Genomic DNA, 487,587 nt, shown 5'->3' on the forward strand with positions numbered 1-487,587 from the left:
CCTTTTGTGGGTATCTGTAAGGCCAGGCTCCATCTCCCAAGCTCCCAGTTCTCCTAGAGGGATTAAGCTTTAGCTGCTCAAGGCAGGAGATGGCTTGATAATCCATCTGCCTTTAGGTAATAGTCATCTTTTCCTTGTCTTTCTCCTTCATGCCTTTTCTCTCCTACTGTGGAACTCAAATCCTGTCTCCAAGGCTGCTTCTAGAGAGATCCAAATGAAGAATGTTCCTGCTGTCTGTGGAAGCTCAGGCATGTTGTTGGAGCACTCCGCTATGCCTCAGTTTCCCTGTTCATAAATGGAACTCGTTTTCTTACGGCCTGGTGTTTTGAGTATGAGGTGAGTCCAAATGTGCTAAATCATGTAAAATGGAGCTCTTAGCCCAGGTGGTAGTGGTGCACGCCCTTAATCCCAGCACTCGGGAGGCAGAGGCTGGTGGATCTCTGTGAGTTCGAGGCCGGGCTGGACCGACAGCCTCCAAAACAATACTGAAAAACCCTGTCTCGTAAAAACCAAAAAAAAAAAAAATGGAGCTCTTAATTGGTCTAGATAATAAAAGGCCGGAGTCCGATACAGAGGGAAATGCTGAGAGATCAGAGAGAAGGAGCAAGTCACAGCTACACCTTACCTCCTAGACATCTCAGCAGCCAAGAGAGCAATCTCCTGTTTCTCCCTGCTTATATCCTGTTTCTGCTCAGCTACCTCACTTCCTGTCCTCCAGACCTCTATGGTTAGCTAGTGGCAAGCTCCATTCTCTGACCCCCAGACATGCTTTATTTGTACAAGCAAGACATCACCCCAAAGTCAAGCTTTGAAAAGCACCCAATACGCAGAAAATACCGGCAACAATAAATAGCAAGGACTAACTATGTTCAAGGTCTGAAAGGGGGGCCTGGCTCCTGCTGGGACTTCAATGTGATGTTTGATTCTTGCCTCCCTGAGGACAGAGGACAGTTTTACTACAGCATTTTTTCATCTGCCTTATGGCTAGGTTCTTGCGGTTGCCTGGAGCTCACTCAGCCTCACATGGGCAAGGATGTTTGCCACAGGGCAGTGAGCCATTGCAGAATACAGATGAGCATCTCTGGGGAACTAGAGAAACACCCACACCATCATTGTGGACCCAGCAAGGAACAGAATGGGGGCAGGGGTTCGGACCAGGAGACTCTTCTGATGCCTGAGCTATCCTTGTGCTCAGGTCCTGAGTACAAGACGTTTGTGTAGCCTCTCTCTAAAGATCTCGTGCTAACGCACTCTCCACCCCCATCTTCTCCCCAACTCTCACTCCTCCCTTTGAATAACCCTCTGATTCCATTGAGAGCCCTGTGTGTTCTGACCCAATTGAGAAATAATCAAAGGAACCCCCCACTCTAAATCCAGCCTGGGGACATCCTTGAGTACAGGTTTTCTTGCCTGCCTCCCTGCCCCACAAAGGTTCAGCAAGATGGGTACAGAGAGCATGTCACCCTACAAAACAGAGGCAAAAGCTAAAGTGGGCACTCCTCAGAGCAGGGTGACTCAGAAAACAGCTTAAAGAAGACACAGAAGCAGGTGTTGTCATGCATTGTCCCCTGTGCCACCAACTCACCATCCATTCATCCCCACACTGGCAAGTCAGAGAAGAGACAGCGGGGACAAGAATGAAAGCTGTTATGTAAAGAGAACCATGTGGTGAACTGGGCAGGAGTGAGTGGAAGGATTTGTTTTCCTGCATCCTCAAGCCAACCAGCTTTACCAGCTGTCTCGTTAAAATCCCCATTGTCATAGTTTCTATTTCTTTAAAACTTATTTAACTTTTACTTTATGTGCAACTGGAGTTGCAGACAGTTTTGAGGTGCCATGTGGGTGCTGGGAATTGAACCCAGGTCCTCTGGAAGAGCAGCCAGTGCTTTTAACAACTAAGCCATCTCTCCAGCCCCTTAGTTAAGGTTTCTATTGCTGTGAAGAGACATCATGACCACAACTCTTACAAAGGAAAATATTTAATTGAGGTGGTGGCTTACAGTTTGAGAGGTTCAGCTCATTATCATCATGGTGGGGAGCATGGCAGTGTGCAGGCAGATATGGTGGTGGAGGAGTAGCTGAGAGCCCCACATCTTACAAGCAACAGGAAGTCAACTGAGACACTGGGTGGCATCCAGAGCATAGGAGACCTCAAAGCCTGCCGCCACAGGTAGCACACTTCCTCCAACAAGGCCATACCCTCTCCAACAAAGCCACACCTCCTAATAGTGACACTCCCTATGAGATCATGGGGGTCAATTGCATTCAAACTACCACACCCTCCCAGCCTCATTCAATAAAAGGAAAATTCATAGGTTATAGACTAGCCTGTTCCTGGTGTACCCGGGGTTGTCCCATTCGTGCATTTTTCTTTTGTTGGCCCTGTCCCTCATTAGAATACTTCTGAAGAGCAAGGGACCCTGCCAGAAATGCGTAAAGCTATATCCTCAGGGTCTGGAATTTGGTTCATGGCTCCAGACAGGGGCAATGAACGAATGATTGGAGCAAGTACTGAATACTTTAGTGAATGAACAAATCCAATAGATGTCCATGAAAAGCCCCCTCTAAGTCACTAGATCCCCTCTAATCTTTCCCAGAGAATCATCTCAAACCTCAAATGTGCACAGCACACTGGGAGAAGAAGCCCAGCAGAGGAGCAAAAAACGTACTTCCCTAGAAGTGAACTGAATGAGCCTTGCATGGCCTCTTAGCACTGTCAGTAGAACAACTTAGTCAGGTGTTCCCTCCAGACACACACCGGAATTTTTCTCAGAGATAATATGACCAACACAATTTCCTCTGTATGATTTCATTTCCAGGGATTTCTTAGCACCTCCTGAAACTGAACCACTGCCCCAATCACCTGCTGCTTTTTCCAATTCCAAGACCCCTGATGAATGCCTGGAGACCCTAACTCTCTCTCCAGTGTGCATTATTTAACAGAATCCTAAAACAAACATGGTAACAAAAACATCTCTTATGAATGTTCCTTTAAAGGGATTTTAAATTCCCTTTGAAAGATGAATACACACCAACGATGTCTCAGGCCTGCTTCACCTGGAATGGGGAGAGGACAATAGGAAGGCAAGCTGGTCACTTCGGGAGATGCATGTGGCTTCATGGCTGAGCCCAACACAGTGTCACAAGATAACTTTGAAAAACAAGGGCCTTGGTGTTGTGATGGAGCGAGACGCCAATGCTTGATGAATCACACACAGGCCTTTGAATTATCTCTAGCATTAGGCAGAGGCTCCGGAAGGCTTAATGAAGAATCTGCAGGGTGAATAAATCAGACCCATGGGGTTCTTGTAAGATCAGAGACAATAGGTGCTCAATAAAAATGGTCATTAATGTGATGTAATTCACACAACCATGCCTATGACAGGCAGAGACCTGAAAGGACACGCTTCTCAGCTAAGAACTCCAATACCATTGGACTGGTGGACTTTCTACATGCAGCCAAAATGGAAATCTGTAGCTCTGGATTCTCCAAGCACTAGATTTGTGCTTCAAGACTCTAAAGACCCATGGGCCAACTTTGAACGGCCCTGAGCTAGCCTCCAGTTGCACATAACTCACCGTTACAGAGGCCAGAGCAGAGTCTTTAATTTGTATGTCTTGAAATACCCTTATTTCTCCATCCATTTTTGAAAGATATCTTTGCTTGGCATAGCACTCTGGGTTGACTGACAGCTGTTTACTTTCAGGGCTTGGAATATACATAATTTCCTGCTTTCCTGGTTTGGGGTTTTTCTGATGAAAGATCTAGTGTTCCTCTGATAGCTCTGCCTTTTGATGAGACTGCTTTTTCCCCCTGTAGATTTTAGTATTTGTCTTTACTTTTTATTTTTGACATCTTCACTGTGACATGCCACGGGGAAGTTCTCCGGTTATGTGTTTGGGATTCAAAAGCCTCTTGCGTTTGGCTGTCAGCTTCTTTCTCCTAGATTTGCAAACTTTCCTGCTATCACGTTTTTTCTATGATAATTTGTCTATTCTACTTGATTTTTAGCTCAGCTCCTTCTGTCCCATGGATTCTGAGGCTTGGTCACTTGTGTGTACTCCGACTTCTTGGAATTATTACTAGTTATATCCCCTGACTTTTTTATGTATGAATGATTGATTGTATCACTGTCTTGACTTTGTCCTATATTCCTCAATTTTGTTCCTCAGCATGGTCTTTGGTCTTGTCTGTTGGTGATGCTCTCTGTTGTATTATTTTATTGCTTTTTCCTTCCCAGAATTCCTGTCTGGTTCTTCATAGGTACTTCAATCTATTGCTGAATTTATCTTCTATATCTTGTACTTTCTCCTCCGACTTGTGGTTTTACTAACTTTACATACCATCTTGTCAAGATCTTGACTGAGGCTGGACACTGGTGGTACATGCCTTTAATCCTAGCACTCGGGAGTTAGAGGCCAGCCTGGTCTACAGAATGAGTTCCAGGACAGCCTCTAAAGCAATACAGAGAAACCCTGTCTCGAAAAAACAAAAACAAACAAAAAAGGTCTTGACTGATGTCTTAGTCAAGATTGCTATTGCTGTGATGAACACCATGACCAAAAGCAAGTTGAAAGGAAAGGGTTTATTTGACTCACACTTCAGCATTGAGTAGTTTATCAATGAAGGAAGTCAGGACGGGAACTCAAGCAGGGCAGGAACCGGGAGGCAGGAACTGATGCAGAGGCCATAGAGGGTGCTGCTCACTGACTTGCTCCTCATGGCTTACTCAGCCTGCTTTCTGATAGAACCCAGGACCACCAACCCAGTGATGCACCACCCACAATGGGCTGGGCCCTCCCCATCAATCACTAATTAAGAAAATGCTCTACAGGCTTGCCTACAGCCTGATCTTATGGATGGAGGTGTTTTCTCAAGTGATGCTCCCTCCTCTCAGATGACTGTAGCTGTGTCAAGATGAGCTGAAACTATCCAGCACTACTTATTTAAGCCTTCTATAAGGTTATCTATCCTTTTTTAAATTAGGATTCTGAATTCTTCCTCACACATCTCACATATCTCGGTGATATGAGGGGAACTAGAATGCTGGGGACTGGTTGCAGTGGGAGGCTGCCTCACTCTCTATGTTTGCTGTTTCTTTGTGTATGTTGCGATTCATAGTGTCATCTCATTTTGAATTGCCCTTTCTCTGACTCCATGCCATTGGCTGGTTATTACAAGAAGGTTTCCTATTGCTAGTTAAACAATAAATGAATAGAACCCAACAAAAAAAACTGGCAACTAAGTGGGAAGTGCCACTGAGTTTCGCCCTCAGTACCTGCAGGGCATGTGACTCCTGTAAGAGTCACCAGGAAGAGTCAGAGTTTGAGTCTGAACCTAGGAAATGCCAGTGTGTTCTCAGCTGTGTTTCAGAACAGCTGTGGAACAATGGCTCCTGGGGGCCTTGCAGTTCACATACTTTCTGTTTTGAGCAGGAAGACTAGTAGCAGCTGTCCTACGCCTGTTCCACTGGTCCTGTACTGTTGGTCTGTCAAAAACAGACTGTCTTCGAGCTCTGCACCTTGACACCTTGAGTACCTCCTGGGAACCTCAATTCCCTGGCCTATGAAATAGGAACAAAACAGCACCCTATTGTCAGGTGCATGGCTATGAGCGCCACTAACTCTGGTGTGCCAGTGACTTTGCTGTGGCTGTGATAAAATACTGTGACCAAAGGCGACCTATGACAAACAGGTTTTTTTTTTGGCTTTTGGGTTTTCTTTGGCTTATGGTTCCAGAGGGATCAGCGTCCATCATGGCAGAAAGGCGTGGGAGCAAGCAGGCTGCCATGGTGGCAGGGGAGGGGACGCTAAGAGCTCCCGTCTTCACAAAGCAGAGAGAGCGAACTGGAAGTGGTGAGAGGCTTTTAATCTTGAAGCCTGTCTCCAGTGATGTACTTCCTCCAGCAAAGATGTACCGCTTCCACAAACAGAACAGGGCTGCCAACTGAGGACATTTTCATTGGGACCACCGCATCAGTGGAGCTGCACACGGCACCTGCCTCGTGCTCCCATTGCTAATCTCCTTGTCTCTCTCTGCATCCTGAGCACACTCTGACTTAGCAGGTGCCTTTCTACTCAGGAATTATGAGTGCTCCTATTTGTTAAGCTCTGAGCCATAGCAGGCAGGCAAGACACCCCACTTGTGTCTTCAGTAAACCTCAGCACCCTGGGATAGAGGAGACGCTTGTTGAATAAATGAATGGCAGACCAAATGTGTGAGATAAATATTCTGCTCTGTGTGCTTTGTGATGTTGGCACCTACATTCACAGTGCTCCCTCCTGGCTGTCACTGTAAAAGGTGAGTTGGAACAGCTCCAGTTCTCCCCGGTGGTCCCGTTCACCACCCATCCAACCACGTGAGCCGGCAAAGAGTGAAGAGGCAGGTTCGGCAGCAGATGCTGCTGCGGATGGGGTGAAGACCCCAGAGAACGAAGAGCCTGTCCCAGTTTGGAGACACCAGAGCTCCGGAAACACCATAACCCAGCCTTTGCTCAAGCTAAGCCTATCACCCAATGTGCTTCCTGGCTGCCCTCCTCCCGCTCTGTGTACTGAGACGCTGCTCCAAAATGTTCCGCTGCCCCGGACAGCTGAAGACAAACTGGAATGCAGACACAAGGATGGATGTATAGACTCCCTTCCCACACCTTATAAAACGTTATATCTGGCCAATTTAGGAAATAAACCAAAAGAAAGAAAAGATACCAACTAAGGAAAAGCAAACACTGTCATGAACCAAAGCACAACTGAGAGACCATGGTGACTTATGTGTGACCTCCTTCAAAGCCAGGGTCTTTATGATCAGTGACACTCCAATCTTGGGGTGGGAAATTGATGCTACTTACCCACGGCAGACATTGCTAATCAATTTCAGCACACTTTTTGCTTTAGTCTAGGTGTTTCAAATGCTTTCCATCCCGTTGATTGGAGCAAGCTGCTACTAATCTATTAGCTACTGTACAACATTAGCCTCCCTTCCCAGCCCTGACCTAGATGCTCACAGCACCTGTGTAATCTACAGACCTCCTTGCCTGGTTTCTCAGTGACTCAGACGGTGCGGTTTTAACGACATCAAACACATCCACACAGAGCAGATCATTCCTTTCTCTCCATGCTACCCACCTCCAACCTCCCCAGTCTCCATAACTCTCTGGCTTTTCTTGACCTCATGTTATTGGAACATAATACACAATGGTGGGGCTGGAGAAATGGCTCAGGTGGTTAAGAGTATCATTGTTCCCGCAGAGGAGCCACGGTTAATTCCCAATGCCCACATCAGGCAGCTCACAACCGCCTATAACTCCAGGTTCAAGGTATCTGATATCCTGACTCCCCAGTCTCATACACAGACACATGTGAGCATAGAAATAATAAAAGTGTAAATAATAATAATAATAATAACATGTGAGCATAGAAGTGTAAATACTAATACTAATACTAATAATATGCACAATGGCAAAATACAATCTATAAATTGTCACTGAGGGGAGCCAGGCAGTAAGTACCTCCATCGTTAAGTGCTTAGTTTGAAAGCATGAGGACCTGCGTTGGATTCACTTAGAACCCACCTCAAAAGTCAGGTCTAGTTGCATGCATCCATGACCCCAGCTCTGGGGAACTCCTGGGAGGAGCCAGGAGGATTCCTGAGGCATGTTGGACAGCCAAATTGGTGAGCATCATATTCAGTGAGCATCCCCTTCTGAAAAGGATAAAATGGATGGGCCAATGAGAAGGCTGAGCAGGTAAAGGCCCTTGCTCTCAAGCCTGAGTTCGATCCCTGGGTCCCACGTGGTGGAGAGTGAGAACTGACTCCCTCCCTGTACTCCTCTGAGCGCCACCACATACGCACCATGGCATGTGCATGCAGCCCACCCCATGCACACACACACATACACACAGATGCACACACACACGTCCAATAAGAAATACCACTAAAGTTGTCCATGGCTTTGTACAGCACCTCTCAATGAGGCTCTGAGAGTGGGACAAATGGCTCCCTGGTTCAGAATCGCACTGAGTGTCTCCTGACCTGCCAGACCCTTGTGTCTTGTGAGCTCTGTGCACTCTCTACCCAGCATGGTCCCTCTTGGCACCGGCAGCACCAAGCTCACAGCGCTATTGTACTGCTGACGTGCAATTCCCCATCCACCCCTCCCCTGAGCCCAGCTTGCTTTCGCAACCACCTCCCTCTTCTGTCATACCCAAATTTTCATTTCTTTTCCTCAGCTCCTCTTTGTGGATGCTTGGGTGCCATGAGGAATACCCGGAGGACTAAGCCTGGTATAAATAAGCAGATGAACGCGGGCACTATTTAAACTCTTCAACACCAGATTCACGGGCAGGTATTGGGGGCTGGGACTCACCGAGAAGAAAATGTGAGAGTCTGTCCTATTGAGCATCTTCTCTTCTCTTCCTTTTGACCACCTGAAACAGCAAATAAATTCACAGGGGCGAGGGGAGGGTACGGCACAGCTCTGAAGTGGTTGGGTCCCTAGACGCCTGAGATCACTAAGTAGCCTCCTAAATCAACTTCCCAGTAGGCACACAGACTTTAATACCAAACACAGGGTTCAAGGCTTTGGGGTGGAAGAACCATTTCTCTCCTGGCCCCCACAGCTCCCAGTTATTGATAGCCTGAACTACTATGGAAACCACGATGATCTGAAGCTAATTGCATGGGCTAAGGACCACATCCTGCCATTCAAACTATATTCTGCTCACCTCTGTTCATAAGCCCCGGTTTCTTCTCAGGGGTTGTTCGGGGCTCATGAGAAATAATATATGGGAGACGTTTAACACGGCACTTGGTACGTGAAATTATGAAGCAGCCATTACCTTACAACTCTGGCCACCCCTCCCCCTAAATCTTGTCAACTAAAGGGTTCTGCTTTGCTGCACCCAATGGAGGAGGACACAGGTAGTTTACCACACAGCCTCAAGCCCAGAGTGACATAGGTTGGGTTGTTTAAAAATAACCTTTGGGGGCTGGAGAGGTGGCTCAGTGGTTAAAAATATGTACTGCTCTTCCGGAGGACACAGGTTTGGTTCCCAGCACACACATTTGGTGGCTCACAGCTGCCTGCAACTCCAGCTCCAGGGGATCTGATACCTGCTTATGGACTCCACAGACATGGGGTGGCTAACCTTTGACACACCTAAGAAGTGAGGACCTCATTTGAGGAACTGCCTCCATCAGGTTGACTCATGGGCACATCTGTGGGGCACTTTCTTGATTGCTAATTGATAGAGGAGGGCCCAGCCCACTGTGGGTGGCACCATCCATAGCAGGTGGGCTTTGTGAGGTAGCTAGCTGGATGCAGGCCTGAGAGCAAGCCCTCAAGTAGCATTCTTCACAGTCTCTGTTCCAATCCCTGCCTGCGGGCTCCTGCCTCGGCTTCCCTTGATGACGGACCGTAACCCAGAAGTACGAGCCAAATAAATAAACCCTTCCTCCCCATGTTGCTTTGGGCCACAGTGGTTATCAAAGCAACATAAAGCAAGCTAGAACAGCACTCCTGGATTCACAGGCACAAACCCACTCACCACCCCCCCCCCCACACACATACAAATTACAAAATAAATAAATAAATCTTAAAAGATAAAATATACTTCAGAATATCAACCAAAGCCCACTCACCACCCCCCCACACACACATACAAATTACAAAATAAATAAATAAATCTTAAAAAATAAAATATGCTTCAGAATATCAACCAACTTTCTCCTCAGTGAGGCATTTTGTTACGATTACTATTCCTACTTCCTAGAAGGGGCCGCTCTTGAATGTGCACCAGCTTGCATCCATCGCGCCCTCTGCTGGCTGGAAGTAGCAACAAACCCTCTCAAACTCTGAGATGATGGGCTTAATGGGTTGTAAACCGAGCCACGTGCCAAACGCGGTCTTGGGCATGTCCATCATGTGCACAGAAAAACTGTTGTTGATGAGTGAGTAGCTGCATCAGTCCCCAACAGGTCAACTCTCCCTGTGTGTAAATTCTACAGCCAGAGTACCCAACAATTTATATTCTTTTCCAGGTCAAATATGATGACAAGAGGATTAAAAAAAATGTGTCTCAGAAAGCTGTAGATGGAGTCCAGGAAGGCCCGCAGCAACAGGGAGAGTCCTGGTTAATTTTGAGATTCCAAACAGCCAGCTTTCCATCAATTTCCAGGACCTCATTCCTCACCCCCCTTCATTGTCAGAATTGATGTTTGTGTTTCCACCAGGCTAGACACCAATCCTCCTCGGCATCCTCCGTCAGAGAGAATCAGAAATTTTCCACCTGGGATGCTACAAATTGCATTTCTCAACACAGTTCTGGGATATGGGGTGTGACCAGCATAGCTAAGTGATCAGAACTCAGGGGCCCTGACTTTGTGACAACCACCATCAGGCAGCTGAAGCTCCAGGCAAGGTGTAGAGTCCCCTGTGCACCACGATCCAAGGAGAAAGCCCCTGTCAGTCTGACAGCAACTCCCTGGGAGATCTGCAGTCTGGAGGGAGGCTGGGAGAAGGCTCATCGGCTTCTACCTGTGTGGTTGGGAGCATTGCTCTATCTCTCTGAGCCTCTGTTTGCTCATCTTATAAAGGCAAACAAAATTAGTCTCTGGGCTAGGGAATAAAGCTGGGAAAGTTAGCGCTTGATTCTCAAGCGTGAGGTTCAATCCCCCAGAACCCAAGTTAAAAAAAAAGCCACTAGGGAAATGTCCAGAGATCTCCAAGGTTGACCCCAACTAACAATCTAAGTAGCAGTGGAGAGGCTACCTTAAAAGCCTTCTCCAATAATGAGATTGATGACAACTTTATGTGCCATCCTAGAGCCTTCATCTAGTGGCTGATGGAAGCAGAAGCAGACACCCACAGCTAAACACTGAGCTGAACTCTGGAATCCAGTTTCAGAGAGGGAGGAGTGATGAGCAAAGGGGCCAAGACCAGGCTGGATAAACCCACAGAAACAGCTGACCTGAACAGCTGTTAGCTGGGAAATCAGCATAGGACTATTCCAGACCCACTGAACGAGGATGTCAGTTTGGAATTCTGGTTAATCAGTATTTATCCCTAGTACACGAATGAAATTTGGGAGCCCACTCCACATAGAGGGATACTCTCTCAGCCTAGACACATGGGGAAGAGTCTAGGCCCTGCTCCAAATAATATGACAGACTTTGAAGATCCCCCATGGAAGGCCTCACCCTCCCTGGGGAACAGAAAGGGGATGGGATACGGGGTTGGGGTCACGGTGGGCAGCAGAGGAGGGGAGGGAGAGGGAACTGGGATTGACATGTAAAACAAGCTTGTTTCTAATGTAAATTAAAGCAAGGGAGGGGGGAAGCCAGGTATAGCTATAGCAATGTTCACTTACAATTTCAGTGTTGGAGAGGCAGAGACAGGCTCAGTGGCCAGCCAATCTACTAAGTCTGTGAGTTCCAGGCTCAGCAAAAGCCCTCATCAAAAATGTAAGGTGGAAAATGGGAGGAACCTGACACTGACTTCTCTCTCTCTCTCTCTCTCTCTCTCTCTCTCTCTCTCTCTCTCTCTCTCTCTCTTTCACTCTCTCTCTCTCTCTCTCTCTCTCTCTCTCTCTCTCTCTCTCTCTCTCTCTCTCTCTCTCTCACACACACACACACACTGGGAGAATATACCAGAAACACATACATAGGAGTCACTTAGCACAATACCCGGCTCATGGGCAGTGTGCAATGAATCCTTGACCAAGCAATACCCAGCATCCCTTCTGATATTTACCCTTTTTTTTCTTTTTTTTATTTTATTTTCCAGTTTAAATTTAGATAAGAAACAAGGTTGCTTCACAAGTCAGTTCCAGGTCCCTCTCCCTTTCCCTCCCCTCCTCCCGTGTCCTCCCCCCAACCCCTTTTAAAGAATATCACTAACTCCACAGGGAAGCCCTGGGCAGGCACATGGAGCCCGCCCTCCATGTCACACCCCTTAGCCAATGGTGGTTGGATAATGCAGGACACCTCTCTCAGATCTTCCCTTCCTAGCCCCTGCAATGGAACCTAGCCACTTAGATGCTAAATGTTTAAAATGAGGATGGGTGAAATCTTGCAGCCTGTCATCACGCCCACCTCACGAGGAAGGGAGAAGAGAAGGTCTACAAACCAGGAGAAAGAAGAGGGGGGACAGAGTGGAGAGAACAGAGAGGGAAGGAGAGGGGGCAGGGGGAGGAACAAAGGGGGGGGGTGACCATTAGTCCAGGAATGATTACTCAGTAGAAGCTAGGGGCAGCAGAGTTTGAATCCCCCAACCCCGGAAGGACACCTCGATTCAGAGCTCTCACCCCTTGGGCTACATGAAATCAGTTCCCATTGTTTTCAGCCATTCAGCCTGGTGCAGATGGCCTGGGAGGTCTCTGGAGCATTCTTGGTGCCGGTTCACACTGAAAGGCTGAAGAGGCCAGGTTCTGACGTCCCTGGGGGATGACAGCAGCTCTAAAGTCACCCATTCAGGAAGAATGGAGTTTGCAGTAGCTGGTCGGCTTCCTCCTCTGTCCATTTCTGTTCCATCTGAGCCCTCAGCCTGTGGGACCGTGTCACCCACATTTGGGGTGAGTCCTCTCCCCCGATTTGCTATCCCAGTTGCCAGTCATCTCTGAATGCCCCACCCATAAGTGGAATTTACTAGTTCCCTAAGTGTCTCTCAGGCCAAAAGATTTGACCATCAAGATGAACTATCATCCCCTGTAAGGAAGAAAATGGAGGCCAAGCATATCTGACTTGTTTGTCTGTCGCCAATCTAGTAAACAACACAGCTGAGACTTGACCTGTAAGACTGTGCTGCCCTGGGGGACAGAAGCTGTGTCCCCACTCCCCTGGTGTAGTTTCTGGATAAATCAATGTTGGGATTAAGAACAACGTGGAGCTGATTCCAGACAAGGAAAAGGGTTAAACTTGCCTGCTCCAGGTCAACTAGAGAGAGCTGGAAAGCCAGCCTTAGAGCAGCAAACCGCAGGCACAAAATCCATGTTCATGATGAAAACGTTTGCCAAAGTACCTTTCCATGTGAGGCTGGGCAACTTCCAAGAGCACCCCAGGAATCCCAAGGGCTGCAGGCTAGCCCTCCTCCATTGCTTCTCTCCGTGTCTGAACAAGGCTGGACATAAATTCCGTAGTTGTCTGTTTGCAAAGCACAGCACTTAGACACTCAGGATCTGGAGCCAGACTGCCTCAAGCCTCCCCTGACTTTGTACTTGAGTGTTCTGTTTGTGAGATGGGCTGATCATAGTAACACACCCTCCCAGGCAGAGTTATCATAAGGGCAATGCGAACGCTAGACTGGTCCTCCCTGCACACTGACAGGCATTAACCATTTCAGTGACCTGTGAAGTCACAGCCATGAAGCCATTTTGCAGCTATCATTCTTGAGTATTTTGAAGTAAATAATTGCACCTTTTGACTGAGCTCATATTTGTATGGATTTCCTTTCACAAGATAGTGACACCCAGATCATTACCTTTCTAGGTTAAAAGCAAATGACAAAAGAAGATAAACTCGAAACACTCAAATCCCACTGGGAGAAAAATGAGAACCATGTGCAACCCTGAACCCCAGAGTGTCCAGGCTGTGGCCATGTAGCCTCCATAAGGAGATCTAGAAATCACAGAAGGGTAGGGGTCATCACTAGGCTGTGGGTACAGTCATACTGGGCTCACAAATGTTGGCATCTGTCAAGATGTTTAGGTTTGCTTTTTTTTCAGTGCTGGGTATGCACATTATATAAGCATGCTACACCAAGCTGCAACCCCAGGCTGAGAACTAAATGTTTCAGAACCTTTGCACACAAACTAGTGTGTGTGTGTGTGTGTGTGTGTGTGTGTGTGTGTGTGTGTGAGAGAGAGAGAGAGAGAGAGAGAGAGAGAGAGAGAGAGAGAGAGAGAGAGAGAGAGAGAGAGAGAAATTGTCTGGAGGTCAGAGAACAACTTGCAAGAAGTAAGAATCCATTCTCTCATTCCACCATGTGGGTCCCAGGATTTGAACACAAATCATCAGGTTAAACAGCAAGCACCTTTATCAGCTGACTCATCTTGTTGGCCCTACATTGAATTTTAAAGAAATATAACTTGATTAATTACAGAAGGGTTAATCTGTGCTTCGTCAAGATTGTTAATGAGCCGGGTGGTGGTGGCACACGCCTTTATACTCAGCACTTGGGAGGCAGAAGCAGGTGAACCTCTGTAAGTTCGAGGCCAGCCTGGTCTACAATGCTCACAGAGAAACCCTGTCTCGAAAAACAAAAGCAAAACAAAGCAAAAAGAATGTTAATGAGCCATACACACCATCTCAACAAACCTGGTTGCTGATGGCCCAGCTGCAAGTGTCATCTTTCACTAGTGACACAACACGTCCGTAGGAGCTTGCTCTCCTGGCTTCGGAAGCCACGGTGGTTATAGATTGGAGCAATTATCTGGCTGCATTGCCGTGTTTTATTGTACAGTCCCATGCTGCGGTTGACACGCTGAGATATAAACCATCTTATTACAGGCAACTTCAGTTTCTTCCCTATCCCAATACTGTCAGGACATTGTATTCATCTTTAGATGCTCCGTGCATGGATAGATTATACTATCTGTGAAATTCATTTCTGCATGGTAAATAGGGTGTTAGAATCTTTTCTTTCATAAGAGGGGTATTGAGTCTGACTGAGAGCAATGGCACTTTAGCTGCTGCTTTAGAATATAAGTCCTACAGATCTGTGGCGAGCCGTGGCCGCGTAGCTCTGTCAGATTCCTTCATTCTGATGATAGCTGTCTCCTCCCTCTTCAGCGTTGAACTATCCTAAGATTGTATTATACACATCTCAGAAATCCAGGCTAACCTCCCTCCTTAAGGTCAGCTAATGGGCAAGCTATTCCAATGGCTGACTTTGCCATGTAATATTTCCATCTGCAGTGTCTGTGAAGTAGACTGTGACCATCTTGGGGTTTGTTTTTACAGTGTTGGGGACCAAACCTGGAGCTTTGCACATGCTATGAAGCTCTCAGTGAGCTGTCCCCCACAAAATGTAGACTGGAGGTCTTGGAGGGAAGAGGGAGCACACACATTCCAATACCTCCATGCATACTCTCCCACCACAGAGACTGCTGGTTGATAGCCAAGGCATCACCAACCCCAGTCCCCAGGAGCAACGTGTGTTGCCTTGACTGCAGGCATCCAGGCTAGAATCCCAGCATGTCCGGAAGAAATCCTCAAAGCTGTTGGCATCCTACCGACCTGAGTTTTCACTGTTCAGTCATCCACAGGGCATCATTGATTTAATCCTGATTTTTAAACACAGCATGATCAGCCACTGTTGAGTAACTAAGCAACCTCATGCCCAAGACAGGAAAAGATGCAATTTCCCATCTCCTAGGGAGCCAAAAAACAAATAGGATTTCAGGTTAAGTGTGGTCCTCAAAGGCCACCATAGTCTACGTGTCTGCCCTTGATTGACTTGATTCCTCCAGAGACACGGAGACCATTAGCACTTAAGTGACCCATTTTGACTGTGAATTTCCTTAACTCCTAGTAAATCCTTCCTTGATACACAGCCATCCTATTACATTTTCTGTGGCTCTGGTAAAATACTCTAATAAAAGCAACTTAAGGAAAGAAAGGTTTACTTTAGCTCAGAGTTCAAAGTGCAGCCCATCAGGGCAAGAAAGGGAAGGCAGCGAAACCCTGGTTGGTCATGTCCCATCTGCAGCCAGCAGAGAGTGATGCACACATGCAGCTACTCGGCTCCCTTTCTCCATCCCACAGTCCAGGATCCCAGGGAGGGAATGGCGCCGCCCACGGTGGGCAAGTTTTCTCGCTTGGTTAATATAGTCAAGATAGTTCCCCACAAGCAGGGCTGGAAGCCCATCTCCCAGGAGACTCCGGATTCTGTCAAGTTGACAATTAGCTCTCCCCCTCACAGCAGTTATGGAGAATTTCAAGGCAGATGTTTGGACCATCACAGAAATAGCCCAAAGACAGATACAGACAGGAGGTACATTGAAGGGCCATGTACCTCAGTCCATCTGCCTAAGTACATAAAACAAAATCCCGTTAGTGTTTATGTAACTGTGTGGGAAGACGCAACAGAATCATAAGGATAAATCAATAGTAATGTTAACTTAGATAGAGGGATGTGGGAGGGTGATTATTTTTCTGAATTGTAATGAGACTTTGTGAGCTGCTACAAGGATAAAGAAAGAGAAAGCAACTTTAAAGCAAAGCAAAAACACCTTACCACATACTGTCACATCATGGTAAAAATGACTGCTAAGTAAATTTGTTGCTCAGTAACCACACTTCTTTATTCCTTGATGCCGAGAGCCCAAGACTGGGGCATGTATGTCCAGCCCTAAACTGAGGGCTGTGACATATCAAAACGTATTTGCTTTTTATCACAGACATATTTGAAATGATAGTAACCTTGGATTTTTATGTTTCTGGTTTGTTTTTATATTGACTCATTTATTGTTAACTAAAATGAGCCATTTATTCGTTGCAAATAAGAAAGCAATAGATTATTTTATATCAGTTGCATCTGTTTGGTTACAAATAACAAAATAAACTAAATAACAGGAAAGGTGTCAATCTCCCCACGACTTCCCAGAGCTGGCGTCAGCACAGCAGTCGGGAGTGCAGGGGAGTTGCCTCTCTGAGTATGTCGGTGTTCCTCATGGTGGTTGTGTCACGACTTCAAGATGGCCATCTCCTCTGCAGTTGTCACACTCTCTTTCTAAACTAAAAAGAACAAGTGTGACGATGCATGCTTGTTGTCACAGTGCAGAGTTGGTGACAGGTCTCTGGAGCTTGTGGGCCAGCTTAAAGCCAAAGAGCAACTCCATCTCAATAAACAAGCTGTGTGGAGAAAGCCACCTAGGGTTGGCTTCTGGACTACACACACACACACACACACACACACACACACACACACACACACGAAGAAAGAAACAAGAGGTAGCCATCCAAGGTGTCTGTAATGGACAGGAACCTGGGTTTAACATTTGGAAGTGACTCTGGGCCATCACTGCTTTTGTCCATAATTTGTAGGCCTTCAGTTTGCAGAGAATGTCCCCAAGGTCTTGTGTCTGTCTTGACAAGAGGTCAAGCCTGGGGCCTCGTTCTGAAACAGCCCAGTTGTTCCTCTCACTGACACTTTCACAAACAGCACTGACCTTTGCCAAGGACATAAGAGTCTTCGCTGCTCCCATCAAGTTTTATCTCCCCGTGGGACTGCCCGTGGCCGGGAGATAGGAACATCCCCACTAAATTGCTCTGATAAAGATGATTGTGAGTCCTTAGATTGCCTGGCTTTTCTGAAAGTTATGTTACAGCTCAGGGCTGAAATCTGCCTCCCTGACGCCCTGGCACTCAAGAGGATCAAACTTCCCCCTCTTCGGGGTCATCCTGAAATACCATGGAAACCCTCATACTTTAGAAGCATCCATAACTGCTGTGGGAGGGTCACAGACCCTTTTAAGAATCTGATAAAACTGCCAGGTCCCTCTAGTCAGAAGAGAACAAAAGAAAAAGCTAGAAATATCTTTTTGTAAAATGTTGGAAATAATCCCAGGGTTGTGGGAGATGCCTGAAAACCTTGTCCTAACACAAGGCTGTTAACACTCAGGCAGGAGACTGTCAAGGCTGAGAGGGACTTGGAACTCACCAAATACAGGTGAGAGAGAAGCAAAAAGACATATGCTACAGAGCCACAGCATTGCATTTAATTCCTGGGACCACCATTTAATTGCTGTCACTTGACAGGTCACAAAAACCTCTCTAATCAGCCTGAACTAATATTTCAATCCTGTTGTTCCCAATGTTTTATTGGCACAAATGACAATTCCATAATAATGCACATGCCATTTTATATGTAGATTTATTCATACTTTCTTTTTAATTATCTTTATGCCAGTGTATACCTCTGTGCATACGTGAATGTGAGTGTAGGTACCCTTGGAGGCCAGAAGGTGGCGCCTGATCTCCTGGAGCTGGAGTTACAGGCACTTGAGCTACCTGACGTAGGTGCTGGAAGCCAAACTTAGGTTAAGTTTGGGACAAATGTTGTTAATCTCTGAGCCATCTCTGCAGCCCCCATTTTGTATTTCACAAGTTTATCTGTAAAATAAACCCCCAATGGGTCAATACAGCCTGCATTCTTGAGCGCACACAGAGACAGGATTACAAAATGTTTCTTAGGAAAGTTATGTCTGCACAAAAACCTGCATAGAAGTGTTCATGGCAGCCAAATTCAAAGTAAATAGCAAAAAAAAAGTCTATCCATTTATGAAGATATGGATAAAACATGGTACACTCACTCTGGAGAAAATAGTATTCAGCAATAAAAAAAAGAATGAGCTATGGATACATGCTATAACATGAATGAACACTGAAGACATTGCGCTAAGAAAATAAGCCAGCCAGGCTGGAGATGTAGGTGAACTGACAGAGCACTTGCCTGGCTTGCATGAAGCCCTGGATTCAATTCCAGAATCACATAAAATAGGAGGAGTGCAGGGGGCACATCTGTAATCCTAGCACGTGGGACATCTCAAGCACACAGGAAGTTCTAGGCTAGCCTTGGCTACATCAGATCCTGCCTTAAAAAATAAAAAATGAGTAAGCCCTCCACCCCTACCTCCACACGCACACAAAACCACACCTATGATTCCATTTGTGGGATGTTTCCTGAACAGCTGAATCATTAGGGATGAAAGAATGTCAGTGGTCATCTAGGGCTGGGTGACTGGGTGGGGAGGGGGAGACAAAGGAAGAATGTTCACAAGTACTGGCTTCCGGGAGGCAGAACTTCTAAAATGACGGGATGAAAGCTGTGCACATCGTGGTCACATACAATACATCAGTATAAATCACATACTGTATAAGCTGTATTTCCATGAAACCGTCAATCAAACATCGATGAGGAGGAGGAGGAGGAGGAAGCAGGATCATGCACAGAATAAGGTCAAGATGGCAACGCTGGGTTGGGGAGGTAGGATGCACCTCAGTTGGTAGATGGGTTGCCAAGTGTATGCAACCCCGGGCTCCCCCCTCAGCATCACAGGGATCAGGCTCACTGGTGCACACCTGAAACATCAACACTTACTTCAGAGGTGGAGGCAGGAGGATCACCAGGAGGCAGGGAGCTCAAGGTCACCCCAGTTACAATGTCCAGGTCCGGGCCACTCATAAGTGAGAGACCCTGTCTAATTTAAAACAAAACAAAAATATCTCAACACAAGTCCAACGGTGTCAGCCAACCAGGTAGCACCAAAAACATGAAGCCCCTACCTCTGTCTTGCTCTCAGCAGTGCATAGCAAATTCCCAGAAGGGCATGGCCTTGGGGAGGGGCTATCTCTGCAGCTGTCACAGACACTGACAGTTGGAGGCCATCTGCTGACCAACACTTCCCAAGGCTGGGCAGCAAGCCCACCCCTGAGGAGGAAATCTGAAAGCTAGTTTCCCTATCTACCCTGCCAAGTCAAAAGGCAAATGTCACTAAGTTGGACCGTTATGGTCACAGCGTGCCATTGTTGTTGACACTAAAGGAATCCAAATTGCTGGCGATATCTGTATGTCCAGCACGGGAGACATACTGAGCATCAGTAAGAGATACGCTGTAGAAACCACACCAAGGAAGACCTAACATGTCTGTTGACAGACTTCAGTGCCTCCTGGACGGATCACAGAGCCCAGCAGGGCAGTGTTGTTTTCCATAGAAAACTGACTTGATGTAAGCCGCGCTTTAGACTACTTGGCCTAGTGACAGCAGGAAAGATGGATTGGAAAGTGGAGACCCAGAAGACAGGGAGACTAATTAGCAGATTATTGAAGCCAGCCAGGCGTGAGATCGGGAGGGTGGTGGTTTCTGTAGAAAGGAAAAGGGGAGAGGACAGAAGGGAAAGGAAGGTTGTTTGAGCCTCCGGGTGACGGGCACTGTGGGAATGGAGGAGACTCAGGCCAAGGACACTGTGCTGTTCCATCCCACACACTGTGTTAGTGGCTCTGTGTTACCAGAATTCAAATGCCTTGTATAAAAGATTGGGGGTGGGATGATTCAGCAGTTGAGAGTGCTTCCTGCTCTTGCAGAAGAGCCAAGTTGAGCTCCCACCACCCAAATGGGACAGCTCATAACGACCTACAAATCCAGCTGCAGATGAGCAGGGGTCCTCTTCAGGTCTCTACGTATCCTGCCCATGTATGCATACACACGCAGACTCACACACAAACACACAAACAAAAGAAAACATGTTTAAAAAAAAAGACTTAAAGGGGTAAAAATATGCTTTGCCCATGGCTTTGGAAGGTTCTAGTCATGGTCCCTGGGCCCTACGTGCAGGGACAGCAGATCACAGTGGTGGCAGCATGTGGCCTAGGCACTCCCTTCTTTCATGATGTACAGGAAGAGGAAAAAGAAAGATAGGAAGTAGCTAGGTACAAAATACCATTTAAGGCCCGCCCTAAGAGAGCCTACTTCCTCCAGGAAGGTTCTGCCTCAAGTTTCCCACCACCTCCAGGCTGTGTCCAAGCTTCCAAACACATGATCCCATGGGGGACATTTTAAGTTTCAATCTAGTGGTTGTGACACTGGCCTCCAAATGACCTTCTCTGTGTATATATACCCCTATCCCCACTGTCACCACCAGCATCCTAAACAGTGTCAGTCATCCTTCTGTCTTCCTACCAATCCATTCTCCTTAGAACAAAGTGTGTGTGTGTGTGTGTGTGTGTGTGTGTGTGTGTACAGTCCTCAATCACTCTCTACCTTGTTTAATTGAGGGAGGCTCAATTGATCTGCATTGATCAGAAGCTTATAGATTCATCTAGACTGATTGACCAGCAAGAATCAATCAGGGATCCTCCTGTCTCCATCTCCCAGCATTGAGGTCACAAGTGTATACTGCAATGTCCAGACTTTTTTACAATTATGTGTATGTGTGAGCAACTGTATGTGGGTTTGTGCACATGAGTGACGAGCCCATGAAGGTCAGAGGAGGCCATCAGACCCCCTGGATGTGGAATGTTCCTTCAATACTCTAGAAGGTTCTATGTACTGTTTGCTTCTGGGATTTCACTTACACCCTGGGTTCAACACTCCATGGCCTCTAACTGACTCCTGGCTAAGATATGTGCAAGTCAGATGTTGCCTATTCTGGGAAGCCTCCCCCATGACGTGCACCCCACAAACTGTTTGCATAGATGACACAGTATTCCTCCATCTGTTTCCACCCCCGTGTCTCTTCCCACCATGAGATGGAGTCTGTCCCCTGTTCCTGAGTCCAGGCTGAGCATAGGACTGGCTTTGAACTGTAGAATGAGGCAGAGGTGGAACTCGGAACTTTAGACTCCTGGCCTCACAAGGTTGCCAAGCCTCTGCTACCTCCTGCCCAGAGGTGGACACAGATGAGGGGCAAAGACTCACAGGCTTTCTGTTAATGATCTGTGTTACTTTTCTGTTGCTGTGGTGAAACATCGTGCATGGCTACCGCAATTTACAGAAGTGTTTATTGGGGCTTATGGTTTCAGGGGGTTAGAGCCTATAATGTCGAGGAAGCAGAGGGCTCACATCTTGAGCCACAAGCAGAGTAGAGAGAACAAACTGGGACCATCTGAGGCTTTGAAACCTGAAACCCACGCCCAGTGACATATATCCTCCAGCCTGGCCTCACCTCCTATACCTCCCCAAATAGCACCGCCAACTGGGAACCGAATATTCTAGTATCTAAGTCCATGTGAGACATTCTCATTAGAGCCACCACTAGGTGACTCTGACAAACTTTCAGTGAGATTAATCTTAGCAAGAACACTTTAGGGACCGTGTCTCCAGGCACATGCCTGCCAATCATGCATGGGCATCAGAAGAAACTAGGACCTTCTTGCCCCGTGAGCTCTGAAGCCCACTCCTCTCCTAAGTCATGAGGTCATGAGGTCATGAGGCCAATGGTTTGCTCCAGCTCCAGGAGGACCTAACAGCGATGAGTTCAGGCCACCTCATCCACCAGGACAGGCCATAAATCCAGTCTCCCAGGAAGCCCATGTCCTGGGAATCCCATCCTCACCTCTCAGCCTCAATCTACACCCAACCCTAAGGGACCACCGAACCATTGCAGACAAGGATGACACAGACACCTTTGTCTCTACACACCCCTTAGTGGGCACTATACACTGCAGTAATTCGCATGCGAATCAGAAAAAGAGGGGAAATGGGAGTTGAGTCATTCATTCGGCAAGGCCTGTGCAGCACTGAGCGAGGTCCTTCACTGCTCAGCCCGTCTTTTACCTTCCTGACCTGTAAGCTGCTCATAGCGACACAGGGTCACATGGCACTGTTGCATACTTTCCCCATGTGAGTAACCAAGTTCAAGCCAGCCCCTCACCTGACCACCCCACCACCACCACAGCCTGCAAAAATAGCTGCCCCATATTCTATTATGTGTCTATGGGACTTTAATGCCCAGACTCATCCCTTCTTCACCATGATCACATCGCTTGCGTCTGAGTCAAGAGTCAAGTCCAGCGCTCCGAGGGCACACAGGGTAGTGATAAGGACTGTGTGGGATGAAGGATGCGAGATATACAAGACGCCTGTCGTGGAGATGAACAATCACGAGATGTTCTAGGGAGGGAAAGTGGAAAGCAATGGAGGCAGCCTCCTTAGTACCTTCCTTGTGACTACTCCCTGTCTCCAAGTGTATAGACTGGAATTCATCATTAACTAATAATTAAACTACATATTTTATCATCTCACAGATAACATAATTTGCTCAATGAACCTAACTGTTGACAGCAATTCCTTCTAAATGCGTGTGATCCCATTAGACCCCCTTAAAAGGTAAGTGCTTTGTGAATCCATCTGAATGTTTTTAGGTTTTCCTGCATAGCCATGCTTCCTGGTGACTTGTTCTATGCTGTTTCTGTGTGTGTTAGGCATATCCTTTATAATGACAGGCCCTTACATCTCTTCACTGTAGTTGAGTTTTAGAAGTCCGTGGTTTGGCTCTCTGGCTCCTTTAACTGTGGGTATTTTGAGGACTGGCAACCCTCTGTAGCTAGACTTCTCATTGTCCAACCGACATGACGGTGTCACTCTGCTGTCACACCATGTTTCTAGGCTGTGCTGACTCCTGAGGGCCTTCCGCCACTAGTTGCACAGAGGCTCTCTGATCTAAAGGGGCTAGGAGATCACTGCCTGGGGGAGGGGGGCATCATCAACACTTCTTGGCCTCTGCACGGTCAAGATCAAAGCCACACCCATTTGAGATCATAGGTAGGAGGTGACCCACAAGGACAGGTGGAGATGACTGTGCTGTGGTCCATTGATTCCCCCTTAAAGTTCAGTGGTCTCTCCATCTGTCCATCTCTAACCCCTCGGGGGGTTGGGGGGCTTCCCTAATGAGTTTCCAGGGGCTTTAAGACTATGTCAAGGAGCTTCAGTGTGCTGGGTGTGTGCGACTGAGCCGTGCAGTAGCTGTTCAGTTGTGTGGAGACCTGGGTTTTATAGCCATGTAACTAATAAGGCTATTAACACAAACCAGGCCTGCCGCCCACGGTTAGGACATCATAAATCTCTCTTTCCATTGGAAGGATTTACAGTGTGGCTCACTCGGAGGTCACTGCTTCTTTCTGTGTTCTGCTTTCAAGACTTGGCAAGGAAAGGCAGGGTCCAATAAAGGGAATGCAGTCCCCAGAAAGGATGGGGAGGCCTGAACTGGGCCTGCTTCTCAGCTCCCATTCCTGCTGTCAACTCAGTTCTGACCACGCCATGGGCAGATTGAAACTTTGTGATCCTGATCGTGTAGCACCTGTTTATGTCCCATTTGTAGGAGACTTATGCCAACCTCTTTGCAAATGAAGCGACTATCAACCTCCTGGAATCTTCTTGGAGGTAAGAACATATTACATCTATGTATATGTTTGTGTGTGTGTGTGTGTGTATGTGTGTGCACACATTAATGTGTGTACATGCCTGTTTGCCTGTGTGTGCATAAGTGTGCTTATGCATGCTTGCTTGCCTGTGTGTATGCAAGTGTGTGACTGTATGCCTTCATGAGTGTACATGCCTATGACATGCCTCTTGTGTGCTCACATGTGTACATGACTGTGTGCGTGCAATCTGTGCATGTGTATGCACACGTGTATATGTATGTGGCTATATTGTGTACATGCACACGTCCATGTATGACGTGTGTATATGTGTACATTCATTCATGTGTGCATGCATGTAAGTGTATTCTCGCTGGACTTTACACTAATCCCACAGCTTGTCTGAACCAGAGCATTTAATCTTGGCACTCCCCAACTCAGCCACTTCAGTCAGCCGTTCTTATTTTTCTCATTGATTTTAAGTTAAACGTGTCAGACCTGGGTTCCTCACTCTGCCACTCCATGGGAAGCTGTGAGCTCCATTAGAGGATTAAATGCCAAGAGTCATCAATGGGAGGGACTGGCATGCCCGTGTTTCCATCCACTGAGCTGTAACCTGGTCCATGGCTCTGCCCTCCTTCCTCAGACCTGCTCTCTGGGGTTGAGACACACCACCCCTCTTTACCCGGATGAAATTCCAGACTCTTTCTCTCACTCCTGCTCCATAGTCCCCAAGTCCTATTTAGAGGTCAAGGACCCTGACACCCAGGGTCACTGGAAACACTGTGTGTGTGTGTGTGTGTGTGTGTGTGTGTGTGTGTGTGTGTGCAAATGCCTATATCTCCATCTCTGTCTTTCTCTTGATATATCACTCACAGAACTCTTGATGCCTATGCTTCACCCCACTGGCACCCTATGAGAAGGGCCACTGTGGACATCTGCAGCAGGAAGCCTACTTTCCACTGGATGGTCATACCTGGACTAATGCATACAGTCAGTATGGGGGGCTGGGCTGGTTTTGAATTCAGACAGATCCGGTTTCACCAGAATAGTGTCACCACCCCTGCCCTAGAACCCCAAACTACAAGTGCAGACATCCTAAGGTGACAGGTGGGCACCTCTCCAATTCCACTGCAGAAATACAAGCCCACAGGTCTCCCCTCTCGGCTTTCTTGTTAACTTAGAAAGAATTAGGTAAGGAAGGCACTTTTCAAACAAAATTTCATTTTGCTGTTTCTCTCCCCCCCCCAGGAGCTTCCTTCCCATGACCTTTGGCCTCACCCCTTTCTTGCTACCTCTTGCTCTTCTCTCATGACCTTTCATCTACTTGTCTAGACCCACTCTCTGTCCCCTTATTTATATACACACAAACGTTAAGTTAGGATCTCAGAGCGGACTTGTCACTTTCCTCTTTCTGAGACTGGGTTGTCACACTTCCGCCCTCCTCTGCAAATCTCATCGTTAACAAGGGAACCGAGGCTCTAAAAACACAATGGCTGATGCAGAGATGGATGAGCTGCTTAGCTCAGACACCAAGACTTGGACTCGGGTATGTCTGAGTTTCTGAGGAACCTGCCCCGCTTTACCCGGAAGGCTCCAGCAGTGTGTGCACCATAGTATGCTACCTCAGATGCCACTGCCTCAGTGGTACACTGCCCGCTGCCTCAGACATGGGCCTCAGTATCGCAGAGTGGCTAGCTGCCTTGTAGATGTCAAAACCCACACTCTGGTCCCTTACACAGGAAGGTGTCACATTCGCCTATAACCTGCCCAGCATCCTCCCGTGGTCTCTCAGCCACATCCAGCTTTACTTTCTGTTCCTAAGACAGAAGTCAGAAACCCACCAGGCAGCACAGGCTCTTACAGAGAGGCACGCCAGAGAAGGTCAAGACGGAGTTAAACAGCAAAGGGTTCAGTGTCCGCCCCGGAGCCGGGAGATCTCGAGAAGGGGTTGGGGACTCAGTTCATAGAGCACTTGTCTAGCATAGACAAAGCTTTGGGTTTGAGTCCCAAGACTCCATAAGCCAGATCGGTGACACACACCTGTAATCCCAGCACCCTAGAGGTGGAAACAGGGCAATCAGAAGTTTAAGGTCATCCTCAGGTACATAGGGAATTTGAAGTCAGCCTGGAGTACACAAGACTGTCTTGAAAAAAAATTAACAACATTATAATATAAATATCATGGAAATCACTGCTGTCCTGCTTAGGGAATAATAAGAAAAAAGTCTATGCAGTCAATATGGGTGATTTCCCCCCAAATAGCTTCAGTCTGGTCTCAGTTGTGTCCACCAACATGGAACCTACGTGCGCAGAAGCCTGAGTGTCCCCAGTACAGACGGCTAGAGGGAGATGAATTATGGGGGCTTCGCACCTGGTTTTTTATTTACCTGGTTAAGTTCTTTCCTGGGAAGGTTGGGTGAACCACACGGCAGGTCCTTCGTGTTCACACCTCCACTCGAGTTCTCGTTTCTTTAATGTACCTTTCAATTTGAGAGATGAGAAATGGCGTCTCATGGGTGGTTTGATTTGCAATTTTTACTACAGGCGAGGTTAAATCAATCATCGGTGGAGTGGCTGCTCGGAGTTTAACGGAGAGAAGGTGAGTTGGGAGCGAGGGTGACACGTAAAGCTATTTATCAACATGAGAACCACGCAGCAGCAGAAGGCAGAAGCCCAAAGGGGCAGCCTGGGCTACAGCAGAGCGCGTGCCGAGGTAGAGTTCAGCTGGCAAGAGCTCTGTCTGCCCTCAAGCTGGAGGAGAGGTGTCAGGAGGAGGCAGTGGGGAGCCCTGATCAAAGGGGGAGCTCCCCTGTGCATCTCTCTCCTCATATGCTCTGCCATCTCCCGCTGGTTCCCGACTCCCAAAGCTCCGCCCCATCTGACTCCCAAAGCTCCGCCCCATCTCGCCCCCTGACCTTTGCGAGTGCCATTTCCTCTGCACCTCCCCCCGCCCCAGATTCTCCTCCTAACTTTTCAGGCCGCTTCTTAAGAGTCTCTTTCCTCCAGAGGAGCCTCTCAGACACACTCGTGTTGCCCTGTGACATCCACTTTCCAAGGTGATTAATTAACTGTGTGTAATTATCCATGTTCCCGGCCTGTAGGCTCCGGATAGACTGCCTGTGAGAGCCCAGACTCACCTCTGGGTTCCCACGGCCTCCTGTGCTGTCTGGTTGGTTGACTCAGCATGCAGATCACCAACCTATCTAACCTGCATCCGGCTGGCAGTGCCGGGTCCGCAAGCTGAAATTCGCCTTTGCCTGTTGGGTTACTTTGCGGGTTCTGTCAACAGCTGGGAGAGAGACGCCCCGGATCTTAAAGGACAGAAAAGAACAAGGCTGGAGGAGGGAAAGGCGCCTCCAGTGATACACCTCCCAGCAATGCCTTCCGGCTTGCATTCCCCGCCATACCCTCTTCCACCAAGCGCTTTAAGCCTCCAGCAGACTACACTCCTTATTGCCCATTCACAAGGGCACCTTAAATCGGATGTGACAACTTGTTAGATCTAAGCCTTAATCCCAAAGCCCCCTCTTCAAAGCTTTCTTGCTGCTCTTCCATGTGTCTCTGAGGGATGGGGAATGTGGAGTGCGGTCATCACCTGCCTCCTTTAGTCACAAGGTCTCCAGCAGTTCCCGCCCAGTCATGGTGCATTCCTTCATCCATAACTCAGCATCTTTCTAAGTCCCTGTATCAAATCCTTTCTTTTCAAATGCCGGCTTTGGCTCCCACCTTTCCTCACTGAACCCTGATGGCGCAGACACTCAGTGGAATTTTGTTCAAGCCCTAGAACACTCCGCAATCAGAGCTGTGACAGCCCCTCAGAACCTGATAGCTGAGAATCTTTCATGCACCTGGTGCCATGTTGGGTCCTCCAGGAGGAAACAGAATGAGTCAGGAGCAGTCAAGTCATCTTCTCGCAGAGGACAGATACTCCCTTGTCCCATCACTCTTCCCAAAGCAGAAGCCAAAAGAGACACAACAGAAGGCAAAGGCTCCCCCTGTCCCCTGTGCTGTGGTGATTTTCAGTGGGTTTCTTTGGGCTCCCAGGGTAGATGGATTCTCTCTTGCACACAGCTGGCTTGGCAGGAAGTTCACCTTTAGTTCCCCTCACCTAGATGGCGCTGTAGAGCACCATCCTCGGAACTGAAAGCTGTGACTATTTCAGTCACCTTCAAATGGAGCCTGTTGCTAGTCTCCCGGAGGGGGGTGCGCCCTCAGTTGAGGGTCCATGCAACCTTTCCCACACCTCTGGGCTGTATGTGACCAACTGCAGGTGGTCTCACGGTCCTAGGATATGACACAGTGTACAGTGTGTGAAGGCTGACTCGAGAAGGGACGCTATCTATGCAACTATGAAGTCATCGTTCACGCTGGGGTGAGGCTTTTCAGTGATGTAGCTGCTTTGGGGTCATCTATGCCCTGTAAGTAAACCTTCGCCCATGCTTTGTAAGCCAAATGAGCTCATTCGTTTGCCAAGGTGGACATCAGCCATTGTTCTTTGATCCGCTCTTGATGGCTTAACAAGAGGGAAAGTGGGGGTTTGTTTGTGTTTACCCGAGAAAAAGTTCATGGGAGATAGCACCTCTTTTCCAGTTTCTTCACCAGTCCAACCATGTCCCCACAAATTGGGTGGTTCCACCCCTCCCCTGACAAGTACAGGCTCAACCATGAAGAAAATACCCCAAGGTGGGAAACAAAGAATTTCCTAGTTAGTTTTGGCATTATCAGCCCCAGCAGAGAAACCTTTAATAAATGTAGAAGATGGCGTACTTCTGTGTGGGATCTTCAAATTATCCCAGACAGCCAGCAGAATTTGAGCCAACACAGGGCGTGACAGGGCAGGCTGGCGGTGTTGGGTGCAGGGAGAAGGCAGCCAGAAACCTAATTAGCCAGGGCTGCTCGCACCAAGCGGCTCTGTTCCCAGCTGCCTCCTGACGCATGACATGTTGAAAAAGAAATCATTAGGAAGCCCTTGCACACAGCTCCTTGTTAGGAACGCATCCTCGACAGCCCTAATTGGAAGAGGAGAAGTGGGGAGGAGGCAGAGCATGGAAGGAAAGGAAGAGGTGGGTGGGCGGCCATGGACTGTGGATAACATACACAGAGCAGGACATTTCTTCTCCTTTTTCATTGGTGTGTGTGTGTGTGTGTGTGTGTGTGTGTGTGTGTGTGTGTGTGGTTTGCATGTGTATGTGCATGCCTGTGTGCACATGGGGAGGCTTGAGGTTGATGTTAGGAATCACTCTCAACTGCTTTTCCTCCTTATTTATTGAGGCAAGATCTCTCAGTCAAACCCAGAGCTCACAGATAGGGCTAGTCTTCCTAGCCAACTTGTTCTGGGGAACCTTTATCTCTTAACTTCGGAGACACCTGCCTGATATTTTTGTGGGTACCAGGGATCAATTCCAGTCCCAAGCTCACATACTCTGTAAGAGCAGTCAATGTTCTTAACCACTGAGCCATCTCTCCAACTCCCAAATAGGACTTTTTTGAAGAAGCTAAGGTTGACTGTATAGCTCCCTATATACATCCACTCTACTTGCTGGTGACCAGTAGGGCTCCAGTCCCCAAGGAAGTCTGGCATTCCCTGATGTGGGGAAATGTTTATGAAATGTGAGCAAAGTTTTCATATTATGATTAAGATTTATAAACTGCTTCAAAAATACCAAATTCTAACAATATTTTCTCCTTTCTACATCTTCCTTCATTCCTTCAGGGAGAAAAAAAAATCAATTACAATACATTCAAGTTGTCTCTCCCTTGTTATTCTCTGCCTGCATATTCCAATATCTCATATTGTGCAGAAGAAGAAACATGGAGTGTTACCAGGTTACAACCCAGCCAATTCCAGTTCTTACCCACCCAGTCATGAAGGGTGTGTCACACATCCCACCCTCCACCACACCCAGGAAAAACTGTTTTGAATTTTGATATCACCACTGTGTGGCAGCATCAGCAGACCTTACAGACACTGAGACCCGATTTCTACTCCTTCCCTGAGCATATATGAGTATTCTGAGACCAGCAGCAAGACCCTGAAAAACCCTGAGCTCCTGTTTGAGAACACAGACCGGCCATCAACACGTCAATCTCTGGTCTCTGGCTGCTACTGGGAAACAGGGCCCCTCATATCTATATTAGCAGTGAGACAGGACTGTCATGGAATCTGGAGAGATAAAGGAGGAGTGCTAGTTAGTGTTTGTCCATTTGACACAAGCTAGGGTTATCTGGGACGAAAGATCTTCAATTGAGAAAATACCTCCATTCAGTTGGCTCATAGACAAGTCTTGATGCAGGAGGGCCCAGCCCATTATGGGTGGTGTCACCTCTGGGCAAGTGGTCCTGAGCAAACCATGGGGAGCAAGCCAGTAAGCAGCATCCCTCCATGGCCTCTGCTTCAGTTCCTGCCTCCTGGTTCCTGCCTTGAGTTCCTGCTTTGGCTTCCCTCAATGGACTATGACTCAGGATAAACCCTTTCCTCCCCAAGTTGCTTTTGGTCACGGTCTTTATCACAGCACTAGGTTAGAAGGATGGGGTCTTTCAGTGTGTGCATAGAAACTTTAGCCTTGATGTTTTACACTGAAGATGTGTACCTGGCATTTCACTTTGTCTCTCGAAGGAATGCCCAAGAGAAAACCCTCTAGAGCTAGTGAGTGGGTGGTGAGCCCTCTGGCCTCTGCATTTCATGCATAGGCAACAGCTGTCCAGTCATGCTTGCCACAGAATAACACCTTGACCCTTGTTAGACTCAAGCAAGATCACCTGTCATGGTTCCAACCATGATGGGGAGTCTGATGGAGGCTCCCAGGAAATGATACCTTCATCTTCCAAAGTTGACACTGCTGTCAAGGTTGATGTCTTGGTGCCTGGGACTTCTTTGGCCATATTGGAAAGAGAAAGAAAAAAAGCAGGACCAGAGGCTCAGCCCCTGATATGCTGGGAAATCCAGATCTCTGAGCCCTAAGTTCATTCTGGAGTTGTCTTGTCTAAAGACATCTTGATGCAGAGGAGAATTATGCCCTGGTACATATTGACTTTGTTAGAATCATCCCTGTTTTGTCTGTGCCAGCACACTGTCCCCTGTTGTATCTGGCAAGAACAAAAATTTCCTGGTTTAGATGGCAAATGGTGTAGTCTCCTAACTGGCAATAAATGTCTTTATTTTTAAGCCACTTCAAGTTAAACTCATCCTCTGCATCAAAATGTCCCAATGAATCCAGATCTAAAGTGAGGTAGGACGGGCACATATATACTCGTATGTGTGCATCTACACAATGTACATGAGCAACTCAAGTTCAGAGTAAGGGCTCCATGGAACTTACAGTTCCCCTTGCCTTCTCTTTGCACCTTGGAAAACACCGTGGCTGCAGAGGCACAAAGCACACAGAGAGAAGTAAATGCCAAAGAATCTTTAAGACAATCCCTTCCTTCTTGTTTTTAAAGCAGTTCGAGATTTAGTGTGTGTGTGTGTGTGTGTGTGTGTTATGCACACAGAAATCCAGGTGCCAGCAGAAGCCGGAGGAGGGAATCGGATCCCCTAGAGCTAGAATTCCAGGCTGTTGCGAGTCACCTGAAGTGGGTGCTGGGAACCAAACACGGGTCCTCTGCAAGGTCAGCTTTTGCTCCTAACCTCTGAGTCATGGTTCCAGTTCTTTCCTGCCCTCTTGTAGGCATGCCTCCTCCATCGCCTCACACTGTTACTTGATACTGCGTCAAAGAAAAACTGTAGTCCTTCTTGATGGGCATGGCTCTTTAACTATATCAAAGTTATAAGGCCTCTATGATCAAATGAGCTGCTACGCCCTCCCTCTCACACTGTCCTTCATCTATCCTTCCATCACTCCCTTAATGGTCTACATTTCCAGCAGCCTCTCCCTTTCTCTGTGCTCAACAGAGTGGGGCTGGCACAATCATCATGAGGACACAATCTGAACAGTGTGCTGATGCAGTGTGTGAGACAAGGGATTATTCTTTGCTTATACAAAGCCACCCATGGGGTTGGTGGTCAGTTGACTAAGTGCTTAGGGCCCACATAGGACAATCTGAGTGTGAATCCCAGTGCCTAGGATGCAGCATCACTGTGGAGGTAGAGACAAGAGGATCCCTGAACGGTCAGACTAGCCAATCAGTGAGTTCCAGGTTCAGGGAGAGACCGTTTCCAAGAATAAGATGGAGAGTGATAGAGAGAGAAAACAACATCAACCTGTGGCCTCCTCATGCACAGGTACATTTGGGAACGCGTGCACATACAGAAATACACTCAGGAAGTCTCTAAAAGCAAAAGCAGCTAGAAATGTACAAATGGGCAACTTCTATCAATGCCGAGACAAATTGTTGCTCCCTTTGTTACCCTGTCAAGATATCAGATTGTAACAGTCACTCACTAAATGGGCATATGGGTGGATGGTCCTGGAGCCATGGTAGGTCTCAAAGTTCGTAGGTTCAGATACCCATGAGAAGAAGTAGGCTGGCCCTAAAGAGGAGAATCACAGTGCAATATCAAAGACTTTGTCTGCTTTGCCCAGAGAGTCTCCAAGTCATCCAAACATGGGATGCCTCTGCCATTTTGAAAGACCTTCCCCCTTTGTCTAGCCAACACGCCTTTGATAGAGATCTGTAGTGTGTGCTGCTGTAACAGAAGTGAGCAAAAAGTGAGGAACCAGACAAGCCAGGGCCCAGATCCCAGGTGTACCTCATCAGTAGGCCGCTCAGTTCAAATGACTCTCTGTGTCCTTAACCAGGAAGCAAAGTGTAATAAGGCCTTTGTGTTAGCTAGTTTTAACATAATTTAAAATCACCAAGGAAAGGACTCTCAAGGAAGAAGGCATTTACATCAGGTTGGCCCATGGGCGCATGTCTATGGAGGAAATTATCTTGATTAAGTTACTTGAAGTGGGAAAACCTATCCACTATGGGCGGTGCCACTCCCTAGGCTTAAGGTCCTGAACTGTTAGAAAGGAGGAAAGCAAGCTGAACACTAGCACATATGCATTCACTCTCTCTCAGCTCTCAACTGTCAATGCAACTGTCTGCTCCAAGTTCCTTTCAAGTGCCTACCTCCCCAGCTTACCTGAAATTACAGACTCTAACCTAGAATTGTGAACCAATTAAACCCTTTCTGCTTGAGTTGCTTTTTTTAAGAGTTACTTTTTTATCACAACAACAAAAAGGAAACCAGGACAGCCTGCTTCATGGAAGGCTGTTATGGAAATGGAATGAAATACTATACATGGAAAGTGGACTGCTTGCACACTGTGGTTGCTGGCTGCTGCTTCTAAAAGCCAAAAGCATTAATAATTACTTTTCAAAGATAGAAGCAAGGGAGGTCAGCATTGCCCTAATAAATTTCCATCTCACTGTGAGATCTACTAAAAGCACACCAGGTATGACCTCTGGGAGCTTCTTGGGCCTTCAGGGTCCATTTCCACATACAGAAAAATTCATACCAACATTAGCTGAAAGGCCAATTGAATAAATGCTGCAGTGAGCACACCAGACAGTCATTGTTTCCCTCTGCTCAAAGGTGGGAATATCAACTTCCCAGTTTCCAGACTCTCCTGCAGCCAGAAGGACTATAGCCCGTGAACACCAATAAGACACCTGCAAAGGCTCCCAGGAATGCCTTTTTGCTTTGTTTTGTTTTTTAATCTGAAATAGCTAAGCTTTGTACACTTTGATAATGACAATTATTTTATATACATTATAACTATAACATATTTTACTTTGAAATCTGATGAGTAAATTCCAAATGTTCTCATCACACACACACACACACACACACACACACACACACACACACACACACACACAACATATATGAAGCCAGGTATGGTGGCCACACACCTGTGATCCCAGCAACCAAGCAGCTGATGCAGGAACATTATAGTAAATGCAAGGCTTAGTATGTGTTACATGAGTTCCAGGCTGGTCAGGGTTATAGAGTGAGATGTCATTCCAAAAATAAACCACTTTATATGTTAAATAAGCTTGATTTGGTAACTCCAAAATAGATACAAATACCAAAATATCATTTTGTATGCTATATATAAATGCATAAGATTTACTTGTTCATTAAAATAAGTAAAAACTTAAAATTTAAAAAGTAGGCTCAGATGAGGTTTACAGATGGGAAGGCTAAAATAGCGATGGCCACTTTGAAACCTCAAGGGGAAATGCAAAAGAATTATAAAGTCCTCATCCTGGGACAGCAGAGTCAAAGCACCAGAAGCAGAAGCCACCTTCCCTTGATTCTTTATGTTATTTAAATAAAATAAAAATAAAAACTAAACCACTTACTGAGATTGTGTTCCTTTCAGCTAAATGAAATCCTCACTCATAAAAAGTAATAGCAGGAAAGTTCTGATTGGGATTTTAATCTTGAAAATCGAATTTAAAATTAGGAAAATGTGTTTGTCTCTCATATTAGAACAACCTCAAGTTGTAATTAGGTTGCTGTGATTCCATGCTCTGACTCCCGAGCCAGGGAGTGTTTTGGATGATTTGCTTGGGACAGAACAGAACTCTTTCAACTGAATGATAGCCCAGTACGTTGTGAAGATTCCTGGTCTCCTACTTAAGTTTCATGAGCCGCTCACAGCAATGAACTTCGCAGATTTCCCCAGGAGTCTCCTTTTCCCTGGGATTCTCTCCCCGCACTCTGCAGGACCCCTGGGGTCAACCTTCCTGCCTCTGACAGGGTTTTTCAGTCATCCACGGCTTCCCCTTGAGGTTCAGTCATTCTCCTGTTCTCATGCCCGCGACATCTCACAACCTTTGCCCATGAGATTTCCTCAACACTGTTGGATACTTCCAAAGTCAGGTGGCCAGGGGATAGACTGAGAGAGATGGAGCAGGTGAATGGGACCAAGGAGCACGCACTGAAAACACAGTGGCCTGGAGGCTGATACTGCCTGCCCGGCGAAAATTTCCCTGTGTGGTTGACATCCGAAGGCCTAGAGCTGGTGTTACTCTTGATACGGTCGCGAAAAGAAAAGTGGAATCTGGAAGACAAAATGGACACTCCTGTCCCTGGCAGGCTGGGTAGACAGAGAAGCGCATCTTCCCTCGCTGGGTAAACTGAGACACTCCTGTCCCTCACTGGGACCCAGTTTTGTCAACTATAAAACAAGGCTTCTTGTCTTAGTCGTGGTTATTATGGCTGTGAGGAGACACCATGACCACAACAACTTGGGGAAGAAAGGGTTAATTCAGCTCACACTTCCACATCACTGTTCTCCATCTAAGGAAGTCAGGACAGGAACTCAAGCAGGGCAGGAGCCTGGAGGCAGGAGCTGATGCAGAGGCTGTGGAGGGATGCTGCTCACTGGCTTGCTCCTCATGGCTTGTGTACAGCCCAATCTTATGGAGGCTTTTTCTCAATTGAGGCTCCCTCTTCTCTGAGGACTATACCTTGTGTTAAATTGACAGAAAACTAGCTAGCACAGTCTTGTATATACTCTAAGACCCTTCTCAATTGCCAAAATGTCTACAATCCTGCAAATAGTTGCTAATGAAGGAGGGATGCCAAGCTGGGCTCCTAGCCCTAGGAACCTCTGCAGGAGGTGGCAGAGAACTCTGGTCAAGGGCTCGGTAGGTGAAGGTCTTGGAGTCCTGTGCTTGTAATATCAGTTGCTGGGGCAACAGACAGTTTGGTTCCCAGGGCTCTCTGGCCAGCCGGACTAAAGTTATCAGCGAGTTCCAGACCAAAAAGAGATCCTGGCTTCCTTGTGCACACATACACGTGTGCATACACAGTGCAAAACATACCTGTACCTGCATGGAAACACGGAGCACAGAACATTTTTTAGATAAGAGAGAGACAGAAATTCCTTTGCTAAATGTGACTCTTGCTGTGTTTTCATTTTGAAGACACCCCCCTCCATCTCAGCCACAGAGAAACGAATCACATTTAATGAGACAAGGCTCCTTAATGAAGTACATGAGAAACATCACGTTGCCGAAGATTAGCACGTGCTCCCGTGTGTCCTCAATAAGAAATCTGAAACCCCCTATTTATTCTGTAATCTGTGACCCAGGCAGAGGGGGAGGCAGGAGCCCCTTCATGCTGGAGGAGTGGGCATTGTCACTTCAAGCACAGGAGGAAACACCAACCCCATCCTGAAGCAGACAGGATCTGAGTGGCAAAGGGGAAGAAGCTGCCTTCCCACTGATGTGGCTCTCATGTCAGTCAGTGCCTAATACGTTATCTTTTCAGTGGCTTCCCACCACATCCAATATGCACCCAGCCCCCACCCCTTGCCACACACTAGCCCTGCCTCTTAGCATGAGGAACCTGGAGAGATCACAAGAGTGACTCACCTGGTCAACAGGGGAGAGGTCTTCACTCAGCATGATAGCAGAGCTTTCTCTGAATGACACCATTTGCAGAGTTTGGGTGTAGGATGAGGCAAACTCTTCGCATGTCTTGAAATGGTCCTCTGGCAAGAGGGATGCCTGGATAATGACAAATGGCTTCCAGCATCCTTCCAAGGAGGCTGGGTCTCTTCCACTGTAGGGCTCCTTTTAAGTGAACCTCAGGAACCAGGTTTGTAGCCTTTGTTAATGCTTCCATCCATGCAAGACAGGCTGATGCATACCACAGCACTCAGATCTCCCAGGAGTGGGCACCCATCAAGTATCAGAGGACACCAGCATGGTGGGAGCAAGTACATTAGCCTGCCCTACACACCAAGACCGCCCTTCTCCAAGTGTCTGCCCCACGTGATGTAGCAGCTTGCTTCCTCCCACCCCACAGCTTGGTCTCCCTTCTGGGTTCTGGTTCTCCACTGCTTTTCCATTCCTACTCTATCTTAGTCAGTGTTCTATTGCTATGAAGAGACAGGCGGCCGTGGCAACTCTTATAAAGGAGAACATTTAACTGGGGCTTGCTTACAGTTTCAGATGCTTAACCCCTTATCATCATGGCAGAGACCCTGGTGGCAGACCGACGTGGTGGAGCAGTATCTGGGAGCTACATGCTACATTATGATCAAGCAGGGAAGCAGAAGGAGGTGGAGAGAGAGAGACAGAGACAGAGACAGAGACAGAGACAGACAGACAGACTGGGCCTGGCATGGGCTTTTGAAACCTCCAAGCCCATGCTTCCTCCACCAAGGCCACACCTCCTAATCCTGCTAATCTTTTCAAAGAGCTCCACTCCCTGGTGACTAAGCACTCAAATATGTGAACCTATGGGGACCAGTCTTATTCAAACCACCACATCTTCATCCTGCCTCCTTCTTCCTTCTCCTCTTCGTTTTCCTCCTCTTCTTCCTCCTCCTCCCTCTCCTCTTCCTTTCCGATCTCTCTTTTCTTTCTCTCCCCTCCCTATCTCTCCTCTACCTCCTCTGCTTGTCTGTCTCCTTGTTCACTTCCCATCCTTTCAGTGACGTCATTTCTCCAGGCTCTGACTCACACACATCTCCCTACACTTTCTCTCTCCCAGTCTCAGCCATTCATTCATTCCAGGTTGCACTGGACCAATTGCTCTATGACAGAATACCCTCAAACGTAACAGCTATACCAACAAACCCTGACATCCTCAACAGACACAAGGAATCGGGACCTTCCTTAGGATTGTAAGCTACTTCACGGCTCTTCCTTAAGCACTTGAATGCCTGTGTCATGATCGCTTGATCACTCAAATCCTGGTCCCACAAGACATTCCTTGGAAATGCAGCAGACTATTGCCAACTCACGTTCTACCTAAGCCCAACACACATTTTCAGGTTTCCTTCTGATGTTCCCTCCTTGTTCTATGGATGGTGCTGTGTCTTCCTGTTCCCAACCTCCAAGGCACCCTTGATCCCTCAAGTCAGTAAAGCCCTTCACTGATACCCTTCTCTACACTCTGGGTGTGCACCAACCACATTCAGAAACACTGCCCTGCTTGGTTGCTATAGCACTAGGAGGTAGATATTTCCACCCCCATTTGGTACCAGAGCAGCTGCTTCGGTTGTGAGCAGTAGCTGGATTCCAACATGGCCTCCTTGCAAGGACCAAACACACAAAAACATGGGGAACACTTCCCAGTCAGACCACAGCAGTGCATGTGTTTTCTAATACGACGTGTGTGTGTGTGTGTGTGTGTGTGTGTGTGTGTGTACATATATTTGTTAGATTGTTTACAAGTGTGAGCTTACATTCTGGATCTTTTTCCCACTCACTTTGCACACTGTTTATTGTGAAAATTCTTGTTTATTGTTCTCCGAAGGGCATCTCCATCCTTTGAATTCTGAACCCCACTTGGGCTTCAGAGAACAATAAAAAGACCCTTGAGGCAAAGGAGAACTCTCCTCTTAAGGCACATAAAAAGAATTACAAAACACACTTAAACCTTTCCCACTGATAAATTACAGGGGAATTTCCTTTGCAAAGAAGACAAGTGAATGGCAGGGTATTTCTCTTTAGTGCACTCTCCTGGGCTCTGTGTGTTTCCTTGGCGTTGCTGGAAACAGAGCTCCACAGATGCAGACTCCAGTGTCGTCCAGGCATGCCCCCAGCCTGCATCTGGACCCTCACTTACTGTCTTCATCTTGACAGTCACGGTTCAACAAAACCTCCTTCTGCGCCTCTCCTTCTGTCTCCCTGTGAGGGATGGGGGGCTTTTTCCTTTTTTCCCATCTTTCCCTCCCCCGTTGAGTCCTCCCATTGTCATTCTTTGCCATAACAGGAAGCTGGAGTGGTCATGAGTTGTTGTTTCAGTTTGCTAAGTTTTGGGGGCAGAGGGGAGGGTGATGCATGTTAGATAGCAGTTAACTAGCAGACACAAAGCTGTACAGACACTCTCCACAGCTTCCCTAATACAGGGTGTGAAAGGGCAGAGAGGGGAGCTCAAGACCCAGGACAGGGGGCGGGACTGGGGAAACTGCAGAGGGGAGTCCACAGGCTGGAAAGGACAGGTCACCGTGGCTAATGGCAAACGCTTACGGACAGCTTGCTCGACGTCTTCCCTGAGCCTGACAGAGAGGCAGGGGTCACTAAGGTTCCTCTTAGCAGAGGAAATAGACATCAGGAGAATCGAGTCTGTCACCCAAGGTCACACGTAGCAGAGCCTATAGGTTGTATAACAGACTTTCCCCGGGGAGAGGCAAAACACAGGTCTGCTCGCCCTGGAAAGGGAGTCCATAATAGACCAAAGTAATGACTGTACGGAAGCCCAGTTCGCTACAGGGAGATTCATTGGGCCTGCTTCCGGGAGTCGGGCTGAGAGGTCACTCACAGGGGCAGGAGAGGCTCAAGAGCAGCTGTGTCTCCACTAAGCCCAGCCCAGCACAGGTGAGGACTTTGGAAAGGGTGCCCCTCCTGAGTGCTGCAGGCAGGGCGGGTCTGAGAAATCTCCTGGCAGAAGCTCAACTTGTCAGTCCCCCACCCCAGCAGCGTTTCCTGCTCCTATAGAGCTGGGGAAGGGCCTTCAGGAATCTTGCAGGTTTCAACTTTCCCGGGCATGTGTTTTTGTTGTGGTGAGATTCTGGAACTTTCTATTCCAAGATGTAGACTTTGACACCTGCTAGTGTCCTTTACAAGCTGCCTCATTGACTTACCTCACTGAAATAGGTAGCTGTCATTCACCTATTTTACAGATAAGGAAACTGAGGCTTGGAGATGTTAGTTAACTTGTCCAAGATGGTACAGTTGTCATACAGAGGCTGAGCAGAGCTTGGGATATGAGAAGTCCCTATGCCCCATCCCTTCCGGTACCTCTAGAGCTGTGATGAAGTTTGTTTTAGCAACAGTCCTGCACTTGACAGGTGACTTTGCTGTGAGGTTCTGTCACCCTGGTGAAACCCTTTGATTCCGTCTCTCTGGAGCTGAGTTAATTGCCAGGACTGTGGAGAAGCTGCACCACCCCCTCAGTTCACCCAGCAGGACCCCAATCCTTAACAAGGCAACTTCCCGATGGAGAGTGTTAGCTGCCTCCCACTAAACTTCCCTAGCAGGGGACTGGAGAGGGAGAAAACCTAAAGAGAAGCAGGGTGGAGGGGGCGGTTTCTTGCCATTGATTTCTTCGCCAATGAGAAGTCTTTAAAAAATCACTTTTTAGCAGCAGCCCTCGGATGCCTGAGCTGTTACGCTGAGGGAGAGAGGGAGGGGAAAAAATCAAAGTCTGAATCAGATCAAACTGTGATCTTTCATTCATCTGAAAAGCGGCCATCTTGGTAAACAGGAAATTAGAACTTCAAACAGAAGAAATAGCGGGGTTGAGGTGGGAGTAACCTAGTCAAAACTGAGGCTGGAGAGTCTGCCACCAGCACCCCACAGAGCCCCTTCTTTCCCTGCCCCAGAGAGCTTCTGCCATGTGTGGAGTCAGGGACTGAGCTGTTCTGGCTGTCTTCCATTTCCTGATGTCCTCCCCACTCAGTCTTCCTAATCTGCCCCGAGCTGCTTCCTGCCCCACAAGTGACTGGCTGAAGACTCAGTAGACTCTTTATCACAGAAGGCAGAGGGCAGAAACTTGGGAGAGTTGGTTATTTTCTTCCACCATGTCCATTCTAGGAATCAAGCTCAGGTCATCAGGCTGGCTCCAGGCACTTTTATCAGCTGAACCATCTCTCTGATCCCTGCTGTTGTAGTTTTAAAACACTCCTGTGGGGAGGGGGAGCATGCTTGCAGGGTGTTTTATTGGGGGAAGGGATTGGGAAAAGGGAGGAGAGGAGGGGGAAAAAACCTGGCTTCTGGAGACAAGAGTGGCAGAAGAGAGGAGGCACCTTTTTGAGGGGACACAGCCCAGGGCATTGTTAGGACCCTGAGCAGGTCAGAGTACTGCCTGAATACTGGCAAGCACATCCTGCCAGGAGACAGGGGGAAGACCAGCATAATGTCTGATGCTAACACCTGCAACGAACTATCACTTGGATAATAATATCTAAAACTGCAAATACCCTCCTTACCGCACCAACTTGGAAGTATGGGAGATTTGAAACAGAATTGACAAGAGACCAAGGTCCTCAAGATGCTAGGACTCCAGGACAGAGGCATGATGGGTCATATGCTAATTGGGGTATGTAGTGGGTGCTGCCCACTCTCACTCAGCCTTTTCCGTAGGTACCTGGGATCCAAACTCAGGTCCTCATACTTGTGGGTCAAGCACTATACTGACTGAGCCTGAAACTATGCCTTGGAAAGCTTCTGCCTGCCTCTCTCCAGCCTGCAGCCTGTAGCTCTAAATAATCTCTCTGCAGCAGCACAGCTGAGGACCCTTCCCTTCAGGGCCACTTCTCTCTAATTCTTTTCAAAATTTTCCCCAGTCCATGTTCATAACTCACATTGTATGGCTCCTCCACGCCAAACCTCCATTTTTTCCCCTGTGAGTAGACTACTGATTAACTATCAATGCCCAAGAAGCCTTCCTTTTCCCAGTAGATGACCAAGCATCAAGACATTTCCCAGTATTCCATGCAGCTGGAAACAGACTTGCAGGTGCCATGTGACCACACTGTAGGCAATGACATGTACATAGTAGAAGCTATGCCATTCCTGACTAACATTCTCTATGCCCCCATCACATTTTCTCTGTTCTCTTTCCTTTGTGTAAGAAATTACAAGTAGATGACCTGCTTTGAATCCTTAAATAAAAGTCCACTCCAAATACCCAAACTCTGCTAATCACACAGGAAAGAACTCAGCTTTATCCTGGGTAAGCCACTGGATACTCAAGGAGAGAGTGTCTTCACAGGTTATCGGAAGTCACGTGTGTACACAGGAGGTAAAATCCTCACCCCACATTCCCAATATTCACTCATCTCAGTAAGATTCATGTTCTCTTATTTATGTTGACTCTCATCCAGAACAAGGGGTTGGAGATAACTGATCTTGGGCTCCTCAGATTAGCCTGTGGGCACGTCTGTGGGAAATTTTCTTGATAAATGATTGATTTGGGACAACCCAGTCCACTGTAGGTGGTGCCATTCCCTAGGCTTGTGGTTCTGGATTCTACAAAAAAAAAAAACAGGCTGAGTGAGCCATGGAGAGCGAGCCAGTAAGCAGCACCCTCCATGGCTTCTACATCAGCTCCTGACTTCAGGTTCCTGCCTTGACTTCACTTCAGGCTGGGACATAAGTTATGTTGCTTTTGGTTGCGTTGTTTATCACAGCAACAGAGATGCAGACTATATTTGATAATTCAGCCGAAACCTGCTTGGTCATTTATTCATTTAAGGATTCTCAGTAGCCATAAACACAGTTTAAGGCTCTAAGGCACTAATAATAATAATAACAACAACAACAACAGTGAAGGAACCAGCCCCCTGTTTTAGCAGCCATGACAGGTTAACATGTGCTCCCCTGACCTTGCCCCCCTGTCCTGGTCACTAGGAGGTCAGATGCCCTCCTCATGGCAAGGAACCAATCAGAAGTTATCTGGTGAGGCTGTGCTTTACGGCTCTGCGTGTGCTTTAGGAACAAGTGCACAACAGTGACATGCAGAGCATGGCAACTGCCCTGGGAGGGCCTATGGGCCATAACAACCAGTTGATCAATCAGCACAGGGCAGGTCATCCAAGCTTGGAAGTGCACCAATCCTGAGACTGTTGCATACCCCTAGACACTCCCCTTATGCTGGCCTATAAGATCCCTGCCTCTGGGTTTCTCGGGGTCTTTCTCCAGCCGTCAGCTGCTGTGTATGGATGAAAGGCCCGAACTAATGGGGTCAGCTCCTTAAACAACAGCAATAAAAAAAAACTCTTTGCTTTTGCATCAAAATGGGTCTCTTGGTGATTTTGGGTCTCAGAATTTGAGCACAACCACAGAACTAAGTCTTGTAAGACTACCACTCAGGCTTTAAAAGGAAATGGCGGAGCCACTGACTGCCTCAGCCACACCCATTCCTCTATTGTTCTTAACAATAGAATCAGTTTTTATCTAGAACTGAAGTGCAAGCTGCCCAAAACAGCCATCATTGACCTCAATTGATCATGACAATGTGACTCTCTTTTCCAAGCCTCTCTGGCAGCTGTGGATGGTCATGTGACCCTGGTGCTGCCCATGAATATGGGAAGAAGTCTCCTGACAATGAACTCCTAGAGAAATGTTTTCATATCCTGAAAGAGGAGCACTGTAGCTGGCGCCCGCATCTTCCCCCTTCCTCCCTGCCCCTCTCCCCTTCTCTGTCCTGAACACCTCTGATGACAGAGATCAAAGCTACTGTTACATAGCCATGAGGTAGCAAACATCTTGACCCTGACATTTGAAAGGCTCTCCCTGAGCCAGCTCCAGGAACCAGTAAACCTCCTACCCTGGCTGCTTCTTGATGTAAACGCCACAGATGAGTCTAACTTGCAGTTCCATGTATTCCCAACTTTACAAATTCTCCCACAGAATACAGAACGAACCGTGAGGCCACATGGCGTTCTACTTGTATGTGCAAGCCATGAGGCTGACAGGAAGGATGATGAGGACGTAATAACCTAGCCATCCTTCCAGCTCTGTTGTTGCATCCACTACCATCATCCGACTTAGCTCTGAGGATGAGCTTCTCCCGTCGTGGATGTAGGGAATGTATTGATCAGCCATAGGGCACAATTCACCTAATAACAGAGAGAATACACGGTCCCTGCCCTCAAATGGCAGCCTTGCTCAATTTGAGCACACTCCCCCACCCCTCCCCCAAGCTCACAGCCTTTTCCTTTCTGCTTTTCCACATAACAATTCTGTCCCAAAGGCTTCCTGCACTTTTTCAACCTGTAATCACCCAGCAGTTGGTAAGAACTATTAATATTGGGTCTTGCTTCTCTTTTTCCTCAATTGGAAGGCCACGGTACTCATTGAACACAAGCCCTCTATTTGTCTGCAGCAAAATGCACCCAGGTGTCCCTGAATGCCCTTCAGAGCGCGGAGTGAGAGGGAGTTTCAGGACCCTGGAGAGTGCCCTTCAGGTCCGCTGCTACCAGGTCAGCCACTCCTGCTCCTCTTCCAAGATCCTGGGCATGGCTATGACTCTTCTGGACCTATTAGCCAGAAAACAAACAAAACCAGTGCTTTGATTCAGAAAGGCATTCTGAAATGTGTATATATCTGTGTGTGTGTGTGTGTGTGTGTGTGTGTGTGTGTGCCACATGTGTTCAGGTACCCAAAGGAGAGAACATCAGATCCCACCCCAGGTGGCTGTAAGTCACTCAATGTGGATTCTACGGGTAGAGCAGAAAGTGCTCTTAACCATAGGGCCTCCTTGTCAGCCAAGACAAGCATTTCTTTTGCCTAAGATATGGCTACTTTCTTCAAGGGAGCTTGAGAAATGATGTGTATACTCAGTGGGGTTAAGACAATAAGTGGTGTTCATTCACTAAGTGCCTGATATGGGAATGCAAAATGCTTTTTTGTAATTTTACAAATGGAAAAATAGAGGGGGTAATAAGCTATTACATTCCTGGACACTTGATAAATGTCAGGCAGTCTGCTAAGACAGAGAAATGTATGCACATATACATAGTTTCCATATCTCTCTGCAATTGCCCATCCACAATCCCACGAAGATATGGCAGTGTATTTTGGTGCAGGAGTCTAAAATGTTCTTGAGTTTTGATTAAAAAAAAAACAAGAGTTGGGCGTGAGAGATTCTCATATTGCCCACCCTATTTCTTGTGAAGAAGTCGAAGCAAGTAGCACATGAGATCTCCAAATGACAGTGTCAGAATTCAGTCCAGGCAGTCTGGCCTGGGGGGAGTCTATGTAATTTATTATAAAATGTAACATTTTAATGTATTTTTATTTATTCTTTGAGAATTTCATACACATATACAATGTATTCAATTGTATCAAAGCACACATACTTTTCAGAGGGTGAAATCCAGTGGTGATGATGTAAAGGACAGGCAACCCAGTGGCTTCTGAACTCTCATAGGCACACCAGAATATGTAGTCAGTCCCCACCTGGGGCGACCTGAACAAGCAATTCACCTAAAGCATGACACTCGGGTCTTACAGAGAATGTGGGTTCAGTACATCTCCATTGTTTCTAATATTACCCAGCCCTTGCTGATGTGAGGACCACATGAGATAACATGTGTAAAGTGGTTTAGAGATGCACACACAGCATCTCCAAGGGTTTCCCTGACATTGCTTCCTCCACTCTGGTTCTGAAGGAAGCATCAATCCTGGTGCTTGTTGTCTGGTCCCTGGGAGATTGTGAACTGACTCAAGGCCCACCCACCCTGAGTTGATGGATGGCAAACCAGTGAAGTGCTGAGTCTGGCTGGAATGCCCATCTGCCACACCCCCAGGAAAGCAGCCCAGGTTGCTGAAACAACCATTGATGTCTGTCTGGGCATCTGATCTCTCAGGTAAATTCAGATTGGCAATCGATGGAGACTCCTTCCAAGAGTCATTTTCCAGGCTCGCTGAGCTGGCCAGCATGTCACTGTGCAGTAGTGAGAACTTCATTCAAAGCAGCTGCTTCTGTCTATACACAGTTGCCTGAAGCTCCCCAGCCCTCCTTCCTGTCCCCTCCATGCTCTTAACTGCTTCATCTTGAAGAAAATATTTTAGCTGTGGCCACTTTTCTCAAGATGTGGTTTACAGATATCATATCATGAAATCTTAGAAATCTGGATAGAGCAGTTTAAAGCCTGCTCTGGGCTTCAATCTGCAGATAAGAAACTGATTCAATGAGAAAGATTTGCCTAATGCAAGATGCATGTTATTTTAGAATTCTACTGGAATTAGGAGCAGAACTCGAAACCCAGAACGTTTAGTTGTGTTCTATTGCTGTGAAAAGACACTATGGCCATGGGACACATAAAAGAAAGCACTTGGATGGGGATCTCTTATAGCTTCAGTGTCTCATGATTATCCTTTGGTTCATCAAAACTGGGAATCCTTGAACCTGAGTTCACACACATTTGGAAGCATCTCTCACCTCTTCTTTGGAATTCCACAATGCTCTGGGAACTCTCATGAGACCTGAGAACTAAATCTGCATGATCTAGTTTACAGAGTCTTCATCCCAAAATCAATCCACACGGGTTTGTTGACGCAGGTACACCACTGACACAGTTTGAGACATTCTAACCAAATACCTATGACATTCTCATGTCACAAAAGAAGCCTATCAACTTATGCCCCGCAGCCCTCCAACCTGACTAAGATACATTTTAACATATAATGTGCATTTGACACCTCATGCCTAACCCCAAACTCCCAGGAATCACTGGGTCAGCAATCTGTTTTATTTTAGGATTTATTCTTTATGATTTACTTATGTGTGTGCATATAAGAGTCATGGAGAGTGCAGAGGAGAGTGTGAAGTCCCCTGAAGCTGGAGTTAGAGGGAGTTGCTAACCACCTGATGTGTGTGCTGACAACTGGATTCAGATCCTTTCAGAAAGACAGTGAACAATGCCCTTAACCATGGAGCCATCACTCCAATCCCAGGAACCATAATGACTTATGTTAGTTCTGACCCACTCCTTCCCACCCCAACCTCTAGTTAGCCAAAGCTGGCTACCCAAACTGGACCAGATTCTCTCCTGGGAACAGCTGGTAAGGATTTATCCCGAACTCCCAGTGCTGGAGGCTCAGACCCTATGCTTTTACGTCTTTCTCCAACTCTCCCTGTGTTGGTGAAGACAAACGACACCCCCAGACCTGTGCTCTATTCGTCACTCTCCATCATTCTGCAAGTCTCAGCATCCATCAAGTTTTGTTAATTCTAGTGGACATCACTTGAGTGACCTCCTGGTTCTCAACCAGTCACAGATGATAAAGGATGCCTGGGTCTGACTGGCTGGGCCTGGGTCAGATGACCTACAGCTATGACCTGCAATCCATTGCGGAACTAAGAGCATGGGAAGCAAGGGTCCCCAAATGGAAACTGAGTTTCCATGGTCAGAAAATGGACCCACCGCTATATTATGACTCTGGTGGGCCTACAGGCACATTTAGGCCCATAGCTCCCTTCCTCTGAGAAAATATGTGCTATCTGTGCATCATTTATAAATAATGTGTGTGGAGGGTGGAGCATAAAGACAAATGCAGTCCAGATTAGATAATATTAAAATTTTTTCTCTATGATGAAGAACAGTGAGTCTTTTTTTTGCAAGGCATTGAGAGTGTTTGGGGGGTATGAGGCCCATCTGCCTGCTGTCCAGTGGATAAAATCAGTGAAGAGAAAATAGGACCAGATCTGCCTTCAAAGGGAAACCTTGTGGGGATGTGATGGTCCATCCCTGCAATCCCAGCTTTGGGGAGTTTAAAGCAAAGGGGTGGCACCTTCAAAGACAGCAAGAACCTGTCTCAAAAGAAAAACAAATAAGGAAATCCTTTAAAAACTGATGTACAGAGCCGGGTGTTGGTGGCACACGCCTTTAATCCCAGCACTTGGGAGGCAGAGGCAGGCGAATCTCTGTGAGTTCGAAGCCAGCCTGGTCTACAAGAGCTAGTTCCAGGACAGCCACCAAAGCCACAGAGAAACCCTGTCTCGAAAAACCAAAAAAAAAAATGATGTACAATAATTCTTCATTGTGTGTCCTTCCATGACACCTCCAGGCTCATCCTGAGAGCCGCTGAGGGGGAACCAGCATTCCTAAATGGAGAAAAGATGCCACATAAATTGAGGGCTGCTTGACAATCGCAAGCACCCTGAGATAGGGTTGATCAGCAACCATGCCTTACCCTGTACCCGAGGTTCGCACTCCTTAGCCACAGTCCCCCCGCAGGATGCCAGCCCTTCCACGCCCTCCTATCAGCCATGCCGGATTCTCTGTGCATTGCCATTCTCTTTGGGTGGTGTGAAGTCTGTAGCCACCGGCTTTCCTCTAAAGTTTAAAGTGAAATGAGCTAATGCGAGGCTTTCTTGGGGGAGAAAATGTAAAAGAGAGATGGAGTTTAAAGATTCTCATGGCTTTGGAACCCGAAAGCTACCAGGGACTCTCTGAGGTTCGTGGGCAACTGCTAACTAATGCCGGTGCCTAACCCTAACCCTGGGAGCACGCGCAGCAGCCCCTGATAGCACGGCGTTGACAGCACGGCGTGCGGTGCTCATGTCCCATTTGTTTAGCTCCCCGATGGCTTTTATGTATGTGCAGCCATTGTTCTGCCATTTCTTCAAATCGCTCATGGCTTGTTTTCTTTTCCCCCGTACAGCCTTCTTCTGAGCACCGTGATTCATGAGACTGAAGGCTCTGCGAAGTGAGGGGGCATGGCCGTGCACACCTGTCATCCCAGCTCTCCGGAGAGTACAACCGGGCTAAATCTGGGGCCAGCCTGGCACAGAAAGACCCTGTCTCGAGACAATTTGACAAACTGGATATGGTCTGTCTAATACATTTAGTTAAAATCTAACTGCTCAGATAGGAGAGAGAGAGAGAGAAACCTATCACAAGTTAATACCCTCATGAGACTCTCCAACTGAACACACACCTCTGTTCTGACAGGTGCCACCAATTATTAGATTGCATCCCAGCTTTCTCTCAACCCATTATCTATTTAAAAAAACTTTATGAATATCTTATTTGTCTTTTTAATTTATGTGTAATAAGGGTGTGTATTCAAGGAGTGGAATGTGGTATTTGGTTCACAAGGAGAAGAAATGGACAACTAACATGTCCATCTTTTTTTTTTTTGATTTTCGAGACAGGGTTTCTCTGTATTGTTTTTGGCTAATATGTCCATCTTACCATTATGTTTGGCACAGTTGGGCTCATCTCTTCTAGAGATGAGATGGCAGGTAAGGGCTCTTGTCACCAACCTGAGTATGAGCCTCAGGTCCCATATGGTAGAAGGGGACAACTGACTCCCACAAACTGACCTCCAACCTACATATGAAAGATCATCTGAGCACACACACACACACATACAGAGGCACACACACACACACACACACACACACACACGCACGTGCACACGCGTACACACACGCACACACTTTATAAATATAACAATAAACTAAAAACATACAACATGTTGTAAGTTATTGTCATCTCTCTGTGCTGTGGACATTGGATCTGACTCCTCCTATCCAACTGCATCTTGGTCCCATTACTCAACCCCTTCCCATTCTTAATGTCACCTACTGAACGAGTCCATTCCTTTCTTTGGAGTTGGGTTTCTAACTCTCATTTATGAGTATGCATATGTGGTTTGTCCTTCTGGGTTTGGCTTATTTAGTGCCTTCCAGTCCCATCCTTATTGCATATTAAATTTAAATCTGGGAAACCTCTACATAGACCTTGAAGTTAAGTTTTACTTGAGCTGATCTCCCTTATTCTCAGCATTTCAAATCTAATGGAATACTTCTCTGCCATCCTCTCAAGGACTTTAAAATCTCACGAGATTGTTTTCTGCACTGTGCCCTCTATAAGCAATGCTGTTGCAACTCCAGCTAACCTTCATCCACAAGCCTTCTCTGCCTCTGCCCACTGACTCCAACATAGGTCATTTCTTCCATCCAACAACTCAATATCATTCTGTGTCTCCCACATGTAATTAAAAAAAAAATGTTTCACTAATGTCTGGCCTCTCCAGTAGATACTTCATGTGGCCAGGGATAGCATTTACTTTCATGGTAGATGTATTTCCAGAAGTTTCTACAGTGCCTGGAGCACAGCAAGCAGCCATGTGGTTGAATGACAGATTTCTAGGAGGGTGTGGTTTTGAAATGTCACAGAAAGGCTCCTCCACTCTGCTAGCCTGTTCTAGGGTCTTCTGCCTTAGGTGGTTGTCTTTGATATCGATCTTAAACCCTTCCTCATTCTTGGCAGAGTAAAGGTTTCTATATAAATAGAGTTATGACCAAAAGCTGGGCGCTTAGAAGGGAACTGCCAGCCTGTTTCTCTAAGAGCCGTGGGATTTCGGCCCATCCCTCACGCAGGTGAAACGCACGTGTTCCTGATAACCTGTTCACCATGGATGCGGCCTACCATCACCTGGCAAATAAAACACAATTATCTGGGAAGCTGGTCCAGAAAAAGGCCCTGAAGGAGGCGGCTTGAGAACAGACAGGAAGCAAGAACATTATCTGAGCAGCGAGTAAGCGAGCAAAATCCATCACGGTTAATTATTTGTTCTTAATTGTCAGGAAATGAAGACTGGATAGGAGAGGGCTTACAGTGGAATAACACCAAACCATTCTTTCCAGACACTGGAGCCAAATTTGCAAGTGAGACTTTGCATAGTCCGCGAGTTGTTAATCATCTAAACACGGGGCCCCTCTGAGCTGCCTGAGTGAAGATTAATTAGTTTTTGAAATAATAGCTAAATTGATGCGGCGAAGGAGCTCAGACTCCAAAATAATGGCTGAAAATTAGCCACCCTATTTCTTCATTTCTCTTCGCCGGGGCTCCCAGAGGACATTCATCTTTGTTGCTTTTGTAGAAAGGGCTCATTAATCAAACAGGCAGATGGGCCTTCCGAAATCTGTGACGTGGAATGAAATAACGGGTCCCGCAAAGCACCCAGAGGAGAAAAGGTGGGCAGCTATCTGCTCCCAGCTCCTTCCAAACCCAGCTGTGACCAGATGTTTTGGTCCCATCATGAACAAAGCAAGGCACTACCATCAACATGCTAATCGTTGCTCCCAGACTAGAAAATGGACTCACCAAAGGTAAGAGGTTTTCGTGGGTACACTGTCCAATCCAAAAACTGGACTCTGCTTAAAGGGTGATTTAAGTAAACTTCATAGAGACTTTAAGCCAATCTATGTAAAATATTGTCTTTTTATTACTGTATTATACTCCCTTCCTCCTCTGGAGGCAGGACATTTTAACACTAATTCTAGCTTTTCACTAAAATTAAGAAGGGAACTGGGGATGGTCTCTTATGAAATATGTTCCAACTGCTACAGAGAGCCATAACCAGAACCAAGGCACTGACTTCTGGGAGCCTTGGGCTGAGGATTTGAAACCCAGGGAGGTCTGTAGGGCAACTGTAATAATATATAGTAGAGCATCAAACGTTATTAAAAGCAACTCAAAAAGATCATGGCTGTCATACAACACAACTCTTTCACCCCCAACAAGTGCCCAACTATCAGAACACTAAGAGAACCCATCGTTGGCCCAATTAGAGTCATTGCTCTAAAACCTGAAACTGAACATAGAGGTCTCTCCCCCTGCGCCCACCAGTAGGGCAAGAAGCGAGCCTTCTGGCTCTACTTAAAAGATTCACCTGGTCCCTCTCCTCCATCCGTCTACACCTCCCAGTTAAGTGCTACAGACGCACCATGCTCGCTCCGTCCTCTAGGCCTTTCTATTCGCTGTTCCTCTTGCTTTTTATGCTCGTCCCAACTTCCTCACGCTCTTCCACTTACCCATCTCAGACCTCGGTTTAATAATTCATATTCCAGGAAGTTTTCTTTGCCCCACAGGTTGGATTGATGACTCCTTTGGACAAACCCACCTCCCTGTTTGTGGTGTGTGTGCTGATAGACTGCATGTCTGAATTGTGCCATTTTTTTTTATTGTTACATTTCTCCCTGCCATTAAGCCCTGAGTTTTACAAGGACAGAATGTACAACTTGTTCACTAATATCAAATGCCCTGCATACCTGCCACGTAGCATCAACTCGAGAAAACATGAGTGAGTAGATATGAAGCAAAGATTAAGGAACTTTCTCTGATACTCTATTTTCTTTTCAGCATGCTCTAGTTTCAGTCATTGGTTTTTGACTCATAGTAAGTATGTCCCTACTGTGAGGCAGAGGGATGTCGCTGTTCTCTGACCAGCCTTTCTACCAAGAGCATCATGACTCCCTGTGCCTGGGAACTGGGAGAGGAAGAGCACAAATATCCACGTGCAGTGGTGTCGTGGAAGTGACGTGTGTGGAAAGGTAGAGGTTCTGGAAAAAAAAAAGAAAATGGAGGAGCATGGATTTAACGAGGATGCTGCAGTGATGTGGGTGGACCTGATCTCCTCTGGCTGGCGTCAGCAAAAGAAACAAAGATGATCAATCAGAAGCCTGGAAGCCTTGTCAGGCAGTAAAGATCCATCCGCAGGCTAATTGACCTCCAGGACTGACATTGGAGTTTTGGAATTTAAATGTATCCAGATGTCCAAGCAGTCAATAATCCCCAAGGAAGCCAATCAAATTAGCCAGAGCCCAACAGACTGTGGCCAAAAAGAAATTGGACCGAGTCTAAAGGAAATCTATTTTCAGGCTAGGACAGGAATGAAAATCAAAAGACAAGGGCGTTGATGCTGCAGTTCCCACAAGAACGCCTCCTCTTTCTAGCAGACTGTGAACTCCATGAGGGCTGAACTCTGTCCACCGGTTACATGCATGTCCAGAGCCCAACAATACCAAGCAGACAGCAAGTCTTCATTGCTTATGTGTAAGTGAATGAATCCCCACGCCCGTGTGTGTGTGTGTGTGTGTGTGTGTGTGTGTGTGTGTGTGTGCACGTACGTGTTCATGTGTGCCAGTGCCCCCACAAGCCTTGAGCTGGAGTTATAGATTGTTATGAGTCACCTGCTATGGGAGCTGGCAACCTAAGTCAGACCCTCTGGAAGAGCAGCAAGTGATGCTAACCACTGAGCCATCTTTCCAAACTCAAGCATCATTCCCTGCAGCAGCGCCTCTACTGTCAACTTCTCCAGCTCTGCCTCTCTCCAGCCTCCACTGCACGGTTGGACCTCCAGGCAAGGCAGATGTATGGGGACTGTAGGAGTGTAAATTTATATATGTGACTTCCAAAACTGACTTGTAAGTTTAAGTTAAACACGGGCATGCCAGGCAAGCCAGTGAGTCCATTCTAGACATACAACAAAATCACGCCTGGGTGACCACTGAAGAACACACAAAAATGCACAAAGTACAACCTTTTATAAGAGTCCCAGATGGGAAAATGAGATGCCTGCCAATGGGAGAGGACATAGAATGGACTTTTAAAAAATAATATATATGGTAGTGTCGCCATATAATGGAGTGCGAAAGTGAGGAAAAAGAGAGGACTATATATAACTAGGTATGAGTGAATATGTCCCATGCAAGGAGCAATACACCGGGATATTTGCATATAATTTAATTTACATAAGGCTCAAAGCCAAGGGAGATAATATATCGACAGACAGTCCCTGAATCACAATGATTCGGCTTAAATTTTTCAATTTGCAAGAGTGACAAGTGTCCAGTGGAGACATTTCACGTTTTGAATTTTGATTTTTTTTCTCTCAGGATAGCAATATGCAGTGTGATACTTTTTGTGATTCTGGGCAGTAAGTTGGGATCTCCATTCAGCCATGCAAATGAACTTTTAGCAAAATATAAATTCAGTGTATTGTTCTGCTGACTGATGTTCAGCTGCTAGGCAAATTGGATGCATTTTTTAAATTTTTTAATGTCATTTATTTATTGCAGCACATTACTTGAGGCATGTGTGGAGATCAAAGGACAAATCTCAGGAGGCTGTTCTCTCCTTCTATCATGTGGGCTCTGGGGTGGAACTTTGGTCACTGCCAGGTTTCTTGTCAAGTGTCTTTACACACTGAGCCATCTTGCCAGCTTTGGACACATTGCCGACTTAATGATGTGTTTGTTGGGACATATCTGTGTAAGTTGGGATGCATTTGTATTCTGCTAGAGGATTGGGTGTGAACAGACATGTGTAGAGATGGAGGTGACCAATGGGGTTAGGGTAGACATGTAAGGTTTTAGTTGAGATCTGCCTGTGTGAAGTCTGCCATACCTAGCTTTTGTGCCATTTAAATACATTAAAACTCAATAGAAGAACTATTCCAACCAATGGCTTGAAAAGCCATCACCCCCAGAGGTCCCTGTGTCCATGAATTATAAATGCAACAGAAACAGCCAGTGACCAGGTACGCAGAGAAATAAGTGCTATGGGCTATGAACTGAGAGGCAGGGGCCTCCGAAAGCACTCAAATTTTGTTCTTAAAACGTCTCTATTCATGCAACAAAGCCTGACTATGGGCCAGGTTTAAGCCATGAGCAGCTGCTTACCAACTAGTTTGTGTTTGGTCTATGCCTGTCACCCACTGTTGATGACACCCCTAAAAGCTTAACCCCAGCCTTGGCTACACCCTGCCTTCTCACACTGCCTCCCCTGAAAAAGCCTTTCTCACCTGAGGTCCAATGCCAGTGTGTGGATTTTAGCTTTGTTAACAATGGAATCTTCAGGACCTAGAATGGCACCTTGCACCCATCTGACAGTCTATGTGCTGAAAAAAAAAAACCCACTGGTAGATACTCAAGAAATAAGGCTAACAATCAATCAGCAGAACTTCGTGGGATTATGAAGCTTCTTTCTGTACACTGAAGAAAAAAGCTTACTGTGTGAAGAGAGGCCACAGTACAAACTTTTTCTAGCTTTGTCAGCTGGAGAGCCAGCAGAAGAGTCAGATCTTGACTATACAAAGAACTCACAAAACTAAACAACAATACATCAAACAGCCTAATCAATAAGTGGAGTGCCTCAGTTAGGGTTTCTATTGCTGGGAAGAGACACCGTGACCACAGCAACTCTTATGAAGAAAACACTGAATTAGGGGGCCTCTTATGAAAAAAACACTGAATTAGGGGGCTCCCTTACGGTTTCAGAGGTTCAGTCAATTATCATCATAATGGGGAGCATGGCAGCGTGCAGGTAGACATGGTGCTGGCTACATCTTGATATGCAGGCCACTGGAAGTTTATTGAGACACTTGGCGGTATCCTAAGCATAGGAAACCTCAAAGCTTGCCCCCCCACAGTGACATGCTTCCTCCAAGGCCACACCCACTCCAACAAAGCCACACCTCCTAATAGTGACATGCCCTATGAGATTATGGGGGCCAATTACATTCCAACTACCACATGGGGTAAAGAAGCCAGCAGACAGTTCTCAAAAGACTAAATCCAAATGTCCAATAAACATATGGAAAACTATTCTACCTCAGGAGCCGCCAGACAAATGCAAACCAAAAGCTGCCGAGACTCCATCTCACCTCCCCAGAAGTGCTATCATTGAGAAAGCAATTGATATCAAATGAAATCAGTGTGAGACTGAGCCTCACACTTGCTCTCAGTATCTCTCTTTCCCCTCCTCTGGATCTTCTATGTTCTGGTTTTACTTCTGTTGCTGTAACAAATGCCTTGATGAAAAGCACCATGGGGCAGAAAGGGTCCATCTGGCTTACAGTCCAAGTGTAGGATTCATCACAGGTGGGGAGAAAGGGGGTGTCAAGGCGGGAACTCAAGTACCAGTCACATCACATCCACAGCCAAGGAAACAGAGAACAAAGACACCCTTGGCTGCCACCATGCTCTCAGCTAGCTTTTGTCTTCTCTTATACAGTTCTAGACCCCATGCCTAGGGAATGATGCCACCCACAATGGTCGGGTTCCTCCCACACCAATTAACAATCAAGACAACCCCCCACAGGCATGCCCACAGATCAACCTGCACTAGGGGATTCCTCATCCCAGGTGAGTCCGAATTGCATCCTGCTGACAGTTAAAACCAGTCAACACACTCCACTTCCACAAGACATTCCTCATCCCTTGGGGCTCAGGTTCCAACACAGCTCCCTTTGGGCAATTCAGGCCTGCTTTTGTTCCACTACTGTGACAGAGTTTGAGGCAGGAAGTCTTGGGAGTAGAGCAAGGAGGCACTCAGCATGGGCTCTTTTGCGGTGAACTATTTTTGAAAACAAGAAAAAAAAATAGAGCAATCAGATATTCCCCCCTCTCCTCCAAGATTAACCCCACTACTAGATCGTCCCATGTTCGTCACTCTGCCACTCTGCTGTGACATTGGCCTTAATTTATGTCAGGAAGGAAAATGTGTCCTTCCACTCCATCATAATGATCTCGAACTGTGTTTTCACCAGTCCTGTGCCATTAGTTTCCCTAGGAGACGGGGAATTCCCTGAGAGTGCGTGCCTGCTTCACTGTTCTGTGTGTCTAGGTGCCCCCTGAGGCACTCACAGAGGGCTGGAGCAAGGTTGTGCCTTGAGGAGCCTTGCTGGGTGGTAACTGAAGGGAAAGTTGCCGCTATTGGCAAAACAAGAGCATTTTAAACCGATTCCATGTTTCCCCCCACAGATTACATGTGTCCAGAGCGCTGGAGACAATAGGCACAATGATGAAACATGGGTGACTGGAAGCTTGGGATGTCCCAAATGATAGTTTTGCACGGTACTCCGTCTGCACACCTGGTGGCTCTGCCTTTAGCAATCAGGAAACTGCACTTGGGCAGTTAAGCTGCTGTCGATACATTCCCGGGATTGTAAATGTGTCCACAGGCACCACTGTCAACCACAAACTAACCTGGAGGAAGGGCTAACTCCAGCACATAAGTTTAAGTGTAAAAACAAAATTTCTGGGCTAGAGAAATAGTTCAGTGGTTAAAGCATTCACCTCTCAAACATGAGGGTCTGAGTTCAAATCCCCCAGATCCCTAATAAAGCTAGGCACCAGTAGCGAACATATCTGTAATCTCCTACAGCAGAATGGGAGGGGGAGAGACAGGAGCATCTCCCAAAGCCCATGGGCCAGCCAGCACGGAGAACAACAACAGAGAGACCTTGTCTTGAGCAAGAAGGAAGGCAAGACCCCACACCAAAGGTTATCTTCTGAACTCTACATACATGCCATGGCATGTGCACACTCATGTCCCCACACACAAACATGCACACACATCATACACACCAAAAACGTAATTACCTATAATGCAATATGCTAAATGCTACTCACGGAGACCTCAGAAAAGGCAAAATAGTTTTCATAGATACATGCTATTATCATTAGATGTAGACATGACTTCCTTCTATATCCTTGTGCTGTGCCTGACCATGGGGAATGCCTGACTCCGTCTACCGTTGACTCCACTCAGTTTTATATAAGCTCCATGGGATGTGTGCCTGTGGCCCACTCCTCAGTGTCTTCCCCCACCTCCCACTGTCTCACCTCCCTCCACACCTTGGGGCCCCAGGTTGAGCAGAAGGACCCACTAACATCCCCTCTCACTTTTCTCTGTTGAGATTTAGTGCTCGCTCTCTACCCTGCTCCCCTCCCCCACCGCCCCAGCTCTTCCTTTAGGATTACAAAGGGACTCTGTTGTAAGTCAGAAACTGTACATTTAAATGTATGTGCATACTGTGTATTTATTATAATAGGTTTGTTTTTTGGGTTTTGGGTTTTTTGGGGGGTTTTGTTTGTTTGGTTATTGATTGATTGGTTGGTTGGTTGGTTGGTCGGTTTTTCGAGACAGGGTTTCACTGTGTAGCTCTGGAGTCTGTCCTGGCACTCACTACACAGATCAAACTGGACTTGAACTCACAGAAATCCACCTGCTTTTGCCTCCAAAGTGCTGGAATTTTACAGTGTGTTATTATATATTTATGACAATATGCTGTTACATACATTTAGCATAGTACATATTCAATATATTTAGTTATACCACATCACTGATCCATACTTGTATAATTTCATATTAATTTGTAATTAGATATTACATATTTGTCACACTCTGTTATAGTCCCCATATGTTACAAACATTTGTAGATGTTACTACATTCCCACTCGTGTCAACCTGATTATTGCCAGGCCAGCTGAATTCCTGAGTCACCCTGGTGGCATGCCTGCCAGGAAAGAGAGGGAAAAAAAACCTACCCACAACACATACACACTCCACATATGCACACACACACACAAGTGCATATGCATATACACTCAAACATGTACACACATAACACACATATACACACCTATGGACACACATGCACATGTCAACACAGATACAACACATACATGCATATATACATACACATTGCATTATCCATGTGTGCACACACAAATACACAAATATATACACACAAACATCCCTGAGCCTTATCAGATGGAAGATCTTAATAACTCTAAGACACACTATTTTCATAACAGTGAAGCACACTACACAGAGAACATAAAGGCAGAGTTCTACAGGTCATCTCTAAATCAGCACCCACATGACCACCACCAATCAGGAGGCAGGTGGGTACCAGTCTCTCAGGAGGCAGCAGCCACCTCGACCCCATCTTATTTTTGAGACATGGTCTTTCACTGAACCTGGAGCCCATGGAGATTGCACTAGGCTGACTGGTCAGCAAGTCACAGGCATCCTCCTGTCTCCTCCTTCCCAGCACTGGGATCACAGACAAGCACCAGCACATCTGGCTTCTTAGGTAGGTACTGAGATCTGAACTCAGGTCCTCACACTTATAAAGTATACGCTTTACCCACTGAGCCACCATCCAGCCCTTCACACTCTTGACAGCCAGAAATATAAGCTAAGGAAATAAGTGTCTTCAAAACTCCTTTCACTCAAAGCCCAATTCTTCTTAATCCCTTTCAACTTACCAACAAAAATATCTATGTTTTGTTTTGCTATTTCCACACAGCACTTCCCGTTGGGCCATGGCACTGGACCTGAAACTTTTCCCTTAAACAGCAAAGCCCTGCTCTCTGGTGTTTCTCCTGCAAGCTTTGGGTCCCATCTGCAAATGGCTGATGCTGGTGTTTCTTTATCTTCCAAAAGCTTCAAGGGGAAGTTTGCAGACAACAACCAAATTTCATTTAGTCCTTCCACATGGGTCCCAAATGGTTTATTGACTAACCCAACAGTTATAGATCCTAGTTGACTTCTGGAGCCAGACAGCTAAGTCTGTAAAAATTCAGATGATGATAATTACACAAAAATGACCACAGCTGGCAGGGACCTCCCCCGCCCCAAAGGTCATGAGATCTAAGATGCATCCAGATCACACAGCAGATCTTTACTTCCCAGAGAAAAAGCAGGAGAAAGCAAAAAAAAGAAGAGGAACAAGTCAAAAAATCCATCAAGAAAAACCACGCTCCCATGGGGTTTTCCTCCACGGTGGCTACTCTGATTCCAGGCCTCGTGAGTTCTCTTCCATTGCCCGCTTCTTCTTTGTTTGCTTCCCCACACACTTGAGATCTCTATCCCTTCTAACAGTCTTCTTTATAGTTCATATATGTCTGTATTATGTATGTATATATGTACATATGTATGTATTATACTTGTATGCATGTACATCATTCAGCACCCTTAGCCATCAGGGTTAGCAAGTTAATAAGGTGTGATGCCATCTCACTCTAGGAGGCTAACATCAAGAAAATAACAGAGGGCTGAAGAAGTAGCTCAGCAGTTAACAGCACTTCCTGCTCTTACAGAGAAGCCAGTTCCCAGCTCCCACGTGGCACATTACACGTGCCTGTAACTCCAGTTCCAGAGGCTCTGGTGCCCTCTTCTGGCCTCTACAGGTATCTGCACTCACAAGCATGGTGTACATAAACTCATGCAGACACGCATACATACATACATACATACATACATACATACATACATACATACATACAACAAATTAATATTTTTAAAAAGAAAAACAGCAAATGTCAGAAAAAATAGGAAAAAGCAGAACCCTTACTACTAGTAGGAGTATAAACTTGTACACCCACCATGGAAATCAGTATGGCGGTATCTCACATAAATAATAACAGAACTGTCATGTGACAGTGCTATACCACCCCTGGGTATTTTTCTAAAGGATTCCACATCAGCATACCACAGAGATTCTTGCAGCACAATTTACAACAACCAAGATATGGAATTGAACTAGATGCCTATCAGCTGATGAATGGACCAAGAGGATACACAGACACAGTGGAGTTTTACACTCTGTAGAAAAATGAAGTCAGAACATTCATAGGAAAAAATGGATTGAATGGAAAATCGTTATGCTAAGCAAAACAACCAGACTCCTTGTTCATAATTGCCCTATCCTACTCTCTGAGAATCAGAACCATCTCCCAGCTTTGTCCTTTGAGTCAATTTAAATTTGTTCAGAAGACCCATATTTCTTGATGCTCCCATGCAGAATTTCTATAGAGAAGTCTTCAGAATGCTAGCAATCTGTACCTTGAGGCCATTTCTATTGACCCATTCTTGTGTGTGTGTGTGTGTGTGTGTGTGTGTGTAAACACCCAAGGAGTGACCTTGAAATTTGCAATGAAGTCCCTCTGTGTCAGCTGTCCAGGTGCTGAGAAGCCAGCTCTGCAGAGTACCAGACAAACATGACTAGGTATGCACAGCCAAGTTGAGGGAGAAGTCAAACAGAAAGGCCAGCAGCACCCAGGAAGCGTGTGCCCAAAAAGCTAGGATATGCCACCCAAGCAGCACTATGAGAAGACCTCCTGATGCATGCTACCTCCGAAAGAGCCATGTTATAATGAAAATAAAGAATGAGGCAGGGTAACAGGCATTCTCCTTCACTCTTCCCCGGGTCTGGGGACACTCTTACTAATGGACCTCTGTGTGGCTCTATGCTCTACAAGAGAACACACAGGAATACCAACCCTACGGGCTGACAAATGCTGATGACCTCACCCTATTCACCATCTGCTGCCAACCCATATCTGTTTTAACACAGACTGAGAGTCAGGGAAGGCTCAGAAAGTGAGGGAAGGGTGAAGAATGAGTTCTATACCTGTGCTCCCAGATCTAGGGAAGGCAGGGGCATGGCCTGATCAGACAACGGAAGTGGGCAGTGCCTACATCTGGTGCTTTCCTTCTGGAGACTCCCATATCCACCATGGTCATAGTCATGATGCCCCAGGAAGCCCCAGCTCCAGGTCTTTTCAACCTATGCTACTCTAAACATTTTGCTAGGGAAAACATCAACTACAGCCACCCATTTCAGGAAGGCTTCCTCATACTCTCTCCCATCCCCTCAAGATTTTGCTTTCTGATCATTTTATCCTTTTTAAGGGCTGTTAGCTGCCAGCAGTTAGTTCAGTAAGCATAGCAGAAGAAGGGGCAGAAAGATTGTAAGAGGCAGAGGATTAGAGTATCTGAGTTGAGATTAGGTCTCCTGTTTAACATAAGGAAGCATCATCCATGAAACCTGAACAATACAGTTACCTAGGCAAGAACTAAATGATGACAACATCAGCTGACATGCCAGTGTGAATGGGAGAAATCTTACAAGGCCCCCCCTAGATGAAGAGTGATAGGCAATTTAATGGCAGCTGAGACAAAAAAACCGATTTTCTCCAAGGACATACCCTCTGATAGATTACTCAATTCCAAGTGGGTAACCCCAAACACGTGGCATATGAGCAACACTAGGTGGACGTGGCAAGTTGTATTTACAGACTAAACCCATCCCTCCTTGGGTGGCTTTTTTATCAGATGTGTCACAGGAAAGAGAAAAAATAACTAAGACATGAAGCCCAACCACCACCACCCTCTCCGGGAGATTACCAGGAGATGGAGAGATGGTGAAGTGAGTTCCATGTCTGCAGCTGTTGAATTGCACCTATAGTAAACAAGCACAAGGAAGCCAATATTCTCACCTCTTGGTGCCTTATTTTTGCTCATTTTACAGGAGGATGAGGCGTAACGGGAGAGACCACTGTCTGAACCCAACAGACGAATAGCCCACTGTGGAAGAGTGACTGAAAAGGCCAGCAACGTGGCTGTCGCTTTGTGAGCACCTATAATATTCCCATCACTGCACCAGACACGTTAAGTGCATTTCCCTTAAACTTTCATAGAACGAGCCTTCAGGGTAAATATTATTTCCATTTTCCAAAGGAAAATCACTAAAGCTGAGAGAAATGAGAGCGTGTACAGGTCAAGGGGACAAGGGCAGAGTAGAGGTGTTAACCCCTACCTGCCTAAGGCCTTTCGTGCGCATCACACCCAAGCATACCACCCACTGCCCCCAAGTACAAACGCTCTGTTCAAATGTCCGGTCCATCCTTGTAAGTAATTCCCCAACAGTATTATAGCTCACACATAATAGAAATTTCCCACTCGAGTAGTATTTCAAAGGCAATTGTCCTTCATGGTGGACAGCTCCTTCTAAACAGTGACATGACAAAAACCTTTCCATCTCCTGACTATACCATCTTCAAAAACAAAAGGACTGGCCAGAGATATACTTCACCGGTAGAATGCTTGCCTAGCAGGCAGGAAGCTCTGGCTTTGAAACCCAGTTCCACATGAACTGAGTGTGGTGACACACACCTCACACCTGGGTTTTGGTTTTTGCTGTTTTATTCCTTAGCGCTTATTAGCATGCATGCTTGTGGAAGACGTTTAAGCGGCCTCAGACACAAAATGTTCCACTCCCTCCAAAAATGCTAGCCACAATCACTGTCACTATGGTGTTACGCTTTCCAGATTTACATGGCGTGGAAACATTTTCACAGATCGCCCGTTACCATCCCAGGGAACAGGGTAGGGATACATTTGACAGATGCTGAGTAAGCAGACATCCAAGCCAGGCATGATGGCTCACACCTGTAATCCCTTGGGAGGTAGATGCAGAAAGGCCAAGAGTTATCCTCGACTACAGATTGAGTGCAAAGTCAGCCTAGGCTGCTTGAGATCCTGTCATAAAACAAAAACAGAGGTACTGAGGCACTAACTCAGTCAATAACGTGCTGGCTTTGTCTCACAGTAAGCCACCATCTGCCGGAGGCTAGATCTCCTGCACAGGATTTACCTAGGGCACCTTCCTTCTCTTAGACTCCTCTGTGCCCTGCCTATTCTCCGTAATGCATTCCAGAACAAAATGGAGAAAGTGGGTGGATTCTGGCAGGAAGGCTGAATGCCATCCCAACACATTGATTTTTGGAAAACCAGTGTTCACCTCATGGATGCTCAATAAGTTGACCCATGCTCCAGATCAGAACTCTTCGCTGGTGGGCTAGTCAAGAAAGCCAAAGCAGACACTAGGAACACGCTGCTCATTCCTTCAGTGTTTCCTTTATAAAGGGAAGGCAATGCAATTCGCCGGCTACCCTCCTGGTGAGGGGAGAAGGTCCTATGGGGCAGAGGCACCCTCATGGGATTCCCTCGGGTCTTTTAAACTATGACGCACTTCTGACAGACAGCTCCAGTTTCCTCAGAGTGGAGCCCTTTAAAACATGTCCACAGAATCACCTGAGCCCAGCACTCTTTCAGATTTGTGAAAATTTTATTAATTTCTCAAGTTTGCACCCCCCCATTTGACAGTATTTCTTCAAAACTCATCTTTTTGCAGTCAATTTAAAACATCTAACTCAGAATTCGTGGAGACAGGGCCTCTCTTTTAACACATATTTCACTTGTAGTATTTAATTAAACTCTGTACTTGGAACAAAATGTAAGAGGCAAATTCCACAGTCACATGGCAGATGTCTGCCTGGCTTACCATCACTTCCTTCAGATTTGTGCTCAAATGCCACTTTAAAGAGAGGTTTTTCTGACTTGCTATTCAAAGACAAAACCCTGTTCCTCCATAGATATATGTTGAGTGAATGTATGGAGGTTCCAAGTTGTGTGTGACCAGGGCCCAAAGATGATACCTAATAGATTGTCAACATCATCATATTTTAGGAGAAACCCAGTTTCAAGGTCATACTTAGTGGCTGACCAAGTGAAATACAAAAAAAGCCTACTACACTCAACTCCCACCCCCATCCTCCTGCATCTTCCCGAGTATACAGGGACACAGTATGTCTTAGGGTTCCGACTGCTGTGAAGAGATACCATGACCACAGCAACTCTTATAAAGAAAAAACGTTTAGTTGGGGTGGATTACAGGTTTAGCCCATTATCATCATCATGTGACATGGTAGCGTGCAGGCAAACATGGTGCTGGAGAGGTAGCTGCGAGTCCTGCATCTTGCATGGGCAACAGGAAGTGGTCTGAGATGCTGAGTGTAGCTTGAACATACATGAGACCTCAAAGTCCACCCCCACAGTGACACACTTCCTCCAACAAGATCACACCTACTCCAACAAGGCCACACCTCTTAGTAGTGCCACTCCCTGTGGGGGTCATTTTCTTTCAAACCACCACACAGTCACAGCCTGAAGAGCCAAGTTTTATAGAAACAAGTTACTGTCAACCCTCCTTCAGGGTTGGATTATGGGGTGGGGGTGAGGCAATGTCTACTCAGAGGTCACACAAGGAGAGATCTTTCTCTTGGTTTTGGTTTTCTATAATGTTCTCAGGTTTAGATGTCTTTATGCTTTACTGCTCAGGACTTGCAGAATGTTTTAGGTGTGAAGCTTGATGGTTTTTGTTGGATTTTTCAGCACTGACTCCTACACCACATTCTCTTCCTCTTCCCCTTTTGGCGCTCAGGTGATGCCTTCTCTCTGTTTGTGGGTGTGTCCTCTGTTCCACCTGACAACTTTCTCTTCTTGATTCAGAGAATTTCCTCCTGACCCATCTTCCAATTCACTAAGTCTCTCTTTAGACTTGTCTTATCTGATGCTCAGCCATTCAGTGAATTCTCCTTTGAAGCTGTTTTCTGTGTCTAAAGTTCCCGGTTGCTTCTTTGTTGTTTCCAGTTCCCTATCCAACTTCTCACTTTTGTCTTTTATTTCTTTCAAGTGGGAGGATACAGTGAAAGTCTTGCTTTGGTAATCCTAATGTCTAGAAGCTCTGCAGGTTTGTTCGATTAGTCTGCTGTTTCTACATTTGTGTTTGTTTTGTTTTGTTGTTGGTGTTGTTTTTGCTGTTATTTTTGTCCCAGCTGCTCATGCGCCTGATTATTGTTTAAATGCACACACCAGACTGGGGTTGGAGAAATGGATCTTTAGTTAAAAATGTATTCTGCTCTTGCAGAGGACAAGAGTTTGGCTCCCAGCACCTATACCAAGTGGCTCACCAGTGCTTGTAACTTCAGAGACCCTGGAACCCCCTTCTGATCCCCATAGGTACTGCACTCATATGCACAGACACAGACACAGACATATGTGTGTGCCCACACACACCAGAAATTAAAAGCTAGATAAGTCCTTAGATGCAAACTTTCTTGTGGAAGGCATCAGAAGTCTATCCAGTTGCTTCTTTCAAGTTGCTGAAGCACTGAACAATCAGAAGTCTCCCAGACCCAAGTTCAAGAGTTCCAACAGAGCCGTGGTCTCTACCAGATCCTGACTCCTCCCACATCACCCTTCTTTCTAGAATTTGGCCTTTTAGGATCCAAACCAAAAGTCAGGAGAGTTCACAGACTGCCTCCCCTTGGCCAACCCTGAGTGCCTTCCTCTGTCCTTGTCCTGGGAGGGCCTTGAATGACCCTCACTTCTTAGCTTTCTGTCATACCCAGGCTTTGCAGATATTGTCAGTTCTCTGGGCCTCTGGCAGTCAACGTTTTGGTGAATCTCACTTATTAGTTTTCTGGCATCCTAAAAGGTTTTATGTATGGCACATTTGTGTGCATATATATGTAGGTGGAGATGTATGTACATTCCATTGCCTATGTCTAATGGAAGGACTGGTCTAAATCACCTTGGCTGACATTGTCAGCATAAATAGCCTCATTTCCCATGTGAGACTCTGCTCTTGGCTGAGATGAGTGGGGGATCTGGGGCACAAGACTGAAAGAGATGCTCACATACAGGTGTCTGCAGATGCAGACCTGGCAGAGAAGCAGCCTATCCCTGCAGACCTGGTCCTGAGAAGGAGCCTATCCCTGCAGACCTGGCACTGGGAAGGAGCCTATCCCTGCAGACCTGGTCCTGAGAAGGAGCCTATCCCTGCAAACCTGGCACTGGGAAGGAGCCTATCTCTGCAGACCTGGTCCTGAGAAGGAGCCTATCCCTGCAGACCTGGCACTGAGAAGCAGCCTATCCCTGCAGACCTGGCACTGAGAAGAAGCCTATCCCTGCAGACCTGGCACTGAGAAGCAGCCTATCCCTGCAGACCTGGCACTGAGAAGCAGCCTATCCCTGCAGACCTGGCACGGAGAAGGAGCCTATCACTGCAGACCTGGTCCTAAGAAGGAGCCTATCCCTGCAGAGCTGGTCCTGAAAAGGAACCTATCACCGCAGACCTAGCACTGAGAAGCAGCCTATCCCTGCAGCTTGCACAACCTCCCTACCTCATTTGGCCTCTTCATCCCCACCCTGACCTATCTAGGTTTGCAGACATTCACTTACCTGGGCAGACACAGATCCTTGAATATGCAGATCTTAGAAACTGGAGGGGCCAGGCAGACAGCCCAGCTGACAAGTTTATTGCTGTGCAAAAAGCATGTGGACCTGAGTTCAGATCCCAACACTCACATAAAGACTGGATTCAGTGGCATGTGCTTGTGTGTGCCTGTGATCTTCAGACCAGGGAGGCAGAGACAGGAGGATCCCCGCTCACTGGACAGCAGTGAGAGAACCTGCCTCAAAAGATAAGGTGGTGATAGGGAAAAACACACGTCCATATACTCGTGAGAGCACCACACACACACACACACACACACACACACACACACACACACACACACACACAGAAATTAGAGACTATCTAGCTTTCTTGGCTATTCTTACCAAAGCAGGCACTGCTGCTTAGGCTGCGCCAAGAGTCTGCTATGGGCTACCACATCTAATCCTACATGGCAGGGGCACATGAAGCCTCCTCGAGCAGCTCCTGCCTAAAACCCAGACTGCCTGCTGCAGTTTTAAAGCATGCTGCAACATAAACCTAAACTAAGGTTGCAGTTGACACTGCATCACTTCACACCCCGTCCATAGCCTGAGCATCCAAAATATGAAATGTTGCAAAAATCAGAGCCAACCTGACACCGCAAGTGGAAAATTTGAGGCCATGAAATTTTATTTCAAAATCATTACAGATACCATGTACAATTACTTTTGCTTTCATGTCATTAAAATAAGGTGCATTTGAAGTAAAAGTGAATTTCATATTCAGATCTATTCCCCCCAAGACACCTTATTAACAATATGTAAATTCTCTAAAATCTAAAATGATCCTGAGTCTGAAACACTTATGGCCTCATCAAGCATTTCATTTCTTACAGTTTTTGTTGTGAGCCTAACCCTTAACAGCTGAGCTATCTCTCCAGGCCACGATTTATTCAAAAGAAATTTGGATTTTATTTTTTTATTATGTTTGAGTACCTCTGTGCATGCCTATGTGTACATGTGATTGCAGAAGCCTGTAGAGTCCAGAAGGGAGCGTCAGATCCCCTAGAGTTGGAGCTACAGGCAATTGTGAGCCATCCAGCATGGATCCTGGAGTCTAACCCCATCCTCTGCAAGTGCCAAATGTTCCCTAACTGCTGAGCCATCTCTCCAGCCCCTAATCAAGAGTTTCAGACAGGAAACAGCCTGTACATGAAAAACGGCTGAATGGAGTGTTCTCATGCCTCAACACACAGGGCATCAGCACTACAAGCTAAGGCTATCTCCAGTCAGAGCCACACTGGGAGGAAGTGAGATCCGCCAGCCCCTTCTCAATCCATCCCTGGCTTTTTTTTTCACATGCCTCAGCACACAGGAAAAATGACCGGAGGCCTGTTTGCAAGCATGTCAAGAGGCCAGACTATGGCTGGGCCACATCAGTATGCCTGTTGTTACCAAGTCATCTGGGGCCTGTGTCCACGGCATGGTACCCGACTCCCATTACTCACTCTGTCCTTCCTTGTCCAGCTGTGCCTATAAAGTGATTTCTCAGCAGGAGCTTGGAACGGGCTGCCAGGCTCAGAGAGGGAGGAAGCCTGAGGCTCCCTCCAAAGCAGACACTGAGCAAAGTCAAATGTCAATGTCAAATGCCTGGTCCAGGATGTCTGGGTGTTATATCAACTGGCTCATTCACTATTCATTTATTCAACAAATATTTCCTGGGGACCCAGAGCTGCGTAGGCCTGTGGGGTACACATAGATAAGGCCTCTGTCTTCTTGGAGTATGCATACCTGTGGAGAAGATGAACACACTGACCCATGAGGCTGGCTGAGTGTGTGTGAGATGTTATCAAGAGAAGAAACAGGGGCTTCTACCAGCCACTGAGGGAAGGGACTCGGGAGTGAAGGGACAGGAGTCACTCCACCACTCGGGGGCAAGCCTGCCAGGCAGCAGCCACAGCCCAAGAAGAGCAGGCAGTTGGTGAAGATCTTGTATCACTGTTTTTCCACCTTGGCAAATACCTGACAGACCAACACAAGGGAGGAGAAGTTTCTTTTGTGGGCCTGAGGAGGGGGCTCAGTCAGTAAAGCAAGCATGAGGAATGAGTTTAACCCACAGAGCCGTATTAAAAAAGAAATAGAAGGCAGATGTGATGGTGAATGCTTTGTGGGTCCCAGGAAGGTAGCCACTTACCAAATTCCATGTCAGTGGAAGATCATGTCTCGAAGAAAAGAAACCAAAAACAAAACAAACAAACAAAAAAACCTAAGCAAAACAACAACAACAACAAAAAACAAGGTGCATAGAGCCCAAGGGACAAAACTCCAGGTGTCCTCCAGCCGCCACACACAGGTGAACATGCAGCCACCTACACACAGAGCTGTGGGTACACACACAAACTTGTTTCATTTATGACTTCAGGGGACTTAGTTCATTGATTGCAAGTTGTGCTCAGCAGAGCGCTCACATTCTGGTAGACGGAGGGAGGGAAGGAGCAGGGGTGTCTATGTCCGTTGTCTTTCTCCTCCCCCAATCTTATCCCACACAAGTCCTCGGCCTATGGGGGGCACTTCCCACCTGCCAATCACACCTGGAAACTCCCTCACAGACACCCCCAAAGCTTTGCTCTCCTGATCACCTATGCTCTTCAACCCAAACACGTTGATGACTAAGATTAATTATCAAAGATCTATAAAAGGCAGAGCAGTCAGAAACCAAAACAGGCTGCAGGAGAGAGAAGGGGGAAGTTAGGGATGCGGGCTGGACCAGGGATGCAGAACATGACCTTAGTTGGTATTCAGAAGCTTGGGGAGACTCCTCAGAGGGAGGCAGGCGGAGGCATGTGAGGCTCTGACTTGCATTTCGGAAAGATCAGTAGGGAAAATGGATGAGGAAGAAAATACACAAACAAGAGGATCCACTTAGCAATCGTGCACTGTGCTTTTCAGACTTCCAGGATGCCCTCCCTCTTTCCCCCCTCCTATCTATCCATACCTCTGCTTTTGTAAAATAGCACAAAAATCCATTTGAATGTCATGGCAATGTCAAATTGCCATAAAAATGTCTAAACAAGAACTCCTGGTTACTTTCTCATTGGGGACCAGGGAGAGTATGCTGCTGTCACCAGTGTATGGATGACATTTTCAGTAACATTGGTGTAGCTACTTGGTCCCAAGAAAGCTCAAAGATGACTCTCTTGGAGCTGGTGAGATGGCTCAGACAGTAAAGGCTCTTGCTGCCAAGCCTGATGACCTCAGTTAGATTCCTAGTATGTGATGGAAGAAGACTGACTTCCATTAAGGTGTCTCTGACCTCTCCACATTAAATAAAACAGTAGTAATAATTTTTAAACTACATATATTTGCAAATATATATGTATGTTTATTTTAACCCACTTTGATATGGGATGTTTGACCTCTGTCTGGTCTGACACAGAAGGAATATTCTCAGTTCTTAAGACAGAACACAAGTTGCTTCTCGCATACACTGGGGGTTTATCCTTCCCCAGGTTCCTACCCACCTGCCTGCCTCCCCAGGGGCCATGCACACATCAGTCCTGTGCTCTGGTGGGCCGATCTTAATGCAGAGTGAGCCGCACCCACCTGGTCCTCACCTGGAGATCTCATCAGCATGTCCTCTCTGGCCGAGTCTCCCACCCTGCAACCTGCTCCCTATGGATGTGACATTCTTAGGCTGGTGGTTCTGGGTACTGTAAGAAAGCCAGGTGAGCATAGGCCTGGGGATGAGCCAGAAGCAATTTTACTGAATGATCCAGGCTCCTTCCTTGAGTTCCTTCAGGGAAAAGGTGAGAGAATTGAAGAGAGAGGGAGAGGCGGGGGAGGGAGGAGGAGAGAGAAATGAATGATAGATGATGGATGGATGGATGGATGGATGGATGGAAGGACAGATGATGTATAGATAGGTGATATATTAATCATAGAAGATTAATAGGTAATCAATAATAAATAGTGAACAAAAATATAGATCAGTGATAGATACAGATTGATGACTGGTAGATATTTATATATAATACATATATATATGATGGATAGACAAGTAGATTACAGAGAGATCAATGACTGAAAGACAAATAGGCTAGATAAATGATTGATAGATATAGATGATAGAGAAATGAAAGATAAAGACAGACACACAGATAGAAAGACAGATGAGTGATGGATTCTGTACCTTAACAGAACCCTAATTCACTACTTTCTCTCTCTGAGGGACCTTCAGCTGTGTATCTCACAACCACCACTGACATTTGGTCCCCTTGACTCTTAAAGGAGCAAAGCATCAGAGGAGACTCGTAGGGTCCCTCACCCTTAGATGTCCATACCAGAAGCAAAGTCCTTAACATTCAACTTATGGGAGATGGAACAAACTGAGTTACACACTCTCTTCTTCTTCTTCTTCTTCTTCTTCTTCTTCTTCTTCTTCTTCTTCTTCTTCTTCTTCTTCTTCTTCTTCTTCTTCTCCTCCTCCTCCTCCTCCTCCTCCTCCTCCTCCTCCTCCTTCTCCTTCTTCCTCTCCCTCTTCCTCCTCCTCCTCCCCCTCCTCCCCCCTCCTTTTTTAGTTTTTTTGAGACAGGGTTTCCCTGTGTAGCTTTAGAGGCTGTCCAGGAACTAGCCCTTGTAGATCAGGCTGACTTTGAACTCATAGAGATCCCCCTGCCTCTTCCTCCCAAGTGCTGGGATTAAAGGCGTGCTCCACCACCTGCCACTCTCTCTCATTTCAACCCTTCCTTCCCCCTTCTTCCCTCTCTTCCTCCCCTTTTCTCCCTCCCTCCCGCTCTCCTTTCTCCCTTCCCCCTCCCTCCTTTTCTTCCTTCTTTCTTCCCTCTCCTTTTCTCCCTTCTTCCCTCCCTCCCTCCTTTCTTTTCTCCCTTTCTTCCTCCAGGGGCAAAATATGCCCTTTGAAGGTAAACGGCCAGTTACCCACTCCCTCCAACTCATCCCCATCTCTGAACAGCTCATCAGCGGGCTGATCCTCCACAGCCCTGTCTCTAAATACCACTGCCCTGGATACCAAACATTCAAAGCATGAGCTTTTGGAAACGTTTCAGAACCCAACTACAGCAGGGCATAGTTATAGAACAAGCTGACTGCATCTCCCAGGCCCAAGAATTCTAAACATGGGAAGTCACAATGACTAGAATGAATGGCGTATTCTGAACACTGTCTTGACAGTCTCAGGTAAAAGATGGGCCTTCTCAGTTAGGTGAAGGATTCTCGTGGACCATCCAGCTGGTCCCAGCTTTAATCTTTGACATTTATAACCATCAGGGAAATGTTGAGCTACAAGGAAGGATGCTGTTCTCTGGGAACCACTGACATTTGAGCATCTGAAAGAGCTGCCAGCCCTGAGGGTTTGATGGATGGGAAGGCTTGAGGACAATGTCTGAGTTAATTGTTCATTGTATCAAGTAATTACATGGCACTCATTCATCAACACAGGATGAAAAGGGAAAATCTTGTTTGAGATGTGGACACTTGGGCCCTTGGTTCTCTTGCATGACCCTGGGAAAGTAGTTTCACTGTTCTGGGCTTCCCCAGCCATGTACCCCCATGCAGGGAGACCATGCAGAGGTCCCCATCCTGGATCCTGCGTATTTCCTAGGAAACAATCAAAAGTCAGGAATTCTCTATGAACACCGTTGGAATACACATTGGAGAGGAGGTGCCGAGTGTCCATCAGATCCACAGAGGATCCTGTGGCTTAGAAAACATAAAGATCACTGAGATTGAGATGGAGATGGACACAGGAGCTGAAGGGTGGGGCCGAGGGGTGGGGCCGAGGGATGGGGCTGATGGATGGGACTAAGTCCTGAGAGGTAGTCCTGAGGAGTGGTGCTGACAGGTGGGGCTGAGTGATGGGGCTGAGGGGTATGGATGAGGGTGGGGCTGAGGAGTGGGGCTGAGGGGTGGGGCCAAGGGGTGGGGCCGAGGGGTGGAGCTGAGGAGTGGGGCCAAGGGGTGGGGCTGATGGATGGGACTAAGTCCTGAGAGGTAGTCCTGAGGAGTGGCTGACAGGTGGGGCTGAGGGATGGGGCTGAGGGGTATGGATGAGGGATGGGGCTGAGGGGTATGGATGAGGGATGGGGCTGAGGGGTGTGGATGAGGGATGGGGCTGAGGGGTGGGGCTGAGGGGTGGGGCTGAGGGATGGGGCTGAGGGGTATGGATGAGGGTGGGGCTGAGGAGGTGGCAATGAACAGGTGAGGTGGAGGGGTGGGATGATGCAGTGAAACTGAGTGGGTGGGGCTGAGGGGGTGAGGGTTAGGAGGTTGGCAGGGGTGGCATCAGAAAGATCTCACCAGCCATGCTACGCATCTTGTTATGCCCTGGAAAGGAAGACAGGACTCCTTTCAGTTTCCAGTTCCTCTGTGTCCAGCAGAGAACAAATGCCAGAATATTCAGGACTGGGACATAAGAGAGGAGCAAAGAAGCTGACACAGTGACTCACCCGACAGACATTGGCAGAGGGGTGGCCACTTGCCAGGACCTGAGGCTCGAGAAGCAAAGCAGTGAACAGAGCAAGTAGGCAGAGGGCTGTATGCGTTTGTCATTGTGCTCACATATATGTGTTCATGTCTGTCTGTCTGTCTGTCTGTGTGTCTCTATGCACCTTTATGTGCATGTGTGTCTATATTTTATCCATATATTGAGTATCTGCGTGTATGTCTACACATCTTTCTATGCATGCCTCATATGTTTGTGCCTATTTGTGTATCTCTGTGTGTTTATATATCTGTGCGTGTGTGTGTGTGCGTGCATGCGTGCATGTTTCTTAGTCTCTACATGTTTACATGTATCTATACATTTCTGTGATTTCTCTCTGTGTCTATATATCTTTGTATGTGCATATGTGTGTATGAGTCTATGTGTATTTATATATCTTTGTATGTATACATATAGTTGTATGTCTGCCTCTGTGTGTCCATATTTTTGTATGTATATATGTCTGTATTTGTGTGTCTGTGTGTATGTATCTCTATATGTGTATGTGTGTGTGCCTATCTCTGTGTGTACATATTTTTATATGTGCGTGTTTGTGCCTGTGTCAGTGTGTCTAAGTATCTTTGTGTGTATGTGTGTCTGTATACTTGTGTTTGTTTCTGTGTGTCTCTGTATCATTATGTATGTATATGTTTGTCTGTATGTGTTTCTGTCTGTGTGCATCTGTGTTTGTGTGTGTGTGCCTCTGCCCACCCATGCCTGTGTATATGGGCATACCTGAATGCACTGGTCCTTGCAGCCACTGTGCTTTGATTTCATCAGCACCTGATGCAGGCTCTGGACCCTTTGGATTTCACACACAACATAAGTAGGAAGCCTTGATGTCAAATCTTCAAGGCCCAAAAGATGTGGGGAGTGAAGCTAAACACATCATGTGCCTGAGACAGTGAAACTTCTTTAACAAGGACTGATGGCTACTGCCTCTTCCAGGGGCTCCTCCATCTGCCACCACTGAGTATGTGACAACGTTAAGTTGCCAAAACAGAAGACCTTCCAGGATTCCTCTACTCCTTCCTGGGAAACCTGCATCATCATCAGAGATAGGATGCCTGTGCACACTTGGCATATCCTGTACCACTCAGCTCTGCTTCTCACTCCTAATACAAAGTTTAAGCCTCAGCAGCCCAAAGTTCTCAGAACACCTGCCTACTGCTGACTGAAAACGCTTTGCATCTTGCCCACTAAGAAGCTTGTATCTTTGGCCTCTATTTGAAGCTACAGCCCCAAATAGCCAAAGGGAGGCTTCCATTAGAATGGACAGATACGAGCCAACCAGCAATCATGCCGTGCCTCGGTTTCCCATCTGTCAAATGCAAACGAGAACAGTACTAATCTCCCTGGCTGTGGTTTGAATTGACTGAGTCCATGTGTCGAAGGGCTTGAGGGAGTCAACTGTATATAGAAAGCACAAAACAAATGCATTCTGTTACTGTTATCAGCCTTAGAAAAGGTTTTTTTCAATGGTTCACTTTTGGAAGATAGAAAGAAGGCAGGAAAAAAAAAAGATGTTACACGTCTACAAGCTAATGAAACCAGGCAAAAGAGCAGTTAACATAAATGTTTTATCATGTTAGACCTGGCTGGAACTTGAATGTGTCTTTTCCAAACTGTGAAACTGCTGCTCTTTCTTTTCTAAATCAATATGTCGTGTTTTGCTTAAAAGGAGACCAGAAAGCGAAAAGGAAGGAAGGGACAGTGACAGCACAGGCATGAGAGAGCCGAGGGAGGTGTGGCCTGCACCATCGTTGGCCTGACCTCCTCCAGGTGTGTGTGCATCTCTTGCTGCACGGATCACGCTCTGAGCAACAGTGAATGAAGCTGGCCCTTGGCTGCTCTGGCTACTGTGTCTGGCACGTTCCCTTTGGAGCTACCCAGTGTCAAAGCTAAACCGGGCATGCCTTCCAATGAGTCAATAGTTACAACAGAATAGAAACTCAGGCACTGAGTGTCTGATACACTGAACATAGCTGAGCTACACTGTCTTATTTCTACTTGGTAGTAACAGCTGGTGTGGTAGCTCAGCAGCTGCTTGCTCCTCAAAGTCACAGTGTGGTGACAATCGTTGGCTCTATAAGTAGAAGGAGCTAGTTTTGCCTGTCATCTTAAACAGATAGGGGGAGATTCTCACCTCTGGGGAACCCCACTGTGTGAGGGGCTGGGCATGTAGAGACAGAGACACCAGAGAAGGGACGATGTGTTGTCTTCAGTGGTGGCAGTGTATTAGGGAGAGATGGCTGGAGGGACACTATCTCCCCCACCATAGCACCTGCCTGCTTCTCCCTGGCAGTGGTTCAGCCTGCACAGGGAGGGAACAACACGATGATGGATTATAGCACCCTGACCCCATATGGTAGCTGGGAGATGCTCCCAGCCCACACCTGTTTCAGGGAAGCACCCAGGAAGGCGCTGTGCCAAGCTCCATGGAGAAACAGCATTTACTATAAGGGAAAAGGCCAAACTTGTGTGCAATTTGGAATATCACCAAGGACTTAGCTGCACTGTCTTTCCTCCACTTAAGCCTGGAAAAGTGGCTGCACCATCAGGGCCCATTTGACACTCAGTAAATACAGGTGGCTCCTGGCCCACCTTCCCTTTGGGGCTGTTTGAAGATTTCCCAAATGGCCATGTATATTTTCCACACTTCCGGTGGTAGAAGATGATCGAAATGGAAATGCAAAAAGGTAATTTTATTGTAACCTCACTTGTGATCTTAGGTGCATTAGGAAATATGGCTAGTTACCGGTTCTCTCCATTTCCTTTCTCTGCGGCTTCTTACCTGAGTACCAAAGACAAGACTGTGGACGACGAGACAAGCGCCAGACGCCGGGGACACTGCCGATAGTGGAGCACTGACGTTTAGGGTGATCAGGGACAATCAAGAGGAGGCATGAGGAAGGGAGTCCTAGAGAGATGAAGCCACTGGTGCTGAGGGAAACGTGTGTAGCAGTATCTAGCCCATGGGCACACCCCCTGTGGGCGTGGCTTCGGGTGGAGAGAAGCCAAAAGAGGGAAGCCTGAGGCGGGGCTTTCTTTTGCACAGTCCTTTCTGGGGGGTCAGCAGCCAATCCGGTAGGAAGGGCAGAGAAACACTGCCGAGATTCTTTGTGTTTTTCTGTGTAAGTGTTCCCCAGTGAACACCCATTTGTCATTTATCTTGGGTCTAGTGAAATCTTTACACCCACGCCTTCACTCATGAGGAGCAGGTTTGGCACTTTCGAGGGAAGGAGGGAAGGTGGGGCAGTTGAAGTGCCACGTAGAGGGCAGTTCAAAACCAAATTTCATAGAAGCCAATGGCCAGCGGAAGTGAGACCGCATGGAAAGCTTGGGGGTCACCTAATACAAAAGGAAGCTTCGGAGGAGTCTTAAAGTGGCTGAGTCACACAGTGTCGCTCTCCCAACTGTGCATGTAGAATGCAAGTGGGAAGGCCCGGGAACCAGGGCAACAGCACAAACACATATGGAGGCTATCCATGTGAGAAACAAAGGCTTTAGCTATTAAAAACACATGCAAGAATATCGTGATAATGATTTATAATGGCCACAGACTAGAGGCAAGCCATATAGCCGCCAACTGTGAATCATATAAAAATTGTATTGAATTCATGCAAAGGAATACTACACAGGAACAAAGAGGGTAGACTACCACTATCCACAAAAATATGAATGAACCTCCATGACATGATATGGAGACTACAGGGTCATAACGGTCTACCCTGTGTGATTCTATTTACAGGAAGCTCTGAATGGACAGAAATAACCCTGGGGTGAGGGCTATGGACACCCCAGTATCATTGGGGTGACTGTGGTTGAAAGACACAATAAGAATCTACTAGGTGTAGCCGGGCAGTGGTGGCGCACGCCTTTAATCCCAGCACTGGGGAGGCAGAGGCAGGTGGATCTCTGTGAGTTTGAGACCAGCCTGGTCTACAAGAGCTCGTTCCAGGACAGCCTCCAAAGCCATAGAGAAACCCTGTCTCGAAAAAACCAAAAAAAAAAAAAATCTACTAGGTGCTAAAAGGATGCTGTCACTTTCGGTCCATGGGGTGGTTGTGTGTGTGTTCATACATCAAATCCACATATCTGCGTCCTTCGGATCTATGCTGATGATAACACACGTTGGACCTCTATTTTAAAAAAAGAAGAAAAACATTGAAAACGAAAAAGAAAAATGATGGTAGAAGGGTCAGGCTGTCAGCCATGCAGAGAAAGGAAGGGGTGCAGGGGGACTCGGAAGGCTGAGCCCAGTCATCCCTGAGCAGTTTGGAAGAGAAATTGGTCTCCTGAGGCCGTGACCACTCGTTTTAGAACCTGTGAGCAGGACACTCTCTCATAGCAGCTGCTACAGCAAAACCAAGGCAAGCCCTGCGGCAAACGCAGCCCAAGAGAATTTCCTGGAGTGATGGAAAGTTCCCTCACGAGTCCTGCATGGCAGGCTCCAGTTCCTTGGTAGAGCTATGGTAACCAGAATGGCAGGTCCACAAGGGAGCCCTCCACATTGTCCAGAGAGCTTCAGTCAGAGCAGGCTGGTTCTGAAGGACTTTGGATGTCTGCTTCCCAGCATGCCTCATCGGAAGGGTGGGAGGCGTCACAGGTCCGAGGCTAGCTGCCTCTTTCTGGACAGCGCAGCAAGGTTACAGTCAGGCTGAGCATCACTCAGTAATTTACGGCTCCTGCTCTTCCCTGTATGTCTTCAGAGACTGACTAAAACATTCCCCCATTGAATCATAAAGTTCACTTAGAGATTTAGGGAGGAGGGGTTTAAGTACCAAAATGAAAAGGGAAATTATATCGCACACAATGTAAAAGTTCCCTTCTCACCATCTCCTCCCAGGTAAGTCTTGGCTGGGGATGTGGCTCAGTGGGCCCAGTGCTCACCTAGCATGCAGGAGGTCTTGGGTTCGAGACCCAGCTCTCACTTCCCATCCCCATGCCTTCCACCATGAATTCATTTCCATTCTCTGCAGATTTCCTTGGTCAGAGTTTTCACAGGAATGGAATCACAAATGGATTTCTGTGGCTTGACGTTTTCCACTTAGCGTCGTGTATTCAACGTCATCCGTGAGGTTCCAGGTATCAGCATTCTGTCTCCTTTCACGGAGTGGAGTCTGAGAGGCTGTGAGTGGCACAGGCAGCGGGGCCGGAGGGTGGGGCTACGCATGCTCTCTGCAGACAGACACGGGTCTTGTTTTCACTCACTCCTCTGAGGATGAGCCTTGGGTGGTTCTGAGTTCTGGCTTGTGATGGAGACCGCCATAAACATGTGTGCCCGTGTTTTACATGGATGTCTGTTAGCCGTACTCTTGGAGTGTATCTGTCAGTCACAATGTTTTCTTATCACATAGAATTTTATTTCCACTCATTTGAAAGACACTTCTGGATTTATTTAGACATCATTGCTTATCACATTGCATATCATTCTGCACACACTTTCAGGGAAAAGAAAACAGAGGCAAAATACAGTGGATATTCCAAAATGCCTCATCTCTCTTTACCTTCTTTCCTCCAATGAGGCTAGCATTAAACTCACTGCGAGTCTGAGGTTGACTTTGAACTTCCATTCCTCCTGCCTCTACCTGGAGGGTACTGCAATGAGGGTATGCACCACCAGCCCCAGTTTATGGCATGCTGGGGTCAAACCCAGAGCTTTGAACATGTCCAGTAAGCACCCCACACACTGAGTGGTGCCCCAGCCCCAATGTTTTTTGTACAGAGAAGCATTAAATAGCCCTGGATGGTCTGCTGCAATGAATTACATAGCCCAGGCCTGCCCTGAACTTGTAGTAAGCCTCCTGCCTCAGCCTTTTGGGTGCATTAGCCACCACACCCAGCCCCCAAATTGCCATCAATATATGTGACTGAATGAGTACTCTAAATAATCTTTTTTGTCTCTACATATTAATTTTGCAAATCATAGTTTCCAAGGTTGACATTTCCCTATGAATATTGTCTCCTGTGCCACAGAGGACATTAGAGACAGATGAACTCTCAAAATGTAGCTTTGCAATTGTTTTCTGTTGAGGTCACACTGGTCCTGGCTGCTGCTAGCTTAGAGTAACTTCATAGCCAGCCCCACCTTCTGTGAGAAGAGCCCGGTTTCATAGAACTTAGTATATCAGAATACAAGTCTCAAACTCATGAGAGAGGCATGGCCCACCCCTCAGTCCCAGTGTTCTGGAGGCTGAGGCAGGATGGAGGCCTCCAGCTGTCTATTGATTTCCCTGAGTTAAATCCAAGGCACCCAGTTGCTAACAGGACATACCTCTGGCGCCCAGCACTCTCAGCCATTCTCCTCACTATTTTAGACAGGTGATTCACCTATACCCAACAGGGTGGTTGGTGGCCTAAATGAGGTGAGTCCTCATATAGGCTACCATCTCACTGCCATCTGTGTGATGCCATCTGGTTCAAGTGTCCTGCCACCTGCTCAGGTGTATTTGGCGGTGAGCCCCCATCCACAGATATGAAACCCCCATCACTGGTTAGCTGGGCAAGTCTCAGAACTGTTCTCACCTTCATGATCTCATCAGTTAACAGGGGGGGACACCAGTATCACTCTCCCACCCAACGCTGCTATGAGAATGCTTCAAATCACCATTTGGAAGCCTGGAGCTCAGTTAGTAACATCCAAGAGGACCTTGTGAGCCCTAATGCCTTCCCAGGCAAGCCTGCTTTCAAAGACAGCTGAGAGAGAGCGTCAGCAGGCTCCACCCATTGCAGGTGAACCTAAAACCCAGTGAGTGAAGTCAGCTCCTCCCAGATAAATAAACCGTTGCAGGAGAGCCATGTGCATCCCCACAGCCTCTGTGGGGTCTGAATTATATATAACAAGGCAGGGAAAGCAATTTATCCCAGGCACGAGCAAGTCAAGAACAGGGAGTTCTCGGGCACCAGAGACAATTTCCAGATATTGCCAGTTTTATCAAAGCAATAAGGCCCACCCTAGGAGCATGCCCCGAAGAGTCAGGCATGCCTTGACGAGGGTTATTTATTATTGGGGGGAGAGTTATCACGTTCTTTGTCCATTCTGACACCTCCCTGCCCCCTCCCTGAGGCAGCTGCTTCTCAGCACAGGGGTGAATGTTGGTTGGAGCTGCCAACAGCTCCTAGCTTTCTGTTGAGGGGCTGCAAGAGGCTGGGAGTCCACCAACTTCCAGAGAGACAGAGGAGAGATGGGGTTGGAAGGAGGGGAAATGCTCTCAGTGGTGTCTGAACAAGAAGTTCAGAGAGACAGACAGACAGGCAGACAGGCAGACAGACAGCTTGAATAATAACCAGATCCATCAGGCAAGAACGCATTGAACCCTGCCACCCATGTCAATCTTAGTGGTACAAATGTCAACAGACTGTACCTGTGACCCTCTGAGTGCCTCCATGTCTGCCTCGGCTACATTCCCTGTTTTGATAAAGTGCCTTAGAAAAGAAGGCAACCTAAGGAAGAAAGGGTTTTCTGGACTCCCAGTGCAGGATCACAGATCCGGTCGCAGTGGGAAGTCAGGCAGTAGCAGCCTGAGGCAGGTAGCTCTGTCACATCCATAGTCAAGAAGCAGAGCCATCAACAGTTGAGGACACTGGCTGCTCTTCCTGAGGACCTGAGTTCAGCGCCCAGCACCCACAAGCAGCTCACGACTGTCCGTCACTCCTGTAACTCCAGTTCCAGGGGGATCCAACACACTTTTCTGGCCTCTGTGGATACCAGCACACACATGGCATATACACATACAAACACACACATCCTCAGTGACCTCCTTGTCCTCCAGCAGAAAGCCCTTCATCTGTCCTGAGGTTCCCATAATCTCCTGTGTTGGCTTCATAGGAGTCTGGAGTATGTGGTGATTGCTAAGGCTCCATCCCAGAGAGAGCAAGGGCAAGTGTAGGGCAAGGTGCAGGGAGGTGACACTGCGATCTCCATGACCTTCCCTCCCCAATAAACAGCTAGGTAACATCACAGACCATCTGTCCAGTGTTAGGCTGGGATGACTGGGCTGTGTGCAAACCCTACCCTGCCTGCGCCTCTGGGCGTGGGTTTCCCTGGACCAGACATGAACTTGAGCAGAGTATCTCTCTCCAGCCAAGACAGATCTGGAATGCAGAGACAGCATAGGGGCAAGGATGGGAACTGTGTGCTAGCACATTCTCTGCAGCTGGACAGCAAGCCCTTCCCTGGGAGGTGTACACGGCCTCTCTCCAGGACTGCAATGGCCTCATCTTGCCCCTCATCCAGATGGCAACCTCCCTGGAACTGAGAAGCATGTCTAGTGTATCTGTCCTTCATCCTGCCCCCAATGCTGACCGAGGTGTCACTGCACCAATGAAAACTCAATGAATCACGGCGGAGTGTATAAACGGAGCTTTAAGGGTGATAAGTGTGGCTCTGGGTGACCAGGCATTCTGACCACTCCAGTCACGACACAATGTCCGTAAGAATAAAAATAGCCATGGATCAGAGAGCACCGGTTCTAGCCAGATCCTGTGCTAAGCAGTTTCTATATATCAGCACTCTGAGTCCAACAGCAGCCTTGCAAAGTAGCTACAGGCTTTTCAAGAAGTGGAAGTTCAACCTACAAAGCAGAGTATACCAATGGCCCAGAAGTGGGAATTGCATATCTTTTATAGCTCTGCCTTGAGAAACCCACAGCCTTGAATCCCAGCACTCTACCTGACTGTTAATATTGTCAACTTTGTAGAATCTAGAACTACCCCAAAGATGAACCTATGAGCATGCCTAGATTAGGACAATCGATACAGAAAGACCCACCTTAACTGTGGTGGCCCCACTCGGCAGGCTGGGACCGTGGACTGAATGGAAAGGTAGAAGTGAGCTGAGCAGTAACAGTCACCTCTAACTCCTGGCTATGGACATAACGTCATAATCAATCACATCTGACTCCTGCTACCATGCCTTCCCTGCCATGGTGAGCTCCACCCTCAAAGCTGAACTTCCTTCCTTCCTCAAGTTACCTTTCCTGGGTCCCAGCAACAAGACAAGAAATTAATATGTTCTGCCTTTCAAAGTAAGCCAGAGGGTGAGCCTGGGCTGGAAGGAGAGGGAATGAGACCGTGATGGAAGGTTGAGCCAGCCACCACAGCCGACAGACCCTAATGAAGTACTTCTCCAGATCTGCTCTCAACGGCCACAGGAAATACTTGGAGCAAGCTTCCTGTCTGCTGGAGAGGCTTTGCTGGCAGCTTCTGGCCCTCTGTGCTTTCACAGTGGGTCACGATGGACACCTCTTTCCTAAAATATACTAATACATTTGACTGAATGACAGCCGAGCCTGCAGGCCTGGAAGCCACCAGCAAGGTGACTTTGTGTTCCTTTGCTTTGATCCACAATATATTGACTTCAGGATTTAGTTCTCAGAAGTCGAGCTCCCCTGTTTTCCTTTTTCTTTTCTTTTCTTTTCTTTTTTTTCTCCTTCTTTATTTATTTAGAGACAGGACATCATTTATCCCAGGCTGGTCTTAAACTGGCCTGTGTAGGTAAGGGTGACCTCAGACTTCTCATCCTCCAGCTTCTATTTCCAGAATCCTGAGGTTACAGGCATGACCACCACAGTGGATTTATATAGTGCGAGGGGGGAGTGGAATCCAACTCATGACCCAATCAAGCCTTAGAGACTCATCAGTGTGACTCAGATTGGTTCAGCTCACAGTCAATCAAGTCTAGTTCTTAGCCAGCCTGTTGGAATGGCTTCCCGTAGCCCGGATTAGTACCTGTGGCTTGTGCAGAGAAGAAACATGGTGCAAACAGATGTCTTTGCTCAGCAATCGGGGAAAGTGCAGAAGCAAAGAGAGACACAGAGGCATAGATCAACAACAGCAGGAAGTAGATAAGGATGCCTGTGCCCTGTGAGAAGAGGAGGAAGCACCTTCCTCCCCACTCTCTTCTTTTGATCCCTGGTAGGAAAATCAACCTAGTAGAAGACACTTTCAAAATCATATTTCCATGGAAAACTGTGGAAGCCGGGGGAGCTTGACTCCGAGTACTGTCATTAAAAAAAAAAAAAGAGAGGAAATGAAACTGGATCGAAATAGCAAGATTTTGGCTTACCATTTCCACTCTGCGCAAATTCTGATTCAGAAGAGAAAATGAAGTAAGCAGTGAGTTTTGGGTGTAATTTTTCTGACAAAATCCTTCATTTCAGGTATGACCTTCAGAGCCCATCGGCAAAAGGGTCACTTAAAGCACAGCCTCTGGGGCTTTGCCAAGTTTCCCTGAGTCCCTCCTGCGTCTTTTGATGTGGAAATCTTTCTCTGTTTGAAGTTCCCACCCTGTAGTTCTCCTTTATTATCATATTTTCCCTTCAACCATTAACTCCTATTGAGGTGATAATAAAAACATTGAATAGCCATTACAATGCACTGATCGATCAGTCAAAACAGTTGCCATGACAATGATCCATCCATCAACTACAGCAGCCCCCATGTTGTCATACAGTTGTCCCTGTGGACCTCGGTTGAATGATGGACTCCAGACTCTTCCTGTGGGTTATGTGTGAGTTTGTTCTCACATCACCTCTATCAGCTCTGTGGAGTCCTGAGTATGGAGAAAGATTTTCAAACATATTCACCATTGTACACGTGCTAGGTCTGTCAAGGAAACATTAATTCTTTTTGTCAAGAGTCATGGCTCTAATTTTCTATTGAACTAACTGTCTTCAGTCCTTCCTTTCTTACTGAAACAATCCACAAGAGATAGTTACCAACAACCACGCTAATTAGGCCAATTAAGAGTATAAGAGTCCTTTAATAATGGTCATACAAGAGTAGGCTAACGCCTCCAAATGTCTCTTGGTGCCAAAACTCAAGGATACGGTGTTTTTAAAGACAAACATCATAAAAACCATAATTACAACAGTGTTCGAAGGGGTTGGAGTAACCTTGTAACATCTGTCTTTTCGCAGAGCTTAGCAGGATTTTCCAGACACAACACGACAATTATTTTTTATTTCCTCTAGTTATTTTAGTTTTACATTTTTCGCTTGCACAAACATTAATTATTTTGGTTAATACATCTGGACCATGGTCAGGATTAGGGACAGTTCCAAAAGTGTTGCCAAGGTGGATGTAACTATTAGGATAGGAGGGTTGGGGAGGGGAGTCGAGGGGGGGCAGGTGGGCTGAGAACTGTCTGAGTCAATGCTTCTCAACCTGTGGGTCATGACCCCTTTGGGGGTTGAATGAACTTTTTCCAGGGTTCGCATGTCAGATATTTACATGACAATTCATAACAGTAGCAAAATTACAGTTATGAAGTAGCAACAAAAATTTTATGGAGGTCACCACAACATGAGGAACTATATTAATAGGTCACAGCACTAAGGAGGTTGAGAATCACTGCTCTAAGTAACCACAAAATGGAGTCAGGATAAGACGGTGTTAACTTAGTCATTTCATTACCACCAGTGAGAATCACCAAGGACAACTGGGATTTGCAAGCAGAACCACCAGGTAGACTGAACAGAAACAGCAAAGCAGACTTTAAAAACACGTGTAACTGAAAATGCCACAGTGAAACCCACTACTGTGCATCCTAACGTGTGTGACGCTATTCCTGGTGAGTTGTCAACAAAGTCTACTCACCCAGAATAGGGAACTGACCACAGAACAAAACAGAGACATCACCAAACTCCAACCCATTGGAATGACCAATTCATTGGTAACCCAGTAAATCTTATTAGGGTTACTTACAGGAATAAGGGTTACTTACAGGAGCAGAAATGACTCAAAGACAGCTGCAGCACCAAAATCACAGACTTGAGTATGGGCAACAGCTCACAACGTCTGGACACCTGCAGGCAGCTCAAGCTGGAGAAAGTCTCTAGCCAGCAGCTTAGCTTGTCTGAGCCTCTTTAGCCCAGCAGTTTTCTCTCTTTCAGGTGGCTCAGCTGATCTGAGAACATCTCTCACAGTCACTACCTTTTATATATGCTTGGAGAAGGAAGGGCTAGTGAGTCTGATCAGTTTCGTGGACTTCCTGAAGCCTTGCACTGTTAATGTACTGAGCATGAAGTGCTTCCCTGCAGGGTGGAATATTCCACCCCCCTTTAGAACATCCTGCATCTTTATGATCTGTAGGTGGAAATTACCTCAAGCCACTCCAGGTAACCACACAGAGGCTTAATATTAATGATAAATGCTCAGCCAGTAGCTCTGGCTTGTTACTAGCTAACTCTCATATTTTCAATTAACCCATATTTTATCCTCAGTGTGGCATGTCCATCTTGCTTCTCTGACTCGGCCCTTCATCATCCCAGCATCCTTAGTTTGGTTGTCATGCCTATACTTCCTGCCTGGCTGCCAGCCAGTCAGCTTTATATTAAACCAATCTGTGTGACAAATCTTTACAGTGCACAAAAGGATTGTTGCATAGCAATGATCTTCCCCTCAACATGGAGGTTTATCTAGGAGGAAACTGCTACAGAACGCCTAACTAAAACATTACTAAAGAAATAACAGACCAACTTGGAGGAATGGATACGTGTCTGTGTGTTGGTCAATGGTATGTACTAAATTCTTTTACAAAACAGAATGTTTTACTATCAGCATGATTGAACAATATGCTGTTTATAAGATTCAGGAGAGAGATCATGTTAGCTCATGATCTCACAGCTGATTTGTGACCCAAGCATGGGAGTCAGCTGCTAACCACATGATGGGAATGACCAAAAACACCGGAGAGAAAAAGCAGCAGTGTCTTCACCATGTGTCTTTGCTACAGATTTGAATTTCTGATCCTTGCATGGAAGGGTCCAGGCCCAGGTGTTCTTGTGTCACTGGAGAGCCCCTGATAATTTAGAGCCACAACAACAAGAGTTTCATGTTCTGTAGTAACAAACTTGAACCAGCCAAAGGTTTGCCTGAGTCAGAAACAGCTCTGGAAACATAGACTGGGAAGTCCAAAGACTACAATTTTTCCTTAATTTGCATATGAGCATGCATCCTTTGTGTGGGTCTAGGCAGTGCTTCCTCTTTCCCAGACAGAGAAAAAGGCAACGGGATTCTAAGCATTGAGTCCTGGCCCTCAGCAAAGATGGAGTGGCAGAGTACTCTCATAGGACGTAGGATACCCTGGGTTCTAACTTGAGCACTGCAGAAAAGTTAAAGAACTGAGACTGGAGATGGATCCACAGTTAAGACACTCTCTGTGCTTGCAGAGGACCAGGGTTCAAATCCCAGCACCAACATGGTACTCACAACCATCTGTAACTCCCAATTACTGTGGATTTTACATGTTCCTCTGGTCTCTATAAGGCTGCATGCACGTGGTACACAGTTATACATGCATGTGAAGCATGCATGTGTATAAAATATGAATAATGTTTTTTAAACAGTCTAAAATTTCTTAAAAATAAAATAAGCATAGCATGGAAACAATGTGAGAAAACCAGTATCTCCCTCACAGGGCTATTCTGACATGGGTTCTCCACTGAAGAATGCTTAATGGCTATCATGGAGCCAACCCAGTGGGGAAGGTTTATCATGAGCACCACACCAGGTATACACTTTTCCTCTTTTTAAAACCTAAGTTTCAATGTTACTGGCCTGTGAGCCTACCTGGGAGTGTGAACAACTCTAAGTACCATCAGAGATCCTGTCTGGGAAATTCCTGTGGGGGATGATGGAGGAAGATACCTGAGGTCGACCTGTGGCTCTCACACAGGCACACATGGGCAAGCACACACACCCACACAGCACATACACTCAGACACACCACACACACACACCTAATTAATTAACTTTTAAAAATTGGGATAGACTTACTGAGAGATCTTTTCCACCTTGCTGTTTTTGAGGGGAGACATTCTTTAAATAAGCAATGTGCTATCCAAACTGTATTTGCAAATTCCCAGGACACTCGTTATCCTAGAACCGTGTGGCTAATAGCATGGTACTTGAGGACTGGTTTTAATGAGGCCTAATGACTCCGAGAGGAAATTTTAGTGCCCCTCCCACCCACACAGGTGGCCCACTTGAAACCTCCCCTTTTCTGGTCCATCCATGACATCACTAGTCTCTGCTGCCACCTAGAGCTGCTTTTCTTAGGACCCACAGCAGGACTGTTATTGTAACTCTGGACACAGGATCTTGTCCCACTTGGATTGACAGAGGACAAGAGATATTTGGACAAGAAAGGTTTCCATGTGACAACAGTAGTGGCCTCAGAGAACCAGGAGGGGGTGATAGCATGCTATACCCTGTCTACTTCAGGGAGGAGGGGTACAGAATGCTTACCCATACTCACCACCCTCTGACCCCAGCAGCTTCTACTCATCCCAAAGAAAGCCTTGCCAAGATGGAGGCTTCTCCCCAGCTCATCTGCAAAGCTGTTTTGCAAAAACAGCTGGGCTGATGTCCCATGGTTCTGTGGGTAAATATGCTCACTGTGCAAGCCTTGTGAGCGAAGGCTGAACCCAGGAACACACACGCACACACACACACACACACACACACACACACACACACACACACACACTGAATGCAGTGATCTCCATTTGCAATCCCTGCATTCCAGAGGTGAAATTAGAGGTATATATGAGACAGTGGCTTAGACGCTTTCCAGTCGGCGAGGCTTGAGTATGCCGTAGGAATGAGAAGATGGGTTGCTCAGCTGAACAGTTCTTGCAGAGGACCCCAGTTCGGTTCCATCACCCACCCAAGGCAACTCACAACCACTTATAACTCTAGCTTCAAGGGACCCAATGCCCACTCCTTATATAAGTGCTCTGACAGCTGGTGATAATTATAGTGACAAATAAATATGACTTTAACATGTACTCTAAGAAGTCAAGTTCGGTCAACCCTTCTGCAGAAGCCAAATAAAACAGATGTGTTAATAGCACAAGCCAGAAAAGGGAGATTTAGTCAATGTGGCCACATTGCGAAGAAGGACAGAGATCCAATGACACCCCTCAAGACCATCTTCGGGGTCCTGAAGAGAAGCTAAAATTGAAATAGAAGGCTAGGAATATGCACATCTCAGCAGTCCTGGTCAAGGCATGGTTCCCCCACATACATTGATCCATCCTTGTCTGCACTTCAGCCTCCTCCTATAAATTGGTGAAAAGTTATTAGAACTATGTGAAGTTTGTTTCCAGGAGTTTAGTGCCCCCACACTTCCCCCCCACCCCCCACCCCACCTCTGGCTGGTGTCTTTTCCTCCTCCAAGCATGAGGTTCCTGGGAGAATTCCCATTTCTTCTGGGTCCCATTGTCTGATAGTTAGATGGGGACATAAGTGTCTCTTGAGACCACCTTCATCTTTGCCAGGTTGGTTTCTGAAGATGGAGTTTCTTTCCCACCTGGTCCCATAGCTGCTTCAGCTCCAAATAAACAAACATACAGACACTATATTAATTATAAAAATTGTTGGCTGATGCCTAGGGCTTCTTATTTGCTGGCTCTCTTTTATTAACCCATACCTACTAATCTATGTATTTCTATGTGGCCTTATCTTACCAGAGAATGTCTGGTGGGTCCTACCTTCCGGGACTCTACATGGCATTCGCCTAGCCCCTATCTTCCTGCCTCTACTGGCCAATCAGTGTTTTATTCATCAACCATTTAAAGAAACATATATACAGAAGAGGCCTTGTACGATGATCCAAATGTTAATGATGCAGGATTTGGGAACAGCACAGAAAGCCACTACTTCCTCAGCGGCAGGGTGTGGTAGTTTGAATAGGAATAGCCTCATGGATTTGAATGCTTAGTCACCAGGGAGTGGCACTGTTTGAAAGGGTTAGGAGGTGTGGCCTTGTTGGAGGAAGTGTGTCACTGGGGGTGGGCTTCAAGGTTTCAAAATTCCATAGCTCTCTCTCAGCTACTTCTCCATCACCATGTCTGCCTATACACCACCATGCTCTCTGCCTTGATGACAATGGACAACTTTAAGCAAGCCTCCAATTAAACGGGTTCCTTTGTAAGAGTTGCCGTGGTCATGGTGTCTCTTCACAGCAATGGAACAGTTACTAAGACACAGAGTGAAAACATGGTCTGAGATACCAGGCATCACTATCTTGGCACATGCTCTCTGGTCCCCAAACATCTAAATGTCACCGACCACCTGGCTCCTGAACATCCACCCCGGAGCCAAAACCGTGAATGACTTTCACACTGACTTAGACATTTTCAGATCATCTTAGGCTCAATTACAGCTAAACCAATAACGGCCCCCAAACATCATGATTGGAAAATCACCAGGCGAGCCTGCTAATCATGTTTGCCACTTCTTCATCAAATTAGTACTGTCGTCAGGATGGCGTGATCTTCCCAGGAGAGAGCCAATCACAAGGCCAATTTCCTTAGAGTGGCACATTCATATCATATCACTTTGGAGCTAATACATCTTGGGAAATAAACTGTCAGATCAGTAACATTTGCGACTAGGAAATATTTGGAGCAAATGGCAGCCCAGAGCCTGCAACCAAAAAGGACATAATCTGCTCCTGACACTTGGAAACTAGACGATGAAGAACTCTGGGGGGTCTTCCAAAGGGTCATTTTGGAGATATTTATCACAGTTCCTGCCCAGACAGAGAGGCCTCACTAATATTATTTTGTGGCACTTTCCTGGGAAGTCTACTATGGTATCGCTAAAAACAAATCACATGTATCAGGTTCCTTCTGTGTGCGGCTTAAAGCAAGATTGGAGCATTAAGTAGCAAATGCAGAAATAACTATTCTTTGCTGGTAGTTCATAAAAAGGGTTCAAATTCTGCACCTGAAACACACTGGGGTGAGTTCTTAATTTCCCTGTCTCTGCTTGTAAGTCTGCAACAGTAGAGGTCAAGATAACTGCTTCCAGGCCAGACATGAAGTGAGAAAAAGCCCTGGTTGCCAAGCCTGATGACCTGGTCTTGATACCCAAGACCCACATGGTTGAAGGAGAGAACCGCTTCCTGCAAGTTGCCCTCTGACCTCCACATACCTGTTGTGGTGTGCAAGTGCCTGTTCGCATACACAAAGAATAAGTAGATAAATACATGCAAAAAGGTTAAAATTAATAGCCTCTCCAAAATGTGCTAGTAACTAAAGATAAAAACAAACAGTATATTGATTTCATTTCCTATGGTCCAAATTAATTAAATAAATGTGTGCCCTGCACACAAAGGAAGAAACAGTCTATAGGAGAAAAATCACAGGTGATTCATATATAAAATCATTAGCCATATATAAATTACCAACATTGTAATGGTCAAGCTTTACTGTGAACTTGACTGGGTTTTGAGTCACCTAGGAGACACAATTCTGGCCACACCTGAAAACATTTCCATGGAGGATTAAGTAAGGATATAAGATCTACCCTGAGTGGGTGGGACCCCAGACTAAATAAGAAGAAGGGGGAGTGAGCTGAACATGAGTTTTCATCTCTCTTATTGCTTCCTGACTGCATGTGACATGGCTATCCAACTCCCACACCCACACCAGGCCTTTCCCACTATGCCACCTCAAACCATAAGCCCAAATCACCTTCCCTTCCCAAAGCTGCTTTTGTTAGGTATTTCATAACAGTATCATTAAAAGAAGAAAAACTAGTACTAAGGGGTGGGGCTGATACTGTGATATACTTTGGTTGATGCTTGCTGTTGGAGCTTCAGGCTAAGGAAGCCAAGAATGCTGTAAGCAATGTTGGGTGAGCCATTCTGGTGGGGTTTCCAGAATACTGAGAGGCATGTGGGCAGTGAAGACTGGCTCGTGAGGTTTCAGAGCTGAGACCTGGGCTAGAAGCCTTGCATGTTACATTCTGGCAACCCGTAAGGATGAATCCTGTACATGCTCTGGGAACTTGGGTGAAACTAAACAACAAACTAAGGGACAAAAGTGTTTGGCAGAGAAATTTCAAATGCGTGTAACATCTAGGTTGTGGCATAGTTGTTGCTTACTGTGTTAATAGATATTTATGATGAGAAACTTGTAAAACTTTGTAGTTTGGCACAGAAGGACAATGAGAGGAAGCACTGTGCAAATTAAAATGTTATGTGTACAAAAAGTGCCCTTAAACACAAAGCCAGTGGAGAGATGCCTGTGGGTTAACTAAAACTGTGGTAATTTGTCACCAACTATTGGGTGAGACTTTCCTGAGGAGACACGGCACAAAAGTCTATTCACTCCTGATGAGGCACCAATGACAGAACAAAGTAAGGATTACACCAAGATCCAGTTTGGTGAACCAATGAGCTGACTGATTGGGATCACTTGGAGCATGTGCAGGAGGATAACTGAAGAATCACAGTGGATAACTCAAATGTAGCTGCCTCATTGGAAAGCTTACCCCAGCCTGAGTGATCACACACATGAAGGCAGCTCAGAAGTTCTGAAAGTCTGCACTGCTTATGTAACCTTGGAGAGGCAGGAGTCCTGTGAAGCCAGTCAGTTTCAGGGGATTCCTGAAACTTACAAGTTACTAACTTCCTGACTGGTAAGGAGCCTTCCTTCAGGATAGGAGGTTTAAACTTGGAGGGAATTAATATAGAGCACCAGCAAAGCCAATAGCAAATAAGTATGAAAGAGACTTCTGCAGGCAAATGGAAAGCTACCCCAGGAGAAAGGACAAAAAAAGTATTCCACCACAGGAAAAGCATATGAAAAAACACAATTAACACTGAAAACAACTGTAGCAATTTCTAATGAGGCTGTAAACATCTGAAGATTTAAATGAAAATATGCACACACATAAAAGAAGAAAACAGATAAATTAGTTTACAGTATAATAGACCTTCATAGTGTCTTGAACGTGATTTTAAAATACTTATTTATATTAGACACTAATAAACAGAGCCACCATGTCTTCATTTTTAAAGTAATTGCTAAAAGATAGTGTCTTAGTTACTTTTCTATTGTTATGAAAAGACATCACAACCGAGGCAACTTAGTTTATTGGTGCTTACAGTTTCTTTCTTTTTTTTTTTCATTATGTATACAGTCTTCTTCTGCCTGCATGCCAGCAAAGGACACCAGATCTCATTCAAGGTGGCTGGGAATTGAACTCAGGACCTCTGAAAGAACAGTCAGTACTCTTAACCGCTGAGCCATCTCTCCAGGCCCGGTGCTTACAGTTTCTGAGAGTGAGTTCATGGCATCATAGCAAGGAGCATGGCAACAGGCAGGCAAGCATGGTACTGGAGCAGTAGCTGGGAGTTGGTATCTAATTCACAAGCATGAGGCAGGATGTGGGGAGAGATTTGGCTTGGTGTGGATTTTTGAAGCCTCAATGCTCACTCTCAGTGACATATTTACTCCAACAAGGCCACATCTTTTCATACTTACTAATCCTTCCCAAAACAGTGACACCAACTAGGGGCCAAGCATTCATATCTATGAGCCTATGGAGGCCATTTTCATCCATACCAGCATTGACATATAATTAGCTGCGTCATAATGAAAACACTCATCTAATTTTTAAAAATTGATTGACCCAAATTATGGAAAAAAAGAAAGGAAAACAAACAAACAAAAGCAACAGACAGAAATTGAAAAGGGCACTAATATTGGCAGATGCAAAACAGGATGCATCAGTAATTACATTAAACATAAATGGACTAAATACTCCAATTGAAAGACCGACTTTGACTAACTATGTTTGAATAACACAGCTCTATGCTGCAACACTGTAAATAAATGACCCAGAGATAGATGAGATACTTCCTAAATATAAAGGCCCAGAAACCTGAAAGTGCCAAAGAAAACAACTGAACAAAAGCAAAAGTAAGTAACCAGAACAGATAAATCTGAAAACAACAGTGTGGCTACATATGAAGGGAAAGTGTTCAGTAAAAGAGCTGATCCCATAAAACAGTTCTATATTTGTATCCTTGTAACAGGTAACTTCCAAAATGTATAAATCAAGAAGCTGACTAAAAAGAAAAGGCAGCTAAGTCCATCAGAGTTGAATATTTTCACACCCTTACATAAGAACTTATTTTTTTAAAGTAAACAAGTGTATGTTAAGAATTTAGAAGAAATAATATAATGAATGAATCCTTTACATGATTGGACAAGACAGAGGAAATCCACAAGAGACCCAAATATAAATCTTAAAACTTAGAAATACAATTGTAATTTAAAAACCTAGTAGACATTTGAAGATTGGACAAAGCTGCAAAAACAAAAATGCAGTTTGGTAAAAACAGGAGATAAATCCCACTCTCTACAAAAAGCAGTTTTTTGTTTTGTTTTTCAAGACAGGGCTTCTCTGTGAAGTTCTGGCTGTCCTGGAATTCTCACTGTAGACCAGGCTGGCCTCAAACTCACAGAGATCCTCCTGCCTCTATCTCCAAAGTTCTGGGATTAAAGGCATGTACCACCACTGCCCAGCTAGAAAGCAAAAATGCTTAAAAGCACCAATTTTCAAATGTCCAGGAAACATTTACCTCATTAATCAAAATTTGAGTCACAAAGTTAGGTTAAACAAAATTGTAAGTAAAAAAAAAAAGTATCAGAATGTATTCTCTGATCACAATGCAACTATGTTAGAAACCGATAATGATAATTAAAATAATTTTTGAGTATGATGCTTGGGAACTAATAGGACTCTGGAGTGCATGGGGTATTCTTTTAAAGCCTAGCCTGGGTGATCATGCACATGAAGGCAGCTCAATGACGATAGAAACCAAGATGCATCAGAAACTGTGGCACAATGCTGTCTCTAGTTGAATACAAACTCACAAGTCTCAATGGGCAAATTAGAAGCGAATGGAAATTGGAGATAAACAGCCATCTGAAGCACTTAGAAAAGTACATGTCAAATCAAAATAGGAAAAAAATAACAAAGAGCAGAAATCAATAAAAACAGAAAGCAAACTTACAATAGAGAAAAATCAACAAACCCTAAATTGTTTATTTGAAAATTGATAAACTCCGAGCAAGATCCCAAGATACCAAGGGAAAAAAACAATAACAGAAAATTATTTTAAAAAAGAGAAAAACTTTATCTCAATGGAATTAAAAACTCCAGGTGAAGGACACAAATGAAAGGCATACTTTATGAGGAAAATTAACACAGAGAGAAACAAAACATCGGAACGCTTCAGCATCGATTTTAAAAATTGAGCCTGTAATTACCTTTTCCACAAAGAAATCTGTAGACCCAGTGGTTCTCACTGTTTAATTATTCCAAGTATTTAAGAAAGAAATCAGAATGACCTTCCCCAACCTCTAACAGAAAACACAAAACAATGAGACACTTCTCAACTCAGCTCTTTGAAGTCGACACAGTCTTGGTGCAAACATGCATATATAAAAACCAGATGACTAAATTACCCAGAAAAAAATCACAGGCCTGCCTCTCTCTCTCTCTCTCTCTCTCTCTCTCTCTCTCTCTCTCTCTCTCTCTCTCTCTCTCTCTCTCTCTCTCTCTCTCTCTCTCTCTCTCTCTCTCCAGGTCATTGCCATGTGTGTTGAGAACATGCTGTGTCAAATCACACAGATACACCACCATTGCAGGACATCTCAGAGTCTTTGGGCCTCCTGGTGAACTTGCTTAAAAGGAATGCATCAGAGGGTGCTGCTGAGCTTGAGTTGCTGTGGAGTGCTCCCTCTCCACATGTCCTGCCCCCATTTTTCACTCTGGAAGACTTGTCTTCACTCAGACCAGCAAGTCCTACCAAGGCCAAGGCACCTCTCCTACCCTCTTCAGTGCTACCCTCAGCAACAGCCCATCATCACCTCTTACCTGCATCTTTTCACCACCTTGGAGCTCAGCCCCTACTCACTGTTCTCTCTACAGCAGCAGAGTGCTGGGAATTCTAGGTTAGATCTTAGCCCCTTTCTGGTAGAGCCATCCATCCAGTGACCTCTCTCCCAGTCTGAATAGCAACCATACACTTCCTCCTGGCTCTCAGCATCACCCTGACCTTTCTCCTACTCCATTCAACATAAGACACATTGTCTCACTACACCTTAAGCCCCCCCACCCCAGGCTCTGCCTTTGAGTTCCCTCTGCCAAGAGCACTGTCCCCCAGATCCCTGGGGACTAACTACTTCTCATCACTCAGGTTGTCACAGATAAAAGGGTTTTGCCTCATGTTTTAACACATCTCCATCATTGACACTGGAGACGTGCACCTGGCAGGAGCTCGGGAAGTATTGAATGAACGGATTTATATTTGACTGGCATGGCGCCAAAACACTCAATTTTAGGAGCATGCTTGGCTGGAGAAATGTGATGGCTTTTGCTTCTTCTTGCTGCCAACCAGATGAGGAGGAAAAAAAGACTTGCAAATGATGTCCTCATTCTTCTCTTTGGGGTACAGAAACGATTGCCTCCCATTTGGGGAACAACAGCAAAGCTAAGCACTGCCTGTTTCCTTCAAAACTCTGTCTGCTGTTGACTGGAGAGTGATAGGAGCTAAGACACCGCCCTAGTTTGCTTGTGTCTCTGATACAGAGCTCAAAAATACTGAAAGAACAGAAAGAAATGCTGGAAGGGAAGAAGGGGAGAAAGGAAAAGATGCAGGGAGGGAGGAAGGGAGGGAGGGAGGGAGGAAAAAGAACCGGCCTTCCAAACCACAAAATCTAGTCCCTTGTTTCCTAGCTAGTCTGGTCTTCAACGCTCCTGGCTCCACACCACCCACCACCCCTCAGCATTTTCTAGATGAACGCCTAGATTCCAGCCCTGAGGAGCCCTGAAAACAAAAGGAATATTCAGAGATCACCCAGGTTGGATCCTATATAGATCGGAGGTTTGAGCCAAAGTTGAGATGTCAACATCATCTAATCCTAACCCAGCCAGCTCTCTGTCTTGAAGGCAGTCTCATGCCAGTAAAGATGCCTCAGGAAATACGTTTTCCATGCCTCTGTTTGTTCATCTATGAAAGGGTTCTATGAACCTCTTCTTTCAAAGGTCATTCCAGGGGCTGACAAGATGACCCTGTGGGTAAAGATACTTGCTATAAAAGCCTAACAAGCTGAATTAGAACCTGTGATACAGTGGAAGGAGAGAACCAGCCCTTAACCCCACACATCCACCGTGGTATACGTATGTGCACAAACACAAATGCACAAACATTCATACACACACACACACACACACACACACACACACACACGATATTCACACACACTAACAATAGGTAAAAACAAGTGTTTTAAAGCCACTGCCAGAGCTGAACACATAGGAATGCTTGTAGAATCTGGTACGGGAACCTGTGGAAATGTTAGACTCTTAAAGTTAAAAACAGTGAGCAGTTTCTTGGTTTCCACTGTCAGCATGAGGTAGGGAACACTTCTGCACAGGTCTGTTGTCAAGCTAAAATAAGTGGCTGTCAACCTTGGCTGTACCCTAGAGTCACCCAGGGAGGCCCAACAGTTCCTGACAAGGCTACTTCAAGCTTCAGACCAATCATGTGACCCCCAACAATGGGACCCTAGCCAAATTTCTGATCCAGTGGGTTTAGCCAAATATCATTTGTAAGCATACAGTAGCTACTGACAAATGTCCCCTCATCCTAGCTCTGGGGACTCTAGGAGACTACATACCTTGTGTGGCTTGAGACCTTTGCCCATTATTATATAAAAATGAATGCAAAAGCTTTCCAAAAATCAAGTGATACATAATGACACTGAGCAAGGTAGACTGTATGCAAAGTATATGCAAATCACTGTTGATTATGCAAATGACCTTGTGGCCCTCCTAACTATCTCATGGGTTTGGATAAGGCCCTGGGAAGCTTTCAGTTGACATAATTGTCTTAAATGATAGAAACACAGAAAGTTCCTGTCTCAACAGCAGATGTTCCTGAAACCAGGCAGCGCCTCTGAGTGGGAGGAGATGGAACCGTGCAGCAGAGAAGAAATTGGGCTTATTTTGTTCTAATCAGGGGCTGGATCATCTTCATGTGGGGTTTAATTGCCTCAAAATTAGGTGTGACCTCTTCCTGTACTAAGAAACAACTCTAAAATTATTATTTTGTTGTGTTTTTCTGTTTTGGTTTGGTTTGGGGGTATATATATATATATATAAGTTTGTGTTGTAGTCTAGCTGGCCTTGAACTCACAACACTTTTACATCTTCCCCTGACCTCTGGGATTACAGATGTGTACCAGCATACCTGGGCAGGAATAAATTGCAAATGCCAACAGTACAGGGCATTTTAACCTTGTTTTTAATGTGGTTTTAGAGGCATTTTAGAATGTTTAGAAGTGTTAAAGACGCCTCCATAGTGTTGTAAGAAACATTATTATCCTCATCTTCCGGGGAGAGGAACGCGCTCTCGTTGGAACACAACACTCGTCCAGTCCTTGGACCAGCTGTGACAGGTATCAGAGCTGGATCCACACCTGTGCTGAAAAAGAAGGCTCGTTTGCCATCTGTATTCATTGCACTTTCATTAGTTCACTCATACATTCATACGTTCACTCAGCGGGCATTTCTTCCTTTATTTTTTTAGATGTATTTGTTTCTTTGTAGGGGCAGGGGGTGTATGTCCACCTACCATGACACCCATGTGATGGTCAAAGGACACCATTCAGGAATCAGTTCCCTCCTACTATGTAGGCCCCAGAGATTGAACTCAGGTTATCAGGATTGGTAAAGCCTGAACATCAGTGACATTTTCCCCTGGTCCCATAGGATACTCACAATTCAAGAGTCACTCACTGTTCTATATGAAGATAGGGATCCTGGTTCAAATCCCAGCTCTTCCACTGACTTACTGGGGGTCATTATAGTACCTGTAAGGTTCACTGTAAGGTATAAGCAGTCAGTTGTGAACAGTCTACCAGCACCGTGGGGACACTCAGAATAACTCAATAAATAACTGTTCATAATGGCAGTTAAGCAAAGGGTGACATGTACTCCCTGGAGTCGCCAGCAAGATGTCCAGATTAGCAATGAATAATTGTTCATATTAGTGTATTCCATGGCATATCTTCAACACACTGAAAAGTTATCCATGTTTCTCCAATTAACTAGAGGTTCTGGGTGTGATCTTACATCCTTGTCTGGGAGATTCCTGGCAGTACCTGCACACATTTTTTTTTGGTATCTCATGCATAGAGACCTGGGATGCTAAAACCCATTCCATGCACAGAAGAGCCCCTGTGGCAAAGAACTGCACAACCACATGTCAGTACCGAGGTGAAGAATCCCTACAGGGGGCAGCAAATATCCAGGGGAAAGGGTGGAATGGGCAGACTTTCATGACCCCAGCACGGGTTCAATTTCAGTGCCCACGTTACACCCCCCAACACATGTCCAAGACCTAAGCCCAGTATCTGACAATGTGAGTGTATGTGAAGATTGTAGTCCCATTTGACATTGCTTCGGAGATGCACTCTCATTGGTATCATTGTTCCAGATCATTTTCACTGTCCTGTAGCATTTATCACAGATCTATTGATATGCTCTCCTGTGGGTAGGCATTTCAGGTTATTGGTTTGGTTGTTTGGTTTGGTTTAATTTGCCAAATTTCGTTATTACCAACAATGCATCAGTGAAGCCAGAAATCTCCAGGTCTGCACTGTGTAGGAACACTCCAGAGTTGTTTCGCTGTTGGAGCTTGAGAATCACAGATGGAAATGAACAGTCATTCTCATGGCTCTGTGGTCAACACTGCTTTTTCTTACCCAGATTTTGGGATACGTCACACAACATTGCCCAATAAAACTTTTGTTTCAATTATAGATATATGTGTATGTCAAATTGCAGTTTTACTTCCAGTCACAGCCAATACACACACACACACACACACACACACACACACAGAGGAAAAAATATTTAGGAAACAATTCCTCATGGTCAGTGTGATCAGGGGAGCCACAGTTGCACCATGTGGGGGCTGATAATAGATTCAGAGTCTCAGGCCCCATCCTAGACCTGCTAGAGAAGAACCCATGTTTTCTTTGTGTGTATTTGTGTGTTCCTTTGTTTGCTTGCAGGGCAGGAATGGGACCCAGGGTTCTGTGGCCAGCCACTCCAGCCTTGCACCCCCAGTGTTTACATCAGACTCCTAGACTCTTCATCTGCCTGAGCAAATCTCTGGAAACAAACCATTGAGGAGGATTACTCCCCACAGAAAACACCCATGATTCTTTTGTTTTGCCAGGGAATGCAGCAATGCTATCCCAGCAGGATACACCATGGAGTCCCTTCGAAGATCTCCATGTGTCAAAGGCAGCCACATGGAAGCATTCTGCTGTAATGAACTCACCTGTGCTCCGGCCACAGAGAGTCTACAGCAGGAGGATGGCAAGTGCAAGGCCAGCCTGGGATACAGGGCAAGACTCTGTGGTTTGTTGGTTTCAAAACAAAATTAAGAGATTGGGGCTGTAGCTCAGTTGGTAGAGTGGTCACCCAGGTTCCACACCTACACCTCATAAGCCAGATGTGGCGGCACCTATCTGTGATCCCTGCACTCCTGAGGTGGAAATCAGATGACTAGATCAAGGTCATTCTTTTACTTGCAGAGCTCTAGGCCAACCTGGGCTACATGAAACTCAAAAAAAAATGTTTTAAGAAAACATTCTAAGATTATTTGGGGGGATGATTTTTTTTCTAATCATGGGCCCTCTTTGCTGCATTCTGTGGCATTTACTAACATCCGGCTCTCTCTAAGGTGCAAGGGAGGCCAGGGCTCTGCTTCAAGTACAAGGCAAGGAAGAGCTGTGAGAGAACAGCTAGCCAGGGGGTATGTGAGTCCTCCCCAGTCATCGGGTGCTCTCCTGGGGCTGAGGGCCTCAGCAGCCCTTCTCAGTTTCCTGGCTAGAGCAGTCAGACTCTCAGATGCAAACTTTCATTTGATTCTTTTTCCACTGGAGCAACCAAGGCATTTCTGAGCACTGCTCCCCGGAAGTCACACTGTGTCCTGAGGCCTCCGCTCTCTTCTCTGGCACTTGCCTCCTTTGCCAGGGTTTCTGCACCTGACTGACTCACCTTGCATTCACCTTCTTCTGGGTGGCCTTGAACTAACAGAATCTGTCTGCCTGCCTCTGTCTCCCGAGTGCTCAGATTAAAAGTGCGCACCACCACTGCCTGGCCTCTATGGCTAACTAGTATGGCTAACTTTGCACTCTGATCTTCAGGCAAGCTTAGTTAGTTAGTTAGTTAGTTAGTTAGTTAGTTAGTTTACATTTTGGTTTTTTGAGACAGGGTTTCTCTGTGTAACTTTGTAGACCAGGCTGGCCTCAGACTCACAGAGATCCTCCTGCTTTTGCCTTCCGAGTGCTGGTACTAAAGGCATGCACCACCACCACCCGGCTCAGGCAAACTTTGTTATATAATAATCAAACTATCACTACACAGGTGACCACAGCTTGACCAATCAGAGCATCCCCCACATTTCTGGCCTCAGTCAGTGACTGAGAGATCACAAGAGGGCCTGAAGCAGGGACACTGTTACAGAATGAACCACTGAGAAAGAGAACCTTTCTAGTCTATGAGCAGGCTGAGCATGTCACCAGCAAAAAGAGACCCTCTCTGGTCTACGACTGGGCTGTGCATGTCACCAGTGGCCCTCAAACTCACTAGCCATCACTGAAGAAAGGTGCTTGAAAGTAAAGATGACCCAGGGGAGGGCTGAAGGCAAAGGTGGGAAAAGACACAACTTACATGATAACACTTCGACCCTGGCCTGGCAGGGTTTCACTGAGATGAAGTTTACACTCAGAGCGTCTCGAAGGGCCGGGTTAAAACTATAACATTTCGGAGAGGAGGCTGGGAATACAGGGAAGCAGCTGTTCCTGCGGCAGCATCAGGTAAACAGGCCAGCTTCCCGGCCTGTGTTCCAGAGCCTGCAGATCAACTGGGAACTGCACAGAGCTCCCAATCCCGGTGGGAGCCAAGCACCCCAGACTCCAGATCTTCTCTCCCACCAAAGAGACCAGGAAACTACAGGAGCCAGGGAGACCAGGGGAGTAGCTGTTCCGGATCAGGTACAACAGGACCCAGCATAGGGTCCAGGGGACCAGGTAGGAGGCTAAGCGCCCCAGATTCCTGTTCTTCTTCTCCACCCACGGACCAGCATTTGGACAAGGTATAGAAGAACCACCAGATTACTGGACTTACTAGCACCCACCAAAAGGGAACTCTGGTCCCCAGACCAGGAAGGGGCTCTTTCTGCACCCACTAGAAGAAGAGATGGGAAAGAGACAATACAAAAACACAGTCAGCAACAGAAAAACAAATATGACACCGCCAGATTCTAGAGACTCCACACCAGCAAGACCCCAATATTCTACCGCGAAGGAAGCAGAAGAGAACGACCTTAAAAGCACTTTCATGAAAATGATAGAGGCCCTAAAAGAGGATATTGGAAAATCCCTCCAAGAAATGGAAGAAAAAACAAACCAAAAAATGCAAGAAATGGAAGAAAAAACAAACCAAAAAATGCAAGAATTGGAAGAAAAAACAAACCAAAAAAGGCACGAAATGGAAGAAGAAATGAAGCAAAAAATGCAAGAAATGGAAGAAAAAGCAAAGCAAAAAATGCAAGAATTAGAAGAAGAAACATACCAAAAAAGGCAGGAAATGGAAGAAGAAACAAAGCAAAAAATGCAAGAAATGGTAGAAAAAACAAAGCAAAAAATGAAAAAAATGGAGGAAGAAACAAACCAAAAAAGGCAGGAAATGGAAGAAGAAACAAAGCACAAAATCCAAGAAATGGAACAAAAAGCAAACCAAAAAATGCAAGAAATGGAAAAAAGAACAAACCAAAAAATTCATAAAAGGCAACAAACGGACGAACAGATAAACAGAAAATTGCAAGAAGCAATGCAAACGCTGCAAGGGTTGAAAACTGAAATAGAGACACTAAAAAAAACACAATCTGAAGAAAGGCAGAAAATAGAAAAGCTGGACAAACAGTCAGGCACTACCAATACAAGCATTACCAACAGAATAGAAGAGATGGAAGAGAGAATCTCAAGTGTTGAAGATACATTAGGAGAAATGGATTTATCAACCAAAGAAAACCTTAAATTCAACAAATCCTTAACACAAAACATCCAGGAATTATGGGACACCATGAAAAGACCAAACCTAAGAATAATAGGTATAGAAGAAGGAGAAAAAATCCACCTCAAAGGGGCAGAAGGCATATTCAACAAAATCATAGAAGAAAACTTTCCCAACCTTAAGAAAGACATGCCAATGAAGGTACAAGAAGCCTACAGAACACCAAATAGAGTGGACCACAAAAAAAAATCCCTCGCCACATAATAATCAAGACCCCAAACATACAGAATAAAGAAAGAATATTAAGAGCAGCTAAGGAAAAAGGTCAAGTAACATATAAAGGCAGACCTATCAGAATTACACCTGATTTCTCCATGGAAACTCTGAAAGCCAGAAGGTCCTGGATAGATATTCTACCTACACTAAGAGACCATGGATGCCAGCCCAGACTACTATACCCGGCAAAGCTCTCAATCACTATAGACGGAGAAAACAAGATATTCCATGACAAAACTAGATTCAACCAATATGTGTCCACTAACCCAGCCCTACAGAAAATTTTGGAAGGAAAACTCCAACCCAAGGAAGCTAACTACAACCAGAAAAACATAAGCATTAGAGAATCCTCTCTACCAACAGCCAAAAGAACAAAGGGGTGAAATTCCACCCATAATTCCACCAACAACAACCATTGCAAATCGAAGAAGGATGAGCAATCAATGGTCATTAATATCCCTCAATATTAACGGCCTTAACTCACCCATAAAAAGACACAGACTAGCAGAATGGATTCGAAGACAGAACCCTTCCTTCTGCTGCATACAAGAAACACACCTCACCCTCAAAGACAGACATTACTTGAGAGTTAAAGGTTGGGAAAAAATTTTTCAATCAAATGGACCCAAGAAACAAGCAGGGGTAGCAATCCTAATATCTAACAAACTAGACTTTAAAATAAAATCAATCAAAAGAGATGAAGGAGGTCATTACATACTCATCACAGGTGAAACCCACCAAGATGAAGTGTCTATCCTGAACATCTATGCCCCCAATACAAAGGCACCCACATTCGTTAAAGAAACATTATTAGAATTTAATTCTCATCTAAAGCCCCACACAGTTATAGTGGGAGATTTCAACACACCACTCTCACCACTAGACAAGAATACCAGACAGAAACTCAACAAAGAAGCAAAGGGCCTAATAGAAGTAATGACCCAACTGGGATTAACAGATATCTATAGAACATTTCATCCACATAAAAAAGAATATACCTTCTTCTCACCACCACATGGAACCTTCTCAAAAATCGACCACATACTTGGCAACATATCAAACCTCAGCAGCTACAAAAACATTGGAATAACTCCATGCATCTTATCAGACCACCATGCCTTAAAATTAGAATTCAACAACAACACAAATTGCAGAAAACCTACAAACTCATGGAAATTGAATAATGCTCAACTGCACCATCCCTGGGTCATAGAGGAAATAAAAAAAGAAATTAAAGACTTCCTCGAATTCAATGAGAATGAAGACACAACATACCCAAACCTATGGGACACTTTGAAAGCAGTGCTACGGGGAAGTTCATAGCACTAAGTGCTCACATGAAGAAACAGGAAAACAGTTATACCAGAGAATTAACATCACAGCTAAAAGCTCTAGAACACAAAGAAGCAAACTCCCCCAGGAGGAGTAGACGCCAGGAAATAATCAAATTGAGGGCTGAAATCAACAAAGTAGAAACCAGGAAAACAATACAAAGAATCAATGCAACGAAGAGTTGGTTCTTTGAGAAAATCAACAAGATAGACAAACCTTTGTCCAAACTTACCAAACAGCAGAGAGTGAACACGCAAATTAACAAAATCAGAAATGAAAAGGGGGACATAACAACAGACTCTGAGGAAATCCAGAGAATCATTAGGTCATACTTTGAAAACCTGTACTCCACAAAATTTGAAAATTTAAAGGAAATGGATGACTTCCTGGACAGCTATCATTTGCCAAAACTAAATCAAGAACAGATAAGCAATTTAAATAGACCTATAACCCCTATGGAAATAGAAGCTGTCATCAAAAGTCTCCCAACCAAAAAAAGTCCAGGTCCAGATGGCCTCAGTGCAGAATTCTACCACAAATTCAAAGAACAGCTTATACCAATTCTTCTCAAAGTGTTCCACACAATAGAAGCAGAAGGGTCTTTGCCAAACTCTTTCTATGAGGCTTTAATAACCTTGATCCCCAAGCCACACAAAGATACAACCAAGAAAGAGAACTTCAGACCAATATCCCTCATGAACATTGATGCAAAAATACTCAATAAAATACTGGCAAATCGGATCCAAGAACACATCAAAACAATCATTCACCACGATCAAGTAGGTTTCATCCCAGGGATGCAGGGACGGTTTAACATACGAAAATCCATTAACGTAATCCACCATATAAACAAGCTGAAAAACAAAAATCACATGATCATCTCACTAGATGCTGAAAAAGCCTTTGACAAAATCCAACACCCCTTCATGATAAAGGTCTTGGAGAGATCTGGGATAACAGGGACATACTTAAACATAATAAAAGCCATATACAGTAAACCAACAGCCAGCATCAAACTAAATGGACAGAAACTCAACGCAATTCCTCTAAAATCAGGAACAAAACAAGGCTGTCCACTCTCTCCATACCTTTTCAACATGGTACTTGAAGTTCTAGCTATTGCCATACGACAACAAAGGGGGATCAAGGGGATACAAATTGGGAAGGAAGAAGTCAAACTTTCACTGTTTGCAGACGATATGATAGTTTACATCAATGACCCAAAGAACTCTACCAGGGAACTCTTACAGCTGATTAACACCTTCAGCAAAGTGGCAGGTTACAAGATCAACTCAAGAAAGTCAGTAGCCCTACTATATACAGATGATAAAAGGGCTGAAAGAGAAATCAGAGAAACATCACCCTTTACAATTGCCACAAACAACATAAAATACCTTGGGGTAACGCTAACCAAACAAGTGAAAGACCTGTATCGTAAGAACTTTGAATCTTTAAAGAAAGAAATTAAAGAAGCCCTCAGAAAATGGAAAGATCTCCCATGCTCTTGGATAGGTAGGATTAATGTAGTAAAAATGGCAATCCTGCCAAAAGCAATCTACAGATTCAATGCTATCCCCATTAAAATCCCAGCACAATTCTTCACAGACCTTGAAAGAACAATAATCAATTTTGTATGGAAAAACAAAAGACCCAGGATAGCCAAAACAACCCTGTTCAACAAGGCAACGTCCGGAGGCATCACTATCCCTGACCTCAAGCTCTATTATAGAGCTATAGTCCTGAAAACAGCTTGGTATTGGCACAAAAATAGACAGGCAGACCAATGGAATCGAATTGAAAATCTGGGTATTAACCCACACACGTACGAACATCTGATCTTTGACAAAGAAGCTAAAAATATACAATGGAATAAAGAAAGCATCTTCAACAAATGGTGCTGGCATAATTGGAGACTGGCATGTAGAAGAATGCGGATCGATCCATGTTTATCGCCATGCACAAAACGTAAGTCCAAATGGATCAAAGACCTCAACATAAATCCAGCCACACTGAACCTCTTAGAAGAGAAAGTGGGTGGTACCCTTGAACGAATTGGTACAGGAGACAGCTTCCTGAACATAACACCAGTAGCACAGACAGTGAGATCAACAATTAATAAATGGGACCTACTGAAACTGAGAAGCTTCTGTAAGGCAAAGGACACAGTCAGCAAGACAAAAAGGCAGCCCACAGAATGGGAAAAAATATTCACTAATCCCACATCGGACAGAGGGTTGATCTCCAAAATTTACAAAGAACTCAAGAAGCAAGTCTCCAAAACAGCAAAGGACCCAATTAAGAAGTGGGCTGCAGAACTAAATAGAGAGTTTTCAATAGAGGAGTCTAAAATGGCTGAGAGGCACTTGAGAAAGTGCTCAACATCCTTAGCCATCCGGGAAATGCAAATCAAAGCAACTCTGAGATACCATCTCACTCCTGTCAGAATGGCTAAAATCAAAAACACCAATGACAATTTATGCTGGAGAGGATGTGGTGAAAGGGGACACTCCTCCATTGCTGGTGGGAGTGCCAACTGGTTCAGCCACTTTGGAAAGCAGTATGGAGATTCCTCAGAAAAATGGGAATAAACCTACCACAAGACCCAGCAACTCCACTCTTAGGCATATATCCAAAAGATGCCCATTCATATAACAAAGATGTCTGTTCTACTATGCTCATAGCAGCTTTATTTGTAATAGCCAGAACTTGGAAGCAACCTAGGTCCCTCACCCGAAGAGTGGATAGAGAAAATGTGGTACATCTACACAATGGAGTACTATTCAGCAGAAAAAAATAATGGAATCATGAGATTCGCAGGCAAATGGATGACACTAGAAGAAACCATCCTGAGTGAGGTAACCCAGTCACAAAAAGAGAAACATGGCATGTACTCTCTCATATATGGATTTTAGACATAGATCTGGGGAGTGCCAGCCTACAATCCTATGGCCAGAGAGTCTGGGAAACAGAAACTTCATTTAGTGGCTGGTTAAGTAGTGAGCTGAACTCAAGAAAGCCAGTATCAGAGAGGGAGGACTGATGATCAAAGGGATTAAGACTGGGCTGGTTTAACCCCCAGAAACAGCTGACCAGACAAAGGTTAACTCTTGAATCCCAGGCATCAGCCTGGGAATCCAGCATGGGACTGATCAAGACCCCCTGAATCTGGGTGTCAGTGAGGAGGCCTAGGTAATCTATTGAGCCTTGGACAGCAGATCAGTACCCATCCCAAGTATACACACGGACTCTGGACTCCCATAGAGCAATGTGAGGTGCACTCTCACCCTGAACTCTTGGGGAAGGGTCTAGGCCCTGCCCTATATGAAATGACAGACTATGGACACCCCCATGGAGGGCCTCACCCTGGGGGAATGAGGGGATAACGGGGGGGCGGGGATGGGGGGAGGGCACGGGAGGAGGGGAGGGAAAGGGAGAGGGACCTCGAACTGACTTGTGAAGCAACCTTGTTTCTTATCTAAATTTAAAATGGAAAATAAAAATAATAATAATAAAAGAAAAAAAAAGAAAAAAAAACTATAACATTTCACCTGTAGTAAAGAACCTTTGCCGATTCCTCCCTTCCTTTGTCTTGCCTCCTCTGATCACTATTCTTATAAGAAAATAGATAGATAGATAGATAGATAGATAGATAGATAGATAGATAGACAGACAGACAGACAAGGGAGCTCACACACTCACATAGCCCAGGCTGGCCTCCAACTTACTATGTAGCCAAGGCTAACCTTGAGCTTCAGATCCTCCTGACACCACCTCCTAAGTCTTGGGATAAATAGGCATGTGCCACCCATACTTGTTTTTCTGCAGGAATGGGGATGCATTCCAGGGTTTCTTGAATGCTAAGCCAAACCCATAAGGAATTCCTGTTAAGCAAACTACCTGGGAATAAGTCCTCGTGTCCAGTGCATTCCTGTGAGGTAGGACATACATACCTGCACAGCACCCATTATTCTGCTTCTCCCAATAAGACCCAGTCTCCTCCCACATCTACTCCCTGTGGTCTGTTTAAAGATGATAACTGGGGTCTAGATAATCAGTTTATTTGTCAAGACTCCGGGGACTGGTTGAAGGATAAGCATGTGACCCAAGTTAGTCCAATGGGACTCGAGTCTGTGGATTGTGCCATAGTAAAAAAAAAGTCCTGCTATGCTGAGATCATGGGCAATGACTAAGTCTTGAGCTATAAGGGATTATCTCCCCAGGGAGGAAAGACACTGATGTGAACAGAAGCAGAGTTAGGAAGTAGGGAGAGGGTACAGACAGTGACATCATATACCCCACCTTCAAGTCTACCGGGAAGTTGATTTATTCTTTGACTCTCAAATATTTTTGTTTCTCATATCCACCCATCTCACAATAACCCTGTGAAATTGGATTCACTGTTGTTCCCATTCTACAGATGAGGAAGCTGATGTTCCGGGATTTACCTGACATCAGGCTCTGGATGGATGGATGGATGGATGGATGGATGGATGGATGGATGGATGGATGATTGGATGGATGGATGATTGGATGGATGGATGGATGGATGGATGGATGGATGGATGATTGGATGGATGGATCGATGGATGGATGGATGGATGGATGGATGGGTGGATGGGTAGGTAGGTGGGTGGATGGATGGATGGATGGATAACTGAATGGTAGGACTGGAAGGAAAAGAAAACAAGATTTTGCTATTTTCTGCATTTTTGGTGGGTAAAAGGAGCCCACATCTGGTTAGAATTAACTTTTCCTGTTTATAATGTCCTCAGGTAAAACTCCCAAGGACGGAGGCAGGGTGCTGACTGGGTGTGGGAGCGACGAGTGCCGAGATCTTTACTGTGTCTTTGTTCTCAGAATACCCTATTTAGGGACACAATAGAGGACCCAGAGGCCTTATAAGTAACTCCTGGATCAAACCCATAGTTTATCTTAACCTGGGAGCTCTGTAACCTTGGACCAGATTCCTTATTTCTCTGAGCCTTCCCCCCCTCCCGCCCCCACATAAAAATGCCAGTGGGCAGATGCATTTTCCATGACTGGCAAAAGGAGACACACAGGGCGTGTGCTCATTTAGATACCAGCTCCCTTTAGCACCTGGCTCACAGCCTCCCATTTCTGTTCCTCTCCCCTGTAAAACAGCGATGTCAATAACCCTTCCCATTTAATAGCCCTGAATAGTTCTAGAAGCCCTTTCACTCAATAGCCACCAGCCGACTGCCTCCCCAGAGCCCTGGGAGCTTAAATGGGACATTGCATAGGAAATGCTTTGGAAGGAGACAGAAGAGAGAGAATCCAGTGCGCTATTATTAGACACCGGGAGGAACGAGCCGGAGCCCACACGCGCCTCTCTCTAATCAAACTGACATTGCGTTTTACGGTGCGTTGAACACTGCGTTCCAGTCCAGGGAGCTAAAAATGGAAACTTGCAGAAACGGCGGCCGGGTTCAAATGGGAGCAGGAGGGGTGTGTGCTGAGCCAGTGCCTAAGGGCCGCAGAGAAGTAAAGATGCCAGCTGGACCCTCGCCACCAAAGCTGGAGTGACAGCGGGCCTTGGGAAGGCTCCACCTGCCACAGGCTTGAGTGGGCATCAGGAGCTGTGGCCTTGCAGATTCTGGGAGAGGGCAGGTCAGGGAGCCGAGGCCCATTTCAGCACCTGGGGCCTCGGTGCCCCCTTTTGGAAAGTGGAAATGTTAAAAGGAGACATTGAAGAATTTTGACATGTAATATTAAGTTGCCAGAAGTGCTTCAGGCTTGGTGCGTTTTGGTGGTGATGGGTTTGTTTGTTTTTTGTTTGTTTGTTTGTTTTTCAGATTCAGATATTTGCATATATGTCTTGTGGAGTGGGAACCAAATTTATACAGAAATTTCATGTATGCTTCACAAAACACCTCACACCCACAGCTGGGAGGTAACTGTGATTTCCTTTATTTATGCTTTTATTTTGATAGCACATAAGGTCAGGAATAGAATCTTCCATCTGTGACATCATGGGTTATTTGTTTTGTTTTTTGTGGGGGCAGGGCTTACATTTGTAGCCCAAGCTAGCCTGAAGCTCATATGGAGCCTAGACTGGCCTTGAACTCATGGCATTCCTCCTGTCCCAGTCTCTCAAGGGCATGGATTACACCGATGAGCCACAGTATTCAGCACCGGATCAGAGACAGAGTACTCCCCTGGAGTGTACAAGGCCCTGGGGTCCTTCCCCAGCTCTGTGAAAGATAGTCTTGATTTTTCACCGGGAAGTGATTAGTGGGGAGCCATAGTAAAGCTCTGCAGAGAGCCGTCCAGTGACATCAGCTCCAGTTGCTGCTGACCTCGTGTACTGTGCCCTGAGTGCAGCCTTGTCTGTGCTGTGGTCCCCATCCCGTCACCCTGTCCTCACCAACCACAAACCGGGAGTAGTCCTCCCTCACTTAGTCCCACCCACCCTGTAAACTTACTATCCAAAACCAAATGCATGCTGGGAGGCAAGAGCATTTTTTTCATTGAGCACCTACTGCATGCTGAGTTCTGCCCCCTGGGTGAGAGGTGCTTTGATGGTGGGCAACTAGACCAAGGCCCCAGGGCCTTGCACACACCAGGGAAGTGCTGTATAGATACATAGATACCTGGTGGAGAAAGCAGACTGCCCATTCTCATTTCTCCCTCATAACTATCCCAGGAATATCTGGTGGTACTTAAAGAGCGCCGTGAACAATCATATCCTCAACTCCCCCGTGACTCTGCATCTCAGATGATAGTTCTGAGGTAGCAGAATGATCAGCCTATCCAAGTCTCTCCCCAGAGCATAAGAGACTGATCTGCAGTCTGGTGATGCCTCAGTGTGTCCTTGGACAAACCCAAGGGCAGGTGATCTTCATAAAAGCAACACCCACTTGCAGGGAATCAACTCAACCTTCCCAACCCAGAGGCAGCACAGTTCTTGGGAGAGGGGAAAGGACTTCCAAGGAAACACTTCCCACCTTCCCACGGAGCCCCAGAAGTGGGTTGGAATGAAGACACCTGGTTTCCTGTCTGGAATAGTGGTGCTCTGACTTGTCATTTGTGAGCCTGATTCCCACTCTCCTTGTCTGTAAAATGGGGAAGGGATGGAGAGTAGCTCACTCATGAAAGGCTTGTTTGGCAAGCATGAGGACATGAATTCGATACCTAGAACTCATATGAAAGTGGTGGGTGTGGTGGCATATGCTTATAATCCAAGCATCGGTGGGGATCTCTGCTGGCTCACTGCCCAGCCAACCTCGCCTAATTGGTAAGCTCCAAGCCAGTGAAAGCCAATCTCAAAGAAGGTGAGCAGCTCCTGAGGGTGACACCTAAGACTGTCCTCTGCTGTTCTCTCTCTCTCTCTCTCTGTCACACACACACATAGACACACATGCTAGCACACATATGCCCAGACACACACACATGCTAGAACACATATGCACAGACATACACAAGTGCACACACACATGCTCAAATGCACACACACATGCACATACACACTTGCATACGCCCTTAACAGTTTTTTAATTGGTCTCAGTTCTAGCCATCTTTGTTACATTTATTTGTTTATTGGGGTGGGGAGGATCCTGGGAACCAAACTTCAGGTTGGTGACAAGCACCCTACTTGCCAAGCCTTCTCTATAGCCCCAATCAAACATCAGCTTTTGACGTTCTGTCTTGTTGTATTTTTGTGCTGCTGGGGTAAAACCCAAAGCCACCGGCATGACAAGCCAGCACTCCGCCACTAGGCTCCTTGCTAAGCCCTGGAACCACTGTCTTTAACAGTGTCTATGTAAAGCTATCCACGGCTATCCCCACCCCCACCCCTGGTCTAAGCCGAAACTCCCACCGGTGGGAACAGAGAACCCGCACGCAGACTGGCTGACTTTTAGGGCCAGTCATTTAATCGGGGTTGTTGTAAAGATGAAAGGAGGAATCATTGCTGAACAAGAAGCTCAATAAATAGTCTCATTATTGTTCCTCTAATCCACTGACGTTAGATCCTGGCCTCTGGAGTCCACCTGCTGTCAGGCCCAGCCTCGCTGCGTTCTGAGTGGGTGAGTTAGACAAGGCAGCTCTGCACCTCCACCCCACTCAATGGGGATGCCACTTCTGGCGGAAATGGCCATTTAAGCACAAAGGGAGGGAAGATGGGAGCTGCATAACTGAGGCAAGGTTTGCCAGGCTTCCGTATTGTTCACTACTAAACCCATTTTGCAGATGAGCAAACAAGGCTTTGAAAACTTGCTCAAGTTCAGCCAGCTAAGAAGCTCTGGGGCCTGAGACTCTCAGGTCACCCTCTTGCAGCGCCCTACAACCTGGCTCAGTCAGTGCCTTCCCTCACCTGTGTGCCTCACCTGTCCCTCTGATTTTCCTGCCATTGCTGAGCTCTGTAGACGCCGGCAGGCATCAAACACCATCGCTCACGCAGACAAAGTTAGGTTCTCATCCTCGGGGACATTTCCCAGGGGAGTTCCTTCCCCTTCTCTGGAGAAATTCCAGCCCCCAAGATGCCTGATGGTAACTGTGATAGTTACTTATGATTATTGAGGTAGGAAACGCCTAGGGAGTTGACAACATGCTCTGAGTGTCTGTGGCAGCGTCTCCAGAGAAGACCGGATCCTGAGGGTCCTGACTTCATCATCAGATGAGTCAATGGACCACTTCATAATTTGAGGGCATCACTGGGAGGTGGAGAAAGATAGGAGGCAGGGCTCTGTTGGAGGACGTCAGTCATTGGGTGTGCTGATTTGCACTGCCCCTTCCTGTATGCTTTTCCTCGTTGCTTCTGTCAAGAAGTAAAAGACAGCTTCCATCACACTCTCCTGCCACTATGCTGCTCAAGGGCACAGAGCCAAACACACACTCCTGCCATGGGGCCAAAGCAACATGGCTTAAGCTCTCTGAGGCTATGACCCCGAAAAAAATCTCTTCCCTGGACTATGGAGTGAGCTATCACAGATATAAGAAAAGTCAGTAACACAGAGACCAAGGGCAGGTGACAGCTCAGTCTCATGCAAGCATGAGGGCCTGGGTCCTGTCCCCAGAATCCACAAGGGAAAAAAAGGCTGCGTGTGGTGCACTGGGGAGACAGAGACACGTGGTCCCTGAAGCCCACTGGCTAGCCTTACCTGGTAAGTTCAGGTCAGTGAGGACCATGTCTCAAAAAACTAGGTAGCTTGTATCTGAGGGACACCATGTGTATTCATATCTGCACAGGCGCATGCCCCTGCACTCACCAAATGTGTTCACTAGCACGCAGTCGCATTTCAAAAGGAGGAAACGCAATCGAAGTACCCCATGTTCATTCACTGCCCCCCAATAACTCAGAGGTGAGTTCTCCTATTATTCCCATTTCTCAGTTGAAGAAATTGAGCCTTGGGGAAGGGGGCATGAAGGAGCTGCCCAAGATCTAGCTGCAGAAGGAGATTCAAAGAGGATGGAGTGGGGAAACTTGGAAAAAGAGACACATACACTTCTGGACTTTTTTTTTCTTTGCTTTGTCCTTTCTCCCTAGATCCATAAAAATAACCTGGACCCCACAGGAAAGGACAGAAACAGTTTTAACACAAAGTAAAAATAATAAGATAAGTGGAGCTGTCCAACCTTAAGAAAAAAGATTGCATTAGCCATTAAGAAAACTCAAAGGAATTATTAAAAGAGGTCAGCCCCAGGGAAACCTAGAAACAGCTTCCAAAGAGCAAACTTAAAATCTCTAGATGCCCGGAGCTCTGAGATTATATAAGTCAATGCAAAACAAAAAATCATTTCAGAAAGTCAGCATAAAGAATGTCAAAAGAATGCCTTCTCTTAAATACCAAAATTGTCCCTTAGCAAGAGAGGGAGAGTTTGTTGCTTATTCTTGTCTGAATTTAGCTCAGGAAAATGTGTCACTTTCATAGACAAGACTTCTTAAAATAGAAATTACTTTCAGGGGTCTGGGGAGAGGGCTCTTGCTGCTCCCAGGAAACCCCAGTTTGGCTCCCAGCACCCACATCAGGCAGTTCATCGTGATGCCAAATGATACAGTGCCCTCTCCTGGCCTTCAGGGGCAAGTGCACCCTTGTGCACATCTACACAAACACACATTCTTATACATAATTGTTTTAAAAAATAAATTAGATTTAAATTATTTCCAATGAATCAGAAGTGTGTTTATGATGAAAGAAAAGCCAGTAAAAAATGTCATAACCACAAACCAGTGTCACCTTCTCTAGTTTTTTACTGTTGCTTTTATATGCCAAAACATAACAGTAGCCAGTAGGTGATACATAATGATATAATGAGCGGGTGGGTTTAATTGTCTCTGTTCTACTTTCCTGTTTTTTAAACATATAATTCACATGAATTATCTGTAAAGAAAAAAAAACACAAAGGAATTCGCAAGAGAGAAGAAAGTCTTTGTTAAAGGTTAAGTTTCATAGCTTCAAGCAGGTGCAGGAAATGGAGAGAGGGAGTTCCAGCTTTGGGGCAGAGATCAGAGGTTAGCATTCAGAGAATCATAGGTGCCGAGAGTAGTCCCCAGAATTCATGTGTTAGAAACACAGTCTCCAAAAGAGTATGTCTATGATGTCTGGAGGTGGGACCTTAGGGAGGTAGGATGCAGTCACTAGGGTGGGACTCTAGCAATGGTGTTAGTGGCTTTCTAAGAAGAGGAAGAGAGAGATGATTTGGTATCTTAGCACTGTGTCATCACGGAATAGCCTCTGCCATGCTTTCATGCAACAAGAAGACCTTGAAGGCCAGCACTACGCCCTTGTACTTTTTAGCCTCCAGAACCATGAAACTTTGAAAACCTTAATCTTTGAAAATTTTGTACAGATGTACAATGTATCTAGTCATATCCACCCCCCATTTCTTCCCTCCAACTCAAGCCCATGCTACCCTCACAACACATTTCCCTCCTGACTTCAAGTTTCTCTTTTTATTCTTGTAACACAGAGTCTAATTAGCGCTGCCCATATGCACATGGGTGTGGGGTCATCCCCTGAGACATGAGACTAGCTGCCATTACCCCAGAGAAGAGTGACTCCCCAAGCAGCCACCAACTGCCAATTGCTCCTCAGCCAAGGGTGGGGTCCCAGAAGTACCTCCCTGATCCATGCTGGAATTTTTAACCGGCTTGATCTTGAATAGGTCTTGTGTGGGTAACCTCAGCTACTGTATGTAACAGCCATGTGTTTCCAAGGGACTCTTACATTGTTTCTGCCCCTTCTTCAGAGATGTTCCCTGAGCCTTGGTGGGGAAGGAATTGGCATAGATGTCTACTGTTGGCACTCAGTGTCACTTATTCTCAACACTTTGAATGGTTATAAGTCTCTGTCAGATTTTCTGACCAAGGTTGAGAGCAGCCTACATCTATGGACATAAGCACAAGCTGTTTGACAACCCCATTTAGAACGGCAAAGTCAATAGATTATCCCCTAGGGCCTGTGATTGTCTTGGTCAGAGGTTTTGGTTATGTTTATAACACCAGCAATAAATTCCTCCCAATGGAGCATGTCCCCAATTCTATCATGAGAGCAGCTGTTTGTCCCCATAAACAGCCCTGTCAATGTGACACCAGTGGGCACAACTTGCAGGATCCAGAGTTGGGTAAGACCATTGATGTCTTTTCTCTTCTGGTAGCCAGCATAGGCCCTCCAAGAACTAAGAAAGCTAGGCAGCAGGGAGGGAATCTTCCTGGTACGGTCAAGATTGATTTCTCTACCTCTGACAACCTAAGTGGAGCCACATAAACTTCTAATCCATCATAAACTACTTAGTCCCCGGTGTCCATCACAGCAAGCAAACAGATGGAGATGCCAGCATCCTGAGCCCATAAAGCAAGTAGCTAATGATGAGTGGACTGACCAGGAACAGCTGACAGAAGAGCAATGTAGAGATACAAGAAGGGGGTAAGTTTAGCAAGATCTCTCTCAAACCCAGATATACAAGTGGAGGTGAATCTGAGAACCCTGGCACCATTCAAGAGTTAAATTAGGGGTACCAAGCAAGTGATGATCCACTCCTGATTTAATTGTATAGTCTTCAAGGCAAATAAACCTCCCAAATGAAGAAAAAGAAATCAGAGGTTTAAAAAATGCTATAGAACAACGGGTTAGATGGTTCAAAGGGAGAAGCACTTGATACTGAAGTTCCATCCTTCCAACCACAAAGTGGAAGGAAAGAACCAACTCCTTCAGGGTGATTTCTGGCCACCACTCAAGCACCAGAGTGCACACTCACATGTTCACACACACACACACACAATTAATTAAGGTAAATAAATAATTGTGATAAAAAATTCTGGGGGAGGAGAGAATTCTCGAGGGAAGCTGGGATATGATGAGAGAGTGTTCTTCTATCCATGAGGCTGAGCAGACAGGAGACCCAGCAGTGATGATGTAGATGAAGGGGAAGTGGTGACCTGAAGCAGTGCAGGGGTGTGACAGCCTCAAACTCAGAAGCAGCGTCGAAACCAAGTTCATCTTCTAGGACCCAAGAAGAAAGACTGGGAAAAACATAGAACTCGGAGTAAAGTAGAAGAGACAGGACATGCTTTTGGGAGTGTGTGTGTGTGTGTGTATGTGTGTGTGTATTCATGTGTGTGGGCTTGAGTGTGTACAGATGTATATGTGTATATGTGTGTGCATGGAGAGGCCAGCAGTTAGCATCATGTATGCTCCCCTTACTTATTGAGGTAGGGTCTCTCTCTGGACCCAGCACTTACAAATTCAGCTAGTGCAGTTAGCCAGCTTTCCTCTTCCTGAAGCCCTGTCTCAGCCTCCTGAGCACTGGGATGCCTGGCTTTTATGTGGGTGCTGGGGACTCCAACTCAGGTTCTTATGCTTTATCAGCTGAGCCATCTCACTAGCCCCTCTCAGGAGGATGCTGATGGCCTTTAAAACAGAGCTTGGCACTAAACAGAATATGCAGGTCGGTAGGTAGGTAGTTGATTGGTTGGTTGACTAGTTTGAGAAGGAAAGGATGGGATTTTAAATTCTATTTTCAGCAGAGGTTTACAGAGAGATGAGACAAGCCTGCGTGTATCTTCATAAGTACCTTATCGCCTGCAATATTAATTTCCTCATTATTTCTGTTGCAGACTATCTTTCCATTCACAGTTCTCCATCTCATCCATGCCGACAGTGCCTGTGTCCTCTGGCAATACCCCACATCAAGCTGTCTCCCCGACTCTGCTGCTAAGCTTCTCCTGAAGGTGTAGGAAGAGCCTTCACGGGTGCATTCTTCAAGTACAGGGGGTCCAGGCCCCAGGAGCAGTCCTCAGCCCTGGAGACCTCACCCTATGGCCACAGGAGTCAGTACCAGCTCATCTCACCCATCCCTCGGTGGCCGATTCTGAACCACACCTGCCAGCTTCCTGTCTTCTTTTACATAATGTGGTTGTGCATAAACATCAGATCTTGTAAATGAGTGGAGCCTTTGGCCAGCGAATCCTCTCCTAAAAATGTGTCCAGTGATGAATTTAGCTGCAAGGAAAATTCATCAAAGCCCTTCTAAAATAATCACAAAGAGTGCCCACCCAAAGGGGATCTTTTAAATAAGTCACAATCTAACATGGCAGAAAAAGTAGTCATTAAAATTGATACTATGGGGACTGCAGGGATGCTTCAGTCAGTAGTTTTTGCCTTGAAAACATGAGAACTTGAGTTCAGGTCTGCAGCTCCCAGTTAAAAGCTGGTATGGTAGTGCCCATCTATAATCCCAGTGCTAAGGACTGGGGACATATAGAGACCCGTGGAACCTGGGAGCTCCGTGGAACCTGGGAACTCACTGGCCAGCCAGCCTACCTGAGTCAATGAACTGAAGGTTCAAAAAGGAGGGAGGGGCTGGGGGATGCATCAGGCTCAGCACTTAAGGCCACTTGTGGGTCTTTTTTTTTTTTTTTTTTTTTTTGGTTTTTTTTTCGAGACAGGGTTTCTCTGTATTGTTTTGGAGGCGGTCCTGGAACTTGCTCTGTAGATCAGGCTGGCCTCAAACTCACAGAGATCTGCCTGCCTCTGCCTCCCGAGTGCTGGGATTAAAGGCATGCACCACCGACGCCCTGTCTCCACTTGTGGGTCTTACAGAAGACCCAAGTGCAGTTCCCAGCACCCACATCAGGGGGCTCACAACCGCCTGTAACTCCAGCTCCAGGGGTGTCTGATACCCTCTTCTGGCTCCTGCATGTGCCCGCACCAGTATGTACAGACACATACTTAAAAATAACACCTAAAAAAATTAAAAAGTGGAGAGTAATCAGAAATCGATGAAGACCCCCAGCATTGACCTCCAGCCTCCACACACATGTGCATACAACTAGAGTACACCCCCTGAAGCCCTGGAGCGTTGTTAGATAAAAATGGCACTGTGTGCACCTTACTTCCACTAAAAAGGAGGAACAGGAAAAGGGTTGGGGAACAAAGAGAGAGTCATGTGACTAAGACCTGAAACCTCAAATTTTCCCTGATGGAAAATGGCTGGGCACCCTGGAGCCCCCAGAGGCAGAAGTCAGTCTGAAAGGGGTGCCTCCTTGGGCTTGTTTCTTAAAAAAAGGGCCGGAAGGGCCGGGCGGTGGTGGCGCACACCTTTAATCCCAGCACTCGGGAGGCAGACGCAGGCGGATCTCTGTGAGTTCGAGGCCAGGCTGGACCGATAGCCTCCAAAACAATACAGAGAAACCCTGTCTCGTAAAAACCAAAAAAAAACAAAAAACAAAAACAAAAAAAGGTCGGGAAGGACCAGCAGAGACACAGGGGAGAGAGTGAAATGGTGGATTCTGAGCGTGAATTCTGAGCACAGGGCTCCTGCCTCCCACTCTCAACACTGCTTCCAAGAAGCCTCCTAGCCTGGCCACCCCCAGCAGTGCTGAACAGAAGGATCACTTAGGTCCCCTCTATGCTCGTATCTCCTGCCTGGAAAAGAATTCTAAGACTCTTTGGATCCTGGCTCCAACTCTACCTCAAAGTTCTCATTGCCCCAACTGGCACAACCCAACTATGCCTAATTCTCTTAAGAAAGACAACAGCAGACACTTTTTTGGGCCCTCTCTCCCCCAAACTTACCTCAACATTCGTCTCCTCGTGATTTGTTCTTAAATTGAATGCCAGGTCAAGGCAGTCATACTGGTGAGAAGATCTGGCCTTCCGTAGTCACTGCTGACTGGATGAGGACTGGACAGTGACCCAAGGAAAGACAAATGCTTTTCCTTATCAATAACTCATTCGTTATCTCTCTCCTCTCCTGTCTCTCTCTGTCTCTCTTTCCGCTCTCTTTGTTCCCTCCCCACCGTTATGTGGTGTGCATGGAGTAGTCAGACCACAGAAAGCAAGGCTGGTGGTGATGTTGAGCCATGGGCAGACAGAGAAGGTCATTCTAAAGGACAGATAACACAGTGAAAATGTGTATGCCCTGGGAACCAAGGAGAGTGCTGAGGTCACCCTGCCAAAGACATTAAAGGGACTGTCATTCACCTTTCATACTAACCCTGAAACTCAAGCGACATCAAGTCGGGGTTAGCCTTGGTTCTCTGGCATTTATGACTAGCTAAATCTTTGTCATGAGGTCTTTGGGAGCAGACATGTGTCCTGTGGGATGGTTAACAATGGCAATGCCAGCCGCCATCTCCTTTAACCCAGTTGTGACAACCATAAATGTCTCCATGTGTTACTGTCACCAACTGTCCCTCAGAGCCCAGGCCCATGGTGGGGATGTTAAACTCTGGTCTGAGAGGACTCAGAGTTGGGAACCACTGGGTTAGATGATAACTTAAGAACACACAGCTAGCAAGTGGTGGGACCAGGATTCCAACCTAGATACTGCAGACAAAGCTCGTGACCACTGTATAATCTTAAATTGTGTTTAATTACGATGAGAAAGATCCATGTGTTCTAGCTTCTTTTCTTCTGTTGTGATAAAATTCTGTGACAAAAAGCAACTAAGGGGAAGAAAGGGTTTATTTGGCTTGTACTTCCAGGTCACACAGTTCATCACTGAGGGAAGTCAGGGCAGGAACTCAATCAAGAACTTGAAGCAAAAGCCATGGAGAAACACTGTTTGCTGGCACTCTCACACATACATGCTCAGGCAGCTTTCTTATCCAAGCCAGGCCCAGGGAATGGTGCCACCCACAGTTGGCTAGGCCTTCCTACATCAATTAACAGTCAAGACAATCCCACACAGACAAGCCAACAAGCCAAGCTGACCTGGGCAATCCCTCAATTGAGACTCCCTTCTCAGATGACCATAGGATGTATCAAGTTGACAATTAAAGCTAACAAGGACACCATGATGTAAGTGATATTAAGTGGGAAAAAATGGTCCCAAGTTAAATAATGTCATCAAGGCCAGAGTCATGAGAAAAAACAATACCGAAAACACTACTGTAATTGGGTCTGGTAGGTAGAGGTCAAGGTGGCCACCTTTCTGGATATTTCTGTGTTTTCCATCACTTCCAAAGTGAACATCTATGGGTGTGATGGTTGCCATCAATAAATATCAAAAACAATATTCCATCCCACTAACCAAAAAGAGTTTAGCGAAACACACTTGAAAGGGGCACAATGGCTTTGGGTTTGCACGTGTTCTGATTATGCCTGTTTGCTCAATTGCTGACTTTCACAACCTCATGAAGATTCACACAGTGGGACTCCACACCCAAAAGGAAAAGATAGGTTGGTTATATTTGCAGTTAAACCTGGTGCTGGGCTCCAGCAAGGAGCAATTTCAGTATTCTTTCAGCCACCTCCTATGAGATGGAGAATCCCACACGTGGAAAGGACCAAACTTTAAAACGCAGTGGTGGGGGGTTGCTCCTCTCCATTTCCAGGGAAGAAAATTGAACTTCCAAAGAGCAAGCTTCCAGAATGAAATTAAACACAGAACAAAACTCTACTCCCCTTTCACACACACCAACACTGGCCTAGTTAGGCCTCCTATTGCTGTGATGAAACACCATGACCAAAAGCAAGCTGAGGAGGAAAGGGTTAATTCGGCTCACACTTCCACAGAGCAGTGCATCATTGAAGGAAATCAGGACAGGAGCTCAAACAGGGCCGGAAGCTGGAGGCAGGAGCTGATGCAGAGGCCACGGAGAGGTGCTGCTCACTGGCTTGTTCCTCATGGCTTGTTCATCCCATTTTCTTGTAGAACCCAGGACCACCAGCCCATGAATGGCCTCACCCACCCCCAACAACCACTAATTTAAAAAAATACCCTACAGTTGGGTCTTATGGAGGCATTTTCTTATTGGAGTTTCCCTCCTTTCACACGACTCTAACCTGTGTTGACATAAAACACATCAGAATAAACACCCACAAAGACATCGGCTTCTTGCACAAAGAAGGGGAGTTGAGAGTCCAACCTTGTACCACAGCACTGTTTGCAAGTTCAAGGTTTATGTGCCTCTCCAGGGCTCTCGGCAAACGGCTCCTTGTGAAGGTAAAGGAGCAGGTGATGGCTTTGGATCCAAATGCATTTGGACATGCTTCAAAGTTGTCATCACCACACACTTGCCACCTGTGTGACCCTGAGCTGCTGGTTTACCTTGAGAGGCTACATTTTCACTACATGGATACCTCTCTCTCTCTCTCTCTCTCTCTCTCTCTCTCTCTCTCTCTCTCTCCCTCCCCTTCCCCCTCCCCCATCTCTCTCTTCCTCTTGCCTCTCATTCTCTTGAATGTGTGCTCACATGTTGGAATGCCTACTGAGAAAAGTAACTAAGATAAGTGTAGTGACCAAAAATGGGTATCCTGGGCTAGGTAGGCTACACCATTCATAGTCTGGCCCAGTTAATAGGGGTCATAAGCATCTGTGGTATGAAGTAGGTTCTTGTCACAGAGGAGTGCATGAGCTTCCTGTTGCTGATGTGACAGATTACACGACCTGTTGACTTTCAAAACCACCCTTAGAATTATTCCCTGACAGTTCCAGGGAGTCAGAAGTCCAAAACTGAGTCTTACAGGTTCAAAATCAAGCTGACAGCATGGTTGTGTTCCTTCTGAGCAGGTGGAGAACCTGCTTTCCAGCTTCTAGAGATTTCCACACTCACTCTTTGCCTAATGGCTACTTTTTTCATCTTCAAAACAAGCTGGGGTGGGACAGAATATGGTGGTGCACACCTTTGGTCCCAGCACTCGGGAGGCAGAGGCAGGAAGATCTCTGAGAGTTTGAGGCCAGCCTGGTCTACATAGAGTTCCAGGCAGCTAAGGCTACATAGTAAGACCTTGTCTTAAAGAAAGCAAAGAAGGAAGGAAGAGAAGAAGGAAGGGAGGGAGGGAGGGAGGGAGCAGGAGGGAAGGAGGGAGCAGGAGGGAAAGAGAGGGGAGGAGGGAGGGCAGGGTGGTATCTTGAAATTGTTTCTTCCTCTCTTTCCCTCGCCCCTCTCCATTAGATTTACCTCTCCTTATAAGAACCCCTAAAATCTACCATGGGGCCTGGTTATGATAGTTCACTGGGGGCTTGCCTGTAAGCACAAAGACATGGGTTCTCCCCAACACACCATAAACAGGACCTGGTGGTGCTCACCTGTAATCTTAGCACTTGGAGGTGGATGCAGAAGGATCAGAAATCCAATGCCATCCTCAACTACAAAGTATTTTGGAGATTGGTGAGGGCAATGTGAGACCTGATCCAGAAAGGCTGGAAAAGTGGCTATAACTGTCCCAGCTGAAAATCAAGACCCTTGGTTTCAAGCTATCCTCAGAGTCCCTTTTGTCATGTGAGGTATTCACAAGTTTCATCAGTTAGGATGTGAACACCTTTGTTGTTATTCTACCCACCACAGAGATAATAGAAAAAAACCAAGTGCCAATAATGTTCCTGCAACCCCCTGAATTCTCCATAGCTTGCACCTTAGCCGGTACTGTAGTTTGTTGGGCAGATACCATATGCCAGGCTCCCCCAAAAAGCCCCAAGTTCTGCTAAAGGGAAGGTTACATTTGGAGCTCTCCCCTGGGGCTACTTACCCCCCCCATCTGCCACCAACACTGGATTCCATTTTCCAGAAACATCCCACTGTATTAAAACACTTTCAAAAGCTCTGCTCAGCCAAATGCTGTCATTTCAGTGATGAGCTGGGATCCAGGGGACCAATGAGTCACCAGCTAGGCACCGGAAGCTCATCCTAAAAGCAAGTGACAGTCTTCCCATACCTCAGGGCTGTGGCACTCTCAGGCTAAGTAGACAGTCCCCTCCAGAAGATGTAGCACAGATTCCTCAAGGGTCTGAAATACAGCAGCATGCAGTTTCCAGTATGGCCCAAATGCTCTCTGGACAGTGTGTTCTAAACCAGCTAAGAAGTCCATAAGTGTGTTAACCAACACAAAGTCAACCACACAGGCTGCCACTATGGGGAAACTGGTGTTCTATTCCTATCTGCTTCTCACCTGCAGCAACACTCCTGTGGGAACTGCCTTTGTGTCATGACAGGTGTATCCTTCCCTCTTGTCACCTGACCAGCTCCTACCCACCCCCAAGTTTCCTCTGCTCCAACCCTCCTTTAGGGGAACCTCTTGGACCCCACTAGAAAGCATCGGTCTCCTGTTTAACACTCTCCAAGAATCTTGGGCTTTCTTTGTTACCATAATCTCAATAATTAAGTAATTATTTTTGTAATAATTTGTTTGATCCCTGACTTCTTCAGCAGTATGAGCTCTCCAAGGAGAGCTGCTAATTGGGACCATGTGACTGAATCTGTCTCATGGGCTCCTATGTGTCACTTCTGGGAGGATGCTCAGCAAAGTTGGCATGGCAACTCTCCCCACCACTTCCCTACATCAGAGATGGATGGATGACATCCATCAACCTGCGGCACTGAGTGACTACCCAAAGAGCACCCTCTGTTGATTGTGTTGAGAATATTTTGTAGAAATGAGAAGCACTAAGTGACTATCCAAAGATTGGGGGAGACGTTACTTAACACTGAGGGATTTCAAAGTTAAGATAGCTGCATTTCTGTGGACTTGGCCTATCCTGACCAATACATTCCTGTACGACACAGCAGAGAACACACAGAAATGAATGAGTGACAATCTTCTGAAAGCACAGACAATATTTTCCCATCAGTGGGGATGAAGCATCACTGCCTAACTAACTAACTAGGACACTAGTCAGTCCCCAAAGCAAAAAAAAAAAAAAACTGCCAAGTACTGGTTGAGAACATGTGACTGTGAAATGCTCAGCCATAAATGGGAAGTTGGCACATACTCCAAGGCTCCAGGAACATATTAGAAGCTATAACAGAAAGAATGTAAAAGCTGGGATAAGGGTGAAATACTGTGGATGCTGTCTTCTAGGCTGAACACAGCCATTACACTCTTCAATTCGTAGCATCTGTGATTGCCAAAATACTGTCCATCAACAACCTATCATGGAGTGGGGAGGGGCTCATGAGGCCCAGTCCCTCCTTGAGGACTTACAGGCACTTCATGGTCATAGAGGAAGGAGACTTTTTTTCAATGGTGGAGCCATTGGTAGCATGGCCATGTATTGTGAAAAACCTTTCACTCACGCTCCTGTAAGCAACTCTAATTATACTTGCTTCTTCACTAAAAAGGAGGAAGCAACTAGTTGAGAAGAGGAATAGAACCAGTGAGAGGATGAGGGGGACAGGAGAGGGCAATGATGAAGATGACCAGCTTCATTATATACAGGTATGAAAACGTCATAATGAAACCCATTATGTATCATAAATGTGTGCTAATGAATAACTTGTAAGGGAAAGACCGGGGTTTCTGTCACCCAGTCCAGCAGCTAGAAAGGTAGGCTCTTTGACCTTGAAGCTGCAGGACTCAGGTCACAAAAACACTCACTGAAGCTGAGCACAATTAGGTACTCAACAGACTGGGAAAACCCACTACAACCCAAGCCATTAGTCACGGGGCATTGTTTAGAAATGGTTTCAATTTATAATATTTATGAATTGATCTGTGGGAACCCATAAACACTGCTCATCAATACAACTAATTGACTTTACGGCTTTGTTTGGTTGGCTGATGTGTTCAGGCTCCTGTCATTAGGGTCTTAAAGAAAACAGAAACTCACACACACTAGGGTTGCACTAGAGCATTGCATGCTGGGAGTTTGGCCAGGAAACTGAGTGAAACTAGTACATTTAACAAGTGGAGGGGACTGCAGGTGTAACTTGGGTGGTAGGGTGCTTGTCTAGAAAGCATAAAACTCTAGATTGATTCCAGCCCCTCATAAACCCATGTGGTGGTGCATACTTGTAACTTTAGCACAAAGAGGTAGGTAGGAGGATCAGAAGTTTAAGGTCATACAAAAACACCTTTGCCCTCCTATTTACCCCTTCCGTCTCAGTTTAGCATGTTCAAAGTAAAAGGATCAAAGGAGCTTTGGTGCTGCAATTGTTTTGTTTTTAAGATTTATTTGCTTCTATTCTGTGTGGGTGTTTTGTCTGCATGTATGTTTGTGCACCATGTGTGTGCAGTGCCCACAGAGGCCAGAAGAGGTCGTTATATCTCCAGTGGCTGGAGTTACAGATGATTGTTAGCTACCATGTAGTTCCTGAAAATCAAACCCAGGTCCTCTGGAAGAGCAGCCAGTGCTCTTAACCACTGAACCATCTCTCCAGTTCCAAAGCTACAGTGTTTAACATATACCAGCTCCTAAGGGTCATTGGAGGAAGGCAGGGTTGTTAGTAACTTACCACTCCAGCCTACTATTCATGGACAGCATTGATTCTAGAAGCTATGGCACAAACACTAGCACTGGTAGCTGGAAGTTGACCAAAGCAGACAACAGCAGAGGAAGCTTGTGGCTGGCTATAGCATGGAGGATATCTCCTGAGTCCACCATTTGTGCTTGGAGCTAAACAAGAAATGAGGTTGACCAGAAAGCCCAGCAGGCAAAGGCCCTCCACTAAGCCTGACAACTGGAGTTTGATCCCTGGGACCTCTATGTTGGGAAGAAAGCACCAACTCCTGCAAGTTGTCCTCTGGCCTCATGTTTGCTGCGACAGGTGCTTCCTCGCACACATACACACATACAAATAAGTAAATGTAATAAATAAATGTCTAGATACTAGTGGCTTTTGAGATCCTCCATGTGTGTACCCACTGTTCAGGGAGCCTTTAACAAGATAGACATGGCCCCTATTACGATCACAGGTTCTACAGCAGTCAGGTCACCTGCCAACCCCAATAAGGTGATGCAGCTTGTTTGTGCTATTTTCTTTAAACACAGGACCTTGTTCCTGCTAGGCAAGAACTCTGAGCTACATCCCCAACCCTCTTTACCTTGAGACATTGTCTCAACTAAGCTACCCAAGCTGCTTTTGAACTCACTCTTGCAGCTCATACTGGCCTTGAACTTGTGACCCTCCTGCCTCAGCCTCCCAAGGAGCAGAAACTCCAGGCCAACACCCCGAGGCTAAGCGAGCAATGTGGTTCTAATGGGTACTTCTGGGACTCTATGGAGGGCCAGGTTGCTGGGCCTGCATACAAAGATAGCAAGACAGACTTCCAAGAAGAATAGAAATCCTCTCGGGTGGTGAACACACATCTGAGAGCTGACTGTCTGCGGAAGGCAGGGTGGGAGCAATGTTTCAGATGGACTAAGGCGGGGGAGGGTGCAGAGGCATGTGGGGAGACAGTGCTTAAGGACCTGCCCATCCTTCTTCCTTCAGCGAAGAGAGACCCATTGTGGGTGAGGGAGAAGAAAGAAAGTGGGGTGAGTACCCAGTCTAGAGGTTTCAAGATTTTTGTTCTCTGTCTCCCGAATGCAGAAAGATGATTACCCAAGTAGGAAAGACAGAACAAAAACATTTTTAAAGCTCAAAAACTGAATGAATAAATGAATGAACCAACAAGTGAATGAATGAATGAATGAATGAATGAATGAATGAAAATACTAGACGTGGTGGATTACTTATGCCGATCCCTTTACGTGACAAAGGAAACAAGGAGGCTCGGGAGGAGCTTGTGAGGAGAGTTTGGTCTCCTTTTCCAGTCATAGTTTGTTCTGCAAGACATTCCCTCCCAGCTTTTGAATGTTGGGTAATTTATCTTTATTGAAGCCCCCCCCACTTCCTCCTCCTCACTCTCTTCCCCTCCCCCCATGATTGCCGGTCTCCTATCACACATCACAAATCCAAGCCTCTTCATAGTCAACTTGATGGGATTTTAAACCCCCATGGAAAGGAATCCCTGGGTGTGTCTGCAAGGGATTCGCTGAGAGAAAAGAACAACCTTAAATTTGAATGGCCCCATCTCATAGGATGGGGGTCCTGGTCCAAGTAAAATGGAGGAAGCAAGACGAGCACAGGCATCCACTCTTCTCAACTTCCTGACTGTGGATGCAATGTGACCAGTAGCCCAATACCTCCCCTGCTGCGACGGACTCTGCCATGATAAACGCGCATGCGCCCCATAGAACTGTGAGCCAAAATGAAACCCTTAGCTCTTCAAGTAGGGTTTGTTGGGTATTTTCTTACAAGCAGTGGGACAAGTCACCACTTTCTTAGTTCTAAATCCAGACTCCCGAGGGAACTTTCTAATTGGTCCACCACAGGTCAGGAATCTATTTCTGAACCAGTCACCTAAGGCGAAATGTAGAGTCTGAGAAGTAACTACAGCAGCTTTCTTTCGGTCCTCGTGATTAGAGTGCGGGACTGGGTGGGAACTAGCTTTGCTTGAGAAAATAAATTTCCCAAGAATAAATCTTTGTGAGTAATCCCCTCAAACTCTGACAGCTGGAAGATCTGAATTCCAGATAAAGTGCCCACTGTTGAAAATGGTTAATAATGCGATTTTTCTTTTATTTATTTCTTTTTAAATAATGATCTTGAGCCCGGGCTAGTGCTGCCCTTAAGCTGCCTAGGGCAGGCGACAATATCCTATGCCCTGCAGGGTTCAAAAGAGGAGTTGCAACTCCGGACAACGCAACTCACTGTGAGCCGCTCGCCAACCTTCGGCCTCTCAACCCTACTGTCGAAGAAGATGGTGGCCCAGGTGGACACACGCAGAAGCCTACAGATGACTCTGGTCGCCAGCTTGGCTGAAGCACATCTCTCTGTGTCCTGCAGAGTTGGCCCCAGCTGCCATCAGAGCAGCTCTCGCTAGCTCCACAGATGGCAAATGGAAGGCTCACTCGGCCCCTTGCTCCCTGGCCTGGCTGCTTCTACATTCCTTGACAATAATGCTGGTTCAGACGCTGGCACTCAGAGCCAACCCTCGCTAGGCACAGCAGGGTGGGCAAGGCAGAAAGAAAGCTGGCAAGGGCAGAAGCAGGGGCTATTTATTTTATGCTGGCCCCAGCAGCCTGGAAGGCACCATGAAGAGTGGGCAGCCAGACCTCAGCAGATGACAGAACTTTATCAAGTATGGGTGGTAGGGGAGACTAGAAAATTACAACCCAGGCGCCAACTCTCAGGGACACCTGCATGTAATTTAACATAAGGAAGTCTTTATGGAAAAGCACATCTACCTTCCCACAATCACTCTCTTTGGATCTAGATCATTCTGTCTCCTAATGTCCTCTCCAACTTTTCCTCCCCTCTATGCCCAGCCTGCCAGCTCTCAATTACCACCATCTTCTCCTGCCTGAAGAGCCACCCAGATGCCCCATCATGTGGGGCTCGCTCATTCCCCGCCCAATGACCAAAGTGGCCTTTCTAAGTGGCAGATTGGATTTTTTTCTCATTTCTGCTTGAAGCTCAGCAATGAGGGCCAAAGGGATGACTCATGCAGAAGACTTAAGTTCAGCCCCCAGCAACCATGGTGAGCAGCTCACAACTGCCTGTAACTCCAGCTCCAATGCTTCTGGCTTCCACAGGCACCAGTACACACACACACACACACACACACACACACACACACACACACACACACACACCACCCACACACCACACACACACACACACACACACACACACGTAAAATAGAATTATTTAAAAGCGGTGACTCCTCCGAACACAGACTCCCAAATTCTTTACACCAGCCTGAGTCCTCCACAACTGTTCCTGGCCCACCTCAGAAACTTTAAAGCATCAAATAGGACTGCCCTGATGCCCTGTCTGACTCCCTTGCCTTTACCACATTGGCCCAGATTTAAAAGCCGACATCTGCTTCAAGGACTATCTAGAGCCCACTTCTGCATGACAGGATGGATGCCAGGGAAAGAGTACTGCCCTTGGACAATAATAGAAGAGAATTTGTATCCTGCTGGGTAGTGATGCTACATAACTTTAATGCCAGCACTCGGGAGACAGAGGCAGGCAGATCTCTATGAGTTCAAGGCCAGCCTGGTCTACAAGAGCTAGATCCAGAATATCCAAGGCTACACAAAGAAACCCTGGAGAGAGAGAGAGAGAGAGAGAGAGAGAGAGAGAGAGAGAGAGAGAGAGAGAGAGAGAGAGAGAGAGAGAGGATAATGAATGAATGAATCTGGATCCCAGATCTATCACCCTTGGGGTGGAACAACTGAGGTACATGTTTCCTCATCCTTCAGAGTTCACCAGTTGCTTGTTGTAGCATACCATCCTCTGAGCAAAATAGCCTCATGTTTGTGAGACCTACTATGCCTATTTATCATTGGGCTGGCATTCCTTGGCTGTTTTAATTCCCTCATAGAAGTAGTGGGTGTGATAGTGTCACCTGTGCTTCAAGTGGCTCCTTCCAGTCATTTCTATGTAATTCTGCCCCAATTGCAAGTGACTTTGGCAAGTATTGAGTGCATAGGCTTATGGAGGAGTCGGCCAAGAGAAGCTTCACCTACAGAACTTTGGAGAGACCATCACCCATGCTAAGAGAAGACTTTCCTAGAGGGAGCCCTTCTCTCTCTCTCTCTCTCTCTCTCTCTCTCTCTCTCTCTCTCTCTCTCTCTCTCTCTCTCTCTCTCTCTCTCTCTGTGTGTGTGTGTGTGTGTGTGTGTGTGTGTAAGTTAGCACAATTGATTTTCCAGGCCAAAGTTTGATGGAATTAAACTTTGGCTTGTCATTGAGACCTTGAGAAGGAACATGTTGTTCACAGCTCCCCAGGAAAGGGATTCTCACAGCACATACCCAATGGTCATGTGTCCAATAAAGCACCTCTTCCCAACCCTGTGCTCTGCTCAAACAGGTTCACAAGCCCATCCCTGCACAGTTATTTAGGACCACTTCCTACACAGAACACTTGCATGCAAATTCTAATCTCAGGGTATTTTGGAGGGGTCGTTCCAAAACAGGCAATTATTTTCTATAACTGCATTTTCCACTTACATACATGACAATACATGTTAGCCAGGAGTGTGCCACATTCTCTGCAGCCACTGGACCTTTGCACAAGATGTCCCCTCTACTTAGTGTGTTCACCTCTCATGCTATGACTCCTGGATGGATCTTACTCTATTCTGGATCTGGGCCTTTCGCTTATATCTGCAATCTTGGATAGAACTTCTATGTGTTCTCTCTCTCTCTCTCTCTCTCTCTCTCTCTCTCTCTCACACACACACACACACACACACACACACACACACAGTTTCATTTCCCTTGGATTTCACTCCTTGTGTGCAGTTTCTTTTTGTCATTGTTCTTTAGCCCACATGTCATTCTTTGTCCAGTGATTATATCCCCTCACTGAAATGTAAACCCCTTGATAATGGTGTTTGTGTCAAGGGTTCATTTCTGCCTCTCCAGAGTGAGACACCATAAAGATAATTAGAGGCGAGTTAAATATATAGTGCATTGGCTTTAAAAAATAGGAGGAAAATGTGGAGAGTGTAAAGTCACCCAGAAATGGAAATGCTTTGCATATGCTAATTGGATAATCATAAACACCATCACTCAGAGTGAACTGCAGGCTAGGCATCTTGCCAAGGGTGTCTCAGTTAACCTTTATAGGCTGGCACCAATGTTGTCCCTGTTGGACAGAAGGAGAAAAAATAGTCACAGGGGAGAAGCACACAGCAATCAAGGGAGGAGCTGGGATGTAAACCCAGAAGGCCTGGCACCAGCAAGCGTTTACTTAACCTCTGGTTCTCTTTCCTACCTCTCTCCCAGGAATGACACTCCATTTGGAGAGCGCTTCATCTTCACAGCGCCTATGTGCAGAGTGTCTCCCCTCACAGGAAGTGAAGGCTTTTACAGATTCTGTGGGTGCCAGAATCTGGGCCAATGAATGAATGCCAGCAATGTAGGAGCATGCCCAGAAGTTCCCTTGGGAAACATAGAAGTCTATCTCCAAATAGCGAGAGCGAAAGCACAGCTACCATAGGTTGCATGCTCATTGTATGGCTGGCGTGTGTGTGTGTGTGTGTGTGTGTGTGTGTGAGAGAGAGAGAGAGAGAGAGAGAGAGAGAGAGAGAGAGAGAGAGAGAGAGAGAGAGAGAGAGACTAAAGAGATGGCTCGGTGGTTGAGAGCTCCTAATGCTCTTTCAAAAGACTCAAGTTTCATATCCAGCAGTTTACAACTGCCTGGAACTCCAGCTTCAGGGCATCCAATGCCTTGGGGCTCCGTGAGCACATTCACTAGTGTGCACACATCCCCATACAGACACACATGCATAGATATGATTTTAAAATAATGGTTTTAAAATCTACAACAAAAACAAACATGAAAAAAGCAATTATTACCTGGATGGGAGATGGCGCACTCAGTAAGGTGTGTGCTATACATGAGGACAGCATGCATGAGGACCTGAGTCCCATCCCCAGAACCCATGTTTAAAAAAAGAAAACTCTGCGTGGTGGTGTGTATCTATACTTTCAGCACTGGGAAGGAGATACAGGAAGACTGAAGGTCGCCAGCCTGCTAGCTTAGCATGCTTGGTGAGTTTCAGGCAAGTGAAAGCTCTCATCTCAAAAGAAAAAATGATGGCTCAAATCTAAGGAATGACAGCCATGATTGTCCTCTGGCCTCTACACACCTGAACACATATGAAATGTGAACATACACAGAATGAACACACATATACATATCACTATTATTATCATACTGCTATTGATACGTTTTTGAGAGTCAGCTAATTTGCCAAGGCTCCAAAGCTAATTGATAGCAGTGAGAGGTTTATACTGTTCGGGCAGAGGTTCAGGTCTGAGGTAGAAAAGCGCCTCCAAGCTCACTGCTTCCCATGCTCAGAACCAGCCATTCATCTTCTTACATGGCCTTAGTTTCCTGGCAACCATTTCTCATGAGGCCTGGAAAAGTACCCAGATGTTCTCTTGACCCCACTTTGATACAGCTGCCTAAAACAGGTCCTCAGCAACAGCCAGCCTGGGCATAACTCTATGCAGCCTCGTAATCACAGCTCAACCATCACCAAAAGTGCCTAAGAACAAAAAAAAGGGGGAAACCACAAAGGAAAGAAAAGAGTAAGCAGACCAGCCTGAAAACACCCACCAACAGCAAACACTTGGGGTGGGGAAACAGCTCAGTGGGTAGAGCTTGTCCTCCAAGCACAGAGACCTGAGTTCCATTCTCAGAATCCATGTTTATAGAAAGAAAAAGCGAGTAACACCGAAGCTAAGCGGTAAGACCAATTGCTAAAGGCATCACATGCTCTGGATGCAAGCCATGGCAAAATCAAGCTGACACTGAGCTGGCTAGAAGCTTCCTCCACGCCCACTAGCTTTCATAATGCTAGAAGGTGCAACGTGGCCTACTCAGGGAAAGATGTCATCAACAGTCCTACCCAGATGTGGACCCCGCATGTTAGCATACTGACCTGCCAGGCAAGACATGCCCACTGGTGCAATAGTGGAGTGACTGTTATGGGATTAACCAGTCACTTTCTGATGGGATCTGAAGCCTGCACTACAGGTAGGAATCCCATGCCTTGTATTGCAAACCTGGTCAAAACCACGGCTACAGTGGTTGCAAGATCTGGGGAGACTTACTACTGTCATTCTGTTACACGTACATAGTGTCAAACTGCCTTTTTCACACTTGTGTTTATACCCGTAGATTAGTGATGATCTCAGCCCCTTTCAGATTAGACAGCAGTTAATATATCTCTCCAGCCTCAAAGAATACTTTTTAAAATTGTTTTACCATGGGCAAGGTTATGTAAACTTTTACTTCCAGAGCTGGGGAAGTAGTGTGGATTCCTGGCCACACTGGCCAGCCAACCTTACCAAATCAGTGAGATCCAGACCAGTGAGAAACCTGATATATTAGTTATTTCTCTACTTCTGTGATAAAACATTGTGACCAAGGAAACTTACAAAGGAAGCATTTAGTTGGGCTTATGGTTTCAGTGGGTTATAATCCATGACAGTGGAGCAAAGGCTCAGCAATGGGAACAGCTGAGAGCTCTTATCTTCAGCAAACAGAACAGAGAGGTACATTGGGAGTTGTTAGTATTTAGGCATCAGTACTGGCCTGTCCTTGGGGTTCTGATAGGATACACCCTCATCTGCAAGCCACTAAGAGCACCACCTGTGCATATTCACTATGTTCTCTTTTAAAAGGTCCCTGCCACCTCTCATCCTTCCTCTCTCTCTCTCTTTCTCTCTCTCTCTCTCTCTCTCTCTGTGTGTGTGTGTGTGTGTATGTGTGTGTGTGTGTGTGTCTTCTCTCTGCACCTCTTTCCTCTCTCCTGCTGCTCCTGTCCCCAGAGGTCACTCTTCCCCCTCCCCTTTCCCCTTTATATGATCCCTCTCCCTAATTAAAAAAAACTCCTCTGGTGATGAGCAAAGGGGTCAAGACTGGGCTGGTGAAACCCAGAAAAACAAGGGGGAGATCTTGGACCCCAGACTGATGGCTGAGAGGCCAACATGGGACTGATCCAGACCCCCCTGAATGTGTGTGTCAGTGAGGAGGCCTAGGCAATCTATGGGGCTTTGGGTAGTAGATCAGTATTTACCCTGGCACACAAATGGACTTTGGGCGCCCATCCCACAATGAGGGATGCTCTCTCAATCTGGACACTCGTGGGAGGGCCTAGACCCTCCCAGGAACGAAATGACAGACTCTATAGATCCCCCATGGAGGGCCTTACCCTCCCTGGGGAACAGAGTGGGAACTGGATGGGGGGCTGGAGGGGCTGGGAGGGGGAGCAGGCATGGAGTGGAGGGAGAGGGATCTGGGACTAACATGTGAAGCTAGCTTGTTTCTAATTTAAATATATAATTTTTTAAAAACCTAAAAAAAACCTCCTCTGCTTGAATCCTGTTGCATGCTCTCTCTCTCTCTCTCTCTCTCTCTCTCTCTCTCTCTCTCTCTCTCTCTCTCTCTCTCTCTCTCTCTCTCTCTGGAGCAGCTGTTTTTAAACTACAAAAGTGGTATGAGTCTTCCGAAATCTTGAAGTAATACACGCCCTTTAACAAGGCCACATCTCCTAATCCTTCCACAACAGCTCCACCAAGCAGAGACAAAGTACTCAAACATACGAGCCTATGGAGGACATTCTCCTTCAAATCAATGCACTCTCTTTTAAAAATGTGGGAGGCATCAAAAGAATGGTAGCAAAGGGGCTGGAGAGATCCCTCAGAGGTTAAGAGCTTTGGCCACTCTTCCAGAGGACCTGAGTTCAATTCCCAACATCAACAGGCTGGCTGTCAACCATCTGTAGTGAGATCTGGTGCCCTCGTCTGGCCTGCAGGCATACATGCAGGCAGAGCACTGTATACATAATAAATAAATCTTTTTTTAATGACAACTAAGGTTATTCTCTGGCCTCCAAACTCACAAACACACACACAGGCATGCATACTCTCACATATATACATACCTACACACACACACACACACACACACACACAACAACACCTTTGCTCTGTCCCGACAGCCCATTTCTGATCCTCCTTCTTCCTAAGATCTTTCCCTGCATTGCCATGCTCTGTCACACAGGCATATCACTCTACCCATTCTCCCTGGTGAGTAAACTGAGGCTCTGTAAGCCCAAGCCAATACCCGAAGCCCAGGTATATGTCAGCCTGAGCCAACAGCCTCTCCAACACCACCCCTGTCTCTCTGTTTGCTTCTTATTAATTTTAATTTACATGCATTTTGGTCATTTCAGTACCCACCTATTTCTATTCAGGAGTCAGAAAATCCCGAGGAAGACGAGACCCGCTGATGCACCAACACCCCCTCTCATAGAGACGGAATAAATATGTGAAGAGCTGACTGGCTTCCCTTTCTCCTTCAGCCCTCATCACCCAGGAATCCACAGTCCAGCTTTCCCTTGACAGGAAACTGAGCAGATCCCCAAGGCCTGATGAGACCACATTGCTTCAAAACTGAGGACTATAAGCAGGGGAATTGTTCTTGACTTTGCATAGTGTTTTAAAAGTTTCTTTCAATGGCAGTTATAAATAGTTACAGACCTGTCAAATCTACATCAATGCTTCAGCTTTTTGAAAGGACTAAGATGGGAAAAGCTATCTTAAGTGAGAGAAACTTTGATGACTCTCTCTCTCTCTTTCTCTCTCTCTCTCTCTCTCTCTCTCTCTCTCTCTCTCTCTCTCCTTTCTGCCTGTGATGATGCAACTTTGATCTTCTAGCTCAGTCAGCCTGGTTTAAACTGTCAGAAGTCCACTACTAAATACCCTGTTCCTATTACTTCCTTATTTGATATTTTAGTTGAACGAGAGCCTTCGTTTCCTGGCCAATAGTCCCCATCTGCTGCTTCTCCCTTTTTTTCTCCATGGGAGAGCCTGAGGCAACACCCCTTCCTGGAACAAGATCTGCTCTCTCCGGCTTCCTCTGGAATCCAGAGCCTTCTGTTTCCTGAAGCCAGAGCCATCCTCCTGCTGGAAACAAATCTGCCCTAGCAGTGTCCCTCTGGAGGTCACCATCTGGGTTCTGAACTGCCCTGATGGAGTGGGAGATGGCGGTGCTGAGCGGCTGCCTCTGTGGGTTCCAAGCCAGCCTCTGCACAGCATGGCCTTTGGAAAAGGCCTCTGTGATCAGCAGCCAGAGCAGAATCCATCAAATAATGACTTGTTTAAACAAACTGGCCCCATCTTGCAGACAGAAAGTGGTAGAAGAAACAAGAGTACAGTGAAGCAAAAGGGGGAGGGAGTCAAGGACCTTCGGGAAGAGGGGCCCCAGTAAAGGAGAGCCCCATACAAGGAGAGGTTCTGAAAATGAAACTTAAAAAGCAATAGGGAGGGGCTGGCAAGATACAAAACAGCAGAGAGAGCTCCTACTCGCAAGTCCTGGGTAAAACTGACATGCCTGTCATCCCAGCACATTGGAGGCTGGGGCAGCAGGAGCATGAGTGACCAGACTGGACTGCAAGTCTAAATACCCAACTGCCTTTTGGGATATTTCCTAAGAGATGGGGAGAGCCAGCCTCAGCATCCGCATCTAATACGAAAGATAATCGTTCATCGCGTGGTGCTCAGCCTGATGGCTTGGTCACATAAAGTGCTCAATAAAGTCTGGGCAATAATTGCTGTGGGAAGGTTTTAGAAGACTCCTTACATAGTAATGCCATTCCTACGACATCTGTTGTTAGAAGAGAGACTTCCCTGTTGCCACACAGCACTGGTAATGCCATGCTCATAGAGCTCTTTGAAATATTTATCACAATTTGAAAATGCACCCAGAGCAGTTACTGCTTGTCTCTCCCACTAGAATGAGAGTTCCACAGGGGAGGGGCTTATTTCAGTGACGATCTCGGGTGCCTACTGCTGATACATACACACACACACACACACACACACACACACACACACACACACAAGCTAAAAGTCCAATAGGAGCTGAGGAGGTGGCTCACTGAGGAATGTGCTTGTCTGGCAAGCATGGGGACCTGAGCTGGATCCCCAGAACCCATGAGCCAAAAAAAATAGATATAGAGGGATACTCCTATAATCCAGCACTGGGGAGGTGGAGACAGGGAAGTCCCTGAGGCTCTCAGGCCAGCCAGGTACACATGTGCACAAGTGTGTGTGAGCGAGCACGTATGCACACACACACCATAAATAATGATTGACTCAGTAATGATTCCATTTGTAATAATCTACAGAGATAGGTTTTACAGCCCCGGATGCTGCAAGTGAGGGCACTGATGTATATATAGAAAGGCCTCACAGCCTATAGTATAACCCCCAATTGTTTTAGGCAGAAGGATGGAGGCAAAGACCAGTGAGGGAGACTACCACACACACACTGTGAAGGAACCTGAGCTATCAGACTGGAAAGGTGTTCAGAAGGTTGGTGAGGGAAGTGAGTGAGTGAGTGGATGGGTGGATGGATGGATGGATTGGTAGATGGATAGATGGATGGTTGGAGGGGTAGGTGGATGGAAGGATGATGGATGATGGTTAGATGGATGGACAGATGGATGGATGGATGGATGATGGATGAGTGACTGAATGGGTGGCAGATGGATGAGTGAATGATGGATGATGAATGGATGGATGGATAGATGGGTTGTAGACAAATGGATGGTGAATAAATGGGGAGAGAGATAAACAGTGAATATATAGATGGTGGATGTAGAGAAGGATGAATTATATGAGTGGATCACTGGATAGGTCAGAGGCTAGATGTATGGATGGGTGGATGAGTAAGATACAAGGTGGATGGATGGGGGTGGACAGAGGGATGGAAGGGTAGATTAACAGATGGATAGATATCAAAGTGGATGGGTGAGTGAGTGCATGTGTGGATGAGGGGATATAGAGACGGGTGGGTGGGTGGTAAATGGAGAGATGGATGGATAGTTATATGGTAGGGTAGATATATGGTGGATGGATGGGTGACTGGATGTGGGAGTGGGTAAATGCATAGGTACGTAGGTAGATGGGTAGGTAGGTCATAGACGGGTGATGAGCAGACCCTCAGAAGCACCCAGTCCGCTTGCATGAAGTATTTTGCATATACTGTGAGTTTTTTATTACCAGTAACCAGAATAGATATAAAAATGCCATCCTGGTGATAAAAGCGACGACTGCAACATCATGAGATTCAGGAAATATAAAAACCCTCTCCAAGAGGCCTTCATACCAATTTTTTCCAAGACTTGTGTGCTCAATTCTTCTTCTTTTACCCTCCAAGTCAAATAAAGCATAAATCAGCCTTTAGCCTGTCATGCCTTCGGCAGATTTTCAAATCCTGAGTGCTAAGACTTTAAATTATTCTGTACCTAACTTGGTTAAGCGGCACCTGAGTCTAGCTAGGATAATCTAATTGTCAGAGAAACAGAGTGGGCCTGACCTGCAAATGGTCCTGTGGATGCCGTGGCTGTCCAGGAGAGTGATGAAGGTAACCAAGAGCGGCTTTGAGAGATGACTGCTGTCCAGTCGAGTTCAAGCTCAAGCCCTGTCATCAGACTCCCAGGTGGCCCTTCATCCTTATCCAAGGCACTCCAAAGGCAAACCTGGACCTTTCTCTATTGTTCTTTGGTCCCCCCAGGCTCCCTCCCCCTTGAAAGGACATAGATGCACCCCCAATTCTGTGTTCATGGTTATAGTTGGTGAAATATAGAAAGGAAGCCCCACCACAAACCACATCTTCCTATTTACTTTGAAATCCTCCCATTAACGATGCCTTCTTTTTTCCACTGAGCACTGCCCTCTGTTGGCCTGATCGTGCCATTTAAAATCATAGTCAAATAATTGCCAGTAGGACCTAAATGACTCCTATTTCTCAGGAACAGTAAGCAGATCAGAGAAGCGTCTTTTGCAATGTCCTCATCTCTATGGGGTGGAAACTGGCTCGTTTTGATGTTTGACACCCCAGAGAAAATGCAGCATCATGGTGTGTCTACTCAGACTGGGATATGCAGCCATGGTATTTTGGGAGGACCAGATACCGGATTAAGCCATTGCATTTTAGTTGCTTCTCTCAATATCTGACAAGAAGCAACTTAAGGGAAAGAGAATGTGTTTCAGCTTACTGTGTGACGATGCAGCCAGTCATGGTGGGCACAGCATGGTGACTGCAGCATGAGGCAGCTGGAGACACTGTATCTGTAGCCTGGAAACATAGACAGGAAGTGAGTGTAGGCTGTAATAACCCACCGCCCCTCCCCTAGTGAACCTCTTCCTGCAGCAAATCTTGCACCTCCTAACAGAGCTCTACAAGCCTCTGAAACAGCGCTGCCATCTGGAGACCAAGTAAATAAACACGTGAGCGAATGGGGGGGCATTTTACACTCAAACCACCATGGCACTCTTCTCAATTGCCCACTGGGCCAAGTGTGCTGTCTGTGGATTGCTTCTTCAGTTAGTGTTTTCAAAGGGACAAGTGGGTGGTTCCAAATTGCACTCCTTTTTAAAGATGAACAATATTGCGCTTTATGGTTAGATCACATCCTTCACCTGCTGATGGACACATGAGCTGTCTCCTCCTGCAGGCTATTGTGAAGAACGATGCTACAAACAGGGGCACACGAGGATCTGAGTCTGTGTCTTGGTTTCTTTCCCTATTGCTGGGATAAAGTGCTCTGACAAAAGCAACATAATGGGGAAGATGCTCTCTTCTGACTCACAGCTGCAGGCTACAGTGCAACATGGTTGCAGGATCTTGAAGTAGCTGGACACATGGCATCCACAATCAAGAAGCAGAGAGTGGGAGAATCAGGCTGCTACTCAGCTCCAAGTCCCCTTCCTGGGGAAAGGTGCCACCCACTGTAGCAACGTCCTCATGCCTCAGTTAGCCTGACCGTGATAACCCCCTACAGGCATGCCCAGAGACACATCTCTCAGGTGATTCTAGACTCTGTCAAGTTGACGACACTCACCACCACACTTCCACACCAGAGGAAGTTTTTAATAGAGTTTGGTTGAGCCTAAACCCACTTCCTTCTTCTCCAACTTGACTTTATTTCATGGTTTCCAATGTTCATCTCTCTGCTATTGGGTTTAGATCAAGACCCCTACCAGTTGCTCCCTCCAGGCCTTTCTATCTGCTTCCATCCTCCAAGAAGTCCCAGGAGTCACTACAAACTTGCCTCTCTTTCCCTCTCATGAGCTTTGCTTATGAGACAAGTAGGGAGGTGACCTTGATTGAGTCCCCAAAGTTTTCCCTCTATGTTAATCCCAGGACAATGTCCTCATTACCCGATTCATTTACCCAAGAAAGAAGATTAACATAATCCTACACAAGTTAGCCACCAAACAAATATTTATTGAATGACTAAAGAGAAGGGTATTAAAATAATCTTACTTCTTGGAATTGGGCCAACACCTCCCAATCTTAAGTTTAGCTACAGTACCACCTACCTAGACAGGGCATGTCAGAGCATCATGGTACTAGATGGACAGACCATAACCATCTTATGTCTCTTGGGATTGCTGTGTAAGCATAGGTTAATAGTGCACACTGCTCTTGTACAGGACCTGAGATCCTAACTCAACATTTTTAGACCCCTAGTGACTAACCCATCACAGAGTAACTTGCCCTTCTGCCCTCTCCTGAGAAACTGGAGACCTCTAGATAAACTTAAAAGATAACACTCCCTGATCCAGGAACTAGCTCACCACATTCCTGCTCAATGTTTAACTGTACAATGCCCAAAGAATGCTTGCTTGAGATAACCTTCCTGTTAAGACATAAGCTATCATTTAACTTCCTCATCCTTTATGTTTATGATGTTTGCCTAACTCCCCCATTCGGTTTTTCCCTTTTAAAAAATCCCAACTGCAGCTACTAGGGGTCCAACTCCTCTGCCCCTGCAAGGGTTATGAGCTAGGACCCAGTGCACTGGTTCCCTGAATAAACTTCGTGTGCTTGCAGCAAGAACGGTCTCTCTTGAATTATTGGGGTGTTGGCTTATCCTGAGACTTGAGTGAGGGTCTCCCCACTCTGGGGTTCTTTCAGACCTAAGCTCAGATGCCGTCATCTATTCCAAGAAGTCACAGCCACCTGAAACTCCAGATTTGGGGGATCTGATGACCTCACTTCTGGACTCTGCAGGCACCCATGTGCGTGCACAGAATTAAAGTAAATATCCCATAATGATTTTGATTGGAGATGGTGATGATGGAGTCATGTGTTGTGAATGTACTCACCTCTAAGTGACCATTTTTATGCTACACAAGCTTTACCTCAATAGAGAAAAATGACCTAAACCACTGTCTTTTCATCAGCTGTTGGAAATGATGGCTTTGCAATGTCTGAGTTCTTTTAAGTGCATTATGGGATATTGCTGCATAACCTAAAGACTGGGCATGCTGTCATCTCTGAAACTCAAACTTCCCATTACTAGGGAAAGGGGACACAGCTATAAGAGTGTTCAGTTGTTAAAACCCTACAGCCATGGCTAGTGGGTGGTGTCAGTGTGCGTCCAGTGTGCATTTCGTTTCCTGTATGCATGGTACTGTCTGCTGAAAGTTACCAGAAATAGTCTCCCATGCCTGTGACTGGCTCTCAGAAAAATACACATGGGAGGAAAAAACAAGACTAAAAAACTAAAATTAAATGAGGGAGGAAAGGAAGGAGAAAGGGGAAAAAATCAACACACACATACACATGCTCAGATGTGTGCTTACATCGCAAAGGGCATAGAAGAGATAATATGAAGAATAGCATCGGAAAAGACCTTCGGGGAAATGATTGGGATCTCCACTGTTACTTAATACCCCTCCTGACTTTGGGATATTTTTAAGAATATATAGGGACTTTACAAATAAAATGCACATTTAAAATAAAAGTCCTCAAGCACATTGGCAGTGTTTTATTAGAAACTTTAATGTTGTGGTGGAGACAAATTAATACAAATGCATTTTCACATATAAATATTTGTCTCAAAACTATTTATAATGTAGGCAACATTGAAAGTGCCTGTATATCTACTAGTAGGCACTGGATAACTGTGCTACATGCATGCATATATCGGAATAAGACAAAGTCATTAGATGCTTTCCTAAAAGCTTTTAATGAACAGGGAGACACCCATGACACACTGTGGGCAGAGAAGTACCTGAGATATACTGTGAACAAGGAAATGCCTGGGATACACTGTTGGTGGAAAGAAACAAAATCCAGAGAATAGCATTTAAGATCTGAACTTTCAGCCAGCATACTGGCACACACAGACATTGCCGTGTTTTCCTATGAGGCCCTGGGACACACATGCTAGCCAGAGAAAGTTTAGATTTTTTTTTTAAGTTTAGATCTTTTTGTTTTGTTTTTGAGACAAGGTCTCACTATGTAGCTCTAGTTGTCCTGGAACTCACTATTTAGACCAGGCTGGCCTTGAACACACAGAGATCTGCCTGAATTTGCCTCTAGAGTGCTGGGATTAAAGGCGTGAACCACCAACGCCCCACTCTGTACTTGGCTTTTTTAAATAGATGCTGGGTATCAAACCTGGTCCTCCTACCCACAAGGCGAGCACTTTACCGACTGAGCCATCACCCATACTCATCTAACGATTAAGTTACAAATCACTTAAATCCATCACAAATATTGTCAATGGGAGGCAGAAGACGCTGGGGATTGCGGGGCATGGTTCTCACTATTCAAAGAACCAAGTGACTTTGGAAGTCTGGTAGGGAAACTTACCTGTAGATGGATGTTAAGAAAGAATTCAATTTGAGGAGGGAAAAATCTCAGCCACAATGAAAAATTAAAGGGTGGTTATTTGAATGTCATTTTTTCCCTTTTACAAAATGGCTCACCATGGAGCCCCTTTACTCTGAGAGCTCCCGACTGCATAAGTGCCTGGTAGGATCATTAACTACTTGACAGCAAGCTTGAGGGCAGTGGGGTAGGGGAGGAGGGGTGGAGAAGAATCTTAGAGCCAAGGCCTGGCCCACTTAAGACCAATTTGCAATGAAGACTTCAGGGAGTTTGGAGGTGTAATTTGGGTAAATGTGCTAAGCGGGCCCCCTGAAATAACTCTTCCCGAGCAGCTTTTTTCGGGAGCAGCCATCCGTCCGCAGCCCTGAGAAAGGTGTTTTAGGAGGACACTGAGTGACGGCTCCAAAGCAGGTAGCAATCCGCATAGACAGGATGATTCTGATTTCGGGTTTAAACGATTTAATCCTGGGTCAAAAGCACAGAGGAGGGGTCATGGAGAAATAATGACAGTGGGGTTCAGGTGACAGCTCAGTGCGTAAGGTGCTTGCCACACATGCTTGAGGGATTCAGTTTGATCTCCAGGACCTATGTAAAAAAGCTGGACTCAGCAGCCTGAAGCTGCACCCCAGGCACTGGGAAGGCAGAGGCAGGAGGATCCCAGGGACTCACTGGCCAGCCAATCTAGACAAATCTGGATATTCCACTATCGATGAAATACCCTGTCTCAAAAAATAAGGTGGACTTTTTACACTTCCATAGTCAATTATATATTTTTTATTTAGTTAGATGGTCCTTGCCGCTTTGAAACAAAGAAAATTGAGCCTATTCATCCACCATTAAAAAAATAAACTATGAACAGTGGGTTTTGTTGTTGTTTCAGGGAATTTTTTGTTTGATTAGTTGGGGTTTTTCGGGTTGTTTTTTTTCTGAATTTTTTTTTTTTTGGTTTTGGTTTTTGGTTTTTCCAGGCAGAGTTTTTCTGTGTATCTTTGGCTACCCCGGAACTCCCTCTGTAGACCAGGCTGACCTCAAACTCACAACGATCCACCTGCCTCTGTCTCCTAAGGTGTGTGACACCAACACCCAGTGACAGTGATATTTTTATTGTGAGTTAATTAGGAAAAAAGTGATTTACTATATTAAAGAAAAAACTTCTCCAAGTTTTAACAATGTATAATTGACCAGTAAAAGTATACATATTTACAGTTTTCTGAAAGATACAGAGTAACTGAGGAAGACATTCATCATTGACCTCTGACCTCCACACAAGTATGCACACACACATACTTGTACACGTATACACATAGGCCACACACACCTACACACACACACACACACACACACGCACGCACACACAATCTTTTTTAAAATATATATAATAATTTTTTGACAACCATTGTGAAACCATTTATTTTGGCAACAAGATCCGTAATACTTCATACATTTTATACTCATGGCTGGCTTGCTTGCAGTTTGAACCGGCACGGGACACAGGAAACATCTCACTGTGCCTTTGATAAGCACATTCCTTATACTTTAGACAAGTTCAGTCCATTCAGTCTGGAAAGCAGAGCAGCTTACAAGTGGACAGTCGGGCTCTAATGCACTACACAGTTCTGAGGGTACACGTGCTTATTCTTTGACAGGAGAGACACGTAGATTTCCTAGAGATGGGAGTTGTGGATAGCTATTCGGGTAACTGCTTTGCCTTCCTTCTAGATTTCTTCAGTCTTTTTTGTCAGTAGACATTGGGTTTTCTAAGAAATATGAGTCTTTCTTATATAGCTCATCATTCTTTGCAACTGGGTTCCAGGAGTTCAGTTCGGTTTTTAGCTATGGGTTTCTGCCTCTGCTTCCATCATAGAATCGTAATGGTGTTTCTATTTTGATGGAAGAGTGTGATGGGTGCTTTTCAGTTTCATCTGTATTCTTGTCAGTACTTCCTCAAGTTCAAGGTTGTTTTTTTGGTAGAAAAATGGCAGGTAGGGGCTATTTATGTGGCTAGAGAGATGGCTTAGTGGTTAGGAGCACATAGTGCACTTGCAGAAAACCTGAGTTTAGTTTTCAGATGGATAGGAATTCATTGATAATCTATTGAAAGTGACATCAATCATTTATCGACGGAAAACAAAAAATGGGGGTCTCTCACTAGATGGGTCAAGACTCTTACTTCCTATGATGATATATCAATATTAATATGAGTTACTATTCTTGGGACTGTTTCTCATGTGTGAAGCACTGTGCTCAGCACCACACATGTAATCATCATGTGTGTCATTAGATCCTCACAGTCACACAATGAGATGCAGATTCCATTCCCTACCTCTAATTGTCCAAACCCAGACACTGAGGACCAGAGCGGTCACCTGACCTGTTCAAGGGCACCAGTGGCAGGTGGCAAAGAATCTGGTCTCTTAGCTTCTTCCTTGGGCTCATTTTTCTCCCAGCCCTGAGCTTCTACAGATGCCCTACTTAATAGACTGAAAATATCCTATAATTGTCCCATAAATAAGCCATCGAACTTATTTATTCCTTGCATTTAACTTATTATTTAGCATTTAAAGGACATATTACATGAAGCAAGAGCCATCAATCTCTCACATAACCCTCTGGCTAATAACTTGGTAATTATAATCCATAGTCACAAAACTGTATTGCTTATGGTTGCCATGGTTCCAGATATCCTATTAAGGAAGAGTGCCCATCAATTATCTCTGACCTGCTCACTCTTCAGTTTGCATCCTCCTGGACCAACCCTACTTACCCTGGTGCTCAGAATTTTGGTAGCAGTTGCTGAGCTCCTTAAGCCTGAGGATTGAAAACTGCATATCTATACAACTCTTGAGCAAGCATCCAGATATTCCACAACCCCGTGATGGGAACAGAACAACTATTTGTAAAGTGTTCACTCTGTGTATGCCAAGCTAACTGCTTCATTCTTGGGGAGCATGGTACAGTGCAGTGCCTATGATTCTTACCAGTTCCAAAATTCCCTTGTACCAGTCAGTTTCTGATGTATAACAAACAATCCCAACCACTGAACGACTTATGGAATTAAATAAAGACGGCTCACTCATGTGTTTGTGGTTCTGCTGAGATTATCTGGGCCCTGTGGAGTTTATGTCCATGGAGACAAAGTGTTGCTGTTCTCCTCAGTTCAGTGGCCTCCCGAGAAATGGCACATCAGTGGCAGGAGCACAAAAAAAAAAGTAGGGATGCTTGGTTCTCAAGACCCAAGCCCAAGACTCACACATTGCCAGAGGCCATGAAAGTCCCATGGTCAAGTCCAGAATTAGTAAGGAGTGAAGTATTAGCACTCAAATGCTGATCTCTTCCAGAAACATCTTCCTAGATACACTCATCGGTAACTCTGAACCAGCTAGCTGAGTATCCTGTGGCCCAGTCAGGTTGACAAACAAAATTTGCCACCTTACATCATTATGCAAGTATTTATTGGGCATGTACTGTGTATGTGACAGCCCTGTTTAAGGTTCAAACGTAAATGAGGCACATGAAACTCGGCACCTTGCCTGCATTCGATCACCTGTTGTCAAATGCTATCTCTGAGCATCTACCTGGTGTTCACTACTGTGAGCCACTGGAGATACAGTGATAAGCAGGACGGGTGTGGTGTCTGCTCTCAGAGAGTTTACCGGCCAGCCAACGGCACAACCCGAGTGAGATGGATCATGGTTCAGTGAAGCAATGCCAATTGTGACGAGGGCTGGAGAGGGGAGGCAGAGGGTGAGAATGGCTCTGAATGTGTGGAAATGGAAATCATGAAGACTCCAGATGCATAGGGGGCGTGGCTGCAGATGTAGCTCAGTGGATCGGAAGCCTGCCCAGCATGCAGCAAGTCCTGGGTTCAAGTCCCAGTACCACAGTGCTGGGTCTGATTTCATATATGAGCAATGGTAGGCAGACAAGGAGAGATCAGAAGTTCAAGGTCATCCTGGGCTACATAGGGAGTTCAAAGCCAGCCTGGGCTTTATGAAAGCCTATCTCCTCCCTAACTTAAAAAAATAAAAATAGAGAGCAGGGATTAACTATATAAAAATAATGAAAACCTTTGCATGAAAGGGAGAGAACTTGCCCTAACATGCAGAAGCCAGTCTGGTGTTGTTTCCTGGCTTTGGTACTGTGATGGGTATATCTGCTGGCATGCATGGCTAGCTACGGCACTCTTCAATTGGATACAAACACATAACTGTATATCATCATTGACATTATGGAGGAGTTGGGCTAAAACAGGCAAGTATGAACGTGGACAAAACACAACACTATCTGAACCGCAAAAGTGACCAAATATTCCTTTTGCTTCTTTACCAATTACATCTTAGTAACTGATCACCTGTTGTAGCCTTTTCTCTATCCTGGTAAGATTTATTAAGGGGCCCTAAGATGGGGCTGGGGTTATGGATCAGTGGTAGAGTGTTTATCAGCATGAGTTCAAACCCCAGCGCAAACCCCAGCACCACATAAACCAGGGGGTGGGGAGCACTTGGGAGGCAGAGGCAGGAGGATCAGGAGTCCTGCTGAGTCATCCTCAATCAAAAGCACGATCAGATTTATTCTCAGTTCCTCGGTATCCGGTGGGGACCAAAGTCTCACTTTCTTTATTCTATCCACTGAATTTCCCAACCAAAATCCAATACTGTGTGTGTGAGAGAGAGAGACAGACAGAGACACAGAGACAGAGAGAAGGAGACAGTCACACATACACAGAGAGAGAGTTTTTAGTCACTGAGATGAAGCACTTGAGGCAAAACAACTGAGAGAGAGAGAGAGAGAGAGAGAGAGAGAGAGAGAGAGAGAGAGAGAGAGAGAGAGAGAGAGAGAGAGAGAGAGAGATGTTCTGGCCCCTTATTTCAGAGGTTTCCAGACATGGTCACTTGTCCCATCACTTTGGGCCGGTATATAGGAGAACATCATGACAAGAGGCACAGTAAAGCAGAGACACCCGCTTCATGGTTGCCTAGAAGCAAAGACAGAGAAAGAGAGAGGGGGGCGCTGGGGTCCCAATAAAACCTTCAAAAGAACATTCACCCATCCATATGACCTACCACCAGCAATGAGGCACACACCCATGATGTTCTACAGTAGCTAGGGACCACACCTTCATCACATGAGACTTGGAGGGATTTCCAGGTCCAACCAGAGCAGTCTGTAATCAATCCTTTCTAGGACCGGAGAGATGGCTCAGTGACAAAGCTGCACAGGCATGAGATAAGGACCTGAGTTCAAATACTCAGAGCCCATATAAAGCCAAGTGGTGCTGCACACATCTGTAACCCCAGTGTTCCTGTGGTGAGATGAGAGCTGGGACAGGGGAGTGCAGAAGCTCGCAGGCCAGCCAGCCTGGTGCACATAGCAACAATGAATAAGACTCTGCCACAAACAAGGTGGAAAGAAAAGACCGCTGACCAAGGTCCTCCTCTGACCTACATATGTGTGCACAGCATTGTGCCCTCAAAGTGCATGCACACACAAAGATTAATAATAATAATAATAATAATATAATAATAATAATAAAATTTCTAGCACCTTTGCTCAAATGCCCCATGGGAAAGTTCCCCTGCCTCCCCTTCTCTTCCTCCTCCAGCTTCTTCTGCTGGGAGTGTGTTCCTGCCCAGCTTCTGCTGAGCCATGCTGACCCTTGTAAACACTCCCTAAAGATCTGAAGAGGCTAAGCCAGCCTCCCAAAGTGACTCTGAATTCAAGAAAATGAGAAATGCTATTTGAACATGGAATTAATATTTATCACAGCTAGCAAGAGGCTTTCAGTGAATTCAGGACGGAATTAGGTTTTCGCATGCAGTGTGTACCCTTCCATGGCACATCAAGAGCTCTGATGAACATGTGTGGTAGAGTCTTATATGTGTGTGAAGCACAGTTGGCTCGTGGTGGGCGTTTCAATACCTCAGACTTGGGCATATCTCCAACTGTCACCTCCCTTCATAGTCCCCTTTGCTACTCATTGATTTGGGGACATCAATAGTGACCTTAGGCCTCCAGCGTCTTGACTTCACTTGACCCAAACAAAGTTCATTACACTTTCCTAAATTTCTGACCATCTGGCAATTTAGAAGAAGTTATCAAAATTTTAAATGTGTTTAAACTTTGACCCAGCAGTGCTAGCTTAAAATTTTTTTCTTCCAAAGTTGCTGGCACAGAAATAAAAAATACACAGCCATTCTCCCTGCTGTATGCATAATAACAGAAAAAAGATCCCCCCAAATCTTCATGGACATTCAGCAAGTCAAATAAGTCTTAATATTACCATGTAGTATCGTACTATGTGGGCATTAGTGATGAACTTGTAACGATGCCCTTGGCCAGTGGTAGGAGAATGCCCTGTCTGAGGGCATGGCTTAGTGTTACAATGCTTCCCGAGCATTGTGAGGCCATGGGTTTGGTCTCAGCACCACCAGAACAATAAAGAGAAGTGGTTCAAGGACCCTCGAGATGGAGAGTGCTTGCTGTGCAAAGCCAGCAACCTGAGCATGATCCCACGTAAAGGTGAAAAGAGAGAACTAACTGCACAAAGCTGTCCCCTGACCTCCACACACTCACTGAGACAAACACACACACACACACACACACACACATGCACGCACGCACACATGCACATGCACACCGAATAATAATAATATGATAGATGATAGATAGATAGATAGATAGATACATACATACATACATACATACATATAGATAGATGTCTAATGTTACTACACATGTATACACACTTGTGTAATAGCACACTCATGCAGTGTGCACATATGTGTGTGGGTGGGTGGGTAGGTGGGTGCAGGTGTCCGTGTTACAAATAAAATAGGGTCACCTCTGGAGGCCTTCGTCCCAAGATCTCAAGAACTGACTTCAAAGCCCATGTTTGAAGGACACATTGTACTGCGCTTAGTTTTTCAGGTCTCACATTGCTTCTGATCTTATGTGTGTTCATGAGACTGGCATGGTGGTAGGAGGGCATGGTGGGGGAAAGCCACTCACCTCAGGGCAGCCAGGAAGAAGACAGGAAGAGACCAAGGACAGCATCCTTCATCCAGGGACCCATTTCTCCCAGGAGACTCTATCTCATAATTTCTTCCTCTTCTCAATAATATCACCAAACTGTGGGTCCATAAGTTGCTGTCCTTGTGAGGCAATGGCCTCTCAGTGACCCAGCTGGGATTCAAGCCTTCAGTGCATGAAACTTTCAGGGACCACTTTCCTTCTAAACCATAAATCACCTTCTGTTCACGACCACCAGGCTACCCTTTCCAGACCCAGAAAGTCATCAGCTCACACAAGAAGCTCTTGGCTTCTTTCTTCTTCTTCTTCTTCTTCTTCTTCTTCTTCTTCTTCTTCTTCTTCTTCTTCTTCTTCTTCTTCTTCTTCTTCTTCTTCTTCTTCTTCTTCTTCTTCTCCTTCTTCTTCTTCTTCTTCTTTTGGTTTTTCAAGACAGGGTTTCTCTGTGGCTTTGGAGACTGTCCTGGAACTAGCTCTTGTAGACCAGGTCAGTCTCGAACTCACAGAGATCCACATGCCTCCTAGTGCTGGGATTAAAGGTGTATGCCACCAACGCTGGGCTTTTCTTCCTAATTCTTAAATCACTCTGCAAATTGCTTCTCTGCAACTGTCAACCTTTTCACTCCCATGATGAGGCTGGAGAGATGATGATTCGGTAGTTAATAACCTTGGTACACTCAAAAAGGACCTGGGTTCTATTTCCAGCACCCACATGGAGGCTCACAACCATCTGTAGCTCCAGTTTCAGAAGATCTGATGCTCTCTCTCTCTCTCTCTCTCTCTCTCTCTCTCTCTCTCTCTCTCTCTCTCTCTCTCTCTGCTTCTATAGGCACCTGTATATGCATGGTATATGTGAATGCACTCAGGAATACACACATACACATAAAGACAACTACTCCAGAACCAAGCACAGCTGACATCTGGTTCTCTCTGTGCACATTCTCAAGAATCAAAGGCTCTGATTGGCTAAGCCAGGGATAAGTGTCACCCTCCAGTCCAATCAGCAATGACCAAGAGAGAATCTTCACCAAGAATGAGGTTGAGAGCGCCAGCCAGTCACACCCTATCAAGTAAATGTTCTGGGTGCTTCCATGGCAGGGGCAGATGTCCCTACATTGTCTATTTCCTCTCTTTTTATCATGCACACTTCAAACACATCCCAGTGCCCGGTATCCTAGCCTCTCCTTGGCTATCAATTTTTGCTTTATGATTGTCACAGACTTTTCACCACAGATACAGATTCCATGTCTAGTACTGTTATTCAGGATAAGATTTTGACAGAGAGTCTCATGTAGCCCAGGCTAGCCACAACCCCACTATGAGATGAGGATGACTTTGAATTTCTGACCTTCCTACCTCCATTCCTAAGCGCTGATGTTACAGACATTGACACCATGCCTGGTTTATCTGGGAATTGAACCCAAGGCTTCCTGCATGCTAGGCAAACCCTCTACCAACTGAGTAGTATCTTCAGCCCTTTAAGGCATTTATTTTGCTTCTTCAGAGCCCATCCTTAATTGGCTTTGGAATCTCAGGATTGACTAAGAAAACTAAGATTGCAAGAATGCCTGTGCTGATTAAAAGGGACCAGAATATGCCACAGAGGATGCGCCATTTTGGCATAAGAATTGTTGGAAGCTGGACATGGTAATGTGGCAGCAAGTGTGTTAGGAGCTCGTAGTCCTGACTTATGAAAAAGAAGATTTTCCTTTTCCTCTTGTATGTATGGAGAAAACCAACCAGTGTTGCTAGAGACAAAAAGAAAACTAAAAACAAAACAAAAAAACACTAAATTAAATTTCTACAAGCAAATCTTACCAACTCTTGTTTTGCAACTCAATTTTCTGCCCCTAGAAGTCCCAACCCCCCTCCCTTTGTCTTCTCACTTCATTTTACCACCCTCTGTTAAAGCCCTGTATAACCTGCCCCAGGGTCTATATTCTCTCTCTCCCTACAGTATTAGCAACATGCCACACCAGTGTGATTCCACTGAGTCTACTGGAACAAAGAGCTGTTGGAAGACAGCGGATAACCTTTTTATACGGTGCACAAACCCATTGATCCAAGGCCATCTGATAAATCTTATGGGATATACAGCCATAAACATCAACTACATGGGAAAGAAGTTGAGTACACACTGCTTCCAGTGTGCTGGCAACACACACTCTAACTTGTTTGCATTCAATCATCGGAAAGAGAAAACATTTTATCCTGCACCATTGAATGTCAATCATCCTAGAATTTAACTCCAGTTCCTCTGGAGAGGAAGGGTCATGAACAAAATGCCAAGAAATCAAAATAGGTTAATTTATGCCCTCTGACCTTGCAAAGACCATGAAATTTAATGTAATATTAACTATGAAAGATTTTTTGCCTTAAGGGCTAACATTAGAACTATACATTTAACCTCCCATTCAAAGTACAACCCCACAAGCCTTCTATATTGATGGTTTTCAATGGGTCCCCACCGTATGTCCATTAAATCAATTTAATGAGTTAAAACCAACATAAAAAAAACCTGAAACAGGCTGGGCAGTGGTGGCTCAGGCCTTTAGTCCCAGCACTCGGGAGGCAGAGGCAGGCGGATCTCTGTGAGTTCAAGACCAGCCTGGTCTACAAAGCTACAAAGAGAAAAACCCTGTCTCAAAAAAAAAAACAAAAACAAAAAAAACAAAAAACCTGAAACAGATGAGAATAGAAAACCAGCAGAATCCGTGTTTCATAGAATGACTGAATGGTATTTCATGAATGCTTTGCCCACCGCTCTTTCTTTCCCTCCTTCCCTCTGTCCCCGCCCTTCCCTGTATATTTTCTTACTTGTGGTTAAAACTCCAGTCAAAACCTCTTGAAGCTCACTGTTCTCTGTGGTGTGCCACCTAACACAATAGCAGGTAGGTGTGCATCGTCACTTAGCACTTGAAATAAAGCTGTTCCCATTCTCAGGCAGAGGAGATGGCTCAGTGGTAAAGTGCTTGCTGAATCCACACATAAACCCAGGAACCAAGGTTGGAGAGATGGACACAGACAACACCCTGAGGCTTACTGGCCAGACCAGCTAGGCAAATCAGTGAAACTCATCAACCCATTGAGAGCCCCTATCTCAAAAAGACAAGGTGAATGGCACCTAATAGGAACAATGCCTGAGGTTGACTGTAGCATCTACAAACATGCACACACACACACACACACACACACACACACAGTGTGTACACATATCTATTCCCCCACACACACAGAGAGAGAAAGATAAATTAGGCATTTCAGTATTGTAATAAGACATTGTGACCAAGTTAACTTGTAAATGGAAGCATTTAATTGGAGGGTTAGAGTCCATGATGATGGAACAAAGGCATGACAGCCTGAACTGAGAGCTCACATTACTGATCCAAAAGCAGGAGGCAGGGACTCACCCTGGGAATTGTCATTGGCTTTTGAAACCTCAAAGTGTGCCCTCAATGACAAGCCTCCTCCAACAAGGTCATACCTCCTAATCCTTCCCAAACAGTTCCCAAACCAAGTATTAAAAACCATGAGCCTGTGGGAGGCACTTTCAATCAAAACATTACATCATGTAAGTATAATACACACTAGTTTTAAGCCGGGTGTTGGTGGTGCACGCCTTTAATCCCAGCACTCGGGAGGCAGAGGCAGGCGGATCTCTGTGAGTTCAAGGCCAGCCTGGTCTACAGAGCTAGTTCCAGGACAGCCTCCAAAACAATACAGAGAAACCCTGTCTCGAAAAACCAAAAAAAAAAAATACACACAAGTTTTTAATCACCAAACATGGGGGGGGCACAGGAGGGGTGAAAAGTACCAATTATTGCATTAGCACTTATATATGACATGCTAAATTTTTAACATTTCATTCCGGATATTTGGAGCCAAAGAGAACACTGATAATTTCACATTTTAAAAGTTTCTATAATGTAGTAGAAAAGCCATGATAGCCTAGTTGGACAGCACTTCTGTGCCTTTGTGCCTTTAGATGTGTTATACATGCATACATACGTACGTACCTACATACATACACACACACATGCATGTCTGCTTACAAGGTAAACCCTCGCTTGTTCCATAGCATCCCTTTACCACCAACCATCTCATTAACACTTAGATTTTTTCAATTTCAAAATGGCTGCCAGCTTTTCCGTGTCAACTAAAATGGCTGCCCCATCATCTAAAGTCCCTACTTCAATGCAGAAAATTCCTTTTGACTCAGCCTGGGTGTACCCATCCATCTGCCTGCCTTTATCTGATCCTGCAAAGCTTTGACAGAAATGACATACTCTGGGATGCTAAGGCAGCCCATTGGGTAAAGTACTTTCTGTAGAAGTGTGTGACCCTGAGTTCAGGTCTCAGAACCATGTAAAAGCCAGGCTGGGCAGTGAGGGCCTAGTGTGCATTATAACCCCAGTGCTGGTGTGGAGAGAAATGATTGAAGGGGATTGCTGTCTAGCCAGCATAACCCAAAAAGGCAAGCCTCAGGTTCAGTGGGAGACCCTGTCTCAAGGGAATAAGATACTAAAACTTACAACATTAAGAGTTTGCTTTCTGTTACTAACCCATTATGTGTCTACAAGAGCATAAGAGGGCCTGGGAGCTATCTCCACAGGTAAGAGCACTTATCACTGAGCCAGGTGACCTGAGTTTGATCCCCAGGGCCTCCATGGTAGAAGGAAAACCACTCATGTTGTCTTTTGACCTCCACACATGTTATGGCTTGGCAGTCATGAAAAGTGGGTCACACATCTGTAATCCTAGTGATGGTAAGACTGATGCAACAGGCAGAACTCTGGAAGCCTGGAGAGCACCTGGCTGGCTTATTCAGCAAAGGCTAAAGAGAGGCCCTTATCTTAAACAAAAAGGTAGAAGGTACCAGACACTGGAAACTGAACTGCCCTCAGACCTCCGCTCACACAGGCACCCACACGTGTGGATGCACACACAACTACAATTTATTTATTTTGTTAATTTCTGAGACCATAATTTAACTACAATATTTCTCCCTTCCCTTTCCTTCCTCTAAACCTTCACATACACGCTCTCCCCACTCACCTTCAAATCCATGGCCTCTTTCTTCATTAAATATTGTATGCACATAACTATATATACATATATGTACATATATACATATTCCTAGATATAGCCTGTTTGGTTCATACAATGTTGCTGGTGTGTATGTTTGCAGAGATGAGCATTAGTGCCGGACAACCAGTGTGCTCTTCCCTGGGGAGGAGCACCTCTCCTGATCCCAGCTTTCCCTGAGTGCCTGTAGTTCTTTGTGTAGGTGGAGGCTTCGTGGGCTTTTCTCCATCCACTTTGGCATGTTTGTTAGTGTCATCCTTGTTCACCTCATGCTTGGGTGGTCATGTTGGTGAGACGGTTCAGGTACAGCTTCTGGTGTTACCAGTAACCTGAACAAAACAGCTTTCCATGACCTTCTAGAAAGAAAGCTCTTGGAACTTCCAGCTGTGCCTGAGCATGGCTGAGACCCACATGGAACTTCCAGACTCTTCCCCAAGCCAAGAGCTAAGCGGAAACTGCACGGATGCTCTAAGCCTCAACACAGCCCAGACATTAAATGCCGAAAACAGATCCACCTGAAAGCCAGCTCAAATTCAATCTCAGTCTAAACACCTTCTAATACAATGGAACAGGAGTGAAATGCATTCTGCGTCCCTGCTTAATGTTGAATTTTATCTTCAGTGACAAGCCCGACACCATTCGATTTGGCCATATGCTGGCCCGTGGTGCCATGCTGAGGCGTCATGTCACAGCAGACACCAGCAATGATTTTATAAATGCTCTCTCCCTGGCTGCCTCCCTTTGAGCCTGAATCGATTTCCGGTCACGGTTTGCACATTTCATGCCAAAAGCCTACAGTGGGGGGGTCCCCAGGGTTGATGTGAAATCACCTGTCATGACCTTCAAACATGGGTTAAAAGAAAAAAACACCTCTCCATTCAATGGTTTTAGTCTCTGTTTAATTATAGGCAGGGTTGATAGATTCTGTTCATTCCTTGCTTTGTTTTTGTTTTTTTAATATATGTGTGTGGGAACAGGTGCCTGAAAGGGTCAGAAAAGGGGCATCAAATCCCCTGGAGCTGGTGTCGCAGGTGGTTGTGAGCCACCCAACATGGGGGCAGGGAATGAGCTCCTAATGGCTGAGCACTCCCTGGTCTCTGAACTTTCCATTCATTCAAAAACTTGCATTGGCTGCCTCCTGTGAGCTAGATGGAGCCTTACTGGATAGTAAGGACCCCACAGGCGCCAGACAGAGCCCTGGAACTCACGGTTCTTCATTTAGACAGGTGGAGAGCTATAAAGAAATATACAGTTAGAACATAGATGGGCACTGTGGGTGGGGCAGGTGAAGCCAGAGTGTCCTCTAGGAGAATAACACACATGCACATATATGAACAAACAAATAGAAACACACATGAACATACATAAACATAAAGATAAATAAAATCTCTTGGGTTTGGGCTTTTTTGCTTCTCTTGCCCAGACCTTTGTGTGGCAACACAAATACACAGACACACACAGGTACACACACTTTTGCACACATGCATACACACACACACACACACACACACCTGTGTCTCTCCCTCCTCTAAGCAACAACACCCAGAACCCAAGCCATTCATCTGTTTCTTTCACATTCAAATTCTCTCAGGATTTCCCAGACCTAATTTTTGGAGCCTTCCTTCCTGGCTTGTCCACATCTCGACATGGCAACCACTGCTGGTTCGAGTTTGCTACTGCCTCTGTGGATCTGCCTGATGCCCAACAGAGGCAGCTGTGCCCAGTCAGGGTCTCAGTTAACTTCGTCCGAAGAGATAATGGCTACCTCACCGAGTTACCTAACCATCCAGTCAGGTGGGGATGAGAACTCCCTTACTCATCTTAACACTATGTCTCTCCTGGATGCTGTGATGCCCTCGGGTCCCAGGAACAGCACCGCTGGTGAACTGGTTAGAAACAGGATCCTTGGGTCCACCCAGACTCTTTAGTGACTCACGTGCGGTGAAGTTTGGAGCAAAATGCTCAACTAGTGACTCACGTGCAGTGAAGTTTGGAGCAAAATGCTCAACCATGAGCCCGTTAATCGCACAGACTGTGACAACTCTTGCACCCACTGACCATATCACACCACTGAGCACTCAATTGGTGGTCCTCTTCACAAAGGACGTTTCCCTAAACAAATCAGGGCACTGATAAGTTCCCTTGTGGGGACACAGCGGCACACAGATGACTTTCAAACCCCAACTCTCTAGATGCTTGCCGTCTATGTGACCTCCAACCACTTCATCTCAGCAGACCTCCTCATCTGTGAAACAGGCTGGAGAGACCAAACCTGGACTGCCTGATGGCAGCTGCGGACGACATGTATGTGGATGGTCAGCAGTGCAAGGCAGAATGAAGAAAGCTTGGAGCAAATCACACTTACTTAAGTTAAAGAAATTTAAAACGCTGCCTATTCAGGTTCTTCCTGTTGACTGTAGTGGTGTGATGTGTGAGTCTGTCTGCTTTTGCTACCTTGTCTATGAAAGAATAGGAATGTTGGGGAGGAGTGAAGCTCACCTTGCTTCCCCCACTAAGGGATTGAGTACTCCAAAACCAAATAAACCAGGCTTGGTGGTGCATGCCTTTAACGCCAGCACTACAGGAGGTGGAGGGAGGAAGATCAGAGCATTAGGGTCATCCTTTGCTACATAGTGAGTTTGAAAACAGCCTGGGACACATGAGACCCAGGAAGGAGGGAAAGAAGGAAGGAGAGAAGAGAGGGAGGGAGGAATTTCTTTTTGTTCTAGAACAAATCACCATTCTCAAAGACCAGATGTCTGGCCTCTTTGAACCTATTACTGGCTTCCTACTCTGTGCCAGCCAAAACTGAAGGAAGACGGGCACCTGGTTTTTATATGCCCTTTGCTGGCCGCTGAATTGTAGCATACAGGTGGCCAGGGCTCACAGGGAGGAGAGGAGGACCAGAAGACACCAGAAGCTGCTGGAGACTTTGGAAGGAGCAGAGCATAACGCCTCAGCTCCTTTGGCTAAAGCTGTTTCAGTGAAGCCTGTATTTATGAGAACTTGATGGAGCAGAGAATAGCACTTCCCCTGGCTGCTCTCTGCCCCCAGCCCCTCACCCAAATAAAAACGCCTCTTAAATATCAAGGGATCTTTAGACAGTTGTGGCTCTTCAAAGGTGTGCCAGGGGCCCCACAAAGTCACAGGCTGACATTCTACATACCACTCCTGGAAGATATAAAGAACACCCACCCATGTCCCGTCTGTAAGAAACCCTCAGAAAAACAATCATACACAACATTTTGCAGCTTTTGAAGGGTGGTGCTGTCATAGTTTCCAAGTACAAGAAAATGCATGCAGCCCCTAGTTAAAAATTGATTTGTTTCTCTTTGCAGAGCCCTATGCGTGTGCATGCACGTGCGCTCGCACACACATAGGGGCACACACCTCATCTTCAATCACTCCATTTACTCGTCTAGCTCCAGAAGTAGAATAAATTAACATTTTCCTGGCAGCCAAGTGGAGACACGTTCTGTCTAGAGATTACACAGATTAAATCATCAAATGCCATCCACCCCCTGGTAAGTCAGAAAGATAGACAAGGAAATACGGATATGGCTGTCTCGGCCCCAGCAGGGAGCCGTGGATTCTCACCTCAGGAGCTCAGGGGCCACAGGAAAAAAAAGGGCCCCCCGAGCTCCAGATTTTCTCCCAGGAAAATCACTTCTCCCATCTAATTGACATTGTACTGAGAAAAACACATCTTCAGTAAACGTGATTTGTTTTCAACTGTAGACTCAGAAAGCCCAGGGTTGTCTGAGAGCTTCTAACTTCATTTCTCTCTTATTAGTGTTTAACTAAGTAAATTCTCAAATAGCTTCTTGGATCCAAAGTTAAGCACCTCAGCTCCAACCCTCAGCAAGCCACATCTTTTAGCACGGGGTCAACACGCACATGTCCCTGTGAATGTCAGCTCTATCCTCTGCATCCCTGCAATCCTCATATAGACCAAGGGGTGACAGTGACTGCTCCATGAGGTCATGTGAACATTGTGATGCCATCAAACTCAGCATTTTCTCCTGAATGCCAGGAAGCAGAGTCCCCACATCCCAACGCACATGCCCCTCTCATCTTCCATCACCCATCAAGGCATCTTCAATATGTACCAGGACATGGTTGCCTAAGACTTGGCCAAGGTTCATGACTTAATTCACTGGTACAGGGGGCTCTGTCAGCTTTTCATTGTGGTAAACTATAGGCTACGTGAAATGGTTTCTGAGTACACAATTTGGTGGAATTAATTACACTCCCAGGTAACTAATGCCACTCCTCCCTCACTTTCTAGTTTCAGAAGTCTTTAGTGCCCCCCAAATAACTGTACCTATTAAGTAATATACCCCCATTTCTTTCCTGTCCTCATGCCTGATGGACTCCAGTTTTTGCTTTCTGTCTCTGTAAACTTCTTTCTTCTAGACCAGCAGGGCACTTGAAATGTCTTCAAGGACCACCCATCTATTAGACCGTGTATCAGAACAGCATTCCTTTTGAAGACTGAATAGCATTCCAGCACACGCATTTACCGAATTGTCTTGAGATTACTCTTCCACCTGTGGACACTTGGGTTGCTTCCACACCTTAGGTATTGCAAAGGATGCTGCTATGAACATTCATGCGCAGACAGACACCTGTTTTGAGTCTCTGCTTTCACTTCTTTTGGGAAGCTTTGTTGAATACTATAGTAATTACACAAGGGTTCCATTGCCTAGACAGTAGAGTGCACATTAGTCATCATGCTCCAGAGAAACAAGTGGTGCACACGAGTGTATAAAGCATGTATGCATGTGTATGTGAGTGTATACATGTGTGTGCAAATGCATGTCTGTGTGTATGCATGCATACATATATGCATGTGTCCGTGTGCTCGCTCTAGGAACTAGTCAAGGGGGCTTAAACCCCATAAGACAATCTGGAAAACAAGGATGCCAATGGTATAATATGGCTCCATTTTAAAGCTCTGAGATACAATGATCCCACCATCCATGATTGGGAGAAGAAAGTGGAAAATTGAGAGTTTGGAACTCAAGGGGGACACTGGGGCAGATTGCCCTTTTGGGTAAGTGATCTCTAAGAAGAATTGATAACACTATGGACAGACAGACAGACAGACAGCGGCATGGCAGAAGCTCTGAGGAGAGCACAGGCCCATGAGGCTGGGTGGGAGGTGACCTTTCATGTAGGCTTAGAGTCAGACGGGGTTCATGTGATCAAGCTGTCTCTGGTTCCCAGGAATCGGGAGGGGGGATGGAATTCTGGGTAAAGAATGTGTGACTCTGAAGGTGTTGGGGAGGAGGGGAATATCTACTGTAGATGTGCCCACTAATAGCCCTCTGATGTCCCAGGGTCTGGCAACCTAAGCTAATAAACTTCCCTGGTCTGAGGTCTGTTAGGGGCTTAGGGACTCACAGACAGGATATTTCCTCCTCCTGCAGGAGCATGACCCCAGCCTGAATCCTAACAGACAGGTGTCCCAGCTCACTCAAGGAAAGCCAATTTGTCCTCACCTTCTGCTTCCTCTTGCTCCTTCAGCTGATGGGGGCAGTGGCCACACTATGATGCAGGACCATATTTTATAACTCAGTCTACTGACTGCAATGTCAATCTCTCCCAGGAACTCAGTCACAGACACCCCCCACCCAACAATGCTTTACCACACATCAGGGCAACCCACAGCTCAGACAAGCTCACATGCCAAATCAACCATTACAGTATAACAAACTTAATTTTAATGAAATCACCAACCAGGGATGGTGGTACACGTCTTTAATTCCAGTAATCAAGAGGCAGAGGTAGGAGGATCTCTGTGAGTTACAGTCAGCCTAGTCTACATACAGAACTCCAGGACAGCCAGGACTACATAGAAAGGCCCTGTCTCAAAATAAATGAATGGACAAATCAATGAAATCATCAGTGAGTAAGTCAGACAGGAGCATATGCACTCTAGATGGCACTAGACAGTCTCAAGACATCTTCATCTTCATGACTTGGACAAGGTACTGCTGACATCTTGTGGATAGAGGGCATGCACACAGCAGTCTTTCACAGCCCAGAAGTGTGGCCCCCAAACAGGGCCAAATTTCAAAAACTACTCTAGTTTAAGATAGTTGAGGAGCTATTTATCATCAGACAAGGTCCTATAATGTCAAAGATTCTAGAAGAAACTAGCAAATAACAAAATCCCAAGTGAAAAGATTTTAAAATGATCACGCTTCTGGGGCTGTAGAGGTGGGTCAGCAGGTAAGATCACTAGCTGCTCTTGCAGATGGCCTGTGTTCAGTTCCCAGTACCCACATGGCAGTTCACAACCATCTGTAACTCCAGTCCCAAGGGATCTGATGTCCCCTCTCTTCTGACCTCTGTAGACACCAGGCATGCACATGGTTCACATACATACATGTAGGCAAAATACTCATGCACATAAAACAAAAATAAATAGCTGTTTGTATGTATGCATGTATATGTCCTGGAGCTAGAGAGATTAGTCAAGGGCTAAAAGTGCTTAATACTCTTCCAGAGAATGGGAGTTCTGTTCCCAGCATCCACAGTAGGTGGCTTACAGCAGCCTGTAACTCCAGCTCCAGGAGACCCAATGCCCTCTTCTGGCCTCTGGAGGCACTGTATTCTCTCTCTGTCTCTCTCTGTGTCTCTGTCTCTGTCTCTCTGTCTCTCTCTGTCTCTGTCTCTCTCTTTCTGTCTCTCTCTGTCTCTCTGTCTCTCTCTTGCACGCGCGTGCACGTGCGCGCGCACGCGCGCGCGCGCACACACACACACACACATATACACACACCAAAAATAAAACTGAAATCTTTTTTTAAAGATCACATCTCAAAGTTTCTAAAGTCTGGACAGAATAACATCCAGTGGTTCCATGCAAACATCGGAAATAGATTTTCCCACCTCTCCTCTTACCACCCTGGCACACTGGCTCAAATTCTTGGACTTGGTTCCTCATGCTATTAGCCAATTGCTGCAGATCCAGTGACCCCACCTTTACAAAGGCAGGAATAAGCCATTTTCCAAAGAACAAAACAAAAACAAACAAAAAACCTATCCCCAAATCCACACAGTAAACTTGTTCTCCATCTCATTCACTCACTCCCTTCTCAGTTTCTTTGCCTAGATGAAATCACCCGACAAAGGAAATAAAATCACTGTGTTAGGATTCAGCTAATAAAATTCATCATCCAACAGCAAAGAGGGACCAGTTCCCCGGACAAATGACCAACCAAAACGTCTCTCCACCCCCTTGTTCACTCATGGTTACTTACAAGAAGCACGGGTGAGGGTTTATTTAGAGGGCTACCACTAAAATGTCTCTCTCCCTCCCTACTCCTCAGGGAGAGGTGATGCACCCTGAGCCCAACCTCCATCCTTCATGGCAGGTAATCCCAGCTAGTGAGAGTTGGAGAGTGTCCGCCCCTTCCTCCTGCTCTTTCATTCTTTCCGCCCCTTCTTCCACAAGGTCCTCTGAGCCTTGGAAGGGGTGATGAAGAATTCCACGTGGGGCTGAGCATTCAGTGGTCACTTCATCTTAGCACTTATCCCAAATCTGGTGTATTTTTATAATATTCAGGTTATCTAGAGACAAGAAAAAAACACCAATGTATGGACTTTTCAGATGTCTTTGTCACGTGCATTGTTGGTTTTTGCAAACCCAGCCGCTGATGGTATCTCCCCAAGTCAAGGAGAAGCATTATAGCTAAGCACAGTATTTCTCCCCTCCCCTCAAAACACACACACACACACACACACACACACACACACACACACACACACACACCATGTCAATCACAATAGACATGTGATTTGTGCTAGACTAATCAAAGCCAAAGACTCAGTCATGCTGTCATCAGTGGGACAGCTAACCCGAGCATCCAGTCTCCATAAAGGAGGCAGAACTGAACGCTGGAGAGGGTGGCCAGCTCCAGTGATGGCCTTAGCGCATAGACACCCACAAATAATTGAAGGCTGTGTCTGTCCCTGTACTTTCTTCTTCTTCTTCTTCTTCTTCTTCTTCTTCTTCTTCTTCTTCTTCTTCTTCTTCTTCTTCTTCTTCTTCTTCTTTTTGGTTTTTCAATATATAGCTGGTCTTGAACTCACAGAGATCCGTCAGTCTTTGCCTCCTGTGTGCTGGCATTAAAGGTGTGCACCACCACGCCCCACTGTCCCTGTACTTTTAAAATTCTGTGAGCTGGAAACCAATTAGGCTTTTACTGTTGCACCTGGAATCAAAGAGTACACTGCCTTAGGGACATGATAAATAAAGCTCAGATGACAGGCCCATCAATACCCTGTTGTGTGGATGGTCACTCTGTCGGGCCTACCCTGTAAGCATGAGAACCTGAGTTCCAATCCTTAGCACCCACCTAAAACTCCAGGCTTGAAAGTGTGTCTCTAACCCCAGTGTTGGGGGACAGAGGCAGGGGGATTCTGAGGACTCTCTGGCTTGCCTGTCAAGCAGAAACAGTAAGAGACCCTGTCTCAGAAAATAAGGTAGAGAGCCATAGAGAGGTCACCCGATGTCAACCTCTGGCCTTCACATGTGCACCCACGTACACATACACAATACCCACAAACATGAAAACAAAGCAGGCAGCAATTAGGAAGAGGAGGAGGATCAGCAGGCATGGGAGGAGAGGATAATATGTCAAAAATACATTGTAGATGAAATGTCTTCCTGAAACCCCTTATTATTTATAGTTAATACGTACTAATAAAAACTTTGTTTAAAAAAAATGCATCCATTCATCTGTTTGTATGTTAACCTCCTGCTAGGCTCAGTGTATCGGAGTCCTAAGACACAGCCACTGCCTCAGAGGAAGCCGGATCTCAGCTGCTTACCCACCATATGACCTTGAATGAGCCCAGTGACCTCCCCGTTCCAGCAAACTACTGGGATGCTTGATTGTCATTGGATCTTCCGTGCTGTAATTGATTCGATGACTTCCTTCCTGCAGACTGCTACACACACACACACACACACACACACACACACACACACACACACACACGTTCTATCATTCCGAATAAGGTGGCTCAGTCTGCACCGCTTGTCACTCACTGAGGAAAGTCTGATGAAAGAGGAGTGAAATAAACTCTGAGCCCCTCTGCCTATAGGACCTGTCTCAGGCACCCAGAGATCCCAGAGACGCTGGCCACCACGACCCAGATACCCTGTGTGTGTGTGTGTGTGTGTGTGTGTGTGTGTGTGTGTGTGTGTGTATGGGTGGGAGGGAGTGGGGTGATTTCACTGGGGAAGCCTGTGTGAAGAGAGTGTGGGCAGAGGGAAGTGAGGATAGATACATTAGTGAAGAAATCTGCCCCTGTTTCCAGTTCTACAAGAGCCACTCCTGGCCAAGTCTGTAATTTTGCCACAAAGACTCGCTGATCCCCTTTGCAGATTGCTAGCTAAAATTAGCAGCGGGTGTGAAGGCTTAGTAACTCAGGGGTAGGGGTGGGGAGCGCTGGCTGTTACTGGCTACTCTGGACTCTGGCTTGCAAGAGTAACTTGTCAGGAGTTTAAAATATTTAGTGACCCTTAAAAGACAATGTTGTAGCTCAGCCCAAGTGAATGTCCTCTCTGACAATCCCCTTCCCCTTTCCCCAAAGTGAAGAATGCAGTCAGGGGTAAGAGGCTGACAGCCCTTGGGCAGGTTGGCTACTACGCAGTCATAGGCAGTACCATGCATGCTGGATCTCTACAGAAAGCCTAGGTGGGAGGCGCCCCCTAGAGTTACTTAGTGCTCACTGTGCACGGCCGTGCATTAAAGTCTACCATTGTGAGACTAAAACCTATAGTCACAAGCCACACAGCCAGGACAGGATTGTTTCAGGTTAACAGTGGAAATGACAGGTACTGTGTGTATCCCAGAGGGTCATCTACTAAGTTCCTAGTTTCAAGCTGTCTTGCTTAGCTTTTTTGTCAACTTGGCACAAGCTAAAGTTATTGAGGAAGAACCTCAATTGAGAAAATGCCCCTGATTAGCCTGTAGGCAGGCCTGCAGGCATTTTCTTGGTTAATGATTGATGTGGGAGGGACCAGCCCATTGTGGGCGGTGCCATCCTTGACCAGGAAATCCTGAATTCTATAAGAAAGCAGGCTGAGCAAGTCGTGGAGAGCAAGCCAGTAATTACCACACTCCATGGCCCCTGTATCAGCTCCTGTCTCAAGTTCTACACTGGCTTCCCTCAGTGGACTGTGACCCAGGGTAGATAAGCTAAATAAATCCTTTCCTCCCCAGGAGGCTTTTGGTCATGGTGTTTTATCATAGCAACAGAAACAGTAACTAAGACACAAGTTCATGAATCTCATCATCTGGAGGTATCCTCAAGCAGTAGGGTAGACCAGAAGTACCCAGGTAAGATTCCTGAGATTGGCTTTACCACTTCTCAACAGGAATTGGTCTATAAACACACACATATGCCAATCATGAGATGGAGACAGGAAGTTACAATGAACCAGTTGCTTTCAGAAAAGGAAGAATAACAGACCTCATGCCTAATTTTTACATTGATTCAAGAGGACAATATTTTGGGTGTTCAGGTCACATGCAATGCACTGTTTAAATTAATCTCATCTGGAAGCATAAAGAAAATGTGGAGTGTGTACATAATCCAATTTGATTTGGCCATAAAGAAAAAATGCAACTGCACCATTTGCAGGAAATTGGATGTCATCGTGCCAATCGAAATCAACTTAAGAAAGACAAATACATTTTCTTTCATACACAGAATCTAGACTGAAGAGTGTGTTTGTGTGTGTGTGTGTGTGTGTGTGTGTGTGTTGAAAACAGAGAGGGTACTGTTTGCTAGAGGGTTAAGACTAGTACAGAAGTGTAGTTGGACAAGTAAATCAGATCAGGAGATGGCAGTGATGTGCATGAAAATGGCACCATGAGACACACTGCTTTGCACGCTGCCTGACAAAGAATGCAAGTACTCAAGAAGCAAAAGAGGTACACTTCACCCGATTCTTTTTTTTAACTGTTTGTTGTTGTTGTTGTTTTGGGTTTGTTTGTTTGTTTTTGGTGGTTTTGGGGGGTTTGTTTTTTTGTTCTTTGTTTTTTTTTTTGTTTTTGTTTAGTTGTTTTGGGTTTTGTTTTGTTTTGTTAAGGCGGGGTTTCTCTGTGTGACAGCCCTAGCTGCCCTGGGACTAGTTCTGTAGATCTGTAGACCAGGCTGGCCTCAAACTCACAGAGATCTGTCTGCCTCTGCCTCCCGAGTGCTGGGTACTATTTTAATGTGGCCACTTAAAAGCCTGAATTGCACACAAGTCCTGCATTGTTTCTCTCAGACAGAGCAATGTCAGAAGGTCACTGTAAGGCTGTGCCCACCTCCCATATGGGTCATTCACTATCATGCCTGTATCTCCCTCCTTCCTTCATGGGTCTCAATATCTTATTCCCTTATCATGTTACAGGGATCACCTCCAAGATCAGTTAGCTGGACCCTACCTTGAGTCAAAGCATGCTTTGGGGGTAAGCTAAACTAAGGTCCCTCCAGTCTAGTGAAATCACTTTTTTATAACTTTATATTTATTTTAATGAGATTTCATGAAAATAAGAGAAAAACAGATGCATGTATTTAACCAATGTCCTACTGTCCTCCTCCGGACCTCTTGTGACTCACATTCAACCCTTGCTCATCAAGAGAGCCAAGGGGGACATTGGCTATTCCAAGTCACGTGACCTCGAGGTCGTGGCCTATGAATTGCAGCAGAAGAAACATCAGTAGATCATTCCCAAGCATTCAGTACACTAACTTATTTCAAAGCTGCTGATTTGGAAGTCATGCCAATGACTTTCATCTGGCGACTTTGACCTCAGAGCTGAGGGTCAAGAGCTGAGGAAAGGAATTGATATGTATGTAACCTGAAGGTCTGAATGTGTTATCTAACACAATGCCTGTGGGTTCAGATGCATATATATGCTTTCCATAAGTCTCAAAAATGAGCTTTATACAAACAAAAACCACCTTTGGTATGTGGGAAAATTGAGAATCCTGAAAAATGCTTAGCCTGAAGTATATTTAAATATTCATGGCATCTGCAAAGCAAAGCTGCTGGGAAAGACTGAGCCACCAGGAACACAGCTGGGACAGCATAGTGACACTGCCCTGAAAGCCAAGAGTCGCATGCAGGACTAACAGGAATTCAGGGGTAGCCTAGTTCAAGTCCCTGCTATTTTAGATGTGTTATATCTATTGTTAATGAGACTAAGTTATTACTGAAAATATGTACTTAACCTTCACATCTTGAAGACAATCATATTTTGTGTTCTAGAACTTACTTATGATAGTGAGTTATTTCATGTGTTTCTTAGCTTTCCTCATGTGATAAAGTTTTTAGGAATGCTATCATGAGGTATATTCATTACTTTTCTCCTTGCTCTGCCCATGGCAGACATTACTAATCAATCATGCCACTCATTCTCTTTAAGCTCAGGTGTGAGATCCCAGAATTATTTTTACTATTCTGTTTTGAGGCAAGATCTCATTAAATAAACTAGGCTGGCCTTGAATTCACTTTGTGGTCAAGGGTGGCCTCAAACTTCTGACAGGAATGTACTCAGCTCATAATCCATTCCCACGCCATTGCTGGTAGTCACTAGACACTGACTGTGGCATGAGAAACACAATTTTGACTTCGGAGTTGAGCAATCTGTCACTACCTTCAGATGTATCCATGTCCCAGCTCACATTGGTTGACCTAGAACAGACTAAAAATGGTCCATCCAGAAGAAACTAAACTAGAATTTGGGTGGTTTTTTCTTATTTTGTGTTTGTAGCCTACCCCCTCCATAACTACTGTGTTTTGTTTTGACCTTTAATCCTTTGGCTCTTGACTGTTCCCCAATATTTTCTTCATGTACACTGAAGTCTTTGATTAACCCACTTAATTTCACCTTCACTTTACCATTTACTCCATTGTGTTTACAAAGTTTCCTGGGTGGCATTAATAGCAGCATTCTCCACTGCTTGCTGAGCACAGACTACAGTCCATTCAAAGCTGAGCCTGCTGTATGCATCAAATGAACAAGAGCTGTGAATGGTTTGCCATATACTCAGCATACAGTTATTATATTTAATTTTTAAAACTACTCATCAAGGTACAGGTATTACTTATCAAAGAGTTTAAATAGTTACTGGGTAGCTAGCTGGTAAGTGGCAGAACTAGATTCCAGTTCAATGCAGATAGCTTCACAAACATGTGACTCTTTCATTCAACCTTGCCTGATTCCCCTACAGTCTCCTGCCTCACCAGTGTGATAACTGTCACGTAATGATAATTGTATAAATGTGAGTACGGTTGTCCCTCAGCCTCTGCAAGTGACTTGTTCCAGGTGTCCCTCGCCCAGGTGTTCCCAACTCCACAGAGGCTCGGATCTCATCTCAAATGGCAAAGCACTTGTATACACCTATGCACATCTTACTGTAGACTTTCACTCATCTCTGAGTACTTATAGTACCCAATACAAGGTCAATGACAAGTAAAGCATTGTGATAGTCTTGCTTAGGAGACAACGACAAGAAATAAGTTTGCACACAAGTGTGTACACACACTACAGACATGACTATTGTAGGCTTAATGATGAAGTGTGCATATTGTGGCCACCTGATCCACAGAAGTAGATATAGAGGGTTGGCTGTGTGTCTTTATATCTTCTGTATTGACCAATCATTTTATATGTGCATATATGTGCACATATTTCTCTACACATACATGTATGGATGGATGTGGTACAGTATGTTAGCTCAGCTCTCCCTAGCAAGTGTTGTTATATTATTTTTGTTGCTGTTTTTCTTTTTACAGATAATTAAACCATGGCTAAGAACACCGTATGGCCAGCAAGCTGCTTGTTAGTATATTCAAAGTTGATTTGATTAAAGTCATTATATCCCACTGCTTTCATAACGAACCATGAAACACACTGACCAACATCTACCCAACAGCTGTTACACTGTATGTTTACAGAGTACCCACGTCCATCTGAAACTTTTCTCAGTCTGTGTGAAACCTTTATTTTCTAGACTGAGTTTCCTTTCCAAGCATCCACACAGCATTAGATTGCCAGATACAGGTAGCTAAATACAGGACAGACCCAAGAGTTTGAAATGTTAGGTCTTGTTTTGTACCTCAGTTTCCCCATCATAAATGGGAAGAATACCTACTTTACATCCTTCAGTTATCAGAGTATCCGAGATCTCAAGTGTGAGTCTTCATTAAACAGGTTGCCAGGAAAAAGTGTGGGAAACTCACTTTGGCTTACAATGTGAATTGTAAAAGGTTGAATTAACTTCCAAAACTTTAACAATGAGATTTTTAAAGTTTCTCTTGAGTTATCAAAATACCCTTGCAGAACATGGCTATCCTACTGGGCACCTAGTTGGGCACAAGGGCCGTTTCCCCTCTTGACTGAGCTCACTATGCTGTTAGTGTGTCCCCAACATAGCATCTGTGCCCTCCCACCAGGGCATGTCAGTACTTAAAACTGTCACACTGCAGCCACCCACCTTTCCCACTGTTCTTTGTGGACCTCTGACTTTGAACTTCCATGCCGAAGCAGGAGAGAGTTTGCCAGAGCATTAGAGAAAACATCAGTGGGACAAAGTGTGACGGCTGTTTGAGTTGTGTTGATGAGAGACCTTTATTCCCGGATTCTACATGTTTAAAAACACATCTTTAAACAAGAACAAGGCATTTGAAATAATAAATGAAAGAAGTGTTATTTTTAACATACATATTCACCAGCATGTACCGTGACCACCACCTGCCAATCTAGAGCAAAACACTGGCTCTGTGTAAAACTACCAGATTGCCCTTCGTACCTTGGACAGCACCACAGACTCTTTCTTGAATTTGCTCTTATGCAGGGGACATTCGCCCTTCACTCAACAAGGTGGCTTATCTGCTGTCACACACTGTGCAGGATCCTGTGTCCTGAATGTGTATATAACACAACTCTGCCACGAACCATGAACAATGCAATGTTACAATGTCCCTGGATGATAGGATTTATTTATTTTTAATTTTTAAAATGTACTCCTTGGGAATTTCATGTATATATACAGTATATTTTGATCATATGCATCTCCACACCCTCCTTCCAACTTCTCCCAGATTCTTCCAACATCCCCTTTCCAACTTCATGTTCTCTTATTTTTTTTATAGCCTACTGGGTTGAATTAGTGATGCCCATAGGCACAACAATGTAGGGCCAATCACCTGGGTGTGGTCTACAAGGGCCATACTCCTAAAGAAAGCTGACTCTGCTTCTCACCAACTGCAATAGCTCCTCTTGTGTGTGAGGGTTGTGTGTCCCAACAGATTGGGACGTTTCCCATTACATTAGCACCCCAGGAGACTGCAATTCTATTTATGGTCCATCACTGAGCCAAACATAATTACGGGCATTTGACATACTGTTTCAAAGTCTAGCTGACTTGGGACCTTTATTTGTTTGTTTGTTTGTTTAATGAAACAAGGTCTCAATTTGAAGCCCTAGCTGGCCTAGAACTCACTCTGTAGACCAACCCAGTCTGAAATTCACAGAGATCCAACTGATTTTGCCTCCTGAGTGCTGGGATCACAGGTGTGCACCACCACCCCAGCCCCAACTTGTACTGTTAAACTACTATTATTTCAAGAAATGAAAACAGGGTCTGGAGAGATGGCTCAACATCTCAGACCAATTGTAGTTCTTGCAGAGAATTCAGGTTTGACTCCCAGCACCCACATGACTACTCACAGCCATAATAATAGTTCCTTCTCCCCTTGTGGTTTGCAGTTGACTGTGGATATGGAGGCTACTGTATTTCCAGAACATAAGGGAAGTGCATTAAAACGTAAGTTCCTGGAACTGAGAAATTTGTAACTGCTCAGTGCTGTGGGCACACACACACCAAGGCCCATGGTCATGAGGTTTCAAGATACTGAGTCTGTTAAGCTCATGGAGATGTGACAAAGTCCAACCAGAAACGATTGATAATTGGGATGGATTCTGACTTCTTGAGGAAATGCTGGAAGCAACAGGCATTGCCTTCTAATCTTAAAGGTAAATGGCTGGCAAGCTAAAATCAAACCTGCTGGAATGGATGGCATTGGAGAGGCGCAGGCCAAATTTTAAAGGCTGAAGATGGATTCAAAATACACACACCAGAAGCATGAAGAACTCCTGGAAATGGAAGGGAAGGAGACAGCTCAATGAAACACACTTGGAGGGTTGAGCACTAGTCTTCTCAGCCCAGCTGAGAATATAATACAGTAAGAACAGAGCAGCGGTATCTGCAGTCAAACTTTGGAAGGTACCAGGAAGTGAGCCCTGTAAAAATGGAAATGTGCAGACACAGGAAGACTCACAAACAAGAAGAAAGCTACAGATGCAAAAGGCTGAAAGGGACAGCAGGGTGATGATGGCTGTGGGCCAGGCCAGGGAAGCCGGGTCTTCAGGGAAGAGATATTTCAAAGCTCAGAGGCAGCCTTGTTCGGCGTGTGTCTTTTGAAAGAATTTAGACAGTTGGTAATGAGCCTGAAGTCGAATTAGCCCTACGTACATAGACAGCCAAGCAAACGACAAGAGGAAAATGATAACGATACAAGATAACTATTAACTCCAGGGGGACGGGGAGCTGTCAAGGAGGGAACAGCAATTCTAGTTTACAGAATAAGCGAGCTGTGACTGGAGTTTGTAGTCACAGTAATGTAAACACTGAGTGTCGGCCTGAGTGACGGGGTGACTATGAGAAGTAATCCCCGAAACACCCACTTTCATAGCAGAGTACCGAGAGGCAGATGTGAAACACCACCGTGACCAGCTCAACGGTGCAGTAACACCTCTGGCAGGTGAAGGGGAAAACCCAATTGGTGGCCAAGCGTCTGGAAGCTTCTGAGTGCACTTGCCTCCTTTTGTTTCGAAAAAGACTAGGGGCTTGGGATGTAGTTTATGATACTGCGCTTGCCCAGTACACTTGAAGCCCTGAGTTCAAGCCCCAGCACTGTAGAAAGCCAGGTATGCTCTGTAACCTCAGTACTCAGAGTTAGAGGCAGGAGGATCCGAAGTTCGAGGTTATTCTTGGCTAGGTAGTGAGTTTGAGGCCAGCCTGGGCTACATGAGGACCACCCCCCAGAGGAAGAGGGAGGGAAGAAGAGAGGTGAGAGGGGGAGGGAGGGATATAGGAAGAAAGAGGGAGGAGGGAGGGAGGGAGGGAGAGAGGGAGAAGAGGAAGGAGAGGAAAGGACAGGAAGAAAGAGAGGCTCCATGATAAATGATAAGGCTGTAACTAAACTTATTTCATTCTGCCAGCAACTAATAGACACCTGCAGCACACTACAGAAAGAAAATTGGTCACTTTCACAGGGCATTAGAGAACAAAGAAAAGCTAACCCTGTCTGTGTCCTCCCTGGAACCTGGTAAAGCCGTTTTCTCAACCCATCCAGGGACACAGCAGTTTAAAAATAAGATAAGCAGGGGGCAGGGCACCAGCTTGCCTTGAACGACTCAAGACTCATGACTGGTGGCCACCACAAGCCTAGCCTGGGTAAATAACTAGGCTAGGGCTTAGCCTCGAGGTATGGTGGGATGATGGGACTTGAACAGGTAACCCAAGTTTTCTGGAATGGCTGCTCAGGGTGGGCACTGGGGTAACCTAAGTCTTGATGCTGCTTTGGGGGCCCAAGCTCCCTGCACCCTCCAGAGAAACCTGACATGGTTGGTATCTGGAAGCTTTCTATCATTGTGACAAATACCCGACAGAGACAACTTAAAGGAGGGGGTTTTGTTTCAAGTTTAGTCCATCGTCACTTTGCCCTGTGCTTAAGCAGAACTACATTACCCCGTGTGATAATGTAGTCATGTGGTGGGGGACTCTTATTTACCTCACGGTACACAGGAAAGAGAGACAAGGGGTACACAGAAGGGGCCAGAGTGAGACCTGGGCCCAAAGTCACCATCCCCAGGGGCCTGCTTCTTGTTACTTTCTTTGCTTCTGCTAAAGCCATTATCCAACTGACTCCTGAGAAGACCCAGGGGGTGGGTGCTGTGTGACACTATTCCTGGGGAGACGTGGACAAACACCTACCTACCTCAGATAGCAGACCAATGATAAACCAAAATAGAGATACCTCCAAAGTCCAGCTCGGTGAACCAGTAGGTTTTATTGGGGTTACTTACATTAGTATGGGTGAGAAGACATTTATAGAAGCAAAAATGACCCAAGGACAGTTATATCACCAGAGGCCACCCCAGCCAGAGTAACAGCTCATGAAACTGGGAATCTGAAGCACACTGCACAATCTTCTAGGAAAGTCAGCTGACCTGACTGTTTTTCAGCAGCCCCCACTGTTTATATGTGTTTGGGGAGGGAGGGACCTGGTGAATCTGGTTTGTTTCAAGGACTTCCTGAAGCCTCTAAATTGCCTCTGCCTCCTGAGTGCTGGGATTAAAGGTGTCACACAGCTGAATATCCCAAGTCTTAAGGAGCTCCTTACCCTCCAAGGAGAAAATTGCTCCATAGTAACGCTTCCACTAATCACCTTCATCCAGTCAAGGTGACAACCAAGCCTGACTCTCACAGTTGTGTGTGTGTGTGTGTGTGTGTGTGTGTGTGTCCATCCTGTAAGTCAGAGGACAACTTGCAAGACTCATTTTCCTTCTTTTCATCACGTGGTGTGTGTGTGTGTGTGTGTGTGTGTGTGTGTGTGTGTGTGTGTGTGTGTCCATCCTGTAAGTCAGAGGACAACTTGCAAGACTCATTTTCCTTCTTCTCATCACGTGGGCCCCAGGAACTGTCATAGGTCATCAGGATTGGCAGCAAGTGCCTTTACCTACTGAGTCATCTCATACAGTAATTTTGTTGTTCACAACAAATTTCATACACCTACAAACATATAATGTATTTTGATCTTATCCACCCCAACCCCTTCCACTCCCCGGCCCCCCAACTCTAACTCATCATTCCTTCCAACTCCATCTTATTTTTAAATAACTCACTGAGTCTAATCAGTGTAGCAGGGTCCCCACAGATGTCCTTTGGGGGTGGGGGAAAATAGGCACAACACTGAGGACACAGACATCAAGTACAAGTTGAAACAACAAGCTCAGTTTATTCCAGGAAGGGGTAAGTTTTATATGCCCCCCAACCCTGCCCCAGGGGAGGGGATTCACCGAGCTGCCCTCTGCTGAGGTGACGTGGTTGCTGTCCACAGGTCCACATCATCTCTCGTCTGCTGTTTTCAAGTCCCTCTGGCAGACCCCGGCTGGCTATTGGAAGATGTCTACTGCGCGTGTTCTTACTATCAGTCTAGGCTGCCTGTCAGGCCCATTGAGGCTTTGTTTTCCCACAAATCAGTGTCCCCCGTTTGCACCTGAGTTAGGGCCCTCCACTGGAGCATACACGCCTATCAATGGCCACACCCACCCCCAAAACAAACCCCCTCCCCCAGCAGTCATCCAGTAACCATGGCTGCTTTGGGTCAGGAATGCAGCAGCCCTGTCATGTCCAGAGGACAGCATTCACTGGTCTCCTCCCCATCCTCCCAGACAGCAGGGGCTGGGAGGACAAGCTCTAGATGTCCCACTGAGGGCTGAGCACTCGTCACTTTGACCAGTTTCAGTCTCTGTATGAACCAAGGCCCACATCAAAAGGAAGCCTCTCCAACCAAGGATGACAGCAGCCCAGATCTGTGCATACCACTATTGCTATTCAGAGAGGTCTGGGGATTTATCCAGAATCACACAGCTTATAAGAAAGAGCTGAGAGCTGGAGAGATGTTTTCTCTTCCATGGGCCCTGGGTTCAATTCCCAGCACCCATGTGGGAGCTTACAAACTCTCTGTAACTCCAGTTCCAGGTGATCCAACACTATCACACAGATATATGCAGGCAAAACACCTATGTACATAAAATTTTAAAATAATCCAGGCTTTGGTGGCGCACACTTTTAATTCCAGCATTCAGGAGGCAGAGACAGGTGGGTCTCTGTGTGTTTGAGGCCAGCCTGGTCTACTAAGCGAGTTCCAGGACAGGTTCCAAAATAATACAGAGAAACCCTGTCTCAAAAAACCAAAAAAAGAAAGAAAGAAAGAAAGAAAGAAAGAAAGAAAGAAAGAAAGAAGGAAAGAAAGAAGGAAAGAATGAAAGAGTTTAAATTCAAACGCAACTTTTAAGGTCCCACACTAGGGGACAGTCTTGAGACTAGACTTTTCTTAACCTCAGATCTGGGTCCTAGCTGTTACTCTACTGTTGACCCCTTTGTGATCAGATAAGCCCCCTTTTCCCTGCCCTGAAAACAGGAGTAGGACACTGGGTTAGGTGACAATGAGGAGTCCCTTGTGCTGTGGCAGGATATATCATGAAGAGGAGGGCCATGGGAAAAGGCAACGTAAGAATAGAGTGTAGAGGACACGTCCTTCTCCATGCCGCCATTTCTTCCACTGTACACAGATTGCCTGGCCATATGGAGTAAATAAGACCATGTGGGAAGCTGCACTCACCCAGGAATACGGTCAGTACTAAATAAAGGCAGTCTCTTTTTAATCCCTATATTGATAGATTTCATCTAGCACACTTGGATTCTCAGGAGAGAGCCGTGTGTTGGGGAGGGACAATCAGAACAGGGAAGGGGAGGCAGACAGACAGATGACTGTCTAACAGGCCCGGGTGCTGCTGCCCTTTATTAATGTTACATACGAGTTAGCTTGCAAATACTTTCATGAGCATGTAAGTGTGAAATTGGAAAGTCACTGCAGGGCCGCCACGAGCCACTGCCCCGTGACATAAAGGGGAGGCACACTGGAGAGCAGGTGGGCCAGGGAGAAAAAGAAGAAAGGGAAGAGGAGGGAGGCAAACAGGAGAGTCCAACAGAAAACAAAAAGATGCCTACTGCAGGACAAATGGATTTTAAAGTTCAAAGATGGATCGCCCGGCATAGGGCCGAATGTGTGTTCTTTGGCTTTATATGTGACCTGTGCTCGCCCACCTCTACATGCAGGCCTTGCCTTCCTGTGATCAGACAGAAGTCCTGAGAACACGTACCTACCATGTAGAATTCAACCAGGGACATTTGCAGAGAATTCAGTAATTGAGGCTTGTGATCCCCGGGATGGTGATGATTTGACCCGTACAGATCAAGCCAGTCAAAATTCCGGAAGGGAGAGAGGAGGGGCCCCGAGGCTCCACCCCTATCAGAGGAACTTTGGCAGTTGAAGAAGCTGAGAAAGAGAGGGTCACTGTCCTTTGGGGGATATGACCATTGGTAAAGCTGCCTGCCTTGGTAGATGGTTACGGGCCTATGCACACAGGGACAGGACTAATTTTAAAATGATAACATGAAGCAAGGAGGGAGGTGGGAGACTTAGAAGGAGGTGGTGGATGGACTTGAACAATATACATTGTATAAACGTATGGAGGTTTCAAAGAATACAAAAAGTACCCCATGCACTTTATCACTGCACTGAAGAGGCCAAGACAAAGCCCCAAAGGCCACAGTGGCAGATACAGAATGGGATGTGCTCTGTGCCATCCAGCAGACCTGGCACCTGTAGGTCCTCAAGTGATCACCCCTCCCACTGCCTCTAATTAGCTGCCTGGCCTTGGGTGTGTAGTGCTGCTGGGCCTCGGTTGCTCATGAAGGGGTGAAAGTTAAATCAGGGATGGCAAACAAAATGGTTCGCCCACAGCTAACAAAATCAACAAAGGGCCTGGGGATGGAGCATAGTTGGGAGGCTCGCCTGGTGTGCTCAAAGTCCTGGGCTAGAGCCCCTTAGTACTTTACAGACCTGCTGCGGAGGTGCCTGTCTGTCATTCCGGCACTTAGGAGAAAAGAAAGAAGGATCTAGAGCTCAAGTTTGCTACGCTACAGTGGATGACCTCACACCCCTGAGCACACTGGCAATACACACTGGTCTCATAGGGTTAAAGAGAAAGAGGACATGAATTGGGAGGAGTGAGGAGGGGGGGGAAAGACAGCCAATAGCACAGTTGTTCTCTGACCAGCACATACATGTCATGGTGTGCACATATGTACAATAATAATAAAATCATAATAAACACTCAGGGAGGTCCCCCTTCCAGCAGTGTCTAAACTGTACCTTCTCACCTCTGTGACCAGGCGACCACACCCATTGACAGGAACTCATGTGATCACATTATCACATGATCATGGCTGACAGCTTTACTTTCATGGCTTCTGGGTGTCCTGCTCCCTTCCGATATAGGCTGGGTGGCACAGGGCAGGAAGGAGATAAATACCAGCCACCGCAGTTGTGGGACAGTCACTGTGTTCAACCTGAGGCAGGTGACCATGCGCAGAGCTTGGCCACCGGAACTTCTCATGACTTGAGCTGCACACACAGCCCTTCCTTAGACATGCACTTAGAAACCCGGGGCCCCACCAGCACTGAGCGGCCCCTCCAAACAAAGTCGCTGATCATACTGACCCAAAGCTCCCCAGCTACCCTTTGTGACAAAAAATAAAACAAAAGCAGTGCCCCAGTCCAGTCTAAGCTGGTTTTGGGTATGTGTGCAGTAAGGCAAACTCATCTGAATGATCCTTTACGGAAGTCCACCCGTTGGCCACCTCCTGCACAGGCATGGCTGGGTGTGCACATGGTTAAAGTTAGACACATCATGGCTATTTTAGATACTTTTCTGCTACTGTGATGAAATGCATGATCAGAGCAAGGAGGAGGAAAGGGTTTAATTGGCTTACACAATCTAATCACAGCCCGTCACTGAGGGAGTCAAAGCAGGCATTGAGACACGGGTCACGAAGGAATGCTGCTTACTGGCCATGGTTTGCTCAGTCTTTCCTTTCCACCCGGACCCGCCTGCTCAGGGATGGCAACACAGTGAGCTGAGCCCTCCCACAGGAACCATTAACCAAGAAAACATCCCGCAGACCAGTCCAATGGTCAATGTTTCTCTTCCCCAGATGACCCCAACTTGTGTAAAAGTGACAAAAAAAAAAACTCTAAACCATGGGGAAGGGCATGCTCACGTAACAAAACAAAACAGGAAAGCAGGCGATGTCTCAACCCATGCAGGGGTCTGTTAACCAGGGATTGTTTCCACCAGTGCCAACTGGCTCTCCAGCTGTAGTGTAGGGCTCTGGAGACCCAGAACACTGCTTTGAGTAGGCTTTGTCCTGCGCCCACTTTAACCTTCCCCCCCCATCTTTCTGGAGCATTTGAAGGGGTGGCTGACAGATTGGGACATCACCCTACTGAGAAATGGAACACCCTTGCTGAGTCACCTGCTTTGAGAAACCAACAAGAGACTCTTCCGGTTTGCACTGCTCTTTCCTATGAGCAAACAAAATTATGTTTTGTTTTGTTTTTGAGACAGGGTTTCTCTGACTGTCCTAGAACTCACTCTGTAGGCCAGGCTGGTCTCAAACTCAGAGCTCTCCCTGACTCAGCCTTAGAGAACCCCATGCCTCGGTCTCCCGAGTGCTGGGATTAAAGGTGTGTGTCACCATCACCGGGTGAGTAAAGTGAATTTGGTTGTTTTATAGATTGGAATCTTTCTCGTGACCCAGCAACTGAGAAGATGGGTAAAGGGATTAAGATCTGGGCCCCTATGCTGTCTCTTATCTACTTTTCTTCCCTATTAAGCCTCTTAAATGCATGTATTTTTGTTTTAGTAACCAGTTGCCTTAGTTAGGGTTTCTACAACTATGATCAAACACTATGACCCAAGCAACTTGTAGAGGAAAGAGTTTATTTGGTTTACACCTCTAAAATACTATTCATTAATGAAGGACGTCAGGACAGGAACTCAAACAGGGCAAGAACATGGAATCAGGAGCTGATGCAGAGGTCATGGAGGGATGCTGCTTACTGGTTTGTTCCCCATGGCTTGCTCAGCCTGCTTTCTTATAGAACCTAGGACCAGCAGCCCAGGGATGGCACCACCCACTATGGGCTGGGCCCTCCCCCTTTGATCACTAAATGAGAAAATGCCTTACAGCTGCATCTCGAGGAGGCATTTCCTCAGTTGAGGCTCCTTCCACTGATGACTCTGATGTACTTACTAGAAAACTGTGTCTTCTGGAAAGTATCCTGAAATAATTGTGTTCCTAGTGCCAATGATGGATCCAAAGTGAATGGTCCCTCTGTCTTTCTTCATTGCACCCAGAGACTGCTCAAATTGTGAGAATGCTGCTTATCAGACTCAGTAAGGATAGAGCCTGGAATCTCCATCCTTCACAGAGATCGGAAGCATCTCTGCCTCTGCCTGGAGACTGCCGACCTAAGCATGGCACTGGGCAGACCTCATTTGAAGTGGGGAGTCAGGACTGCTGTATCCTTCCATTCTCCCATGACAGTGTCTCCACAGAGGCTGAGGCAATAGAAGGCTCGCTGACATCAGACAGCATCCGGATGCAGGATGCCCAGCTCTCCACATGGCTGAGGCCTAGGTTTTATGGAAACTCAGTTATTTCAATAGTTTGAAACTGGAAGCAAAAGGTTCCTTGTCAACTGATGGCAGATGTCCTTCTGTATATATGTTTCTCTTATTGATTGATGAATAAAACACTGTTCGGCCAATAGAGGCAGGAAGATAGGCAGGACTAGGAGACGAGAATTCTGGGAAAGGTAGGCAGAGAGAGAGAGATGCCATGAGACACCATGTAGTAGAGGAAGGAGTAACAAGTCTGGATCCTTCTACAGTAAGATAAGACCACACATGGAAATTCTTAGATTAATAGAAATGGGTTAATAATTGGGAGCTAACCAATAAGAAGCTCTAGCCATCAGCCAACAGTTTTATAATGAATAAAAATCTCTTTGTGTTCATTTGGGCTGAAGCAGCAGGACCTGGCAGGACAAAAAAACCCTAGCAGCAAACTACTTTAGTAAATGAGGAAGTCCTTTCTACAAAGGTTTCAATGCTGCCTGGGATACACAAAGGTACTCAGGCTGTATCTGTGCAGGTAACAAATAGGAGGGTGTTGGGGAAGTCCTGTGCATTTGTCAATAAAGTACTGTCTGGCCAATGGGGAATCTAGATAGGAGGGACTAGGAGTCCAGGAGGACTCTGGGTAGGAGAAACACAGAGAGTCGAGATGTAACGCCATTGGGGTAGGAAGCCCGGAAACCTCTCCGGTAAGAGACATACTTAGATTAACTATTATGGGGTAATTACTTAAGTCAGAGCTAGCCAGTAAGAAACAAGCAAGGCCAACAGCTTCATAATGAATATAGCCTCCTGTGTGTTTATTTGGGACTGATGCGGATCTGGAACCAGGCGGGCGGGAAGGCTTCTCTCAAAGAAAGCTTCTCTTAACAAAATGGTGATCAGGAGTGGGATGATGAATTTCCACGTAAAATAACAAAAGCTTTAAAGGAATTTTAGAAACAGAAGAACGGAGAGAAGCACAGATTTTGGTAGCAGCATTTTTCTCAGGTGTGCTCTGTTTTGCTAGCGACAAGCCGAGATTCACACGGCTCGCTTAATGGAGTCTTCCTGACTCGGCATAAAAAGAAAAAAAAAAAAAACCAGCAAGGTTGTTTTAAGAGACTCTGCTAACGATTGAAAGGTGTGTACGTACAGCTGGAAGTGGCAGCATTTGCTGGATGTCAGCATGGACTGAGGCGGTAAGCTTGAATCACGCTTACGCCCGCCATCTTGAAACGGCAGTTTAAAACAGCCGCGGTTTTACAGATAAGACACGTGGCCAGAAAAACATAAAGATTTACAGTAAAGTCAGACTTAAATGAAGAAAAACCTCTAAAGGTTTACAGTGTGTTTAAAAATATACGTGAGATTGAGAGAGAAAATGAAACGACAAAGTGGTATATAAATACAGAAGCCGGCTGTGGTGGCGCACGCCGGTAGGAATTGCTCCAGAGGCAGAGGCAGGCAGATTTCCAAAGAGAAACCCTGTCTCAGAGAAAAATAAATAAAAGTGAAAGAAATTGAGTAATAATAATAATAGATTAATAAATAAGCCACGTAAAGATGGAAAATACACAGAGAGTCTGGATACTGTATGCTATTATGTTTTTCAGTTTTTTCATTTCTAAGGAAGGAACAGCTACTGAAGTACACTTGATTATAAATGCTGCTGAATTAATTCAACTTATATCTTTTGAAAATGCCTTGACCTCAAAATTTAAGTATAAGGATATGTTACTCGGAAAAGGAGTTTTAATTTATGTTTCCACAGAACATAAAAAGCTGAGGATTTCTTCCAGGCTTCTGTGGTTTGACGAACCAAGACCCCCAGAAGCAGTGGACCAGATGTTCCAACAATTGAGACAGCTAAGATGATGGAGCTTTATAGACCCCGAAAATACGGACTTATACAGGTTTCTGAGTTTTGTCATGATCCCCATGGTATGAACAGCGCCCCCTTCCAGCATGAAGCAGTTTGGAATGAGCAACGTCCTAATTCCCATCTTGTTTATAAATCTTTGTTTTCATTTAAATGGGGTTGTTTATAATTGGCTAATGATCACAGCCAATATTTTTTAATGGTAAAAAAGGGAATTATGGTATGGGTATTGTTTTTCATTTATTGATACAAATTCAAGGTCAATTTTGTGATGCTTATATTTCTCCTCTTGATTAAGTATTGTGCTTATACTGATCTTTTAAAATGTAATGCATAATTGAATACAGATTATAGATAGTTACTTATAATAGTCAGAACTTATAGTTAGGTAAGTTAGGTTTTCTAGATATACAGAAATATATTTGACATAGACAGTCTTCAAACCTTTCAAAGACCTTCAGAAAATGGCATTTAAAATGGTTTAGGGTTTTTCTTGACAATGAGAAATGTCTGCTCCGGGCAGCACCAATTATGTCTGAGAGGAAGATGGGCATCGAAGAAACTCGTTATGGAGTTTGCTTTCAACATGGCAAGGTTAGCCATTTGGGCAAGAAACTGCTCTTGCCTAGACTGTTTGACTGTTGTTGTATAAACTGAACATGCAGGATCCACAGGAAAGTGACTGCTGAACTCAGTCTTACAGGGTTCCTGCTTCATGGAAGAGTCTACCAGACTTTCTGCAGGACACAGAAAAATGACTGACAGACTGCCAATGCAGATGGACAGTTTGAAATTTCCTGCTTTGCTGAGAAGTGTTCCAGACACATTGTGGCCTATGGGCTGAAGATAGATGCCCCAACGTTACGGAGGAACTTCGGGTGACTGTCCAGGCAGTAAGATGTCTCTGTCAATCCTAGTGTTTATATATTATCCTTCTGTGGTCTTTGATGGAGTTGAAGATAGATAGTTATAATTATAGTTTTCCTTAGTTATGATAAAAGATAAGCTACATATAGGACTTTGGACTCACAAGGATGGGATGGATGATATTTTCTTTAAATCTTGCTAAATGTTAATAGACAAAATGTAACTGTGTTCTTACTTGATAGCTGTTCTGTTATATACAATTTGACTGTGTTAAAGTTAAGACCTTTCTTTTTGTTTAAACAGAAAAGAGGAGATGTTGCGGAAGTCCTGTGCATTTGTCAATAAAGTACTGTCTGGCCAATGGGGAATCTAGATAGGAGGGACTAGGAGTCCAGGAGGACTCTGGGTAGGAGAAACACAGAGAGTCGAGATGTAACGCCATTGGGGTAGGAAGCCCGGAAACCTCTCCGGTAAGAGACATACTTAGATTAACTATTATGGGGTAATTACTTAAGTCAGAGCTAGCCAGTAAGAAACAAGCAAGGCCAACAGCTTCATAATGAATATAACCTCCTGTGTGTTTATTTGGGACTGATGCGGATCTGGAACCAGGCGGGCGGGAAGGCTTCTCTCAAAGAAAGCTTCTCTTAACAAAATGGTGATCAGGAGTGGGATGATGAATTTCCACGTAAAATAACAAAAGCTTTAAAGGAATTTTAGAAACAGAAGAACGGAGAGAAGCACAGATTTTTGGTAGCAGCATTTTTCTCAGGTGTGCTCTGTTTTGCTAGCGACAAGCCGAGATTCACACGGCTCGCTTAATGGAGTCTTCCTGACTCGGCATAAAAAGAAAAAAAAAAAAAACCAGCAAGGTTGTTTTAAGAGACTCTGCTAACGATTGAAAGGTGTGTACGTACAGCTGGAAGTGGCAGCATTTGCTGGATGTCAGCATGGACTGAGGCGGTAAGCTTGAATCACGCTTACGCCCGCCATCTTGAAACGGCAGTTTAAAACAGCCGCGGTTTTACAGATAAGACACGTGGCCAGAAAAACATAAAGATTTACAGTAAAGTCAGACTTAAATGAAGAAAAACCTCTAAAGGTTTACAGTGTGTTTAAAAATATACGTGAGATTGAGAGAGAAAATGAAACGACAAAGTGGTATATAAATACAGAAGCCGGCTGTGGTGGCGCACGCCGGTAGGAATTGCTCCAGAGGCAGAGGCAGGCAGATTTCCAAAGAGAAACCCTGTCTCAGAGAAAAATAAATAAAAGTGAAAGAAATTGAGTAATAATAATAATAGATTAATAAATAAGCCACGTAAAGATGGAAAATACACAGAGAGTCTGGATACTGTATGCTATTATGTTTTTCAGTTTTTTCATTTCTAAGGAAGGAACAGCTACTGAAGTACACTTGATTATAAATGCTGCTGAATTAATTCAACTTATATCTTTTGAAAATGCCTTGACCTCAAAATTTAAGTATAAGGATATGTTACTCGGAAAAGGAGTTTTAATTTATGTTTCCACAGAACATAAAAAGCTGAGGATTTCTTCCAGGCTTCTGTGGTTTGACGAACCAAGACCCCCAGAAGCAGTGGACCAGATGTTCCAACAATTGAGACAGCTAAGATGATGGAGCTTTATAGACCCTGAAAATACGGACTTATACAGGTTTCTGAGTTTTGTCATGATCCCCATGGTATGAACAGCGCCCCTTCCAGCATGAAGCAGTTTGGAATGAGCAACGTCCTAATTCCCATCTTGTTTATAAATCTTTGTTTTCATTTAAATGGGGTTGTTTATAATTGGCTAATGATCACAGCCAATATTTTTTAATGGTAAAAAAGGGAATTATGGTATGGGTATTGTTTTTCATTTATTGATACAAATTCAAGGTCAATTTTGTGATGCTTATATTTCTCCTCTTGATTAAGTATTGTGCTTATACTGATCTTTTAAAATGTAATGCATAATTGAATACAGATTATAGATAGTTACTTATAATAGTCAGAACTTATAGTTAGGTAAGTTAGGTTTTCTAGATATACAGAAATATATTTGACATAGACAGTCTTCAAACCTTTCAAAGACCTTCAGAAAATGGCATTTAAAATGGTTTAGGGTTTTTCTTGACAATGAGAAATGTCTGCTCCGGGCAGCACCAATTATGTCTGAGAGGAAGATGGGCATCGAAGAAACTCGTTATGGAGTTTGCTTTCAACATGGCAAGGTTAGCCATTTGGGCAAGAAACTGCTCTTGCCTAGACTGTTTGACTGTTGTTGTATAAACTGAACATGCAGGATCCACAGGAAAGTGACTGCTGAACTCAGTCTTACAGGGTTCCTGCTTCATGGAAGAGTCTACCAGACTTTCTGCAGGACACAGAAAAATGACTGACAGACTGCCAATGCAGATGGACAGTTTGAAATTTCCTGCTTTGCTGAGAAGTGTTCCAGACACATTGTGGCCTATGGGCTGAAGATAGATGCCCCAACGTTACGGAGGAACTTCGGGTGACTGTCCAGGCAGTAAGATGTCTCTGTCAATCCTAGTGTTTATATATTATCCTTCTGTGGTCTTTGATGGAGTTGAAGATAGATAGTTATAATTATAGTTTTCCTTAGTTATGATAAAAGATAAGCTACATATAGGACTTTGGACTCACAAGGATGGGATGGATGATATTTTCTTTAAATCTTGCTAAATGTTAATAGACAAAATGTAACTGTGTTCTTACTTGATAGCTGTTCTGTTATATACAATTTGACTGTGTTAAAGTTAAGACCTTTCTTTTTGTTTAAACAGAAAAGAGGAGATGTTGCGGAAGTCCTGTGCATTTGTCAATAAAGTACTGTCTGGCCAATGGGGAATCTAGATAGGAGGGACTAGGAGTCCAGGAGGACTCTGGGTAGGAGAAACACAGAGAGTCGAGATGTAACGCCATTGGGGTAGGAAGCCCGGAAACCTCTCCGGTAAGAGACATACTTAGATTAACTATTATGGGGTAATTACTTAAGTCAGAGCTAGCCAGTAAGAAACAAGCAAGGCCAACAGCTTCATAATGAATATAACCTCCTGTGTGTTTATTTGGGACTGATGCGGATCTGGAACCAGGCGGGCGGGAAGGCTTCTCTCAAAGAAAGCTTCTCTTAACAAAATGGTGATCAGGAGTGGGATGATGAATTTCCACGTAAAATAACAAAAGCTTTAAAGGAATTTTAGAAACAGAAGAACGGAGAGAAGCACAGATTTTGGTAGCAGCATTTTTCTCAGGTGTGCTCTGTTTTGCTAGCGACAAGCCGAGATTCACACGGCTCGCTTAATGGAGTCTTCCTGACTCGGCATAAAAAGAAAAAAAAACCAGCAAGGTTGTTTTAAGAGACTCTGCTAACGATTGAAAGGTGTGTACGTACAGCTGGAAGTGGCAGCATTTGCTGGATGTCAGCATGGACTGAGGCGGTAAGCTTGAATCACGCTTACACCCGCCATCTTGAAACGGCAGTTTAAAACAGCCGCGGTTTTACAGATAAGACACGTGGCCAGAAAAACATAAAGATTTACAGTAAAGTCAGACTTAAATGAAGAAAAACCTCTAAAGGTTTACAGTGTGTTTAAAAATATACGTGAGATTGAGAGAGAAAATGAAACGACAAAGTGGTATATAAATACAGAAGCCGGCTGTGGTGGCGCACGCCAGTAGGAATTGCTCCAGAGGCAGAGGCAGGCAGATTTCCAAAGAGAAACCCTGTCTCAGAGAAAAATAAATAAAAGTGAAAGAAATTGAGTAATAATAATAATAGATTAATAAATAAGCCACGTAAAGATGGAAAATACACAGAGAGTCTGGATACTGTATGCTATTATGTTTTTCAGTTTTTTCATTTCTAAGGAAGGAACAGCTACTGAAGTACACTTGATTATAAATGCTGCTGAATTAATTCAACTTATATCTTTTGAAAATGCCTTGACCTCAAAATTTAAGTATAAGGATATGTTACTCGGAAAAGGAGTTTTAATTTATGTTTCCACAGAACATAAAAAGCTGAGGATTTCTTCCAGGCTTCTGTGGTTTGACGAACCAAGACCCCCAGAAGCAGTGGACCAGATGTTCCAACAATTGAGACAGCTAAGATGATGGAGCTTTATAGACCCCGAAAATACGGACTTATACAGGTTTCTGAGTTTTGTCATGATCCCCATGGTATGAACAGCGCCCCCTTCCAGCATGAAGCAGTTTGGAATGAGCAACGTCCTAATTCCCATCTTGTTTATAAATCTTTGTTTTCATTTAAATGGGGTTGTTTATAATTGGCTAATGATCACAGCCAATATTTTTTAATGGTAAAAAAGGGAATTATGGTATGGGTATTGTTTTTCATTTATTGATACAAATTCAAGGTCAATTTTGTGATGCTTATATTTCTCCTCTTGATTAAGTATTGTGCTTATACTGATCTTTTAAAATGTAATGCATAATTGAATACAGATTATAGATAGTTACTTATAATAGTCAGAACTTATAGTTAGGTAAGTTAGGTTTTCTAGATATACAGAAATATATTTGACATAGACAGTCTTCAAACCTTTCAAAGACCTTCAGAAAATGGCATTTAAAATGGTTTAGGGTTTTTCTTGACAATGAGAAATGTCTGCTCCGGGCAGCACCAATTATGTCTGAGAGGAAGATGGGCATCGAAGAAACTCGTTATGGAGTTTGCTTTCAACATGGCAAGGTTAGCCATTTGGGCAAGAAACTGCTCTTGCCTAGACTGTTTGACTGTTGTTGTATAAACTGAACATGCAGGATCCACAGGAAAGTGACTGCTGAACTCAGTCTTACAGGGTTCCTGCTTCATGGAAGAGTCTACCAGACTTTCTGCAGGACACAGAAAAATGACTGACAGACTGCCAATGCAGATGGACAGTTTGAAATTTCCTGCTTTGCTGAGAAGTGTTCCAGACACATTGTGGCCTATGGGCTGAAGATAGATGCCCCAACGTTACGGAGGAACTTCGGGTGACTGTCCAGGCAGTAAGATGTCTCTGTCAATCCTAGTGTTTATATATTATCCTTCTGTGGTCTTTGATGGAGTTGAAGATAGATAGTTATAATTATAGTTTTCCTTAGTTATGATAAAAGATAAGCTACATATAGGACTTTGGACTCACAAGGATGGGATGGATGATATTTTCTTTAAATCTTGCTAAATGTTAATAGACAAAATGTAACTGTGTTCTTACTTGATAGCTGTTCTGTTATATACAATTTGACTGTGTTAAAGTTAAGACCTTTCTTTTTGTTTAAACAGAAAAGAGGAGATGTTGCGGAAGTCCTGTGCATTTGTCAATAAAGTACTGTCTGGCCAATGGGGAATCTAGATAGGAGGGACTAGGAGTCCAGGAGGACTCTGGGTAGGAGAAACACAGAGAGTCGAGATGTAACGCCATTGGGGTAGGAAGCCCGGAAACCTCTCCGGTAAGAGACATACTTAGATTAACTATTATGGGGTAATTACTTAAGTCAGAGCTAGCCAGTAAGAAACAAGCAAGGCCAACAGCTTCATAATGAATATAGCCTCCTGTGTGTTTATTTGGGACTGATGCGGATCTGGAACCAGGCGGGCGGGAAGGCTTCTCTCAAAGAAAGCTTATCTTAACAGGAGGGTAAGTGGTGGTAGACTTCCCCATTGGGTGATGTCCTCCCCTGCCGGCTCCAGCATTTCTGGTATGTCTTTGCCCCATACTGGGTGTCTGACTAGAGCTATGAAAGGACACGAGTTAGTCTGCTCATCACTACAGCAACAGAATATCCAAAAAAAGCAACTTAACAAGAAGAAAGGTTTGTTCAGGCATAGTTTGGGGTCCAGACCATGGCCAGTTGCCTATGATCATGGTGTGGAGGGAGGGCGCTAGCCTAGCATCTTACCACCTGGGCTAGAGAAATGGCTCAGCAGTTGGGAGCACTGGCTGTTCTTCCAGAGGACCCAGGTTCAATTTCCAGCACCCACATGGCAGTTTACAACTGTCTATAACTCCAGTTCCAGGGGATCTGACACCCCCACACCAATGCACATGAAATAAAAAAATAAAAACTCCTACCACCCCTTGAGAGCACACAGCTAGGGACTAAGCCGCTAACATACAGGCTTCTAGGGAACACTTCAGACCCAAAGTACAGAACAAAGGAGCCTGAAGGCTACAGTAATTAAGACAGAAAACTAGACTGTGAGGAGGAATGGAAGCTGACATTGCCACCTCGTGATCTGGATGCTGGCAATAGGGGTCACTAGCATCTAGAGTTGGTGTGGGCACATTCTGTAAGCATGGTGTTACAACAACACTCCTTTGTATTATTTAATGTATAGGACAGTCCTTCCTGACAGGTGTGCCACACCTGGATCACAGGCACACAAGGACCCAGGCAGCACTGCCTTTAGGTACCCACAGTGCATCTGAACCACATACCTACCTCATGAACAGCTTCAGGAATGAATGAGTCAACTTCCAAGGTTTTCCACCCCACCCGATCATATCTCATCTCTAACTTCGAGATATTGCTCCGATCACGGGATTTGAGGGGTAGCGAGCACGCGTACACATACACACACACACATACACACACACGCGCGCACGCATGCGCGCGCGCCCTGTGCTTTACAAGGGTTCTGATGCTTTTCAATATCACAACAGAACATCCACTCTCCCCATCAATTCCTGTCCCCATGCTCAGTGAAAGGAAAACCTAAAATAAATTTCAATCACTCGGTAAGCCAACCGATCCAACAGCCTTCACAGCTTTCTATTTGAAAGTTTATTATTCAGGAGAACCTATACTTTTAAAATTATTTTCACAAATTGACATACGCCTCGCAGAACACTGAAGGCAGCACCAACTAATGGTGCTACAGAAAGCCCACCAGCTGCTTGCCATGGCTGCTGATTTACCTTGAATTTAAAATGGTTTGAGTTGTTTGGAAACACTGGTGAGATACCAAAGACAGAGATTCCAAATTACCAGATGAGAAGCAAAATTCTTAAATAAGATTATCTACTAAAAATTAAAGAAAAAGACGAAACAGAAAATACTGTAAAAAAGATTCACCCCTCACCAATTCCCTTAAGAAATGGAATCAACCTTATCTATGACACCCCCTCTTGCCCATTTCACTTAAAAAGCCACCCAGTCCTGCACAGGGGCTTCATAGAATCCATCGTTTAATCTGAAGGATCTAGGGTCTTCCATGAACCTGGTTACAAGTTCAGAGACAACAATCACAATGGTAGTTAGACAACCACTAAATACTAGTACTCCATGGGAAACACACACCCTGCTTTGGTTATGGCTATGGAAATCTATCTAGAAGTTGTCAGGACACTGGCTTGACAAGAGGTGCAAGGGAGACAAGACACAGACACCTCACAGCAGAAGTTGACACTATGGACTTGTGCCCAGCCAACACTGCAAGAAAACAGCATCAGGACTTTCTGGGGACGGTTGGACCCGGGGTCTACGGAGAGGCAAGGACCTTGAGGCATTCTACCGGTCACCAGGCTGAAGGCCAGCCTCTCACTCCTCCAGTGTCTAGATACTTTGCCTTTAAGCCTCTGTTCCTCCATGAAGGTTCTCTGTCCACAAACAGAGCCCTGTGAGCACAACAGAACTGTTGTTTTTCACCTCAAGGCTGGCTAAAATACTCAGTGTTCTGGGATCTGCAATATTAATCTTCTGAGGCTGTATCTCAAGTCCCCTTCATGGCTTCTTAGGACACTGGGCAGGCATCAATGGTCAAGGTCATGTCCAAGAATGGCCCCAAATGACCTCTGAAGTTACAGAAGGCAAAGGTGCCCACATCCTGGTGTTAAAGTTACTTCACAAAAGTACAATGTGGCCACCAGGCAAGGTGGAGGAGACACATCTTGCTACTGTCCCACTCAGGCCCCCCACACTACTCCCCCAAACCCGTGGGAACTCGGGCGACTGAGCACACCCATGGAGGCCTCTGCTTCCCCTGGGCTTTGTTCGCTTCAGTGAGCATGTAACAAAGTGGGGTTCTCTGCGGTGAGCATGTAACAAAGTGGGGTTCTCTGCGGTGATCATGTAACAAAGTAGGGTTCTCTGCAGTGAACATGTAACAAAGTGGGGTTCTCTGCAGTGAGTATGATAACAAGGTGGGGTTCTCTGCAGTGAGCATGTAACAAAGTGGGGTTCTCTGCAGTGAGCATGATAACAAAGTGGGGCTCTCTGCAGTGAGCATGATAACAAAGTGGGGTTCTCTGCAGTGAGTATGGTAACAAAGTGGGGTTCTCTGCAGTGAGCATGTAACAAGTGGGGCTCTCTGCAGTGAGCATGTAACAAAGCAGGTTTCAGTGCAGTGAGCATGTAACAAGGTGGGGCTCACTGTGGTGCACATGGTAGCAAAGTCAGGTTCACTATGACGAATCTTCAATGTGGCGATCACTGTAGTCCCGGTGGTGACCGTGGGGTAGGTAGAAGGTAGGGAACAGAGAAGAAACACACCATTTGGCAACTTTTAATTAATAAACATCATTGTTTATCATGGTTTCTTAAAAATTCCAGTGAGAATGGACATAAATTAAAACAATATGTCTATACAAGTCTTTCCTCTAACAAGCCACAGCCACCACTGTGGCTGTCTACATCGAGAGGCAACAGGAACGGAGTCCAAGGGACTAGGAGCAAACAGATTACTTATAAAGATTCCTAAAAACCAGGCGGTGGTGGTGCACGCCTTTAATCCCCAAAACTCAGGAGGCAGAAGCAGGCAGATGTCTGAGTTCAAGACCAGCCTGGCCTACAGAGTGAGTCCCTCGACAGTCAGGGCTGCACACAGAAATCCTGTGGGGGTGGGAGTATGGAGAGCCTATTGGTAGTCCAGAGAGATAGTGACAGTTGCTCTAACCTGCCTCTTTACACATGGCACGGTAGCAGGTACAGCACGAAGAACCTCCTGCCCTGACCGTGAAGGGCCAGGGAAGAGCAGAGGGTCATGACAGGTGGCTTCACTGGGGGGGGTGTTCTCAAGAAAAAACACACAGATTTGGTGGCTGCAGCATGACAGAGCTCTCCCTGTCACCAACATGGACAAAATCTCGGGGGAGGTTGGGAGTTTCTGTGGTGGGTCCAGCAACAACAGACTGGTTACTACAACACCCACCTTGCCACATTAACTAGCAGAGAAAACGCAGATCACAGTGAGACACGTGATCTTCTTTCTGGCCATTGGGAGCTGGAGAGAGGAATTACAAACGGAAACTTCTGAAATTACCACTTCTTCCACCCTGAGCAAGGACAGGCGCGTCTAAATAAATCATGTGCATTCAAGAACATTCAGAGAGTGGCAACTCCAGAGTGTTAGGAATAATGCAACGTCCCTCTCCCAGCCCCACCCATCGGATGCAGTCCCCACAGTGACGGCTGAAGCTCCGTCACTCAGCCAGCGAGAAGCGCAAGGCGGATGAGATGTTACACATCATTTATTTCTCCGAGAAGGTAGAGTCAAAGAGAACGCTCCTGCCCAACACTTCCGGGCCTGACAAGGGGAGCAGGCACACAATCTACCAATCAGATTCAGACAGAACACACTGGCTGCTCTTCCTGGGAGGAAGACCTCAAGATACTTATGAAAAAGAGCTCCCCTTCAAACTCAAAGGAGGGTTAAAAAGAAAAAAAGGATCAAGTATAGACAAAAAAATAAAATAAAAATTAAGGGCTTAGAAGGAAAGTGGATGAGGCCCCCAACACTCCTGAAAGTTAAGTCTCTGGTGACTCAGTCCGGAAGGAGCCGAGGCAGGAAAGAACGGTACAGAGACGGAAGTGGCCGGCATGTGAGTCAGTGCCTTGACGATTCCACAGTGCTCTCCATGTCCCAGGCCAAGTAGCTAGTCCCGGTAAGTTAAGAATTTTCTATTAAGAAGAAAACAAAACAAAAATAAAAACCACTCCAGAAAAAGGGTCAAGGGGAGAGGAAGTGCGTAGAAAGTCAAGCCGCTGACCGCCGGCGGATCACGAAGAGCCCACGCTGCAGCTGGCCCAGGTAGATCCTCATCTTGGTGCTGTCACTCGTCTTCCTCACCCAGATCTGTGGGGACAGGAGAGGGAGTGGGGGAGTGAGACAGGGACTTGGGCATGGCCTGGTGCGGGCAGGGAGCGCCTGCATGAAGAGGCCAGCTAAGCAGCCAAGGCTTCAGAGGCAGCTCCTGGAACCTGATCTTACGGAGGCTCAGCCAGCACCCACACCTCTAACAGTGTTGGCTCCATTTATGCCTTAGTCGTTAGGACTCTGGACTTGGTGATTGGGTTTTTCATCACCCAAAAGGTGTGCCCTCAGGAGCAAGAGCTTTTCAAACCAATTTAAAAATATTTCCTTGCCCCAAGGAAAATCCCCCTCACTCCATCTTCCATTGCTCAAGAGCTGAGGATGGTCCTCCTGCCTCACCAGCTCCTTGGGCCCTCCTGTGGGGTGTAGTATAGGTCTTCTCTTACAACAACCCTGTGGGGTGTAGTATACGTACTTCAGTCACAACAGTCCTGTGGGACGTAGTGTAGGTACTTCACTCACAATGGCCCTGTGAGGGTGTAGGTACTTCACTCACAAAAGCCCTGTGAGGTGTAGGTACTTCACTCACAATGGCCCTGTGAGGTGTAGTATAGGTACTTCACTGACCACAGCTCTGTGAGGTGTAGTATAGGCACTTCACTCACAACATCCTGTGGGAGTGTACTACGGGGTGTTTTGCCTCAAAATACCTCTTCCTCTCACTGGCTCTCCATGACTTGGCCTGAAGCAAGGTTTGGACCAAGGTCTGCCCCTCACACACAGACACTGAAGACAGCTCTGCTTCCCAAATCAGGCTGTAGGTTTACTCTCAGTCTGGTTTCATGTCTAGTGTGATTACTGAGTGACAGAAAGATGCTAAGTAGAACACACAGCATAAAACTGGCAAAAGACCAGCCTCCCACAAGATCATTTTAAACAGAAAACACACCCTGGCAGTGCTGAACCAGCCGCCACCCACCCTCTGGCCCACCAGTCGAACATGCTCATGAAGACCGAGCAGCTGCAGAGTCATGAGACAGTGGATCTGAACACTGAGTTGGAACACTCCCAAGGACTAAGGCTGCCCCTCCATCACCAAGGCACAGAGCCCTGATGCCCTGAGGCTTCATCCCTTCAAGAGACCCTGGCATGGTTATTAGCTCACTGGACCTCACTGGCAATCTGACAGAATGTGATGGTCTTCACTGTCCTAGGGGGGCCTGTGTTCTCTGCAGGGCAGCCCACCATACAACCACAAGTCCTCTTGGCTGGGGAGCACGAAATCTTTCTGACTGACCCCCATTCTGGTTCTGGCTTGGAGGCAACTGTCATGAACTCAGCCTGGGGAAGAGTGGTATTCCTGTATCGGGGGCTGTCCCCAACTTCCAAGCAAACTATCATTTTGCAAACTGGTCACGTGTGAGGGCATTTTCGATTGAGAGGGCTGAGAGAATACCAGAGGCTGAAGTTATTTCATAATCCAGTTTCATTAGATTTACCGTGCACTGGCACGAATCACTAACAGAGGGGAGACACAGAAAAATCAATTTCTTGGCAGACATTTGTGGGCTGATAAAAGATCAGGCCAATGCAGTTATTAAAGTTTCAGGCTTTTTAAAACTTCTCATCGTGTGAGTCACTGCTGACACCTTCCTAATGAAGGGCCAGAGGGAGCCCTGGGGCAGTCCCAGCATCCTCGGGCAGCTCACGCATCAGCTCTGGACCCAGACCTAACTAACCCTGCAGGAAATGCTCAGAGAGGCAGGCCTGGCAGCTCGCTGTTGGTTAGACTGAACAACAGCCAGGAGCTGCAGGCTGGCAACAGCAGCCTCCATTTACTGAGCAGTTCCTGGGTGCTGGGCCTTGTGCCCGGTGCCCCACTAAGCCTCAGAGAAGGAAGAAGCCCACGGGTGTGTAGGAGAGGAAATTCTAAATAAACAATGAAACAAGGACAAGCTCTCTCTGTACACAAACTCCTCTATCTGTGCACAGCCGCTCCAGGACACCAGTGCCAGGGCCTTCCTGTCTCCCCCGTGTCATCAGCTCAGTGGCTCCCAAACCATTAGCTGCGCAGGAGCACATCATGCAGCCACAGGGACTGGCTCAGGCAGGCACACGGGATCAAGGGTGACTCTGGGGGGGGGGGGCAGCTTCCCAACAGTGTTGACCGAACCCACACGAGACAGGACTCCACGGGGCTTTCAAGTGAGGCTTTCTGTTGTGTCTGTAGAATTTTCCACACTACTCAGACAAGATTGTTCTCCTCAGGGGGAAGAAATCTGATCCCTACCTCATTGGCTCCCACCGAGCTGATGACACAGCTCAGTTTTTGGTTGTCCTTTGACTCTAGGTAGATGGCTTGGCTCTTGTGGTACCTGAGAAAAACAGGACACACACAAACAAACAAAAAAGAAAAATCAGGGTGGAGGTGTACAAAACACAGTGACAGAAACTGTTGCTCTAGGAATCTTTGTAACATGCAAACAAGGGAGAGCATGGGCTGGCTTGAGAAGGCAGACACGCTTCTACCTTGAGACTAGAAGCCTCCAATCTTGTGGATCCAAAACTTACCTTAGGCCTACGTGACGGGAAACAAAAGGCTCATGGGAAGGTTGGAGAGCCTTGGAATCAATCTGTCTTCTCCTGGTGTTACTGGAGGTTGACCTACTGTAACCCAGGCAAGTGTTTCTCCATGGAGCTGACTCCCTAGGCAAGTGCTCCTCCATGGAGCTGACTCCCTAGGCAAGTGCTCCTCCATGGAACCATATACCCAGCCCACTTTGTTTTCTATTTTGAAACAGTGTCACTAAGTGACCAAAGCTGGTCTTGAAAATGCAATCTTCCTGGCTCAACCTTTACTACAGGACTAAGTAAAGTCAGCACGCCCAGCTATAATTTACTTCATTACTGGGACTACATGACCACGTTTGAAAAGTAAAAAAAATTAAGTGTCCTATCTGTTGCACTTCCTGGCCTCACCCCCAAGCACTCAGAAGGCTGGCTGCTCTAAATAAACCACCAGGGGTCTGGTGACTGATTCTCTACCCATCGACAAGAAGGAACTTTTGCATTCCGTCCTTATTTTAGCCGTCCATTGGAAAGGACTCATGAGACACTTGCAGTGTTTAACACTGACTAGGCTTGGGGCTTGGGGACAAGCTTCAAGGTTCCTGCTCTCTCTGTTCCTTTAAGTACAACACAGGAACACTTAAACCCCACAGGGGCAAACACTAAGCAGACATAGCTCAAGGTCTCAACACATGTAGCAGCTAAGGGCTTGTGCCTTGGCCCACTCTGGCCAGGACAGCTGGGAAGGCGGTGAACAGGAGCAGCAGGTCCCAGCGCAGGCTCTCTGCCCTGCAGAGCAGCGCTACGTCCAGCTTACCCACGCTCAGCGCCAGACCAAGGACAGAGAGGGAGCCAGGCCAAAGCCCAAACGGGACAGCAGGGAGAAAGCGCATCTGGCTGCTCCCAGGCCCCAGCGCAGCCAGGAGCATATGCTCTGGCTCACTGTGGCTCCACAATTCTGGCAGAGACCCCCCCCGATCCTATGAACTGTTGCAGAGCACAATGCCCAAGCAGGGCGCTGCATCTTGGTGGTTATCTTTGGGGAAAGAAGCAGACCATTTCATGGGAACAATGAAAGGAATTAGTGCCCAGGTACAGGCTCCACCCGGGAGCTGAGCAATCGGCTTCTGAGTCAATGCGTTCCCTGAGAAGAACATGAAGGGTATGGATGGTAAATGACTGCAGCAAGAGACTGGCTGAGACCCAAGCTTGTATGCTGCTGTCGCTGGCTGGAGAAGCCGCATTATGCCATATTGGGTTATCACAAGGTCCACAGCATGCATTGCACAGCATGAGGGAGGCCAACTATTCACGGCAACACATGGCTTTTCTGCAGCATGGGAGTCAATTCCTAGTCAATGACAGCCTTCAGAAGAGGGAGAGTGAGATTCAAGAAGACTCTAAGGGGACCGAGTCATCATGGAGCTAGAGACATGAAACGGAATAACAAAGGTCACAAGGGAGTGCACAAGTGTCACTAGCCTGGAAGAGAACACAGTATGGAGCTGAGTGGAAACACAATGTCCACTGTGGTGCAGTGTTGGTAATAAAACGTGAATTATACACAGAGAAAAATTGTGGTAAACTCCTGTTAAATAAAACCTATAAATATAAATATGTTACTATTTTTATTACATAGCTTTTACTCCTCTAAAGAGGTATGTGTATGTGCAAGAGTGTGAATGCGTATGTAAGCGTATGTGCACGTGGGCGCCAGAGGTCAGCACTGGGTCCTCGATCATTGTCTACCTTATTTCTTTGAGACAGGGTGGGAAGTAAACCTGCTAGACTGGCTGTCACATGAACTCCAGGGGTCCTCCCGTTGCTGCCTCCCCAGTACCACAATAGGGGTAAGCCACCATGCCCAGTCATTTACATGGGTGTTGGGGATCCAAACTCGGGTCCTCATGTTCACACTTTACTGTGACTCTCCCAGCTTCAATGAGCACATGTCTTCACACAGGAAAGTAGATAAAACTCCCTTATGAGCCATGGTACCAGAGAAAATAAGGACACAGAGGGTCTGTTAAGATGGCTGGCTCTGGAAGACATCCGACAGTTCTCATGAGATGGATTTTGTTCTGACATCAGGGGAAAGCCAGTCACCTGGCCAGCACTTGATCTCCTGCCACACAGTGGGGGTACAGTGTCCACCACAGCCCTGGCTGCTCCACAGCACAGCTGGCCGGCTTGCTTCCCTGAGTGGCAGACTTCCAAAACAATTGGCCCTCAATCTCCAGGGGGTTCTCACACACTCCACAGTGGTCTTGGGGAATTGATAAAAGCAACAAATACAGGACAACCTTAATATGAGTTTACCTTTCAATTCTAAGAATTCAAAATATATCCAGACAAAAACGTTAAAGCTATACCAGAACAAGAAATATAGCAAAAATTCACGTTCCCCCTCATTAACCCATTGGATAAACTGCAGTTCAGCTGCTGAACAAAACACATTGGCCTGAGACTGAGCCTTCCAAGGCAGCCTCACTTATTACTAATGGAAATTCTGACCTGGGATCCCCAGTTAAGACCTTAACACTCCGGGCCTTTTGATGCTGGCCCAGCAAGCCTGGGGATGTGGAGTGGAGAGAAGCAACTGAATCTATGTATTACAAGGAATCCTGAGAGTAACATGATAAAATGAACTTCATTTCGCAAACCTGACCCACGTCACAGCCCCAGAGGCTCAAGGGGCTGGAAATGGGACCTGTAGGCCCTGGGGTCAACTGACAGCAAGAGGGTTAATCTACTCAGCAAGGAGTGACTCCATCTCTGCTCACATCAGCAGGAAAGCAGGGGCCAAGGCAAAGTCAGGGACGCAGCTGGACCATGCCAAGATGGAGCCCTGCCCAGCACTGTGCTGATGTCACTCAAGCAACCCACCTGTGGAAGGGCGCCCAGCACTCAGAAGCCCTCTTAGGCAGGCCCTGTCTGCAGAAGAAGGAAGAACAAAGGAAGCCCTCACAGACACAAAGCGACACTTGCAGAACGCCAAGACCCTGACGGAGGTGACAGGCTGGTTCTGGGCAGATGAGACCTCAAGGTAGGACTCCCAAGACCCTTGCAATAAGGACAAGGCAGGGCAGACCAAGTTGCCAGTGCCTCGATATTGGCTCAGACTTCAGAAACAATAGAGGAACAGCACCAAACCCAGAAAGAAAATGACATCTGAAAGGTGTTTAACAGCACAACACACAACTTTGAAATTCAGCAAAAAGGTAACTGTTGGGAAGACACCGCTGAAGGTACCAGACATCAGTGCTATGGGTCCCTCTTTCAAAAAGAAAACTATCTTACTACATTTTCTTCCTCAAGACACGTCTCAGTCTCAGAACCAAATCCAGGAAGATAGAGAGAGGAAGCCACAGTTACAAAATGAACATGCTCTGAAATATCACACTGACTGCAAGGCTCACAGACCTGTAGAACCATTAACCATAAATCTCGTCATCCCCAAAGGCCATTCTTACTTGCAAGCCTGATCTTTAAAGGTTATTTGGTTTTCATTATTACAAACATTTTTTTTAACCTCACACTGCCCTAAATGCTGAGCAGCTAGAACCTGCCACCTAGTGGCGGCACATTGTTCTAAACCTTCTGGAAGAAGGCCAGAGAAGAGCCACCTGTGAGGGGCACAAGTCACTGCAGCAGGCTGATATGCACTACAACAGGTGGAGACAGCCTGTCCAGGTCTGACTTGACCTCTAAGCTTTTGACAGAGAGCAGTCTGCATGAAAGGTTCCACAGCCAGAATTTATGACAGCTACATATACAAAGTATTTTTTGGGAAAAACATCCTTATTAACATAAGCCTCGGTAAATATGCCCCTACATGTCAAAGTGACATCAACACTGGGAATCCAACAATTAAACAACATGGCATAGGCCGGGTGGTGGTGGCGCATGCCTTTAATCCCAGCACTCGAGAGGCAGAGGCAGGCGGATCTCTATGAGTTCGAGGCCAGGCTGGACCGACAACCTCAAAAACAATACAGAGAAACCCTGTCTCATAAAATCACAAAACAAACAAAAAAAACAACATGGCATATTTACACATTTGTACTATAGTCCATATAGTTCTTACATTTTGCTTGAGAGAGAATAAAACAAGGCATATTTGAGGAGGCTGGAGGACATCTTTAGAGGTTGGTTCTCACCTTCCAGTGTGGGCTTCAGGGACAGAATCTAGGTCACTAGGCTTGCACAGAAACCCTGACCTACTTAGCCCTTTCGAGAGATCCAGGATTAGTTTTTATGCACACACAAAAGTTTTATGCAGAGAACTGGGATTCTGGGACCCACCACAGACATTGAGGTAACAACCTGTATGCTGTATAAACTGGACATGCAGGACCCACAGGAAAGTGACCGCTGAACTGGCAAAAGAAGATGGGACAGTCCTTCAGGGTCCTGCTTCATGGAAGTCTTCTGCAGGACACAGAGAAAACTGACTGACAAACTGCCAATAAGGTGGGACAGTTTCAAATTTCCTGCTTCGCTGAGAAGTCTGCCAGACACTGTGGCCTATGGGCTGAAGATGGATGCCCCAACATCACAGAGAAGCTTTGGGTGACTGTCCAGGCAGCGAGATGTCTCTGTCAATTCTAGAGTTTATATATTACCCTTCTGTGGTCTTTGATGGAGTTGAAGACAAAATAGTTATGGTTTTCCTTAGTTATGATAAAAGATAAGTTACATATAAAACTTTACTCACATATATAGGACAGATGATAGAATATTTTCTTTAAATTTTGCCAAGTGTTAATGAACTAAACATTGTTAATTATAGTTCTTACTTGATAATGGTTTTGTTATATATAATTTTATTATGTTAAAGTTAAAACCCTTCTTTTTATTTGGACAAAAAAGAGAAGATGGGGGATGCTCTTCTGTATATATGTTTCTCTTATTGGTTGATGAATAAAATACCGCTTGGCCAATGAGGCAGGAAGATAGGCAGGACGAGGAGATGAGAATTCTGGGAAAGGTTGGCAGAAGCAGATGGTGAAACAGTTGCCATGTGGAAATTGGGAGGATAGGACGAACCAGGCGTTCTCGGGTAAGATAACGCCATGTAGAAATATATAGATTAGTAGTTAGGGATTAATAATTAAGACAGAACTAGCCAATAAGAAGCCCTAGTCATCGGTTAACAGTTTTATAATTAATATAGCATCCATGTGTTTATTTGGGGCTCAAGGGCAGTGTGACCAGGAGGGACAAGAAAACCTACAGCAACACACACCCATCATGGCTAGACAGAGGGTCAGCACACAGAAGAGGGGCAGAGTAAGCATACACCCTGTCATGGCTATACAGAGTCAGCACACAGAAGAGGGGCAGAGTAAGCATACACCCTGTCATGGCTAGACAGAATCAGCACACAGAAGAGGGGCAGAGTAAACATACATCCTGTCATGGCTAGACAGAATCAGCACACAGAAGAGGGACAGAGTAAGCATACACCCTGTCATGGCTAGACAGGGGCACAGCCTAAAGACTCTAGCATGGAGACAACACCGTGATGCAGGAAGGAGGTCAGCATTCACAAGCTGGCCACTCAGAGTCCTCAAGAGGAATCTGACTGCAGACTCTAAATCTAGGCCAGAGTCCCAGCATGTGAGTTTAAGCCTCAGCACCACCAAAGATAGTAGACAAATACATAAAACCGTAAGTTGAGAAAATACTGAGACACAGCAGCTCCCACAACCCCAAACCTCCAAACGGTTCTTCTGAGACCATGGGCAGTCCACATTCCTTGCAACTTACCATCTTTTATCATAGTACAGTTTGCCATCTTCTATCCGAGCTTCAAATCTCTGGGCTGGAGACTCTGCAGGTGTGGCAGGCAAGTGTTCAGGAGAGGACGGGGAAGCTGGAGGAATCAGAGACACCAAGATGACGAGCAAACAGTAAACGTGGACCAGAGCACAGGGCCCAACAACGACACACAGTAACTGACACCACCAGACAGTGGCAACAATCTCAACCAACGAGTCCTTCGGTGGTAGTTAGACAGTCACTGTGCTGCCTGCGTTGGGCACAGTGGCTATTCACAGGAGTCGCTGGCTCCTCACAGGGGCCACTGGCTACTCACAGGACCCACTGGCTATTCATAGTAGCCACTGGTGTTGACTGCATAAGCATCTATAATCTAGGGGTTCATCGTTGCCAGGTTACCACACTGATCCTAGATTTAGTGTGGATACCCAATCAGCACAGCTCACTCAAAACTTCTTGAATGTCACAAGGCCCTCTGCCCCATCTACTAATGAGGGCTAGAAGCAGTCTGAGGGTCACACCAGTACCAGACTATTGCTGGACTGGTAATGCTGGGTGGGGGCTGAGCTACAGAAGGCCCAAGACAATGAATATTCCTATGCTTTCAGGCTTAGAACTGAACGTGAACCTGAACCTGTTGCCTGATACCTACATAGAAGGGAACCTTCAACAGCCAATCAAATGTCTCCTTTATAATAAAACAACATGGGAGAGGCATGTTTATGATTTCTGTGGCTTCTCATGACTTCTTGCAGGCAAATAATGAGCAATTTACTCTTGAGATTCCCACATACGCTCTTCCGGTGATGGGATACAAAGACTGGCACTGTCATCGAGCACTCACCTGGCCTCTTGGGTGACTTAAGCTGTAGGAAGAATAACAACAAAAAAGTCTCAGAGAAAATCATTTCAGAAGCAACTTAAAGTGTCAGAGATGTCACAGTTACTTCAACAAGTGACAGGGGAACAAAGTGACACAGGAAATTATGTCAGGTGTGAGCTTCCAGATACATCACAAAAACATCCAACTGTACCTTGTTTAACGTTCTTAGATCCTCCATGATCTGCTCGTCTGTTAACAAATAGTTTAGCTGAGGTGCTGAGAGTTAAAGGAACGTGTGGAAATGCACAGCTTCCAAGGAAACAGAGGCATAGCACGCTCCCGACACTGGGATTGTCGAGGCCCATGTTAAGTAAATGTTGTTCTCAAGGTAAGAACTTGTCTTTTAAAAATTGACTCTCATGCTAAATGGCATGGTCACCAGGCATGGAGAAGAACTCAACATTCCCCCACCATACAAACTACTCTGAAGGGAAGGGAAGCTACTCACTAGGTGTTGGCAGCGGTGAGAACACGGGAGTGAGGTGGCAATTTCACCTCAGTTTAGAAAACACTTCTGTCCCAGATTTGAAGGCTTCTAGACATACAAGGCAAGTCTAGTCTCATAGTGACTTAAATCATGTGAAGGCGAAGGGACCCAGAGTATGCCCTCTGCTGATGGCCAAACAGCTACATTTAATCTGCAGAGGGACAGAAACAGCCGTTCTATGTTGGCCCACTATACAGCTTCTTTTCATCAACACCTTAGCCACTTTTGGTACAGTCCACAACCCACTGGTGTAGAGGCAGATAATTGGTAGACCACAGCAGTTCACAAGACAGTAAGTAGTGTAGAGGCAGGTAACTGGTAGACCACTGCAGTCTGCAGCCTACTAGTGTGGAGGCAGGTAACTGGGACCATGGCAGGCAGTCTGTCCTTAATTTACACATCTCATTGTAAGTTGCCCCTACTTGGGAAAAGTGTTAAAACAACACTGTTTCCAACACAGAGTATCTTTCCACAAAACCATTTTCTGGAAATCTCTCCCACAAAAAGCAATAGTTGAAGACTCCAGTGCAAAATGGCTAACCCACCCCATGGATAAATGTATCACATATGCCTTCCCATTCCATATTACTGCTGTTTTGTGGGATGCTGGCCCTGTATATGCTATCAAGGGTAAGCAAAAGATTTGATAGGATTTAAGCTTCGTACAAATGGATATCGGGAGCCGGTTTTCTCCTCTTGTCTGGAATGGGGACTGGATCATTTGGTCGCCTGCGCAATTTCCTGGTCATGATGGGTTTCACTTCCATAGAATCTGTGGCAAGAATGGAAACGGGTGAATCTATCCAACTGCCCCTGAAGCCAGCTGGAATCCCTGTAAAATAAGAGTGTCCGACCCATGGCCACCCCATCACAGCTGTGTGACTGAGCATGCTTTGTCTATACACAACCCCAGCCAGATGCCCAGCCCAGACTACAGGGTCTACGCTTACCTGAGTCAAGCTAGCTGAGTTAGGTACACCCTACCCCATATCCCAACATTATGGCTGATGCAGTTTCTTCCCGTACCCTCAAAATCTAGGGGGCTCTTCCCACTTCCCCTCAAGCTGAGAACCTAGTCACAGGCTATGGGACTGGAAAGAAGCTGAGATCAGGCATGAGCCTCACTTCTATCCCTCCAGAGGTGCTGTGGTGCTGGGTGCTGAAGCTCATGTGTGCAGAAGGCCCTTTTTAAAGGCCACTGACCCCAGCCAACTCCCATAACCCTTTGTGGCTACCTGAGGTCAAGACAGATACAACGAAGACAGGGAACAGGGCATAGGGCCGCCTTTCACACTGGACTTCTCTGTATGAGGCTGCAGTGGACCGACTCCACACAGGGAATCTCTCCTCCCCTGGCAGGAGCCACACAGATCTGCTCTCCCAAGAGGGGCACCCACGTCTAAATCTGCCCACAGTTCTATTTCTCACACCAGCAAGTGCTGCGGTTCAAGTGCTTCAAACACCAGCTTCCTGCGAGCTTGGCCAGTGAGCCAGAGAGAGCTCAACATGGGCACCATAAGAAACTCAAACTCCTGGGGGCACTGGAGAGATGGTGCAGCAGTTAAGAACACTGGCTGCTTTTCCAGAGGACAGGGGTTCAATGTCCAGCATCCACATGGCAGCCCACAACTGTCTGTAACTCCAGTTCCAGGGCATCTGACACCCTCACACAGATATGTATGCAGGTAAAATATCAATGCATATAAAAATAAATAAATAAATAATTTAAAATGTTTTGTAAAAACTCGAACTCCCAGAACTCAGTCCAGACTCTGGAGTGTGACAACACTGGACAAGACACCAGAGCAGGTCTGCATGTCTCGGTCATGCGTGAACCTTCAAAGACCTAATCCGACTGCCTTGTATTAGAAGGCTCCCTGGCTTTTGTCGGGAGACACTACCTAGCTGGCCAATCACAAGCCTCTCCAAACCATCTCCTACCTGCCTTTAACAGCCTAGTTCCTTCCAATACACTCGCCAGGAGACCTGCTGGGCACGGGACCCCCAGGAACCCCGGGGCAGTGCTGGGCCTGCCTCAAAGGGAACATGGAAAACAAGGTGGGTGCTGGGTAGAGTCTAGAGCACCTCCCTAGAGGGACCCCTGACATCAGCACTGCCAGTAACAGTACTACGCTCCCTAGGCAGCCGTCCACTTCCTGCCTCACCCCCGGAGGCAAGTCAAGAATTCCTTTAAGTGCTTTAGCCATGAAGCAAGCTCACCTGTCTTCCTCTTAAGTGGAGTCTAAGGAAGAGAACTAACCCCAAAGAAGCAGAGGCAGAGAGAAGAGTGGCTTGGAGATGGGGGAGGGAGGAGAGGAAAAAAGGGATAGGAGGAAGGAGGAGAAGAAGGGGGGAGGAGCCGTAGGGGGGTTGGAGGAAGCCATTATGAAGGGAATGAGTTCTGGGGTCCTAGTGCACAGTATCGACTACAATTAACTATATAATATTGTGCATTTCAAAACAGTGGCCAGAACCTAAGAGTTCTTTAATGTTTTCACATAGGAAAATGGTAAGGAGCCAGTGAGATGGCTCAGCGGGTGAGGAATGTAGCCCAGTAGTAGAGCACTTGCCTAGCATAAACAAGGCCCTGGGCTCTACTCCCAGTTCTTGAGATGAAAAAAAAATTACAATTTGTTTGTAATTGGGGGGGGGGGGACAGCTGCAATGATTTGATACACTTCACTTGAGGCTTGCAGCAGACAGGGAATGCAGCATGGGGTCCCACTGGAGGCACAGCCAGATCCTTCTCCAGAGGCTGACAGGCTCACCCACGCTGTCAGAAGCCATTGCTGCAGGAATGACCACAATGGAGGTGACGGCAGAGAATAAGAACCAACATCAGGGGTTCAGAAGCCAAAACATGGTGGGAACGGAGACCAATGTTGCCCAGGATAAGGGGCTGACACTTAGATGGAGCCCACCCTCCAGGTCAGGTCACCTCGTCCCTCCCTCTCTGCAAATACCTTTGTGCACAGCCCATGCCCTGACTTCGGAAGTCCCTTTCACTGGGACATTGGTGCTGCCTTGCACAGCCACATTAAAATGAGCTTGTCACACCTTCACCTCACCTTAAACCCAGATGGTGTGGCAGCTCAGTCATCTGGGAACTAACCAAATACAAAGTCCGCCAGGACAGGCCAGCCAGCAGCCTGACTCTCCTGACTCTCCTGACTCGGGCCACTTATCACCCTGGCCTCAGTATCAAAGACCCACATCCAGCGACTGTGCTTACAACCTCCCTACTAGGAGTGGCCCAACAGCTCATGGACAGGCCCTGGGAGTGGGAAAACCCCTAGTTTCAGACCCTCAGCAGCGCCCCCAGGTGACCTGAGCCTGCAGCAGGCAGTTGGCTCAGCACAGCACCACGTGTACACAGCACTGTCTATACAATTAGCCCCTGGTGCCCCCAGGAGGCTGAGGATGCAGAATGCCTTCTGTCACTCCCACCACAGATCCCGGTTCCTTAGGTGACTCACGCTCAGACAGAGCAGGTGGCCTGAAACACCTGCTTCTTACAGTCTTTCTCACCAACCTCTCGCCTACTTTTTAAGAGAGAGATCCAGGTTGAAGCAGAAAAGGCAATTTTAAGACCTCTCCTCTCTGGATGGAGCTGGAAGCGGTGGATCTAGGCATCAATCCTCAGAGTCGAAGCAAGCCAGTGGACTAGAAGGAAATCAGGCCTTCTATCCAGCACCATGGCAGCACCATCTGTGGAAGGCCCATTATCCTTCTAGTTCCAGGGCCTTTCCTCCCGCCCTCCATCATTACCTTGGCAGCACTCCCCGCACCAAGGTACTGAATGGCCTGAGGAAGGACGTCAGTGCCTTTATGCCCACAGACGGCTTTAAACGCTTCTGCTATCTGCTTTATTGCATTACAAATGATTTCCTGGCCTTTATTTGTCTTTTCTGCCTCCTGTCCCAGTTCAGAAGCTGGCTGTAAAACCGCCTGAATGGTGCCTGCTGCCTGTCAGTAACTAGGACACCAAAGCACAGGTAAGGTGAGCGCGTCCTTCCCTACAGATGGAACAGGCGCAGCTATGTACGGACAGGATTTCCCACTAGCCTAATGGAGCCTCCCAAACAGCTGGGGGCTCCAGCAGAGACCGACGAAGCGTCAATGCCAGGCACAGTCACCATCAAGAAAACGGCATGTGGGTCAACAACAGGTGGGGAGAATGGTACCTGACAGGGTGGCACCATGCTGCAGCCTGACAAGAAACAGCACTGTGACAGGGTAAGCAGCGCGCCCCCAAGGTGCCACACCAGCACCCGCCCTCGTCTCTGAGCCACACTCATGCCCTCAAAGAGCTCCCTGCTTCTGACAAGTCACTTTTCTCGTTCCACCCCAACGTGACACCATCATCGGGGGACCTGCAGAGGGGTCAGTCTGCCTCAGTGAGATTCACATTCCTCTATTCCACCCAACACGACACTGTCATCAGGGGACCCGCGTGGGGGGGGGGGATGGCATGGCCGAGCTGGTTCACAGTTCAGAAACAGAGGAGCACACAGGCTGTCATTGTCTACTTAATGATTCAAAGTCAGCTCTAAGGATTCCATGAAAACCTGCATGTCCTACCGAGCCCCGTTAAAACTGGCTCTCCCAGAGTCCCGGATGAAGGTTAGGTTCCAGGCTATACACAAGAGCATACCACCTATGTAGCCATGTGGAAAACTCAATGCTACTTGCAACACAGCCCCTGCCAAGTTCTAAAATGGCTGGTTCTTGTCAATCCTTCCTTCTGTCTCCCGGGATCCACCAGTCTGCAGATGACAAAAGGAGTCACCCAGTTTCCCCTGAGACCCGTCTGTAACCCACTGAGTTCCCAGGAGATAACTAAATCCCAGCTGGCTAGGAAGGAACTAGAGTCTCCAAATCTGTTCTAACCGTTCGGGAGATTCCAGAAGGAATCAGGCGGGCTCTGAGTCTCATGGCACTGTGTGAGGGAAGAGATATGACAGCCCAGAAGAATACAATACCACCTTCCTTACCACAGGGCACAACGCCCTCTTCCTAACTGTTGTAATTACAGAGATCTCCAGGTCACCTGGGAAGAAACTGGGAAATGTAAGAGACACAGCGGCAGCTGACCAGGCCCCAATAAAGCCCCAGCCAGAGTCTGCGATTGCTACTCGACAGCCTGCATGTGGCCTGCCTGTCATGTACGGATACCCAGAGCACAGTCGTAAGAGGAGGTGACCTCTGATCCCCTACAGGAGGAAGCTAAGCAGGCTGACCAAGTCCCCAGTTGGTTGGGGGTGGAGGTGAAATGCTAACTTGGCCAGGAAGCCTGCTCTCCAGTACCACACCCTGCCATGGAGGCGGGGGAGGGAGAGAGGCAGCCCTGGGCCAGGCCTTCTGTACCTCGGGGGGGGGGAGCCCCGGGCCAGGCCTTCTGTACCTCCGGTCAGCTCCATCGTGAGCTTCTCGTTCTCAATCATCTTCTTCTTCTCCTCGAGCTCGGCGATCAGGTTCTCCTTCAGCTCGACCTTCTTGTCTTCAAACTCCTTCACTGCCGCCTTCTTCTCCTTAATATAGTTCCTTTCCACTTGCTCGGTCTGATCAAAAGAAAGACCAGGACTGGGGTGGTGTGGCCACAGGTGACAGCCTGACACGGACTCTGACCTCAGAAGCAGAGAAAACCTGAGACCTCGGGTCACCCACACTGACCTGTGGGGTCTTGAGGACAATTCCAGGTGCTCCAAACCCAGTCATGTAATAGTGCTCACCCCAAGGCCCCTCACTACCCCCACCCCCGCCTGTCATCCCATCATCCCCCCCACCCCCGCCCCCACCCCCCACCCCCACCCGTCATAAGTCTGAGGCTTTAGTGTCAACATAGAACTTGAGTCACTCCAAGCTAGCAAGGGGTCCCTCTTGGAAGGACATTTCAAGTGAAAACAGCATACTCCAAAAGAAGTTTCTGCATTCAGAATTAATTACATGATAGCAATGCCAGACAGTCGTGCTATTGTGTTTGATTCCTAAGAACAAACGCTACTACAGACCATTCATCAGGCGCCTGAACCTTCAAGCACTCAAGCACCAAAATTAAGCTATTAATAAAATTAAAAAACTGCCTAAAAGCCCAGCTGTGAAACCTCGCCCATGTTCTGGGTGATGACTGGGGGCTGTGTGGCTGGAGTACATGCTCTGCTTGGCCTAGACTATGTGCGCCCAACTGATTTTAATAAAAAAGACTTCCAAGTAATGTAAATCTGACAGGCCACAAGCACGCCTTATACCCTGTAGGCCCTCAAGAACCAGGCCCTCATCTCAGTACCACAGCACGGAGCTGTCTGTGACATGAAAGGAAATGTTAGCTCCATCTTGCTCCAGACCCAGTGAAGTCCTAGCGTAAGAGATCTGTGGGGCAACTCAGAGACTAGACTGGGGGCAGTGCCAGCAAATCACCAGGCAACAGAGTCCTGAGATACTTTGAATGGTCACAAGTGAGGCAAAGGTCAACAGATAGGCTGCGAGCTGGAGAAATGGGTCAGTGCTAAGGATGCTGGATGTTCTTCCAAAGGACCCGAGTTTGGTTCCCAGCACCCATGCTGGGTGGCTCACAACTGCCTGTAACCCCAACTTAAACGGATCCAGCACCCTCTTCTGACTCCCCCCAGGCACCCACATATGTGGTGCTCACTCACTGGCACACACAAATCTAAATTAGATTATAAATAAGAAAACAAAAAAACGGGGGAGGGACTGACATCCCCAGCCCACGTGGTCAGGAGGGACTGCACAACACTCATGAGCCGCAGGAGAGTCTTAGCAGACTCCAAGCCTCCCTGCCTCAAGCAGACAGTGGTGAAACTTTCCAAACCACATACTTGCTAACAGAGGAAGGCCGGCAGAGCAAGAGGCAGACCGCAGCCTCAGAAGGAGCCTGCAGACCCCCAAGACCCCTGGGTACTTACTTCAAGCTGGAGGAAGAGTTCTGAAAGAGAGAAAAGTGCAGTTAGAGTCGCCCGGCCACCAACCTTCTAGACAGGGGGTCAGGGTTCACTGAGAGTCTCAGGTAGTTCTACCCAAGAAGCCTGACGAAATGCAATGTCCTCTCACTCAGGCCCACCCAGTAGGACACAGTCCAGTGAGACACAACACAGACACCTTAGAGGCAGAGTCTACATGGAAGCATTCCAAGTGGGCAGGACCCCTCCAGAGGACAAGGGTCTGGGCTCAGCTGGGACTTAACCCTAAGGCCTTCCCTGACAGACCCCAAATTCATCAAGCCCTACGCTAAGCTTCCTCGGTCCTACTGTGTGCTGGACAATTATTGACTGTTTACCCTTAGTCCTACTGTGTGCCGGACAATTAGTAACTGTTTACCTATGCGATGGCTATTCCTGGTTGTCAGCTTGACTACATCTAGAATGAACTAAGCGGTTAGGTACATCTGAGAAATTCTTCGATCACCTGAAGTGGGAAGACCCACCTTTAATCTGGGCCACACCTTTTGGTGGCAGCCCACATAAAGGACATGGGAGAAGGAAGCTTGCTCTGTGCCTGCTTGCCCTCGATCTCACTGGCAAGTCCATTCCTTCACGGCCATTACAGCCTCCTTCTTCCGCAGTCCACCATATGCTGAAGAACAGCTGAGACAACCAGCCTGGAGCAACTGCTGGCTCCTCAGACCTTCCATTGAGAGACAGCCACTGTTAGACTAGCTGCACCACAGCCCACAAGCCACTCTAAGATTCCCTTTCTGTTCATTCTCTCAGTTCTGTTCATCTAGAGACCCTAATATAGCCCAGCCGCCTCCACCGGGAGGCTGTACCGTCTGGTAAAGTCAGCACTTGAGACAAAACGTGCCTGTGACTCCCATCTTTTCTGGGCCACTATGGGCCTACTACATTTGGTTCATAAAGACCATGGACAGACCAGAAACTTCTGGGTGTCACAAGTCCCATGGCCTCCTTGGCAAGCCTCAAATCCTGCAGATCCATTTCCCTGTGACAAGCACATCCACACGGACTCCACGGAGCTTTCAGACTCCCAGAACTCAGACTACGAGTCCGGACATGATGTCTAATGAAAAGCACTCAGAGCAAAGAAGTCACTCTTGCCGGCAGCCAGGGTCACTCCAGCCCAGGGAAGAGTGGGCACAGGAGCCTGCGCATGCTTCTTTAACTCCTATTGTTGCTTAACTTTCTGTAGGCAGGTATTCTTGGCCAATAAAGTGGTGGCTTTCCTAAAGCCACAGACAAGTTCTGGTGACTTCACACTGCTCAAAGTACCAACTCACACAGATGCTGGAGCACGCTGAGCACACACTATGTAGCGCAGACCAAAAGCATTCTATGCCACTCAGTGTCTGAAACACATGGAGGCCATCACAAGACCACCCTCTCCTCTCAAGTACAGAAGAAACCAAGCTAACCACAGGCATGGTGAACTACGGCCCCTTCCACAGAAGCAACTCAGCAAGGAGACCAAGCAAGGAGCAGCACGCTGCAGGAGCGGCCCTGACACCCTCAACTCCTGGAGGGCACGTGGACAACTTGAGGTAACTGCAGCCTTGGCACACCCCTTCCCTTCACCTTTCCCCCAGTGGAAGATCTGGGTGTGTTCTGGAGAACACCTCTTGGCATCTACGGGAATGGGCAAGCGGGAGGCATGCAGGGGCCGTGTGCACACTGGAGCCTACCTGCGTTCCGGATCCTCTCTCTGTACTGCTGATCCAGCTTCTTCATCCTCTTCTGATATTCCTGCAAGGTACCTGCGGGGCATTCACAAAGCAGAGTGACTCAGAAAGCCAGCCCGCTCTGCACACGCTCCCAAGCCACTTTCTAGCTTCCAGAGCAGGCCTAGAGAACCATGCCAGAGAAGAGGAGAGACACACAGGAGACAGTCCCAGAGCCCTTTGGGAGCCACCCCCCCCCATCAGACCTCTGCCCCCCTGGGAGGGAGGGAGGTGAGTGGAAGGGCACAGACACCCAGGAGGTGATACTGATCACAGGCTCCTACGGAATAAGGTAATAGGCCTTACTCTCCTGGAGAAGGCTCATTCCTCTTATAGTGAGGTCTAGGTCAAGGCTACCCAGGAGACCTTTCCATAATGGCAGAAATCTCTTCCTTTGCAATGTCCTATATACAGTAGCCATGTGGGGCTACTTCAGCACTGAAACTCACTCAATACAACCGAGTAACCAGATCACTAAATTTTTTTTTTTTTTTTGGTTTTTACGAGACAGGGTTTCTCTGTATTGTTTCGGAGGCTATCGGTCCAGATCACTAATTTTAATCAGTTCAATGAGACTTAGTCATGTGGCCCGTGGCAGTCAGATGATGCAGGCACAAACCCTGACATCTCTGCGTGTTCATCTCTCCCCAAAGCAGCTGTCATGAGCTCCCATCTGTAGGAAGCACTTGTTGGCATGGTACCCAGCAAAGGACCAGGGCCCAGGAGCACACCTCCCAGGCAAGGAGGTGGCCACTGGGGAAGCAGTTGCACTGACAGGGACCATACAGTGTACTGCAGACGGCAGCTAACCCGCCCGGGTTCACACGTGGCCAATGCTCTGCTCCAGGGCCCTTTCTTTAACTTTGTAGATGAAGCAAGAGATGGGACATGCCCCAAAGTCACATTCCTTAGAGAACAGTGACACTGGGTTGCAAGCTTGTCATAGAACTTGAGGAGCCAGATCTCAGTCTCAGGCTGCCAAGCCTTTAATGGCACTCTCCTTGCAAGACATGGGCATTTACAGTTTACCAAAGACAGCAGTGAGGTGAGGCATGGGCTTGGCTTAAGGAGGAGGAAAACATGGCTCCTTCCGTAACAATGTCCCTCTTGCTTAAAAATGTTTTTCCATTTGTGTGCATGCCTGCATGCCTGCATACATGTATCTGGAGGTCAGAGGACATCTTTTGAAGTTTTCTCCTCCTGCTATGTGAACTGTGGCATCAATGTCATGTCATGAGGCTTGATGGCAAGCTCCTGTACTCACTGAGCCATCTTGCTGACCCACAGCATCCTCTTAAAAAAATAAAGTCTATCTTAGACATGGTGCCTTGAGGACCCATGGGAAACTTCAAGAATCTGTTCCATACTGAAAACAGTGAAATATAAAAGTCAGAAACTCACTTTTTTTGATGAGACAGCAAAACATGTATCAGATGACTAACACAAGCCAGACTCAACCCTCACTCATGCGCCCAGACAGAAGCGAAACTTGAAGACTTCAAGGACTTGTGGCCCAGGGCACTGTGGAGGTACGGGCCACACCTACCTTCCTGTAGTTGCTGCAGCTGCCGCTTCAAGGATGCCAATTTGTCCTGATACATCCTGCAAGAGAGAAAGAACTCAGATCTCGCAGGCACAGGCAGGCCCAAGCTGTCCTGGGGACACCATCAGAGAAGGGGAGCCTGGCTGAAGAGGTTCAAGGTAAAGGGATCACAAAGAGACATGCCCCTGCACTGCTGCAGCACAGTGTGTACAATCCTATGAAGAAGTGCGAACCGCTCGAAAGGGAGAGCTGCAGCATTAATACATGCCTATAGGGAGGGTTACGCAAGAGTGCATTAAAACATGCCTACAGGGAGGGTTAGACAAGAGTGCATTAATACATGCCTACAGTGAGGGTTAGACAAGAGTGCATTAATACATGCCTACAGAGAGGGTTACACAATAATGCATTAATACATGCCTACAGTGAGGGTTACGCAAGAGTGCATTAATACATGCCTACAGAGAGGGTTACACAATAATGCATTAATACATGCCTACAGGGAGGGTTAGACAAGAGTGCATTAATACATGCCTACAGTGAGGGTTACGCAAGAGTGCATTAATACATGCCTACAGTGAGGGTTACACAAGAGCACATTAATACATGCCTACAATGAGGGTTACACAAGAGCACATTAATACATGCCTACAGTGAGGGTTACGCAAGAGTGCATTAATACATGCCTACAGTGAGGGTTAGACAAGAGTGCATTAACACATGCCTACAGTGAGGGTTATGCAAGAGAGCACAAAAATATCAGGAGAAGGTGCTGCTCTCTGGGATTTAAGATGCAGAAATGAGGTTAACCACAATTCCCTTATCAAGTCTACCCAACCCTACAAATTACAAATGACAAAGGTACTGGGGAGATGCCTTAGAGAGTAAGAGCACTTGCCACTAGGCCTGATAGCCTTGAGTTCTACTCCTGGGCCAACACAGTAGGAGAGAACCAACTCCTGCAAGTTGGCCTCTGACTGCTACCGTACAGTGTGGCATAACCCCTCTCACGGCACAAAACAAACACACAAAAATGTAATTTCAAAAAGAATCGTGGCCGGGTGGTGGTGGCACATGCCTTTAATCCCAGCACTCGGGAGGCAGAGGCAGGCGGATCGCTGTGAGTTCGAGGACGGGCTGGACTGACAGCCTCCAAAACAATACAGAGAAACCCTGCCTCATAAAACCAAAAAAAAAAAAAAAAAAAAAAGATGGTGGATGGTGGAATAAGGAGGCATCCTTAGCACACCTTTTCTACAGACAGCATAGTGTATAAGCACCAAGTCTACAGCCAACCCTGGCTGTCACTTTCAAGTCACTGCATTTTCAGGATCAGAAACATAATGCCAACTCAGGCGCAAAAGTTAAAATGCAGGATGGCTGTGCAGCCCCAGGAGGGCAGAGCACAGACACACTGAGCAATGTGACCTCTTCTTCGTACCACTCACACAGAGGTCACGGGCAGCCACACACTAGCAAGTCTGTCTGAGCTGTGAGTCCCGGCCTATCACATCTGTGGTAATACTTTTGCGTCGACATGGAAAACACCACTTTCCCAGAGACAACAGCAACAACAAAGGCTTAAGAGAACATCCTTCAAACAAGACCTTTTCATTCCTCAAGAAGACTGACAAATGCCAAGACACCTCTTTTCAGAATGGTGACAGGCCTGAGGGCCCCATCCCAACCCCTCTTTCATGACAAACCCTAATGTGCAGCTCATAGTCAGCATGACTAACAGTGTTCAGCTTTCACCACAATGGCTGCCTAGCTTACTAAGCATGAAGGAGACAAGGTCAACCAAGCATCTCTGAAACGACCTACTGCTGAGGAGGCTGGAGAGGTGGCTCAGGGGTTAAGAGCACTGGCTGCCCTTCTAGAGGACCTGGGTTCGGTTCCTGCCCCTATGTGGCAGAAGACAGTAGTCTGCAACTCCAGTTCCACGGAGTTGCCCTCTTCTGGCCTCCTAGGGCACTGCAAATGTGCAAATGTGGTACACAACATACAGATAAAACACCCATACACGCCGGGAGGGCAACGGTGGCGCACGCCTTTAATTCCAGCACTCGGGAGGCAGAGGTAGGCGGATCTCTGTGAGTTCGAGGTTGGGCTGGACCGATAGACTCCAAAACAGAGAGTCTCGTAAAAACAAAAAAAAAACCAAAAAACCCATACACAAACAAGAAAAATAAATGGATCTTTAAAAACAAAAAACTGTTTCTGAAACATGAGAAGGACAAGAGAGGTGCAGATGGCCAGAGGCAGGTGTCTGAGAAGTCTGTGGAACCCAAGCCCCACTACAGACAGGGAGTAGCCAATTCTTCCCACTGAGCCCTCTCAGAAATGGAATGCTTGCAGAATGATAAAGGAAGGGGGCGGGGACGACACCAGATCCATTGTGACCACATCCTGGAAGAGTCTGTGACAATTAATTTCAAACAGGCCACCAGATGCCACCAGCAAAAAGCTGGCAAAGCAGAAAGGCCAGGCAGAGTTCCAGGAATACACACATGTGAATTACTCATGTAACCTTGTGTCAGCATCGGCCACACCTGGCTGAGTTGCTCCTTTGGGGTTCAAAAGCTAGAAAATGAGAGATTCTAGAGATGGCCACACACATTTGAAAGGAGACTCTGGGGGAAGAAACGTGGACCACCTGCCCTAAAGAGATCCAACGGGGTCTCAAGACGGATCCAACAGGGTCTCAAGATAAATCCAATAGGTCCTCAAAATAGAGCCAATCACCACTTTCTAAAAGCTGGGTTGGTGCCTCATAACCTGTAATCCAGCACTCTGAAGTAAGAAGCAGAAGGGTTGTGATGAGTTCAAGGCACCCTTGGGCGACAAAATGATTTCCAGATATCTTTGAACTACAGAGTGAAACCCTCTGACTAACACGTCTTCCCCTACCACCCACGTGGACACAGATAAAGGTTGGGGCAGTACAGTGGCATCACCTGTAGTCCCAACTCCATGGGTGACTGATGCAGGAGACACCTGGAGCCCAAAAGTCTGAGACCAGTGTGGCAACACAACAAGAGCCTGGTTTTTGTTTCTTGTTGGAGATTGGAAGTGTTTTTCTTTTTCTTTTCTTCTTTTTTTTTGGGGGGGGGGCTCAAGACAGGGTTTCTCTGTATTGTTTTTGAGGCTGTCCTGGAACTCGCTCTGTAGACCAGGCTGGCCTCGAACTCACAGAGATACACCTGCCTCTGCCTCTGCCTCTGAGTGCTGGGATTAAAGGCGTGATCTGCCACCAATACCCGGCTCCTGTTTTTCTTTCTTTTTTTTTTTTTTAACAAAACAAAAAAACGGAAGGAAGGAAGGGAGGAAAGAAGGAGGGAGGAAGGAAGGAGGGAAGGAAGGAAGGAAGGAAGGAAGGAAGGAAGGAAGGAAGGAAGGAAGGAAGGAAGGAAGGAAGGAAGACAAAGAGCAAGGGCTTTAATGCCAGCACCCTATGAGCTGGGGACTAGCCTGGTCTCAAAACCATTTTCCCCCACTCCACCCAAAAAACACACAGGGCTTTAGTTTATCTGGGCGCATGTAACTATGGCTGAAGACAAAGGAGGGGCTTAAGTGAGGACGTGTGAGAGCAAACAGAACGGATGATAGAAGGGTTCAGAGGATGCTCCAACCCCAGCTTCCCTGAATCCTCAGGACGCCTAGTGTATTGCCAACAATATGCAGCCTAGCGGCCTGCAAGATACCCATTTCTCTGGGCACCAGTTTTCACATCAGATCTACGATGGTCTCATCACCCCCCTCCATCATTTCAATCATGGCTCTTGCTAGCATACCAGCAGAAGGTCCCATGACAGGTGAAGACTCTTAGATGTGACTGGAGGAGGAGATTACAGGGAATTGTGAGCTTTGCAAACACTAAGGTCATAATCAGGGTCTCTATGAAGACTGACTCGACTCTGTAACCCAAAGGGAAAAGGCGCGAAGCCTGACTCACTGTTCCTTCATCTCCACATAGTCTTCCTCATCGTGCTTCGCCAAGTCTGTCTCGCTGGCGTCCTCAGTGTCTGCGTGAAATGAGGGAAGAAATGACAGCTGAGATCAAAAGTTACAGAACTGGTATCGTGACAGCATAATTAAAGGGCATCTGGGAGAATAATAAATTTCTACCCACTGCAGGCCTGCATGAACCTACTAGCAAAAATAAGTACAGTAAATGTGCTTAAACACGCCTTTAATCCCAGCACTAGGGAGGCAGAGGCAGGCAGATCTCTGTGAGTTCAAGGCCAGCCTGGTCTACAGAGAGAGTTCCAGGACAGCCTCCAAAGCAATACAGAGAACGCTGTCTCAAAAACAAACAAAAAGAAAAGACGAAAATGCCAATGCCTTTTACATCTTGGGTTTACACAAAGAATCTGCTTTTGTATGACGTACAATCAGAAGAGAGGTCACACTGGACAGGCAGTCCTGATGGAGGCCACAGAGCAACAGTGCGCACAGAGAGGACCTGGGCATGATATGCTCATCCTAACACACTTTAGATACATACAATAAAAAGGAGACCGTCCCCACAGCAAATTCAGTTCTAATAACTGAAATGTTTTCAAAGTTAACAGACTAAAAAAAAAGGGGGGGGAGAGAAGGGGAAGATAATTTTTTTAAAATTATCTATGCCAGGTGGTGGTGCTCACCTTTAATCCCAGTACTCGGAAGTCAGGGACAGGTGGGTCTCTGTCAGTTTGAAGCCAGCCTGGTCTACATAGCTAGTTCCAAGACAGTAAGGGTTGTCACACTGAGAAACCCTGTCTCAAAAAAAACCAAACAAAGGGCTGGAGGGATGGCTTAGAGGTTAAGAACACCGACTGCTCTTCCAGGGGTCCTGAGTTCAATTCCCAGCAACCACATGGTAGCTCACAACCATCTACAATTCAATCTGGTGTCCTCTGCTGGTCTGTAGCCAGAACACTGTATATGTAATAAATAAACAAATCTTAAAAAAAAAAAAAAAGGCCGGGCATTGGTCGTGCACGAGTTTAATCCCAGCACTCGGGAGGCAGAGGCAGGAGTTTGAGGCCAGCCTGGTCTATAGAGCAAGTGCCAGGAAAGCCTCCAAAACAATACAAAGAAACCCTGTCTCGAAACCCCCCCCCAAAAAAAACAAACAAACAGACAAATGAATGAATGAATGAATAAATAAATAAATAAAATTGTTCCAAAACTTGCATGGCCAAAAATAGGAACTGGAGGCATGGGTCAGGACAGTTAAGAAAGCTGTTCTTTGCAAAGGATACTGCACTGTTTCCCCAACACCCAGGCCAAATGGTTTATACTGTCCAGTAACTCCAGTTCCAGGAGATCTGGCACCCTCTTCTGGTTTCAAAGGGCAACTGTACATATGTGGTGCATATAAACTCAGACAGACATACAGACATACACATAAACAAAAATTAATTAACTAAAGAAAACATTTTCAATTATATTTATTTCGTTTTATGTGTATGAGTGGTTTATCTGCATGTGGGTGCACCACTTAATATGCCTGGTGCCCACAGAGGTCAGAGGTCAACAGGCACTAGAGCCCCTGGAGCTGGAGTTGCAGATGGACAGTTGAGAGATCAAAACCTGGATCCTCTGAAAAAAATCAGTAAGCGCCCTAAACAGATGAACCATTTCTATAGGCCCCCATGTATAACAATAGTAACAATAAACAATAACAACAACAACAATAATTCTAAAAGGTCTTGAGCAAATAGGTGAATTCAATAGCCCCTACATCGAAGGGGATCAATTTTGTCTTTACTGCGCCCCCTCGTGGTCACTAAAAGCAATGCAGCGTTTCACATTTCGAAATCCCTGGTTAAGCCTTGCCTTCAGTTAAACCAAAAGCAATCAGTTCCTTCAACTTTCTGCTCTGCGAACGCCGCCTTTTTTTTGGGGGGGGGGGCTTTCACAGAGGTCCTGTCTAGAACCAGTCAGCTATGTCCCTTGGAACTAGTGAGACAAAGATAAGTAAAACGATCCCCCTAGGAGACAGTTGAAGTGGCTTTCGCTTTTTACAACCCGACTTTGTGCCAGAATCCTACACTCCGAGACTCATACAAAGGCCTCCTCTCTTCCCCCTCCGCACCTCTCTACCTAGCTTCTCCTCTCAGCTAGCTCCTTCCTCAGTCTCTCTGGGTGTCCCTCACTCTAGCCGCAGGAGTAAACAAAGTTCAGACAGGAGCGATAATACAGACGCAAAACACTGGGGGACTTGAAGACGAATCCCGACCTCCCCCCACTCCCTAGCGTCTACTTCACAGCGGCAAAGAGGATTTCATTTAACCCTCACCCAGGAATTGAGGGCTCCATACTACCCTTGCAAGCAGGTGGGTAAACACGCGGGGTGGGCAGCTTAAGACCACAAAAGCTGGGGTGGGTGCCAGCCAAATGAGTACTTACACCTGGCTGGTTCCAGGTCCCCAAGTGGAGCGAGGGGGCTAAGCGTTTTGAGGAGAGAAGCTGGGCGTCACTGCGACCCAAGTGCACTCCGGGGTAAGACTTTCTCTCCCCACCCCCCGCCACCCAGAAAGGATCTGAGACACCGAACGGGCGCACAGTCTTAAAGGGACCCCTGGATCTCCGGAGCTCTGGCGTCTTCTGCCCCCTGCCGCCTCTAAGCCCCCGGGCTCCGATCCCAGCCCGGGCCGCACCTTCGTCGGACTCGCGGCCCCGGCAGCTGCGCTCGTCGTCCTCGGCGCTCTCCAGCTCCTCGTCGTCCTCGGGGTAGTACTCCGGGGCGGGCGGCGCTGCAGCCGGGGTGGGCGCCGGAGCCAGCAGCCCCGCGGCGCTCATGTCGCCGCCTCGGGCCGCGGCGCAATGGGTCCCGCGGAGATCGCGGCCGCCTGGCTGCGCGCCGGACGGCTCCCACCTCGCGGAGCCGGAGCCGCGGACACCCGGTGCCCCTTGATGCCGAGCTCCGCCCCCGGCGCCCGCGCTGGGCAACGGGGTCCTCGCGCGGCAGGCCACTTCCGGGTCGGAGGCTGCCCGGAGACAGCCTGATCCCGCCATCCTCGAGGCGAGGGGTGAGACTCCGGGCTCCACGTTCTCTCACACAGCAGCGCATCCTTCGTCGCTGTCTTAAGAATGCTCGATCGAAGCCGGGCGCTGGTGGCTCACGCCTTTAATCCCAGCACTCAGGGAGGCAGAGGCAGGAGGATCTCTGTGAGTTCGAGGCCAGCGTGATCTACACAGCGAGTTCCAGGACAGCCTCCAAAGCAATACAGAGAAACCTTGTCTTGAAAAACCAAAAAAAAAAAAAATGCTCGCTCTACCGGCCTCGGGGGCGGGGCGAAGGCAGGTGTCGCTGCATTCAGGCATATCCGTGGGCAGCCCTGCCTGCTATCAGGACCCCGAGGTTGGGAGGACACTTCCGGAGAAGGCCGCCAGGCGGCGCCCGGAGTCAAAACTAAAGTGTGGATGGGGAAGGAAGCGACCTGATGGGCGGAGGCTTTGCAAAGCCCTGGATGGGTGGCATGGTCTCTGATTCAAGCAGGTGAACGACATCAACAGTTCCTTTGGTGGGTGTGGGAGCCTAGATAGCCAGAGTGTGTGATACGGAAAATGGGGAGTCTGCTTCCTCCCCTGCCTTAGTGGGGGCTTAAGAATTAAAGGCAAGTTGCTGTCATTCCGACCCCGAGTCTGGTGAACTTATGTGTCCAGTGTACCCAGACCTCGTGTTTTCTTTTGAATATAATTACCGAGTAAGATGTTTTCCTGATTTGACAAATGATCAAAGAGCTATCATTCTCCATTCAAAAAAAATAAGAAGAAAGGAAAAAAGAAAAGAAAATGGTGGCATCAGTTTAGAATTCCACATCCAGGCTGCCCATGCTCTCTCATGTTTCCTCGAATGTAATTAAGGTACTTTTGCCTAATCCAGTAACTGATTTTCAAGTGAGCAAATAAAGCATTTCCCTACAGGAATTACATTGGCTAAAATTCAAACGCTCACGCGGGTCATAGTGACACAATGCTGTAGTCCCAGCATAGAGCAGGCAGATCTCTGTGTTCGAGGCCAACTGGTCTACACAGAGAAATCCTGAATTGAGAGCAAACAAAAATAGCCAAGAAGACTGAGTTTCTGCATATGTTAATTTGCCTGGTTGTGCACCTCACCCTAACCCTACCACCCCAGAAGAGGAACACAGTGCTACAGTTTTGCTTAAAAAACAACAACAACAAAAACGGGCAGTGATGGTGCATGCCTTTAATTCCCAGCACTCAAGAGGCAGAGGCAGGTGGAACTCTATGTGGCCAGCCTGGTCTACAAAGAGAGTTCCAGGACAGGCTCCAAAGCTACACAGAGAAACCTTGTCTTGAAAAACCAAAATAAATAAATAAAAGTGGGCTCTGCTTAGTGGGTCAAGACTCTAATCCCAGCTACTCACGAAAATAAAAACAGGAAGGACTGTCAAATCAAGGTCAGCCAGCTTAGTGAGACCATATCTGAAAATAAAAACGAGGGCCATGGTTTTTGCCTGGTTTGCTGGAAACCCTAGCTTCAACTCCTAATGCGGGGAGGTGGGGACGACGTGGTCACAGCAGCGCCATTCAGTTGAGTCAGATCTGCATGGAAAATGGAAGAAGTAACAAATCCGGGAAGATGTGGACGTAGCAAAAGGCAGGGTGGAGCCCAATACATACAGTCTTCTGATTCTCACAGCCTTTGTGATCAAATTTATTTCCAAGTTGGCCCCAGAGAGACTTCTAAAACGGAGAATGCTTGTTCTCGGTCCCACTCATTCTGACATCTCCCATTTACTCCCTTGCCTTAATTAAATCTTGGCTCTCTTTGTAAGAGACATTTCCTCTGTGTGAAATGCAATAATTTCTAGAATACAATGCTGGATGAGTTTCCCAGATGTCAAAGGATCTGAAACCCTTCCGAACAAGAGTCTTTCTTCAGTCCCAGCATCAGCACAGGTTTGCAGAGGGGTCTCTCCTGCAGAGGAAGAGGTTGGCTTCGTGTTCGTGTGCATGTGGGTGCGTCCACCCGCTGTTAGATCACATGTCAACTATCTGAACTTCACATGTCAACTATCTGAACTCCATATTGGGGACTGGCGCTCCCATTAGTAATGTTATTCACAAAGCAGAGGGGAAAATGAAAGGCAACATTTTTGAAATCAGAATTCATCGATACAATGAATCAAAAAGTAGTCGGTTTTGTTACTAAATAGTTACAAAAAGCTGGGCTCCTGTAATCTTGCTTGCGTTTATTTCTGTCTCCCTGATTGCTAGTCATGCATTTCTGTTGTATGTGTATTACAAAGACAAGCAGTTGGATGATGACAGTTACCCCTTTTCTTTGACGGAGACTGCAGCTGGCCCAATGAGCAATTTATTAAGTGTTCTTCTGAAACAGGGAAAATACGTTTTAAAAATCCCTTGTGACTTTAGGTTTGGCCAACTTTTATTCTCTGTTTGTTCCATAAGCCAACTTTGCCTATAAAGCCTAAGTTTTCTTCAAAATCAAGTTCCATCACTCTCCCTAACTTGGTACTCAGTCGGTCTGCTTAGGAAACACCCACCTCAGAACTGGACCTGAAACTCAAACCCTGGAGCCCTGTGTTCACAACTTCAGGCCTTCTCAGGCAGCCTCTGTGTTCCCACCATCCAGATTTTAAGGGTGCCCATTGGTTGGGATGAAGTTTGATTGACAAATAGACAATGTTTAGGATGCAAATTTGGGCTGTGGGATAGAACTCAGTGATAAAAAGAGCAGTTTTCTGACGTGTTTTTAAAAGGGGGGAGGGGCAGGTGTGGTGACCACAATACTGCAGGGCCAAGCAGATAGATCTCTGTTGAGGCCAAGGCCAAGCTGTCTACACAGAGAGTTCTAGGCCTGGGCCACACAGTGAGACCCAATCTCAGATAAACAGATAAATAAGAAAAAAGTTTGCAGAGCATTTTACTTAGAGATAAGGCGTGTCTACATCTGCCAAGGCCTAGGGTGAAAATCTGCTCCTGCAGAAAGCTGTTTTGAGCTTCTACAGCGTTAACTGAAACAACATAGCCATTTCCACAGAAATATGAGGCCGGTCCTGGAGCACTTTAATCCCTGGCAAACACTATGCTTCGGCGTGGCTCGGGATGGATCCAGGTCACTGCAGGGTGCAGCTGGGGTCACCTCAGTGTCCTTCCACCTTTGGTTCCTAAAAGCCTGTGGCCCTGGAAGAGGTTCAGTTGAATATGCTTGCTGGAACCTTGCCAAAGCTAGCCGGGTCCCCCTACCCCAACTCCTTGTACAATCACAAAATGATTATTTCTTTTTTCACTTTTTTATCTGGTCTACAGTTTTTGTGTTTTGCTTTTTTTTTTTTTGGTTTTTTGTTTGTTTGTTTTGTTTTGTTTTCCGGCAGTAAACCGACGTCCACTGAAGGGGAGACAAGAAAACGCAATTCCCCTGTCTGAGAGCTAGGAAAGATTTACAAGCCCCCAGGAGGAAAGCTTGCCTTCTGGGAGAGTAAGGAGTTGTGAAGGGTCCAACGAGAGACCTAAGAGATCCGGTCCGTCCCACATGCTATCCCACGGTGGTCTCCCAAGAAAAGCCAAGGCATGGGAAAGAGAGCCACGAACTCTGACCCCTGTGCTGAACAAACAAGCCTGGCCGCACCCGAAGAGGGCTACGGGTAACCCAAGTTGAGAGAGCTTCCGCGTTTGAGAGAGCCCCGCCCACAGGACCCGCCCACCCCAACTCCGCCAATCCCCTGGATCCATCGACCGCTCGGCCTTCCCAGGAAAGGCCAATCGAACGCCTATATGAGACGAGAGCCTCGAGGCCGGCGATCAGGGAAGGTCAATAGAGAGCCTATCATAGCGCGGCTGGGGGCGGAGTCGAGGGCGGAGCCGAGCGGAGGCGGGGCGCGCTCCGCGCAGTCGGGTGCGATTGGCCACCCCTGGCGGAGCCGCACCTCGGACAGCAGCAGCGGCGGCAGCGAGGGTCCTGCGTGGAGAGCGGGGCGCGACGCGGGCTCGCGAGCAGAGTCTGCGCGTGGGGACCCAGCACGCGAGGACCCAGCACGAGAGCGACTCGGGGCACGAGTGAGAGGAGGCTCGCGGCGCCGGGGCCACGGGTGACAACGCTGAGGTGAGAGCGCGGGCGCCAGAGTGACAGCCGGAGTCCCGGCGCGGGGACCCGGAGCAGCGGCCACGAGCATCCCGGGAGCGGAGTTGCTAGCGGATCTGCCAGTGCTTCGGGGGACCGGGAAGGACCGGGACGGGGAGCGAGGAGGGAACTCCGAGTGGGATCGTGGGTGAGAGAGGGGACGCCGAGAGGGATGAGGAGGGCACCAAGAAATACCGCAGGTGAGCAAGGGGACCCCAAGACGGGAGTAGGCAGTGGGATCAACGAGAGACTTGGAGAGAGACCCTAGGCAGTGGGATGAGCGAGAGGACCCCGGAGGGACTGCGACGGAGGGATGAACGAGATCAGCCCCAGAGAGTCCAGTGAGAAGAGCGGACCGGACCCAGAGAGGGACGGGAACCGTGGAATGAGCGGAGGAGACACTAAGAGGGACAGGGACTGCAGACTGGGCAAATGAACTTGAGAGGACCCAGGCAGCGGAATGAAGGAGGGGGGCCCAAGAGAGATTTACAGAGAATAAGCATAGAACCTCAAGGGAGGCCAGGGCAGTGGTTCTGAAAACTGTGCCCTCTCAATGGATGTGAAGAGGACCTCAAGAAAGTTTAGGACAGTTGGGGACGGGAGGGGGTCCCCACGAAAGGACAAGACAGACGTGTGTGGGCTGAGGGACCCAGAGCAGGGCCAGCACCGAAGAGCGGGGTATACCGCAAGAGCGTGCAGACCGTGAGTGTGGCTTTCTGACCTGGCAAGCCAGGCACCTGGGGAAAAACACCAGCAGCCTGGGTCCCGGTGGCATTGGGTAGGGACAGCAGCAATGCTGACACCTGGACACCGATGTCCCACATCTACATCTATGAATCCGAGGTCTTCCTGAGGGTTGAGTTCCGGACGCTGGAAGGGGGATCATGTGATGGGCCCGGGAGTAAAAGGCATGGATCTCAAGGGCTGGCCAAGGGCTAGCCTGACGATTTGTAGAGATTAGACTAGCTCCTCACCTCCCGTAAACAGCAGGCTGGCTTCGCATCTCTTTATGAAGTTCCAGCTGGGGGATTCATTGATGACAGACCTGGGGAGAAACTAGAGGAGCTTTATTTGGCCCCATCCCAAGAAGTTGGAGGAAGATGTCTTTCGGAATAAACACCCTCACTTTGGATTAATTAGGGTGTTAATTTTAATGCCGCGGGCTCCTGAATCACTATTTTGTTTGCTTTGGTTTGGGTTTTAGTTTTTCGTTTTCGATCCACAAGGAGTTAAGAAACTTTTTCTCATTTGGCAGTCTGTCCCTGTCAGTGTTTACAATGCAGATTTAAGAGAACCGGACTGGTTTTGTAGTTAAAGCTGTTTAACTTTGATGAGTTAGACACAGTTAGAAGGTCACGGTCAATTTTTCAAAACAGTTACTGGTGTCAATACGTGAATGGCACTCTCTAGACAAGCTAAGGAGCCAGATACGCATATTCAAAACAGACTGTAGGTTTGTGTCAAGGCTGGGACAAAGAGCTGAAGCAATTGAAGGTGGCCGGTTCCTGGATAACCTTCTACTATGAGGCATGTGAAAATATCATGACCCCAGTACTAGCATAGGTTGACATGCCCTACCCATCTTCTGAATTCAACCCCAATGTATTTTATTTGGTCATAAACTTTGTATTTGAAGATTTTAAGGAATCATGATGGATTTTTTTCTTAAATTATTTTTTGGGTTAGCATTACAAAGCCATGAGTTTTCATTGTGGCATTTTTATGTATCTCTTGTATTTCATTTTTTAAAATCCCCTTTTTCTCTGTTTCTAATGTTGCTTCTGCTCTCTTTGTCACTGTTTTATTTCTTTCTTTGTTTTCTTTTGGTCTTAGAAACTTAGAGAAGCATGATTATAGTGGGAAAATGGAGAATGTAACTACTATTCCATTCTGTTATTTGGATGTCTCCTCTGAGTCAGGCTGAGAGTGTGTAGAGTTAGAAATCCCTTCACTGGGTATGATAGTAGTCTCAGGATGCTGAGACAGGATAATTTTGAGTTGGAGGCTAGCCTGGGTTACATACCCAAGGAGTACCAAACCAGCCTGGGCTCTAAGACACCATCTCAATAGACCAAAGAAAATTTTCACTTGTGTTTAGCACCAGATAGCTCCACCAAGAGGTATATGTTTTATTTCCTGTAGACACAGGGTAGGGTTGGGGATTTCCTACCTAACAAGCCCAAAACCCTGGGTTGGGTCCCCAGAACAACAACAGAAGTAGACTTGCCTAGATCTGCTGTTTATTTGTTTAGGTGCAGAACATCAAACCCAGGGTCTTCCCACTGAGCCACACTGCCAGCCTCAATGCCATTTCATTCCAAGACCAGCATCTGAAATGGCCTTCATGAGGGTGATAGTAAGTAAAAGGCTTGTTCCGTCACAGCAGTTCTGATGCCGTGAGCGTGGAGCCAGGTGTGACGGTGAAAATCCCCCTCACTAGAAATCCTCCTCTGAGAGGCACACATGATGCTGAAGACAGGACCAGCTGCAGCAAGCACAGATTTTCCCAGAATTCAAGGAAGAAGTAAAGTTAAGGGGGAGGGGGTGTTAAATCGGTTAACCCCTGTGTCTATTCATCCTGGGGGTGGGGCATGGGGGGTGTGCCTGAGGTGCTCTGAGCGGGAAGCCTCAGTCCTTCCAGGAAGTCCAAGAAGTGTCCGAACATAGAAGTTTTTCCCCCATCTTGTTAGCTCACTTCTGGCTGGTACAAATGGTCATTTCTGAAGACAAAACAATAAATGTATTTCCTTGTATGAAATGAAAGTGTCCTGCTCCTCTCCTGAGTCATCACCCAAGCAGCCATGCCAAGTACATTCCCATCTGGTGTTGATCCAGGGATGGTGGAGACAGAGGGGAGTAGAACTCTTAGTGATAAGAGGACCGGGTGGCTTTCTTCCCTGGGGAAGGGGTGTGCCAGGGTAGGAATTCCTGTGAGATCTTTGTTCATCTAAAACACTTGTTTCAGCCAGGCAATGGGGGTACATACCTTTAATCCCACCACTCGGGAGGCAGAGGCAGGAGGATCTGGGTTTGAGGACAGCGTGGTCTACAGAGCGAGTTCCAAGACAGCCAGGGCTATACAGAGAAACTCTGTCTCGGAAAAAATCAAAGGGGGTAAGGTGGGGGGGAGCCTTGTTTCCTTAATGACAAGAAGTGATGATCCAGGTGAGCACTTGCGCTTTACCTGTCCTTAGTCAAAGCTCAGGAAATCCAGTCACCATTTTATACTTTCTTTACTGCGCGAGCCCTGTACAGTGGACCCATTGTACTCTCAGAGGCTGCCTGCCTATCTAGCGTGGCTTAACAGGCAAGCCAACCCGAACCAGCGTTTTCATTGCTTGCCAACATTCATAAATGCATGGGTCTTCAGCAAAGGAGGGTGTAGGAGTAGAGACAGTGCTGGAGAGCTGGTGCAGGAGAATCGGGAAGCCTTACTCTGCACACATGTTTTATGCAGTGTTACACACACGGTGTTACACACGGTGTTACACACACAGTGTTACATACGGTGTTACACACAGGTGCATTTTTCCTTTATAATGTATACCCAGTTTAAATTTCTTCTTTCTCTCCCCAAAAGAACAGACAGACAGACAGACACACACACACACACACACACAGGCATATACACACATAGAATCGCAGGTATGCACATACACAGAGATACATGATAAACACACACACACATACACACACACACACACATAGAAAGACATACATACTGGAGGACTGGGGAACCTGGTGGGGAGGGCAGGGGAGGAGGGAAGGGAGAGGGAGCTGGGATTGACATGTGAGACAAGATTGTTTCTAACCTAAATTAAAATAATAATAATAAAGAAAGGCATACATACTCACAGAAACACATAGACCCGCAGAGAGGCATACACATATGCACACAGAAACCCACTTATGCATGTACACAGAGTCACATATGATAAATGAACACATGCGTACAAGGAAAGATCCTGCCTTCACATGTTTGGAGACTTTCTGAGAAAACATTTTTCAATTTATCTTCCCTCAGAGAGAAAATCCCTATCACTCACAGATAATTTTTGAGTTGTTATTTTGGGGGTGTAGTTTGGCCTGGTTTGGCCTGGATGGTTTGATGTGTGGTGGGCTAGCCTCATCACCCACCTAGTTTGCTGCTTTACTCTTTGAGAGACCACACTTAGTTCCCAGCCAATGGACCATTCCTGTGCCTGAGCCCAACGTCAGCGTCCTGTCATTTTGCCTCTGGCCTCCATGAAGAAAGTGAAATTGAATCCCCCTCCAGTGCTTTACTTTAATAGTGGAATGAGTGAATGAAATATTCATTGGAAGGGTTTTTTTCCCATATTTTGAGGGGAAACTTTCATTCCCAGATTAAACTGGGGTTCCGTAGTATATGCTCATTTTTATTTTTTCTTATATTCATTTATCTACTGTGTGTAGGTACAGGCTCACATGTCCATGAGGAGGTCAGAGGACAACCTGCCATAATTGGTTCTCTTCTTCCATCGTGTGAGTCCCAGAGATCAAACTCAGGTCGTCAGGGTTGGTGACAATTTATTTGTTTATTTGTTTTATAAGCAAGGTCTTTTTATTTTTTTTATTTTTATTTTATGTGTGTTTTGCCTGAATGTATATCTGTACACTGCATGTGTGCCTGGTGCCTGCGGAGGCCAGAAGAGAACACCAGATCCCCTAGAACTAGAGATACAGATGCTTGTGAGTCACCATGTAGGTGCTGGGAACTGAACCCAGGTCCTCTGCGAGAGTAACCATGCTCTTAACCTCTCAGCCATCTCTCCAGCCCTGCCAGCCCCATATGTATGTTCATGTGTTTCACTTTCTTCATGTTTGTCACTGGCATATGTCCATGGCAAACAAGGCTAGTGGCAATTCAAATATGTCTTGCTTCCCCACCACAATAGATTCCACTAATTACGTCGGAAACCTTCCTTAAATAAACTGATTACTAACTGGTCTTGGCAGTAAATACACTGACCAGAATCATAGTTCATGGCCAATTTTCTCTTCTTTTGAGAACATAAACCTTTCTAAAATTTCGTTTAATTTTTAATATTTAAAGTATCTTTTATTTATTCTTTGACCACCTCATACAGTTACACAATATAACTTGGGCCCATTCACTCCAGTGCGCTCTTCTCTGTCTCTCCAGACACCCTCCAACAAGTCTCCGTCCAGCTCGTGTCTGCCCCCACCCTCACACACCTGTGTATGTAACCCTCTGAGTCCACTTAGTGCAGCCTGCCGGCATGCTGGCTGAGTACCGGCTCATCTTTTGACTTCATCGTGTGTAGGTAACCCAGGTGCAGAGTTCAATAAGGGAAGCAGGCACACCATGCCCAGAAGACATCATGTCACAGCCCCCCACCCCATCCCCCAGCACTCACATTCTTCCAGTTCCATCTTCAGTGTCCCCAGAGCCTTCCGAGCCTTCCAAGGCGGTTGACACACGTGTCCCCTTCAGGACTCGCCCATCACTTCTAAGTGCTCCTCCCGGTTCTGGGTCTGCTCACTCAGTGCCTCCCGCTGCAGGAAGACTTCTCTAACCAGGGCTGAGAGTAGCACTAATAATCGTGGGGGTGAACGTAAGATTGTGTTTTTGGAATGTGCAAACACACACACATACATACACACACACACACACACACACATATCGAGAGAGAGAGAGAGAGAGAGAGAGAGAGAGAGAGTGTGTGTGTGTGTGTGTGTGTGTGTGTGTGTGTATTTCATTCCCAGAGATCTACCTGTCTCTGCCTACCACGTGCTTGGATTAAAGGTGTGTGCCACCACCACCTGGCCATTTTATTGTATTTATTTAGATGATGGGGCTCAAACTCAGGGCCTCAAATACATTAGGCAAGTGCCCTGCCTCGGAGCTACAGCCCCCTCCACAGCTATTTTCAAAAAATGACATTGACCTGGTTTTTTAAGTGACCTGGGTCAATATCTAATACTAGAGAGGGGATGGTAAAGGTGTTTCGTGAGACTTTATGCTTTTATTGTCTCTGTAAAATTCCTTTTCGGCCTCTGTTGTGTTTTGCATTGATGGGTCTCCCCCATAGCCAGGCTGACCTCGAACTCTCCAGTGTTCTCTCTCCTTTCAGCTTTCCAACTTCTAAGCTCCCCACATCTGGCTCTAAAAGTCCTTTTGGCCGTTGTATACAAGGTCCTCATTTTGTTTTGTTTTGTTTTTGTTTTGGTTTTGGTTTTGGTTTTACGAGACAGGGTTTCTCTGTATTGTTTTGGAGGCTATCGGTCCAGCCCAGCCTCGAACTCACAGAGATCCGCCTGCCTCTGCCTCCCGAGTGCTGGGATTAAAGGCGTGTGCCACCAATGCCCGGCAAGGTCCTCGTTTCTATATGTTCTCACTGGCTGACCTGTGAGCTGAGGAAACAGATGGGCCTTACTCATCTCCACAGGCCTTGACATGGTGGGCCTTACTCATCTTCAAATACCCCAGGCTAGGTGTGAACCGTGAAATAGGAAGTACACTCAGTGGTGTGTATAAGAATGAGGAAATGAGTTAGTGATGGGCAAATTAATGGTCATGTTTTCCATCCCCTTCTCATTCTCAATGAGGGCTTTTTGGCTCGCCCATCAAAAGGATGGTGAAGAGGGGGTCCCATCAAGATGTCTCAGTCCTTTAAGGCATTCGCCTCTAAGCCTGATGATCAGAGTTCAATCCCTGTAGCCCACATAAGGGTGTAAGGAGAGACATGACTCCACAAAATTGTCCTGTGTCTCCACATGTGTGTGTGTCATGCATGCCCACATACACCAGCATGCACACACACACAATAATAATAAAAAATAAAATTTAGACCAAGGTTGAGGGTAGATGTGATCAAGATACATTGTTTACACGCATGAAATTGTCAAAGAATAAATTAAGGGTACTCCATGGGCAGAGAGATGGCTCAGCAGTTAAGAGGGTACCCGTTCTTAAAGAGAACCAGAATTCCTTTTCCAGTAGCCACAGCAGGTGGTTCACAACCTCCTGAAACTCCAGCTCCAGGGCATTGAATAGCTCTGTCCTCCTGAGGCCTTTGCATTCACACATGCAGACACACACTTAAAAATAATAATTTTTGAAGGTATTCTATTGAAGGTAATTTTTTAAATAAAGGATGGGAAGAGAGACAGGATTCCCTTTGCAAACAAGAACAAATGTTAGCATTTTGTTGTTTGATACTGTGGAGAAAGGGTGTTACAGACTTAGACCTAAAAAAGCCACCTGTTTTGGTTCTGTTATTGGGCCACCTGCCTGGCCCTGAGGAAGTTGGTAACATTGGAAGCATCCCAACTCCAGAAAGAGCAAGGAATAACTTCACATATAGGGAAACTGAGGCTCCAAGAGTGAATGACTTCCCAGGACCACAAAGACGGTAGCAAGCCTGACCCGGGTGAGTTAGATCCAGTTTCTTTGACTTTTCTATGCTGGGGGCAGGGGCAGGAGCTCCAACACAGAGGTGGCTTTTCATTCGGAAGCTCCTCACACACCCTCTTCCTACACCCTCACCTTCTACCCTCCATGGTCCATAAGAGCCTTAGTAGGGTGCTAGGACAGGGCTTCTGTGATGGTTGTCCAGGGTCTCCTTTAAAATGTTTCTTTTTAAATTTTATGTGGGTATCATTCTGTCCACTTGTATATATGTCTCTGCTGAACACCTCTCCAGTCCCCAGCCTCCACTTTCTGCCCTCCCAGGGCACACGGGCACTTTCCGAGTTCTTCAAAGGAGGACACCAATTTTCTTCATCTAGATAGAGCCACCGGCCAATCTCCCGGCCTAGTACACTCAGGGCAGATTTAGCAACACATTCTTGGGTTTCGGCACACATTTGTTCACTTACTTTCTGTGTATGGGCATTGCTGAGGGAATTCAGGTGGAGGTCAGAGGACAAAAGGTGAGGGTTGCCTCTCTCCTACCACCTTTCCCCTGAGCCACCTCGCCTGTCTGTCGGGCCATGCACTGCCTGCCTTGCCACCCATGGTCCCGTCTTTTTACCCTTCAGTGCCTCTGTCCCTCGTCTTCAGGGTTCTTTTGGTTTTTTATGGACCCAGGGCCATGCATGTGCTGGACAAGAACTACACTGCCGTCATTGGTGAGACCTCCGACTACCCTCTGCTTCCCTCCCTTGAGTTCTTTAAGTATATGCTTTCCTTGTTCTAGAATAGTCTCTCTGATAGTCCATTCTAGGGTTTACACTTCCCTTCTATTTGTAGATGTTCATCTTCTCAGTTTTTAAAAGGACAATCTGTTATATTTCTAATCTTGCTACCCATATCTTAATTATTGAATTGTATTGAACACTTTAGATCCAAACTAGTATTTAAGTACAGTTGTGCAGATAATTATAGAATACAATTGTTGCTGCAGGCAAAGAGAATAAGGGAAGACTACCTCTGAGCATGACAGTTAGAATGTCTGCTAGGAGGAGACATCAGGAACCCAGGACTTAGAAAGACCCATCCATGGTCATTTTCAACATTTCACTTTGACTCTCTTGGTTTTTCTTTTTGTTTTTTCAGGACAGGGTTTCTTTGTGTAGCCCTGGCTGGCCTGGAACTCACTTTGTAGACCAGGCTGGCCTGGAACTCACAGAGATCCACCTGCCTTCTGAGTACTGGGATTAAAGGCATGCACCACCACTGCCCACTCAACTCTCTTGGTTTTTCAAGACAGGGTCTCTCTGTGTAGCTCTGGCTGTCCTGAAACTTGTTTTGTAGACCAAACTGACCTCAAACCCAGAGATCCACCTGCCTCTACCTCCTGAGTTCACTTTGACTGTCAGTGTTAGGGTCTGTTTGTTTCCTTGGATGATGCTTTTATTAGTGTGTCCTTTGGAATTTTGTGCTTTCTCTGAGAATTAGAAACAAAGATGGAGGTAACTTAAGTCACCTTCACACACGCTGTTATTCAAAACAAAGGACTGTCCTTTCGAGAATGATCACTTAGTACCTGAGTACAAATAAACTGGGGGGGGTGGAGGCTCCCTGTCTTTCAGGCTGATTCTTCTCCCCAGCACTTGCTAACTTCTGGCAGACATACCAAACATTCTGTCTGTTTTGTACACCTTAAATCCCTCCACTAGCATTTAGGGTCCACCAAGGGAGAGCTTCTTGTTTTCACTCATTGCTATAACCCCAACCTGTGGCTTAGCGAATATTTGTTGAATGTCTAATAGAAATCTGGCTTGAGCAAGTTCTCCAATTGGTTGGCTGCAAGAGTTTCATTATTTTCAACATAAGGAAGTAAAAATCCTGAGGAAGGAAAATACAGTTTGGAAGCGTTTTCATGTCCACTTTACTGTCTGGGTTTTGGCTTTGTCTTTCTGGTTGGCCTTCCTTGCCTTCACTCTATTTTTGACCATCCATGCCAAGAAGAATGTGTGTCGGGCTGGAGAAAAATCTGTGACAACGTTCATTGTAAGGAGACCTCTGCAGTGCCTGCGACGCCTCCTTAGGACACCTCCTCGGGTCCTGAATGCTTACACCCACAGTGATGATGAGCACAGCCCAGGAGTACTCCACTCCTCAGAGCCTTCTCACTTGGTTTCCATTGGTTGTGGTATTGGCCCTGGAAACTGGTCGGCTCAAACTCCTGATGTTATTTTGGGGAGTGTCATCAGCTTTCTGTTTGCACGAGTAATTACATTTGAAATTCATTTTAAGCCTGAATTAAAATAACTGAGCATTGGCGAGGTCTTCCTTTGCCTGTTGGTACCCATGACCACCACCTCCAGCATGTATCTGAAACACAGAGGACATGCAAACCCTCACTTCCATGTCCTGGGGGTCTAGAAAATGTTTCTGTCTCTTTTTCCAGTGTCTCCCCTTGTAAGCCAGGCTGGCCTTGAACTTGCCATCCTCCCATCCTCGCATCCCCAATGCAGGGGGTTACTGGGTGTGAGCCACCAAGCTTGAAAAGTCTTTGTAGGCTTCAAGTAGAGGCCTGACCTAAATGCTTTTTATAGTAAACATGACCTGCAATCAGCATTAACAATTGCCAGCTGAGCATCTTAAGTCTCTGCAGTAAGAAGTTTTTCTTCCCCTTTTCCATACAAAAATCTACCAAATCCCAGCCCATGCTTCGTTCATCACAATATTCTAGTGCCAGGAACTGTGTTCTGAACAGAGAAAGTGACTGGGGTGGATACTGAGTTGGACCTAGGGCTTCACACAGGTAGACAAGCACTCCACCTACGGCTGAAGCTCAGCCCTCTATTATTTTTACAAAGATTTATATATTTTTAAATTTGTGTGTGTGTGTGTGTGTGTGTGTCAGTGCATGTATGTGTATGTGTTCCCAGAGAAGCCAGAAGCGGGCTTTGGATCCCTTGGAACTAGAATTGCAGGCATTCCATGTGGGTGCTGGGATCCAAACTCCAGACCCCTGGTAGAGCTGCAAGCCCCCTTAACCACGGAGCCCTCCACCCAGTCTCTCCCTTCACTGCTCATTTCTGCAACAGCCTCTCACTAAGTAGCCCAGGCTGTCCTTGAACTCACCCTGGAGCCTAAGCAAGACTTGAGCTTGGGATCATCCTGTTTCATCCTCCCTAACTCGCCAGGACAGGCTCAGTACTGGTGAGTTTTAGAGAAACCACGAAAGCCTGTTGAAATAAACTGTCCCCAACCCTTTTCAAATCAAGCAATCACCAGTCTGTAATGAGCCTTGCTGGACGATCCTCAGTCTGAACCTAGGACAGTAGTGTTAGTGTTCCTAGCGTTGGCAATGCCAACCATAGATCTCCTTCAGGGAATCTCCTTCAGAGAATCGATAGGAGAGAGAGAGAGAGAGAGAGAGAGAGAGAGAGAGAGAGAGAGAGAGAGAGAGAGAGAGAGAGAGAGAGAGAGAGAGAGAGAGAGAGAGAGAGAGAACCAACCACTGATTGGCACCACCCAGAGGCACACGCACCTGCAAGGGCCAATGGGCGTCGGAACAGGAAATGCCTCATGCAGGCTGTTGGGCCTGATAGCACCGTGGGGCACCCTGCTCATGCTTCTTCATCGCTAGTTCCTCATAAGGATTTTATGGGGTTTCTTGCAGACCTCTCCTCCCGGAGCCTCGAAGAGAAGGCACTGTAGACTCGAAGAGTAAAATGTGAAGGCAGCTTGACCGGTCTTCATTCTCAAGGAACCTGGTGAGTGCTGTTTGTGATGTTTCCACTGCCTCCTAACAGGGTGTGTCCCGGGAAAGCCCACGGAGGGAGCACCCAGGCAAAGGGATGAGGGGCGCGACACAGACCCGATGCTAACTATGTTGATGTCTTTGTGGAGGTCAGTAAGTACCCTGGCCTGGCCTGGTGTTTACGTGTTACTGCAGCATCGGGCATTGGCCGAATGTCATAGATTTTTACATGGTGTTTGTTTAGCTAGCGCCTGTTTGCTCTCTTTGGTGGGAACTGGGGGTGCAGGGGTGGGGAGGTGCTGGGGGAGTGGGGGATGACTAGAAACTTGTTTTAGAACATTCCTTCCCTGAATGTCAAAACGCAAAGCCCTGTGAAGTGCTCTTGAGGCTCCGGGTCTGACCAGGAAGTGCTGCTTAAGTCTCACTCGAGTGTCTGTGAAGAGCTTCCTATCTCAGGATGAAGGCGCTTGACAGCCTAGGGGTGTCCTTGTCACTGAAGCTGATCTCAGGTTTATCTTTTCCTGTGAGCCAGAGTCAGTCTTTCAAAGAAATTCACCTCACAGGCTTGTTGACTGCTGAGGCGATCTTAAAGGCTCCGTCGTGTCATCTTGGACACTGAGGGGCCTGAATTTGGGACAGTCCATTTGGAGTAAGCGTACTTGGTTTTTTTTTTTTTTTTTTTTTTTTTTTTTAATCATTTTTTATTTTAATTTTAAATAGCTTGTTTCACATGTCAATCCCAGTTCCCTCTCCCTCCCCTCCTTCCGCACTCCCCTTCCACCCTCCCTCCCACCCTATTGCCAAATCCTTCCACATAGGGGATGTCTAGAGTCTATCATTTCACTCTTGGTAGGGTCAAGGCACTCCCCTAAGAGTCCAGGCTGAGAGAGCATCTCTCTTTGTGCCATAGGCACATGAAGACAGATTGTATACCAGGGATAGACACTGATCCACAGCTCAGAGCCCCATAGGTTGCCCAGGCCTTCTCACTGACACTCACATTTGGGGGGTCCAGATCAGTCCCATTCTGGCCTCCCCACTGTCGGTCTGGGGTCCTAGAGCACTCCCCTGTTCAGATCAGCCGTCTCTGCTGGTTTTGCCAGCCCATTCCTTGCCAATTTGCTCATCACTCCTCTCTCTCTGTCACTGGGTTCCTTGGGTTCAGTTCAGTGCTTAGTTGTGTGTTTGTTTTTTAATCTCATATCGAATGTCTCATTATAAAGCGCCTTATGTTGACACAATGTTCACACACGGGAGCTGTTTAAATTTCCTGTTGAATTTCACACGAGGACTTAGGACCTTCGCTCAAAGTCCAGCCAAGAAACCTAAAGCTGACCTGCAGGCTATGTGTAATTAGTAGTCTGACACGGTTGAACTTTTGTGTCAGTTTTTCAAAACTTAGAATTTTTAGTTTTCCCTCTTTCTTCTGAGTCAGCAAGTAGAAGGCCAGGCTTCCAACAGGATGTCATAATGTTGGCAGAAAAGTCCATGAAGAAAACTTGAAAAATATGCTAAAGGTCACCTTTTTAAAGGTGGGTTGCCGCCTACGCTAAGGGGTGCCCAACCTAAAGTAACATTTCAAGAGTAAACTACTCAAAATGGCATAGTGTCCATCCCAGACCTTCAAAATATCACTTCCTATTTTTCTTATTTCAAAGAAAGGGAAAATAGGGCAGAAAGCAAAGCAGTTTCTCACGTATAATTTCAAATGTAGACACACAAAGATCAAAGCGCTTGGCCACATTTACTTGGTTTTGCAATTTCTTGAAATTATTTAGTGACAAGGGTTAGTTACTTACTAAAGTAGAAAGGAAAATACCTTAGCGTTGAGGTCATTAATTTCTGGGACAGCTCTAGTCCCTAAAATAAAGTCAGATGATGCAAGCAAGGAGGCAACTTTTAATTGACAGCCCATCACTTTGTAGGGTAAGGTTAGTCTGAAGCACTTTCTGCAGGGAAACTGTGTCCACGAGTCTTCAGTTTCTTTTAATAATTCTACTAGGCAATCGGAGCAGGGACTTAAGCAAAATGTGTGGGCTACCACGAAGCCCTGGATAAATTCTAGTGTCCTCCATGTCTCCTGTGTGAATCGATTCTTGCCGTTTTTTGCGTAGGAGGCATTGTTTGTTCATGAATGTGTGTAGTGGATACTGTTCATGGGGGGAAGGTTCCATCTAAAGGAAAGAGGAATTAAAACTTTTCAGATAATCTTTGAAATATGATGCCAAATCTCGTGTGTGTGTGTGTGTGTGTGTGTGTGTGTGTGTGTGTGTTATAAATTGCCGCCTCTCAGAATCTCCAGGATGGGCTGAATGTAGTAGATTCACAGCCAGTCTCCAGGTCAGAGCTGGGAGCGGGGAGAGGAAGTGGGCGGGGCCTCACCCTGACAGATTATTTCAGAGTTTATGGAGTTAGGGAAGGTGGAAGTCACTTGCTGTAGCCCATCCACCTGTGCCTGCTGATTTAACCAGCACCAACAGCATGCCAGTTCCAACACACTCTCCTGAGTAAGTTGACATGACACGTGCTGACCCTTCTCTTTGGTTTTCCTGTGGTCCTAGTCCTTATCTCTGGCTTGCAAAGATCACATGGACCCCTTTTGTACAAAGGCACATGTTAACAGAAGGAGGGTGTTGGCAGGGGGGGGCGGGCAGAGTTTCACAGTGAGAGTCCTGCGTTTCCTGTTTTAAATTATTGCAGAGTCAGTGTGTGAGGACATTCCAACACATATAAAATGTTAAATAAGAAGCAAAAACTCCCGTGAAGGAGCCTGAAGTTCTAAATTGTTCTGGTTCAGCCCTGGTGGTAACATAAAAAGGAAGCCTTCAGAGGGAGCATGACATCTGGGCCCAGATGCTTGAGAATTGCAGAGGCAAGTTATTTTTAGAAGTATCTTAGGAGAGAGAGAGTGTGTGTGTGTGTGTGTGTGTGTGTGCGTGCGTGTGCCTGTCTGTCTGTCTGTGTCTGTATGTGAGTGTATGTATCTGTGTGTACACACACAAACATAATCAATGTATATATGTCTGTATAACTCATGCTCTCTCTCTCTCTCTCTCTCCTCTCTCTCTCTCTCTCTCTCTCTCTCTCTCACACACACACACACACACACAGAGTACTGAGAAGTTTCCTTCTGAGGTAGACTGCGGTTGTTGTCCCACAAATTGTCTTGTCACTGGACAGTCTTGGGAAACACTTTTTGAGGCATTTTAATGCCATCTGCCAGCCTCATCAGTTCTTCTCAGGCCAGTAGCATCTTTTTTTTTATTCATGTGCACCATCTGACCCTGATGTGATGTAAGTGTCCTGCCAAAAGGTGACAGTAAGACTCCCAACACCAGCAGGGTTCCACCCACCCTCAGGAACAGTTCAGAGAGCCAGAAAACCTGTCAACAGCATAGTTCTTAGAGGATGTCCCACCTGACCCCTGCACTGTGGCTCATGGTCGGCCTCCCTCGTTGTATTACTTGGATTTTAGTCATGTACACTTTGGGGCTGGCACAGGGATATATCTGCCATCCGCTCATTCCATCGCCTCACACGTTCACTAGCCTCCTGGTGTTTCAAACTGGAAAGTGGGTGTTGGCCAAAGGCCCCGCTTCCCAAGGTCAATGTGGAGTCCAGTGAGATAATGTCCACAAAGCCCGAAGTTGACCGTGCATCAGGAGAAGAGCCCATGACTGACGTCTAGTGGCTATGTTTGTTCTTGCTGCTTTGGAGGATTCCAGCTCCCATTCTCAGCTTAACCAGAAATGATCGTGGGAAGAAAAATAGTGCGCAAAACTTAGTTGGGTCACTCAGTGTCATGAGAAGACCGGGGCATTCAACCAGGGCTGTGGACGCGGAGATGGGACCTGCTGGTCCCATTCCTTGTTCTCACCTTGTTCTGCGCTACCCAGGCCAAGAGGGTGGGAGGAAGGAGGGAGGAAGCAGAGTTGACTGCAGATCCAGTAATTATTCGTCAAAATGATTATTCGGTCCAATCAGTTCAGCTTTTTTCTTTGCCTCCCCCTTGAGAATTTCCTCTCCTTTCGATAGAACACAGAAAAGTCAGGAAAGCAACACGGCAAACAAAGTGTGGACTTAGTTTCAAATTGTTTATTGGTGCATGCGTATGCATGTGCACATGTGTATGTGGGCACACTCACCATGCATACATGTGTGGGGCCTCTGTCTCTCATCAGTGGTAGGGTTAGGAGTGTCACCACACCCAGCTTTCACATGGTGCTGGGGCTCCCAGTCCTAGCCCATGTGCTGAGCTAGCTCCCCAGCCCAGAAGGTTGGCTTGTTGTTTCGCTCATTTGCTCTAGACAGTGTGTATACTGGTGTTTTCTCCCGCATGGCCACTTCAGGTTGAGACTGTATTTCAGCACATTACTGAAAAAGAATTCTTGTTTTTGTTTTTGTTTTTGTTGTTGTTGTTGTTTTTTAGCAGAGCCAGAAGATAAAGAAGTTTTTTTGTTTGCTTGTTTGTTTTTTGTTTTTCAAGACAGGGTTTCTCTGTGGCTTTGGAGGCTGTCCTAGAACTCGCTCTTGTAGATCAGGTTGGTCTTGAACTCACAGAGATCTGCCTGCCTCTGCCTCCTGAGTGCTGGGATTAAAGATGTGCGCCACCAGCACCCATCGGTAAAGAAGGTTTTGTTGTTGTTGTTTTGTACTGTCTATCTCTGTAAGGAGTCAGTAAACTTTGGTGAGTTTTCATGGATGGTGGTAAAACAGATGTGAAAGTTGGAGACACCAGCAATCTATTGTCTAAGCCAAGAAACTATACCCTTGTTGAGGGCTATGTAGCCTCTGTGGACATAGTCCTGCCACTTGAAAGTCTAGGTCTCCCTCAGTAGCACGACCCTCTTGTCTCCGGCTTCTGGACTCCTCTGTGTCTTCCCTGTATCTTGGAGCCCCATTAGATGTTCTCACCTCTGCAGTCACTGTTCCTTGCTTTATTTCTGATTCAGACCCTGGTCTCCTCTTTCACAGATCCCCACAACGGCCTCTCTTTCTGGTCTCACCCCTACCCGCCCCAACTCAATCTGAACAACCTTTTTACCCCTTTGGGTTTTGCTGTTGTTGTTTAAGACAGGAACTCACTTGTGTAGGCTCGGCTGGCCTCGAACACTCCATCTTCCGGCCTCAGTCTATCCAGTGCTAGGATTGTGGGCTTGCACCTCTACGCCCTGCTGCATAGCTTTCTTCAAAAGGCCCTTCGAGCACAGAGCTCTGCGTGAAGAGCCGCTGAGGTTCCCACTTTCCCCTGCAGGTTCTCCACACCCTCTAATCTGTCCCCACAGTGTTTATCCAGCCTCACTTCCTCAGTCTGGGGCAGGCAGGCGGTCCCTTCGCTCTTCTGCAGTCAAATGTTCTGGCTCACTCTAGTCCTGCCTTTGGTACCCATCGCTATTTCATCAAAATGTTTCTCCACCCACTCAGACTTTACCTTTTTTGCTTCAAGGCCCAGTGTCTTGTTTGACTTTTTCCTGTTTGACCTTTCCCCTGCCTATTTCTGCTGTCTTTCCGCTGAGCCAGGGTTTCATGTAGCTCAACCAGGCCCGGAGCTCCCTGTGTCACCAAAGCTCACCTTGAACTCCTGATCCTCCTGCTTCTACCTCCTGATGATACTAGGATTTCATCCATTGGTTTTGGTTTTTTGTTTTGAGTCAGGATCTCACTGCATAGTCCTGGCCAGCCTGGAACTAACTCACTCTGTAGACCAGGCTGGCCTTGGACTCCCAGAGATCCTCCCACTTCTGCCTCCTGGGAGCTGGGAGTTTAAGGGAGCACACCACCAGCAGCAGATGGTTTTTAATTGATCAAAACAAGAAAGCATGCATCCGTGTCAGTCACTCTCATGTCCTCACTAATGGACACACTGGGATTTTGTAATCTGTGCCCACGCATCATGTATTCTTTTTTTTGTTTTGTTTTTTTTTTGTTTTGTTTTTCGAGACAGGGTTTTTCTGTATTGTTTTGGAGGCTATCGGTCCAGCCCAGCCTCGAACTCACAGAGATCCGCCTGCCTCTGCCTCCCGAGTGCTGGGATTAAAGGACCCATCATGTATTCTAATGAACGGCTTTCCCTGTGACATTTGTTTAACAGGCCCGCATCAAGCTTCCCCCATACCCATCCTCCACCTACCCTCTATCCCCACCCTTCCATTCTATAGCAGTCTCTATGCAACATTCAGCTCATCTGTAGTTTTTTTTTTGGTCTTTTTTTTTTTTATTCTTTTCTCCACAAAGCCCAGAACACATGTGACACTTGTCTTCCCCTGTGTGGCTCCTGGTGATTCTGATTCCATGCACTGTCATGCAAATGATGGGATTTTGTTCTTGGTTATGGCTGAATGTATGTACACCTTCCCCGCCTTTCTCATCCACGAGCTCGCACCTGCCCAGTTCCATGGCTTGGGCTGCTGTGAACAGGGCAGCAATAAGCATGGTGTGTTGGTGTCTGGTGGCTGATTCCTCCAGGTGGATGCCCAGGAGAGGCACAGCTGCATCACACATCTCTTTTTCAATAAGGCTTTTGGCTTTTGTTTTGAGACAGGGTCTCACTGTGTGCAACTATCCTGGAACTTGCTATATAAACCAGGCTGGCCTCAAACTCAGAGACATCCTCCTGCCTCTGACTCCTGAGTGCTGGGATGAAAGATGTGTGCTATCCTACCTGCTCTGTTTTTCGAGTTTTGAGAAGCCTCCATCTTTTCCACAGTAAGAATGCTGATATATCTGTGTGAACACTGAACACAAGGACCCTGCTTCAAGCTTGCATCATTCACTGTTCTCGACCTGATGCTGTGGTGTCTGCCTTTGATCCCAAGGGAGAGAAAAGAGTAGATTCCATGTGTCTATGTAAACTCAGTCAATATCCTATTAATGTCGAAGGGACTGGAATATTTTTCTAATTTGGAGCAGGTCTGTCTTTTCCTTACCAATAAGCAGAAAATTATACTAAACTGAGTCTCATGGCACAGGCCTATAGTCCCAGCTACTTGGGAGGCTGAGGCAGGAGGATCATAAGTTGAGAATCTACATGAGCTACAGAGGCCAACCTAAGCAACTTGGAGAGATTCTAAAAGTAAAAAAAGAAGGCTGGGTATGCAGCTCATCAGCAAAGCATTTTGCTTGATGTGAGGCTCTAGATTCAATCCCCAACCCCCAACACACACGCACGCACACATGCATGCAGATACACACGAATACACACAGCCCACATACATGATCTACCGGTGTGAAACTCTTAAAGCTCACAATTCAAGTTTGTAGTGTATCCATGATGCTGCTGCAGCCACCACCATGATCTTAACCCAGCGGTTAACGCTGCCACCCTTTAATTCACTTCTTCATGTTGTGGTGACCCCCAACCAAAGCATTATTTTTGTTGCTACTTCATAACTGTAATTTTGCCACTGCTATGAATCATAATGTAGATATCTGTGTTTTCCGTTGGTCTTAGGTGACCCCTGAAAGGGGTCTTGACTCACAGGTTGAGAACCACTCACTGATCTGACTCTTGAGGGTTCCATGTCCCTGACAGCAGGCACTCACAGTGGCTTCAGCACTAACTCTCTGTCATAGCTGATTCTGTACGTTTTTATGTGTAGAATCAGTCTATATGTGGTTGTGTTTGTACTCCACTTTGCACGATGTTTTCAAGACTCACCCATGTTATAACGTAGTTATAGTTTCAAAACTACATTCTCTTAACACCAGCAGTGTCCCAATGTGTAGGTGACATCATATTCTGTATACTCATCAGTTCATACCACTCAAGTTGTTTCCACTTGGTGATCGTGGATAATGTTGATGTGAGCATCCACATATGTACTGGTGTGTGTGTGTGTGTGTGTGTGTGTGTGTGTGTGTGTGTGTGTATCTGTGTGTGTACACAGAGAGATCAGAAAAAACATCAGATTCCCTGGTGCTAGAGTTATAGGCAGTTGCCCACCTCCCCTTTTGATGCTGGGATCCAGGAGCTCATGAAGCATTCTTTATGGCTGAACTGTTTCTCTGGTCCCCATGGATAAATTTTCATATGAGCATATGTTCTCAGTTCCTTGGGGGTGTGTACCTAGGAGTGGGGTTACTTGTAGTTATGTTTGATATATAATAGAAATGAAAATTCTTTAAAAACTTCTTTCTTGAGTCCTCCACACAGGTCACAAACTATTGTTTATTTAGTCAAATGACTCCTAGATCTTCAAAAACAAGACAGATATAAAACTTCAACTTGGATCCTGCATAGGTGTCCTTTAATTCTGAATGAATGGTCCCATAGTCTGCCACCCTGAGGGCACCATGCAGAAGACATGACAAAGCATCCTATTGCTAGTCATAATTAACGAAACTAAGGAGAGTTGACATCATTTAATGAAAAGGCACACAGGACACAAGTGCCACCAGGAAGCTGTCAGGGGCAACTACACACGGTGGAGATGGAATTTGAACAAAGTCCCAAATGCTGGCCAGCTCTTCATCAGGTGTGGCAGGACGTAATGCATGCTCAGCCAAGTTCAGAGGGTGTGAACAAAGCCTAGGGAACTTAGGGACAGTGGGAAATCAAAGGCCTTTTGAATCACATAACAAGAGGTTTGAACTCTGAACCAGAGATAGTGGGGAGCCATTTAAAGCCATTTGAATAGAAGAGACCGATGCAATCAGAGTCTTTGAAGGGGCACTCCACAGCTAGTTTGTGGAGTGACTTCAAGGAAGAAAGAGATTGGGAATGAGAATTTGGACCAAGGTTCTGGACTGAAGACAGCCACAATGAAAAAGAAGAAAAGCAGCTGGGGAGAGATTTGTCGAGGGCATTAGCAGCTCAGGGGAGACAGCTGACAGCACAAGAGAGAGTAAGAACAAGACTGAGTCCAGAGAGCAGGGAAGCTGCTCAGCACAAACTCCTGCGCGGATGGATGGTGCGGGGGCAGCCACCTAGGGTGTTTGCAGAGGTCTCTCAGGGCCTCAGGGAGGAAGGAGTTAGAGCCTGTGAGGGGGCCTGCCAGAGGTTCCACAAGATGCCACCTGGGAAGAATCCTTCTAGCTGTGGAGATGAGCAGGTTGGAGCCAGTGACCTTAAAGTGCAGGAAGCGTGTTGCCGTCAGGGAAGGTCCCTCCTTCTGCATTGATGCCTCAGCATGAGGGGTGGGTAGGCAGTGATGGAAGACAATGAGAAGGGTGGACTGACTCAGCAAGCAGGTCACAGGGTAAGGGATGAAGATGCAGTTAGCCTGAAGACAGAGGACTGAGGGGCGAAGACAGATGAGGATCTGAGGAAGCTTATGGCCAGTGGTGTCCAGGTGGGGTGTAGACTACAGTAGGAGCAGCAGTTCCTTACAGACCGCTTAGAATGAGAGAGCCCCACAACTGACTGAAGGCACCTGGAGAGACAGTGAGCTGTCTGTCATTCCATCTTCTGTAGGTAGGTAGGAAACAGACCTTCACTTAATTAATTAATTAATTAATTAATTAATTAATTAATTAATGGTTTTTCCAGACAGGGTTTCTCTGTGGCTTTGGAGGCTGTCCTGGAACTAGCTCTTCTAGATCAGGCTGGTCTCAAACTCACAGAGATCTGCCTGCCTCTGCTAGGATTAAAGGCATGTGCCACCACTGCCCAACTCCACTTATTCTTTTTTTTTTTTGGTTTTATGAGACAGGGTTTCTCTGTATTGTTTTGGAGGCTGTCGGTCCAGCCTGGCCTCGAACTCACAGAGATCCACCTGCCTCTGCCTCCTGAGTGCTGGGAATAAAGGCGTGCGCCACCACCGCCTAGCCACTTATTCTTTTAAATGCATTTTCTTCCCCAAAGCATGGCCATGGGGGTAGAATCGTACAGGCAGGTAGACCAGCCAGTCTGTGTTTCTTGTCATTGTTCAGGCTTTGTCGTTTATATGCTTACAATAGTGGGAAGTCAGTATTCTGATTAAAAATTTACTCCAGAAGCAGAGACAGGATGATCTTCGTGGGTTCGAGGCCATCCATGGTCTCCAGAGGAGTTCCAGGACAGCCAGAGCTGTTACACAGAGAAACCCTGTTTCAAAAAACAAAGCAAAATTTAGTTCCTAAACCCCAAGTTTAACACTTTGATACTAATGTTTTGCTTTTCCTAAAAGCTGTCCCAGAAGGATAATGTTTTGTTCTCTGTGGATAGTGTGAGTAGTAATCTTTTCTACAGTATAGCAGGCATCAAAATAACCTTTATCTTAGGGAACTGGGACTCAAGTGTGAAAACATTTGAATCTGCCCAAAAGTGATGATGACCAGATGTCATTTGGAACTGTAAAGTCTTTGTATGTCAGATGTTATAGAAAGGAGTTCCTTATCAGTCCTGAATTGGGGGTTCCCAACCCTAAGAAGGATTGGTGACCCACCATTGTCTCCTCAACTTTCCTCTTTCTAGAAAAATGGTGGCAATCTCTGACCCAAAGTAGCCCTTGTCTACTTTTTATTTATTCGCTTGTTTACTTATTTATGGCAGGGTGGCACTGTGTAGATCTGGTTGGCCCACATCTCACACTGTAGACCAGGCTGCCCTTGAACTCAGAAATCTACCTGCCTCTACCCTCCCCCTGAAGTGTTGGTGGCCAGGCATGCAAGCCATCCGTTCTTCTTGCTTTGATCAATGGGACAGATTTGTAAGCAATTACAAAATAACAAATCGTAACCTATCCCAGGTGTATTTTGCATATAACACTCCAGACTTCTTTATAGTTTTTAAGGTAGTAACTAGGATAGCTGACGCCATGTAGCCTTTTTACCTTAAAATATCAACAAATACTTATCTCTTTGTCATAAAATGTGCGTCCCTCATCTCATTCCCAAGCCTTCATTGTTGCAGAGACAATCAAATTAGTTTTTTTAAGTCTTTATTGTTATAAATGTTGGAACTAGCTTCTCAGGGTCTCTCTCTGTACCTCCCCCTTTCCTCTCTCAATCTTCCTTCTCCACCCTAACACACCACCACCATCACCAATAATAATAATAATAATTCTAGGTTCCTTTCCAGGTACAAGTACAAGATATGAGTTAAACCTCTAAGAGCTTGGTTCCCAGAAATATGGAGTCTTTCTCTCTTTTCTTCAAAACAGGGTGAAGGGACAACATTTTTACACTGTGTCCTGACAGAGGCATTCACTCACTTCCTGGCTGTGTGTCCCCTTTTTTTTCTCCACCCATCAAAAATGCAAGCCAGAGTCTGACAGTTCCCTCAAGCTTCTAGAGTCCGAAAGGGTGTGGCCCTGGCTCTGCATTTTACTTGGCCTTCATCTGGTCCAGACCAGCTCCTGCCACATTTCTTCCCAAACCCTGTCACTACCCTTCATTCCTCATATTCTTGCCTGTTCTACATTTTTTGTTATTAAAGTTTTACATTGTTTAACAGGAAAACTGTTGCTCCTGTCCAAAGTAGCCAATTCCTAATTAGTGACTACATTATTTAATAAGTAGTTCTTACCTTTTTTTGGCTATACTTCAGTCTCTTTAATCTATTTTATTTGTGTGTGTGTGTGTGTGTATGTGTGTGTGTGTATGTGTGTGTGTGTATGTGTGTATGTGTGTGTGTGTATGTGTGTGTGTGTGTGTGTATTTCCTGCATGAGTACCTGTGCCTACATGGTGTGCACAGTGTCTAAGAGCATCAGATCCTTGGAACTGGAGTTATGGATGGTTGTGATCTACCATGTGGGTGCTTAGAGATGAACCCAGGTTCTCTAAAAGAGCAACAAGAGCTGTAAACAGTTGAGTCATTTCTCCAGCCAAGAGGTTTTCAACCTGTGGGTCACCATATCAGATATTTACATTTCAACTCATAACAGTAGCAAAATTACAGTTAAGAAGTAGTAACAAAATAACTTTATGGTTGGGTCACTACAACATGAAGAGAGGAACTGTATTAAAGGGTCACAGCATCAGGAAGGCTAAGAACCACTGCTCTCCAGCCCTTATTTCTTCTTTTTTTTTTTAAATAATTGTTATTTTTTTATTTAGGCTAGAAACAATCTTGTTTCACATGCCAATCCCAGCTCCCTCTCTCTCCCCTCCTCCCCCACCTTCCCCACTAGGTCCCCCAGTCCCCGTACCCAATCTCCACTCCCATCCCCAGGGAGGGTGAGGCCCTCCATGGTGGATCTCCAGTAACTGTCATTTCATCCAGGGCAGGGCCTAGGCCCTCCCCAAAGAGTCCCGGCTGAGAGAGCCTCCTATATTGTGGCATGGGCACTCAAAGTCTGTTTGTACACCAGGGATAAATACTACCCAAGGCCCCATAGAGTACCTAGGCCTCCTCACTGACACCCACATTCAGGGGGTCTGGGTCAGTCCCATGCTTTCCACACAGCCATCAAATCTTCTTTTATAAACATTTGTTTCTTTGAGGGCAAACACACATGTGTTAGCCAAAGGACACCTTGTAGAAGTTGGTTCTTTCCTTCTACCATGTTGGTTCTGGGGATTGAACTCAGGTTCTCAGGCTTGGCATCAAGCCCCTTTACCTGCTAAGCCATCTCACCGGTCTATTTGATTTTAAGTTTCAAGTTTTTATCCTGATCTGACCCTGCAATGTAAATGTTTTCATTTGAACATTTAGTAGAAACTGCGTCCAAACAGTAGATCTGGCCACATGTGGTTTGTTTTTTAGCATTTTACTTAATGGCTAGGGGCTGACTAAGCCTTGGAAGCTTACCAGTGATCCTCAACTGGCTAACACCTTGGAAAATCAGATTAACACTGAGTACCCTGGACAAGGTGAAGCGGTGAGCGGGCATTAAGAGGAGGGAGTACCCGACTCTAAGGATGCACGTTGTGTGACATAATAAAGGACCAGATACAAGGAAGAAGTGTCACCGGTAGCTCCACACTTGGGAACAGCGAGGGAGAAAGAAATGCTGGGTTCTGAGTGTGGGAAAGTGAGAGCTGTTGTTCACGAAGCCAGGATGCTCTCCAAGGCAGCATCAATCGCATCCCCATCAATTGATCAGGATTCCCGGTGCAGTTAAGGGAAGCCTCTGAAAAATCCTTGCTTCCATTGGTTTCTATCATGAGTGGGGGCGGGAACAGCATGTGCAAGAGGTTAATACAGGTGGTGCACATCTTTAATCCTAGCACCCAGAGGCAGAGGCGGATGAATCTCTGTGAGTTCAAGGGCAGTCCTAGCTACGTAGTGAAGTTCTCATTGCCACATGTCTTTCATGTTTTTAACCACATGGTAACATGCTCATGTAGCAGGGGCTCATCTCTTCATGATGTGCCCATCCCTGCCAAATATGAGGATTGCTGTGTGACAGCTGCTGCTCCCTAAGAGGCAGGTGAGGGTGGTGGGTGGGTTAGAACGTAATGGTACTCTGGTCACATCTGTGTTTTTACACGAGAGTATGACAATCAGGTGGGTCACGTCTGCTTCGATACCCGCTTTCACACCACTGGAAAAGAGTCAAGAGTTTGTTTGTGTGGGTTGAGGTAACCAAGTAAAGCATTTGGACAGTACACGGGGACACTGGCCAATGGGTACAGGGGTACTGGAAGAAAATGAGGAACATCACTCCATGGCAAAAATGAACTGGGGTCAGGTCATGTGATTGTTTTCCTGTGCATTACTGTATGTCCTTTAAATTAATTACACCAGCAGTGTCTTGCGGTGTCGAGCTCATACTTTATTCTGTCACACAGAAATGGACTCATGCATGGACCAAATACCCAATGTTTTGTAATGCTCTTTTACACCTAATTACTTATTTATTGGGGGTATGGAGGGCACACGGGCTTATGAAGGTTAGAGGGACAACTCTGGGGGCTCGGTTCTCACCTTTCACCATGGGAAGTTCCGTCCAGGGACTCAAGTCCTCTGGCTTGGCAGCGGGTGTCTTTACCCATTCAGCCATCTAAGCCATCCCCTCAGCAAGTATTTTAAACTGTTTTCCTGGGCATCCTAACCATTGGGTTTAATGTCGTGTCATATATGGAGTGCACTGAGAACCCTGATGTCATAAAAGAACTTTTGCAGCTGGACTTGGTAGTGCACACGTTTAATCCCAACGCTCAGGAGGCAGAGGCAGGCAGATCTTTGTGAGTCCAAGGTCAGCCTGGTCTACAAAGCAAGTGAGTTCCAGGGCAGCCAAGGCCATTACACAGTCCCTATCTCCAATTCTTCCTCCCCACCAAAAGAACAACTTTTGTTTCTGATTAACAACTTTCTGTGTAATACTCTTCTAGAAATTTCCAACAGATGTGTCAAGAAACACTGTAGAAACTTTCAGCCTAAGACATACTGTTTGTCCTTGAGGCTGAGAATGTCTCCCGGCCAGGTACAACCAGGTATCTGACATCTGCATTTTACTTATTGACAGGCAGTGTGTCTCCAGTCCTTGGCCATCTGTGACATTGCTCATGTCCTCATGCCACAGTGGGAGACAGTTTCCCAGCCTTTATTGTCCCCAGTCTTGAACTCAGTGTAACAAGACCTTGCTATCAGCATACCAACCTTTATAAAAAAAGGCCAACTTCAAAGACACACTGTGTGCTGCCGGTCATATTTGCCTAGTGCCTCGTTAGCAGATCCAGTGTGGCCTGCAGCTGCGGGCTGCTTGCCTCCTCCCCAGTGGCTCTCTCCTGGGAAGACCAATATCACCCTAGCTGCGGATCAAAAGCCACATTCTCAACTCCTGTGATGGCAAGCCGGTTTCAAAAGGAAGTGAGTATTTGGTCAAAATAAAGCAGTGAAATGTTCAGCAAACATATTAGAGGCCAGGGAAGGGCGTCAATAACATGGTCTGCTGGGCGTCCCTGATAAAAATCACATTAGAACCCTACCTAGTGTTAGAGGAAGCATGTTGAAAGGAGGTGAGTGACCCAGCGTAGGTGACAGTCCACAGCTCCAGGGCCTCATCTGGTTGTCTCCATTGACTTCTGGGGTCCCTTGGTAGACCATGTACACTAACCCTGTCAGATATGTGCCTTGTGGACACTTTTCTTCCTCCTCATTTCATTTAACCTGAAGACAAAGGTCTGGAGATTTTGCTGGGTGACTTTTCCCAGTTTTACCCTTAGTGGGCTCCTGCTTTCACTGTTAATTCTGATGGTTCCTGGAACCTGAAAATCCACCTTCTCCCTTTTCTTGTAATCCCTCTCTACTTCACACTTCCATCCCAGTCTGCAAACTTCTCTCAATGCTTGGCCCAGGTCAAGGTTTTACATGTTTATTTATTTGTTTATTAATCTGTGAGTGTCCAGTAGTTTCAACAGTGTTTATTGAAAAATGTCTACTCAAGTGCACCTTTGTCAAAACTCTGAGGGCTTGGAGAGATGGCTCAGCAGTTTTAAGAGTGTGCATTGCTTTACATAGAGAAGAGCTGAGTTCAGTTCCCAGCACCCACACTGGGTGGCTCATAACCACCTGTAACTCCAGCTCCAGGAAATTCAAGCCTCTAGCCAACTTGGGCAACTGGGCTCACATGTACATGTCCCACACAGACACATAGTTTAAAATAAAAATAAATCTAAGAGAGAAAAATCATGTGAGGTGTGTGAGTGTGTGTATGTGTGTGTGTATGTGTTGGTGTTCTCTTTGTCCTATCTCTCTCCACCAACACCAACCTGCCTTGATCATTGTAGATATATATATATATATATATACATATATATATATTTGTTAGTGTGCAATACAGTAACTCTGATGTTTATTCCTCTTTTTCAGGGCTGGTTAGCCCTTTCTAGTATACCCTTCTTGCATATAAACCTTAGAACAAGTTTGCCTATGTGTACAAAATGCCTTGCTGGGCTGTGGTGGGAATTCTGTTACTGTCCCAGGTCCATCTGCGGAGAATGGACAGCTTGCCATGTTGACATTCTTGCTCTGTGAGTGACCATACCATCACTGCTCTCCATTCAGGCTTGCTTCCTTCATCATCTGCATCTTGGAGTTGTCAACACACACATTCTTGACTTTCGTTCTGTTTGGGTACTGGGGATCAAGCCCAGGGCTTCATGGTCATCTTGTGCTCCTCCACTGGACCACACCTTGGGCCAGCATTGGTTGCAGACTCCTGTGTCTAAGTCCTTGAGGGATTAGTCTGTCGTTCCCTTTCCCTGTGATCTCTTCGTCTGATTGGGTTTCATGGTGATGCCAATCTCAGGAGGAGGAGGGCAGTAGCCTGTTTCCCCTTCTACTTTCTGAAGGAGATTATGCAAAGCCAGTGTTGATTCCTCTTCAATACTTGGTAACATTTTATAGTAAGGGACCTAGGAACTTCTCTTCTAGGAGCCTTCATTTTGTGTCCTGGGTATAGGGTTATTCAAGGCATTAATATCTAATTCACATTGACTTTTAGGGGGAGTTGAAGATAAATTGGCTTGTGTCTTCTAAACTGTCAAAGTAGCCTCATTACTGGTCTCTTATTACCCCCCCTTTTTAATAGTCTTTTGGTTTTTATTTTGTGCATATAGGTGTTTTCCTGTGTAGGTATTTCTGTGCTCACCTGTGTGCCTGGTGCCTGTAGAAGCCAGAAGATGGGCATCAGATCCCTCAGAACTGGAGTTATGGGTGGTTGTGAGCTACCATGTGGGTGGGAATTGAGCCTGGGTCCTCTAGAAGAGTAGCCACAGCCAATACTCTTAACTACAAGCCATCTCTCCAGCCCCCTCTCCAGATACTCTTCTTAGCCTATTAATGGCTGCATGATCTCTAACAATGTTTCCTCTTCCTACTCTTGATGTTAGTGATTTATTCTATTTTACCTTACTTTATTGAAATAAGAAATCTTGACAGAAATCTACCTTTTTAACAGATTTTTAAAATATTGAACATTTAGAAATATATATACTCTTAATTCAATCAAGTGGTTTTACACATATGGTCCTGGTACTTAGGAGATGGAGGCAAGAGGATCATGAATTCAAGACCAGCCTGGTCTACATGACCAATTCCAGGTCAGCCAGGGCTACATAGTGAATCTCAGCCCCAGACCAAAAAAAAATTTGTTGTAAGAAGACCTCTTGAAATCCTTTGTCCTACCTAACTATTAATTAGCAACTCCATATCCCACCCCCCACTTTCTTCTCACTTTAACAAAGTTTACTACTATGAGCGTGACCATGCTATGACTTCTGGGCATATGGTCATTGTAGATGTCCCACATTTGATCTGCTCTGAGTGACCTGTTTCATTTACTCTAGAGCAGCAGTTTTCAATCTGTGAGATGTGACCCCTTTGAGGGTCCCATATCAGATATCCTGCATATCAGATACTTACATTATGATTCATAACAGTAGCAAAATTACAATCATCAAAATAATTTCATGGTTGGTCACCACCGCATGAGGAACTTTATTAAAGGGTCATAGCATTAGCGTTAGGAAGATTGAATAGTCTTAAAGGGTAGCAGCATATTAGGAAGTTTGAGAACCATTGACCTAGTGTCTTAATATTCTCCCATCATGCTATTCTGCAATTTTTACTTAATGCATAATCACATTCCTGTGTGGGCATATACATGTTCATTGCAGTGTGTTTATCCATTAATCCATTGAATGTTTAGGCTTCTTTATACCTTAGACATCGTGATGAGTGATACAGTCATGGGAGTGCTAATGTCTCATTTTCTGGTGTGATGAGTGATGGTGATGATTGTGAGGATGAGGTAGTTGTTATCATCCTGGACATTGTGGGTGTCATGTTGGTGACCATTAGTCCTGCTAAGTCCACTTTGCCAGGCATTTGCCCCTTAGCCATGGCTCTGTCTGCATCTGTGGGTGATGATTCCAAAGGCAGTTTGGGTTTTGAGTCTCCTTTTCAGTGTTCTTTGGATGGCCTCATGCTCCTGCCATGTTTCAGCTCCCATTGGATCCCTGATGGTACCGTCAGAAGATGGGGATTCTCTGGTCCTCTCAACTCCATCCCTTACAATGCTTCTGCGAATGATGGAGACTGTGCTGTCTGAAGGATAAAGGGTTACGGGATGGTTAGCCTCTCTGTCTTGTTGAGTAGATGGCCAGAAATCACCAGTGAGAGGTGATTCTTTGTGACTACTTTGGAGGATAGGAGTCATTAGTGACCCAGCATCACAAGGGCAAGTGGAGGGACACTGCTGCCACCTGATGTGGGGCAGGAATGGGTCAGGTGGCCCAGGTTCCATTGCTGCTGTTTTCTCTGTGGGAACACGGTCAACCACTCTTGTCTTTCTGCCACTCCTATCCGTGGGCCAGAGAGCAGACTTGCCCTGCTGCTTGCTGGTGGTTCAGGGTTGCAAGCCTTTCTTGTTCCCAGACTGGCACATAATGGAGATGATACAGAATCCTAGACACCCATCACAGTGTCTCTCTGGCCCTGAGGTCCCCAGCCAGCCAGCCTCTTTCTGCCATTGAGAACCCCCTTACAGTTATCTGCTGGATTCCTTCTGAATGGGAAGGGTGGGTCTAAGGCCAGAAACCTGTGTGGCCTGTTTAAAAAAACATTAACACATTTATCTCATGCGTGTACATGTGTGTGTCCCATGGCACCAGTGTGGTGGTCAGAGGACAACTTGTGCGGAGTTGGTTCTGTGGGTGCCAGGGATCAAAACTCAAGTCATCATTCTTGGTGACAAGTACTATTACCCACTGAGCCATCTCTCGGGACCACCACGTGAACTTTTCAAAGCCGGTGGCATTGATTCACAGGAAACAGTATTGAACATAATACATAGAGCTTCTGACTTGTGGGATTCCAGTCACCAGGAGCATCTCCTAACTACAAAGCGTCCTTTAAGTAAACTAATGCAGAAGGCAATTTCAAGCGTATGATTTGGGCTTGTCTTTTTAAAATAGTACAGAAAGTGATGAGTCTCCAGAATATGTTTCTTTTTCTTTACCTGTGAACAGGCAGTTGGACAGAAGACTTTGAACATACCAGGTGAGCACTATGCCTCTAGGCTTTGTCCAGAATCCTTTTTGAACAGTTTGCAAATTTTGAGACACTTTCAGTAGACCAGCCTAGAACTTGGGATTCCCTTACCTCAGTATATCAAGTACCTGGGGTTGGGAGTCACCATGGGGATGCTGGGAATTGAACCTGGGTCAAGAGTGTGTGAGCAAAGATGGCTGTGGAACCTCACACGCATGAGGAAGCAGAGCCAGAGGGTGGGAGGAGAAGACGGATCACAGCGGTCAGTGGACAGCAGGTAGAAGTGAAGACACACTGTGGTTCTGAAGGAGTGAGCTATCAGTATGGGGGCTGCAGAGTGGGAATGGCGGGATGGCTCAGTGGTTAAGAGCACTGGCTGCTCTGGAAGAGGACCCAGGTTCAATTCCCAGCATCCCCATGGTGACTCCCAACTACCTTCTCTAATTCTGGTCAGGGCCTCTGATGCCCTCTTCTGGTCTATGTGGGTACTGCACACATGTGGTGCACAGATACACATGTAGGCAAAAATCTCATACATGCAAAATACAATTTTTAATTAAAAAACAATGACTCAAGCAGTGGTGGCTCACACCTGCACTTGGGAGGCAGAGACAGGAGGGTGTGAGTTGGAGGCCAGCCAGATCTACAGAGTGAGTTCCAGGACAGGCTCCAAAGCTACACAGAGAAACCCAGTCTCAAAAACACCTAAAAAAAATGGGGGGGGGAGGTGCTTAGAGATTACCTTAAAGTCAGGCCACATAGGAACCTGGAAGTCACAGGGCTAGCACACATTTTTGCCAGAACAGAGCATAGTAGCTCCTTCAGGATCTGCAACGCCACAGTGCCTGCCTCTCCTATTCCTCGGCTGTCTGCATTAAGGCTACCACAGAAGTGCACTCACCATACTTCATTCCAAAGGAACCAGAAGTGAACTCCAGGTCACCTGTCTGTTCTGAAGTAATCACTCCTGGAAAGTACCCATCACCTGTAATTTATTCTGTGCCAGAACCTCCCCTCCTCTGATACAGAGGTAAGACTAGACTCTGTGCCCTGTTCTCCCTCAAGCCCAGGTGGCACCTGCTCCATCTTGTTCTTCATTCTCAAGGAGACAGGCAGCTCTCGTTTTCACGCAGTTTACACAGTTTCAAACTTAGGAAGATAAACGGGTGCCGTCAATCCAGGGCTTTGCCTCCTGGACGTCTTTCTGGCTCTTCCCCACCCACCCCTTTTTCTCTTTCTTCTTCCTCCCCTTTCTTTTTCCTCATCCTCTTTCTATGGACCCTTCTTCTGCTTAGACTTTTTTGCATCTAGGTTCCTATTTCTTTCACTTCCCCCCACCACCACTATAAATCAACCTGTCTAATGTTAATGAGTAACTGCCCAGCGGCACACTTCCCCTTTGCGATGATTTCCCTCTTGCCTGGCTATCAGCTGGACCCAGAGAGAGCATATGCCCACACCACATCCTAACCATCATGCCTGGGGCCTGAGCTTGGGCCAAAAGCCCTCACGCTGCCTAAGAAAAGTGCCGGCCTGCTTTGTCATGTGCTGCTTCCTGGCTAAAAACTGCACTCAGTAGGGCGCTGCATAAGGAAGCATGCCCTAAGCCTCGTATGGAAATGGACCGTTTCTAGCATGAGTGAATATGATCACCTTGGGATATCTGAAGAGGCCGATGTGGCCTTACCAGACCTCAGGAACCTCATATCAGTTAACAAACCGTTTATCTGTGGGCTCTCATCCGGATATCCCTGCATATAAATAAACTATAGGGAGAGGGGGGAAAAAGGGAGGCAGAGGGCAGGAAATGAAAGACATATTTTACTTGAGGACCTCTGTCATTATTTTGTAGGGAACATGCACCCCTGAAATACTGATACAGCTGTGTCAAAAAATATTCAAGATCACCCAATACTTGTCCATATAGTTGATCCAGAACTGTAACCTAGTTACTGACAATATATTGTCTTCTTCCATCATTAGTTAGGGGTGGTAAGAGGCAAAAAACCTATTGCTATGCCTTGTTCTTCAAATCAGACACACGAGGAGAGAAAATTTTGTAGCAGAATTGGCTGAGTGCAAATATTTATGCAAATTTCCAGCCTGTTTCCCACTCCCAACCCCCATCATCACCTCAGAGAACTCACCATGACCCATAGAGGAAATATCTTAAAAAGGGAATATTTATTTCCTGGGTCCCTTGGTCCTGCAGCAGTTGGTAGCTAATGGGAGGGTAGTTTCCATTCTAACAGGGCAGAGGGAAGGGCCCTCCTCCAGCAGGCTGAAGTCACAGCAAACAGCAGGCTGTCTTCATGTAAACACCCCATTCCTTCACCCTCCCTAGGTGCAGCTCACTAAAAATGACTCACAGTGTGGAACCACTCCTTTGCTTCCTGATGACTCTGGGGAAAGTTTAGCTGTAGCTTTAATCATTAATTTGAGGAGTTGACTGGCACGCACAAGGCCCCAGGTCCCGTTCCTAGCACCACCCTCACACATAAAAAAGCATAAGTGCATGAGTTCATTTTTCTCTGTTCTTTATTTCCTTATTATACTCTGAAATCATCTTTTCTAGCACTTTGCTAGATTTTAAAAAGTTTGTTTGTATTTTACGTATATATGTGAGTGCTTGCATGCATGTGTGTGCACCTTGTGCATGCCTAGTGCTATAGGAGGCCAGAAGAGGGCGTCAATTCCCTGGAGCTGGAGTTACAGGTGATGTGAGACTCCTGATATGGGTGCTGGGAACTTCAATCTGGGTTCTTGGCGAGAGCAATGTGCTCGTTAGTTTTGCTTTTGTTTGTGTTGGTGTTGTTTATCAACTTGACATGAGCTGGACTCATCTGGGAAGAGGCAACATCAATGAAAATGCCTCCGTAAAATTGACCTATAGACAAGCCTATGGTGCATTTTCTTGATCAATGATTGATGTGGGAGGGTCTAACCCACTGTGGATGGTGCCATCCTTGGGCTGGTGGTCCTGGGTTCTATATGAAAGTAGGCTGAGTGAGCCATGGGGAACAAGCCAGTAAGCAGCACCCTCCTTGGCCTCTGCACCAGCTCCTGCCTCCAGGTTCCTGCTTTAAGTTCTTGGCCTGACTTCCCTGCATGATAGAAGCTGTGGGCTGAAACAAACTCTTCCCTCTCCAACTTGCTTTTGGTTGTGGTGTTTATCACAGCAATAGAAACTCTGAGACCAGGAACACATGCCCTTAACTGCTGCACCGTCTCTCCAGGCCCCCATGCCTTTGCAATCCATGTCTCCAGACCCAAAATCGTGGTCTTTTCCACTTTAGTTTCTAAAACAGGAACCCAAATCCCAGCCATCAAAACACAACCCGGTGGAAGAAGCCACCGCAGCTCTCTACTGGGGAGAGTTAAACAAGTTGCAAGCCCTAAACACTGGCATTGCTTTGCCTGCCCGGCGGTTACCTGTGCTTCTGAATCACGATGAACTCTGTCCCCAGGCCTTTTGTGTCAACCCAGCCTCCGGTACTGTTTGGTTTTTCTGGAACTTTCTCACCTCCTGAAGTGACTGAATTAAACAAAGCCTCTTTGCCTGATGACCCTTCCCTGTCTCCCTGTGTCCCAGGCTGGCTCTCCCTTGATGTAATCTCCTTGAGGACAAAACCTTAACATGTTCATGGCGGTATCTTTGCTGCCTGGCACCTAGCAGATATTAAACAAGTAATTTACAAAAGTAATGGATAACTGTGGGTCATGGGGATTACTCACTTTCACATTTCCTTTAAACTTAAAAACCAGTATAAACCAGGTAGGGCAAAACATTCCCAAGTTACCTGATTGACACAATGCTGAGTGAAAAGTTTCAATTATTTGTTTTTTTGCCATTGTTGTTCTTTTGTTTCGTTTTTTAAAATCAGGCAACTGGCAGAATGCATTATTTAGCGACAAACTAACATTTGAAAAAAAAAGCTGCAACTTTGCTACTGAGAGGGAATAATTGGCATACTATTAATTAAAGAGAATTTATAGAATAGCTGGGCTTTCTGATCTGTGTTGTTGTTGTTTCTTTTTGTCTTTGAGACAGGGTCTTGCTATGTAGCAGGCTGGCTTTGAACTTATAATACTCGTTCCCAAGCCTCCTAGTGGATGTCACACAGAACTATTTAGTTATTATTATTGTGGGTGAGTATATGCACATCGCACATGTGGGGGGTCAGAGGACTGATTCCAGAGTTGATTCCCTCCTTCCACCGTGTTAAGGCAATTCTGCCTCTCCGTGTTCTCCAAGCTAGCTGGTCCTCCAGACAATTCCCATCTCCACTTCCTGTCTTGTCATAGTAAAATTAGGATTTTGGCTGTGCACTGACAGATCCAACTATTTTGTGGGTTTCCAGGCTAGAACTCAAGGCATAAGGCTTATGTATCAAACTGTTTTACCTATTAAGCCATCTTGCTGGCCCTAACAACTATTTTATGTGTGTGCATGTTTGCTTGTTTGCATGTATTTAATTAAGTAACACATGTGGGTATTTTACCTGAGTGTGTATATGTATATGCAGTACCCAGGGAGATCAGATGAAAGTGTTTGGCCCCCTAGAACTGGGGTTACAGACAAGTGTGAGTCACCAGGTGATCGCTAGGAACTGAACCCAGTCCTCTGGTAGAGCACTGGCTGCTCTAAACCACTGAGCCATCTCTACAACCCTCCCATTTGCTAGTTTTTGATCATAAAATACTCTAGTTGTAGAGCCTTGAGCTCCGGTGGAGAGTGGGATCCTGAACTATACCCCCCGCCAAGTAACTGGAGGGTGGGGCAGAACATTACAGTGAATACATGTGTGTCTCTTCTGTAGACTGACACTCCCTGAAATCCGGGCCCATATCTACTGTCTATTCTGGCCTCCAAGCACAAAGTCTGGGGACTTGGGGAACTCTGCACTGATGCTGAGTACTACAGCCAGAACCTCCCTTCAGCATATGCACTAAGGGTAGTGGAATGCATACGCACAGCCAAGTTAGTAAGTGGGGGTTTCTGTCTAAATAGACCCTTTCTGAAAACAAGCAGGACGGTCCCTTCGGAATTAGGAAAAGTCACAACTTTGGCGTCAGTTTTGTGTGCCATTCCTGCAGCCCGAATGGGACAAAAACAGCGAAGCCATCCAAAGCGAAGGGATGTGTGAACTGCTGGAAAGAATGGAGAAACAGTGGTTTGTGGCCTCGGTGACTGTCAGGGAAGACATGCAGTGGAGACACCAGGCTCCAGCAAGCTGGGGCTTAATTCATAAGCGTCACGTGTTTAGGATTTTTATAGTCGTCCCTTCTCCTCCCACGAAGGAAACTTGAGTTGGAGAACTAGTCTCCAAGGAGGTGATACTGAATGAACTTAACTCTGGCATGGATGGAGTTCAGATTTCTTTTGGCAAACGATCAAAACAGCCTACGTGGAACATTTGCATAAATGTTGGAAGCTGCACTTTCCCTCAGTATTGTTATTCCCCAACATGTGTGAGTGTTCCCTCCCCGGTGACACGTGCTCATGCTGGATAAGCAAGAGGTCCAAACTGCAGCCTTCAGCTTCCATGCCATGACCAGAAAGCAAAGCTACAGACCTCTGCTGGTACTGGCTTGGAACCTTTTAGACCCCCAGGTCCTTCCTCTGTCACAGTTGGATGGTAGTACCAGGTCTTGGGGCCTGGTGGGGATTAATTGGCCAATGCACAGAAAGGCTCGCAGACAAGTGACTGCGCTATGGATGATGTGACAGGGTGGGGTCAGCAAAGGCTCTCACGATTAAAGCCAGATGCAGGAGCCGCTTGGCTGTTTGGCTTGCTTGCTCGAGTTCAACTCACTGATCCCAAATTAGCCCAAATGTATCTACTACATAAGAAATACTGATTCGTTTTATTATTTGATTTGTAGTGCTGGGGATCAAACCCAGGGCCTCCTGCATGCTAGACAAGCACTCTACCTCTGAGCCATGCCTTAGGCCCTTCCAGAAGAAATCAGTCTAAGGAATATTTTGGAGTATTCACACATACTGATTTGGAATGAGTTCTGATGGTCAACAAATCACTGATCGATATTATAGTGTGACTCTAATTTTCAAAACAAAGTTATGATCATTGTATACATTTTTAAAGTTTTGTTTTTAATTCTTACCTATGTGTATTTAAATGTGTCTGAATATTGGTATACAGTTGGCTTCAGAGGCCAGAAGAAGGCATTGAATCCATTGGAGCTGAAGTTATAGATGGTGTGTGGTGACCCATGTAGGTGCTGGGAATTGAACTCAGGCTTTAGGTATTCACACCTTTAATCCCAGCACTGGGGAGCCAGAGGTAGATAGATTCTGTGAGTTCAAGGCCAGCCTGGTCTACAGAGTGAGTTTTAGGACAACCAGGGCTACATGGTGAAAACCTGTCTCAGGGAGAGGGGGCAGGGAAGGAGAGGGAGAGAGAGGAGTAGAAATAAGGAGGCCAAATGGAAAGAGAAATGTCTATATATTGTTATGGAACTGGAATTATGATACATTTGCCTCCTCGATGAAACAAGAGACCACTGGACTGTTTTTAGCAGCAATTAGGATAGTAGAAATTGTAAGAAAACCAGTATACTGCCTACACTGCTGGTAAAATCTAAAAATAGGGGTTTTTTAATCTTCTAATACAGTAAGAACTCTCTCCATGATTATAAAAGTGAATAGGATAGGGAAATTGTTGTTATTAATGTAAAGTAACTAACAGATAACTTAAAAACATGTCTTTAATGATTTTGAGTTTGGGGTGCAGCCAGCCTTCTGTGGACACGAGTCCTACATCTGTGGGCCCAGCCAGCCACACTTGTGGGACAACATGTAAGAATCCAAAGTGGTCACAGATCTTGGTTTCTAAAGTGATAAGTGATGGCAGTCCTGGAGCGAATTCCCTGTATGTCCCCAGGGACTGCTACAATGCAGACAAGTGGCCAGTGACCTCCCTCTAGGGCCACCACTACCAAAGTTTATTTCTAGAAACTTGATGTGTTTTCTGTGAGTTCTTCCTGTGGGAATTTGAGCCCACATGAAGTCATACATCTAGCATTCCATCCTTTTTTCCCCCCTTATCAAGATAGGGGCCTGGATCTCTCTCACTAGTTCACTGAGCAAACTACATCCCTACTCTCACATAACCTTTCTCAAAAATGGGCTCCCTGACTTGCCCTACTCTGAGAGCATGCTCTTTTTGATGTGTTTGTTTGTTTTGGTTTTTTGAGACAGCATTTCTCTTTATTGCTTTGGAGTCTATCCTGGAACTCCCTCTGTAGACCAGGCTGACCTCGAGCTCACAGAAATCCACCTGCCTCTGCCTCCTGAGTGCTGGAATTAAAGGTGTGTGTTGGGGAAGTCCTTTGTCAATAAAGCACTGCTGGCCAATAGGAATCTAGATAGGTGGGACTAGGAGTCCAGGAGGACTCTGGGAAGGAGAAACACAGGGAGTTGAGATGTAACGCCATGGGGTAGGAAGCCCGGAAACTTCTCCGGTAAGAGACATACTTAGATTAACAATTATTGGGTAATGACTTAAGTCAGAGCTAACCAGTAAGAAACAAGCAAGGCCAACAGCTTCATAATTAATATAGCCTCCTGTGTATTTATTTGGGACTGATGTGGCTCTAGAACCAGGCTGGCGGGAAGGCTTCTCTCAAGGAAAAAGCTTCTCTTTACAGGTGTGCACCACCACTTCTCTGTTTCTGAAACATGCTATTTCTATGTAATTCATTTGGGTAGAAGGTCTTCACGTATGTACCTTGTTTGTTGTGAGACAGTCTTACATTTTAAGCCAAGCTGACTTAGAACTCACTCCATAGCTCAGGCTGGCCTTGAATTTATGGTGATCATCTTGTCTCTTAAGAGTTATTCATTTATTCATTCATTCATTCATTTTTGTGTGTTTTTTTTTTTTCGAGACAAAGTTTCTTTGTGTAACTCTGGCTGTCCTGAAACCCTATAAACCAGCCTGGCCTCGAACTCAGCAATTCATCTTCCTCTGTCTCCTGAGTGCTGAGATTAAAGTGCCACCACCATTAGCTTGATAGTTGTTTTTTAACCTCTGAACTGTTGGACCCTTATTTAGTGATCAACTGTTGGACCCTTATTTTAGTGATCAACTATTGGACCCTTATTTTTCATTGTTGTCTGCTTTCCTTTGCTATCTGGCAGCCTCTTCTACACTCAACTCCCCCACTCATCTGCCACAGAGCAGGCACCCAGACATAGGAACCTGTAGACAAAGAGACGTCTCTATTTATTCTTACTTTTCCATAGATTGATCCCAGACTGTCACACACACTAGGCAGGTGTTCTGTCACTCACCTGTATCCCCAGCTTCTTTAACTTTGCATTTCACAATAAGGTCTCACTAAGTTGCCCCTGCTGGCCCTGAACCTGTGACCCCACCTCCTCCCCCAGCCTCCTGATTGGCAGGCCTTGATCCATTTTATAGCTCTAACAGACAGTGCCCACTATAATGAGGTTCAGTGTTCATGCCCACAGCCACAAACCCCTCATGGGTCTTCTGTACACTGGGTTCATCCTCCCTTAGCTCTCTTGGACAACTTTCTGCACTCAAACACTCCATCTTTGGATGCTGCCTAGCTTTGTAATATCAGGCAAACGTTAACTACTTATAGTTTTCTGTCTTTTAATTCTTCCAAAGTGACATTAACTTCTGTAATACAAATTTTGATAATTTTTATCAAAATTACTTATTTCTCTATATCAGTAAGTAAACAGTCTCCCCTCCACCCCACAGGACTTTGATGCCTAGAGGCTGTCTCCTGACTTCTGTCCCACCTACACCCCAGTTCTTACTTCCCATGGAAGCTACTTTCAGGATTATAGACGGTTCCTCTATTTGTTCTTTCCTCCATATTTCTAGATAGCATATTTATACTGTGATGCAAATATTTCAGTTTTAGATGATGGGATAATTTAACCCTCGTACATACAACACACATCCTCCTCTTACCTCCTGGATCCGCTACATCATCATTTCTGGTTAGCTCAAAAGATAGACTTCCGTGATAATGGCTTGTGTGATTCACAGCTGTGACTTTCGGTAGACTGATTAAATTTGCTTTATCCATGTGACATTCCGTTTCCCCCAGAGTAAATAACAGCTTCGTGTCTTCTATTAACTTGTATAATTCATTCTCATATTCTCTCCCAGAACCATAACCGTCCCCTCAATATGTTCATATCTGCTGGGTAGTCTTCTGTCTCGCCCCTATGAAGTCTCTCTACCAGCCACAGTGAAATGCCACTTCACACGCAAACCCACATGGCTCGTCATGTCTCAAGTGGAAACAGGACTTACATATGTCAACTGCTCTGCAAACTGCTTTTAAAACCCAATAGACTTAGATCATTACATATATTATTCTCAAGCCCATAGCAGCCTCAGGCCAACCTCCTGCCTCAGCCTCCCGAGCAGCTGGGACTAGACACACACGGAGGAGTCTGAACAGTCCTTTGACCCAGACTGCTGTTCTTTGTGCCTCTGTGGGAGCTATTATTCTGGTTGTCTCTTTTCTGACATCATGCTGGAAATTTACATTTTCTGAAGCAAAATTAGTAAGTGTGCAAGTTTCTAAATTCTGTGTCACATTCAGAATCTAAGATCACAGAAACACCCAGCCAGCCATGTTTGTGTTGGTTACCTGGTTTGATAGCTCTCCATAAAACTCAGAATTGCTTTGTCATAAGGAACAAGGAGGTGGTCCTTGCTATGTCTGACCTTGAGTGGCCAGTCACCTTCTGCCATGTTATTTTTTTAAGGTGGACAGTTGATCCTCTTAAAGTGATCTAAAATGCAGCTTGCATCTTATACTTACACCCACCCACATTTGGTTCCGTTTCTGAGAATCCCCCAGCCTATTTCATGGATCCTTCTATGTATCCTAGTCCCAGATCTTAACGAATGGCTGATTTGCTTTTGTTTAAACCATTACTTACTTATTTGTTTATTTATTTTGCACAGTGTCTCACTAGCCTCAGAGACCCCCCTGCCTCTGCCTCATGAGTTCTAGGTTAAAGGTTTGCACTACTATGCCCATCTCTTTTTTTTTAACTTAAAAAATTGTTGTTACGTTTTACTTATTGTACATGCACGCATGAGTGTGCACAGCCACGTGGGGTGCGTGTTTAAGTCAGAGAGGACCGCTCACAGTGTGTCAGCCTTCTCTTTCTTCCCAGTGGGTTCCAGGTGTGGCTCTCAGGCCATCAGGCTTACTGGTGAGTTCTTTACCTGCTGAGTCATCTCACTGGGCCTACAGTTCCCTTTCCTTTCTTTTCTTTTTTTATTGATTCCTTGTGGGTTTCACACCATGCATTCGGATCTTATCTCCCCATCCCCTAACATCTGCCCTCTGCCGTTGTAGTTGCCCCCCCCCAATCAAAAACAAAACAAAATACAGAAAAAAAGGAGAATCTTGTTGTGGAAGCTGTAGTGTGGCCCCTTGAGACACAGTTTACCCTTTAGTCCATTCATCTTTTCTTGAAGTGTTCATTGCCAGGAGTCATTGGTCTGGCTCCAAGCCTCTGGCTTCTGCCACATCACTGATACTTCTATTAAGACCTGAGAGGATGCATTCTTGGTTTTTTCCCATATCCCTAGCTATGTGTTTATGCCTCTGATGTTTGTTCTTCTAGACTGAACTGGAAAACTGTAACCCCCAAATCAAATCTATCTCTCCTATCACCTGCTTTTAGGCAACCTGGAGGCTAAAACTAATTTATATATTTTAACTGTTGGAGTAAATCAGAATAATCATGCTTTTTCTTGAAAAGGCATCTCACTATGTGGCCCTGCATGAGCTGAAACTCACTCCAACTGATAGATCCACCAGCCTCTGCCTCCAAGTGCTGGGATTAAAGGTGTGAGGCTCCACAGTAACCACAGGTGGCTCAGTGGGTAAAGGCGCTTGCTGTCAAGCCTATTGACTGGGTTTGATCCCAGAAACACACACAGGAAAGAGAGAGAGAGAGAGAGAGAGAGAGAGAGAGAGAGAGAGAGAGAGAGAGAGAGAGAGAGAGAGAGAGAGAGAGAGAATGGACTTTACAAAGTTGTCCTCTGACACATTAAAAGTATAAACTAAAAATAAATGAAACAGTAAATCATAAATCTCCATAAAATCACTACATTTTCCTACTCCTATAGTCCCATATTCTGAACAGTTAATCATCGTCTTCGTTAAGGTTTCTATTGCTGTGATAAAACACCATGATCAAAAGCAACTTGGGGAGGAAAGGGTTAATTCAGTTTATACTTCCACATTGTAATCCATCACTGAGGGAAGTCAGGGCAGGACTCAAACAGGGCAGGAACCTGGAGGCAGGAACTGATGCAGAGGCTGTGAAGGGATGCTGCTCACTGACTTGCTCCTCATGGCTTGCTCAGCCTGCGTTCTTACAGAACCCAGGGCACCAGCCCACAATCATCATTCAAGGAAAGTTTACCCACAGGTTAGGCCACAGGCTAATCTGGTGGGGGCATTTTCTCTACTGAGGTTCCCCAAATGACTAGCTTGTGGTAAGTTGACATAAAACTAGCCAGAACAACCATGTAGCAGGGAAATGCTGATTTATTAGTATACAAATTAGTGCCTATTCGGTATTTGGCCTACTGCGTCTCAGTTGTAAAGGTTTGTCATAAATCACTAGAAGCACTTGTCTCCTGTCCCAGAAATTTGTCATCATCTCAGGTCAAATCTCTGTGTCCAATAAACCTGAGACCCCTCCCGTCCTCCCTGCCCACAGTCCCAGATCCAACATCAGTGATATTGTCTCTCAGAACTCACTTTGAAAGCAACACAATATTCAATGGTTGGTGCCTCCTTTGGCTTCTACCAGGTGTATTCTGTTGCCCTCAAGCCACCCCCCACCCTTCAGGAGTGGCAGCACGGCGGTCCACTTACCATTTCCAATGCTTGTTCATGCGCCCTTCACAAGCAACATGGATTTGTGCTAAATTCCACTTGAGTTCAGTTTGTCCTAAATGCAGATCTTCAAACCGCTTTCTCTTGTCTGTTTTTGATATCGATGTTGATCAACTCAAATGGTTTGTTGATGTAAGCTGAAGTTGGGCTTTAGTCCATTGACCACACCACTGTCCTCTTCTCTATGGAGGGATTTTTACTCTCCATGTTTACCATTACAGCAGCCCCTCTATCCACCCGACGGTGCCAAGTCATGCTGCACACACCCTCAACCTCACCAGCTCTTGCCAGCAGCCTAGGCTCACACGGTGCCATCAGGAGGGTCCATGTACTTACACACAGTGCCAACAGGAGGGTTCGTGTACTTACACACAGTGCCACCAGGAGGGTCCGTGTACTTATTTCTGAACCAGACTCCAGTCTTGATAATGTCTGGTAGTCCTAGTGATGGAAAACTGAGCTAGGATTCCAGCTCCAAAGTAAATTGATTGGATGGTGTGGGCCAGGTTATTCCTCCTGTCTGAACCTCCCCCTCCAAAGCAAGGTCAGGTTGGCTCTCATTGCCTTGGTATCCTGTTGTCTTACTGTGGATGAAGTATGTACAGAGAGGAAGAAAAACCTTACCTTAAAACCTTGAATATACAGTATTCTGCCTGCCTGCATGCTTGAATGCCAGATCTAATTACAGATGATTGTGAGCCACCATGTGGTTGCTGGGAATGGAACTCAGAATCTCTGGAAGAAAAGTCAATGCTCTCAACCTCTGAGCCATCTCTCTAGTCCAGAGCCACACTTTTCAAAATGAAATAAGAGACAATAATTAATGCCACTGAAGTCTTAGATAATGCAGAACTTCAGCACCAATCATACTCTTCTCAATTTACATGTTATTTCCATGTACTTCATAGTTTTTTCAATTGTTTCTTAGCTGACTGTTTTTGTTGCATAGTTACTTCTGTACAGTACTTTGTCAAGATTGTTATTTTGTTTTTTTCAGTGCTGGGGACCAAATCCAGAGTCTCATGTGGCTAGGAGTCCTAGTTTACTTCCTGTTACTGTGATTAACACCATGACCAAAAGCAGCTTAGGGGAGTAAAACACAAGTTCAGCTTAGGTGCCCAGCATCCAAGCAAGGCAAAGCTTGGGAAGCCTGCTTACTGGCTTGCCTCTTCTGAATTGCTTACCTAGCTTTCCTGTATAGCCCAAACTCACTGCCTAAGGGTGGCTCCACCTATAGTGGACTGTGTCCTCCCACATCAATTAGCCATCAAGAAATACAGACATGCTCATAGACATGCCAGGCCACGCTAGGTATAAGCCAAGTTGACAGCTGACGCTGACTGTGACACAAGATAAGGGCTGTACCAGTAGCCTGCAGGCTTAAAGGATATTTTAAAATGCAAGATGAGGAATTTAATTTGCATTTGAGTTAATAAGCCCATTGGACAACAACTTAGATTTCATACAAAACAGACTTAAGGGTGGAAAGCATGTTCAGAGTGTCAGGTAGAGAAAGTGTGTGTGTGGTTTATGTGTGCAATGTTTGTGGTGTGTGTGTGTGTGTGTGTGTAGATGCTAGAAATCTAAATGTCACAGCTGGGAGATTTGCATGTTATCGCCTTGGAAGGGCCTAGAACTTCCTGGTTTTGGATCCACCCCGGGCTGATTCATTTGAGGAGCAAGGCATAGCAACAGGAAGATTTTGACAAATACTCTGTGAAAGGGCAGAGATGACATAGAGGGCAGCTGTGGTAAATTACCCCATGGCTGAGTCACGGAAGCACAGCCTTAGCTCTTTCTAACTGTGAATTTCTCCTGAGAAGCCCCTCTGGCACTCTTTCATCTGAATGTTTTGGTTGTCATTTCCATAAATCTCAGCCCCCATTGAGGGTGGCTGGGCTGTAGAGTCGTTCCTGCCCTGTAAACTCAGCTGTGGAAGTGTGTGCGCTTCAGCCCGGTAAGGTGGTTGCTATTGACCCAAGCCTGGCAGTGAAGCCCTGTGGAGCAGTCTCCCCTTCGCTTTGTTAATGGGTACAAATGGCTTCCACTGGTATTGCCTCACCTTCCCTCTTAATTTATAGACAAGAGACTGCAGAGGTGGCTGAGTGGTTAAGAGCCCAGCCTACTCATGCAAAGGACCCAGGTCCGATTCCCACCACCTACATCCGCAGGTGTAGGCTCACAACCTTCTGTAACACCAGTCTCCAACTCTGGCCTCTGTGGGCACCAGACATGCAGACAGCACACAGACAGACACATAGGCCAAACATCCATGCACATGAAATAACTACACCTAAAAGTTTAACTTGTATTTGTGAGTTTTGTTTGGTAGCTTGATTTTTTATTTATTTGTCAATTGTCTATTTATTTCTTTGGTGAAAATGGGGGGGGGGGGGCATGCCATGGCACACATGTGGAGGCGAGGGGACAACTTTCAGGAATCAGCCCCTCCGCATGTCTTGAGGATCAAAACCAGGGTATCAGACTTGGCAACAAGTGAGTTTATCAGTGGTACCATCTCTCTAACCCTGCATATGAGTTTTTAAAAATCCTCTGTCTCTGTGTGTCTGTGTCTGTGTCTGTCTGTCTGTCTGTCTGTCTGTCTGTCTGTCTGTCTCCCTCCTTCCCTCTATCTATCCCTCCCTCCCTCCCGTCAGAGTCCCATGTAGCTTGGACTACCTTGAATTCACTATGTAGCCAAGGATGACCTTGATCTCCCCGTCCTCCTGCCCCCACCTCCTAACTGCTAGGGTTACAGGCACGTGCCACCACGCCCAGTTTACAAGGTGCTAGGGGGTGAACCCCGGGCTTCCTGGATGTTAAAGCAAGCACCACTAACCCTCATCCGCAACCCCTAAGATCTAATAAGATGTTGTTTTCTTTGCTCTTTTCAACTAGTTCCTCTCTTTTCAACATCACCCCCCCTTCTTTAGGGACAGCCTCCCTCCCCACCCATCCCCCACACCCCACCCCATCCCGGTTTCCATTTCCCTGCAGATTTAATACAGGGTTAGCAGGGCAGAGCCTCAGAAGATCACACCTCTGTTTGCTGGAATCTCCCTGCACGTGTTCTCTCCCAGTCTCTCAGCGCTCTCTTTTTGGATTGTTATGTGAGTCAGTGATACTACAGGCCGCCAGCGGAGACTGGTGCTACTCCGTAGCCAAAAATAATGTCAAGAGTGCAAGCTTGTGACACAAACTGTGAGAGACAAACTAAAACACACACTCAGGAGTGAGATTCTCCTGTCTGTTGACTCAGTGTCATCTGGGGGCAATTAGCCCCTTAAGTTTCCGTTCCATTTCTGCATTCTCAAGTCACTGCAGAATGAGAAATTATGTGAATAGTTTGGTTATAGAACATGTGTGTAGGTATAGCACTTGTCGAGTTGGGTTTGTGGATGGTCAGAACACTGACCCTCCTAGGAGATGGATCTCTGGGCATGTCTGTGGAGGATCATCTTAGTGATGTCCATTAAAGCGCAAAGCCCCGTGCACTGAGAAGGGGGGGGTGAATAGCAGTGTGCCTGCGTCCCTTTCATCGGACTGCAGCCCCCGCTGCCCCAGTGTCCCCACCATGATGAGCTGGAACTGTGAACTAACATGAACCCTTTCTCCGTAAGCTGCTTCTGCCAATATGTTTTTAATCACAGCAACAGGAAAAAAGAAATCTAAGACAGTTACCAACCATAAACCTTAGCATGTTTCTTATGAGTCAGGGCCTCAACCATCCTGAGGCTGGCCTTGAACATCCGAGCCTTCCGCCTCTACCTCCCAAGTGCTGGAACTACAGGCATGAACCACTGTGCCTTGGCTAATCGTAAACCTTTAGCAGATACATTGTTTTGAGAAATCGTTTCCTTATTGCCATCCACTCTACCAACCCAAGAATGATACCTTACTTGTTTGGAGCTGTGTGAGTCAAGACTAGCAATAGATTATGTGACCTTGCACTCCAAGATTAATGGTGTGATTGTGTAGTTTCTCTCCCCTACCTTTTTTCTTTCTTTCTCCGTCCCTTTGTTTTGCAGTATTAGGGACTGAACCCAGGACCTAATCTGTACTAGGCTTACATTGCTGAATCTAGCAAAGCATGTTGCTATGGAATTTAACCATATTTATTTCATAGACTTACCTCAGGAGTGGGGGTTGAATCTAGGGCTTTGGGGTTGCTGGGCTCTACTACTGAATTGCCTCCCCAGTTTCTATAGACTTCTATGCTACAAATGTTGAATTCAAGTACAACATATTAAAAAATGTTTTTAAATTGTTACTTTATATGTGTGCGTGTTTTGTCTGAATGTGTGCCCGTGCACCGCTTGTGTGGCTGCAGAGGCCAGAAGAGGACATCAGATCCCTGGAACTGGAGTTACAGATGGTTGTGAGCTACCATGTGGATGCTGGAAATCAAGCCCAGGCCCTTTGGAAGAGCAGCCAATGCTCTTAACTGTCACGTCACCTCTCCAGCCCCTCTTTTCTCATTCCTAAACACCTAATAATGTGATTTCATCTGCTTTGATTTTTTCCTTAGCTATAATTTTTATCTAAAGCATCTCGATAAAAATGGTGAAATAATAATACCCATGAAAACATTCCTTAATGATAAATAATTTTGTACCAGTAAATTCAAGTATTAATGCAGAATATTGGCATTGGGGTGGTCTTTAGGTTGTAAATATTCCAAACTTGCCTTTGAGTCTTTTTGTCCCAGGGCTGAAGAATTTGTTTCCAGTATGAGCAACTCGATAATTTAGACTATCTCTCCTTATTTAATTCTATAATAATTTCACCTAGAATAGTGTGATCCTTTCAAACTATATCTTCAACTTTTTTTCTTATTTCTAGGATTATTTTAGCTTTATATTTTAATATGTTTTCATGACCTTCAAGAATACTGATGGTTAATGTGTCTGTCTTTCATGCCTATAATTTGCCTTAAAAAAACTTTATTCAGCGTCTTCTGCTTCCATTGTTTTCCTCAAAGGCTTGATTGTATACTCCAGTCGATGTAGGTTTTTTTTTTTTTTTTTTTTTTAGCATTACCAGTTCTTGGTTCAACTCCCCTTGCAGATTTCATTTATTTCAGTAGTGATTTTATGTTTTTCTTTTCCCACAGCTCTCTTGGCTGCCAAATTATGTTTCATTCCGTGTTTTGACTGCTGGTGTCATCTATTGACGTCTGTCCTTGTTGCAAGCTCCTTTAATTGCCAATGCACTCTGATACAACTATCCTGTCATGTGGCACCTTTGTTTCTGAAAACTCTTTTTCCACCTGTCACTTTTTCCTATTTATGGTTTTTAAAAACACCCCCTCTGCATACAGTTACTGCTGTTTCCTTCCTATAATTACTCATGTCTTCATGGAATTGATTCTCCCCATTTTTCATGGTCCCTGAAGGGAAGGTTTGAAGCCACGCTTAAGCGGCTGGTAGTTAAAACTAGCAAGAGGTTTCCTCATTGTGTGGCAAAATTGGGAAACAATTATTTGTGAGCTCTTTTAGCCTTTACTTACATAGAGATTTCATATTTTGCATCTTTATTGCATTAATTTTGAAAAATATTTGATAGATCTCATTAGTGATAGTGTGTGAGTTTCTGTGTGGCATCTGTGAAGCAAGTCTACAGAGAGCAGGCTCTAGGATCTACACGGACTTTGTGGATAGTGGCTGTTGTAGATACAGTCAGCGGCTGTTGCTGTGGTTGACTGGGGGACATAATTGCATATTATGAAAGACTTTTTGCATGTGATGAGATTCCACCATGGTGAGGCTTCCTGTCTGTGCTCTGCCCATCCATCCTTGCCATCTTTCCCACACTTTAAGTCCTTCCTCCACTTTTTCCTGGATTAAAGATGGAAAGGACTGCCAACACCCCCATCAGATGTACCCCATCAGATGTGCTAACCTTCTGCTAGGGCTACTGATGGCCAGCCCTTCAGAAATTGTATAGGTAGATTGCATTACATAGAAGATAACAGAAATCCATCCATGGAAAGCTATGGTGTGTGTGTGTGTGTTTGTGTGTGTGTGTGTGTGTGTGTGTGTGTTTGTGTGTGTGTGGAGAGAGAGAGAGAGAGAGAGAGAGAGAGAGAGAGAGAGAGAGAGAGTGTATTGCTAGCAGTTGGCCATGAGGCCTTGGCACATGCTAGGCAGCCTAAACCTCCAATCCCAGATAATCCCTAAATTGCTTTTTTGCTTTATTCTGTTTTCCATAAATTCTCATTACAATGAGATAGTGACCGAGAACAGGTTGAGCAGTGCAGTTTCAGCCAGTCAAGGATACTCTCCAAGTTTAGCAACTTTGTTAGGACACACATATTTTTAAAAAAATATTTCTTTATTTTTATTATATATATATGTATATATATATATATATGAGTGTTTGCGTACAGGTAAGTCTGTGCACTACATGCATGCAGTACCCACAGAGACCAGAAGAGGTCATGGGATCCCCTGGAACTGGGAACCAAACCCAGGTCCTCTGCAAGAGTAGCCAGTGCCCTTAACCACAGCCACCTTTCCAGGCCGCTAAGGCACAGACTTAAGTTGAGCCCTCTGGCAGCACGTGATGAATCTGTGTGCTTGTGTGTTTGGAGATGTGTATGTTTCACACCTCAGAAGGGTCTGTGCACAGCTTGCCAAATGTGAACAGCAGATAAAGAGCACTGTCAGAAACAAGCATTTATGGTAGAGAAGGAAGCAGCCAATGGAAGGAACAGATGACAAGGAGCAGAAGAAGGGCTGGCAGCAAGTGTGGACAGGGTGGTACCCACACTCAGCCAGGAGGAAGAAGAGGAAAGCCATCTTTGCCATTGAGGGGGTGGGGGATGGGAAGAGTGGTTCTGAGAGATAAATGAAGTGCCAGGTGAATCTGTTCAGCTGTAGGTTATCATATGCCTGCCAGCTAGGTGCAGCCATGTCTGTTTCTGAACCTTCTCCCCTGGTACAGAGCTGTGACAGTCAGCTTTTCATTGTTTCAGTGAGGAACCCTTCAGACTGGGTTGCTCTGTGTGTGTCTGGTGTAGGGGAGGGTCATGTTCTAATTGGGTTATCCCAGGAGGGAAGACACCCTCCCCCAATATGGGTGGCCCTGGACTGGGTGAAGAGAGAGAGTGGCTGTCTCTGTTCCATGCTGTCTGTGCCCAGCAGCTTCAGACTCCTCCCACCCGACTTCCCTGCCATGCTAGGCTCCAAGCAGGGCTAAGCACAAGCTGCTTGGCCCCTAAGTTGCCTCTGTGGGAGTATTTGATCACGTCAAGGGGGAAAATAACAGTGCATTTTAAAACAGTGTCATATTAAAAGGGGGAAAGAGCTGCAAGAACGAAATCAGACCTTTAAGACCAACCAGATATCACGATGCCTGAGCTATTAGCCTTTTTCGGGGGCCTTTTTTTCCTGAAGAGAGGGGTCTGGGTGCCTTATTTAGGGTTTCTATTGCTATAAAGAGACACCATGACCACATCACCTCTTACAGAGGAAAACATTTCACTGGGGCTGGCACAGTTTCAGAGTTTTAGTCCATTATCATCATGGTGGGAAACATGGCAGCTTGCAGACAGACATGGTGCTGGAGAAGGAGCTAAGAGTTCTGCATCTGGGACTGGAGAGATGGCTCAGCCCTTAAAGGCTAGGCTCACAACCAAAAATATAAAAATTCTGCATCTGGATTGGTAGGCAGCATGAAGAAAAAGAAAGGCAGAGAGAGAGAGAGAGAGAGAGAGAGAGAGAGAGAGAGAGAGAGAGAGAGAGAGAGACTGGACCTGGCTTGATCATTTGAAACCTCTCAAAGGCCCACTCCCAGTGACCTATTTTCTCCAACAAGACCACACCTACTCCAACAAGGCCATACATCCTAATAATGCCACTCCCTATGAGCCTCTGGGGGCCCATTTCATTCAAACCACCACACTGGGTGATGCCCTGGCCATGGTAGGTATGATCAGAGTGATCCCCCCTCCCCATTGTAAGGTGATTAAAACAGTTGAAAGTGGTTAGATCCCCCTAAAACACTTACACAAACAAAAATTTTTTGTGAAGTTGCTCTAAGGTGAATGGAGGCCAGACATGAATCCAGCAGGCTACCTTGAGCTACTTTTGGGGCAAGAATGGCAGCCATGGTGTGGTGCAGCGAGAACAAATGGGAACAAGAATTCAAACTGCCCAGTAGAGTAGTTTGCAACTTAACCTCTCTGTGTTTGAGTAATCCGATACATTTCCTGGGGTGGGGAGTTGGACACTTAGAACCGGTTGTTAGAATCTGAAGTTCATTAACAGTTCATAATAGAAACCGTAACCTCTTGCCAGCCTTAGAATACCACTATGAAGTTTAGGGAATGTGTTTTTGAGATCGGGTGCAGCAGTCATAGCTGTTATCCTATGCCCCATGGATTGGGGGTGGGGACACAGGGACACACCTGCCTGCCCCCCTTCCTCCCTGAGGGCCAGCTGAGATCAGCTTAGGGCAGAGACCCACAGATCATGGGCAATGTGACTATCCAAAGAGGAGATGTGGGGTGGGCACATGGAGAACCATCAGCCTACAGGAGAAGTCAGGGTTTGTTGCCTAGGGTCAAAGCTAGATCCCTCCTTAGAATTCTGATCTTGGCTTTTTTTTTTACAAATGACTTCAGAGGTGAGGATACCATTGGGGGAAGGGAGGGGAGGGAGGAAGGGAGGGAAGGAGGGAGGGAGGGAAGGAGGGAGGGAGGGAAGGAGGGAGGGAGGGAGGGAGGTTGATTCATAAAGTGATAAAACCAGTGCTGACTCCTCAGGCACCAGCAGATGCGTCGTCTGCAGTGTGGACAGTGGGACAGCCTGCACACTTTATTCATGTTTGTTGTAATTATTGGAGTTTTTCAAACCATCTTGAACTATTCCCCAATGGTGTGGATGCTAACCCCAACAGATATTTGCATTCCAATTAATTCAAAGGAAGCAAAGTTATGAATTCATTTCTTCTATCCTACTAGCCACATTCCAGCTGCCTAAGCAGGCACTTTATAAATGGCTACCAGGGCAGACACTGGGAGGGTCATACTCACTCCAAAGTGCAGATCCTATATATGGAAAGCAATGGGTCGATGTTAAGTGTGTTCTAGTTTATAATAAAATGATTGAATCCAAAGTGTAACGAGTAAAATAACAATAGTAGCAGCAATCATCTTTTAAAGACGGACCCTAAACAGGCAGGAGGAAGGCGTGTTCAAGGCCAGCCTAAAATACATAGGAACAAAAGGTGGAGGGGAGAGGGAGAAAGAAGAGGAGAGGGAAGGAGGAAGAAGAGGGAGGGAGTGGCAGAGGGAACCATGTGACTTGGTTATCCTTGCATGAGCAATATGACCAGTCAGAGACTGGGGGCTTAGACAGATAAGTGCTCGCCATGCAAGTATGAGACCTTATTCCAGGACCCACTGGAATACGTCCAGTATGATAACACACACTTATAATCCCAGACATAGGGAGGTGGGGGACAGGAGGATCACTGGGGCTCGCAGCCAGCTAGCCTAGCCTGTCTGACAAAGCTCTAGGCCAATGACAGACCCAGATCCTCCTAAAAAAAATAAGGTGGACAGTGGGAAAAGGCATCCAAGGTTATTCTGTGGCCTCTGCATATGCATACAGGACCACACACACGAAAACATACATGCCTGACATATACAGACATATTTTGAGTGAATAGTTGTGTCCAGTAAATATAAAGTCAGAATTTTGTTAATTTTAGTCTCTAGGAAAACATGTGGACTTAAAAATGACCAAAAGTGGGGCTGGAGAGATGGCTCAGAGGTTAAGAGCATTGACTGCTCTTCCAAAGGTCCTGAGTTCAATTTCCAGCAACCAAATGATGGCTCACAACCATCCATAGTGAGATCCGGTGCCCTCTTCTCAGACATACATGCTGGCAGAATACTGTATGCATAATAAATAAATAAATCTTTTTAAAAAATGACCAAAAGTGTCACTGGCATTTATATTCCAGAAGAATCTAAGTCAAGACAGAATAAAAGTGAGAAAATACTGATACCAGTTAGTACAGATAAGAGGCAGAATTAACGAGGTCAATTCCGAGATCCTTCCAATAATCTTTATTTTGTGAAAAGCCAATGTTCCCATGAAAATATCTCTGTGTAGCCCCGGATGTCCCAAGACTCGCTCTGTAGACCAGGCTGGCTTTATAACCCACATGGCCAATTTATAATTTTTCCTACAAACAGGTTGGGGAGTTTGTTTGATTGATGAGTGTTGTGTATTTGTTTGTTTTGATGTGTGTGTTTTTGAGACAGGATCTTATATACTCCAGTCTGGCATCAAATGCACTACGTAGGCAAGGATGCCCTGATTCACTGACCCTCCATGCCTGGTTCTAAGCATGCAATGCTGAGGATGGAGCCTGTCTATACCAGGCAAACATTCAACCCATTAAACTGCCATCCCCAGCCCAAAGAGGTGTTTGTTTGGCCAAGCTCCACGCCAAGAAGCCTCTGACAGATATCTCCTCGGGTTATGTTGGAAAGGTCTGGGTCCCATGCCTATCCCTAGATCCATTGTCACGATGACAGTTAACAGGTTGCCATGACTATCAAGCCTCACCCTGCATGGTGGGACAGGAAATGTCTGTCATCAGGATTCAGGGAAGAACTGGCGTCAGGTAGGCAGCCAGCAAGCAGACAGAGTGTGCCAGGGCACTCCTTCTGCACTGGGACTTGTCCCAAGCATCCAAATAGTGGCAAGTCAGCTTCCTGCAAATAAATGCCATCCTCTTTGAGCAGGGGCTGCAACCTGGGGAACATCCGCTGTGAGAGGTAGGTTGAGGGTTAGGAAAATATCGTTTGAGCAAAGTGTACCAGCACATGCTTGTATGCTCAATGTTAGGGAATGTGAAGAGAACAGGGTAGGTGTGAGCTCAAGACTAGCCTGGTTTACATAGGGGACCAGAAAAGGGGAGGGAGAAGAGAAAGAGAAAAGAAGGAAGGAAGGAACATAGAAAGGAATTTTTTGTTTGTTTCTGTTTTGTTTTTTGTTTGTTTAGTTGGTTGGTTGGTTGGTTGGTTGGTTGGTTGGTTGGTTGGTTTTTGAGACAGTGTTTCTCTGTGTAGCCCTGGCTGTCCTGGAACTTGCTGTGTGGACCAGGCTAGCCTTGAATTCACAGAGATCCTCGTGCCTATGCCTCCGGGGTGCTGGGTGTAAAGGTGTGCTCCACCATCAGCCCTGGATTTTGTTTGTTTGTTTGTTTTAGGCATATATCATTTATAGGCACATCATTAGACAACCAACAGCAGGCAGTACCTTCAATTATCAGTAATCCCACAGCCAAGACTTCATGGGGTATGATTTGACATGTGGCAGTCAGCCTTCTGCTTGAAATAGCTCATATAATCCCCACCACCTCTAAGGGGTATCCCTGTTGTACTGGTGAGAAAATAGGCTGGGAGAGGCTAAAGGTTAAGTTGCTTGACCAGCACTTCACGCCAGAGGCAGAAGCCCAGGTCCACTTGAGTCTGAGCCAGCATTCTTGCCTTGGATGCTAGGCTCCCTTCAGGAGTCAGCCAGAGAAATGTGCCTGTGCCAAAATCTTCTGGGTCACTCTGTCATTCATCCCCAGACCTGGGGCTCTTGACCTAATTCTCCCTCTTGCCAACATCTTCACTCTGCCTTCTGCCACTTCCGGCAGAGAGCGGCCGTAGCCAGCCCATAGTGCAAGGCTGGTGGCACCCGATCTCCTTCCCTCAGCAGCACGCAAAGAGGATGGGGCAAAGGATGATAAGCAACACCTGCTAGAAAAGCAAAGCAGAGTCCTTTAAAGGGCATTTCATGCCCATAAATGTCTGTAACTCCAGTTCTAGGGCATCTGACACCCTCTTCTGGCCTCTATGAGCACCAGACATGAACATGATGCAGAGACGTGTAGGCAGCATACCCAGACACAAATGATAATTTTAACCCTTGTTCATAAATAATGCCATCTAGTGAAAGTTAAAGGGCATGAGAAGAAACAGGCACCACAGGTGGCTGTGTCCGTTTGTCTTGCTCCCATCTTTGAGTATTCTGACCGATACTTGTGGCTTTTTATTTTTTTAACATTTATCTATTTTCTGTGCATTCATGGGCATGAGCTTCATGCATATGGGGGCTGAGATTAGAGGATAACTTTTGGGAGTTGATTCTGCCCTAGCGATCCAACTTTTCAGACTTGGAGCAAGCACCTTTACCTACAGGCTACACCTCTCTGGTTCCTCCTAGTTTAATAACTGCAAATTTATATAAAATGAAGTATCTTGCTGAATTCTCATTCATGAACTCTCCTTTGAGAGTATTAAGCTTTGAGGACGGGTTATGCCAAGAAAGGCTGCTAACATTTCGACAAACACCCAAATAAACTTTCATTATTAAATTCCAAGGCAGACACTATTGTGTGCTAGGGTGTCTCATTCGCATTTCTCATGTGCTTGCTTGATTCAAGCTGTCATTGAGTGTTTCTGCTTTGACATTTTCACCTCCTTGCAGCTTTAATGTCGTCTGTGGTGATGGTGACATTGGCAGCTGCCTGTGGTATTGTGTACTGATCTAGAATTTATCAAACACCGAGGTAATGCAGGTAGGGTCACGACGTAAAACATTTGTACTTAACTCCATCTGATGACTTGTGCCCACTGGGTCACTGACACAAGGAGCTGTTGAAGGACAGAATAGAACAGCAGAATTCTGGGAGCGGGGAAACTTGGAAAGTACTCTTCAGTATGTGAAAGCTTGCCTGTACGTGAAAGGTTGCCTGTGTGCGCAGGCGCGGGCGTTTCTAATGCTCACTACACCGATGTTATTCAGAAAGCTGGTTTGTGGGCATCGACTCCTAACGGTGGTTTTTGGCCTGTGAGCCTCCTCCCCGGGCTAATTCTTCCGTCTTTGGATCGCAGTTCCCAAGCCTCCTGTACAGACAGTCTCAGAATTCTCTCTGTTCTTACTTGATACCCAGCTCAAACTCCTGGAAGTTACTCCTCAGGCAGGTGCAGACCCAGCGCCTCGCGTTCCAAGCAGTGACCGGATTTGTTCTTGTACATTTTCCATGATTTGAGCCTTTTGTCCAGCTCTTGGAGCCCCAATGCGTGCCCCTTAGTCGGATGAGCATTTCATCTGTGTCTCTGAGTTCTAAAGGATTCTTTACCATTTCCTAATCAGCGAAGCAATCGCCTTGATTTCTTTCCTTTGACCAAGGTTTCCTGGCTGACATTCTAGATTGAGCACAAAAGCAATTCATACCCTGCCCAGAAAGGACCCGGCCCAGTAAACATGCCCTGCTCTGTAAGCCCCCCACTACCCCCCCATTGCTCTGCTAGACAAGCTACACCATCAAGCAACCCCCCTCCCTCCCCCCCCCCACTTCCTCCTCATCCCCGTCACTCACGGAGGTAAACACTTGGAGTTTTTTCCAAGCAAGTTCAGTTTCAGCCAGAAAAAAAAAAAAACTTTACAAATAATTGAGAAACCTTAGTACCCCAGGCTTGGGAAAAGTATTTCCAAGCTGCTTTTGCGCCCTCTTTGGAAGATTTCTAAAAACTGATATTCATTGTTTTTTTACAGAAGGGCACTGTATTACAAAATCAAGCTAGGGGGCCACAGGAGGGGAGGGGATGGGGCTGCAGAAGTCTGAGCTTGCCCTGTGTTAAAGTGGGGGAAGTCTGTGTGAAGTGCTGGCCCTTTGCAGACTTTGGGAGATAAGATTTTATGTGCTGGAACAGTCATTTCGATTTTATTTGATGCGTTTTGGTGCTTTGCCTGCACATTTATCCATGCACCATACGCACATGGAAGCCGGGAGAAGGCACCAGATTCCCATGGCACTGGAATTACACTACCATGTGGGTGCTGGGAACCAAACCTGGGCTGTAGAAGGGCAGAGAATACTCTTAATGGCTGAGCCATCTCTCCAGCCCCAGGCTCCTGGTTTTTAATTGAATGTTTTTGGCGTAACTATCCTTTCTGTTTAATCACTTATTTTACATTTTGCTTTTATTTTTCTATTTCCATGTATGTATGCAGGTTTGCATGTCAGGGGAACACATGTTGGGAGTACACAGGCTTGTGCAGGTGTGCTTTAGAATATGGAGAATCAAGGAATCTTCACCTTTGATTTTAGTCAGTGAGGCAGGGTCTCTCAATCAAATTCAGAGCTCACTGATATGGTTAGTTCCCTTAGTCAGCTTGCTCTGGGGATCACCTATCTCTGCCTCTCTAGGATGGAATTCCAGATAAGCAGCTTGAGTTCTGGGGATCCGAACTCTGGTCAAGTGCTTTGACCACTGGGCTAGCCCTAAAGTCAGTCAGTTTAGTTATCTCTCCCTCCCTTGCTACCCCGTATCTGTCTCTCTCTAGCTCTCTCTCTTTCTTTCTCTCCCTCTCTTCTCCTCTCTCCTCCCTCCTCATTTTTTCCCTTTTGAGACAGAGCCTCACTGCTTAGCTCTGACTGGCCTGGAACTCACTATGTAGACCAGATAGGCCTGAAACTCCCAGGAATCCATCTGCCTCGGTCTCCTGAATACTGACATTAGAAGAGTGCACCACCTTGCCCGACTCCTGCTCTCATTTCTGAAGCTGCTCATGTTTCTCGACACAGGGTTAGTTCTAAGAAGTACATCAGGGCAGGCTCGCACAAACCTGTGACACACTGAAGACCAGGACACACTGGGCGCCATGGTTAGCTACTGCTCCTAGGCTGTTAACTTGGGTGGCACAGTACAGTGCTCCGCATAGGACACTACTGTAACACGGTGGCAAGTGCCATGTCTCTCAACATGCCAAAATACAGTTGTCTGCACCAGCACCTCCGCTGCCATGCATGCACCTTGTCCTTAATGCAGTCATGTGTGTTTATGTGTGCATGTACATGTGGAAGCCACAGTCAGGGTTGGGTGTCTTTCTCAATCTCTTTCCACCTTAGCTTTTTGAGACAGGGTCTCTCATTGGGCCTGGAGCTCACCTGTTGTGTTTGGCTGGCTGGCCTGCAAGCTCTGGGGTTACAGGCATGAACCATGGCTGACTTTTCTATGTGGATGCTGGGGATCAAACCAGATGCTCACACCTGCACAATTGCTCTCCCAGATGAACCACCTCCCCATCCTGTCACCATTAGAATCTTCTAGAACTGCCACATGATTGACTGCATCACTGTGCTGTGACATATGACCATGCTGTATACATTTATATGCATAAATGAGCTCTTTCCATGGTACTAGTTCCTCGGCTCAGGCTGCCAGCACATCCTAGCAGCCCCCTAGCTGGGCTCCAGTAATGACAGGCCTCTTCGGAGCTTGCTGTGGCCTCCCTGCCAGAATGAGACCTGGAATCCCAGCAGCAGGATTCCACCAGGCCCTATAGGCTCGGCCCCTCTGTTCTCTGTCTCCATCAACTCATGCTCTTACCTTGTTCTGCTCAGCCACTCACTTCTCCTGCAAAGCCTTTGCGGGGTCTTTGTACCGGCTGCTCCCCCAGCGTCCACCGGTGAAAGAGGCACACACACACACACACACACACACACACACACACACACACACTGGCACCTGCTTCCAGTTTGGAGAAGGGCCAGATTTCACTTCCTCACAGAGCTGTGGCCTACAGCCCTGATGCAAGCTGCAGCTTGCCCCCCACCCCTAGGCTTCCTAATCTCATCTTATTTTACACTTCTGTTTTCCCTTTTCATTATGCTCGTATTTATTTATGTTTATTTTCTATGCATATATATGTGGAATTCAGAAGACAACTTGCTGGAGTTGGTTCTCTCTTCCAACCACGTGGGTCCTGGGAACTGAACTCAGGCCCTTGGACTTGGCTGCAGGCTCCTTTACCCACTGAACCCTCCAACCTACCCCTCATTTTTTTTTTTTGGCCCCTGGAGTGCTGGGATTAAAGTGGTGCACCACCAAACTGGGCTTCAAACTTAGATGGTGTGAAAACTAAATACACACTTTGCTTCAAGGGCAGCGGAGGAAAAGGAGCCATTTCTTTTGTTGTTGGTGGTGGTGGTGGTGGTGTTAGTGGTGGTGGTTTGGTTTGGTTTTGGTGGCACTGGGACCATAGACAAGCACCTGAAAGAAAACTGGTTTCCAGTTGGGGAAACCACCATTATGTCCACAGTAAACTAGTAATGTAACATCAGGAAAGATGACATATGTCAGGACAGAAAACAGATAAGGCTCCCTGGTGCCCAAACTCAAACTGGGGGGGGGAGGGGCATCAGAGATTAGAGGGAGCTTTTTATTTTATTTACAGTTTTATACAGTTTGACACATCTTGTCACTCTCATCCCTCAACCCTTCTCTCCTCCATTCTTCTTGCACTGAAACCCTTCTCAACAAGTTCCCTTCCTATTTGTGTGTGTGTGTGTGTCCTACTGAGTTAAGGAAGGTTGCTTACAAATGCAGTTTATCAGTAGATATACAACTGAAGAAAGTGACTCTCCTTCCCCAACAAGCATTAATTGCCCATAGTCAGGAGAGCTGGAGGTCCCATCCATGAGGAAACATTGGCAACCCTGTCCTGTGCAGGTAACTACAGGTGCAGTGAGTTCGTGCGGATGCTGGCCGTGTCATGTGCAGACTACAGCATTATACTGTGGCTCTCCCATCCTCTGACTCTTGCTTGCCTTGCTCCCTGCTTCCTGTACATTCCCAAGCTTCACAGTGGGTCCCCCTCTGAGAGTTGAGCAATCCACTACCATTTCTTCTCACACTTGCCTTTTAACTGCATCTTAAAAGAACAATTGAATTCTGCTCTTTCAGAACACAGGTTCAGGACCCACTCCTTACATCAGCTGGCTCACAGCTGCTGCGATTCCAGCTCCAAGAAATCAAACACTCTGGTCTCCACAGCCTCACTCACACACATCTCCGGTACAGACCCTCCCACCACACACTCATAATTAAAGATAAAATATTTCTAAATCTTAAAAAAGAACATTTCCTCCATCTCCTGAGAGCTGAGGATGTCTGAATAGGGCAGGCAGTTAGTGACCTGCTCCAACATGCAGCTGTCTGCTATTGTGGATGATAACAATTATGGTAACCTGGGCCCAAAAAGAAAAGAAAATGAACTCCTAACTTTATCTTTTCTCAGTGCCCATAAGAGTCTAAAATCTGTGCTTGTGTGATTTTCAACTTCCCGTTCATTCTAAGATTAGTTCATTCACAACAGGCAACAATATAAAGGTGATCAAACGGGTTGTAGAGATGGCTCAGAGGTTAAAAGTCCTGGCTGCTTTTCCAGAGGTCCTGAGTTCAATTCCCAGCAACCTCATGCAGGCTCACAACCATCTATAATGAGATCTGGCACGAAGGCAAACACGTGTGCGGAACACTGTATGCATAATAAACAAACAAATGAATCTTTTTTTAAAAAAGTGCTCAAAAATACTAATAAAAGATTGGACCCAATGCTGTAAATCAAGGTAAAGTAGTGTTTGATGACTAAATGAAGGCAAACTAAATAGGACCTGGAGAGAAAGCTTAGCAGCCAAGAGTCCTGCTGCTCCCTCAGAGGAGCCAGGTTCAGTTCCAAGCACCTGTGTGGCAGCTCATGGCTGCCTCTAACTCCAGCTCCTCTCTAACTGTGCCCTCTCCTGGCCTCTGTGGGCACCTGCACTCATGTGCACAAATTCCACTCAGATCCACACACGTTCACACAAACAAAAACAAATCTTTAAAAGAAATAGTACCAGGTCTTATAACTTCCCATGTAGAAAATAACAGTGCACAAAAGGATTAATTTTTTACATGTGATTGAATTTTGTTTCGCTGTTGTAGAATACTACACACGGAGTCTTACTCCAGAGTGGTTCACAGATGCTTGAAGGGCAGTACCATCCCCCAACATCAGTACCAGTCCCCTAACATCAGTACCAGTCCCCTAACATCAGTACCTGTCTGTAACATCAGTACCTATCTGACATCAGAGGTTCTTGAATAAGTTGAAAGTACAGATCACTCTGATATCATAAACAGTTGGCTATTTCCTGGTTTAATAAAATAGACATCGATAGCATAAAGGGGATATTCATTTATGTATTTAACCAGTAGAAATAGAAATTCAGGAACTGCAGAGCTTACTCAGTGGTTAAGAGAACTTGCTGCTATTACAGAGGACCCTGATTTGATTCCCAGCTCCCACATGGCATCTCACAGTTCCAGGGGAATCTAACTTCCTCCTCTGGCCTACATGAGTACTTTACAAACTTAGTGCACATATATAAATGCAAGCAAAATACTTACACACAAAAAATTAAAGTAAATCTTTAAAAAAAATAGTAATCCAGAAAAGTGTGTAAAGGAATGAAGTCTGTGAATTTTATAAAATATTTACGGGTCCCTTAAATATCAACCACTTCAAGAAGTGTGACTGGTGACTGAGCAATCCTTCCACAGAATTTACAGTCACACGGGCTCTGTTGACTTCCTGTTGAGTGCTGGTGTGATTAGTTTTGGTTATGGATGTGTGTGTCTGTGTACATTTCCCCTACCCCCTAGCAGGGGAGATACATGCCTAAGACAACTCAAATCTTGTATAATATGTACTATATATAATGTAAATAGTCACTACACCCTTCCAGAGAACAGACACCTGTGTGACCCAGGTGGGTTCTTGAGCATTTCCTAGCTGTCCAGGCAAAACCTATCATTCTTAATTTTTGCAGTGGGCTTTTGGTATCCCAGAGAGATGGCTGAATAACTGTGGCATCTGTGTGGGGCCCCGGAGTCACTGAGGACAAGAGTCCAATATTGACCAAGAAGGATGTCTTATACCACCTGCAAGGACCAAGGGTGCTGTGTGGAGATTGGGATTAGTGGGCATGGAGTCGGGGAGTGACCTAGGCATGTGCGACTTTCAGAAGTTCAAGGTCACCCTCACTACATAGTGAGTTCAAGTCCAGCCCGTGCTACAGGAGACTAAAGGGGGCAGGGACAGTGAGTGGGGGGCTGATTGATGGTGCTTATTCAGTTTGCAATTGTCTGGATTTTTGTTGGTTTGAATTTGGTCGGGTTTTTGGGGCAAGCACTCTAGCATTCTATCCCAACTAAGTTCACATCATTAACAGATTTCAGGGGAGTTAACCCCAGGTAAAGAACCTGTTACAGAGAGGGAGGCAGCGATACCCAGGGCCGATCCGGGAGACTTTCACTAACATATCCATGCTCAGTCGGAACTGCTGATGCTTAAACGCATTTAAATAGCCACTTGCAGACACATTTAGGTCATACTTAATCTTTATGTGTACTCTGATCCTATTTGTGGGTCATCCCCGCCCCTCCAGTTAGACTTAAGTATAAGCTTTCCCCTCTGTTCCTTTGTACCCTATTTTTTGAATTATTGTGACTTCTTTTTATGACATATCATTAAGAGATTTTTTTTAAAAACTTTTAATTATGTGTATGTATTTATGTCTGTGTCTGTACATGTGAGTGCAGTGCCCATGGAGTCCAGAAGAGGGTGACAGATTCCCCGTGGAACTGGAATTACCTGTGATTGTGAATCACCTGATGTGGGTGCTGGGAATTGAACTCGGGGCTTGGGCTAGAGCAATATGAGCTCCTAGCTGCGGAGCCATCTCTCCAGCCGCCACGATGCATTTTGAAGGGAATCAGTTAACCAAGGATCAGTGTTCTTTATTCCTCTGTAATGGATGCCAAGGCTGATTTTGTAATCCAGATCTTGTTCCTAGTGCTGTATACACTGGTGCTTCTGTGTCGTGCTGACTTAGTCAGGGCGGTGCCCATGAGTGTTAGCTGGGTCACGTGGTGGTTCTATTCTTCAGCTTTGTGAGGAACCTCCATACTGATTTCCATGGTAGCTGCACCAATTTGCATTCCCATGTGCAGTGAATTAGAGTTCCCTTCTCCACACATTCTCACCAGCACTTCCTGTTGCCTCCTTTCTTGGTACCTGCCATTCTGACTGGCATGAGATGGACTTTTAATGTTTATTCAGCCACAGAGACAAGTGGAATGATGTTATTTGCTGGATAATGGAGCAACGGGAGATCAGCATGTTAAGAAAAATAGCCACAGAAAGACAAATAACATGCATTTTCTCTCATCTGTGTATCCTGGAATTGTGTATCGATACATAAGAATGTATATGTAAAATATGAACTTGTATGTATATAAACATGATACATTTATGTGTTTATATATTGCACTGGGCAGTTTTGTGTGTCAACCTGACCCAAGCTATAGAGTCATTCAGAGGAAGGAGCCTCAGCTGAGAAAATGCCTCCATGAGATCCAGCTGTAAGGCATTTTCTCATTTAGTGATCAATGGGGGAGGGCCCAGGCCGTGGTGGGGTGGGGCCATCCCTCGGCTGTTGGTACTAGGTTCTGTAAAAATGTAGGCTAAGCAAGCCAGTAAGCAGCACCCCTCCATGGCCTCTGCATCAACTCCTGCTTCTGAGATCCTGCCATGTTTGAGTTCCTCTCCTGACTTCCTTCAGTGATGAGCAGCGATGCTGAAGTATAAGCCTAATGAACCCCCTCCTCCCCAACTTACTCTTTGGTCACAGTGTTTCATAACAGCAATAGAAACCCAAACTAAGACATATCATATATGTGTATCTACACACCCATAAATGTATGTTTACATATGTATTTATTGATATAACATTTATATAATACACTTACGAATAATATGATACATACATCTACCTATGCATAAAAATGTGTGTGTGTGTGTGTGTGTGTGTGTGTGTGTGTGTGTGTGTGTGTGTGTTCAGTGGAGGCTGCAAATCCAAGCCCAGTGTGCCTGCAGACCCTGTTCTTGCTCTGGGCTTTCTTCCCAGTGGGCAGCCACAGTCTGTGCTCTCAGCAGCTTCCCCCAAGGCTCCTATTTCTAAGTTCTGTTGTCCACCAGTGGCTGCCTTCCTGAAGGCACATGGAAGGCACAGGTTCCATATAGGTACATGGGCATCTGGCTCAGGAATTCAGTCTGGGCTGTCAGGTCCTAAGTACCAGCTAACTCCATCCCCGAAGCTACTAAAAACACAACTCAACACCCCAAAGTCCCACTTAGATCCACTCCAAATCCTAAATGCAACCCTTAAGGCACACTCTTAAATATGTAGACAAATTTCAGTTTGGTCACTGTGGTATCAAGCCTTACACGCTTCAGAAAATGGAAGAGGAAGAAGCCAGGGTGGGGAAGGAGGGAAATGCCCTAAGATAGGAAAAGGACAAAGACTTGGCCTGTGTGTGGTTTTATTTTTATTTGGGGCTTTTGTTTGTTTGCTTGCTTTTCTTTTCTTTACAAAGAAGCAAGTGTATAGTGATCTTTTGAATATTTAAGGAGCCAGGCATGGTGGTGCCCACCTGTAATCCCAGCACTTGGGAGGCAGAAGCAGGCAGATTTCTGTGTGTTTGAGACCAGTCTGGTCTATATAGTTAGTTCCAGGCTGGCCAGGACTATGTAGTGAGACCCTGTCTCCAGAAATAAATATATATGTATATACTGATCATCAAACATTCCAAAATCCTAGGTATGTATGTATGCATGTGTGTATGTATGTGTACACACACACACAGACCTGGACCTAGGGCTGAAGAGATGGCTCCACAATTAAGAACACATGTTGCAGAGAACCTGGGTTCTGTCCCTAGCACCCACACAGTACCTTACAACCACCTGTAACTCCAGGCCTAGGGGATCCAATGCCCTCTTTTGGCCTCTGCAAGCACCTGGTACACATGTGATACCCATCCATGCATGCAGGCAAAAAACACTCATACATATAAAATAATAATCTTTTAAAAATTTAAAATGACCTAAGTTTTGCTACTAGCATTCATCCATTTACTGATCTCATTACTGAAGTCGTGTCAACATTTTGACTGTACATTCAATGGGAAGAATACACTTAGCATTCACCCAGCACTCAGTAAGAACTCAGCTTTGGCTTGGCTCTCAGCTCTCCCTTCCCTCCCTCCAAGTCAGTCAGTGTCACTGCTTTGAACATTTTCCCTCTCTGGGCCTGTGCTCTCATGGCCTTGCCCAGCTCCATCATCAACCTCAACCCCCGACCTCCATTTCCTTCTGCTTACTGTGGGTCTCTTCCTGGCTGCCCATCTAGCGCTTTTAACTCCATCTGGCTAGAAACCCTCATCTTTCTCAGCGCCAAACTTGATCCTTCTGCTCACCTCTCAGCTTTTACTAGCTGAGCAGACTTTTCTCATCACTTGCTCCTAGAACCCAAGAACTACCTCAGGCTCCCACGTCTTTACTGGGGTGTAGAGCCTGGCAACTGTCAGTTCCCTACTAGGCTACTCCCCGTTTCATGCATCCAGATTCATGGATCAGCAGGAGGGTGTCTGCCTGGTTTCAGTTCTGTTGCCACATCCTAGAATAAACCGTCTTTTCTATTTGACACCTCTCACCATCCCTCTCTCCCTGTGCCCATCTCTAGATATTCCAATCTAATCTTTACAATAGACATTTCAACAGGGTCTCACTGCAGAAGTGATGAACGGTCAGTGAGGAAATATAAGTAATACGAAGTGATAAAAAGAACAGAAAATGTCCATGTTCCCAACGCCAGTGATAATCTCTATTGAAGCTTGGTCTGTAGTCTTCTAGTTATTTCTGTGTCATCACAGCTTCTTAGAACCCCCTTCCCCTGAGTCTTAGTACCTATCCATCAGCTTGTGTCCGTTTCTCCCTCCCCGTACATACCTCAGCCTCTGAGCACACTATGATAAGTCACCATAGCCAAAGCAACTTACAGAACAAAAGGAGTTTGTTTGGAGCTTACAGTTTCAGAGGGTTGGAAGTCAATCACCATCACTCGGGGAGCATGGCAGGCAGGTGTGGCGCTGGAGCAGTAGCCTAGAGCTCACATTTTAGTCCACATCCACAAGGCAGAAAGACAGACACTGGGAATGGCAGGAGTCTTTTGAATCCTCGACAGTCGCCCCAGTAACACACTGCCTCCATCAAGGCCACACCTCCTAATCCTCCCCAAGCAATTTCACTAACTTGGGACCAAGCATTAAAATATATGAACCTATGGGGGACATTCTTGTTCAAACCACCACAGTGACATGGCGTGGTGATGATGTCATTCTCAGCCTGGTTTATTTAACTTACTCCAGTGGTCTCCAGTTCCATCCCTGACATAGCCAATGATGGGATGTCATCGTTTTAAATGGCTGAAAAACAATCCTGAGTGCAAAAAGCAAGCGCTTGAGTATTCATCAGCAGTCAGCACTTAGGTTGTCCCCATTTTCAGTTATGAACAGCACTACAACAAACGGGATAGAATGTTCTGAGGAACGTCCGTACCTTCTGGCATAGTGAATGTATTCAGGTGTGTTCCCACCCACACTGTGCCAGGAAGGGATCCCTTTCCTGCGCCCTTCCCAGCTCTTGTCGCCTTTGTCTCTTTGATAATAGCCATTCTTACTGGAGTGAAGCAGCATCTCCTCGATCTCCTCGTGGTCTTGATTTGCATTTCCCCCGTGGCTCCAGATCCTGTGCATTTTTAAAAATGCTTTCTGTCTGTCCATTTTTGTGTCTTCTTTTGAGACTTTGTCTACTTTAATGTGTTGGGCGATTTGGCTATTTTCCTGTTTTGCTGCTGCTGCTGGAGTTTTTGAGTTTTATGCTCTAGGAATGATGGTAGGAACATGTTAAAAGTCTATTTTGTGTGGTTCAGTAATAATGCCTACTGCAGTTTGTAGCATGTGGCAGTCTCAAATCTGAGCCCGGGGGTTTCCAGAAGTGTCCATCACTCTGCATAGTACAATTTGCACAGTGCAAAGTGCACATGTTCTGTGTTTAGAAGCATGGCTGCAGTGACATCATGCTCTACAGTCAGGACTGCCAGAAACACCTGGTATTCATTAGCATTTGAGTTTGAATTTATCTCTGGTCACCAAATACACAGAAACCTACCTTTACAGTTGACAGACTTTCTGTGACCCCTGCATTCACTTACACAGTTCCAGCCTGGCATCATAGCCCACAGGTCAAGAAATCAGGCACCAGGGCTGGAAAGAGAGCTCAGTGGGAAAGAGCACTTGCTCCTCAAGTATGGAGACCCAGGTTCAAATCCTGTGTAGTCACTTAAAAAGCTGGCCGTAATTGTGTGTGCCTGTCACCCTACCATTGTGGGGCAGAGACAGGAGGCTCCTGAGCATTTGCTGGCCAGTGAGAGACTGTGACTCGAGACACTAATGCACAGTGACAGAGGCCACCTGACATCCTGCTCCGCCCCCTGCATGCATGTTGCCTGCGAGCACATACACCTGCACACCCTGTCACACGCATATATGCTTAAGGCACTAAATGCTAGAATACAGGCTGTCTCAGGTAGAAAGAACCTAAAGCCTTGCTCAGTGCTGGACACGCAGTCGACTTTTGATATACTGCTAAGTGAATGAATAAATATGTGATAAACGAATTGACCAAATAACCAAAAACAGGTTTTAAAAAGAATTAGGGATCTGTAAAAATTGTTGATAATGGATATAGATAAATATTAATCAAATTTGAGAAACATTGGCTGCATTATTATTGTATCTTGAGGTCATTTAAAGGTTTCATATTATATATTTGATAGCTATATATCATTAAGTTTTTAGTATATAATAAAGACTATAATTTAGTCAAATCTATTAGAATAATTTGGAATTTATAAGGTCAGATGAACACCATTTTTGTACTGTTCTTGATTTTTAAAAATGTATGTGTGTGTGTGTGTGTGTGTGTGTGTGTTTCTGCTTGTCTGTCTGTGTATGCCAGAAGAGGGCACCAGAAAGAACTGGAGTGACAGGTTGTTACACTACCAGCTATGGGTGCTGAGAACCAAACCCAGGTCTTTTGCAAGAGCAGCCTGCACTCCTAACCTCTGGCCCATATCTCCACCAGCTCCCTGATTCTTGATTTAAGACCCATGTAGAGTACTGTTTATTTCCTGAGCTAGATGTAACATTGCTGTCAACCTTTTGGCCTCTTACCAAAGTAGCAGACAGTACAAAGTTCTATGTTCAAGTTAAGGGATCCAGGCCAGAGAGATGGCTCCGTGGTTCAGAGCACTTGCTGCCCTTCCGGAGGACCCAGGTTCAATTCCCAGCACCCATATTGCAGCTCACAACTGTCTGTAACTCCAGTTCCAGGGGATCTGATAACCCTCTTCTGGTCTCCATGAGCGCCAGCCACATACCTGGTACACAGACAAAGCACTCATACACACAAAATAAAAACATGTGAAGTTAATGGATCTAAGGAGACTGACTTCTCTCCTCTGTCTAACAAGTCAACCAATCAGAACAATCAGTAGTTTTGTTTCTTTGATGTTTGTGTGGATTTTGTTTTTAACACAGAGATATAGACCTTAGTCTTAAGAAGGGATGGGGAGGATCTTTGTCATATAATTTAATGTTAGTTCTCCCAGAAGTAAGCTAACTGTTATCCTTATTATAATAAATCAATAAACGTGGACACTTCTGCCACACTTTTGAGGTGGTGCTCAGGTGATGGAATGGTCCCTTTCCTGCTCTCAAGTGCCTGTGACACACAGACACCCCGTGCTATATTATCTTGGTGGTGTAAAAGTTAACTGTTGCCTAGTTTCATTGCCAAAATGTAAGTGCCATAAAAAGCAGTTTTCTTACCTCAGAATAACAGTGGTGGCAGACAGGTATAGCAACTAGAAGACCAAGTTTCCTGTGATTTTCTTGTCAGGTGGCTCTCTTCTAGTCTGTGCCTAGGCCGAGTGATAGGCATGGGGGTGCCATGGCCCACACCACTACTTCAAAGTTTGAAAAAGTCCTGACTCATATTTGAATTTCAGTTTTCACACTGTCCAATGATTGATAAATGCTTCAGCCCACCTTCTTATACCCGATCCCATCCTCTGATATGTCCCATCCACCCTCTGATACCCCATCCACCCTTTGATGCCCCATCCCACCCTCTCATGCCCCATCCCACTCTCTGATGCCCCGTTTCACCCTCTACTGCCCCATCATACTGTCTAATGCCCCATCCCACTCTCTGATGCCCCATCTGCCCTCAGATGGTACCCCAGCCTGTCCTCTAATGCACCAACTCTTTGGTCCTCCAATGCCTTGACCCACTCTCTGCAAGCAAGAAATGACTAACAGTTATTTTAAGAGACTGGCTTCAATGTGGACCCTAAGTTACTGGTCCCCCTCAAGGCCCTCTGACCACACCCCCGCCTGTTTTTCTTGTGCTGTGCTAAGGGATGGACCCTAGGACCTTGTACACACTTGACAAGTGTTTGACTGCCCAATCACATCCCAAGCCCTCTGGGCATATATTTATGTGAGAATTTTGTATTCTTTTTCTAAAGATTTATCCTAAGTTGTTTATATGTGTGTATGTCTGTGTATATTCACAACACATACATGTAAGCATGTGTGTGTGTGAGAGGCATAGGATGCCCTGGAGTTGGAGTTAGAGGCTGTTGTGAGCCACCTGATGTCGGTGCTGGGAACCAAACCCAGGTTCCCTGCAGGAACAGTACCTATTCTTAACCACTGAGCCCACCTCTCTGGCCCTGTAGTCTTTCCTTTAAGGTGTCCCCAGTTTCTCTACTCATGGGCTGAAGTACAGAATACACATCCATACCAACTATCAGGACATCCTTGGGGTGCATGTGACACAGGAACCCAATCTCACATGACACTAAAATTTTCTGGATTGCCCTCCAGAACATAATGACTTGGGTTGCATGGATGTTTGGCTTGGGCGTATGATACAGGGGAAACTTTCTGGTCTGGGAAATAAGATATTCTGGGTTGTAGTTTGAGGAAGGACTTCTGTGCAGGTGTGGGGTAACAGTTAAGTTCCTGAGACTCGCATTTTGAGGTAATGAAGGAGGGGAGCAGAGAGAAAGAGAGGAGAGGAGGGAGAGGAAGAAAGGAAGGAGGAGGTGGGAGGTGGCTGGTATTCCAGTGTGAAGCATGGACTCTTCTTACCTTCCTTGATGTTGAAATACTGTGGGGTTTCGGCTTTGCTGACTCCTGGTTTGTCTCAGAAGTGGTGTGATTAAGACATGGCAAAGCGAGCTGGGTGGTGGTGGCGCACGCCTTTAATCCCAGCACTCGGGAGGCAGAGGCAGGCGGATCTCTGTGAGTTCGAGGCCGGGCTGGACCGATAGCCTCCAAAACAATACGGAGAAACCCTGTCTCGTAAAAACCAAAAAAAAAAAAAAAAAGACGTGGCAAAGCTAGGTCTGGAGAGATGGCTCAGAGTTAACAGCACTGGCAGTTCTTCCAGAGAACCTGGGTTCAATTCCCAGCGCCCACATGGCAACTCATAACTGTCTGTAACTCCAGTTCCAGGGGATCTGGCACCCTCACACAGACAGCAGGCAAAACACCAATGCACATAAAAATAAATAAACCTTTAAATAAATGGCAAAACAAAGGAGAGCCTAAGTGAATCATCCTCCAAGCTTCTGGGAAGGGAAGTCATGGAAACTCTGTGTTTCTCTTCTCCATTTCTCTGTTTCTTCTTTTTTTCCACGAGGTCTGTGAACAAGCCACTCGCTGGCTTCCCACCATTGGAAGGCTTCCATTTCTGAGGAACAAGAGTAAACCATGCTATTTCAGTTGCTGTCGCTGATGAGAGCTATGCTAAGCTAGCCAGATTGTTTAGTTGACCCGAGGGCCCAAGACCTGAAAGACAGCATTCTTGGCACTGTTCTCACCTGTCACTGTCCATGTGACATTTAAGGTTGCAAGAGGCTGAGGAGGGAAGATGATTTTACGCGTGTCATTTCAGCTAGTGCTCAAAATGAAGTAGTCCCAGGGGGAAATATATCCAGCCTTGTTTGGAGAGGAGGGTGGGTTTGGATTCTCATTTTTGGTTCTTATTGAATTGGACAAGAGGAGATTGGTGCGGGTTTTCCTGGATCATCAGCTATTCACCGAGGTCAAAGAACCTAGCTAGTCCAGCCCTGGGTATATACTCAAAAGAAATAAACACAGAAGTCCACTAAAAAATGTGGGCACAAATAACTGTAACGGTATTATTCACAACAGCCAAAAGGTGGACACAGCCCAGGTGTCCATCAGCTGGTCTGTTGGCAGGCAAACTATGTGTGTTCACATAATGGAATGCTACATGGCATTGACCAGACATGAAATACTGATTCATGCTACATGATGGCCTATACCACGTGAAAAAAAAGCCAGTTCCAAAAGGCCACACTTTGTATGAGCCTGTTCTCGTGAACTATCAGGAACCAGGAAATGGAAGGAGACAAGTGCTGGGTAGGGTTTGCCTAGCATGAAAGGGTGGCAGAGTGAAGGCTGTGGGTTTCTAAAAATATTGTTGTGATAGTTGTCCATAACCTGGGAAAATACCAAAAAACCACTGAACTTCTCAGTATAAATGAGTGGATTAGATATGGGAATTATATTTCAATAAAGCAGGTTTTTAAAGTGATAACTCAAGGACACATAACTAAGAAGTGAACTTGAATGTGTACCTTACTCTGAGTGTATTTAACTGTTTAGCACCAAAGAAAAGAGTTAAAATTAGAGGCCAGGTCTGAGGGGGTGGCACGTCAGTAAAGTACTTACTCTCTCCCCACAGAAAAGGCCAGGAATGGGGGGGTGTGTGCCTGTAACCCCAGTACTGGGGAGGAAGATAGGGGCTCCCTGGAGCTCCCTGGTCAGCCAACCATGCCCCATCAGTGAACTCCTGACCTTGTCTCAGACAGACAGACAGATGTAGACAGACAGATGACAGATAGGTGATACATTGATAGATAAGTAGACAGATGATTGATAACTAGATAGAAGATAGATAGACAGACAGACAGATGGGTAGGTAGGTAGTATGTATGCATACACACACACAGCATTCATAACCCTTATTAACAGCTGACTTTCCTTTCTCCATGTCCACATTTATTTTTCCAGCCTGCACTTTTGATATGTATCTAACATCAGCACAGAACCTCTTGTCTTGGCTCTGCCATCTCACTGAACACTGTGCATGTGGAGGCCAGAGAACAGCCATGGTTATCATTCATTCCACAGTACTCATTACCTTGTTTTTGAGTCTCTCACTAGCTAAGAGCTCACCAATTCAGCTGGACTGGCTGGCCAGCCAACCCCCTGCCTCCTCCTGCCTCTGCCTCCTCAGCAGGGGCATTAAAAACTGCCATGTCCGGGTTTTACGTTTTGTTTTTTAATGCAGGTCCTGGGGCCACTCAGAGGACTCCGGTCCTCATGCTTGCAAGGCCAGCACTTCACCGACTGGGCCACCTCCCAGCCCTTGTATCAAGAATTAAAAAACAAAGTTTGCAAATTTGTTTCTATGTTGGTCATTTGTTTCTTTAATAGATAATTTAAAATAATAGTTAACATGAGAGTGTGGCAAATCAGTTATAGATGTGCCTGGGAAAGGAAGTAGATAGAATAGTGTATCTCATGACTATTGCAGAAGCCACTGAAGTCACTGGCCTTGCCCTGAGTCAGTGACATCACCATGCGCTGTTAGGTCAGCCCACATACTGCTAGTTAGGGGTTGTCATTATTCTCGTCTACATTTTATTTGTAGTCAGGTTTTCTCCCTTTTTCTTTTTCTTTTTCTTTGAGATGTATTTCTTTTTATTTTATGTGTACAGGAGTTAAGTCTGCATGTATGTCTGTGTGCTATGTGTGTCCAGTGTCCAAGGAGAGCAGAAGAAGGTATTGTATCCCCCGGAACTGGAGTCACAGATAGTTGTGAGCTACCACGTGGGTGCTGGGAACCACACTTGAGCCCTCTGGAAGAGCAGCAGGTACTCTTAACAGTTGAGCCGTCTCTTTCAGCAGCTGGCGGGTAGTCTGAGCTATGTGGAATGCATACAGGCCTGCTGACTCCTCCAGGTAGATCCTGAACCTAGTAACATATTCATCATGTGGGAATCTAAGCAGTCCGGGGTGAAAGTTGTGTCTTTTACATTTGTCATCTATGGGCAACAATAAATGTTTTCTGTTATTTTTGTAAATGTTTAAAACTACCACATCGTTCGTTAGTTTTTAACAAGCAGCAAAGGTCTCATTAGGTCACACAGACATCAAACTCCTGGACTCTAGCCATCCACAGTCCCCACCCTCCAGAGTTGCTGGGACCGCAAACGTCAGCTATTACATCCAGCTTTAATTACTTCCTCCCTTGCTTTTCTCTATAATTATGTATTTTTCCCTTCTGTCCACAGGTGTGGAAGACTGGGGTTGCAAAAGAGAAGAGATTGCTGCCACAATGAACCTGAGCAATACTGAAGGTTTTGTGCCACATACCAAAAGGTATTTATTGTCTGATGTGATGTAAGGTACTGTGCATAGCTTCCACCTAAAAAAATAGGAACAAGTTGTGGTTTCTACAGTAAAATTTTATTATCTTTGTAAGGACATAAAAGGAGTGAACACATAAGAAAGTAGTACATTATATGGCTAGAAAGGTGACTTAGTGGTTAAGAACATGTACTGCTCTTGCCAAAGACCTGTGTTCTGTTCCCAGCACAGAGTTACAACCACCTGTGACTCCAGCTCCAGGAGGTTTGGTGTCCTCTCCTGGCCTCCACTGGCACTGCACCCATGTGTACAAACCCACACACAGACACAAGCACAAACACAATGTACAAAATGAAGTGAAGTTTTTTTAATGTTATATTATTAAAAGTGATCTTTTTAGGACTGAGGAAATGGCTCAGTCCTCATATTGTTTGCTGTACAAGCATGAAGACCTCACTCGGATCCCCCTAGAACCTACATAACAAACCAAGCATGGTGGCATGGACCCATAATCGCAGCACTGTGGGGACAGAGGCAAGAGACACCGAGGGTTCACTAGCCAGCCAGCCTGGATGAACTGATGAGCTCTGGGTTCAGTGTGAGACCGTGTCTCAAAAGTAAGATGGGGAAGCAGTTGAGGAATAGACCTTTGCTGGCTTCCTGCCTCTCTACATGGCCAAGCACATCTGCAGCCACATGAACATGTACACATACACACCACACACACATACACACACACACACACATTTATATATAGAGACAGCACCATTTTATTATAGTTTGGTTTTAGATTATGAATTTCATAAATGGTTTCCATGTTAGATTTCTGTCTCTATAATGAAATATCTAAAGTGATAAACTTCTATGGAGAAAATGTCTATCTAACTCACAGTTTGGGGGTCTCAGTCCTTGTCCAGTTGGCCCTTTTGATGAGGTAACAGTTCATTTCAGGAGTGTGTGGTGGAGGCAAACTTCCCCTTTCATCCCCGAGGATCAAGAGAAAAAATGAGAGAGAGGTGAAGTTTCAAAACACCCTTCAGGGCGTGAACCCATGACCCAAAGGCCTCCCACTGGGCTCTGCCTCTCCTAGGCACCACAGTGCCAAAGGCAGCAGCCCATGAATCTCTGCCACAGGGGCTTTGGTGTTGGGGAGGGGGGGGGACGTGTTCAGGATCCAAAGCAAAATGGATTCATATCACTTCCCCAGATGTAATAGGATTTTCAAAACATGTTTTTCTTAATACAAATAAGCAAAAAAAAAAAAAAAAGGACATCAAACATTACCTGAAATCCAAGTTCCTACTTGAGATCACTTCCAGTTTAGACTATAAAAGCAAGGATGCTGTGAACACTAGTGTATAGGGCTCTACATGGATAGGCACTTTAGTTGATGTCCACACCCTGTGGAAGGTTTTTGTTTAAGTTTTCAAGAAACTACCAAAATGTTCTTCCGAAGGCTGTACTATTTTACATCTCCTACACAGCCTCTCCAGGATCCAGTTACCACACCATGCATCCTCACCATGCCTTGTCTGGTGAGGTTTTCCATGTCAGCCATTTAAGTGAGTGTGTGCCGGTATCTCGTGGCTTAGGTTTGTGTCTCTGGGGGTTTACTGCTAAGCACCTCTCATTGGTCATCTAGAAGTATTTCTTGGTAAGAGGCTTACTCAAATAAATCTTTTGCCCCATTTTTAAGAAATGGAGTTGTAGGAGCTGGAGAGATGCATGGGAACTTTAAAGTACTGACTGCTCTTGCAGAAGCCCTGGGTTCAGTTCCCACCACCCACATACTAGCTCACAACCATCTGTAACTCAAGCTCCAGGAGACCTGACTCCCTCTTCAGGACTCTGCCAGCACCAGGCATGCGTGTGGTGCACAGACATGCTTATAGGCAAAGCACCCACACACATAAAACAAAGTGAAAAATAAAAATTGGATTACTGGTGGCTTTTGAGAGTTCTTTGTACTTTGTGTTTACGAGTCCATTGTGAGATGGGTTTTTGTGCAGGTTTTCACACAGTGTTGGTGTAACCTGCTCCTCCATGCTGTAGCACATCTTTGGGAAAGCAGATGTGGATTCTACCTTCCATGGACTGACCTGGTGGCAGTGTAGCCTCCGTTTCTGTTTCAAATGGCTACCCTTTTTGCTTTCTTCTGGGGCAACTGTGTAGATGAACTTTATTTTTCTTCCATATATGAGATGGAATTGCTGGTGAAGCCTGGATGTTTATTTGTGGGGAGATCTTATATTTCAATTTTTTAATGTTATTATGCTTATTTGTTCTCTGTGTGTTTCTGCACCGGCATGCCGCAGTGCATGTGTGAAGGTCAGAGGTCAGCTTCATGAGTTGGTTCTCTCCTTCAACTATGTGCCTTCCAGGGATTGAACTCAGGTCACCAGGCTTGTGGGCAAGCATCTTTATATGCTGAACCATCTCACCAGCTCAAATTTCAGTTATTTTAATGTATTGGTTAAATAATCTTTTTTTCTTGAGCCAACTATGATGATTTGTGTCTTCTGAAGTATTTGGCCATTCCTTCCAAATCCTTGAATTTCTTTATACAACATTGTTCAGAAAAATTCCTAATTATCTTGGTGCCGGTGAAGCAGTATGGATGTCTCCTCTCATTCCTGATTAGTCGTTTGTTTCATCTCTCTTTTTATTATTATTAACAAAGTTGATACAAGATTACTAAATACAATTCTTTCCCTAAAAGAGTCATCAGTCTTGCTTTCATTGTTTTTTATCTTATTTTTAATTTCAGTGATCTCCTCTTTAATCTCCATTATTTCCTCTGCTCACTTTAGGTTCAGGTGTCTCTTTTTTCTAGGCATTTTATTTTGTTTTGATTTTTAATACACAGTGCAAGCTGAGGTCACCGATTTAAAACTTTTCCTGTTTTCTGTGCCTTACACTACCCTGTAAGATTAGCAGCATTGCTTGGTTTACTACATTGTGCCTGCCTTTGGCTTCCTTTTTACACTTATTCAGTTGTTTTTCTTTTTGAAACAGAGTCTCACTCTGTAGCCCAGACTGCTGACCAACTCCCAACGATCCCTCCCGCTTCAGTGTCAGGCATCAAGGTTGCAGGCTACCTCACTCCCAGCTGTGCTTGCATTCTCAATCCAGTCAAAATGGCTTCTTATTTCTCTCTTCATTTGCTCTTCAACTCATGGATTTTTTTCAAGATTTATTTATTTGTTTTTATTTTATTTTATGTATGCATATTTTGCCTGCATATATGCCTAGGCACCATGTGCATGCCTAGTACCCACAGAGGCCAGGAGAGAGCATCAGATCCCCTGGAACTGGTGTTACAAGTTGGTGTGAGCTATCATGTGGGTGCTGGAAATGGAACCCAGGTCCTCTGGAAAAGCAGCCAGTGCTCGCTCTAAACTGCTGAGCCATTTCTCCAGTCCCTCAATTGTCTTTTTTTTTTTTCGAGACAGGGTTTCTCTGTATTGTTTTAGAGGCTGTCCTGGAACTAGCTCTTGTAGACCAGGCTGGTCTCAAACTCACAGAGATCCGCATGCCTCTGCCTTCCGAGTGCTGGGATTAAAGGTGTGCGCCACCAACGCCCAGCTTCAATTGTCTTTTTAAAAGTATTTTAATAGAATATCTTTACTTACTCTTTGACAGTTTCACACTTGTAAACAATGCATCTCAATCCCATGCACCCCTGTCAAGTTAGTTTTTAACAACATATTTTAAGGGCCTGTTCTGAGGGACATAAGCACTTGGATCCATATTCTCTAATGGATCCATGCCCTTAGCTGTTATCAATATGATTGGTGTCCTTCATTATCACTAGTAACCTGCCTTGAAATCCACTCACTCATGGTAATAGCAAACTTGGCTCTCCCTATAGCAGGCTTATGTCCTCTGGCCCTTGACTTTCAGCTTATTTGTGCCTTCCTATTTGAAGAGCATATCTATGTGCATGTGTATTTATATATGATTTGTGTGTACATGTGGTCTGTGCAGAGATGGGTGCTATTGACACACCCTTTCAACCCTGTGTAGTATCTGTATAACCGTGTACTCCAGTTTCTAGTATCTGTATAACCACGTACTCCAGTTTCTAGTATCTGTATAACCACGTACTCCAGTTTCTCTCCCACCCCAATCTTTGAGCTGTCCCATTCTTCACACTCCACACCTCAGGCCACATTGTGATTTTTGTTGAAACGATGGACTACGCTTTAAAGAAATTTGAATAATGGGGAAGCCACACGTCTCACCGCGTAGTTCCAGTTCTGTTGCTTTCCTCCCTTTCTAGAAGGCCTGTGTTTCTGTCTAGCATGGCTTCCCTTCAGGCTGAAGGACTCCCCTAAAGCCCTTATCCTGCCTTTACTTTCCAAGGATGTTTCCACTAGGTGTAGAATTTTGAGTTTGATGGGTTTTTTTTTTCTTCCTTTTGGCACTTTAAGAATGGCTTTCTGTTATCTTCTCCGTTATAGGGAGGAGTCTGCCATCATCCTTCTCCTGCTTCTTTTATACAGAATGTCTCATTTTCCCCAGACTGTGTCTGTCTTGGTTACTCCTCTTGTTGCTGTGATAAAATATCCTGACAAAGGCAACTCAAGGGAGAGAAGGTGTGTCTTAGCTCACAGTTCAGGATTACAGTCTGTAGATGGCAGGGAAGTCACACAGGAATGTGTGGTGGCTGGTCACGGTCTCCACAGTCAAGATCCAGAGAGGGGTGAATGCTCCATCTTTTTGTCCATCCCAGGATCCCAGCCTAGGGAATGGGGCCACCCACAGTGGGGGGGTCCCAAATCAATCAACCTAATCAAGATAATCCAAAGAAATATTTAGTGATCTTGTTTTTTCTTATTTGTATATGAGTGTTTGGCCTGCAAACCACATGCATGCCTAGTACCTACCAAGTCCAGAAGAGGGCATCAGATCCCCTGGAACTGGAGTTACAGACAGTTGTGAGCAGCCATGATGGCTCTGGGGATCAATCCCAGGTCCTCTGGAAGAGCAGCGAGTGCTTTTAACCATTGAACCACCTCTCCAACACCATTTTTTTCTGTCTTTACATACCTTCCTCTCCTTTAGGGATGCTAGCTAGACATATACAAGGCTGCATGAAGGTGGCCCCAGCTGAGTGACACTTGGCTATGTTTGCTTTCTTCTTTCCTTTCCTTTATTCATCTTTAGTTTTCATTTGAGTTTCATATATTCATTCAAAAACATTCACTAATACTTTTTTCCATTTTGTATTCTGCACAACATATTTTTATCCCAAACATTGTGTTGTCCCTTCCCCAGTGTGGGTTGCTTGAGTCTCTTCCATCCGGTACATCTCTACTTCAAGTGTTCCTTACTCTGATTTTAAACATTTGGGTTGCAGTCATATGTTTACTGTCCTTGCATTGTCTCAAGTTCAAGGCCAGCTTGAGCTACAGAGTGGGTTCCAGATGCCATCTTCTCCATTAGTTGGCCCTGCCCTGGGCTGGCATAGTTTCCCTGCTGCCAGTGCACGCTGCAGACTTGAGGGTCACCTGTTGTGGATCCCCCACACCCTCTCATGTTATTCCTTTCTATTTGAGCTGTGCCCTGTGAGCCACCAGGGTCACCTCAGAATCTCACAGTTCTCTTTTCCTGCCATGGAGTGGAGTCCCCCAGTTTCTACCTGCACTGCCTGAAACCGGTCCCTGAGTGAACACTGGAGCTCTTGTGGCTTGGGTCTGCTTCTCAGATGTCAGGGTTCTTTGTCCATGGCCTGGCAGCCACTGTTGTTAAATGCCATCCTACGTGTGTCTCATCTAATGCTTTGATTGTTTCAGGTGACAGAAAATAAATAAATCAAGTACCAGTTCCTCCATCTTAGCTAGAGCCAGAAATCTCCTTGTTCTATTTTTGAGCTTATTAATTATGGGTAGTCAAGCTTATTGATTTAGTGTATGGCTTCTGTGGTGCTTAGTAATTAAACGTTCACTCGTCATTTATTCTGAGAGGTTTTTTTTTAAGGTTTCATTTTTTTTACAGTTAAATATCTATGTTTTAAAAAAATACTTTGGGTCTATAGTAGAACAGCACAATCTTTGTTTTCTCAAGAAGAAGAAAACTTACTTTAATCCTAACTGAAGCCAAAGTATTCAGAAATTCAAAGCACACTTTGGCAACTGCATTTCAGTTGCTAGTTCCCTCGGGTTTTCTTAAGGGATCCCACGTACTTCCTGCTGGGCAAGGTCTCCAGAAAGTCCCCTGCGCTTTAACACAGGACTCCTTCTGTCAGGAACAAGCAAGGCAAACTCACATTGAGCCATCCTCTGTGCCTTCAGTTGTCTGACTGACAGGTGGTTCTAGTTCAGTTATTCCCAACAGTATTGACGTTTGGCTTGACACCCGATTACCAGGGTCTGAAGATCAGCAGGACAGTTGCCTGAGACAGCAGGTGCAGTGCTGGCAAGCCGGACCTTTCTTCCCATTCAAAGCCTTTGGTGGTGCCCCCAGTTCCACACGCCGTAAAGTCCAGATTTCCTAGGGTGACTTGAAGGCCGTTTGTGGCTTTTCATGACTTAACACCAGCTTTGTATTTTATGCTCCCAACTCTCGCACTCATCCATATTAAATGAACTACATTTCTTTTCTCCAAGAAAGGTTGGCTTTTTGATTTGTAAGTAAAAACTAGACCAGACCAGCCTTCTAAACCCTTATATTGACAGATACCCCCTTTGGTTTCTAACAGTCAACCACTTTGTCCTTGGGGTGTCTGTTGCTTCACTTGACCCCAAGTCCTTTATAAAACACAGGATGACATGGATTCTGACCCTAATTCTCAGCCCAATACAATGTTGTGGAAACACTGAGCTCGGTAATGCTCTGCTTGATACAGTGTTGTGAAAATGCTAAGCCACTAACACTGCCTGATACAATGTTGTGAAAATGTTAAGCACACAGTATTTGTTAAATGATAGAATTGTTCAGCTGATGGATATAGATGGTCAGGTTGCTCACCTCCATATATTAGTGATACAAGTAAATTGAGGGCATGAAGTCATGTGTACTGTCACCCCAGGCTGTCACATCACAAGAGGAAATGTGTCTGCCAGCACTGTCACCTTTACCTCTTTAATGAGTGACCTTTTAAAATTCAAGAATATCATATTTTGAAGAAAAATCAATTTATTGCTAATAACCCAATGTGTGGCCTGGTTAGTCAGGGGTCAAGGAAGAAACAGTCTATACTATAATTACCTCAAGCATAATTAAGTATTATGAAAGGTTTTTTAGAATAAAAACAGAAGAAAAGAAACATCTCAATATTTTTCAGACATCAAGAAAAAGAACAGAATTGACACAGAATGAATTGGTGTTCATTCATTGGTATGTTAACACACAGACAAGTCCGATGGCATTCTGCTATTCATGGGAGCTTCCAGTTGTTCAGAGGCCTCTCAGAGTGGGCATGGGTATGGTCTCCAGTTTATAGCAGTTTCTTTCCGTGGTTAATGAAGAACTGTGGAGTCACCTGCTCCTTGCTGCAAGAAAACACATGCCTGTAGCTGAACTGTTCTGTCCAGACAGCCAGTTCCCAAATAACCACACAGAGATTTATTATTAATATAAATGAGTGGCCGATAGCTTAGGTGTGTCTCCAGCCAGGTCTTACAACTTAAATTAACCCATTTCTATTAATCTTATGTGTTGCCTGGAGGTTCATTTACCTCATCTTTGAATGCTCCTTGTTGCTCCTTCTGAATCTAGCTTTTGATACCTCAGACCCCACCCTTCTTTTCCCCAGAATTCTCTCTGCCCTGAAAATCCTGCCTAGCTATTGGCCAGTCAGCTTTTTAGTAAAATGAGAGCAATAAATTTTCACAGTGTACAGATAGATTATTCCACAAAGCATTCCAGTCCAGAGCATGGACCTTCCTGTCCCATCCAGAGCTGGATACCAGTTCTGGATGCCACTGGCCCTACCCATCATACCCCAATCAACATATGACATTTTCAGCATCCTGATAGGCTAGCTGCCCCTTGGGACACCTTCAGAGTGGCCAGTAGTCTCTCCATATATTTACCTGTTCTGGGAATCTGTAGATGATATCATACAGATGTGTTCTCTTATTGTTGGCTTTGTTCACTGACTATAACACTTACAAAATCCAATCATGTTGGAACATAGACTATTACTTTAGTCCTTTTTCTTTTTGAGACAGAGTCTCATGAAGCTCACATTGCTGTCAGACTCACTATGTAACCAAGGGTGGCTGACCTCATAGTTCTCCTGCTTCCTCTTCCCAAGCGCTGGGACTACAGACATACTCCACCACGCCTAACCCCTTATTCTCCTTTATGGCTGACTATTATGTTCCACTGTGTAGGTTACTACATTTTATTTGTTCACCAGTCACTGGGCACTGGGTTAGTTCTACTTTTTAGTGATTAGGAATAATTACACTCTGAAACTTCTCCGAGTTTTTTTGTTTGTTTTGCATGAATGTCCTTTCCTATCTCTTCAGTGTGTACCTAACAGTGTTAATCTTTTTATCTATCTATCTATCTGTTTATTTATTTATTTTTAGGTGTGTATGTGTGTGTGTTGGAAAAAAAAGAAAAACAGATTGATACAGGATCCTCTGGAGCTGGAACTACAGGTGGTTGTAGGCCCCCTGGGTGCTGGCAATGGAACTCAGGTGCTCTGGAAGAGTAGCATGTGCTCCTAACCACTGAGCCATTCCTCTGGTTACATGGAGGGGAATTCCTGAGGCTAACTTCCGGTACTGGATTTGTTTGTTTGGTTGGTTGATTGGTTGGGTTTTTGTTGTTGTGTTTGTTTGTTTGTTTGTTTGTTTGTTTGTTTGTTTGTTTTAATGAACTCTTGTTCCCAAGATATTTGTGCCATTTCACATTCCTGCCAGCTGGGACAGAGAGTCCTGCTCCTGTCTACCCCAGTCCCCAGTACTTACCTGTTTTTATAGCTGTCTTAGTGAGCACAAAATAGTTTGGCTATGGGTTTGATTTTTGTTTCTGATGATGCACCTTTACCTGCTGAGTTGCCCCCCCCCATCAGTACTTTTTCATGTTAATTTGTGTTTGTATTGTCATCAGAACAGGGTGTTAGAAAGAACTGAATGGCAGATCCCATCTTTCTATAGGGACTGAAGGTTTACAAGCACAAAAACAGTAGTCAATGAGAGAGACAAAAGGACCGGGCCTCCAAAAAGCAACGTGCTCGCCCTCTGGCCACCATGCGTAAAGGAGTGCTAAAGGACCCAGAGATTGCTGACCTCTTCTACAAGGATGACCCAGAAGAGCTTTTTATCGATTTGCATGAAATCGGACATGGGAGCTTCGGAGCTGTGTACTTTGTAAGTACTTGGTTGGAGGCATAGACTAGGCTTGGGAAGAGTAAGTTTGGCTGTCTGCTGTAGAGCACGCTTGTATTCTGTGGAGAGATGCCTGGCCATTGCTGAAGGCAGTTCCCAAGCGCTGGGCTCTATTCCAGTGGTGGTAAGGAGTGATAAGCCTGAAGTTAAGCCCCGTGTGTTTCCTGGAGATGCCAAGTGCCTTCAGCCTCTACTCTCCACCCTTCACCCCAAAGCCCCCAAATCCCACATCCTTACCATGGAGCCCTTATCAGTTCAGCAGGTTTCAGCCTAAGTGCTACTTCCCAAGACAGTTTTTTACTATTTGACCTTCCAGCTCTTAGCAGCCTGTGCTTATGTTTAGATACATGCTAGCGCAGTGGCTAGTCATTTATGTCCTTTACCCTAAATAATATGCACCATGATAACGGGGATATTTCCATCTCATTCATTACCGTGTTCCTAGGAACTAATATAATATATTCTAATGGTAGGAATTAAATAAATGTAGGAGGATGGATGGATGGATGGATGGATGGATGGATAGATGGGTGGATGGATGGATGGATGGATTGATGGATAGATGGGTGGATGGATGGATGGATAGGTGAAAAGATAGACAGATAAATAGTTATCTAGAGAGATGTATAAAGACAATTTTTGACAATCACAGGAAGTCACTATTTTCTAATAAATGGTGCAAGACTATCCCTCATTCCAAATCCTCCAACCTGTATATTTTTGACAAGAAAGTAAGAAATTACTGCAATGGAAACACATCCCATTCACCTGGAGCTGGCCATCTGAAACATAGTTCTTGCCCCTGAAATGGTGGGAGTCTGCTTCATGAGAGTAACCATGTTTCTTGAAGAGTGTTAGCCTAGTAAAACAATAGGGATAGAATGGACTGACAGCTCCTTCCCTAATCTTGTTTCTAATCACTCCTCTCAAGTGACTGTCAGCCTTGACCATGGGGCATGGCTCTTCTTCAGGTTCCTTCCCAGTGAGGTTTCTCACCTCCAGCTTGTCCTCTTGTAGCTAGCTTCACCATGGGTCTCCCAGATCCCCTCTGCATCTGTTGGCATCAGTGCTGCCATCGTCTCCCGTCCTCCATCCACATCACATACTCATTTCGGGATCATCACTGGCTCAGTTTCCTGTGGCTGAAAGGGGCAATCAATTGCTATTTAATGGTCCCATATTTAGTCTTAAATTTTTACTATAACATTAGATACCCAAGCAAAGTCCTGTTTCCTTTTTCACAATGATACCCTTTTAAAAGTATTTATTTATTTATGTATTTTTTAGGTATGAATGATCTGTCTGCATATATGCCTGCATATACCAGATCCCATTATAGATGGTTGTCACCCAACATGTCATTGCTGGGAATTGAACTCAGAACCTCAGGAAGAACAGCCATTGTTCTTAACCACTAAGCAATCTCTCCAGCCTCTTTAAAGTACTTTTAATTTTAAATATATCTTACATAAAGAAGCACACACGCACACACGCACACGCACACACACACTCACTTGGTCTGGTTGTAACTCGGAGGTACAGCATGTACAAGGCTCAAAGCTCAGCCTTTGAGAGGAAAGAGGAAAAACAAAAGCAAGTACCTCCCCCTAAGAATATATATTTTAAGCAAAAATTAAAAGGCAGTCTCCAGGGAATTATGAGAACAAGAAGAGTATTGCCATATCCCAGAAGCCCATCATATGCCCTTCCTGCCCAGAGCACCCTGCTCCTCTGAGGAGTGCCCACTGTCCATATTTCAGGGTGCTTATGCTCTTGCTCTTCTTTATATGTAACTGTTATGTTGACACTCCAAGGCAAGGTAACTTTGTTTTGCCTAGTTTTTCAGTTCTTGAAAATGGAAACATTTAGGGCCAGAGAGATAGTGCAATTGTTAGAGTCAGTACTGCTCTTACAGAGGACCCCACTTTGGTTCCTAGCTACCATGTCAGGTGACTTAGGACCACTGTAACTCCAGACTCCATGTATCCAAGCCCTCTACTGGCTTCCACAGGAACCTGCATACACCCGATGCATATAAACTCAAGCAGGTACACATAGAAATTAAATAAGTCTACTAAAATTTTTTAAATTAGAATAGAAACATTATTTATTCCTTCATTCTTTTCCTTTTTGTTTGTTTGGTTTTGCTTTTGTTTTTTGAGACAGGGTTTCTCTGTGTAACAGCCCTGACTGTCCTGGAACTCAACTTGTAAACCAGGCTGTCCTTGAACTCACAGAGATCCGATTGCCTCTGCCTCCTGAGTGCTGGGATTAAAGGCGTGTGCCACCACTGCCTGGCCTGTTGTAAATCTTTGTAATTTATTAATTACTTTAATTTCCATGTGACCTGTGCTGGCTTGTAGCCATTATAAAACTGCACTGAAAGCTTTGCATACCGAGGCTGGAGAGATGGCTCAGTGGGTAAGACCACTTGCTGTCCAAGCATGAGGACCTCAGTTCGAATCTCCAGCACCAACGTGAAAAGCAGGATGTGGCCACACAAACCTCATACACCTGTGACCCCGGTGCTGTCAGAGGCAGAGACTGGACACTCTGTGCTCCTATGGCCACACATGCGCAGTGTACACACATGCACGAAACACCTTCATATGTCTGTAGGAAAATCACCATGGAAATTGTTTCCAAATGTCCAGTCAGTCCCTGCGCTAGCAGATACATTGTATGAGTAAATGCACACAGCGAGGACCAATCAGGATGACTCTGTAGACATAAGGAAGCCACGCCCAACAGCATTGACTGTAAATTCCCTTAATGAGCAACTTCTTAATGCCACTGTCTAATTCCATTCAAGTCTCCTCTCCTCCCCTCCCCTCCGCTCCCCTCTCCTCTTCTCTCTCCTGCTCCCTGACCCTGTGGAGCCCAGGCCTCACACATGATGGGCAAGCTCTCTCACCAATCTATACTGCTATCCTGTTTTCATTTTATAAACATGAAGAATTTGATTTTTTTTTACAGATTAGAATGTGGCTCAGTGACTAAGCACATAGAGCATGACCAAGCATGTAGTATGCATGATTGTTTTGTTTGTTTGTGGTTCTGAACTAGAACCTAGGGCCTTGCTCATGCTAAGCAAGTACTCTACCGATGGCCAACTTTCAGGCCAAGATTTTGTTTCTAATGAAAGTTTATGTATGTATGTATGTATGTATGTATGTATGTATGTATGTATGTGTATATATGTACCTTCGGAATCAATAGTTACCTTATATATGCCTTTCTTAAGGTTTTCAGGATTGGAAACAGTTAACTAGTAGGTGCCTTTTATAATAGGTTCTATCACCTTAGTGAGTATATACATTTTTTAATGTGCATTCATTTCCCCTGCACTTTAGCATTAGGAAACTGGGACTAAGGATCTTATATCTTGGCTACCTAAACAAAATCTTGGTCTGAAAGTTGGCCATCACAAGAGTACTTGCTTAGCATGAGCAAGGCCCTGGGTTCCAGTTCAGAACAGTACAGCAATAAATGTTAGAGTGTGCATTTATCTGTGGTTTGCCTGGTTCCTTTTAAAGATTTATTTTTATTTTGTATATATGAGAGCTCATCTGCTTGTCTATTGTTTCATGTGTGTGCAATGCCCACAGAGGCCAGAAGAGGGCACCATATCCCCTGGAACTGGAGTTATGGATGTTTTGAATCCCCGCATAGGTGCTGGGAACTGACCCCAGGTCTCTGTAAGAACAGCCAGAGCTCTTACCTGCTGAACCCTCTCTCCAGCCTGATTGGTCATTTCACACCGTGGTTGATCTCCTGTGTTTCTCTGGTTCTCCATTGTTGGGAATCTAAGAATGCGAATCCCAACTTTTGCAGTTTGCTTTTCTTTCATTTGATCATGTATTTTTTTGACATCGTATTATAACGCTCACATGTTATACACATGTTATTACAGCAAGGAATTTGTGAAGCCATTCCCATGAAGTCAGGGTGGAGTGGCACTCTATCCCGTCAGTAGGGGCATCTTTAAGGACTGTGTCACTGAGATGTGAGGACAAATGCCACAAGACTCTAGTCCAGTGTTTAAGTTAAGGTGACTGAATATCCTAACTTTATTTTTCTTCCTCTCTCTTATCACAGGCAACAAATTCTCACACCAATGAGGTGGTTGCAGTTAAGAAAATGTCCTACAGTGGGAAGCAGACCCACGAGGTAAGGCAGTCCCGTGCCTAAACAGATGTGTCAGGGTTAGGGTGAGGTTCACCAAGTCCTGAGTTCTGTCATCCCACACAGAGGAGGACAACTAGTCCCCCGGGTTACTGTGTGTGTTTCAAGAGTCACTAGAAGGGATGAGTCCACTGTTCTTACCACAGAGACATGGTCGGTGTCTGAGGTGGCAGACGTGCTAGGTATCCTCTCGGGATAATTATGGTATGGAGACGTGTAGAGTACCCCACAAACACATATGATTCATATGTATTCATTAAACATAGAGCAAAGCTTCCAGAAAATGTAATCCATAAAAGTTACCTAAGTGTTTATCACACTGTTGTTCTTTTGTTTGTTTGTTTGTTTTTCTTTTAAAAACAAGGACAATTTTATAAGAGTTTTAAAAGGAAACCCTCCCAAGGATGGTTGTAAACTATAAACCTCAGTAGCTACCCATAAAAGAGAGAGCATGGAGACAAGAAAGAGGCCGTGCATGTAAGCTGTCATAGAAGTCAGGCACATGGGAGGGAGTTATGAAGTCACAACAAAAAATAATTTCATGGTTGGAGGTCACCACAACATGAGGAACTGTGTTATAGGGTTGTTAGCATTAGCAAGACTGGGAATCACTGTTCTAGAGAAACAGCAAGGAGGCCCAAAATGTTACGGAAAGACACAGGCCAGGTGAGGGTGGTGCACACTTTTAATTCCAGCACTTGGGGTTGAAGCGGAGGGATCTCTGAGTTCGAGGCCAGCCTGGTCTACAGAGCGCGTTCCAGGACTGCCAGGGCTACACAGAGAAACCCTGTCTCAAAAAGAAAAGAAGAGAGAAGACCCAGAAAGATGAGAAGGGAATTAGGTTTCTCTGAGTTACTCAGTGAGTGGGCTGGCTTCAGAAGCTGTATAGGTGGAAAACAGCTGGCCACACGTTGTCTCTTGTGGGGCCTCTAGCAGAGCTTCTTGATATTGCGTCTAGGAAACAGCCTTCCAGGATAGAACATGGAAGTGAGTAGTGGTTTGACTTTGGTATATTTGATGAGAGATTTGGACCTCATGCTCTATTAAAACTATAGCATAAGGTAGCTAACTGGTTCATTTATTAAACATTTACCTTATATTCATCTAACACAGAAGAAATATATAAAATGAATTTACATATGTATATACACACTTGACACATACTGTTTTTAGTTTGATAATACGCTTTTTCCAATTTTCATAGAAATGGCAAGATATCCTTAAGGAAGTTAAATTTTTACAACAGTTGAAGCATCCCAACACCATCGAGTACAAAGGTTGTTATTTAAAAGAGCATACTGCTTGGGTAAGTCAGACAGTCTCTATTCTCTTTTTTGCTACCAGTTTTTTTAGTTATTTGTCTGCACTATAAAATGATGCGTCCTGTTTCTGTCCCATTTGACTTTTGTAATTGATTGTTTAGCACTTGTCAGTGCTTGCCAGTCTGTCATGTGGTATGTATGAGATTAAATATGCCAGTCTGGCCTATCAGAAGGAAGCATCATTCTGAAGACATTTAGCAAAGGGATGGTAAAAAGTGAATGTCATCTTGTAAAACTAAAACGTAAATCCTTTTAGTCTCCTAGGGTTTTTAAAGATTTTTGTCACTTACATTTTGTGTACGCATGTTTACCATGTGCATATGTGGAGGTCAGAAGACAACTCGTGGAGACGGTTTCTTCCTTCCACAAAATGTGTTTCAGGGATGGGAGTCAAGTCTCCAACAGCAAGTGCCTTTACCCACTGAGCCGTCTAGCCGGCCCTTATCTTGGGATGTTTGTTTGTTTGCTTGCTTGCTTTATTTTAAGATTTATTTATTTTGATTTTGTATGTGTGAATGTCTTGCCTGCATACATGTGAGTACACCACGTGTGCAGTGCCCACAGAGGTCAGAAGAGGATTTCAGATCCCCCGGATCTGTAGTTAGAGATAGTTGTGAGCTGCCATGTGGGTGCTGTGAACTGGACCCAGCTCCTCTACAAGAGCAGCCAGTGCTCTTAACTGCTGAGCCCTCTCCAGCCCTCATTCTAGAAGTTTTATCTTCGCCACTTCTCCCCTCCTCCCCATTCCCATTTGACCAAAATTCTGGCACTTTACCAGACCGCATCACTGTACAACTTATACAAAATGACACCACCACTGTGCTACTGGAGTGGGGTGCCCTTTTTTCCCACATAGTTTGTTTCTGTTAGAGGCTGGCATGTCACACGCTATTTAGAATGTGAAGGTGTTAAACTTTGCAGTCAATCACATTGGGCATTTTAGCTTAAAGTCCAATTTACCTGTCTATGGTGGGTTGTTTGTGATGAGCCAAGGCCTTTCTGGACCCTCTGGCCTACAGGAAATGGACATTCTGTTCCCAAACATTGTGCACAAGCATTTCTGCTCAAGGAATTCATTTGGTGTGTGCATGTGTGCACATACGTTTCTCTCTCTCTCTCTCTCTCTCTCTCTCTCTCTCTCTCTCTCTCTCTCTCTCTCTCTCTCTCTGTGTGTGTGTGTGTGTGTGTGTGTGTGTGTGTGTACATGCATTTCTCTCTGTGAGCGTGTGAATGCCACAAGTTGAAAGTCAAGTGTCTTCACCTGATCTGTTGAGACAGTGTCTCTCACTGAACCTGGAATTTGCCCATTTGACTGGCCTGGCTAGAAATAAACCCCAGGGAACTCCTGTGTCTACCTCCCCAGCCCTGGGATTACAGGCATACACCCCTGTACCCCAATTTTACATGGGAGCTGAGCTCTGATCCTCATACTTGCAAGGCAAGCTTTACCCTCTGAACCATCATCTCTCTAGTCCCTAAAGAGTCATTCTGCAATCTAGAACCCCTGTTTCCTGCCTAAAAAAGAGTCCTTCAGCCATCTAGAACCCCTGCTTCCTAGCTAAAAAAGAGTTCTTCAGCCATCTAGAACCCCTGCTTCCTATCTAAACAAGAGACCTTCAGCTGTCTAGAAGCCCTGAACCCCTGCTTCCAACCTGAACAAGAGTCCTTCAGCTGTCTAGACCCCTGCTTCCTACCTGAACAGTCCTTGCTATCTGTCAATCAAAGGAGCATCTTATCAGGAAGTCAGTTGCTCTGGACAAGCTCAGCTGCCTTGGACGAGTCTGGAGAGATGTCACTCAATGCTGCACATCCCAAGTAACCAGCAGTCTTGGCAAAGCCTCGGGAGCTCTTCCTCCAGGCCTGTTTACTCTTCAATTATGCCAAGTTCTAACCAGCTCCCAGTCTCCATCTACTAGTTTGACTACTAGTTAGAATGCGCTCTTAGGCAGCAAGAGGCAGGAGACACACAGCAGCACCAACAGTGACGTGGCCATGTGGAAGAAGGAGAGAGAGCACCAAATAGCAGTGAGGCTGCCAAGGGCTCGGTGTGAAGGGCTGAGGGAGGCGCTGTGGTGTGACAGCAGTGCTCAGGGTCTTTTCACAGACAGCCCTTTTTAAAGACTAGGAGCACAGCTTATCTCCCTCCTGTCCAGTGAGGACACACTGGCTCAACATAATGTACACAAAGTGGAAAGCACAGTCCCGAGTTTGAATTCTAACCTATCCTGGGCTGCCATGCATTCTACAATCCCCCTGATAATGCTGGGCTGTGCCTCATGGCCACAGCGGCCTACCAGTTATCCTCAGAGCACAGTGGTCCCCTCTCACCCATGGGGCATAGTCCCAGACCCCAGGAGGTATTTAAAGTCATGGCTAGGACTAAGCTCTACACATGCTATGATCTTTTTTCTTGGTTATACATGCCCATGATAAGGGACATAAAAAATATTTTTGAGGCAGGGACAAAAATGAATAACCCTGGATAGTCCAGGTCTCATGTGTAGACCAGGCTGGCCACTGTGTTTGGGGGGGGCACATGGAGGTGGGGGGGACAACCTCAGATGACATTTCTCAGGTGCTACCACTTAGTTTTTTGAGACAGCGTCTCTCAGTGGCCTAGACCTCTTCTGGTAGTCTAGACTAGCTGGATTACAAATTAGCATTGCTATGCCTGAATATTTTCATGAGGGTTATGAGGTTAAATATTAAATAAATATTTTAAGATACAAATTAAAATCTCCAGATGGTTCAGATTCAAAGTACTGACATTAGACTGATTCAAGGTAATAGCACATGGAAGTCCATGTCTTTAGACTGAGCGCTCTACAGAGAGTTTCTTATTGCAAGCTTTAGATAGTGTGGACAAGGAGGACTGCTAACTGGGGGTTTTGCTTAACTTTTGATACTGAGGATTAAACCCCAAATAAGTGAATTGCAAAATCCTGAGCCCAACACAGATTTTTCTAGTTTATGTATTTCTTGACCCTTTCTAAGTTACAAATTTTAACGTATAATAAATAATAACCAATAATATTTAGCCACTCAAAAACCTATTATGAAACAATACTGTGGGAAGAAGGTATTAGGTTGGAAATTGGCAATCTCAGCTTGACTATCTACAATGAATATTTCTTTATCAACCCTCACATGGTCAGAGGTCAAGTCCAAGTGAAAGGTGACAAGAACTGGAATGTGAAAAAGTATGAAAATCAATTTATTATCAAGTTACCAGATAAAACAGGTTTAGGTCAGGCCAAATGTTCTTAGTGTTTCAGCTGGTTGCTTGTGTGCTTGGTTGGTTGGTTATTCAGTTGGTTGTTTGGGTACTTGGTTAGTTGTGTGATTAGTTGGCTAGTTTTGTGGTTGGCTAGGTTAGTTAACTTGCTGGTTGGTTGGTTAACTTGAGGAACTTCTTATTAACTTTTATTATTCTGATCTTTTAATCTGTTCCAGTTGGTGATGGAGTACTGCCTAGGTTCAGCCTCTGACTTGTTAGAAGGTAAGGATGACATCACTCTGCTTCTCCTGTTTTTCCTCCATCATGTTCTCTGTGGGCCTGAAGAGGCCACTCAGTGGTAAGAACACTCTGTTCTTGGGGAGAACCTGAGTTTGACTCCCAGGTGGCTCACAACTGCCTATGACTCCAGCTCTGGGGACCTGATGTCCTCTTTTGGCTTCTACAGGCACATGCATTCTATGTGCCCATAGACACACACACACACACACACACACACAAATAAAATCTTTTTTCAAAAAGGATTTTATCTCCTTTTAGACAAATAGACAAAGTGCATTTTGGGCCTCTAGTTGAAAGGCAGTTAAGGGTCATGTGGGTAAACTGTGCAGACATAATCTCTCCCCTTGTAGTTTATGTATCTGGGTGACATCAGCAGTCTTCCTACCGTTGAGTCCATGGCCATCCAGGACAGGCATTGCTGAAATGTTTGGTTAATAGGGTATGGTACCCATAGTCAAAAACCATCAAAGCCATATGTAAATGGTGCTACTACTCTTTGCCAGTGTCACGATGGATATGTATATGAGACAGAATTTGTGTGTGTGTGTGTGTGTGTGTGTGTGTGTGTTGATATCTACCCATGTGAGGTGTCACAGTGGACCCAGTCCCCTCTTACCAGTGCTACTGTGGCCTGCAGCTATGTTTAAAATTACATTTAAAAATATCTGAAGCCATCCATGGTCTCTCAGCAGAAGTTGCTTCATAGCCTCTTTCCCGGTAGGTCAAGGGGGCAATTATGAAGGCTTTGCGGCAGAGAACAGCATGGCCTAGGTCGCTGTCAGCTTTGACTCGCCGTTGACCAGTAAATTAATGCCATAAGCCTATGGTTTTACTTTGCTAGTTTCATTTTTAGGCACTTGGTTTTCCTTGCCTACTGTTATATTATGGAAGGTACGGCTTCTGTGGACTTAGGTGAATATGCTCTCAAGTGTTCTTTGGTGCAGCGAGTGTAACTGTGTGACGTGGAAGGCTGGCCATCCATCCTGATCATCTCTCCTTCCTCCTCAGTTCATAAGAAACCACTTCAGGAAGTGGAGATCGCTGCTATCACCCATGGTGCCTTGGAGGGGCTGGCCTACCTCCACTCTCACTCCCTGATCCACAGGTAAGTCCAGACCCCAGCTTCCTTTCCAGTTCCCTTTCCCAACTCTGTAGACCAGGGACCATGGGAATCCACGTGTGTCCCAGTTTTCTGCGCCTAAGGGGTTATAGGAAACAGCAGACACCCCCAGGCCTCTTTCACAGCTCCACAAAGATGGCATCCCTCTAATGTTTGGGGAGACCTGTTTAGGTGTTGTTTGTGGGGGGTAGTTTTTATTTTTAGTTCAGATTTTTTTTTCTGAAACAGTCTCACAATGTAGCCCAGGCTGGCCTCGAAATCAGATTCCAGGTGGGTCTTGAACTCCACTTGTTCTACCTCAGCCTCCAAAGGGCTAATGCTTGTGATGTGCACTGCCCCATGTCTGACTTCATGTGTCAGTTGCTGGCCTCCTGATGGCAGAGGGAAATCTGAAGAAGGGTCTGTCTGCTTTTCCACAAACAGAATAGCAGCCAAACTGAGCCACTACCTTTTCTTCTCCCGTTCCAGACTCTTCTGGTTGCTGAAATATGTGTCAGGATGGTTCCCAACTCACACATGGTGGCTGGAAACTAACTGTAACTCTAGTTCCAGGAGTTCTGACACCCTTTTCTGACCTCTGTGGGCATTCCAACATGTACAGAGGCAAAATGCTCATTCACAAAAAAATTTTTAAGAAAGATTACACTAGCTGGGCACTGATGGAACATGCCTTTAATCCTAGCAGTTGGGAAGCAGAGGCAGGTGGATCTCTGTGAGTTGGAAGACCAGCCTGGTCTACAAGAGCTGGTTCCAAGACAGACTCAAAAGCTACGCAGAGAAACCCTATCTCAAAAAAAAAGGGAGAAAGAGAGAGAAAGAAAAAAGGAAGGAAGGAAGGGAGGGAAGGAGGGAGGAAGGAAGGAAGGAAGGAAGGAAGAAAAGAAGGAAGGAAGGAAAGAAGGAAGGAAGGAAGGAAGGAAGGAAGGAAGGAAGGAAGGAAGGAAGGAAGGAAAGCAGGCTAGCCAGGCTTCACTAGACTGGGATGTGTGTGGATGGGTACCAGCACCACAAAAAATAAATAAAATAGACAAAGAATGAACCAATTATCTGGTAAATAACGACTAAACCCATTTACCATTTAATCAATGGATTTAGTAGATTTTTGAGGTCTATTTCCTTGGAATCAAGGTATGCTTGCCAGATGGTGACTTGCTTGCAAGTTTTATCTGAAGCCACAGTTTAGTTTTGTGTTTGTCCTTCTTAATCAGCATGGTACTTATGAAAGAAACTGAGAATACAAAAAAAAATTTCTAAATGTTCCTTAAATTTCAAAATGAAAGCCATATACCTTTAATCCTAGCATTCAGGAGGTAGAGGCAGGAGGGTCCCTGTGAGTTCAAGGCCAGCCTGGGCTATAGAGTAAACTCCAGGACAAAGAGAAAACCTGTCTCAAAAAAAAAAAAAGAAACAAAACATTTTTTAAACAAAACAATTTTTAAAGAGTATCATAGCCAGGTACAGGGGCATATGCATATAATTGCAGTACTTGTGAAGTAGAGGCAGAGGATTAGAAGTTCAAGGACAACCTCGGCTACATAAAGAGTTCAAGACCAGCCTGTGCTATATGGTCTTCAAACAAAACGTGAATACCACTCATCTCATCTTTGTATTGCTGTGAGAGGCGTTTCCTCCCCAAGCCCTTCTTTTGTAAGAGACTGAATAGCACCTTTATTTTCAGTTCTCCTGCCCAGTGTTGCCTCGAGGAGGGAGACTGTCATTTCAAGGGAGGTTCTGGAAGCTTTTAAGCCTGTCACTGTCTCTTAATTTTCTCAGCTATATCTTTCCATGACCCATCAACTTGCAGTTCGTGGTTCCCAGTCCTCATTATAGCCATTCATATCTTAAGAAAAACAAGGGGACACCCACATCATCCTCTCATTGTGAATTTTCATAATGCTATTTTCCCCCCTAACATTTCACTGTGCATCAAATATCAACCATCTTTAGTAGCAAACCAGCCACAACCCGCCATTGCAAGACTGAAATGCAAGCTCCTAACCCCTAATCCTTGTCTGTTTTGATCTTTCAGGATCTTCTTTTTTACTTTACAGTGTTATTTCTTAAATAACACCTTTTCTATAACCTGTACCCTCCCATGCCTTCTTAGAGTGGCAGTTACAGTTAAAGGGAGAGAGGAAGGGTCACAGGCAAGACAGAACAGGTACGTGACCAGCCCATGAGCCCTGCTCAGAGCAGCAACACAGGCATGTCAGACAGCTTGGAAGGGGGAAAACAGGCAGTTGCAAACGGCTCCACTTCTCCCAGCATGAGGAAGGTTGCTGGTAGTTGGATAAAACTGAGGGTCGCCATCCTCGGAGCTCTCCTTGACTGGCATGGCTGCCTCTTTCCCTCATCCCACCCTTCCCTCTGAAGACAACTCCTCCTGGAAGTCCTTCCAGTGACCACCCAGGGATGCGGGCTACTTTACAACACGCAGTGACAACCGAGAAAAGTATGCTTGTGTGTTTGTTTAATTGCATGCTCTGGCCTCCTGCATAGTAAGAATGGAGAAGTAAACTCTCAAATCCTCCTCTTTTTCTCCTATAGGGACATTAAAGCTGGAAATATCCTCCTCACAGAACCAGGACAGGTGAAGCTGGCTGACTTTGGATCTGCTTCCATAGCTTCTCCTGCCAACTCCTTCGTGGGGACGCCATACTGGTGCGTAGACATAGAAGATATGGTGTAGGCTTAAGATACACAAATGTGAGCAGGAAGGACACTTGGAATCACCATTGTCGTTTCTACGGTGGTAGGGATTGAACCCAGGACCTGGAGACTGCTGGGCAAGTGTTCAACCCTTGAGCTACATGTACCCTTTATTTGGAAACACAATCCACTAGTTTGTTCAGATTGGCCCCGTATTCATTCTCTACCCAAGGCTGACCTTGTATATACAATCCTCCTGCCTCAGGCTACCATGGAGCTAAGCACACAAGCAGCACAGCCAAGTCTGGCCTTGTTTTGTCTCAACAGTGTGTTACCAGCCAGGAAGAGTGGTGCACACCTTTAATCCCAGCACTCAAGAGTTGAAGGCAAGTGGGTCTCTGTGATTTCAACCAGTCTGGTCTACATAGTGAGTTCCAGGACAGCCAGGGTTACATAGAGAGAGACTCTATTTAGAAGAGAAAAAAGAAAAAAAAAGAACTGTGTTCCCAATGTGCCCCAATCAGATTTCATTTGAAAAGGTTAGAAACCTTGCTCGACAAAAAGAGTGACCTTAAATCGCTCAAATGAGGCAGCTGGCTTTGGGTCTCTTTTGTGTGTCATCGATTTGCTGGGCTAGCTTCATCTAAGGTTTCGCGTGAAATCTCTTTTGAACTTCTCCCTTGAGGCAGAGTGTTCAGGACAAGGGATCTTCTCTACAGCTCTCTGGCTGACCACCAAGCCATGGTGGAAGAAATCCAAGCTCCCAACTCTATTGAGTTCTCTGATACTTAATCCACTGTGATGTCATTCTGACTCGGAGTTGTCCCCCACATTCTGTTCCAGATCCTCTTTCCAAACATTCACTGATACACTGTCATGTTATTGTCCCTTTGAAAAACCTGCTAAGAATGGCTGCTGTTTGACTTTCCCCCTCATCGTAAGATAGTACTTACAAAGCCACTGCCAGTACAGAATAGACCATTACACCATCCAAGGCCAATAGAAGGCAGTGGGCCTCTCCCTTCTGGGGTCACGCACGCTGCCCACCTTTGCCAGAACCTGTTTCTTTCTGCAATGTCCTGGAACGGAGAATCGTGTTACTTTATGCTGTCCCTCCAGATGTTTTTCATGCCTTTTTAGAGTAATCCACTTGTCTGTGCTCACAACATACCAATCCTTTGCACATCTCCATATCTCCCTATGACAGGTCTCTCCATTTTCTAAGAGGAAGAAACAGATAAACCATAGTTGAGAGAGCAAACTCAACTATGAGCAAAAAGTAGAGTCAGGATATGTTGAAAAATCATGAGTAGTTCCTAGAAATCACCAAGGAGTGGTTTGTGTAAGGAAAATCTCTGTCAGGAAGAAAATCTTCAAGTTTTGTTTTGTTTTTGTTTTTTTGTTTTTTCGAGAAAAGGTTTCTCTGTGTAGCTTTGAAACCTATCCCGGCACTTGCTCTGTAGACCAGGCTGGCCTCGAACTCACAGAGTTCCACCTGCCTCTGCCTCCCAAGTGCTAGGATTAAAGGCGTGTGCCACCAACCCCCAGCCAATTTTTTAAAATTATTTTTTAGCTGCTGTATAAAATAATAGGTTATACAATATTTTCTCAGATCTATGTCATGTTTTATACTTTGTTCAAATTCATCCATTTGCCACCCCATGGGCTCCCCTCAACAGTATAGTCCCCTTTCTGCTTTTCTTCCTCCCTCATCCCTCCCTCCCTCCTTCTCTCCTTTATTTATCTAAGTCTGGCTTATTTCCCTTAACATGATATGTAGTATGGATTCTAATTGGTCTTAATAATAAAAAACTCAGAGACAGATACTGGAGTTCAAGCTGAAGATCAGAAAAGCAAAACAGCCAAGCCACTAGAGAGTTTTACCTCTACCAACGCCCAGACCAAAGATGGGCAATCCTGTCCTCAATGGGACTGCAGACTGCGAGTCTCTCCACTAAACCTCAGACTGTCCTGAGACTGCACTGAGCTCCTGCCTTATATTCCTCTCTAGTGCTGGTATTAAAGGCGTGTCATCCCAAGTGCTGGGATCAAAGGTGTGAGCTCTGTTTCTCTTTCACACTGATTCACTCTCATATAGCCCAGGGTGGCCTTGAACTCACAGAGATCCATCTGCCCCTGTTTCCCAAATACTGGGATTAAAGGTGTAGCCACCATGGCCTATCCTTTATGGCTAACTAGTAGCTTAGGTGTGTGGCTAACTAGTGGCTTAGCTCTGCACTCTGATCTTCAGGCAAGGTTTAGTTGTTTGATTACAAACAAAATATCACTACAAGATGATCTTCAGGTCTGTCCCACATCTTAGTTACATTTCTATTGCTGTGATAAAACACCATGACCAAGGTGACTTACTTTTTTTAAAAGTGTTTTAACTTGGGGCTTTAATTTCAGAGGGTTATATCCTGTGACTATCAGGGCAGGGAGCATGTCAGGAGGCAGGCAAGCTTGGTAGCAGGGACAGTTGAGAGTTCACATCTTAAGGCATAACCATGAGGCGGAGAAAGACGCTAGGAATGGCAGGAGTCAATTGAAACCTCAAAGTCTACCATTGACACACCTCCTCCAACAAGGCCATACCTTTTAATGCTTCCCAAATGGTTCCACCAGCTGGGGACAATGTATTCAAGCATATGAGCCTACAGGAACCATTTTTATTCAAACCAACACATCACAGATGCCGCCATCGTGTACCTGAACCACGTTTTCCTTACCTACTCATCTGTTGATGGTCTAGGTTAGTTTCATTCCATAGCTTCTACAAATAACACTGCAACAAGCACTGAAAACTTTAAGCGAGGGCTGGAGAGATGGCTCAGCAGTTAAAAGCACTTGCTATTCTTGCAGAGGACTGAGGCTTGGTTCCCAGAAAACAAAGGAAAGACAAAACTTTGATGTACCCTTAAAAATATTTCCAAATACTCTTAAATCTACTGTCCCAAGTAGTTTTATAATGGAAATTTTGTTTCTACTAACAACTTGAGTTCTGCACATTGTATTTGGCAGGATGGCCCCAGAGGTGATCTTAGCCATGGATGAAGGAAAGTACGATGGGAAAGTTGACATCTGGTCGCTCGGCATCACCTGTATAGAACTGGGTGAGTGAAGAGTAGTTTTCTTTGGATCTTTGCAAACTGGTCCCCACTATGCTATTCAGTGACTGACAGCTGCACAAAGCCAGGGAATGTGAATTTGTTGTAGATATTTCCCATGTTCTTACATACCACAGAAGATTGTTCCTTCTCTACTATGTCTCTGTGAAAAGCAAGCCAGTATGTGCTCATATTTGAGAAACACCCCTGACTTTGTGTGATGCTGCATGTCCTGTCTTTACAATATGTCCTTGACATTGTTTTCTGACCTGACAGTGGAGCCTTAAGGGAAATGTCATAGTAAAAGATGCACTAGCCTGACAGTTGTCCCTCAGGGACTGGAGAGATGCTTAGTGGCTAAGAGCACTTGTTATTCTTCAGACAACCTGAGTTGGTTCCCAGAACCCATACTGTGTGACTCACAACCACTTGTCACTCCAGATCCAAGGGGATTTGATGCCATCTTTTGGCCTCCTTGGGTAACACACACACACACACACACACACACACACACACAAGCGCCACACAAATCTTAAAAGTTGTCCCCAAATATTTATAACCTAAAACTATCTAAAATACCATTGGTTTTCCTGGTTGCATATTTGAACCTGGACCTGAGAATAAGAGGGGCCTGTTAGCCTTCCTAAGCTGGGGTAAGCTGGCCCAGGTTTAATCTGCCTTATCTGGAAACTTAAAACATTTCTGAAAAGTCTTTGTCTAGTTTTTAAGATATATGTCTCTTTTAATTTATATTCTTTTTTCCTGGTCTCCGCATCAGAATTCCTGAAGTTTGTCCTGTAGAAGAGACATGAGACGCTCACACTGTTCCCCGTCATTGTATTTACCTCTTCCAACAGAAGAGCCCAGATACATGATCTGTCTGTCTCTCTTTAGTGAAAAGAAAATGACTCGAGGGGCAGGATTAGAGTATTTGCTTATTTTTTTCAATGAGGTCACATATCTACATCGTTTATAAATCAAAACATTTAAATCAGGGGGTTGGAGAGATAGCTCAGGAAGGGTTTAAGGCCACTTGCTACCTTACAGAGTACCTGAATTCTGTTCCCAACAACCACATTGAGCAGCTCACAACCAGCTCCAGGGAATCCCATGCCCTCTCCTGGCCTCAGCAGGCACCTGTGCTCACTTGGCGTTTATTTGTACACCTGGACACATGCTCCCACACATCAAGCACAGTGCTGTGCACATGACCCAGCAGCTGGGAGGCTCCTGGGTTTCCGGAGTGACCACCACTCTGTCACCCATTTCAGCATTGAGCCTACCTGTACCTCAGTTTCTTCCCTTAGGAAACTAGAGTGTATACTTAGCTGCCAGGCTCTGGTGGGTGTGATGAATGGCGTCAGGGCCATGCCCGATGCTATGAGTACCAGGCATAGGACAGGAACTAAGCAACTCATAGTGGTTCGTATTCCTTTGCAGCTAGGGCTGCCAACCATATTTGTTCACAAGACAACTTTGATTTTCAAAAAGCGCTTATTCAAGAGTGGGTGCCTTTGGGTCACCCCTCTTTCTCAAATAGAGTACAGCCCACTAGTTCAGAGTATATCCTACTGATCTAATTTAGCACATCTAGGTAGAGCTGTTAACAGTGATACACTAAACTGACCTCTCTAATCTCTGACCTTGGTTGGCACAGATGGTGCATCCACAAAGATAAAACTATTGTCTTTCAGTTAAACAGGATATATATATATATATATATATATATATATATATTGCAGCAAGATTAGCTTTTCTATTCTTTTGTCCTTTCCTTTCATTTAAGAAAATATGGATTCTGGGCTAGAAAGTCAGTTTGGTAGATAAAATGCTTCCTGCACTGCATAAAAACCAAGTGTAAATCCCCAGGTTCAGACATACTACCCACTTGTAATCCCAGAACTTGGGAGAAGCTAGCAGGTGACCTCTGGAGCAACCTGGCTGGCTAGACTAACTGAGTCAGTGAGCTTTGGGTTCAAGTGAGAGACTCTGTAGCTCAAGGTCAAGGAAGACTGCATGTACACGCATGTGTACCCACACATATGCAAATATGCGCATATCTACTCACGTGCAGACCACACATGAAAACCCATATATGCCATACACATGCTGACACACATGCAAGTACACACATGTGAACACCATACACACACAGAAACCCTTGTCACAGGTCCCCCCAGTCCTTTCTTGTGCACTGTGTACAGATGTATGCTACCTGCTGTGCTCCTCCAATGCGGTGATGAACTCCCTGGAAAGGACCAGATGATAAATGTTCTAGACTCTGCAGGCCCTGCTGTGTATGTCTGCACTGCTTGTACCTTCCCCACTGGAACAGGAAACACCTGTGGAAAATACCTCATTACACAGAAGTGGGCTGCTGGCTGTCTCTGGCCTTGGCTCTGTGATGTTCTGTCTTAGAGACAAGCCCTGTCACTGTGGCTTTGAGGCTGGTTTTCCTTGCTCACTTGCTTGCTTGCTGTGCAGCCCAGGCTGTTCTAGAACTTGACATCTTCTTGCTTTAGCCCTCCCAGTGCTGAGATTACAGCCCTTAGCAGCAGGCTCAGCTGACTCAGGGGCAGTTCATCTAGTAAATAATTCACACATAGACCAGACCTTTCAAATCCAGTGTTTGGAGGGTGGTCCCAGGCTCTGGCTTCTCTACTGTAGCGATTTCCCCACCAGCTGAGAACTGGCTACCATGGCTTGTCCCCAGACACATAGCTTGTTCCTCCTGGGCCCCCATTTAGGCTTCAAGTCTGAGTTGCTACTGTCTACACTAATGCTGAGTTTTGGTTTCAGTTTTCTCTTCCAAGACTGGGTCTCATATAGCCCAGGCTGGCCTCGAAATCACTAAGTAATACAGGATGACTTTGAACTTCTGATCCTCCTGTTTCTACCTCCCAAGTGCTGGGATTACAAACATGCTCCCCCGCACCTGATTTGTACAGTGTGGGGATTGAACCATGGTTGGCAAGCACTCTATCAACTGGTCTCCATCCCCAGCCCCAACATCCTCTTTCTAAACTTCTGTATTCTTTATCTGGTCCCCTTTCACTGCTTCCCCTATGCAAGTCACTGTTCCTCTGAACAGCTTGAATTGTTTTGCATTTTGCTAGGAATGAGAGTTACCTTATTCCTCTTAGGGTGAGCCCATCACATGGTGTCTGATATAAGCCCAAAGGCCTTGGTCTCTTTTCATCATTTTTCTGTGCCTGTTTGCTACACAAAGATTATTTTTTAGTATTTTTAATAATTTTAATATAGATAAATAAATACTTATCTATCTGTCTGTGGGGGGTGAATAAGGTACACGGGAGTTCCGTGGCACGTGAGTGGAGGAAAAGCAGCTTGCCAGAGTCATGTCTCTTCTTACACCGTATGGACCAAACTCCGGTCCTCAGGGTTAGCAGCAGTCACTTCGGATGCTGAACCATCTCAGCAGCCCACACAAAGATTCTTTGTGGATACGGTTGTCTGCCTTAGGTTTTCCTTTATTAATTTGTTTAGCTGTTTTGTGGGGACTACCTCCCAAGGCGAGTCCTCGTCCCTGAAAAGAGAAAGGAACAAAATGAACACCATAAACATCCACACTGTCTCTGTGAAGTTCAGACGTACACTTAGTAAGGGACACAAAATAATGAGAGTTGTGATATGTGGCCAAAAGAAAAAGCAGCAAAGATATAGTCTGCAGTGACAAAAGTCACAGAAGGCTTCCCTGAGGAAGTGACCATTCGCATAGCATGAGCCCTTAGTAAATATGTTTTAAATTACTGCAAAAGCAAAATGAGTTCACATTAGTTACTTTTCTCACTACTGTGACCAAATACCTGACAAGAAACAACATAAGGGAGCAAGGTTTGTTTTGTGCTCACAGTTTGAGAGGATACAGTCCATCCTGGCTGGAATGGCATGGCACTTAAGCCGGCTAGTTACTTGTCCAAACCCTACTCTTGGTGATTCACTTCTTACAGCGAGATTCCACCTCCAGGGGGTTCCACCACGTTCTAGAACACCACCAGCTGAGGGACCCAGTGTTCAAGTATACCACTTAACATATCAAAGCAGACCTGGCCTAGGGGTTCTCCCAGCATCCCTCAGTCCCTACCTGACACAGGGTATGACTGGCATACCCCATCTTCTACCCTGAACTCTCCAGCCCAGGGACTAGGCTGCCTTTCCCCTGGGAGCTCTTCCCTATATAATTCAGACATATTGTTTTCCTGCTGTCTTTGTACCTTTGGGCCTCCTGGCTGCTGTACCTGGTCCTCTCTTTCCCTTCTCCCCTGCCCTCCCCCTCTCCACACACGATCCAGCTCAGTCTGGTCATGTCCACTCTAGACTCTCCCAGTCTCTGCCTGGGCTCTCCCTTGTATCTACATCAACTTTCTCCTCCACCACACCTAGGAGCGGCCATGTCCTTTCCTTTCCTTTGGATTTCTTCTTTTTCATTCATTCATGAGCCTGTGGGGGCATTTCATTTTCAAACCACAACAGGGTTGTTAAGAATTAGCCAGAGCTGAGACAGGAACATACATATTCTTAGCTACACAGGAGACAGACAGGAGGACTATTCAGCCCAGGAATTTCAGACCAGCCTGAGCAAGAGGAAAACTTCATCACTAAAAAAATTTTTAATTAAAATATTATTTAAAGGAATTAACCTGATAAGGTTAAAATCTCGACCGAAAGCATCCATGTGAAATGGCCTGTGCCTGATTGCCTCACTGAAGCCAGAGATGGCTCAAGAGAGGAGAATGAGCCCTGTGATATTCTCGGAGCAGGGAAGGCTGACGGAGGTTTGCAGGCTTCTCAGTGGTCTGAACTTAGTGTTAGAAGGAATGGGAAGCCACTGTGTCCGCAGGAGCTCCTAGTTCCATGTGGCTTTAAGAGCGTGACGTCACCAGAAGACCATGCTCAAGAAACTCCCTCAGTCCACTTCCTTAAAAACAGCCCGAAACCACTTCTGTGTGTTCTCTGTGTTTGAAACCTTTGTCCACACTGCTCCTGCTCAGACCAGTTCAAATACTGTCTACCAGCTTCAACCACTTGATCCATGTAAACAGTCTACTCCAGCATGGTGGTGCATACATGTCATCTCAGCTACAGGAGAGGCCAACCAGCTAGGACCATGCCAGAGACCCTGAAGAGATGGGTGGGAGATCCTGGAGAGAGAAGGGTGGGAGACCCTGGAGAGAAGGGTGATCGAGAAGGAAGGGGCAGAGGGAAAGAAGAAATCCATGCAGGACCCTAAAGGACCATTCCAGAGGCATCTGCAGACATCGTTCAGCAAAGACTCACAGAGGACTGTAATGAAAGTGTTTTGGCAGAAGTTTCCTGTCCTAACCACCTGGTCCCAAATATGCACTCTGAGGCTTATAATAATTGTAAATGCTCAGCCAATAGCTCAGGTTTGCTGCTACCTAACTCTTACACTTAAATTAACCCATATTTCTTTTTTTAAGAGGTTTTAAAAAAACACACACTCATTTATTTATTTACTATGTATACAGTGTTCTGCCTGCAGGCCAGAAGAGGGCACCAGATCTCATTACAGATGGTTGTGAGCCACCATGTGGTTGCTAGGAATTGAACTCAGGACTTCTGAAAGAGCAGCCAGTGCTCTTAACCACTGAGCCATCTCTCCAGCCCCTTAACCCGTATTTCTTATCTAAGCTTTGTCACATGGTTTATGGCTTGTTATCTCATTTTCTACATATCCTGCTACCTCTAGGCTGGCTGTCCTCTCCCTTGACTCAACCCTCTTTTCATCCCACCATTCTCTGTCTCAGGCTGTCTCACCCACTCTCTCCCTGCCCAGCTACCAGCCAATCAGCTTTTTATTAGCAATGACAGCAATACATATTTACAGTATACAAAGATTATTCCATTATGAGACCATGGAGGAATAAATATTTGTTTAAAAACAAATCATCACCTTCTTTTCTTTTTTAAACATTTCATTTGTTTCTCTCTCTATTTTGGAAACAAGGTCTCACTATGTATTCCTGGCTATGCTGGAACTCACTGTTTAAACAGGCTGGCCTCTGGGCTAAGAAAGACTCTGGCTTTAAATAAACACATAAGTAAATGTCTGTCCCAGTCCACAACGGTATTTTTTCTTTTTAAAAGAGACTTATTTATTTTATATGTATAAATAGTTTTGCTTGTTTCATGTTTATTGTACCATGTACATGCAATGCCCAGAAGGGGGCATCAGATTCCCCTGAGCTAGAGTTAATAGATGGTTGTGAGACATCGTGTAGGTGCTGAAAACTGGGTCCTCTGTAAGAGCAGCCGGTGCTCTTAACCACTGAGCCATCTCTCCGGGCCCTCTATTCCATAATAATATATTTTTGTTCTACTTTTCTTTGCTTTCTGATTTTATTTAATGAATATGTATTTTTTAATTAAAACACACACACATATTCACACCTTGTCATTGGAAAACAGGCCAACACCAATCTATGCAGAACCTATGAAAAAATAAGAACATTTCCTCCCATTATTCTGAAACAGGCTCTGCTGGAAGCCTTCTGGTGGATGGTGAGTGACCAGAAGCCAGCAAATGGCTCAACTGAGCTGACCCTAAGAGTACCAAGAGCAGATGGTCTCGTTGATTGATAGTCCTGATTTTGCTACCTACCGCCCTTCTTTCAAGAATGCCTTACCATGCTTCCTTCCTCTTCCAGCGGAGCGGAAGCCCCCCCTCTTCAATATGAACGCTATGAGCGCCCTCTACCACATCGCCCAGAATGACTCCCCCACGCTACAGTCCAGAGAATGGTAAGATATCACAAAGAAACTCTCTGTGGGTATCTGACACCCTCCTAAACTGCATTTTACACGTCTGCCCTAAAACACCACTGCATTCTTCCATCACAACAAAGAGTAAATGCCCCATAAACAGTGTACCTTTGTATGTATATGTGCATGCGCATGCGCACACACACTGGTAACCTGCACCCTGCTGCCTCCCTCCCACACCTCATCCCTTGGGTCCTGCTCATCCCATCTAATCTACAGTTCTTAGCAGATGTGAGATGCTTTGACTGATGTCATTGTTTCTCTCTGTGTCTATCAGAACAGGCTAGAACAGAACACACTACTCTATTCAGATGTGTCATTCTTGGCTGAAAACCATGACATGTTTGTAACTATTGGGCCCACAAGAGTTAGAGAGAATGAGCCACTTAACAAGAGTGGACACAAATGAAGTCTCCAAGAGAGGACTTGGCTTTATTCACAAAGTGTATTCCCAGGTCCTCTACCCCCATGTACTTGTTAGTTTTACACCTTAGAGGTTATGGGTGGTGGAGGAGTTAGCAAAGTGGGAATGAAGAATGCAGGCTGGACATTAGGAATGGCGTTAGCTTTGAGGGGGGAAATGTATATTAAATTATTACACATAAGTATAGTGTTTTTATTTTGTGATTTGACCTAGCCTACTTATGTGTATGACTGTAATGACTAGCTTGGGCCTGTGTCCACCTCATTATTCAAAAGAATTAATTTTCAATGCTATAACTTGAAAATGGTCCAGGTTTCCTGCTGTTTCAAAAGGTCTTATGACAAGGAATCTCCTGGCTGGAGAGACGGCCCATTCGGCAAAGTCTGGCTGAGAATGCAAGAAGATGTAACCCCCATTCCCAGAAACGATGCAAAAGCTGGTTCCCAAAATCCCAGTGTGGGAAGCTAGAGAGGGAGGGCTAGCCAGTCTAACCACATCAGTGAGCTCCAGGTTCAGTGAGAGACCCTGCCTCAAAAAAACCAAGGTGGAGGGTGACGTGAGAGATATTTGATGTCAACCTCTAGCCTCTATACATACATACACGTGCAAGTGGGCATACAAACATACACTACGTGCACATACACAGTCTCCCAAGTTGCAACGCATTCTCTCCCATATACTTTGCCTTCTGTGTGCTGCCTGTCCCTCACTGCTCTCCTCTGTGTGTTCCCTCACCCAGGACCGACTCCTTTAGGAGATTTGTTGATTACTGCTTGCACAAAATACCTCAGGAAAGACCAGCCGCGGTGGAACTATTACAGGTAATTTTTCTAGTTTCCATCTTCCATCTGGGGAGAGGCCATGAAGTCTGGCCACGGAGCAAACAGACAGTTACTCCATGGCCAGGCACTGTGATATGCTGGCTTATGGCATGCTCCCTGATTACAACCCAAAGATGGAAATAGGCAGAAAAACGGGCAGGTTTTTGAGATCCACATCCTTCCTGCCAACCCCCCCCCAACCCTACCCCCATGAATCATGCTTTCCTCCCCGTCCTCCTGTATTACCTTTATCCTCCTGTATTACCTTAGAACAGTCAATTCCTCCTCCTGGCTCTGCTTGCCATCCCAGGGCTTTTCTGACTGAACTTGATTGAGCTCTCAGGATTATCTGTCAACAACACCGATGCCAACCCTGAAACTTTCAGTTAGGTCAGTGTCAAATCCAGGCAGCAAAGATGTAGGGTGATGATCTAAAAACAGATATTTGGGTCATACAGGTGAACTACAAGAGCACATAACTATACTCAGGAGTCCATGGTGGCATGTCTGGGATCTCACCATGTGCCTCCACTTTCCCAGCATTGGTGTTATAGGAGTATACTGTCGTCACACCCAGATCTGGAGGTAGGCGCAAGAGTATCAGTAGTTCAAGGCCAGCCTTGGCTACATGACAGCCTATCTCAAACAACTGCAAAGTTTCTATTCTGTAATATTTTTTTCTACTTTGGACTTGTGACTTTTTTTAATGAATACGCATTGGTTTGATTTGAACCTCACAGCCTTGGACCCCTCGTTGCATGGCGTATGCTGGTTTTACGCAATGATGCTGTGGTCCATCAATACTTGTGTAGTGGATGGGAACCCATCATGGTGTAAACAGTTCCTGTTTGGCATAGAATCATCCAGATCTCTGCCTTTTTATGTGTGTATCTTTATTCAGTCCTGTTGTTTGATTCACCTTCAGAATGGATCCTTTTATGAACAGTTTCGTTTGTTGGTTTGTTTATGAGAAAAACCGAGAAGGGCTGTATTAACTCAAATATGCAGCCTTTTCTAGGAGAGGGTGTCTCACAGCAGACTTCCTGGTACTCTGGCTCTTGCAGTCTTCCCACCCCGTCTTCCATGGTATTGCCTGAGCCTCAGAGGCAGGATCTGTGCTGTGGATGTATATGTTGAGACTTGGCTACCCACATCTAGTGGCATCTGCTTTGTGTCCAGTCGTAGTTTTCTGTGATAGTCTCCATTGCAGTTAGAAAAAGCTTCTTCGGTGGTAGTCACATTTATCTGTGGATATAAAAATGAGATTTAGAATATGGTCAGGAGTTACGCTGACAAAGTGTCAGTAGTAGAGTCTAATCTGAGGTCCCTGACTCTATGAGCCCCAAGAATACGGCTAGTGAGCCAGGCTAGCACCAGGCATGCTTTCCCTCCTTAAGTCCAATTAGAAGCTGTTGGTTGCCACCGACATGTAAGTGCCACCTCTTACCCCATAAAGTTGTGACATCCTACCATGCTGGTCATTGTCATGGATCATGGGTGTTACAGCTGGGTAGGTCTGTTTAATGACCTTCCTCCCTTGGCAGCTTGCATAGTAATTTCTGGAACACAGAAGCTAGGTCACAGGAAAGAGACAGTCGGGTCAGTTCCAATTCAAATCACACAATTCCTGTGTCTTGTTTCTTCAGCAATGGAGGTCTGCTCTCAACCCTTGAGAGGAAACCAGAGCTATGTATATAATCTATATGTTTCAGGAGTCACTTAGACTACCCTGACCAGCCATTTCAAAGAAGGTTTCTTGTGCCTGGTACTGGGTCTTTTGTTAGTCCCAAAGTCAACTTTAAAAATCAGCAGAGCTGTCTATAGCTACTAACAACAAACAGGCCGAAGAAGAGGTCATGGGTGCACTTCCATTTTACAATAACATCCAAAAAGTATTTTTGAATAAACCTAACCAAGACTGTGAAAGACCTCTCCAATGAGAGCTTTAGATCTCAGGACTAGAGAGATGGCTCCGCAGTTAAGAGCATGGGCTGCAGGAGCCAGATGGTAGGGATGTACACCTTTAATCCCAGCACTCAAGAAGCAGAGGCAGGCAGATCTCTGTGAGTTCAAGACCAGCCTTGTGTACAGAAGAAGTTCTGGGACAGCCAGGACTACACAGAGAAACCCTGTCTCAAAAAACCAAAACCAAAAAAAAAAAAAAAAAAGACACAGGTTTGATTCCCAGTACCCACATGGTGGCTCACAACTATTTATTACTCAATCCCCTACACACAAAATAAAGAAAAAGAAGAAGAAAGAAAGCTTCAAATCTCCAAAGAAAGATTAAGGAAGACACTAACTAGAAAATGGAAAGACAGCCCACATTCATGGGTTGGTATGATTAATATAGAAGTGACCATCATATCAAAACAATACATAGATTCAAATAAATCCCAGTCAAAGTACCTAAACATTCTCCACAGAAATAGGGAAAAAATCCTAAAATTCATATGGAACCAGAAAAGACCTCTGATTGAGCAAAAGTAAGAATGCCAGGGGATTGCTATCCCAGCGGCCTTTGTGCTGGGAAGATCCTTGCATGAATTTCTAAAAGGCATGAGGTAAGAGTCACACTTTTTCCTCCAGCTGGCTATCTACTCACTCCTGAATACTTTTCAGTAACCCTCCTTTTCCTCGTAGTTTCTTCCTGGCATTAAAATGTCGCCTTTACATTGAAAAATTTAAATATAGAGCTAAGGTAAAAAATGTTTAAAACCCACAATGTGATGTGACAAACATGGGCAAAACAAAAAGAACAAAGGCAACCGGAGAAAACTAGGGCCAGGAAATTATCAGTGTATTGATATTCCTATTTTTCAGATAAAAATACAGGGTTTTGCTACAGGTAACCTCGTTCTCGTAAGCCTTGTGTGGTGGGTGTCTTCTTATTTTTTGATATGTTTTATTACACTGACATATTTATTCTGAGAGGGAGCGTGTGCACATGAGCACACATACGTGTACACATGAGCACGCGTGTCCCAGTACACGCGTCACCCGTCTTCCCCTGCTCTCCCTCCACTGTGTGGGTCCCAGCTGTCACACTCAGTTCATCATTAGTCTCTGTGGAGATCACCTTTACCCCTGATCCATCTCGCCAGCCCTCTCCTCAATCTAATTAAATTGATTTAGTTATTGAGGATCACATTTGTACTCAGGTTGTTTAATATTTTCTTAATTTTTGAAATTAAGATTTAATTTTCATTATATAATTTCCCCTCTTCCTTTCCCTCCTTCCAACCTTCCCATGTATCTCTCCCGTGTGCTCCTCATCCCCCTTCCAAGGACTTTCTCTCAAATTCATGGCTCTTCTTAATTTTAAAGGAAGTTTTAGGAATAGATAATGCAGGCAGTGAGAAAAATGTAACTAAAAGGAAGCAATTATTTTATTTCAGTCTCTTCTAATTCTGTGAAATTCAAGTGCATCTTCAGCTTTATAGATTATACTTTATGATACGGTTCACATTTGACATTTTTTTTTTCTTAAGTCTTTGTTCTGGGTTGTGTTATGGGGGGCGGGGGGTGAGGGGGGGATAAGACCTAAATTGACATCATCCTTTAATTTAAAATATTTTCCTCTGGATGATGGAAATTGGAATTTGCTTCTTTATTTTTCTTTAAGCACTTTTGCTATATTATTTGAATCTTTAAACATTGTAAAGAACAATAAAGTTATTATTTTGTTGTTGTCATGGACTCGCTCTATAGACCAGGCTGGCCTTAAACTCACAGAGACAGAGACCCCTTTGCCTCTGCCTCTATAATGAGTATTGAGACCTAAAGTCTGACCTGAAAACTATAGGTGTCGTGCTAATTTTAAAGGCAATGGGTTTTTAGGCAGCTTTGCTACATACACAAGAATGGGAAATGATGGTGTAGTAGCTGCCTTCTATTACTTCAATTTATACCAAAGCATCCCATTGTATACCATAAATATATATAACTAAAAAGAGAAATCCTTTAGATAAGGTCTCATGATGTAGCCCTGATTGACCTGGAACTCACTATGTAGACCAGGCTGGCCTCGAACTCACAGAGACAGAGACCCCCTTACCTCTACCTTCTGTGTGCTAGGATTAAAATCATGCACTTCCTGCTTTGCAAAACAAAAACAAACAAAAAAGAATTCTTTATTCTTTTGGAGACTCTAGAGCAGAGTCTAGGAAGGGTAGCTCAGGACAAAATGTGGGAGCATTGTTACCTCTTTTTAAGGGGAGGACCCACGAGGGACACCAGCCTCAAGGACCGTGAGCCTGTTCCCTCTTCCCTGCCTGCTTATATGTGTACATTGCTCATGAATATAAGGCTTGCTCACCATCAGTGTTTTCCTCCCCTGTCCATCAGCATGACTTCATTCGGAGGGAGCGGCCACCACGGGTCCTCATTGACCTCATACAGAGGACAAAAGATGCCGTCCGAGAGTTGGACAACCTGCAGTACAGAAAAATGAAGAAGATCCTCTTCCAGGAGACTCGGAACGGACCCTTGAACGAGTCACAAGAAGAAGAAGAAGTAGGTCCCCCTGATTCAGCTTCCTGATTCAGCTTCCTGGCTTGGTACAGGGAAAACATTTAGGAGGATGGGAATGGGGCGGGTGCTCTCTCCCCTAAGAAACACCCGGGGTAACAGACATAAATGCAGCAACTCTTACTTAAGGCACAGTATAAAAGGTACTGGGGTGGGGGACAGTGCTGCGCAGGAGTCGAGGAGTATCATGGGATGGAGTGGACATTCATGAATGAGCACAGCACACATTCTAAATATATTTGTAGTTTAGTTGAGCATCTCACATGTGCATTCAAATCCTTCCATTCATATTTAGGACCATCCCACCCACTCGCCCTGTCTTAGTCAGGGTTTCTATTTGCTATGAAGAGGCACCATGACCATGGCAAGTCTTAGAAGGAAAGCATTTAATTGGGCACCAGCTCCCTTACAGTTCAGAGGTTCGGTCCATTATCATCAGGGCAGGAGGCATGGTGGCCTGCAGGCAGATGTGATGCTGGAGCTTAGAGTCCTACATCTTGGTCCAAAGGCAACAGGAAGTGAACTATCTCACTGGGTGTGGCTTGAACATATATGAGATCTCCCCCACAGTGACACACTTCCTCCAACAAAACCACACCCACTCCAAGGCCATACCTCATAATAGTGCCACTCTCTTTGAGGGCCATTTCCTTTTTCTTTTCTTTTTTTCTTTTTTTGGTTTTTCGAGATAGGGTTTCTCTGTATTGTTTTGGAGGCTGTCCTGGAACTCGCTCTGTAGACCAGACTGACCTCGAACTCACAGAGATCCACCTGCCTCTGCCTCCCGAGTGCTAGGATTAAAGGCGTACGCCACCACCACCCCAGCGATGGCCACTTTCTATCAAACCACCACACCACACACCCCTAGCCTCCCAATGTCACACCTCCTTTTTAACCCACTCGGTCCAATTAGTGCCGCCCATGTGTACATCAACATGGGATGACCCACTGGAGCGTGTCAACCTTCCAGGGGTCACATCCATAAAGAAAACTGACTCTTTTCCCCCAGCAGTCCTCACTGTCAGTAGCTCTCAGCTAGTGGTCAGGCTGTGCCCCTCCCCCTTCCAGGGCTTGGTCCATTTTAGACTCAGGTAAATGCTCATCTCTGGGAGGACAGTCCTGGCTGCAGAGCATAAGTGGACTAGGATAGGAGACATCCCAGGCACCCATTGGTTAAGGGGTAAAGGTGGTATCCCTAAGGATGGGGAAAGGTAGGCTGGCTAGGATGTGGTTCTCACTGAGAGAGAAAGTGATGGAAGCAGGGGACGGAGGAGAGGGTTAAGGGGACTAAACAATTGAGCCTGGGTTGTCTGGAAGTGTGTCAGCCTCAGGGAGAGGCTAGGCATGGCAGTGCATGCCTGCCATCCCAGCACTTAAAGTTGAGGCAGGAGGATCATGGATTTGGGGCCAGCTTGGGCCAGAGACTACAGGTGGGTTGAGGTTATTTCAGGGCAGGGCCCGGGGATGTAAAGTCCCCACATCTGAGTCTCTTGACACCATGCACAGTGAGTTTTCAAAGGAAAGATGGCTTCCTGGCCTTTCACCAGCTGAAAGAATTTGATGAGGGCCAATTAGATGGCGCAGCTGGTGAAGGTACCTGCTGTCCACCTGAGTTAGACCTCCAGGGCCCACGTGATAGAAGGAGTGAGCCAAGTCCTGAGGTTATCCTCTGACCCCACAAGCCCACCACAGCGCACAATAAATCTTAGAAAAATAACTACATAGGGGGAAGAGAGGAAGAGTGAGTGCTACTTTTTAACTTTAAATAAAACAAAATTATTTTATCAGTAGAAAAATTCAAAAACAGGAATTGGACTATAAAAATCTCTTGATCAGTATAGACAATTGTCATCCCCTTAATTGAGAAAATGAATGCATTAAAACATGACGCGTTATTAGTGGGGTGTGGAAGCAGACATCTTTAATCCCAGCACTAGGGAGGCAAAAGCAGGTTGATCTCTGTGCATTCGAGGCTAGCCTGGTCTACAGATTGAGTTCCAGGCCAGCCCTGGCTGCATACTGAGACCCTTGTCTTCTAAACAAAAAAGGAAAAGTAGTGTATTGTCTACCATTTTGTATTACTGAGCTATTGCTTGTACCCTCATGTCTACATAGTAATTCACTAAGTTCATTTGTGTATAGTAGGTTTGAAAACAGGGCTTACTTGTAACTAAATTGACTTAGTGACATTTAATCTGGGGGGGGCCTCTTCTACGATGGCGGCTGCCTTCTTCACACTATTTCACCCCATCCCACTGTTAGGCTTTGGCCTAGTAGTGATGCATACCAGTATTATTTAACAGGTTTTTTGTTTTTATTTGGTTTTTCAAGACAGGGTTTCTCTGTGTAGCCCTGGCTGTCCTGGAACTAGCTCTGTATACCAGACTGGCTTTGAACTCACAGAGCTCAGTCTGCCTCTGCCTCCCCAGTGTTGGGATTAAAGGCATGGGCCACCACTGCCCATCTTTTAACAGATATTTTTAATGAGATCAGAGAGGAAAGCATGTCAGACTTGCTTATTGGAGGCAGAATTTAATTACCAACCTCAGACACTAGGACTCACACCTCTACCTCATATGCAGCTACTCACTAATGGCCTGCAAGGGAGCATACTGCTTGTCCCCTCTAAAAGCCCCCTCTACTGCAGTCCAGTTTCAGGTGGCAATGGCGGGTATCATAGAGATCATCAGTTTTGTGGCCAGCAGTGTCTCTCTGGAGGACTGGGGTATTCCCAAGGAGCCCGACTCATGATACATATTGGGAACAATCCCACAATGTCATGGTCATGTGTGATAGGGGAAAACCCTGTGATGGTAGCATTTGGAGTCTTAAGACCAATAAACAGAGTGGCCTGGGGGAGGCATGGAAGTGAGTGTGACATGTCTGACCATGGTAGAGTGTCCCCAAAGATCCTCCATTAGAAAATAATGATGATGATATATGTGAGGAACTGGGGACATGGCTGAGTTGATAAGTCACAAGGACCTCAGTTCCATCCCTAGAACCCATATTTAAAAAGAAAGGCCAGGAGTCATGACACCTGCTTATAATCATAGCTCTGGGGAGGCAGAGACAGGAGGATCCCTAGAGCTTGTTGGGCAGCCTGACAGACCCTGTCACAAAATTCAAGGTAGATGACTCTTTAGGAACAACACCCAGGGTTGACCTCTGTCTACTGTGCATGTGCATGCACACACACACACAATCTTTGCACGCCAACAGAAAAGCGAGTTCGACACTGCAGAATGGAGCACTCGGTAGCCCAGTCAGCGAGTCACCACTAGATCCCCGGCTGTTTTGTTTTTTTAATCCCAGTGCCCATTTTTACAGGACAGTGAGCATGGAAGCAACCTGAACAGGGAGGTAGACAGCCTGGGCAGCATCCACTCCATCCCCAGCGTGTCAGTGAGCACAGGCAGCCGCAGCAGCAGTGTGAACAGCATACAAGAGGCCATGGACGAGAGCAGCCCCGAGCTCGTCATGATGCAGGAGGATGAAGGCACTGTCAACTCCAGCTCCTCCATGGTGCACAAGAAGGTAGGCATCACAGGGCCCTCGAGAACAAAGCTTGGGTGGTCCCAGCAAAGCCAGCTCAGGACATGCTGCTTTCAGGGGGGGTGGGTTTCCTCTTTGCAGCCAAAGCAATGGGGAAAAGACCACAAAGAGGACTTCTGATAATGAATTGGCAGAAGACCATGTTGGCCACACCTCCTGTTGCTTCATCCTCTCCGGCTGCTCCGGTGGCTGGCATCATCCAGCAGAATGCTAAAGAAATCCCAGTGGAGCACAGTGGCACAGTGTCTAGAATCCAAGCCCCTGAAAAGGCTGAGGCAGGAGGATTGCCACGAGTTCAAGACTGTCCTGTGTTGCATTGTGAGTAGTAGGCCAGCCTGGGCTACAGAATGAAATTCTGTCTCAAAAGAAAGGAAGGAAGGAAGGAAGGAAGGAAGGAAGGGAAAAGGAAAGGAAAGAAAAGAAAAGAAAAACAAAAAAGGAGCTGGAGAGGTGTCTCAGAGGTTAAAAGTACTGGTTGTTCTTCCAGAGATCCTGGGTTCAATTCCCAGTACCAACATAGTGGCTCACAACCATCTGTGACTCCATCTGTAACATCCTCAGACACCAGACATGCACAATGCATAGACATATATGCAGGTAAAACACCTCTGCATATAAATTCATAAATGAATTTTTGAAAAAGAAAGTCGAGTGTGGTGGCGCACACCTTTAATCCCAGCATTCAGGAGGCAGAGGCAAGTGGATCTCTGTGAGTTTGTGGCCAGCCTGGTCTACAGAGTGAGTTCCAGGACAGCCAGAGCTACACAGAGAAACCCTGTCTCAAAAGAAAAAAAAGGCAGAAGGAAGAAGGAGAAGAAGAAGAGGAGGAAGGGGAAAGAAAGAAGGGTCAAAGCTATCCCTGAAGCCTCATGGAAAGACGCCTCATAGAAGACCCCGTAAAGCAGTGACCTCTACACCCCGGGCATTCAGAGCTTCCCGGATGTGACCGTTCATAAGAAAACTCAGAGCCAGACCTGGCACAGTTCATCTTTAATCCCTGAGACTCAAGAGGCTGAGGCTGGAGGATGGCAAGGTCAAGGCTCTCCAGGGCTACAGAATGAGCGCAGGGTGAGCAGCTCACCAAGACTCTGTCTCAAAATGAGAAGCCAAAGACAAAACAATAGCAGCAGATGAGAACTGAAGAGGGAACTACCTGTGGTGTCCACAACTGTCACAGTTGGGACCCCTGGTTCAGCCCCCATTACTGGATGGCAGGGGTAGGAAGTGTTTTGGAGTCTACAGTCCCAAGTGCTGTTTGTTTTAGGGATGATTTTTATTCTTCCTTGTGGTTTCTAGAATTCATTGTGGTTTCTAGAATTCATTGTTTATAATTCTTCTAAGGTTAGCTCTCTCTCTCTCTCTGCCAGCTAACATTTACAGATTTATTTATTTTGTTTGTTTGTTTTGTGGGGAGGGTGCACATGTGTGTGACAGCACACATGTGGAGGTCAGAGGAAAACGTGCAGGAATTGATTCTGTCCTTTCCCTGTGTCAGGGTGGTGGCTTCCAAGGTCATCAGGCTTGGTGGCAAACTTTCTTACCACGTTAACTCTTTTGACTTTTCAATGAATGGTTCTGATTAAGGATGTCTGTCCTAGTTGGCTTTCTGTTGCTGTGATAACTCCATGACCAACAGCACTGTGGAGAGGCAAGTGTTTATTTTGTCTTACCTCTCCCAGGTCACATTCTGTCACTGATGTAAGTCAGGGCAGGGACTCAGGACTGGAACCTGGAGGCAGGAGCTGATGCAGAGGCCATGGAGGGTGCTGCTTACTGGCTTGCTCCCCATAACTTGCTCAACTGGCTTTCTTATAGCACGAAGGACCACTAGCCCAGGGATGGCACCACCCACATGGGGCAGGGCTCTAAAACATTAATCATTAGTCAAGAAAATGCACCACAGACTTGTCTACAGGTCACTCTGATGGAGGCAGTTTGTCAGTTGAAGTTTCCTATTCCCACTATTCCCAGTGACGCTAGCTTGTGTCATGGGGATGAAAACCTAACCAGCAGAATGCTCAGAGGTTAAAACTCCCTCTGAAAAACAGGACTTCTTCTTTCAAAGCCATTGCTTTGACTCCAGGTCAGCATTCCACAGTGCAAAATTATACAGAAAGATCCTTTGTATTTATTTTACTTCATGTGTATGATTGTTTCATGTGTTGTCTGCATGTATGTATATATGTACTGTGTACGTGCAGTGCACATAGAAGCCAGAAGATGGTGTCTGACCCTCCTGGAACTGGAGTTGCAGGCTATTATGAGTGATGGAAACTGAGTCAGGGTCCTCTACAAAAGCAGCAACTGCTTTTAACCCCCTCCCAGCCATCTCTTCAGCAACCCCCCCACTTCTTTTAAGTATCTGAGCCATTCATGTGTAGTGTTCTTGCAAAATTTGATCTGGGTAACAGGGCTTAGTCAACCAGAGAATAATGAATGGTTTACACAAGATGACAGTTTAGATGAAATCTCACAGACAGTTGGAAGCCTCACAGCTTGGGATGAGAGGTGGGAGTGAATCCAAGAGCAGTGAATGCAAAGGCCCTGGGGCAGGAGGAACATTACATGCTAAGGAAGAGGGCAAATGTCAGAGAGGCTGGAGCCTGGAAAGTGGGTGCACATCAAAATGGGGCAACATCAGGGTATGGGGATCAGGAAGTTTAAAGAAATGGATGATACCCAATAAAGAAAGCCATTTGCCTCAATGCTAACTGAACTCTTTGGACTATAGGATCATGTATTTAAAGTATAAAAGAAACCTTTGCATCAGGAAGATGGTTCAGTGGGTGAAGGTGTTTGTTGACCAACCTGACGACCTGAGTTCAACCCCCAGGACAGGAGAGACCCAATTCTCACATGTTGTCTCTTGACCTATGCACTGTGGCACATGTGTGCTCCAGGGGGGTGTAGGGGGTGGCATAAAATACATAAATATGTAAAAAAAAAAAAACAGAAGAAAGTGTTTGTATTTGTGGATGCTCACAGGTGCTGGCTGTTTCCTCTATAACCTGTGGGGGTCCCATGAGTATAGCTTGCAAAGGAAGCATTACAGTGGATCTCTGTGCTCAGTGGGTGTTGCACATGTGACAAGGGTTCCACCAGAGAGAGGCTTCTCCCGCCTTTGTTTCTATAATATTGGAAGCAGCAGCCTCACGCCCACCCCAGGCAGGAGAAGGTCAAGATCTGCCTTTCTGTATTATAGTAGGTATATGCAGTCCACTTGAGATTTCCCTGCAAAGGGGATTTTTGGAGAAGCCCCGCCCAAGTTGGTCCCCTATCCACACTGATGGATGGCAGTACCACATGTAGGGGTCAGACATTTGAGTGCCTGGTTACACTTTCCAAGAAGCAGAGCCAAGCCAGGTTTTTCCTTCTTTGTTTGCTTATTTATTATTATTTATGTGTATGTGTGTGAGGCTGGATGACAGGCTATGTAGCCTGCGAATTCAGGTGCCCTCAGAGGCCAGAAGAGGGCATCAGAGCCCCTGGAGCTAGAGTTACAGCTGTGAGCTACCCGTGTGGGTGCTGAAAACCAAACCAGGCACACCTTGAGAGCAGTAAGTGCTCTTAACTACTCTCCAGCACCTGGGTTTTTGGTTTTATAGTTCCGATGTTCCTCTGGGATGATGGGCTATGAGAGGGAGAAGGACGCATAGCAAGGAAGGAGTTGACCTGAGGCTCAGGCTCTCTGGACACCTTAGCAGCCTCCATGGATGGCTCTGTCCCCTCAGAGCTGCCCAAGGTAGGCAGAAATAGCCAGGTCTAGATGCTTCCTCCTGCTTGAGTCATTGAATATGGGCAACACAAAGGGCTGTGCACTAGCAGCACCCACTCATAGTGGGCTTCACTTCCATATAAAACCACAAAGATGGAAAAAAATCAAGGGTGTGATTTTATGCAACGGTCCCCAGTTTGCCCGGGTTATGTCCACAGTCTCAGAAAAGCCACTAAACAATGTCCATTCTAATCATCATCTCGCTATCCTAATTGTTTTCTTTTTAGTATCTATCACTATATAAAATCATATTATGGGTGAGAGGAGGCTGGAGAGATGGCTCAGCGGTTAAGAACACTGGCTACTCTTCAGAGGACCTGGGTTCAATTCCCAGCACCCACATGGCTGCACACAACTGTAATTGTAATTCCAGACACACATGCAAGTGAAAACATCAATGCACATAAAATAAAAAATAAAATAAATAATTTCATAAAAATTATATTATGTGCCAGGCGTTGGTGGTGCACGCCTTTAATCCCAGCACTCAAGAGGCAGAGGCAGGCCGATCTCTGTGAGTTTGAGGCGAGCCTGGTCTACAGAGAAAGTTGCAGGACAGCCTCCAAAGCAATACAGAGGAACCCTGTCTCGAAAAACCAAAAAAAAATTATATTATGCACCAGGTTTGGCAGCAGAAACCGCTCATCCCTCTGCCATCCCAACATATGAGAGGCTGAGACCATACAATCACAGGTAGAGTCCTGCCTGGCTGCACAGGGAGACCCCCATCTCAAAACCAAACAAGGGCCTCGAGAGTGCTGGTGGCTAAAAGCACTGGTGCTGGGTTTGACTCCCAGCACCCACATGACACCTCACAACCATACTCCAGGGTGTCTGACCACCTCTTCTGGACATTAAGGGCATCTTCACATACATAGTGTACACAAACTCATGCAAGCAAACACACATAAATAAATACTATTTAAAAATAAGACAGAGAGAGCTTAGGATGCAACTCAGTAGTGGATATTTTCCTTGCATGTGCAAGGTCCCAGGTTCAATCCCCAACACCAGAAAAAATCATGCATGTATTATAGCATGTATGTGTGTGTATATATATACATATACATATACATCAATCCAGCTTCAAAGAAATTTCAAGGGACTATTCTGTGTGTCCCTGAGTGATAACATCTCATTACTTTTTAAAATTTATTTAGCGTGAATGCACATGTGTGTGTATGCGTGTGCCACAGTGTGCCTGTGGAGGTCAGAGGGCAACCCGCAGGAGTCAGTTAAATGCAAGTTTTGAGACTGGTTAGCAAATACCACTACCTACCGAGCCTGCCTCTCCAGTCCCCATGATGATATTTTAAAAGTGAATTACCACCAAGACAGGTATTTGGTCTTGGTAAAATGTAGCATGGGGCTTGCTATATTCTTCAGAGATGTCAGCCCTCAGCTCCTCCGGCTTTTACTGCTATTATGTTAACTGACCCTCTCAATGGCTGCTTCTACATGGTGCCCAGCTCAGAAATTGTGAGCATCAGATACAGTGGTTAAACTCTGAGGGTCTATGACTTGAAGGACAATATTCAATGAAGGTGATGCACACATCGCTTCAGGTCCCAAGCCACATTCCCCTTATTTTTAAACATCTCATTAAGCTGATTTGGGAACTTGGACTTTTTTTTAATCCAATGAGATCGAACGTTTACAAATTTATTTCTTGGGCCTGGGATATCATTCAGTGTTAAAGCGAATGGTTGCCCAAAACGACAAAATGGTTGCCTAAAAAGACAAACTACAAGTAAGCCACCCCTTTAATCCCAGCACTCAGCAGGGACAGGTGGAGCTCTGTGAGTTCCAGGCCAGCCAGGCTACAGTAGCAAGACCTTCTCTCCAAATAAGTAAATAAAATTTAAAACAGGTGAACGTTCTTCCCTGCCTGCTGCACTGGAAGTGGTGTGGCCGGTGTTAGAATGACTTGCAGCCCTATCGTGTTGCCTCTCCCATACTAGGTCAGAGTTGGTGTCCTGATGCCAAACTGCCCAGCAAATCTAAGACTCATGAAAAGCAAAACAGTGAGGCCCATATTCTGGAAGGAGAGAACTGAACTCCTATAGTTTGTCTTCTGATCTCACACATGTGCCATAGCGTGTATACACACACAAACACACACACACACACACACACACACAAATAGATATATAAATGTAGTTCTTGGAAAAGAAAAAAAGGTAAAGCAAAGACTCACATTATTAATTTTATCTGTTGTATTTAAAGTCAGTTAAAATTTTGGACCTCCTCTTTGAACTAATTGCTCAAGTGATATCTTAGCTTTTTTTTTTTTTCTTTTCTTTTTCTGAGTCTGGTCTCACACTTTGTGAAGCATTCCTAACATATACTTCAGTGGGTTATTTAATGTGTCAGTAACAATAAAAGTGATATCAGATTTTAGATTTTTGAATGTATTCCATTTTCCATACACTTAACACATAAAAAAACCATCAGTGGCTTTTAATTTGATAATCAGGGTCCTAAACCTAAAACATTCATAATTTTGCTTGTTGGGTTGGGATTTCTTGTTTTTTGTTTTGTTCTGTTCTGTTTTTTGAGTTAGAGGCTTACTAATGTAGCCCAGGCTGACCCCAAACTATCCTATTTCCTCAGCCTCCTCAGTGCTGGGATTATAGGCATACATCACCATGCCCTGGGTTCTAGTTTTTATTACATATGGGTGTGTGTGGATGATTTTTGTTTTGTTTTGTGGCGTGAGCACTGTGGCTTCCAGTGCCACTGGCTATCTTTGCAGGCGAAGTTACCACCCCTTAAAATGTAACTGTTTACGCTACTTACCCCATGTTCTGTTTTAATGGCTTTGCTTAATTCTCACCAAAGTCATGGCTCAGGGCCCTAGACTTTGTGTCTCTTATGATGCTGACACTGAGAAGTGTCATGCTTTTCTGAACCTGTCTTGTGTGACTTCAATTTTAGATATGGTGTAGTTTCATTAGTAAACACGTAATGGAGAGATGAGAGCCTTGCAAGAACCTAGACCCACTGCAGGGTCCCAGTCACACGCCAAGCTCAGTTCAGATCTTCTAGGAAGTAATACAAAATAATTCAAATGATCCTGATCCTGCAAGGGTTTTGTTTGTTTGTTTGTTTGGTTGTTTTTTGTTTTGTTTTGTTTTTTTGAGACAGGATTTCACAGTGGTAACCATGGCTGACCTGGAACTCTGTACACCAGACCAGCTTCCAACTCACCTGCCTCTGCCTCCCTAGTGCTGGGATTAAAGGCGCGTGCCACCACCACCTGGCTGGTCCTTCAAGCATTTTTTCATAAGTTTCAAAATACCTGTGCTAGAGATGTCTTTAATTATTTCAGGAGTGGGGAGAGGCCCTGACTAGGCTGCCCACAGTGACCTCAGACCTGCAATTTTTCCTGCCTCTCTAGTGCTTCCGAGTGTGTGTGTGTTGGTGGGGGTTGCTGGTGATAGGTGTACACAACCTCACCCAGCTTAGGAAATCCATTGTTTTTTCATTTATTTATTATCATCACAGCTTTTACATCAAAACCTAGTTATAGCATTTCATTTCCCTCAAAAAATCTACACATTTTGATTTTTTTGAAGATTTCAGAGAAATGATATAGTTTTTGTATTTTCTGGACCTTGTTGGTCCTTGCTTTGCAATGAAGGGAAGGGCAATTAAATGTTTTTTGAAATTTTCAGGTACTCCTGGAGAAAATGCAAACAAATGGTTTCTCCTAGAACCCTGGGGAATAAGAAATTGATTTCTCTTTGCCCATCTGAGCATGTGCTATTTAAAAATCCCCCACCATTGAACATGGTTTCGAGCTACAAATTGTCAGAGTACTGTTGGGGGGGGGGTTTAATTTTCTAAAGGGTTAGCACTCCCAACTGACTGACTGGCCAGCTCATCTTACACAGAGGGGGCACGGTTCTCTGAAAACATTTTTCCTTTAAAGGCCATTTCAGTTGCATTTAAGGAACATCCATTACCATCCACCCAGGGCATGTTTTTTTTTTTTTTTTTTCCATGGGGCGTTAGAATGAGATTAATCATCTTTGGCCATCAAGAAAGCACAGGACTCGATTAAATCAGTCAAGGACATTAAATCCCAGCCTCGCTGAGTCTGCTGGCATACCGATGCCTGAGTTGAGGGACCATTTATGAAAGTGTCATTTGGTTTGGAATTGCATGCCTGTCTCTTTAAATCTAAAAAAAAAAATCCTTTTAGAAGCTGTAGAGAGAAGGTGCTAGAACTGTGTACGATCATGACTGGAAAGCAGGATCCCTCAGTGACTGCCGAATCTTCCCAGCACAAGACAGAGAGGCGGCTCGCCACAAGCCTCCCCTGATTCCCCCCCCACCCCCAGAAGAAGGATGACCCCGCCGACCAGCTCACAGATCCAATTCAATTGACAACGCAGCTCTTTCAAGGGAATGAGGCGGAGGCTCGCTTTTATGTTAAAAGCCACCAGCATCCTCCCCGCCAGACATGGACATGACATTTTTAAAGGAATTATCTGGTCACCGCGTTTTAAGCAGGCTGTGCTGAAGCGACCGTCCACGCCATTCTCTCTCCTCTTCCTTTTTGCTTTTGCATATATGTAATTCCGGAGGTAAAAGGGGGGAAAAAGCCTGCCAGGGAGTCAGAAGGCATCCCACGAGCGATCAGCTGACATTCCTAACCGAAGGCTGCAATGTGTTGCTTATTCATTTTATACCGTGGGAGCTGCGGGGACTAGCAGAGAGCTGAACTATGCATTTCAAACAGCGGTGCTTGTTCAGAAAGAGGGGTGAGAGAGAGGCAGCCGGCGAGGAAAGAGCGCAGCTGGACTTTCTCCTCCTCTTCATCCATTTCTGCAGGATCATGTATTCGTAAGGGATGAGGCGGGCCACGGCGATCCCAGGCCTGAGCCGCGGCCTACCCAGTCAGTTCAGAGCCGGGCCCTCCACTATCGGAACCGAGAGCGCTTTGCCACGATCAAATCCGCGTCTTTGGTAAGCTGATACCGCGCTCCCCACCTTCCCTGCCTTCCCCTCCTCCCTGTCTGGCAGCCTCTGGCCCTCCCTGAGCCTCCCTCGGCTTCATGGATGGGAGGAAAAGCAGCCAAGGATGTTGTCTCCCTCCAAATAATTTTATTCATTTTAGGGGGAAAAAATCTGTTGGCATAGCAACCTGATCTCAGATATTTAGCATTGTCTATAGCATAGAAAAAAAAACCTTTGTGTGTGTGTGTGTGTGTGTGTGTGTGTGTGTGTGCTGTATATGCAAAATATAAGGCTTTGGGATGAGTTGCTGGCACGATCAATTTTTTTTAAAGCAATCTGTGTTCTAAGCAAAATAAATAACACTAAAATATTTTTCAAGGCATGGATGTGTGCAGGACACTATGCTTCTTTTTATATAGGTGTTCATGTGTGTCTGTGTTATATACACACACATCAAAAGGTAAAACATGATTTAAAAAATACATATCTATATATATGGTGGCCAGCTACCATCTGTAATTGTAGAAAAATCAGGCACTTGCTTCCCAGGGACAGTGCACTGGTTCGTTCTGGTTCATTCATTTATTTATTGCAATGGTGGTAGTGGCCGAGCTTCCCCCATTTAACCCCTGAAGAATTCCCTGAGAGCCATAAAGCGAGGAGGGCTTTGTAGGGGAGGCTGGAAGCAGCTGTGGGAGCCAGGGGGCTGTCGGATTCCTCAGCATTTCTACTACTGCAAATGTGATTGCCGGGTGCCCTTGTAGTAGCAAAAGGGGTGTGCGCAGGAAGACTTAGTTTTCATGCCTCCTCCCCTTGGCCCCCACGCGTGCGCGTGCGCGCTCACACACACACACACACACACAATCTCTCTCTCTCTCCCCATTTCATCCTCAGCATTTGGAACTCTCTCTCAGCTTTTCCACCCGAATCTCACCTCTCAGGCAGGAAAATTATTGAAATATTAGTTGTTTTGCCCAAATGAATGTTAGAGGTCACATGAGCGGGAAGAGTTACTGTACACTGCTTGGCCGTTACAAACCCAGAACCCATGATGACATCATCCGAGGCCGACCCAGAAATAATCGTTTTTTCTTGTCCTATTTTTCAAACCTGATTTCTACTTTTATCCCCCGCCCCCCCCCCACCCCACCAAGTCTTTTTTTTTTTTAATGCTCTGGTAATGCTTGAAATTCAGAAGGAATTATAGTCCTTGAAAGAGCAGATAGAAGGAAAATGGAGACGAAACCAGCAGTCATTGCTCATGCCTGTTCCCTGTCAGGAAAAAAAGGAAAAAGAAAATCACACAGTTTAACGTAGTCATAAAGAATCCTACTCCTGAGTTCTTTTATGTTGAAGTTTCTCGTAACCCCTTTAATGGGCAATTTTTCATCTGAAAGGAACACCCTGCCGTGTGACGGGGGTCTCAAAATGTCCACTGTGTGGCTGCCAGTGCTTGGTAAGCATCTCCAAACACACGCCTGTGAGTCCGACAGAGCATGGTGGGGCTGTCAGTAGTTGCCTCTGTGCCACAACGTCTGACAAGAAGCTGTGACCACTCACCACAGGCTCCTGTGGGGCTCAGTCCCTTTAACCCCCACCTGCTTGAGAAGAGGAGCCATGGGGAGCCCTAGCAGCAGGGGCAGGCGCTGCAGGGAGGCGGACCCTAGCCCCAGCAGTTCCCCCATTGTGGGACAGGTTCTCTCCTTTCCCTCAAGCCACGCCCTCCTTCCCACATCATATATTCATGACTCTCTCTCCTCCCGCCCTTCATTACTACAGCCATGCTGGAATAATCTCATGCCGGCCTCTGAAAACTCCCTCCGGGGGCCGTTCAGCGTGGGCTTCAGCCATCACAGCCGCCTTCTCGGTGGATAATAGAAGCTGCTTCCTTGCCAGGCCACTTCAGGCTGTGGGCAGAGCCCTCAGAAGCCTCCCTGGATCCTACAGGCTTCAGAGTAACCCACCCCAACCCCTACCCCCTTGCAGGGAGCTGCTGGGTTCCATTCCTCTGGTGGACTTCTGATTTGTCAAAAAGGTCTCCGCTCCAATACTGATTTGGAGACCCAGAAGCCTGGGTTTGGGTGGGGCGGCAGCTGGCCCTCTGGGCACAGAAACCAGGAGTGCAGCCTCCCCAGCCAGGATGCCTCCAGAGTCATGATGGTACCCTTGGAAGTGCTTCTGAGTACCGGTAAATTTTGAGGGAGAAAAATAAATGAATGAAGGGGAGAATGGGCTATGGCATTGGATGGTTGCATGTGTGTCCCATTTGGGGCGCTCTAACCATTGGCATGGCTATTTTCATGTATATTATCAAGTACTTCAATCCTGCTCCCCACCACATGGTCTCAAACACTCAACTCAAGGATTACACAGAATTGCTAGAATATCGGGAAGAAGTGTGTGATTTTAGAAAATGATCACATGTTCTTTTTTTTTTTTTTTCATGGATCCCAGGTCAAGTGAAAAGGACTAAGGTGGTGTAAAAACATTTGATTAAGTGTAGGGCAATAGGACACTGGGGATGCTATCATCAGTAGTCAAGCTACTGCTCAAACTGACAGTTGATGGCAATACTAAATTGATTGGTTGATGTGTCAACCATTTGCTCATTGGCTGGTTTGGATCAAACCCCTTCTCCATGGTTTTCCTTCTGGTAGAGTTGCTGGAGAGTCTCAGAGAGATCTGAGATCTGGAGGTGGCCATCGAAGAGCACAGAAATGCACAAACTCACCTTTCTATTATGAGCTCAATGCACAATGAGAACATTTTTCACTTGACTTGCAAACTAACACCAACAGTTACCCCTTCTCAGATATGTCTTACCAGCCTACCTTTCCACACAAACCTAGCTAGACCCTACCTCCTCTCAGTATGGCTCCCTCTGTGGTGTCTCTGAATGAAGTGCATGATGGCCATGAACTACAGGCTCTTGCTGCTGGGGGTGTGGTTCTCTGGGTCCAGCACACTTCTGCTCTGCTGCATGTGGAATAAAGGAAAAGCCTGGGTGGGGCTTCAGAACACAGTTGTTAGTGCCTCCATGAGCAGCCTCCGCTGGCCTTGTGGAGACCTAGGAAACGGAAGAGAGCATTGAGGCATCTGGCTTTCTTGTACCTTCTGTGAGGAAGTGTGGCTTGAGTTGGTCTGTTGCGTAGAGGAAAGCAGTTTATGTCATTCTTCAGGATTGTCTTTATGAGACCTTGCCCCTTTGAGGTGGACCTTCCTTGAGTCTTACTGCCAGTGGTCAGAATGCCCAGTGTTTGCATTCTGTGACTGACCCATGAGAGCGATTCTGGCTGTTTTGACGTTTGATGTCACTTCTTCAAATGTTGTGATGTTCTGGGCCCCTGGCAGTTTCCATGGTAAATGGTGACATAAAGAGCATCAAGGTCATGGGTGTCTACTGATGGCTCCCTCATTCCTTGCCTCCTAAAGGAAGGCTCGGTGGAAAGAAATGGTCTGGGTGCATAAACAAGTTTGTAACAGACCTTACATTAGGGAGAGAGTATGAGATAAAAATTTAGTTTGAGGTCATCAGAAAAACATAGAAAGGAAACTTCCATCCCTGTAGTACAGGTTCTCTTACCTGGCCCTATCAGATTGAGGAGAATAATTCCTAAGAGGTGGGGGGTTGCATTTGGAATTTTTGAAGCCCTGTCTAACTGTTGAGATCAACCATGTGACATCTGAATGAGTGTGGTCCATAAGAAGAAAAATGTTACTGCTTTAGCAGGGAGTACTCCTGCAGCACCTCTCAGGAGCCCAGTACTAGGTGTTTGAAAATGTCTCCTGCAGGACAGTGCACCAGAGGATGCATTGTTAGCACACTGCCAATTCTGGGGCTGGGGAAACCACTTGGTCTGTGAGGATCAGATTCCCAGCATCCATGGGACCTTGTGCATCTCTAGCCCCAGTTCTTAGGCAGGGGTGGGGCAAGGCAAGGGCAAGAGTAGGAATGGGCAGATCCCTGGAGTTCATTGGCCAGTCAGTCCAGCTGGATTAATGAATTCATCCTTCCAAAATAAGTTGGAGAACATTGAGAATGACGCCTAAATGTTGACCTCTGGCCTCCATACACATGTGCACACCCACATGAACATGTACATATTATACACTCGTGCACACACATGAATATTACATACTTCTTTCCCTTACCTACCTTCTTAACTCACTAAGATATCTGCCCATCCCAGTTTCTTCCACCTGTGCTGCCTGTCAATCAATATGTGCAACCCACATGGCCACTCACTCAGTAAACACATAGTCAAATGCATAAATGAGTGATGTCTCCACAGGCACTGCTACATGAGAATTTGGACTGAGAAGTTTGCATTTTATCTGGGTGTGGTAGTGCACCCCTCCTGTGATGTCCCCAAATGGGAAACAGTCAAGAAGAGCTGAGTTCAAGGCCAGCCTGGGCTACATAACAAGATCGTATCTCCCTTTTTTAAGAACAATGAGAAAAGTGTGAATGTCGCTTATTCTCTGTGTGTGTGTGAGAGAGAGACAGAGACAGAGACAGAGAGACAGAGACAGAGAGAAATCTCCTGGTATCCCTCGCCTGTTAGTGGAGAACTTCCTTTGGTGGTCTGTGTCAGGGTGCTGTGTCAGCTCTCTGCAGCCAACAGGAGGAGTTCACAATAGTCTCTCTGAGAACTTGCTGGCAGTCCATTGATGCTCAACTCGGAGGTGACCACTTCCACTGAATACACTGCTCTGCTCCTTAGGAAGAATTAATCCTGCTCATGGGCTTTGATCACTCAAGTGCCTGTTGCTCATAGGTTACCATCCTCCTTCACGCTTGCACATGGTAAGGAGGCGTGTTCTGAACTGCAGGTTAGACAGTTTGCTTCAGAGGCAGATCTTCTGGTATTAAACAGGGTAGCATTGAGCGACTGTGAACTTCCTTTAAAAAGTGTTGCAGGCCTCCTGTCTGTGTCTCGTTAGCTGTTGATTATATTGTACATATTCCTGGTGTGTAAGACCAGCAGTCACTCAGGAGGCAGAGGCAGGCAGATCTCTGTGAGTTCCAGGCCAGCCTGATCTACAAAGACAGACCCTGTCTAAGAATAAAAATGAAATATGAAGTGCTTTCTCCCCTGTGCAGTTGTTAAGAGCTAGACCTGCCCCTCCAGAAACAGAGGCATGGGGGAGACATTTCTCCAGGGCTGGCAGGAGAAGGAAGGAGAGCAACCGGTCCCTCAGCCCTCTGACACACGCCACCTTACCCAGGCCACCACACTGAGGAGAACTGGGCTCACCCCTTCTTCTCTAGGGAAGCATCAAGAGACTTGAAGAGGTCAAGTGTTTGTTTTCGCTTTTGGGGTTTTTTGTTTTGTTTTGTTTTTTGAGACAGGGTTTCTCTATAGCTTTGGAGGCTGTCCTGGAACTAGCTCTTGTAGACCAGGCTAGTCTTGAACTCACAGAGATCCTCCTGCCTCTGCCTCCCGAGTGCTGGAGGTCAGGAGTTTGCCCAAGGTCAGACGTATAATTGAGACAAAATGGGTGTTTTCCTCCAGTAGTCCATGGCATGGCACCATGGTACTTCCCACTTATGTTTGGTCCCGTTGAGATGTCCCTTGTAAAACTATAGTCACCGCATCCCTGCAGTTTCTTTTCTGTTTCACACTTAATGTGTGATTCAGACTTACCATTCTCCCTAGCCTGATTTTTTTTTTTGAGGCGGGAGTGGGGAGGCACTGCTGTGATGTGACTTCTTTGGCATCTTTATAACAGAAAATGATCACTATTTTTCTGCCTTGATGATAGAGTCCCTCAGGCAGTTCAAGAACCATGGGCCCTTGGTTCTCATTTCCATGATATATAAGAATTAAAGTAGCTGGATGTGTTGGTACAAGCCTTTAATCCTAGCACTCTGGAGGCAGAGCCTATAATGTAATGAGTTCCAGGCTAGCCAGGGCTACATGGTGAGACCCAATCTCAAAAGAAAACAAACTACAGAGACACAAAGAGATGGAGAGAGAGAGAGACAGAGACAGAGACAGAGACAGAGACAGAGACAGAGAGAGTCAGGGTGGTAGCCTATTGCCAGAAGTGTGGCATCCTGTAGGCCCAGTCCCTGAGAGGCTGAGGAGGAAATGTAACAGGTTTGTGGCCTGTCTCAGGGCCGAAGAGATGACTTGGCCAGCAAAGTGTCTGCCTTTGAAGCATGAGGACCTGAGTTCAGATCCCCAGAGCCTATGTAAATAGTGGCATGTGCCTGTAACTCAGCATAGGAGGAGTGACAACAGGGAGATCCATGCTGTTATTTGGCCAGCCAGTCTAGCAGAGTTGAGCTCCAGGCTCACTGAGAGACCCTGTTTCAAAAAATAAACATAGAGAGAGGCTCAGGAGAGATCCAGTGTCAGCCAGCCTCCCCTTTGGCCTCCACACATTTGAGCAGGCAGGCCCGCTCACAAGCACATGCACACACCCATTCTAACAGCCACACCCACCACACACAGACGCAATCTAAAAGACAAACTATAAAGTGCATGTAAAGCATATAAAATTAGCAGCTTTTAAATATATAGCTTATTTCTATTTCATGTTCATTGGTGTTTTGTTTGCATGTATGCCTGTGTGGGGGCATCAGATGCCCAGGAGCTGGAGTTACTGACAGGTGTGAGCTGCCATGTGGGTACTGGGAACTGAACTCAGGTCCTCTGGAAGAGCAGTCAGTGCTCTGAACTGCTGAGCCATCTCTCCAGCCCCAAATTACCAGCTTTTTAAAATTCTATCGGCCAAACAGCATATTCTTCAGACAAATGGTGCAAAAGTGAAATGAGAATCCATAATATAATTGACAAATGTTTAATACATTTCACATTAAATGTCACAAATGACTACTGCCCATGCTCTCATTTAAGCCTGTCTGTCTACCTTGGGCATGGAAGGATGAAACTTAACATCTCTTGGTGGCTCACACCTGCTAACCTACCACTTGGGAGTTAGAGGTGACCCTGAGGGGAGAGAGCGAGAGAGAGAGAGAGAGAGAGAGAGAGAGAGAGAGAGAGAGAGAGAGAGAGAGAGAGAGAGAGAGGGCGACCTCATATCAAAAAAAAAATCTCTGTATGTGCTCAGGAAGACAATCTAAAACTCAGAAAGTTTGGTGGTGACAAATGGAAGGCTGCATTTGGAGTCAGAGGAAGGTGATTATCCTAACCATGGGGAGTGTGGGAGAGCAAAGCCGCCCTCCTGGAAGACAGCCAGGTACAAGGAGGGCATGCTGGGCTCTGTCAGTTGTCTTTGTCACACATTTGAACCAGGTGCAATAAGGCAGGCAGTGGGACCATCCTGTTTGCAGGGACCCAGACCCCAGTAAGACAGAAAATGTCCCTCTCCTCCTTCCCAGCACATCATCAGACCTCCCGGCATAAGGTAGTAACCCCAGAGCATCAGCTGGGGGCCAGTACATGTGCAGGGTTTAGAAGCATCCCGATGGCATTAGAGGAAGCCACACCTCCTCTGGGATTCTCACTAAAGAGGGAACTCCAGAGGGCTGGGGCGATGACTCAGTGGGTACAGTGCCTGCTGCTAAGCTCAGATCCTGGCACCCATGTGAAAGCCAGGCACTGGAGTGTGTGCCTCTGGTCTCAGCACTGGGGAGGTGGAGACTGGAGGATCCCCAGGCCTCCCTGGTGAGCCAGCCTAGCCAAAATAGTGAGCTCCAGGTGAGAGGCCCTCCCTCAAAAAAATAAGGTGGAAAACGGTAGAGGAAACCCCATACCATCAGCCTCTGGCCTCCACCCCCACCTTCATGGGTAAATGTGCCTGTATACACACACAGAGAGAGAGAGAGAGAGAGAGAGAGAGAGAGAGAGAGAGAGAGAGAGAGAGAGAGAGAGAGAGAGAGAGAGAGAGAGAGAGAGAGAGAGAGAGAGAGAGAGAGAGAGAGAGAGAGAGAGAGAGAGAGAGAGAGAGAGAGAGAGAGAGAGAGAGAGAGAGAGAGAGAGAGAGAGAGAGAGAGAGAGAGAGAGAGAGAGAGAGAGGAGGGAATACTAAAATAAAAAGTTAATATCTGGATAAAATATGTATACCTGGAAACAGTCACTGTACTATCATATTTATGTGTAGAAAAAAAATCTGATTTCAAGAAGGACTAGTTTTGAATTTTTTCCTAAAGTTGTCCGTACCACAGATATCTCAAACTGCTTCTATGTTTCCCTCTACCCAGATATGAATACATTTAAGAAAATAATAATGGGACTAGTGAGAAGGCGTGTAATCCTAGTACTTGGGAAATGGAGGCAGAAGGCTTACCATGAAGGTCAAGGTCCCTGGGCTTTGCAGGGACACCCCAAAAAAATTTTAAAAAGACATCTAGGGATTTAGCTCAGTGGTAGAGAACTTGCTAGTATCTCACTCCCAGCACAGGGGGGAGATGGGGGGATTGGGGAGGGGGCGCATAAGAGGGGGAAGCAAACGCACGGTCCTTGTAGAGCCAGGCACCGTGGCACGTACCTGTCATCCCAGGGTGTGGAAGACTGAAACAGAGGGATGGAGCATTCGAGACAAGCCTGCTGGAAGGGCAGGCTAGTATTGGAAACCCTTGGTTTTTTTTTTCAGTATAATATAAATAAATAAATAGATCACTTAGTACCGTAGTGACAAAACACAGCACTCCCTTCCATTAGAGTACGAGAGGGCTTTGGGGTGATGCTGTCCTCTGTCAGGTAGTCTTAAAATATCCTCCACTCTCAGTCCTGGAGAGGAATGTCCTTCCAAATGAGGCACGCATATGAAACCACGTGTCCACTCAGCTAGGAAGGGCTAAGGTCCAGCCCCAGGACAGTGCTCCCTTGACAACAGTGTTTCTCACCCTTCCTAACACTGCGACCCTTTAACACAGCTCCTCATGCCTTGGTGACCCCCAACCATAACATTACCTCTTTTGCTACTTCATAACCATAACTCAGCTACTGTTATGAATCGTAACATAAATATCTGATGTGCAGGATATCCGATGCACGACCCCTGATGGCTCATGCCCCACAACTTGAGAACCACTACTCCATAGTAAGGACCCAATGGAGAATGCAGGGACGGCCTTCTGAGAAGAGCAGAGCTGTTCCATCCATGAAACAGTTTGCCCACCAACTGAAAACAGTACAGAGCATTAATGGCTGTGCGGGTTTTTCCAGGAATACTTGTTTATGGGGTGAAGTGAGGAGTGGGCTTATTATCCAAGGAAGTGGCCAGATGATACGGTGAAAAGCAAAGTTAGCATCCTGATGCTGAAATCCAAGGGCTTTTCTAAAATAGAGAAGAGGAGAAAGAAGCGACTGGAGGCTGGGGGAGGGGGTGAGAAGTTAGCAGAGGAGGCTGGAGAATCCCAGAAGGGTCAAGGGAGGAGACAAGAGATGTCCATGCTGCTGCAGGCTCCCTGGCAGCCTTGGGCTTGTTGGACAGTGCATTAGAAGTGGAATAAGAAAAGTGGTCCTGCGAAACTCTAAGAAACGTTCTCTTCTTTTTAGGAAAAAAATTGTAACTTGGGGGCAGCTCTTTTAGGGATGAGGTGAAGGGAAACATAGGGTTTAAACGCTTGGCGTGTGTATGTGTCTGTCTGTCTGTCTAATCCCCCATTAGGATGATCCCTTGAAAAACACAGCCTCTCACCTGGAGGGGGTTCCACTACCCTGGGGGGATTCACAAAATCTGAAGGTGTATGTCTGTGTGTGAGTGCGTGTGTCTGTGTGTGAGTGTGTATCTATGTGTGATTGTGTGTGTGTGTGTATTTATGAAAGACCTCCCTCAAATCTCAACTTCTTTATCAAATGAGAGCAATTACACCTACCTTGTGAGTGTGTAAAAGAGTGTGTGCATGAGATGGTATTGAGGAGGACAGGCAGAGCCCCTGCTCCAGGCCAGCATCTGGAGGCTTGGAGGCCACAGGCTGGCAAGGATGCGGGTGTCCACCTCTGGTGCACTCGGTGACCCAAGATCTGCCCCCACGACCCGCCTCAGGTTACACGGCAGATCCACGAGCATGAGCAGGAGAACGAGTTGCGGGAACAGATGTCAGGTTATAAGCGGATGCGGCGCCAGCACCAGAAGCAGCTGATCGCCCTGGAGAACAAGCTGAAGGCTGAGATGGATGAGCACCGTCTCAAGCTCCAGAAGGAGGTGGAGACGCATGCCAACAACTCGTCCATCGAGCTGGAGAAGCTGGCCAAGAAGCAAGTGGCTACCATTGAAAAGGAGGTCAGTATGCGGGGAGGAGGGGCACCCACAGGTGCTGCTGTGGGGGGTGGGGGGCACCCTCAGGTGCTGTGGGGTGGGGAGGGTGGGGGTCACCCTCAGATGGGGGTGCTGCCAGCCCTAGCCAGTCCCCACCAGCGGCAGAATCTGCGGGGAGAAGGAGTAGCAGGGGGGCGCTGTTGCTGGGTTGGGGATCCTACCTGGTATCACCATGGAAGATAAAATTATCAGGTGATTTCACTCTGATGTGTTGGGAGCAGGGTTCCCTCCACAGTGACCAGTCAAGGGAAGCAAAATGCCACCACTGTCTTTGAGGACCATGCATAGCTCAGGTCTGGCTGTGCCTGCCGCACCCCCATTCTCTTCAAGCATCCTCCTTAGTGGGGAACACCCCTGCCACCATGCCATCCACTGGCCACTAGGAAGTAATCTGGCTGTGATTCCGGTTTTCCGAGGGAAGACCTCTCTTCCCCATCCAGGTCCTTAACTAATGTAATTATTTTAGTTGATTTTCTGGTAGGGCTGGGAATGGAACCAAGGCTTCCATCATGCTCACCTGAGACTCACTCTAAAATAATTTGCAAAACACTCTCTCTAGATGTGTTGGAACACACCTGTAATCTCAGGGACCTGGGTGCCAAGGTAGGATTCCACGTTCAAGGCCTTCCTGGCTTATATCGTGGTACCCTGTCACATTGAAAAGAAAAAAGAAAAAAAAACACAAAATATAAGACAAATAATCAAGATAATGTCTTCATTACTATTACACATTTCCTATTAGGAGGGAATGATGGGTCAGGCATAGTTGCACACGCCTGTAATCTACTGGAAAGGTGGAGATAGGCAGATACTTGGGACCCACTGGCTAGCCAGCTTAGCCTAATCCATGCTAAACCTCACTACAATGGGAGACCATGTCTCCAAAACCAGAGTGATGGGTAAGAACGAGGGGTGGGGGGGTGGCTCAGTAAATAAGAGCACTTACCATGCAAGCATGAAGGCCTGAGTTCAGGTCTCAGCAACCCACATGGGCGTAGCTGTATGTACACTTGTAATTCTAGTGTGGTGGGGATGGGGAGGAGATCACTGGGGCTCTCTGGGCATGAGCCTAACTTCAGATTCAGCAAAAGACCATGTTTCAAACCAGTAAGATGGACAGTGATAGAGAGGGGCGTCCATGAGTGTGTACACATGAACGCAAGCAGCACATTCACGCATACACCACACTCACACAAACAAAAAATAAATAAGTAACAAGGTATGTGGCCCTCAAGGAACAACACCTGAGATTTGCCTCTGGTGCCCACATGCATCCACACACATATGTACATATGCACACATATGTACTCACACACACAGATGCACATTTCTGGTCCACCTTCATATTTCCCCTGTCATTGGGAACGCATTTTTAAGATGTTGAAGAGCCACAGACGGTATATCTTTGTTTGGAGACAAGGTTTCTCTGTGTAGTCCTGGCTGTCTTGGAACTCGCTCTGTAGACCAGGCTGGCCTCAAACTCACAGAGATCCTCCTGCCTCTACCTCCCGAGTGTTGGGATTAAAGGCGTGCACCACCACTACCACTCCCCCCACCCCATCCCACCCCACCCCCGCCCCCCAACCCCCCACCCCGGCTTGGAAGGCATATCTTTAGATAGTCTTTCATTCTCTGTTCAGGGGTGACATTATTTGGCACTCATGAACAGCCGAGTCCGGATGCTCAGGCTGACCTTGGCCACCTCTGTCATCCTCTCAGGCAAAGGTAGCCGCAGCGGATGAGAAGAAGTTCCAGCAGCAGATCCTGGCCCAGCAGAAGAAGGACTTGACAACTTTCTTAGAGAGTCAGAAGAAGCAGTACAAGATTTGCAAGGAAAAAATAAAAGAGGTAAGGACGCCTGCACCCGACCTCAGTTGCCCGCTGCAACTTGAACCAGCTAAGAGCTTGGAATGGCCCCGACTTGCGCTGGGATCAGCGTTTGAAGCCAGCAGTTCTGACTTCTCATTAGAGTTGCTGGAAGACTTCTTAAAGCTGAGGGTGGCACACCCCTCCATCCTCCTATCTTCACGAGGCCTGGAAGTGGAGCTTTGAAAACTCACCTTTCCAGGAGTCCCACAGGACACCAATGTCGCTGAGCCAAGGGCTTCATTCCAACCTGTTCTCTACACATTGGCCAAAGAAATTGTTTTAAATCATTAGAAACCCATCTCATCCTTTGAAAGTCCACCATCTTCCTGTTGTCCTCAGAGAAAGTTGAAGTCCGTAAGACCCCACATGGTTGACCACCAGCCTCCCCTTCCAGTCCCCTCTCACCCCGTGCCTTCCCCACCCCAGCCTACTCACGGCTGCTGTGTCTCCACTGATGCCCTTCAGTTCCTCCAATGGAGCGAGCTCTCCCTCCCAAGGCCTTTGCACATGGCATCTCTTTACCCCAACTGCAGTTCTATGCAGTTCACTCCTCCTCCTTGTAAGAGTTAGGATTGATTATTGAAATCTTAACTCAAATATTATTTCCCCAGGGAAGCCTTTGCTAACCGCCTTGGCCAAGATACACTTCTCCCATTCCACAAAACTAGAGTTTTTAATAATTATTCAAGGTCCTTACTTAGCTGCTAAACACTGCAAAAGCAGAGAGCATATCTGGTGTTGCCCAAGAGTGCGTATGGTACGCACGTCTATTTGCTACATGAATAGATGATTCTAGAATGCTTGGTTGAAGAGCACACATGGACTTAGGAGAGCCCCAGAGGAACTCCACTTTCATCTGAGAGCTTAGTTTCCCTCATTCTCCTTTTCCAGTATTGACAGGAGACTTTCCTGTGCTTCTGCACTCTTCGCCTCTCCTAAGAGTTAGGCAGGCTTCCTGGGCGTATTAAGGTTTAATAAAGTGCAGTCTGGGCCATAGCCCTAGTGAAGCCATACGCTGGAGCTCACCATCTGATTGGTGGGTGCAGGGCACAGGGCCTAGGGAGGAATCTGGGAGGGGGCGGGTGGGGTATCCGGGCATCTCAGTCCCTGCCCAGGTAAGACACTGCTGCAGCTGGTCCATGCTGGATTAATGCCAGGGGTCTCTGGCTCTCTTGAGTTCTAGAAACCTGAGAGTCAATAGAAATAGCCCAGTGAATAAAAAGGTCCATGTTCTCGTCAGGGTTTTGTTTTTATTTTTCTCTGTGATTGACAGGATACTGCTGGATCTTGGAGGCTGCTTTGATTTTTTTTAAATAGGAAATTTTGCTATTTCTCTCACCTCCAAATACTTTTCCCTTTATAAACTCTATGTATTACAAAACACTCATTCTAGAGTCCTGTCCCACTCCCGGTGCAGTCCTCAGGTTAGCTGTGGGCCACCATACTTAGATAACATATAAATTTTGGGCCTTTTCCTGGGGGGGAAAAAAAGCAGGTCTAAAGTCAAGCTGAGATGGCCTCAGCGACTTACGAGTAGAGCATGTTCATAGTGTGTTCAGGTACCCCTAGAATTTCACCTGTGGACCAATCACAGGGGTGTGGGTAGGACACTAATAATCCAGTCTTGATTTTAAAGTGACTTGTCATGGTCACATTTGAGCTTAGACATGCAAAGTTGGGGCTCATGGGCTTATGCTGAACCTAGGTGGGTAGCATCATGGCCTAAAGAGATGTATATATGTATCATCCAGCATTTCTATCGAAGGTTCTCTGATTACAAGGACTTACTGGCTATGGGCAAACTAAAGAGTGATGGTTTGTGATGAAAATTAAGAAAAACAAGTGGTTTAATATGTGTGAGGCTTAACCAAACATAGGTGAAGCTCATTTGTATGACCGAAGGTAGCTGTACCCTCCCTAAAAGTATTCCATGCCCTCTCCACAGACTAGCAGCCCAGATCTCCTGGTTCACAGTCCTCCTCATGTTACCCATGTGTCCTGGGAAGCCAGAATGGAGATTTCCTAGGCATGATTTCCTCAACCCTCTCATCCCAGATGAAGCACAGTTCTTTTTCTCCTGGAACTCAAATTAGCAACATCTGCAGAGTCCCTTCCTAACTTTCAAATCCAACCACTTCTCTTTTAAGTCTTCTACTTCATCCTTATTCCAAGCCACTCTGTTCCCTCAGCTTGACCTTCCCAGAAGACTCCCAGCTGCCTCCACAGATGTGGCCCCAAGCCTGCCTCTGTCCTGCTCTCCACACAGCAGGCAGCACCCACTTTCCCAGTATGGCACTCCCATATACAGAACAGCCATTTTCTCAGACTAAAGATCATTGGTGGACTTGGGATGCAGCTCCTTGATGGAGGGTTTGCCTTGTAACTGGAGTTTCTTGTCACACCAGGTCCTGCCACCCTTCAGCCTCAAATAAGCACACAAAGACTTATATTAATTATTAAACTGTTGGCCGATGGCTACGGCTTCTTACTAGCTAGCTCTATCTTAACTATTAACCCATTTCCATATTAATCAATGTATTGCCACAAGGCTGTGGCTTACCCATAATCTAGCATGTTACTCCTTGGACCACATGGCGTCCTCTTGAAGCGCCTCTCTGCCTCTCTTCCCCAGCATCCTCCTTGTCTCCTAGCCCCACCTATCTTCCTGCCTCTATTGGCCAAACAGTGTTTTATTCATCAACCAATAAGAGAAACATATATGCAAAAGGACATCCTCCATCATGGCCTAGCATGTCTGAGTCCCTGGGCTCAACCCCTGAACTGAGTGAAACACTGACCTGAACTTGATCTACAAATCAGTAGGCCTGACCTGCCTCGTGACCCGTCAAACCCCACCAGCCGATGCCACCTGTTACCTCTTGACCAAATTATTAGCCCTATGCTAACCCACCCTATGCTAAGAGCTTTTCACAGGCTGTACCTTCCATCAGGAATATTTTTTTCTCTCTTCCCCTGCTTAATTCCCACCAATTCCTTCAAACGTCGACATAGTTGTTACTGAGGTCAGGTGCTTTCCCCCAAATGCTCCTTGGGGACCCTGGACCTCCCTTTGAAGGCAGGTTCTCAGCTGGGCTTGACTCGGCACTGTCCAGTGCCATGGACTCTTGCTCACCCGCCACCTGCTAGTCCTGTGGTGGAGTTGTTGGCTGACAACTGAATAAATGATCTCTGAGAGCGAGATGCCAGACCAAGGCAAACTCAGCTGTCCCCCTCACTTAGCACACAAGTAACTGGGGAGAAGACAAGTAGGGGAGCAGGGGTTGTTTACCACAAGGCCTTTCCACGCTGAGATCCACACTCACTGTCCACATGATTTAACCTGCCCTCGGTGCCATATAGTTTGATGGACCTTACATTTGTTTTGTCAGGAAATGAACGAGGACCATAGCACACCCAAGAAGGAGAAGCAGGAACGGATATCGAAGCATAAAGAGAACCTGCAGCATACGCAGGCTGAGGAGGAAGCCCACCTGCTCACTCAACAGAGACTGTACTACGACAGAAACTGCCGCTTCTTCAAGCGGAAAATAATGATCAAGCGCCATGAGGTGGAACAGCAGAACATTCGGGAGGTATTTGTCACGCGAAGCCGTTGGAGGGGCATTCCGGGGTTCTGTCTCCTCCATCCCTGTGTCCCTAGCCGTTAGCACAAGGTGAGAGTCCATGCAAAAATGTGTCAGGGAATGCAATTACCTCTGGTAAGAGAAAGTCATTTTCAGCATAGGGACCAGCCTTGCACAGGCGAAAAGCTGTGTCACGATGAAGGTGTACGTGCAACCTATCATACAAAGCAGGGCGTGAGAGAGAAAGGCTTCTGCTTGCCGCCTAGGTTTTGTGACTCCACATGAAACACTTAAATGACGGTGTGATGCTCTGCGCATCATCACGTTCACTCGTCATCAGATGCCTACAGAGCAGTACCCCCTTTGCGCCAGGCTCTGTGGCAGACACCAGGGCTACCAAGCAGCACCTGACTGCCAAAGCCTAGGAAGGGAAATAGACATAACTGACTAATGTCAATCTCCTGCCTGAGTGACAGTGACTGGCTGAGATGGGGTTTGGAGGAGACATCAAGGACAGCCAGCTGTCTGGGTGTGTGGAATGCAGCCTGGGAGCGAGGGGAGCCGGCTGGAGCAGGGCTGCAGACCTCTCTAAAGTGAGCCCTTCAGACTGTACCCTGAAGGCAGTGCGAGCCATCAGAAGTGTTGCGCAAGCCATCAGAGGCCTTGTGTAAAACCATCAAGGTGTTAGGCAAGCCATCAGAGAGGCCTTGTGCGAGTCATGTTCTGCAAGCCATCAGAGAGGCCTTGTGCGAGTCATGTTCTGAAAGCCATCAGAGGCATTGAGCGAACTATCAGAGGCATTGGGCGAGCCATCAGAGGCCTTTAGGCAGAGGAATGACCCAGAAAGCACTAGCTTTGCTCTGAAGACCGGAGCATCAGTGTGAGACCCAGGCTACACTGGTGAGAGGCAGAGAGCAGGGAGGGAAACAGGCGATTCTCCTCTATGAGCTCCAGCCCAGAGGAGATGGTAGCACAGAACAGGGAGATTATATCAGAGCAGCATTCCCCAAGTCAGCTGCCACTAATTATCAGTTTCCCATGGGAATTTCAAACAAAGGAGTCCAGAATGGTTTCTGTTCAAGAGACTGAGGCAGGATCACAAGTTTGAAGCTAGTCTGAGCTACATAGGAAGGCCACATCTCCAAAATGCTGGAGAGATGTCAGGCAGTAAAGCACTTGCCATGCAAGCGTGAGGACCTAGGTTCTCAGCACCAAAGCAAAACTCCAGGTGCTACAGTGTGCATCTGTAATCCCTGCACTGGGGAAGTGGAGACAGGAGGACACTTGTGGCATGTTGTCCCTCCAGTCCAGGCTGATCGGGGAGTTGCAGGTTTAGTGAGAAACCCTATCTGAAAATATAAAGTGGATAACATCAACCTCTGGCCTCCACACATATGTAAACACAAACACTCCCACACATACATATATACAATCATATAATAATAGCAATAATAATTACTATAGTTAATAACTGCCATTCTTCCAGTTTGGGAGGTGTGATGGCCCTCACTGAGATGGAGGATATAGAAGACGTGTCAGTCTGTCAGGAGAGTGTTAATAATCTGAGATGACATGCGACCGGTGGTTCATAAAAACCCAGTGTTCACATGCAAGAGGAAAACAACTGTCTCAGACACCATTAACAGGACAGCAGTTGGGACAAGTGTTTCAGAAAGCCTTTTTTGTTTTGTTTTCTGAGACAAATTCTCCTGTGGGCCAGTTAACCTGAACTGTCAATCCTCCTGCCTCAGCCTCCTGAGCGCTGGGATCATAGATGTGCTCTTGGCAGTATTCAAATAGGAGGGAAGAGCAAAGCCACCTGGAATTCGCTGCCCAGCAACCATTCTAGACAATCCAGGCTCTGTGTTTGTGTTTTGACATCTGGAAAGGAGAAACTGGTGAACACTTCTGATCGGGGCGGTGGTTTTCAAGATAGTAGACCAGAGAAAGCGAGATGAACATCATTTGGAGTGACACATGGGTCGAGGGTCCTTAATGAAGTTCAGACTTACCCCAAGGGTATGAAAATGGGTTCTTGGATGGGAAGAGGGGTCTAGACACTGTGATAGTGTGGGGCACTCTGCCGGACCACAGTCCATAGACAGAGACTCACAGTAGAGCTGTTGATGTGATACGAGTAAATAAAAGAAAAACTAGATGGGTCGTTACAGAGGTGACAACAACAACAAATACTTGAGAAAGGCTGTTGAGAGAGAAGAGACTAGAAGCAGAGAGACCAAGTGTGAGAAATCGGGAATGGACAGCATGGTGATGGGAGGGTCCAAAAGACAGCTGGGTCAGAGCCATGACTTCAGACAGAGTACACGGGACTTGGACTGCTCAGGTTCACTGAGCACGAAAGAACCCGGAGCCCCGCCTCCAGCATCACACAAACTGGGTATGTTTCACCACCCACAGTCCCAGCACACAGGAGATGTCTGAGGCCAGTCAGAGCTACAAGAAACTCTGAAAAATAAACTACCAGGCCTGATGGTGGTGCACGCCTTTAATCCCAGCACTCGGGAGGCAGAGGCAGGCAGATCTCTGTGAGTTCGAGGTCGTCCTAGTCTACAGAGCAAGTTCCAGGACAGCTAGAGCTGTTACACAGAGAAACGCTGTCTGGAAAATCTAAAGAAATAAAAGAGAAAACAAGAACCAACGGTCTTGGCAGCCAATAAGAGGAGAGATGGGGTAGAATCAAAGAAGTATTGTTCAATTTGAGACTTGGAGACATTAAGGTCTAACTAGAAACACAAGCTCAAAGAGAAGTTCTGGTAAGAAATTATCTAAGCACTGAATATTCCAGACCTGTCAGGACCAAAAATGAAATATGGGAGAAGGCTCAGCGAGTAAAGTACTTGCCATACCAGCATGAGGACCCTAGTGAGATCCCCAGTGTCCTTGGAAAGCGGGGCTCACAGTGCATGCTCATCTCTGATTCCAGAGTTTCTATGGCTTATAGAGCAAGATGAGAGACAGAGACTGGAGAACCCCAGACCTCCACATACGTGCATCACATGGCATGCTCTCACATTCAATACACTGTGCATACATACATACACACACACAACAGACACATAGATACATGTCATGTACACACACACCTACACATGCAATTTTTAAAAAATAAAATAAAAATCCCTATAGTTGGTTAGAAATAAGTTTTTTTTTTCATCTGACAATTACTGTTATTCCAATAGCAGCTATTTAGGGAAATTTTGAGGCCAAGGGATTAGTTATCATCAATAAAAGTTATAGAAAATAACTACTCCCCAACATGATTTAAAAAAAAAAAATTCATGAAGTGATGGCTTAGCTGTTAAGAGCATCCATTGTTCTTGCAGTGGGCCTGGGTTCAATTCCCGCCATTCATATGACTGTTCACAACCACCTGTAACTCCAGCTCCATGGAATCCAGTGCCCTCTTCTGGCCTCCAAGGGCACTGCATACATGTACACACACACACACACATGCACACACGCACGCGCGCGCGCGCGCGCGCACACACACACACACACACACACACACACCTTAAAGGCTAGCCCTGTGAGAGGATTTTTCTTAAGTGTTCAGATTCTCCAGTTTTAGTCTTATTCTAGAACAGTTTTTGTGAAAACGTTGAGTGCTTTTCTATTTACAAAAGCAGCAAGAACACTGAAAAATAGTGTAATATGAGAAGTTATTTCTAATTATGGGATAGAAGTCTACACTTAAGGTACATAACTTGGTGCTTTGACATAGTATTCATTGTGAATTTATATTTGAGTTCATTGTCATATTCATCAGCCCCTCATAGTTTCTGCTTGCATGTGTGTGCATTATATGCATTGTGTGCATGCATTATGTGCATGTGTGTGTGTGTCTTTGTGTATGTGGGTGTATTTATTATGAATGTAGGTATCATGTAGCATGTGTATATGCATGCATTATATGCAAGCGTATTTGTGTGTATGCATGCATTATGTGCAAATGTATATTCCCGCTTGAGTGAGGAGACTTCTGTCCCATCCTCCCAAGTATAAGCATGGCAAGCTATTGTCATCATTGTGTCCTTTGGATATTCAGAAATTATTCATCTTCCATAATGAAAATTTGGTGCCTTTTGCTAAATATCACACTTTCTTCATAATCTTATATCACCCAGTTTCTATTCCCAAAACAGCCAACCATTCATTTTACCACATATTATTCTAGATTCCCATACCTCCACCACCACCCCCCCATCTTATGTATGACTTTAACTCCATGGCATTACCTGCAAGCAGTAGACACAAACTCTGGCTGACTTAGGCATGGGTAATGAAATTTTTCAAGAATTTTTTATTTTCATTTTATGTGATGGATGTTTTGCCTGCATGTGAAAGAGGCCAGAAGAGGGTGGTGGCCCCTCTAGAACTGGAATTACAGGCAATTGTGAGCCACCATGTGGGTGCTGGGAACCCACCCCAGGTCCTGGGCAAGAACAGTGAGCTCTCTCAAGCAACCAATCATCTTTGTGGCCCCAGAATTAACTAGGAGGATAAGGGGTAGGTAACAGAGCTGAAGGAAAGAGCCAAGAATGATGAGGAGATGTGCTGGAAAAGCACCTTCCGTGATACGGAGGGCAAGAGCTGGGCTCCTCTGGGCACCGCCGTTGGGCTGTGTCTCCTCAACCCTGTTAACACATCGTTTCTGTACCAAATCCAGTTCCGAGGAGAGAGAGAACTTGAGTGAGTAATGTGACCACCCCTAAAGTAACACTGATTCCAACAAGGATGGAGGGAGTCCTTGCTCAGAGCAGAAGGGAAGCTGGGGCGGGGAGTGCAGAAATAGCGGACGCCCTCCACACTATTTTCCCTTTCACCGTCTACCACAACACATGTAGAGCGTTGCCCTGCTCTCCACACACAGCATCTCAGGGTTTCCCCAGTCACACATGTGTCCAGTGCTGCTCCTCACAGGACACCTGGGGAAATGTGACTGTCATCACCACTATCACCACCCAGAACATTTTTGTATTTTAGTGTCTCCGGGTGTGGCTCAGTGGCAGACAGCTCACGTGGCATGCAGGAGGCCATGGATTCCATCCCAGCCCTGCAGAAAAATCAGCCACTAAGCATTCCATGGCCACATATTTTCACAGATATTTCTCACACAAGTGGAACCTCTGGCTCAAAGTTTTAGGTACCTATCACAAAGGGCCAGCAGAACGGCTCAGGGAGTAAAAACGTGTCTTGGGGTTTCTGTTGCTTTGACAAAAAACCATGACCGAAGAGCAAGCTGGGGAGGAAAGGGTTCATTAGGCTCACACTTCCACATCGCTGTCCATCCCTGAAGGAAGTCAGGACAGGAACTCACACAGGGCAGGAGCTGATGCAGAGGTCATGGAGGGGTGCCGCTCACTGGCTTGTTTCCCATGGCTTGCTCAACCCACCTTCTTATAGAAGCCAGGACCACCAGCCCTGGCATGGCACCACCCACCATGAGCTACCCCCCATCACTAAATGAGAAAATGCCTTACAGCTGGATCTCATGGAGGCATTTCCTCATCTGAGGCTCCTTCCTCTCTGATGACTCTAGCTCGTGTCACATTGACACACAAAACCACCCAGTACCAGGCACCTGCTGCCAAGCCTGCTGACCGGAGCTTGATCCCTGAAAACTGCATGCAACCACATATGTACACTCATAGAGTGATAAAAACTTTAAAACAGATAAACGGAGAGACAAATACCACCAAGTCACCCTCTTAGGAGTTTGTAGTTCCAGCGGACCTAACTCCCTTCACCCCTGCCTCAGCCGACTGTCAGGACTCCTTTTAGCTCACAAAGCCAGTGTAAAGGGACACCAGTGCCTGGCTGAGCCTTCCTAACCCTGTCCAAATATCAAAACTAAGAAATCCCTAAATGTACTGTCCAACAGTGACACCATTGTGAAGTTTGAACTCTAAGCCAGGTGTGGTGGCACATACCTGTAATCCCAGCACTTGGAAGACTGAGGCAGGAGAATCATGAGTTGGGAGGCCAGCCAGGGCAGCTTGTCAAGTTCCTGTCTCAGAACACCATTGAAAAGGGCTGGATATCAGGCTTAGTGGGAGAGTCCCTGCCTGGCAAAAGGGAGCCAGTGCCTCTGCCTCCCCCGCCCGAAGGGCATGAGGACCTTGGGTGCATTGGCAGCAGAGTCACCAATGCCATCAGCTCTGATTCAAATCATTTGTTTGTTTGTTTGTTTTATACAAGTCACAGACATGCCTGGCTCTAACATATAATGTGCCGTCAGTATCTAGAACATTCTAGCACAGATTGGAAAAATAGAATATGGGAAGATACCCTTCACTGGAATCACTTTTCGTAGAGAATGTCACAAGCCTGAACACCAGAATTTTAGCCTCTATTCAACGTCACAGAAGTTGTATGTGATCTTAGACCTTCAGCTTCCCAGTGCCTCACAATCACGTATGAAAGTCTTTATAAGGAGGCCCTCAGGGTGGTGGCGTACGCCTTTAACCACAGTGCTCAGGAGGCAGAAGAAGACAGATCTCTGTTGAGTTCGAGGTCAGCCTGGTCTACATAGAGAGTTCCAGGCCATCTATACTGTCTAAAAAGATAAATAAACAAACAGACAAACAAAAATCTTTGCAAGGTTATCACCCTGCAGAGGTACAGTTAGACTTGGGTGAGCTATATGAAATGATTTTAATTGAGAAGTAGGTATGGTCGTGCATACCTGAAGTCCCACTTATCTGGATGGCTGAGGCTGAGACTGAGGCAGGAGAATGACTTGGGTGCAAGAGTTGAAAACCAGCCTGGGCACCATAGTAAGACTCCCACATAAAAGAAAAAAATTAAAAGTGCGTTGCATGTTGTCATGTAGGCATGGTACTGGCTAAGGATCAGACAGATATGAGACAAACAAGATAAGAACAGGTTTTCCCATGGCTGGCCATCTTACACCTCAATAACTCAGATAGAGGATTTACAATAAAGAAAGCAGCCTAGAAATCACAACCAAAAGCATTTGCAGTACCATACTTACATTTTCTAACTATTTGTAAAACCAAGTCTAAGATGCTGTGTACTGGTTATTCATTTCTAAGAACAGGAAAACAATGCCTCATGGTCACATTCCAAAGCACGTTCTTAGGTCTGTCATTTCATCTTCACAATCATTATTTGTGCTGGGTGGGAAGGCCCTGAATTATGCCTGAAGAAACTAAAGTGTGCGCTAAGGAGCTTCCCTGTGTAGGAAGCTTGCCAAAGCCTCAGACAGCAAATCACCAGAAGGACCAAGGCTGAATCTCCCCTGAGCTTTGCTCAGATGACTCCCAAACATTAGCATTGGTCAGCAGCCTCTGCGTAGCTCAGTGTAAATAACTCATAACCTAGAGTGCCCCATGCAGGTGTCCCTAGGCACCATAGCCTCCTGTTCAGGTGTCCCTCAGCACCCAGAGCCACTCCACTCAAAAAGAGAAGCCCATGATGTCCACTGAAAGTACTTGCTTGATCTTTTATTTTCAGACTTGAGCCACCTGAGCTTGACTTGGGTTTCTGGAGTGGGTGTGGGGCTGTAAAGCTCAGCACTGTGGCTCAAGTGACTGTGGGACAGGGACCTTCATCCACTTATGGTGCTTTCCTTGGCATGGGTCCTTGATATGATCACTTGATCTGTGGGAAGGGCCACTTTCCTGTGGTACCACCCAGGGGCCACTCACTAGTCTTTGAAAAAATGACATTTAGTTGGGGATGGGGAGATTTCTCAGTGGTTAAGAGCATGGCTGTTCTTCCAGAGGACCTGAGTTCAGTTCCCAGCACCCACATCTATACTCACAACCATCTGTAACTCCAGTTCCAGGGGATCCGATCCATCTTCTGGCCTCTTCCAGCACGCATGTGGTGCCTTTTACATACAATGCAGGCAAAGCACTCATAGACATAAAATAACTCTTTTTAAAAGAAGAATTTGGTGGTTGTTGTAAAGAAGCAAAAAGAAACCAATAGAAAGAAAAGGGTGGAAGCTGGCAGAATCCGCTTTTGTGAATTGAAACATTTAAACCTTGTTTACACTGTAGCTACTCTTGCACTAAAAACTGAGCCCCAGGGATGCCCTTGTTCCAGCTCCAGCCTCTGACACATAGCACGTGTATAATAATGTTTGCTGAGTGAATAAATGAATGGTCTATGGTGGTGCTCTAGTGCTAGAAGCTATGGGTGGAGGGCCAGTGAATGCAAGCTACTTGCAAGCACCTGTACACATCTGTGTCTAACATCCCTGTCACCATAAACACCTCACATCTCCTCACCTCACAGATACTGAGAGGGCCTAGGCACCTAATTGGTCCCCTGCCAAGTCCAGCTCCCAGCTTTCTTCCACAAAACTTGATAACACACACCCCCTCTGGAGCACCCTTCCCGGCCCTGATTTTTCTCCCATTTAAATTTGTACAGAGCCTGTTTCCCTGTGCTGGTTAAGGCTCTGTTGCTTGCATGTTACCTGGAATTCATTTGAGTTGACTTCAGTCCAAACCAGAAGTGCTACTGTAGAAATACAGGAAAAGTGCCAATAAAACTCAAAAGCAGTTAGCACAGCCACCCACGACTTTAATCTCAGCACGCAGACAGCAGAAGCAGGTGGATCTCTGTGAGATTGAGGCCAGCCTGGTCTAAGTTGCAAGGTCCAGGCCAGCCTAGGCTAAGTAGTGAGACTCTGTCCTGAGGGTGGGGGAAGGCGCAGAACAGAAATGAAACAGAAATCCTCAGTATCAGCCAATACAGCTGAACACTGAGATGGGCTGAAATGAAACAGAAATCCTCAGTAGTAGTCAATACAGCTGGACATTGAGATGGGCTGAAATGCAGCCAAGACTTGGGTACAAAATACTCACTGCATCCATTTCTCTCTCCCTCCCTCTCTCTCTCTACCCTTCCCTTTGCCTCCCCCTCCCCTTCTCCCCCTCCTCCCTCTCTTCTAAAGTCTAGCTTTATCTAAACCTCACCCCTCACAGCAGCAGAGGACCATCCCATAGCTCCTGTGTGTGCCGTCACTCCAGCCACCACAACGATAACTGGCCCTGAGTCACAGCTCCAAATTCCTAGGAGAGAAAATAGACTGGTCCAAATTAGGCTTTCCACCCACCTTGGATCCAGGCAGCTGTGAGACCAGCGCCTGCTTCACCATTAAAGGGCCCCCAAGTCTAGGGCAGCAGCCACCGCTTAGTGTACATTGGCATGAATCCAGGCCTCGTGGTTTAGGTCTTTGTGCATTGAGGAAATAGCCTTGAGGGGCTGGGGATAGAGTAGTTTGGGCTTGCCATGCATGTGTAAGGCTCTGGGTTCAAATCCCACAGCCTGAGGATCAACACCCAGTTTGGAGTGAGAGATGAAAATAATCTCAAGTTAGTGGTTTTTTACCTTTCACTTGACCTTTTTTGTTTTTCCTGGTGGATCCTTCCCTACTCTCGGAAGGAAGGAAGACAGAACTGAAAACATGGAGTGTTAGATGTAGAAATGGTCAGACTGGCTGCCATGGGAGAGATGAAAGGGAAATGCTGTCCTTCGATTTCTCCCAGCATGCCCTAAACTCTGCTTTTAAAAAATAGATAATTGGCCTGCTTCTGTTATGTACAAAAACAGGGTATTTCCCCAAAAGCCGAGGGCAATGAAGACATTCCCATATTAGTTCTCAACATTGGTACCATAGCAGAGTAACCTGGAGATCTTGACTCTGATCGAATAACAAGAGTCACCTGGAGAAGGCTTTAAAATTGAAATAAGCAAGGGTCCCAGACACTTGTCAGAATTTGAGGATGTGTTTCCTTACATTAATAGGTAGCCAGCGTGGGAGCCCCTAGCTTGAACACACCAAAGCCTTGCACAATCTAAGACCCACAGCCCCTCTGTACGACAGGAAGAACCAGGGGGTATTAATCCCATTTCCCAGATAGTACAGTTATGACCGCTGGGAAGTTTCCATCTTGTGCCCCAGGGACTGCCCCTCTGATCTCATTAAGTCATGCTGCAAACACTAATGGACTTAACTAAGAGCCATCCCTCACCGTGTTGTGTGTCCTTCCCTTTCCCCTCCTCTCATCGCTCTCCATTCATCTTTTACTCCTGGATGCAGGAACTAAATAAAAAGAGGACCCAGAAGGAAATGGAGCACGCCATGCTGATCAGGCACGACGAGTCCACCCGAGAGCTAGAGTACAGACAGCTGCACACACTGCAGAAGCTCCGAATGGATCTGATCCGGTTACAGCACCAGACGGAGCTGGAGAACCAGCTGGAGTACAATAAGAGGCGGGAGCGGGAGCTGCACCGGAAGCACGTCATGGAGCTTCGGCAACAGCCGAAAAACTTAAAGGTAAGGGAACAGCAACACACCCCGAACCCGGTGAACAGCCTCACACAAATGGGCGGGGCCACAGTGTCCTGTCTGTGTCCCACCCCACAGGATCAGAACCTCCACGTGTGGCATCCAATCCTTACGCAAATGGGCGGGGCCACAGAATCAGAACCTCTACGAGTGGCATCCAATACCTATGCAAATGGGTGGGGCCACAGAATCAGAACCTCCACTTGTGGCGTCCAGGGCTCTTTCTGCAAGCTGAGAAGCAGTTCTGGAACTATCCAAGCTGCAGTGTCCTCGGCCCTCCCTGTAGTTCAGTATGCTGTCTCCCTAAGCCAGGGGCCAATCATAATCTTTGAAAGACAGTAAGGAGGGGCTGGAGAGGTGGCTCAGCGGTTAAGAGCACTGACTGCTCTCCCAGAGGACAAAGATTTGATTCCCAGGACCCACGCAGCAGTTCACAACCATCTGTAACTTCAGTTCCAGGGGATGTGATGCCCTCTTCTGGCCTTCAAGAGGGCACCAAGCTACTTAAGTGGTACACAGACATTCAGGCAAAACGCTCATACACATAAAATAAAACTAAAAACTTTAAAATGAAAGCGTTGCCAAGTACAAAGGCGTGTTCTATCCCCCAGAAGAGTGGTTCTTAATCTGTGGGTCGTGATCCCTATGAAGATTGAACATCCCTTTTACAGGGGTCACCTAAAACCATCAGAAAGCACAAAGAATTACAAAATTACAGTTATGAAGTACCAAAAAAAATAATTTCATGGTTGGGGGTCACCACAACATGAGGAACTGTATGAAAGAGTCGAAGCATTAGGAAGGTTGAGAAAACCACACTGCCCTAGAACCTATGTTTAAAAAAAAAGGTTGAGCCTGGTGTAGTGTTGCACACTTAGAGGTAGAGGTAGGTAGGTGCATTTTAGGCCAGCCTGATTTACATAGTGAGTTCCGGGCTAGCCAGAGCTATACAGGAAAATGAGGGGGGGGGGGGGAGATCAGCAACAATAACAACAACAAAAAAACCCGATGTCTGTGACCCGAGACCTTCTGGGCAGCTCCCTGGTCCTGGCTGGCCACCCACCTAGCCTGCTTAGCAGCCCCAGGCTTTACCAAACTCTATCAAGGTGGATGGTATCTGAGGCGCCTACCCACAGTTGTCCTCTGACCCCCACAGACAGACGCACAAGTGCCCCCAGCAAAAGTGGATAAAAAACTGTCCCTGGTCCTAGTCCCAGTAAGTGACAAAGCTGTGATGGTAACAGCCATCTTCAAGGTTGCCGCGTAAATAAAGACTACAAAGCCAGGGTCAGAGTTAGTAGGACCCGGTGTAGCTCACTAGCGACATCTGCCGTGGGCCTGAGAATCGGAACTGGCTCTCCGGGCTGCAGTGGGGGGATAAATAGAGGAAACCCTTTGGCCCTGGCAGCCTCCAGCTAATCCTAGCGTGGCACTAATTGACAAGTTATGTGTCCTCAGCTGCTGGCATGTGTCATGAAGAGAGGACAGTTGTCAGCTCTGGCACAGATGCAGACCACCCTTAGTCACGTTGGCACGTGCCCCTTCAAAGGCAAACGCTAGGCACATCCATGACCCCTGCCACCCGAAGCCCTGAGTGCTCACCAAGTGACATGTGACTACAGAGCGGCCTGTGCCTGCCATATACTCCTCTTCCCACTTTCCAGAGTGGAAATTTGATAATCACCTCCCAAAAGCATACTCTTATCAGAATCAAAGACCAAAGTCATTTTCCTCTCTCAGTTTCTACTGAAGTCACCGGGGTATAGGTTAGGATGTGAAGTGCTTTTTAATTGATATCTCAGGGAGACATTTTGAGCCAGGGCAGGGGGAGCTGGCTGTAGAGCATCACCCCCTTCCTCACTTGGAAATGAAAGGAGACAGCGCACACATGGATGTGCGCATGCTCACCCAGAGGAATCAAAACACAGTGAACAATGGGAGCCACTGAAGACTTGGAGGAAACCAGGGAAATAATTGCCAGCCGGTTATTCCACAATCTACTCACAGATCGTAGTTCCCCTGTTAAAATCCTTTTTTTCCCCCTAAAGCCGTTTGTTTGTCAATTCAAAATCACTTCCATCCATTTTGTGTTAAAAAAAAAATCAGAGCACTGATAGTGTTACCTCCAGCATGCACTGTCCTGTCACTTTCTGGATTGATGGCTGTCGTGTGGGAGTCCCGTGCTTGTTCTGTGTCGTGTAGCCCAGGGACTTCTATGTGGACTGACTCGTTTCTCTTTTTCTCTTTGTCCCTTTTTTTTTCTTTTTCTTTCTGCCAGGCCATGGAAATGCAAATTAAAAAACAGTTTCAGGACACTTGCAAAGTACAGACCAAACAGTACAAAGCACTCAAAAATCACCAGTTGGAAGTCACTCCAAAGAATGAGCACAAAACAATCTTAAAGACACTGAAAGACGAGCAGACAAGAAAACTGGCCATTTTGGCAGAGCAGTATGAACAGAGTATAAATGAGATGATGGCTTCTCAGGCGGTAAGTGGGTAGGTTTGTTGCCACGGCTTCTTCGAGAGCTTTTGGGATTTCCAGGAAACTCAAGACCCAGCTTTCATTCCCAAGCACCTCCTGGGATATGTTGGTTTAGGATATATTGGTGGCTGCTTTTCCTGCCCAAGGAATGGAGAAAATGACGACGCAGAAAAGCCAAGGCCATGCGGATACTCACTGGAATACATCTCATAAGATGGAGCTGAAGGAGTGGTGCTAGTCCAGGCGGGGGGTGGGAGGGACCACAGGGAGGGCGAGGTGGGATGGATACCATTTGTGTATACGCTTATTCATCAGAGGTTTACTCACCACCACCACAATGCCAGGCATGGCCCTGCCACCTCCGAGCTCATGGTCAAGTGAAGGGAGACACATACCCAGACAGACATATTTCCTAAATAAACTCTGGCCAAGCCTCCCCAGGCAATGCTGCGCTGGGTCCAGAGACAGTAGAGATAGCTAGACAGGGTCTCATGTTGTGTCAGGGAGGCTGAGAAGTCAGATCATTGACTGTTAATGCCAGACACACTGAATATTTAGTTGTTGGGGTACCCAGGGCCTTGAAAGGACAAGGAGGAGCAGGGAAGCTGGCCTGGAGATGCCTGGAGAACAAAAGTGCGTGGGCAAAGGTCCAGATGAGAAGAGCATGCACCTGGGGCTCAGAGCGCAAGGGTAGAGCCAGAGTTCAAGAAGGGGGATGGGGCTGGCAGCCATGGTGCACACCTGTGATGCCAGCATGCGGAAGACTGAGGGAGGAGGGATGTGATGGCCCCAACTACTCGGAAGACCCGGTCTTGCAAAACAAAGGCAAGGGATATAGTTCGTCAGTAGACCGCTTGCAGGAGGGCCCCAAGCACTGGAAAGGAGGGAAGGAGGAATGGAGGGAAAGGAAAAGGGGAAGAGATAGAAGAAAAGAGGATGAGAAAAGAAGGAAGAAGCAGGGAGGAGAAAGGGGGTTCAGAGCCCCATGTGCCCCTCTTGTCTTATTCCCAGGTTAGTCTCTCCTGGTTCTCCACTGTGTCCCAAGATCCCAGGATCCCAAGGATGTTGTTGGTAGGTTAGGAAATGGGTCCGTCAGGTAATTGAATGAGGTCATCTCACAGTGACCAGCCTTGATGGCCAGTGGTTTACTAAAAAGAAACTTTAGCTCCACCTGAGGTTGCAGTTCTCAAAGATGCTGAAGCCCCGAAGGGTCTGAGAATGAATGGCTAGCCTGACCATTCAGGGAGTAACCCGTGGGGGTGGAGTGAGGGTCAGAACCTCCAAGGCAGGAGGTGAGCTGTTACTCTACCACAAGAGGACACCGATGGCCAGTGTGCAGTTGCCATGAGTCCTGGGGTTTTCCACAGCACAAGAGGGAGTTTGGGAGGCAGGCACATGGACATGGTGAAGGCTGGGTAGGGTTTGGGGGACACTTGGGAGGCGCGGCAGAGAGAACTGAGTTTCAGAGAGGAGTTAACAGGAGACTGGGAGAGTTGAGGAGAGAGGGTGAATTCGGATGCTTGGCACAGTCAGTAGTTGGCTAGGGTGGCACTGAGCCCTGTAGGTATCCATATGGAGAGATGTAGATACTGAAATCTACAAGTCATAAAGGATACCAGGATTAAAGACAAAAGGTCCCATGCCTTTGCCTTGTGGGGGCAGCTGTCACAGTTAAGAGTAAGTGGATCGGTCTGGGATGGGGGGTCAGGGTGTCCAGTTTGAGAAGCAGGCTGGGGACAGGATCTGGTAGCCATCCATGTTTGAAGACTGGGTAGACGTAGATCAAAGAGCTTGAGTAACCAAAGATCAGGAGGGCACAGGAGAGAGCAAGTCACAGACGGCACCAGAGGATTCAAATGTGCAGGAGCCTCGAGAGCAGTAACCTGTGACCTCCCCTCTCTGGACGGTGACTTTAGCCAGTGTGGTACAGCCGTGGGAATAGAAGGTATCTTCCCCTCAAAGGGATGTGGCTGCAGCTCAGGGGGCAGAGTGCTTACCTAGCATAAATGAGGCCCTTGGTTTGATCCTCCACACCGAATAAACCGGCACGGTGGCACCCACCTGTGATCTTGGCAACTGGAAGATGAAGCAGGAGAATCAGAAGTTCAAATTCATCTTCAGCCACATAGCAAGTTCAAGGCCAGACCGGGCTTCATGAGGCCCTGTCCATAAAAAGAAGAAACTGGACATGGGACTCCCTCTTCCATCCTCTTCAGTAGAGGCAGACAGATGTGTAGCAAGCGGAGGGGACAATTAAAGGACACTCCTGCCAGTAGGGAGAGGCTTCAACATGTTCTTAAGCCGATGGGTGTTGTTCATTCATCCATCCCAACAAGTGTTTATGACTGTCTACACCATGATCCAGGCATCCCTGGAGGGGATACCATGGTGAATAAGATATATCCCCACTCCCCAACCAGGTCCTCTGGAGACAACGAAGGAAGGAGTATCAAAAGGGGGCTGCTGTGCTGGAGTAGGGCAGAAGCAAGAAGGCGGCAGGGGATCCACAGGGCTAACGGGTCTGGAGTGACCGCATCAGCCTCACCACCACAGCGGTTTAGGCTAAGGAGCTGCAGGAGTGGGAACACTGTAGCCCATCTGAAGAACTCGGAGGCGTCAGTTCTGTGGTGAATGTGGAGAGCTAGGGATCTCGCCTGGGAATAAGACAGGATGGTTGCACAGGGGCCAGTCGGGTCTACAGGCCTCAGCACAGTACACTGTCACTAAAGTGTAGGGGACAAGGTTGCATCATACTGCTGTCTGGGAACCATCCCTCAGAGACACATGGAGAATGGTCTGAGAGATGGCAAGAGCAATGGGAGACCACTGTGGTGTTTTTGCTCTTGCTTGGCCACAAGGGGATGCTCCTACGATAAAGCCACGGTGCTGGGATGAGGGGAGAGGTGGCCATCTCTGAGAGACAGGCTAGAGGTTCAAGGAGTATACTTGGTGACAGGGCCCAGATGCTGAGTGAAGATTAAAGAAGGGTCAAAGTGTCTGGGTTGACCTTAATGACAGGTGACAGTGATGGTTTATTAAAAAGACAGTGGGACGGGTTGGGGAAAGGGAACAGGAACTCATGGTCTGGGAAACAGCCCAGGTGTGAATGTCAAGCAGATAAACAGAAGAAACCGAGAGACAAAACTGAGAATGTATCTCCCCAGGCAAGTTTGCTGTGCCAGGGTTTGCCCAAGAGATTTCTTGGAGTAGCCAGGAGCCCTCGGGAGGAAGACCCAGGCTAAAGCCCAGGAGCGCCCATATTTCCAAAGGTCCTGCTTGCCCGGGACTAGCTGGGAAAGAAGCAGAGTGAGGAGAAAACCACAGGGAGGGCTATACAGTGGCTCCGAAGTCAGGAACAAAGTCCAGGCCACAGGCAAGGAATTGCAAGAAAGGAAGTACTCAACAGCAGCAGACCCTGCCGGGAGCTGAGGTCACTAAGGGGTCTCACAAAGATCAGCAGAAAGCGGAGCAGGAGGGATGTAAGTGGAGGACAATGAGTGAAAGACGAGAGTTAAGGAGAGAGAAAGATGAAGGGGATAGTACTGGGTAGGATTCCTGTCTTGGTTTTTGTTTTGTTTTCAGACAGGGTCTCGTAGCCCAAGCTGGCCTGAACCTCACTATGTGGCCAAGTTTGACTTTAAACTCCTTATCCTTCTGCCTCCCCACCTCCCAAGCACTTGGATTACAGATGTTCATCACCACACCCTGTTTATTCAGGGCTGGAGACAGGACCAGGGCTTCGTGCATGCCCCATACGGATTCTGCCAACCCTGCCACACCCCAGCCTGGCTCCTGTCCAGTTAGTTGTAGTCATAGCACCTGTGGCATTGCCTGGCTGCGCAGCAAGGGTCTAGTGAGCATGTTATGTAAATTGGCAGACGCAGGGTCAGGAATGTGGGCTAAGAGGATAGCAACGCCCTGTTAGGAAATAGGGAGGAGGTGACTCTGAGTGTGGCTGTCACAGCTGTCCACCAGTGGCCTTGGGCCACCAGTCAGGTGTAACCTCTAAAAACCTTCTGTGAATCCCTCCTTTACCTGTGCGAACCAGAGGCTCACATTAGCTACTGCTTAGGAGGAGAGTTGGCACTTCTTAATTTTTCTATAAAGGGACAAATCATAATTATAAATGTGAGAAGCTGTGTGGACCATGAGGTGTCCATCCCACTACCCAGCTCACCTTTGCAGATCAGCCAGAAATTGTGTGTGTGTGTATGAGAGAGAGACAGAGACAGAGACAGAGACAGAGACAGAGAGACAGACTGCATGCCCTAGTAACCCTTTATTTATAAACAGACACAGCCTGGGGCTGTAGCATTCCAGCTTCCAGCATTGTGGGGTGGGAGATCACATCTTGAGTGGAGGCTGTGAGCCGTATGCTAGGCCATCCCTGAGTTACACTGCACACTCCCTTGCCTCCTTTCCTGTTTAAGCCATTGTAGGAAGCAAGCATAATATTCACCTACACTATTGTCAACCTTAGAGTGAGTGCATTTGTATGTGTGACTGCAGGTGATTAATCCCAAAATCTGGAACTCCTAGGGTTTCTAGAACCTGGACTTGTGTGATCAGAGCTGGCACAGAGCATAGTTTGAGGACAGCTAAATGCCAGAAACATAAACTCTCAGACTGGGGCTATGGCTCAGGAGGCAGAGGGCTGGTCTAGCGTGCAGGAAGTCCTGAGTTTTGTTACTGTTAAAATTCCAGCATGGCGGTGCATACCCTTAATCCCAGCAAGGCAGTATATACCTGCAATCCCTGCATAGCAGTACACACCCATAATTCCTTTGTTGTAGTGCACACCTGTAGTCCCTGCATGACAGTGCACACCTGTAATCCCTGCATGACAGTGCACACCTGTAATCCCTGCATGACAGTGCACATCTACAATCCCTCCATGGCAGTACACACCTATAATTCCTTCCTGGTAGTGTGCACCTGTAATCCCCACATGGCAGTACATACCCATTATCCTAGCATGGCAGTACACACTTTCCCTTGGGAGGTAGAGGCAGGAGGATTAGAAATTCACAGTCATCCTTGGCTACATAGCAGGTTCCAGCTCCAGTATGGCCTGCATGGGACCCTGTCTCAGAGGGAGATACTTCAAGGGTCTAAACTGCCCACTGGAGGTCTAAAGTCTTAGATGCTCATTTGGGGCTCGTGGTGGCTAATTTGTAGAAGCAGAGAATGGCTGGGCTGCTGTTTTCTTCCTGGTAAAGAACCTTCCGGTCAGGAGAGAATCCACAGCAGTCTTCCCTGGGAGCAACAGGACATTTCAGCATCATCTGTGGGTTATTCTGGCTGTAGACTGACTATGTGTGTGTAGCAACCCTGTGTAGACTGACTGTGTGTGTACAGCAGCCCTGCCTATGTCCTCCAATGGAAATGGGAAGCGAATGGCTTGTCCTCTCTAGCAGCTTCTAACATAGACTGCTTAGGGTGGGACTCGGGAAACACACTTATTTCCCACAGGACTAAAGATAATGCTCTCCAAGTAGCTTTAACGTTTCCAAAGTCACTTCCCACTGTGGACGCTGGGATACATTTTCAGGGATGCTGGGACACATTGTCAGGCATAGATCCGGCGTAGATGGTGCTGGAGAAATGACCTTGTGTGGAGAGGGGCAGAGAAACTCAGGGTAGCAACAGTGATCCAGAGGCTCTGACTCCAGCAATCCCAGCCAAACTGAGGGGCTGATGCGGAGATGTGCCCAAGCCTATGACAGAGGATGTAACTCTGCTCTGCTAATGATCTGACACAGGAGCCTCTTTGAGCTTGAGCCTTCATGCTTCTGCAGGTGGACTTGACCCATCTCCACATGAGAGCTGGGCATCTCGGTACAAAATGTAAAGTTGAGGCGCACCACTGGAAGCAAGGGAACTGGGCCAGGATGCATGGATAGTCTTAGATCCCACTGCTTCAAAGCAAAATGCTCCCTCAGGTTATCAGCTGCTCTCAACGAGTGGGATTTTTGGACCCAGAGGGTTCTGGACTGGTGGTTAGGAAGTGACCATGTGAAGGCACAGCCATGGGCAGCATGATTTGTTCAGTCACAACAGCCACAGTGGCATGGTCTTCAGGCTGTATGAATTATTGTTGAATTCACTTCTGTGACAATAAGCATATCTAAAAAGTGTCATGATTTTATAGTTAAAGGTGTTTAAATATGGACACAGTCTTGTCAAAACCAAAATAATGGAATAGCTGGTATTTATTGGGCATTGCCGTAAGTGTGGGGTCTCAGGATCAGGATCCTATATGGAGTCTTTCATTTAAAAATCTTAGTGGGAATTATTATCATTGTTTCCTTGAAAAAAAGAAAGAAATGAGACTAATGGAGGCTAAATAATTGGCAAAAATGCCACCCCAGAGTGGCAGAGCCAGGCTTCAGGGATCCTGTGGCCACCCAGGCCAACTCCACTGGCTCCAATCCAAACTGCAGTATCCGTCAAGTTTCTGTCCTTCCACCTATGTCGGAGCAAGGAGACTGTTCCCAGTCGTCCCCAGAGTGGTGTGCATGGGTGCCGTGTGTGTGTGTGTGTGTGTGTGTGTGTGTGTGTGTGTGTGTGTGTGTGTGTGTGTGTATACATACATATATAGCGTGTGTCTTCTGTACCCGCAGTTACGGCTAGACGAGGCGCAGGAGGCAGAGTGCCAGGCTTTGAGACTACAGCTCCAGCAGGAGATGGAGCTGCTCAACGCCTACCAGAGCAAAATCAAGATGCAGACGGAGGCCCAGCACGAGCGCGAGCTGCAGAAACTAGAGCAGAGGGTGTCTCTGCGCAGAGCGCATCTTGAGCAGAAGGTAGGAAGTCCGTGGGGATACGTATGTGCAGTGGGGCTGGGGTCGCAGAGGGTGGCGGTTTTGCAGTGGAGCCCTCCCTAATGGCCAGGGATCAGGCTGACAACTTATCCCTGGTGCCCAAGAGAAGTAGGCATTATCTCCGAGCCTGGGACTCGATCGCTCAAGGAGGTTATTCACCCTTTGGGAGTTCAGCTTGGAAGCCTGCCACCTTAGCCAGCTGGATGACGTCACTTACATAAGAACTATGGGATGCCAGCTTGGCTGCCAAGGAGCCTAAAAAAGTTTAATAAGACTCGAATTTCTTCCAGCAAAAAAAAAAAAAATTACCCGCAGGGCTCTTTAAATAAGAAATAAAATGAGGTACTGGAGAAATGTTAAGAACACTGGCTGTTCTTCCAGAGGACCAGGGTTCAGTTCCCAGCACCTACATGGTGGCTCTCAACTGTCTATAACTCCTGCTCCAGGGGATCTGACACCTCTTCTGGCCTCCACAGACACGGCACTCATATGCACATACCTAAACCCAGACACTTCATAGGTATAAATAATTAAATAAAAATATTTCTTTAGAAAAAGAGTAAAAGCAAAGATAGGTTGGTATTGCCACATATACTAAATGTTATCCCTCTTAAATTATGCCTTGCTATAGACAGTGTTATAGGCAGTGTCAAGTGGAAACCGTGCCGTGAAGCATCCCAAAGCTGGGGCTGAGGAGATGGCCCAGTGTGAAGGTGCTTCCTGTGGAAACACCAAGATCTGAGTTCTGTTCCCAACACCCACATTAAGCAAATCAGAACAAACAAGCAAGCAAAAAAGCAGGTGTAGTGAGTGGAGCACAGGTATGGGCCCAGCACTGGGTCCTTGGGGCTCGCTGCACAGCCAGCCCTGCCTACTCAGCCACTGAGAGGCCCTATCTGGACAGACAACATAGCTGGTGTCTGAGGAATGACCCCAGACATTACCTTCTGGCTTCCCCATGAACATGCACACGAATGCACACGTGTGTGGACACACAAGCATCTCCAGGGCTGGGGAGACGGCTCAATGGGCAAAACGCTTGCTCTGAAAGCATGAGGACCTGAGTTCCAGTCTCTAGTTCCCCACATAGAAGCTGAAAGGGACAACACAGACCTGTAACCCTAATCGCCCCGGAGGCAAAGGCAGGAGAATCCCAGGGACTGTCTGGATAGCCAGTCTAGCTGAAACATAAGCTCCAGGTTCAGTAACACTCTGAAAAACAAGATGAGAAGTGACCGAGGAAAACTCCAAAAGAGACCTCTGGGCTCCATCTGCTGGCATACATGTGTATACACCCTTGTGCTGCCCACAAACATCTGGACACAGCATCTCAAGTTGGTGACCTCTTGCCCTCGCTTTCTCTCTATGTCTCCCCAGTAGCACAGTAGCCTGCTCTTCCTGCCACTGCTCCAGAATTGAGCTCACTCAGGCCCACCACAAAGTCACAACAGACTCATTATATTATACTCAAGAGGGAGAACACTGACCTGGATCAGCCCAGGCTCAGACAGCATCACCACCTCCACCCCCCACCCCACCCACACTCAGTCATACCACCCAACCCCCACTCCCAGTCCTAGCAAATTTGAGACATAGTGGATCAAATCCAAGACAATTTATTACTGGGCTCCCAACTCTCAGATCTAGGCTGTAGCCCACTCCAGTGTGTCTGCGTTCATGTGCGCATGTGTAGGTGTTTGTGTACATGCAGGCACGCATGCGCTCGTGGTGGGGGATTCCCTCATGGCTGTGGGGGCGAGCATTGGTACTGAGGCCCACTTCTCTGCTTGGTGTAGATTGAAGAGGAGCTGGCCGCCCTGCAGAAGGAACGCAGCGAGAGAATCAAGATCCTCCTGGAAAGACAAGAGCGAGAGACGGAGACTTTTGACATGGAGAGCCTCAGAATGGGATTTGGAAATTTGGTGACATTAGATTTTCCTAAGGAGGACTATAGATGAGATTAAATTTTTTTGCCATTTACAAAAAAAAATGAAAAAAAGAAAACAAAAAAATTCAGACCCTGCAAAACTACATTCCCCATTTTAACGGGCGTTGCTCTCACTTCACACACACTCTCTCTCTCTCTTTCTCTCTCCCTCTCTCTTTCTCTCTCCCTCTCTCTCTCTTTCTCTCTCTCTCTCTTCCTGACACCGTGTCGGACTAGTGCCTGTTTACTCTTACTCCATCAGGGGCCCTTCCCTCCCCCATGTCAACTTTCAGTGCTGGCCGCCCGGCAGCCCCTACTGTCCACTGTCCGCACCGAAGTACCGGTGTGGCTCACGGATGTTCTGTTGAGAACCTTGGAGGTGGTTCTAGAGTCAGTCAACCAACAAACGGCGATGGAACACAGATGGATATTGCTTTAAGCAATCCCTCATTGTCACCAACCAGTGAAAGTGAAGGAAAAAAAAAACTAAAGAAAGAAAACTAAATAATACATGCCAAGGGGGAGAGAGACACAAAATCCGCAGCCTTACACCTTAACCAGCTGCTGCATAATTTTATTTTATTTTATTTTTTTGGTATTTATTCATCAGGAATTAAAAAAAACAAAGTTTTATTAAAGATTGAAAATTTGATACATTTTACAGGAACTAATTGTGATGTACATATGAAGTGGTAACATATTATTACTATTTTGGGGCCGGGGTGGGTGGGTGGGGTGGAGAGAGCTTGTGATTTTTAAGAGTCTGCCGGCAAGAGTTTGCCTTGCCGTCAGCCTGGTCTACTGTATCCCGGCATCCTCTGCTGTTGCGGACGGTGCGAATACACTTATGGAACTCACAGAATCCCAGTAGCACAAAATTGGGCTTTGGCAAATCATGTATTTTGTGTATAGAGGGAATCTAAGGAGAGGAATTGCTTATTTTCATATTGTATTTTAACTGTTTCTCTGATCAAAATTTTTTTACTTCCTCCTCCTGTTCCTCCCCCCACCTACGCCCACCTCCCCGCGGTTTCTGGTTCAGTCTCTGGAGTTCAATGTCTTTTCAGTCCGATCATCTCCGTTTTTTTCTCCTTCCCCTCCCCGCTCCCCCTATCTTTGGTCATAAATATTGCATTATTCATCCTTTCAAACTGTGTATTTTCTTACAATAAAAAATGATGAAGAAAAAAAGGCTTTACTCCTTTTGCATGCACCTTAAAAAAACACACTTAAAAAGAAAACCCACATTTTTCAGGTTCCAAGGAAGAGCATGATTAACTGTCAGGGCTTTTAATTATATTTGTAAATAAAAGTGTTCGTCACATTGCCTGGCTGTGTTCTTGTAGCAGGATTTCCCTTCTAGGTGCCTCTGGGATGCCTCTGAGGGCTGAGCCCTCCTGGAACCATACTCCAGGGCTTCCTCCCAGAAGGATGCTGAGGTAAAGCCGAACCCTCCAGTTTATTCTTCGGGACCGAGATGGAGGTGCGCATGCTCACAGAGGCCGGCCCAGTCTCGGTGCCCCTACCTTAGAAGCTTGAGCCACACGGGATCGCAGACAAGAGGACTGAACCCCATGAAGAAGAGCAAACTGTGGAGGAGGTACCGGAGCGTTCCCATTGGAGACTCCCACTGTAGCACAGACCCCACCCCTTCCTGGTCTCCTTTCACTAGAGCAACTATGTAGTGAAAACAACTTCCGGGGTGTCTCACACCTGTCACCTTAGCTCTCAAACCGTGCATACTGAAATTGGATTTTGCTTTCTTGTTATTATTGTCTCTACGGTTTCTTGTTTGTTTGTTTGTTTCTGGTCTTCCCACTTTGGTGGTTTCTTTTTTTCTGGTACTCACCATGTAGACTGGGCTGGACCCTGGAACTCACAGAGATCCTTCTGCTTCTGCCCCGTCACCTCCCCAGAGTCCTGGAAGGATTAGAGGCGTGTGCTGTCCCACCCAGTCCTGTTTTGTGTTTTCCTAATTACCTGAGAGCTGGGCTGCTTAGGCATGCTTAGCCAAGCGGAGGTCACATGCAGTCTCCCATTCTGCAGGGCTGGGGACTAAGTTCAGCCTCCTGTGTGCTAGGACTGTACCAGCCCCAGCCCCAGCCCCAGCCCCAGCCCCAGCCCCAGCCCCTGCCAACACTTCTCTTTTAAATGAGGACCTAAGGACCATTCTTGGACCCTAAAAGCGAGTGAGTTATCAAGTACATGTGTAACCTGTAAGTCTCATTGTGACAATCTAGATCTGAAAGTGTAAAATTACAAATAGTTACTAACATGGATTAACTCCTCTCTATAAAGCCCAGGGTAACAGCTTCTCTGACCACTCAACCCGTTAGTGTTTATGGTCAACACGCTGACGCTGGAGGAGCCTGGCATGGTGGAGCACACTTTTAATCCCAGCATTCAGGAGGCAGAGGCAGGCAGATCACCGAGTTCCAGGAGAGCCAAGGCTGTTACACAGAGAAACCCTGTTTCAAAAAAACAAAAGACAAACAAACAAAAACCAGATATTAAAAAAAAAAAAAACACTCACACAAGAACAGGGCAGAAAGCAGAGTCCTCCCTTCCAGCATGTAGTAAACTCCCCAGAGTTTAAAAAGGATTTTTAAAAAGGTTTATGGGCTGGCACGATAGATTAGTGGGTAAAAGTCTGATCGTGTGAGTTCAAACCCTACAGCCCACTCCTGCAAGGAAGGTCCCTGGATTCCAACCTTAGAAATACTACGGAGCTGTGGACCAGTTGTGAGCCAGCGAGAGGGCTCAGCAACGAAGGAGCTTGCTGTGCAAACCTGGTGAGCGTGAGTTCAATACCTGAACAAGTCATCCACTGACCACACACATGCTGTGGTGCACACCCACACATTATGCATGCATATGTGAATGTATACAAATATACACAAAATAACAGGATCAGATTTTAAGTTAATACTGGGCTGTGAGCCTTGTTGTACTGTGAGACACCTGTTGTGATGGCTAATATTATTACTACAGGATCTAGAGTCAAATCGTAAGGGACAAGCACAGGCCTGTGAGAGCTTATCTAGATTAAGGTAACTGAGGTGACATGATCCACCCTACTTGTGGGTGTAGCCATGCCATGGGCTAGAATCCTTAACTGGTACAGTTCTAGCACATAGGGGAAAGTGAGAGGAGTTCATTTCTGTTTCCTGATGGCAGATGTCACGTGACAGCTGCTTCACGCTCCCGCTGCCATGCCTTTCCCACCATGATGGACTGCACACTGCACCCTCAAACTGTTGTCACTAACACTCTTGTGTTCATTCCAAACCCTTATATGTCAACCAGATCCACTTTAATCATTATTACATTTCTTTCTTAAAAAAGATTTATTATGTATACAGTGTTCTGCCTGTATGTACTCCTGCACACCGGAAGAGGGCACCAGATCTCATTATAGATGATTGTGAGCCATAGTGTGGTTGCTGGGAATTGAATCGAACCCACGTCCTTTGTAAGAACAGCCAGTGCCCTCAACCTCTGAGTCATCTCAACAGCCCTTTTTTTATAATATTTATTTTTTATGCATACATGTGCTTGTCTGCATATATGCCTGCAGACCAGAAGAGGGCATTGGATTGTGAGCTGTCCTGTGGGCACTGGGAATTGAACTCAGGACCTCTGAAAGAGCAGCCAGTGCTCGTAACCACTGAGGCATATCTCCAGCCCCCATTTATTACATTTCTTACCTTGTGTATGTGTGCATGCCCCTGTGTGCCACACCTCACACATGAGGGTCAGAGGACAGCAATGTAGTCAGTTCTTTCCTTCCAGCGTGGGTGTCCCCCAGGATCAGATTTGGTGGCAGTGACTTTGCCCACTAAGTCATATTGCCCAAGTCTACACCTGTTTAGACAAGGAAGCAGAAGACTACTTTGCCCTCATCACTTTTTAAAAAACACTTTCCACAAAATCTACCTATCTTATCCCACTCTTCAGGCCATGTTCTCAACATTTGCCCAAGAAAGTACTAGGAGGTAGGCTAGGTGTAATTCCAGAGACCCAGGGAGGCAGAGGCAAAATTGTAAGTTCAAGGCCTGCCCGAGGTATATTGTAAGGCCATACAATAACACAGTAAAGGTACCCTTCCCCATGAGCCCAAATCACAGGAGCCTTCTGATACAGGGCAGGAGCTGGGAGCCTCCTCCACCTGCTCCTCTGTGAATGACCCAGAAAGAGTGTGCATTTCCAAGATACTGACACAGCCTTTCGCCACCACGAAGGGGAAGGCTTGTGGGAAATGTGGGTAGCACAAGGGGGTCCTGGGTCCCATTCCTGGCACCAAAGGATGCAATAGGGCTGCTGTGAGTTTGATCAGCATCTTGCAGGATTATTTTCCCAGGTGGCAGTGCTGCTTTAGAGGGCTATGAATACTTTAGAGTTATGTTTCTGGTTGGAGGAAATGGCCAAAGGCTCGGGCCTTTGAGAGTTCTTGCCCAGCTGATTGCAGCCTCATGCTGTCTGCCCTGGTAGGATGTGAACCCCCTTTACAGTCCCCCCACCACAGCCGGGGTCACCTAGCTATGCTTTTCCTGCTGGTCAGATGTCACAAGGGTACAAAAGCAACACGTGTATTTGACAAGAAGAACTTGTCGGAAGTGAAGGTGCTTCCTGGCCTGAAGCAAGCCTGTTTCTCTTTAAATACTTTTTAAGTTCCATTTATGTGTGTTTGGGTGCCACGTGCCAAGGTCCGTGACTGAAGTTGCAGTCGTCAGGTTTCTCCTTCCACCATCTGGGTCCTAGGGTTTGAACTCAGGACATCAGGGTTGGTGACAAGTGCTTTTGCCTGCTGAGTCATCTTTGTGACCTTTATTACTTTTTATGTAGCCCAAGCTGTCCCCAGGCTCACAATCCTCCTGCCTCAGTCTCCCAAATGCTGGGGTTACAGATCTGATCTACCACTCCCGGGCCAGGCTGAAACCTGGGGGTTTGAGGGTTTTTTGCTGTTGTTCTTGTTAGACAGGGTCTCACTAAGGAGATAATGAGGCTGGCCTAGAACTCAGAGAGCCACCTGCCTCTGCCTCACAAGTGCTAGGACACAAGGTGTGCACCCCCACTCCTGACTCTGCGAGCACTGCAGCCACTGCCCTCCCTTTATAAGCACCTGGAGGGGGAGGGGAAGAGCATGGCTGCGTGCCTCAGAGAGCCTTGACTTTGCCCATGTGTGAAACCCAGACGCAGCAAGGAAAACACGTCCATGTCTGAATCCAATGCCTTTTAGTTTTATTTGACGATAAACAGACAAGATTAGCACACCCAGCAACTCCAGTGACTTTTGCTCCCGTTACTGAGAAGCAAGACTTAGCCCCTCTCTCCATGGCCACGCCTCAGCAAAGAACCCCTGTTCTTTGGGGTTACAGGACAGCGACACCCGTGCAGCCGCCCGACCACGCTGGACTGTCAGCAATTGACTGAAGTGGAAGCCTTGGGTTGTCTCAGTGGGGGGGGACTCTAAAAACAACCGTGCCTGGTTCTGGACACAGTCCTTGTCAAACCATGCACAGACAACACTAGCCCTCACCCCAGTGGGCCTGCTTTTGGCAGGGTACCTTGCTTTTCAGAGCTGCGCTTCTTAAATTAACAATAGGAGGGCTCTATCAGAACACCAAACACCCCCAGCTGAGCCTAAATTTGAGCAAACATAAGCTGGGATGCAACTATTAGAATCATAAGAATGGGCAGCGGGAAATCACCCTAACCTCTACCCTAGCTCAGAACTCCCCGCGAGGAGGTAGGAAGGAAAGGAGAAGAAACAGCATGCTTTGCACAACTTGACAATACTGTGGGGAGTCCCCAGGACCACCAGGCTCCACAGCTCCCCTACTTCCCTGAGAGCTGCTCATACAGCTTGGGCACATAGTCGTCCCACTCCGCCTGGTAACAGGTGCCCGCCACGGGGGCTCCCAGGTGATACTTCTTGCGGAAGGCCGCCACCTTGAACTTGCCACGGTGATCTCCTGACCTGTTGCTGAGGATGGGTTCGTCACAGTTCAGTGGCTTGTCCTGCTCATACACCAGCCAGACGTAGCGGTGGAGGCCTGCAGGGATAGGCAAGCATCACCAGACAGTAAGTTTGGGGGTGGGGGATGCGCCCCTGCCAGGAATACTCTTGCCTAACATGCACAAATCCCTGGCTTGGTTTTCTACTAGGCACAACACAAACGGAGTGTAATGGGGAACACTAGTAACCCTGGCACATGCATCAGAAGTTCAGGCTCATTCAAGTATACCAAAAGTTCAAGGCTAGCCTGGGCTACATGAAACTATGTCAAAATCACATGGTTTTAGCCACTTGTTAAAAAGCTATTTACAAGTATGAGGATGGTAAAGAGAAATGGCCATCATCCATCAGAATGCTGGAAAAGGAAGCCACGGTATGCCACTTGTCACAAAAGCATCAGTGACCTTCAAGGATTTCACACAGACTCACAGAAGTCTCATACAAGCTGACTGGGTATAGAACATCCATTTTTGGAGACTCCAGAGCAACTCTTAGACCTGCAGCATCTACCCAGGATGGATAGAAACCCCTGCCAAGGAGGAACAGCCAGAAGGCACACAGTGGCTCTGTTCACCACACCTACATCCTGGCCACAGCCCAAGTGCCCAGCAAGAGGAAGGCCAAGCCACGAGGCACACAGTCACAAGGAATACTAATTAACAAAAGGAAATGAACTAGAAACTAGAACCTGATGACTCCCACTCCGAGGCCCCTTACCAGGTAACACACCCCTCAAGCTCTGCCCAATGGCAACAAGGTGGCCAAAGTGACCCATGGAGGCAGGTGGCAGAAAATGCTCTGGGGAGCCACAGGAACATTTGGGGTGACAGGAAGAGGCTCCATCCTTCTGGAGTGTCCAGATGCGTATGCCTCAAATCCTCTGCCTGGAACTTCCCATCTCATCAGTTTATTATGCAAACTAACCCTTCAAAACCCAGGAGAGCTGCTGGGGTTTCTAGTCTTCAAAACAGAGCACGCTCCTGCCCGAGAGACTCGCTTTACTCCCCAGCGTCTCCAGCTATAATTAAATCACCTGCTTTTGTAGGTGCCCTGGAGAACCGTAGAGTCCCCAGGAAATTTGTTTCTTTGCTCTCCTGTTATGAACATGCAAGAGGCCTTTAAACCATCTGGAAGATTCTGGGCCCGCGGCTACACCGTAAGCCACAAGCAACGGTCCTTGTCCTTATTGGTATGCATTATTCCAGTTAGTTCTCAGGGCAGAACAATGCACAAAAGTTCTCATTCTGCCATGCATCACCCGTCACCCCCGTGTCCTTGTTCCAGCGAATGAGAACACCACGTAACAGGCAACAGGCAGTAACTGTGTCTCCCACCAGCTCCGGGGTTCTTGTGTGACTTGGGGAGTTTCTATGTCGAAGTTGACTCTCACTGACTCACACTGTCCATGTAAACACAAAACGCAGTGCGTGTTCAATGCGGGTCGCTAGAGCAAGCATGCATGTGCATGTGTGTCTTCAATGTGGCTCACTACAAATCTTTTCAACCCAACCACATTTTAGGGAGAAAGGGAGAGTTATAAAGAGATATACAAGGCAGTCTTTGAGCATTTGTATGAAAACAGTGATCCTTTCCTGTTTATAGGACCCGAAACTCCCAAGATCAACAAAGCAGAACTGAGACAGAGACCAGAGGAGTTCAACTTCGTTTGCCCCACATACAGCCCGCAGAACCCCACTCCAAACTCCCACAGCACTGCCTGCTCTCTGCACCCCTGCTCGTTAAAGACACATGACAGCGCAGTGACAGAGAGCTTATGAAGTGTCGGAGGGTCCCGGCTTTGATTTTACAGGACCACCAAAAAGCATACACTGATACCAAGAAGTGACTCTACAGAGGGCCCACCCCATCAGAACCCCCATATTCCTACAGATGGCGACTGCACAGGGAAGGATTCTCCAGGGAAAGCAAGAAGCAGGCTTGTGTCTCCCTGAGGGTGAGACTTAGAAATATACTGGGCCTGTGGCCGCCCCCCTGGGCCAGCCCAACACTCACGCGGTCTCCTCTCACACCCTTCCCCTGAAGCAGATTTACTGACCTGTGCCACTGGGAGGCCCAGAGCCCACGTAATCTGAGAGAACTTTGCCACTGCCGATGTCATTGCCCTTCATGTTGACCACCAGAAAATGGTGCCACTCCCTGGAGGGAGAGAGAGAAAACGAATGAGGGACTGTGAGCACCAGTTGACAGAGGTGCACGGAGCACCCGCCCCATGCTGGGCTGCAATGGCAGAGGATACGGTGGGAAAGCTTACACGAGTGAGAGGGATGTACACAGAGAAAGAGAACTCCATTTATGAGGCTGAGGCTCCGGTAGGCTTCCTCCCCGCACTACAAACCATGCGGGAACTCCAGATCTATGTGTTCCTGTCTAGCAAGGGACTTCCACTAGACAGGTCACATATGCATGACTGCCTCTCATCTTTTCCCCAACTTGCCTGAATTTGGGGTCCTTCCTGCTGGGAGCGTCGGGGTCTGTGAGGACCAGGGTGTAGAGTTTTCCTGGGTCAAGACCATCCCATGAAATGCTGCTGGGCCTATTCTTAACCTGTAAGAAGGAACCAGTTTGAGGTTAAAAATTCAGAAATGCTCTCAAACTCAACACTTTGCAGCCTTTTACTGCTAAAAGGTGGTAAAACATGAGGGTTTTTTTTTGACTTCCTTTTACTAAGGATACAAAAATAGTTTCTTATATTTTCATCCATGTACTCTACTATAGTCTGCAACAGATTAATGGAAGTGCCTAAGTATGGTTTCTACTAAAAGTGTGATGCTTGGGGCTGGAAGAGACAGCTTAGTCATGAGAACTCTTGCAAAGGACGGGCATTCCCAACACCCATGGGGAGGTGGCTCTTAACTGCCTTTAACCCCAGCTCCAGGACATCTGATGCCTCTTCTGACCTCCAGAGCTCCCTGCTCTCACTCACATATACCCACACATCGACACAGTTAAAAGGAAAACAAATCTTAAGAAGCCAGAAGAAACCAGATGTGGCCCACACCTTTAATTCCCAGCACTTGGAAGGCAGAAGCAGGCAGATCTCTGAGTGCAAGGCCAGCTTGGTCACACAGTGAGTTCCATTCCAAGCCAGCCAGAGCTACACAGCGAGACCCTACGTGTCTGTCTGTCTGTCTGTCTGTCTGTCTGTCTGTCTGTCTGTCTGTCTGTCTGTCTCTCTCTCTCTCTCTCTCTCTGTCTCTCTCACACACACACAAATTCCATTCCAGACCTCCCTCCCTCCTTCCCTGTCTCTCTCTCTCTCTCTCTCTCTCTCTCTCTCTCTCTCTCTCTCTCTCACTCACACACACACACACACACACACACACACACACACACACACACACACACACACCACCAGCCTTAGCAACATTATTCCACGTTACTAAATGGTGGGACAGGTGTCCAACCATAGCACCAGGTCCTCCTCCACAACCTTTTATTGGGGTCCTGAGCCACCATGCCTTTCAATATATAGTAGCCAGCTGGTGTGTAATCTGCCTTTACTGAACAAGTTCAAGAGCCCAGAAACCGAGAGCACCCAAGGACACCCACAAAGTTTGGGACAATGGAGACCGGCCAGGCCTCCCGACAGAAACTTCCAAGTCACCATCCGAAACCCTGTACTCTTAAGTACACGAAGAGAGGGGTTAGACCTACTTTCTCTGAGCGCGGAGTTACATCTGGGGCTTCAGTATCTCACCCACCCCCAACAGCAAAATGGATTGTAGTGGGAAGGCGCTGGCCCTGGAGCCCTGCGAAGTGCAGGCCGCTCGCTGGGGGGTGGCTGCAAGTTCTGGACTATTCAGAAAGGTTACATAAGATTCCTCCGGCTGTCGGGTGGGACTCGTGTCGCGCAGCTGGGGCTGCAAAGGCTAAGCCGGGAGGCCCTGAGTGTGAGGCCTGCTCCGTCCCGCTGCTCCCGGGCCTCCCCCGCCCGCAGGCCTGCGCGGTACCTGGGTGGGCGTCAGCACTTTGCCCAACTCGTCCACCTCCACCCCGGCGTAGGCGACCCGCAGCGCGTGCTGGGGACGCTCGTCCACCTCCTGCAGGCTCAGCGGCCCGGACCACTGGCTGATGTCCGCAGGCATGGCGACAACAAGGGCGAGCACACACGCGCTGAGTCCGGAGTGCCGCGAACCCAGGACGCTTGCGCAATTATCCGCCGCTGCTGGACCAATCGCAAGCAAGGCAGCGCCCCTCCTTGCCCTCTGATTGGTTGATCCGGAGCTGGGTGGTCCAAGCGCCAGGGTGAGGGCGCACCTTTCCGCGCCAGCGCCTGCAGGGCAGCTCGTTCAATCTTACGGTTTAGATTTTTTTTTTTTTTTTTTTTTGCGGCTTCGTTGCATTTAAAGGACTCTTTGTCCCATTTCGCAATTCCCAATGATAAGGCCTTGCTTTTTCTCTTGAATTTCTTAAAACGAGCGCGATTTCTTCCCTACATTATCTTTTGTTGTTTTAAACGTTTTTTTTAAATGACACCGAAGTTCAACCCCGGAGGAAATCAATGAATTTGTTGGGCTCATCTGCAGAATGCGGGTGACCCCAAAGCACCAGACTGAAAGTTCTGCACTCAGCACACCGCCCCATAAATGCCCACACTGGAACATTTCTTTAATAAACTTTAAAAACTAAACCGGTAGGCCTGCAAGTTAGGTCAGAATTGCATACAAATAGGGGGGAGAAGTGGCTGGATGCTTCAACGACAACCCCCACCTCCTATGAGGGACAGTCAATAGTCTACAAGCCCCTTCTTGACGGGGACTCGCCTAGTAGCCACTGCTGAGCTCGTGAAGATGGCGGCTGCTTTTCTCAGACTGGAACGGACAGTGCCACTTTACAAGACTAAATGGAATTCAGGTTGCCAATCAGATAGCCTCGGAATATGGCTATTCTCTGGGTGGTTCCCGGGTCATCCCAGGGGTCCTGAAAGAGAGAAATGGAAAGCGGAATTAACAGGACCACACTGAGAGGGATGAGCAAAACTGGACCAGCCAACCCCAGCTTTGCGGTTAGACAGCTCAGTCTCCAGAGGCTGGAAGCGGTCAAAAAATGGATGGGCCTCCGGAAGGAAGCATGTTTTTAGGATTTAATTGCAACCCATCTTCCTGGATTTTCTATAGTGGTGTATCTAATAGACTGTAGGGGACAATCTATCCTCCATGGAGGACACAAGCACTGATATTTTTTCCTATTTATTTATTAATTGTGGGGGGCGGGAGTGGGGTATTGAACATTATTGCCACAGGTCCCACTATAGAGGTCAGAGGAAAATTGTGAAAGTTCGGTTTCTCATATTCTACCATATGGTGTCAGGGATGGAGTTCCATTGTCAGGATCGGATGGCGGCAAATATTTTACCACTAAGCCACCACCACAACCACACACACACACACACACACGATATTTTGAACAGAGAAGCTATAATGATCAACAGGAGACCCTCTCTTATAAGAACAATGCCTCCTGGAGGGAGTGTGAGGATCTGTGGGCTCACGAGGCTCCTACAAAAGAAAGATTAGAAAAAAATAGTTTTAAAGCCGGGCGTTGATGGCGCACGTCTTTAATCCCAGCACTCTGGAGGCAGAGGCAGAGGGATCTCTGTAAATTCGAGGCCAGCCTGGTCTACAGAGCCAGTTACAGGACAGCCTCCAAACCATACAGAGAAACCCTGCCTCAAAAAACCAAAAAAAAAAATAATAATAATAATTAGTTTTAAAAAAGAAACTCATGCAGCATATACTACACACATGAGGAAGCGTGTCACTGTGGGGGTGGGCTTTGAGGTTTCCTATGCTCAGGATACCACCCAGTGTCTCAGTCGATTTCCTGTTGCCTTCAGATCAAGATGTAGCCAGCACTATGTCTGCCTGCATGCCACTATGCTCCCTAGCATGATAATGGACTGAACCTCTGAAATTCTAAACAATTAAATGTTTTCCTTATAAGAGTTGCTGTGGTCATGGTGTCTCTTCACAGCAATAGAAACCCTAACTAAGACAGCACAAGAGTACATATGTGATGTCTGAGGAAACCAGATTAGGGCATCAGAATCCCTGGAACCAGAGTTACAGGCAGTTATAAGCCTCTAAAATGGGAGCTGCAAACTGAACTCAGACCCTCTGTAAGAGCAGCTAGTACTCTGCTCTAACTGCCAAGCCATCTTCCTGGCCCCTGAAATGTGTATTTTAAAGCAATTGCCTGATTGCCTGGTGTCAATGAATCCCTAATGGTGTGATCTGGAGTCAATTGTTGGAGATCCTGACCGCTCCTTTCCCTCCTCATTCCATGGCCCAGGAAATTGCCAAAGCCCTAAACCCAGCGAAGAAAAGACAACAGCCATGTGGCCTGCTGTGAGCAAAGAGTGGCTTGAGATGTCTCCAGGATCTGGAACAGAGAGACCATCAGTGAACCTGAGTTAAGGAGCTGGGTGTCCCTGCAAATGTCTGGAAAGCCTCCTCCTTCTCCAGAATCAGAGACATGCCCTAATCCTCCAGGTTAAGGTGCTGCTGTGGGGGAATCTAGGGAGCTCCCTGTGCAAGCACAGACTCTGGATGCTTGCTGATTTGGTCAGAATACTGTTCTGTATGGTGTCAGTCAATCGTGTGCTACTGTAACAAATACCTGATACAGTCAACTTATAAAGAAAAAAGGCTTAGCTGGACTCTGTTCTCTCACCTCCAGTAGCTCAATGGGCTGCAATCCCAGTAGCACACTGGCCTCTGAGAGACATTTAAGGTAAAAATGATTGTGGGGGCTGGGGGAGTCAGCTTGCTGGTTCACTCACTTGATTCTCTTGTAGAGGACTTAGGTTTGGTTCTCAGCATCCCAATGGCTGCTCACAACTGCCTGTGACTCCAGTTCTAGGAGATCTGATGCCCTCTTATGGCCTTTCCAGGATCCTGCATGCACACTGTGCACATAAACTCACGTAGGTGCTGGAACAAGTGCTCACACACACAGGTAAATATTCAGATAAAAACTGTGGGCCTGGGGATGTATAAACTGGATATAGTAGTGCACATCAGAGATCCAAGAACTCAGGAGGTGGAGGCAGGAAGGCCAGAAGTTCAAGGTCATCTTTGAAGCACAGCAAGTTCTAGCCAACTATGGACTTCATGGATGCATAGAGGACATCAAAGCTCTTTGTCCTATGGCTGTGGTCTGCAGTCAGAAGCTGCCACTGTGAGGGACAAAGGGTAAGGATCTACTGTGGTCTCAGGACACATAGGAGCTGCCTGCTGGCCAAAGACCCAGACTGAGAAGTGGTTTGGAAATTAATTGTATGGTCTCCTGGATTTCTGTTTCTTGGGATTGCTGTGTGTGTGTGTGTGTGTGTGTGTGTGTGTGTGTGTCCTTACTAATCTCAAAGTTGCTGAAAACACACCTTATACTCTCACTGGCACCTTAAAAATTTCCTTGAAAGCTGGGCAGTGATGACACATGCCTTTAATCCCAGCACTCGGGAGGCAGAGGCAGGTGGATCTCTGTGAGTTAGAGACCAGCCTGGTCTACAAAAGCTAGTTTCAGGACAGCCTCCAAAGCCACAGAGAAACCCCGTCTGGAATAACCACAAAAAATTCCTTTAAAGAGTCAGGTGATGCATGTTTCTTTTTGAGACAAGATGCTATGTAGCCCAGGCTGGCCTTCAACCAGCTACATAGCTATCTTAGGGTTTCTATTGCTGTGAAGAGACACCATGACCAAAGCAACTCTTATAAAGGAAAAACATGTAACTGGGGTGGCTTACACTTCAGAAACTCAGTTCATTATAATCATGGAGCAGCAAGGTGTGCAGGCAGACATGGGCACTGGAGAAGGAGCTGAGAGTCCTACATCTTGACCTGCAGGCAACAGAAAGTGGTCTGAAACACTGGGTGTGGCTGGAGCATATAAGACTCAAAGCCCATCCCCACAGGGACACACTTCCTCCAACAAGGCCATACCTATTGCAACAAAGTCACACCTCCTAATAGTACCACATCCTATGAGCTTATAGGGGCCAATTACATTCAAACTACCTCAGTAGCCGAGGCTGCCCTTGAACTCTCCATCCTTCTTGTGTTTAGTTGGTTGTTCAGATACCACACAGCTCAGCTCTGTCCTGAGCTCAGTTCCAGCCTCAGTTGACCCCTTAGAGCAGTGGTTCTCAGCCTTCCTAATGCTGTGCCCCTTTAATACAGTTCCCCTGATGTGGTGACCCTCAACCGTAAAATTATTTTTATTGCTACTTCGTAACTGTAATTTTGCTGCTGTTTAGAGTCATAAAGTAAGTACCCATGGTCTCAGGTGACCCCTGTGAAAAGTTCCTTCAACCCCACAGGTTGAGCCACAGAAACTGAGAGGTGACAAATCTGTGTTGTCTCCAGCCTCCAAGTTTGTAGTGATTTTCTTTCACAGCTGTAGATGAGCAAGAGCACCTCTGCCACCTGCAGCCTGCTTACATCCAGGCCAGTAACTCCACTGATGGAAGGCGTCTATGTCCCAACACCCCCACTCCTGTGGACAAGGTCTCACTGTGTAGCCTGGCTGACCTTGAACTCACAGAGATCCATCTGCTTCCCTGGCTCAAGTACATGGACTGAAGGTGTGTGCCACCATTCCTGGTCTTTTTGGGTTTTTAAGGTTACATTTACTTATGATTTATTTATGCATGGGGGAGCAGATGGGGAGTGGTCAGGGGACAACCCACAGGAGTTTGTTCTGTTCTTTCGACATGTGGGTCCTGGGACTCAAACACAGGTTTTCAGGCTTCACAGTCTTGACCTACTGTGCCATCTTGCTGGTCCCTGTTTTGAACTTTTTTGGGGGGAGGGGGTTGGTTTTGTTTTTGTTTTTGTCTGTTTTGGTGTTTTGAGGAAGGGTTTCTCTGTGGCTTTGGAGGCTGTCCTGGAACTAGCTCTTGTAGACCAGGCTGGCCTCGAACTCACAGAGATCCTTCTGCCTCTGCCTCTGCCTCTGCCTCTGCCTCTGCCTCTGCCTCTGCCTCTGCCTCTGCCTCTGCCTCTGCCTCTGCCTCTGCCTCCCTAGTTCTGGGATTAAAGGCATACACCACCAATGCACAGCTTTGAACTTTTTTTAAAAAAGGTTTATGTGTTTATTTATTATGCATACAGTGTTCTGGCATGCATGCCAGAAGAGGGTATGAGATAGATGGTTGTGAGCCACCATGTGGTTGCTGGGAATTGAACTCAGGATGTCTAGAAGAGCAGCCAGTGCTCTTAACCTCAGAGCCATCTCTCCAGCCCTTCCTTCCACCTTTTTTTTTTTTTTTTTTTTTTTTTTGGAAAAGTATAGTCTTGCTGTCTAACCCAGGCTGACCTAGAACTCATAATTCCCCTGCCTCAGCCTCCGGATTGCAGGGATCATAGATACGGAGTACCAAGCCAGGGCACTGTTATAACACTGACCACAGCTGGCTATTCGCTGACCTTTACAGCTTTGTGGCATATGAACAATGCCTACACCATTGCAGACATCCCTCTCAATTGAGGGGGCAAAAATTTATGCCATATCAGTGAACACCGTGCACAGATGCATGGTCAAGAAAAAGTGTGTGCTGTATCAGTCACTTAATTCAAACAAACTCCGTCTGTACATATCAAAACCTTATGAATTTGCTATAACATTCTGTGTCCTCCGGAAATTAAAGCAGTTGGAATTATCAAACCCCAGCAACCTTGGATTTACTGTGACCTCCTAGACCAATTGGAACTGGGGAGAGGATGCTGTCATTAAAATCCATCCAGAAGTTCAAGGTGAGTAAACAGAGACATTGGGAAACACTTGAGAGTACTAAGTCAGTCCCTCAGGGCGGTGACAAAGTCCTCAGTGGACGCGGGAATAGGTTTTTGCTCTTGTTAGCCTGGCGTGCAGTCAAACAAGTTCATTCATGATTATGTGTTAATGTAGAGTTCGGTGGTTCTCAGCCTTCCTAACGCTATGACCCTTTAATGCAGTTCGTGTTGTGGTGACTCCTCCCCCCAACCATGAAGTTATTTTTGTTGCTACTTCATAAGTGTAATTTTGCTACTGTTACGAATCATAGCATAAATATCTGGTATGCAGGGTATCTGATGTGAGACCCCTTCTAAAGGGTCAGTTGCACCCAAAGGCTGAGAACCACTGCATTAGACACAACTAATTGGTGAATGGTGGGGTGGGGTCATTTCCTTGTTGCCACAGAGATAGGGAAGGTTTCTTTGGCTGACCTACAGAGATGACTAAGCAGTTAGGAGTGCAAGCTGCTTTTCTAGAGGACCCAGCACCCGCATCAGGTGGCTAATAGCTCCCTGTAACTCCCATTCCAGAGGGCCTGGCACCTTGCTCTGTTGGGGCCTTCCTGGATGCCTGCACTTCACAGACACAGGCAGATTAGAAGTACAATCTTGACTTTTCTCATAAGCCAATTAGGCATGCACGATGCAGTCAGGAGGTCTCTCGGAGAACAACAGGGACAGCATTTTATGTCAAATTTTTGGGCCTAATGTCAGGGTTAATAGCAAATGAAGTGAAGCCTCTCAAACTACTTACATCATCTGTCCTGGGCTTGCATGGCTCCCCGTCCACTCAAAGGAAAGACCTCACAGAGCTGGGCGTTGGTGGCACACGCTTTTAATCCCAGCACTCGGGAGACAGAGGCAGGCGGATCTCTACAGAGTGCAGAGTGAGTTCCAGGACAGCCCTGTTTCAAATGAGAGAGAGACAGAAAGAGACAGAGAGACAGAGAGAGAGAGAGAGAGAGAGAGAGAGAGAGAGAGAGAGAGAGAGAGAGAGAGAGAGAGAGAGAGACAGGAGAGGGAGAAAAGAAAAACGAAACTCAGACATTAGAATCTCAAGGCTAGTGCTGGGAGTAGCTCAGTGGTACAGGACTTGCCCAGCATCTGTGATGGCCTGGATTTTGTCTCTGGCACTCCACTTAATTAAGTAATTTAAAATTCTAGTAGCTATATGTCAAAGGCAAAAGAGAAACAGGTACGATTCATTTCAATAATAGATCTATTTAAACTAATATTCCAATTATCATTTTCTTCCATATAATTAATTTTCAGGCTGACGTGATCAAAAGAAAAGTGGGTTTTAATTAAATTATTTATTTGTGTGTTTGAATTTTCTTTCCTTTTTTTCCTTTTTATTTGGGGTGGGGGTCAGTTTGAGACAATCTCACTATATAGCTCTGCCAACTTTGAACTCACACAGATCCACCTGCCTCTGCCTCCAGAGTGCTAGGATTAAAGGCGTGTGTCACCACACCTGACCTATGTTTGATTTTTTTTAAATAATTGAATAATTGTTTTTTTGTTTTGTTGGTTTTGGTTTTTCGACAGGGTTTCTCTGTGATGTTGGAGGCTGTTGTCCTGGAACTAGCTCTTGTAGACCAGGTTTGGTCTCGAACTCAAAGAGATCTAAATGCCTCTGCCTCCTGAGTGCTGGGATTAAAGGCATGTGCCACCACCACCTGACTTTAAATAATTGTTGCATTTATTCTTTTATCTTTTTGTGTGTCCCAGCACACATTTTGTGTGTGTGTGTGTTCGCCCACATGCAAGCATGCATACTCGAACACATCTGCACCATGGTGCTTGTGGAGAAGTCAGAGGACAACTTTTAGGAATAAGTTATCTCCCACCAGGAGGGCCTCCAGGATCCAACTCGGGTTGTCAGACTCTGGAGTCGACAGTGTCTTTACCAGATTGGCTACATAACCAGCCCTTTTTGTTGTTGTTTTGAGACGGCATCCTTTATCCCAGGTTGAAATTGAACTTGGTTTGTAGCCAAGATGACCCTGACCTTCAGATCCTCCTACCCTCCCCCTGCAAAGTGCATAGTCATAGCTCTGTGCAAGTGATAGGTGCACATTACACCCTGATTATACAGTGATGGGGTCATAGGTGCCCCATTACACCCGGCTTAGGCAGTGCTGGGTGTGTTTTATCCAGGATGTGGTTCAGGCTAAGAGCAGGCACTCTGCCTGCTGGGCTGCATCCCTGGGCTTTTAGGTCTTCTCTGAAGCTAGGGCACTTCCGGGGACTTGGGGAAAGGCTCGGCTTGCACACAGCTGCAGGACTGAAATCTTTCAGGGGACAATTGGCGGCAACTCCCCACATGCTTTCTTGTGCCCCATAACATCTCATCTGAGTCTGCCTCTGCCACATTATGAAATAGACTTTTGGTCTTTGTTCCATAATTCCCGGGATCGTTGGGCTCTCAGAGAGAGTCTTTTTGTTTGTTTGTTTGTTTGTTTTGTTTGGATGGGTAATTTAGAAGCCAGAGAGACCAAAGGAATGTTAGAAGGTGAGGACTTTCACCCTTGGCTCCCTGTGGAGTGAAGAGAGGTGGAAGGTAATTGATTGTGTGTACAGAAACTTTCTCAAAAAAATAAAAAAAGGAACCAGCAGAGGCATAGCTCAGCGGGACTGAGACAAGCTGACCTCGGGTGGCACCTAGGGAGGGCATGGGAGCTCGGCACTGGTTCCCACAAGCCTTGCCTCACGAGATCTGCTTCTAAGGGTCATTGTTTCCTCCATAGTATTCTTTGTGATAAAGGAGTCATTGCAGTAGCGGTCTGTGAATGAACAGAGCCGGAAGAGGAGGGATTGTAGGAAGGTTAGAAGCACTAGGAAAACAACCCCCACTTTGGTGACTGCTGAAGTCGGAGACTGGGGGATCTCCACCTGCAGGTAATGTCTGTATTGATTGTGCATGGGGAGAGCTGCTGCCCGTTCAGCCACAGCTGTGATTTCATTGAGTGGAATCTAGGAGACTAAGTTGGGTCTCTTTTTCCTTCTCCATACTTGGAATCCTCCAGGAAACCTCAGGAGGCTCCAAAAGCTGTGCTGTTCTGTCCCCCGGGGCGTAAAAAACAGGAAAGCGTTTAAATGCCCCCTGGGTGAAGAAAGTCTGTAGCTGTCACAAAACAGCTGGCCTTTGCATGGTGGCACGAAGAAGACCCCAACTATGTTAAGTGAGAAAAGCAATTGGCAGAGTTAACAGCAACCAACATGGCAGGGTAGAACCACTAAGAGGGCTTGGAGAGGAGCAGACTTGCAGCTAAGCCTGGCAGCCTCGTCCAATCCCCAGGGCTTCACTCCCACAGGGTAGAAAGAGAAAACTAACTCTTACAAGGTGTCCTCTGACCTCCGCACTCAAACCCTGAGACTTGGGACCACAGCCAGCTTTTAAAAGAGCAGGTTGTGCTGAGGTGGTGGTGGAGCACGCCTGTAATCCCATCACTCGGGAGGCAGAGGCAGCCGGATCTCTGTGAGTTCGAAGCCAGCCTTGGTCTACAAGAGCTAGTTCCAGGACAGCCTCCAAAGCCACAGAGAAACCTGTTCCGAAAAACAAAAAACAAACAAAAAGAAATGAGTGGATATTTTAAGACGGTAGTAGTTGGGGGCAAATAAATCACGTTTGGGAGGGTGAATGTCTCTGTCTCCAGTGTTCACAGACAGGAGGGCCTTCCTTGAATTATCCAGCGGAATTACTACATTGTGTCCCCAGCTCCGAACAATGGATCCGGGACTGTGGGATACATTTTATACAATCAGGATTCGGGCTGTGGTGGAGTCTTGGCTTTTCCCATGAGCTGTAGCCTTGAATGAGATGTTTAGTAACTCTGGGCCTGTCCTGGCTCCTCTGGACGGCAGTGGCTATTGGCTGAACCGAAATATCGAAAATTCTTTTGCGTTTCAAGCATCTTGTTATGATTACTGTTATCTAGCCGGCCTTGGCTGGGGGTTCCAGAGTCCGAGCAGGACTGAGAGCGCCACCTGGTGACCAAGTTTGTAAGTAAGACGGTGAGTTAATTTCGTTTTCTCTCTCTTCTCCCCTTCTCTAACAGCTAGACTTGGTTGTCGACTTCACACACCTCAAACCTGAGAAAAGGGTCTTTCACCTGAGGATTGCCTCCACCCTACGGGGCACATGGGCACATCTGCGGGGCATTTTCTTGATTACTAATTGATATGGTGGGGCTCAGCCCACGGTGGTGGGTCGAGGCAAAGCCACTAAGTAGTGTCCCCTGGTTCCTTTTGAAGATTCCTGCTTTGGGTTCTTTCGGTGATGGACTTCAAAGTGTGAGCTGAAAGAAATCCTTTCTCCCCAGTTTGTCTTTGATCATAATGTTTATCAGAGCAAACAAAGAAAACTAGAATACTTTATTTATTTATTGAAACAAGTTAAGTAGCTTGTGTTGGCCTCAAATTCCTGATCCTCCTGCCTCAACCTCCCAAGGGCTGGAGAGCGTGTGCATCATATCCAGCTGAAACAACGCATTTATGATTCCAGTGTAGACCTGCAAGGATTAGCTTTAGTTACTTTGTTGTTTCTTGCGTGTTTTTTAAGCTTCTTAAAAATATGTTGTAAGGTTTTTTTTTTAAGACATGGGTCAGCTTCCAGAGGCTTCTATACCCTGTCGTGCCTTGGAAAGCTGGAGGGAAGTGACCGTGGGTGTAAAAGGGAAAAAGCAGGACTGAGGGGTGTGGCTGAGTCACTAGGGGACTGCCCGGCGATGTAGCAACTGGGTGTGGAGGTTCAGCAACTCCAGCAGGAAAGAGGTGTGCACAAGAGGAGCATAGTTCAAGGTCACCCCCTACTACACAGCCAGTTCAAGCCAGCTTGGGCCTTATGCCTGACGGGGAGACGGAGGAAGGAATGGCAGGGGGGGAGGGAAAGTGTTCACACAAGAATAGACTCACTGTATAACAACCACTCTCAAGCTAACTGTACCTGTCTAGAACGTGATTTATCTACTCTAGTGGCCTTAGCCCCTCCCAGGAAAACAACATTAGGAATTAAGGTTTCAGGATACAAGCTTCTGGGGATACACCCAAACTATAGCATGTGCTCTGAGGGATGGGGGCACATGGAGGCCAAGGTTAACATCAGGTAATGTGGGATGCGAATGTATTTTATTACCATTGGCTAATAAAGAAGCTGATTTGGCCAGTAGCTAGGCAGAATATAACTAGGAGGGAAATCAAAACAGATACAGAGAGAAAGAAGGTGAGTCAGAGAGACACATGTAGCTGCCGGAGGAGCAGGATGCTAAGCAGAGGTTTCAAAGACACTGCTTGGCTACCCTGAATAGTCTTCCAAAGCTGTGAGGCTGGCGACGGTGTCTGGCAGCCTCCTTTAACCAGGGGACATTGGTGGTTAGAGTGTGGACTCTGGAGTTAGCTCTTGCTAAGAGGAAGAATTGAAAGCCAGGGCAGAGGGCATGGCCGAATGGAGCAGCACGCAGGTCCCACTCCAGCCCAGTGGAAGCCTTAGACACAAGGCTCCCCTGTTTACAGCATCCTCAGATGTCAGTTTGGGAGACACTGAGGGCAGAGAATTTCTATTTGCCTCTGTGTTGCTTGAGGCATTTAGGATGTGGGTGCAGATTCTGAGATCCTTCACTAGACAAAAGAACCACCCACCCCCACCCCCACCCCAGCCACTAGAGACCTGCAGAGTATTGTATCCTCCCTGTAGTGCTTCTGGGTTTGGCCTGCACAGCTAGAGACAGGAGCAGCGGGCCTCTGGGAGGTCTGTCTTCCTCGTGTATCCTTGTCCTGTAATGAGACTAGCATGTGGCTTTGTTGTTTGTTGTTTTTCGGGTAGGGCTACGTCCCATGCAAGGGAAAGGGTCCTAACTCGGATCTGGGACATCCTGCCATGCAAGTGTATTGTTAATCTAGCCAACTTGACTCAAGTATTTAATTTTTTATAACCGGTTTTTCTAATGTACCAGATTTTGAATATTATTGTACATTAAGCAAGTTGACTTTAAACTTGTTTTGGGTTATTTGCTTCAGGCTTAACTTTGGTATCGACAACATATACAGAAGACTATGTAATGGGAGATGTAAATTGACCCCTCCTCCAAGCTTGTCCCCGTAAATGAATTATATTTGTACTTAACATAGCTGCAAACATCATTTGGAGCACATTAAAGAATTTGATCATCTATAAGATGACTGATATTACCTTTTATGTCTTAATTATTTTTAACAGTTTACAATAAGTTAGTAACTTTTTTGTTTTTGTTTTATTTTAGTTTTTACGAGACAGGGTTTCTTTTTATTGTTTTGGAGGCTGTCGGTCCAGCCCGGCATCGAACTCACAGAGATCCGCCTGCCTCTGCCTCCCTAGTGCTGGGATTAAAGGTGTGTGCCACCAAGGCCCGGCTTTAATTAGAAGTTTTGTTGTTGTTGTTTTGTTTGGTTTTTTGGTTTTTTTTGAAGTTAGTAAGTCTTACAAGATTGAATTTTATAGTTTTATCCCGTTAAAGATTTTGAGCTTTGCCGGGCGGTGGTGGCGCACGCCTTTAATCCCAGCACTAGGGAGGCAGAGGCAGGCAGATCTCTGTGAGTTCTAGGCTACGCTGGACCGACAGCCTCCAAAATAATACAGAGAAACTCTGTCTTGTAAACCCCCCAAAAAAAAGATTTTGAGCTTTAAAAGTTATAATTTTGAGTCAGGCGATGATGATGGTGCACACCGTTAATCCCACCACTAATGATTGGTTTGTTACTTTTATGTCTGTTTGTCTATCTGTCTATCATTTGGTTTTTTTGTTGTTGTTTTGTTTTTTGTTTTGTTTTTTTTTTTGGAGACAGGGTTTCTCTGTGTAATCCTGGCTGTCCTGGAACTCACTACGAAGTAAACAAGGCTGGCCTCAAACTCAGAGAGATCCATCTGTCTCTGCCTCCTGAGTACTGAATTAAAGGCATGCACCACCACGACTGGCTAAATTTTTCAAAGGAGATGTGATAGGCAGTATCTTGGATATTTAATCAATATATATATTGACAACAACAAGCAGCCTGTTAAAACTATGATGTTACAGTAAGGGCAGTGGTGGTGCACACCTTTAATCCCAGCACTTAGGAGGCAGAGGCAGGTGATCTCTGTGTGAGGCCAGCCTGGTCTACAGAGCAAGCTCCAGGACAGCCAGGGCTACATAGAGAAAAACCCTCTTTTGAAAAACAAACAAACAAAAAAACTATGATATTGGAGTTGCCATTGAGAGATTTTAGACAGAGTACCATTTGTCCTTTTCCCATGTGAGCATCCTATTAGCTGGTTTCATTACGAACACCTTATACCACAAGATAAACAAGAGCAGATTCTATTAGAAATAGTTTCCCTCTTAGCTGTTCTCAAGCACATAATGGCTTTTCCCCTGGGCTGTCTTGTTGTTCTCCTCCCTGTCACAGAGTCAGGGAGCCACCCTGACCTAGGAAGGCAGCCTTGGTGGAAACCCTGAAACAAATATGCTTGGGTCTGAGGCAGGCAGGCCAAATCCCATCTCCAGAAACAGCTTTGTATCGAAGAAAAACAACACGTGGTGTCTCAGTATTATCCATACCCAAAAGACATAGACTAAACCCGTGATCTACATCTCCAAAAGCAGTTTGTGGTCTGTAGATGGGACAGACAACCTGAAAAGTACAAGGAATAGTGGATAAGTAGAAATAAAAGCAAGAGTAGGTAAGGCAGAAACAAAGGCATAAGGTAAAGATGTCCTAAGAACAAAAATACCATGGTATCTCTGGGGAAACAGGCTTGGAGATGCAGTAGAAACATCGGGCATAGGACCAGGTTGTAAATAGGAGCTGAGGGGCAGGGATGAAATGGGTTAAATGAACTTGGGGGGCAGGGTAATTGGTTGGGAGGAGTCTTGATTCATTTGCCAGGTCTTTTGCACAAGTTGTCTAGATCTGTGAGAACTTCAAATTTTAGCCAGGCAGCAGTGGTACACATCTTTAATCCTAACACTCAGGAGGCAGAGGCAGCTGGATCTCTGAGTTCGAGGCCAGCCTGGTCTACAGAACAAATTCCAGGACAGCTAAACCTGTTTTTTGAGGGGGAGGGGAGAACTTTTAGAACCAGTTTAAAGATTTGGTTTAAATTTGAGATGACAGGCAGGACTGGTGGAAAATCTTACCCCACTGCCTGAGGCATCCCCCAGGTAGGGAAGGATGAAAAAGGCATGTCCAGGCGCCTAAGACTCACAAATTCAGTTAAACCTGGGAGGTTCCCAGAACCTCCAAGACTTTCTGATCTGGAGAAGGAGTGAGATGTTCCTGGGGCTTCTGGGGTCTGGTCTGGGTGCTCCAAGTCAGACCCTGAGGGAGTGTTACCTTGTCCTGCAGGACTCGGGTGCAAGATGACAGTGATCAAACCATGAAAGGCCTCTCAACCTGAAGGTCAGAGGGTCGGGGAGGCAGACGTCAGAGGAAGGGATGGAGGAAGATGGATGGCAGGGGACTCTGGAGGGACAGAAGGGCTGCGGTCAAGCTGGGTTCACACAGGGCATCAATAAAGCCCCAGGAACCAAAGCTCTGTCCATGGGACTTACTTGTACTACTTACTCTTGGAGGTAGAGGTCACAAAAGACCAGAGGTCTCAGGTCAGACTGGTGGCTGTTTAGTCTATATAGCCATCTTAGAGGGTGCCCATGTCCCCGTAGGAATGACGACAGGATAGGAGGGCTTCCTGTCCAGAAAACCCTAAAAGGATCTCAGGTTTCCATACTGAATGTAAGAAAAATGAGGCAGAGAGGCTGACAGACTGAGAAGGTATTACTGGGAACACTTAGGGGACTTAACCTTTCCCAGGGATGAAGGCTGAGTGCATTTAGTGGGACTGGAGGACATGTTACATATACCTAGGTAGCTACCAGGAAGTTACAGCTCTTTGCTTTCTGTGGTTTGACTGGGAGCAGAGTGGGGTTTTCCATACAGGGCCATACTGTTTCTACAGGTGGAGCCGAACAGTCAGCCTGCAGCCAACAACTCTTGCTGGGTAGGGTCTGCTGCCCAGTACAGCCAGACTCAATTTTTTTTAAAGATTTATTTATTATGAATACAACATCCTGCCTTCATGTCTGTCTTCAGGCCAGAAGAGGACACCAGATCTCATCATAAATGGCTGTGAGCCACCATGTGGTTGCTGGAAATTGAACTCAGGACCTGGAAGAGCAGTCAGTGCTCTTAACCTCTGAGCCATCTCTCCAGTTCCGAGCCTGACTCAATTTCTAATGACCGGAGGCTATTACCCAAGGCTAGTCAAGTGCTCTAACATTGACCTGTACCCCCAACCTACTCAGCTTCCACAGATTCAGACATAGGTCAAGCTACATGCCCCAGTTCTTAGCAAAACAACAACCTTCTTGGCCACAGATACATGTAAATAGGCATGTATCTACTTAAAGTGCAGGAGAGGGGAACCAAGGTTAACTACCCCTTGGTTCTCTGTCTAGCTCCCAGCAGGACTCTTTTATAAGAGCTACTTGGAGTTATCCTGACCAAAAAAAAAAGAGAGACTTTCCAGCCGTTGGGCTCAGGGTTGTGGATAAGTGTGGCGTATAATCTCCCAGAACCGGCTTGGCTGCTCTCACCTGTTAGCTTGTGCACCTGGCTCATCCACCTCTCATCAGCCTCCGGGCTCTGTTTCCCTGGGACCTGGAGGGTCATCTTCTGGTTCCTCCTGAGAGGGGCAATTTCACTTTCTTCCTTCCAAGTCCCACAGAACTTCACCATCCTGGTCTCTGGTCCAGAGAGGCTGGGTTCGGCTTCTAAACAGCAAGCTCACTTGAAAACTCTGTTTCCTGCCCTACCCTGCCAGCCCCTCTTCTTGGAGGTTTGCCTGTTTATCTGCCTTTTTGTTTCTCCAGAATCCAGGCAGCTGCAGCTGCAGCAGGTTTCCACCTAGGCTGGTCCCCACTGGCCCCAGAGCCCCAGAGAACACTTCTAGGTTGTTGTTAAGACCCATCTCAGTCACCTCTAGGGACAGGAGTAGGGCAGAAATAATTGGCACAAAAATGGCTTGCCTGAGTTTTCAAAGACCCAGGCCACTGATGCAATCACTGCGAACCAGCTACAACCCAGGTCATTCCCCCCACCCCCTTGACATCTAGGACTAGGGGTGTGGCTCAGTGGCAGAGGACCTGTCCAACATGCAAGAGTGCCTGGCTTCCATCCCCCGCCAGCACCCCAAGAAACAAAACAAAGATGATGCAGCAGCCCAAGACCTGGGTTCAAATTGTGACCCTTCTATTTACTTCTGGAAAGTAGGAATGGAGACATACACCTCTCTGGGTAGCCAAGGGCTGGGTAACTGAATGCACATGTGTGACTAGGAGCTATACGTATCTCCAACAGACAGGCAGATGGGGAAATTCTGCCTAACAGAGTGTGGAGATCGGAAGCTCTCTGTGTCTTCTTCACCTTCCTAACCGGAGACAACAGCCTGGAAGTCTTTTTCTCCTGCCAGCAGGGCTTGCTTATGGCTGTCCATATAACATGACAAACTTTTCCTGGGGAGATACAACACATCCTAAATAGGGAACCCAGGACAGACCAAAGTACAGATACCACCAGAGTCCAATTTCACGGACCAATGAGTTTTATTGGGTTTCTGGCAGGAGTATGGGTGAAGGGTTACTTCCAAGAATGGAAATGACCCAAAGACAGCTGCATCACCAAAGTCCATCCCGGAATGGGTGACAGTTCACAAAGCTGGGCACCTGGAGCACACTGCATACACAGCCTACCCAAGGGGTTGGACTTCAGCATCCCTGAGCACTGTCTCTGCTCTGTGGGGACATACTATGTGCCGTGTTGTGTGTTTCTTCACTTTTAGTTTTGTTTTTCCCCATCTTGTGAGATTTTCCCTGTCTTTTAATTCATTAATTGGTGGTGGTGGGGAACCTCAAACCAGACAAGACTAGCCATGTGTAGCAACCTAGACAGAGGTATACCTGCTCCACAGCTCATATATATATATATATTTAAGACAGGGTTTCTCTGAATTGTTTTGGAGGCTGTCCTGGAACTCACTCTATAGACCAGGCTTGGTCTCGAACTCACAGAGATCCACCTGCCTCTGCCTCATGAGTTCTGGGACTAAAGGCATGTGCAACCAATACCCGGCTCTAGCTCATATCTTATCTTATTCTATTTCTACTTGTGTATATGAGTCACTATACACAGGTGCCACATGAAGGTGCCCTGGGAGACCAGAAGAGGGGGCTGGCCCCACCGGAGCTGGAGTGACTGGCAGTTGTGAGCAGCCTAATGTGGGTACTGGCACCAAACTCAGGGTCTCTGCAAGAGCAAGAAGTACTCTTGGCTGCCAGATCATCTTTCCAGACCCCCACAATCCATACTAGATTGTGGGATTTAGGGTCCTGGCTCAAATGAAATTCCTATGACAATGCTTAGTTCTGTCTATCAAAATGTTGGTTGATTACTTTGGGGTAAGTTAAAACACTTTATCCTTAGGTCCATAAGGGTCTCTTATTGTTGCCTCTATCTTGCCTGAATCCCCATGGGGAGCCCCAGCTGTCCAGTGAATCTTCTTGGCAGGGCATCTTTGACTCTCTGGGTGAATGCCAGGCCAAGGTGTTTCCCAACATGGCCCTTGGACCTAAATCAAAGGGGTGGCTGTTTCCTCTCTGTGATGCCCAAGTATCTGGACCTATGTTCCCTTGGCCTTAGTTGTCCTGGAAGAAGTGATGGTGTTGGAACTTGGTTGAACAGGGTCTGGGGGCAGATAAATGAAATCTAGTCCTGGTTTTTACCAGAAACCAACTTGTCTTGGAGAGCAACTCTGGGAGTGATAGACTGTACCCAGTATAAAGGGGCTGGATGGTATCTCAGGTCCAAGGGTTGCAGAAACTTTGTGGTTGAATCAGCAAGTTCCCCAGGCCTGCTCTCCGAAATTTCCCTCCCTGGGCACCATGAGGTTCCAGAATATTCCAGACTCTTACTTAGCCAGAGCATTGCTGGGCAGTGCTCCTACCGACAGCTTGTTGACTCCAGGCCAGAATGTTTGCCTACAGAGATGAAGAAACATCAAAACCAATTAAAGTTGCCAGGCACTGTGGTGGGGGGGTGTTGTGATCCCAGCTGAGGCAGGAGGATTGCCTCAAGGTAGAAAACTGAGTGACACCTTGTGTTACCTGTATGGCCCTGGGGATACCAACAGGAAGTAGGGCCATTAGGATAAACACCTTCTGTTTACCTATTCCAAAGCAGTTCTCTCTAGGAAGCCCCACCGGGGTGGGGGTGGGGCTTCTCAGACCAGAACCAGCGATTTTTATTCCAAGTTTAGTTTTCCCCACCGTATTTTACTTTGGTTTTGAGGTGGTGGGATGGAGCGAGCCCAGAGCCTGGTGTAGGCGCTGTATCACTGAGCGCCATCCTCAGCCTTCCCAATATTTTATAAGCTCACAGAAAGTCTAGAAGAGCGGGAGCCGAGGGACATCCACTTCCCAGAGCCCACAATGAAGATTCCACGGCGCTGACTACATCCTGGTTTTGAACTTGAAGTTTCTTCTTTCAGAGCTGTTTCAAGGGCAGATATGCTCCCGAGGGCCCAGCAGTGGTGGTGTCCCCAGGACGCAGAAATGGGATGCCAGAAAGCTGATCCCGGAAATGTGGCGCTCCGGGGATCTGCCAGGATGGGAGGGTGGGGGTAGCAAAAGGGACAGGCATGGGAGTACCTGAAAAACAAAACTCGCTCTTCCCGTGTGGTCTTGACCCAAGTTCATTCGAGAACCCGAGTCTCGTGGTTGCTTTTGGCCGGACGGTCGAGGGATCATCTTTCCCTGGGCTCTGAGCGATGGCGGCGCTGTGGCCCGCCCCTGCACCCGAGAACCCAGATGACAAGCGTGATAGAGCCGCAGGGCTGGGACGGTGCCCGGTGCCCCGCAGCCCGCGCGCAGTGCACAGGCCGGGAGCGCGTCCCGCACCGGCGGGCTAGAGCTCGAGGCCGCCTCCTCCCAGGCCCCGCGGGACTGGGATCGTCGCTCAAGGCCCTCCTCCCGGCCAAGGTGGAGGAAGTTGCCGAAGAGGCGGGAGGGGGCCCGCGCCGGTTGTTTTCCGCCAGCCGGGAGGGCTGGGCGCTGGGGCGGGGTGCGCGCCCCAGAGGAGATCGCCCGGGCCGGCAGCAGCATCCTAGTCGGGAAGCCCCTCGCCGCGGGCCTGGGAGCCCCAAGAAACCCGCGCACACAGAGCCCAGCTCTTCCCCGGCCATAGATCTCCAGCGCGATGGCCGGGCTACGCGTCCTGCTGTGCCTCGGGGCGCTTCTGGCCCGCCAGGGCTCCGCAGGTAAGGGACCCGCCACCCCAAGCCTGGGGACCCGAAAGCTCCTCGATCACTTGCTGCAGGGCCCACCGAGGGGCACGTGGAGGGGAAAGTGGTAGTTTTATTTATTTTTCCCTTCCCTGTTCGTTCCTAACTCTTCGTTCTGGTTGTGCCCGCGACGCCGGCGCGCCTCCTTGCAAGCTCCCATCTGTGTCCGCCTCCCCGCCTCCCCCAGGTTGACCTGGGTTTACACCTGTGATTTGTGAAGTTGTCCCCCCCCAACACCCTCCTACCTGAGTGAGCCTACTGTGCGGACCGCGCCTTCATTTTTCCATTCTGTTTCTGTTTTCTTTTGAAATCATTTCAGACTTGACCAAAAATTCCCTTCCTACGGGACGTGGATGGTGAATGGTCTTACATACCTCGTCTACACAGCGCTGTTGCAAATAAATAAATAAATAAATAAATAAATAGCGCGCGCGGGGGGGGGGTTGCTTAGCAAAATATGTAGACTGTAGAAAGATTGGAAAAGGATGTTTGAGGTGTAACTCGCCAGCGAATCGGTGTCTACTATGTGCAGGAATGTTCCGAGAGTGGGGGCAGGGGAAACAAAGCCAAGAGGTGGTTGTTTTCCCAAGATTCATGGGAAATGCTATTTTGTGTGTGTGTGTGTGTGTGAGAGAGAGAGAGAGAGAGAGAGAGACACTCCGTCCACCCCCACTCACCTGCTATCATTGTAATAAGAGATAAAGCTGTCAAATTACACCTGAGCTCCCTAGCAGCAAGTGGTCAAAGTTCCTAATTATTATTATGCCCTTACAATCTACTTATTTATATTTGCATTTATTTATTTATTTACTTGGTTTGGTTTGGTTTTTCGAGACAGGGTTTCTCTGTATTGTTTTGGAGGCTGTCGGTCCAGCCTGGCCTTGAACTCTACATTTGCTTTTAATAGTCACATAAAATCAGCAACATTTTCCATAACTTATATTTCTGGTATGTATGGAAAAATCTGAAGGTTGGACAATATAGGCTCAGCTCTCCCACCTGGGACTGGGCAGTGGTCATTTGCGTTATTTAGGACACGTGACCCAAATTTGTTCCACTTTATATTACTGTGTTATCCCCAGTCTTGTTTGGTCATGGATTTTAAATTCCTTTATGGGTGATGCATGTGTTCTACCACATCACCAACCCCCAGTTATGGTCTGGTACCTGATAGGAGGAGCCTGAACATTCATGCTGGAATGAACTTGCTTTCGGAGCGGATGCTTCTTCCCACTTGGAGACTTCCTTCCTGCGGCTATGCCCTGTTAACTTGCTTTGAGTCATGGTCTCACTGTGCAGTCCTGTCGGTTCCAAATCTGCCATTCTCTCATGCCAGTTTCCCTGGTACCAGGATTCTGTGCTTGAGCCACCAACCCTGACTTTCTGCTCAGCAATTTTTAAGCCCAGCCCCTCAGGCTTGCTTTGCCTGTGTGCCTGTGGTGCCCAGGGGCCTGCTGGTTATGCATACTTTAGGCCTTAGGTGGAACAGGTGTTTTCTTCCAACTCTCACCTATACACAACATTGATGCTTCAGCTTGTCCCCTGGAGGGTGTAGTCCAGGCTGTGCTTGCTGAGAGTTCCTGGGGAAAGACGAGTGTTTAGATATGCCTCCAGCTGTGTAAATAAGGATAGCATCAAATCCAGTATGGGGCTGGAGGCTTAACCTGGTAGTGGAGTGCTTGCTTAGCATGAGGAATGCCCTGAGTGTGAGTCCCACATCGTAAACACTCACTGGCCAAAGAGTTCTCTCTCTTCCTTTTTTGTTGCATAATATGAATTTAAGGTTGGGGGTCGCAACAGAGTATCCCCTGGACAATGAATGACATTGAGCAGCACAAACATTACTTTGTCTTTTGAATTTTTCTATTTCACTTTCTTTCTCTGTGTGGGAGGTATGTATGTACCATGGCATGTGTGTGGAGGTCAGAGGACAATTTGGGGGGACAGTCCTCTGTTTCCTGGGATCAGGTTTGGCAACTTTACCCAGTGACTCACCTCACTGGTACTAGGCTCTGTCTTATTCTATCCAGCGTGTAAAACCCAAGCACTTGTGAGCCAGAGCACTCCAGATTGTGGCTGTCCCACATCTCTAGGGACACCTGTGGAGCCTGAAGTGTTTAACAGTGTAATGAGGATGTGTGGACCAGCATGTGTGTGGAAATGATGTGTTTACAGGAGCCACCCTCTCCTTGTCCATGACAGACATCACCAATCGATGACTCCTTTCTGAGCCTGAATAGCTTCGGCTGCAGCATTACTGATTAGGTGATTTTTCAGGCCATATTTAGCTTCAGTAGTTTCAAGCAGTGGAGTGGGCAGAGCCAGGGGAAAACCAGGCAGGCCATTGTCTTCCTTGGAGAAGACATGAACTCAGGTTTCGGGTTAAAATTGCACGAAGCCTGTTTCAGGCTGACAGACTATTATTATTATTATTTATTTATTTATTTTGCAGAGGACTAGGAAGGGGCGGCTATTGGTCTGAGGGATACTCCATGTAGCTGTATGTAACTCTACAGTTCATCTTCTACATGGTGGCAGTCACCATGTGAGAACCTGGGTTAGCAGCCTAATCATTTGAAAATGACCCTTACACACACACACACACACACACACACACACACACACACACACACACACCATCCTCCCTTTTGAGTCAGGGTCTTCTCATGCTTCAGGCTGGTTTTGAACTTGATCTGCCTGCCTCAGCAGGATTGCAGGCATGTGTCACCAGGCTCAGCTGTGACAGACTTGTAAATTATCACTCTCAAGTGTTTCTTGCTGTTTGAGAGTGGCTAGCATTAGCTGATTCTCTACCATGCAGACCCTGGCCTGTGTGTTGTATGTCCTCATCGTCCCCTTTCCTCCCCCCAGCCTTGACTTGAAAGCTTTTTAGAAGTAGTGTGATCAGGATGGACAGAGACTCAGGACTTCCTGTGACCCAGTCCAACTTTAGTCTTTTGAAAGGAACCTTTTCCCATCACAGGAGGGTCCCAGCTCAGACACTTATGGCAAGGTCACCAAGAAGCAGGTGGCCATTACTTTTTTTTTCTTTTTTCTTTTTTTGGTTTTTTGAGACAGGGTTTCTCTGTGTAACAGTTTTGGCTGTCCTGGGACTCACTCTGTAGACCAGGCTAACCTCGAACTCACAGATTGGCCTGCCTCTGCCTCCCCAGTGCTGGGGTTTAAGGCAAGCACTACCACTGCCTGGCTTTTTTTTAAAATAATGGTTTTATTGAGATATAATCTACATACCATAAAATCTACCCTTGGGCTGGGGACGTAGTTCAATTGGTAGAGTGCCTGTCTATTGTGAATGAAACCCTGGGTCCCAGCTCCCCTAAAACCAAGTATGGTAGTGGCACACGCCTGCCATCACAGCACTGGGGAAGGGGACTAAAGAGGATGAGAATTTTATGGTTATTCTCAGCTGTGCAGTGAGTTCAAGGCCAGCTTGGACAGCTTGAGACCCTGTCATAGTAAAGGCAAAACAAAATAAAAGTCACTCTCTTGGACCCTCAACATGGCTCAGTGGGCAGAAGAGCTTGCTGTAGAGGTGGATGACTTGGGTCCTATCCCTGGGCACCCCCTTTCTTCCTGCCCACCCCCATCGTGGAAGGAAAGACCTGACTCATGAAAGTGGTTCTCCTCCGACCTCCACTGGTGTGCTGTGATTTGGTGCATAGAAACTGCCCCTGTTAATTACCTCCAGGACATTTTTATCAGCCCAGCAGGTTCTGCCCAAATTTCCTGTCCCTGTGGCCTCTCTAGAGTGGGGCATTAGTCATGGAAAGTGCTGGACTATTACTCCTCAGTAAAAATGGGCTGCATTTGTTTCTTGTTACCTACCGACTAACCCCTGATCAGGTGTCATTTCCCCATCGGTCTTGAGAAGGCATTGAAATCCACCACAGAGGGTCGGCAACTCCCGGTGCCCCTTGGTTTTGACTGAGATGGTTTGGGGGTGCTGACAATTTGTCTTTCTGACTAAGCTGCCACTTTTGGTCCAAGCACTTTCTCATTTTCTTCCACACCCCCCCATTTTTCCTTGAGTCAGGGTCTCACTACGTAGGCCACACTAGCACGTGACTCTTGGCCTTTCTGCCTCTGAGTGTCCCAACGTGGGTGTCATCACAGCTGGCTTTGGTGTGGGTATTTGAATTTGCTATTCCCTCTGCCTGGGACTCTGGCTTCTTCTGAATCCATTCCATGCTTGCTTGGCCATCAGGCCCTGCTTTGCTTCCTGAAGGAAGTCTTCCCCAGCACATCCTCAGCTGCCTTGGGAGCCCTTCCTGTCTCCCTGACCTTCCTGTCTACCCTCCTGGCCAGTTTGGCGTCTGTTTTCCCGCTAGCCTGTGAGCTGGATGGCTCTCATTTGTCGCCAGCAGGTCCAGAGAGCCCAGCACAGGACTTGTCTCCCAGTGTGTGCACAAATGTTTGTTGTCAACCCATTTCTGCACGGAGCAGCCCAAAGTGATTAATTCCAGGGGGAGGGAGACCAACAGATCTGTCCCCCCCCCCGCCCCATCTGGATGTCTAGGCAACAGGATGGCTGCCTAACACTGTATGATTTCGGACTAGCAGGTGGCCACATGGAGAGGACCATGCTTTCTGGCTGGATACTGCTGGTGTGACTGGATAGGCAGCTCTGCTGATCTTGCCTGGGCCCTTGCATGTCAGAATGGTATGCCCAAAGGCTGATCCAGAGCACTTGGAGCTGGAACCCCTGAGCACCGTGCCTCTGCCCCATGTGGGGTTGAGACTCACACTGCAGTTGCAGTTGGAGCTGAGGACAGCAGAGGATAAAAAGGGGTTCGTTTGAGGGCATGGTGCTCCCCCCTCTATGGGATTCATTTCTGTAACTGATAAAATACCTGAGACGGTCAACTTCAAGGATGGGAAGGGTTTGTTTTGGCTCACAGCTACCAAGGGGTGCAGCCCATCATGACAGAGAAGGTGCAGCAGCAGGAGCTTCAGGCCATCCCCTCTCAGGACATCCATCCTGAAGCAGAGAGAAAACAGGAAGTGTGGCTCAGCTCCCTAAACCTCAGAGCCCACCTCAAGTGACTCACTTCCTCTGGCAGAGCTCTACCCCCTAAAGGTTCTATAACCTTCCTAAACAGTGCCACTAGCTGGGGATGTGAGCCTGTGGGGGACATCTTGCGTTCATACCACAATACCACTATTGAATACTTTTGGTAAAATAGCTGGGGATTAGCTAGGAGGTGGTAGCCCACACCTTTAATCCCAGCACTCAGGAGGCAAAGGCAGACAGATCTCTGCGAGTTCGAGTCCAGCCTGGTCTACAGAGTGAATTCCAGGACAGGCTCCAAAGCTACCGAGAAACCCTGGGGGAAAGGGATTTAGCTCAATGTTAGAGCACTTGTAATGCGCTTGGTTCTGGGTTCAATCCCCAACTCTGTATAAACTGTGGATCCCAGCATCTGGGAGGGACAGAAGTTCAAGGCCAGTCTGAGTTGTATGAGATCCTGCTTCAAATGCATTTGCTTAAGTGTGCATGTACATACACACACACACACACACACACACACACACACACACACACACACGGACAGACGGACGCATGCGCACACGCCCATATGCTATTAAAAAGAAAATTCTACTGTTCCCAAAGGGTTGTTGCCTGTCAACCAGAAAAGGTGTTGACAGCCTGACCTTCCCTTTACAGACCTAGGTGCTGTGGCCATCGGCGAAGTCCATGAGAATGTCACTCTTCACTGTGGCAACGTGTCAGGATCCAGGGGCCTGGTGACCTGGTACCGGAATGATTCAGAGCCCACCTTCCTGCTCTCCTCCAACTCCAGCCTCCCTCCAGCTTCGCCTCGCTTTTCCCTAGAGGACGCAGGTGCCCTGCACGTGGAGGCACTGAGCCTGGAGGATGATGGCAACTACACCTGCCGGGAGGATCTGAATGGGACCCGCTGGTTCCCTGTGTGGCTGCGCGTGGCCAGTAAGTGGGACTGACAGGGATGGGCTTGGGGAGGCAGCGAGAGCCCGGGGAAGAGGTCAGGAGTGCGGGCTTGAGTGACAGATGGTTTCGGTGTGGGTAAGTTGGAGGCCAGCCTGGGCTACATAGAGAAACCCTGGCTAGTGTCCTAGGAACTGCAGTGGAGGTTGTGCTCTGACCTCCACACCTGCAAATAAATACACAGTTGTCCCTGAAATCAAATGAGACCTTGTGCTCCCTAAGTACATCTGAAGCGATCAGAACTGTGGGAAGTCCTTCACTGAGAAATGGGGGTCTATGGTTGGCACAGTTTCTCCACGAAAACCAGAGGCAGGTTTCCTGAGGCAGATCTGCAGCAGAGCCTCCTGAGATCTTCCCTCTTCTTCCCTCCAGAGGGTCCTGAGCCACAGACCCCTCCAGACCCTCCTTGCCTGCACCTCAGTCAGTGGTCGTTGAGGAAGGCCATGCCTCTGAGGGACTTGGTTTCATTGACTCAGGCAGTTTGAGGGTGTTGAGTGTTGACAGCACTGCATTCCTGGGAGGACTTGGTGCTGTCTGTTGTCAACAGGAAGTCCTCAAGGTCCACACACCTGGGCTCAGATCTAGGCCCTGCTGGCTGCTGTCTCCTCAGCCTTCAGCTTTAATCTGTGAAGTTCAGGGTCAGGGTGGAGTTTTGCTGCATCAGATGCTCTGATAAAGGTAAACATCGGACAGGACCTTGGCCACGTGCCTGGGGTCTGCTGCTTACGAAGGTGACTGGTTTCCCATGGGAAAAAATATATTCCAAGGTCCCAGTAATCAGTACATTCTGGTCTTTTGCCATTGCCTCCCTCTTTGTTCTCTCTCTCACACACACACCCCCCCCCCCCCCGCCTTTTTTTTCTTTTTGGAGGTGAAAGCTTGTGGTGGAGATAGTCAGGGTCTCACTATGTAGATCAGGCTGGCCTTATATTCGCAGAGGTCCTCCGGCCTCTTTTCTAGGTGTTGGGATTTCAGGCACAGGCTACCTTCCCCCAGGTCTTTACTTTGTGAGACAGAGTCTTGTTTTGTAGCTCTGGCTGGCTATAGCTTAGGAGTAGAATGCTTACCTAGGAAAGTAAGAACATGGGCTTTGGTCTTTCATCTAAAAAGGGGGGAGGGAAGGAGGGAAAGAAAAGAGAAATCGGGAGCTGGAGAGATGGCTCAGAGGTTAAGAGCACTGGTTGCTCTTCCAGAGGTCCTGAGTTCAATTCCCAGCAACCACATGGTGTTTCACAACCATCAGTAATGAGATCTGATGCCCTCTACTGACATATAGGCACAACAACACTGTATACATAATAAATAAAAACATTTTTTGAGACAGGGTTTCTCTGTAGCTTTGGAGGCTGTCCTGGAACTCGCTCTTGTAGACCAGGCTGGTCTCGAACTCATAGAGATCCGCCTGCCTCTGCCTCCCAAGTGCTGGGATTAAAGGCATGCATGGCCGCTGCCACTGCCGCCACCACCACCCAGCTGAAGAAATAAATCTTAAAAAACAAAGCCCAAGAAGTCTAAAAAAAAAAGACAGAAAAGAGAAATGACTTTAGTTATTTGTGATGTCCTAGCACTCTAGAGGGAGAGGTGGGTCAGTCATGAATTCAATGTTATCCTTGGTTATATAGCAAAGTTGGGGCCACCCTGTGCTACTTGAGACTCTGGTCATAGAAAACCAAAAAATCAAAGCACAACAACAACAAAACCCTCACAGCAATCATCCTGTCTCTACCTTCCCAGTGCTTGGGTCACAGTTTCCATCTGGGTGTTTGAGTGGGACTCGGTGAGAGTCAGATCCTAGCTTTTCTTTATCTAGTCACTCAAATGGTTTATAACTCTGTGTGTGTGTGTGTGTGTGTGTGTGTGTCCCTCACAATCGCAAATGTTCTAACATGGCCTTGGGGAAGAAAAATCCCAAGCTGTTCCTGGCTATACAGGTTCTTATCTGTGGGTGACCTTCGTTATCCAAGACATGTGCCATAGAGGCGTGTGTCTAGCTGTGCTGTGTCTAGGTTGGGAGGCCTCGGTCACCAATGTCACCTGCACCCCAGGGGGAGTCAGTTTTCTGTAGGTCATGGTGGGAGGGATTTAGCCCACCCGGTGTGGGCAACACAGTGGGATGTCATCCATTACTCCCACCTGAAGAGTATGTAGAGCTGTGTTAGCTAAGGGCGTAGCAAGGGCTGGACAAGTGGCTCAGTTTGTGGAATGCATGGAGCCCTGGGCTCATCCCCAGAACCACAGAAAAGCTAGCTGTGAGATGGTCCCTGCACTCAGGAGGCTGGATTAGACCTTTAAGGGTTTCCTTGGTTAGGGAGTTCATACCCAGCCTGGGCTACATGAAGAACCCTGTCTTTAACGAATAAAAAGTAATGGGATAAAGAAATGAATCAGCAGTTAATTTGTAACTCCAGTTCCAGGATAACTGCATTAGGCATGCGTATGAAACACCTACCTACATGCAGGAATACCACAATACATATAAAGTAAAAGCAAACAAACATTAAAATAAATAAAGGCAAGATAAAGGGTGAACCACAGTTATCTTAGGACTTTCTTACTCTGTCCCTATGGGTCCAGAAGTTCTTTGGCACATATTTCAGGGCTGTTGAAGCTGTTGACTTAATGTCCACATGGGAGTGGGGATGGGGTGTGCCAGCTGAGTGCTTGCCCTCTGTAGGATTGGAGGGATGGTGAAGGTGGCTCAGACGTTAACTAGTCCTGCAGCCTTGGTGCTTCTTGCACAGTATCATCTCTTAGGCATTTGGGGAGCTGAGTCCTAGAGCCAAAGTGACAAAGCCAAAGACCAGCCCATGAAAAACCCCAGGAGGATTTCAGGGAACACTGAGCAAAGTTCACCCTGTGTCCAGTTTTCTCAAGCCAAGAAATTGCTATGGGGTCATTGGAACCAATTGGCAGGAGGACAGTGAGGACAGGCTTGTGTCAACTGCCAATCCCTCTTGGCAATCAGCTAGGGCATGGTCCTAGCATCCTGTATAGCTGTCTTAGGGATGATCCATGCTACCTGAACTGAGCATGTGTTAATAGAGCCCTGCTCATTGGTGAGTGCCAACATAGCTTCACAGTGCAGAGTCCTAGAGAGAGAGTGGAGAGAGTACACAGAGGGGGAAGTCATTGACCCCATCAGAAGTCAGGGTGCTTCTTGTTCAAGGTTTGATTAACTTGGTGTCTTAGGGTTCCTATTGTGAAGAGACACCATGACCATGTCAACTCTTGTAAAGGAAAGTATTTAATTGGGTGACTTAAGAGTCAGAGGTTTAGTCCACTCTCATCATGGTGGGACATGGCAGCATACAGGCAGACATGGTGCTGGAGCCTAAGGAGCTGAGAGTCCTGCATCTTGATCCCCAGGCAACAGGAAGTGAACTGAGACACTGGGTTGTATCTTGAGCATTTCAGACCTCAAAGCCCACCAACACAGTGGCACACTTCCCCCAACAAGGCCACACCTACTCCAACAAGGCCACACCTCCTAAGAATGCCACTCCCCATGAACTTGTGGGGGCCAATTACATTCATTCTACCACAACTGGGTTTGAAGCACACATGGGTGGTTTGAAGAGGCTGGAGGGAGAGATTGGGCTTTGGATTTAGGATTCGTACTATGGGACCTGGGATGAAAACTGATGGACGCATCAGTGAAAGTGATATTTAAGGAGTTTGGGTGAGGTGTCACAAGTCCATAATCCTAGCACCTGGGTGGCGGAAGCGGAAGGGAGTTAAATTCAAGGTCATCCTTAGCTAGGACGAGCTAGTTTGGGGCCAGCCTGGGCTACTGGGCTACATGAGAAAACCAAACCAAGTAACATCAACAAAAGCACGGTGTAAGGGTTGGGGTGTGGCTCAGTGGTGGCCTCTCCAGGCCCCGGTTCCAGCCTCAAATTAGAACATAAGGTTCAGGGGGTTCAGCAAAGAGGGTCTCGGATGATGGAATCAATGTGCACAGTCTAAAATCTGAAATAACGTGGACCTGAGCCTTTTGGGTGGGAGATACTTTGCCTGTGGTACCTTCTGGGTGGAGTGAGAACCCTAGGGGGTCAGGAAGGCAGGGTTTAAATGATTTAGACTCAGCCTAGGGCTTAGATGAGCCTTGATCTTGGAACACAGAACCACTCTGGAGGCTCATTAAGGTCTCTCTTTGATTTTTTTTTTTATTTTTAGTTTAAATGGTGTTATCAGCCTAGTTTGGTGGTATGTGCCTTTAATCATGACACTTGGGAGACAGAAGCAGGAGGATCACTCAGTTTAAAGCCAGTCTGGTCTATGTAGTGAGTTCTGGGACAGCCTGGGCTACACAAGGGTTGGGATGGCTCAGTGGTGGACTGTTTGCGTAGCCTCACCAGGTGAGACCCTGTATCAAAAACCAAAGATTACGTGTGTGCATATATGCCACAAATACTCGGATGTCTGTGGAGACCAGAAGAGGACTTCAGATGTGTGGAGCTGGACTTTGAGGCAGTGGTGAGTCTTCTGGCATGGATGATGGAACAGAACTCAGGTCCTTTGCAAGAGCAGCCAGTGTCTCTAACCCCTGAGCCTGAGCTGCCTCTCCACTCTGGCATTTTCTTTTTTAAAAATTATATATAAGTACATACATTTATATGTATGTATGTTTACATTTTTAAATTTAATTTGCATGTATGTGTGTGTGCTCACATGTGCCAGGGTGTTCACGTGGAGGTCAGAGGACAGTTAGTGGACGTCAGTTCCCTTCCTCCACTTTGTGGGTGTGGACATCAAACTCAGGTTGACAGACTTGGTGGCAGGCACCTTTACCTGCTTGCTTGTCCTCTTTTAAAAGTTTATGTATTTATTTGTGCATGGGGGAGTGGATACGTGCCTGCCAGGGAGCAGAAGACAGCTCCCGGGACTCTGTTCCCGACTTCCCCTTGGTGGTCAGGGCCCTCTCATTTGTCCGGCTGCATGGTGTACCAGAGGCTAGCTACCCCTCTGCCTTCCCAGGGGTTCTCTGGTCTCTGCCTCCCATCTCACCACAAGAACGCTGGGAGACTCACACTAGGACATCTGGCTTGCACTCGGACTCTGGGAACTGGACTCCCAATTCTCAGGTCAGGTGCCATCTCCTGCCCTGATTTTCTTCTTTCAAAACCTCTTGCCTGACTCCTGCACAAGGATTCTCAGTAGCAAATTCTACTTCTTGTTGGTTGTTCAGCTCAAAAGCCCTTCCCAGCGCTTTCCGGGGATTCAGTCTGTCCAGGCCAGGCCACCAGGACCTGGAAGACCAGAGGTATGTGACCTTTGCCATTCTTGGGTGTCAGCCACCAGGACCTTAGTACTCCAGCTGAACCCTGTTTAGTTGGAGGGATGCCAGTGGAAGACACGTCCTAGGACCTGTTGAGCCACATACCTGACGGACTAGCCAACAGTGATTAATGGGCCATTCAGGCTCCTCCCAGGCCACCACCTATGTCTCCCCAGACCCTTGGTTGTAGGCAATATGGTTCCCAGAGATTCACCTGACAAGGATGTTTTCCTGGCCAGGTGTGGAAGAAAGCACATCTGTAATCTCAGCACTTGGGAAACTGAGGTAGAAAGAGCTTGAGTTCGAGGCTAGCCTTGACTGCTGAGTGAGGGTCTAAGGAAAGGGGTATTTCCATTGAAGGGCTGCATAGGAAAATCTCTGCACCCTACAAATGGTGTTTTCCCCTCACTGACCTGTTGATGAACTAAACTCCTTAGCTGTAGATGAATGAATTCCTTTGCTGAGACTTTGAACTTCCTGGGATGTTCATTTAAAAAGACATCCCTCTGAGGAGAGGCGGCACGCTGGATCACACTGATGTGAGCAGCCATTGGGTGTGCCCTTAATGTCTTTTAATTGGCAAAGTAATTGTATAGATAAGGTTCTTTTCTTCCCCCTCCTTTTTTTTTTTTTAAGATTTATTTATTTAGGGCTGGAGAGACGGCTCAGAGGTTAGGAGCACTGGCTGCTCTTCCAGAGGTCCTGAGTTCAATTCCCAGCAACCACATAATGACTCACAACTATCTGTATTGAGATCTGGTGTCCTCTTCTGGTCTACAGGGATACATGCAGACAGAACATTGTATACATAATAAGTAAATCTTTTTAAAAAAAGATTTATTATGTATACAGATCTCATTACAAATGGTAATGAGATCCCAAGTGCTAGGATTAAAGGTGTGCGCCACCAATGCCCTGCTGGCCACTAACTCTTTATGTAGACCAGGCTGACCTTGAATTCACAGAGATCTGCCTGCCTCTGCCTCCTGAGGTCTCCCTCCCTCCATGCTTCTCTTCCCCCCTCCTCTTTGTTCCTCCTCCCCCTCCTCCTTCCCACCTCATCACATTTGCGGGTCTCCAGCTATGTACGTGTACTAAGCACACACTACACCTCTGAGCTGCTTCTCCAGCAGGGAGATGTTTGGCATCTTGGATGCACAGGGTACCACAGCACAGGGCATCTTGGAGCTTGAGAAAGTTCAGGTCTGGGTGAAGTGTAGTTCACAGGCAGCACGTGCAAGGCTCTGAATTTCTTTTCCAGCACTGAAAACAGTAAATAAATGTATAATTTAAGGTGAACTAAGATGAGGCCCAGTGTTTGTAGAGCGGTTCGGGCCTGGCAGGCACCATTTCTGAGTGCTCCATTATATAAACTCTAGCCCTGAGTGGGGGACACTGTCATCACCTCTTTCGCTGAGGAGGAAGCTGCAAGGATGAGTGCAGCTGCCTGAAATCGCACAGCTGGAGTTCAGTCGGGCCTGGGGCAATCATTTCCTGTTGGGGTTGATGTGTATGTCTGGGGTGGGGGGTGCTGGAGGGATGGTGGGTAGAGGCAAGACCAGCCTCAGGTTCATGGATACTTTAGGACAACCCCCAGGAGCTCAGCATGTCCAGTGGTTGGAGAGAAAGCAGCCACACTGAAGGAAAGGAAGTTCCAGAGCTTCCGGTGCTCTGGTCTGCCCCACACCTATGAGAATTCCAGGTTCTCTGAGGAAAGCCAGTGTTCCCTAAGCCACTCCATGTGCTAGGCTGAGACCCAGAGAGCCATGGTGACAGGCTTGGGGCATGGTGGAAACCGTCCTGACATTTATGTTAAGGTCCTTCCAGGGTCTCAGTAGGAGAGTAGTTAGGAGAGTAGTTGCAGGTCCAACGTGTTCCTTTTTTTTTCTTTAGGGTGTTTTGCCCTCATGCATGTCTGTGTACTATGTGTGTGCCTGACGCCTGTGGAGGCCAGAAAGGCTGTCAAAACCCCTGAAACTGGACTTAAGGATGCTTGTGAGTTGCCATGCAGATGCTGGGAATAGAATCTGGGTCCTCTGCAAGAGCAGCCAGTGCTTTTAACCATTAGCCCTTTGGTAGAAGTTTTGTTTTTTTTAATTCAGTGTTGTAAATTTATTTTATATGTATGGGTGTTTTGCCTGTGGAGGTCAGAAGAGGGTGCCAGATCTCCTGGAACTGGAGTTACAGACAGTTAAATAAACCACCATATGGGTGACTGGGAATCCTACCCAGGTCTTCTAGAAGAGAAGCCAGTACTCTCCTGTTGAGCTGAGCTATATCTCTAGTCCCTCCTTTTTGTTTTTGTTTTCTTGAGACAGAGTCTCACTATGTACCTCTGGCTGTCTTGGAACTCTCTATGTAGATGAGGCTGGTCTTGAACTCAGGTTGTATCTGCCTCTTGACTGGTATAAAGATGTGTACCAATATGTCTGTCTAGATCTATTTTTAATTGTGTGAGTGTGCGTGCATTTGTACGTGTGTGTGTGTGTGTGTGTTATGTGTGTGTGTGTATGTGTGTGCAGGTACCTAGAGAAGACTGTGAATCCTCTGGAGCTGGAGTTGGGGGAAGTTGTGAGCTACAGGACATGGTTCCTGGGAACCTAACTATGGTCCTCTGAATGAGTGGCAAGCACTTAACCTCTGAGAAGATCCCCAGCTGCTCGAAATATTTTAATGCCAGCACTAGACAGTGGAAGCAGGAGGGCTGGAAGCTCTTCAAGGCAGGGTTGGGCGTGTTGCTCAGTTGGTAGTATTTGCCCCACATCGTGAAACCCTGGCTTTGAAGCCTAGTACCACATGGACCAGGTGCGGTATCACATGCCTGTGACCACAGCACTTGGGATTCGAAGACAGAGGGATCAGAAGCTCAGGGTCATCCCCAGCTATATAATTTGAGGTCAGCCTGGGCTACATGGGCTCCTGTCACAAAAAAACAAAAACAAAAAACAAAACAAAACAAAACAAAGCAAAACAACCAGATGGTGAGTCCTTTAAGGAAATTCTCCCTTATCCACAGTCAACTTTGTACAACTCTCCAAGATCAAATGAGTGGAGGTCTGAGGATACTTAGCACAGCCTTGTCACAATAACCTTGTCACATAGCGAGTGTTGGTAAGCTATCCTTGTTGTCTGTTTCCATTAGATCTCTGGAGGAGGATTCTTACCCTTTCTCCCCCTGTCATTCCTAGGTGGCCCTGATCAGATTGAGGTTAACATCTCAGCCACTGGCACCCTCTCCAATGGTACCCTGTACACCGCCAAGGGCTCCCAGGTGGACTTCAGCTGCCACAGCACATCCTGGCCTCCGCCTGTGGTGGAGTGGTTTATCCAGGCCAACAACTGGGAGTCCTTAGGAAAGAACCTGACGGCCAATAGCTTTGCACTGTTGCAGATGTCACAGAACCTCCAAGGCAACTACACCTGCTCAGCCACCAACGTGCTCAGCGGGAGACAGCGAAAGGTGACCACCGAGCTCCTGGTCTACTGTGCGTATGCAGCGTGCCCCTCCGTGAACCGTGTCTGTGTGTCTTACTTCAGATTTAATACTGTTTTTTTCCCTGCCTCCATGGTTTCCTCTATACTGTGGCTCTGTGGTATGTTTCATAGCCCCATTTCTTTTGGGGGCTGTAAAATAATGCTCCATTGCATGTCCATACATAGATCCTAACATGCTTCATTGCATAGTTCAACATATGTGGGCATACCTGGACTCTCAGGTGAGGTTCATCCCTTCTAGGAGCTTTGGTTTCTCAAGACAGGGTTTCTCTGTGGCTTTGGAGGTTGTCCTGGAACTAGCTCGTGTAGATCAGGCTGGTTGCAAACTCACAGAGATCCACCTGCCTCTGCCTCCCAAGTGCTGGGACTAAAGGAGTGCGCCACCACGACCCCGCCTAGGAGCTTGTTGTTATCTGGTATGTAACAGAGTCCTCTAAGTCACAGAGGGAAACTAACACAGAGTTTTTTTAATAGTGGAGAAAGTATTTAACATTTCAAAATACAGGAAAGCTGGTCATGGTGGCCCATCCCTGCAGTCCTGGCACTTGGAAATCTGAGGCAGGTGGACTCTCATGATTTTTTTGCAACAAAGTGACTGTCTCAAAAGGAAAAAAAAATGGATCAGGGACACAATTGTTGATAAGTGTTTGCCACATAAGCATGAGAAACAGGGTCAAATTCCCAGCACCCACATAAAAAAGCAGGATGCGGCAGCCTGTAGCTGTAATCCCAGTGCTGAGGGGGCAGAGTGAGGACCACTGGGGCTCACTAACCTCCTTACATGGGTGCTGGGACCAGGTCCTCTGGAAGTGTAGCTAGTGCTTTTTACCACTGAGCCATCTCTGTGATCCCTTTTAAGTTTTTGTTTGTTTGTTTGTTTTGTCCCCGCCCTTTTAAGTTTTTTAAAATTAATTTTGTAAGTGTATGATATGTGGGTGGACATGTGCCACAGCATGTGGGTGGAGGTCAAAAGCTAACTTCCGCTGTGTGCTGCAGGCATTAGATTTGTGTGGTAAGGCTTTGCAAGGCAAATGCTTTTCACCCACTGAGCCATCATCGGCAGTCTCTGCCATCTTCCTCCTCCTCCTCCTCCCTTCTTCCTCTTCGACAGTGTCATTTGTATCCCAGGCTAGTCTTGAACTAGTTAAGTAGCCAAGGATGACCTTCAGCTCCTAATCCTGTCCCCGTATCCCAAGTGTTAGTATTACAGACGTGTACCACCACAATTGTTTTGTGGGGTGCCAGGGATCGAACCCGTGGCCTTGCGCACATTAGGCAAGCACTGTACTATTTGAGCTGCACTCCTCAGCCCAGCAGGTGCTTTCTGAAAGTAGACTAGCTAGCCTTGATGGCTCTCAGAGACACACGCACTCAGGCGCTCATGCATACACACATTGCCCTGCTGTCTGACTCAGTGTCTGAGACGAAGCATTCTTTTCCTCTGCACTTTTGCAGGGCCCCCTCCCTCAGCTCCTCAGTGCTCAGTGGTGGTGTCTTCAAAATCAGCCACCCTGGAACTTACCTGTAATTGGGATGGGGGCTACCCTGATCCAACCTTCCTGTGGACTGAAGAACCCGGAGGGACAGTCTTGGGGAATTCAAAGCTGCAAACCCTGAGCCCGTCACAGCTCTCTGAGGGCAAGAAGTTCAAATGCTTCGGGAGCCACATAGTGGGACCAGAGTCGGGAGCCAGCTGTGTGGTACAGATCTGTGAGTCTGGCTTGCTTTGTCCTGGGGTTGGGGTTCACCTGTCTGCCTTTCTTCTCAAAGAATCGTTTGATGATAGTTCTGTGAGAGAAGCTCGGTGTTGGAGTGCCCGGAATCCCCCACTACCACCGCACACGCGCCATCTCTCCTTGTGCCTCCAAGTTTAGAGATGCCTGACTCAGGCTCTGCATCATGGCAAGCACCGACTGTGTGCCTGCTCCCTCCCTTCTAGTCACTTGGCAGGGGACAGTGCACAGCATGAATAGGATGCCTGTTTGTCTTCTTTATTATGTAACTGAGGGTTCTTTACCCCCACCTCACCCCTACTTGGTGCTTTAAACAATACCATTTGTTGCCTGAGGGTTTCTGGACGGTACATTTCTCTTGTCAAGAACGTGATGGTGCGGGGTCTCCTCCAGAAGACTCGGAAGTTGGGGTGCTAAAGTTATGGAAAAGATACACTTTACAGGGGCTCATTCACATGCCACGCAAGCTGTCTCCCCCGTCCCCACACGGGACCCCCTCCATGGGATTGTCAGCACTTCCTCTCAATGTGGTCACCCACTTTCCTGACAGCCAGTGATACAAGAGGGGTTGAGCCAGGCAAGAGTGACCCTTTGTAGGGCCTAGCCTAGGGGGTTGCTTGGTCTGCCTTCTAGAACATTCTGTCCTTTAGCAACAAGTCACTACCTGAAGCCCATACCCAAGGGGAGCAGGGGTGGGGTGGGAATGATTAAGCTCTCTTTTGTTTTGTTCTGTTTTATGATGGAGGTGAAACCCTAGCTTTCACAGGTAGTAAGATGTCCTCCCACTGAGCCCCTAGCCCAAGACCCTGTCTCTTGAGAGATGAAAGAGGAAACTAGGACTGAGGGCAGAGGAGCCCTTGCTTAGCCTGAGTGAGGCCGTGGATTCTGTGCCCAGCACCTGTTGCACCCCCCAAAAAGAAGGGCTTGCTAGATTACCGTAGGTTGGTTCTGTGTTCTGGGCTCAAGTGCCCTCCAGCCTCAACCTCCAAAATAGGGGGACCACAGGCAAGAGCCGCCATTCTCTGCTGCAGACATCTCAAAGTACCCTGCAGGTCCCTTCGTTGAAGAATCAAGCTTATACCCTTGCCAACCCATCGTGTGAAGGCCCCTGCGTCCATCCTCACTTGTGGACCTCCTCACACCCCACATCTTTTGCCATCTTTCTCCCTGTCCTTGCCCAGTGTGTCCTCTCAGATAAACTCTTTGCATGTATAGGTGCCATACTGGTCAAGTGTGTGTGATATTTTGTGTGTATGGGTGTTTTACCTGCATGTATGCTTGTGCACACGTGTGTGCCTGGTGCTCTCAGAGGTCAGAGGAGGGCATTGGATCCCCTGGAACTGGAGTTAGAGATAGTGGGTGTTGGGTATGGAACCCAGCCCTGTTCAAGAACATAATGCTCTTGTCTTAGTCAGGGTGACTATTGCTGTGATGAACACTATGACCAAAGATACTTGGGAAAGAAAGGGTTAATTCAGCTCACACTTCCACATCACTGTCATCACTGAAGGAAGTCAGGACAGGAACTCAAGCAGGGCAGGAACCTGGAGGCAGGAGCTGATGCAGAGGCCATGGAGGGTGCTGCTCACTGGCTTGCTCCCCATGGCTTGCTCAGCCTGCTTTCTTTCTTTCCTTTTTTCTTTCTTTCTTTCTTTTTTTGAGATAGGATTTCTCTGTATTGTTTTGGAGGCTGTCCTGGAACTCGCTCTGTAGATCACACTGGCCTCGAACTCACAGAGACCTGCCTGCCTCTGCCTCCCGAGTGCTGGGATTAAAGGCATGTGCCACAAATGCCCGCCTTTAGATGGCTTTCTTATGGACCCCAGGACCAGCAGCCCAGGGATGGAGCTACCCACAATGATCTGGGCCCTCCCCCATCAATCATTAATTAAGAAAATGCCCTACAGACTTGCCTATGGCTCAGTCTTATGGAGGCTCCCTCCTCTCCAGTGACTGTAGCTTGTGTCAAAGTTCACATTAAAATTAACCTGCATATCTCTTAACTCAGCCATTTCTTGAACTCTGTGGGTGACGTTTTCAAGAGGCAACGTGTGCTTTCCTTGTCAAGTCTAGTCACAAGCATGACCTCTGTTTGGGGCCTGGGGAAAGTCATAGGGGGTGGGGGTGGGGGCTTGCTTAAGAAAAAACAAGCCATTTCTGAAACTCGGAGCTGAGTGTCTCTGCATGTTAACACACCAATGAGGCTTGCCACTGTTGTTGGCTTCATGACCCAGAAGGAGGCCTGGGTTCTCCACAGAGAGGGAGGGAAAGGCACCATCTAGCTATGAAGAAAGGAGTCATCTCTGTTAGCATCCTGACTTTTAGTCCCATAAAATCATTTCACTGCCATAGAACACGGCTTTAAGCCACTGAGTTTGTTAGTTTGTCACATCAACAGGAGGAAACAGCTGCCCTGTCTTCTTGGTGGCCTGTATGTCAGCGTTTAACATGGCCTGCATACTTGTATCATTTTGTGTGTGTGTGTGTGTGTGTCCATGTACCACAGTGTGAGCACAGAGGTCAGAGGACAACTTGCTGGTGTCCGTTATTCTGCTACATGTATCCCAGGGGTCCAGCTCAGACCCTCAGGCTTGGCAGCAATCCCCCTAACTCACTGAACCACTACCTGGCTTGTGTGCTCTTGAACGTAGATGTGTAAGCTGGCAGGCGACAAAACCTGTTGCTTCGGTCTCGGGGTCCGTGGTCATCAGCCTCTTTGGTTTCCCCCAGAGCTGTTTTGGCGTTGCATGGAAAGCCGTATGACCCAGAAGCCTTCTCAGTCCTAGGAAAAGTGGGACAGTAGGCCACCTTGTGTCCTAGCCATATCTCTTACTTGTATGGCTGGGCAAGTCAATTGGCTTTCTTTATGCCTCGGTTTCCTTCTCTACAGAATGGGAATAATCTTGAGGCTCTTTGTGGCTGAATTGGGTTCATTTGCATACAGCACCTTGTGTACAGTAAATATCTACTAGTCTTTATTCCGGGGGAACAGGCAAGGTGTCGGAATTACAAGCCTTGGTTGTTTCGTTGGGAAAGGCTAGGCCATGGCTAGAGTCTCCTGAAACATTTGCCTCTGTTTATCCTCTTCTGACCCCCAGCGAGCCCCTCGCTTGCTTCTCAGCCCATGAAGACTTGCTTTATGGGAGGCAACGTGACGCTCACTTGCCGAGTGACAGGCGCCAACCCACCTGCCAGGATCCAGTGGCTGAGGAACATCACGGAGCCAGAGGCGGCCATCCAGCCCGGCAGCCACTATCAGATCACCCGGCACGGCCAGGGCTCCTCCCTCACCATCTACAACTGTTCCCAGGACCTGGATGAGGGCTTCTACTTCTGCCGGGCTGAGAACCTCGTGGGGGTGAAGGCAGTAGACATCTGGCTGAGTGTGCAAGGTGGGTGCTGAGGGTGGCCCCCGACAGTTGAGAGCCTCGGAGTGCCTGGCACCGTTGAGCGGGGAGGTCTGGGGCCTCTCTTCACGAAGGCCATGGCTGACTGAAGATAGTACATTCATTTGCCCGTGACTTCACAAGGTGGCTAAGAAAATTAGTGTCCGATCCTGGAAGCACTGACATGTGCCTAGGATACAAAATATTACTCCTCTTACTCCACAAAGAATATGTTCTAGAACACACATATACACATATGCATGCATGTATATGCACACTTGCGCACATATATAGTGAAATTAGTGAATTGTAACTGCAAAGTGAATTCATAGTTCTTCTATCCCACTTACAGCATATATGGAACTCCCTGTGGAGGACCGGGTGAGCTCTAGAAATCATTATTAACATTTTTTATATCTTAAGACATAAAAGCCCTGGGTCCCATCTCCCTCACCTCACAAGCTGGACATGGTGACACCTGCCTGAAATCCCAGCACTCAGAAGGTGGAGGAGGTAGGAGGACCAGAAGTTCAAGGTCATCTCAGCTACACAGAGAGTTTGGGCTGCAGACACTGTCTAAAACCAAGAAGGGAAGAACGGTGGGGGGGGGGGAGCAAAGAAGATGTGTTCCTATGTACCAGAGCTGCTGTTTAAACATGTCTCAGTCACAACTTTTTGTCTGAAGTTTTTTAGGGCTCTTGGTATGAAGAGACGCAAAATACACAAACATTTACTGATGATAAATTGTAAAGCAATTTTTGGGAAAACTTTCTTGGGATATACATATACTTTCACCATCCATCAAATAGGAAAGCAAACTAGCCTGCTAATGAGATGAATGCACATGTCTCATTTACACAGAGAATTAATTTGTGGGCTGGTAGGAAGGCTCAGTGAGTAGCTACCAAGTCTGAGTTTGTTCTCCAGGACCCACGGGGCGAAGGAGAGCTCTGACTCCTTCAAGTTGTTCTCTGGCCTTCACGCACATGCTGTAACATGCATGCAGAAGCACATGTGAGCACACAGACAAAAGTAATCAAGATATTTTAATTTGGGATGAGTGTTTTAAACTGTAGGGCATAGGGCACCTTCAGTGTTGTTCAGGGTTGATTGATATTTTGATTTTATATTGTCATTGCTAGAGTGCTCGCAATTACAGGCATTTGCCACCGTGCCTGGCTTGCTTCTGTAATTTCTTCTGAAGTTTTAACATTCTCCCGACAGACTTGATTTTTGTGGCCATTGTGTGGTTGGATCAAGTTTCTTTCCTCCCTTTGGCCTCTCCCACCTTGCCTGGGTTTGACCCAGCTCCCTAGGTCCTGGAGGCCTTTGTTCACTCTCAAGACAGTATCAGGCTGTTCTCCTGTATCTTCTTCCTGTGAAGCAGGGTCCTAATATGTAGCCTTGGCCAGTCTCTCCTCTGTAGACTAGACTAGGCTTCAGTTTGGGATCCTCCTGCCTTAGGCCTGTGTCACTGCACCCAGATGTCACATTTCTCTGTGTGTGACCAGTGTCTAAATTCTCTGTCCTGGTAGGGTAGTGGTGACACACACCTCTGACCCTAGCACCCAGAAGGCAAAGGTAGGTGGATCTCTGTGATTTCGAGGTCAGCTTCATCTAGAGTGAGTTCCAGGACAGCCAGAACTACACAGAGAAACCCTGTTCCCCAAAACAAACAGAAATCTCTGTCCTGGCCCGTCCATTAGCCTGTTTACTGTGGCACTAACTCCTATTCTCACTCACTGTGGCCTTGGAAACCATCCCAAAGTCTGGTTCCCACAAAGCCCCCTAATTTTACAATGTTCTTTCATGCTACATGCTTCATTTGACTCCCTAAACCCTCTCTGCCTGAGGTTGATCTCGGAGTGGTCACATGGACATGAAACCAAGATGAAGCAAGAAGTGGATTTGGGCTGAAGAAGGGAGGTTTTGCATGACCAAGTGAAACGGATCGTAGTGTGATCTCTTTACAGAGCCTCTGAACATCGGGGGCATGGTGGGGATGGTGGTGAGCCTCCTCCTGCTGGGACTGGCCATTGTTGTGGGGCTCATGCTGTATTATAGCCCTGTGTTCTGCTGGAAAGGTAAGCGCCCCTGCTTCTCATTCAGGCTTGGGGCAGGGTGGTGGTGGTGGGGGAGCTATGGGTGGGACTGGAGAGATGGCTCAGTAGTTAAGAGCACACTGCCTGCTCTTCCAGAGGACCAGGGTTTGATTCCCAGCACCCATGCTGCAGTTCACAACTGTCCGAGACTTCAGTATCAGGGGATCCGGTGCCCTCTTTTGGTCTCCTTGGACACTGGGCATGCATGTGGTGCACAAACACACATGCAGGCAAAACACTCATGCCCATAAAAAGTTAAAATGCTATGTGTAGAGGAAAACTCTATGCCCAGCTTCCACCTATGAATGCTTCATTGGAACAATGTGTGCAATAATGAGGCCCCTAAGTACCATCCCTAAGCATTTTGAATGAATGTTCTTAGTTGTTCATCTTTTGTCCATGTTAGTTTTTTAAAGTCTTTAATTACGGATTTACTGTTTCTCTCTCTCTCTCTCTCTGTCTCTCTGTCTCTCTGTCTCTCTCTCTGTCTCTCTCTCTGTCTCTCTCTCTCTGTGTGTGTATGTGTGTGTTGTATGCACAGGAATGTGTGGGTGTGAGTGCCCATGCAGAGGCCAGAGCAGGACCTTGGGTGGCTTCCCCTATCATTCTGCCTTCCTGGCTTGAGACAGAGGTTCCTTGTACTGGCTCACTCCTTTGGCTAGGCTGGCTGGCCAGCAAACTCCTAGGCTCTACCTGTGTCTCCCCAGCAGTGTTGGGGGTCTAGGTACATAAGACCACGCCTGTCTGCTTAGGCTTCTGCATTTGATCTTAGGTCCTCATGCTCTTGGGTCATCTTCTCAGTCATCGCTGGTTTGATCAAAAACTCTAACAAGACTGAAGTGATGTGCCTGATGCTGACTTTTGTTTTCTTTCTCTTTCAGCAGGGAACACTTTCAGGTGAGTGGTCTTGGGACTCACTTTCAAAAGAACAATGATAGTTACTCTGGCTGGACATTGGTGGCGCATGCCTTTAATAGGAGCACTCAGGAGGCAGAGGCAGGCAGGTCATAGTGAATTCGAGGTCATCCTGGTTTACAGAGCTAGTTCCAGGACAGCTAGGGCTGTTACACAGAGAAACCCTGTCTCAAAAAACACACACACACACACACACACACACACACACACACACAAAAACAAAAAAAACCCCAAAATAATATTATAATAATAATAGTTACTCTGATGGGACCAACCGTGTCCCTGACCCTGGACTAGGAGTCTCCCGAGGCATTGTGGGAAACCCTCCATCTTGATGACTCCTTTGGTGGGTGTGTGCTTGTGTCTGTTTTACTGATGAGAAGGTGGAGAGACCCAATGGAGGGATTAGGATCTACTGGTGACCCCAGAAGCAAATGGTGGGTCTGTCTCCTGGCCCAGGTCTCATGGATTCCAGAGTCCTGTGCTTCTTTCCAGTGGGAACCTATGGACTGGGCATGGAGAGCCAGGTCACTCAGGCGTTTGCTTTATTTCATTTTCTAAAAAGAGCAAAAGGAAGATGGAATCTTAGGCCCATGGAATGTGTTGGAAGACAAGTCTAAACATGTGCGCAAGTACCCACCCTCACATGAAAATTCAGTGAAGGAAAGTAAACAGATGGAATTTGTATATTTCATTTCCCAAGGTGGTGCTGGGCAGTAGAAAGAATTCTTCTTTGTGGATTGTAGGAAGTATTTCCTTTTTTTCCTCATTCCTCACAAAGGAGTCTTATTGTTCTAGAACTGTCTTTCATGGGAAACCATTCCCTTTGCCACTCTACTGTTGAGGGCCATTGTCCAGGCAAATTTGTCATTCCCAGTCTTTTTTTTTTTTTTTTTTTTTGGTTTTTTACGAGACAGGGTTTCTTTGTATTGTTTTGGAGGCTGTCAGTCCAGCCTGGCCTCAAACTCACAGAGATCCGCCTGCCTCTGCCTCCCGAGTGCTGGGATTAAAGGCATGTGCCACCACCGCCCGGCTGTCATTCCCAGTCTTATTCATGGGGGACACCAGTGTGGCATTGTAGGAAGTGGCTTTGGAACCATGGCCCTGGGCCCCAGGGCTGTTCCCAAATTCTGTGTGTGGAGTACTCCTGATCCTTTGCGGCTTCATCCACTCCATCGGTCTCAGAGGGGTGTGTGTGTGGGGGGGGGTGAATTGTGGACACCGTGCTCCTGGGCGTGTGGTCAGTGGGTGAAATGCATCACTCTATAGGAAGTATGTAGCTAGGCAAGGCAGGCTATGGCAGTGGTGAGCCCAGATGCAGGTGGAGAGGAGAAGACCTTACCCAAGGATTAGGAGAGATCTCCAGGAGTGAGACAGAAATAAGAGCATTTTAGGAAAGAAGCTTTGTTTTTATTTTTATACCCCCCACTTCCTTTGGAGACAGGTTCATAGGTATCTTGGGCTGGCTTCTTTCAAATTCACTGTGGTAACCAAAGATGACTTTGAACTTTGGATCCTCCTGTGTCCGCCTCCCAAGTGATGGAATTTCGGGCATGCTCCACCATGCATACATCCTAGGCAAGTACTCCAGCCACTGAGCTACACCCCTGGCACAGAATGTAGTACTGATATGTACTTGGTGTTGAGAAATACAGTGATAGATGCCTGAGACAACACAGTAGGGACAGCATGTAAACAAACACCCTACAAAAGACATGGCGACCATCTTTAGCCATCTGTAGCTACATCTTTTCCTTACTATCATGACTAAGCCATGCTGACTGAGGAATAGTCTTAAAGGGATTACAAGGAGTCTGGTGGTGTCTGTTCATTGGGGCTCAAGTTGAAATAGATGACATCTTGATTATTTTTTTCTCTCCTTTGAAAATTAGGGGACAGGACATGGGTGACATCATGGTTTTGGTGGATTCTGAAGGGGAAGACGAGGAGGAGGAGGAGGAGGACAAGGAAGATGTTGACGAGGTAGAGCAGGAGACATACGAGAGAGAGGAGTTGCCCATAGAGATACGTAAGCATGGACACATTCACAGAGTCACTGCGCTGGTCAATGGGAACTTAGACCGCATGGGGAATGGATTCCAGGAGCTGCATGGTAAGCTTGCCTGCCTTCGAGACAGTCAGATTCGTGTGATCAGCTCCCCGGGAGGTGTCTCAGGAGTAGAGGCAATTTCCTAAAGCCTAAGGAAGTTAGCTAGCTCAAGTTTAGCCTAGAACCTGAAACTCCATGCTAGGTTAAGTGATCCATCCTAAAAAACAAAATACGAAACACTTCAGTGTCAATCAGTGCACCAATGTATTTGAACTTTGTTTCATGCCTGAGATTATTTAAAATATTATATAAAATGGTGCTGGCATTGTATACAAAGGTGGCTAAACTGGTAAAGGTTCTTGCTGCCAAGCCTCGGTGACCTGAGTTCAGACTCTGGTGGAAAGAGTGGATTTACTCCCCAAAGTTGCCCTCTCACCTCCATCCACCCCTACTAAATAAATAAACAATAATATCAATATTTTCGCAATGACTTATTTTAAGGAAACTATGAGATAAACTTAGAGTTCAGGTTTAGACTTGGGTCCCACCCCATAGCTCTTCATTTTGTACATAGAAATTACCCACAGTCTAAAGTCCACACTGCTTCTGGTCCCAAGCATTTCAGGCAAGATAATCAACTTGTGTTAGCTACCAGCGCAGAGAAGAAATCACCCGACACAGTATGTGGGGAGGACCCAGTACAGGGACTGTTGAACAGGAAAGAAAGCACTGTATTGTCTGTGAGCTTGCTAAGAGGCAGCAGGCTAAGTGCATGAAAACGTGTGTGTTGGGGGTGATTAATACGGAAGTAATATTTATCCAGTGCTGAGAGAGTCCAAGGAGAACTGTGTGTAGCCAGGCGTTGGTGGCTCACACCTTTAATGCCAGCACTCAGGAGGCAGAGGCAGGCGGATCTCTATGAGTTCAAGGCAGCCTGGTCTACAGATGGAGTTCCAGGACAGCCAGGGCTACATAATGAGACCCTGTCTGAAAAACAAACCAACAAAAATCTTGAGACCTTGAAAGAAGGCAAGAGCTGGGAGGGGTGCTTCGCTCAGGGTCAGGTCTGTGGAAGAGGTGGCTCTGAGGTAGGTGTAGGGGGGCAGTTGAGTTTGAATGAAGTAGAGAGGAGAGAGCATTTCTGCTCGAGTCAGGAGTATGATGGGTGATAAGCATCAGGCATATCTAGATTCTGAATTCAGAGAACAGATGACTTCTGAGTGTGGTGGTGCAAACCAGCACTTGGGAAGTGGAGGCAGGAGGATCAAAAGTTGAGTTATCCTTGGCCACATAGTGAGTTTGGGGCCAGCCTGGGCTACATGAGACCCTGTCTCAAACAAAACAGAACAAAGGAAATTGTTATACACCCTGGACTACCTCCTCCATGAAATCCAATTCTGTGACTCAGAAATCACCAAGGTGACAGGAAACAGGCGGTGAAAACCTTCCCTGCTGTTGAAATCATTCGGTTCCATCTCTTTTACCCCTGAACAGATGACAGTGATGAACAGCAAAGTGACATTGTTGAAGAGGAAGACAAGCCAGTTGGATGAAGATAGTCCACTGTCAACGGGTTTTGCAAGTTCATTCCGTTTTGACTGCCCTGCCCGGGAACTTGCATTAGTGACAGCTGGGGTTCCTGGCACAGACAGTCGTCTCCCCTCACATCTTCATTTGGTGTGAGTTGCCTCGGCCGCGTGAAGTGCACTGGGAAGGAGCAGTGGGTACAGGGCAAAGCTACGGTGGTGTACGAGGTGCCACTTTGTGTGACACCTGGCTCTGTCCATGTTGATTTACTGTGACACTGATTGTTTTTTTTGGGGGGGCACTCACTTGATATCTGTGCACTGTGCCGCTATTCTGTAGTCATGGTTTGCAGCAAGCTTGCTAAACAGGAAGGGGCATGGAGGTGGGGCTTTTCATCACTGTTGAGGTAAGGAACCAGGCCCCTTCCAGGGAGAGGGGAGGCAGTTTGGTTGGACCTGAGAAGTCAGACATTGAGACTTCTTTCTTGTTGCTTTGCCTCTGTTTCCCCATCTAGAATAAGCATGAAACAGCACCACTTTCCAAGTTCCTGAGCAAAGGAGGAGGTAGTTTAGGGTGTAAAGGTGTCTAGGGCGGTGCTCAATAGAGCTGCTGTAGGGGCCCTCTTTGTAGACCGAGTCTACTCTGCCCACCCCAGCCATTCTCTTTTACCCTAGAAAAGGATTACCTTTCCTTATAGCGTCATGGTTTACAGACCTGTGTGTGGTTATAATAGCCTTCTAAATGATGGACCTGAGGCCAACTTCTGGCTCCTCTTTCCTCGTGTCTCCTGTGCTGTGCAAGGAGGCAAGGGAAACATTTCTAGCAGATTCCCTGGATGAACTGGACAGACAGTCCACTTGGCCTCATTTTCTGTGTCTTAGAAATAGGAATATGTGTTTCCTTCCTACTTACTGGATGTGCTCATCAAGAACAGTAAGCTTCAAAAGAGAAAGGTGGGTGATGAGTTTAAGTTGGAACAGCTAAGTGCTGGGGATTTTTCTTTTAAATTTCATCTAATTATTCTGAAGTCAGGGATCTTCTAAAGGTGCAATAGGTGTGTGCTAGCCATGAAAATCTGACTTGGAATTTGCACTCTCGACTTGTGCTCAGACAGGACAAGGTGCAGGGCTCTAAGGGATGACTGTTCTCTTTGAATGCAGGCACTGAACTGAAGAAACCACTGCCAATATGGCTCCTTGTGAGCTCCAGGAAGTTCAGGTGGCTGTGAATTTGAGCCCTTGGGAACAGCAGTGAAGTAGTTCTCTGACTTAGTGGTACCTCATACACTGGACCACTCCAGTCTCTGTCATTTCACAGTGGGATACTCAGGCTGCCATCAGTCCTGGGAGCTGGCCTCTCCTTTGAGGCTTGATGACAGAGTTCCTGAGTTATCTGTGACTCAGAGGCAACTCTAACTGGGGAGAAGCTAGGTGGAGAGGAAGTCATAGCTGGGAACATGGTGAATGTTTGGAGATCACTCGGTGCTTCCCACAGCTTCCTCTTCTGCACACACCTGGCAATAGGAAATGTTTGAAATATTTGAGGGTTTTTCCACCAGCAGATGGGAGCTCCAAGGGCTTGGTGCCAAATGCTGTTCTGAAACCCTGACCAGTTATCACTGTCACTTTTATCAGCCTGAATGCACATTTATAAAATAGCACATCAGTTGAGAGCCCAGGCACTAAAGGGCTTCATGTTGGATTTGTGAAAAATTGGAGCCCTCATCCCCTTTGTTCCCTTAACTCAGTTCATACCCAGATCTCACGGCATATGGACGATGGTTACAGACTTTGTATGGGAAGTCCAATTTGTGCATTGATCTTTAAAAAAAGGCTTATCTGCATGTATCAGTTAACTCTTGAAATCCCCTTGTGAGGACCAGGGGGGAAAAACACTCCAGGGTTGTTTTCATCACATTGATTTCCCTCAAGCCCAGCAGACACGGGAGAGGGGTTCTGCAACCCTGTAGACACGGGAGAGGGGCTCTGCAAGCCCAGCAGACACGGGAAAGCGGCTCTGCAACCCTGTAGAAGCACACACGTGTCATCCTCAAGGGTACAACTTTGTACATTTAGTGCCAATTCAGTTTCTCAACACAGGGCTGGCGGCCAGCTGCTGCTAAGAGACTGACTGCAGGTAGCTCTGTGTGATCGACCTTACCATTTGAGAGGAGAAATTAGTTATGAAGTTGTGAATTTTTTAAAGATTTTGGAATAAAAGTTATTTTTTAAGCATATACCTCAGTGATCTTGATTTCTTTATTTCTTTTTGGTTTTTTGAGACAGGGTATCTTTGTGTAGCTTTTGGAGCCTGTCCTGGATCTCGATCTGTAGACCAGGCTGGCCTTGGATTCATATAGATTCACCTGCTTCTGCCTCCCAAGTGATGGGTTTAAAGGCTTGGGACGCCACCACCTGGCAGTGATCTTGATTTATACCTGATGAGTAAATGTAAAGAATTGGGGGGTGGAGAGTTATGCCTGTAATTCCTGCACTCAGGAAGCTGAGGCAGGACTGCTATGAGCTTGAGTCCAGCCTAGGGTACAGAATGAGACCTTGTCACTAAAAATCAAACAGGGCTAGCAAGATATGACTCAACCCATAAAGCATGACAGACCTGTGTTCAATCTTGGACCCACAGGTAGGAGAGAACCTATTCCCCAAAGTTGTTCTCTTACGTCCCCGTGCACCCCCATGGGATCTCACATCCAGCCGTGCACACACAGAGTAAATGAATGTTTAAAAAAAAAGGAAACCCAAGTAACAAAAGACGATTGGGGAAGAGCTGGAGAAAGTTAGTTTAGTTTTGTCATTCTTACCACTTTACCTTCCATGACTTGTGCAAGTGAATGCTAAATATAAGGAAGGGTGTGGCTCACTGATAGCTTACCTGCGGGAGGTCCTGGGCTCAGTCTCTAGCACCTCAAAACAGAAACGGTTACAACAACGTAACATTAAAACACGAGAACCTGAAGACACCAGGGAATGGACATTTGAGAGAGAAAGAATAGAGAGGGAGCAGGAGAGATGGCTTAGTAGCTGAGAGCAGCTGCTGCTCTGCGAGAGGATCTGGGTTCAATTCCCAGCACCCACATGACAGCTCACAACATCTGCTGATCAGTTCCAGGGAATCCAATGTCCTCTTCTGGCCTCCTTGGACTCCAGGCATGCATGTGTACAAACACATGCAGGTAAACACCAAACACAGAATAAAAACTAACACCAACTACAGACAGTACCTTTGGCCTCCACACGGATGTATCCTCCTGCCCATGAACACTGAAACGGAAATGACAGAGGTGGGGGAAACAAGGCAGGTTAGAAAGAAGTGGGAAGAGAGATGGAAAAATGAGATGAGTCTAGGCCGGGCGGTGGTGGCGCACGCCTTTAATCCTAGCACTCGGGAGGCAGAGGCAGAGGCAGGCGGATCTCTGTGAGTTCGAGGCTGGGCTGGACCGATAGCCTCCAAAACAATACAGAGAAACCCTGTCTCGTAAAAACCAAAAAAAAAAAAAAAAAAAAAAAAAAAAAAAAGATGAGTCTGGAGAATAGAACTGGAATCTAAGGAGATCGGGAAGGACATCAGAGATTTAAAAAAATGAGGATGAGAAAGGGATGTGTGGGTGGTGGTGGTCCTTGGACAGACAACTGGTAAACAGTGGGTATAACCCAGAAGACCTGAGGAGAAATGGGTCATAGATAGTGCGACTGGACTAAAAAGTAAGTGGAAGAGAAGCGTACTACGGGAGAAGGCAAAGGCAAGGGTCCGGGTTCAAAGCTTGGAAGAGCAATTACTAAGCCCATCATTTCATTTCTCCTTTCCCGCCTCCACGAGAGGGAAAGAACCATGTGACTCAAAGGGGAAGGAAATAGGGCGATTGCGCTTTGAGAAAAGTCCAGGCTGGGGACAGGAAAAGGGACTTGAGCGACCTTGAGGGTGGGTGAGGCGGTGACAGGACACTACCAGGGATTACAATTAGAGCCCAAGGCCAGTTAAGTACAGAACCTGGTCCCCTTTTCTCCTTTCTTCCCCTTGTTCTGGCTCCAAGTTAAAGAAATTCGACTGACCAGAAGGGGACCAGGACCCGAGGGTGTCAAGACAAGCAGAGGAGAATTTCTCAGGGACTTCGGAAAGATGGGGTGCCTCGGCCGAGAGTGGGGTTCAGCCTGGGCTCTAACCTCACCTCCCCAACCCCCTCCCCCTCGGGGATGTTGCCAAGGTCGGCATTCCACCCCCACCATGATCCCTAGCTCCTTGACCCCAGTCAACACTCAGCATCATGACGAGCTTCCCTGAGCCTCGGACTGTCCCTTAGGCCTCTTCGCTTCATGCCCGCCCCGCCACCCGCATCTTCACCTGCTGCTATTCTGGGCTTTCGCTTTAGATCCTGTCAGAGCCCCCACGCCCTCCTCAGTCAGGCCTCGGGTTTTAGTTCGATAAATTTCCACATCGGACGCGGTTCTAAACCCTTTCCCGTTGGCTCCCCGAGTCTCCTCCATCAGCCCAGGGTTAACAGTTGCCCGACCGCCGCTTCGCTCTATCCCTGCCCCGCTTCCCTCTGAGCCCTGCTCTAACCTGAGCCGGGTTCGCGATCCCCCACCCCCCCAAGATCAGGCGTTTTCCCCGGCCAGGGATCCTTCAGCACTACGTCCCCCGGCTTCACGCTCCCACAGCACGGCGCTGTGTCCCTTTAGCTCGGCGTCCCCCACCCCCTTCAGCCCAGTGCCCTGCCCCCGGTTCCTTTCATCCCTGCGTTCCCTCCCGGCCTTATGTCCCCCGGCCCCGCGTCCCCTGAGCTCCGCGTTCCCCCAGTCCAGTGTCCCCCGAGCTCCGCGTTCCCCCGGCCCCGCGTCCCTTAAGCTCGGCGTCCCCGACCCCCACCCCCAGCCCCTCCAGCCCGGTGCCCAGCCCCCGGACGCCGCCGCGTTCCTGTCCCCGGTTCATCCCTGCGTTCCCTCCTGGCCTAGCGTCTCCCCGCCTTGCGTCCCCCGGCCCCGAGTCCCCCGAGCTCCGCGTTCCCCCCGGCCCGGCGTCCCCCGAGCCCCGCGTTCCCCCTTCCCCCCCGGCCCCGGGCCCACCCCACGCCCCCTCAGCCTGGCGTTTCCCTGCTTGCTCCCGGCCCCGCCCCCGCCGGCCGCCATGTGACGGGAAGCAGCTGATGGCCTCTGCGGGCGGCGGCGGCGGCGGCGGCGGGGCGGGGGCGGGCGACGCGGGCGCGGAATGAAGCCCCGCGGCCCTGGGGGCTGAGGTCCCCGCCGCCGCCTGGCGCGGCCCGCGCGTCCTCATGGAGGCCGGAGGTGAGTGCGGCGGGGACGGCGGGGCGGGGACCCAGGTGGGAGCGCAGCTTTGTTTCACTTTCGCTGTCAGCGGCGCCCGCCGTCCTCCAGCGGCCGCGGGGACCGGAGAGGGCGGCCGACCGGCTTGGCCGGATCCCCGAGCTCACGCCGAGGGCGCCGGGCCCTGGTCGCCTGCGACATCCCGGCCTCAACGCCCGCCGCGGCTCTGGAGTAGCAGCGGCAGCTGGGTGGGTGCCTGGGAACGGGGTGGGGCCCGGGACGCTGCGCTGCGGTGACACGTAGGACCCGACACCCTGGAGGGTGAGGTCCAGTCCCGGCTCTGCCCTTGTCCCCAGATGTCACCAGGAACCCTGGAAGAGAGAGAGCCTGGGATGGACTTCCTGACCGCCTGGAGAGCGCCGAGTGGCTCAGGAAGGCTTAGACCTGCAACCCCCGGGGCTTCTCTCTCAAGGGCCCTTGGCCCTGCGGCCCGCCCACAGAATAGTGGCCTGGATTGGGGTGGGGGAGGTACTGCCAGACTCCAGGGTCCCCAAATTCCCGAGCTTAAAGGCAGTTTCCGTAGGGCAATCTCAGAAGTCAAGGCCTAGGGCTCAGACTTGGCCCCAGTGAAGTTCAAGCCTCGCCTAGGTCTGCAGGACTAGGATGCCCCCAAGGGCTTGCAGTGCTGGGTGGGATGTTTGCAGGCGGGTATTCCCTGGGGTGGTGTCCCCTTTGCATTTAGGAAATGACATTTCTTTGTTTGCAGTAGCCAGGCTTTCAGGGATAGGTGTCACCGGCAGTTCTCCAGGTTTCCATCTAGATAAAAGCTTTGAGCATTTTCCCCATAGAATTCTATTTAAATGGCCTCTACTGATTTCTTCTGTGAATCTCTTTATAGCTTCCGCTCTCTCCTATTAATGCCTTATAGTTAAATCTCAAAGCAGTCTCTGACCAGACTCCCCCTTCTTCATGGTGCAGTTTTCCCCTCTAGTGATTGACCGTGTTGTAAGGATGTGGGCAGAATTGTTGAGAGCTGCCAAGCCACTGTTAAAAAGGCCAGACACTAGGCTAGAGTATTACAATAGAAAAGAGTAGAACAGTGGTTAGAATTAATTATTAAGTCGGGCGGTGGTGGTGCACGCCTTTAGTCCCAGCACTCGGGAGGCAGAGGCAGGCGGATCTCTGTGAATTCGAGACCGCCTGATCTACAAGAGCTAGTTCCAGGACAACCTCCAAAGCCACAGAGAAACCATGTCTCGACCCTCCCCCGAAAAAAGAATTAATTTGTTAATTCAACAAATATTTGTTGAGTATCTACTATGTCCTGGGCTTCCTCTAGTTCATTGCTGGTCCATAGAAATATAACAGCAATATGTAATTTAAATGTAGTAGGCACGTTTTAAAAAGAAAAAAAATCCTGGAAGTGGTAGCCCATGCATTTAATCCCAGCATTTGGAAAGCAGCGGCAGGTGGGTCTCTGTGAGTTCAAGGCCAGCATGGTCTATAGAGAGTTCTGGAGAAACTGTGTCTCAAAAAACAAACAAACAAACAAACAAAAGGAAACAGTTGCAATTAAAAAGCTGTCTACTTCAGGCTAACATCTAAAATATTCCAAACTGATTCATTTATGTGGTCAAACAAAAGTTACAGGACTGTTTTGGACTCAAAAAAATTTCTGTGTGGGTGGTTTAACTACCTGTATATCTGTACCACGTGGTGCATGTAGTATCTGGTAGAGCCGGAAGAGGGCATCATAGCTCTGTACGAAGTTAAAGATGGTTGTGAGCCACTAGGTAGTGCTGGGAACGGAACAGCAAAACACATGCTCTTAACATCTGAGCCACCACTACCACTGAGGTTTTGCAGTCTGGTGTGTATTTTATTCTTTTTAAAAACTGTTCTTACATTTATTTGTATTTTATGTATATGAGTTTTTTGCATGCATATATGTCTGTGCGCCATGCATGTGCCTGGTGCCTGCAGAGGCCAGAAGAGAGGGAGTGAGATCCCTTGAACAGGAGTTACAGACAGTTGTGAGCCACCATGTGGGTGCTGGAAATTGAACCCAGGTCCCCTGCTAGTGTATCAAGTGCCCTTAACTGCTGAGCAGTCCCTCCAGCTCCCTTCTTAACAGCTGTGCCACATTTCATTGGTCAGCAACTTCTTGTGACAAGTGATAGACAGGCAAGGAGGACTGAGGAGGAGATAGCCACAAATGCTACCCAGAAAGCCCTAGTGTAAAGAAAGCTAAATGGCTAACACTAAAGGAAAGTAACTTAGTCACCTTGGTGAGTCAGGAATGTCACCAAGAAGCTGATGTGGATACAGACAGGGCCCTGCTATTCTTTTTTTTTTTTTTTTTTTTTTTGGTTTTTCGAGACAGGGTTTCTCTGTATTGTTTTGAAGCTTGTCCTGGAACTCACTCTGTAGACCAGGCTGGCCTCGAATTCACAGAGATTCACCTACCTCTGCCTCCCGAGTGCTGGGATTAAAGGCGTGTGCCACCAACGCCTGGCTAGCCCTGCTTATTCTGATGGAGCCGCCAGTCAATACTGTCCAAGCTGATGGGACAGCGTAGCAATGCAAAGATTCCCAAGGCAGGAAGGACCACGAATCCCACTACCAGCTGGGTTCCTGGCTCCACCTCTGCTAAAGCAAGCAAGCCTCATGTGCAAAGAAGTGCTTGAGAAGTGTCTTTCCATTCTGCCTGACTGTCTACATACCCCTTGTTCAGTTGGAAAGCCTGGAAGGGGGTGGGGTAGGGCAACGCTGGTTAAAGCTTGCAGAACTTCAGCTCCCTAGGATGGTGACTATGGTTAATAACACAGTTATATACTTGGAAATTGCTGACAGGTTTTCAGGAGAGTCCCCACTGAAAAAAATGCTAAGAATGTGAAGGAGTGCATATGCTCATTAGCTGACTGAGCCCTCCTCCCCCACTGCCTGTATATCAATGTCAGTATATCACATGGTATCCAATAAGTATACTTGCCTATCAATTGAAAAAAAAACCCAATCCAAGCAAAGAGAGTCATGTAGGTATAACCTTAGATGAAGCTGGATCTTTCTAGTCTGTTTCATTTGTTTTGAAGTTGTGCACGCTAATTATGGCTTTGTTTTCCAGACTCCAAGAGACAGCTCCTGGTTTCTTCTTTTAGAGTCTAGATTCCTGACCTAAAATAGCAAGAGATGAAACCCCAAATCCCAGAAATAGAGTATGAATTCTGGGCAGGGCTAGGGCTTAAGAATTTTGTGAGAATGATGGCACAAGCATCTTGGTAGTCTGAGGGGGTTCCCTTTCCTCTATATTTAAGGTTGTATTCCATGTCTGTTTGTCACCGAGGGTCTCCTGGTAGCCTGACTGCCGGCATTGGGAACAGCATAGAAGGTGCTGCTGTGAGCAGACCTCCTCGTGCTGAGGGGTAATGATCTCAGTAGTGATGAAGAATTAGTGAGGAGTTGCCAAGGCACTGGGCTGGGGTCAGAGCGAGCTGTCCTTTGAGTCAGTTAGTGTAGAGTAGGGGCAGCCATGGAGAGGCATTCCCATGGAGGGAACAGTTGGTGCAAAGTCCTGAGGGTTGGAACTAACTTGAGCTTAGTCAGATGGGAGAGGGCAAGAAAAGAAGAGGCCCAGTCTGGGTTTGAAATGAAGGCAGGGAGTCAGGGACAGTATATTTGGTTTGATTCTAAGAATAAGTGAAACTACAAGCTAAGAGGCAAGGAGAATGGATGATTAGGAGCCAAAGCAGAACCCAGGAGCAGTTAGAAGACTGTATGTAGTCCAGGCAACAGGCCGTGCTGCAGAGAGTCAAATAGTAGCCGTGGAGATGGGAAGGAGGTGTGGTGAGGCTTTTTGAGACAGGCTTGACTGAACTCGACAGTGAGTTGGTTTGGGCATTATAGAAATCAAGGCTGGGCCCTTTTATGTGGTGTGGTGCACCGTCATGTCCGAAGAGTGGCTGCTGTGTGTAGGAGGAAGTGAGTCAGGGGCAAATAGTGTCAGGGTGGATGCAGTTTTCTCAGGCGCATCACTGTTGACACTGAGGGCAGAACATGTTCATTTCCCCAAGATAAGGCTCATGCAGACACATTGCATGCACCAGAGGGGTCCAACACAAGCACATACAGCTTTCTAGGAGGAATGATCCCAGTCTGTATGCACAGCAGTTTAGACCCAATGTATTAAAACCTGTATCTCGAGCTGGACAGTGGTGGCACACGCCTTTAATCCCAGCACTCAGGAGGCAGAGGCAGTCGGATCTCTGTGAGTTTGAGCCAGCCTGATCTACAGAGTGAGTTCCAGAACAGGCTCCAAAGCTACAGAGAAATCCTGTCTCGGAAAACATAAAAAACTATATCTCCACATATAACCTCAGGCAATGAATGCTTTCTTTATAAAGCCAAGATATGATGCATTAAAATTCTGTTTGAAGACTAAATTTTCAGCACATCTGTGGGCCCAGCAAAATAGCTCAGTGAGTTTTTAAAAGCACTTGCATCAAGAATCATTTTAAGCCCCCAGACCTATGGTGGAAGGAGAGAACTTGCTCCGGAGAGTTGTTGTCTGACCTACGCACGCCCTATGACATTCATGTGTGACCTCCTCCACACACCCTGTGACATCCGTGTGTACAACCATAAAGATTCTTGCACACATAGCAGAAAATGCTTTTTTTAAAAATGTGCCTTCTGTGTCACTGATACAATGCTAACCATGGATTAGCATTGTGTGTCACCAAGGAAAGATGTGGCCCTCTAACTAGGAAAGTGTGTGCCAACTGCTTTGAAGCCCAAATGTAAGAGACACATAAAAGCAGGTTTTGGAATAATGAAATACAGCTTTTTTAAATTAGATTCTAGAGTCTGGAGGGGTAGCTCAGTGGTTATGAGCACTGGCTGAGTTGGGTGGTGGTGTTGGTACATAACCTTTGATCCCAGCACTCAGGAGGCAGAGATAGAAGGATCTGTCAGTTTGAGGACAACCTGGTTTACAGAGTGAATTCTAGGATAGCCAGGGCTACACAGAGAAACCCTGTCTCAAAAAACAAACCAAACCACTGGCTACTCTCTTAGAGGGTCTGGGTTCCATTGCCAGCACCCACATGGTGGCTCACAACTATCGTAACTACAGTTCCAGGGGACCCAACTCCAGGCCTCAGACTTACAAGTCAACTGCGGAGGAGCTGTGGTTAGGTTGGAGGAGCACTGCCCACTCTGAGGAGGGGGGCGGGTGCTGTCATTTCAGTGGTGCGGGACATGCTCAAGTGCTGGCCTCCAAGAGAATGAAATGAGGTTGATAGTGGGAGGTCGGGGTGCTGCCTGTCAGTAGACCTAGGTGTGAGTCTTAGAAGCAGAAAACAAACAGGACATGAATGGCAAGGGACTTGTACCCTGCAGGGAAAGGAACAACATAGCAAGTGACTCGATGGAGGGTTTAGTGAAGGGGTGTGGTGGCAGGCCTCCGTGGTAGACCTGGGAGCCTTGGATGTGTGTTTTCTGCTTTGGCAGGGTCTCTAGAGGCACAAGAGTGTATTAGTAGTCACTTAGAGCAGGTTAAACTAGGACTAAGGACATGGGGAGAGTAGGAAGTAGAACCAGTAGGTCTGCCCTGAAAGGAGGTGGGAGTGGGAAGTAGCCCTTGAACTGAAGACACCAGGTTCCTTTTGAGGAGGACCATAAAGGCTTTCATTGGCTAGAGTCCAGACAAGAGGCCTCTCACTTTCTTCCTGCCTAGGCATTCACAGGAAAATGAGGCTTCATTCACCAAGTCCACCACCAGGGTTACTCTGAGTCATGCAGTGGGAAGGGTTGCCACTGAGTAACCACAGTGGAATGTAGCCTGTGGCTACTGTTACTGCCCTAGGTCATTTGAGCAACAACTCTCTCCCACCAAGTCTTGGGCAGACAGCAGCTTCCCTAGTCTGGTGGTGAGGCTAAAGTATGACGTCTCCTTCCCCAGAGGAACCGCTGCTGCTGGCTGAACTCAAGCCTGGGCGTCCCCATCAGTTTGACTGGAAGTCAAGCTGTGAGACCTGGAGTGTGGCCTTCTCCCCAGATGGTTCCTGGTTCGCCTGGTCTCAAGGACACTGCGTGGTCAAGCTGGTCCCCTGGCCATTAGAAGAACAGTTGTAAGTCTTCTTGGTACCCTAGGGGATGAGGGAGGTCCATGAGGAGCCATTGGGTGCTTTCCCAAGTTAGTCCCTGCTCTTTGGGGTCTTTTCCAAAAATTGGTGAGCAAAGAAGGGCTAAACAGTTGAGGACAGGGTCCCAAAGCCCCACATTCTATACATAGAGAAGCCAGGTCTGTCTGTAGAGTTTGTTGGCCTCACACTGACATTTTTGACAATTTTATTGAGCTAGAGGTGACACCCATACCGTTTGACCATTTGAGGTGCCTGTGCTCTGTGATGTACTTTTGTAATCGCAGTACTCGGGAGATGGAGGCAGGAGGACCCCCAGCTGAAGGGTAGCTTGCACTAGGTGGTGAGACTGTCTTAAAAGAAAAACTCATACTAGAGTGTACAGTGCAGCAGTGTTTAGTATTTGCACTGAGTTGTCACCTGTCACCAAAACCAATTCTAGAACATTGTCACTTCCTCAACAGGACCTCTTTTCAGTTGTCCTTCTCTGGCTTTGGCCTGGTGACTACTATGTCTTCTGCCCCCACTGTCATGACTACTTCTTACTGGGATCTTTCTGCATGTGTCTGTCTTAACACAGCTCTGAGTGCCTCACGGTTCACCCAGGCTCTGTGTGTGTGTGTGTGTGTGTGCCACTTCTGTTTACTGCCCAGTGACAGGTACTAGTGTGAGGTGCCAGACTCAGTTCACAGGCTTCTCACTGGTGGATGTTAGGTTTTGTCTGTTGTGAACAGCTTTGCTCTAAATGTTTCTGGACACATCTGCATGGGCGTGTGCATCCAGTGTTGGACTAAGAGAGTGACCAGCTGTTTTCCACAGTGCATGGTACAGTTTTACATTCCCCCGGCAGTGTCTTCAGGTTTGGAATTCTCTACATCCTTGGGACACTTGACTCTTGTCCTCTCTTTGTTCCAGCCTGGCACTCCTGGTGCAAGGTGGAATCTGTTTTGCATTTCCATCCTGGCTGAGGTTGTTGAGCCTTTTCTGAGTCCTCCCTTCTGAAAAAATACCTCCTCAGGTCTCTGGCCATTTTTAATTGGGTCTCTGTTTCCTCTTTGTTTGTTCCTTTGTTTTCTAACCGAGCTTATAGTTTCTGATCTTTTCATGGGGTAGACAGGCTTCAGGGTCTGAATGCTGTGAGCTCCTGTTTGATGTAACTCCTGTCTGTCCTGTGGTAATTGTGTGTGTGCATTTATTTTTTTATTCAACCAGTGTGTATTTATTTATTGCAAATCTTCATCACTTGGCACTGAGCTAGAGGTGGAGAACACAGTATACATCAGTGTTCGTTCTGGGGCCTCTCAGTGTCTCTCAGAAGTAATGGGCTAGATTTATGCTTGAATACCTTTTGTGAGAAACATACTGCCTTGATAATGGTAATGCCACCAAGAGTTCTGGTTGTCCTAGGCAGGCTGCACTGCTGGGGAGGAAGGTGTGACTTACACAGTCCCCACTTCCTGGAACCCAATTCTCAAGAATCCTTGGAATGCCCAGAGTGGAGGCTACTGAAGTGACTGGTTGGTGGGCTGCCTCCTTGGGGTGCACTAAATGATTTCCAGTCACTGTCTTCTGTAGTAGGAAGGGAAGGTCAAGGTCATTCACTACTATGTGTTATATTTTCTAAGGAGCCTTCAAGAGAGACACTTTGTATCTTGATCAGAGTCTAAAGTCAGCCGTTGTCTGAAAGTCTTTGTTGTTTTGCTTTTGTGTTTGTTTTCCTTCAGGGCACTCTTTCTCAGGTGTATACATTGTTATAGGTAAAGACCCCTCCTGTGATGACTAAGAAAACCAGAAGAGGTGTTGCAATGCCTGTCCTTTTCCTGTCATTTATCACAGCAAGAAAAGTATTTACTAGTGTGTTACGTGAGAAATGACTTGACTGGGGGGACATCACAGGTTTTGAAGAGTGATAATCAATGTAGTGCAGTGCAGCGCAGTACAGGCAGATGGCTTCTTTTAACAACAGCTAGACATGGCACTGCGCCTGTCATTACAGATGCTTGTGAGGCCGAGGCAGGAAAGCTGCCCAAGCAACCTAAGTAAGACTCAAATAGAATGCTCAGCAGCAGGGCCTTCTACTGGAATGTATGAGGCTTTAGCCTCCATCCCTACTGAAAAGAATACAAACAGCAAAACAAACCACACCACTATGATGCAGTAATGGGTACCATGTGCAGGCATGGTATGCAGTAGGCATATGCAGTGGAACAGTAGTGTGATATGACCCACATGACTTCGTTAGAAGTGAATACACAGCCATTTGTGCTGATCTGTTCACTGAGGTTAAAATGTGCTTGGCTTGTGACTTGCTTTGTCCTTGCTGGACCTTGGACCAGGCCTTTGTGCAAAGACTCTTACCACAGGGCTATGACGCCAGTCTGTGAGTAACATTTGTTATTTGTTTCATTTCTGGATATCCCATTGTTTCTTATGTTTTGTAAGTTACAATAATTGTCACTGGCAGCATTTATAGTCTTGTTAGGGTGTATCTGACCCTTTGTCTACTTATTTATTCATTTTTTGCCAGAACAATCAAAGGACAATTTGTAGGCATCAGTTTCCATCGTGCGGGTCCCAGGCATTGAGCTTGGGCTTTCAGCGTGGCAGCAAGTGCCCGCATCCCACCTGCGGCAGATACAGAAATAAGAGCACTGCTTTTCACAAATTAGAAGTTCTACGCTGTTTTATTACTCCTGTGACTTGTTCCTTTTTCTCTTTAGAGACAAGGTCTCCCTGTGTGGTCCACACTGGTCTTGAACTACTGATCCTCCTGCATGAGCCTCCCAAGTGCTAGGATTACAGGTATGCAGAACCATACACTTAGCTCTGTGGCCTTTTTTCCCCTCCCTCTCTCCCTCCCTCCCAGTCATAGAGACCTTGATGAGGTGACACTGGCCCATTTGGACCAGGGGCTACAGGAAGTTTGATTTTGGTGTCTGCATCCCAGGATAAGATGCTTCACATTTGGAAGCTGAAAAACATGGTGGGGTGTCTGGGTCACGTGACACCCTCCAGACTCCTATAACCCCCTTCATTTTACAGTACTGTTTTTATCTGGAGCAGCAGCATTCTTTCTCCAGATAATGACTGGCTGGGCTCTAAGGGTACTGTCTGTCCTGACTGGTGGGCTCCTTTAATATTATGCTGTGCATAGAAATGAGGGAGCCACTTCCCAACGAAGATTTGTTATGTATACTGTGATCTTTCAGCATGTATCCCTGCACACCAGAAGAGGGCGCCAGGTCTCATTACAGATGGTTGTAAGCCACCATGTGGTTGCTGGGAATTGAACTCAGGACCTCTGGAAGAGCAGCCAGTGCTCTTAACCTCAGAGCCATCTCTCCAGCCCCCAAAACCTCTATTTTTAAACCCTGTCATTTGGCTGGAACTGGACCAGCATATCTGTAGTCTCAGCTCTCAGGAGGCAGAAACAGGCATATCTCTATGAGTTCCAGGCTAGCCAGAGCTAGATAGTAAGATCTTGTCTCAAAAACAAGTTCACCGGGCGTTGGTGGCACATGCCTTTCATCCCAGCACTCAGGAAGCAGAGGCAAGCGGACCTCAGTGAGTTTGAGACCAGTGTGGTCTACAGAGCAAGTTCAGGACAGCCAGGGTTACACAGAGAGACCCTGTCCTGAAAAAACAAACAACAAACAAATCCAGTCATTTTTTACAACATCGATAAACCCAGAAGACATTGTAAACAGTAAAATAGGTTAGATGAGGCACTTGACCTTCTCATATGTTGAGTCTGATAGACTGATAGACACAGGAGTGCGGTGCTGGCTACCGAGGATGAGAGTGGTGTGTGACTACATGTTGGCAAGGCTGCAGAGCCCCGGTGGTGGGTGGGTTCTGGGCTCTGATATCCACTTGGAAGCTGTTGACTTTTTAAAAAATGACAAATAAAAGAACTGTTGAGAGCATAAAGCAGATAGAGCTGCCCTGGGTATACTCTGCTGACCTCCAGTTTATGTTAGAGAGCCTCCATTTCTCCAGATGAGCTTGATATTTTTTTTTTAACATACAACACTACACAGTTGACAGAAATGTGGTTTAATGAATCTTTTCAGAACAGGTGAAAATAAAGCAATCCAGTCACATGTGTTATGTATAGGAATCTCATGAAATAAGTCTGAGCTTGCCTAGGGATCTGGGGTCCTCATCTGGTTTCCCGAACTGAGTGTCAAGATTGCTCAGAAAAGTGGGGCCTACTGTCTGCTGGCCACATACAGTGCGTGGAATAGTAAACGTATACTTTCAGACCAGATCTAGAGTGTCTGCTTAACCTGTGCTATTGTGACAGTATTGGGGCCAGTGGTGCACAGGGCCTGAGCTTCACTTCCCTGGACTTGTCTCCCAGTGGAATGTGAAAGGTCAGGGCTGGGCGGAGAGGTCCCAGGGGCAGTGTCCTCTGCAGTGCCTTGGTCAGCTCTTCCACTGATGAGTCCCAAGCTGGATGCTCTGCCAGGGAATAGGTGGAAGAAGAGTGAGCCTCATTGTCAGCTGGGGCGCAGCGAGGACAGACATGGACTGTCCTCATGGCTGGAGTGGTTCACTCCCAGCCTCCTGGGGATTTCTGAGCTGGAGATGGGGGCTTGTTGAGCAGGAGAGCGACAGATGGAGATTATCCATGTTCTAATTCTGTCTGTCCTGGTTCTAAACCTGTGCTGTACATTGCACACTTTCTCAAGGGGAAACGTGCTTGTTTCTCTCTAGGACCCAAACCCAAGAGAACTTCTTGAGCAAGTGTGCGGCTCCCTGGAGCCTGTGTGCTCTACTTATTCCACAAGGCAGGTCACCCCATTTCAGGGCTGTTGCAAGTTGAATGGGTCAAAGTAACGAAGTCTGTGTCCCATGAATTCCAAAAGAAATTGAAACCATACCAGAACTCACCAAATGCCAGAAGTGAGTTCAAGAAATTGAGTCTCGGGCTGGCATGCTGGTTGACATGGTTACAATTTAGACTCATTCAGGAATGTCTGCTTTGCCCAGCATCCCTAAAGGATTCGAAGCCAAAAGCCGGAGCAGCAAAAATGATTCAAAAGGACGAGGCAGCTTGAAGGAGAAGACACTGGACTGTGGTCAGATTGTGTGGGGGTTGGCCTTCAGCCCGTGGCCCTCCCCACCCAGCAGGAAACTCTGGGCACGCCACCATTCTCAGGTGCCAGATGTCTCTTGCCTGATCCTGGCCACAGGCCTCAACGATGGACAGATCAAGATTTGGGAGGTGCAGACAGGTATGTCCTTCTGGTTAGTACTAGGTCGGGGGCATTGCTCATGACATGTGGTCAGGCCCCATAGGCCCATGAACCACCACCAGTTGGCTGAGGAGTGGGCAGCGACTGGCAAGTCTGCCATCATCTTATATTGATCAAGGGCTTCTGCTTCCTCCAGGGCTCCTGCTTCTGAATCTTTCTGGCCACCAAGACGTCGTGAGAGATCTGAGCTTTACACCCAGTGGAAGTTTGATTTTGGTCTCTGCATCCCGGGATAAGACCCTTCGAATCTGGGACCTAAACAAACATGGTAGGGGAGGTGCCTGAGTATTGCATCCCTAATCTCACCAGTGCCATTTTACTAGAGTTGTCTTCTGTCTCCAGCTTACCCAGCAAGCCTTTCTAAGATGTTCTTATAGCTAAACATATTTTAATTCCAAAAGTTCACTGTATATTTTCCTGTAGGGGCAGGGTCTAGATCCTCCCCCCCAGGGCACCAATGCCAGAGAGTGCTTGTGCGTCTTATATAACTGCCATAGAATAGGAACAGAACCCACACATATGCCCTACTTTACACCATCTCTAGAGTACTCGTAATCTCTAACGTGGGGTAAGTGCTCTGAAAACAGTTGCTACATTGTATCGTTTAGGTAGCATTGACAAGATTTTATATTCAATACAGACAGTTTTTCTTGGGCGTTGGTGGCACATGCCTTTAATCCCAGCACTGGGGAGGCAGAGGCAGGCGGATCTCTGTAAGTTTGAGACCAGCCTGGTCTACCAAGTGAGTTCCAGGATAGCCTCCAAAGCTACAGAGAAACCCTGTCTCGAAAAACCAAAAAAAAAAAAAATTCTAATTTATTAGTATTGTCCTTGAGTAGAGGGAGCATAACACATGCCACAGCCTATATGTGGAGGTCAGAGGTCAGATTGCAGGATGAGTTCTCCCCGTCTGTGGGAAAATGAGGGCAATAAACTCCTCTTCCCTTGGTCAGCATTCTGGGTCAACAGCAGAGATGTATGGAACTCTCCCCTGAACACAGCTTGCTCAAGCAGAGTGCTATAAAAACTGACCACCTGCAGGGAGACAAGTACTCTAGGCTGAGATTCTACTTCATGGAGATTCCTTTTCTTTCAGGAAGCCTCCCAACTGGACTGCCTCTTGACCAGGGCCTCCCGGCCAGAAGAGGCACTATCCTTCAGGGAATACTGACGATGTCTGGAGAGGTTAAAAATGGCCTCTAGGGGCTGGAGAGATGGCTCAGAGGTTAAGAGCACTGACTGTTCTTCTAGAGGTCCTGAGTTCAATTCTCAGCAGCCATATGGTGGCTCACAACCATCTGTAATGAGATCTGGTGCCCTCTTCTGCAGGCAGAACACTGTATACATAATAAATAAATCTTTTTTTTTTTTTAAATGGCCTCTAAAGAGACTGAGCAAAGCCTGCTGGTCAGCAGCCTGGGATGGACAAGCTAACTCATGAGAGAGCACTGCAGTCCCAGAGGTCAAAACCCTGTTCTGAATCACACATCCTTAGAGGCAGCAACACTAGGGAGTGTCCAAATATGCTGTCCTGTGGTCAAAGTACAGACACTTTGAGACATCAATATGCAGCCAGTCCACATACCCATGAACACACATGAATGGTTTCATTATAGCCAGCCATATGTTGAAATGGCCTTTTTGAAGGCTGTCTTGGCTGGCAAGATGGCTCAGTGGTAAATGAACTTGCTGCCAAGCCTGACCACACATGGTAGAAAGAAATGGTAAAGGAGGCATTCGTAGAAGAGACAAATGACCCAACAAGAGAAGGGTCAATACTGAGCTGTCGTGGCTTTTCTGCTTCCCATTATGGGGCAATTCTCCTACCTTCTCAGAAGTGGTACCTTTAATCCCAGCACTCGGGAGGCAGAGACAGGAGGATCTCTCTGAGTTCAAGACCAGCATGGTCTACAGATCAAGTTCCAGGACAGCTTGTATTATTGGAAAAACAACAAAACCAAAATAAGAAATGACAATGGTAATTAGTGCTTTAGCCTTAGCTTGCATAGTACATACTATACAATGGTTCTCAGTTTGCCTAATGCTGCAACCCTTGATACTCTAGTGGTGGTGACCCCCAACTATAACATTATTTTCGTTGCTACTTTGTAACTTAAGTTTTGCTACTGTTATGAGTCATAATGTAAACATCTGTGTTTTCTTGGATTCACAGGGATTAGGTGACCCCAGAGGGGGTGGAGAAGCACTCTCCTGCAGCCTGAGGCTTCCTCAGTATGCAGCTGCTTCTCTGTTTGAAGGCAGGGAAGTCTAAGACCAAGGTGCAACAGGTGGCTGATGGCAGGGGGCTCACTCCAGCCCATAGATGGCTATTTCACCAGACAAAGAGGGCAGAGAGCTCTCTGTGCTTGCTTTCATAAAGCACTAGGCCCCCATGACCAATTTTTCCCCCAAAGACCCCATTCGAAGTACCATCACCTTGGAGATGGTTTGTAGCCTATCAAAGTTGGGGGTCCCCACCGTCTATAGCAGCTTGTAGCTAAACGGGTACAGAGGTGTTTGGAGCACCCTCATCCACACCACCCACTCACTAAGAGCATCTGTCTGGGACTGGACCTTGAAAACAAGCGGTCTAAAATGGGTTTGCCAGTGAGGACTTCTGGAAGTCTGGGCCCCCTTGAGTTAGGCACAAGCTCCATAGCTAAGCTACCCAGCAGCCTCAGCCCTGCTGTACTTTTCTTTCTGAGACAGGGTGTCTATGTAGCCCTGGCTGTCCTGGAACTCTCTACATAGACCAGGCTGTCCTTGAACTCACAGACCTGCCTGCCTCTGCCTTCCAAGTGCTAGAATTAAAGGTTTACGTCGCTGTGCCCAGCTCTGTCGTATTTTTCATGCTATGTGTGTTTAGCCTAGGTTGGCTCTGAACTTCATTGGAAATTGTGTTTCCTCCTCCCAAGTGCTAAGATGAGAGGCTTGAGCACACCTGATGGGAAGGTTCGAAGCAGGTTCAGTAAATCCCTCCCTGAAGGGGAGAATGGACTGGGTGACAGTGACTAAGTGTGTGGGACAGTGGGTGCTTTTCTCTTTTGTTTTTATTTATTTATTTATTTTTATTTTTCATTTTTGGTTTTTCGAGACAGGGTTTCTCTGTATTGTTTTGGAGGCTGTGCTAGAACTCGCTCTGTAGGCCAGGCTGGCCTCGAACTCACAGAGATCCACCTGCCTCTGCCTCCCGAGTGCTGGGATTAAAGGCGTGCACCACCAACGCCCGGCCCCTCTTTTGTTTTTAAAGTTTATGTGGATGTATGCACACCGTGTGTGTGTGTGTGTGTGTGTGTGTGTGTGTGTGTGTGTGTGTGTGTGTGTGTTACTCACAGAGGTCACAGGACGTGTCAGAGTCCTTGGAGTTAAGGATGGTTGTGAGCTGCCATACAGGTGCTAGGAACCAAACCTGGGTCCTCCACAAGTGCTCTAACCATTGAGCCATCTCTCCAGTCCCGAGTAGGGTTTTCCAGGAAAAAAAGGGACAAGATATGTTACCAGATGCCAGGCATTGTCTTACTAACCTGACTTGCCATAGTACATTTGGTTATGACAGCTTAATTGCCAGAGAAGTAACCACAGTTGAGTTTCACAAATTAGTGATTTATAGCCACTTGTACACGTGAACTTTGTGTGTTTTTTGCTTGGCTCTTTATGTCCCCATTGTTAGCTACCTTCCCTGTATGTCTTCCACACTTCCCTGACAATTGATAGCCATATCAGGAACCCAGGCTAGCTCCTTCCATAACTATGTATGTACTTGTGAAAATACTCCAGAATACACGTTAGGTTTTGAGGTCATTTCACAAAAACAGTCTTATTACTCATCTTTTTTCCCTGTATATTGCACTTCTCATTAAGCAATACCTGACTTGGGGAAGTCTGTTTCTATTCCTTCTGGACTGACACCCATTAACTCACTCATTCTCATGTGAGCCGGCCTTGAGAAAGCACAGCTTATGGCTGTACTGTGAGTGCACAGTGCAGTGGCCTCGGAACCAGGCTGTCTGAGCTCACAGCGCATGCCTCTGAGGACTGCTCCCTGCCATGCATGCTTGAACAGGGTTCCATGGGGAACTGTGAGACTGGCAAGTCTGGACAGGTGTGAGTGCTTAAAGTGCTGGGTTCCTGAAAAGATTGTCTTCTGTGCTGTGTGCCTTTGCCATGCTCACCTGTAAACCAGAGGAAGCCGCAGGGCGTGAGCTCCCTTGGCTTTCGGCTGCTGCGTTCATAGACTGCAGGTGTTCCCTTTGTCCTTTGCTTTCCAAGTGTTTAAAATGCCAGGTCTTGTTACAGTTCTTGTCCTGCACTAGAATGTGGGTTTGGGCTCTAGCTGAGAGCTAGATGATTGTACCGGGTCTCTTACATCCTGAGGGCTGATTCACCCTCTGCTCTTCTCCGGCAGGTAAGCAGATCCAGGTGTTATCTGGCCACCTGCAGTGGGTTTACTGCTGCTCCATCTCCCCAGACTGCAGCATGCTGTGCTCTGCAGCTGGTGAGAAGTCGGTAAGCATCCGGTGTGAGTATGCACAGCATGTGTGTACCTGAGCCAGAGTCCATCTGCTGGTGTGAGTATGCACAGCATGTGTGTGCCTGAGCGTGTGTGATTGTGTACAGCACTCATGTTCAGAGTACATCTGCCAGTGTGTGAGTGTGCACAGCATGCATGTGTTTGAGCCCTACACAACTCTCTGGAGGCTGGCACTTGAACATGACCGGGAGAGGAGGATTTGGAAATAGGTACGTCATCTCTGGGGGTGGTTCCTTTTCCAGAGTGGCCAAGTGCAGTATTTTCAGACTTTTTTCCCCTTTGGAGTCTAGGATTTTAAAATCTACAGCCCACATCCAGACCCCAGTTTCCTGAGTTGGAATCTGTCTAGTTTGACTCCATGTGATTAGGATTTACAGTTCAAAGCCTGGCAGCAGCAGCCATGGTCTGTTGTTAAAGGTACTGGAGCCCAGAGGCAGTCTGGAGAGGTAGTTTCTGTTCTGTAGGAGTTTCTGCAGCTTCACTGGCCTCACATGTGTCAGGATGGGAGGTTTGACATAGCTCAAGGACTTGAGCATGTAAGGTCTGGAATGAGCAAAAGTGAAGCATTTTCCTTCTCTTTTCTTGGCTACAGGGTCTTATGTAACCCAGGCTGGCTTCAGACTCATTATGTAGCTAAGGTGACCCTGAACTGATCCTCCAACCTACACCCTCAGACCCATTTTGGGTGTGGGGGGGTTCCAGTCAGGGTTTCTTTGTGGCTTTGGAGCCTGTCCTGAAACTAGCTCTTGTAGACTAGGCTGGTCTTGAACTAGAGATTCACCTGCCTCCCGAGTGCTAGGATTAAAGGTGTGCACCACCATCACCCGGCTCACTCTTAGACCCATGTTACTACGTAGTGCTGGGGATGGAACCCAAGGCTCTGGGAGGTGCTTAGGCAAGCTCTCTACTTAGCTACATCTCTAGCCTCAAGAGTTATGAAGATAAAAGTGGAAAATGGAAACCCTGTTTAGATGATTCACATCAAGGTTTAAAGTTAGGAGCTAGGTCAGATGCAGTCATGGGCTGGACTCCAAAGGGTGTGTGTGTGTGTGGAGGGGGTAATATGTGTTTTCCAGATAGGGTTTCTCTTCCTAGCTCTGACTGTCCTGGGAGTCGCTCTGTAGACCACACTGGCCCCGAATTAATCGAGATCTGCCTACCTCACAAGTTCTGGGATTAAAGGCGTGCTCCACCACCACCTGGTTTCCTAATCTTAAGCAAGGTGAATGTTAAATGTCTGGGAAGGGCACTGGTACTTGGTCTATGGAGCCACTCCTCATATCCGATCTTATGCTTGGCTTCAAGTGGAATGAGTTACCGATGCAGAGTTCTCTCTCCTTCAGCCCTGCTATCCTGTCTCCAGGAAGGACCAGAAAGCCGTGTGAATGTTGAGTAGGCAACCTTCTGTAGTGTGGCCTGGCCTGTGTGCTTTTACAATGGATTGCATCTTTGAAGTGCTGAAGCCTGCATGGTGGCGGGTTCTGCAGCCCCCCAGACTGTAGAAAAGGAGGAAGTTCCACTTTCTCTGCCTGAGGGGCAGGATCAGGGTTCCTGCGGTTGTAACTGCTCTGGCAGTTAAGCACCTTGCTTCTGCCCCTCACCAGACCAGTTCTGCCCTGTTGCAGGTGTTCCTGTGGAGCATGCGGTCCTACACACTAATCCGGAAGCTAGAAGGCCACCAGAGCAGTGTTGTCTCCTGTGACTTCTCTCCTGACTCTGCCTTGCTCGTCACAGCTTCTTATGACACCAGTGTGATTATGTGGGACCCCTACACCGGCGAGAGGCTGAGGTCACTTCAGTAAGGACCTTGTGGGGTTACACATGCCCCCTGAAATCTGGGACAGGGAGGGACACCTTGGATGGAAGAGGGCAGCTGGCCCTGCTTTGTGGTGCGGGGTCTCTTCAAGTCTATTGGTTCAGAATAGGAGACCACAATGACCATTTCCACCTGTTAACTGTAGTACCAGGTTCATAGTGACTCTCATCAGATCTGTCACCTCCAGTATAAAGTTCCCTGTCCTCACAAGCTTGCTCTGCTTTTTCCTTACTTTCTGTTGTTTCTAAAGCAAATGATAGTAGTCCTATAATTATCAGAGATCAGCCTAGAAAAGACTTTGTGTTTTCACTGTGACATTAAAGTGGGGGCTGACCTACTTTGCACAAGGAAATTAGCACAAGTATTGGTAACCCTTTTGACACCTCAAGACACTTGGAGCTTTCAATGGGCCTTATTTTCCAGTCTGCAGGTGCTACAGTTTTACATAAGGAGCACAGGTCAGAGCGTTTGGTTTACTGCCTGCGGGTGAGGATTCTTGGGGAGGGTAGCCATCATTCCAGACCTGTACTATTTCTTTGTAGTCACACCCAGCTGGAACCTCCCATGGATGACAGCGACGTCCACATGAGCTCCCTGCGGTCTGTGTGCTTCTCTCCTGAAGGCTTGTACCTGGCTACAGTGGCAGATGACAGGTAAGGGGGCATGCAGGAGACTGCCTTAGAGCTGGTTCTTGCAAGTAATGGCAGGCATTCCTTGCTGGACTCCAGCTCAGTGTACATGTGGCCTTCTGTCTCCCATCCAGGCTCCTCAGGATCTGGGCTCTGGAACTGAAGACTCCAGTTGCTTTTGCTCCTATGACCAACGGTCTTTGCTGCACATTCTTCCCACATGGTGGAGTTATTGCCACAGGGTATGTATCTGTGTTATTTTATCCTGCCATTGTGTCATTTACAGATGTTAGTAATTAAATGCAGCAACAGACATATGGCTCATACTGCCCTTAACAGCCAGTTCCACAAGGAGGCCTAAGATAAGGTGATGTGGAATTTATATGGACAATCATGGCCAAGATCACCTTACAGATGTGTTCTGTAATTGATAGTGGCACTGTCTGTTATTGTGCAAGCCCAGAGCCACCTTATGCTAGGCAAGCACTCTGCTATATCCCCAGCACCTTTCCTTTTGAGCTAGTGTGTAGTGGGCTGTGCTGACAGATGGCTTGTCATCAAAGGTATTTTCCTGTTTTGGGCCAGCCTTGGAATACCTGGTTCAGGCTCTCATCCTTCTTTAGTCTTATGTAGCCGTTGGGACCACAGGCATGGGTCTCATCCCCATAATCCTATGGTGTAGTCATTACCGAGCAATTTATAGCCCTTCCCAGTCAAGAGTGCACTTCAGCTTCTGGAGTCTCCTATTTCTAGTCAAACTGGGACAACCACTATTGGGAAAACTCCCTAGGGTCTGCTAAGGATTGGTTTCTGTTGTTTCAGGACAAGAGATGGCCATGTTCAGTTCTGGACAGCCCCCCGTGTCCTGTCCTCACTGAAGCATTTATGCAGGAAAGCCCTTCGAAGTTTCCTGACCACGTACCAAGTCCTAGCACTGCCAATCCCCAAGAAGATGAAAGAGTTTCTCACGTACAGGACTTTCTAGCAGCACCCGCTGTCCTAACTCCTGTAGCAGAAGCAATGCAAGGGACTGGCTAGGGTGGAGCCAGCCAGATCACACTGGACCCGCTGTGGACCTTTCTCCCCACTGGCATGTGCAAGTAGGTCTGAGTGATGCCACTTGTGTGGTGCCAGCTTTACCTCGTCGTTGTCATTGTGAGCAGCCTTGTCGGTCTCATTGTCTTGAAGCCAGGTGCAGTTGTGGATGTTGTTTGGGTAATAAATACAAGCAGGCTCCAGAGCCTGTCCAGTGGTGGCCAAGTCCACACTCCCTTCACTGGGAAGTGCCTGCCCAGTAGCACAGTGCCTGCTGCCCGTTTCTAGTCAGTGGCTGCATGGTTTGAAGTTCCTCTGCTCTGGTCAGAGGAACGAACATTGGTATTTGGCACATGCTTCTGGCCAGGACATTCCTATGGAACCAAGTTATGTTACTAAGCTGCAGGTGGACTGGGCTGTGCTCTTCGCCAATACACTAGTACTGGCTTTTATTTTTCTTTAAACAGTGGTGTGCATGTGTAGGAAATGACAAGTACATCAGATCATATGAGGAGGTGTCCTCAACTGCATGACGGTCAGATAGATGGCCATTTATCAGCATCATATTTATTTGTGTTTTCTCAGCAGATAGTAAGGTACAACTGTGTTTTCTCAGTGGTCTTTAAAAACCAAGAGTTCTTAAGTGGCCCAGTTGTGAAGCCATGTCTTAGTTGTGTGAAGTCAGTATTGTCACTGGCTCATGCTATCAAGTGTGTGTGTTTGTCTCTGCTGCTTGACTTCATGGGATTCACCCTCCAGTTCCAACTGCCCTAAACAGAGCCCCTTCCAAGCACCGCTCTTCACCGGCGGCAACAGCTACCTATTCAAGATGCCTCACTCACACAGAATCTGCCTTAGGAAAGTTAATATATTTTAAATTATTTTAAAAGAAACAACACCTTACTCTTTGGCTTTTCTTAATTGATACGTTAAGGGGCAGTGTTAACAGTGTACAGTGTGTGTGTAGAGGAGTCTCCTCTATCATTTGAAGAAAACATTGCAAAACGAAGCTTTCATTGAAGGGAGAAAAGAGAACAAGAAAACTTGTCTCCGTTCCTTTTTTTCCCAAACAGCACAAAGGGAGAGCGGGACACTAGTGGGCAGTTCAGCCATGTGGCTGAGATTTGCCTCCAGCCCTGACCACTTGGCCACAGCTTCAAACTCCACTGGGAACCTTGGGGAACAAGCTGTCCATGGACAAGAAAACGATTTCTCCCTTAGACAGCACACGCTCAACTTGAAGGTTCATCGTGCTAAGAGTGTCTCCACCTCAGATGCATCTTACACAGCTAATCTGAGAAACAGCAGGTTGGTCATGGCGCACCAGGTGCCCTCCAGTGTCCATAGCTGGCTCAGGGCATGTGCATGGTTCTTTACCATTGTACAGAGACCTGTAGGCAACAGTCTGAGGTTTCTAAGGACAGCCTCCAAGGAGAGCTTATCCTGTGACACTAGCGACAAAGGCCTTGACAGGAATGCAGGTGGGCAGGCCAGCAGGCATGGAACACTGAGCGAGCACCTATTACTGTGGAGGATTGTGTAAGCGCAGCCCAGCTGCAGACAGGAACACCACAGCATCCCACCCCTCTCTGACAAGTGAGGCTTCCACAGCCACTGCCTCAGAAAGGCACAATCTGAAGGCTAACTGTATCTTTACAGTTTCAATAGAATTTGGAACCTGCAGGAAAGTCTTCAGAAAGATAGGTGTTTTGTTTCTGATAGGATTTATCTCACTAGGCTGGCAATGCTGCCTCAGCCTCCCAAGTACTGAGATGATAGGTATATTACCACAGAATAGTTTTGGTCAGAAACCCATTAGCACCCATTTAAAGCAGATACAAAGTGAAAAGGTTTAACATCGCAGATGCAAGTCTTGAGCTGGAAGACACCTGAAGCGTGTTCAACTTGAACATCACACTGCAGACCTAACTGACCTGAGTTAAGGTCAGTTTTGTCATCCCAGCAGACTTTAAAGCATCCCCCTCCCCAAAAAAGATTTATTTTCCCCTACAAAAGACAAGCAGCATAGATAGTTATACATTAAAGTCGCTCTGTAGTTCCCAGCTCCAAACAGCCACAGATAGCACTGCCCAAGTGCCTGGGGAGAGACTTCTGTGACTGGCTTTATTCAGCAGTACAGGGCAGTACTTCACCAGTAAGCAAGTCCTCTGTCCTCGAGGCAGGGCCGGCAGGGTTGGAGTGACTAGGCCTCTGAGACAATCAGGTCTCTGGTGACTTGAAAAGCAGCAATGAGGGAGCTCAGCTGTATCTTCTCACTGGTGCCGACGGAGAGTCTGTACCTGAAGACACCGGCCCCAGGTTGAGAATAAAGCACACCAAGGCCCCGCCTATGAGCTCGAGAATGTGAGAGCTGCTGGGGCCTGACAAGGGGCGCCAGAGTCGACAAAACAGTCTCTTGCCTCAATACTCAGCTATTGATTGACAGACTGAAAACCCAGCACCAGCAGGTTCTGCGTTCCCCCCACCTCAACCTCCACGGACAGCATGGTGTGTGTGATCAGGGCTCACAAACTGTGACACGAGGAGCTTCGGAAGGGAGCTGGAGGGTCGTGGTTAGGCAATAACGCAGGGCACTGGCATCATCTTGTCACTTTAAATGCCACCGAAAGCAAAATCACTCCCAGCGTAGTTATAGGAAATGACCCAATTTGTCTACACGAGCCAGTGACAGCCTGCTGGAGCTGGTAATACTGACATTTGGTCAGGGCCCAGTGTGCTGTCCACGTAAATGATAGCTACCGATGTCACTAGGGACTAATGACAGTGTTTACTGAGCTGGGCAAAGTGGAAAATTGAGCTTGTTTGCTTTTCCTCCACTGTGCTCCTATATAGCACAATGCCTTAATAAGCAGGGTAGCTGGGCACCCCCAAATGACCTGCATACTCCACCTGAGGCAGAGTCACAGGCTAAAGCTTTGAGGACTGAAGGGACCCTCCTGCTCAGACATGGGACTGAGTTGCGCTTGCCCTCTGTACTGCCTCCTTGTGCTCTGCAGGCAGGACATAGCCTTCGCCACATTCCATTTGGCACTACCCCAAACTGGATGGCCTGTACCTGAAGGGCATACAATCCAAAGCCACACCAGCTGAAACTAAAAAGCTTACAGCAGGAGAGGGGTCAGCCAAAGAACTGAAACTGGGAAAACACTCACTCAATGTCTGCCATTTTGGTCAATAAATGTATCCGAACCGAAGATGGAAAGTCAACTGGGGAGAAAAAAGAACCAAGTGAGTAAGGTCTGTCACTTCTTAATATAAAACAAACAGAGGAAAAGCTGGGCTTAAACATCACACACATGGGGCTTCTGACAGGGCTGAGCTTCAGGCCCATTACAAGCCACCAAACCAATAAGCTAAGGAAGGTATACCCACAGGCTATAGGCTATTTTGTGATTTTTGTTTTGGGGTGTAGTTCAGTGGAAGAGTGTCTGGCTACCATGCATTAGGAGATAAATTCCATTGCCTGTATCACCAAAAACAAACAAGAAAAGAACCCTCAATCACACAAATAGTCATCATTTCCTAGTCCAGTGATCCTAAGGACACAGACAAGTCAACACTGTCCATGGTGGGTGACAGATACACAGTAACTAGGAAGCCAAACTTAAGCAATAGGTTCCACACGAGCATAGTACTGGTTGCCTGATGGAGCCTCTTCATTTGAAGGAGGCTGCTGTCTGGAGAAAAGCTCCCAAAAGGCTATATGGAGGGGCTCCCTGGAGAATCTCTTCTAAAAGTTGGCATGTGGCTCTCCCTACCCCCACCCCATGCTGATTGAATTATCTGGGGGCGACTCCCAGGTATGGCCCAAGCTGAGATTGATCCCCGGAACAAGGCAGGAAGTGGGAACTTAAACGAGGTCTGTGGACATAGCCCAGATGGTAGTACAGGCATATACAAGGCCCTGGGTTCAATCCCTATGTGGGGGGCATATAACAAGAGCGAAAGTAAAATATAGCACTTGCTGCTCTAAGACATTCCCTTGAGGGAAGAGAGCTCACCTCTAGGGGGTCATTTCTACCCACCCAGCAGCTCAGCTCCAGAGATTAGAAAGAGTTTGGAACAGTTTTAACAGCAATTCAGAGCTGCTGAAGATTAAGGGCCAGACACTGTTTCTGCGCAGGAATGAAGACCTCACACCCTTTGTAGCCATCCCAAAGCTATGCTCCCCCTCCCCCAACACACACCAGGGGCCACCACAGTTACCTCTGTGCACAAACAAGTGAACCTCGGTCAGGATGTCATGCAGAGCCAAGCCCTTCAGAGTCTTCAGCTCCATGATGTCTAGGGAGGTGCAGCTAAAGGAAGGGAAACCATTCCAGAACTTGCTGCAGGGAAGCTTCAACCCCAGCCCTTGGTGAGTGACTTCAAAGTGGGGCTTTTCATCCCAGTAGAGATAGATGCTTCTCCCCTTCTAGCTGCATACAGGTCCAATTCTAACTTGTCCCATTTTATCTTCAATGAGGCTTTTCTAAGAAGTATAGCTGTCTCTTAGAGAGCAGAGCAAACAGTCCCTTAAAAGATCACAGTTATCTGTAGCCTTTCATTTCACTGCAAAACAAGTTAATAAGGCCCCTTTAATGACTGCTTCCTCCACTCAAGGCCTAACTGAAGAGAGATGCTACTTTTGGTCTCTTAAAGACCAGAGCCATTCAGTAAGACAATGGTATTCTCCACCTGGGGACACCTGCTGACACCATCCATCTGGGCCCGAGACCCGAGCCTGGCAGCAGCCACAAGGAAGGATACATCTGTAGGCAGTGGTGAAGTCTTGATTCAGCATCCAGTCCAGAATGTTGGCGATGTCAGTCTTTAGGGGGTGCCCGGTGCAGGTGTACACGGTCTCTTCTGTCACCTTCCCAAAGGCCATGTTGGTACTCTGCAGACAGGAGGACCCAGGGTCTGTCAGCAGCAGCCCTGCTGCAGTGACACGACACAGTATGAATCCTATACTTTCCACACTGGAAGGGCTGCCCTCTGCTGCCAATGCTTCTGCATGCTGTGGAGTCGCAGCACCCTCCCCCAGCCTCTCTTACAGAAGGGGAACACACAGGCAGGGAACCGGTGCGCAACAAGGTGAGTCTCAATGCTAGACATCTGAATGAACGTGTGGCTTGGCTGTCTGTCTGTCTTGTAGAGCTTTTTCAAATCTATGGTTGACTATGCCTGGAGTGGAATCATACCTGCAGAATGTTCAGAGCCCTGCGCATATCCCCACTGGACAGAGTGACGAGGGCCTTCATTCCATCTTCACTTATATCAACACTAAACGGAAACGGGCAAAGGAGTTCATTAAAGCCCCACCCCCACCCCCAAAAAAGAGCACAAACAACATCAACCATGGGGAACAAAATGGCCTCGAATGATTAGGGCTAATTTAAAAGAAGAAAAACATCAGAATGGAGGTGACAGCACTTTCCTGACCTACAGCATCCAGAAGCTACCGCAGTACTTAGGGACACTTGTCACATGAGTAGCCATGCCCCATCCTAGGAAGTGGCTGCTGTGAGTGACTTTCTCTGGGAAGAAACAGCCCACAGCTCTACATCTGACTGCCCAGAATGGATGTCTCAGAACCACCCCTTCCAGCCAGCTGGCAGCATCTACAAAAAGGAACTTAGCAATAGTCACTTCCCATGACAGAGGGGACAGCTTTCAGGATGGTAAGTGAGTTGTCAAGAAAAATCAAAAGGGCTAACAAGGTAGACTGTCCAGGACCCACAGAAAATGACAGCGGCCAGCAGTTCCCAGGGCTCCCCTTGGACTAGGCACTCTGCCCAGTCTCCATGCCACTCAATCCCAAGACCCTTTCCCTTCCTTGTAAAGCAAACTCACTTCTCCTCTTGTACTACATGCTCCAGGCGAGGAACCATGAGTTCTGGCGTCAGGGGGCCAAATCGGAACCTTGTGCACCTGGACTGCAAGGCAGGGATGATCTTGGACAGATAGTTACAAATGAGGCAAAACCTGGTGTTTTCTGTGAACTTCTCAATCACTGGAAGGAAAACCAAACACCTCACCTCAGAGTCCACCCTGACCGTGCAGAGGGCCCTCGGAAGGTTTAACAGTGTAAGAGAGGAGAGCTAGCTGCCCATAGGGGCAGGTGATGTTACTGGGTGTTGAACAACAAGTCCAGCTCAACCACCTTCCTGGGTGGATCTCACTCTAGCCCAGGCTGGCCTCAAACTGCAGGTGATCAACTGGCTTCAGTCTCTGGAGTGCAGAGATTATTGGCACGAGTCTCTCTCTCTCTCTCTCTCTCTCTCTCTCTCTCTCTCTCTCTCTCTCTCTCTCTCTCTCTCTCTCTCTCTCTCTCACACACCGCTTGCCACTATATTTCAAAGTTAATAACATATCATTAGAGTGCACAAAATGCATTTTTATGATCTGCCACAGTTCTAGCACTTTTGTCATCAAGATCAGAGTCCAGTCTGTCCACGAGCCCCCATCCCTTTGTGCAAGATGCTGCCTGACAGGCTGCCAAGCCCATCTTCACTACAGACGGGACAACAGCCAGTGCTGAGAGATGCACAGGACACCAGTGTCACTCTGCAGGGACCCAGTGTCCCCACGCAGATCTGCCCACACTGACAGTTACTTGGCAGAACAAGATGCTGAAGGAAGGATGCCAACACTCTAGGACCAGAAGAAATTCTGTCTGTGTCCCTCCTCCTCTCTACCATTCCTTCCTTCCCAGGTCTCAACTCTTCTGCTCTTCTCTCACAGCAGACGCCCCTGGGTGTCAGTGGTAGCTCACAGAGGGTCTTTAGCAGGAGTGGCACAGGCCCCAACCACAGGGAAACGGTACACTCAGCACTATAGCCATTCCTACATCCAGAGTCTTGCCTGCTGTTTGATTTTTTCTCAAAGGTGACGGATCTGCCAGTAGATTAGGAAATTAAGCCTTATCCCCACCGAATGACAGTCTCCCAATCTGGAATGGAAGCCAGCAGTAGAGGACAATGAGATACTTGGGGTGCCGAAGGGGACGTGGCTACACGGCAGTCGTGTCTGAATCACCAGGACTAAGAGGTGCCTCCTGATGGGAAGATAACCTCACACCCAGAATTCCTGGCTTTCAGTACACTCCTTGGTCAACATATCAGATGGGCGGCGAGTCTTACCTCGTCTCAGGGCGTTCTGGGCATCTTGAGTCATGGCATCAGCTTCATCCAGGATCACAAGCTTAAAGCCTTTCCTGGGAGAACAAGCACACGCTGATGTTCTCAGTCCCTCCACGCCCAGGCCAGACGACATCTTCCCCCCACACCCAGGCTGGAGCTACGTCTTCACTCCCACACTCTAACCCACTGAGCCATCTCACCGCCCCCTTCCTTGCCTTATTTTCACCACCAGTCATCCTTCCTGATCTCGATTATCCCTGTTCAAATCCAGACCAGCTCATCCAGTCTCCCCTAGCTAATGACCCACATGGAGCCAACACTCCCAAGAGCTTCTGATGCAGGCTCAGGCAGTACCCTGCCCTAGCACCCCACATCTCTTGGGCCATCCCTGACTTGTCTGTCTGCTTCGACCAAGTCATTCCTTCTTCCCTAGACAGTGGCCAAAGGGAAGACTTCATAGCGACGATACTGCCCCAACGTCATGCCCTGAGACCTCTGGGACGAGAAATACATATAATTCTTACTTGAAGATTGTCCTTGTGCTGGCAAAGCTGAGGATTGGGCCCCGGACAATATCTATTCCTCGGTCATCAGAGGCATTCAGCTACATTCGGAAGAGAGGCTGCAGTGAAAATCACACCCTGTGCCAGCTACGAAGTCCTGGCTGCAAACTGTCTTTTCAGCACTCCAGTAGTGCCAGCTAGTTCTCTAGGTCTAACGACAGCTAAGATACAATCATTCAGCCGTACAACACCATCAGATAACATCCTAAGGCACATGACCCGTTCCCCACCCATCAAGGACCATCCACATAAATTTATAAAACAAACATGGCCTGGTGACCCTAAACCAGTACCTCTGCTGTGAGAAAATGATGCTAATTTTAGTTCTCACCACCTGGAGGCCATCAGGCTTTGAATAAGCTAAAGCAAGAACACTGGTCAGCAAGGGGCTGAGCCTCATGTCTACTATATAAGCGAAATGCTTTTCTTTTGAGTGAGGGTCTTTTGTCTTCAGGTTGGGCTTGAACTTACATAGCCTAAAGATGACCACAACTAAGGATCAAACCCAGGACTTTGTGTATGGTAGGCTCTACCAACTGAGCTACATCCCTCGTCCCCCAAATGCTTTTCTTTCAACATAACATTCAGATTTTTGTAATTTAAGGGTATTAAGATTATCAGCCAAGGTCCCAACATCCAGACTACATATCTCAGAGTAGTAATCTAAGACAATCCAGATGAAAAATAGACATTTTAAAGGTGTTTGTTGGGGCTACAGCAATGGTTTTCAACCTGTGGGTCATGACCCCTTTGGAGGGACATTTAATAGACCCTTTCACAGGTGTCACCTAAGACCATTGGAAAACACAAATATTTACATTACAATTCATATCTAGCAAAAATTACAGTTATGAATTAAAAATGAAAATAATTTTATGGTTGGGAGGGTCACCACAGCACAAGGAACTGTATTAAAGGGTCACAGCGTTAAGAAGGTTGAGAACCACTGCTCTAGAGAAGCTACAGGGCTATGCAGTATTCATTGGCACCCCTAAATCTGAAGGGGTTTAACAAGAGCTGTGGGCAGGCAGAGCAGGCTGTGGGGAGGGAGAGAGTCCAAATAACATCCCTATTTAGCACCTCCCACCCTCACTCAGATCTCAATGGCCAAACCCAACCAGGACACAGAAAGCCAGGGAGGAAAAGAACTATAGTAAAACTAAAGCTAAGAGTCTGGAGGGTTGAGCTACTTGTGGAGTAAGAATGTCCCAATCACCTCCAAGACCATGGAGCCGAATTCTTTATCTTTGTACAGCTGCTTGGCACAGGCCAGGATGGTGGATGTCTTTCCTGTCCCCGGAGGGCCATAGAGAAGCAGGTGTGGCAGGCGGTCCTCACTGATGAACTTCTGAACTGAGGCAGGAGGAAGGAGACAATGTCAGCCCCTGGGACCCTCACGTTCACATAGGGCCTGGAGCTGTGCTCAGCCCTTCAGTGTCAGAGGTGGAGGTGGGGAGGTAAAGTCCTCCAGTCACATCACCAAGGGCCTACAGCCACTGGTGCCAGGGACTGTGGGCCAAAACCTCCGGACCCGTGAGGCAAAACTAATCTTCCCCCCTCTAAATGCAGTCTTCTTAGGGGGGGAAGGATTTGGAAAGATAGTTCAGCAGTTAAGTGAGTGGTTGCTGCTCTTACAGGTTCCTAGCACCTACACTGTGGCTCATAATTGCCTACAATGACAGTTCCAGAGGACCCAATGCCCTCTCCTGGCCTCCGGAGGCACCAGGCACACAAGGTACACAGACACCTCATGTATGTGTAAACAAAACACCTAAACAAAAAATAAAATAATTTTTCTAAAAATTTGTCCTCAGAGGTATTTTAGTGCATGAATGGAAAAGGAACCAACACACTCCATCCTATAAAGTCCAGTCCATCCTTTTCACTGTCTCCCAGCAGAGACAGCATCCCCACCAAACGTATCCATGCCCTCCCACGAGGACGACAACAGACAGGGATACTCACTGGTACTCAGAATGTCCTGGTGAGAAATGAGATCGGCCAGGGTCTGTGGCCGGTACTTTTCAACCCTGAAACGGGATTCAGCACAAATTACAGCAGCACATACAGATGCAAGCCATGTTCTGTCACATGCTAAGAAACCCCTTCACATCCCAAGCAAGAGGGGAAGAGAAACCCTTCACATCTCAACACAGCCAGTGGCTCTCACAACCAGGGGTGGCTTCTGTCCCCCAGGGGGCATCCGTCAGGCCACTAGCTGTAGTAAGTGGGTCGAGGGTGTTAGTGGCATCTGGTGAGTAGAAGGCAGGAGGTTGCTGAACATCCTACAGTGGGCAGGACAGCTTCCTGTTGCCCCACCCCCACAGTGGGCCCCAGGTCAACAGCACTGAGCTTGAACTTGGATAGGCATGTGACTTTGAAAAGGAACTCATACTCAAATATCCAAAGTAGGTTATGATTTAGCCAGGTCATGCTACAGCATGGAACAATCCTGAATTCGAGAAGCCAGATTCAAAAGGTCACAGACTGTGACTCCATTCCTGTGACTTTAACATGTGGCCCACGGCAATTCTTCCTCCTCGGGTGCAGACCAGAAAAATAATAAGAATGGCCAGACTTGCTTTAAAACATCGCTAACTGTTGTAGGACCGTTAGAATGCAAGTCCTGGGGCCCCTGAAATGGCTCAGCAAGCAAAGGCACTGGACGCTAAGTCTGAGAACGTGGGTTTGATCCCGGGGAAGGAAAGAACCGGGTCCTGCAAGCTGTCCTCTGACCTCCACACGGGTGCGCTGCTACACTCCCCTCGCCCGCAAATAAAAGGTAATATGAAAGTAAAAAAGAAGGCAAGCGCTGAATTCGGACACCTGAGTTCGCATGCAAGCCTAAGCACACCCCCCAGTTTCTGAGCTTTCCTAAAGAAAGTCAGGATCGATCTGTTAGGGTCATGAAAGCTGCGCTCGGGCCTCAGTAGCGTGACTGTTCGGTATGGGAGCGGGAGAGCAGGAGAACCGGCGGCTATAAGCAAGGTTGCGGCGCCAAGGCCGGGTGTCTGCAGCGCCGATGCGGGCCGCAGGCCGGGAGCGGGAAGGGGATCTCAAAGCTTCTAGAAAGAAGGGCGGAAAGCAGGATGCGGGGCCGCTCCTACCAGGGCAAGTTCCGGGCCCGGGCCGCCGCGGGCCGCTGCTCCGGAGGCACCGCCGCCATGAGTGACAGATGCTGCGGGCCCGGGACACCGACCGGCCGCACTCGGAGTCCGCGCGCAAACCAATCCTCGCGAGGCTTCGCCTCCGGCTTCCGGCTTCCTCCCTCCGGCCCGCCTCCTCCCTGTTGCTAGGGCGCTAGTTGCTAGGTAACCCGAGGCGCGGGCCGGATGCCCCTCTACAACTGGTTGTTCCAGCCGGAGCGGGCTGTCTGAGCCACGCAAGGAGGTCCAGGGAGACCGCGCGCGGCAGCCGGTGCCACCGAGGGCCTCACCAGGGCCAGATCCTGCCAGCGCAAGGGCAAGCCGCAATGGAGCAGCAGGTTCCACAGCCAAAAACATTTCCGCGGGTGAGGGTACGGGCAGTGCGCCCTGGGTTCCATAACCAGCAGCATACAAACATGCGTGCTTACAAATACGTACAGACATACACGAAAACAGTTACATATACAAACATAAATCCATTCAGATATATACACAACAGTCATATACATGTACACACACATAAACAACTTGCACTCACATATACATATACATAAAAACATACACACAAAAATACAATCGCATATACACAAATGCACATATATATTCCCACATTCATGTACATGTACACTCATATACACACAAACACATGCACTCACACATACAGACACACACACTCAGACATATATGCACACAAATACACACAGCTACATATATACACATTAAAAACATGCATACGTATAACATAGTCACATACACGTACACTCCTGTACATACACTCACACATAAACACACACATATAAAGACATTTGTGTGCTTGTACATATACATATAGATATATGTATGTATACATACACATTTTCCCCTACATCAAGAAGATTTCAGACCAATTTTATTTTCAACTTTAAAATTTATTTTGTACCAGGCATGGATGTGCACACCTTTAATCTCAGCACGTGGGAGGAGAGGCAGGTGGATCTCTGAATTCAAGGTCTACAGAGTGAGTTCCAGGGCAGCCAGAGCTACATAGTGAGACCCTGTCTTGAAAAAAATTAAATTAATTTTAATTAATCAACTAATTAATTAGTGTGTTTGTGCTACTTGGCCGCAGGTACCTCTCTTCACTGAGCCAACTCAACAGCCCAACTTTCACCTTTTTGCTGCTCTGCATTTTCTATAAGGAGTGTGTATAACACCCACAACAAAGCTTTTTTTTTTTTTTGCTTGCTTTTATTTTAAGACAGGTCTCACTTTGTAACCTCAACTGACCTGAAGTTTGTTAGTATTCAGGCATCTTCACTGGTCTGCCCTTGGGGTTCTGACAGGATATGCCCACAGCTACCTCTCAACTCTCTCTCTCAAGCTCTCTACTTCTCTTCCTGTCTCTGTCTACCCCCTTTTCTCTTCCCCTAATCCTGTCCCCAGAGGCCAGTCTACCTCTCCTCTCCCCTTTCTCCCATTCCCTTTCCTCTAAAAAACAAACAAGCAAAAAACAAAACAACCCACGTGAGCTCTGTTGCATGGCGTCTTTCTCTCATGTCGCTTTTTAAATTACCACAGAGTTCACTATGTGGATTATAACTCCCTGCCTCCAGTCTCCCAATTCCTGGGAAACAAACAAAGCCTTTTAAGATACCACCACGACATCCAAGGTACAAGATGAAGACACCAGGAGCAGTTGAGGCTGCGGGGGAGGGCGTGGAGGAGGCGATGTTGGGAGGGAAATATAAGCCACTGTCACCTGCTGAGGAAGAGAGAGGACGGACCTCAAACACAGGCGGCAGCCTAACCCCTGCCTAGAACCCACGGGAAGGGGTTTGGGGGTGGAGGGTGTGTCTCAGTTGTCAGAGTCCATGTACTTACTCTGCTATGCACGGAGCCCTAGGCTTTGGTTCCCAGTACCACGGAAGCCAGGCATGGTATTGTGTGCCTGTTGTGCCAAGTCTACCAGGTGCAGACAGGAGCACCGGAATTGCAAGGTCATCCTTGGCTATGTATCCAGTTCATGGCCAGCCTGGTGTTGTTTGTAGCTGCCCCGGGAGCCAAGCAACCGTCATCTTGGGGAGTTTAGCTGTGTCCACTTGCAAAAGAATTGCCCCAGCTGGACTTTTTGACCTTTTACTTCCCCTTATGGAAGTAGTTGCCGGAGTACACAGGTGAAGTATACTGTAGCTCCCTGCGACTTATTGTATACAACACTGCTTTAATTGCTCATGGACCGGGGGAGGGACTAGAGTACATAAGCTACTGAAGCTTGTGAGATGGGGCTGTGGGTAAATCTTATCCCTGTCGGGTAAACCCTTTCTGGTGCCATTTGTGGAGGACGGAGCAACCCCACTCTTGTAAGTAATTCTCACTTACACTCCGCAAGGAAGCCCCCGCAAAATGCATTGGTTTCTCAGAGTGAACTTTGGCAGCAGGATCAGATTGTCATTGGAACCCTAGGAGAGAGGGAGAGATTGCTTGTCTTCCCTGAGAAGGGATTTTATCAATGCTGGGTTACAAAAACAAAACAAAACACATCACTTCTTAGGGGGTCAGACAGATGGGGCTCCAGGATGACAGCGTCCGGACTCTTTGCTTTCTCCTTAGAATAATTTGAACACTGGTTCTTCAGATCATTAGCTACTTGGCTCAGGGAGGCTTGCAATGATGCCTTCTTTCTAGCAAGCACAAGGCCCACAGTGTACTGCAGTAGCATCTACTCAGAGATGGCTGTGAGGGCTATACAGTGACAGCCAGAGCATCCGGGACTGTGGGGCTCTCCCTCCCTTCTTCTGTTCTCTGCCCATTTGTTCTTGATTCATATTTTTACATCTCCAACAAAGCTTCAAAGGTTGGTAGGGTTATTTGAATAAAAATGGCCCCATAGGCTCATCTATTTTAATACTTTGTCCCCAGTTGGCGGAATTGTTTGGGAAGGATTAGAAGGTGTATCTGTCTTAGTTACCTTTCCTTTGCTGTAAAGAGACACCATGACCAAGACAACTTACTTAAGAAAGCCCCCCTCCCCATCTCTCCCTCTTCTCTTTTTCTTTTTCTTTTTCCTTTTTTGTGTGGTTTTTGTGTTTCAAGTCAGGGTTTCTCTGTGTAGTTCCTGGAACTCCCTCTGTAGAACAGACTAGCCTCGAACTCACATAGATTTCCCCTGACTCTGCCTCCTGAGTTCTGGGATTAAAAGCATATGTCACTACCACCCAGCATAAGAAAGCATTTAACTGGGGGCTTGTTTACAGTTTCAGAGGGGGATTCCTTGACTACCGTAGTTGGGAGACATGGCATTGGAGCTGTAGCTGAGAGCTTGCATCTTATGACAAAAACCATGAGTGGGGAGAGAGTGAGCAAGCTAACTGGGAATGGTGTGGATTTTTTCAACCTGAAAGCCCACCTTCAGCGACACACCTCCTCCAGCATGACCACACCCCTTAATCCTTCCCAAAACATGCTCTAGCACCATGCCTCCCTGCCTGCCTCCTGCTACCACATTCCCTACCCTGAAGATCATGGACTCTAACCTTCTGAGACTGTGAGTTCCCAATAAACTCTTCTATAAATTGTCTTGGTCATGGTGTCTGTCACAGCAATAAAAAAGTAACTAAGACAGTTGGCAGTGGCACACCATAATGGGTATATCATTTGGCTACAATGCTTAAATTCAAACTGCTAATAACCTTTTGCATAGTAGTGGCCCCTCCTTGAGCTAAAAGAGTCAGACAAGACTAGAACACATTGTCAGGATTGGAAAGATTGCTCAGTCGGTAAAGTGCTTGCTTTGCAAGCATGAGGACCCAAGTCTGATCCCCAGATCCCATGTAAAAAGGCAGGAGTGGTGGTAATGTGTGTAATCCTAGTGATGAGAAGACAGGGGCAGGACAATAGCCAGCCTAAACTAATGGACAAGCCCCAAGGAAGTCTGAGACCCCATCTCTACACACAAGATGGATGACTCCTGAAGAATAACAACTATGGTTAGTCTCTTGTCTCCACACATGTGTGCACCCACACATATGTATGCATCTGCACCCAAATGAACACACACACACACATACACACACACACACACACACACACACACACGACAATTTCTAATAAAAGTTCAAGTGCACCTGCTGTTCAAGGTTTTATGGATACAAGATCACATGTCTGCAGCCATTTGGGACCAGAACATCATTTTTACTTTGCAGGTTGTCCTGCAAACCCTAAACAGATAAAAGTGTTAGAATTATGTCTGTGTTTACCTGAGTCTACAAATGCACCCAGATTTGACTTTTCTTAAGATAAACCAGGAAGCTGGATGGTGGAGATGCACACCTTTGATCCCAGCACTTGGGAGGCAGAGGCTGGTGGATCTCTGTGAGTTCAAGGCCAGCCTGGTCTACAGAGCTACAGAGTGAGTGCCAGGACTACATAGTTTTGAAAAAAAAACAACAAAAAAAAAAAACAAAAAAACAAAGATAAGCCAGGAACATTCTGGCTAGGATGAATCATCTTTGTCCTAATCTGTAACCATGATTCCTTTTCTAATTCAAGTAGTAGAGGTCCTTGGGATTAAAGGTGTGTGCCACCATGCCCTGCTTCTCTTTGTTCTTACAACATCCTGGGGTGGGTCCTCCTACACTAGAGTTGGGTGCTTAGCTTGCAGAATTTGTTTGGGTGATGTTGTAGTTGCACTGATGACATCATCAGCATGTGCCTGGAGATGGACTATGCCTCAATGAGAGGACACACTTTATTACTGACCACCACATCCTGGGTGCCTGTAACACTGTCTGGCCCAAAGGCAGCACACAGCACAGCTGAACAGACAAATGAGTAGATGGCTGATGCCAGCTGATCTCCATTGGGCTGTTACCGTGGTCCATGCAGCACACAGCACAGCTGAACAGACAAATGAGTAGATGGCTGATGCCAGCTGATCTCCATTAGGCTGTTACCGTGGTCCATGCAGCACACAGCACAGCTGAACAGACAAATGAGTAGATGGCTGATGCCAGCTGATCTCCATTGGGCTGTTACCGTGGTCCATGCAGCACACAGCACAGCTGAACAGACAAATGAGTAGATGGCTGATGCCAGCTGATCTCCATTGGGCTGTTACCGTGGTCCATGCAGCACACAGCACAGCTGAACAGACAAATGAGTAGATGGCTGATGCCAGCTGATCTCCATTAGGCTGTTACCGTGGTCCATGCAGTGTCCAGAGTGCTTTGTGTTTACTGCACACATGGCCTCCAGTTGACTATGGTTTAGCTTAGAAGCATTCATCTTTATGATGGGTTTGTAGAAGTATGCTCTTTATTATTATTATTATTATTATTATTATTTTCAGACAGGGTTTCTCTGTGGCTTTGGAGGCTGTCCTGTAACTAGCTCTTGTAGACCAGGCTGGTCTTGAACTCACAGAGAGCCGCCTGCCTCTGCCTCCCCTGTGCTGACATCAAAGGCACGTACCACCAACACCGGGCCGAAGTATGTTCATCTTGTGTGATATTGGGATGTAACTCCCCTACTAAGCCAAGGAGCATCAGTACACACTCAGTCATTGCAAGAAACCCAAGCTACCATCTTGGCCTCTTGTTGCAGATGTTAAGTAGTTGCTCACTTGGCATCAGGGGCCTGAATGAGATCTTACCAAGAGTCTGATTCCGAAGCTCTTAGCTGTGACAGCAGTGAACTCTGGGTTGGCAGCAGTCACAGCAGCCATGTCCCTTGGGACATTGTTAGAATGGTAATTACCTCCCCCTACCCAAACTCATCAATTCTGGAATTGGGGGAGGGGCACCTGTGATGTAATAAGCCCTCCAAGGGATTGCAACTCACTTAAGGTGAGACCCATTAATTAGCTTTATCATATTGCTCCTTCATCTTCAAGAAGAAAGCAAAGGACAGAAAGTGAGGTGGTCATTTCACAGGAACCGTCTACGGTAATTACTTGTCTCATCGCTGTGAGAAAGTACCCGAAAAGAGCATTTGAAGGGAGAAGAGTGTCTATTTTGGCTCCTGGTTTAAGGGTGTGACGGTCCCCGGTGGTGGAGAAGGCATGACAGTGGCGAGTGAGGCAGGCGGCCATGTTGCATCTGCAGTCAGGAAGCAGAGGGAGTCGGAACATCAGTGCACACCCTGAGTCTCCTTTTCCTAGTTCTGACCCCAGCCCGGGGAATGGCGCTGCCCTCACTCAGGGTGGGTCGTCCCTTCTTCATTCAGTGTGGCTCCCTAGAAAGGGGTGGCATCACCTGGATAGGAGGCTGATACTGTCTTGACTTATTAAAAAGGAAGACCAAGTCTGTCTCGCCAGTTCTCCCACCACAATGCCAGAACCATTTGTCCTCGCCAGGAGTCCAACGAATGGGGCCAATTAGGAACTCTTAGCCTCCAAAACCGTGAGCTGAATAAACCTCTTTGGGTCATGAATTTCATTATAGTCATGGAACACAGAATAATATAAATGGCTGAAGTGACAGGGCATTCTTACTATGCCTACGTCAGATGCCTGGGCCCCTTTCGTCAGCTGTTCACATAGTGTCTGTTTTTGGAAATTGGGCTCACCTTAAAGTTCCATTTGATGACATGTCTCCTGGTGTGGTAATTCCTTCTGGTTGGGCTAATTTCAAGAACTTAACAGTGCTCACTAGAACATTATGCAAAAACAAAGCTATCCTATTAAGTACCAGGAGAGGGTTGCTCATTTCTATTCTTGCTATTGTCTGAAGATATAATCTTTTTGGTAAGCTACTTAGCATGCCTTTTGACCTCAATATTGACATCTGAAAAACCGTTATGAGTGGTTAAGTATTAAAGCCACCTGGGAAGGGGCTGGAGGACTGGCTCAGAGTTTGAGCTCTGATCTAGCAGAGGACTGGAGTTTGGTTCTCAGTACCCATATCAGGTGGTTCACAACCACCTGTAACTCCAACTGTAGAGGGATCTGTCACCCTTTTCTGGTCTCTAAGAGCACCTACACTCACCTACATACACTCATATATACACACAGACACAAAGACACACACACATACACACACACACACACCTTTTTTTTTGGTTTTTACAAGGTTTACAACATACCCCTCTTTTTTATTTTTTTATTTTTATTATTTATTTTTAAATTTAAATTTAAATTAGAAACAAGGTTGCTTCACAAGTCAGTTCCAGGTCCTTCTCCCTTTCCCTCCCCTCCTCCCATGTCCTCCCTCCCAACCCCCCCCAATATCCCCTCATTTCCCCAGGGAGGGTGAGGCCCTCCATGGGGGTGTCCATAGTCTGTCATTTCATCCAGGGCAGGGCCTAGACCCTCCCCCAAGAGTTCAGGGTGAGAGTGCATCTCTCAATGTTGGATGGGAGTCCAAAGTCCATTTGTATACCCGGGATAAATACTGATATACTGCCCAAGGCTCAATAGATTACCTAGGCCTCTTCACTGACACCCACATTCAGGGGGTCTGGATCAGTCCCATGCTGGATTCCCAGGCATCAGCCTGGGACATACACCCCTCCTCTTTGAGTATTAACAGCTCTATTGTTTTTTCTCACAGCTTTTAACTCAGACTTGATGACAGTCCAGAACTTTTATCATCGATCAAATACCACAAAATTAGTTTGAACTTCTCTGCGAGCTAAATAGAGATCGAATGTGAATTACACTGGCTGGGGGCTTGTTAGACATGGGGCCTGAGTCCCAGGATCTGTCTGTGATTAGGGTTTCTGGTCAAGTCACTTGCCAGTGTCAGTTGGTAAGCCCCTGGATACTGCCGGTGTGTCTCTAGCCCTTCCTGGCTGTTCAACATCTCTGTGGAGAAATTAAGAGCTCTGTCTCTCACCCTCCACTCCCTCGTCCCTCTAAGGCCCTTTGAGGGTTTAATAGTTCAACTGCTGTTCCCTGTTCCTAGGCTTTCCTGCTCCCCTGGGTTGGGCAATCCCAACACCCCAGAACTCTAAGGCTTAATTGCTTGGGGGAGGGGCAAATTCTCTCTTGTGATAAGCCTGCACCAGAAAATTCAGCCCTCAGTTCTCAACCTGTTATTTTGTCTCACTAATGAAAGACCCTGCCAGCTGGGGAAATTAAAAAAAAAATCTTCCTTTTGGAGTTGTTCCTCATTCTTCCTACTTTGATTGCAGTATCATGGCCTTGGGCTACAATCTCTGGGGTCATTATGATTAAGAAAGACAAAAGGGTATTAAGAAGCCTGACTTGTCTTGTCTCTGGCTGCTTCAGCTTTGTGAACATGAAAAGCCCTTGGTGACAAATGGTTAGGTATGGACCCCGCTGTACTGACTGTACTGACTGTAATCCTTTATCCTCACACCGAGGGCCCAGGAATATGAAGAAGAAAAGAAAATAGATCTTACCGGGGCATAGCACATGAGAGGCTGATGCAGGAGGATTTCCCTGAGTTTGAGGCTAGCCTGGGCTACATAGTGAATTCTTGAGCTACAGGGTAAGACATTATTTCAAAACAAAACAAAAATCCTCTTTTATTTAAAAGGTGTGTGTGTGTGTGTGTGTGTGTGTGTGTGTACATGCATGTTACAGTGATTGGACATGTGATGAAGGTCAGAAGATAGCCGTGTGGAGTGGAGTCAGTTTTCTCCTTCCAGTGTGAGTTCTGGGGATTAAACTCAGGTCATCAGGCTTGCCTAGCAAGTACTTTAGCCCCTTAAACTATCTTGCCATCCCCCTCCAAATCTTATCAGCAAAAGACCATATCCCCCATGCATAGCAATAAAAAGATACAAATTGCTGTCACGTTTCCATTGCACTGTATTAGGTTGTTACTTACACAGCACTTCATAATACAGTAGACAGCGCGACACAAAGAATGTCAATCTGTAGATATGTCATTCCGACCCTTCGATCCTCCCTAACTCTCTCTTTCAAGGTGTTTAACTGAAGTCCAACAGAACATGATTTTAGAAGTATGCTTTAAACACACGCCATGCTGCAGGTAAGCATGAGTAAGCTCCAAGAACTGAGGAAGGTCGCTCCTGATGGGGGATGTCCTTCTGTATGCTGTGAACATATGCTTCTCTTATTGGTTGGTGAGTAAATGCTGACTGGCCAGTAGCCAGGCAGAAAGTATAGGCAGGGCTACCACACTAGGAATTTGGGGAAGAGGAACATAGAGAGTCTGAGGGAGATGCCATGTAACCGCTGTAGCATTATGGGTAAGTCACAGCCTCGTGGCAATACACAGTTTAATAGAAATGGGTTAATAATTAAGAGAGAGCTAGCCAATGAGAAGCCTGAGCCATTGGCCAAACAGTTTGTAGTTAATAAAGCCTCTGTGTGTTTATTTGGGACTAAATGTCTATGGGACCAGACGTACAGAAACTCCATTTTCATGCTTCCAGTCAACTTGAAGAGCCTTTAAACTTCTTTGTATTTCAAGAAGAGATGGTAAAAATACTTTTTTTGTATTCTTTCAAATTCGAACTAGGGAAACAGCTTAGCTGGTAAAGTGCTTGTCATGCAAGTATGAGGATCTGAGTTTGATCTCCAGCACCATGTGAAAAAAAAACTGTGAGGTTTCAGGTGCTTATAATCCCATCACTGGGGAAACAGAGGCAGGAGTTTTTCTGGGGCTAGCCTGCCAGTCTAACCTACTAGGGGAGTCCCAGTCCCAGTGAGAACCCTGCCTCAAAAACAGTGAGAGAGATGGACATGGCAGCACATACCTTTAATCCCAGCACTCAGGAGGCAGAGGCAGGCGGATTTCTGTGAGTTCAAAGCCAGCCTGGTCTACATAGTGAGTTCTAGGGCAGCCAGGGCTATGTAGAAAGACCCTGTCTCAAAACAAACAAGTGAGATGGCTCCTGGGAAGCTGACATCTATTCTCCTCACACAACCAAACACACCTGCAAACAGCCTGTGTGCTGGTTAGTTTTGTGTCAACTTGAGACAAGGTATAGCATCAGAGAGGAGGGAGCATCAGCTGAGAAAATGCATCCTTAGGGTCGGGTTGTAGGCAAGCCTGTAGGGCATCTCCTCAATCAGTAATCATTGGGGGAGGGCCCAGCCCATTGTGAGTGGTGCCATCCCTGGGCTGGTGGTCCTGGGTTCTATAAGAAAGCAGGCTGAGCAAGCTGTGGAGAGCAAGTCAGTAAGCAGCACCTTCTGCATCAGCTCCTGCCTTCAGGTTCCTGCCCTGCTTGTGTTCCTGTCCTGACTTCCTTCAGTGATGGGCCAACATGTGGAAGTGTGAGCCAAATGAACCCTTTCCCTCTTTCCTTCCCAACTTGTTTTTGGTCATCCTGTTTCACCATAGCAGTACTATCCCTAAGATACCCTCTCATTCCTTCCCCAACCTACATAAATTAGAGAAACATATATTCACAGCATACAGATGGATATCCCCCATCAATCAGTTTCCTGCTTTTAGAATTTCAGTCCTTGATCATTCGGCTCCATGGATGTCGGCTCGACTGGAAAGTGTATGACATCATGGCAGAAGGGAATGGAGAAACCAAGTTGGTTCTATCCCGGAAGTTCCATCCCAGTTGACTAGCTTTCACAGTGCTGGAAGCTTCTATGTGATCTCAGAGGAGAAAAGTGTTCAGCACTCTTCCTCAGTTATGAACCCTGAGAGTTGCTATAGGGAGTGTCCTGTCGGAACAGGTCTAATAGAACCACAGGGTTCTTATCACTCAACGAGGGGGTCAGACAAAAGAGGGATCGGGGATACAAAGCTTAGGATGACAGATCCAGCTTTCATAATGTTCTTTTGATACTGCTTTTCTTTCTTTTTTTTCTGTTTTTTTGAGACAGGGTTTCTCTGTGGCTTTGGAGGCTGTCCTGGGAACTAGCTCTTGTAGACCAGGCTGGTCTCAAACTCAGAGATCCACCTGCCTCTGCCTCCCAAGTGCTGGGACTAAAGGTGTGCGCCACCACCACCCAGCGACACTGCTTTTCATTTTGTAGCTGTGTATGTGTTTAAAGACCAGAAGTCAGCATTGTACTGTCTTCTCAATCACTCTCCATTTAGTTTTTCTGAGACAGGGTCTCTCATTTAACCTGCAGCTCACTGATTAGACTAGACGGACTGACCAGAGAACTCTCAGGATCCCCCTTGTCACCACCTCCCCACAGCTGGGTGACATGCATAGCATCCTCACCTGGCACATACTTCCATGACAAACCTATTCAAACTCCAGCCCCAGCTGAGTGTGGCGGTGCACATCTTTAATCTCAGCCTTTGGGAGGCAGAGGTAGGCAGCTCTCTGTGAGTTCACAGCTAGCCTGGTCTACATAGAGGGCTCCAGGTCAGCCAGGGCTACAGAATGAAACCCTGTTTCAAAAACAAAAAAACAACAGCAACAACAAAACCTTCCAGCTCAGGTAGGCATGCAAGTGTCCAGTTTTATAAATGTTTGAAACTAAATTCTTTTAAAAACTTTGTATCATGTTTAGTCATTGTGTGTGTGTGTGTGTGTGTGTGTGTGTGTGTATGTGCGTGCACGCGCGTGTTACATTTCATGAATGTAGAGGCCTGAGCTTGATCCCCAGACTTCGTAAACCACCCATGGTGACACCATCCTGCCTTCCTATCACTTGGGAAGTGGAGGCAGGAATATCAATAAGTTCAAGGTCATCCTTGGCTGCACAGTGTTTATGACGTCAATGTTGGTCCAGGTGGATGGTCCTTTTGCCTCCTAATCTACCACTCCTCCCCAATTTGTGAGCCCAAGGTAATTTGGAAAACCTTGAGACCAGCTCATCACCAATCAGGAAGGGTAGTGTGTGTCACTTCTGGTGTTCCAAAATTTTGGCTAAACCTCAAAGGTGATGGGAGACGGTAAACTTCCTCTCTGGAGGTCAGACTTGTCCCTTTGCCAACTCGTCTCTGGTGGTCAGACTTGTCCCTTCGCCATCTGTAACTCTCAACCTCCAGCCTATACATGATAAGGTCTGGATCTTATCTAGAAGTTTCCCCGACAGGCTTATCCTGTTCCCCAGGGGACAGGTGACAATCTCAAAGCATATTTGGGCTTGAGCCACCCTGAAAAGACTGAGCCAAGGGGTTCTGGGAGCTGTGGGGTGCTTCCTAGGGCAAGAATGGAAACAGGTACATGGGAGGTCACCACTGTGTGCCTTAACCCTGATGGGAGTCCCAAATCTTTTCTTTTTCCTTTTTTTGAGACAGGTTTCTCTGTATAGCTTTGGAGGCTGTCCTGAAACTCCATAGACCAGGCTGACCTTGAACTCACAGAGATCTGCCTTCTTTTGTCTCCCCAGTGCTGGGATTAAAGGTGTGCACCACCACCACCTGGCTCTGGATTCCCAGATCTGTAGGTCTCCACTGATTCCCTGTGTGCCCCTTGGGTCAGTAGGCGGGTGGCTGACAGGACACAGTGAAGCAGCTGATGATATGCGCCTGGCAGTGCTCATTGTGGATGGTCCCTTTCCTGCCCAGCCATCCACGTGATGGAGAGCAGGCAAGGAAGGAGCTAGCCACCCCTACCTGGGGTCCACTGCAGACTCCTGAACCATCTGGGGCTACATCTCAGCACTGGAAGAGAAGGAGGAGCAGGATGCTAAGTTCCAAATTATTCTCTGCTATATAGTAAGTCCCAGGCTATAGGCTACAAGAGACCCTAGAGAGAGCAGGTGGGGCAGGGAGGGAGAAGATTTCTACTGAATCTACCCACCACCCACTAGTTAGGACTGCAGACCAGGGAGGGCATGGTTAGCAAGACTCTCCGGGAAGACTAGAGAAACAACTTGGGCTGTGTGGGAAGGGTGATGTCCAAAGCAGCCATAAGGGATGTCTGTGGACATGCCTCAGGCCCCTCAGCATAGACATCTCCACTCTTGTGGGTCTGGATACCTGAAAGCAGGTGTGTTACTGTTTCCCATCAGATTCCTCTCCACTGTCCTTTCCATGTTTGGCGTCTCATGGTAGAGTCAGATCACATGGTACTTGATGGCTAGAAGGATTCTGAAAGAGGACTTCAGGGCCTGCAAGATGGCTCTGGTAAAGGTGCTTGCTGCAAACCCTGATGACCTGAGTTGGATCCCAGGGGACCCACATGGTAGAAAGAATTGACACTCAAAAGATATCAATTGTGTCTTACACACACAGCTCATATGTACACACTTGTGCACACACACATATCAATAAATACACATAATAAAGATTAATAAAAATGTAAAAGTCAATTCTGAAAAAAGAGCATTTCTCCTATAGAGAGGTGGCATCCATAATGTGGGCTGTTTTCAAACAGGACAAAGATGCACTCTCAGTTGCTCTGCCAGTTGATGACATACGATTATTTTTGTCGTTTAAGCTTCAGTAGAAATATCTTTGATGACAAGCAGAGAAGCCATTTTGGAATGGTATCAAATTCACTCCCACCATCACTATGGACTCCTGCTAAATTCTTTTAAGAGATCTGTGGGTGGCCAGGCAGTGTTGGCACAAGTATTTAATCCCAGCCCTCCGTAGGCTGAGACAGGAGGATCTCTGGGTTTGAGGCCAGCATGGTCTACAGAGGGAGTTCCAGGATAGCCTCCAAGGCTACACAGAGAAACCCTGTCTCAGAAAAACAAAAACAAAAGACAAGCACAAAAGAGATCTGTTTAAGACACTGGGACCAGAAGGGCCACATTTCAGGTTCCAGAGACAGGAGAATTATAAGTAGGTGAGCTGATATGGGTGTCAGGAAAGAGGCTTAGATAAACTTTCACCAGGTAAATGGACTGTTGCTGTGAGGTGGGTGCAGGGCAGAGAAACCAGAAGAACTTGTGTTCATCTCATCTGTCTGTGGGGACAAAACAAGGAATTTTGGGGACTTCGTTATCCCAGAGAAGAACTAAACACAAGTCTGAAAATGGCATTTTCTAGCTTGGCATAACTGGCAGCTTTGGATGCACCAAGGGCAAAAGGCTGAGAAGCCACTTAGAAAATTCCAGAAAAACAAAACAGTTTCCAAAAAGTCTTGCCATGCTTCCAAGGGTCAGGACATAGGAGCAGGGAGAGGGGATTTTGTAAACCAAGAAGTTGGTGTCACATTGAAGCAGAAACACCCTTCACCCAACTCAGCCAATTGAGCTGGAGTCATTCCCCATTCTCTTTCCGGCCAGCCAGGGTCGTCTAGAGACTATGTACTGTCTCATACACAGTATCTGGCACAAAAGAGAAATTCAACAAGGCTCTCTAAGAATTAGGACCATTGAAAACAAAGAGAAACATAGTAACTAGAAAGGGCCTCATAGGCATATAGGCAGTGAAGTCAGAGAAGGTTTGAAAGTAACATATTAATAGGCTCAAGGGAAACAAACGAAACAAAAAACCAGAGAAAATAGGAAAGGAGACAACTTTGTGGTGCAACCCGACTCTGGAGACTTCATAGTGCTTAAAATTGGTTGCCTGACCTGGTTACAGATAGAGCTTGTTCTGCGTCTATGGTGCCAGGTGAAGTGCTCCGCCACTGAACAGCACACCCAGCCCAAGGAAAATTTGGAACATCGTGATTCCACTCTGTGAATTCTAAAGCAGGTGGCTCAAGTCTTTAAAAAAATCAATTTGATCCAACTTGGCTGCCAGTGGGGTCCATTCTCTTTCCACCACAGGTGGCTTTCTCTAGGGATGGTGGACTTCAGCATTTGTTCTGAATCTCACACTGCTCTTAGCGCTGCTTCCTCGAATCCCAGAGATGGGAGAAAAGGGTGCTTTTTGCTAATATATTCTCCCCTCCCCCCCACCCAGGGGATTTTACTATGTTGTCAGGCTGACCTCAAACTCCTTTGTTCCAGCAGTCCTCCTGCCTCAGCCTCCCAAGGGGCTGGGACTTCAGGTTCAGCCTGTGGGCCGTTCCTTAGGAATACTATTGGATCTGTCAGTCAGAGATGGGTGGCCTTCTTGAGACAACATTTGACTTCCCCCCGAATGGCCAGAAGAAAAAGTGAGAGGGAAGAGAACTAAATTGCAGTGTGGTCTGGGCAGAATTTGTATAGAGAACACTGATTTAATCCAGAGTTGGCATAGCTCCCTGGAATGAGCCAGATAGTAAATATTTTAGCCATGCCATCTCTGCTGCAACCACTGGCTTTACAACAGGACAGAAGGAGCCATGAACCATTCAAAAGTGGGTGGTTGTAATTGTGAGGTTGCAGCCTGCCCAGCTGCCCATGTGCTATCCTGATGGATGCTGTTCTCCTAATAAAGCCCTTTGGGGGCAATTCATCTCAGTTCCTTTCTATCCAAACTATAATATAATTTTTTTTGAGACAGGATCCTGCAACTTACTATATAGATCAGCTGGGCTGGACTCGAACTCCCAGAGATCCGCCTGCCTCTGCCTCTTTAGTGCTGGCATTAAAGGCAG

General features: G+C 46.6%; 6 protein-coding genes and 2 long non-coding RNA genes across 13 annotated transcripts; 3 read left to right on the forward strand and 5 right to left on the reverse strand.

Annotated features, from left to right (window-relative positions):
- Positions 1–188,888: 188,888 nt before the first annotated feature.
- Suds3 (SDS3 homolog, SIN3A corepressor complex component) lies at positions 188,889–217,298 on the reverse strand. Its single transcript, XM_040731187.1, has 13 exons — positions 217,025–217,298; positions 214,330–214,399; positions 210,378–210,433; positions 208,796–208,867; positions 207,066–207,085; positions 205,544–205,700; positions 200,816–200,911; positions 199,804–199,865; positions 199,614–199,635; positions 198,758–198,863; positions 192,708–192,792; positions 190,374–190,459; positions 188,889–190,284 (listed from the first exon to the last, which is right to left on the reverse strand). The coding sequence occupies exons 1-13, from the start codon at positions 217,164–217,166 to the stop codon at positions 190,260–190,262; spliced, it is 999 nt and encodes a 332-aa protein (XP_040587121.1). The 5' UTR covers positions 217,167–217,298; the 3' UTR covers positions 188,889–190,259.
- Positions 217,299–221,272: 3,974 nt separating this feature from the next.
- Positions 221,273–382,421, forward strand: Taok3 (TAO kinase 3). Of its 4 annotated transcripts, none has more exons than XM_040731174.1 (22): positions 221,273–221,463; positions 232,542–232,635; positions 293,625–293,712; positions 302,800–303,029; positions 307,146–307,217; positions 308,437–308,538; positions 312,008–312,053; positions 313,080–313,176; positions 315,739–315,852; positions 318,862–318,953; positions 325,637–325,730; positions 326,915–326,996; positions 331,344–331,511; positions 334,857–335,063; positions 343,696–343,830; positions 353,785–354,021; positions 355,777–355,905; positions 359,316–359,519; positions 369,610–369,849; positions 372,140–372,352; positions 378,970–379,152; positions 380,967–382,421. In XM_040731174.1, the coding sequence occupies exons 4-22, from the start codon at positions 302,910–302,912 to the stop codon at positions 381,126–381,128; spliced, it is 2,697 nt and encodes an 898-aa protein (XP_040587108.1). In that variant the 5' UTR covers positions 221,273–221,463; positions 232,542–232,635; positions 293,625–293,712; positions 302,800–302,909; the 3' UTR covers positions 381,129–382,421. The 4 variants fall into 4 exon arrangements, with proteins under 4 accessions (XP_040587108.1, XP_040587107.1, XP_040587109.1 ...); XM_040731173.1 differs by having other exon boundaries at positions 302,817–303,029; XM_040731175.1 differs by lacking the exons at positions 221,273–221,463; positions 232,542–232,635; positions 293,625–293,712 and adding an exon at positions 302,421–302,438 and having other exon boundaries at positions 302,817–303,029.
- Positions 322,240–328,409, reverse strand: LOC121133930. Its single transcript, XR_005870946.1, has 3 exons — positions 327,916–328,409; positions 327,262–327,427; positions 322,240–322,494 (listed from the first exon to the last, which is right to left on the reverse strand). It is a non-coding gene; the product is annotated as an uncharacterized LOC121133930 (long non-coding RNA).
- Positions 382,422–386,321: 3,900 nt separating the features above from the next.
- Positions 386,322–391,284, reverse strand: Pebp1 (phosphatidylethanolamine binding protein 1). Its single transcript, XM_040731216.1, has 4 exons — positions 391,088–391,284; positions 389,572–389,681; positions 389,173–389,273; positions 386,322–387,153 (listed from the first exon to the last, which is right to left on the reverse strand). The coding sequence occupies exons 1-4, from the start codon at positions 391,220–391,222 to the stop codon at positions 386,936–386,938; spliced, it is 564 nt and encodes a 187-aa protein (XP_040587150.1). The 5' UTR covers positions 391,223–391,284; the 3' UTR covers positions 386,322–386,935.
- A 9,994-nt stretch (positions 391,285–401,278) lies between these two features.
- Positions 401,279–406,796, reverse strand: LOC121134022. The gene is made up of 2 exons (XR_005871023.1): positions 406,519–406,796; positions 401,279–401,424 (listed from the first exon to the last, which is right to left on the reverse strand). It is a non-coding gene; the product is annotated as an uncharacterized LOC121134022 (long non-coding RNA).
- Positions 406,797–410,012: 3,216 nt separating this feature from the next.
- On the forward strand, positions 410,013–438,966 carry Vsig10 (V-set and immunoglobulin domain containing 10). 3 transcript variants are annotated; one of them, XM_040731253.1, is made up of 9 exons: positions 410,017–410,234; positions 415,945–416,226; positions 424,711–425,007; positions 426,473–426,727; positions 429,849–430,142; positions 432,110–432,220; positions 433,120–433,135; positions 435,046–435,266; positions 436,698–438,966. In XM_040731253.1, exons 1-9 carry the CDS (start codon positions 410,174–410,176, stop codon positions 436,754–436,756), a joined length of 1,596 nt encoding a protein of 531 aa, XP_040587187.1. In that variant the 5' UTR covers positions 410,017–410,173; the 3' UTR covers positions 436,757–438,966. The 3 variants fall into 3 exon arrangements, with proteins under 3 accessions (XP_040587189.1, XP_040587187.1, XP_040587188.1); XM_040731255.1 differs by lacking the exon at positions 426,473–426,727 and having other exon boundaries at positions 410,013–410,234; XM_040731254.1 differs by lacking the exon at positions 432,110–432,220.
- Positions 438,967–441,890: 2,924 nt separating this feature from the next.
- Positions 441,891–462,461, forward strand: Wsb2 (WD repeat and SOCS box containing 2). Its single transcript, XM_040731692.1, has 9 exons — positions 441,891–442,027; positions 447,966–448,134; positions 453,142–453,386; positions 453,544–453,675; positions 457,813–457,913; positions 459,564–459,736; positions 460,297–460,407; positions 460,518–460,625; positions 461,206–462,461. The coding sequence occupies exons 1-9, from the start codon at positions 442,015–442,017 to the stop codon at positions 461,366–461,368; spliced, it is 1,215 nt and encodes a 404-aa protein (XP_040587626.1). The 5' UTR covers positions 441,891–442,014; the 3' UTR covers positions 461,369–462,461.
- A 1,014-nt stretch (positions 462,462–463,475) lies between these two features.
- Positions 463,476–472,393, reverse strand: Rfc5 (replication factor C subunit 5). Its single transcript, XM_040731693.1, has 11 exons — positions 472,234–472,393; positions 471,092–471,156; positions 470,343–470,479; positions 469,088–469,167; positions 468,564–468,637; positions 467,275–467,434; positions 466,623–466,704; positions 466,189–466,318; positions 465,646–465,723; positions 464,592–464,646; positions 463,476–463,718 (listed from the first exon to the last, which is right to left on the reverse strand). The coding sequence occupies exons 1-11, from the start codon at positions 472,290–472,292 to the stop codon at positions 463,622–463,624; spliced, it is 1,017 nt and encodes a 338-aa protein (XP_040587627.1). The 5' UTR covers positions 472,293–472,393; the 3' UTR covers positions 463,476–463,621.
- Positions 472,394–487,587: the final 15,194 nt, after the last annotated feature.

The sequence above is a fragment of the Mesocricetus auratus genome, unplaced genomic scaffold (assembly GCF_017639785.1).
Source record: "Mesocricetus auratus isolate SY011 unplaced genomic scaffold, BCM_Maur_2.0 Super-Scaffold_100025, whole genome shotgun sequence".
In the NCBI taxonomy this organism is placed as follows: domain Eukaryota; kingdom Metazoa; phylum Chordata; class Mammalia; order Rodentia; family Cricetidae; genus Mesocricetus; species Mesocricetus auratus.

Bases quoted from the DNA above. Each gene is read 5' to 3' on its own strand.
- Suds3 (XM_040731187.1), bottom strand. From the start codon at position 217,166: ATGAGCGCCGCGGGGCTGCTGGCTCCGGCGCCCACCCCGGCTGCAGCG. The intron at 198,864-199,613 runs GTGAGTGCTCGA...TGATTCCTCCAG, and splicing joins TAAGTCACCCAAGAGGCCAG to CTTCCCCGTCCTCTCCTGAA. The intron at 192,793-198,757 runs GTAAGTTGCAAG...TGTTTTTCTCAG, and splicing joins CTGTACTATGATAAAAGATG to GTACCACAAGAGCCAAGCCA.
- Taok3 (XM_040731174.1), top strand. From the start codon at position 302,910: ATGCGTAAAGGAGTGCTAAAGGACCCAGAGATTGCTGACCTCTTCTAC. The intron at 335,064-343,695 runs GTAGGCATCACA...CCATTTCTGCAG, and splicing joins CCTCCATGGTGCACAAGAAG to GATCATGTATTCGTAAGGGA. The intron at 359,520-369,609 runs GTATTTGTCACG...TCCTGGATGCAG, and splicing joins AACAGCAGAACATTCGGGAG to GAACTAAATAAAAAGAGGAC.
- Pebp1 (XM_040731216.1), bottom strand. From the start codon at position 391,222: ATGCCTGCGGACATCAGCCAGTGGTCCGGGCCGCTGAGCCTGCAGGAG. The intron at 389,682-391,087 runs GTACCGCGCAGG...TCCTTCTTACAG, and splicing joins AAGTGCTGACGCCCACCCAG to GTTAAGAATAGGCCCAGCAG. The intron at 389,274-389,571 runs GCAAGTTGGGGA...CTCTCCCTCCAG, and splicing joins AGGAAGGACCCCAAATTCAG to GGAGTGGCACCATTTTCTGG.
- Vsig10 (XM_040731253.1), top strand. From the start codon at position 410,174: ATGGCCGGGCTACGCGTCCTGCTGTGCCTCGGGGCGCTTCTGGCCCGC. The intron at 425,008-426,472 runs GTGCGTATGCAG...GCACTTTTGCAG, and splicing joins CACCGAGCTCCTGGTCTACT to GGCCCCCTCCCTCAGCTCCT. The intron at 426,728-429,848 runs GTGAGTCTGGCT...TCTGACCCCCAG, and splicing joins CAGCTGTGTGGTACAGATCT to CGAGCCCCTCGCTTGCTTCT.
- Wsb2 (XM_040731692.1), top strand. The intron at 448,135-453,141 runs GTAAGTCTTCTT...TGCTTTGCCCAG, and splicing joins TGGCCATTAGAAGAACAGTT to CATCCCTAAAGGATTCGAAG. The intron at 457,914-459,563 runs GTAAGCATCCGG...GCCCTGTTGCAG, and splicing joins CTGCAGCTGGTGAGAAGTCG to GTGTTCCTGTGGAGCATGCG.
- Rfc5 (XM_040731693.1), bottom strand. From the start codon at position 472,292: ATGGCGGCGGTGCCTCCGGAGCAGCGGCCCGCGGCGGCCCGGGCCCGG. The intron at 470,480-471,091 runs GTGAGTATCCCT...CTCCTGCCTCAG, and splicing joins CCAGGACATTCTGAGTACCA to TTCAGAAGTTCATCAGTGAG. The intron at 468,638-469,087 runs GTAAGAATTATA...TTGTTCTCCCAG, and splicing joins AGCACAAGGACAATCTTCAA to GAAAGGCTTTAAGCTTGTGA.